General features: G+C 42.9%; 1 protein-coding gene and 1 pseudogene across 1 annotated transcript; one reads left to right on the top strand and one right to left on the bottom strand.

Moving 5' to 3' along the window:
* Positions 1 to 132,647: 132,647 nt before the first annotated feature.
* Positions 132,648 to 132,765, bottom strand: LOC126197870 (5S ribosomal RNA; annotated as a pseudogene).
* Positions 132,766 to 153,345: 20,580 nt separating this feature from the next.
* On the top strand, positions 153,346 to 439,575 carry LOC126195138 (solute carrier family 22 member 1-like). Its single transcript, XM_049933636.1, has 11 exons — positions 153,346 to 153,681; positions 294,910 to 295,118; positions 340,233 to 340,399; positions 366,083 to 366,186; positions 368,697 to 368,851; positions 374,387 to 374,585; positions 384,636 to 384,827; positions 400,747 to 401,015; positions 425,470 to 425,636; positions 439,034 to 439,203; positions 439,340 to 439,575. Exons 2-11 carry the CDS (start codon positions 294,926 to 294,928, stop codon positions 439,422 to 439,424), a joined length of 1,701 nt encoding a protein of 566 aa, XP_049789593.1. The 5' UTR covers positions 153,346 to 153,681; positions 294,910 to 294,925; the 3' UTR covers positions 439,425 to 439,575.
* Positions 439,576 to 576,716: the final 137,141 nt, after the last annotated feature.

The following is a 576,716-nucleotide window of genomic DNA, read 5'->3' as shown; positions in this document are numbered from 1 at the left end:
AAGCAAATCTGATTTGCATCCTCGTATTGGCGCCAATAGTGCCACTCTTATGCGACTGGCGCGAAATTTGAAAAGACGTCATATTTCAGACGTAGGAACACGCCCGTCAGCATTCGTTTATGTCGGAAAACTCCAGCTTGGTGTTGCGATTTTTTCCGTCAGTGTGTGTGAGTGTTGCTAAATAAAGAATGCACCCATTCATTCCTTACATTCGCTAACATTTGTAGGAAAACGTCCTTATAGGTGATTCGGATCTGATGTTTCTTCTGCACGTTTATAATGTTTCGAACAATTCCACCATTAACTTGTAGACACTCGTAGTTACAGATCATTTTAAAACTGGGGCAACCACAGTTAAAAAACACTGTAGAGCCAAAGAAACTAGTACACCTGCCTACTATCGCGTAGGGTTCACACTAGAATGCAGAAGTGCCGCAAGACGTCGTGGCGTGGATTCACCTAATGTCTGGAGTAGTACTGGAGGGAACTCACACCATGATCCTGCAGCGCTGTCCATAAATCACTAAGTGTACGAGAGGGTGGAGATATCTTCTGAATAGCGCGTTGCAAGGCATCCCAGATATGCTTAATAATGTTCATGTCTGGGGAGTTAGGTGCACCAGCGAAAGCGTTTAAACTCAGGAGGGTGCTCCTGGAGCCACTCTGTAGCACTTCTGGATGTGTGGGGTTTCGAATTGTTCTCCTGGAATTGCCCAAGCCCGTCGGAATTCACAACGGACCTGAATGAATGCAGGTGATGAGACAGGATGCTTACGTACGTTTCACCTGTCAGAATCGTATCTAGACGTATCAGGGGTCCCGTATCACTACAACTCCACACGCCCCACACCATCACAGAGCCTCCATCAGCTTGAAGAGTCCCCTGCTGACATGCAGGGTCCATGGATTCATGAGGTTGTTCCATACCCGTACACATCTATCAGCTCAATACATTTTTTGAAACGAGACTCATCTTTCCAGGCAACATGTTTCCAGTCATCAACAGTCCAATGGCGGTGTTGACTGGCCCAGGCGAGGATTCAGGCTTTGTGTCGTGCAGTCATCTAGGGTACGCGAGTGGGCCTTCAGCTCCGAAAGCCCATATCGACGATGTTTCGTTGAATGTTTCGCATGCCGACACTTTTTGATGGTCCAGCATTGAAATCTGTAGCAACTTACGGAAGGGTTGCACTTCTGTCACGTTGAACGATTCTCTTCAGTCGTCGTTGGTCCCATACTTGCAGGATATTTTTCCGGCCTTAGCGATGTCGGAGATTTGATATTTTACTGGATTATGATATTCACGGTACACTCGTGAAATAGTCGTACAGGAAAATCCCCACTTCATCGCTACCTGGGAGACGCTTTGTCCGACCGCTCGTGGGCCGACTATAATACCACGTTAAACTCACTTAAATTTTGATAATCTGCCACATTAGCAGCAGTAACCGATCTAACAACTGCGCCAGACACTTGCTGTCTTATATCAGCGTTCCCCACAGCGCCGTATGCTGCCTGTTTACATATCTCTGTATCTGAATACGTACAAACAAACAAAAAAGTTCAAATGTGTGTGAAATCTTATGGGACTTAACTGCCAAGGCCATAAGTCCCTAAGCCTACACACTAGCTAACCTAAATTATCCTAAGGACAAACACACACACCCATGCCCGAGGGAGGACTCGAACCTCCGCTGGGACCAGCCGCTTGAATACGTTCGCCTGTATCAGTTTCTTTGGCGCTTCAGGGTAGTTCACAGTGCAAACGACGCAAGACACTTCCGATCATTTCACTACCAGACTGTACGATTTTCATAATATAAGCACTGAAGTAACGCTCTTTAGTCAAATGTTACGAAAGTTATTGGCTGAGCTAAGTAGTAGTTAAGCTTTATCACTGAAATGAATAGCTTACACTTATTGTCAGGTAAAGCCTATCTTTGTCCATTTCACATATTTTACCCCTCTAAGAACGTTATCTCATTCAACACACTATCAATTTCGTATCACAATTCTGCACAATCAAGGGTAAATGTTTCAGTCATGACTTTAAGTTGTCTTTAGAGTCACCAGTGCACATACAGTATAGAGTTACGATGTCTTTAAAAAGGAATTTCAACTGGAGATGGCTTTTGCAATTCAATGATCATTTTATATGCAACAAAATAATATTCCAGTCATTTGTTAAATTAAATCTTTGTTAGACTTTCACAAACAAAATCTACTTGCAGGTATACTTTACCTCAGTCTAATTGACTGTCCTTCAAATAGAACTCGGCTGCTGTATTTTCTTTCGTTTCTGTGGGCAAAGACATTCAGCATTTTCAGTGCACGAGCCATACCAGCCTGTAAGTGATTATCAAGTGGTTGTTGATGTCTGATGAGGGCACTCAAGTTAAAAAATTAAGTCTTGCTTATTCGCTTCCTCATAACTTCCCTAACCATTAAATCAGAGGAATTCAGTGTCATAAATATCGCGTCACTCGTGAAACTACATACTACAACAACACGTTGCTACCATTTGCGTATTGTTCTAGAATGTGGCAAGCAGGTATCGAGTACGACCTTGACATACCTATACGCTCTTGTATAATAGCACCTAAGCGTTAATGCAAAACCAAACAGTTGACCCACATATAAGAACGACAGAATCCGTTATCTTGGCAGACTGACGTGATAACTCTTCATTCACAACTGATACACTGTTAAGCACTGAAATACTCTTTTCGTATACTCGAGTTTGTTATTCTTCTGTAAGGCCTTTATCACATGATTCCAATGACTACGTCGGTATATATGAAAGCATAGTTTCGCGGCGATATATACTGATAAAATTTTCTCGGGCTACCAGCCGCGTCCAGTGGTTTAAAATCCACGAGCTTTGCGCCGAGTTCTCCTCGGCCATTGTCAAGTGGTGACTGTCGAATGATTGCTGCTGACGTCCTCATATACTCTTCAGTGACGTCACTGGTGCTAGCTCCACGCCGTATATGGTAATGTTTCACTGCGCGCTTAACGCGCCCGCTACAACTTTCCAAGGGCCGGGTTCCAAGCTGTGTTTAGCTGCAGGCCGCCGTCTCTACTGAGGATGTTGTCAACTCGTGGATTTTAAACCACTGGACGCGGCTGGAAGCCCGATAAAATTCTATCAGACTATTTCGCTGCTTTAGGTGTGGCCGTTTGCTACTTGTTACGACTTCTGCACCACTTGTTAGCAGCAGACACAGTGGCTGCGCCAAAGACTGAGACGGCGTGGAGTATTACAATTATTTATTGAACTTTCTTTACAATTTCTCCCTCGTCGTCGCTGCCCAGCCTTGCAGAACCCTCCGCCTGGCTGCTGCTGTGTAGATTCTCCCACAATGCGCGCCACGCGCGCCGCTGATCGCACTCGGGAGCCTCAGGCCACCAGTGCTCCGCTGAAGCCAGGATGCCCTGTGGTTGAGGTGAAATCGTCGCTGCTCGGCGGCCTCAGTGCGGCCACGGCCACGGAGCCGCGTCGTCGTGAGGTCAGCTGCCGACGCCTGCTGCACCGGCGGCTGGGAAGTCGTCAGTCGCGATGTCCGCCAGGTCCAGTCATGGACGGACCACGCAGCGTGGGCGGGTTGCCGTGAAGTCCGGGCGTCAGTTCCCGGCGGCGCCTGTGACCGAGACCGCGCTGCGGCCGGTCCTGCTGAAAGTTCTCGCTGTAGTTAGTCAGCCATGGTGCCGACCGAACTCGGGCCGACCTCCAGAGCTGAAGTTGACATCTGGCGGCGACCGGATGACTCCTGCGGGCTGGAACAGACTTCCGGAATCGTCACCTACGAAGATTGTACATTCGGACACGGACCACGTCCGTCCTCAGATCCGAACTGCTTCCTAATGGCTTCTGTCTGTTGCTGCCTGCGCTCCACTATTTATATCCGGCAGGAGGACGTTTTTTACCCTCGGTGGTAGCTTTTGTTATTACTCCCGCAGAATATTGCAGCGTAACTTAGCGTGCTGGCCTCACTTCTCCTTCCTCAGCACTCTCCAGGCTTCGCTCGGCGTTTGGTCTGTGTGCGTCCTTACGTCAGCCTGTTGGTAGACTGCTACTGTCAGCAAGGCTATCTGTGCCGCGCTTACTTCGCAACGGCTCGGTCGCCGGCGTGCCTGTGTTTTGCCATTCTCCACTGCGTGAAGCAACGCTTACTACATGTGGCCGCAACATACGGAACAGCTTTCAGCCATAATAGAAAAGAAACAGACAGTAAAACTAATATTACATGTCAAGTTGTTGATGCTTGGAAATTATTGTTACCTCTGGATTCTGAGATAAAGAAAAATCTTCCAACATAACAACTGACTCAGAGCAGAACATCACTTATGCATAAAAATAAGAACCAATATGTTGAAATTTTTAAATGAGTAAATTGTTGCCTTGTCGCAACATTCATCCGCTGGATTATCTCAAACGTTAGCACTGACGTAAAGTACACAAGCGATGGACAGCTGCTCTGACACCAACTGCCAACAGCAAAGGAACACACGTTTAACATCCAATTTTGTCAACTAAAGAGGTATCGTATACTGAAGCATTACAATAATTATTGAAAATCCAGCACAACTAACATTCTTATGGCAAAATGCGAGACTCTGATGCGGGCACATGATGTTGAAGTCCGATCAACGTGAACTTCGTGGAAACGCTCTGAGCGTGCTGTGCTATATTGAGTGGCACGCAATATTTTGTCGCCATGCCTTGATTTACAAGCTTTTCCTTGAGCTACGCTTCATGAACCCAAATAATGTAAACATAAAAGTTTAAAGCGAGTGAGTGAAAATATCTAAGCGAATAATCCATATTTAAACCAATAGTATTAGTTTAGCTAAAGTATTTGGATGACTAACACAACAGTACTCGCACTCACAATGTTTTGGTCTCCCTAACGTAGCGAAGCGCGTCCTTAGCTTCACGTTTATTATTGCTTTAGACCATCTGCATAGATTAAAACTTCCTACTTGCTAGCCTAACAACAGCAAGATGACCACAGTGTCTCACTAAAACGCGACTGGAAATACTTTCAGATTCTGAATGCACATGAGCCTATTTCTGGACAAGAACAAAAGGAACTGTTTCAAAACTAGAGTAAAGTGTGGTGAGAGTCACCTCTGTTATTTCAAAACTCGTGTACTTGTACTTTCATAAACTGATCAGAAAATGGATTCTGCTTTGTTTCTCATGCGCTTTACTCGTAAATTCTGTTGTAGTACATAACCATGTCATGTGATGCAATAAGAATCGATTCTTTAGATACAACGTTAGGTAAACCATTAAATACATGTAATTTGCAAAATCAAGGATCGTAAATAGTAGAGATGCCTCGTGAACAAAGGTAACATCGTTTACATGGACATGCGACTGTTGATGATAACAAATACGAAGAAGGTCCCCACACTCTTATTAAGCTTTTTAAAGGCAACTACTTATCTATCCAAAGCGAAATACATTTTTATATGGTGTCCGAAGTAAACCATTACTTTCCAGCATTTATTTTCCCACTCAGTGTCATAGAGACACGCACAGCAAATGTGACAATGTAATTCTTTCTACAGGACATTAAATATTGAGTTTTCAGGAAGGTAATCAGCACCTCTAGGTAATACGTGTCCCTATTTTGACTACAGAATTTTGTGCACAAAGTGACATATAATGAATTTAGGGTCTAAGGTTGCAAACTGTCCTCAGTTTCATGTAGTGAATCAACAACAAAGATACAAAGCACACGAAATATTTTTGAATCACTAAATTTACTGTTACCGTTTGCTTGAACAAAACTCTAAGAGAGATTGAACGAGGGACATTTCATAAACAATGCACAGGTTGGTATTCTTGTGGACAGCTTGATGCAACAACAATGAAAATTACGTCAAATGTAATTGGGAGCTTGAGGAAGAAGCACGTGTTTTTGTTTTTTCGCTGTGTACTCTAACGTAGAATTGGCGAGAGGCAGAATTGGGCGCTGCAGGGGTCTCGGGTACTGTGACTGGTGAAGAGTAGAAGTCGCACATCAAGATCGAAACTTTACACGGCATAAACCCAACAGAAATTTACAGTTTGTTAACTGAAGTTCATGGTGAGTTTACTGCTGCGCATAGTAGTGTTTCACGTTGCGTTAATCGTTTTAGTGATGGTCCTATTAGCATTGAAGATAATCCAGGAGCCGAAAGGCCAAAACTGTCAACACATGAAAGAAGTATGAAACTTGTGACAGTTGCTTTCGAAGAAGATCGCAGTGCGATTTGGGAGGAACTCCCTGAAGTCATGGGACTTCCCCCAATATCAGGATTCCATATTCTGACAAATGATTTCAAGAAGAAAGATTTCTGCGAGATGGGTCCCACACCGTTTGACCGCTGAGGAGAAGGCTTCTTGTGTAGAATTGTCGCCATTGATGAAATGTGGATTACAGTCTTTGAAACAGAGATGAAATCACAGTCCAATGAGTGGAGAGCTTCAGATTCTCCACGTCCAAAACACTGTTTACGCACTCAATCAGAGCTCAAGCAAATGATGACTTTTGCTTATGATCAACAAGGAATCATCATGACAGACAGATTCCTATGTGGAACAAGTGTCACAGCAGTATATTATCGTAATTTCATGCAAAACTTGCACAGAAAAATGCACAAAACTCGACCTCAGTTGCTCGAGACTGGGCCACTCATCCTCCGCGACGAAGCTCACCCGAATATCGGCAATGTTGTAGCCCAAATGGCCAGTGTTGCCGCATTCCCTCTACAGCCCGAACATCAGTCCCCAGACTCCAGACTTCGACTTGCTCCCGAAGTTGAAAAATCCTATGCATGGATGCCGTTATCTTTCTCTCGAAGAGCTTCCTAACGCCGTTTTCCAAGCCATTCGACAGATGAACAGAAGTGGTGTCCTGGATGGAATAATAGAGCTTCCGAGACGACGGTATTCAGTCATAGAGAAGCAAGGAGACTAAACTGACGGACTGTAAAGAGATATTGAAAAAAATAAACGTGTAAGTAAAAATATTTTGTGAGTACTATTTATGAAACGTCCCTCGAATAATTCATAGCTTATGTATTCCGGTTACCTTGGCGCCTCCTAATATGTCTTGAACTTAAAAGGCCTCAAATTCTAAATCCGAATTCATGTTGGTCCTGAATACTGTCTCTTTCATTCTCAACAGCGAGTAGTTCGCCTTCCGTAATGTTCGCACATGCATTGACAATGCGCTGACGCATATTCTCAGGCGTTGTCGGTAGATCACGATAGCAAATATCCTTCAACTTTCCCCACAGAAAGAAATCTGGGGACGTCAGATCCAGTGAACGTGCGGGCCATGGTACGGTGCTTCGACGACCAATTCACCTGTCATGAAATATGCTATTCAATACCGCTTCAACCGCACGCGAGTTATGTGCCGGACATCCATCATGTTGGAAGTACATCGCCATTCTGTCATGCAGTGAAACATCTTGTAGTAACATCGGTAGAACATTACGTAGTAAATCAGCACACACTGCATCATTTAGATTGCCATCGATAAAATGGGGGCCAATTATCCTTCCTCCCATAATGCCGCACCATACATTAACCCACCAAGGTCGCTGATGTTCCACTTGTCGCAGCCATCGTGGATTTTCCGTTACCTAATAGTGCATATTATGCCGGTTCGCGTTACCGCTGTTGGTGAATGACGCTTCGTCGCTAAATAGAATGCGTGCAAGAAATCTGTCATCGTCCCGTAATTTCTATTGTGCCCAGTGGCAGAACTAAAAAATATGTTCAAATGTGTGTGAAATCTTATGGGACGTAACTGCTAAAGTCATCAGTCCCTAAGCTTACACACTACTTAACCTAAATTATCCCACACACCCATGCCCGAGGGAGAACTCGAACCCCCGCTGGGACCAGCCGCTCAGTCCAGGACTGCAGCGCTCTAGACCGAGTGGCAGAACTGTACACGACGTTCAACGTCGTCGCCATGAAATTCCTGGTGCATAGAAATATGGTACGGGTGTAGTCGATGTTAATGTAGCATTCTCAACACCGACGTTTTTGATATTCCCGATCTTCGCGCAATTTGTCTGCTACAGATGTGTGGAATAGCCGCGACAGCCGCTAAAACACCTACTTGGGCATCATCATTTGTTGCAGGTCGTGATTGACGTTTCACATGAGGCTGAACACTTCCAGTTTCCTTAAATAACGCATCTATCCGGCGAACGGTCCGGATACTTGGATGATGTTGTGCAGGATATCGAGCAGCATACATAGCACACGCCCGTTGGGAATTTTGATCACAATAGCCATATATCAACAGAATATCGACCTTTTCCGCAATTGGTAAACGGTCCATTTTAACACGGGAAATGTATCACGAAACAAATACCGTCCGCACTGGTGGAATGTTACGTGATACCACGTACTTATACGTTTGTGACTATTACAGCGCCATGTATCACAAAGCGAAAAACGTGATCCAACTAAAACGTTCATATTTCTTTACGTACTACACGAATATTTAATAAAAATAGGGGTTCCTATTTTAAAAAAACGCAGTTGATATCCGTTTGACCTATGGCAGCGCCATCTAGCGGGCCAACCATTGCCCCATCTGGTTTCCCCCTTCAAGCTATACAAGTTTCGTTCTTTGTAGTTTTTTCGTTTGACGCTTATTTCGTGAGATATTTGGCACGGTCACTATCAATGGACCACCCTGTATATATATTAATATCGATGCTGCATGTATGATTATGATATGGCTTTGGCAGGCAGCACTGCATATTGGCGACAGAGGTTTCAGTCTGGTTGACAGTTGGAAGAAACAGAGGAACAAGGGATTCTCCAGACACTTTTTACATTCTGGCTGGCTTTGGTGGAGGAATCTAAATTACTATTGGATGCTGAAGTGCACAAATATTGTTGCAGTTTACACACTGAATATGGAGAAATGTGTAAAATATGGAAGAATATGGATAAATCTGTAAAAATCCTGATACAAAACGAGACAGCAGGATATCCCTATTTTTACGTAAGGAGTAATCTCAATTTTCTGCATAAGCACTGTATACAGGGTGTCGCAAACTGTTAAAACAACCTTCGAGGGGTTGCAGTGGGTGGCTCGAGGAACAAATCGAGAACAGGAAGCCACATCTGGAAACGTGTTCCCATGACGCTACAGAGTGTCAAACTTATCAGTGCCAGCTCCTGCTACTATGCCACCCTTTTGGCAGTAAATGTTACTTTGTACGCTGATGGACCCTAGGCGGAACATCTCACTGTGTTGTTTGTTATTCAGTGATCATAACTAATTGCCACGATCACCAGTGGAGAAGCTGCAGCATAGAAAGGCCTTATCTCCTATGAAGATGATGCTATGGTGCCTTGGTGGATGAAGGCTTCGGACATGACTTTCCAAAAAAATGGTTCAAATGGCTCTGAGCACTATGGGACTTAACATCTGTGGTCATCAGTCCCCTATAACTTAGAACTACTTAAACCTAACAAACCTAAGGTCATCACACACATCCATTCCCGAGGCAGGAATCGAACCTGCGACTGTAGCGGTCACACTGATCCAGACTGAAGCGCCTAGAACCACACAGCCACACCAGCCGGCATGACTTTCCATCTACAGTTAATTTTTCTGCTGTAAGTCTCTAAAATCCCCATTGTTTTTCGGCATACAAGAGAAAAATAAACTGTGGATGGAAACCTGTGTCCGAAACCGTCATCCATTGATGCACCAGAGCATCGCATCCATAGGAGACAAAGTCCTTCTACGCAGCAACTAGCACCATTTTCTCCATCACCAGTTGTGACAATCAGTGGCGACATCGCGAGATACTACACCTACAGTCTGTCAGTGTACAAAGTCACGTTTGCTGCCGAATGGGTGGCCTAGTGGCAGGCGCTGGCGTCTATAACTTCGACGCTCTGTAGCGTCGATGGTTGACGTTTCCGGACATGGGTTCCTATCCTCAATTTATTCCCCCTTGACGTTTCTAGTTACATTTCTGGGACCCTCTGCGTATAGGAGATGAACGACACCATACACACACTTAGAAAAAAGCAGTATAAGTAAGGAATAATCGGAATTTGTGATAGGACTTTTAACATAGCCACTAGATAGATATACAGTGTGATTCAAAGGCCATACGCTACAGGACAAATAGGGTGAACCAGAAGCACAGCAACGAAATTTCACAGGTGGTAGCATGGACCAAAATAAGAAAACTAAGCACAGCAACGAAATTTCATGGGTGGTAGCATGGACCAAAATAAGAATACTGTGTCCAGTGGACATGGGCTCTAAAGTGCATACGTTATGAGATACAAACACTTGTTCATCTTCTCTACTGTGAAAAACATCTCGGCTACTGAACAAGTGCTCATAGCCCTTAAGGTATCCTCTGTAGAACTGTTGTACACAGATCTTTTGATTCATACTACCACCTCTCAAAATACAGAAAACAAACAGCTTGCAGTAGAAGAGATTTGTTTAACAGGATCAATGATGAAGAAGTGCTCATAGCTCCTTAACTCTTAAGGCGCGTATTTTAGAGTCCAGGTTTATCAGACCTTTTTTCTTGTTTTGGTCCGAAACTTTGTCAGTGGAGTTCTGTTTCACCCTATTTGTCCAATGAGATCTGACGTTTGAATCACCCTATATAGATGAGCACTGACACCACATGCATGTGCTTTAATAGCAGGAATACGGGACATTTTAAAGCCATGGTGTCGAGACGAAACTGCCATCTTCTCCTACACGTCTTCTTTAATGCGTAAGCAACAGGCGTACCGGAAAAAATTTAACAGTGAGCCCCTGGAAGATATTTCGACGAAATATTAAGAAAAGTCTGTGGCTATTCATATAAAGTTGAGTTGGCCAATATTAAAATGTGTTTTCTAGTGCACGGTCTACTGCAACAGCTTTGTGAATATACTGCATGACTTGGCAGGGATTTTTAACAAAACTGAAATGAGCGACTAGCTAACATCAAACCTCGACGTCTATGTGGATGAAGGAAGGAACGAAGACTAGGATTTAACATCCTGTCAACACTGAGGTCATGGAAAACCGCTGAGTGCAAGATGAAGAGTACCAGAGAAGCAGTGATGTTATTCAAGAAAAACAGGCTAGCTCCCTCACAGTACCACAGCTGAGAGTAGTAGATTCAAATGAATTCATACAAAAACTGGTTTATCATCTCCCTAAACGACTGTGTTGTAATGACTGAATAGATTTTGTCTCCATACATCTCTGTGGCTTATATTAACAACAGGTACTACTGTCTGGCGTTTGCCTAATTTTTACTCATTTATCATAATTTTAGCCATTTTTCCTTTACGCACATCAATTCACATGACACTTCGCACTCGGGTGACATGGAACCTACGTTGGTTTTTAGGGTTCCGTACCTCAACGGTAGAAACGGAGCCCTTATAGGATCACTTTGGTGTCTGTCTGTCATTCAAGCTGTCTGAGTGTTAAAAAATATTTTTCTCCGGAACGGATCGACATATCAAGTTAAAATTTATGTCACCTATTACGGTCTACAGCCCCTTGGCGCTCTAAAAAAATTGGAGCTTCTAAGTAAATGCACTCAAAAGATACAGAGAGTTAAAGCACATATTTTGATACTCGCAAACTCGCTCATTGAAAGTGATAGGGTACTTCCCATTGACCTAGAATCATGAAGTTTGGCAAGAAGCAAGGTTTCACTGTACAATCAAGTGAGAAAACCACCCGGTATGCACACGGGGTGCACATTGGCTTTCTTACCATCCTTGTCAGCCAAGTGCCTAAGGGGCCCCATAACGCACCTGATTTTCTCTGCCTCGTGATGACTGGGTGTTGTGTGCCGTCTTTAGGTTAGTTAGGTTTAAGTAGTTCTAAGTTCTAGGGGACTGATGACCATAGATGTTAAGTCCCATAGTGCTCAGAGCCATTTGAACCATTTTTGAACGCGCCTAACGTTGGAGCTCCCAACCACCAATAGTACCACCCTCTGCGATTGCCCGGATCTTGCAGGCTGAGTGGTTACCTCTGAAAGAGGACAGGCGACAGCACCTGGCTCAGCGACAGTGTCAGCCACAGACAGCACCTGGAACCTGTTTGTCAGACAAACCGGAGAGGCCTTACGTGCGGCCGCCTGGGAAATCTTGCGCCGCCTGCTTCGCCCTGGGGCGACCTCCCACTCAACCACGGGTGAGGGGTCAGCCGCATTGCGAGTAGTAACTGGGTTGGTCACCGTTGAGGACCGATCGTAGGACTCTAACGTGCTGGACGTCCGTTGGATCGCCACGGCCGGCCCACAATAGTGGTGCCCATCCGCTGCAGCCTCAAGCTGTGTAACCGAATCCATCACAGCCTGAAGCGGAGAGCGTAGTGTCACCAACTCGGCTCGCATCCACACACAACAATCGTAGTCCCTGTCCATAGCAAAGACCGTGGAAAACTAAACTGTGCAGACCAACGGACTATCAGCACGTGCTGCGCAACTCTAATTAGAGCCTGTCGAAACCGCACGAACTGTGTCTCGTAATATGCAGATCTTCAAGAACCTAACTACCGAAACACTCAGGTGAAACTAAATAATTTGCCCCTGATAAGGAACTTGTAATATGTGACAAAATCTGTTTACTTTCTGACGCAAACGAAAACGCGAGAATTGTGGCTATTAGATTTTAAATTTACACACAGAAACTCAATAAACTAAACTATTAAAGCACACAGTTGATATAATAAAATTCGCTTCTGGTTAGGAACCCGTAAAAGTCACAAAAGCGGTATTATCGTAACTTCATGCAAAACTTTCACAGAAAAATGCACAAAACTCGACCTCAGTTTCTCGAGACTGGGCCACGCATTCTCCACGACGAAGCTCACCCGCATATTGGCAATGTTGTAGCCCAAATGGGAAATGTTGCCGCATTCTCCCTACAGCCCGAACATGAGTCCCCCAGACTTCGACTTGCTCCCGAAGTTGAAAAATCCTATGCATGGATGCCGTTACCTTTCTTTCGAAGAGCTTTCTACCACCGTCTTCCGAGCCATTCGACAGATGAACAGAAGTGGTGTCCTGGATGGAATAATAGAGCTTCCGAGACGACGGTATTCAGTCATAGAGAAGCAAGGAGACTAAACTGACAGACTGTAAAGAGATATTGAAAAAAATAAACGTGTAAGTAAAAATATTTTGTGTGCATTATTTATGTAACGTCCCTCGAATAATTCATAGCTTATGTTACGTTGGCGTCTCCTGATATGTCTTGAACTTAAAAGGCCTCAAATTCTAAATCCGAATTCATGTTGGTCCTGAATACTGTCTCTTTAGTCTACTGTCGTATTAATTCGAAATCGGACTCTAGGCCTCAACAAAAAAACATCTATCTACATCTACATCATCTACGTGATTACTCAGCACTTTACTGTTAAGTACCTGGCAGAAGGTTCATCGAACCACCTTTAACCTACTTCTCTACCGTTTCACTCTCGAACAACGCGCGAAAACAACGAACACTTAAGTCTTTCTGTGCGAGCTCTGATTTCTCTTATTTTCTTTTGATGATCGTTTCTCCCTGTGTAGGTTGTCGCCAACAAAATATTTTCGCACTCTTGAGGAGGAAGTTGGTGGTTGAAATTTCATAGAAGGTCCTGCCTCAGCGCAAAAAGCCTTTGTTTTAATGACTGCCACCCCAGTTCGCATATCATTTCCGTAGCACTCTCTCCCTTATTTCGTGATTATACAAGCGAGCTGCCTTTCTTTGACTTTTTCGATGTCCTCCATCAATCTTGTCTGACGCGGATCCCACAGCACACAGGAAGAGAGGGCGGACCAGCGTAGTGGAAAGTCTATTTAGTAGACCTGTTACATTTTCTAATGTTCTGCCAATAAAACGCTGTCTTTGGTTTTCTTTCCCCACAACATTATCTGTGTGGTCGTTCTACTTTAATTTATTCGTAAATGTTATCTCTAAGTTTTTAGTTGCGTTTACACCCTATAGATTTGTGTGATTTATCGTGTAATTGAAATTTAGCTGATTCTTTTTAGTGTTCATGTGGATGAGTTCACAGTTTTCCTGATTTAGAGCCAGTTGCCACTTTTTAAACTGTGGTGTCACCGCCAGACACCACACTTGCTAGTTGGTAGCCTTTAAAAGGGCCGCGGTCCGTTAGTATACGTCGGACCCGCGTGTCGCCACTATCAGTGATTTCAGACCGAGCGCCGCCACACGGCAGGTCTAGAGAGACTTCCTAGCACTCGTCCCAGTTGTGCAGCCGACTTTGCTAGCGATGGTTCACTGACAAAGTGGCCGTGCGGTTAAAGGCGCTGCAGTCTGGAACCGCAAGACCGCTACGGTCGCAGGTTCGAATCCTGCCTCGGGCATTGATGTTTGTGATGTCCTTAGGTTAGTTAGGTTTAACTAGTTCTAAGTTCTAGGGGACTAATGACCTCAGCAGTTGAGTCCCATAGTGCTCAGAGCCATTTTGTTCACTGACAAAATACGCTCTAAAATGGTTCAAATGGCTCTGAGCACTATGGGACTCAACTGCTGTGGTCATAAGTCCCCTAGAACTTAGAACTACTTAAACCTAACTAACCTAAGGACATCACACACATCCATGCCCGAGGCAGCATTCGAACCTGCGACCATAGCGGTCGTGCGGTTCCAGACTGTAGCGCCTTTAACCGCTCGGCCACTCAGGCCGGCAAAATACGCTCTCATTTGCCGAGACGATAGTTAGCATAGCCTTCAGCTACGTCAATTGCTACGACCTAGCAAGGCGCCATTATCAGTTGCTATTGATACTGTAAATAATGTACAGACAAGAGCTACGTTCAACATTAATGGATTAAAGTTAAGTATTCCACCATCTGCGTCCGTTTTTCTAAGTTCTCATTTCCTTGTCCTGTTCCAGACCTCACGGCAGCCTGCGTGAGCTTAAACGCGTGCCTTTCGGCTTCCTCCAAACTCCGTGGGTTGGCTCTCCAGCCAATGCACAATATAAATCATACAGATATCTTGTCTAAATCATTTTACAATTGGTTGGGATCATCTGATGACATGACGGTAAAAGACAGCATCATCTGCGTACAATCTAAAAAGGCTGCTCAGATTTTCAAAATTCAAATGCGTCTAAGCACTGTGGGACTTAACATCTGAGGTCATCAGTCCCCTAGACTTACAAGAGGAGGCCATGACGTTTGGAACGCGGATTTACTTCAAACTTCGTACACTCGTAGCACTTCATGAGGACAACAAAATGTGTAAGCAGTAGCGCGTACTTCTCAAGCGTTATTGAGAAAATCGCACTATAATTTCGGTCATCAAATAAAAAAAAAAAAACTGAATGGAAGGATCAACAAACGAACTTGACCGGATGTCATGTGACGTCCGAAACGACAGCCGGCACGGTAACTCAGCGTGTTCGGTCAGAGGGTTAGCTACCCTCTGTAATAAAAAAACTGAGTGAACGGATCAACGAACAACTTGAACGGGTGTCTTGAGACGTCCGCCCTGAACATATACAACGAACAAAATAGAAAAACCTGAGATAAAAAGAAACACAACACCGACCAAACACAACGATCAACGACGAAGAAAATGGAAAAAAATAGTGGTTAGCGTTCAAGCCTCGTAATCGCTGGATCGAGTCCCGTTCGTCAACCTTTTTTTCAGCACAGTCAATTTCTTTACTATTTATATTACAATTGATATAATGGGAAAAATACGTGTAATCGGCTGAACTTTTACTAAATTGTCAATGTTATTTGGGAGTCTACAAATTTTTATTATCACAAATAATGTAATATTCATAACTATCGACTATTAAACGACCAAACGCATAAAGTGATACTGAAAATGTATGCTTGTCCGTGTCTTCAAAATTGTTCGTATTTAATTGAAACAGAACGAGAAGTTGCTTCTCGTGAAGACGCTATTAAATTACACTCGATACTGCATGACCAATTATCAGCGGCGATATTTAAGGAAATGCTGCGTTATGCATGGTTTGCTTCCAAATTATCGGCTGAAAGGTTTTTTAAAATGTTAACGAGGTTTGTTTTTCCACGGAAAACCTCCAAACACCTTGCGTATGGGAAAACATAGCATTTATTCAGTGCAGCTGGTGCCACTTAACTATAAGTTTTCCATGTTTTTAAGAAAAATACCATCCTACAACTTGTACTCGTAATGTCTAAAGTGACAATTAACTGTACATCTTTCGAAAGCCGTTTGTGTCGGTCAAATCTTGGAGGTAACAAGTAGTTTCGGGCTTCTTCCAGGAATATGGGATTTTTCAAAGCACGGAGAAGCATACATTTTCAGTATCACTTTATGCGTTTGGTCGTTTACTAGTCGAGAGTTATGGATTTTATATTATTTGTGGTAATAAAAATTTGTAGACTGCCTAATGACATTGTAAATTTAATAAAAGTTCAGCCGATTACACGTATTTTTCTCATTATATCAATTGTAATACAAATAGTAAAGAAAATGACTGTGCTAGAAATAAAAAAAAAACTGACGAACGCGACTCGATCCAGCGATTACGAGGCTTGAACGACCTTTTTTTTTTTCCGGTATACTTCGTTGCATTTGGTATGGGCGGACGTCACAAACCAGACATTCGTTCAAGTTGACCGTTGATTCCTTGACTCAGTTTTTTTTTATTTCAGAAAGCACGCAGCCCGCTGACCGAACACGCTGAGCTACCGTACCGGCATACCACTCAGCTGCCGCCGCTTCATGGTAAAAATGGGCCTGCACACGTACATATTTGACGACCGAAATTATCTTGCGATTTTCTCAATAACGCTCGAGAAGTACGCGATACTGCTTACACATTTTGCTGTCCTCATGAAGCGCTACGAATGTACGAAGTTTGAAGTAAGTCCGCGTTCCAAACGTCGTGGCCTCCCCTTAAACCTAACTAACCTAAGGACATCACACACATCCATGCCCGGGGCAGAATTCTAAGCTGCGACTGTAGCAGCAGCGCGGTTCCGGACTGAAGCGCCTAGAACCGCTCGGCGACATCGGCCGGCTGACGAATTTGCATCAGTAGTACGAACTGTGACCTTTCTGACACAAAATCATGAATCTAGTCACACAACTGAGACGATATTCCATAGGCACACAGTTTAATTTGAAGGCGGTTGTAAGCAACGGTGTCAAAATATGGAATCAATTTGACAGCCCTTCGGTAGAACTCATTACTTCTAGAGAATAAAGAGCTGGTTGTGTTTCACAGGAACGATGTTTTCTGAATCTGTGTGGGCGACTTGTCAATAAATCGTTTTCTTCGAGGTGATTCATGATTTTCAACACAGTATATGTTCAAAAATCATATTGCAACTCGACTTTACTGATATGGGTCTGTAATGTTAGCGGATTACTCCTATTTCCTTTCTTGCGTATTGGTGTCACTTGTGCAACTTTTCAGTATTTGGCTACGTATCTTTCTACGAGTAAGATTTTGCGTTTTGATTGTTCAGAATGGAGCTGTTGTCTCATCGTACTCTGAAAGGATCCTGACTGGTATACAATCTGGACTGAAGGCCTTGCCTTTATTAAGTGTTTTAAGCTGCTTCGCCACACCGAGGACATCTACTTCAAAGTTACTCATGTTGGCAGTTGTTATTGATTTGAATTTTGGGATATTTACTTCGTCTTCTTTTATGAAGGAACTTGGGAAAAACCATATTTAGTAACTGATTTAGTGGTAACTTCAGCATTGTAATCGCGCAGTGAAGATACTGAGTGCGTCTTGCCGCTGGTGTACTTTACTTATAACCAGAGTCTCTTTGGGTTTTCTGCCAGATTTCGGCACAGAGATTCGTTGTGGAAACTATTGAAAGTATCCCAAATCGAAGTTCACACTAAATTTCAAGCGTGCGTAAAACTTGGCCAATCTTCGGGATTTTGCGTTTCTTTTGAATTTGGCACGCTTTTCTCATTGTATTTGCAATAGCGTTTTGACCTGTTTTGTATACTATTGGGGATCAGTACAACCTCTTATTAATTCAAAAGATAATTATTTGAAACCCTCAGCTGCCGACAGGTGTTGTTGATATACCTCGATGGGGACAGCTGAAGATGTGTGCCCTGACAGGGAATCGAACCCGGGATCTCCTACTTGCATGGCAGACGCTCTGTCTTCATATACATAATTAAAGGCTACCCAGCCATTGACCTTCGTCTGTTCGAACGCGCACAGGTTGACTGAACTCTGGCTGGAATCTTCACCTGCGAGTAATGAGTGGATGGGCAAATATCTATTACGTACATTACGTATTTAGATTGTGGACAGTTGGGAATGTGGGTCTCACGGGAAGCGTGCAAGGGATAAGTCCCTCCAGTCGCGCTATTCGTCTGTGTCCTCGGTGGCTCAGATGTCCGCAGCTCGTGGTCGTGCGGTAGCGTTCTCGCTTCCTACGTCCGGGTTCCCGGGTTCGATTCCCGTCGGGGTCAGGGATTTTCTCTGCCTCGTGATGACTGGGTGTTGTGTGATGTCCTTAGGTTAGTTAGGTTTAAAAAAGCCGGCACGGTAGTTCAGCGTGTTCGGTCAGAGAGCCGGTTGGCCTCTGTAATAAAAAAAACTGAATGGAAGGATCAACCACCGAACTTGAACGGGATGTCTTGCGACGTCCGCAACGACCAAACACAACGATCAATAACGAACAAAATGTTAAAAAAAAAGGTGGATAAAGTGTCCGCCATGTAAGGAGGAGATCCCGGGTTCGAGTCTCGGTCGGGGAACAAATTTTCAGCTGCCCCATCGAGGTATATCAATAACACCTCTCAGCAGCTGAGGGTTTCAATTAATTATCATTTATTCTAGAGAAGCTGCAAGGTCATCAATGGTATCTGTTTTTTCGAGAACAGTTACTATCTTCATATACATCTTATTAATTTATTTTTTACATATCTTTTAACTGCCATAGATACTGTTTCTTTGAATTTAGACCACAACAGGGCTACGCTTACATAGATTGGAAGGAGTGGAGATTGTCTATTAGGAACATGTCAAACAAATTTTTATCAGCTGTTTTTACATAGATGCTTTTTGCGTTTGTTTTTGGTGGGTTTGGATGTTATCCTATACAGTCTAGCTACAAAAAACTTGTAGTCACTAATTCCTGGATCTGTCATGATGCTTCCTATTTGGTCAGTATTATTTGTTGCTAAAAAGTCAAGTACGTTTTCGCAACCATTTACACTTCGAGTGGACTCCTGAACTAGTTGTTCAAAATGATTTTCTGAGGAGGTATTCTGTACGATTTCGCAGGACGTTTCACGCCAGTCACAGACTTTAAATACGTATTTTCGCCAACATACCGAGGGCAGATTGAAGCCACCACCAACTATAATTGCATGAGTTGGGTACTTATTTGAAATAACATTCGAGTTTTTTTAACTGTTTAGCAACTATATTATCCGAGTTCGATAGTCAAGTGTAACCGTTACCCATACTAACACAAAAGAACCATTTACTTCTATTTCACTACAAGGCAAACTACTTCTGACAGCAATAAGCACTTTACGTCCACGGTATTTAATCTATCCTTTCTGAATACTGTCATGTCATATAGTAAAAATTTTGGCTGGACTTATTTCTGGCTTTAACCAGCTTTTCGTCTCCATAGTGATTTGAGATTGAGTGCTTTCTATTAGCGCTTTTTGCTCTGTTTCGCCGGCCGAGGTGGCCGTGCGGTTAAAGGCGCTGCAGTCTGGAACCGCAAGACCGCTGCGGTCGCAGGTTCGAATCCTGCCTCGGGCATGGATGTTTGTGATGTCCTTAGGTTAGTTAGGTTTAACTAGTTCTAAGCTCTAGGGGACTAATAACCTCAGCAGTTGAGTCCCATAGTGCTCAGAGCCATTTGAACCATTTTGCTCTGTTTCGTTTCCAACACTGTCACGACAGTTTACAAATGTTAATTGTTGCTATATCTACCTTCTTCGTGTGTTCGTCCTGCACCCTCTGAAACTGAAGCCCTTTCTGCACTCCCAGGGACGCTATGACCTAAAAAACTCCCTTCTACACAGTCCTCGCTACCCGTGTAGCCGCTTCCTGCATGTGGTGGAATCCTGAACTATTTAGCGGAACAAGAGAACCCGCCACCCTAAGGCGCAAGTCGAGGAATCTGCAACCTGCACGGTTACACAACCGTCTGAGCCTCTGATTTAGACCCTCCACTCGGCCCTGTACCAAAGGATCACAGTATGTTCTGTCGACGATGCTACAGACGATGAGCTATGCCTTCATCTCGCAAGCAAGAATGGAAGGCTTTAATAATTCAGCGGCCGTCCAAAACCAGAGAGAATCTCTTCTGATCGAAAGCAACACATATCGTTACTGCTATCATGAACTACCACCTGCAGTTTTCTGAACGCTGTGCTCTCTATGGCATCCGGAAACACCCGTTCCACATCTGGAATGATTCCTTCCGGTATGCACACTGAGTGCGCACTGGATTCCTTCCCTTCCTTCCAGACCTATCCCTACAGGCTCCCATTACGCGCCTGACACTAAAGCTCCCAGTTACCAGTGATCTCACCTCTGCGAATGCCCAAACCTTGCAGCCCGAGAGGATTCTTCTGAATCAGGGCGAGTGATTTCATCTGGCTCAGGGACTTCGTCAGCCACAGATAGTGCTCGAAACTTGTTCGTCAGACAAACCAGGGGGCCTTCCAATCGGCTCTTCGCCAAGTCTTTCACTGCCGGCCACTCCTCGGAATGACCGCGCACTCGGCCACAGCTGAGGGATCAACGTCAGTGCGGGCAGTACACGGTGTGGCCACAGTAGTGGACCAACTAGGTGAAATGGAACCACCTTCCCATTTCTATCCTTCCCATTACTATGTGCAAACCTTAGTGTCTACTTTCGTTTCTATGCAAATTATGTGCAGATCTTTATTGCGCATTTTACTGCGTGCAGATCTTAGTGTCTACTTTGTTTTATGCCAATTGTTAACCAAATCTCGTTATGCACTTTCTAGTGTGACAGAATTATCGATATTAATTTTAGTGGTTAAATCATTAATCTTCCATTTCCAAAGATGTTTAAGTTTTTGTCAATTGTTTGTTCTTTGGAGGAGACGGGGTTTGGAGGGAAGTTCTAACGGCAGTTGAATGCACGTGGCGTGTGTGGATGGAACGATTGGACAATGAAAAAGTTTTGTACTTTTCGTGAATAAACATCGATGACTCAATAATCCTGCAGATTATTATTGCAACATACACATATAGGAAGAACAGCTGCAGTAAGACCAAGGATTCTCTTTCCTAGCGGAGAAACCTAGATCCAAAGCAATTTAGGTTATGTATCCCTTAACCAGCAACAAAGAATCGCGTGCTTAACTCTGTAAGTGCCGATATTACTGTTCTATGCAGTCTTTAACATCGATAGTAATTGGAATGCTTCCTAGGGTAGCGGGAACATTTCAATATGGTGGAGGAGCTGGGATTGCACAAAGCTGGTCTTTAATATGTTCGTATGTGTGCAGTTAATAGCGAGTGTTGCCATCAACAAAACTGGAGCAAGGATTTGCGGATAAAAGAAGGTGATAAGTGAAGGGTGACCAAATCATCGCTGGACTGCCACCCAAAAAATGAGTACGACAATTTGCAGTAACTTTCTCTTCAACTCCTTTTTGTAGTGTTTGCGAGTGACTATATTGTAGGCAGACCAAGGTGTGAAATGCGTGTGACGAGATTCGAGGTTAGGATTTGCTTTTGTGTATACTGTGCCTTGCTATAACAATCACCATGTCTAGTTCCGAGAGTATAGACGTTACAGGAAAAACATCTGCTACACCACAACAAATCCACATTTCGACGCCAAGCTGCCAGCAGTCGTCGGAAAGCCCGCCGGTTTTGGGATTTGGAACAAGTGAGCAAGCAGCTGGTTTACTAGCAAACTTAACAGAACTGTTAAAACAAAATAACAAGGATCTCCAACAAGGTTTACAAAAGGACATTAAAGACCTGAAAGAGGATATTAATAGCAAATTTGAAGGTTTAAATCATACTATTGATAACCTCAATGAATCTGTTAGAACAATTAAGCAAGATATTAAAGACACTAATGAACGTGTAGCAGGCACTCTGTTAGAAATCAGTCAGCTATGCGAATCTACTGCCTTAGATTTTCAAACAGTTAATGACAGGCTGGGAAAAAGAGAATCCCGTGTTATGAATACTGAGGATACCATTTGCAAAGAACTCGATAGACGCAATGGTCACGAATCAATGCATCGAGCAAGAAAGCGCCTTTATTGAGGAGAAACTAAAACAGAATGATAATCATATGCAGCAACGTTTTTCAAATGTTCACTATAAAATAAATGTTGTTTCAGACAATATTCAAACTTTTGAATCTCGTCTGAATAATGTAGAATCGGCTATGGTGCACCAAATTAACGGTAGCTTTGTACCATCCTGCAACTTATTGCTTAAGTATTTTCCTGAGGTTTTTAAGATGTACCCAGTTGATTTTATTTGTCAATGTAGGGATAGCTTTCCTGCTGACATGTCTCACTTGGCTAAGATAAAGTTAGCAAAATGGTTTCTTGATGGCGAAGCCTTGTCTTGGGCCAATCAGCATATTAAAGCTGAAATTACGTTTAAAGAGTTCGAGAATTTCTACTTAAACAAATTCTGGTCGGCAGACAAATAGGCCAGCATTAAAAGTGCATTTTTAAATGGTAGCCATTACAGGCCTGGTAATATACCAATGAGGGAATTCTGTGAAACACAGCTGCGTAAGCTTGCTCATCTCGACAAACCACTAGATGATTTATTACTTATAGATGGTTTCAGAAGACGTTTGCCCAGAAGAGCTCAATGGGATCTAGCCTGTAGTCCCGATGACTCAATTGATAATTTCTTAAGGCATGTTGATAAATTATGGAAATCTTTAGATGAGCAAGACAGATACAAAAATCCACATAACACAAACGGTAACCAGAATGGTGGTTCTGATAATCATAACCAGCAGAACTTTCACAACAGACACGGATGGAACTACAACAACCACAACAACTGGAATGGTAATAGGAACAATAACCACAACTCCCACAACCAGGAAAACCAATAATTCCTTCACTTGAGGCCTGTCAAGTGGAGGAAACGAATATAATTTATGACCAGGCAACTCTGAATACATATGCAGACGTATCAAATAATTGTAAGTATGGGTACCCAGTAAATTTAACTGTCATTGATAGTAAGTTTTGGAACATGTACCTAAAGGAAATGTATGGTGGGAAGAAAAGTATTGTACCTGAATATGAATTGGAGAAGGATGACTTAACAAATTTACTTTCTGATTGTTCTGCTTGTAGTGATAACAACGACTGCGATTTCTATGGGATTGCTAATCTTATGTGTTCTAAACATGCAAATTCTGAAACTTATGGTCATGAAGGTAGGAGGGCTTGTCCTGATTCTATTTTGTTGGAAGTGGCTGACACTTAAGAAAGGGGTGACAACATAAACGATTCTGTTGAAAATGCAATGATTGAAACAATAGATTTGAGTGAGCTGGATGCAATGGTGTACTTAGAAGTATTCAATAATAACTGTACCAGTCTTTCAATGCAGGAAAGCCAACTAATCCCAATTGATGTAAGTGACATTGTAGCAAACCAGGACATAAGTAGTCAACATACTGAAATTGACAGTATAATTAAGGAATACTTCAGAAACTGTAGGGATATTGCAACAAATAATATGAATGATCCTCAACTTGATGTGAACAGTCAGTTAAATTCTCACGTCAATCCTCTCTTTAATTGTGAATCAAATCATTTAAGTGAAGATGTTCTTAACACAGAGATACCCATTCATCCAATACAAATGTCCAACAATAGTGTGAACCAGTTATGTGACTTAGACTTCAAGGAGGTTGAGAGTGATTTATTGAGAGAAGATAATGTTACAGAACAGCACAATTTTGTGGATAGCCCATACATAGAGATATCAGTTGGTAACTGGGCAGGTTTATGTCTACTTGACACTGGCAGTGCAATTTTAATCATATCTGAGAAATTTAGAGACAGAGTGCAGAATAATCCTGACTACATTGAGTTTCCTATATCTGGAGTTAAAATTAAAGGTGCAACTGGTAAGTACAGCAAAGTAATTAATAAACATGCATTAATTACCTTCCATGTAGGAAAGACTGTGTTTGAGCAAGGTTGCCTGATTGTCAGTGATCTCAACGAAGAGATACTCCTGGGAATTGACTGGATCCTAAAGAATAATATATCTTGACTGGGTTAATTTAAAGCTCTGGTATGGAATTGACTGTTGTGAGAGTGTAGTTCAAATTTCTGGTCATACTAAGCTATATCTAAGAACTGGTGATACTACAACTAACAAAATGTGTGGCTATGAGATAGAAGTAAGGAAAGGAGTTTTAGATGATGATCTTACAGGTGTTGATGTTACCGTTAAAGACTTTGATCATTTGATTAGTGATAAGGTCAATGAGGCTGATAGGCCTTGCTGAATATGAAAAATCTGAACTTGAAAGTGTATTGCTAGAGTTTGTAGGTATTTTCAGTGAAAGCCAGGTAGAGTTAAGAATTATTCTTGTAAGCTTCGGCTGAAGCAGCTTCAGCCATTCTTCATAAGACCATACTCAGTACCTATATGTAAGTAACAAATTGTGGAGTGGGAACTCCAAAAGTTAAAAGAGTGGGGAACTATTGAAAGAAGCATAAGCCAGAGTACAACAATCCTCTAGTTGTCATATCCAAAAAAGACGGTGGAGTCAGGCTTGTACTTGATTCCAGACATCTAAACAAATATTTGGAAAGGGAGACAGATCACCCAGAGTCAATGGAAGAATTATTAAATAAATTCCATGGTGCCAGGTATTTTAATTGTTTGGATCTGACATCAGGTTTCCATCAGATCACTCTCGATCCTAGTTCCAGAAAATACACCACCTTTTTATTCTCTGGAAAAAGTTACCAGTACTGTGTAGTTCCTTTTGGTCTCAACATGTCAGTCGCAGAATTTATAAAAGCGTTGGATTTAGTGTTAAGTAGTGATATACTACTGAAGCTGGTTATTTATGTAGATGACATACTCGATACAAGTAATTCATGGAATGAGCATATCAAGACAATTAAGGAAGTAGCAATGAAATTCAGAAAAGAAGGTATGACCCTCAAATTGGCTAAAGGATATTTAGGGCTAAATCTTTGAACTTCTTGGGTCACACCATCAGTGAGGAAGGAATTCTGCCTGATGCAGATAAAGTTAAAGCTATTGCCGATTTTCCCAGAGCCAGAAATAAAAAGCAATTAAGATCCTTCTATGGATTATGTCACTTCTACCGTAAACACATAAGTTCACATGTCCTGAATGAACCATGTCTACTTCAGTATTGAAAAAGAACACATTATGGGAATGGTCCACAGAATGTCAAACAGTTTTTGATGAGATCAAAACACAGCTTCGCAATAGTAACATTCTAAATAGGCCTGATCTTTCCTTACCATTTTGTCTTATGACAGATGGTTGTGATTATGGACTTGCTGCCTATATTTTTCAGCAGAAAGAGGTTGATGGTCAGACGGAGCAATGTGCAATACGTTTTGCAAGCAGCAGTTTACTTAAACACGAATGGACTTACACCGTCACTGACAAAGAGTTGCTCGCAATTGTGTGGGGTTTCAAGAAATTTAGAAACTATCTTACTGGACATAAAGTCATTGTATTCTCTGATCACTAAGTTCTGAGCTACTTACAGGAATGTAAACTGTACCATAACCGAATCACTCGCTGGGCATTATTTCTTCAGCACTCAATTACACTATTTCCCACATCAAAGGTTAGCAAAATTGTGTTGCTGATGCCTTATCTAGGTTGGTAATGATCAGGAGAACGTTGAGATTCAGGAGGACAAGAACTTTAGAATTATGTTTATTAAGGGAGTGAAGTGTGAGAGAGAAATAAGAAAAATTTTTGAACAATTATGGAGACACCAATACCAAGCTGAGGACTTGAAATTAGTGAAAAGCTTGCTCAGTAAGAAAGGGGGTGGCGATAAAGTTGGACAATATTACCAGGTGCATATGGGTATTTTGTTCACGAGACACAGGCGAGACTCTGATAACCGTAAGCTATTTTGGCCCAAACAACACACAGAGACTTACTCATTAAGTTATACATGAGAATTTTGCCACTGTGGTAGTATGAAATGCACTAAAAAGCTACAAGAAAATGTTTATTTTAATAATTTAGCGAGGAGAGTAAAGTGTTGGCTAGCTTCTTGTCATAGATGCCAGAGAGTAAAGGTAACAAACCAGTGCCATGAAGGTTTTTTAAATAGCACTATACCCAAAGGTAAATCTGAGTTAGTTGGGGTTGACTTCTTTGGACAATTACCTCGTTCCAGAGAAAGATACAGTTACACCTTTGTTGTGGTCGATTTGTTTAGTATATTTGGTTAAGTTGTACCCATTGAAAAAGGCTACCAGTATGAAAATTATTCAGTGTTTTGAAAATGATTATTTCACCAATGCTGGCAAACCTAAAGCTGTATTGTCTGACAATGGAACCCATTTCATCTCACATGTATGGAAACAGTTTATGACCGATCAGAACATCAAACATATTTGCATTTCCATTTACTCAGCATCTTGCAATCCTGCTGAAAGATACATGTGTGAGCTTGGTCGGCTTTGTAGGACTTACTATTCCAAATATCATTCAAATTGGAAATCATATGTAACACAATTTGAGGATATTCTCAACCATCTGCAACACACAACAACTCGATGTTCTCCTTACGAGATATATTACTATAAAAGACCAACTAATTTATTGTATGCACTAGTAAAGTTTCCCCAGTGTTCTGAGTTGTCTCCTGATGAGAGAGAAGACATTGTGAGGAGAAATATGGAGATGTATCACAGTAAGGAGAAGTTAACGCATGACAAAAATGTTAAAGTGATTCGTTACAAAGTTGGTGACCTGGTGTTAACATGAGTTATGAGAAATCAAAAGCTATAAATAAGGAGATCAAAAAGTGTTTTTCATATTTATACAGGTCCTTTTGAAGTTTGTGAAATGCCACATCCGAATGCAAACAGACTTATCTATCCTAGGTCCAGGAAAGTGTTTGGATTGAGAAACATAGTGCAGCTTAAACCATATGTACCATAAAGTTACACTTCAGTACCAAATCACTCATATACAGATTGACACATTTGATTTTTTTGTTGTTGTTTGCATACATTTGAAGGTGGTGAATTTTGGCTCTTGAAAACTTGCGAGTGATACATTTGAAAAGTACTTTTCCGTACTGAGACAAATTAGATTGAGAATTTGAGAATGTAGATTGATGAAGAAAGTGTTTTTCATTTATACCTCAGCTTATGATATTTGACAAACCTATCAGGAACTTTGACTCGGATTATGCTTTTCAACACCTTCATGATTCTATGCTTGCTTGAACACACTGCTTTATAGTGAAGATGAGTTGTTGATTGTTACATGTTCCATGCGTATTTTGGCATATACTACAGTTATTTGATGATATTATCAAGGGATGATCTTACTTCTGCCTTCGTTTTGTGAATATTATGGCTACTAGATTCAGGGGGACAACAACAGATAGGAGAGATTGAGGTGATATTGGTTGATATCACTTGAGTATTTGTTTTACTTGTTAGGATTGGTTCATTTGTGTGTGTGTGTGTGTGTGTGTGTGTGTGTGTGTGTGTGAGTGAGTGTATATGCGCTTTCAAATTTTGTTTCTCATGGTGTGGCACCAAATTGCATCTTGTTCCACCCTTATCAAAAGGCTGGGGAGGTAGTTTTAACTTAAGGTTTTATGATGTGTTTAGGTTAGATGTTTTAAACTTTGCTTAGTACACATGAGAGATACTGTAAGTTGGAGATGATTTCCTTAGAGGAACAAGTTTAGCACCTGATGGGAACAATGTTGTGGTTATTGGTTCTAAATACACACTCACACTAACTACATTGATTACAATAAACCCACATTTACACTGTCTGTACTGTTTACATAAAATTTTGGTGCAGATGAGTTGAGCAAGATATTTAAATTCGGTGTGTTGAGGCTATCTTGACTTAACTGTTTGATACCATACCTGGATTTGACTCCTCCATAATTACTGAGGAGGACATGTCAGAATGAGAACTATCCTATGATGATTTTCTTATTTGTATTTTGTGCCATTTTCATTTAACTTGGTTTGTGTATTTTCTAAATTTTGTATGTATACCTGCATTTGGCTAGTCTGACTGATTTCATGCCAAAACTAAAGACATTATGCAAAAAAAAAAGAGTTCATTATACTGTGAGGGACTATATATGATAATTAGGTAACATGTATTGTTTAAGGTAAAAGGACACTGATTTAAATGATTGTGCATGCAATATATTCAAATGGAATGGAATCTGATAAAACTAGTTTCAGGAACTGAAAAGTCAGTAATATGCATGAGACCAGCTAATATAAAGAACCAAATTTGAGAGCAGACACTTCTCTGCAAGAGATCTGGTCTCTGGCAAAATTGAATTTATGTAAAGAGGAAACCTCTGTAAGAAATTTACAATGTAGTTTATACTCATTAACTTCTGTTACATTAATTCTATTAAATTTTCATTGTTTAACTTGTTTGATAAAATGTTTCATTGCCTCACACCAATGTATGGAAAACTTTATGGCATTGTCTTATGACAGTTTTCTTTTAGAATTGTAGAATGAACTAGTTTCATGTAACTTTTGCATTTTGGTATCTTTTGTTCAGGTGCTTAACACCATTTAATGCAGCTTTGTAAATTATGTTGGTAATTGTGCTTCTCACAACATGATTCTCATCTGCTTCATTTATTAATTTCATTAGTGCTTCACACCACGTAAAACTTTATGTATGATTTTGTGCTCATACACTTGTATTTTTACAGTAATAGGTGCTTGTTACCATTTTAAAATTGTTTTCATGATTTGTGCTTGACATTGTGCTGCACACAATCCAATCCGCATTTTGAAAGTTTTTTATGTATGGTTTAAACTCATTGGCGCTCGTTCGTCTACCACTGGTCCTGGAATTTTGCTTACTTTTCCAGATTTCGCATTCAATCCACCTGCTGGTTGTAGAAGAGTTTTCCACTAACTGACGTTAGTAAGAGTTCTTCGGGGGATATTGAAACGGAACCACTTTCCCATTTCTATCGTTCCCATTACTATGTGCAGACCTTAGTGTCTACTTTCGTTTTTATGCAAATTGTGTGCAGATCTTAATTGCGCATTTTACTATGTGCAGATCTTAGTGTCTACTTTGTTTCATGCCAATTGTTAATCAAATCTCGTTATGCATTTTCTAGTGTGACATAATTATCGATATTAATTTTAGTGGTTAAATTATTAATCTTCCATTTCGAAAGATGTTTAAGTTTCTGTCGATTGTTTGTTCTTTGGAGGAGATGGGTTTTGGAGAGAAGTTCTAAAGGCAGTTGAATGCACATGGCGTGTGTGGGTGGATCGATTGAACAACGAAAAAGTTTTGTATTTTTCGTGAATAAACATCGATGACTCAATAATCCTGCAGTTCTTGCACACAGAAGGCATGGTCTGATGTTAATTAGTTATACATTTATGTTTTGTTAAAAATTGCAGCATTGTCCTGCATTATATACTAAAACTGATGCAACAGTCAAAGCACTTGATATTTTAATATGCATTTTATTGTTGGTCCACTCATTTTTATATGACACACTCATTGTTTTTCTTTTATATTTCCTGTAAATATCTTCCAGAGCTTCCCTGCCAAATTTTTCCCGGTATATGTATTCCTGATGCAGTAAGACAGACATGTAAAGGAATATGGCAGTTTGATTGTGACACAATGTCCCTAGAATGTCCATTATTTCCATTATTAAAACACACACACACACACACACACACACACACACACACACATATATATATATATATATATATATATATATATATATATTGTCATTCCCCTTCCAATATATCAATCTAGTGTTTCCATTAATAGTCCTGCCACACATTCTGATTATTCCCTCTGTATAATTCTTTTTTCTATGTGTACCTACCTAGCAGGTAGACTAAAAGTCCTACCAGACATTCTGATTATTCCCTCTATATAATTATTTTTTTCTATGTGTAGGTGATACCCCTATGAACCATGGACCTTGCCGTTGGTGGGGAGGCTTGTGTGCCTCAGCGATACAGATGGCCGTACCGTAGGTGCAACCACAATGGAGGGGTATCTGTTGAGAGGCCAGACAAACGTGTGGTTCCTGAAGAGGGTCAGCAGCCTTTTCAGTAGTTGCAGGGGCAACAGTCTGGATGATAGACTGATCTAGCCTTGTAACACTAACCAAAACGGCCTTGCTGTGCTGATATTGCGAACAGCTGAAACCAAGGGGAAACTACAGCCGTAATTTTTGCCGAGGGCATGCACCTTTACTGTATGGTTAAATGATGATGGCGTCCTCTTGGGTAAAATATTCCGGAGGTAAAATAATCCACCTTTAGGATCTCCATGTGGGGACTACTCAAGAGGACGTCATTATCAGGAGAAAGAAAACTGGCATTCTACACATCGGAGCGTGGAATGTCAGACCCCTTAATCGGGCAGGTAGGATAGGAAATTTAAAAAGCGAAATGGATAGGTTAAAGTTAGATATAGTGAGAATTAGTGAAGTTCGGTGGCAGGAGGAACAAGACTTCTGGTCAGGTGAATACAGGGTTATAAATACTAAATCAAATAGGGGCAATGCAGGAGTAGGTATAATAATAAATAAAAAATAGGAGTACAGGTAAGCGATTACAAACAGCATAGTGAACATATTATTGTGATCAAGACAGACACGAAGCCCACGCCTACCACAGTAGTACAAGTTTACATACCAACTAGCTCCGCAGGTGACGAAGAGATTGAAATGTATGAGATAAAAGAAATTATTCAGATAATGAAGGGAGACGAAAATTTAATAGTCATGGGTGGCTGGAATTCGACAGTAGGAAAAGGAAGAGAAGGAAACGTCGTAGGTAAATATGGACTGGGGGTAAGAAATGAAAGAGGAAGACGCCTGGTAGAATTTTGCACAGAGCATAACATAATCATAGATAACACTTGGTTCAAGAATCATAAAAGAAGGTTGTACACATGGAAGAATCCTGGAGATACTCGAAGGTTTCAGATTTAGAAACCAGGTTTTAAACTGTAAGACATTTCCATGGGCAGATGTGGACTCTGGCCACAATCTACTGGTTATGAACTGTAGATTAAAACTGAAAAAACTGCAAAAAGGTGGGAATTTAAGGAGATGAGATCTGGATAAACCGACAGAACCAGAGGTTGTAGAGAGTTACAGCGAGAACATTAGGGAATGATTGACAGGAATGAGGGAAAGAAATACAGTAGAAGATGAATGGGTAGCTTTGAGGGATGAAATAGTGATGGCAGCAGGGGATCAAGTAGGTAAAACGACGAGGGCTAGTAGAAATCCTTGGGTAACAGAAGATATATTGAATGTGACTGATGAAAATGCAGTAAATGAAGAAGGCAAAAACGAATACAAACATCTCAAAAATGAGATAGACAGGAAGTGCAAAATGGCTAAGCAGGAATGGCTAGAGGACAAATGTAAGGATGTAGAGGCATATCTCACTAGGAGTAAGATAGAAGATACTGACTACAGGAAAATTAAAGAGACTTTTGGAGAAAATATAACTACTTGTATGATGGAGACCTAGTTCTAAGCAAAGAAGAGAAATCAGAATGGTGGAAGGAGTATATAGAGGGTCTATACAAGGGTGATGTACTTCAGGATAATATGATGGTAATGGAAGAGTATGTAGATGAAGAAGAAATGGGAGATATGATACTGCGTGAAGAGTTTGACAGAGCACTGAAAGACCTAAGCAGAAGCATGGCCCCGGGAGTAGACAACATTCCGTTAGAACTACTGATAGCCTTGGGAGAGCCAGTCCTGACAAAACTCTGTCATCTGGTGAGCAAGATGTATGAGACAGGCAAAATTCCCTCAGACTTCAAGAAGAATGTAACAATTCCAGTCCCAAAGAAAGCAGGTGTCGACAGTTGTGAAAATTGCCGAACTATCAGTTTAATAAGCCACGGCTGCAAAATACTAACGCGAATTCTTTACAGACGAATGGAAAAACTGGTAGAAGCCGACCTCGGGGAAGTTCAGCTTGGATTCCGTAGAAATATTGGAACACATGAGGCAATACTGACCCTACGACTTATCTTAGAAGAAAGATTAAGGAAAGGCAAACCCACGTTTCTAGCATTTGTTGGCTTAGAGACAGCTTTTGACAATGTTGACTGGAATACTCTCTTTCAAATTTTGAAGGTGGAAGGGGTAAAATACAGGGAGCGAAAGGCTATTTACAGTTTGTATAGAAACCAGATGGCACTTATAAAAGTCGAGGGACATGAAAGGGAAGCAGTGGTTCGGAAGGGAGTGAGACAGGGTTGTAGCCTCTCCCTGATGTTATTCAATCTGTATATTGAGCAAGCAGTAAAGGAAACAAAAGAAAAGTTTGGCGTAGGTATTAAAATCCATGAAGAAGAAATAGAAACTTTAAGGTTCGCCGATGACATTGTAATTCTGTCAGACACAGCAAAGGACCTGGTAGAGCATTTGAACAGAATGGACAGTGTCTTGAGAGGAGGATATAAGATGAACATCAACAAAAGTAAATCAAGGATAATGGAATGTAGTTGAGTTGAGTCGGATGATTCTGAAGGAATTAGATTAGGAAATGAGATACTTAATGTAGTAAAGGAGTTTTGCTATTTGGGGGCAAAATAACTCATGATGGTCGAAGTAGAGAGGATATAAAATGTAGACTGGCAATGGCAAGGAATGCGTTTCTGAAGAAGAGAAATTTGTTAACATACAGTCTTGTTTTAAGTGTCAGGAAGACGTTTCTGAAAGTATTTGTACGGAGTGTAGCTATGTATGGAAGTGAAACATGGACGATAAATAGTTTAGACAAGAAGAGAATAGAAGCTTTCGAAATGTGGTGCTACAGATGAATGCTGAAGATTAGATGGGTAGATCACATAACTAATGAGGAGGTATTGAATAGAATTGGGGAGAAGCGGAGTTTGTGGCACAACTTGACTGGAAGAAGGGATCGGTTGGTGGGACATGTTCTGAGGCATCAAGGGATCACCAATTTAGTACTGGAGAGCAGCGTGCAGGGTAAAAATCGTAGAGGGAGACCAAGAGATGAATACACTAAGCAGTTTCAGAAGGATGTAGGCAGCAGTAGGTACTGGGAGATGAAGAAGCTTCCACAGGATAGAGTAGCTTGGACAGCTGCATCAAACCAGTCTCCGGACTGAAGACCACATCAACAACAACATGAAAAGAAACGTAAATTAGTTACAAACCATGCCGTGCACCCACTTTATTCAAAATTTAAACGTCACTACAGGTATTGGAATTTAGATTATGATATGTTAGATATGCCTGTGATCATAAGCGAGGATGTGGCGCAGACTAATATCGAAATTCTGCATGACCCGCTGAAGTGTCGGAACATCGATGCTGTCGATGACCTCCTGAACGGCTGTTTTAAGCTCAGCAATGGTTTTGGGGTTATTGCTGTACACCTTGTCTTTAATACAGCTGCACAAAAAGGAGTCGCATGTGTTCAGATCCGGATAATATGGCGGCCCATCGAGGCCCATGCCTGTGGCGACTGGGTAACCCTGAGGCACTATTTGGTCCCCAAAGAGCTCTCCTGCTTCGATGTTGTCGAGTTCCGTCTTGCATGAACCACATCTTGTCGAAATCAGGGTCACATTGGATAATGGGGATGAAATCATCTTCCAAAACTTTCACTTACGGTTCGGTAGTTACGGTGCAATCAAGGAATATCGCACTGATTATTCCATGATTGGACGTTGTACATCACACAGTCACCCGTTGAGGGTGAAGAGACTTCTCGATGTGGATTCTTAGTCCCCCAAATCGCCAATTTTGCTTATTGACGAACCCATCCAAAGGTAAGTAGGCTTTGTCGGTAAACCAAACCATATTCATATCAAAGTCCTGTTTGTCAATCCTGTGGACAATAATGTTGGCAACACGACCGCTATTGCATGGACCTGGGTCTTAATGCCTGTTGGGTTTTAATTTTGTAAGGGAAGAGATGCAGGTCTTCAACAACAATTTGATGCAGTGTCGCCCAGTTGATTCCCACCCGTTGTGCAGCTCATCTGCTCAATTTCCTAGGACTGATTTGAAACACAGCTCGTGCCTTCTCGATGTTTTCAGACGTTTTCACACTTTTCGGACGACCGACATTGCCAACACTGTCATCTCGAACAATATCCGTTCTCTCAAACCTGCGAATCAAGTTCTTATTTGTTAGCACACTTGGACCAGTTGTCTTGAGCTGGAACTCGGTAGCAAACTACCTTTGAGCCATGGGACGCTAAAAACTAATCTTACTTCCCTCTTTCTTGCACAGAGAAGTCGTGGTTTGATGTTAGGTAGTTACACATTTATATTTTGTTAATAATTGCACCATTGTCCTGCATTATATACTAAAGCTGATGCAACAGTCAAAGCACTTCATACATTAATACGCATTTTGCTGTTGGTTAACTCAGTTTTATATGACACACTCTCTGTTTTTTTATATATTTTTCTTGTAAATGCCTTCCACAGCTTCCCTGCTAAATTTTTCCAGATATATGTATTCCTGATCCAGTAAGACAGACATATACATGAATATGGCAGTTTCGTCGTGGCACAATGCCCCTAGAATGTCCTGTATTTCCATTATTAAAAGACATATATATATATGGTGTCATTCCACTCCGATATATCTATCTAGTGTTTACATTAATAGTCATGCCACACATTCTGATTACTCCCTCTGTATAATGCTTTTTTTCTATGTATATCTACCTAGCGGTTACACTAAAAGTCCTACCACACATTCTGATTATTCCCTCTATATAATTATTTTTTTCTATATGTAGGTGTGGTGTCATTCATCTTATATACATATAAGCCTTATATCGAAATTTCGACTTGCCTCTGTATAAATAAAGAATGTCCTATATTTCCATCTCTTATCCAAATTGTACCATTTTTTCCACATTTATTATATTTATCCCTTTTTCTCTGTGTCTTCCATATTACTTTCCATATTCAATGTGTAAAAGTGCAAGAATATTTGTGCTCATTACTTACTGTACCAAGTTTCATTAGCATTCAACAGACATTTGAATCTCTCACCAAGTCCATCAGAACCTACAACACTGCCTGCAAAATCACTTGTTACTCTTCTTCTTACAAACGTCAACACAGAAAAACGTTAATTGCCAAAGCGAATCCTTTTACACACTGATACACACATGGATTTCTATGACATCCATTTGTACTTTCTAATATATTAATAACATTAAAGTCCCACTATGGCTGTTATATATATATATATATATATATATATATATATATATATATATATGTGTGTGTGTGTGTGTGTGTGTGTGTGTGTGTTTGTGTGTGTGTATTTGACAGCCATAGTTGAACGTTATCCTATCTTATGAACATTTGAGAAAATACGAATGGAAGGTGGTCATGGAGTGGTGTTTTGTAAGAATCAGAAGGCATATATATCGATGCTGCATGTATGATTATGAAATGGCTTTGGCAGTCAACACAGCATGTTGGCAACAGAGGTTTTACTGTGGTTGACAGATGGAAGAAACAGAGGAACATGGGATTCTACAGACACTTTTACATTCTGTCTGGCTTTGGTGTAGGAATCCAAATTACTGTTGGATGCTGAAGTGCACAAATATTGTTGCAATTTACACACTGAATATGGAAAAAAAGTGTAACATATGGAAGAATATATAGGAATCTGGAAAATTCCTGATACAAAATTAAACAACAGGATATCTGTATTTGCACATAAGGAGTAATCTCAATTTTCAGCATAAGCACTGTATACAGATTGTTCCAAATTGTTGCAACTGACTTCGAGGGGTTACAGAGGGTGGCTCGAGGAACAAATTGAGAACAGGAAACCACATCTGGAAACGTCTTCCCACGACGCTACAGAGTGTCAAACTTATCAGTGCCGGCACCTGCTACTATGCCACCCTTTTAGCAGTAAATGTTACTTTGTATGCTGATGGAATCTAGGCGGAACGTCTCACAGTATTGTTTGTTATTCAGTGATAGTGCTAATTGCCACGATCACCAGTGGAGAAGCTGCAGCATAGAAAGGCCTTATTTCCTATTAATGTGATGCTATGGTGCCTCGGTGGATGAAGGTTTCGGACACGAGTTTCCATCTGCAGTTAATTTTTCTGCTGTAAGTCTCTAAAAACCCCATTGTTTTTCGGCATACAAGAGAAGAACAAACTGTGGATGGAAACCTGTGTCCGATACCGTCATCCACTGCAGCACCCAGGCATCGCATTCATAGGAGACAAAGTCCTTCTACGCAGCAGCTAGCACCATTTTCTCCATTACCAATTGTGACAATCAGTGGCGACATCGCGAGATACTACACCTATAGTAAGTCAGTGCACAAAGTCACGTTTGCTGCCGAATGGGTGGCCTAGTGGCAGGCGCTGGCGTCTATAACTTCGACGCTCTGTAGCGTCGTTGGTTGACGCTTACAGACGCGGGTTCCTATCCTCAATTTGTTCCCCCTTGACGTTTCTAGCAACATTTCTGGGACCCTCTGTGTATGAAATGAACGACACCATACATACACTTAGGAAAAAACATTTTCCATAAGGAATAATCGGAATTTGTGATAGGACTTTTAACATAGCCACTAGATAGATACAGAGTGTGATTCAATGTTCATGCTCTATAGGACAAATAGGGTGAACCAGAAGCACAGCGCCGAACTTTTCTTAGGTGGCAGCATGCACCAAAATAAAGAAACTATGTCCAGTGGGCATGGGTTCTAAAGTGCATACCTTACGAGCTACGAACTCTTGTTCATCTTCTCTACTGTGAAAAACATCTCGTGTACTGAACAAGTGCTCATAGCCCTTAAGGTATCCACTCTTGTACAAAGACCTCCTTTTCTGGTTTTGATCCATTCTACCACCTCTCAAAATATAGAAAACAAAGAGCTTGCAGTAGAAGAGATTTGTTTCACAGGATCAATGATGAAGAAGTGCTGATAGCTCCTTAACTCTAAAGGTACATATTTTAGAGCCCAGGTTTATTATATCTTTTTTCTTGTTTTGGTCTCAAAGTTTGTCAGTGGAGTTCTGGTTCACCCAATTTGTCCAATGAGACCCTATGTTTGAATCACCCTATGTAGGAGAGAACCGACACCACATACATATACTTTAATAGCGGAAAGACGGGACATTCTAAAGCCATGATGTCAAAATGAACTGCCATCTTCTCCTACATGTCTTCCTTAATGTGTAAGCAACAGGTGTATCGGAAAAAATTTAACAGTAAACCCCTGGAAGATATTTCGAGGAAATATTAAGAAAATTCTGTGGTTATTTACATAAAGTTGAGTTGGCCAAAATATGTATTGTAGTCAAGTGCACGGTCTACTAAATCAGTTTTGTGGATATAGCGTATGACTTGGCAAGGATTTTTAACAAAACGGAAATGTGCGACTAGATAAATCAAACTTCGACATCTATGTGGAAGAAGGAAGGAATGAAGACTAGGATTTAACATCCTGTCAACATTGAGGTCATGACAAATGGCTGAGTGCCAGCTCAAGACTACTAGTGAAGCAGTGATGTTATTCAAGAAAAACAGACTACCTGCCTTACAGTACCGCAGTTGAGAGTAGTAGATTCAAATGAACTCCTACAAAAACTGGTTTATAATCTTCCTAAAGGACTGTGTTGTAATAACTGAATAGATTTTGTTTGCGTCTGGCGTTTGCCTAATTTTTAGTCATTTATTTTAATTTTAGCCATTTTTCGATTTTCCTTTATCCACTTTAATTCACATGACACTTCACACACGGGTGACGTAGAACATAAGTTGGTTTTTAGGGTTCTGTACCTCAACGGTACACATTGAGCCCTTATAGGATCAGTTTGGTGTCTGTCTATCAAGCTGTCTGTGTTAAAAAATATTTTTATCCGGAACGGTTCGACATATCAAGCTGAAATTTATGTCACGTATTACGGTCTACAGCCCCTTGGCGCTGTAAAAAATTGAAGCTTCTACGTAAATGTACTCAAAAGATACATATTTTGATAATCGCAAACTCACTCATTGAAACCCATAGGGTACTTCCCGTTGACCTAGAATCATGGAGTTTGGCTAGAAGCAAGGTTTCACTGTACAATCAAAGGAGAAAATCCGAAAATTGTTGATTTGTAATTACGTCACACGAAAGAAGAAGTCTTTTTGTCATTTGCTATCAGATTGTCTGTCTGTCCATCCGTCTTTTTCCCAGGAATGGATAGACGTATGAAGTTGAAATTTATCTCACATTCGAAGGTTTATAATCCTTTCGAGATGGAATAAAAGTACGTTTCCAAGTAAATGCAATCAAAAGATACTGCCATTTATGTCACATATTTCGTTTCTCGCAAACTCACTAAAAAAACACATAGTGTACTTCTAGCTGGTCTAGAAACACTATATTTGGCAAGAAGCAAAGTTCCACTGTACAAATAAAGGAAAAATCCTAAAATTGTTAATCTGTAATAATATCACACGAAAATAAATGTGACGTTTGTTATCTTGTTGTCTGTCTGTCTGTCGATCACGCCCATTTTTTTGAGGAATGTGTATACGTATCAAATTTAAACTTATGTCACGTACTGAGGTCTATAGTCCTTTGGAGGTGTAATAAAGGTAAACAGCCAAACCATACTGCCATTTATCTCAAATATTTTGATAATCGCATGCTCACTCATAAAACTGTATACAGTACTTTCTTTTGACCTAGGAACATGAAATATGGCAAGAAATGAGGTTTCACTGTACAGCCAAAGGAAAAATCCGTAAGCTGTTAATCCATAATTATATCACATGAAAACAAAATCTGTCTTTTGCTATCAGACTGTCCCGCCTGTCAGTCCATCTGCCTGTTAAAACCACTTTTTCACAGAATTTGGTAGTCGCATCAAATTTAAATTTACATCACATATTGGGGTTTGTGGTCCTTTGTTGGTGTAAAAGAGATAAGATTCTAAGTCAATGCAATCAAAAGATTCATCCATTTCTATCAAATACTTTGATTCTCTCAAAATCACTTGTTAAAACAATAAGGTACTTCCCATTAACGTAAAATCATGAAATTTGCTGAGCAGCAAGGTTGGTTATTTAGTTAGTTAGTTTCATTTTCAATAATAAGCTGTCACGATGTGGAACAAGTCATTTCACATTCACATCGCAAATTAATTTGTAAATATGTCTACATGATGAACACTTACAAGTTTTTTTTTTTAATATACAGATGTGAGTTACTAGTTCCTACCCACACATTAGAATAACAGACATTCTTCTACCAAACAGAAAGAGTTGTTCAGGAGAAACTTTTTAAGTCTGTTTTCAAATTTTACTTTACTGCCTGTCAGACATTTTATACAAATTAATAAGTGAACAGAAATTTTTGTTGCAGCATTATGCACCTTTTGTTGTGCTAAAGACAACCTTAATGTCGCGTAATAAATGTCATTTTTCCTTCTGGTATTGTAATCATATACATCATTGTTCCTTTTGAACTGTAGTGGATTATTTACAACAAACTTCTTGAGGGAATAAATAGACTGTGAAGCAGTAGTCAGAATGCCCAACTTCTTAAACAGATGTTTCAAAGATGATCATCGGGGAGCGCTTCATATTATTCATACAGTATGTTTTTGAGCAATGAAGAGTTTGTTTCTTAAAGATGAATTACCCCAGAACATTATTGAATGAAAATATGCAAAATATGTCAACTAATGATTTGCTCTAACCAAGATTTCCAATGATTCTAAAAGCAAATTGCCTGAACTAAGTTGTTTTAGGAGTTCCAAGACGTGCTTGTTTCTGTTTAAATTCTCATCAATATGAACATCTAAGAATTTTGAAGTTTCCACCTTATTTCCTAACCATGTCTTGCACTTGTCATTGGTGTAGTACCCTTAGATGTTCATAACTGAATATGTTGTGTCTTTAAAAATTGAGGGTGAGACTATTGCAGAAAATCAGTCAGTGATACTTTTAACAACACTGTTTAACATTTCTTCTGTCTGAGTATGTATACATGGATTGATTATAATACTAGTGTTACCTGCAAAAAGAACTAATTCTCCTTGTTGCATATTAGACAGTAGATCCGAGTATCTATATTTAGACTGATTACAATACTAGTGTCATCTGCAAAAAGAACTAATTCTGCTTGTTGTGTATTAGACAGAAGATTGCTTATACATGTGAGGAACAATAGTGGACCTAAGACTGAGCGTTGGGGAATTCTCCCCAGTCAGAATTATGAGCCACATGGTCTGTGGCATCTTTCCCCGAGTCCTCCCTCAGGTGGAGGTGTGTGTGTTGTCCTTAACGTAAGTTAGTTTAAAATATATTAAGTAGTGTGTAAGCCTAGGGGCCAGTGACCTCGGCAATTTGGTGCAATAGGAACTTACCACAAAAGCATAATTATTTCTCTGACTACATTGGTTAAATTATTAAGCACAACTTTCTCCATTGTTTTGGTTAGATTATCACATTATGCATTGATTGGCTATACCATCCCTCCCATAAAATTTCAATTCATCTAGGAGAATACTGTGATTCGCACAGTCAAATGACTTAGATAGGTCGCAGAAAGTATCAATCAGCGCTATTTTATTACTTACTGCTTGTAAAATTTGGTCAGTGAACATGTAAATTATATTCTCAGTGGCGAAACTCTTCAGAAAACTGCGATTTTCTAAAGATATTGTTGCTAGGGTGAGATACTACTCTAGAACACGCCACCTTCTCAAAGAGTTTTGAAAATGATGTGAGCAGTGAAACACCTCGGTAGTTATTGACATTTCTCTTACCACCATTCTGAAAGAGGGGCTTAACAACAGCATATTTCAGTGTCTCTGAAAAAATGCCTTGAGTTAGTGATGAACTACATATTTAAGATAAGATTGGGCTAACAATATGGAAAAAATCCTTAGTTATCTATTGGAAACCCCATCAAAAACAGATTAGCTTTTATTTTTCAGAAAATGCATAATTTTCTTAATTTCAAAAAGAGAACTTGGTGATGCATTCATATGACTGAATTTTTTGAGAGTTACTTTTGCCAAAACATGCTGTGATTTTTCTCTTGAACTGTTTCTCCCTATGCTTCCTACTATATGTAAGAAATGATTATTAAATATATTTGCTACCTTTGACTTTTAATTTATAGCCCTTCCATTTAGTTCAATAGGAAGATTATCCTGTTCTGTAGCTGGCTGTCCTGCCTTTCATTTCACTACCTTCCATATAGCCATAACTCTGTGCTCAGAACTACTGATTTCTGATATTCTGTGCATGTTCCTTGAGTTTTTTTTAAAATAATCTTTCTTAGTAATTTTGAGTATGCAGGAACTCTAGGTTTTTTTGCCAACGAAAAATTTTCATTTTCCTTTCACAAGATGCTTTAATCCCTTTAGCACTCCATGCTGTTTTTACATGGCTGTTTAGTGTCGTTTCTGATTAGCTCGAGTGGAAAGCTATTTTCGGATAATGACATGAATTTATCATGGAACTGTTTAAATTTTACTTTATAATTTGGTTCATTATAAATTTCATCACAGATCATCTCTTGTCTGCTATTCTTATAAACATTTGTTCTGGAGTCTTAAATAATTCTGATTTCAACTGAGGAATAGCCATACTTTAAGTTAATATATTATTTATCCTAAATAATTGTACATCTTGATGAAAAAGGGCATCTATTACTGGGTAACAGTTACGAGGGTTGACTGAAAAGCAATCCCTCCACCTTCGTAACTCTTCAACAGTTGGCAGCATTGGTATGCGGAAGGTTTGCCTTGTTCTGTAGCCTCTTCTCTACAGCTCCAGTTGATGGGAAGCCTTAGCACTGAACTGTTGTGTCGTCACAGTGTAAAGTATGGAACACTGCGCAGACGGACGGTCAATGCGATTTAAGCAACGTGCAGTCGTTGAATTCTTGACAGCATAAGGTTTCACACCAAAGGAGATTCATCAGAGAATGAAAGCGTTTTATGGTGATTGTGTTGGTGTGAGTACTGTGCGTCGTTGGGCGAGTAAGTTTAAAGATGTTGAGGCGGGAACATCTGACCTGCGTGACACACAGAGAGTTGGGCGTCTTGTGACAGCAACCACCGAGTTTCACAAGCAAAATGTTGACAGATTGATTCAGGACGATCGTCGTATCACTCAGAGAGAAATTTCAAGCACAATCGGCATTTCACAAGAACTTGTGGGTCACATTATGTTTTGTGAGACTGTGAGACTATGGTTGTGGAAATGGGGTGTCGACTTCTTCCGTGACAGCTTCAGAAAACTTGTTCATCGTTTGCAGAAATGTATCCAATTGCCTGGTGATTATGTGGAAAAGTGAATATTGGTAATTAAACATCACATTCTAAGAATTATTTCTGCAGTTGATTTATTAAAATATTCGCATCCAAACCCAATTAACGAAGGGGGAGGCATACTTTTTTGTTTTGAGAACCATCAAAGAATTGTTATTAATTAGAATCCTTCTGTCTCTATCCACCCTTGTTGGTAAGATAATTGGCACATTCAAACTGTAGGTTCCAACTAAGGTTTCCAGATGATTTTTCCTATCACAATCCATTAGAAAATCTCCATAAAACTCACATTTGTAATGCACCTGCTAAGCCTACTTCAGGCAGGTCGCCCCTAATGTGGTAATTGCAGTACTTAGCCAGGCTGTTCCCTGCTTCACTTACTACAATAACCTAATCTTGTTTGTTAAAATCTTTGCACAAATTACCTATGTCCTCTGTCATCTGCCTAAGCCTAGCACTTGCCTTCACAATACATGTGACCTGGTATCTTGCACCTAATTTGTTCTGTACCATGTGCACTACACCCCTCTGCCTAGCAGGAAGACTCCTTTCTTCCTACTGCGTTTTATTACCGACCTACACTGAGTTTCTTAGCTAGAAGCCTGCTGCACCCTACTGTGACTTACAATTCCCTCCTACTTAAGGTAACAACTCAAATTTATTCGATGCCGTTAGTTCAAATGTACCTGACGTTGAAGAACTGCCCCTCTTTCGGTCATTGCTTGTCACCATTACTCAGTTACCATCATATTTTTCCTCCTTCAACTAATCTAGTTCAAATTTCACGCGATCTAATTCAGCCTGAAGAGCAGAAATATTTGCCTCCTGCTCAGCGATTCTCTTGTCTTTTTTGGAAAGCTCACAGCTCCATGGAAGAGCCTCGTCAAATTTCCCCATTCAGTTGTCCACTGCAATCACCCCAGCGAAATTCCAACCCAGTGTCTACACATACCCCTTCCTCTTTGATTATCCTTAGGCAACATCCACGTTGATCGCGCATTGCAACACAGACTACACGCTCAAAAGTAGCATTAAATCGCTTAACACCCTTCACGCTACAAGATTTTTCGCTGTTTATGATCTGTAAAATTTAGGTCTACAGACTAGTGCTTCAGGTGTAAGATATAACGTAAAAAGTTATTTACTTCCTGTTACAACGAGAACCCACCACTCACTTAACTGCAGTATCTGTTAATTAATGTTAATTAACTTAATCACAATAGAATGCAAATTGAAGTCATACTGTAATGTGTGCAAACTGTACATACACAAACTAATAGTGTGTAAGATTTTAAACAAAAAACTTGAGCTTTACGCTGCTTTCCAGAAACATGAACTTAAAAATGAATGGACGCAGCCGACGTAAATTGTTGGAAAGAGAAACAGAACAATTACACTGGATTTTCTAAGTTAACTGTGCAAAACGTAAATAAAAATCCGACTGCAATCCGATCTTACGATGTTATGGCATTTTCTGGATTAATACATACAGAAATGTGATAACTTTAATAATAAACTTGAAAAATCCACACATACACGTATTTCATGAGTAATTTGTACTAAACTAACAGTTATTACAATCTAAATCTTTACGAAAGCGCAGAAACACGGAGGTCTCGGCTGGCGCAGGGGATTCACGATACAAGTAAAGGAAAAGAAATAGTTAATTTTCTAATTATATCACACACAAAAAAAATTCTTTTGGCATTTGTTATCCTACTTCAAACTCGAAATGAAATATTCTTGAAAGTTTTGTAATCTCTGGGACCGATATTTTGTGTCAATATCGATAACCAGCATAAATCGATTCACAGAACGGATGAACGGATGAACTGTAGGTAACCAATACTGCGCGATTCCCGCTCGCACCTGGCGAATTTTTTGGACGTTATGCATTGAGATACAGATTTGCAGTCTGTTGAAGATAGCCAAATATGCGATCCGCGCGAATACTGTCCATATAGCATCACTGTGTTGCAGGTCAAGCTACCTCAGATAACGTTGCCGCTCTGTTGTGAACAGGAAACCAATGAGCCTTTGACGGTGATCAAGGATCTTAATGTTTAGCAAATAGCATGGTCCAAAAAATACTCTCTTGCTGTAAAGTGGAACTGACCAAGGACTAGCTTCTTTCAACCAGATTCATTTTCCCTGCTGAAGTACAACAATTTTTCGTAAGCATATAACTTTTCAAACTCTGGAGGAGATGTATATGCATTCGAACACTGTACTTTGTTCAATGGAACATTTGTTAATAATAAGAGACAGTTTCTAATAGTAGTACTTTCACACGTAAGGGGACTGACAGGTGTATTTGTAGACTATTTTATGGTTGAAATCTGTTACATATTCAATTCTATTGGTCTGCAAGAGTATATGTTATTCTTCTGAATCACTTTGCAATTCAAAATCTGAAGGAGGTGCATTTGCCATAAAAGACTGTAGTCTTAATGGAACGTTTGTTAATAGAGGGAGGCACTACCAAACAACGATACTGACAGTCATATCATGCACTTTCTCTTGGTGGGATCGTATATTGCGCTTCTGCTCCCAGAGATCAGTTGAACTACACATTATTCTTTGTAAGCAAATTTCACTTCAAAACAGGGAGGACGTGTATATGTTGTAGAAGAAAGTAGTTTTTTTAATGGAACATTTGTTAATGGAGGGAGACAATACCAAACAGCAGACTGACAGGTACACTATAGACTATCTTTGTTAATACAGAGTTCAACACAGAAGAACAGACAGTTTAATGGGACCAAGCCTTTGCTGAGTTGCCTGTCGTACCCACAACGTGTAAAATGATGGTACTATTAAACATTCTTATTTGCAATTATGAACTAGTAACCACAGCTGTTGGCAGCTCTGCTTTCACAGCGGTTTTTCCTGCTAATAAAGACAATCATAGTCAGCAACAAACCTATTAACATGTAATTTAGTTAATTTTAAATGTAATAGTAAGCTTTGCAACAGTTGAACTTAATACCTTTTATTTCATTATATTTAAATTTGATTTTAGGTTTTTCATTCAGATATTGAATTTATTTTTTAATTTTTGGAATAATGATATAATTAGTACATTTATTTTGTCCATAACGTTTTTTATTATTAAAGTACTTTAATTTTTTTAAAATTAAGCCTTCATACTACATGATGACTGGAGAAAGAACATTGGATATTACTACCTTCTGATCTGTGAGCAGCAAGCAAATTCTGGATCACTTTCATTATTTAATATAGAAAATTATGTGGATGGTTTTACTTTTTTTGGCAGAATATACTAGAATTTATTCTAGAAGTATATTATTAGCTTTGACTTTTTTAGGTGGTGATTTATTCTTCTACGTTCTTTATCCAATATGTTATTATATGTTTTGGTTTTAATTGACTTCAAGAAACTTTACATTGATTACCTAAAATTTTTTTTCTTTGTTGTTTTAAATATTTTATTGATTTCATTTATTTAGTGAGATATTTGAGAAGTAAAAGTTAATTGATGAGTTAAACTCCTAGCTCTATGTTTTCAAAACATACGCTTCTCAAAGTTAATTAACTTGTTTTAAATATTATTCCTTATTTAGCTTTCCTTATACATTTGTTATGCAGGCATTTATTAGGAAATAGGTGCAATAAATGATTTTTAACATTTGTCCTCTTATGGTAAAAGGTTCTTCAACTGGTCATTTTGTAATTCATGTTAACAGACATACAGCAACTACTATAATTCAAAATATGGTTTGATTAATGGGACAGAACTGAATACTCCAGAATGTTGTTTTGTTTTAAAACGGTAAAATTATTAGAATTCTAACTGATGAAAATAAAGCAACAAGACCTCCAAACTTATTTGGAACTAATCATGAAACAGCATAAGCAACTGGTAAGAATCATTCTTGTCGAATATAAACCTATGATAGAAGAGGATTTTCTGGTATGAAACTGTCTGCATCGCCTCGAAGATAAGAATTACATAACATTATTAATAATGATGTTCCTAGCACAGACATGATTGTGCCTGTAACGGTAGAACGGATTTTTTTCAATATCGCTGTTTAGCCCTAATGAGTTACTGAATCTTTTTTGCTGTAAAAAGAATAAGTGAATTGCAGCTGTAGCTGGATTACTTAATGGGAATACAGCAAGTTTGTTTGGAGTTTATGGGTGCTCACCATTGAGATTATTAGTGTCCATGGTAATACAAAATAACATATATAACAACAATTTACTGTTGAAATATCTATAACAAATCATTCTCAAACACCATACACTAAGTCTGTACATAAGTCTGTACCTACATATGGGATTCCTCTTAACATATTTGTAATTACTATTGCTCCTCAAAAAGGTATTTGACATCAATAAAAAACATATCCCTTAGACACAGTTGCTGTAACTAAGAATAAAATTACTGTTCCAGTTATTCACATATTCAGTAATTTTTTGGAGTAAAAACTTTTAATACCTAGACCACAAGTTCCCTATCACAACAGGAGGTTACTGGTTCTTACCTCTTCTGTGTCCCTCTGTCTGTGTCCATTTGCTCCTTCCCCCTGTCTACCTCTCCATCTTCTACTATCCCTTTCTCTCTCCACATTATTACCATTACTGCAACAGGAGGTTGCTGGTTCTTACCCTTGCAGTATTTCTTTTCTTAGAGTAAGTAGTGTGTGGCTTTCCTGTTATATTAATAATCATTACATATTATAAAAATTGATGGATGGATGGATGAATGTGTGTGTGTGTGTGTGTGTGTGTGTGTGTGTGTGTGTGTGTATTACTCGCCTCCTCCTAAACCAGCGGACCAATTTCCAAGAACATATGCTTTAGTCTCAAGAGACAGTCCCTGTTGGGATAGGTGCCACATACCTATCAAATGGTTGAAGGTGGAGATGATACAGAAACATAGTCCATGGCGCGTGAATTCGCCGACTTTATTCATCTAATATTTGAGCATGAGAGTACCTAGCGACTTGTAACAAACTTGACACATAATTTCAAAGCTTTACGAAATATCGCCTTCTCCATAAATCGCACCAATGTTAGCACTACATACTAAAATCTTGAAGAGCGCTCCCCTAAAAAATGTTGAAAGGAAAAATGTTCGTCACTTACTATTTTTCTGCTGTTCATTCAGCAAAGCTACCGCATGAGGCATGACATTATAATTTATTACCTCTTCACAACTAACTGTACTCGCAACACATTTTACAGACAGTATGAACATGTAAAAAGTATATCTCTAAATGACACATAGTCCACATGATATGATGTCATAAACAGTTAGTTGCGTGATAGACTGTAACATCATGCATGTTGTTTAAGTTTATTACTCTGTTGTTATTTACTCCACTCGCAACATTACCGCATCGGAAATGACCTCGGGGAAGCCCTCGGACGTTGGCGCGCCAGGTACATATTGCCTGCGGCCGCGAGCTCGGCTCCAGATCACCACCGGCAATGGAGGGTGAAGCTTTGACAATGCCAGCCACTCGTGCTGGCGATACGTCAGTAAAATCATCAGACGAACGTCGGCCAAAGGACCTGAGACATAAGCAAATAGGCAGTTTGTCATATTATTTTGGCTACAATATGGCTACACCAAATTATGTTGCCTCCTGTGTCTCTGGGATAGCCGTCAAATCACTTCATTATAAAAACAAAGATTGGTCTAAGCGTCAATCCCTTGAAAATCATTTCTCTATTTGCGCGAAAAATTTCGTCTTAGTGAGGTGAAAATAAAAGAGGAGATTTTCGTGGGTCTCCATATACAGAAACTATATAAAGAGGAGCATTTCAACAGCAACCTGACAGTTGATGAAAAGTTAGCTTCGGATGCCTTTGTTCAAGTGTCAACAAACTTCCTAGGAAATGAGACGGCAGAAAACTATAAGAATGTTGTAGCAAATCTTCTGTACAGCTACAATAGACTAGGGTGGAACAAGTCCTTAAAGGTACATTTCTTAGATTCTCACTTGGACTTGTTTTCTGACAACTGTGGTGCTTTAACTTACGAGCACACTTCCACCAGTAAACTTCGGACGTGGAAATGAGAGACCAGTGAAAGTGGAGTGCATCAGAGTTACGCAGTTGCTGCTGGACACTAATCGGGGAATCACCAGTAGAAAACTATAAACGCCACGCAAAGTGGTTGCACCTTCCTCCGAGGGATAACACCAAGGTAAATACATGCATCAGCTTGTATAGGCTAACACGTGTTGTTGTTGTGGTCTTCAGTCCTGAGACTGGTCTGATGCAGCTCTCCATGATACTCTATCCTGTGCAAGGTTCTTCATCTCCCGGTACCTACTGCAACATACATCCTTTTGAAATTGCTTAGTGTATTCATCTCTTGGTCTCTCTCTACGATTTTTACCCTCCACGCTGCCCTCCAATACTAAATTGGTGATGCCTCAGAACATGTCCTACCAACCGATCCCTTCTTCTAGTCAGGTTGTGCCACAAACTTCTCTTCTCCCCAGGCCTATTCAATACCTCTTCATTACTTATGTGATCTACCCATCAAATCTTCAGCATTCTTCTGTAGCACCACATTTCGAAAGCTTCTATTCTCTTCTTGTCCAAACTATTTATCATCCATGTTTCAATTCCATACATGACTACACTCCATACAAACGCTTTCAGAAATGACTTCCTGACACTTAAATCTATACTCGATGTTAACAAATTTCTCTTATTCAGAAACGCTTTCCTTGCCATTGCCAGTCTACCTTTTATATCCTCTCTACTTCGACCATCATCAGTTGTTTTGCTCCCCAAATAGCAAAACTCCTTTACTACTTTGTCTCATTTCCTAATCTAATTTCCTCAGCATCACCCGACTTAATTCGACTACATTCCATTATCATCGTTTTGCTTTTGTTGATGTTCATCTTATATCCTCCTTTCAAGACACTATCCATTCCATTCAACTGCTCTTCCAAGTCCTTTGCTGTGTCTGACAGAATTACAATGTCATCAGCGAACCTCAAAGTTTCTATTTCTTCTCCATGGATTTTAATACCTACTCCGAATTTTTCTTTTGTTTCCTTTTCTGCTTGCTCAATATACAGATTGTATAACATCAGGAAGAGGCTACAACCCTGTCTCACTCCCTTCGCAACCACTACTTCACTTTCATGCCCCTTGACTCTTATAACTGCTATCTGGTTTCTGTACAACTTGTAAATAGCCTTTCACTCCCTGTATTTTACCCCTGTCACCTTCAGAATTTGAATGAGAGTATTCCAGTCACCATTGTCAAAAGGTTTCTCTGAGTCTACAAATGCTAGAAACGTAGGTTTGCCTTTCCTTAATCTAGCTTCTAAGATAAGTCGTAGGATCAGTATAGCCTCACGTGTTCCAATATTTCTACGGTATCCAAACTGATCTTCCCCGAGGTCGGCTTCTATTAGTTTTTCCCTTCCTCTGTAAAGAATTCGCGATAGTATTTTGCAGCTGTGGCTTATTAAGCTGGTAGTTCGGTAATTTTCACATCTGTCAACACCTGCTTTCTTTGGGATTGGAATTATTATATTCTTCTTGAAGTCTGAGGGTATTTCGCCTCTCTCATACATCTTGCTCACCAGATGGTAGAGTTTTGTCAGGACTGGCTCTCCTAAGGCTGTCAGTAGTTCTAATGGAATGTTGTCTACTCCCGGGGCCTTGTTTCGACTCAGGTCTATCAGTGCTCTGTCAAACTCTTCACGCAGTATCATATCTCTCATTCCACCTTCATCTACATCCTTTTCCATTTCCATAATATCGTCCTCAAGTACATCGCCCTTGTATAGACCCTCTATATACTTCTTCCACCTTTCTGCTTTCCCTTCTTTGCTTAGAACGGTTTCCATCTGAGCTCTTGATATTCATACAAGTGGTTCTCTTTTCTCCAAAGGTTTCTTTAATTTTCCTGTAGGCCGTATCTATCTTACCCCTAGTGAAACGTAGTTACCATAACTCCAAAACGAAAACTTAGCTTGCATTTTCAGTGACATTTTTGCTATAGGCACACCTGAAAATATAAAGATTAGTTGTTTCCACGCCAGTTACAGGAAAAAGGTAAAATTTGTTTGCTACCCCTGTGACCAGCCCACCTCCTCTTCACGTTCACTGCAGTCGCAGGGTGGCCAATTATTTTCATGGAACAGATTTTGTTTATGTTTTAAAAGAAATATTACCATTCCGTCTGGAACTACTTTTATATATATATATATATATATATATATATATATATATATATATATATATATATATCGTTTTTACTTATCTTGCATACAGTAAAACCTATATGGGAACTTCCTCCCGATTCTGCTCCTCCGTAACAAATTCTGTTTGGCCTTCATTGTTTCTCCGTATTTCCTGGGTCCTGCTTAATTCGTCTTCCAACTTCACTAACCTATCTGTGGATGTTATATATTAGCAAGGATAGCGATCAGGTACCAGTTAGCTAAGTTCAAAAAGGTTGCGGAAAGATTTTCCATCAAATTCCCAAAAGGGAACGGAGAAAGCATGTATTTCGAGTTAAGTACTTAAGTACATTTGATACAGTAATCGGAATCCAGCAGTTTATAAGTCGTTGTAATTAGGAAATGGCTTATATTGAGATACTGCATTTGTTGAGGTTATCACAAGTATAGACTGTGAATGTCTGGTGTTACTGAATTAAACTAACAAGCTACGTCAGTAACCTACATACAACAAAGAAGCTGCATAGCAAAACAACCTACCATGAAAATTTGCCGTTGATCCAGAACAGGTAAATAATTCTAAGTCATTTTGCGTTGTGAGGGCTTTAAAGTTTCGTTCCTCAGTTGGCTAGCGCATCCAGATACAACTGACGTTCTTGACCAACGCCGCGATGCTGACATAAGGCCATGAGTCACTCCAAATGACTCACTTAATTGCTAAGTTCAGGCTCAGCACTATAAAAACTTGTTGTTGCCGCCCGTCATTTTACAGTCCTGCTCTCGTGTTCCATGCCAAAGTCTTTCTTTTGTCTGTTTTTTAGTCCTACTGTTGCTCTTTAAAACCAAACAAGCTGGCGCGAAGCTTAATATTCCAGACTCGTAATAAGGTGAAGGGGGCTTGAAATCCACATTCCTCGTATCGTTATTCTTTTTCAGTGTGTTCGGTTAATCAAAAGAAATTTCAAAACCGTTGATTAAGCTGTTCTCTGGCGCTTTCCTTACAAATCTGTGTTCAGCCTGAGTTTACATTCGTTCCCTAGTAACCTCAACGTCAACTGAACGCTATGCCCTACCCTTCTTTACTCTCTTCTAATAAATTTCCTTTGTTTGGTTTAACACTAGCGAACTTTGCGCTTGTCTCTTCCTATGGGAAGTTCATTGCACAGATGATACTTATTTAGTTTGTCAGTTTCCTTACACGTGGATTTTTATGTGACATAAAATGCTCCATCACGCTTATTGTCATCCATTAAAGGAGAGTTGTGGTTTTAAAAATGAACGAAAATATTGATGATTTAGAGCGAAGTAGCACTTGTAACAAGCGCTTAGAGACAGGCCACACAACGTCAAAGACATCTTCTAGCTGTACGTAAGATATTAAGGATACGTGGAGATTTGAAGATTATGCATCTCCATGAAAAACATAAAACTGTAGAGCTTCAGTTTGACATAAGTACAAAACGAAAAATATTATGTAACTGTGACATTTTCGCCACATTTCAGCCAGCAAATTATCGTATTTTATCATGCAGTACATGAGAGGTAACACTGCTATAAGTTAGAGGACATTCATTAATGACGTGAGCTAAAAATAGAGGGGGGGGGGGGAAGGAGAGAAATCAGGCAAAATCTCATCAAATCTGATTTAAAGGAGGGCGGTAATGAATATGTCACAGGACATACATTAACATAACGGATAAAATTTTGTTTTATAAAATTAATCCTGAGTATAGACTATATTAATGTGACCACCAATCTTTGTAATGTCTCTGAACTGAACTGAATGCATTACACGCTGTAATATATTGATTATTCCTTGCTGCTGTAGGTTATCTTGAAGCTGTGAGAAAGGACAGGCGCTCCAAGGCGCGGAAGCAGAGATGATGCTGAGGGTAGAGGAAACTAGGAGAGATATTGTTACATGAAGTAAACCGTAAGGGGAGAGCCTTGCGAAAATGCAGGCGCCCCCAGACGCGGTCCCAGGGCGTTAGTTACTCTTCAAGGAATTAACATGTAACTTCATATGTCGTCTACACGCTGTGGTAGGTTGCCACCGTAGAACTTTGTAACCAACAGGCACGTATTAGCGTATAAAGCCAGCTTGATACCAGCCATGAGAACAGCAACATCAGTAGGCTCACAAGGGTTAGAAAGAGAGCAAAAACGCCAAAAAACTGTTGACCTAGCAGTCCCTACTCCAGGGAGCCTGAGGGGCGGGGCTAAATGACGTTTAACAATGATGTTGCAAGCCTTATTTGGCAGAGCAGTTACGTTTACCTTTCAGCTGAACAATGTTGGTACCAAATACGGACTTAGAGCAGCTGCCTTAGGAGCAGTAGAGGAGACCTAAGTAAACCGTGATTGACTGGCGCCTGCAAGACACCTGCGGGATTCGCTGGGTGGCTTTAAGTGGGAAAAACAGTGCCCCCGCGCGACTCTTTAAAACCCCTAGATTCCACATTTTGGCGGAGTTCTCAGTCAGACGATCTGGGCGCCGAATCTGCGTCCGTCGACTCCAGCCTCGGTGCAGCTCCGCGTAAGTCTGCTCTCTCTCACTTGGAGTGCCTCAGTGAACATTGTCACATTCAGTATGTTTTGTTTTGCAACTAAGTTGTTGCCTTAAGATGCTGCTAGTGTTTGCTACTGTGGTTAGCATCCACTCCTGGGACTTTCGCACTGGCTTCTGTTGTAAAAGTGTTTATCATGCTTTTTCTAACCCTAGAACTAGCCTCCAGTGTATTATTAGTTAGTCCTGTCTACAATAAACAACTGTTTCAAAACTCTGTTTGTCCAAGAGTCTCCACAACGAGTTCCCTACCAAGTCTCACCACCTGCATTTCTAGTAAATGCCTGTACCAGTGTTGGCTCAGAGAGAAGAAAACAATCAAATGCCTTCGCTGTGAATTGTCCTCCTGCCTTCTGCTCTGTACCGCTCGGGAGCGCAGACTGACCAGTAACGCCTTTTCTCCCTCTCCCACCTATGTCAGGACACGACAACGAGAGTATGCCCGACATTCCCCATTTTGCAGTACGTGCTGAAAAAGTGTCAGATTTCGTTCGGCGAGTTCTCTGCTGCGCTGCTCAAGATCATTGTATGACTGAAAGTGAGTCAGCCGTGATATTCTGCAACTCACATAAAGCCGATGGTATCGTGCTCAGCATGAATTTGTGTTAAAAGCCGACAAGTCGAAACGAATGTGTCAGCAAGAAGTTAATCGTTTGTGGAAAGAAGATAAGCTGAGTTTCGCCAAGATGAGTTCTCTTAGTGATCTTACAAATCAAGAGATTGAAAAGCTACATGATGACACGATTCAAAGGAAGGTTCAAATTGCCTTTCAAGCGCAAAGTAAGTAAAGAGTCAGTGACATTTAATGTATGTAATAGTATCTCTCAATAAGAGGTTAATTTTTAGGGGCCCGTCAAAATGGTTAATACTATTTTCGCAGAGCCTTCTTGTCCAATGAACAATGGTGTCCAGATCACGTCGGAGAACGCCAGTATTTGCTGCAGATATTACACAATATGCACCTTCATGCTGAAACGCTTATTAGATGCTCAAATTTTAATTTGTATTTGCAAGTTATCAATTGCAGGATTCTGAAGGTGTACTGTTTACTGCGGCTCGCGAACGTTTGTGCCTCCATCTTAGCTGATCCTCCAAGTGACAGGACAACCAACAGAGCCAGAGTCTGGGGAACGTGGTGGGAAGCCACTGGCACCGTTCCGGCTCTGGCAATCTCTCACCGTGTATCCCAACCACATGGGCTGTTCCCAAATCCTGTACAGTTACTACTGCCCATCTCTTTCGATGAATAATCAGTGCGGCAAGACTGGTGGCATCTAGTATGTTTCGTGCATGAAAAGCTGCGTGCAAACCCACGAGCACCTGCGGTCAGTATTCGACCAGCGCATCTGGTCACTTATCAGGCTGAGGTGTTGCTGTGTGTCGTGTACAATAGGCTGCAGTGGGTACACAAGGAGGATGTAGACACCATTAATTACCATCTTCCTGTACTAATAAAACACATGTATGTACGTGTCCAGTCATTACAGCAGAGGAAGCACTCGAATGCCCATGGTGTGGATGAAGAATTAGTGTATGTGGCGTCGCAGCCTGTTTTGCATTTACTTATTTGTGGAAATTATTTACACAAACCATGAGATGCAGAGAGCCATTTGGGATCTTTCTAGCCAATTAATTTAATTAAACTCTTAATAGTGAACCTTGAATGTAGTTTTCCTCTAATGATACAGAAAAATGTAGTGTACAGAAGATATGCTTCAGGTATTGTCAGTGGTATGAAGCAAAAACATGAACACACCAAATAAACTTACTTTTTAAAATGAATTATAGGCTACAAACCTCACGCTAGTGAGAGTAGTACGGGTGCGGGTCCCACCACATCTCACCAAGGTGGGAGACGAGGTCCAAATCATGTAATTAATGGACGTCCCCTTAACGAGCAGGTAAGGTCGGTAGGCCCACCCATCCCACAAAGCTGGTGTGAGTAGAAGCAGTGTAGTGCTGGGGCGTGTGTAGAGAACGGTGATTTACCTACGTAGTGTTGCGCCGAGCGCACAACTTGGCTACACCACGAAAATTACGTGTTACTACAGACGCGAAATTTAACCCACAGGAAGAACATGCTGTGATATGCAAATGATTAGCTTTTCAGAGCATTCACACAAGGTTGGCGCCGGTGGCGACACCTACAACGTGCTGACATTAGGAAAGTTTCCAACCGATTTCTCATACACAAACAGCAGTTGACCGGCGTCGCCTGGTGAAATGTCGTTGTGATGCCTCGTGTAAGGAGGAGAAATGCGTACCATCACGTTTCCCATTTTGATAAAGGTCGGATTGGAGCCTATCGCGATTGAGGTTTATCGTATCGCGACATTGCTACTCGCGCTGGTCGAGATCCAATGACTGTTAGCAAAATATGGAATCGGTGGGTTCAGGAGGGTAATATGGAACGCCGTGCTGGGTCCCAACGGCCTCATATCACTAGCAGTCGAGATGACAGGCATCTTATCCGCATGGCTGTAACGGATCGTGCAGCCACGTCTCGATCCCTGAGTCAACAGATTAGGACGTTTGCAAGACAACAACCATCTGCACGAACAGTTCGACGACGTTAGCAGCAGCATGGACTATCAGCTCGGAGACCATGGCTGCGGTTACCCTTGACGCTGTATCACAGACAGGAGCGCCTGCGATGGTGTACTCAACAAAGAAACTCGGTGCGCGAATGGCAGAACGTCAATTTTTTCGGATGAATCCAGGTTCTGTTTACAGCATCATGATGGTCGCATCTGTGTTTGGGGACATCGCGGTGAAGGCACATTGGAAGCGTCTATTCGTCATTGCCATACTGGTGTATCACCCGGCGTGATGGTATGGGGTACCATTGGTTACACGTCTCGGTCACCTCTTGTTCGCATTGACGGCACTTTGAACAGTGGATGTTACATTTCATATGTGTTACGACCCGTGGCTCTACCCTTCATTCGATCCCTGCGAAATCCTACATTTTAGCAGGAAAATGCACGACCGCATGTTGCAGGTCCTGTACAGGCCTTTCTGGATACAGAAAATGTGCGACTGCTGCCCTGGCCAGCACATTCTCCAGATCTCTCACCAATTGAAAACGTCTGGTCAATGGTGGCCGAGCAACTGGCTCGTCACAATACGCCAGTCACTACTCTTGATGTACTGTGGTATCGTGTGGAAGATGCACGGGCAGTTGTACCTGTACACACCATCCAAGCTCTGTTTGACTCAATGCCCAGGCGTCTCAAGGCCGTTATTACGGACAGAGGTGGTAGTTCTGGGTACTGATTTCTCAGGATCTATGAACCCAAATTGCGGGAAAATGTAATCATATGTCAGTTGTAGTATAATATATTTGTCCAATGAATACCCGTTTATCATTTGCATTTCTTCTTGGAGTAGCAATTTTAATGGCCAGTAGTGTATTTACTGCTACATGTTTCGAGTAGAGTCCCAACTATACCGACGACATTATCCACACTGACAGCTTTCTAGTGATGATTTCAGTAGCTCTGAATCCGCGCACGAAACTTGATGAAACATTTCGTTTATTGTTATAAATCATGGGTGGCCTGAACAAACGCGTCGGGAGCGGGTAAACGCGAAACACGCTAGCTCATCGCAGTGTAGAACGAATTTTTGGACGGACACCCTGTTGTTCTTACGAGTGACTATTTCACATTATCAAGTGAACGAATGTTTCTACCAGCCTCGAGAAATGTTTGTGTACGATCTCGTACAGATATCAAAATTGTGTGGAGATACTTCTGTGAACTTTCATCGCAATGTCATGAAAACAGTGTGGAGATATTTCTCTGAATTTCCATGGTGCTCGATAAATGGTAGTTAAAATCTATGGTATTAAAAAAATTATAGAAGAATTGCTCTCAAATAAATTCTTATTATACAGATTCATTTTCCTGATACTGAAATTCTGATAGTAAAATCAAGTGTCATTCCTTTACTTCGAAACTGTCACTGCAGCTTCGTTAAGATTTTTCTTACTTGTCATTCCATTATTCACTGTTAATTGCATGCCATACAAATTATAATCTGTGGCCAGTGGGAGAGAAAGCCAGTGAGGACATATAAACAGCTTAAAAAGACAGTAAGTAAGCAAATCTCCCCATCTGTCAATCGTGGGAAGAAGAAAACTTACTAGACGTTTTCATTGCGAATTGGTCAGTGTAGCCCTCCACAGGCAACAATTCGTAAAGAGCCACATGCGCTGTTAGCCTGTCCGACACAGTTACGTATCACGGCAGGAACATTCCATACCACATCCTAATGAATTAATTAGTTAGGCAGTGAGGTAAAAGAGAGCGTTACATAATGATTTACTGAATTTTTAGACTCTAAAAATAAGAGCATGAGAGCCTAAACCCACTGACTGACTGATCTAAAAAAATTAGCTAATCTTTTTAAAAGAAGTTTCCACCATTTGACAGTAGATTTGTATTCACTTATTTCACACAATCATAATTTTGAGTTTTTAGCCATCCTCAAGTGCAATTTGAAATCTCAAAAATGTCTCACCGAGCGAGGTGGCGCAGTGGTTAGCGCACTGGACCCGCATTCGGCAGGACGACGGTTCAATACCTTGTCCGGCCATCCTGATTTAGGTTTTCCGTGATTTCCCTAAATCGCTTAAGGTAACTGCCACGGCCGACTTCCTTCCCAAGCCTTCCCTAATCCGATGAGACTGATGACCTCGCTGTTTGGTCTCTTCCACCAAATCAACCCAACCCCAACCCAAAAATGTCTGACCTGCCTAAATGACATGTTGCCGTCAAAGCAACATTGGCATAGTCTTATAAACAAGTCAGCATATTAAAAGGCTATTAGTACACATCAGAGACACACAATCTGGCTGAAATTTTGCGTAGCAAATAAACATTAACGAACTGTAATACGTATTTCACAGCCACTTTCATCGTTAAGGATTCGGCCAAGATTTAGTGATTAGTATTTGTTGATAGCTATAATTTTCAGTAACGTTAGATTTCTGTCTATTTGATCCGTGGACAACATCACATTATACTATACGACGGTTGTCCAGAAAAGAATGCACCGCATTTTTTTTCACAGCCGAAAAAATGCTACGAATGCGAAACGTCATGTACGTATTATTTCAAGCGTCCTGAGTGAGCCCGCCAAGTTTCCGTCACTTCCGACATAAAGCGTAGCTACAGGACAGTTTCAAAGTGGCATCTGTGGGTGATGTGCGTTACAAGCAACAAGCTGTCATCGAATTTCTCGCTGCAGAGAAAGAAACTGTAGGGAATATTCATAAAGGCTTGTCCAAAGTCTATGGAGCATCTGCTGTCGACAGAATTACAATTAGTCGCTGGGCACAGAGGTGAGGTAATCGGAAGGCGGTTCGACAGAGCTTTACGGTTTGTAGCGGTCAGGAAGACCATCCACGGCTGTCACACCTGACATATTGCAGCGAGCTGATGTTGTCAGCCGGCCGCGGTGGTCTAGCGGTTCTGGCGCTGCAGTCCGGAACCGCGGGACTGCTACGGTCGCAGGTTCGAATCCTGCCTCGGGCATGGGTGTGTGTGATGTCCTTAGGTTAGTTAGGTTTAAGTAGTTCTAAGTTCTAGGGGACTTATGACCTAAGATGTTGAGTCCCATAGTGCTCAGAGCCATTTGAACCATTTGATGTTGTCATTCAAGAGTTTGGGGCATTTATGGATGCCATTCCTGGAAGACATTTTGAGAACCATGAGGAGATGATTCACACAGTGAAGCAGTGGCTCTATCACCAGGATAAGGATTGGTACCGACAGGGCATACACGCCCTTGTTTCGCGCTGGAGGAAGGTCATAGAACTGGATGAAGATTACGTCGAAAAGTAGGGTGGTAGATAAAACACCACTCTTTCGTGTGTGTAATTCTCGTTATGTTCAATAAAGATTGGTTGAAGAAAAAAAAATGCGGTGCATTACTTTCTGGGCAACTCTCGTAATAAGAAGGGCATTCAGTTATAGAATGCTCAGCAAAGGTGCAATCAATCTTTAGTCTCTAACTCCCGTCATATTGAGTCAGTTTAGTATTTACAGCCCTGCCTGATAGAGATACATATAATCTGACACATAAATTTCAGCAAATTCTATAAATTCAACTGTAATGAAAAGGTGAAATTGTCTCACACACTGAGGATCTGCGGAAACGTTTGAGTTCAGCTATTTATGCTATTAGGGTCATTGCAAATTTTGGCGATATACATCTCAGTAAATTAGCTTACCACGCCTATTTTCATTCTTTGCTTTCGTATGGCATCATATTCTGGGGTAACACATCATTGAGTAAAAGTGTGTTCATTGCACAAAAGCGTGTAATCATAATAATTGCTGGAGCTCATCCAAGATCATCCTGCAGACACTTGTTGAAAGAGCTAGAGATCTTCACTGTAGCCTCACAAAATATGTATTCACTTATGAAATTTGTTATTAACAATCCGAACGAATTCAAAAGTGCCGGCCGGGGTGGCCGAGCGGTTCTAGGCGCTTTAGTCCGGAACCGCGCGACTGCTACGGTCGCAGGTTCGAATCCTGCCTCGGGCATGGATGTGTGTGATGTCCTTAGGTTGGTTAGGTTTAAGTAGTTCTAAGTTCTAAGGGACTGATGACCTCAGATGTTAAGTCCCATAGTGTTGAGAGCCATTTTTTTTAATTCAGAAGTAATAGCAGTGTACATGGCTACAACACTAGGAGAAAGGATGATCTTCACTACTGAAGGTTAAATGTAACTTTGGCTCAGAAGGGGGTAAATTATGCTGCCGCAAAAGTCTTTGGTCACCTACCTAATAGCATCAAAAGTCTGACAGATAGCAGTATAGGAAATTAAAAGAATTTCTTAATCGCAACTCCTTCTACTCATTAGATGAATTTTTGGATATAGTTAGTGGGTAATATCCCCAACCCCCACAAAAAAAATGTAAAAATATTAAGTATCATGTAATATTTTGTGTAATGTAATATCTTGTATAGACACCTTTTATTAACGTGACACGTTCCACATCATTACGAAGTGTCGTATTCATGATCTATGGAACAAGTAGTAATCTAATCTCTAATCTCTCTTTACTATTATACAGAATTTGAGCAACACTATTCCTTCGTAGAAGGCAGGTGCACATTTCCTCGATTTTAGTATGCTTGCAAGCAACTGTGAAGTACTACCTACAAAACACATGCCTGCTTGTTGGTAGTATGATTTAGTGCCTTCTAGCCTTCTGGGGATAATACACAAGTGCCATTATCCTCCGTCTTTTCTTTCCACAACTACAATGGTGTGCAAAACTTATGGACGAAAGTAAATTTCGCATGCTGTGTCACTATCAAGTAACATAGCTAAATGAAACTTGGACCGCATTGCAAAATGCGGTTCGTGGCTCTTAACAGGTTTTGTGCTCACCACGGACGACAATGCATGCTCTGAAACCTGCTCCCACATTGCCCCCTCCATTTCTCCATTAGCATGATTGACAACTGCTGCAGGTCGTTGGTGTATGTTAACACGCTGCAATACATTTCCCCACCGAATCCCACACGTGCTCGATGAGATTTAAGTTGGGGAAACGGGCAGGTCAGCCCATTTGCTGAATATCCTCTGCCGGCTTGAGTGGCCGAGCGGTTCTAGGCGCTACAGTCTGGAACCGCGTGACCGCTACGTTCGCAGACTCGAATCCTGCCTCGGGCATGGATGTGTGTGATGTCCTTAGGTTAGTTAGGTTTAAGTAGTTCTACGTTCTAGGGGACTGATGACCTAATGGCTCTGAGCACTATGGGTTGTAACATCTACGGTCATCAGTCACCTAGAACTTAGAACTACTTAAACCTAACTAACCTAAGGACATCACACAACAGCCAGCCATCACGAGGCAGAGAAAATCCCTGACCCCGCCGGGAATCGAACCCGGGAACCCGGGCGTGGGAAGCGAGAACGCTACCGCACGACCACGAGATGCGGGCAATGACCTCAGATGTTAAGTCCCACAGTGCTCAGAGCCAATCGAACCCAGAATATCCTCTCGTTCCAAGACCTCCTCCACATGCGCTGTTCAATGCGGTCGTGCATCGCCATCCCCAGAAATAAAGTCAGGGCTAGGGCTATTGATAAAATATCGATATGTTGGAATGGCAATATCGAGTGGCGATATTTTTATATTGTCGCAGTGGAAGCTGAGTAGCGCCGTAGTGTAGTGGTTATGATACTAAACTGTTGCGTGGAGGGTCGTGAGTTCAAAACTCACCTGGACCGTACAATCTTAATTTCTACATTCGGTTCGAGTACATTCTAGAAGTATCCACGAATGTCAACAAGCATTGTACTGGAATGTCCTGTAGCTGTACATATACTGTATGTGTTCTGGCCGGAGGCAGTTCGTTCCGCGCTCTTGTCTGTGTAAGTGCTGAATAAACGTTCGTTAAGTGAAGTTAGTGTTCGTCATTCATCTAATTACACCTTCTACGTGACAATATTATATTATATTATTTTCGCAATTTTCATTAAATGCTTGAAATTGTTCTTTTGAAATTGTAGTAGAAAATAATTTTACTTTCACTGAGTGAAGGTGTCTTACTACTTTTTGATCTTTCATCACGTCCAGTCTTTCTCTTTGACTGTGTGAAGCGCGTATAGGTGGCTCAAAGTAGTAGTCCGATTGCACTGGGGTGTGGCAGTGTGAATGAACTAACAAAATTTCAGATGTGAAGAAATAGCATAACAGTTGCGTTAAAAACAATTTGTAAACTTCGGTTGCACGATAAATCAGTATAATCTAAAAGCCATAAATTCAACTAAATATCTAGGTATTACAATTACGAACAACTTAAATTGGAAAGAACACATAGAAAATGTTGTGGGGAAGGCAAACCAAAGGCTGCGTTTTATTGGCAGGACACTCAGAAAATGTAACAGACCTACTAAGGAGACTGCCTACACTACGCTTGTCCGTCCTCTTTTAGAACACTGCTGCGCGGTGTGGGATCCTTACCAGATAGGACTGACGGAGTACATCGAAAAAGTTCAAAGAAGGGCAGCACGTTTTGTATTATCGCGAAATATGGGAGAGAGTGTCACAGAAATGATACAGCATTTGGGCTGGAAATCATTGAAACAAAAGGCGTTTTTCGTTGCGACGGAATCTTCTCACGAAATTCCAATCACCAACTTTCTCCTCCGAGGGCGAAAATATTTTGTTGACACCGACCTACATAGGGAGAGACGATCACCACGATAAAATAAGGGGTATCAGAGCTCGTACGGGAAGATATAGATGTTCATTCTTTCCGCGCGCTATACGAGATTGGAATAATAGAGATTTGTGAAGGTGGTTCGATGAACCCTCTGCCAGGCACTTAAATGTGATTTGCAGAGTATCGATGTAGATGTAGATGTAACGAGCCTAGTGTGTAGGCATTTTTCAAAAACAGTTCCTGAAATTGATGAAAAAAATGTAAATGACAAGACTGGTCTTTACCGTGGACGGAGGAAGCTGGGTGGTTGGTTGATTTCTGGGATGGGACCAGACAGCGAGGTCATCGCTCCTATCGGATTAGGGAAAGATGGGACAGGAAGTCGGCCGCGCCCTTTCAAAGGAACCATCCCGATATTTGCCTGAAGTGATTTAGAGAAACCAAGAAAAACCTAAATCAGGACGGCCGGACGCGGGATTGAACCGTCGTCCTCCAGAATGCGAGTCCATTGTCCAAATCACTGCACCACCTCGCTCAGTGGGCGGAAACGTGTGTGGGGAAATGCTGACGTAATCGGCGCTGCCAACAGAAACTGCAACGTTTACCTTCCCCCGCAATTCTTACACTACAACTACTGAGTCGCTGACGTTTGCAGAAATGAAAAAACGCGGAATTCGATATGAACTGTTCCGGACAAATCCCATATTGGACGAAACTGAGCAACGGACGCATCGGACACCTTTTATTGTGCCACATACATGGAGTTGTCATTGTTACAAAGTGGTTATCGCCAAGACGCCAAGCGTGAACGTGCACCCTTTGCCTTTCCATTCTTGTTCTAAGAAGGATAAGCAGGCTGCTACCTGCTAGCTAGCTGATGTGCAGAACATCTAATAATAAATCAGCGCTTAAATATACAGTTACAAGACGGGCATTATATTTACAACGTGCAGCCGATGTTTTTATAGGCCGGTAAATCGATATTTTTTCCGCCGTTATATGACTGTATCGATACTTTTCGTCGATATATCGTGCACCTATAACGATATTTTTTAATGTCGATATATCGGATTCCCGATATCTTTCAAAATATCAGCAGTCCCAGTCAGGGCTGATGTGACTATGAAAACACAGTCATGGGGAAGGAGTACAGTGTCACAATAGCACAGGTTGATTAATGTACTGCGTTCAAAGATTTCGGCACCGGTACGTCAATCAACTTTATGCTCGCTACACCATAACATCTGGACCACAAAAACCATAATATTCCACAATGTTCTTGGGTACATTACGTGTTCCCACCTCTGGCTACGTGATGGTACGTCCAGAATCGCTACTCATACTACATCTGCTCTCATCCGAGAAGAGTATGTGACCCCACCCCTCGCTGGTGTAGGTCTTATGTTCTCGGTGCCATTGTAAACGGTGCCGCCGATCTGCGGATGTCAATGAGCACAAGTTACTGATCGTTGGGCTAAGAGACCACCCTCAGGCAGTCGCCATGCCACTGAGGGGCGTGAGATTGCGTGCTTTGCTGTCCTGTTAAATGTCATCGCAATTGCACCCGCTGTTTGACGTGGTCCCTTCTTGCCTACTGCACAAAGTAGCCGTCACCTGCTGCTGTAGCTGACCATGGTCGATCACCACCGCTCCTTCGGGGAGCAGTGCCTTTGGTTCGGAACGCTCCCCGTGCACATGAAAGAATGTCTGAGAGCAATACCAAACTGCTGGGCTGCTTTCGTCATACTTCGTTTCCCAGTGATTCTTCCCCATGTGATTTCTCTGTACCATGTTGTAATGAAGAAGAATACCGCCAGAGTGCACCGTAACTACTCACTGGGTGGCACGCACTGTTCTTTAAACCGCCTCTTGCTTGGGTGACAGCCCCATGTGGCGCTATATTCACGTTGACTTCACGCCATGTGACGTTCAGCTTTCTGTGCACGCCTTGGGAGCCACTGACAACATGCAGTTACAGTTTCATTTACTTCCAAATAATAGCTAAATGTTGCGTTACTTTATCTATCTCTTCCGCAAGTTTTGGAGAGCAGTGGACGTTCTGTTTAAGGTGGAATTACGATTATTACCATATGAACTTCTTTGTTTATGAAATGATAATTAAATCGAAACCCTTAGCTGCCGACTGGTGTTGTTGGTATATATCAATGGGGACAGCTGAAAATGTGTGCCCCGACCGAGACTCGAACCCAGGATCTCCTGCTTACATTGATCTTTTGTTTTTATCTCATTGCGATCTACTGTATATTGTTCGTTGAATCTGTTCGTGGCGTACGTCCAATGACACCCGTTCAGGTTGTTCGTTGATCCGTTCACTCAGTTTTTTATTACAAAGGGTAGCTAAACCCTCTGACCGAACTCGCTGAGCTACCGTGCCGGCATCCACCTGAGCCACCGAGGACACAAAGGATAGCGCGACTGCAGGGACTTGTCCCTTGCATGCTTCCCGTGAGACCCACATTCCCAACTGTCCACACCTACTTTCGTAGTGTTCCTAATAGATATTTGCCCGTTCACTCATTACTCGCTCCAGACTAAGCTGATGAGTCCCGTAAGAGTTCGGACAAAGTGTACGCATTCGCACAGAAGAAGGTCAATGGCCGGGTAGCCGTTAACTATATGAAGGTGGTATCAGTTCCCGAAAGAACAGATACCATTGATGACCGAGCAGCTTCTCTAGAATGAAATTATAATTAAATCGAAACCCTTAGCTGCCGACAGGTGTTGTTGGTATATATCAATGGGGACAGCTGAAAATGTGTGCCCCGACCGGGACTCGAACCCAGGATCTCCTGCTTACATCGATCTTTTGTTTTTATCTCATTGTGTTCTATATTGTTCGTTGAATCTGTTCGTGGCGTACGTCCATTGACACCCGTTCAGGTTGTTCGTTGATACGTTCACTCAGTTTTTTATTACAAAGGGTAGCTAAACCCTCTGACCGAACTCCCTGAGCTACCGTGCCGGCATCCATCTGAGCCACCGAGGACACAAAGGATAGCGCGACTGCAGGGACTTGTCCCTTGCATGCTTCCCGTGAGACCCGCATTCCCAACTGTCCACACCTACTTTCGTAGTGTTCCTAATAGATATTTGCCCGTTCACTCATTACTCGCACCAGACTAAGCTGACGAGTCCCGTAAGAGTTCAGGCAAAGTGTGCGCATTCGCACAGAAGAAGGTCAATGGCCGGGTAGCCGTTAACTATATGAAGGTGGTATCAGTTCCCGAAAGAACAGATACCATTGATGACCGAGCAGCTTCTCTAGAATGAAATTATAATTAAATCGAAACCCTTAACTGCCGACAGGTGTTGTTGGTATACATCAAAGGGGACAGCTGAAAAAGTGTGCCGCGGGAACAGATACCATCGTCATATAGTTAAAGGCCACCTGGCCAATGACCTTCTTCTGTGCAAATGCGCACGCTTTGCCTGAACTCTTACGGGACTCGTCAGCTTAGTCTGGCGCGAGTAATGAGTGAATGGGCAAATATCTATTAGGAACACTGCGAAAGTAGGTGTGGACAGTTGGGAATGTGGGTCTCACGGGAAGAGCGCAAGGGATAAGACCCTGCAGTCGCACTGTGCCTTCGGTGGCTCAGATGGATAGAGTGTCTGCCATGTAAGGAGGGGATCCCGGGTTCGAGTCGCGATCGGGGCACACAATTTCGGCTGTCCCCATTCATGTGTATCAACAACACCTGTCGGCAGCTAAGGGTTTTGATTTAATTATGATTTCATTCTAGAGAAGCTGCACGATCATCATTGGTATTTGTTCTTTCAGGAACAGATACCATCTTCATTCTTTGTTTATTTCATTTCATTTTAATTTATTTTGAAAATCTGATTTCGGTATGGTTTATATGGATATTATTGAGGAACGTTGATAGAAGGGCAAATCAGAAAGTCTTTGCCCCTATTTTTTAGTAGGCAAAGCAAGATACATACAGGTAATGACCAATATACATCCTATTCTCCGTACCTTTTACTATTTTCCACATAGTACCGACACCTGTTCACTCATTTGTTCCATCGCAGTACTAAATTAAAGATGTCACTGCAATAGAATTCGTCAGGCTGACTATGGAACAACCATCGAACTGCTATCTTGGTTACATCGTTACTTGTGGATCGCTGTACTCGCATGCGATATGCCAAGCTCTCAGAAAATGGCCGTGATGTGTACACGCCGATCTGCTTTCACCATCACATCAACACGGGAAATGTCAGTCAGCGACGAACGCGGTCTCCCAGATAGCTCATTGTCATGCAAGACTTCAAAGCCTTTGTCGAACTCACAACACCACCACTTCACAGTTCTCAAAGCGAGACAGCTTTCCCCTTGTGAGGGCTGCATTTCCCTGTAGATTTCGATGCGCATTCGTCCTCTACCCTGTATAAAACAAACGAAACGCTGTGGACATGTGAAGCACAACCGCCATATTTAACAACTGACAGCAGCCCTGTGCGTTGGAGCTAACGGCAGATAAGGCCGGCACGAACCAAGAAAATGTCCAACGCTGGGAATGGATGTGTTGACTTCGCATTTATAACCGTGATGGCAAAGACTTTCTGATTTGCCCGCGTACCGCGTGTTTCAAGTTTTAATTTGTGTATATTGCTCCAAGTAGCGTCTGAATATTACATTTTTTAAATCTCTGCATTATTTCTCAGTGCCTCTTAAAATCTGAAAAACTAGTGAAGCCTCAAACGAATCGATGTACTATCGTTTTCCATTTGTGCTCTGTACGAGTTTCTTGCATACGCGATCACTTGATTTAGATGACTTTAGTGAACAGTTTTATTAATGTAGCCGTTTCGTTCCACTTGCATTGTTACGCCAATCTTCACCAGTCCATGCCAAATTGACGCACTTTTGTTTGTGTGCGGTAGATTTTCATATAGTGGCAGTATCTGTGGAGTAAACATTCAGATGCTGACAACAGAATTTTTGTAGACGACGTACATTGCTTCTAAAGTCACGTGACTGTGGTATGGCTCGAGGTATGCCCGTAAACGGCCTGCAGATTATGAATGTCGCTGATTAAATCGGCAGAGGAGACAGAAGGGGTGGTGGCGTAAAGTCGCTGATCACCATTCTTTAGGACAACGTGCTCGATTAAATTCGAAACCTATCCGCATAAGGTTTTTTTATATGAAATTCAGAGCAAGAAAATAACTGTTTACGCAATAACAAATGCACTCTCTGTTCATGATGCACCGTTACTTAGAATAAATAACATAGTGACTTACAGTATGGATAACCCTCAGTTAGAATGATTAATGACTCTAGGACAAATGTTTCTAAGAATAGTGTACAGGAGATGACCTAGGAATTAATTTATAACGAAACAAATGTTAACAAAAAATTTAATCTATCCATGATAAATTCATATCATTATTTCAAAATAGCTTTCTGCATAAGTTAACCAAAAAGAACACTAAACAGTCACTCAAAAAAATATAGATCACTAGAGAGGTAAATACATCTTTTGAGAGGAAAAGGTAAATGTATCTTTTCGCAAGAACAAGTACGGATCCTGCAGTAGTTGCACACTACAAGAACTATTCAGAATTGCTAGGAAAGGTTATTACAAAATCGAGGAACATGCACATAACGTCAGAAACCAGTCTTCCGACATCGGACTTATGGCTATATGGAATGTAGTCAAACGAGAAACAGGACGGCCAGCCGCAGAACACATCACTACTGAAATGAAAGGAACGGTTGTAAATGATGAGTCACAGGTAGCAAATGAATGTAACAATAATTTCATAAATACAGTAGAAAGCACAGGGACAAACAGCCGAAGAGAAAAATGTAACTCCCATTGAATTCAGTCATACGAATGTATCACCAGCTTCTCCCTCTGAAATTAAGAAAATTATACGTTCTCTCAAGAATAACAGATTATCTGGTTCTGATGGTGTTTCCAATGAGTCTCAAGATCTGTTCCCATGTAATAAAGTCAGTCTTATCCGAAATATATAACGCATCACTAACTCCAGGCATTTTTCCAGAGAGACTGAAATATACCGTTATTAAACCCCTCTTTAGGAAAATTGATAAGAGAGATGTCAATAACTACCGACCTATTTCATTGCTGGCATCATTCTCTCAATTTTTTTAGAAAGTGATGTATTCTAGAACAGTATCTCAACTTAACAACAACGGTACCCTTAGCAAATAACAGGCTGGTTTCAGGAGGACTGCTCAAGTGAAAATGCCATTTACATGTTCATTACCACATTTTACAAGCATTAAATAATAAAATAGCGCTGGTTGGCATTTTCTGCGACCTCTCTCATGCATTTGACTGTGTGCATTAGAGTGTTCTCCTAGATTAATTAACCTTTTATGGGACTGATGGTATAGTCAACCAATGGATAACGTCATATGTAATCACAATAATGCAGAGAGTAGTACTTACAAGGGAACCTCCCCATCGCACCCCCCTCAGATTTAGTTATAAGTTGGCACAGTGGATAGGCCTTGAAAAACTGAACACAGATCAATCGAGAAAACAGGAAGAAGTTGTATGGAACTATGAAAAAAATAAGCAAAATATACAAACTGAGTAGTCCATGGGAAGATAGGCAACATCAAGGATAATGTGAGCTCAAGAGCGCCGTGGTCCCGTGGTTAGCGTGAGCAGCTGCGGAACGAGAGGTTCTTGGTTCAAGTCTTCCCTCGAGTGAAAAGTTTAATTTTTTATTTTCAGACAATTATTATCTGACAAACTTATGTTTTCATCACTTTTTTGGGACTGATTAGCACATCCACAAGAAAACCTAAATCGGGAAAGGTAGAAGAATCTTTTTACCCATTCGCCATGTGTACAAATTAGGTGGGTCGACAACATATTCATGTCATGTGACGCACATGCTGTCACCCGTGTCGTATAGAATATATCAGACATGTTTACCTGTGGAGGAATCGGTTGACCTATGACCTTGCATGAAATGTTTTCGGTTCCCATTGGAGAGGCACGTCCTTTCGTCTACTAAACGCACGGTTTTGCGGTGCGGTCGCAAAACACAGACACTAAACTTATTACAGTGAACAGAGACGTCAATGAACGGACGGACAGATAATAACTTTGCGAGAATAAAAAAGTAAACTTTTCACTCGAGGGAAGACATACCAAGGACCTCCCGTTCCGCAGCTGCTCACGCTAACCACGGGACCACGGCGCTCCTGGACTCAGATTATCCATGATGTTGCCTATCTTACGCATGGATTACTCAGTTTTTATATTTTGCTTATTTTTTTCGTAGTTCCACACAACTTCTTCCTGTTTTCTCGATTGATCAGTGTTCAGTTTTTCAAGGCCTATCCACTGTGCCAACTTATAACTAAATCTGAGGGGGGTGCGATGGGGAGGTTCCCTTGTTAGTAACTCAAGCAATATAGTCCTGTGACATAGTTCTGACAGGGGAGAAACCACCTACGGAGTTCCTCAAGGTTCAGTCTTAGGTATGGTATTGTTCCTCAGATATGTGTCTAATACACAACAAGCGTAATTAGTTCTTTTTGCAGATAACACTAGTATTGTTATCAATCCAAGTATACATACCCAAACAGAAGAAATGATAAGCATTCTTGTTAAAAGTATACTGACTTCTCTCCTGCAAATGATCTCACATTCAATTTTAAAGATACACAAGATACCCACTCCTGAACATCTAGAGGTACTACACCAATGGTAAGTGAATAAATAGCGAACAAATAATAAATAAGACAGAAACTTCAAAATTCTTAGGTGTTCACATTGATAAGAATTTAAACAGAAACAAGCACATTTTGTAGTTCCTAAAATAACTTAGTTCAGCCACATTTGATCTTAGAATGATTCCAAATCTTGGTGAGAGATAAATCAGTAAGTTGACATATTTTTCACATTTTCATTCAATAACGTCATGTAGAATAACATTCTGGGGAAATTCATCTTTAAGGAACAAAGTCTTCATTGCGCAAAAACGAAATGTAAGAATAATATGTGGTGCTCAGCGACGATCATTTTGTAGACATCTGTTTAAAGAGTTGCTTCACAGTATATTTATTTCCTCATGTAGTTTACTGTAAGCAATCCACTATAGTCCAAAAGAAAACATGATATACATAATTACTGTACCAGAAGGAAAAATGACATTCATTAGCCCACATTAACGTTGTCTTTAGGACCAAGAGCGTGCACAATGCTGCAACAAAAATTTTGCTCATTTACGTACTGATACAATATGTCTCACAGACAGCAAAGTAAAATTTGAAAACAAACTGAGAAAATTTCTCCTTGACAACTACTTCTATACCGTAGAAGAATTTTTATTACTGTAATGTGTAAAGGATGGTGGGTAGGAATTACTAACTCACACCTATATGTCTTTTTTCTGAAAATTAAAAAAAAAATCTAGATATTTCCAGAATGTAACTGTATGTATAAATTAATTTGCGATGTGAATGTAAAATGACTCGTTCCGCAGCATCTATCGTGCAGGTTGATGCATGTAACATGTCACTAACTAACGGTGTCTAACGCGGCGTGTATATGGAACACTGCTAATAGAGATTCGTCCGTTGAATGTGGACGGCATTAACCTCGGCGGTCCCATTGGTGCCTTTCGAGGGGAGTATGCTACACAAACATGACACTACACTACACACATACCTATCACAGTCACCTACACTTAACACATGTACTTATGTACACAGTGTTCATTCTTCTCGAAGGGGAGGGTCAGCGGTCGAGAAGGACAGGGAAAATATTTCTAATTAGGCAGCTGAACTTGTCAGGAGTCTCCCAGCCACTCATGCCATTCGACTGCACCATTGCGAGTACAAACAGGTTCCAATCAAAAGGTCAATGGATTCTCTGCTTGGGATTCATCGGTTTACATTCGATATCTGGATGGATTAAAGTTCTGTAGACATAAACGCAATGGTATTTCGATTCTTTACCACAGCTGTCACATCTAAGATGTCTTTCTTTTATGGGATAAGAAGGAACAGCCACGGCTGTTTCCTACAGTTTGTATTGCACACACAGTATTGCCGAGTCTCTGTTTTAATAAATTACGCTGCACCGTTATCGAAATGGCGCCAAAGTAAAAATATCTTGCAAACCTCTGATTTGGAGCTACGACGTGCTGCAAATTGGTGATTTACCAAATTTTGAAATGTTTTTAGTGGCGAATTTCTTTTGCTTCAACTTTATGGTATGATACTTTCAAGCTTTTTTCATCGTGAGATAAACTAAAATATTAATCACTCTAACGTGGCCACTCCAAGGGAAATGGAATTTTCACCAAATCGTGATTACTGATAGTAGCTCGATGCTTACTCATTTTAAATCTACATATTATAAAGTACCACAACAAATACTTCTAACTGAAAAAGAAAGTAACGTGTAAGTACTATGTGCATTTTTATGAAGGTTTATAGTGGCTATTGTAACACCCCCCACCCCCACCCCGTTACTTATCTGGTTTTGCCGCAATATCGTATCACGCAAAGAAAGTAGTAAGGCCCTGTGACTCCTGATTGAACTGCAGTGGCAGTGTTGACATTGATTGATTCAGAATTGATCACTTTTAATTAAAAAGGGGTGCACATTGATGTTATATTCAGCTATTGAACACCAGATGCAAATGTTGAACATAAAATTAATTAAGAAAGTGACTTGGGATTTCAACTACTTGATTGAAAACAGCTGCAGTCGATTAGCACATTTTTATTTTTAACTCACGACCTTCAATCATCACATTACATGACTCTCCTAACAGGCAGTGCTAATAAATTGTGTTTGCGTGGAGTAAAGCGTGATAACTCAAAAGTAATTCCTATCGACTGACACAGGTGTAATGCGAAGTCCGAGAAGAATTCTACAATCCACGGCACATAAAACATTCGTGGAAACTTTGCTGACATGATCCAAAAAGTTAATCAGTGGCCGGAGAGGGCATAATATCATCGAATGCAGCGTGGCGGAGTGGCGTCATTGTGCAGACGTTGGCCGACCTCATGGTGCTGCAAGGCTGCACTCGTCTATTCACTCCTAGCTATCTTGCTCAGTACATAGCTGAACCAAAACTTCCTATTTCCAAGCTCAATCGTTCCATTTGCTAGGTCCTAAACTGCAGAGATGCTCACTCTTTCTCAGGCAAGCTGAGTAAAGAACGCCACGTCCGCACTCTAGGCAAGCTGGGAATGGAAGACCACTACGGAGACTTCTCCCAGTCCGCTCTTCGCCTCGGTTTCCCCTCCAGCAAAATCACCTATGCCAATTGCAGCGCAAGTTGCGTTAATTATGCGTCGCTTCCCAGCGCCGACCAATGCCTGCTCTGGGAAGTGAACAAATTCCCACAAAATTTCCCTTCCTCTCAACTTCTGCTATTTAGCTCCTCCCAGGCCATCCATCAAGGTTAGCGTCTGCACAAAACACCAATTTTTCCGGAATTCTGACTCCCAGAAGAGTACTTCAAATTCCTTGGTCCTACATTCCCATCAGAGGCCGGCGTATTTCATTCTGTCGTTCTTCACCTGATTTACTTCAGACTCTGCAGACCATGAATTCAGCGTGAAGTTGCTAAAGTCACGAACATGCATATCTTGGCCTCTGTTGACCGCTCCACCGTAGCTTTGCGCGGCTTTCTCGCATGTTTCACTGAACACGGGACGACGGACATTTATCAACAGGTGTACAAGTTCTCTGCCTGCTTCGCGGTACACCAGCATGAGGTCAACCACCCACTCACTGTCACTCATCTTAAGGCAGCTGAAGGCCGTGCGCTGGTACCGCTTTCTCAGAGTTTGAGCCGTCCTAAGCTGCCTATTGTCGCTTCCCTTTGCCGTTCCCCAGCTGGCCACAGTCAACTCTGAATACTTCCCTGGAATAAACTAGCCTCCAGTAAATCGACACATTTCCACAAAGTTTTTATGTCGTGTGAATTACTTTAAAACCATCAACCGACATTAATTATTCCAACACGTCCATACTATACCCTCTACAAGATGCATTGTGCCTTGTCAGTCGTTTTTGTTCAGCCCTACTGTTCGCTCAATGTAAGTTAGGTGATCTTTAATGACTTCATGTAAGGGACATCTTACACTATTTTTCCCTGTTGAATTTATCTAGCACTTTTCTCGTAAATGTTATGCTTTTTACACTGTTACATAAACTACTGTAGATTAAACTGCCTCTTATTTGTACTACAGGCATAATTAGATCATCGAGGTACTTAGCTGTGAGCAATTACTCTTCCCTCTTGTAAATATTTCGACCTGCATCTGTAGGCAACAAACAGCATCCCGTGTTTGAGAGAGAGAGAGAGTGTGAGAGAGAGAGAGAGAGAGAGAGAGAGAGAGAGAGAGAGAGAGAGACAGGTACAGAAATCAGCCTGATTTGTAAGGTGTGGAAGTGACTCTTATTTTTATGACCACTTTTGCCAATTTACCCTACGAGAAAGGAACTACATTTGTAGGCCAATAGATGTTGTTTATACATTGATATGGTAGAAAAGTAATTTTCTACATGTAAGTTAGATAACAAGAATCATTTAAATGACTTAGGATACCTTACATCAGACAACTTATGATCAGAAAACTTTTTACTAAAAATACTGGCACAAGCTTTCTCTGTCAGACCCATTGACAACAGTGATATTGTGAATTGGAACTAGTCTGACCTATTGGCAGAAGTCAGCAGTGCTGCGCAGGGAAAAAAATGCAATGGCCAGCTTCACTCTCCCCCCCCCCCCATCACCCTCCCCCCCCCTACAGTAGCACCAGTACATATTTCTAGTACTTGAAAATAAGCGTAGTGGCTTAGAGATCTGTTTAATCCGGAAAAAATTACTCAGATTGTCACATATAAATTTTATCTGCCAGTGAACATTCCTCGAAATGTATGTATATTCAACGGATTTACTAATAGCACATTCTCACACTGACGAATTTATCTAGCATCTGCCTCGTAAACCTTATGCTGTTTGGACTATCACATAAAATACTCCATTAACTCCTTATTACACGACTCTCGAGTTGTTCAATACATAAAACTTCTCTTATTGGTATGTCAATAATAATTAAATCATCGTGGTAGCCACTTACCTGTGAACAATGACATTTCCGCCTTTGACGTATTTCGATTTGCACCTGTAGCAGCAACAACTGTTCACAAATAAACCAGGCAAACACTTGTAATGTGGCCAGAGCCATTGCAACAGCACCCCATGTTTGTTATTCTGATTTTCACACATCTTATCCAGGTATTTTGATGATTTTGCATCTGAAACAATAATCGGATTTTTGTATTAGGCCAGATCTAACAGAAGGAGACGGTTTTAAATAACATAAATTAGGTAATTCAAATTCGTATGACGCTGGTTTTTTGTTGCTAGGTGGCGTCGCTTCAGATATATGGTCGGCGTTTTTATTTATTTTTTTGTAATGGGGTGCTATAGTTTGGTACTTATTTTCTGATAGCGGCTATCGAGGCGAATCCAATGATGTGTAGTAGTAAGGTCTTTGAAGGTCAACGAAGGTCACAAGTGGCATGAACACCTATTTACAGAAGGTTTTCGAAGTGATGACCATTGGTAACAATGCATTGCTGCAATCTTCTTGTCATGGATTGAGTGGTATTCTTTACCACATCGCCACTTATCGAAGCACATACTCTGACAGTTCTCTCTCTTATATCTTCAGGTGTAGTTGGAACGTCTTTATAAACAATGTCTTTTACGAATCGCCAAAAGAAAAAAATCCAAAGGCGTCAAGTCTGGCAAACGAGCTGGCTACGAGACATCTCCGCATCCAGTCCCACGACTTGGGAATCGCCTCTGCAACTTACTTCTAGACATCAGCGGAAAATGTGCCGGACACCCATCGTGTTGATACCACATTCTGTTCCTTGTTCCTAAAGGTATTTCTTCCAATAACAGACCTAATGTTTCTTGCAGGAATGTAGTATACTTCCTACCATTAAGATTTCCTTCGATGAAATAGAGGCCTATAATTCTGTCCTCCAGAATCCCATACCATACATTCACCGACCAAGGTTTTTGGTGTGCAACTTGCCGCAGCCAACATGGATTTTCAGTTGCACAATAATGCATGCTATGCAAATTAGCATTTCCATGATTCGTGAATGTAGCCTCGTCAGAAAATAAAGTCAAATTAATAAATGTGTCATCCCTCTTAATCTGAAGTCGAGCCCCTCGGCAGAATTCAATGCGACGCATACAGTCCTTACCAGTTAATTCTTGGTGGACACTACCGTTTGCCGGATATGTTTCCGACGGGTTAAAGATCCAGTTGTTCATAATTTGTCATACATATATTTAAATGAACGACGTGTACGGCGAGTACGTTAGGATATCTTTCAGCATATAAATCTCTAGCTTTCACTAAATTTCGTTGGCATTCTCCGCAAATGAGAAGCATATCGACATGTTCTTCGAAGGAATACATCATTCACATTCGCTTGATTCGACGATACTACTCATACCGTTCCTATTAGTGTTGTATTGCGAAACCGTCGAATGGTGTTCTCATGCCAATGTCACGTTAGATGGATACGCCGCATTCGGCGAATATTTACTATTTGCAAAATATACGAGAGAGAATTGCCAGACCATGTGCTTCGATAAGTACCGAAGTAATAAGGAGTACTACTGAAGCCATAATAAGAAGATTGCAGCACTGCATTGATACCAAGGGTCATCACTTCGAACACCTTCTGTAAATAGATGTTCATGCCACCTTTGTGACCTTCGTTGACCTTCAAAGACCTTAATGTTACACAAAATTGGATTTGTCTCGATAGCCGCTGTCGGAAAATAAGTACCAAACTATAGCATCACATTTAAAAAAACAAATTTGGCCTTAATATCTCTGACACGACCCTCAGCTGCTATCATACTTTCTGAGTTATTCTAGGTGGCAATAGTTAGTGACTCGCCATGCATATAAAAGGGATTAAAAGGAAATCTGATAGGTAGTATTAAGCGTGATACATGGAAAAGAAAAATTTGGAATGGAAAGTTCAGGGAGAAGAAATAAAAATTCTGAGGTTTGCCGATGCTATTTTAATTCTGTCAGAGACAGCAAAGGACATGGGAAAGCAATAGTGTCTTGAAAGGAGGTTATAAGATGAACATCAACAAAAGAAAAACGAGGATAATGGAATGTAGTCGAATTAAATCAGGTGATACCGAGAAAATTATATTAGCAAATGAGACACTTAAAGTAATAGATGTGTTTTGCTATTTGGGCAGTAAAATAACTGATAATGGCCGAAGTAGAGAAGATATAAAATGTTGACTGGCGATGGTATGAGTAGCGTTTCTGAAGAAGAGAATTTTGTTGACGTCGAGTATAGAGTTAAGTGTCAGGAAGTTTTTTCTGAAAGTATTTATATGGAGTGTAGGCATGCGTGGAAGTGAAACAGTTTAGACAAGAAGAGAATGCTGAAGACTAGATGCGTATATCATGTAACTGATGAATAGGTACTGAGTAGAACGAAGGAGAAAAGAACTTTGTGGCACATCCTGACCAGAAGAAGGAATCGGTTGGTAGGTCACACTCTGAGACGTCAAGGGATCACCAGTTTAGTACTGGAGGGAAGTGTGGAGGACAAAGATCGTAGACAGAGACCAAGAGATGAAAACAGTAACCAGATTCGGAAGGAAGTAGGTTGCAGTAGTTACTCGGAAATGAAGAGACTTGCACAGGATAGAGTAGCATGCAGAGTTGCATCAGACCAGTCTTCGGACTGAAGACCACAAAAACATGGAAGTAACTAATTTTTATTTTTGCTGACATCTTGGCCAATTTTGCCGATGAGTAGTGTGGCGACTTTTACCCATCTGAGATCCTGTCGGTGTTAGTGGTTCACAGAGGAAACCATCAAACCGAAAGAAACAAAACAATTGTAGGCCAAGAGATGGTTAGACATTAATAGGGTCAAAAATATTGCTCTAAGTGAGATAACAAAAATAATATAAATGTTTTAGGGTACCTTACATCAGACGACTGATGTATTTGCTAAAAATAACGGAACACGCTCATCTGTCAAACTCCCTGGTCGATTTCCAAGATCACTTGCAAGCGATCTATACCGAACGCGCGATTGTCATGGTGTAGGATCGATTTTGTTTATACTGTCGACCATAAAAACGACAAAAGATGACAGTAATTTAACTTACCTTACTCGTCATCCAAGATCTTCACACCGACATTTCCGTGTGTTCTGAACGCAACCAAGAGAAACCCTTTTATGTCGTATCGGGGCAGCACTGTAGATATATCTCACAGGAAAACAGTGGGAGTCTCGCAAAGAAGCTTTTTGCCACTCAGACGCAAATTTTGAAAATGCTGGTGCTGAAATATGGTTAATTTCCAAGAATGATTACCCATCGAAGTCGCTGTGTCCAAACGATACATATCGAACTTGCGGTCAGAAATCGATCATGCAAATCTGGCGGGCGTTATGAGTATGTTTACGTTTGTCACTACAGCAACGACAAAAGAAGAGCGTTACAAAAATACTTGTAATTGCGAAGGAGACGACCGATCTTACTCGTCGTCGCGTTGTCGTCATGTAAAAGTCCGTTACGGTGGTCTGGATGGATAATTTAGGAGAGTCTAACGATGTATTCTTTCTGACACTCGTTCCTTTTTCGCACTGTCCGCAATGAAATTGTACCGGTATTTCATTATCGAAACTGTTCTTACGAAGTTTTGCACACCTCGCACCACTACGGTCTACACAGTCCCTTCTTTCCTCGTCCGGTAGTACTCCATATTTGCTATTAAAAGTCGAACAATTTTCGGGTCTAGTGAAGCAGGGGATACAACCCGTCGGCTTTGAACAATGACGTCATTCCTTAGTCATAGATAGTAATGTCTTCACTTCGAGGCATAGATAATAAAGCAGTTCTGTGTTCTAATAAGCGCTATCATTAAAATAATTGAATGTGAATCTAAAAGCGATCGTTTATCTATATTTCACTATTTTACCATATTTCACTTTCTTATTCCACCAATATGCTTCAGTAGCTGATAAGTGTTTTTTGGCTTATTAAAAAAAAAATCTCACGAGATAGAATAAACTGATCCTAAGATACAGATGATTCAGTAGCTGATAAGTGTTTTTTGGCTTTTTAAAAAATAAAATCTCACGAGATAGAATAAACTGATCCTACTTTATTAAGCAGTCAATAAAAAAACGAAACTGAAACATAACAGCAAAAGCGAAAATGGTAAGCTGCAAATAGAATAGATTAGCCATGCATAACACCCACCCACCTCCCCAGGAGTCGGAACTCCCGCACCCATTAGAATATACAGATGCTTCAGTAGTTGTAAGTGTTTTTTGGCTTTTTTAAAAAAAATCTCACTGGATAGAATAAACTGATCCTAAGATACAGATGCTTCAGTAGCTGATAAGTGTTTTTTGGCTCTTTAAAAAAAATCTCACGAGATAGAATAAACAGATCCTACTTTATTAAGCAATCAGTAAAAAAACGAAACTGAAACATAACAGCAAAAGACTTCGTAATCTATTCTATTTGCAGTTTACCATTTTCACTTTTGCTATTATGTTTCAGTTTCGTTTTTTACCTGATTGCTTAATGAAGTAGGATCTGTTTATTCTATCTCGTGAGATTTTTTTTTAAAAAGCCAAAAAACACTTATCATCTACTGAAGGGAGCTACAACACTAAGAAGAATCGCTTCTCGGCTTTTGACAAGATCACTGTGTAGTTCCCTTTCAACAAGTGAAACACAAAGGTTAAATAAACAATCAAAACGTATAAAATGAAACAGGTTGCAAATGTAACGTACGTGTATTTCCACCTATTCGTTACCAGTGTACATATATCGAGGTCAGTGGAAGTCTGGTATACATATATTACATACGTAGGTCCTTCTGTCATCAGTAATACTGCACATCTACAATTTGTATCCCGTGTTCCACTTAGGGTTTACTGAAGCGGAGGATACATCGTTCAGGCGAAGAACAGGACAGTAATGCTAGTGAAAACGAAGAAATCGCCTTACGACAAACTCGTATTCCGGACTGTACTTAAGCAACACACTTCGAATCAGCTTTTAATTTGTATCGGGTGTTTCATTTGCGGTTTAGCGAAGCAGGGGATACATAGTTGAAGTGAACAACAGGACAGCAATGCCACTTGAAACTAAGAAATCGAGTACGCTGAACATGTATCCCGTACTGCACTTAAACAATACAGTTCGAAAGACTTTCGAGATACAACTGACATACATGTAACGTGATGTATTCTTTGCTAGTAATTTCATTCATTTCTTTCCATTGTATTTTGCGCAGAAATACTAAGATACAAACACGCATTATCGTTAACGTGAAAATACTACTGGCCCTTACATATGTGAAATAAAGTTTATCTCTCTCGCATTCCTTTGTTTCTCAACATTCTCATCAGATCTTTCATCTTTGTAATACATGCTCTCTGGCGACTTGTGACGTCATTGTTCAAAGCCGATGGGTTGTATCCCCTGCTACACTAGACCCCAATTTTCTACGCTGGATAAACATGGAATTAGATTCTTCTATGTGAGAGAATACGCCGAAGAAATGTCAAGAACACCAGACATCCCACTCCCTAACGACATAAATCGTGAGGGCTTCACTAGCATCTCACAAATAATTCGTGGGGGTATGTAATGTAGAGCAAGTAAGGGAACGACGGAAAACAGATAAAAATGACGATCACAAATAATTGATCACAATGCCCGCCACCGGGGTTGCATGATCGATTTCCGATCGCAAGTTCGATATGTATCGTTTGGACCCAGCGACTTCGATAGGCAATCATTCTTGGAAATTACCAAAATATGTATGGCTCATTACAATTACATAACACGTCTCATGGCAGAAACGATAGTAATCCCAAACAGTATCTGTTGATGATCCAGTTTCTGAAGCAGTGACTTCTAACATATGTTCTTTAATCCAGCAAGAGACTAAAATAATACTCTGCTCTACCGTCGATTTACTTCTATCGAACCACATGTTTTTCCAGGTCATATCAGTTTTTTCTAAAATTTCGTGCAATCTTATTGAAACGGGAAATAAACGTCTGTCTTTTTTTTCACCAAGTATTACAAGATATTTTGCTATCAATGCTGTAAACAAAAGAAATAACTAATCGATATATGGCGCCATGACACTCGCGCGTCCGATGTATATATTTTTTTTAGTAACTCGCAAGTGATCCAGGAAATCTCTCAAAAAATATGCAATGGTTACGTTCTCCTGCTGATAGTAGACTTGTGTATTGCGAGTACTTCAAAATAAGCGTTGTAGCTTGGAGATCTGTATAATCCGGAGGAAATTACTCAGACTGTCATACATAAATATTATTTGTAGGTCAACACTGCTCCAAATATGTGTATATTCAACGAGCTACTCACCTCTGAACAATTACTTTTCTTCATTTGACGTATTTCGATTTGCATCCGTAGCAGCAACAACCGTTCACCAAACAGCATGGCAGGAGCGTGAAATATTGCAGCTTAAGACTCATAAACAAACAGCTTTGTACGAAAGTTGCGCAATAATCACAGATTTTAGTATTGGTGACATGCGCAGTAGCTTAATACAGCACGCTTACTCCACAGATATTCCTATTCCCTATCACTTTCCAACAATTAGCTTTCTAGCCATGTTTCCGTCGCAGCTGAACCTTCCATAAAAAAACAATACGCAAATGTAATCATAAATGCGTGGGCTGATCTACAACAAAAGAACTTTACTTAGTTCTATCTTCATCTGCCGTCTATATACCGCACTCTTTCGCGTCAAGAAGTATTCCCGAAGTATTCTGTAAACAATAGCAGCGCAAAATTAGAGTTATTCGTCGAGATTATCAAGTGTTATAAAGGTAGATCTTTTTTCCCGAATGCAAGGTAAAACGTGAGGCAACAAAACCGTATACGTCAAAATAGGACGAACGCACTCTTCCATACATTACAGAATGTGAAAAAGTGCTTTCATAATCTGGCGTCTAGCGGTTCTAGGCGCTCAGTCCGGAACCGCGCGACTGCTACGGTCGCGGGCTCGAATCCTGCCTCGGGCATGGATGTGTGTGATGTCCTTAGGTTGGTTAGGTTTAAGTAGTTCTAAGTTCTAGGGGACTGATGACCACAGATGTTAACTCCCATAGTGCTCAGAGCCATTTGAACCATAATCTGGCTGGTTTACCTACAGATTGGACCACGAAACTATAACAGGCGATGAATTGTTAAACAGGCCGGAAAATACGAGAGCGTGGTGTTAATAAGACGCATATTATTTCTGTTTTAACACACGACAGTTTATTTGCTGAGCCTGAGCACCGTTTATCACAGCAGAACTGTCCAGAGCTGGGTCGGAAGCCAACAAAAAGATGAGGGTACGCCTTTAATGCCAAAATCAGCCAGGGCACCGTAATAACGGAAACGAGCGTTTGGCGTCATTGGGCGGGAGGCCTCTTGCGGGGCAGGTCCGGCCGGCTTGGTGCAGGTCTTACTACTTTCGACGCCACATTGGGCGAGCTGCGCGGCGGATGTGGATGAAATGATGATGAAGACAGCACAACACCCAGTCCCTGAGCGGAGAAAATCCCCAACCCAGCCGGGACTCGAACCCGGGCCCGTAGGACGGCAATCCGTCACGCTGACCACTTTTTTATTTATTTATTGGTATTCTATTTGGATACAAAATTAGGCAGTTCACAAACACTAGACGAAGTGCATCCACTGCAAAAAAAAAAAAATCGTTTTAAGACAATCACAAATTTAAAGTAACAGGGATGTTGTTTTTATTTATTTATTTATTTTCAATAAAGATCACCCTGTTAAAAGGAACATGTAGATCATTTCATCGTATAGTATGTGCATTACATATTGAGTGGTGAGAGAAGCGTGAGGTTCATTATCAGCTGTCAAATGTGCACACCGACTGCACCCGGCACATCCCAACTGCGTGGGGGGTCGAGGAAGACTGCCTGAAGATAGTTGGCTAGTTGGCAAAGGTTTTCCGATAGTGTGACCATCTACGAACATCATTGTGGGCTTGCTGCAAGAAATACCAAAAGTCAAGTCGCGACTTGGTAGCATCCCCATAGAGGTACGCGATCGTCCAACCTTCGACCCAGATGATCGACTGTGATTTAGTCGCCGGAAAGTAGTCGATGTAAGAAGGAAGCATGTGTAATATGTTGCGGGGTTACACGGAGGTAGCAAGCCACCATCTGTCTTCCTAGGAGCCAGACGTCCTCCACCGCGATACAAGTTAAGCGGTGATGGTCGTCATCCACTTGGCGACATTTCGGGCATAGTGGAGTGTCCACTAGTCCAATGGCATGGAGCCGTTGGTTGGTGTTGAACTTGCCACAGGCGACAGAGAACCACAGTGCCCGAACGAAGGTAGGAAGGAATTTTTGGTGCACATGTCTCCAAATCTTCGGCCAATGCAACCTGGGGTGTTTTGAGTTCAATGACATTACGACTTATCCGTCGTAGCAGCCAAACATAAAAATCCTTCGCGCATGGCGGTCTCGTGTGCGGAAGCTCGTCTCTGATATAACTAAGTTCCACGATAAATGTTGATACATGCGCAAAACGTGGCGTAATGTTGCCCACCGCCACCGGAGGTGTGAGGGACGCTGGAACCAGGAGATCCAGTAGGCGGGATGTAAGGGAATCACGTCCGCTACGCCATAGCTTGTACATCGTGGCTAGAAGGAGCGCCGTCGCTCGGCAGTGAACATTCGTAAGTCCGAGTCCCCCCTTGTCCGTAGGGAGCGTGAGCGTTTCGTATCGCACCTTGAGGGGCGATCCAATCATCACAAAATAGCCTAGTGCTGATTGAAGTCAACGTCCGAGCGTGAGTGGTAGGGGCAGGATCTGCAAAATATGCACCATTCGAGAAACCACATAAGTGTTCAGATATTCGACTCGCTGCAAAGGATCAAGGCGCCGTAGGAGATGTTGTCGGACCATGGTACGTGTTGTCTGTAAAATACGTCGGTAGTTAACTGCCGCAGTATGTTTTACAGATGACGTAAAGTCTATGCCGAGATAGCAGAATCGTTGCACATAAGGAAACGGACTGATTTCTTCCGGCGTAAAGCCCCTTCCAACCGGCATTGCCTCCGATTTGTTCATGTTCACTGCACTACCCGCCGTCACACTGTGGTCCAACAACAGTTCAAGGACTGTCTTCACCTCTTCCTCAGAACGAACGAGCAGCAGGAGGTCGTCCGCATAGGCACGACATTTGAAGGTGTAGCCCCGTAGTTCCATCCCAGAAAGAGAATTGGTTAGCCTCCCAATTAATGATTCAAACGCTATCGCGAACAGCAGCATCGAAAGAGGGCAGCCCTGGCGAATGGATCGTCGAATTTGAATGGGCCCTGCTATACGCCCATTAACCTGTACCAAGGATTGTGCGCCCTCATAAATCCTTCTAATGAGACCAGTAAAACGGTCTGGAAATCCCATTTGTTGCAGTACAGCGTACAGATGTTGTGGCGCACCTTATCAAAAGCACTGTCAAAATCAACCGCCACCATCGCCGCTTTAAGCCGGCACTCCTCCGCCAGCGCTATCACATCACGGCATTCGCCAGTAGCTGTTTGCACATTCACCGATCCACCCGGTGTCGTCTGTTCTGGAGAGAGAATTCTACGAATTAACATACGACATCGGGACGCTAGCAACCGGTATTAGTCGGCATTAAGCAGGGTGATGGGGCGATAATGTGTGACCGTAATTCCTGGCTTCGGTTTATGTACTGGCACCAAGAGGCCTTCCATAAAAGCCGGTGGAATAGGCGCATCGGAATTTAACATCTCGTTGTACATTTCCGTCCATCGCTGTGCCATTTCGTTGCGAAATTCTCGATAAAATTCAGCAGGAAGCCCATCAATGCCTGGGGACCGATTCAACGCACCTTGTGCAATCGTATAATGTACTTCCTCACAGCTAATGGCTTCCAGTAAAGTTCTCGCGGCTTCCACCGTCAGTGTACGGGAGACGTGCGGGGCTATACGGTCGAGGTCATCGACAGGGGCTGCTTCTTCCCGATAGATGTGTTGGTAATGGTCGACGAATGCAGAGAGAATGTCCGCTTGACACGTCACTCTTCGGTCTTCGCGGGTAATTAATTCCCGTACCAAAACGCGTCGTCGGTGCTTTCGTTCATTCACGACGTGGTGCATGGAAGGAATCTCGTCCCTTATCGTATCGTGACATCTGGCGCGCACCATGGTTCCCTGAAGATGTTTCCGAGCTAAAGACACTAGTTTAGCTTTTATCCTTTTGCGTTCGATCCAGATGTCCTGTCCCGGCGGACCATCATCCAGGTCGCGCAGTGCTGCAACATAAAAGTCGGTCGTACGGCAGCGCCATTCTGCCATCTCCCTGCTACATGAGGTGAACGTACGGCGAAGCGCCGGTTTAGCACAAGTCAGCCACCAATCAAGCATCGTCGTATACCTTCCAACCCTTTGCTCGCACATCGTCCATGTCTCAAGGATCCGTTGACGGCATTCAGGATCATGTAGATGTTGAATGTTTAGTTTCCACGGGGCCTTACTGTTCCACACCTCTCTACGGGGAAGAAGCACCGTACAGATGTAAGCGCTGTGATCGGAAAATGCCAATGGCCAGCGTCCCGCGTCCTGGACATCATTTGCATGAGCCCGTGAGATATAAATGCGATCCAACCTGCTCGCCGAATGATTTGTCACATAGGTGTATCCCGGTGCATCTCCATGTCGTAATTCCCACGTGTCACTAAGTACGAGGCCGTTGACAACGATTCGCAACTCTTGGCTGATGTTTGCTTGCGGCCATTGGTCTTTCTGGCTGAGAACAAAGTTGAAATCTCCACCAATTATTACACATTCATAACGTCCATGCCCCCCCCCCCCCCCCATGAACCATGGACCTTGCCGTTGGTGGGGAGGCTTGCGTGCCTCAGCGATACAGATAGCCGTACCGTAGGTGCAACCACAACGGAGGGGTGTCTGTTGAGAGGCCAGACAAACGTGTGGTTCCTGAAGAGGGGCAGCAGCCTTTTCAGTAGTTGCCAGGGCAACAGTCTGGATGACTGACTGATCTGGCCTTGTAACAATAACCAAAACGGCCTTGCTGTGCTGGTACTGCGAACGGCTGAAAGCAAGGGGAAACTACGGCCGTAATTTTTCCCGAGGGCATGCAGCTTTACTGTATGATTAAATGATGATGGTGTCCTCTTGGGTAAAATATTCCGGAGGTAAAATAGTCCCCCATTCGGATCTCCGGGCGGGGACTACTCAAGAGGATGTCGTTATCAGGAGAAAGAAAACTGGCGTTCTACGGATCGGAGCGTGGAACGTCAGATCACTTAATCGGGCAGGTAGGTTAGAAAATTTAAAAAGGGAAATGGATAGGTTAAAGTTAGATATAGTGCGAATTAGTGAAGTTCGGTGGCAGGAGGAACAAGACTTCTGGTCAGGTGATTACAGGGTTATAAACACAAAATCAAATAGGGGTAATGCAGGAGTAGGTTTAATAATGAATAGGAAAATAGGAATGCGGGTAAGCTACTACAAACAGCATAGTGAACGCATTATTGTTACCAAGATAGATACGAAGCCCACACCTACTACAGTAGTACAAGCTTATATGCCAACTAGCTCTGCAGATGACGAAGAAATTGATGAAATGTATGATGAAATAAAAGAAATTATTCAGATAGTGAAGGGTGACGAAAATTTAATAGTCATGGGTGACTGGAATTCGTCAGTAGGAAAAGGGAGGGAAGGAAACGTAGTAGGTGAATACGGATTGGGGCTAAGAAATGAAAGAGGAAGCCGCATGGTAGAATTTTGCACAGAGCACAACTTAATCATAGCTAACACTTGGTTTAAGAATCATGAAAGAAGGTTGTATACATGGAAGAACCCTGGAGATACTAAAAGGTATCAGATAGATTATATAATGGTAAGACAGAGATTTAGGAACCAGGTTTTAAATTGTAAGACATTTCCAGGGGCAGATGTGGACTCTGACCACAATCTATTGGTTATGACCTGTAGATTAAAATTGAAGAAACTGCAAAAAGGTGGGAACTTACGGAGATGGGACCTGGATAAACTGAAAGAACCAGAGGTTGTACAGAGATTCAGGGAGAGCATAAGGGAACTATTGACAGGAATTGGGGAAAGAAATACAGTAGAAGAAGAATGGGTAGCTTTGAGGGATGAAGTAGTGAAGGCAGCAGAGGATCAAGTAGGTAAAAAGAAGAGGGCTAGTAGAAATCCTTAGGTAACAGAAGAAATATTGAATTTAATTGATGAAAGGAGAAAATATAAAAATGCAGTAAATGAAGCAGGCAAAAAGGAATACAAACGTCTCAAAAATGAGATCGACAGGAAGTGCAAAATGGCTAAGCAGGGATGGCTAGAGGACAAATGTAAGGATGTAGAGGCTTATCTCACTAGGGGTAAGATAGATACTGCCTACAGGAAAATTAGAGAGACCTTTGGAGATAAGAGAACCACTTGTATGAACATCAAGGGCTCAGATGGAAACCCAGTTCTAAGCAAAGAAGGGAAAGCAGAAAGGTGGAAGGAGTATATAGAGGGTCTATACAAGGGCGATGTACTTGAGGACAATATTATGGAAATGGAAGAGGATGTAGATGAAGATGAAATGGGAGATACGATACTGCGTGAAGAGTTTGACAGAGCACTGAAAGACCTGAGTCGAAACAAGGCCCCAGGAGTAGACAACATTCCATTGGAACTACTGACGGCCTTGGGAGAGCCAGTCCTGACAAAACTCTACCGTTTGGTGAGCAAGATGCATGAAACAGGCGAAATACCCTCAGACTTCAAGAAGAATATAATAATTCCAATCCCAAAGAAAGCGGGTGTTGACAGATGTGAAAATTACCGAACAATCAGTTTAATAAGCCACAGCTGCAAAATACTAACACGAATTGTTTACAGACGAATGGAATAACTAGTAGAAGCCGATCTCGGGGAAGATCAGTTTGGATTCCGTAGAAATACTGGAACACGTGAGGCCTTACGACTTATCTTAGAAGAAAGATTAAGGAAAGGCAAACCTACGTTTCTAGCATTTGTAGACTTAGAGAAAGCTTTTGACAATGTTGACTGGAATACTCTCTTTCAAATTCTAAAGGTGGCAGGGGTAAAATACAGGGAGCGAAAGGCTATTTACAATTTGTACAGAAACCAGATGGCAGTTATAAGAGTCGAGGGACATGAAAGGGAAGCAGTTGTTGGGAAGGGAGTAAGACAGGGTTGTAGCCTCTCCCCGATGTTATTCAATCTGTATATTGAGCAAGCAGTAAAGGAAACAAAAGAAAAATTTGGAGTAGGTATTAAAATCCATGGAGAAGAAATAAAAACTTTGAGGTTCGCCGATGACATTGTAATTCTGTCAGAGACAGCAAAGGACTTGGAAGAGCAGTTGAATGGAATGGATAGCGTCTTGAAAGGAGGATATAAGATGAACATCAACAAAAGCAAAACGAGGATAATGGAATGTAGTCGAATTAAGTCGGGTGATGCTGAGGGAATTAGATTAGGAAATGAGACACTTAAAGTAGTAAAGGAGTTTTGCCATTTGGGGAGCAAAATAACTGATGGTGGTCGAAGTAGAGAGGATATAAAATGTAGACTGGCAATGGCAAGGAAATCGTTTCTGAAGAAGAGAAATTTGTTAACGTCGAGTATAGATTTAAGTGTCAGGAAGTCATTTCTGAAAGTATTTGTATGGAGTGTAGCCATGTATGGAAGTGAAACATGGACGATAACTAGTTTGGACAAGAAGAGAATAGAAGCTTTTGAAATGTGGTGCTACAGAAGAATGCTGAAGATTAGATGGGTAGATCACATAACTAATGAGGAAGTATTGAATAGGATTGGGGAGAAGAGAAGTTTGTGGCACAACTTGACCATAAGAAGGGATCGGTTGGTAGGACATGTTCTGAGGCATCAAGGGATCACCAATTTAGTATTGGAGGGCAGCGTGGAGGGTAAAAATCGTATAGGGAGACCAAGAGATGAATACAGTAAGCAGATTCAGAATGATGTATGTTGCAGCAAGTACTGGGAGATGAAGAAGCTTGCACAGGATAGAGTAGCATGGAGAGCTGCATCAAACCAGTCTCAGGACTGAAGACCACAACAACAACAACAACGTCCATGGGATAGTGGGGCAAGGTCTTCTGCATAAAATCGCGCCCTTTCCCGCCGCCGATTATTTTCCGACGGTGCATATAGATTGATGATGCGTGTCCCAAACGTCATGAAAGCCATTCCCCTGGCAGACGGAAGATAACACACGTTTTCTACTGGGAAGCCATCTCGCACGTAAACTGCCACCCCACTTCCATTGTGATCTCCATGTGACGAATAGGATTGGTAGCCTGCGATGTACGGGAGTGCAGCTATGTGGACTTCCTGCAGCAAAGCAATATCCACATCAGATGCCCAAATCGTTTCCTTCAGTAGGTGTATTTTGGCCGGTGAACGCACGTCATTTATATTTAATGTCGCAGTACGGTTCGCATGGCGTTGAATCCCACTCTGTCGAGGCGCAACAACATCTCCCTGCATCGGCGCTGGGGGCTCAGTTAGAAGACGTTCTCTCACCCCTCTCCCTTCACCTTCAGCAATTATTAGGCCGTCTTCGTGAGTGCCGGCTGCCTCTGTATGACGTCCGGCGCCTCCTCAATATCGTCATACCACATCTTTTCAGGCTGTGATATATTCGTGTCCACAGCCACAGCATCTGCGTCTGGAGAGTCAACTGGCTGTGATTCCTCTTCAGCATCACCACGTCCCGGTACCGTCAATGTGACAGACCGCTGTGGGTCTAGTCGAACAGTTCCCATTGCCTCATCCTGTTTCGCAGAGGCTGTTGTGTCGTCTTGGTCCATATGCACATCGTCGTCGGGGCAAGGGGAGTCATCCCGAGGAGATGTCGTGCGACGCCGCCGTTTCCTCCTTTTCGGGGAACGTTGTTTGCGTGATCTTCCGTCCGTGTCCTCAGATTGTAGTGAATCACGGCTGCCCGGCAGAAAAGCATCCGTAGGAACTGGAAGTGTTTCGAGTCCCATCGTTGTACTTGGCGGGAGTTCGGTCGAAACTGATGTTGTCGTCTCAGAGTGCGTTCCAGACGGAACAGCATCCGTAGTGGCTGGAACTGCTTCGTGTACTGTCGGTGTGCTTGGTGGGAGTTCGGCCTCATCTGATGTTGGCGCCGTAGATTGTATGCTCGATGGAGCAGCATCCTCTGTCATCCCGACGTCTGCGACAAGGTTTCGGAGAGCGCCATCTTGACCTCCCACCGGGGCTGTGTCCTTTCGGTCATCAGCGGACGCAGTGAGGGCTTTGGCATAGGTGATGGGTAGTACTGTCATCGCCGGCGACGGCTCCCGCACATCTGAAGGCAGTTGCGTAATCCGCCGTTGCATACAGTTCGACCTGAGGTGTCCCTCCTGGCCACAGCCAGAACATGTACGTGGTTGACCATCGTAAATCACCACCGCCCGACAACCACCAATTGTCAGATAGGACGGTACATGCTTCTGAAGATCAATAGTGATCTGTCGCACTCCGTTAAGAACGGGGTACGTGGCGAATTGTGTCCAGCGTTCTGCCGTGTGACCATGTACCGTGCCGTATGGCTTAAAAGCCTCGATAACTTCTTCAGCCGGGAGCTCAAATGGCAGCTCAAAAACACGTATTGTCCGTACACCCAGACCAGCATTTTCTACAGTTACCGAGCCGACATTCCCGTCACTGTGGCAAAATCGGAGACCTGCTTTTCTCGCCTGTAGAATTCTCGCACACGCCGCGTCATTTACCATCTTAACATACACCGTGGGACTAATGATGGGCAGGTGAATTCCTACAATATCGTTTGGCGGTATCTTGACTTCCTCTCGAATGAATCGTTCCACTGCTAAAGCCTTTGGTCGTTCGTAGTCTTTGCAGAAATTGAATCGTAATGTAGTTTTCCTGTACTTGTTCGCCATGATCGTTGTTACTAGCCCGCGCGCAGACTAAGTCCACAAGTAAAGAAACACTCGCACACGCCGCACAGGCGGAAGTATCGGACCTCCGCTTCGCACGGCCGCTAGCGCCGAACTGCCCACTCAGCTGTCGGGGCGGACGGCACTGTGATAGAAAATATGTGAGCGTAGCACCTTCTAGACCTTAACAACTGAGTGTTTCTGGGGGAATACGGAAAATGCTCGGTGGGAAACGTGTGGTCAGCCTCTGCTATCGAAAAATTTAGCAAATTTCCGAATCACGCCCCCTTTGACCGGTATTGTAGAATGAAGACGGATGCAATGGCTAGTAAAACGAAGGCAAGGTTTGATAGGTTTTCGTGTACTTATAATTTCCATGTGTGCTCAGCTCCTATATACATGGTTTGTCTGTTGATTATCCAGTGGTATCACCTGATATAATTTATAATTGTCGAAAATAAATAAATAAATGACTATTGTATCAAACTGAATAAATTGTTTATTGAATTTCTTTACATTTTTGCTTCCAAATCCACATTTATATATTTTCGCGCTACTTCTGAAAAGCTCTTGCATATTACGAAAGACCGCACTTAAACAATCCGTCCAAAACATTCCGAAATTGTAGCTGCCACCATTGTACTAAGTACGGTGGGAGCTTGAACTAACAAATTTAAATAACAGTTAGACATTCAGCCAGTCAGTTGTGAGCAGGCAGTGTTAGGTAGTGGGCGTGCTGCCGTAGTGAATCAGCGCAATAACGCAACCTTTCTAAACAAAGTGTTCAATACATTCTCAAAAATGTAACTTTTCATATTTTCCCGACAGATCTGTTGCAAATACGCTTCTCGGGTTTGCCGCCGTATCGCACTGTGTAACTCGCACAGTGTTTCATCGATGCAATCGCTAGACATCATCAGGTGGTGGTAGCTGCTGCTGTCACTGCTGAGAAACGCAACTGATGATAATCGCGCGGCGGCGTCGAAAATTATCGTGTCGGGAGCAGACAATACGCGTGCGCGGGAAGACGCTCGTAGCTGGAGGAAAGCGGCGCTCCTGGTGCCCCTTCCCTAGGAGCCACAGAAAGGCCACCCGCGCGTGGGCTGTGGGCATGGACTGTGCTGCCGGACGTTCCTGTGGTTGAAGGCTGAATTAAATCTCAGTAGTGCGTTGCGTCTCGAGATGAATCGGAAGTTCTTGTTTTCCCTGTTTTGATTTAATGGCAGCCCGTGCTGGATTCCAGGCGGCGCTTAGTTGGAAACCTGCATCCCTGCTGATACAATTGTCCGCCGTACGGATATGTACGAGGTGTGGCTAGAAAAAAAACCGGACTAGTACTGGTGAAACAATAAAACGAATGCAATAAGGCTGAAAGTCGCGTGGCCTGTCACGTGACTCTCGCTCCGCCTACTGCTCGAGTTTCATCTGCCTCCTGCACTCAGTCTGCCCGTGGCGTCTGTTTTAAGTAGTTGACGTTTTGTCTGTGCGTCGGAAAATGTTGAGTGTACAGAAAGAACAGCGTGTTAACATCAAATTTTGTTTCAAACTAGGAAAATCTGCAAGTGAAACGTTTGTAATGTTACAACAAGTGTACGGCGATGATTGTTTATCGCGAACACAAGTGTTTGAGTGGTTTAAACGATTTAAAGATGGCCGCGAAGACACCAGTGATGACACTCGCACTGGCAGACCATTGTCAGCAAAAACTGATGCAAACATTGAAAACATCGGTAAACTTGTTCGACAAGATCGCCGTTTAACAATCAGAGCAGTGTCTGAGTTAACAGGAGTTGACAAGGAAAGTGTTAGGCAGATTCTTCATGAAAGTTTCAACATGAACAAAGTGTGTTCAAAAATGGTTCCAAAGTGTCTCACAATTGAACAGAAGGAACGCTGAAGAATGATTTGTTCTGACATCCTGGAAAACATTGAAAGTGATCCCACCTTCTTACAAAATGTTATTACTTGCGATGAATCGTGGTTTTTTACTTACGATCCCGAAACTAAACGCCAATCGATGCATTGGAAAACTCCTGGTTCTCCACGACAAAAAAAAGCACGAATGTCAAAATCGAAATTCAAGGCAATGATGATTGTTTTTTTTGACATCAAAGGGATTGTGCACATTGATTGGGTACCAGAGGGACAAACAGTGAATCAGCATTACTACATTAGCGTCCTGGCTACCCTACGTGAGCGAGTACGGAGAAAACGGAACGATTTGTGGAGAAAAAAGTCATGGATCCTTCACCAAGACAATGCCCCAGCTCACAGTGCGTTGTCAGTGAAGACGTTTTTGGCAAAACACAACATTCCCATCTTAGATCATCCACCCTACTCACCTGATTTGGCCCCCTGTGACTTTTTTCTTTTCCCTAAAGTCAAGTCAGCTTTGAAAGGAACTAGATTTGAGACTTTTGAAGCAGTAAAAGAAAAAGCGACGGAAGTAATGTATGGACTTACCGAAAATGATCTGCAGCATTGCTATGAACAGTGGAAAATTCGTATGGAGCGGTGTAGAGACCGAGGAGGAGAGTACATTGAAGGAGATAACATGAAATTGTAAATAATTGTAAATAAATGTTTTTTCCAGCATCAGTCCGGTTTTTTTCTAGCCGCACCTCGTATGGCTTCCTTAACAACACATTCCCAGAAAGATGACGCTGGAGATAAAATTTCGGTCTTTTCGTAAAACATACGATGTCCCGTGTCCAGGCTATACTCCGCTACTGCAAATTTATCAGGATGCCCCAGTTGTGTATGACGATGGTGTTCGACGCAACGTCCTTGCACTATTCGGTATGTCTGCCCAAGATTTTTCCACATTGGCATGGGATTTTATACATGCCACGTTTCCTAAGGCCAATGTCGTCTGTGACCTAGCACAATAAATTCCTCAGTTTTGCTGGTGACCGAAAAACACACTTGATATCGTGCCTTTTGTGGATTCTATTCTTGAAGACATGCCGCCAAAATAGGGCAAGAACGCTGTTGGAGTGGGTGCCTCCGCATCTTCATTTACATCCCTGCTTCGAATTTTGTTAGAACGGAATGCATGGCATCTCTGCCTACTAGAATAGCCATTCTGTTGGAATACCGTTCTTAGGCTCTGTAACTCACCAGGCAGACTGTCGGCATCTGAGACTACATGTGCTCTATGCACCAAAGAGCGTAGGCCTAAGGGTGATGACAACTTGTGTCCTCTAAATATAGCTCTGTATGAATTAATTTGCTTTTCTTTTGACTATGACGTCCAGGAATGGTAAAATGACATTCTTTTCCATTTCCATTGTGAATTGTATATTAGGATGGAGTGAGTTCAGATGCCGGAGAAGCACAGGTAATATCTCTAATTCCGTGGTGCCGCACCACAAAAGTATCGTCTACTAAATCAAAACTGGAAATCTACCATCAGATTAGGTGGAATCTGTTAACACCTGAGGCCTTCCACGAAGATAATTTTGGAAAATGAACTGTTTTTTCTTTTTCCAGCTGTTTCCTACCAAAGTGACAATTTCATTTTCAATGCTTGTTTAAGGACAATGAAATGCATTACCAGCATATCCTTACCCTGAAGTGAAGCACTAAGTCGTTCCGGTGGCTGATTTTATCTAAGTTCAGGAATACAAGCGTTACACGTTTCCACAAACATACCTGTCTCAAAGAAAATGAAAAAAAATTGATTTAGCAATGAGGCTCTACTGAGCGAGCGCAGCTGTAACAAGGCAGACTCCTTTGTCAGCTCTTGAAAGTCTCTTCGAGTTTGCTGCCGGGTCCTAAAATCAACTCGATTCGATATTTTGGCGATCCAACTGTTCGCCATCTTCAGAAGAATGCTGCTTCTGCTAATGAGTTCCGCTGAGAACTGACGCCAGGCTGCAAATCGACGTCCTACATAGGCCATCGTAACCGTACACGGAGCATGCTCCGCCCGACACGGTTTTTGCCCTCCAAGACTGGGCATGTGGCGCCGCCCTTAGTATAACACCGACGGTAACGATATGTCACACTCAGGGATGATTTTCGAACACTCAGACTGATCGCACCGAAGAAAATTCTGTTTCGATGCGGTATAGTACAGGATTCCACGTCCTGCTAAGAGGTAACTCATTGCCTTCATTCATTAAACTATCCGTCAGCCTAATTTCAATTGCCTATTTATAGACACTGTTCCAAAAACCGGAAGTGTTGGCAACTACACTCCTGGAAATGGAAAAAAGAACACATTGACACCGGTGTGTCAGACCCACCATACTTGCTCCGGACACTGCGAGAGCGCTGTACAAGCAATGATCACACGCACGGCACAGCGGACACACCAGGAACCGCGGTGTTGGCCGTCGAATGGCGCTAGCTGCGCAGCATTTCTGCACCGCCGCCGTCAGTGTCAGCCAGTTTGCCGTGGCATACGGAGCTCCATCGCAGTCTTTAACACTGGTAGCATGCCGCGACAGCGTGGACGTGAACCGTATGTGCAGTTGACGGACTTTGAGCGAGGGCGTATAGTGGGCATGCGGGAGGCCGGGTGGACGTACCGCCGAATTGCTCAACACGTGGGGCGTGAGGTCTCCACAGTACATCGATGTTGTCGCCAGTGGTCGGCGGAAGGTGCACGTGCCCGTCGACCTGGGACCGGACCGCAGCGACGCACGGATGCACGCCAAGACCGTAGGATCCTACGCAGTGCCGTAGGGGACCGCACCGCCACTTCCCAGCAAATTAGGGACACTGTTGCTCCTGGGGAATCGGCGAGGACCATTCGCAACCGTCTCCATGAAGCTGGGCTACGGTCCCGCACACCGTTAGGCCGTCTTCCGCTCACGCCCCAACATCGTGCAGCCCGCCTCCAGTGGTGTCGCGACAGGCGTGAATGGAGGGACGAATGGAGACGTGTCGTCTTCAGCGATGAGAGTCGCTTCTGCTTTGGTGCCAATGATGGTCGTATGCGTGTTTGGCGCCGTGCAGGTGAGCGCCACAATCAGGACTGCATACGACCGAGGCACACAGGGCCAACACCCGGCATCATGGTGTGGGGAGCGATCTCCTACACTGGCCGTACACCACTGGTGATCGTCGAGGGGACACTGAATAGTGCACGGTACATCCAAACCGTCATCGAACCCATCGTTCTACCATTCCTAGACCGGCAAGGGAACTTGCTGTTCCAACAGGACAATGCACGTCCGCATGTATCCCGTGCCACCCAACGTGCTCTAGAAGGTGTAAGTCAACTACCCTGGCCAGCAAGATCTCCGGATCTGTCCCCCATTGAGCATGCTTGGGACTGGATGAAGCGTCGTCTCACGCGGTCTGCACGTCCGGCACGAACGCTGGTCCAACTGAGGCGCCAGGTGGAAATGGCATGGCAAGCCGTTCCACAGGACTACATCCAGCATCTCTACGATCGTCTCCATGGGAGAATAGCAGCCTGCATTGCTGCGAAAGGTGGATATACACTGTACTAGTGCCGACATTGTGCATGCTCTGTTGCCTGTGTCTATGTGCCTGTGGTTCTGTCAGTGTGATCATATGATGTATCTGACCCCAGGAATGTGTCAATAAAGTTTCCCCTTCCTGGGACAATGAATTCACGGTGTTCTTATTTCAATTTCCAGGAGTGTATCACAGTTTCTTCAACTTTCATACCGTGTCCCTCAATTAAGCAGTGTTCCGCTACTGTCGAGTTTTCCGGCTATTGTAGCCTCGTATGAGGGCGATGTTCCACACACCTGTCATGAACTGTGCGACGGAATTTCGTATACACCGCGTGGGAAGGCTTACATCGGCCTTGCAACGTGTTGTTCAGAAGAGATCTCCACTCCCTCGTACTCTTGCGGATTTATGGACAGCCCTGGAGGATACACGGTGTCAGTTCCTTCCCTCCAGCACTACTTCAGACGTTAGTCGCGTCCATGCCACGTCGTGTTGCGGCACTTCTACGTGCTCGCGGGGGCCCTACACAATATGATGTGGGTGTACCAGTTTTTGTGGCTCTTCAGTGTGTTTTTAGTGGTATGAAGCAAAAACATGAGTCAACCTTGAAATTTACTTTCAAAATCTATTCTTAAAGAATTTACTTTATTTAGTAGCGATTCAAATGGTTCAAATGGCTCTGAGTACTTCGCGACTTAACATCTGAGGTCATGAGTCCCCTAGAACTTAGAACTACTTAAACCTAACTAACCTAAGGACATCACACACATCCATGCCCAAGGCAGGATTCGAACCTGCGACCGTAGCTGTCGCGCGGTTCCGGACTGAAGCGCCTAGAACCGCTCGGTCACCGCGGCCGGCCAGTAGCGGTTCATCAAGAACATTAACACATTAAATCACACTAGGTGAGCGTGGAAGTAGCTGCCAGGAAGTAACTGATGTAAAATGCAATTACTTTTAACAAATGTGAATTTTATTCCTAAAAGCTTTCTCAAAAACAGATTTAAAATTCTAAGCAGAAAAGCACCTTCGAAATATCAAGTTACAATTTTATTTAGAGGCAGGAAAAACAATATTAACAGTATGAGACTTCGGGCTGAGAAGCTTGCCTGCTCCCTTTCAACACGGCCGTAGTCATGACTGCTCACAACAACCTCTGAAAGAGTACACTGGTGCAAATATGAAAAACACCAGATTACTATAAACTAAATTTTTTAACAACTCACACAAACACGTAAACTATGCACCCCGTAAGAGGGATGGAAATGGTACAACACTCAAATTATTTGCCACCGAAAGTGCAACTTGCTTTTTTTTTAAGGACTCTTACGGTGAAAGGGTGGGAACCTTACAACCTAAAATGACTATTTAATTAAAGCCAAGAAAATGCAGACGTACATAAAATGTACAACATGTTCTACATTACACATATACCACCTCGCAAGATGATAGGCAAGATAAAAACATATTTCAAGAATTCGGCCTTTAAGCAATAAATTCGTTAACACCGAATCCGACAAACATGACAGAGGCAGCTATTAATGTATACCAGATTGCCAGGTGGGGGGTTACTAAACAACCCGAAGCGCAGATTGCTCTAAACCTCCTCAATTCCACAAGGGAAAACGGACCACCCAATTAACAAATAACCACCTTCCCGCGGGTGGGCAAACGGAGAAGAATGGTGGGACGACCCCAAAACAAAGAGGCTGGTGACCTTACCAAGAAAACAAGTAGAATTTAACAAGTAAATGAAACAGTCTGGCGTGAGGTCAGTCACTTGACGGCGCGTTTCGGTGCGGGCCCGCCCGTTACCGGCGCGCCGTAAGGCACGGAAGCTCGCACTGGGGCGTATCGCTTTCCAGTCGGGTGTGCCATGGCAGTCCTCACAGGGGAAGTGATGCGTCTCTTATAGCCTCTCCTTCCCAAGTGGCTCTTTCCGCCTTCCCGTGGTGCCAGATGTTAAGCTTGGCATTCTGCCTTGCGACAAAAGGGAGAGCTGCGACCCAACCCGATGCGAAAGCGAAGGGTGCGTGGCACAGGGGGAGCTGTGTCGAGGGACAGAACACCAGTCCCTTTCTGTTCGCAGGGCACAGACCAGCAGGTGCTCTGCATGCCGGCGACCTCGTTTGTCGGCGTGGGATCACGGCGCGAGTCGGCAAGGGTGCTTCGCCGCGCCCCTGGGTAACCGGGGCGTGTTCTGCCAAACCCAGGAGGTGGTGACATCGCCTGGGCTAGGTTAGATGGGCCCAGACCGCTGAACGACTGGGGGACCGACCCACCACCTGAGTAGGAGTGGGTCCTTGGCCTTCAGGTGGAAACTCGGGCAAGTAAGCGGCGAAGGGCGAGAGGTGCATCCGCCTCTCCGGAGTGCGGGGTGCAGTTGCCGAGGAGCGTCGTGTGAAATCGTCGACGACGAGGCCATCGATGGGGACCAGTGCGCTGGCGACGGCGTGCTGAACCCGGCAGCTCTGGAGTGCCCTTGACCTAGGGGCGAGGTCGGTGGGCGAGCTGCAGAAGTCCCCCCCCATGCCAGAGGAGCCGGTCCGGGGCAAGAGACGGGCTCCCACCTCTTTTTTATCACTCGTTAAATATGGAGACGCCAGAAACGAGTGATTTGAGTGCGCTATCGAGAGCTTCGCTGATGCCTGTACCTGCTCCCCAGGACGAGTCAGGGCAGGCAAATGAGGAAAATGTCTTGCAAAGGCATACTAGAATCACATTGTTCCTTGAACAAAACATTAAAAATGGTAAAATTAGCCAGGCGGCACTAACAACCATTAAAAATGAGCTGGCAGCGTGGGCCATAGCAAACGCCAAGCTCGAGGGCCGAGTTGAAGAACTCGAAAAGGAAAATGAAAGACTGAGGAAACAACCGGCCAAGACCTGGGCAGGGGTGGTCGCACAAGCGCCGCCAAAATCACATACAACTAGAGACACAATCGCAAAGATAACAAAGAGAACTGACACAACGGTCTTCCTAAGGACCCTACCCGGCCAAGACACTAGTGTAAGGAAAATACAGGAGCTACTTACTACCACTATTAACCCAATAAAAGACAAGATCAAGATAAATAGGGTTAAACCAAGTAGGAATTCAGTAATAGTAGAAGTGGCCTCTGAAGAGGACAAAGTCAAATTATTAAATAATACTAAGCTAAACTCGGTGGTAAAATGTGAGCCGCCAAGGAAAAGAAACCCGTTGGTCATCCTATATGATGTACCGACCGTATTAACTAATGAAGAGATACATGAAACCACACGGGCACAAAATTTTGAAGACATGACAGAGGACGAATTCAAAGAAAACTTTAAATTAAAATTTAAAACAGGACCTCGGGACCGTGACGTGGTTCACCACGTCGCAGAGGTGTCTGCTCAAATGTGGAAAAAGATAACTGCAATGGGCAAACTCTACATCGGCTTCCATGCCATAAACACACGTGACTTTCTTGTGGTACCGCGTTGCCACAATTGCGGAGATCTCGACCACGTTTTGAGGCACTGTACCAGGGGGTCGGCTTGCTCGAAATGTGGCGAGGACGGACATGTCCGTAAAGACTGTAAGTCTACAGCAGTCTGCATCCCATGTAAAAGAAGGGGCAAAAAACCTTGTGGCGCCACTGGGCGGAATTGCCCCACCTACAGATTCCTGGAGCAAAGGTTGATCTCGAGGATAGACTATGGCTGAACAAGCCAAAGAAAACAGGATGACCAAAAGAAAATCCCCGAGCAAAAGGAGGAGGGATGCCATGAGGGCAAGTGCCTTTAGGATGTTTTTGAGGTCGCTCACTGACGCCTCAGTTACTACAAAGGATGCGAGCACCCAAACAGAATCCAACACCACTGATAGAGGAACTCAAACTGAGCCTCTTATAGTCAAGTCTCCCTCCTCCCAAAGCCGGAGGACAACGCCGACTAAAGATCAGCGGCAATGGCATCCTGTAACAGAGACGGTGGCAGTCTCAACGAAAGAAAACAATAACATAAAACAACCACTACAGGAGAACAAAATAACTAGTTCCAGTGAACTAGCCACGCAAGATTCAGTCGTGAGATTGCCACCTATCGACCCAGTCAGGGTCTATCCTAATCTCGAATTTACCATGCAATTAGCGAGACTAGAGCAGCCGACTACCCTGACCACTGCCTTAAGACACGTGGTCCGGGTGGGACACGAAAATGGTAGAAGAGTCACCTTCTCGGTAATGGAGGCCGTAGACAGAATTCAGCTTAAGTCAGTGAATCTCCCCACCGACTTCGGAGCCCTGCGAGATTTACTAAAGAAACTGTTTGAAAGACGCGGGGAAAAATTTGACTTGAACGACATATACGAACAAGCAGTCCTAACAAATGGACGTATTATACTTGACCCGAATAAGACCTGGCCATACGACAGAATACACACATACTATTCATAAATTAAATGACAAAAATCACCATTGGACAACTAAATGCCCATAACAGCAGACTGGTGATGCAGGAGCTGCGCAAGGAAGTGGAGGAGAGGAGACTGGATCTGATCTGTCTGCAAGAGCCGTACTCCCTAAATGGGAAACTAACATTCACAGCTACAACATGGCAAGTTATAAGCAGAGGAGATAACCCAAAATCGGCTATAATAATAACCAATAAAATTCTGAGAGCCATAACTCTGACACAGTTTACAACCCGCCACTGCAACGTCGTGGAGTTGCAATCTCCATCTGGCACCATCGTTCTCATTAATATGTACTTCCAGTATGGAGACGACATCGAAAGACACTTAGCACATCTCACCACAGTCATCACGGCGTTGCGGGGGCGGAAAGTAATCATAACTGCCGACATAAATGCTAAATCCCCCCTATGGTACAGCGGCACCAGGGACCCAAATGGAGAGAAGGCAGAAGAGGCCATCATGGCCTTGCAGCTGGTGGTGGTAAATAAACCTGGAAATCCTCCGACTTATACGGCGGGAGGTGGCCAAGGCACAAACATAGACGTGACCTTGGCTACGCCCAACACGGCGTACCTAATTCAGCAATGGAAAGTGATAGAGAACGCCACCACCAGTGACCACAATCTTATCATTTTCAGTGTGGGAAACAGGGAGAGCCGCTGGGCCATGGGGTGGGAGGTGCAATACAATTATAAAAGAGCCGACTGGGAGAAACTTGCCAGGGAGTGCGATATTCCTGCACTACCAGAAGGTGACGGACTTTTGGACATCGACATCGACAAAAGAGCTGAAGAACTGACTACAGCAATAACTCGAGCGGTGAAGGCTGCCGTACCTACTAGGAGGAAGGCCATAGCGGCCTCTCCGTCACCATGGTCAGCTGAACTGGAGGAGATGCGTCGGTCTGTCAGAAGGCTCAGGAGGCACTACCAGCGCAGTGTCGTCTGGCTTGAGAGGCAAAGATGGCTGCAACTATACCGGGAAGCTAAAGAAAATTTCCACAAACATTTACGTGAAGTACGATCCAAAAGTTGGGAACACTTTGTTTTAAATCAACTAGCTCTCGATCCTTGGGGAATTCCCTATAAGCTTGTCCGAGAAAAAATCCGCTCTCCGATGGAGCTCTCAACTGTCAGGCGGGGGAACGGGATGACAGAGTCCTGGCAGGAAACTGCCGAGGTTCTTCTCCAGTCCCTACTGCCTGATGATACAGCGGAAGAAGAGACAAATGAACAACGGCAGCTGCGAGAGCACTACAGAAGCAATGAATACGGAAATGATACGGCAGTCTACCCATTCTCTGAAGAGGAGGTAGCTGCCCACATAAAAACCCTGAAGATAGGGAAAGCTCCCGGGCCGGATGGCATTGTGGCGGAGGTGGTGCAATTCCTGGCTCCCCAGATAGTCGCTCCTCTAACTCATCTATATAATGAATGTCTGAGGCAGCAAAAGTTCCCTCAAATTTGGAAGAGGGCAAATGTAGTCATCATCAAAAAAGGAGCCGACAAAGACCCAGCAGAAACAAAATCTTACCGGCCAATCTGCCTGCTCGATCTGCTTGGGAAGGTTCTGGAGAAACTGCTGGCTGACAGACTGGCTGCGCACCGAGTGCTGTGCGGGATGAGCGACAGGCAATTCGGCTTTAGACCGGGGCGTTCGGCATCTGATGCAATCGCCCTGGCGGCTGAGGTCTGTGGCTCTACCCTGTACAAGTATGTTGTCGGCATCATGGTGGACATAAGTGGCGCCTTCGACAACCTATGGTGGCCTTCGCTCTTCTCCTGTTTACGGGAGAAGGAGTGTCCAGGGCCGCTGTATGGGTGTCTGAGGAGCTATTGTGAGGATCGGGAGGTCTGGTTATCATCCCCTAGCACAAAAATAAGAAAAACAATCACGAAGGGATGTCCCCAGGGCTCCGTACTAGGTCCCCTGTTCTGGGACATCCACATGGAACCCTTACTGGATAACTTACAGCAAACTGATGAAGTGCTAGAGGTGATAGCCTACGCGGATGACCTCCTCCTACTGGTTGGCGGCCGAAGCCGTGAAGACATAGAGCCTAAAATAGAACGAGCAATAGAAAAACTACAACTTTGGTGCCGGAATACCAAGATGACAATTTCACCAACTAAATCAACGTATCTCCTTCTAAAGGGACAACTTATCAGAAATCCAACAGTTAGGATAGAGGGCGTACCTGTTCTTAGGCGACATGAGACTCGATACCTAGGCATCATCATTGATGAGAAGTGGTCATTTGGCAGACACATTGAAACCGTAACACATAAAGCTTTACAAGTACTCAATAACCTCATCTCCATTGGTCATAAACGCTTTCACCTCCCTCCACATCTCATCAAATTATATCATAACAGCATACTCACTTCCATAGTGGGTTACGGTTCAGGAGTCTGGGCACACAGGCTCACGAGGGTGGTGCCCGCCATGACAGTGAGAAAAGTGCAGAGAAATATGATTATGAGATCAATGGGGGCTTACAGGACCACACCGGGTGGAGCCCTGTTAGTAATAATGGGACTCTCCCCACTGGATATCAAAATTCGGGAGCAGGCCGCCTGGTATTGGGCAAAAAAGGGGAACTTGGATAAAATAGAGGAAATTCTAGGGAGTAGGACTGAAAACAAAGTAGAGATCAGGTTAAGAGGGGAACAGCTGTGGCAACTTTTATGGGAAAGCGAAGAAACAGGGCGCAGGACTTTTGACTTACTACCAGATGTCAGGGAAAGAATAGAAATGAAATTTTTCGAACCAACCAGGGGACTCATCCATTTTCTCACTGGACATGGACCCTATTCGACATATCTATATCGATTTGGGAAAAAGGCAACACCTGCGTGTGACTGTGGTGCTCCGGAGGGCACTCCTGACCATGTGGTCTACGAGTGCCCACTCTTCAATGATGTGGCCTCAGACTTACGCGGACAACTACCTCATAATAACACATATAGACTGCTAAGACAACAAGACACCTTTCAGAGCATTAACAAACTGGCTAACGCGATATCACAAAAAGTCTTAAGGGACTACCTGAATGAACCAAATTAGCTCATGATTAGAGAATAATTGGCACACCGATAAAGACAGCACCCTATTCCCAATCCGCCCGGGTACGGAAAGGTCGACTCCTCAGTCTAGAATCCGCCGAGCCCCGGGATTAGGGGGAGTGGGGTGCAACCCCACCTATCTGGACAATGCACCCGATTGTGACTTTAGATTAAGTTTAGTTGTAGACCTAGAAATAGATACTTCTTTTAGGAACCTGCAGCGACCAACTCCATGGCCTGCCCAGTGTCAGGGGCACGCTCATTGGGGTTAGCTCAATGAGCAAGGCCAAACAGTAGGTTTATAATAGTAGCTGACACCTCTGTAACGCTGCAGGCTTAGTGACTAGTATAGTTAGTTAAATAGGTTACCACTTAGTCCTAATTTAATATATAATTGCCCATTGTAGTTTCCATTTACTTTGCTAGATACTAATAACTAGTTACTAACTTATATTTAGAAAAGCTGCAACTGTATAAATGTATGAGATCTTTGGCCCACTAATTAAATAAGGTAGTGGGCTACATTGTATAATTATTATTAGATGGAAATAAAGATTTTTTTTTTTTTTTAAAAAAAAAAAGTAAATGAAACAACTTAACTTCTAATAAACTGCGATTTCTGGCGAAGACCTGGTGCAGCACCCCCAACGCTCTCCCGAACCGTCCGCTGCCAGCCGCTTCAACGATCTCCCGTCTCACGGCGTCGCAGCTCGCCGAGGCCAGCCCGATGTCGTGGTTTCGCTCCTGTTGCTCTCGTGTGAACCACGAAGCCACTACCCCTTTCTATACGGCGCTGCCCACTGGACTCAAGTGGGGACCTCACATGCGCCGACGCTCAAGGCGGACAGGTCATCTCGTGTCTCAGTGCGCGACCGACCAACCGACCGATCCAACCGCCAATGACCGTTGCCCGACCAACTCGAGCAGACTGGCGACCTACGCGCAGACTCAGATGCAGGAACTCAGCCCCGACCGGGCGACCACTAGCTGAGTTCTGTTGCTGGCGGAGTGGCAAGACTCTCATTTTCTGGCTTTAAAGTTTGATCCAAACGACAGACATACTAGCACTCCGACGACAGACAGACACTAACTACCGCATGAATGCAAACGAGAGAGAGACCAGCAACTGGTGACGCGAGACTGACCTAGCCTCACTCCGACTGACCCTCTGCCGAGCTGATAGCGCCCCTTAAATGCACGTGAACAGGCAACCTTTCCGCTTTCCCACCAAAGCTGCGATTACCACAGCGGCGCCACCCCCATAAACGGAGGGCGACTGCTTGACACAACGCGCTGCTGCGCGCTCTCTCAATGAGCATATAAAAGAAATGTAATTACTTAAAAATTATAGGATGAACCTCTCGTTATGTCGAGTGGCTGGGGTCCCACTAAATTCCAAGACATCTCGCCAAGGCGAAGGAGAGGAGGTGTCTAAATTACAAAAGCGAAAAACTCACGTCCCCTTCGGCGCCTCCACTGACCCTCACCCACTTCACAGTTGGTGTTTCTCATGCGTTGCTTCGACTGCAAAGTGCACACACGTATTCCCCCACTTCCCAACACTTCCTCGCGAGCAGGACCCTGAGCAGACGAGGGTGCTCACGTTCAAAATTAGCGAGTTAAGCCATGTGTTAGACCTCTATTAGCCAAAGACACCAGTGGCGCCTCTCGTGACGTCACAACTGACGCCTCTGTCTGACGGAGTTTTTATGAACCAGCTAACTTGTGGCGCCAATTTTTAATAATAGCCCACTTGTCAGGGGTAAATAGTCAGCAGAGGGAATGACGTCGTATGATGAACTACTTCTCCTCACCCTACTATTAAAAACAAAAATCGAAAGGCTAAGAAAGTGAGGAAACACCCAAGGTGTATCCCTCGATTGACCAGAGAATTATACACACATCTAAAAATGTTTTGCATCACCCCCGTTCCCAAAACTCCTGAAGATAGACGTTGACTGTGAATATTGTATCACACATGCCCTTTGACTGTTCAGAGATGTCACTAAACCCGCCCAAAGATGTAAACAACCATGCATGAGCAGCGTCTATTAGATGGAGGGGGTCCGACAGCCGATTAGTACCAATCACTCCACCAGGAAGAAGGTACACGGCTTGTGTTGTCTGTAGTTGCACCATGCCTAGACGGTCAATACCGCGATTCGATCGCGTCCGAAATCGTTACTTTGTGCCAACAAGGGCTTTCAACAAAAGAAGTGCCCATGCGTCTCGTAGTGAACCACGGCGATGTTGTTCGGACATGTAGGAGATACAGAGAGACAGGAAATGCCAATGACATGCCTCGCTCAGGCCGCCCGAAGGGTACTACTGCCTTGGGTGACCTACGGATTACGGCTTGGAGGAACCCTGACAGTAACGTCACCATGTTGAATGATGCTTTTCGTGCAGCCACAGGACGTCGTGTTACGACTCAAACTGTGCGCAATAGGCTGCATGATGTGCAACTTCACTCCCAACTTCCATGGCGTGGTCCATCTTTGCAACCACGACACCATGCAGCGCGGTACAGATGGGTCCAAAAACATGCCGCATGTACCGTTCAGGATTGGCAGCACGTTCTCTTCACCGATGATTGTCGCATATGCCGTCAACCAGACAATCGTCGGAGACGTGTTTGGAGGCAAGTTGGTCAGGCTGAACGCATTAGACACACTGTCCAGCGAGAGCAGCAAGGTGGAGGTTCCCTGATGTTTTGGGGTGGCATTAAGTGGGGACCGACGTACGCCGTTTGGCGGTCATGAAAGGCGCCGTAACGGCTGTAGACACATGAATGCCATCCTATGACCGATAGTGCAACCATATCGGCAGCATACTGGCAAGGCATTCGTCTTCACGGACGACAATTCGCGCCCCCCATCGTGCTCATCTTGTGAATGACTTCCTTCACGATGATATCGCTCGACTAGAGTGGTCTCCAGACATGAACCCTATCGAAAATGCCTACGATAGATTGAAAAGGGCTGTTTATGGACGACGTGACATACCAACCACTTTGAGGGATCTACGCCGAATCGCCGTTGAGGAGGGGGACAATCTGGACCAACGGTGCCTTGACGAACTTGTGGATAGTATGCCACGACGAATACAGGCATGCATCAATGCAAGAAGACGTGCTACTGGGTATTAGAGGTACCACTGTGTATAGCAATATGGACCACCACCACTGAAGGTCTCGCTGCATGGTGGTACAATATGCAATCTGTGGTTTTCATGAGCAATAAAAAGGGCGGAAATGTGTTTGTTCCTATTTTCTGTACAGGTTCCGGAACTCTCGGAAACGAGTTGATGCAAAACTTTTTTTGTTGTGTGTATTACACATTGTCTAACGATCTAAATGCGAATAACAGAAAATTTTTCAGTTATCTTCGAATGTCGAAATCGTCATTTCACTAGTTGCTTGACTGTATAAACAAAAACATAACTGGAATCGTTACAGAATTGAACAAGTGTTTTTCAGCAGAAGGGAAATTGGTCCTCAAGCTAAGATAAACAATGTTGTAGTCTTTACTTTAGTTCTCGTAATATATCTTCACCAATTTCCTATAATTCTGAAAAATACTTTTTGTGATTATCCGTTTTGCAAGATACAGTGGTCCAAATTTACTCTGCTTCTACACGTAAAATCCGGTATGAGGCGAAATGTATGTAATAGATACCCGCAACAAATTGCTCAAATTTTAACGGTGTATCCTCTAGGCATTTATCTAGAAGATCCAACTCCCCATTTTCAAACATCATCATCCGTTATCGAGAAAGACCCCAAAAACTTGTTCTTTTTGCGTACCAAAACCCAGCCGCGGATTCCGAGACGACTACGCACAGCAAATGGTTGTAATTTTTACGACGTGTTCGTAAGATCCCGATCTCGAACAATCTTGAAAATTTTGTTCATAGATTTGTTTGTTTCCGAGATACAGAGTTCGAACTTACCCTACGTGTACACGTGAATTACGCATGCAAATTACTGACCAATACATTTGTTTTCGTATGAGTTACATGCCTTGTTGCATCTGGGAAAGATGAGAACCAGCGGAAAAATGCTCGTATCAGGGAACAAAAAATTCAACTATGTTCCTGTTTATTTAAAACAAAAGTCTGACAGAAAAGTTGGGTACCATCTGCCTTATTCTATCTTGCTGAGCACGTTTAAAAATCTTCTCAGAAATTTTGGCGTGCGTACATGTACACACTTTTTTATACTGAGAGAGAAGAGAACACGGACAATGGCAAAGAGACGGAAAAGTAATAAATACTGGAAGGTAGTAGACAGTGGTTGAATTATAGAAAGAGCGAAGGAGACAATGGCCGTGTGAGAGAAAGGGAGGGACACAGTGGCATTGGAACGTAGCTGACAGTGACAGAACAGTGCTAGGACAAGAGTAAAGGAGGGGGTGGGATTAAGAGAAAGTTGGAGTGGGTGAGAGCCAGTGATAATGAGAGACAGAGTCTATGACAATGACAACGAGGAAAATAGAGATGGTGACACTGAGAAAAAACAGCAGGAGTAGGGTGGAAGAAATGAGATAACAACAGTAGGAGAGAGCGAAAGGGAGACATAGAGAGTGAGAGGAGACTGTAGTAGTAGGACACAACAAAAGGGACTGTGGCTGTAGCACAAGAGACAATGGCAGAGATACACGAAAGGGTAACGACAATGAGTTGAGCTGAACGACTGAATGAGAAATGGCAACTGGGAGCGGATGAGTACGAGCGACTAACAGCTACGGACTAGTGGGTGTTGTTGTTGTTGTTGGGATGTTTAAGGGGGACTAAACAGCTAAGGTCATCAGTCCCGCTAGTGGGTGTGATTGAGTTACAGTTACGGGAGTTCGTGGGAATTTGAGATGAGTTGAATGTTAAAAAAAAGTGCGAATATGTTCGCATGCCAAAAGTTTTTGGAAAATTGGTAGCTGGCACCCCACTTCTCAGTCAATGTCTTTTAAATAAACAGGAACATATTCGCCATTTTTGTGTTCTGATAGGAGAATTTTTCTGTTGGTACATTTATATGCTCCCCACCTCACTGATAATGAACATAGTTACTTTTTTGTGATACGTTGGTATCCGATAGAAAACGTGGTAGCAGCAGAACTTGCAGAGTGGTTGCTTGATGACATGCGGAAGGAGGAAATTGTGCGAGGTCATGAAATGGACACGGCATAGGTGACCCAACACAATACGGCTACTGTTGATTATCTGGGGCTTGCGCCGCTGCTATAACTGATATTATGTCGGATCGTAATTCCAGTTTTCTGTCAGGAGGCACTTTGCGAATCTGTGACAGAAGAGACAGAAGAAACTGGCTGCCTTCATCATTCGCTTCCTCTGCGGAATGTGCTTCTATGGTAATCTCTCTCATTTTTTTTAACACGGCGATGAGTCCATCGTCTTCATTTTTACGTGTCTTCCTTAATCTGTTTCTGGGTTTGTCAATTTAAGATTCATTTTCAGTCCTGTATAGACCAACTTCTGTGCGACTGTCTTCATGGTCGTGGCTACTGTCGTCTGCTTCAACAATGCTTGCTGTTTTCTTCGAAAGACCAATATGCCTATTGCTTTTCGTTAAAAGCTTCTGTGCCGTTTTTTGAGTATTTTTCTTCTTTTCAAACTCCCGAGTAAGAACTAACAGATTTCCATTTATTCTGCGCGATTGTCTCTGGAAAAAAAGCTACACGATATAGAGAAAGATGCGACACAAAATATTGCAACGGACTGCAAGAAACACGGTGCTCAGTGTATTGTACACTGAAGAGCCAAAGAAATTGGTACACCTGCCTAATATCGCGTAGGGCCGCCGCGAGCACACAGACGTGCCGGGAAACGACGTGGCATGGCCTCGACAAATGTCTGAAGTAGTGCTGGAGGGAAATTAACACCATGAATCCTACAGGGCTGTCCGTAAATCCGTAAGAGTACGAGGGGGTGTAGATCTCTTCTGAACAGCACATTGCAAGGCATCCCAGATATGCTCAATAATGTTTCTCTCTGAGGAGTCTGGAGGGCAGTGAAGGTGTTTAAACTCATAAGTGTTCCTGGAGCCACTCTCTGGAAATTCTGGACGTGTGGGGTGTGGCATTGTCCTGCTGGAATTACCCAAGTCCGTCGGAATGCACAATGGACATGAATGGATGCAGGTGATCAGACAGGATCCTTACGTACGTGTCACCTGTCAGAGTCCTATGTAGATGTATCAGGGATCCCATATCACTCCAAATGCACACGCCCCATTCCACTACAGAGCCCCCACCAGCTTCAACGGTCCCCTGCTGACATACAGGGTCCATGGATTCATGAGGTTGTCTCCATACCCGTACACAACCATCCGTTCGATACAATCTGAAACGAGACTCGTCCGACCAGGTAACATGTTTCCAGTCATCAACAGTCCAGTGTCGGTGTTGACGGGCCCAGGCGAGGCGTAAAGCATTGTGTCGTGAGGTCATCAAGGTACACGAGCGGGCCTTCGGCTACGAAAGGCCATATCGATGATGTTTCGTTGAATGGTTCGTATGCTGACACTTACTGATGGCCCAGCACTGAATTCTGCAGCAGTCTGCGGAAGGGTTGTACTTTGTCACATTGAACTATTCTCTTCAGCCGTCGTTGGTCCTGTTCTTGAAGGATCTTTTTCCGGCCGCAGCGATGTCGGAGATTTGATGTTTTACCGGATTCCTGATATTCACGGTACACTCGTGAAATGGTCGTACGGGTAAATTCCCACTTAATAGCTGCCTTGGAGATGCTGTGTCCCATCTCTCGTACGCCGACTAGAACACCACGTGCAAACTCAGTTAAATCTTGATAACCTGCCATTGTAGCAGCAGTAACTGAACCAACAACCTCGCCAGGCACTTGTTGTCTTACATAGGTGCTGCCAACCCCAGCGCCGTATTCTCCTGCTTACATATCATTGTATTTGAATATGCATGTCTATACTGGTTTCTTTGGCGCTTCAGTGTATAAACAAGTCACAACTGACGCCACTAGTGACCCTCAGCTAATTGGGGCCTTTTCCGTTCCCGTTCTTCTTCCCGTTACATTCACGTATGGAAGGCAGGAAGAATGCTTACTCAAACACCTCCGTGCACGCTGTAGATGGCTTAATCTTATTCTCACGAATCCTACAGGAGTGATACGTTGAGGGTTCTATGCGGCGATCCATATACACCTGAACTACACTCCTGGAAATTGAAATAAGAACACCGTGAATTCATTGTCCCAGGAAGGGGAAACTTTATTGACACATTCCTGGGGTCAGATACATCACATGATCACACTGACAGAACCACAGGCACATAGACACAGGCAACAGAGCATGCACAATGTCGCCACTAGTACAGTGTATATCCACCTTTCGCAGCAATGCAGGCTGCTATTCTCCCATGGAGACGATCGTAGAGATGCTGGATGTAGTCCTGTGGAACTGCTTGCCATGCCATTTCCACCTGGCGCCTCAGTTGGACCAGCGTTCGTGCCGGACGTGCAGACCGCGTGAGACGACGCTTCATCCAGTCCCAAACATGCTCAATGGGGGACAGATCCGGAGATCTTGCTGGCCGGGGTAGTTGACTTACACCTTCTAGAGCACGTTGGGTGGCACGGGATACATGCGGACGTGCATTGTCCTGTTGGAACAGCAAGTTCCCTTGCCGGTCTAGGAATGGTAGAACGATGGGTTCGATGACGGTTTGGATGTACCGTGCACTATTCAGTGTCCCCTCGACGATCACCAGTGGTGTACGGCCAGTGTAGGAGATCGCTCCCCACACCATGATGCCGGGTGTTGGCCCTGTGTGCCTCGGTCGTATGCAGTCCTGATTGTGGCGCTCACCTGCACGGCGCCAAACACGCATACGACCATCATTGGCACCAAGGTAGAAGCGACTCTCATCGCTGAAGACGACACGTCTCCATTCGTCCCTCCATTCACGCCTGTCGCGACACCACTGGAGGCGGGCTGCACGATGTTGGGGCGTGAGCGGAAGACGGCCTAACGGTGTGCGGGACCGTAGCCCAGCTTCATGGAGACGGTTGCGAATGGTCCTCGCCGATACCCCAGGAGCAACAGTGTCCCTAATTTGCTGGGAAGTGGCGGTGCGGTCCCCTACGGCACTGCGTAGGATCCTACGGTCTTGGCGTGCATCCGTGCGTCACTGCGGTCCGGTCCCAGGTCGACGGGCACGTGCACCTTCCGCCGACCACTGGCGACAACATCGATGTACTGTGGAGACCTCACGCCCCACGTGTTGAGCAATTCGGCGGTACGTCCACCCGGCCTCCCGCATGCCCACTATACGCCCTCGCTCAAAGTCCGTCAACTGCACATACGGTTCACGTCCACGCTGTCGCGGCATGCTACCAGTGTTAAAGACTGCGATGGAGCTCCGTATGCCACGGCAAACTGGCTGACACTGACGGCGGCGGTGCACAAATGCTGCGCAGCTAGCGCCATTCGACGGCCAACACCGCGGTTCCTGGTGTGTCCGCTGTGCTGTGCGTGTGATCATTGCTTGTACAGCCCTCTCGCAGTGTCCGGAGCAAGTATGGCGGGTCTGACACACCGGTGTCAATGTGTTCTTTTTTCCATATCCAGGAGTGTACTTCAAATGGTTCAAATGGCTCTGAGCACTATGGGACTTAACATCTGAGGTCATCAGTCCCCTAGAACTTAGAACTACTTAAACCTAACTAACTTAAGGACATCACACACATCCATGCCCGAGGCAGGATTCGAACCTGCGAGCGTAGCTGTCGTGTGGTTCCAGACTGAAGCGCCTAGAACCGCTCGGCCACACGGCCGGCTGAACTACTTCAGTGGGTCGTAATTTCCATCTGAAATCTCATGGAACCGCGTGTTACATTAACAATGCAGTCATGGCGTGAGTTTCTGTTACATTACTGCTCGCGCAGGTGACAGCTGTCACCCACCATCTTCCTCAATGTTACTGTAATAAAGATGAAACAAAATAGGATGTATTCTTGCATAGCAATACAGGATTCAATAAATTACTCTACTCCACACTTAAATGTGCTTATTTATTATAATATCCTAATATAACACAAATTTAAGAAAAAATGTGAATTTACATTGCACTGAAAACGAATAATAAGTATAGTTTGTGAACCATACACCGAATACCAGTATATTTATCCTAACTAATATTACGTGTATTGCCAAAATTATTTTCTGACACATGTGTTATTTCAGTCCGCACTGCCCAAACAACTGACACGAATGTACAATGAAATCACTACGCTTAGCTGCATAAGGCGTTGATATACGTCAACAGGGACAGTCGAAAATGTGTTCCCCGACCGGGACTCGAACCTGGGATCTCCTGCTTGCATAGCAGACGCTCTATCCATCTTATTTTTCCATTTTGTTCGTTGTTGATCGTTGTGTGTGGTCGTGACGGACGTCACATGATATCCGTTCGAGTTCGTTCTCGATCCTTTCACTCGGTTTTTTTATTGCAGAGGCCAACCATCTCTCTGACCGAACACGCTGAGCTACCGTGCCGGCATCTGAGCACCGAGGACACAGAGGATATTGCGACTACAGGGACTTATCTGCGGTACGCCTCCCGTGAGACCCACTTTCCCAACTTATTGTCCCGCACTATATTCATAGTGCCCCTGCCCATCATACTCATTACTCGTGGCTTTTTGCCGATTCACGTAAGAGTTCGGGCACTGTACGTGTATCCGCAGAGGAGAAAATGGTCAAATGGCCGGTGACCCTTAACTACGAGGGCAGTTCAATAAGTAATGCAACACATTTTTTTTCTCGGCCAATTTTCGTTGAAAAAACCAGAAATTTCTTGTGGAATATTTTCAAACATTCCCGCTTCGTCTCGTATAGTTTCATTGACTTCCGACAGGTGGCAGCGTTGTACGGAGCTGTTAAAATGGCATCTGTAACGGATGTGCGTTGCAAACAACGGGCAGTGATCGAGTTTCTTTTGGCGGAAAACCAGGGCATCTCAGATATTCATAGGCGCTTGCAGAATGTCTACGGTGATCTGGCAGTGGATAAAAGCACGGTGAGTCGTTGGGCAAAGCGTGTGTCATCATCGCCGCAAGGTCAAGCAAGACTGTCTGATCTCCCGCGTGCGGGCCGGCCGTGTACAGCTGTGACTCCTGCAATGGCGGAGCGTGCGAACACACTCGTTCGAGACGATCGACGGATCACCATCAAACAACTCAGTGCTCAACTTGACATCTCTGTTGGTAGTGCTGTCACAATTGTTCACCAGTTGGGATATTCAAAGGTTTGTTCCCGCTGGGTCCCTCGTTGTCTAACCGAACACCATAAAGAGCAAAGGAGAACCATCTGTGCGGAATTGCTTGCTCGTCATGTGGCTGAGGGTGACAATTTCTTGTCAAAGATTGTTACAGGCGATGAAACATGGGTTCATCACTTCGAACCTGAAACAAAACGGCAATCAATGGAGTGGCGCCACACCCACTCCCCTACCAAGAAAAAGTTTAAAGCCATACCCTCAGCCGGTAAAGTCATGGTTACAGTCTTCTGGGACGCTGAAGGGGTTATTCTGTTCGATGTCCTTCCCCATGGTCAAACGATCAACTCTGAAGTGTATTTTGCTACTCTTCAGAAATTGAAGAAACGACTTCAGCGTGTTCGTAGGCACAAAAATGAGAACGAACTTCTCCTTCTTCATGACAACGCAAGACCTCACACAAGTCTTCGCACCCGAGAGGAGCTCACAAAACTTCAGTGGACTGTTCTTCCTCATGCACCCTACAGCCCCGATCTCGCACCGTCGGATTTCCATATGTTTGGCCCAATGAAGGACGCAATCCGTGGGACGCACTACGCAGATGATGAAGAAGTTATTGATGCAGTACGACGTTGGCTCCGACATCGACCGGTGGAATGGTACCGTGCAGGCATACAGGCCCTCATTTCAAGGTGGCGTAAGGCCGTAGCATGGAATGGAGATTACGTTGAAAAATAGTGTTGTGTAGCTAAAAGATTGGGGAATAACCTGGTGTATTTCAATGCTGAATAAAACAACCCCTGTTTCAGAAAAAAAAATGTGTTGCATTACTTATTGAACTGCCCTCGTATATATATATATATATATATATATATATATATATGAAGATGGTATCTGTTCTTTCGTATATGTTCGAACTTCCTTCAAATGATCGGGGCCGGTCCACTTAACGCACCTAACACACCACTTTCTGGTTGATTTGTCCCGTATCTACCACAGTCTTCCTCTTTTCCCTTTCTTTACTCTTGCGGCCTATTTGGAGTCTCTTCCGTTCCATGTAGTGCAAGACCACGCCTCCTGATCTACCAAGCAACCTTTGGTGCTTGACTTCTCCTTTCTATTCGGTGTTTTATAAGTTTCCATGCAAGACTGGTTAGGAAAGTAATTCTCTTTAGTACCTTGTCTTAATTTTTATTGAACTAAACATTGAAAAATAAATAACTTATCTATCGAAATAGAAACGGAAACGGTAGCCCATCAGCCGCTCGGGTGACAATTGTCAGCCAGAGCACACAATATAGATAAACTTATTTTTACGTTTCCGAACAAGATTAGAACATCAATGGACAAACACTGACCGTTAAAGTGGAACTCTAAGCTACATAAATTCACGTCTGTGGACAACGGGTACGGACGACAACATGACAAAAAGAAAACCGCTGAGAGACATAAGTCACTCGCGCGACTACTTAAGGGTTATCGATCTCAGTAGCTCTGGGAGAATCAGAAGTACCGCCCGTTGTTGGCAAGTTGGTTGTTTCTGCGCATGAGGTCATTTGTCCAGAACAATATCGCACTTGGTAAACTCGCGTCGTTTGTGAAGTCTGCGAGTGTGTAGTTCGAGCCTCGTGACAGTAACGAGCAAATCAGTGATTCGTTCGCATTCTTTAGCTGGCAGAAACATGCTGTACCCACTTCGCGAGCGGGTTGTTATTGTGAAAACGTATTGGAAGGCAGACTGGCTACAACACAACGAGCATTCCGGAGAGGATTCAATGTGTGCGATGTTCCAACAAAGGTAACAATGTAATCGACTGTAATGAAGCTTAGACAACTGGCGTATTAACCGGTGACAGCGGTAAACACAGACCATGCATAGGTTATTGATAATGTTCGAAGACGTTTGGAGAATTCTCTGAGAAAATCATTGCATCGATTGAGCCAGGAGAAAGACATTTCATATGGCGCATGTCAGGGAGCTGCGAAGAATTCAGCAGTGTGATCATACAGAGTGCATATGACGGAAGCATTGCAAGAAACAGATCATAAGAAAAGAATGCATTACAGTAGATGGTTTCAGGAGTTTCTTACTCACCGTCCAGACATTCCCTCCGTAATTTGGTTTACAGATTAGGCATGGTTACTGTTGTATCAACGTTCGATACCACACTTGTTAGGGGTTGCAGTTAACGACAGCGGTCCGTATTAGTATCGCTGGACCCGCGAGTCGAGACTAGCAGCGCCGCTCCGCAGCTTGCAACTAGTCTCTAGCGTGCGCTCGTCCACTCTTGCTTGGGACGTCAAGTAGGAAAGTAGTATAGCCTTCAGCTGATAGGAATCAACCTCTAACAAGGCACTTAGTTAAAGTATGACCCATGTGATGCCTCTATAGCTCTCTGTTTGTAGTTATATTCCTCCTGATTATGAAGACTCCTGTACCACCAGTTAAGTATAACGTATTATTTTTTTACCAACGACTTCTAATTATTTTTTGTAGACCCAGACCATGCAGCCAGCTCCTTATCGACTTCACTAACAAACCTGCTGTATATGCAAAGAAGTGATTTGTATGTTTCTATTTAGCACTGGCCACCAGTCATTCACAATGGCGACGATTCGTTCGTCTTCATCATAACAGTTACATTCGTCAGCTTGGAGAAATGCGTGGTAGGCACTTTACTGCCTTACAATATATGTATTCACAACCGGTTTCGCTCTTTGATCATCTTCACAGGGGAAAAGTTTTGTGACAACTTTACATGCCAGACGTGCTATTTAACCAGAAACGATGCCATAGCTGACTTCCAAACATCAGAAATAGATACTTCACGCCATAATACCGCCTTAACCGAACACAAAAAAATTAAAAATGAAACCATGCGACACGGCACCTCTGCTCAGGCACAACAAGATCCAGAAGATTGAACCTGCAATGGTGCTCTGCACTTACTGCTATCACATGGTTTCATTTTTCAATGGTTTGTGTTCGCTTAAGCCGATATCATGGAGTGAAGCATCTTTTTCTGACGTTTGGAAGTCAGCTATGGCATCTTTTCTGGTTAAATATCATGTATGACATATGATGTTGTCGCAGTATTTTTCCACTGTGTAGATGATCGATGATCGGAATTGGTTGTGAATAAATATATTGTACGACATCACTGTGTTTACCATCCATTTCTCCAAGTATATTGATACTGTTGCAAGTCGCCTGAAAAATATTTTTGTTTTGCTTCTGTTACGTCACAGTCGCCTGAAAAATATTTTTGTTTTACGTCGGTTACCTCACATCAACACACAAAAGAGCAGATTCTGGGCTGGTGTAAATTGCCACATCGTCCACGAAATACCACTACGTGATAAAAAGATTGGAGTGCGGTGTGCGTTGTCTGCTTCCAGTGATGGCCCCATTTTCTTTTATACAACTGTAGACACTAAAGTTCATATGGGCATATTCAATACATTTATGGAGCAGCTGGATGACGTAGAACTTACAGAAGATTATTTTCAACAAAATGAAGTGACATGTCACACGTCTAACTCATCCATGCACCTTGTAATCAGTTTGTTTGGTGACTGAGTAATCTCAAAAAATTTGTGGCTCTCCCGATCACCTGACCTAACGCTCCCCCCACCGCCAAACATTTTCTTGTTGGGGTATGTTAAACGCCGAGTGTGCAAGAATAGGTCATAGCCAACTGCAGAGTTCCGTGAGGCCATTACACACGAAATAAGCAACTTTGGCGAGGATACACTTCATAGAATATCACGGAATCTGGTGAAACGAGTATAGTTGTGCATCGATGCTGGTGGAGGGCACTTCCAGCATTTGCTGTGTTGATCTCGTGTACATGTATCTAATCTCCCAATAGTATATTATCATTTCCCTAAACTGCAAATATGTCCCATTATTGGTTCAAATATTACGACACATTAAAACAGTTCAGGTTTATATGGATCGCACTGTAGTATATTCCTAGATTTCTCACTTAATACTGGTTCCCGAAACTTTGTAAACAGACTTTCACAAGACAATCTGCATTTATTTTCAGGCGTCTGGCAATTCAGTTTTTCCAGTGTTTTTCCAGTCGCTCTCCCATCGGACAAATGAACCTGTGACCACTCACGCTGCCCTTCCTAGTACAGGATCAATATCCGTTGTTAGATTTATTTGGTGCGGGTTCCACACACTAACCAGTAAGCAATATTAAAGTGTAGATCACACGAGTATGTTGTTGGCAATCTCCTTTGAAGACTGCCTGCATTTTCTTAGTGTCCCACTAATGTTTCTCTGTCTGCCACCCGTTCTATTTGTGGTGAGCCTATGTGATCGTTCCACTTCATGCTCCCAAAAAACCTTTACGCCCACGTATTTGTGTCAGACTGATCGGTTCCACTTGTGAGTTATTGATATTGTACCCATAGGATACTACGTTTTTTCGTTTTGTGAAGCGCGCTATTTTACACTTCTGAACATTTAAAACAAACTACCAATCTTCGCGCTATTTTTAAATCTTTTCAAGGTCTGGCTGAAATTTGTACCTATTTTTCCAGAAAGTACGGACAGCAGCATCTTCTGCGAAAAGTATGGAAATACTAATAACACTGACTGTATGGTCATTGATATGCAGTATGGACATCAACGATGTCAACACACTTCTCTGGGGCACATATCAGGGTACTTCTGCATCATTCGACGACTCTCCATCCAGGATAACGTACTGTGTCCTATCTATCAATACAGTACAAAGTTTACACTCATTGCTATATCCCCATATGTAATAGAAAGCCAACAGTTCTCTAGGATATAACAAGTTTTTTTGCCTCCTATAAAATTTAGCTCTAGTGGTATGACATCTCTCGGAACCGACGTAATCAGCTAGATCAAAAACGAAAATTGTAGATTCTTCTCCCGACCTGGATAAATTTCTGGTGACGCTCATGGTAATTAGTTATTATTTCATGCACAGAGAAGGGTTCTGGCTGTAGTACTCCTCCACAGTGAGCCATGCAATAACGTTTGTATATAATTCCTTTGGGGTTTATCCCTTTTTGCGATTTATCTATCGCATTTCCTCATCCAGCTGATGAAGTACTTTCATCCTTCCTATTCAACAAAATAATAAAATAATCATATACATTCTTCTTTTATATTCTTGTAATAATCAAACAATTAGTTTCTCAGTTTCTCTCATAAATCCTTTCAATTATTCCTTATAAATCTGTTATTATTTCATGAGTAAGAATTAGACTCATACTGTTAACAGGATTCAGTGTCTACACTTAATATTGATGTAACTGTTGTCTTCAACATCCATGGTGATACAATACTATGAGATCAACCTTGCAGAGTGCTCCATCTGGCGCTGATAACTCTGTGCGGTACCTACTGTCGTGTCAGTATTTCTACTGACTAACTCCGTCTAACTCACGTCACCGAAAGAGTATCTCAGACTAAATAATAGAACACAAAGCAAATACGGAAACATATAAAAAATATTATCCACATATGAATGTCAGAGCTTGCCACACTATCTGCACATTTTTGGCCATTTAAAATGTTTTTAAATTAGACAATACAATTGGTACAACATATGTTTCCTCATTTATAGGCAATTAAAGGACAGAAATTTTCGCACTTTTACTGTACGTAGAAGATTTCTCAGTATTTAATTTTGCCACATTCTGTACCCTCTCAGTGGGTTGTACTTGAAGGGATCTAAGAAGAAAATAACTGCATAAAAGTTCTATAACCGAAATCTTTTCTGTTGTTGCACCAATATGTTGTCAGATACAGTCCTGTAAGAGCTTTTTCTAAAACGGAGCTTCATATTGTTCACTTTCTTCGTTTAAAACGATCAAATGCTTAAGCCGAAGTCCAAGCTGAACCACAGTGTCCTCTGATTTCAAATTTCTCTTTTTGTTCCCTTAACCTTCTGCGAATAGTAGGAAATTTCCAGTTCCTTGGAATAAACGGTATTCAATACTAAATCAGCGTAGCAGAACAATACCTATAATTACTGTTATAATTGTGAACCGTCGTACACTGTAGAGCCAAAGAAATTGGTACACCTGCCTAATATTGTGTGGTGCTCCCGCAAGCAAGCAGAAGTGCCACAAGACTACGTGGCATGGACTCGACTGATGTCTGGAGTAGTGCTGAAGGGAACTGACACCGTAAATCCAGCAAGGCTGTTCATAAATCCGGAAGAGTACAAGGGGCGTGGAGATCTCTTCTTAAGAGTACGTTGTAAGGTATCCCAGATATGCTCAAAAATGTTTATGTCTGGGGAGATTGGTGGTCAGCGGAAGTGTTTAAACTCAGAAGAGTGTTCTGGGAGACACTCTCTAGCAATTCTGGACGTGTGGAGTGTCCCATTGTCCTGCTGGAATTGCCCAAGTCCGTCGGAATGCACAATGGACATTAAGGTGACCAGACAGGATGCTAACGTAGGTGTCCCTGTCAGAGTCGTATCTAGATGTATCAGGGGTCCCATATTACTCCACCTGCACACGCCCCGCACCATTACAGAGCCTCCACCAGCTTGAACAGTCCCCTGGTGACATGCAGGGTCCATGAATTCATGAGGTGGTCTCTATACCTGTACACCTTCATCCGTTGAATACAATTTGAAACAAGATTCATCTGACCAGGCAACAATTTCCCGTCATCAACAGTCCAATGTTGGTGCTGTCGGGCCCAAGCAAGCCGTAAAGCCTTGTGTCGTGCAGTCATCAGAGGTGAACGAGTGGGCCTTCGGCCCCAAAAGCCCATATCGATGAAGTTTCGTTGAATGGTGCACATGCTTGTAAGGCGTCAGACAAATAACAAACCTTACATTGAATTCCTGAAACAATTCCAGTTAACTTGATATGTGACACGAGATAGTTACGTGAAAATCAAGGAATGTTATTAAAATGCTGATGTAATAAATAAGACAGCATTCATGAATATACATACACCACTAACACTCACACCAGTAATTGCATTCAAGTAATTTCCCCGACCTGAGCTACGAGACTCAGTTGTGAGGGAAAGAGAACTTTAGGACGGCAATGCCGACATCTTTCGCCACAGGGCAGCTAGCGTAGGCCATCGGCAAAAGCGGCCGTTGTCCTTGCTTTTAACGATGACCCTTTGGAAAGCGTTTCTACAGGAAAACGGCGGGAGATGCCAGACAGAACGTCCGGAGATAAAACGTCCGGAGAAACCCAACACAAAACATAGGTGAATCATTGTAGCCACCTGCGTTAAAAACTCGCATGCAAGAAAAAGCTCTTTATCTCAGTATTACCAAGCACAAGTTAAAGTCTGCCCTATGAAAGAAACAATGCCTGAGATAGGCTACAAAAACTCTAGTGGGTGGAGTTATAAGTACGAACGCTCTGATTGGCCAGAAAGAAAACACGTGGCCACCAGCTTTGATATAGGCCAATTGTGGGCAGGGTAATTGGCTCTCTTCTCTTGCAGAAATCGTCGAGTGTTTGAGCAAGGCGACTCGCGTAGCGCTGAGTCGATTGCTAGAGTCCTTATGTGAACACTTCTTCACAGCCTTGTCTTAACTCGTAAGGAGTTAAACTGCAAAGTCTCCTATTACGGAGTACAGCTCCGAGCGTTGACAGTTGACGCTTGCGAGCGATTTGAGGGCAACGACGTACGTGCTATTCCAGCCAGGTAGGGTGTACCATGACAGTTAACTGAGCTAGGGAATAACTAGGAGTCTCGGCTTCACCGAAGACGTAGGAAATGTATCCGACTGGTGTTCAACAGTCGATAGAGATTTAGAATAGATTCTCAGGTTCACAGCTCGCGCCGACAGCCGCTACTGCCGCCGCCGACGCAAGGTAAACACACGCGCGCCCACGCCACGTCATCAAGTGATATTCAACTGACACTTGGAACTGCGGTCGTCTCTGTCTCTCCTACTTTTTGTACATTCGACCATAACCTGTAGTTAAACATATTCACGAGTGTCGGGCCTAAATGAAGGAGAAACGCGAGATCAGATGTAGAATTTTGAACACGTATTATGTTCGAGTATAATGACTTTTCTGGAGACTAGAAATCTACTCCGAAGGAATCAGCACGGTTTTCGAAAAAGACGATCGTGTGAAACCCAGCTCGTGCTATTCGTCCACGAGACTCAGAGGGCCATAGACAAGGGTTCCCAGGTAGATGGCGTGTTTCTTGACTTCCGCAAGGCGTTTGATAGAGTTCCCCATAGTCGTTTAATGAACAAGGTAAGAGCATATGGACTATCAGACCAATTGTGTGATTGGATTCAAGAGTTCCTAGATAACAGAACGCAGCATGTCATTCTCAATGGAGAGAAGTCTTCCGAAGTAAGAGTGACTTCAGGTATGCCGCAGGGGAGTGTCGTAGGATCGTTGCTATTCACAATATATATAAATGACCTTGTGGATAACATAGGGAGTTCACTGCGGCTTTTTACGGGTGATGCTGTAGTATATCGAGAGGTTGCAACAATGGAAAATTGTACTGAAATGCAGGAGAATCTGCAACGAATTGACGCATGGTGAAGGGAATGGCAATTGAATCTAAATATAGACAAGTGTAAGGTGCTGCGAATACATAGAAAGAAAGATCCTTTATCATTTAGCTACAATATAGCAGGTCAGCAACTGGAAGCAGTTAATTACATAAATTATCTGGGAGTAGGCGTTAGGAGTGATTTAAAATGGAATGACCATATAAAATTATTCGTCGGTAAAGCAGATGCCAAACTGATATTCATTGGAAGAATCCTAAGGAAATGCAGTCCGAAAACAAAGGAAGTAGGTTACAGTACACTTGTTCGCCCACTGCTTGAATACTGCTCACCGATGTGGGATCCGTACCAGACAGGGTTGATAGAAGAGATAGAGAAGATCCAACGGAAAGCAGCGCGCTTCGTTACAGGATCATTTAGTAATCGCGAAAGCGTTACGGTGATGATAGATAAAGCCGGCCGGGGTGACAGAGCGGTTCTAGGCGCTACAGTCCGGAACCGCGCGACCGCTCCGGTCGCAGGCTCGAATCCTGCCTCGGGCATGGATGTGTGTGATGTCCTTAGGTTAGTTAGGTTTAAGTAGTTCTAAGTTCTAGGGGACTGATGACCTCAGAAGTTAAGTCCCATAGTGCTCAGAGCCATTTGATGATAGATAAACTCCAGTGGAAGACTCTTCAAGAGAGACGCTCAGTAGCTCGGTACGGGCTTTTGTTGAAGTTTCGAGAACATACCTTCACCAAGGAGTCAAGCAGTATATTTCTCCCTCCTACGTATATCTCGCGAAGAGACCATTAGGATAAAATCGGAGAGATTAGAGCCCACACAGAGGCATACCGACAATCTTTCTTTCCACGAACAATACGAGACTGGAATAGAAGGGAGAACCGATAGAGGTACTCAAGGTACCCTCCGCCACACACCGTCAGGTGGCTTGCGGAGTATGGATGTAGATGTAAATGTCCGATATGACGAAAAGGACTGATCAGCCACTGAAGAGCTATGTATTGTTTTAATTTTGTACTTCTTTTTGATTGCTCGTTACCGAACCCCATTCAATTTTGGGTACTTTCATTGTACATCTTAGCGTAATTAATATCTTTGGCCCCAATTGTATACATTGAGATCATTGTCTGATTACATCGCTGTCGATATTGCTGCATTCTTCTGAACTCTACATGTGTGAGATGGTGTCTTCCTACCTTGCAGTCCATACGTTCAACACCAAATTTCTAAAACACTCAGAGGTCATCCTTGCGCAACTGTGGTAGGAAAATACATCAGAACCAGTCTCACACGTGTCAGACGCTGACACTTGTTGATGTCCCAGCATCGAAATCTGCAGTAACTTGCAGAAGGGTTGCACTTCTGTCACGTTGAACGATTCTCTTCAGTTGTTGTAGGTCCCGTTCTTGCAGGATCTTTTTCCGGCCGCAGAGATGTCGGAGATTTGATGTTTTGTCGGATTCCTGATGTTCACGGTACACCCGTCAAGTGGTCGTATCGGAAAATCCCCACTTCATTGCTACCTCGGAGGTGCTTCGTCTCAGCGCTCGTGCGCCAGCTATAACACCACGTTCAAACTCAATTAAATCTTGATAAACTGCCATTGTAGCACCAGTAACCGATCTGACAACTGCCCCAGACACTTGTTGTCTGATATAGGCGTTGCCGACCGCAGCGCTGTATTCTGCCTGTTTACATATCTCTGTATTTGAATATGTATGCCTATACCAGTTTCTTTGGCACTTGAGTGTATCTTGTTCGTTACTAAAAGACTTAAATGTCTGCCGGGGATAACAAAGTGCAACACTGGTCTCGCCACTGCTCTTTTTCACTAACAGTAAGGCCCTCGAGAAAGACAGGCACCACCGCATACGCCACAGCACGTGACACTGCAGCCGTCTCCAGTGCGGAGGGAGTAACTATTTCAGACGAATTTAATAATTCTTATCTGAGTGTCTATGCAGGCTCTCGGTAGCCTGTGACAAAGTAAAGACGTTTCGTGCAGTCCGTTACATTGATATATTGATTTTCTGTGGGCTGAGCCCAAAGCTAATTGTTCGCGAAGTCTGGCGCACAAGGCGACTAGTGTGACGTCACTAGTTCGTTGTAGGCCCCGTATTTCTCGTGGGCCCCGTTTCCACAGTATCCGCAGGGCTTCTAAGCATGTGCGGCTCACATGCGTAGTCAGCGGTCAGATTATCAGACTGTAAAGATACGTAATTGAAAACAAACGTCGGCCGTTGTGCTCCCGTGCCGGATGCTGTGACGCCAGTGGAATTAGGCCCTACTTGTGTAGCAGTTATTTCGTTGTTATTCTATCGTGAACGACACAGTGAGTCACGGTGAAGCATTCAAAGTCTTCACCAAGTATTTGTTGTATTCGCCAAATGCACCCAGTACCACTGAAGTACGAGGGTGAGTCAAATCCATAAATAATTTTTTTTTAAATATTATTTATTTTGCAGAAGTGGTACAAAGCTGTATCACTTTTCAACATAATCTCCCCCACGCTCAATGCAAGTCCTCCAGCGCTTACAAAGTGCATAAATTCATTTAGAAAAAAATTCTTTTGGTAGTCCGCACAACCACTCATGCACCGCGTGGCGTACCTCTTCATCAGAACGGAACTTCTTTCTTCCCATTGTGTCTTCGAGTGGTCCAAACACATGGAAATCAATTGGGGCAAGGTCTGGGTTGCTCGCTCTCTTCGTTTCCGGTTGGCGGAAATTGTGGTGTCACCGCCAGACACCACACTTGCTAGGTGGTAGCCTTTAAATCGGCCGCGGTCCGTTAGTATACGTCGGACCCTCGTGTCGCCACTAACAGTGATTGCAGACCGAACGCCGCCACACGGCAGGTCTAGAGAGACTTCCTAGCACTCGCCCCAGTTGTACAGCCGACTTTGCTAGCGATGGTTCACTGACAAAATAAGCTCTCATTTGCCGAGACGATAGTTAGCATAGCCTTCAGCTACGTCATTTGCTACGACCTAGCAAGGCGACATTACCAGTTACTATTGATGCTGTAAAACATGTACCGTCAAGAGCGATGTTCACCAATTATGGATTAAAGTTAAGTATTCCAGCAGCTACATAAGTTTTTTGCTAGTCTCATTTCCTTGACCTTTTCCAGACCTCACACCAGCCTGCGTGAGCTAAAACGCGTGCCTTTCGGCTTCCTCTCATAGTGGGTTGGCTCTCTTGCCAATCCACAACATTTTGTCGACGAGGCCAATTCGCGTTCGTAACTATACTGCCCTGATTTACTTGTGTAATGGCTTCGCCACAATCTCCAGATGTACTGTCCGAATTTTATCGCTTACAGAACCAGCAGACGCAGGCCTTGCTGGATGCCCTTGGATAGCTCGTCCAGGGTCAACGTGCAATGCAAAACGTTGCAGCGGCCGCCGCTCCACCGCTCACGCAGCCACAACACGCAGTTGCACCAACTTTTCGACCTTTTGATGCTGCACTGGAAAGCTGGATGGAGTGGTCACACCAATTTGGATTCCATCTCGCCGCCTGCAGAATTCAAGGTAACGAGCGGCAGCCTTTTTCTTTAGCATCCGTCGGGGTGCAAACGTACCGTGTGATAGTCAAATTATTTCCCCGACGCGACGTAGCAACTCTGTCCTACGAAGGAATTTTGTCTGCATTAGATGCATATTTCAAAGAATCAGTCAATGTAGTTGCGAAAAGGTATACCTTCTTTCGTACAAAATGTATGGCAGGTCAGACTAATCGGAAGTGGGTTGCAACCTTGCAAGGTCTTACTAGGGATTGTGCTTTTGAGTGTGAATGTGGACTCCCTTATTCCGATACTATGGTGCGTGATGGAATTGCACAGAACGTTTCTGATGTTTGTATAAGGGAACAGATTTTGAAACTAGTCAATCCCTCCCTTCAACAAGTGATGGACATATTGGATCGGCATGACACACTTGACTTTGCTCAGGAATCATTTGAAACTTTGCCACCCGTGTGTCAGGTTAACCGGCCCGCCGGGCGAGCTGCACGGAACAGTAAACAGTCCTCGCGCCCGGCCGCGCCAAAGCCGCCTGGCTCTCAGTCACGTGTCCCGCGCCGGCAAGCAAATGCAGTGAAATCATGCCAGCGGTGTGCTACTAGACATTCGCATGAGAATTGCCCGTCACGCCAAGCTATTTGCTTTTTCTGTAATAAAAAAGGATATGTTCAAAGTTTTTGCCAGAAAAAGCTCCACTTGGAAGCTCACAACCATTCCGGCCCTTTGCTTCGCGCCGAAATCGAACCAACGATACTCAGGCTCGTGAAACTTCGCCCATGCAAATTCATGTAGTTCATTCCACTCCGCCCAGTGCCACTCTCTCTAACAGTGATTGTGTTCGTCCCACAAATAGTGTGCGTCGACATCGACGGAAATCCCGTCATGTCACAAGTGATTTTGTACCAGTGTCAGTTCACGTTGCACGAGACAGCCGCTCTTGTCGTCAGCAGGACAATAAACTTTTTGTAGACTTGGACATTAACGGCAAAGTGATACCATTCCAGCTCGATACCGGAGCTGCAGTTTCACTGATCAATCAAGACACGTACAAACAGCTGGGCACACCTCCGTTGCGTGCCACAAATGTTAAGCTAACTACATATTCAGGTCACAGGCTCCCTGTGTTAGGACAGTGCAGCCTTCTTGCAACATACAAGGGACAAACAAAACTTGTGTCATTGTACGTCCTTCGTTCTTCTTCTGCAGTGAACTTATTTGGTTTCGATTTGTTTCAGTTGTTTAACTTGTCTATAGTCAATCAGGTCCTATCAGTGAACCAGACTGTGCCCTCAGACAGTGTTTCTCGTCTATGTGAATAGTTTGCAGACATTTATGCACCGGGCCTTGGTTGCGCTAAGAACTATAAAGCACATTTGGAACTGAAAGTAACGCGCAACCGAAATGTTTCAGAGCGTGCAATGTTCCCCACGCATTGCGTGATGAGGTCGCAAAAACATTGCACAATTTGGAATCACAAGGTGTAATTGAACATGTGCAGGCTTCCCTCTGGGCATCACCCTTAGTAATTTTGCCAAAACCTTCCGGAAAATTGAGACTTTGCGTGGACTTCAAGGCAACAGTGAATCCACAACTAGTGACTGCAACTTTTCCTTTACCCCGCCCGGAAGATCTTTTTGACAAACTGTGCCTGGGTAAATATTTTTCGAAGTTGGACTTAGCAGATGCGTACTTGCAAATACCGGTGGATGAAGAATCCCAGCGCGTTTTGGTGGTTAACACGCATCTTGGTTTGTATCGCTTCAAACGACTGCCATTCGGGTGTGCATGCGCCCCTGCATTGTTTCAGCAATATCTACAAACTGTTTGTGCGTCAGTCCCTACTGCAGCAAACTATCTGGACGATATTGTGATCTCCGGAAGGACGGAAGAAGAACATTTAGCCAATCTCAGAACATTATTTCAGGTCTTTCGACAAAATGGTCTTCGCTTGCGTAAGGACAAATGTGTGTTTTTTGCTCGTGACTTACCCTATCTGGGACATGTACTCAATGCCCAAGGCATACATCCCAGTCCAGAGCACCTCTGTGCCATACAAGACTTGCCTTCGCCGCCGAATTTGAAGCAGCTACAGAGTGTGCTGGGAAAAATAAATTACTATAACAGATATGTGCCACATGCCTCTTCCATTTCAGCTCCACTTCATCGCTTACGCCGTAGGTTGTTCCGTTCGTCTGGACGACGGAATGCGAACGCGCCTTTCACCAGTTGCAATCGGCGTTGCTTTCCAATACTTGCCTTACGCCATTCGATCCCCGGAAGCCCCTTTTGTTGATGGTGGATGCATCGGATTTCGGGATCGGTGCTGTGCTTGCGCACAAAGATGGTTCCCACCTTCGCCCTATTGCCTTTGCGTCCAAATTGCTCTCGTCTGCGCAAAGACATTATTCACAGATCGAGACAGAAGCATGGGCTCTCGTATTTGGTGTTACAAAGTTTCATGATTTCTTGTATGGTCGTCACTTTACCATCATCACAGACCACAAACCTTTGACATCGCTTTTTCATCCGACCAAGCCTGTACCTCCACGTGCAGCGCAGAAATTCATTCGCTGGTCTATTTTCCTCTCACAGTACCGCTACCATATCTTGTATCGGTCCACTGCTAAGCACGGAAACGCCGATGCGTTGTCCCGTTTGCCTGTTGCTCAGGATAGAGCATTCGATTCCTCCGAACTTGCTTGCATGTTCATTGATTCGGAAACCGATGCCGTGGTCGACTCGTTTCCGATTGATTTTCGTCGTGTAGCTACAGCCACAGCTGCCGACCCTGTCCTGGCTCCGTTCTGCGTTTCGTTGCTACTCAATGGCCCTTGTCAAAGTCACGGATCGGGGATCCGTTGGTTCGCCGAATTTTTGCTCACAAGGAGAGACTTTTTGTACGACGTGGTGTTTTGCTGTTGCGTTCTGATAATGATCAGTCCAGGGTCGTGGTCCCACGTTCGTTACAGTCCTCTGTCTTACGGCTTCTCCACCAAGGACATTGGGGTACAGTGAGAACGAAACAACTTGCTCGTCAGCACTGTACTTGGTTCGGAATCGATGCCGCGATTACGAATATGTGCTCTTCTTGCATGGTGTGTGCCGAACAACAATCAACACCACCGCGGAAATTCTTTGCATAGCCAAAAGCCACTTACCCTTGGCAACGATTACACATCGATTTTTCTGGTCCATCCTGGAATGCTCGATGGTTGGTTGTGGTAGATTCATTCAGTAATTTTCCTTTTGTTGTCCGGATGTCTTCCACGACGTGCATTGAAGGTCTTCCGCAGACTATTGTTTCCGATAATGGCCCACAATTCATGTCTGCAGAATTTCAGTCATTCTGCAAGGCCAATGGTATTCAACATCTGACATCCGCGCCATTTTCGCCTCTGTCTAACGGTGCCGCTGAACGATTGGTCCGGACTTTCAAGTCACAGATGTTGAAGTTAAAAGAGTCGCATTCTTGGGAGGACGCGTTATTGCTCTTTTTGTCCTCGTATCGCTCTCAGCCCCGAGATGGTCGCTCGCCAGCTGAGTTGCTCCACGGTCGCCCTCATCGAACCTTGATGTCTTTGCTGCATCCGCCGCATCAGGTTCCTGTGCAGCGGCAGACACCTGCTTTTGCTCCAGGTGACGTTGTCTACTACCGCAACTATCGAGGTTCACGGCGTTGGCTCGAAGGGCGCATTCTTCGTTGCCTCGATCGCGCTATGTATCTGGTTTTGGGGGCCTCTGGTGAGGTGCGTCGGCATCTCAATCAGCTGCGCCTCTGTCGTCGCATGGGATCTGCCGCTCGCCGTCTGCTTTCAGCGACGGTGCCGTCCGGTCAGTGCCCTGGGGACCCATCTACTGGCTCGCCTCAGCCCCAGGTGTTACCGACGCTGCCTTCCCTATTGCCTCATGGCGTCATGCCGCCGCCGCCGCCGCCTGTTCTCCCGCCGGCGACGCCCGCGGTGGACACGTCGCTGCAACCGCCGGGCGCCTCCCTGGGCCACGCGCCGCCGATCGCTTCCCGTGACCAGTGGTCCTCCGCCATGGAACTCTTGCCCGCTCCGGACCACATGGCGTCTTCGCCCGTCGGCTGCCCCGCCCCGATGGAGGTCGACCCTTCGGCCCCTCCTGTCTCTCTACGGGCGCATACACCGCATGTTGACGTGCACCCTGGAGCAGTTTTTCAGGCGTTTCCTAGCTCCCCTCGGTCCGAATGGCAGGGTGCGGGTGGCACAGCCTCGCCTGTTGTTAGGCTCCCCACCTCGTCGCATACGTCAACATGGGGTCCTCCCCACGGCGGGCGGAAGCCTTATGCCACAACCGTCCGCCGATTAGCGGGGGAGGAATGTGATGTCACCGCCAGACACCACACTTGGTAGGTGGTAGCCTTTAAATCGGCCGCGGTCCGTTAGTATACGTCGGACCCTCGTGTCGCCACTAACAGTGATTGCAGACCGAGCACCGCCACACGGAAGGTCTAGAGAGAGACTTCCTAGCACTCGCCCCAGTTGTACAGCCGACTTTGCTAGCGATGGTTCACTGACAAAATAAGCTCTCATTTGCCGAGACGATAGTTAGCATAACCTTCAGCTACGTCATTTGCTACGACCTAGCAAGGCGCCATTATCAGTTACTATTGATGCTGTAAAACATGTACCGTCAAGAGCGATGTTCACCAATTATGGATTAAAGTTAAGTATTCCAGCAGCTACGTACGTTTTTTGCTAGTCTCATTTCCTTGACCTGTTCCAGACCTCACGCCAGCCTGCGTGAGCTAAAACGCTTGCCTTTCGGCTTCCTCTCATAGTGGGTTGGCTCTCTTGCCAATCCACAACAGAAATGAGCCCAGGTTTGGTCCCCAGCAACGATTCTTGAAAGGAAGCCATCACCTTCTCGTTCAAAGCGCCTAAGAATTTCTTCACAAACATCAACACTTCGTTCTCTCATTTCATGAGTCAGCTGCCGTGACACCCATCTTTCAGACACTTTCTGAAACTGGAGCACATCATGCACAATGTAGTGTGCTGACCCATGACTAATCTGTAAACATGCTGCAATGTCATTCAGTGTCACTCGGCGGTTTTCCTTCACTATGGCTTCAACTGCTGCAATGTTCTTTGGAGTCACAACTCGTTGTGCCTGACCTGGACGAGGAGCATCTTCCATTGAAGTCACATCATTTGCGAACTCCCTACTCCATTCGTAGACTTTCTGCTATGACGAACATGCATCACGGTACTGAACTTTCATTCGTCGATGAATTTCAATAGGTTTCACACCTTCACTACGCAAAAACCGAATAACAAATCGCTGTTCTTCCCTGGTGCAAGTCGCAAGTGGGGCTGCCATCTTTATACTGATACTGCGGCGGTATGTGTGCATCTGCACTATGCTGCCACCTACAAGCCATTCTGCATGCTGTTTGTAGCACGCTTACCAACTTACAGGATAATGGGGCGAAATTTCGATTTGTTATTACAAATTTAAGGTTTTCATTTGACTCACACGCGTAGTTGCTCTTATGAGGTGGCTTGCTTTCAAGCAGCAACGTACAGTCACGTCAAAGAGCCGGATATGGTTAGGCAACAGTTTTGGTAAGAGCAGATAGCAACACAGATTAGCAGCAGTTTGATAGATGTTTTACAATACTTATGTGGGGCATAAATATTGTGTGTGGCAATATACTTCAATATTCAGTTGCACTTATCTAACACTGGCATAGTCCTAAATACAGTGAACTATGACTAACATCTCTTGCATAATGTCGAGCTCGTCGCTTCTTGGGAGCGATGTAGATGAGTCCTGAGGCAATCGCTGAGACAATATGCTGATACTGTCTGACAGTCGTCTGCCGATTGTCTTGAGGTACTGCCTGCTGAGTGGCGCCACTTGTCTCCTTATATTGACCTCTGGCCCATGGATCCGCACTTGGTAACTGTGTGATGTAAGGCGGACGTGTAACATTGTCCTTGTCGTAGCTGCCCTCTGTGGAGTAACTGCGTTGCGCCTGACTGGTAGGCAGCTCGCTACTCTTCTGTGTGGGCTGTCTCCCTTACCTCCCCGAGGGCAAATCAGTGTTACATCTGTAACTCGTGTAGTTCTGGATTCAAATCTCCTTAGACTATCCTGCCAGTTGTGATCTTGTCCTTTGTATTCGCTGTTGTAATGTGTAATGTTGCGTAGTGTTCTGTAATGGAACATAGGTGCGGAAAACCGTTAAAAAATAGCGGCAAACAGATTGTGTTTGAAGTCTTCGTGAGATTTTTAATAAAAAATATCCGCAACTACCGATACTGGATGTTTCAGAAATAAAATCTGAGTTTATCAGAAATCGTGCGTCGAGTTGTACCACAGGTGTCAACAGCATAGAGTATATATCACAAGAAGCCTAACGGAATATCCCCTTCAAAAAAGTAGAAAAAATTATGATCTAAATCCACTTTCTGAAGAATTTTGGATACGTCAGACCACATATTTCAATGGCACTTAAGACTCCTAAACCGTGTCAATATGAGCCCGGATTGAAAGGTACTTTGCGATTCCTCCTCCTCCTCCTCCTCCTCTCCACGCGAACAGGCCATGAAGGCCCAAAGGTACCGACCCGCCGCCGTGTCATCCTCAGCCCACAGGCGTCACTGGACGCGGATATGGAGGGGCATGTGGTCAACACACCGCTCTTCCAGCCGTATGTCAGTTTCCGAGACCAGAGCCGCTACTTCTCAATCAAGTAGCTCCTCAGTTTGCCTCACAAGGGCTGAGTGCACCCCGCTTGCCAACAGTGCTCGGCACACCGGATGGTCACCCATCCAAGTGCTAGCCCAGCCCGACAGCGCTTAACTTCGGTGATCTGACGGGAACGGGTGTTGCCGCTGCGGCAAGGCCGTTGGCATACTTTGCGATTACAGAGTATAAAAAAGTTATCTAATACTATCATTGAAATTCATCAACAGATGTGTCTGCGATTATTATGTATTATGTGTTAAAGAAGTGTGGAAACTATTTCAAATTGAACAGTTTTCCAAATTAAACACTGCTTGATTTTTATAGCAAATATAAAGAAACAGATTATTATACACACGATTTCATTTGGGTTTTTTTAATTAAAAATCCATATAAAAAGACAAATGGGAAACTATCAAAAACAGGCATAAAACGTAAGTAGTTAAAAATCAGAAGGAATAACCACGTATGATAAAATCTTCTCTGGTTGATAGCCAAGTCAGTGCTTCACATTGACTCGACTGTCAACCCAAGAAGATTTTATCATTGAGGAAGCCTGCATTCTAAGAATTAAATACTATGTCAAGAGCATATGGTAAAATAATCTTACAAAATTTGACCTACAGTGATCCAAATACATTTCCTCGTTTCTGTCAAATCTGGTTATACATATTCAAGCAACATTTCTTAAGTCTACTCGATTCAACAGCAAGTTTTACACACTACAAACTGCTACGTGGCTGAGCCTCTGCTGTGTACCTGTCGAACGCAAATTGAACAGTTTTCCAAATTAAACACTGCTTGATTTTTATAGCAAATATAAAGAAACAGATTATTATACACACGATTTCATTTGGGTTTTTTTAATTAAAAATCCATATAAAAAGACAAATGGGAAACTATCAAAAACAGACAGTCGTCGTAGGGCAGTAAAATTAAGTTCTGCTTTACAGCTAATAAAGCTTCAACATTAGGAAATAATTCTCGAACTTCTTTTTTCGTAATAAACAAAACATCTTTAGTGTCTCTCGGCATTTTACCTTGTATCGTAGATGCAGCAGTTCGAGTTGTGCTTTCAAAGACTGCATATCGATCTCTGGAATGGAGTTATCACATCGTGTCCTTTTTTCAAAATCTTAAACATGGCTGCAAAATAGCAACTGTGTAAATCTGGAGAGGTTGAAAAAAATCAGCCAACCTGCTGCAAAACAAAGGTTTATTAGCCCTTAGTGGTGGGACAAGGGGGACATCACCCCAAAGTAGGTCACCCCAGACCAGGATGTCACCCCAAAGTACCATTATCCAAGGTGGAGGCGATGACGTCACCCCAAAGTAGGTCACCCCAGATCAGGACATCACCCCAAAGTAGATCGCCCCAGACCAGGACTTGCACCAAAGTAAGTCACCCTCACCCCAGAAGGGGTCCATGACGTCACTGAGGATGCAAGTGCCACACCCCCTGCCACACCCCACTGTCAGGAAGTTTGAATTTTGGCGGGAAAGTGCTACACCCCCTCCCTCAGAAAAATGGCGGGAAGTTCAAATTCCAAGAGGATAATGCATCACACTACAGTCATCTCTACTAACCTAAGAAAATCGAGGGAAAATGTCACTTGGCCTACCCCCACTAACCTAACTCATCAGATGGCCACCTCTTCCTAGGAACTGGCGCCAAGTTTGGTTTTTGATTGTAAAGAGAGGTCAATTCGCATATCTCTACTAAGCTCAGAAACTGGCGCGAAAGAAAGGACACTTGGACTACCTCCACTAACCTAAGTCACCTGACTGCCACCTCATCCTAGGAACTGGCGGCAAGTTTGAATTTTGGCAGTAAAGAATGGCCACTTGGGGTTCCTCTACTAATCTGAGAAAATATCGCGAAAGAAGTGACACTTGGACTACCTCCACTAACCTAAGTCACCTGTCCTCCACCTCTTCCTAGGGATTGGTGAGAAAAGGACAGCCTGCACTGGGCTGGTGGAGAGAGGAAGGAGTGTACTTTATTTATTTTGGAACAATTTATTTAGGGATGGAGTATATTTATTACACTGATACAAAACACACGCTCGAACATGCTTGGGGTCACGTCACACAGCCAACAGACATGCAAACCACTAAAACACTCTGCAAACATGCTTGCTAATCATCAACTGCCGAAATCATGAACCAGTCTTTATTTAAACAATCTGAGCCACTACCGTCATCCGGTGTGTTCGCCACAAGGTCCAGAGCCCAACTGAGCTATTACACAATACCGGCACCAGAGGGCGCTGTCGTCCCGGACGTCATCCGTTCGACTGCTTTCTCTCTGTCGCCAGTCTAACGGGACACGTCCGACAGCGCTATTGATGTCACAGCGTCAAGCCTGCATGATCATACTGACGTTACAGATCGTCCTGTTCCACCGCTTGTGATGTGTGTGTGTGTGTGACGCACGTATCGAGTTCAGAGATCGTGCTATAGAAAAACTTTCCCACCGCTCGCGACGTGTGTGTGTGTGACGCACGTACTGACGTCATAGATTATGCAATAGAAATCTGCTCGCGATTCTAACGGTACTCATGCGACGTGTATAGCCAGCATGTGCATAGTGATGTCACAGCATATAGCCCGCGAAGGTATACAGTCGTCACAGATCGTGCAATAGAAATCTGCCTGCGATTCAAATGGAACACGTGGGCACCGCTGCCCCTGGCCTTGACCCCTCCCCAGTTGTGGCCGGGCGCTCCCCACGAAGTGACGCGGCCGTCAGCTGTCAAACCACGCACAGACGTCTGTTCAGGTCCTGCATGCATGAAGTGTTGGCACCCCCATCATACTTGACACACCGGAGAAATTATTATCTAAATACGTGATCACCTAGGTGCCTTTGATGACGCTGTCGTACGGGATAACGATCTATTTTCAAAGCACAGACGCCCTAAAGTAGCCTGCACGTGCATGCACGCTTGCAAAAAAAAAAAAAAAAAAAAAAAAAAAAACCGTAATCATATGAGCATTCTCCTTGTTTGGAAATATATGACTGTCTAAGCAAAGACGGGGGCGATCGTCCCAAGCGCATCTAACAACATTCTCAACCTTATACTGATGTCATATGACTGTGTAAATATAAGAACCGAGTCGATCTCGCGGAAATTGTATAGTGTCCCAGATATAGTTAACGCTCACTTTCTTGACGTCACAGCATGTACGCACGGAAATTCTTGCCCTAACAGAATTTACGAAAATAGCGCAGAATAACGCCGAACGCATCTTCCTCGCGGACCTAACGAGGTACCCCTCCATATCGTGTTACCCTTCCTGCTTTCAACACACACAAACGTTCCATCTGCCATGTAATGGCTCCTATATCCCAGCACAAAGGATGTGAATGAATCGAGCATTATGATTGGCTCTTATCGAATTTACCAACCAAATCACTGATACCGCCGGTATCGAAGCACCATCGACCTTTTTTTTCTTTCTGCAGATGGGACTTTCTCCTCGCTGGACCGCACCGCAGCTATGCATCATTGTGCCAGCATTGGTGCCTGGGTGACTTCTAAATAGGATGAGCTTTTACAGTTTGTAATTTTTTTCTCTGTTGGGAGGGGGGTAGAGAATAATGATGATAGCATTTTGGGCTGATTGATTTGAATGGACGCAGATCTGCTTCAGACTGTAGTATCTGTATCTAGTTTGGCGACGTACCACATTGCGTGCATTTCCACCGAATGGTCAAAACATGGTCCTGTTGCACTAACTCAGGTCGTTCTGCTTTCCACATAGCTTGCAGAATGTGGTGGATATGTCTTTCTCTGGCTTCTGCTCAGCTCCAACTTAAATTGGAACGATCATATGCGGAAAGCTGTAGCAGTGGGAGCAGTTACAAGTTGCATAGGGGGTGACTAAAACCACGTTGCAGTTTTACTGTAGCAGCTAGGTTCAGGAAAGGTGACTCGCTTTGAGACTTGGGAGTGCCAGAAATATGATTGAGTAGTGGTTGTAATCATTACAGGAATTGTCAATAGGATACAACGCAGGTATGCACTTGAATGGAAAGACCCAATTCCAAATCATGGACATCATTTCTAGCGGATAGCGTAACACTGGAGATCTGGGAAGCTAACGTACATTTTCTTACGACCCCAATCGGCACCTCATCTACTACTACTATTTGTGTTCCTTCTCAATCAGTCATCGCCTATAGCTCAGTGGATATATTGCGGAACCTCTGATATGATCTCGAGACAGAATGCGCTACATATACTATAGAATTATCTAGCTAGGGTGGTGTGAGGGAGTCGCAAATACCGCTTACATACTCCATTCCTTAGCCGACTGACTTTCAAAGTTCAGTGATTTTATCACGAGGTTGATTGTGGGCTGATAATACACATTCCTAGGATCACCGTCATGGTACTTGTCCAGAAGAAAACCACCTCATTCAGAGGTAATGTCATATCTCGATTCATAAAGTTGCTATAGCTTTTAACATGGATACTCATGTGCACCTGTAGAAACAAGATCGCTTGTGATGGTAACATGCAGTAGTTGTTGGGATCAGTTTTTTTAAACATCTTGTTGATTACGTCTCTCTTTCTAAGACGCAGTGGTAGCACTCGCAAGAAAAACATAAGAGACATGTTCACCCATCGTTGGTTTTCGGTCAGCATTATTTTGTATCGTAGGCAATCAGTTATTGACGAAGTATTATGCTTAGTAGTAGTGGTGGGTGTGTGATATGTTCGCATGTGAGCATCAGGTTTATAAAGTATGTGTTTGTGGAAAGGAAATGACTATCTCCAGTCGTAAGGAGGGTATGGACTTGACTTGGAGTACTGTCATAGCAAAGGAAAGAATATGTCAAGCCGGCCGCTGGTGGCCGAGCGGTTCTGGCGCTACAGTCTGGAACCGCGCGACCGCTACGGTCGCAGGTTCGAATCCTGCCTCGGGCATGGATGTGTGTGTTGTCCTTAGGTTAGTTAGGTTTAAGTAGTTCTAAGTTCTAGGGGACTTATGACCTCAGCAGTTGAGTCCCATAGTGCTCAGAGCCATTTGAATATGTCAAGTCATAAGAAAGGTGGTGATATTTCTATTTCCGAGCCACTGCCGACAGCAGGGTGTATTTCCGACACTTCACTCATTGTCTAATGCCGTTCAATTGAGACCACGATTGTAACATTTAATTGTAAATATAACGATAAAACATATACGTGATCGGTTTTCTGGTATGATTCTGCATGTGCATGGCCTGTGGTGGGAATGATTCACGTTTCCCGTTAACACCAGCAGCTGTCTGAATGCAGAGGCCTGTTGGAGTGTAGGAATGCATGTGAGTTAACTTTGCCGTCCTCTAGACCACCGAATAGGGAACTAATACTTATTACGTGTTGGGTGGCTTTCGTGATCAAGTGTAAATCTGAAAAGATTGTGTATGGAAATGCGTTTGTGCTGGACTGTTATTCCCTCCCATGTAAATTGTTTGGTTGCCTGCTTCTGCACATTTCGCGCCTTTATTTAGTTGAGAGAAGATCGATTGTGGTGTGTGCATCTGGCACGTGGAAGACACATTTGCCTGTTCTCTAGACATGGGGAAGACTTTAGTTGGCTTGTAAATTATAGGGATGACTTGGAATATGTTACATCACTGGCTTCGGTATTCGACAGTGGAAATATCAGTTTGCGCTATTTGTTTCAAGTTACTCAGTGGTTTACAGCACGCTGCACCTCGCTATAGTTTGGCGTTTGTAGAGAAACATTTTCCAGTCTGTATCTTGGGAACTAAAAGGGCAATTCAATAAGTAATGCAACACATTTTTTTTTCTGAAACAGGGGTTGTTTTATTCAGCATTGAAATACACCAGGTTATTCACCAATCTTTTAGCTACACAACACTATTTTTCAACGTAATCTCCATTCAATGCTACGGCCTTACGCCACCTTGAAATGAGGGCCTGTATGCCTGCACAGTACCATTCCACTGGTCGATGTCGGAGCCAACGTCGTACTGCATCAATAACTTCTTCATCATCCGCGTAGTGCCTCCCACGGATTGCGTCCTTCATTGGGCCAAACATATGGAAATCCGACGGTGCGAGATCGGGGCTGTAGGGTGCATGAGGAAGAACAGTCCACTGAAGTTTTGTGAACTCCTCTCGGGTGCGAAGACTTGTGTGAGGTCTTGCGTTGTCATGAAGAAGGAGAAGTTCGTTCTGATTTTTGTGCCTACGAACACGCTGAAGTCGTTTCTTCAATTTCTGAAGAGTAGCACAATACACTTCAGAGTTGATCGTTTGACCATGGGGAAGGACATCGAACAGAATAACCCCTTCAGCGTCCCAGAAGACTGTAACCATGACTTTACCGGCTGAGGGTATGGCTTTAAACTTTTTCTTGGTAGGGGAGTGGGTGTGGCGCCACTCCATTGATTGCCGTTTTGTTTCAGGTTCGAAGTGATGAACCCATGTTTCATCGCCTGTAACAATCTTTGACAAGAAATTGTCACCCTCAGCCACATGACGAGCAAGCAATTCCGCACAGATGGTTCTCCTTTGCTCTTTATGGTGTTCGGTTAGACAACGAGGGACCCAGTGGGAACAAACCTTTGAATATCCCAACTGGTGAACAATTGTGTCAGCACTACCAACAGAGATGTCAAGTTGAGCACTGAGTTGTTTGATGGTGATCCGTCGATCATCTCGAACGAGTGTGTTCGCACGCTCCGCCATTGCAGGAGTCACAGCTGTGCACGGCCGGCCCGCACGCAGGAGATCAGACAGTCTTGCTTGACCTTGCGGCGATGATGACACACGCTTTGCCCAACGACTCACCGTGCTTTTGTCCACTGCCAGATCACCGTAGACATTCTGCAAGCGCCTATGAATATCTGAGATGCCCAGGTTTTCCGCCAAAAGAAACTCGATCACTGCCCGTTGTTTGCAACGCACATCTGTTACAGACGCCATTTTAACAGCTCCGTACAGCGCTGCCCCCTGTCGGAAGTCAATGAAACTATACGAGACGAAGCGGGAATGTTTGAAAATATTCCACAAGCTATTTCCGGTTTTTTCAACCAAAATTGGCCGAGAAAAAAAATGTGTTGCATTACTTATTGAACTGCCCTCGTATGTTGCGTTAGCGTTCTGTAGGATGCCGCCTAGTGCTTCATATCGAGAAGTGCCTCGAAAATGGTATAATATTATGGCAAAAATACGTGTTTTCTTGTAATCCCCAAGTCTGGAGATGTCCGTAGAAAAGCAAGGAAGCTGGTTTGGAGCAGAAACAGTAATGCGTTTGTGCCGAGGGGAAATGATCCCGATTTGTGGAACAGTTCTGAGAGCAACTTCAGTCCGCTGAGGGTGCTCTGGTCACGCGTTGGAGGGTGCATGACTTGTGATCGTTGGCTGCAGGAAAATATCTAATCCTGTGAGGAGTATATATGGTACTGCCCATCTTCGCAGTATATGTATGAATGTTAGAAAAGGGATGATTTTGTTTGGTGCATGATATGAATTGTATGTTTACTACATCAACAAGGTACGGAGTGATATATTGCTGGGTTGGATATCGGTTTCACACTCTAATATTCATGCTCCTGTCCTCAGTGGGAGAGTAGTGTAATTGAGTAAGAATCTTTCCGTATTTCACGATATGTATGGCACTTTGTGAGGTTTAGTTGTTGGTGTAATATGGTGATCAGTGTAAAATGGCTTATTGCCGCTGAATGTCATGTCTGTAGAAAGAAAGAAAAGGCTGATGGTGCTTCCCTAGGACTGAGATGCTGTACAGATATAAAAGTTAACTGCACTGTTTGTGTAAAATGTGTATATATTGTATTGTAAGGTTACTGTGGCTTATGTTGTGTAAAATATGTATATACTGCATTGTAAAGTTACTATGGTTTATGTTGTGGCATGACTAGAGAGGATGACTGTGTGTCGTGAGGGACATATAGATTCAGCACATCAATAACCGCAAGGGTATGAGAGAGGTTCTTTTACGTGGAAAATTATGTGTGCTATAGATATCGAGATTCGTTCCGGAAGCACAGTCGTGAAGAGGAGACATTACCTGTACATGGAGTGGTGTCAGACTGTAGCAGCAATCGTATTATTTAATTGTAGTTACACTGGTAAATCTCTTCCTGGCTTCCAATATTCTTGTGAGCCTCGTTTGTATTTGATAAACGGCAGACAACTTTGCAGATTTAACTGTCAATGACATTTAGCGATGTGTGCAAAATAATTTTACTGCTGAAAGTTCCATTTGCAGAAACATTGAAAAGGTGGATGGGGCTTCGGTATCGACGGTATCAGAAATTCGGCGGGTAACTTCGATAAGAGCCAGTCATAATGCTCGATTCATTCACATTCTTTGTGCTGGGATATAGGAGCCACAACATAGCAGAGGGAACGTTTGCGTGTGTTGAAAGCAGGAGGGTAACACGCGATGGAGGGGGTACCTCGTTAAGTCTGCGAGGAAGACTGCATTCAACGTTATACTGCGCTATTTTCGTAAACAGATTCGGTTAGGGCAAGAATTTCCGTGCATACAAGCTGAGACATCAAGAAAGCAAGCGTTAACTATTTCTGGGACACTATACAATTTCCACGAGGTCGACTCGGTACTTATTTTTATATAATTATGTGACATCAGTACAAGGTTGAGAACGTTGTTCGATATGCTTGCAACGATCGCCCCCGTCTGTGCTTAGACAGTGATCTATTACCAAACAAGGAGAATGCTCTTATGATTAAGGATGTTTTTGCAAGTGTGCACATGTGCACTGGCCACGTTAGAGCGTCTGCACTTTGAAAATAGGTCTTCGCTTCCGTACAATTGCGTCATCAAAGGCGCCTCGGTGATCACATACATGGAGAGGAATTTCTCCGGTGTGTCAAGTATGAAGGGGGTGCTGCGCCTCATGCATGCGGGACCCGAACAGATGTCTGTGTGTGGTTTGACAGCTGATGGCCGCATCACTTCATGGGGTTGGGTCAGGGCCACGGGCAGCGGCGCCCACGTGTTCCAATTGAATCGCAGGCAGATTTCTATTGCATGATCGTGACATCTGTATACATATGCGGGCTATAGCCTGTGATGTCACTATGCGCGCATTGGCTACGCACGTTGCACAAATACCATTACAGTCGCGAGCAGATATCTATTACATAATCTGTGGCATCGATATGCGTGTCACACACATATGTCACGAGCAGCGGAACAGGATGAACTGTAACGACAGTATGAGCGTGCAGGCTTCACGCTGTGACATCAATAGCACGCGTCAGACATGTCCCGTTACAATGGCGATAAAGAGAAAGTGGTCGAACAGATGACATCAGGGACAACAGCACCCTCTGGTGCCGGTACTGTGTATTAGCTCTGTTGTGCTCTGGACCTCGTGGTGAACACACCGGATGGTGGTAGTGGCTCAAATTGTTTAAATAAAGACTGGTGCATGATTTCGATAGGTTGATGATTAGCAAGCACGTTTGCAGAGTCTTTTAGTGGTTTGTATGTCTGTTGGCTGTGTGACTTGACCCCAAGGTTGTCATAGCGTGTGTTTTGTATCAGTGTAATAAGTATACTCCATCCCTAAATAAATTGTTCCAAAATAAATAAAGTACACTCCTTCCTCTCTCCACCAGCCCAGTGCAGGCTGAGTCCTTTTCTCCCCAATCCCTAGGAAGAGGTGGAGGACGGGTGACTTCGGTTACGTGAGGTAGTCCAAGTGTCACTTCTTTCGCGCCATTTTCTTAGCTTAGTGGAGATACGCGAATTGACCTTTCTTTACCACCAAAATTCAGACTTGGCGCCAGTTCGTAGGAAGAGGCTGTGGTCGGATTACTTAGGTTAGTTGGGGTAGGCCAAGTGACATATTTTCCCTTCTTCGGTTAGTAGAGATAACCGTGGTTTGATGCATTATCCCGCCATTTTTCTGAGGGAGGGGGTGTGGCACTTTCCCGTCAAAATTCAAACTTCCCGCCAGAGGGTTGTGGCAGGGGGCGTGGCTCTTTCAACATCAGTGACGTCATGGACGCCATCTGGGTTGACCTTCTTGGGGTGATGTCGTGGTCTGGGGTGATCTATTTTGGGGTGAAGTCACCGCCGCCATCTTGGATAACAGTACTTTGGGGTGACGTCCTGGTCTGGGGTGACCTACTTTAGGGTCACCCCCCTTGTCCCACTACTGCCCTTGACCTAGGTTTCGATATTTCTAAAAATATCTTCTTCAGATGGCCCACTCCGTCTGAAGGAGATATTTTTAGAAATATCGAAACCTAGGTTAAGGGCTAATAAACCTTTGTCTTGCAACTGGTTGATTGTTTTTTCAACCTTTTTATGTCCTTTTTTATCCAGCGACATTCTTTCCAAAGAAACCGGTTTCTTCATGCGAGGTTGGTCGAGTATTAGACATCTAAGCCCTTTGACAGCCATATCAATAATTTCAAAATGTTCCTGTTTAAAATATTTCAGGCGCTTGACAATGCGCATTTACGTCACACATATCATTTGATGTTAAATGCCTAGGCATTTATAAGTTGAGGTAAACGCCCAGGATAAACTGCCCAGATTTCATCAATGTCCTGGCATTTATGCATTTTAAATCTGAACTGATAAGCAGCGCTTGTAAAAAAATGTAAACTATTTTGTATTGGAAAAGGTGTTTTGTAACACTGCTTCTGTAGTGGTTGGTTAACCAAGCTGAAAGAGCTACTTGAGGTTTAGAGAAGAGTTATTGGGGGAAATAAACTGACTGTAAACATAACTATACATTTTTAATGAGGTCAGTTCTTGGGGTAATACATAACGAAAAAAGAAAACAAAACTCAAGTTTAAACGTAATTCCTGAAATAAAGTATAGTTTATTTTAAGTAGGTAGCCTGTAGGTACTATTTCTACTTATATTATACTATTGCACAGAAGTTTATCCATAGTGATCTTAATTAGAGCTGAGTCATGTGCCGATTCTGACTGCACGAGTCCAAGAATCGCCGGTTCTCTAGGAATCAACAAGTATCGGAATCGGAAGATACCAGCGTCTTGGGCATTGATTCTTTGTTATTAAATCTTTTCTATGTTAGTGTTCTTATTTTATCTCCACAGCAGTGCGGTCACACGAAAGTAGATAAAGAAAGGAGCAGAATAGAAAACTATGGTCCGTCTCAAATGTCGCTACATCTGAAAATAAAGAGCTTTTTCCTTTTGTTCTTTCACTGAAAACAGCTTAACATTTAAGCATACATTTACCATCAAGAAACACTTTTTTTATACCTGCTTAACACTACACAGCTGTTAAACACGGTGTGTGTGTGTGTGTGTGTGTGTGTGTGTGTGTGTGTGTGTGTGTGAAGTGTAGAACTGGTAAAAATAAAAAGGACATCGTAAATGCAAGCAGTTGTCAGCAACACGCGGTCTTCCTTCGTACAGCAAGTTGGAATGCTAGTAAAAATAAGCCTGCTCCCCTCTTCTTTTCTTTCGTTTTTAGTAATAAAGGCAATGAGTGACATATAGAGGTTTAAACTTAAAAATTTACTAACTTGTAATATCGGCATATCCCATCCCTTATTTTAATTGGTAAATTATACATTCTAGCAGTAAAAACTTTAAAAAGTACTTTTTTACAAGTGTCCAGAATTTGGAAACTTAAAACTGCTTTGAGCAAATACCCGGGCAAACGCCCGTTTATAAATGCCCTGCCTACAGGACATCTGCCAAACCCACATCACTACACATGCCCCATGAGGATGAAGTATTCTATGTCTGCGACAAGTATTTCTTCGGCTGTAACTCTCTAGTATATTTTATTTTCCCTATCATCCCTTGTGTGACGTATTACGGATTTTTCCGCACACACTGACGGAAAAATATTGCAACACAAAGTTGGTAGGCGTATTTATACACCTGACTATGTCTGTTCAAATTTCGCACCAGTCGCATAAGAGTTGCTTTAGTAATACCACTATGAAGTTTGCCTTAAACAGGCGCTGTAACGGTCATGATCGTTAATTATCTTTGAGATCGGACGTGATGATTTAATGTTAGTCAAGAATGCCTTTAAGGTGACAAAGACGGCATTATCAATAACTGACTGCGTTTGAACGACCGGTTAATAGGGCTACGAGAAGCTGGATGTTCGTTCTGCGATATTGCAGGGGCACTTTGCAGAACTATTCATGACTGCTGGCAGTGGTGGACGCAGGAATGTACGGGCGTAAGAAGACCGGGCTCGGGACGGTCAAGTGGCACTTCCGAGATGGAGGACCATTGTGTTCGGCATGTGGCTCTGTCGCATCGTACTGTATCTGCAATAGGAATGTGAGAAGCAGCTGGAACCAATGTGATGCAACGACCTGTTACTAATCGGTTAGCCGGCGGCGGTAGTCTCGCGGTTCAGGCGCTCAGTCCGGAACCGCGCGACTGCTACGGTCGCAGGTTCGAATCCTGCCTCAGGCATGGATGTGTGTGATGTCCTTAGGTTAGTTAGGTTTAAGTAGTTCTAAGTTCTAGGGGACTGATGACCACAGATGTTAAGTCCCATAGTGCTCAGAGCCATTTGAGCCACTAATCGGTTATTTCAAGGAGAGCATCGAGCCGTGCATTCCATTGCCCCAAAAGTGATGTCAAGCGAGAGCTCATTGTGGAGCAGGTGGAAGTCTGTTGTGTTTTCTGATGAAAGCTAGTTCAACCTCGGTGCCAGTGATGGCCATGTGTTGGTTAGAAGAAGGCCAGTTGTAGGCCTACAACCAACCTCTCTGCGTGCTAGACACACGGGACCTACATCTGGAGTTATGGTTATCCGACGCACCCTGGATGCAAATTTGTACGGCAGTCTGGTGATACGACCTGCTGTGCTGCCATTCATGAAGAGTCTTCCAGTATTGTTTTCTAACAGGATAACGCTCGCCCAACTACCGCTGTTGTAATCCAGTATGCTCTACAGTGTCGACACCAGATGTATCTCCAATCGAGAACATATATAAAATCATCGGACGATAAGTCCAGCGTCATTCACAACCAACAATAACCGTCCCTGTATTGACCGACCAAGAGCAACAGGCAACAAACTCCATCCCACAAACAGACATCCAACAAAAAAATGGCTTTGATCACTATGGGACTTAACTTCTGAGGTCATCAGTCCCCTAGAACTTAGAACTACGTAAACCTAACGAACCTAAGGACATCACACACATCCATGCCCGAGGCAGGATTCGAACCTGCGACCGTAGCGGTCGCGCGGTTCCAGACTGTAGCGCCTAGAACCGCTCGGCCACTCAGGCCGGCTGACATCCAACAGCTATACAACACAAAGCATGGACGTTTCCATGCTTACAGTCAACATTCTGGCGGTTACATTACCCATTTCCAATGGCATACCTCGGTCTTGCATTAAGCTTTGCTCTTGCAATGTTAAACACGCAAATACGTTGCATACAGAAATGTATTCCTGAAATTTCACTACTCTACATTACTTATTTTTTGGTGTTGCGATTTTTTTCCGTCAGTGTATTATTTCATTACTTACTTACTTTACGCGATCAGGCCCAGAGGACAGCGGGCACCTACAAGGTCACTCATCCACTGGATTCCATTTCCCGCTTTCTAATGCTAATCACCATGTGTCCCGATCTGCAGCAATTCCTCATAGATTCCATCTCCTTACCTTGCATTCGATCTATCTAGTGGTCTTCTGCGGGTAGTGAAATTCATGTATTTCGACTTTAACCGGCCCAGCTACTTGATCTGCCCACAAAATCCGTTCGGTTCATATTACGCCCACAATATTTGGACTGTTGGAAGTCTCACTCAGCTCACCATTTTGCTGGATCCTTCATTCCCCAGTCAGCTCATCTTATCCCTGGAGATAGAGCTTCCATAAGGCTTTCCGCTCGAAAACGATACTATTATTTAATACTTCGAGAAACACGACGTCAGACGCCCAAAGGCATGCTGAAGGTTGAAAATTTGTGCTGGACCGGGACTCGTAACCAGATGCTCCGCTTCTCTAGAATGGTTGTTTTAACTGCCTCGGCAGTCCGGAGATTCCTGCAGGGCTTAACGAATGCTACGAGAAATGGGTCTAATTGGAGGGGGTGCTTCCTGTGCTTGATAGGTTGAAAATTTGGGTCGATCATGATGCGTGTCCTGTATGGGCCAGGTGGTTAAGGCAGCTGTTCCAGTGAAGCGAAGCATCCGAGTTCCGATCCGGCACAAGTTTTGCACCTTCGCCATTGACTAATTTCAGTGCTCTTAGGCAGCTGAAGTTCAGTTTGTAGTAATACTGTCTCTTTACGGCCTCTGTACCACCAATGGTGTCCGTTGCGACGGACATGTTGATAGATGTCATTTGAGTATTAATCGATTGTACAACAATGTCATATCTTTGCTCTCGAGCTGTTACACGTGAGCGAGCAGCAATGTTATAAACTGTATCACAGGGATAGATTATCATCTTTGGTGTGCGCGTAGGCGCATTGGCAGACATTGGTTAACTGTGTTAAAGTGAGTAAGGAGTTGTAAAGTTACGTTTCAAATGTAAAGTTTAAATTTATCGATTATTTAAATTAAGATAATTATGTAATGGTAACTGATCTGAGAAGGAGGATATTATTGCAGCGCCATTTTTCACCTACCTTTCTCCTACAATTTTTAATTGATCATGGTTTTCTCAAAAGTAGATAAGGAACCAAGTGTGTTCCGAAAATACTTAGATTTGCAACTAACAGACAACTCATTGCACCTCTCGAGTGTCTCTGTGTAGATACTGTAATTTGCAGCTTTAGCATAGCGGCGCGTAAGACAGAGCAGTACTGTAACGCGTTATCCAGATTTGCGAAGGGTAGAGGTAAGGACTAATTTTTTTTTTTTTTTAATTCAATCAGGGTCAACTTATGTCATTAAGAGCCAGTTAGATTTTCCTGTACTGTGTATCAGTTTTAGTTCTTGGATCTGTGATCACTTTTACAAAACTAATTACCGCAGAATTTATGTAAAAGTTCATTACTCAGGTAGTTTATACTGTTCAAAATTCTTGTAGTCAGATTATTCAGTTTACCACTATTAAATGATTGCCTTCTCATTATGACAGCTCAGTTTTCTCAAAGATGGTTCAAATGGCTCTGAGCACTATGGGACTTAACTTCTGAGGTCATTAGTCCCCTAGAACTTAGAACTACTTAAACCTAACCAACCTAAGGACATCACACACATCCATGCCCGAGGCAGGATTCGAACCTGCAACCGTAGCGGTCGCGCGGTTCCAGACAGTAGCGCCTAGAACCGCTCGGCCACACCGGCCGGCAGCTCAGTTTTCTATTACGATTCATTATTACTTCTGCACAGCTCTTATTATTATTATTATTAGTCAGTCATAGTTTTATTACTTAAGGAGAAATTTAAATGTCCGACAGAACAGGCAGTTCAAAAAAATTATTTAAAATTATTTGAGTCTTTGTTGTGGTCGCTTCAAGTTTCTCAGTCATACGGGTTGGGTCGATGTTTTTCAGAGTTGCAGTCCGAAATTCTTTGAGAGAGTGCCGATTAAAAAAGCTGGCAGTCTGAAGTACAATCGGTTTGCGGCCTGAATCCTCGATTTAATCTCTGCCTCCCACGATGCGTTCTCTGTAAATACTCCTCTCAGATATTTAACGTCATGAACCCTTTTGTAGGATCGGATTCTGGCGTGGGCTCTTCATCCAGCTTGAGTGCTGCTCCTCACAATATACTCGATTCATTCACAAGGCGAGCGATCTTGCTCGTTTCCACATCCACGTCCTCTTATTATTTTACTTCATAGCCCTTACAAAATGCACCAACTGGAATTTGAAGCTGTACTGTTTGCCTGCTCCTCATTGCTATTACGAATCACATAGTACATTTAAAGTTCCATTCCCTAGTTGTTACGGTACGTTGGAAATGGAAATGTCGTGTGATTAGGGTCTCCCGTCGGGTAGTCCGTTTGCCTGGTGCAAGTCTTTCGAGTTGACGCCACTTCGGCGACTTGCGTGTCGACGGGGATGAAATGATGATGATAAGGACAACACAAAACACCCAGTCCCTCAGCGGAGAAAATCTCCGACCCAGCCCGGAATCGAACCCAGGCCAGTAGACACGATAGTCCGTCGCGCTGACCACTCTGCTATCAGGGCAGACACGGTACGTTAAATTGTTGCGTAATCCAGGACCGTTTCTGCCATTAGACAAGTCTAGGCGGCGGCCTAGAGCGGCAAAATTTTATGGATGCCAAAGGATGGAAAAAATTAATTTCAAATCAAATAGCGAAAAAATTCAGCAAATCAGAAAAAAATGCATTAAAGCATGTTCCATCTTTTTGTCATAGAGCCAGCACCCAGCATTGCGCTTTGAAATAGCTACGCAACCCCCTGTATACCATCTCAAAGGCTCGAAAACCAGTTCATTGGATAAATAACTATTTCAAAAAAACTGCCTGATTACACTTTTCTGTATTTACATTAAATTAACAGTCACGAGTTGGGCTTAGCCTTTACTTACTTTGACAAAAGTAAACACATTGCCTCTACCAACCTCAAAACTAAAGTAGCCGCTACTGACAAGGGAACCTCCCCATCGCACCCCCCTCAGATTTAGTTATAAGTTGGCACAGTGGCTAGGCCTTGAAAAACTGAGCACAGATCAATCGAGAAAACAGGAAGAAGTTGTGTGGAACTATGAAAAAAATAAGCAAAATATACAAACTGAGTAGTCCACGCGAAGATATGCAACATCAACGAGAGTACAGTCTAAGGAGCGCTGTGGTCCCGTGGTTAGCGTGAGCAGCTGTGGAACGAGAGGTCCTAGGTTCAAGTCTTCCCTCAAGCGAGGACTTTAATTTTTTATTTTCAGACAATTATTATCTGTCCGTCCGTCCGTCCGATGCGAGGTAACTGCGCCATAGTATGGGGACGCTACACCTAAACGGAAAATTTTGAAAACGTTAAAAACATATGTTTTGACAGAGCACAGGAGAAACTGTGCGACTGTGAAACTGTTGCATTCATTTCTTGCAGTTTATGTGACAAACTCTTATGTTTTCATCACTTTTTTGGGAGTGATTATCACATCCACAAGAAAACCTAAATCGGGCAAGGTAGAAGAATCGTTTTACCCATTCGCCAAGTGTACAAATTAGGTGGGTCGACAACATGTTCCTGTCATGCTACGCACATGCCGTCACCAGTGCTGTATAGAATATATCAGACGTGTTTTCCTGTGGAGGAATCGGTTGACCTATGACCTTGCGATCAAATGTTTTCGGTTCCCATTGGAGAGGCACACCCTTTCGTCTACTAATCGCACGGTTTTGCGGTGCGGTCGCAAAACACAGACAGTAAACTTATTGCAGTGAACAGAGACGTCAATGAACGAACGGACAGATCATAACTTGGCGAAAATAAAAAAGTTAACTTTTCACTCGAGGTAAAATTTGAAAGAAGGACTTCTTATTCCGCAGCTGCTCGCGCTAACCACAGGACAACTGCGCTCCTGAGCTTACTTAATCCTTGATGTTACCTATCTTGCGCATGGACTACTCAGTGTGTGTATTTCGCTCATGTTTTTCATAGTTCGACACAACTTCTTCCTGTTTTCTCTATTGATCTGTGTTCAGTTTTTCAAGGCCTATCCACTGTGCCAACTTATAACTAAATCTGAGAGGGGTGCGATGGGGAGGTTCCCTTGTCAGTAGCAAACGGAAACAAACATGACCTTCATTTATCTCTGTCGAGCACTGCAGCGGGGCATGTGCGCTGGCTTGCGATTGGTTTGCGACTTGATGACCTCTCTCTGTCTCTCCTCTTTTTATCTCTGCATATCATCTGTTAGTAGTATGGAGTGGGTCTGTTGATGTGTTTAGTTCTACTGTTATTTCCTGTGGATAATCGATCACGTATTCACAAGCTAGGTTTCGTACTTCTCTTTCAACATATCTAAAAGGAGTAAAAGGTATCACCAATAAAAACGAGGTGATGTCAGTCACGAGAAAAGATCTACACTGTCTTTTCTCAAACAAATCAGCTATCGTTTTCTTAAAATTTGACATGCAGTAGTACTATTCCCAGTACTCTAAGATCACAGAATCACTGATGTAAGTGTTAAAACACAAATGTAATTAACGGGTTTAATCTAAGATGATCAGACTTTTTACCACAAAATTGAGGACAAAATGACATTTTTCCCCAATTCCACTCCAAAATTGAGGAAAATTACGTTTCATAATGAGGACGTAATTGAGGACAACGTCTGTCGTATTAAGGTAAATCCGAAGAATAGAAAAGAATTTATGAAACGTATCATGATTGTCCAGTAAAAGTACTATGAATATGAGTGATACTTTTCACGTGAATAAAGTATTATATAAGAAGAAAGCACCATCATTCAGAGTATTACTCCAGACAAATTTTAAATGTTACTCACAGGGGGCATCACTTAAAAACAAAGCTGCATTTTGATTTCGTAGTGAAATTTCATTGTGATTCTGCGAAAGCAAACAATCGGAAGACAAAAATATACTGTGCAGGAAAAGGAATACTCCAAGCCCGGTAACTACGCTTGAGCATACAGATTAATGAAAAAAATGTACTTAACACATTAACTTAAATGGTTGAACGACCGCAGTGAGCAACTCAATGGTCTATAAGCAATCGCCCGTCCGTAATTTAGGGCCACTGACTCCACAGAAGGCAAAGGGCCAGTGCCTTTAAACAAACGCAACAGCCATACCTCCCCAAGATTCGAACCCGGACCTATCTCGGAAGAATGATCAGAAGCCAATCGCTTAGACAACTGTGCAACCGGAGCGGCTAATAAAAGTTGTAGAACTCTCAGTAGAAAATGCAAACAACGCGTCATTTATTTACTTAAGCGCAAAAAAATGGTTTCTGAAAAAGATTATATTTATTTCATATTCGAAAAATGTTCCAGTTAAAATATTTCATTAAAAACATCACGATTATTTAGATGACCTAGTTTGATGCTTTGCTATGCCTCCCATCAGTATAGCATAATTTGTAAGTTAAACGAAAAATTCATTCGCACCAGAAGAAAGGAAAAATCAATCGCAACAGAAAATAGTTCCACAACTTTATTAGCCTATTTTCTTGCAAAAATATGGTTCAAATGGCTCTGAGCACTATGGGACTTAACTTCTGAGGTCATCAGTCCCCTAGAAGTTAGAACTACTTAAACTTAACTAACCTAAGGACATTACACACATCGATGCCCAAGGCAGGATTCGAACCTGCGACCATAGCGGTCGCGCGGTTCCAGACTGAAGCACCTAGAACCGCTTTTCTTGCAATTAAATAAAAAAAATAATCAATGCAAAACAGAGTTGCACTGGTATATTCAGTTGTGTTCTAGTTTTAAATGTTCAGCACATTATTCCTACTTGAATTTTTTGGTAAATTTTAAAAAAAATTGAGGGCAAAAAATAAAATTGAGGACATTTGTTGACCCATGAAAACTGAGGATTCTCCCCAGAGGATGAGGACATTCTTTCACCTTAGTTTAATGATTAAAAGTATAATAGGAGATTTACACTCTTGTGCCGTTGGATGTTAGTAGCGGTGGAGGGAAGGGGGGATATAGGGGAGGCCGAAGGTAGTAAAAAAGAGGGAGCGTCATTTTTCAATTCTCGCCTTGGGCTGCAAAACACATAGCAACGGCCCTGCTCACACGATGCTTTCCTGTAAAGATCAGCCTCGGATATTTAACATCATGAACCCTTCTGTAGGTCCGAATTCCGACTACAAGCGCTTGACCCCGGTCTCTTGAACCGGCGTTAAGTGGTACTCATCGCAAGATACTCGGTCTTCGATTCATTTTCTAGGAGACCGATCCTGCTCGTTTCCACCTCCAGTCTTCTTACTGTTTTGCCTCATTGCCTTTGCACACTGCACTCAATGGAAACTGAAGCCATACTGCTTGCCTGCTCCTCGTCATTATTGCGAATCATATACCGCAGCGAATTTAACGTGTCGTTGTTTTGCTTTTAGGATAAGTTGCAGCGTAATCCTCGCATATGCGGGTCCCAATGGCGAAGATAGCAGCGCAGACGCAGGATAAATGCGCCAGTACAGTGTAGTGCAAGGCTGTAGAAGAAGCGTAAGGTGATAATGGACGAGACTGTCTGGCAGTGTGTCCGCACCTCGCTTGAGTGTTCAGCGCGTCTGACTGTCATCGAACAGTTCCGGGTTCGATTCTTGGCAGGGTCGAGGATTTTCTCCGGCAATTGAAAAGACTTGACACTTGTCTGCAGAACTTCACCGTGCCATAGGATCGTTTCAGTTCATTTGGTAGGGCGTCATATAGATTCCGGCGGAAAGAGACTCCAAAAAGTTAACATTAAATGCGGAGGAATACATGTTGCATTGTTTGATTTCGTGTTGAACTTACGATGAACAGGGTATAGCGGTCGGCTGCCCACTGAATGCGCCAGATGTCTCCTGCGTATGCGCAGCTCACGCAAGTATTTGTTTCAGCGCTACGGGATGTGGGTTACGGTGTACACTCCACAGAAGCGTTCACGACACCGCGAGAATATTCCTGCCGATGAGAGAGATAAGTGAAATACGGAGCACAGAAAGACGAAATAAAACAAAACTATGATACTTTTTCTTGTGTTATGTCGCACCTGCCTAGCTTGTATCTTGTGTGCGCCAGTGACTTGTAAGGCGAAGCGAAGCGTTCGGGCGGTCTGGTGGGGCACGTGTGTGTGTGTGTGTGTCAGGCAGCAGCTGAGAGGCCCGTGCAGTGTATCTGTGGCGGCCGACAGAGCAACAGCCACAGCGCTGCGCGCCAATTACAACTCGTCAGCCGCTGACGCAACGGCGCCGTCTGTCCTTTGTTTCTCAGCCACCGACAGAAACGAGAAAAATTGGAGGGAGCTGGAATTGCGTGCCTGGGGAAAACGCCCCACCCGTTTCGGCCATTAAACGCGTGCTTTAGCGCGAGTGTCGTTCCACAAACAGGCCGCGTGATGCAGCCGCGTTCACGGATCGGCGGCTGAGCCTCATTGTTGCAGGCTTTCGGCGTCCCTACATTCGACTTGTGTGAGTGCTGTCGTGACAACAATAGGAGGTAAGTGTTTGCAACAGTCGCTTTCAGCTTCTCTGTTTTTAATTGAGCCAGTAAACTCCTTGTTTGCATATGCAGCAAACTGCTTGAAACCATATGTTATTAATTTCTCTCTGTTCTCAGTGCGAGTTAACTTACTGCTTATGCCAGTAAACTGACATTTGTTCTCATATCACCTATATTTTAGTGTTTTCTATCATAAACAAGAGGACGTGATTGCCAGCTCTGCTTTAGGCAAGGTGAAGGTCATGCAGGATGTGTGTTCGAAAAGTAACACGAATTGTGTATCGTAATTAAGTGTGTTTTGTTAGGGGCCCTTGTAGGCTCTATATTTATTGAGCAGTACCGAGTATTGTGGAATAATATTGACGTCTGGCAGCGGTACTGACAGTCTGCGTAATATATAGAAGGAGACTGCATAACCGTTTCTTGCTGCAGAGCATTAAAAATATGAACACCTGCTCAATATAAATTGTGACATTCTGCAACCTCGGCAGTGCCTGTCGAGACTTTGTGATTTGCGCACATGTAAACGCCATATAACATGAATGCGTAAGGAAAGACATATGAATCATTTATTGCAAGGAGCTCGGAGAGCAGTTTGATCCCGTATGTAATACTTTTCAGTAATTCGCTGTAGAAATATTCGACAGAAGTGGTTACGTGCAGGGAAATAAGACTGATACTGCTTACGTATGTTCGCCTCAGCGCTACCTACCAATCGTGTACAATAATGTATCATATAGTTTGAGGTTTATACATCTCGATTCCAACTGTGTGAAAAGGGAAATCGGACGAGTATATGAAGTTTTTTTCCTGTGTAGAAAACGTGTAACGACGTTCACCAATTCGTTGAAAGGTTCTTCGTTCATTCTTAAAACATTCCGACTGTTGTCTGGCTCTATTCCAAGTTATCTTAGCATGATAGAACGGCAGGGTGTAGGGCGCCTACCAAACCACTTTTTCGCCCATTGCCGCTTCCTCTTGTTTTTCTGTTTGCAAAATGTAGCGCCTGCAATCGCAATACATGCGAATTCTATATCTTTGAGTGTCGATATGTCGCGTCCCGCAAATAAATGCCGAAAATAAATATTGTGCAATAATATGAGCGTGTGAGATACCATTTAGTCCGATTCTCGCTAAGTTCTCCTTCCTGTGTTGTTAAACATGACTGAAAAGTATCTATGCAGTGTAAGCCACGTTAGATAGCCTATTGTCAGCTCTCAAACAGGTTACTTACGTGTTTTGGTAATATTGGCGATTATTTATTTTGTATAAAAGTGGACCAGAGAATCTGTGTTACAGATTTATTATAGGCACGGAAAAAATTACAGCAAGTATTATAAATGTTACATATTCTTTTTGGTGGGTCTACTGTGAGTAAAATAAGAGCTTACGAGTAATTTTAGCATTCAGAAGAAGACCGTGAATGTGGTGTCACCGCCAGACACCACACTTGCTAGGTGGTAGCCTAGTATACGTCGGACCCGCGTGTCGCCACTGTCAGTGATTGCAGACCGAGCGCCACCACACGGCAGGTCTAGAGAGACTTCCTAGCACTCGCCCCAGTTGTACAGCCGACGTTCATAGCAATGGTTCACTGACAAATTACGCTCTCATTTGCCGAGACGATAGTTAGCATAGCCTTCAGCTACATCATTTGCTACGACCTAGCAAGGCGCCATTACCAATTTATATTGAGCTTCTTATTACTGTACCGTCAGACCGATGTTCTACAATTATGGATTAAAGTTAAGTATGACAGCAACTGCGTCCGTTTTTCGAAGTTCTCATTTCCTTGTAATGTTCCAGACCTCACGCCAGTCTGCGTGTAATTAAACGCGTGCATTTCGGCCTCCTCTAGCAATACCGTGTTGGCTCTTCTGCCAATACAGCAGTGAAGACGAAGTTCACGAGCGCCCTGGATGTTCCATCCCATCATGAATCGTAGAAAAAGTGAAAGAAATGATCGTGAACGATCGCCGAAGCACAATCAGAGAAGATGCTGATGATGTTGATGCGTTTATCAATTTGCTCATACCATGAAATTTTTCCGGAAGTTTTGTGTATGGTACATGTGACAGCAAGATTTGTTCCAAAATTGTTGGTTTCAGGACGAAAACTGTGGTGAATGAAAGTTGCTTAGGAGTTGCTAGATGAAATCAGCTACAGTGCATATGATGCGTTTATTGATATGAAGACGTAACTAATGCACAATCATTCCAGTGGAAGCATTGTGGATTGCCGATACCCGAAAAACGTCAGCACTGCTGTCGAATGTGAAGACTACGGTCACTATGTTATTCGATTGTTAACGGCATAATGCGCCATAAGTTTTTTCCACAAGGTCAAAAGATCAGAAAGGATACTACTTACAACAGTGGACCCTAACCTGGGGATAATTACCGTCTGAGGGGTAAAACGTAATTTCCTGAGGGGTAAAAACCAAAGGCTTTAATGTTGTGCTTTGACCATGAAACTAAATTATTTTTAAAAGATCATTGCTGTTATCACTTGTGACAAAAGTTACAAATAATTACTTTTTTTTTCAAATACTGTCATTAACATGTGCCACATTGTGGTAGGTTTTGCAGCTCGGAGTGGCCGCACGGTTAGAGGCGCCATGTCACGGATTGCGCGGCCCCTCCCGCCGGAGGTTCGAATCCTCCCTCGGGCATGGGTGTGAGTGTTGTCCTTAGCGTAAGTTAGTTTAAGTAGTGGGTAAGTCTAGGGACCAGTGAGATCAGCAGTTTGGTCTCTTAGGAATTCACACACATTTGAACATTTTTTGGTAGGTGTTACTGTTAGTCATATCAATGTGTGAACAACATCTTCCTCACTTAGTCCACCCTCGACACACACATTTTGTACTTTGTACCACGCAAGTACAACAGTAACATTGAGAGATATACAGGGTGATTCAAAAAGAATACCACAACTTTAAAAATGTGTATTTAATTAAAGAAACATAATATAACCTTCTGTTATACATCATTACAAAGAGTATTTAAAAAGGTTTTTTTTCACTCAAAAACAAGTTCAGAGATGTTCAATATGGCCCCCTTCAGACACTCGAGCAATATCAACCCGATACTCCAACTCGTTCCACACTCTCTGTAGCATATCAGGCGTAACAGTTTGGATAGCTGCTGTTATTTCTCGTTTCAAATCATCAATGGTGGCTGGGAGAGGTGGCCGAAACACCATATCCTTAACATACCCCCCATAAGAAAAAATCGCAGGGGGTAAGATCAGGGCTTCTTGGAGGCCAGTGATGAAGTGCTCTGTCACGGGCTGCCTGGCGGCCGATCCATCGCCTCGGGTAGTTGACGTTCAGGAAGTTACGGACAGAGAAGTGCCAATGTGGTGGCGCTCCATCCTGCTGAAATATTATTTGTTGTGCTTCTTGTTCGAGCTGAGGGAACAGCCAATTCTCTAACATCTCCAGATACTGTGTTCCAGTTACTGCTTGCTGGATGCGTGCTACATATTCATCACTCGTTCTCGGCCGTCCAGAACTTTTCCCTTTGCACAAACACCCATTCTCTGTAAACTGTTTATACCAACGTTTAATACACCACCTATCAGGAGGTTTAACACCACACTTCGTTCGAAATGCACGCTGAACAACTATCGTCGATTCACTTCTGCCGTACTCAATAACACAAAAAGCTTTCTGTTGAGCGGTCGCCATCTTAGCATCAACTGACGCTGACGCCTAGTCAACAGCGCCTCAAGCGAACAAATGTACAACTAAATGAAACTTTATAGCTCCCTTAATTCGCCGACAGATAGTGCTTAGCTCTGCCTTTTGTCGTTGCAGAGTTTTAAATTCCTAAAGTTGTGGTATTCTTTATGAATCATCCTGTACAGCATATACTTGTAAAAATCTCACGAAAACGTTTCCTTCAAGTAGTATTTAATTCTCGCAATAAAACAAAATTTTCTTCGTTATTCACTTAGCAAAACTAAACGAACTAATTGACAGCATAACATAACAGCAACTATGCAACGGATACTACACCGCTGCAGGGCCTACATAGTATTATTGTTTATTTTTATTTGCGAATAAGCCTATTAGAAATACGCAGAGTACTGAAAGGTGGGCATTTGCCTTCCTTTGTGCCCATATTTCTTTATTCTCTTCACACAATGTTGTTCCAGTCTTCTTCATGTGTTTGTTCAACTTGCCATATGTGAACTTTGGACTTGGAAGATTTCACAGTTATGGACATTTCTGGTGTAATTCCTGCCAATTTCAGATTAGCACCTATCTCGCCAGTCCATTTCATCAGCTCCGTTTTGATTTTACTCCTGTTGTCAAGGAATTCGACTGTTTGTTTTGTAGCTCTGTCTGGGTTCATTCTTTAACGCGTCCGTAGAATCTTAACATGCATTTTCTAATGTCACTACGTATATTTGTGCAAAGCCTGATTAATTGTTGTCTCTGAGTGGGTATTGTTCGTCTACAACTTCTATGCCTAGAATTTTCCTTAAGACTTTACGTTCGTCTTTCTCAATGTTTTCAGTGTCCTCCTCCTGTTCAGAATTAGTGTTCCTAATCCACAGAAGCAGTCTGGCTTAATTATTGTATTATAATGTTTAGCTGTGTTTACTTGGAAAAACATTTCTTATTGTAACTATTTTGGGTAAGTCAGCATGTAGTTTCGATCTTTCAGCGTGTAATTTCGTTTGCTTTTGTTTCGATTCCATTTTCTCAATGCTTTCACCGAGATATTTAAATAGTGATGAAACTGGTTTAATTTTGCCACATTTCGTCATCATTAATTTTGGTGCTTGTTTGTTGCAGGTCACCTATTTTGTCTTTTAAAATTACTGGAGACCAGCCTCTCTGCAGTTTCTTTAAAAAGTTCAATCTGATTTTGGGTTGATGAAACGTTGCGAGTTAAGATTGCTAAATCGTCAACAAACGCTAGGCAATCTAGAGAACTTTCCTCTGCCTTCAGTGACTGGTTGGTCAATTTTTAGATTTGATATCTATTTGCACCAGTCTTTTATCACTTTCTCAAGGACGCAGTCGAAAATTAATGGAGAAAGCCCGTCACCTTCTCATACTCCCGATTTGATGTCGAAAGGATCTGAGTTTCCCCAACAAATTTAACATTTGACTTTGTATCTCTCAGTGTCAGTTTCATGATTGCTAGTGTTTTCGGGTCTGGAACTTGTTCTTTTAATAGTAAGAACAATCATTCGTCATGGACTAACGCTTATTGTTATTGTTGTTGTTGTTGTTGTTGCTGTTGTCGATAAGAGTGACAGTGGTCATAAACAAAGCATTGGCAGCTTGAAGTCTCACAATTTCGGCCAGTTCAGAATTAAGGATTCCAGCAGTCAAGTAATTTACATACAGTAGGCTAAAGTACAGTGCAAACATTTTAAATGGGGGTACAGGGTGAACCGGCTGCTGGTGGCCGAGCGGTTCTAAGCGCTTCAGTCTGGAACCGCGCGACCGCTACGGTCGCAGGTTCGAATCCTGCCTCGGGCATGGATGTGTGTGATGTCCTTAGGTTAGTTAGGTTTAAGTAGTTCTAAGTTCTAGGGGACTGATGACCTCAGATGTTAAGTCCCATAGTGCTCAGAGCCATTTTTGGTACGGGGTGAGGGTGAAATAAATGTCGCTAGGGGGACGCTTAGTGCAAAGGAAGAATGTTTTGTAACGAGTATCTACCCTCAATGTGGATAGTTGGCTTCACATTATGAAACTGAGTCGTACAGGGTGCGGCAGTCAAACCTGCATTTTTTAAATGAGTGTAAAATAAATATGGATCCAGACATCAAAATTTTATTCATATAATCTTATTCTACGTTAAAAAGCATTTAAGAAAGATCAACACATTTTTTCATTGTTTGAAAATAACATCAGCAAGATGGCGTCCTTCTCGATCACGGCATTCTCGCAGGCGATTTACAAAGCTGTCCATCACAATACGGAGAATACCCTGATGAATTCTCTCGATTTCCAGCTGGGTTCTTGCTTTGACATCATCAACGTTATGACGTCTTTCTTCGTACACTTTGCTCTTAAGGTAACGCCATAAGAAAGAATCACAAGCTGTAAGGTCGGGTGAACGGGGCGGGGGGCAAGCAATCGCTCCATTGTCGATAAAATTCTTCTTGGTTTGCGGCAGCACTGTCATCTATAAAATTTCGACGTTTCGGCGACTGTTGCAAGGTGCCTTCCTCAGGGTGTATTGTTAACTGCCCTGAGGAAGGCGCCTTGCAACAGTCGCCGAAACGTCGGAATTTTATAGATGGCAATGCGGCCTCAAACCCAACTGTGACAACGGCCGCAGAAGCTTATGTTTACAATCGCTCCATTCTTAGAAATCACCCGCTTAGGAAAAAAGTCATTGAAAACATTATTAATACTCACGCGGGCCGTGTGACTAGTTGCTCCATCTTGTTGAAATAATGTTTCATCATTCACTGCAAATTGATGACGCTGAGGTGTGAAGAATGTCCTTAACATTGTTGAATAGCGCTCAGCATTCACGGCAAGAGATTGCCCTCTTTCATTCTCAAAAAAATAAGGGCCTATTATTCCTGGTGAGGACATTGCACACCAGACTGTTGTCTTGGTTGACTGCAGGGGTTTTTCATGGAGTTGGTGAGGGTTCTGATCACTCCAATATGTAAAGTTCTGTTTGTTCACATATCCATTGAGGTGATAATTTGCCTTGTCACTCATCCAGAGGTTGTGAACAAACTCCTCATTCTGTTCAATCATTTGCAAAAGACTTTCACAGAAATACTGTTGGACCACGAAGTCGTTGTTATTCAAAGTGTTAACCACTTGGATTTCGTGTGGGTGGTGATGTAAGTCTAACCTCAAAATCCTTCAGACAGTCCTGTCAGAAACTCCAAGCAAGAGACTGTCTACGCGCTGATCTCTGGGGCCTCCTTGCCACAGCAATTCTTACACATTCCACATTCTCGGGAGTATGCACTGTCTTCGCTCTACCACCTCTTTCCCTTGTCGTTTCACCGACGTTTTCAAAGTTTTCGACCCAAGTTTTTACTGAGTTAACCGAAGGCACCGGCCTATTGCAATTAATTTGAAAATGCGTCTGGAAACGATGCTGAGAGGCTCCATAGCTACCGCTTTGGTAGAACGCTTTTACTGCAAACGACCGTTGTTGCTCAGTCCACTGCTCCATGGCTACTGAAATGCTTTGTCTTGGGGAACACACTCGTGACCTCGGTTACTCGCCGCCCCCCCCCCCCCTCCACAACTACTTTCAGCGCTTCCGTGCACTAATAATAAATGCAGGTTTGACTGCCGCACCCTGTAGAATAGCCCTCGTGATGCACAGAGAATTGCATCATTCTATAAAAATGTTTGCTTGAAATAAGCTGTACCAATTGTCTCATTGGCCTGTTAGTCAGTCGTTCAATAAAACATCTACAAAAACTAAATATCATCTATCTCATGTAATTTTAAAAGTGAAAGTTCTCAGAGATTTTTTAAATTTCAGAGTTTAGTTGGGCGCTAATAATGGTCTCAGAAATGTTGGGAACGTGTAAAGTTCAACGCCGTTTGCATCAGTCAATAAAAAACCACCTGGATATGTAATGAAACATTTTGTGGCTCTTTCACTGCAGCAGTTCTCTTGCTCAAACCGAAGAACAGAGTGATCAGCAATGTGCACCTGTTGGCTGATTATGGAGTGGTGTATGGGAAGATGTCGTCGTTGAGTGATTAGGAAGATGCAAGACGACTTGGACAAAATTTCTGATTGGTGTGGTGAATAACACCTTGCTACAGATGTAGAAAGATATAAGTTAATGCTGGTGAGTAGGAGAAAAAATCCATAATGTTCGATATACGAGGTGTGTTTTTTAAGTAAGATCCGTTTGAACATAAATATACAATGAAAAATTATTCCAAAAAAGTAAATTTATTTTCAGAAAGTACACACTTCACTCTATTTTTCGACATAGTTGCCTAGTTTGTTCAAACACATAACATACCTCTCAACCAATTTTAAAATACCCTCTTCATAAAAACTTCCCACCTGCTCTGATAAGCAAGGGTTCACTGCCGTTTTCACGTCGTCGTCATCATTGTAACGGTTGCCACTGAGGTGTAGTTTGAGGTGGAGGAACAGATGGTAATAGCTCGGCGCAAGATCAGGACTGAAGGGTGGGTGGTCTAAAACTTCCCAGCCAAACCTGTCCAATAAATGGCAGGTCTGACCTGCAGTGTGAGGTCTTGCATTGTCATGGAGAAGGACAATTCCCTTTGTGAACATGTCTTTTGTTTTGAATCGCTCTGTGTAGCTTTCTCAGGGTTTGGAAGTATGCTTCTGCATTGATAGTGGTTCATCGTTGCATGAAGTCGACCAACAAAACACCATGCCTATCCCAAAACACCGACACCATGATTTTGCACTGGGACAGAGACTGTTTGGCCTTCACCTTTAGAGGTGAGTGTGTGTGTCTCCATTCCATGCTATGTTGTTTCGATTCGGGCGTGATATGCGAAACCCTTGTTTCCTCTCCAGTTACGATCTGACTCAAGAAGCCATCACCTTTTTCGTGATAACGAATCAAGAACTTCATCACTCACTCAAATCTTTGGTTTTTGTGGTCCTCTGTTAGACGTTTCAGGACCCAACGGGAGCACAGTTTCCTAAACTTTAGGTGTTCAGAAACAATGTTGTAAAGGACTGATCTCGACACGTCAGGAAATTCGTTTGAGAGACCTGTTATTCTGAAGCGCCTGTTCTCACGAATCCTCGCTTCAACTGAAGCCACCAAATCGTCTGTAATCAAAGAAGGGTGACAGGAGCGGTCTTCGTCATGGACGTTGTCACGGCCATCTTTGAATTCTTGTACCCGCTTACGCACTTTGCTTTCACTCATAACAGTATCACCTGACACTTCACAAATCTGTTGATGAATTTCTGCAGCAGACAGGTTCCTTGCTGACAAAAACCGTATCACTGAGCGAACCTCACACGCGGTGGGCGAGTTGATAGTCTTGAACATTTTGAAAGCACAGAACAGAGCAGAACCGTACAGGTTAGCTACAGAGCTGAAACTGAGCACAGTTCTTCCCGAGGCATGCCAGTACACGACGCACGCGCTCGTTGCGGTATGCGCGCGAACTACTAGACTTTACTTAAAAAACACGCCTTGTAGCATTGGTAATGTGCTACTTGACAGAGTCACATTGATTAAATGTCTAGGTGCTAAATGTTGGAAAGCGATTTGAAATGAAATGAGCATGTAAGTGTGGAAGGCTAATGCTCAACTTCGTTTTATTGGGAGAGTTTTAGTATAGCGTGAGTTGTTTGTTTAGGAGACTGCATATAGAACAATACTGTGATTCATCGTTAAGTACTGCTTGAGTGCTTGAGATCATCACCAAGTCGGATTATAGGAAGACATTGAAGCACTGCGGAAGCAAGACACTACATTTGTTACCAGTAGGTTCAGTCAGCACATGAGTATTAGGATATGCTTCGTGAAATCAAATGAGAGTCCCCGGAGAGAAGATGGTGGTCATTTCGCAAAACACTGTAGAGAAAATAACACTGTTGAGAAAATTTAAAGAACCAGCATCTGAAGCAGTCTGCAGAACGATTGTACTGCCACAAATGTACATTTCACTTAACGACCATGAGGATAAGAGAAATAAGGGTTGGTATGGGAGCATATAGACAGTCGTTTCTCCCTCGCTGCATTTGCGAATGGAACAGGAAAGGAAATGACTAGTAGTGGTGCAAGATATCTTCCAGCATGCGATTTGCTGGGGATGTATTGTATGAAGACGTTGGTGTAGGAGTCCATTTTAGAACCTTCCCATTAAAATTCATAAATTCAATAACTGTCACTATATGTCAAAAAGAAACGTAATGCAAATTGGGGTTCATTCTGCATAGAATCACTTATTCCATCCAGTATGAAGGCCTTTGCTCACAATACCTTTACTTTGTGTGCACGTGGCGGTTAGGCCGAGCGAGGGTTAATACGTCAGAAACAGAGAAGAAACTTCAAATCCTGCGAACAGTCACATAAGCACACGTTAAAACTACGAACTGATTTTTGAAGGCCGAGCGGTCTAAGGCGCTGCAGTCATGGACAATGCGTCTGGTCCCGGCGGAGGTTCGAGTCCTCCCTCGGGCATGGGTGTGTGTGTTCGTCCTTAGGATAATTTAGGTTACGTAGTGTGCAAGCTTAGGGACTGATGACCTTAGCAGTTAAATCCCATAAGATTTCACACACATTTGAACATTTTTTGATTTTTTAAGGCATTAACTTTAACTATGCACTTGCAAACTTTACCTTACTTTCACAACAGGCTAGTCATATGAAATCATCAGTCTGCTTATCTTACGAGAAATTACATTATATCAGCATCGTTGTGCTCGCAAGTTGAAGAAAACATTACTTTTAAGTAAGTATCACTATCCACGAAAGAGGAAATCAAGATAATTATTCACTCGCCTAAAAACAACAAAGCAACAGGGGAAGATTCTATATCAGTAGATAAACTAACAGAAATTATCAGCCAGGTTTGGGAAACTGAAAGACTCCCACATGGCTGGAATTCTGCTCTAATTCATCCTCTTCATTAGAAAGGCGACAGAACAGATGTAAATAACTATCGTGGTATATCTCTCATATCAACAACCTACAAGATTCTGTCGAAAGCTCTGCAAACTAGGACAGAAGAACAGCTAGACCCACAGCTGGGAGAGTATCAAGGAGGTTTCAGGAAGGGGCGATCATGCGTCAAACAGATAATGAACCTCAAATCCATCCTTTCGTACCTGAAGCTCGGGAATAAAAATTTTGTCGTGACCCTTGTGCATTTCAAAAAGGCATACGACTCGATTTTTTGAAATAAAGACTGGAGTGAGGCAAGGAGATAGGCTCTCACCTCTGCTCTTCAACTGTGCCTCGAGAAGGTGATTTGTGAGTGGCACAAAGAACTGGAAAACCAAGGAATTAAAAATAGTGTCAGGCTGGGTTACAAGAAACAACATCTTGAAATCGATTGTCTCGATTTTGCAGACGATCTTGCAATTTTTTTCTGATTCCATGAAACAGCTGAGAGACAGATTAATGAGTTTAACGTACAAGCACAGAAGACTGTCCTCCAAATTTCATTTGAGAAAACCGAGTTTATAACGAACATGAATTCACCACCAAGGGAGCTTGTAGTGGGTCAAGGCAAAATTAAGCGAGTTGAAAAGTTTAAATATCTCGGAGAATGGATAACAGCCTCCTTATCAGAGAAAAAAGCCTTCATATAACACATGAACAAAATGGAAATGGCATTCCATTTCACCAAAAACATCTACAACAAAAGTTCAGTATCGTTTAATGCAAAGCTAAAGCATTACTGCAGTGTTATCTGTGCGGAGGTCTTGTACACTTCTGAATGCCTAGTAATGTTCAAAAAAGCCTAATCGAAAAACTGGTGGCCAAGGAAGGGAAGATTTTGAGAAAGATGTTAGGTCTCATCGAAGAGAATGGGGAATATAGAAGACGTCATAATCATGAACTGCATTCCCACATGATGACATCTTGGAACATGCCCCACTCAAGGAGAAACTTATGGCGTGGCAGGGTTTCCAAGAAAAGCCAAAACTAAAGACAGGAAAGACTTGCACTCAGGGGAGGAAGGAACAACACCGAGAACGCATGCGGGAGCACTGGGCAAACATCAGAACATGTAAAGCAAGGCAGTTGAAATAACGTGGGCCAAAAATGGCCTATACAAAATGGATGAATGAGTGAATTTTAATAAGTATGGAAAGATTCTCAATTAACGAAACATCAGTTCTGGTGGCACATGGTCAGTATTGATATGAACAAGGGAAGTATTCAGATTCAAACATAATGTCCAAAAAAATTATAGAAAAAACTCCATGATTCGAAATAAGAATCACTATCGAGCATTTACTGAAATAAATGAAGCTGTTCCCTAAAAAAATACAAGTATATGCCTGTACTATCCGAACGGAAATTGTACCAAAGCATATTACAATGAACATTCATGCTTACTGCCTCAGCAACAGAACACAAAGTGCCATACAGAAACGGCAGCCAACGGCGATTGCTACGAATACTAGTCTTTTAAGGGCGTGGGGTAAGATCTCACAGCCAACGGTTCAGAGAGAAACAGCGGGAATGCTCAGACTTGCAAAGAAGTAACTTTGCCAGGTTCAAATGGCTCTGAGCACTATGGGACTTAACTTCGGAGGTCATCGGTCCCCTAGAACTTAGAACTACTTAAACCTAACTAACCTAAGGACATCACCCACATCCATGCCCGAGGCAGAATTCGAACCTGCGACCGAAGCGGTCGCGCGGTTCCAAACTGTAGCGTCTAGAACCGCTCGACCACCAAGGCCGGCTAACTTTGCCAAGCCTCTCTGGAAAATATTATCAAGGTTTGCACTACACTACTAGAGAGCGCAAGAAAGTCCCTGTTTCTCTTACTGGCAGATTCGACTATATACACTTACACATTCATACTTGCAGAGATTGTTCTTGGATATGGAGTGGATGAGGAGGCCACGCTAGTTATTACACAACATGCATATTTTCTTTCCAAGAGACCGAAACAGAAAAACAATTTGTGCAACATGTAAATGAAGTTACCAAGCAGTATCATGCGACAAAAAGTGAAAGTGGTCTTAGGCGGACGCCTTTCATCACGCAGTCAATTGGGCAGAAAATTTCACAATTGCTATTTGTTTTTATCATTTAAGCAACAGTGACACAAAATTATCTTTTTACAGGAGAAGTCTCTAACTCCTGATAAATTTACCAATAAACATACACAAAAAAATTAGGAAAACACACTTTTTCTACGCAGACCGATACAGAAGACACAAACGTGATAATACATGTACAGTATACAGCAATAACGCAATTGCAACCTTAAATTGGGGACAGTTGCTATCAAATCAGTCACCATTAAGCAATGAGACAATTAAATTTCACATTGGTAATCAAATCAAGTAAGCATTAGCACTGACACAATTAAAATTTACATACTGTTAACCACCTATGTACGAGGATAATTAAAAAGCTAATAAGTTAAGCGACAATCAAAGGGTTCCCTCGTGGCTGACATAGACAAAATTCAACACAGGTATGTGGATTTATTGCAAACTAACATTGTGTAGCTGTATTGGAGAAGAAAACAAGCAATCACTTTAAGATTAACGCTATACATTAGCATAGCTTATGCACAGAACTCTCTGTTCGAACATTAATAAAGGAATGGCACTAATCGTCATGACAGCAGTGACAAAGTAATATAAATCACAATTAAAACGATGTTGGTTCATTGTCACTGTCAAGTGAAATACTTAGGGAACAGTTAATAGGTTCAATTGATAACACGAGGCATACTCATATGCACATATACAAGAGGAAACAAACAGGAAATGAGAGGTGGTAGGAAATTGGTATTTACAGGGACAGTTAGTATAGAGGTACAGAATCAAAAGCTCACATACAATAAGAAAAATGAAAAATGTGATTCTTAACACTTCTACAGTCATTCACATGAGAATACTGGCATTATTAAGACCTTCACCACTTGCAAATAACACATAGATAATAATACAATAAAAAAACACACAACAAGGCACTGATTTTAGAGTGAGGTTCACTTCCTTAATTTATTCATCATACTATAATCGTAACACTTGAGAGAAAGTGATGGAAAATGCTATTGGTAAGCGTGGAACAGAATAATACATTTATTCTAGAAATACGTGCAGTATGGGCATGGATGGAGTGGTAACACTGAAAAACGAGGCTTGATTGCCATCCATCTACACTCATGCTCATAAATTAAGGATAATTGCAGAATGTGGTGCCACACAACGTGGTACTACACAAAACTGCCGCTAATAGTATAGGCACGCAGGGAACAAACACGACACAGATCTTTAAGTCCACGGTATTGGTGATAAGTTGAAAAAACCGTCCTCAAACACACGTGCTACAAAACGCCATTGTTTACTGCGCATGTACCCCGACATCAACATGGGATATGATCACCATGCACATGTACACCGGCCGCACAATGGATTGGCATACTCTGGATCAGTGGTCGAGCAGCTGCTGGGGTATAGCCTCCCATTCTTGCACCAGTGACTGTCGGAGCTCCTGAAGTGTCGTGGGGGTTTGAAGACGTGCAGCGATACGTCGACAGAGAGCATCCCAGACGTGCTCGATGGGGTTTAGGTCTGGAGAACCGGCAGGCCACTCCATTCGCCTGGTATCTTCTGTTTCAAGGTGCTCCTCCACGATGGCAGCTCGGTGAGGCCGTGCGTTATCATCCACCAGGAGGAAGGTGGGACCCACTGCACCCCTGAAAAGGCGGACATACTGGTGCAAAATGACGTCCCGATACACCTGACCTGTTACAGTTCCTCTGTCAAAGACATGCAGGGGTGTACGTGCACCAATCGTAATCCCCCCCCCCCCACACACACACCATCAGACCACAACCTCCATACAAGCCCCTTCCAAGGACATTAAGAGGTTGGCATCTGGTTCCTAGTTCACGCCAGATGAAAACCCGGCGAGAATCACTGTTCAGACTATACCTGGACTCGTCTGTGAACATACCTGGGACCACTGTTCCAATGACCATGTACTGTGTTCTTGACACCTGGGTTTACCGGCTGTCCTGTGACCAGGGGTTAGTGGAATGCATCTTGCAGGTCTCCGGGCAAATAAAGCATGTTTGGTCAGTCGTCTGTAGACTGTGTGTCTGGAGACAACTGTTCCAGTGGTTGCGGTAAGGTCTCGACCAACGCTACCTGCTGTACTCCGTGGCTGTGGCGGGCAGTGAGGGTGAGATATCGGTCTTCTTGTGGTGTTGTACACTGTGGACTTCACGTACTGTAGCGCCTGAACACGTTTCTTGTCTGCTGGAATCGTTGCCATAATCTTGAGATCACACTTCGTGACACATGGAGGGCCCGTGCTACGACCTGCTGTGTTTGACCAGCCTCCAGTCGCCCTCATCAATATGTGCTCTTTGAGCCATTTTCAACACACAGTCACCATTAGCACGTCTGAAAACGTCTGCACACTTACTCGCTGCACCATACTCTGACATGCACCAACACACCTCTGCGTATGTGGACTGCTGCCAGCGCCACCGTGCGACGACTGCAGGTCAAATGCACCACATGGTCATACCCCGATGTGATTTGAACCCGCAAACCGCCCACGACAGCATTGTTTCACCATGTATCAGCATTATCCTTAATTTATGAGCATGTGTAGTTCAGCTCCACTCGCACCATCTCCATGTACTCAGAACAGCTCTCTTCAGGCTGCTTTCCGCTATTCTATTGACTGATTTCTCCTAGACCCTGATAGCCTTACGTTTCTCTGAAATGACTCGCAGCGTGCATGACAACCTTCACACTTTGATGCACTTCCAGATAATCGACAATGTTTATGTGGGCGCTACAGTGCATCAGCAGAAGAAACGTCACCTTGACTAAGTTTTATATCTCCGAGGAATGCCTTGTGTTCATGAGTTACTGGTAGCAACTAATTTCTAATAAGCATCCTCTCTCATAATGAAACAAATTATTACTACCAAAGAGTTTCACAATGCGATATTTACACCACAATTCGTTTGGTCCACTACAGGAAACTACAGGTCGCAGTTCAAGCTCCTGGACATGTTTTAAAACCATTTCTATCAGACAAGACTGTTCTATATGAGTTTCTTTCCACTTCAACACCATACAAAGATTACCTAGTGTCACCATTATAGAAGTTCAAAAACATCTGTCATCCATGCCACTACCATTGGGAAGCATGATCGTCATGAAGGGATGTATGTGGTCTGCAACCAGTTAACGATACTCCTTGACCATCATGGCACCTTGCACGAACTCCACTGGACCGATGGACGCCCATGTGAATGTGCCCCAGAGCACAATGGAGCTGCCGTCAGGTCTTGTCTCTGTCCCACTGTACGGGTGTCAAGGAGCTGTTCTCCTACAAGACGACAGATTCGCGCCCTCCCATCGGCATGCTGAAGAAGGTATCGGGATTCATCACAGCATGCAACGCTCTACCACTGCACCAAAGTTCAGCGCCGATGTCATGTGCCCATTTCACTCGTAGTTGCCGATGTTGTGGTGTTAACATTGGAACATGCATGCGTCATCGGCTGTGGAGGCCCCTTGTTAGGAGTGTCTGGTGCACTGTGCGTTCAGACACACTGGTACTCTGCCCAGTCTGATGTTAGTTCCGCCACAGTTCGCCATCTGTCCTGTTTCGTCTGCCCAGCCTACGACATCTGGATGTTGTTTCACCTTTGTTTGACGAAATGTTGAAGACACTGATGACAACACTCCTCAAACACCAGACAAGTCGTGCAGTTCCCGAAATGCTCATGCTGAACCTCCAGGCCATCACAGTCTGCCCTCAGTCAAACTCAGGTACATCTCATGCCTTCTCCATTCTACACACGGACAGCACGCTCACTGATACTATATGCACCGTTCACGTATGACCAGCAGTCATTCCTCGTCAGGTGATGCTTCCGTCGCCTGGCCGGGTTTCTGTCGACAGTAGGTCGGTGGTCATAATGTTCTGGCTGATCAGTGCAGGTCAGTCAGTTATTCTAAAATGACTTCACCCTTTCAAGTCATTAGCTACTCTACCTGCATACATGCACTCAACAAATTTTACTATGGGATATCTGCCGATACGGGCACTTACATTTTGGTTCAATAAGGACGAAAATGATCTAAAACCATACTCCACTGGCCAAACAAAACTTCTACAACTGCATCTGCGGTGTTATTGGTAATTCTCTCAACATCCACAACTCTACTGTGGTCCTACAAACCACTCCATACCGCCTTCTTTTCATTGTCCTGACACATCCAAACGCTAAGGACACCTGAATAAAGAATTTGGCACTTCATTTGGAAATTATAGCATCCACTGATTATGGTCAAACGGTTCTCTGAAACTTAACAAAAGGCTGTATAGCACTTGGCGAAATAACAGCGTATCCATGGTAACACACCATGATAAATATGTTCTTACCCAACTTAGTACCAGGGGTGTCAGCTTACTCTCATTATCTTCATCCAGTACCTGACGTATCCTGTCTTGGTAATCTCTTGTGGTTGGTTGGTTGGTTTTTGGGGAAGGAGACCAGACAGCGTGGTCATCGGTCTCATCGGATTAGGGAAGGATGGGGAAGGAAGTCGGCCGTGCCCTTTCAGAGGAACCATCCCGGCATTTGCCTGGAGTGATTTAGGGAAATCACGGAAAACCTAAATCAGGATGGCCGGACGCGGGATTGAACCGTCGTCCTCCCTAATGCGAGTCCAGTGTCTTACCACTGCGCCACCTCGCTCGGTCTCTTGTGGCAAACCTGGCATTTGTATACTTTCCATCCTCACTCCACTCCCTATCGGTCGTCTCGATACTCCTTTCTCACATCACATCATCGATTATGGTTTGTCCGACATTAATACCCACTGCTGACTTGGTGTTTTCTCCATCACGTCATTTCTACTTGTGATAGCAAACAATCAAAACATCTCTGATTTTGTTAACCCTCATTGCCAATTTTGTAAACGCCTCGTCGCTACTGCCGTGCAGGGCGAGTTGCCACTGTTGTTATAGCAGGCCGAGTTTGTGAATTCGTAAAACGGTTTCTGGTGCAGTACGCCGCTAAGACAATTATTACACAACTAAGCCTCGGGGTCAGGTAACAGGATAGGAGGATGCAGGTTCTACAACACTCCAACAAATTAGTGACAAAGTCACACAAATGAGTTAAAAGGTTTACTTAACTTTGTAACTTGTTGAATACTGAAGTCTGCAACACTGCATGTAATACACACTCCTGGAAATGGAAAAAAGAACACATTGACACCGGTGTGTCAGACCCACCATACTTGCTCCGGACACTGCGAGAGGGCTGTACAAGCAATGATCACACGCACGGCACAGCGGACACACCAGGAACCGCGGTGTTGGCCGTCGAATGGCGCTAGCTGCGCAGCATTTGTGCACCGCCGCCGTCAGTGTCAGCCAGTTTGCCGTGGCACACGGAGCTCCATCGCAGTCTTTAACACCGGTAGCATGCCGCGACAGCGTGGACGTGAGCCGTATGTGCAGTTGAGGGACTTTGAGCGAGGGCGTATAGTGGGCATGCGGGAGGCCGGGTGGACGTACCGCCGAATTGCTCAACACGTGGGGCGTGAGGTCTCCACAGTACATCGATGTTGTCGCCAGTGGTCGGCGGAAGGTGCACGTGCCCGTCGACCTGGGACCGGACCGCAGCGACGCACGGATGCACGCCAAGACCGTAGGATCCTACGCAGTGCCGTAGGGGACCGCACCGCCACTTCCCAGCAAATTAGGGACACTGTTGCTCCTGGGGTATCGGCGAGGACCATTCGCAACCGTCTCCATGAAGCTGGGCTACGGTCCCGCACACCGTTAGGCCGTCTTCCGCTCACGCCCCAACATCGTGCAGCCCGCCTCCAGTGGTGTCGCGACAGGCGTGAATGGAGGGACGAATGGAGACGTGTCGTCTTCAGCGATGAGAGTCGCTTCTGCCTTGGTGCCAATGATGGTCGTATGCGTGTTTGGCGCCGTGCAGGTGAGCGCCACAATCAGGACTGCATACGACCGAGGCACACAGGGCCAACACCCGGCATCATGGTGTGGGGAGCGATCTCCTACACTGGCCGTACACCACTGGTGATCGTCGAGGGGACACTGAATAGTGCACGGTACATCCAAACCGTCATCGAACCCATCGTTCTACCATTCCTAGACCGGCAAGGGAACTTGCTGTTCCAACAGGACAATGCACGTCCGCATGTATCCCGTGCCACCCAACGTGCTCTAGAAGGTGTAAGTCAACTACCCTGGCCAGCAAGATCTCCGGATCTGTCCCCCATTGAGCATGTTTGGGACTGGATGAAGCGTCGTCTCACGCGGTCTGCACGTCCAGCACGAACGCTGGTCCAACTGAGGCGCCAGGTGGAAATGGCATGGCAAGCCGTTCCACAGGACTACATCCAGCATCTCTACGATCGTCTCCATGGGAGAATAGCAGCCTGCATTGCTGCGAAAGGTGGATATACACTGTACTAGTGCCGACATTGTGCATGCTCTGTTGCCTGTGTCTATGTGCCTGTGGTTCTGTCAGTGTGATCATGTGATGTATCTGACCCCAGGAATGTGTCAATAAAGTTCCCTTCCTGGGACAATGAATTCACGGTGTTCTTATTTCAATTTCCAGGAGTGTAACACAAAAAGGCCCTCAATGGCTAAGCGCAAATAGTCGTGGGTTAACTTCGCAGTACGTAGTAAACGCAATTTACAATAACTGTCTGTTCACTTCTAAGATTTCACTAACGACTTTCCCTGTGTAAGTCAGTCCTAGACGATTATCTGCAACCACGTGTGCGAGAGCTGCTCTTCTACCTTCCGAGTAGGCTTCCGTCCATTGTCCTCCTGTCACTGGCGGATTGTACTCGGGCGGCAATTGGCCGAGGCGAAGTCGATATTTTCATCCTCAGCGCCGCCCATGACGCTGGTGGAACTCGCGCAAGTGTCGAGTCTCTATGGCACTGGCACCAGCTCGCATCTTGGCGCCTGTGATTCTTTTGCCCCTGCTATGTGTTGTTCGGACGACACAGTATCTGAGTAAGAAACAAAACTGCACAGATCGTAGTGTCTATTTATGCACTCACTTTGGCAGACATATGCCTCTGTTTACAATGCTACATCGCCACAGGCAAAGCGCTCTCCTAGGAGCTGGGAACTTCAACACACAACCATCGCAACGTAACTCAATAGCTGTGGCATCAAAAATATCTACTGTACACGTCAAAAATATAAGACCTTTCTTTGCAGCAGTATCTGAACTTCGTTTTATTTATATTTATATAATTTTATAATATCTCTCCATGACGAGTCACTGTGGGTGGCTTGGGCTTTTCACAGGGCCCACAGACAGCAAGTATGTTTCTTATCTGTTTCTCCAAACCACTGAAATATACAGAATCCTTATTTTCATGTTACATTTATGTGATCTTCTCCTCTTTGGCTCATGTGACGCACTACCCTTTCATGATCCAACAAATCTATATTCATGAGAAAAAGATACAACAGAAATCTTCCCCGTGCATTGCACTAAAAATGAATTTTGAATTTTGTGTTAGGCTTGAACCACTTTGGTTCCACTGGCCGCATCTTTTGTAATGATTGCTTTTTTCATTTTTTTACTCAAATTGTGGTCTATATGTGCCTGAACTTCATGCCAATATGACCACACCAGGTATTTTAAGTACTGTTGGTGACTATTCTATAGTTGCAATCGATCTGCACTAAAATTCAGACTGTTTGTGACCGATCCCTGTTCTTCCTTCCCAAAAATGAACTCATAACAAGATAAGCGTTAATGAGTAGATGCAAATATTACATAATTCACATATCAACTAACTTTGAGATTATTATACCTAACAACAAACAAATTACATGCACACATTGACAAGAAAACTGAAACAAAGTAATTTGTTATAATATCTCAGACAGAATCAGTACTCTTCTGTTATTACGTAAATTTCTTAGACTCAGCAATATGATACTGACCTTATGGTTCTAATCGTTTCTAGTTCAACAATGTTGTCATGAAGCATTCTCCTTATACAGAATAGTCTGCAGTAAACGAGGAAAAATTTAGTGCATAGTTATTTATGTTTTTTTTTTTTTATAGATGGTGAGACTTTACTAACACTTTGTCCTCAACTGACAGATCAGTTTTGCACAATGCACCCTTTTACTTTTCTCCACTACTTTTAGCTCACTCTTTGATTCTCAATTGCTTTCATATGCCTGCTGTGACCAACAGGTAGAAAATTCAGCAATTATCTAATCCTGTTAGTGGGTCATTGATTCCTTGTGCCAAGCTTAAGTGTCATACCAGTTGACTCTTGGGGCAATTCGTTGAACACATTTTGGAAACCATCTGGAAAGATGTTCCAAGTTTGATGATGTCAGCTGCAGTACAGATCTTTCATCAGTCTCACCACTGGGTTGGAAGCAGGATGATATCTAGAAATATAAACTATCCCATCTATTGCATCTGCCCATGCCACCGACACTTATGGAACTATGACACATTATCCATTCAAGAACTGGTTGGCAAAAGCTTCAATCACTGACTACACTATGGCACTACATAATGTGGTAAATTTACAAACTTAGAGGTATGTTCCATTGCTATGAGTGAATATTGAAATCCTTTCCATGTATGGGGCAACGAACCAAACAAGTCTGTAATGGCGAGTTCCCACAGCCTGTTGGGCACTATATTTAATAATGAACTATGGGGAGTCACTGTGGATGGTTTGGCCTTTTGATAGATCCCACACATAACAAGCACCTTTGTTATCCATTTCTCCTTACTGTTGATATATATGTAGTCCCTTAGTTTCATATAAAATTTACGAGACCTAAAGTGAGCATAACTGAGGTGGGTGTATCAAATTAGTTTGTTGATGAACTATTTAGGCACATACATCACTCACTCATTGTCACCCAGATTGGTCCACCTAAACAGAATTACATTATTCACGAAATAATACTTGTCTACCTTTTATCTCGCCCATGCATTTTCATACCTTTCAGGATGGAATTTTTATCTTGTTCGTGCATAATATCTGAGAGAGCTGCACCAACGAAATTTTCAAAACTTAACAGCCTTAAGTACATAATACCAAAATTGGTCTCTCTCAGTTCATAGTCTCAGTTGTCGGGTTAAACCAGACAGTGCCCAAGATAAGGCATCAGTGACAACATTACCCTTCCCTGAAACTTAGACTACTCTGTACCAGCATTCCTGCAAGTGAAATGCCCAGGTGACAAGATGCCCAAGTATCAACCTGGCCATCAACTCTTTGTGTTGCTGTAAATTCTTGTGCTCTGCCAAAGAGATAGTAATGAGATTTTGTGACAGCCTGGATGATTGACATTGTCCCTAAATCCATTATAAAATAATTTCTCTTAGATTTATCCAAATTTTCTCAGTGTCTCCATTTTCTGAAACAAATCTGTTCCTTACCCAGTCCGTGAGGAATCTGAAGACAGGTAGAGTTCCTTGCCTAGATCAGGCTGGAATAATATGGAAATGTACAGCAAATCTTCGTCAAGAGTCTGAAATTCCTGCTGTCCCTGATTATTCCACTCCCAAGACACATTAATCTCAACCAAATTGCACAGCTGTAGAGTCGTAAGGAATTTATTGACAAAACTTTTGTACATTTTTGTCAGCCCTGCAAATTCACATATCTGTCGCTTGTGTTCGGTATAGGAAGCCTTTGATAGCTTCCAATTTTTCGGGGTCAGGCAGATAACTTCTGATGAAATGATGTGTCCCAGGAAATTAATTTCCTTGTGGCCAAACTCTGATTCTATTAGATTTACTAGTTACTCCATGGTCTTCAATTTAACAACATGTCTGAAGCTGCATTTTGAGTTTCCCGCGATTCATCCGCTATTAAATCATCATTGAGGCAAAGCATCATCTTTTTCTTCAGTGCGCTGGGAATCATGGTGTTAACCCCCCTATTGAATGTGGCTTACAGTTTGTTTGCGCTCAATGGTAGCTTCTGGAACTGATAGCGCTGTCTGTGACACAAAAATTCTATGTAATGGTGGCACATCAAATGTAGCTCCACCTGCCAGTAACTATTTATAAGGTCTAAAGATGTGAGTACATGCACAGCACGCCATGAAATCGATATAGGAGATCATCAACGGTTTTCGGTGTAACTGTCTCCGTTTCTATAATGGCATTAAGGAATCAAGTACTAATGGCATAAATCTATCCTTTTTAGGGAGACAAAGAAGGAGACTCTTATATGAATTCGATGCTTCTTCATTGATATCTTGATCTAGCATCGATGGTTTTTCATTCTGAAATTGTTCTTTTTAAATGAGAGGTGTAGAAAATGGATGGACAAACAATTGCTGGTATTCTTCCACTGTGAAAGTGTACATGAAATTTCCAGTGATGCCTGGGGTCTCTGGGAACTCCCCTGCAAGAGAATTTCATATATCCAGTTTGTTCCTCTTACTGAGTGACTCAGTATTACTAAGTTATCCTCAGTCTCTCAGTATATTTCCCCAGAACTGCACCTCTAATCGCACACATCTATGTTCAAATAATTTCTGACCACAAGACGAAGTGATTACTTTTTCATAGCTCTTGCTTATGTACTCATCAAATTCCAGTTTGACGTCACTGCTCTCCATTTTGAGCAAGACAAATGTCTTGGTTAGATGTATTGCCATTTGGTACTGGTTCAGAAAATCCCAGCCTAAGATTGCCCTGATTGTTAGGAATGGGTCGACAAGGAAATTTCCATGTAATAAATAAGACTGGCATTCAGTCTGACTTCTGGTCTGCTTCTTTACATTAAACCTGTTTTCATTCACTGCCCCACATACTCTCATTCTAAAGTAGCACCAACCATTCCTTATTGCTCATGTTAAAGATACTTTGGTGACTCACAGAGATCTGACTACTAGTGTCCAAAATGCGTTTAAGGCATTTGTTACTGATCCTAGCATTGAGTATCGAGTAGTTGATACACAATGTCTGACTCTCCCCTTCTATCAGAGTTTCTGAGAGCTGTTTAGAATTTATGTACAAGACATAGGCTCATTAACATTTACACCAAGATTGCCCAGTGTGGATGCACCTGTTGAATTCCTCCATGTGTCTTTTACCTCTCCGCTCCAGTTGATGCTTTGTGGATCTGAATTTAAGATTTCTACCATTTCCACTTATAAGTATTTTGGCGAGATGACTGCAACGATTGCCAGGTACTATTTTCTGGCACCGTTTTTCTGGGGGAAAGTTATTTCTCGCAATTTGTAGATGCACAGAGTCCCTGCAGAAGGGACTGAAAAGCCTTAATTCCATTTATATTCCAATCGCCAATCATTCTTTCCCTTTGCAAGTAGTTGAGCAATTTGGTTAAGCATATTCTAATTAACTCAAGAGGATCGTTAAATTAATGTCAGCCCATGTGGCGTGGGTGCTACACATATTTTGTCAGGCAGTTATATAAGACAAGTGCAATAATCTTACACTTCAAGCAGAATGTAATAATTTCAATTTCAAAGAAAACAGGTGCTGACAGGTCTGAATTTTACTGGATCATCAGTTTAATAAGTCATGACTGCAAAATACTCAGACATATTATTTGTAGAAGAATGGAGGAACTGGTATGATTTCAGGGGAGATCAGTTTTGGTTTCAAAGAAATGAGGAAATGCACAAGGAATACTGTCCTGACAATTTATCGTAGAATATAATTTGAAGAAAGGCAAGTGTCTAGCAGTTTTTAGATTTACAGAAAGCTTTTGGCAATGCCGAGTGGCCCACACGCTTTGAAATTCTGAAGATGACAGGCATAAAATAAAGGGAAGGAAAGGTTATTAAAATTTTTTACGGGAACGAGACGAGTTATAAGAGGTGAAGGGTATAAAATGGAAGCAGTGGTTGAGAAGGGAGTGAGACAAGGCTGTTATTCAATTTGTACTTTGAGCAAACAATAAAGGAAACCATGGACAAAATTGGCAAGTGAATTAAAGGTTAAGTGGAAGAAATAAAGATTTTGAGGTTTGCTGATGGCACTGTAATTCTGTAAGAGATGCCAAAAGACTGGGAAGAGCCGTTTAATGCAATGTATAGTGTCTTCAAAAGAGCTTATAACATGAAAATCACGGTCTACCCGACGGGAGGCCCTAGTCACACGATATTTATTTAACCATAGTAAAAATGATATGGTTGTAGTCAAATGAGGCAATACTGGAGGAATTAGTTTAGGAAATCAACATTTAGTTAGATTAGTTTTGATACTTGGGCAGCAAAGTAAATGATGATAGCGCAAGTACTATGGACAATAGGCACTTCACAAAACAATTTTAGGTTTAGAAATATGAAGGTATAAAAGATTGTTGATGATTTGATGATTACTTCGAATAAATAATTAAGAAGTACTAAATCGAATTTGGGAAGAAAAGAAATTTGTGGCACAACCTGACTAAATGAAGGGATCAACTGATAGGACATATCTTGAAGCATCAAGAAATCGTCAGTTTGGTCATGGAGGGAAGGGGTAGAACAGAAAACGGTAGAGGAAGACCAAAGCTCGGATATAACAAACAAGTGAAAATGGATGTTGACTGCAGTAGTTATGAAGAGATAACGGGGCTTGCACAGGATAGGCTAGCATCTAGATCTACATCAAAACTTTCTTCAGACTGAAGGCCACAACAACCAATGCAACACCGTTCCCTAACTTCAGATGAGAATATGTTGATATTGCATCGCCACTGTACTCGATTTAGGACCGCCTTTGTCTGTTTCTCTACTGTGGTCCTGCAGTTTCCTGACGGCATCTGCATATGGAACAAACCCATATGTGTGCTCATCCTCATCCAGCTGACTGAAGAGGGGTTCAATGTGGATATCCACTGCCACACTGCCCTTGATCCCTAACAGTTGTCTCACTATCGCGCACCCTTCTTCAGCTAAGGACTTTGTGTGGCTGTGTCACCTCACGTAATACTAAAATGATCAGGGCAGATCCGTTTTCTGTAACTGTGTTATAATAAAGCTTATTATTCACTACCAGGCACAATATAATGTAAACAATACTGAAGTTATTTGTATGCATTAATTACTGATGATGGCCATTAGTGGCTCAAAACCTGTCTCCAATAACTTATGTAAAATTTATAATCTCTAATCAGTGGGAGAGTTGCCCCACCCAGAAAGCACTTGCATGCCTGTAGGACACGCCTTGCATTTGGAGACACACCCTCAGCATATGACTGGTGCTTCCACTTCCCAGAGCAGGTGACAGGGCACCCCTCCAAACCCTCAGGCGGGTGACAAGACGAAGGGTAAAAACCACGTACACAGGTAAAATGTAAAGCCAGATCGGCCGCTTTAACGTTGCCGACAAGCACCAGAGGTAGTGTGTCAGCAAATTTAACGTTCCGCCATAAAGTGCCCAAATTAGGGCAATCCAAAGGGGTGTGGGCACTGGGAAATGGGCACCACACCAGCAATGGGGTGGAACCTCACATCAGAGGATTTGGCTGTGTGTCAGTCAAGAGTCGCCAATGCAAAGACGACAGAGGATACTTAATGCCCTGTGAGAAGTACAAAGGGAAGACTACCACATGGTCGTGGCCTCGTATATGGTTCGCAGTCTATTTGGGAAACCAGAGCACACCAGTCCACAGTATAAGACTCTAACAATTGTCAGCACAGGGTCAACCAAAGGTCCGGTTCCAAAATTGGCATCCTAGTAGCCAACTTGGCCAACCGTCATTCCATGGGATCATAATGTGACCAGCGGTCCATATAATGATGACTGACTGTCCAGTTTGGTGAACGTCATACAGGAGATCCTGGATAGTCAGAAACAATGGGTGTCGAGGACAGCACTAGTTGACAATCTGAAGACTACTCAAGGAGCCACTGCTGATTAAGAATGACTCGCCACTGCAAGAACAGAGGGCTCGAGCAATAGCGACTAATTCTCCAATGAATACGCTGCATCCAATTGGCAGGGAGCATAGTTCACTGGATCTTGCATATGTGTAGGCAAAACTGGTTCGTCTGTCGACCATAGAATCATCGGTGTATACTACGTTTGAGCCTGGAAGTTACACACAATGTGGGGGCGGGGGGAGGGGGTCGCAAGTGATTTATCCCTGACAAGAGGCAACAGCGGGGAACATGAAGTCCAAAGCAGAGACTTGAAACACTCCCGATTAATATGACTTCATTTGTTACTAATTGGAATGTTGTTGCTGTTGTGGTCTTCAGTCCAAAGACTGGTTTAATGCAGACCTCCATGCTACTCTATCCTGCGCAAGCTTCTTCATGTCCAAGTACCTACTGCAACCTACATCCTTCTGAATCTGCTTAGTGCATTCATCTCTTAGTCTCCCTGTATGATTTTTACCCTCCACGCTGCCCTCCAATACTAAACTGGTGATCCCTTGATGCCTCAGAAGGTGTCCTACCAACCGATCCCTTCCTCTAGTCACATAGTGCCACAAATTCCTCAACTCCCTAATTCTGTTCAGTACCTCCTCATTAGTTATGTGATCTACCCATCTAATCTTCAGCATTCTTCTGTAGCACCACATTTCGAAAGCTTCTATTCCCTTCTTGTCTAACCTATATATCGTCCATGTTTCACTTCCATACATGGCTACACTCCATACAAATACTTTCAGAAGAGGCTTCCTGACACTTAAATCTATGCTCGATGTTAAAAAATTTCTTTTCTTCAGAAATGCTTTCCTTGCAATAGCCAGTCAACATTTTGTATCCTCTCTACGTCGACCACCATCATTTATTTTGTACCCAAATACCAAAACTTCTTTACTACTTTAAGTCTCTCATTTCCTAATCCAATTCCCTCAGCATCACCTGATTTAATTCGGCTACATTCCATTATCCTCGTTTTGCTTTTTTTGATGTTCATCTTATATCCTCCATTCAAGACACTGTCCATTCCATTCAGCTGCTCTTCCAGGACCTTTGCTGTCTCTGACAGGATTACAATGTCACTGAAAAACCTCAAAATTTGTATTTCTTCTCCATGGATTTTAATTCCTACTCTAAATTTGTCTTTTGTTTTCTTTACTGCTTGCTCAGTATACGGATTGAATAACATCTGGGAGAGGCCACAACCCTGTCTCACTCCCTTCCCAACCACTGCTTCCCTTTCATGCCCCTCGACTCTTACAACTGCCACCTGGTTTCTGTACAAATCGTAAAAATCCTTTCACTCTCTGTATTTTACCCCTGCCACCTTCAGAATTTGAAAGAGAGTATTCCAGTCAACATTGTCAAAAGCTCCCTCAGTGTACAAGTTCTAGAAACGTAGGTTTACCTTTCCTTAGCCTATATTCTAAGATAAATCACCAGGTCAGTATTGCCTCACGTGTTCCAACATTTCTACGAAATCGAAACTGATCTTCCCCAAGGTCGGCTTCTACCAGTTTTTCCATTCATCTGTAAAGAATTCGTGTTAGTATTTTGCAGCCGTGACTCATTAAACTGAAAGTTCAGTAATTTTCATACGTGTCAACGTCTGCTTTCTTTGGGACTGGAATTATTATATTCTTCTTGAAGTTCGAGGGTATTTCGCCTGTCTCATACATCTTGCTCACCCGATCGTAGAGTTTTGTCATGGTTGGCTCTCCCAAGGCTATCAGTAGCTCTATTGGAATGTTGTCTACTCCCAGGGCCTTGTTTCGACTTAGGTCTTTCAGTGCCCTGTCAAATTCTTCACGCAGTATCATATCTCCCATTTCATCTTCATCTACTTCCTCTTCCATTTCCATAATATTTCCCTCAAGTACATCGCCCTTGTATAGACCCTCTATATATTCCTTCCATCTTTCTGCTTCCCCTTCTTTTCCTAGAAATGGTTTTCCTTTTGAGTTCTTGATATTCATAGAAGTGGTTCTCTTTCCTCCAAAGGTCTCTTTAATTTTCTTGTAGGCAGTATCTATCCTACCCCAAGTGATATATGCCTCTACATCCTTACATTTGTCCTCTAGCCACCCCTGCTTAGCCATTTTGCGATTCCTGTCGATCTTATTTTTGAGACGTCTGTATTCCCTTTTGCCTGCTTCATTTACTGCAGTTTTATATTTTCTCCTTTCATTAATGAAATTCAATACCTCTTCCGTTACCCAAGCATTCCTACTAGCCCTCGTCTTTTTACCCACTTGATCCTCTGCATCCTTCAATATTTCATCATTCAAAGCTACCCATTCTTCTTCTACTGTATTTCTTTACCCTGTTCTTGTCAATCGTTCCCTAATGCTCTCCCTGAAACTCTCTAAACCTCTGGTTCTTTCAGTTTATCTACGTCCCATATCATTAAATTCCCACCTTTTTGCAGTTTCTTCAGTTTTAATCTACAGTTTTTTGTGGCGGCCTTCGTAGCGACAACACTTCGCTGTAGAAACGGCCTACGAAGTCACCGCCACACTTTTAATAGCGGGCCGACCGGTCCTCTGGAACAGTGAACAGAAAGATGAAAACCCAAACACTCGGATTAAATGAAAGTCGGTACTTATCTTTATTAACGACGATACAGAACACAGTGGTGAACATGGTCTACAGAAATCTGTCTAGTTCGAGTCGGAGCGGCTTGGTCAGCGTCGGCTGACGACAAACAACAACTCTGCTGCGATGAACACACAGCTGATTAGCAGGTACACAATTCGGTGGCGAGTCTACAACTGAGCGGCGAATCCAGAACTGTCCTAGCGCTCGCGACTCCAGCGCTTAAGAAGCCAGAAGCCAGCGGTGGCGCGCGCAGACTTGCGGCGATTTCCTGTATCGCTGGCGCTGCTTATGCGGACGGCGTCCGGACTTTGATGCTGCCAACCTTTTTGGCAGCGGGCTCGGTTGGCATTACTGGCTAGGATATAACACAGTTCATAACCAACAGATTGTGGTCATAGTCCACATCTGCCCCTGGAAAAGTCTTACAGTTTAAAACCTGGTTCCTAAATCTCTGTCTAACCATTATATAATCTATCTGAAACCTTCCAGTGTCTCCAGGCGTCTTCCAGGTATACAACCTTCTTTCATGATTCTTAAACCAAGTGTTACCTATGATTAAGTTATTCTCTGTGCAAAATTCTACCAGGCGGCTTCCTCTTTCATTCCTTACTCCCATCCCATATCCACCTTCTACTTTCCTACTACAAATTCCAGTCCCCCATGACTATTAAATTTTCGTCTCCCTTCACTATCTGAATAATTTATTTTATCTCATCATACATTTCTTCAATCCCTTCGTCATCTGCGTAGCTAGTTGTCATATAAACTTTTACTACTGTGGTATACGTGGGCTTGGTGTCTGTCTCCGCTACAATAATGTGTTCACTATGCTGTTCATAGTAGCTTACCCGCGCTCCTACTTTTAAAACTGCTCCTGTGTTACCCCTATTTGATTTTGTATTTATAACCATGTATTCACCTGACGAGAAGTCTTGTTCCTCCTGCCACCGTTCTTCACTAATTCCCACTATATCTAATTTTAACCTATCCATTTCCCTTTTTAAATTTTCTAACCTACCTGCCTGATTAATGGATCTGACATTCCACGCCCTGATTCGTAGAACGACAGTTTTCTTTCTCCTGATATCGCGGTCCTCCTGAGTAGTCCCCGCCCGGAGATCAGAATGGGGGACTATTTTACCTCCGGAATATTTTACCCAAGAGGACGCCATCACCATTAACCATACGGTAGAGCTGCATGCCCTCCGGAAAAATTACGGCTGTAGTTTCCCCTCGCTTTCAGCCGTTCGCAATACCAGCACAGCAAGGCCGTTTTGGTTAACGTTACAAGGCCAGAGCAGTCAATCATCCAGACTGTTGCCCCTGCAACTATTGAAAAGGCTACTGCCCCTCTTCAGGAACCACGCGTTTGTCTGGCCTCTCAACAAATACCCCTCTGTTGTGGTTGCACCTACAGTACTATGGTACAGCTATCTGTATTGCTGAGGCACGCAAGCCTCCCCAGCAACAGCAAGGTCCATGGTTCACGGGGGTTGGGTGGGGGGGGGGTGGAGTAACTGGAAGAGCAGCCTAATTTTGATTTTGATGTGACTGTGGCCTAATATATTGTATAAATGCTAATCGGATTTTAGCTGCTTCAGAAGTCATTTCTAATCAGGATGCGGCTGCTCAGCAACGTTCAACTCAATGATAAAGTGCCAAGATGTTTTATACTGCTTGATTGGTGTATTCTAATTAAACACAATTTCGAGATAGACACAATTTTCGTCTCACACTTCGAGTTACAATTAATCTCACCACAGGTCAGAATTCTTAGTATTACGTCACATGTTGTGACAATGGTGAACACACACAATCTTCACTGCAATCCAGTATGTGGCTGGTGCGGTTGACGAACGCAAAGAGATTCTGGTCATATATAAAGCACACCAGTGGCAAGACGCTATCAATACCTTCATTACGCAATAACAACTGTGAAGTCATGATGACTGTGCCACCAAAGCAGAGTTATTAAACACGGTTTTCCGAAACTCCTTCACCAAAGAAGAAGAAGTAAATATTCCTGAATTCCAATCAAGAACAACTGCCAAGATGAGAAACATAGGAGTAGATATCCTCGGTGTCGCAAAGCAGCTTAAATCACTTAATAAAGGCAAGGCTTCCGGTCCAAATGGTATACCAGTACGCAGTTGCAATAGCTCGATATTTAGCAATTATATACAACCGCTCGCTCACAGAAAGTTCCTTACCTAAAGACTGGAAAGTTGGTCAAGTCACACCAATACCCAACAAGGGAAATAGGAGTAATCCGCTGAATTACAGGTCCATATCACTAACGTCGATTTGCAGTAGGTTTTTGGAACATATACTGTATTCCAACATTATGAAGTAGCTCGAAGAAAAGGATTTACTGACACACAGTCAGCACGGATTCAGAAAATATCTTTCTTGTGAAACACAACTAGCTCTTTATACTCATGAAGTAATGAGTGCTTTCTACAGGGGATGTCAAACTGACTCCATATTTTTAGATTTCCAGAAGGCTTTCGACACCGTTCCTCACCAGCGTTTTCTAATCAAACTGCGTGCCTATGGAATATCGCCTCAGTTGTGCGACTGGATTCGAGATTTCCTATCAGAAAGGTTACAGTTCGTATTAATAGACGGAAAGTCATTGACTAAAACAGAAGTAATATTCGGAGTTCCCCAAGGAAGTGTTATAGCCCCTCCGATGTTACCGATCCATATTAACATCATAGGAGACATTCTAGGTAGCCCTATTGGATTGTTTGCATTTGATGCTGTTCTTTACCGTCTTATAAAGTCATCAGATGACCAAAACAAAATGCAAAATGACTTAGATAAGATATCTGTGTGGGGCGAAAAGTGGCAATTGACCCTGAATAAAGAAAATTGTGAAGTTATTCACATGAGTGCTAAAAGAAATCCGGTAAATTTCAATTACGCGATAAGTCACACAAATGTGAAAGCCGTAAATTCAACTAAATACTTACGGATTACAAACACAAATAACCAAAATTGGAACCATCACATACACTCCTGGAAATTGAAATAAGAACACCGTGAATTCATTGTCCCAGGAAGGGGAAACTTAATTGACACATTCCTGGGGTCAGATACATCACATGATCACACTGACAGAACCACAGGCACATAGACACAGGCAACAGAGCATGCACAATGTCGCCACTAGTACAGTGTATATCCACCTTTCGCAGCAATGCAGGCTGCTCTTCTCCCATGGAGACGATCGTAGAGATGCTGGATGTAGTCCTGTGGAACGGCTTGCCATGCCATTTCCACCTGGCGCCTCAGTTGGACCAGCGTTCGTGCTGGACGTGCAGACCGCGTGAGACGACGCTTCATCCAGTCCCAAACATGCTCAATGGGGGACAGATCCGGAGATCTTGCTGGCCAGGGTAGTTGACTTACACCTTCTAGAGCACGTTGGGTGGCACGGGATACATGCGGACGTGCATTGTCCTGTTGGAACAGCAAGTTCCCTTGCCGGTCTAGGAATGGTAGAACGATGGGTTCGATGACGGTTTGGATGTACCGTGCACTATTCAGTGTCCCCTCGACGATCACCAGTGGTGTACGGCCAGTGTAGGAGATCGCTCCCCACACCATGATGCCGGGTGTTGGCCCTGTGTGCCTCGGTCGTATGCAGTCCTGATTGTGGCGCTCACCTGCACGGCGCCAAACACGCATACGACCATCATTGGCACCAAGGCAGAAGCGACTCTCATCGCTGAAGACGACACGTCTCCATTCGTCCCTCCATTCACGCCTGTCGCGACACCACTGGAGGCGGGCTGCACGATGTTGTGGCGTGAGCGGAAGACGACCTAACGGTGTGCGGGACCGTAGCCCAGCTTCATGGAGACGGTTGCGAATGGTCCTCGCCGATACCCCAGGAGCAACAGTGTCCCTAATTCGCTGGGAAGTGGCGGTGCGGTCCCCTACGGCACTGCGTAGGATCCTACGGTCTTGGCGTGCATCCGTGCGTCGCTGCGGTCCGGTCCCAGGTCGACGGGCACGTGCACCTTCCGCCGACCACTGGCGACAACATCGATGTACTGTGGAGACCTCACGCCCCACGTGTTGAGCAATTCGGCGGTACGTCCACCCGGCCTCCCGCATGCCCACTATACGCCCTCGCTCAAAGTCCGTCAACTGCACATACGGTTCACGTCCACGCTGTCGCGGCATGCTACCAGTGTTAAAGACTGCGATGGAGCTCCGTATGCCACGGCAAACTGGCTGACACTGACGGCGGCGGTGCACAAATGCTGCGCAGCTAGCGCCATTCGACGGCCAACACCGCGGTTCCTGGTGTGTCCGCTGTGCCGTGCGTGTGATCATTGCTTGTACAGCCCTCTCGCAGTGTCCGGAGCAAGTATGGTGGGTCTGACACACAGGTGTCAATGTGTTCTTTTTTCCATTTCCAGGAGTGTAGATAATGTTGTGGGCAGAGCAAACCAAAGACTGCGATTCATTAGGAGAACACTTAGATGGTGCAACAGATCTACTAAAGAGACTGCTTACAATACACTTGTCCGCCCTGTTCTGGAGTATTGCTGTGCGGTGTGGGATCCGTATCAGATGGGACTGACGGATGATGTTACTTTGTATTATGGCGAAATAGGGGAGACAGTGCCACAGAAAATGGTTGAAATGGCTCTGAGCACTATGGGACTTAACATCTGAGGTCATCAGTCCCCTAGAACTTAGAACTAGTTAAACCTAGCTAACCTAAGGACATCACACACATCCATGCCCAAGGCAGGATGCGAACCTGCGACCATAGCAGTCGCGCGGTTCCAGACTGAAGCGCCTAGAACCGCTCTGCCACCGCGGCCGGCAGTGCCACAGACATGATACGTGAATTGGAGTGGAACTCAATAAATCAAAGGCGTTTTTCGTTGTGACGGGATCTTCTCATGAAATTTCAATCACCAGTTTTCTCCTCCGATTGCAGAAACATTATATTGGCAGTGGCACCCACTTACATGGAATAGAAATAATAATAATGTCGTATGACGAGGGCCTCCCGTCGGTAGACCGTTCGCCTGGTGCAAGTCTTTCGCTTTGACGCCCCTTCGGCGACTTGCGCGTCGATGGGGATGAAATGATGATGATTAGGACAACACATCACCCAGTCCCTGAGCGGAAAAAATCTCCGACCCAGCCGGGAATCGAACCCGGACCCTTAGGATTGACATTCCGTCGTGCTGACCGTGATTGTTCGTTGTATATGGTCGTAGCGGAAGTCATGTGAAATACGTTGAAGTTCGTCGCTCATCCCTTCACTCAGTTGTTTTATTACAGAGGGCTGCTAACCCTCTGACCGAACACGCTGAGCTACCGTACCGGCATGAAATGATGATGAAAGGCACACAACACCCAGTCATCACGAGGCACAGAAAATCCCTGGCCGCGCCGGGAATCGAACCCGGGACCTCGTGCGCGGGAAGCGAGAACGCTACCACAAGACCACGAGCTGCAGACGTCCACTCAGCTACCGGGGGCTGTCAGAATAGAAATGATAATCACGATAAAATAAGTGAAATCAAGGGTCGCACAGGGAAATTTAAGTGCTCGTTTTTCCGGCGCGCCGTTCGAGAGTGGTACGGTAGAGAGACAGCTTGAAGGTGATTCATTGAACCCTCTGCTAGGCACATAATTGTGAATAACAGAGTAATCACGTAGATGTAGATTACATAAATAATAATAATAAATCCCCCACTCATCTGCTTTTCCGTAGATTTCTGCCTTCCAGCCGTGTGACCGAGCGGTTCTAGGCGCTACAGTCTGGAACCGCGCGATCGCTACGGTCGCAGGTTCGAATCCTGCCCCGGGCATGGATGTGTGTGATGTCCTTAGGTTAGTTTGGTTTAAGTAGTTCTAAGTTCTAGGGGACTGATGACCTTAGAAGTTAAGTCCCATAGTGCTCAGAGCCATTTGAACCATTTGAACTTCTGCCTTCGTCTCGTCTTTGAAGTGGTTCTTTATCTGCTACTTTACGTGCGTTTTAATTACGTCAGTGAGTTCATTTTACGTGCTGATAAGGCACACTGCACAGGCGAGATCGGCAGCAGCGGTCCAGACGGCTCGTGTGGTGTGGCCTTGCCTGGCAGTGGAGTCCTTGGACCGCGCGCCAGCTGACAGCACAGAACGAACAACCTTGACAACAGCTGGCCACGCCTCTGCGGGCGCCCCTGGGTTACCAGCGCACCTGCGACTGGGCGGTATCACTGCCTCGCCTCTCGCTTCCGAGCGCTCGTCCTGTCTTGTCACTCAGACGACCAAATTGGAATAAAAATGCTGGCGCGACTACCATGCTGATAACCTTTCACACTGTGGAACTACTACCACAGTAGACTGCGGGTAACAGATCAAGACAGGCAGAAGAATATCGTAATAGAACGCCAGAAGTAACGTCAAGCAATAAACTGAGGGAATAAGCTGCAAGAACGTCAGCATGGCAATGTCAAGGTCTTGAGAGTCCTAATTGTCTGCTCACATAGAGGCAGGGAATTGTTTGAAGGATACGGCGATGAAGGTCTGCCTCAAGAAATACTGAAATGCTCTGCAGCTGCAGAAAAACATAACATTTAGTCAACATGCATTCAATGATGATGCAACAGTCATTTGCAAAAAAAAAGTGTTATGTTGAAAAAAATCAGTATTTGTTATACCAGGTGCAGATGTATGAAACCGGAGTTTGGTTGCGGTAATTATACGTCTGTTGTTTGAAACTGATAAACAATATTCTATTCAAAATAATCTCCATTCGTATTTATACATTTCTCCCACCTCTCCGGCAAGCTATGAATGCCACGAAAAAAAAAAGTTCTTTTTTTGAAGGGAACCAGTCAGCGCGCCATTTTCGTACATTTTCATACGAACTGAAGTGCTGTTCAGAGAGAGCCTATCCCTGAGATGCAAATAGATGATAACTGGACGGAACCAAGCCTGTAGAATAAGCTACAATCGCACCGAAAAGTATTGGCACAGTTGCATTTTAGTGGTTGTAGGTTAAACGAAACATATTGTAACCTCCCACGGATAAAAAATAGAATAATGTATATTGCATTCACATTTAGCGTAACCTACCAACAGATAAATATAATTATATAGCCTAATTCACATTCAGTGTAACTACCCAACAGATAAATTCCGTGACCTACCAATAATAAAAATGTGACTAACCTCATAATTAAATTGTGGCTCACCTATAACCTTTCAATAATTGACTGTGAATTTAAACTGGTAAATTTTGGACGTCAGCAGTGCTGCGTCATGGCCCTGAAAGATTATTCTGAATATATTGAAAATTCTTACCTCAATGAAGTCGCCGGATAACGCATATATATCTGCTCTTATAATAAATTTTCTGGCACAGCCCAGTGCAATGCTGGCCGATAGATTTGTCATGTATAAAAGGAAAGAACTGATTTTTCTTTACAATAATCGGGATGACCATGGATTGGAGAAATTAGTAAATTCTTTAAACTGGGATGAATGATAGTCAGAAGTTAATTTTTATAAAAAAAGATTATTATTAAGAGATTTTTTAAAACATTTACATGGGACTTGATATAACAATACTACATATGCGCGAGGCTGCTTTCACCTTATATTATATCGCTCAGGCTCCGCCATCGCTCCCCACGACCGGCCCAGCCAACTTCATACACACGACTGCTCGCTACTACTTACTCCTACTGCTACACAGTTCCTACTGCATACAACACTCCTCTTTGGTCTGAGATTCTCTTACAGATTACATATCGCAGGCAGTGCGAGAGCAATCCATCGAAATTACATCAGCTAGAGTGCGCTAGCAAAAAATTCCTTAATCATGGACGTCTTACAATATATTTCAGAACAGAACCCAGACACGTGCCACCATACAAATATGTCCAAATCACCTGTCCGTAAAGTAATATACAGTGTTATGAAAATAAACATCACTCTTCTGCATCCAAAAAAGTATTGGCACACGCGTATGAATCGGACAGTGTGTTCGTTTTCTTCATTGATGTTCACCTTCTAACAGCTAGTGTGCATCCCTTTAGCATCTATAACAGCACGTAAAACGCCTAGGAATGCTTTGTATTAAATTCAGGGTGATATCAGGGGCAACATTCGACCATTCCTCCAGAAGCACTTTCTCCAAGTCGTTTTTACCGGACGGACGCCTTTTTCTGACTTGTGTCTCAATATGAGGTTCTCAGTGGGGTTCAAATGAGGGCTCTGATGTGGTGCTGGAACCCTTCTTGGGGCGTTGTACAGTAACCACTCCCGGGCTTTCATGGCCGTATCTTTTGGGCCGTTGTCTTGCTGGAAGTGAAAACACCCCAGTAAGGCCCAATGTCTGTGTACTAGCGTGCAAATTACCTCGCAAGACGTCGATGTATCTCGTATTATCCATTGTACCGTGGATTACAGCTAGATTTCCAACGCCTGACGCTGCCATACAGCCCCAGACCATGATACCGGTCCCATGGTGTTTGACTGTGCGATGCATGTGTTTCATGTCGAGGTGCGTATTCGGCTTGCGCCAATCTTTCTTTCTTGCATCAAATCCGATTACACTGAACTTCGATTCGCCGCTAAATATCACAGTGTTCCAAAACTCCATCGGCTTGCTGATGTAGTCCTTGACAAACTGCAGGCGTTTCTGCCGGTTAATTTCCGATATGTATGGCTTTTTCCTGGGAGAATGTCTATGCATGTCAGCCTCATTCAACACATTTCGTATACAGAATGAGATTTTCACTCTGCAGCGGAGTGTGCGCTGATATGAAACTTCCTGGCAGATTAAAACTGTGTGCCCGACCGAGACTCGAACTCGGGACCTTTGCCTTTCGCGGTCAAGTGCTCTACCAACTGAGCTACCGAAGCACGACTCACGACCGGCACTCACAGCTTTACTTCTGCCAGTACCTCGTCTCCTACCTTCCAAACTTTACAGAAGCTCTCCTGCGAACCTTGCAGAACTAGCACTCCTGAAAGAAAGGATATGGCGGAGACATGGCTTAGCCACAGCCTGGGGGATGTTTCCAGAATGAGATTTTCACTCTGCAGCGAAGTGTGCACTGATATGAAACTTCCTGGCAGATTAAAACTGTGTGCCCGACCGAGACTCGAACTCGGGATCTTTGCCTTTCGCGGGCAAGTGCTCTACCAACTGAGCTACCGAAGCACGACTCACGACCGGTACTCACAGCTTTACTTCTGCCAGTACCTCGTCTCCTACCTTCCAAACTTTACAGAAGCTCTCCTGCGAACCTTGCAGAACTAGCACTCCTTTCTTTCAGGACGAGGTACTGGCAGAAGTAAAGCTGTGAGTACCGGTCGTGAGTCGTGCTTCGGTAGCTCAGTTGGTAGAGCACTTGCCCGCGAAAGGCAAAGGTCCCGAGTTCGAGTCTCGGTCGGGCACACAGTTTTAATCTGCCAGGAAGTTTCACATTTCGTATAGTTTGAACATTAACAGTCTTGTCGGACGTTACCTGAACAACCCCAGCAATAGTTGCTGCACTTGTAGCAGGTTCCTTCCGAGCAAGTGCGATGATACGGCGACGCTCTCGTGTTGTAAGCACTTTTAGACGTCCAGGACGACACTTATTTACTGTTGTTCCAGTCTCTTTATATTTATGAATGATGGCTCGTACCGTGGTGTAGCTAACAGATGCCTCTGCTCCGATTTGTCGATAGCTTCTCCCTTGTGAATGGAGCAATACCACTCTCTCACGCAACGCCACTGAATGGTTCTTCTTCTTCGGCCCCATGCTGACCACTATCGCGCAATACAGCAACATACTAGCGACTGGGCCGTCAACAACACGCAGTGTCTATTGTGTACCTGAAAACCCAGCAATATACCGAGAAGCCACGCTCTGCGCCAATACTTTTTGTGTGCAGAGGAGATACATGTTTCCCCTTAACACTGCATTTCTTTGTTAATGGTAGGCACTGTGGGCAGAATTGTAATGTCTGGTATGTGAGGTAGCACGTACATGTGCTGTGTACCGGAAGGTGCGGCGTTTGTAACCAGCAATGATAAATACGCACGTGTGCCAATGCTTTTTGGTGCGATTGTACTTGCCCTAGTATTTCCCTACCGAACTCCTCGATCGTTTCCCAGGCACGTTTTGCTGGTGCGATGGGGCGTTATCGTGGAGCAATATGACTTTGACTTACCTTTTTTTCTATATTCCGGTCGTTTTTCACGTAAGGCTCGATTTAAATCGATCATTTGCTGTGGGTAGCGATTAGTGTTAACGGATTCACCAGGTTTTAGCAGTTCATAATAGATGACATCCTTCTGATCCCACCAAACACAGAGGATTGTCTTCTTTCCGAAGCGATTTGGTCTTGTAGTGGATGTCGATGGTTTGCCTAGATTCACACATGGTTTACGACGCTTGGGATCCATTTTGCATCACCTGTCACTATTCGATGGAGAAACGATTTTCTTTTGGATCTGGTGAGCAGCAATCCACAAGTGATCTTTCGATTTGCTTGCTGTCTTTCATTCAGTTCATGCGGTACTCATTTCCCCACTCTCTGCACCTTTCCCATAGCTTTCAACCGAAGAGAAACGACTTCCTGCGTCACATTCAATTGTTCCGCAAGTCCCTATTAAGTTTGAGCATCATCTTCATCCAACAAGGTCTGCAATTCGTTCTCTTCGAACTTTTTCGTCTGTTTCCCGCGCTCGTCGTCTCTCACATCAAAACCACTACTTTTGAATTTTTTCAACTACTCGAAACAGTGTTTTTCCCAAGAGCATGTTCGCCGAAGCCTCGACAAGCATTCGCTGGGATTCTGCAATAGTTTTCTTCAAATGACAGAAAACCAATCGTAGTTCTCAGGCACAAAACTTTCCATATTTACGAGTTTTTAACAGATACCGATGTACGAAACTTGGGTTACTGTGTGTTGACATTCGTCGTCGGCCGTTACAGGAAGCAGATGGCGCTGCAGACGCGGTCTCACGGGCCCTACACTGACTGCTAGCATCATCTGTAGGGAAATCCCGGTTTCATACTCATACACCTGGTACATCCCTTTCATACTTGCAGAAAGAAAAGTAGTTCACTTCTCGATCGTATTTCAGTTTATTTTGATGCCAAGCACAGCGCTGTCATAGTAGTAGACATCCACATCTACACGCTTAAAAGTGTTGAGCACAGGTTTCATAGAACCGCTTTCAGACCATTTCTCTACCCTTCCACTCTCGAGTAGCACGTGGGAAAAACGAACACCTAAATCTGACCATGCGAACTCGTATTTTATCACGATGGCCATTTCCCGTAACTTCGTGGGTGCCAACAAAATATTCTGGAGTTTCGAGAAGAACGTTGGTGATCCTGGCCTCGTGAAACGATCTTGTCTACATCTACATCTACGTGCTTACTCTGCTATTCACAATTAAGTGCCTGGCAGAGGGTTCAATGAACCACCTTCATGCTGTCTCTCTACCATTACACTCACGAACGGCACGCGGGAAAAACGAGCACTTAAATTTTTCTGTGCGAGCCCTGATTTCTCTTATTTTATCGTGATAATCATTTCTCCCTATGTAGATGGGTACCAACAGAATGTTTTCGCAATCGGAGGAGAGAACTGGTGATTGAAATTTCATGAGAAGATCCCACCGCAAGGAAAAACGCCTTTGTTTTAATGATTGCCACTCCAATTCACGCATCATGTCTGTGACACTATCTCCCCTATTTCGCGATAATACAAAACGAGTTGCCCTTCTTTGTGCTTTTTCGATGTCATCCGTCAGTCCCACCTGATGCAGATCCCACACCGCACAGGAATACTCCAGAATAGGGTGGACCAGCGTAGTGTAAGGAGTCTCTTTGGTAGACCTGTTGCACCTTCTAAGTGTTCTGCCAACGAATCGCAGTCTTTGGTTTGCTCTACCAACAACATTATCTATGTGCTCGTTCCAATTTAGGTTATTTGTAATTGTAATCCCTAAGCATTTAGTTGAATTTACAGCCCTCAGATTTGTGTGACTTATCGCGTAATCGAAATTTAGCTGATTTCTTTTAGTACTCATTTGAATAACTTCACACTTTTCTTTATTCAGGGTCAATTGCTACTTTTCGCACCATACAGATTGAAGTGTCGGCAGAAGTGCCAACACCGTGTTATTTGAGGAAGCCGAAATGCACGCTATAAACTCACGCAGGCTGGCGTGAGGTCTGAAACATGATACGTAATGAATGCTATAAAGAAAAGTACGTATCTTCTGGAATACTTAACTTTAATCCATAATTGGTGAACATTGGTCTTGTTACTGTACATGCTTCATTAGATACATAGCAAAGGATAAGTGGCGCCTTGCTAGGTCGTAGCAATTGACTAAGCTGAAGGCTATGCTAACTATCGTCTCGGCTAATGAGAGCGTAATTCTCAGTGAACCTTTCCTAGCAACGTCGGCTGTACAACTGGGGCGAGTGCTAGTAAGTCTCTCTAAACCTGCCGTGTGGCGGCGCTCGGTCTGCAATTACTGACAGTGGCGACACGCGGGTCCGACGTATACTAATGGACCGCGGCCGATTTAAAAGCTACCACCTAGCAAGTGTGGTGTCTGGCGGTGACACCACATTCCTCCCCCGCAAATCGGCGAACGGTTGTATTATAAGCCTTCCGCCCGCCGTGGGGAGGACCGCATGTTGACGTATGCGACGAGGTGGGGAGCCTAACAACAGGTGAGGCTGTGCCACCCGCACCCGGCCATTCGGTCCGAGGGGAGCTAGGAAACGTCTGAAAACCTAGTCCAGGGTGCACGCCAACATGCGGTGTATGCTCCCGTAAAGAGACAGGAGGGGCCGAAGGGTCGACCTCCATCGCGTCGGGGTACCCGACGGGCGAAGACGTCATCTGGTCCGGAGCGAGCAAGCGTTCCATGTCGGAGGACAGCTGGTCACGGGAAGCGATCGGCGGCGCGTGACCCAGGGAGGCGCCTGGCGGTTGCAGCGAAGTGTCTACTGCGGGCGGCGCCGGCGGGAGAACAGGCGGCGGCGGCGGCGGCGGCGGCGCGTCGCCATGGGGCAAAATGGAAGGCAGCGTCGGTAACACCTGGGGATGAGGCGAGCCAGTAGATGGGTCCCCAGGGCGCCGACCGGACGGCACCGTCGCTGAAAGCAGACGGGGAGCGGCAGAACCCAGGCGACGACAGAGGCGCAGCTGATTGAGATGCCGACGCACCTCACCAGAGGCCCCCAAAACCAAATACATAGCGCGGCCGAGGCAGCGAAGAATGCGCCCCGCGAGCCAACGCTGTGAACCGCGATAGTTGCGATAATAGACAACGTCGCCTGGAGCAAAAGCAGGCGTCTGCCGCTGCACAGGAACCTGATGTGACGGATGCAACAAAGACATCAAGGTTCGATGAGGACGACCGTGGAGCAACTCAGCCGGCGAACGACCATTTCGGGGCTCAGAGCGATACGAGGACAAGAAGAGCAATAACGCGTCCTCCCGAGAATGCGACTCTTTCAACTTCAACATCTGTGACTTGAAAGTCCGGACCAATCGTTCAGCGGCACCGTTTGACTGAGGCGAAAACGGCGCGGATGTCAGATGTTGAATACCATTGGCCTTGCAGAAAGACTGAAATTCTGCGGACATGAATTGTGGGCCATTGTCGGAAACAATAGTCTGTGGAAGACCTTCAATGCAAAAGATAGCGGACAACGCTTGGATGGTGGCAGATGACGTCGTGGAAGACATCTTGACAACAAAAGGAAAATTACTGAATGAATCGACCAGAACCAACCATCGAGCATTCCAGAATGGACCAGCATAATCGATGTGCAAGCGTTGTCAAGGGGAAGTGGCTGTCGGCCATGCAAAGAATTTCCGCGGCGGTGCGGATTGTTGTTCGGCACACGCCATGCAACAAGAGCACATATTCGTAATCGCAGCATCGATTCCGAACCAAGTACAGTGCTGACGAGCAAGTTGTTTCGTTCGCACGATACCCCAATGTCCTTGGTGAAGAAGCCGTAAGACAGAGGACTGTAACGAACGTGGGACCACGACTCTGGACTGATCATTATCAGAACGCAACAGCAAAACACCACGTCGTACAAAAAGACTCTCCTTGTGAGCAAAAAATCGGCGAACCAACGGATCCGCGATCCGTGACTTTGACAAGGGCCATTGCGTAGCAACAAAACGCAAAACTGTGGCAAGGACAGGGTCAGCAGCTGTGGCTGTAGCTACACGACGAAAATCAATCGGAAACGATTCGACCACGTCATCGGTTTCTGCATCAATGAACATGCAAGCAAGTTCGGAAGAATCGAATGCTCTATCCTCAGCAACAGGCAAACGGGACAACGCATCGGCGTTTCCATGCTTAGCAGTTGACCGATACAAGATATCGTAGCGGTACTGCGAGAGGAAAATAGACCAGTGAATGAATTTCTGCGCTGTACGTGGAGGTACAGGCTTGTTCGGATGAAAAAGTGACGTCAAAGGTTTGTGGTCTGTGATGATGGCAAAGTGACGACCATACAAGAAATCGTGAAACTTTGTAACACCAAAGACGAGAGCCAAAGCTTCCTTCTCGATCTGTGAATAATTTCTTTGCGCCGACGAGAGCATTTTGGACGCAAAGGCAATAGGGCGATCATGCGAACCATCTTTGTGCGCAAGCACAGCACCGATCCCGAAATCCGATGCATCTACCATCAACAAAAGGGGTTTCTGGGGATCGAATGGCGTAAGGCAAGTATTTGAAAGCAACGCCGATTTCAACTGGCGAAAGGCGCGTTCGCATTCCGTCGTCCAGACGAACGGAACACCTTTACGGCGTAAGCGATGAAGCGGAGCTGAAATGGAAGAAGCGCGTGGCACAAATTTATTATAATAATTAAGTTTGCCCAACACACTCTGTAGCTGCTTCAAATTCTGCGGCGAAGGCAAGTCCTGTATGGCATGGAGGTGCTCCGGACTCGGATGTATGCCTTGAGCATTGATTACAAGACCCAAATATGGTAAGTCACAAGCAAAAAACACACATTTGTCCTTCCGCAAGTGAAGACCATTTTGTCGCAAGACCTGAAATAATGTTCGGAGGTTTGCTAAATCTTCTTCTTCTGTCTTTCCGGAGATCACAATATCGTCCAGATAGTTTGCTGCAGTAGGGACCGACGCACAAACAGTTTGCAGATACTGATGAAACAATGCAGGGGCGGATGCACACCCGAATGGTAGTCTTTTGAATCGATACAAACCAAGATGCGTGTTAACCACCAATACGCGCTGGGATTCTTCGTCCACCGGTATTTGCAAGTACGCATCTGCTAGGTCCAACTTAGAAAAATATTTACCCGGGCACAGTTTGTCAAAAAGTTCTTTCCGGGCGGGGTAAAGAAAAAGTGGCAATCACTAGTTGTGGATTCACTGTTGCCTTGAAGTCCACACAAAGTCTCAATTTTCCGGAAGGTTTTTGCAAAATTACTAAGGGTGATGCCCAGAGAGAAGCCTGCACACGTTCAATCACACCTTGTGATTCCAAATCGTGTAAGGTTCTTGCGACCTCATCACGCAATGCGTGGGGAACATTGCGCGCTCTGAAAAATTTCGATTGCGCGTTTACTTTCAGTTCCAAATGTGCTTTATAGTTCTTAGCGCAAGCAAGGCCCGGTGCAAAAATGTCCGCAAATTCTTCACATAGACTAGAAACACTGGCTGAAGGCACAGTCTGGTTCACCGATAGGACCTGATTGACTATAGACAAGTTAAACAACTGAAATAAATCTAAACCAAACAAGTTCACTGCAGAAGAAGAACGAAGAACGTAAAATGACACAAGTTTTGTTTGTCCCTTGTATGTTGCAAGAAGGCTGCACTGTCCTAACACAGGGAGATGCTGTCCTGAATAACTAGTGAGCTTAACATTTGCGGCACGCAACGGAGGTGTGCGCAGTTGTTTGTACGTGTCTTTATTGATCAATGAAACTGCAGCTCCGGTATCGAGCTGGAATGGTATTACGTGGCCATTAATGTCCAAATCTACAAAAAGTTTATTGTCCTGCTGACGACAAGAGCGACTGTCTCGTGCAACGTGAACAGACACTGGTACAGAATCACTTACGACTTGACGTGATTTCCGGCGATGTCGACGCACACTTTTTGTGGGACGAACACAGTCACTGTTAGAGAGAGTGGCACTGGGCAGAGTAGAATGAACTACATGAATGTCCATGGGTGAAGGTTCACGAGCCTGAGTAGTCTTGGTTCGATTCCAGCGCAAAGCAAAGGGCCTGGAATGGTTGTGAGCGTCCTTTCGGAGCTTTTTCTGGCAAACACTTTGAACATGTCCTTTCTTATTACAGAAAAAGCAAATAGCTTGGCGTGACGGGCAATTCTCACGCAAATGTCTGGTTGCACACCGCGGGCATGATTTTAGCACTGCATTTGCTTGCTGCCGCGGGACACGTGGTGGAGAGCTTGGCGGCAGCTGCGCGGACGAGCGCGAGGGCTGTTTACAGTTCTGTGCAGCTCGCCCGGCGGGCCAGTTAATGCGACACACGGCTGGCGAAGTTTCAAATGATTCCTGAGCAAAGTCAAGTGTGTCTTGCCTATCCAATATGTCTATCACTTGTTGAAGGGAGGGATTGACTAGTTTCAAAATTTGCTCCCATATACGAACATCAGAAACGTTCTGTGCAATTGCATCACGTACCATTGTATCTGAATAAGGGAGTCCACATTCACACTCAAAAGCACAATCCCTAGTAAGGCCTTGCAAAGTTGCAACCCACTCCCGATTAGTTTGACCGGCCGTACGTTTGGTACGAAAGAAAGTATACCTTTTTGGAACTACATTGACTGATTCCTTGAAATATGCATCTAATGCAGACAAAATTTCGTCGTAGTACAGAGTTGCTACGTCGCGTCGGGGAAACAATTTCACTATCACATGGTACGTCTGGACGCCGACACACGATAATAAGTGAGGCTGCCGCTCATTACCTTGAATTCTGTAGGCGGCGAGATGGAATCCAAATTGGCGTGACCACTCCGTCCAGCTTTCCAGGGCCGCATCGAAGCGTCTAAAAGGTGGTGCAACTGCATGTTGTGGCTGCGGTAGCGGTGGAGCGGCGGCTGCCGCATCGTTTTGCATTGCACGTTGACCCTGGACGAGCTGTCCAAGGGCATCAAATAACGCCTGCGTCTGCTGATTCTGCAAGCGATAAAATTCGGACAGTACATCTGGAGATTGTGGCGAAGCCATGACACAAGTAAACTAAGCAAGGATAAAGAACAAGACCCAGTTTTTACTCGTCGCCAATATGAAGTGTCGGCAGAAGTGCCAACACCGTGTTGTTTGAGGAAGCCGAAATGCACGCTATAAACTCACGCAGGCTGGCGTGAGGTCTGAAACAGGATACGTAATGAATGCTATAAAGAAAAGTACGTAGCTTCTGGAATACTTAACTTTAATCCATAATTGGTGAGCATTGGTCTTGTTACTGTACATGCTTCATTAGATACATAGCAAAGGATAAATGGCGCCTTGCTAGGTCGTAGCAATTGACTAAGCTGAAGGCTATGCTAACTATCGTCTCGGCTAATGAGAGCGTAATTCTCAGTGAACCTTTCCTAGCAACGTCGGTTGTACAACTGGGGCGAGTGCTAGCAAGTCTCCCTAGACCTGCCGTGTGGCGGCGCTCGGTCTGCAATTACTGACAGTGGCGACACGCGGGTCCGACGTATACTAATGGACCGCGGCCGATTTAAAAGCTACCACCTAGCAAGTGTGGTGTCTGGCGGTGACACCACACAGATATCTTATCTAAATCATTTTGCAATTAGTTTTGGTCATCTCACGACTTTACAAGACGGTAAATGACAGCATCATCTGCAAACAATCTAAGACGGCTACTCAGATTGTCTCCTATATCGTTAATATAGATCAGGAACAATAGAGGGCCTTTAACACTTCCTTGGGGAACGCCAGATATTACTTCTGTTTTACTCGATGACTTTCCGTCTATTGCTACTAACTGTGACCTTTCTGGCAGGAAATCACGAATCCAGTCGCACAACTGAGGCGATACTCCGTAGGCACGCAGAAGACGCTCGTGAGGAACGGTGTCGAAAGCCTTCTGGAAATCTAAAAATATGGAATCAATTTGACATCCCCTGCCGCAACGAAAAAGTCGATTGTTTTAATGACTGCCACGCCAGCTCACCTGTCATATGCGTGACACTCTCTGCCCTATATCGTGATAATACAAAACTAACTGCCCTTCCTTCTCCATGTCCTCCGCCAATTCCGTTGGTGAGGATCCCACTCTGTGGGAACTGAAATCTGTGAGAGGACGGACAAGTGTAGTGCAGGCAGTCTTTTGTTGATGTGTTCTGAAAGTGAAATCCAATCATTGGTTCCCCCTCCCACAACATTTCCTATGTCATGGTATGAGCTTAAGTTGCTTACATGTATAATCTCTATGTATATAGTCGAATCTAAAAGTTTTAAAATTGTGTGATTTATTGTGTAGCTAAAATTTAACGGTTTCTTTTTAGTACTCATGGCGAAGATCCCACGGCTTTAACTGCTCAAAGTCACTTTTTGTGCCATGCGGATGTTTAGTCTAAATCTTTTCATCATTAGTTTTTTTCTGAGGACTTTACTACATAGAAAAAGACAGCATCAACTAGAAAGAATCTACGGCGGCTTGTCAGATTGTCTCGTAAAACGTTTACATAGATTACGAACAGCAGAGTGCTATAGTGCCAGATATATCTTCCCTTTGAATACTACGAAATGTGACCTTCCTGCTTGGAAATAAAGAACCCAGTTGCACAGCTGGGTCGATAAGCACACGGCTTCGTTAGAAGCCACTTGTGAGGAACGGTGTCAAAAGCCTTCTGAAAACCTTTAAATACGGAATCGACTTGATGGGCCCCTGACGATAGCACTCATTTCTTCGTGCGAACAAAGAGTCAGTTGTGTTTCACAAGAACAATATTTTCCGAATAAGATTAAAGAATAAAGGCTACTGCAGTGCCGTTCGTCAGGAATGTCGCTCTCTTGCAGAGGTCTTGTGTTGAGAGGACTACGCAACTGGGGACTCAAATATGTTAATCAAGTCTTCACTGTGGGTCGCAGTAGAGCAGTCGCACGTTATCTGGAATAGATGGCCTCTACAGTACTCGGGGTTCTCCACGCGACTGACGCACAAGCACAGCCACCTGAGAATATAAGCGCTTTAACCAGTGGAAAATAAAAAAGAATATTGTGAAGCAATTATCACTCATGTATGAAATATTATTAAAATATTATATGGATCATACCCTACATATAATAATGACCGTACGTACCTATGAATGTGTTGCGTTGAGAACAAATCCCGTACGTTGTGTAGGTTCCTGTATCATCAATGTAATCATGCAGTCGAACACTGACACAGCTATAGAGGTGTCAGATTTCACCTTGGCGGATCCTTCGGAACGACCTAAAGTGGAATGTCCATGTGAAACAACTTGTGGGGAAAGCAGATGCCAGACTGAATTCATTGGAAGTATCTTGAGGAAATGCAATTCATTCATTTTATTTTGGTTTTTGACCAGTGAGACTTATGAGAATATTTGTAACTTTCTTTCAGAAGACCACATGATTATCAATCAGCAGACGAGTATTGTTAATGCAGTCATGTCTAGTGGCGAAACGTCGATTAACCCTGCAGTAGGCGCGTGTTGTATCGTTACGGGATTAGGCGCGTGGGGGACTCCTGTCCCCCATTTGTGTTTCTTAATTTCTCATTGAAATGATTATCAGATGTTTTTTAGTTGCTTTTTCTATGTATATGTATAGAGATGGAAATAAAACAAATTTCCAAGAAAATACATCAGTAATTTATTTCAGAGACAGTTAACACATACGGTATGCAAATGAGGCAAACACATCCACCTTTTACATTTATGACACCATTTTCTAGTTGACTTGTCTTTCTGCCTTCCACACTCGTAGCAACGTCCTTTGGAACTTTCTATGGGATTGTCTTGTGGTGTAACTGCTGAATTTATCCCCAGCAGAACACGTGCACGTCGCTGTAATTCAATGGGAATTTGAGGGACAGCAGATCTGTACTGAATTTGAGGTTTCATCATATCCCAGGCCAACCTCTACAGAGACTCCATTCTTTTCAATGATTTAGGTGTTCTAGAATTTGCTCGGCATATCCACAGTGCATTCATAGCAGAAACATTAAGTAAATTATAGGAAATAGCCATAGGCCACCTACAAGTGTTTCATGACACATAATTTTTTTGAATTAGTTGATCAAGTAAAGCAACTCCAATCTTTGTCATAATGTAAAATGTTACAATTTCTGGTTTCAGTGAATCTCTTGTATCTTTGTCAATGGTATCATCATGATGTAGTGAAGATATCAAGAGAACAGCTTGATTAACTTTAGGGCAGTATGAAACTAGCTTACAATTCTCTTGGAAGCCAAGCAAAGAAAAATATTGTGGTCTACACTTATTAGGTAAAAACTCCTTGGGGATTTCCTTCTTGTTTTTCCAGAGCTTTCCAACGTATGTCATTCCCTTGTCTTCTAGTAGCTTCTTAGCCAGTGGCATATTGCTGAACCAGTTGTCACCAGTAATGTTACGGTGAGTCCGGCTGACGGGTTCCACTAATCTCGATACCACATCTGTAGGAGAATTACTGTGCTTGAAAGGACCCTCTGGCTGAGTGCCAGCATAAGTTTCGAAAGTATATGCAGTTTTAGCATCCACCAAAGCAAATGTCTTAACCCCGTGTTTGGCGGGCTTTCTAGGAATATACTATCTGAATTGGCATTTTCCTCGAAAAGAAACTAACTGTTCATCGGCTGTCAAATACTCACTTGGAACAAAGTGTTTTGAAAAATTATGAAGAACAGTCTCAAAAATGTCTCTAATTGGGGCTAATTTATCAATTTCTTTTCGAAGGCTTCTGTCCCAAAACGTAAACATCTCAGAAGAAATTTAAATCTTTTTGCACTCATAGTTAGGTAAGAGGATTCTAAGCCGTTGCCTCTAGAGTTATCCCAGTTCTTCTAGAACTTCTTAGGTTCCTATTAGGTAGAGTACGCCGAAAAGTGCTCTTATTTCAGTCTCATCAGTGAGTCTAGTATCTCTGTCTCTGAAATATTTGTGCAATTAAATATAATTTTGTAAACACTGCTGTCTAAGAAAAGATCTAATAACTTATCTTCAGAAAGTATTGGTGATGCTTGCATCTTGGGGACAGGTAGATGAGTTATTACATTCTCTGACCTTGTTCTCACGTTTCTTTTAGGAAAAGACTTAGACCATTTTGTTTTACTGACCTTCCCAAGATAATATGAAATACTAGACTCACCGCTCTTGTTACCGATTCATCTGCAGATTGTTCAGTTTCAGTATTATGATCGCTCTCCATTAGTTGATCATCTTCATTTGAATCAGATTCTTCACAATCAAATACGTCATTTTCATCACTCTCTGCCTCTTCTTCGAGCCACCTCCTCCACACTTCAGGGTCGGAAGACACATCCACTCTTCTTTTCTACAGATCTGACATCACTAAAATAAAAACATGTTTATGAGTATTAGTTTCTGTAAATTATAGTACATGTTGAAAATTGCATAAGTAATCACTTTAGTTAACATAGATATTTTATTCAGATTAATAAAAATTGTACTTACAACGAATTTAGTAGGAAAAATGACAAAAAAAGAAAACATCTACCTTAAGAAATAGTTACATAGATAGGCGTGTGGTGGACAGTTGTACCGCAACTCACTTCGACGTCCTGCTGCTCTCTGTTCAGCTGTCCAACTGACGTTAGCTTATGCGGATCTTCAACAATGCACCCATTTGGAAGACACTGCAACTTTAAACGTAACGGAAAAAATCACCAAGTAAAACCGCTGGGTGACAGGTGTAACCCACGCGCTTTACTCCAGGGTTAAGGCTCTAGGGCTGAGCCTACCTGAAAAATTCCACAATAATTCGTTCGAAATTAATTTAACCTTATCTGATCATGTATTCTCGTAAATTTTTTCAAATATTTTACGTTTGAACTTCGTACATGCACCCACCAGTATAAAGCAACACTGCTCTAGCTTTGCAACCAATAACAGCTCGGAATTTCGTGCTCGTTGCGAGCATGCGCATTAAGGCCACTTCTTTCCCGTAGCGGACCGGGGTTTCTACATCGTTTATACGTTTTTTAAAAACTGGCCTTTCATTTGTTTCTACTTCTCGCCACCAGGTGGACACATGCCTAAGTGGAATGACAAGTCATTCAACAGTTCCCTAACAGATACCGCTACTACGCATCGTCTAGCACGCTAGTAGCAAGCCGGGCAGAATAAGAGACCATTAACTCTTAATTTAAGTGTTTATTTAAAACACAAAGAATAAGATGACATTCATAAATCATTGAATATAAATGTGAATGCACCATTGGATGTTGTTGCAAGGTGATATGAAATAATCTATGATTTAAAACACAAAGAACAAGATGACATTCATAATTTATAGAAAATAAACGTGACTGCATCATTGGCTGTTGTTGCAACAAGATAGGAAATAGCCTATGTACTTTCATAGATTAAAATTTAGTAGCTTTACTTATTTCAAACGTTGGTAGTTCCGTAAGGTGTCTGTAGGTCTTCGAATCCACAGTATTAGACGTGCTTATGGTGGAACCTGTAACATGAATTTTGTTGTTAAAATGTTGTGAGTAGTGGCAGTGACTAACTGATAGTCGAGTATATATTTCAGTGTGTCCTGTCACGTGTGAGGTCAGTTTATCTCAAAATGGTTCAAATGCCTCTGAGCACTATGGGACTCAACGTCTGAGGTCATTAGTCCCCTAGAACTTAGAACTAGTTAAACCTAACTAACCTAAGGACATCACAAACATCCATGCCCGAGGCAGGATTCGAACCTGCGACCGTAGCGGTCCTGCGGTTCCAGACTGCAGCGCCTTTAACCGCACGGCCACTTCGGCCGGCTCAGTTTATCTTGTCACTGTGTTGTCGCAAGGAAGACTATAAGTTTTCTAATATTTAAATCATTTATCTTGTAACGCATGGTATTGCTGACTACCTCAAACTGTCACGGATGCATTTATTTCATCACAAGACACACTGAATTTTGTAGGTGGAAACCCTGAATTCTTCTCTCATCTTTCTTTGAAAGATAAACTCTTCATGAAAAAAAAGAAAGCCGACTCCAAATGTGCCTATTAAAAAATTCGTATGGAAAATTTGTAAAACGTTTCCAAACGCAATGGTACAAATCAATACCTTTGTTAAGTGGCAGCGTTGTAAGGAACAAACCATATTGTTTTTACTGTGTACTATTTGGAATGGGTAATAACGGTTTTGAATGGCGTAAGTGAGCGGTAGGCGAAGAGAGTCTTTAAAATTTTCTTTCGGAAGCTAAAAGGTATGAATGTTCATTTCACATATTACAGCAGCTGTTAAATACAGTCAGAAGTGACCATGCTGTTTCAGAAGCAACACGCCAGGAAGCTTTGAAACATAACGAGGAGGTTGATGGAAACAGAAGTATAATGAAGAGAATTATTTAGACTATCTACTTTTTTGCACGGCAAGAGTTAGCTCTTCGAGGACATGAAGAACCCTTGGTGTCAGTAAATAAAGGAAATTATTTACAACGTTAGGTTTCTTGGCAAAAGAAGAACCATCCATGAAAGATTTATAGCATCCGATGGGGTATTTAAAGGCACTTCCTCATACACACAGGATGAATTAGTAGCGTGTTTACGGATGTTGTTAAAAACAAATTTCAGTTGAAGTTAAATGTAGTCCTTTTATATCAGCATATGCCGACGAAACAACGGATGTCTCAGTTGGGAGTCAAATGAGTGTAACTTTTTGTTTTGCAAATAACGAATCAGAATAAATACAAGAGATTCGTATTGTTTTATGACGTATCCAAAGACCGGAGTGCACAAGGCATAGCCACTGTTTTGTTGCAAGTAATAGGCAGTTACAATATTGATAAAAACAAATTAGTATCGCGAATGCAGGAGGGCTGCTGTGCAGTGGCAAGGAAAAATTATGGTGTCTGTTCTATGGTGAAACAAACATATCATAATGCTCTCTTTACCCACCGCTATGCACTTCAATTGAACGCAGTCCTCCTCTATCTTTGTAAAAAATTACGCAAGTAAACATTTTTGTGACAAACCTATCAGGATTTGACACGTTTTTTAGCCGTTCCAGTAAAAGATGTTGACTTCTGAGGGAAAGGGGATTTAAACTACCAAGCCCTTCTGAAATAGGTGGAATTTTCATTCATGCGCTATACAAACCAATATTCTTCACTATAAAGACCTGAGAGACGAATTTAATGATGTGATAAACAATGTAAGGTGGGATGATAATTCTTTACATCAAGTAATTGGACTAAATAGTATACCGGATGATAAAGATTTTCTTTTTCTACTGCACCTGTACAATTTGATTTTCCAGCAGACAGGTATCTTGTTTATTATCTTGCAAAATAGAACTGTGGATATAAAACTCTGTAAGCTCGAAATTAAAAACTGCATTAGGGCTGTTGAAAGACTATGATGTGTGAAAATTATTCTGAAACGCATAATAGAAACTGAGAGCCATATACATTGGACAGCAATAACTATAATTAATTTTAACGAAACAAAAGCAAGTATTCAGAAACTGAGAAAGCTAACATTCGAAATAATTGACACAGTAGTAGTAAAAATGGAAACTAGATTCCAGGGCTTTCATGAAACAAATATTATAGAATTTGTAAATGAGGAAAAATTCTCAGGTTATAGTAGGCCAAACAATTTCCCGATACGTGATACTTCTTTGACACTGAAACACTGAAAGGAAAACTTGTGTGAGGATAAACATCTACAGATTCAGGACCACCTTAAATACGTTATAAGCAATGGATTAAAAAACTTGTTTTCTGAATGTGTGAAATTATTGTCGTTAGTTCTTGCAATTCCAGCAACCATCGCGTCTTGCGAAAGAAGCATGAGTACATTAAAGAGCGTTAAAACCTACCTTCGCAACACAATGACAAATGACATACAGTAAAGTTGGCGATTTTGGCTAAAGAGAAGGGAACTATAAAATCTACAACCAAATGACAGGAGTTCATATCTCGTGTTTTCGATGTTTATTATAGTTGTATTCATGTGTAGCTGTTTTATCTTTTTATGCGTGTATTTATAACAATATCTGTAGTAGTTCCAAACTTAGTAGAAATATGTAACTAAGTTACTTTCGCAGCGTTTCTGTTTTACAAGTTTTTTAAGATATTTTTTTCTGATTTCGAAATTCGTAATTCTCAGTCGGCTCTACAAAAAATACCACGCTTCGCTACTGGTCATGTCATCCGGAAAAAACGGGAAGTTGACACAGAATCGCGTGCGCCAACTAAGTTGGATTCAAGCATATTTTGTGACTGGATACAATAGAAGCATACTGTCTCATCTGTAATGACAGAATATCATTCTGCAAGGAGTACAACATAAAGCGCCCTTATTCTACGAAACACGCTCATAAATACAATGGCTACAGAGACCAGGTAAAAGACCGAATCAGTTCAATGAAAAAAAAAAAAACAAAAAAAAACAAAGAGCGGTCAGCAGGCCAATAGAACATTCGGAAACTGTAACAAAACTAAGCTTTAAGACAGCATAAGCTACTGCCGAAAGAGGAAAACCTTTAAATAGTGGAAAATTCATGAAAGAATGTTGGCGATAACTGCATCAGCAGCGTGTCCAGAACAGATATCATTAGTGAAAAATACAAGCTCGTCTTATCAAAACTTAACACGACGAGTTGACGACATAGCAAAAACATTGAAATTTTACCCAAATCACTATTAAAGGAATGTGTATTTCACAGTATAGTGCTCGATGAAAGTGTTGATGTTTCAGATACAGAACAGTGACAGAGAAGTCGTAAATTTGCTTTTGTGCTGCTTCTTATACTAGTGGTTGGAAAGTGATACCACTGGGGCGTATATAGTTTGATAAAAAATTATTAAATTTTAGTTCCATTTTTGTTTGTTACTTAAGGCTGTAATTTGTTTTACGCATTTTATCTTCATGGAAGCTTCGACATGTTGGATTTCGTCGAGGAATAATTTGATTTGTTTTCAAATATGTCACATCATATGAAGGGTGGTTGAAAACTGTACGTCCAAAAGTAAAACCACCTCCTTAAAACAACTGATTGTTTACTTCTTCCAATTTCTCATTGGATTCGTTTATTGTTATAATAACAAAAGTTAATTTTGCGAAAAATTTTGACATTGCGAGTATTTTCCAGAAAGAAACCACCTTCTTCATGTTGTTGGGGCTCAAAGGATTAAACAGGGAAACAACCGACACTCGTAAAATAAGAAATGCGCAATTTATTAACAAGAAAAACAGTAAGGGGCAACCGAGTGTTGACCATGCCTCCATTAAAATACAGTACCTCAAGCGAAATACCTACTGAGAAAGCAGTAGATGCTTATAGGTCTCTTCTTTTTGGCGAGATACAAATGCGTCCTCGTGGGCAGAAAATATTCAACTGACACAGTTGTTTGGATGAGGTCACTATATACACTGACAGCCATAAAAATTGAAACACCAGGAATATGCAGTGTACACAATATGGTAAGGAAGAAGACATTAAAATTGTAAGTCATTTTGAGGTATGCAGGGTGCGAAATGTAATCATCTTTGGCAGGAACAGTGGCGGTAATAAGATCGGGTATCGATTCGAAATGAGGTTGGATTACAGGTACTGGTATGTCGTTACAGGCTGATCCAGCTCTGCGCCAGAGCTCATTAACTGTAGCGGCTGGCGAGTGGTGGCGTACCACTTTCTTGGCGATACATGACGAGTTGTTTTCAGTGGTTGAGACATCTGGAGAGCGTGGTGAGCAGTGCAGAAGCTGAACACCCAAGATAGCGAGGTGGGTCAGGACAGCACAACAGTGGCATGCAGTCTTATGTTATCTCGTTGAAAAATAACGTGACAGAGACCTTCAAAGTACATACGCACACTGAAGCGGCGACTGAAAATTTTTACCGAGGCCGGATTCGAAACCGAGCCTCCTGCTTACCAGGCAGATACGCTAACCACTACGCGGTCCTGGCACAGTGGCTGTGCATCTGCCTAGTGAGCTGGAGACCACAATTCGAATCCCGGCCTTGGTAAAAATTTTCAGTCGTCGCTTCTGTGTGCATGCATATGTCACAGATACCAGAAACGAAAAAGGTCTCTGGAACAATAAGAGTTTCATTTGATGGAGGCCTTTAAGACTGGGCACAGCCACCGGCCCTAACATTCCAAAAATATAACGCCCGCTGTCCACACTACCGGCCACGTGAACCAGAGATGATGACCTTCACGCCAGGTACTGGGCCCGCAATCTGGCAACATTTGTTCTCTGCCGAGTCTCCATACACGTATATGTTCATCGCGATGCTGTATGCACAAGTGGTTCTCATTTGACTGTCCAGTGCCGCCACCGGGCGTAACAATGTACGCGCGCCTCTCTATGCTGAAGGATGGTAGATTAAAATTACTGTGGCTTCATTTCTTGAGTTACTGCAGAATTAAATAGTTTTCATAAATGTTTCCCTTTATGGCCGATCTGAGGTCCGCCATATTTAACGCTGCTAAATCTCCTTGGCCACAAACAACTTCTACAGGGTTTCCCTATGATGTAGGTTCTCCTCTGTGTCACTCGCACACTACAGCGCCTAAGCCTCATTCAGCACAATCGACGCCTGTGAATTTTCCTATCTCATGGAGGATCTGCGCTCTTTGTGGCACACGGTCCTGGACGACAGGTTTCGTTTCACAATTCCTGAAGGCTGACTCTTTCGGCCATATATTTAAATGAGAGAGAAATACTCGTTAACTCACACATTATCTTGTTGCTCTTAATCTGAGCATCGAAATCTCATACTTGACGAAATATGGAAGCAGGTAATTTGTTTTATTTTTCCTCAAATGCAGCAGTGCCTCTCATGTAGCGATAACAATTTTCTTTTCCCGCCTTGACCTTTTAGTTTGAAAGCACGGGTGAATGGTTTGAATGCTTTGTAGAAGTCAAAGAAGTCTATTTGCTTATTTTCCGAAGTGGCATTATAAACGCTTAGAATTTCGCTTTTTTCGTGTCGCAAAGATGTCTCCCTGAACCAGCATTAGCGAATCGCAGGCCGTCACGCCTTCAAGTCGTCTGCTGGAACAGCAAGAAGCCCTATCGGCTTTTCTGCCCATCCTCATTGGTTAGTGCAGCGGGCGCCACCTCCCCCTCCTCAAAAATTCGGCTTCCGCTCTGAACAAGTGACAGAGGTTTACTTTGTGCCGAGGAATCGTTTTCCAGCCCTCGCTCGGTAAGCAAGTGTCTTCGTAGTGGACACGAAATTAGATTAAGTCGCGATGTATCTGAGTTGGTAAATCACTAGACTTTAAGCGTCAGCGTTTTCTTGTTCCCCTCTAAAATCTTAGTGTATTATGTACTTACTGCGTGTCAGATTCACTTAATGCCAGCTGCAAAAATTGTGGCCGTGCTCCAGACGTTGTCACACTCCCCGTGTAGTTATCTGTCTTGCTGGAAACAAGCCCATTTCCCGGCTCATAATACTTGTCGTGGCTGTGTGGTCCTGTATGGCCAATCAAACAATATGCCTCTCCCGTCAGGCGCTAGTCGCTTGGGGCCATTGAAACCTAGTATGGCGTGAGGAGGATCCTGCTGAACCCATCGAATCCGTATTCACATGCCAGTCATGGGATCCCGACCAAAGCGAGCCGCAGTATATCAGGACAATACTCGTAGATCTTTGTACCGATAGGTGAGGTGACGACGGCTGTCGAATTGCATGGTGGTAGTCGTTTCTCCTTCATAGGCTGCGTTCACAATAGCACCAGTAACAGCTGAAAGGCATATAAACTAACCGAAACGCAAGTATGTCGCTGTTAGTGTGGTATATCGACACTTGGTGCATCTTTGAATGCAGATATAGTGTAGGTCGGGCGAAGATGCCATACTTAAGGTTTGGAGGATCAGATGGCGTGTTAGAATTGGAGATTTAGAATCAGCACTGTTGTTCCCTGATGAGATTTTTCTATGTAAAGGCCAGTTGACGTTACAAAACCATTAGTAATTATATGCGTATTTAATTTTTTTTACGAAAAGTGTCGTTTAGGCATCTCACCACAGGCATCGGGGTGAGATAACAGTTATATTGCAAGGAGATTTCAGCACTAGTTTTGTGCATTTATGATACAACATAGCTACATAAGTAATTCAGAAAGCAAATTTATTACGTTTGTAAGGACTAGAATACGAAACAAATATATAAATACATTTAAGAGTAAGCAAATGACAACAAAGCATCCAGATGAAATCAGAATTCATTTGCACAGTTATTGCACATGTTTTCTTCCTCTGTACAGGTTTCATGCAACCATTTATTGCAAATGACACACTGAATCCAATCCACCTTTGGCCCATTTTTATCATAGTAATTCTTGGCACACTCAGCACAATAATCACTGTCATTTGGTGAGGTACTTGGTTTGCTAAACTTAGACCTAGCTGGAGTTGATTTTTTGCTTTTAATTCGCTGTGATCTAGCTCTTGCTGCTTATTTTCGACTCCCTTCTGTGAGAAATTCAGCAGTTTTCTTTCTGCGCCTAGATGGTAATGGATCCAAGATAGGCATAGGAGTAATTTCCTCGAACGATGTTCCTCGCATCGGCTCATTATCAACCTGTGCTTCAAGTCTTCTACTGCCTTTCTGTGGGAGACCAGCCTGAGCACATCCCCTACAGTCGGTGTTATATCCTTCATTCTTGTCTGCCACACTAGTAGCAACCAGATCAGAAATTTGAAATGCGTCCTCTGGAATTCTTTCCGGGTTGTATGGGTACAAGCCACAAGCTTCAAATCCAGATTGAGCATTGGATGGAACTGTAGCTTTCTTCCAGGCTTCGCTGAGAAAGACTGGGAACTATGCTCTTGACACTTTACGTCCAGGATGACACAATCTCCAGTTACGCATTGTCGTGTAAAAAGCGTGTTTCAGTGATTTGAAAACACACCTGTCAAGAGGCTGAAGGTTGTATGTTGAATGCGGAGGTAAACAAATCATGATCACATCATTTTCTGTTGTAAGGTCAAGCACATCGGGATCAGTAGAAACTGAAGTGTGCCCATCGAGAAGCAGAACTACTTTTCCTTGTTGTTTCCTGGGAATAAAGTCATCTTTCATCCAACTCATGAATATATGAGAGTTGACATACCCTGATCGCTCATTCATAAATACAATCAAACCATTCAGAAGTCCACCCTCCCAGTCAGACTTCTCTCTTGTAGCTTTTAAAATGCACACTGGAGGAATGAAGTTGCCTTTAGCATTGCAGCAAGTGATGACCGTTATGGTTTCCCTTTTTTCTTGGGATGTTACTTGATACAAAGAAGGACAACCTTTTTCTGTTATCACTTTGTCTGGCCTAGGGTTCATCTGGAACCCAGTTTCGTCCATGTTGTACAGGCGGCCAGGCTTATCCAGTAAAGAATTTGCTGTTAAGACATCCAGAAGTAAAGAAAAATATGCTGCAGTAGCTTCTCTATTCATTCCCACAGTCCTGTCAATAGAGAGACCTTGTAGCTTCTTCATAGTTAGCTGTGGGTTACGTTTCAGAAAGGACTGTAACCAGTCCCAACCTACCATTTGATTTTCTTAGAAAATCTGTGAAGAATTCCATTTCTTTCCGCAAACTGGAATACTGGCCTACAAAGAGTTTCTCCAGTTGGTGGAAATCCACAATTTGCAACTGCCTTATGTCAGTGAGCAATTGTTTCTCATTCTCTTCACCAAGGCTACCTATAAATAATAACAATAATTATAATGTGATAGTTATTCATCACTGAGAAAAGATTGAGTAATGAAAAAAGAGTAATTCAATCATTAATTTTTGGGTGAATTAATATTTCAGTTAGAAATTATTCTTATTTTGCTCCATTATCAAAGAAAACATTACAATTAATAAAATACTGCTTACTTTGTGGGCCCATGCCATGCTTCCTTTCATCTTTCTTCACCAGACGTCGTTTCAGAGTTCTATATGGGATCCTATATTCTTGAGAAGCTCTAAAACAGTTCATTCCACCAGTCCTTACATGTTCCATAGCCATTTGTAGGGATTCTTCAGACCACCTGTGTACCTGAGGGATACGATTCGGCATGTTACCCCGAGAAAACAGTGGCGTCTCCCCCGAGGATCGGAGTGAGCTGTCACTTACCGTGACTGGCACAACATGGCCGTTGTGCGGCAAAAGCGGATGGCAACTTAAACTACAAAGTATCTTCTACGCCCAACATGTGCAGCATTTGGCTCTACTACATAATTCAGACGCTCGTACGCTCTTGAAAATACACTCCTGGAAATGGAAAAAAGAACACATTGACACCGGTGTGTCAGACCCACCATACTTGCTCCGGACACTGCGAGAGGGCTGTACAAGCAATGATCACACGCACGGCACAGCGGACACACCAGGAACCGCGGTGTTGGCCGTCGAATGGCGCTAGCTGCGCAGCATTTGTGCACCGCCGCCGTCAGTGTCAGCCAGTTTGCCGTGGCATACGGAGCTCCATCGCAGTCTTTAACACTGGTAGCATGCCGCGACAGCGTGGACGTGAACCGTATGTGCAGTTGACGGACTTTGAGCGAGGGCGTATAGTGGGCATGCGGGAGGCCGGGTGGACGTACCGCCGAATTGCTCAACACGTGGGGCGTGAGGCCTCCACAGTACATCGATGTTGTCGCCAGTGGTCGGCGGAAGGTGCACGTGCCCGTCGACCTGGGACCGGACCGCAGCGACGCACGGATGCACACCAAGACCGTAGGATCCTACGCAGTGCCGTAGGGGACCGCACCGCCACTTCCCAGCAAATTAGGGACACTGTTGCTCCTGGGGTATCGGCGAGGAACATTCGCAACCGTCTCCATGAAGCTGGGCTACGGTCCCGCACACCGTTAGGCCGTCTTCCGCTCACGCCCCAACATCGTGCAGCCCGCCTCCAGTGGTGTCGCGACAGGCGTGAATGGAGGGACGAATGGAGACGTGTCGTCTTCAGCGATGAGAGTCGCTTCTGCCTTGGTGCCAATGATGGTCGTATGCGTGTTTGGCGCCGTGCAGGTGAGCGCCACAATCAGGACTGCATACGACCGAGGCACACAGGGCCAACACCCGGCATCATGGTGTGGGGAGCGATCTCCTACACTGGCCGTACACCACTGGTGATCGTCGAGGGGACACTGAATAGTGCACGGTACATCCAAACCGTCATCTAACCCATCGTTCTACCATTCCTAGACCGGCAAGGGAACTTGCTGTTCCAACAGGACAATGCATGTCCGCATGTATCCCGTGCCACCCAACGTGCTCTAGAAGGTGTAAGTCAACTACCCTGGCCAGCAAGATCTCCGGATCTGTCCCCCATTGAGCATGTTTGGGACTGGATGAAGCGTCGTCTCACGCGGTCTGCACGTCCAGCACGAACGCTGGTCCAACTGAGGCGCCAGGTGGAAATGGCATGGCACGCCGTTCCACAGGACTACATCCAGCATCTCTACGATCGTCTCCATGGGAGAATAGCAGCCTGCATTGCTGCGAAAGGTGGATATACACTGTACTAGTGCCGACATTGTGCATGCTCTGTTGCCTGTGTCTATGTGCCTGTGGTTCTGTCAGTGTGATCATGTGATGTATCTGACCCCAGGAATGTGTCAATAAAGTTTCCCCTTCCTGGGACAATGAATTCACGGTGTTCTTATTTCAATTTCCAGGAGTGTAGCTGTGCACTATTTAGAGGGCGTCAGTTTTAGCTCTTACCTTTTATTTGTTGCTTCCAAAGTGGAGAAACAATTACCACAGCGATACACGAAGATGCCTTCGCCCCATACTACAGCTAGCGATTGTCGTGCAGGTTGGTGTCGCGATCTGTTGAGAGCCGGAGGAAATGCCAGCCTTAGGCATCTCACACCGATAGGCATCTCCCCCCGATCTACTCTAATGAAAATTATCTGTTTATTCGGAATATTGCCACATTAAATATCTTTGCTAGCTGAACTCTTGAGCGATACAACGTCTCTGCTTTCCAGAGGTTGCATTACTGAGAAATTCGCAGGCAAGCTAGTAAGTAACAGTCGAGCTGAATCGAGTCGCAGCCTTGAGCAGTCGGTATTGAGGGGCCCTGGAGAGAGAGTGTTGGATCATGGCGGAATTAGCGGCTTGGATAGCGGAGGTGCAACACGGAGAATCCTAACTGAGATGCAGCGTGATGAGTAACCTGAGGATAAAGGATGATTTTTAAGTTGATTGTATAAAAACACAGCACATTATAAAAAGATTTGTTACCTGCAAGCGCGAGTGCAGTAGTTATTGTTGCGCAAAGATTTCACTGTGTCCCTTAATATCTGCTTGTTGAAAATTAGTGAGAGCTTTCAATGATGTGTTCAGTATTCTAAATTGCCTTCCCCCATTTAGATTAGTTAAATAATACTGTATTGCGAAATAGACAAAAACAAAATTTTGTAATAGAAATTTCTTCTAGAAGCAGGCGTAACGACACGGAGAGAGAGAATGCTGATTGCCTGTATTAGTTGGAGTTCACTTTTGCGTCGTTAAACACTTTCGGAGTACATTTCCAAAGCATTTTCCCACTGTTCAATGAAACGTGTTCAGTAAAATTTGCATTGGCACGCTTTGCTATTTTACGTACAAAATAATTATAATTTTGATAACAGAATCAGTGACTAACTCGCTGAAACATTAAATTAAAAAGAAGAGTAAGAAGGCAGCCGGCCGTTGTGGCCAAGAGGTTCTAGGCGCTACAGTCTGGAACCGCGCGACCGCTACGGTCGCAGGTTCGAGTCCTGCATGGATGTGTGTGAAGTCCTTAGGTTAGTTAGGTTTAAGTAATTCTAAGGTCTAGGGGACTGATGACCTCAGCAGTTAAGTCCCATAGTGCTTCATTTTCAAAAGTAGGGTAGTTACGCCGATTCTAGATCTGATTCTGTAATCGAAAATTTAGAAATCAGACACTTTTTATATTCTTAGCGAGAAATTAAGTTACACTCAGTTTAAGCATAGAACACCAGCTATACAGGGTGTTACAAAAAGGTACGGTCAAACTTTCGGGAAACATTCCTCACACACAAATAAAGAAAAGATGTTATGTGGACATGTGTCCGGAAACGCTTAATTTCCATGTTAGAGCTCATTTTAGTTTCTTCCACCTACGCTCAATGGAGCACGTTATCATGATTTCATACGGGATACTCTGCCTGTGCTGCTAGAACACGTGCCTTTACAAGAACGACACAACATGTGGTTCATGCACGATGGAGCTCCTGCACATTTCAGTCGAAGTGTTCGTACGCTTCTCAACAACAGATTCGGTGACCGATGGATTGGTAGAGGATGACCAATTCCATGGCCTCCACGCTCTCCTGACCTCAACCCTCTTGGCTTTCATTTATAGCGGCATTTGAAAGCACTTGTCTACGCAACCCCGGTACTAAATGTAGAGACTCTTCGTGCTCGTATTGTGGACCGCTGTGATACAATACGCCATTCTCCAGGGCTGCATCAGCGCATCAGGGATTCCATGCGACGGAGGGTGGATGCATGTATCCTCGCTAACGGAGGACATTTTGAACATTTCCTGTAACAAAGTGAAGTCACGCTGGTACGTTCTGTTCCTGTGTGTTTCCTTTCCATGATTAACACTTTCGCTGCGGCATCGGTGCAGGCGCGCTACTCTCCAGTGCGGCCCGGCAAAGTGCGAGTGCGGGCTGGTGATGCTCGAATGCGGGCCGGTAACACTCTGAAACGGTAAAATGGTTCAAATGGCTCTGAGCGCTATGGGACTGAACATCTGTGGCCATCAGTCCCCTACAACTTAAAACTACTTAAACCTACCTAACCTAAGGACATCACACACATCCATGCCCGAGGCAGGATTCGAACCTGCTACCGTAGCAGTCGCGAGATTCCGGACTGAGCGCCTAGAACTGCTCGCCCACCGCGGCCGGTGAAAACTTCTTCCTTCGTAAATGGGTGATACTGCGTATTATGTGGTTCTCTATGCCATGACTCACCTGGATAATCTCCGTGTGACAGATCGGGCTCCTTTTCGTCGTCGATTTCCTCCGCATAGTCGTCGTGATCTGTCACAAAACAGATTGGAAAGTTGTGTTTCCACCCTATCATCACTCTGCAATTCTTCTGCAGCCTCTAAATGACAATCTCCGTGGTATGTCTCGTCCTCACTACACAGAAAACCACTGTCATCTAGTACAGTAAGTAACCGTTCCTCTGTTAATTATCACTTTTGCTGCTCCTTTTCACTTTGGAACGTCCAGGTGTCGGTTCATTAGCCGCCATTACGAATAATATACGTGCAATAACTGACCACACAAAACAAAAGTTTACACGCTTTGATGCCTGCTTAGACGCTGCAACTAGACTAGTAATCCGACAGTGAGCGCGGACGCTTATAAGCGTCAGCCGCACTGGCTCATGGCTTGTTGTGACGCTTATAAGCGTCAGCCGCAGTGAAAGTGTTAATGTGATTTGAAGAGAAGTAATAAAATGAGCTCTAACATGGAAAGTAAGCTTTTCCGGACACATGTCCGCATAACATCTTTTCTTTCTTTGTGTGTGAGGAATGTTTCCTGAAAGTTGGCCGTACCTTTTTGTAACAACCTGTATAGGTAACTTCCTAAGTTGTCAGACGCCGTCGCCAGAGGTCCCCCGATACCATCGGCTGACAGCTTGGTCACAGTGCGTCTGATTCCTTTCATCAGTTTTTGGCGGGGTTATGGAGGTTAGGTTAGAATCTGTTCTACAGGGTATCCCACATAAAAACACTACGCCTCACTTACTGGTGAATCATCTCTAGTCGAAATGCTTGTCTCGATAGGTGGCTACACTGCATTTTATTGGAAGCTTGAGTGCAGCCGTGTGTTTGTGTGTCAGTTGTTGCGAGAAGCTCGTAGTGTTGAGCTGTTACAGAAGTGGAGCTGTTGGCATTACAACAGCAAATAGATATTGTGTACTGTTACACAAAGATAGGCTCCGTCGATGAAAGCACAGAAATGTTTCAAGCGAAGTATCCTGGTAGTAAACTCCCCAAGAACAGTAATGGGTGGCCGTAGGAGCAATTTAGAATGTGCAAAGGAATAGGCCACAGACAGTGAAGACCCCTAAAACTATAGACAGAATTCGCGTTTACGTTACCAAAAGTCGCCGCAAATGAGTAAGGAGGTTATCGCAGCAGGTTGGTGTATCTCGTACCATGCTGCACTTGTTGTTGTTGTTGTCTTCAGTCCTGAGACTGGTTTGATGCAGCTCTCCATGCTACTCTATCCTGTGCAAGCTTCTTCATCTCCCAGTACTTACTGCAACCTACATGCTTCTGAATCTGCTTAGTGTATTCATCTCTTGGTCACCCACTACGATTTTTACCCTCCACGCTGCCCTCCAATGCTAAATTTGTGATCCCTTGATGCCTCAGAACATGTCCTACCAACCGGTCCCTTCTTCTTGTCAAGTTGTGCCACAAACTCCTCTTCTCCCCAATTCTATTCAATAGCTCCTCATTAGTTATGTGATCTACCCATGTAATCTTCAATATTCTTCTGTAGCACCACATTTCGAAAGCTTCTATCCTCTTCTTGTCCAAACTATTTATCGTCCATGTTTCATTTCCATACAAGGCTACACTCCATACAAATACTTTCAGAGAAGACTTCCTGACACTTAAATCTATACTCGACGTTAAAAAATTTCTCTTCTTCAGAAACGCTTTCCTTGCCATTGCCAGTCTACATTTATATCTTCTCTACTTTGACCATCATCAGTTATTTTGCTCCCCAAATAGCAAAACTCCTTTACTCCTTTAAGTGTCTCATTTCCTAATCTAATTCCCTCAGCATCACCCGACTTAATTCGACTACATTCCGTTATCCTCGTTTTGCTTTTGTTGATGTTCATCTTATATCCTCCTTTCATGACACTGTCCATTCCTTCCTGGCAGATTAAAACTGTGTGCCCGACCGAGACTCGAACTCGGGACCTTTGCCTTTCGCGGGCAAGTGCTCTACCATCTGAGCTACCGAAGCACGACTCACGCCCGGTACTCACAGCTTTACTTCTGCCAGTATCTCATTCTGGAAACTGTCCATTCCGTTCAGCTACTCTTCCAAGTCCTTTGCAGTCTCTGACAGAATTACAATGTCATCGGCGAACCTCAACGTTTTTATTTCTTCTCCATGGACTTTAATACCTACTCCGAACTTTTCTTTTGTTTCCTTTACTGCTTGCTCAATATACAGATTGAATAACATCGGGGACAGGCTACAACCCTGTCTCACTCCCTTCCCAACTGCTGCTTCCCTTTCATGCCCCTCGACTCTTATAACTGCCATCTGGTTTCTGTACAAATTGTAAATAGCCTTTCGCTCCCTGTATTTTACCCCTGCCACCTTTAGAATTTGAAAGAGCGTATTCCAGTCAACATTGTCAAAAGCTTTCTCTAGGTCCACAAATGCTATAAATGTGGGTTTGCCTATTCTTAATCTATTTTCTAAGATAAGTCGTAGGGTCAGTATTGCCTCACGTGTTCCAACATTTCTGCGGAATCCAAACTGATCTTCGCCGAGGTCTGCTTCTACCAGTTTTTCCATTCGTCTGTAAAGAATTCGCCTTAGTATTTTGCAGCTGTGACTTATTAAACTGATAGTTCGGTAATTTTCACATCTGTCAACACCTGCTTTATTTGGGATTGGAATTATTATATTCTTCTTGAAGTCTGAGGGTATTTCACCTGTCTCATACATCTTGGTCACCAGATTGTAGAGTTTTGTCATGACTGGCTCTCCCAAGGCCGTCAGTAGTTCCAATGGAATGTTGTCTACTCCCGGGGCCTTGTTTCGACTCAGGTCTTTCAGTGCCCTGTCAAACTCTTCATGCAGTATCGTATCTCCCATTTCATCTTCATCTACATCCTCTTCCATTTCCATTATATTGTCCTCAAGTACATCGCCCTTGTATAGACCCTCTATGTACTCCTTCCACCTTTCTGCTTTCCCTTCTTTGCTTAGAGCTGGGTTTCCATCTGAGCTCTTGATATTCATACAAGAGGCTCTCTTTTCTCCAAAGGTCTCTTTGATTTTCCTGTAGGCAGTATCTACACTCCTGGAAATGGAAAAAAGAACACATTGACACCGGTGTGTCAGACCCACCATACTTGCTCCGGACACTGCGAGAGGGCTGTACAAGCAATGATCACACGCACGGCACAGCGGACACACCAGGAACCGCGGTGTTGGCCGTCGAATGGCGCTAGCTGCGCAGCATTTGTGCACCGCCGCCGTCAGTGTCAGCCAGTTTGCCGTGGCATACGGAGCTCCATCGCAGTCTTTAACACTGGTAGCATGCCGCGACAGCGTGGACGTGAACCGTATGTGCAGTTGACGGACTTTGAGCGAGGGCGTATAGTGGGCATGCGGGAGGCCGGGTGGACGTACCGCCGAATTGCTCAACACGTGGGGCGTGAGGTCTCCACAGTACATCGATGTTGTCGCCAGTGGTCGGCGGAAGGTGCACGTGCCCGTTGACCTGGGACCGGACCGCAGCGACGCACGGATGCACGCCAAGACCGTAGGATCCTACGCAGTGCCTTAGGGGACCGCACCGCCACTTCCCAGCAAATTAGGGACACTGTTGCTCCTGGGGTATCGGCGAGGAACATTCGCAACCGTCTCCATGAAGCTGGGCTACGGTCCCGCACACCGTTAGGCCGTCTTCCGCTCACGCCCCAACATCGTGCAGCCCGCCTCCAGTGGTGTCGCGACAGGCGTGAATGGAGGGACGCATGGAGACGTGTCGTCTTCAGCGATGAGAGTCGCTTCTGCCTTGGTGCCAATGATGGTCGTATGCGTGTTTGGCGCCGTGCAGGTGAGCGCCACAATCAGGACTGCATACGACCGAGGCACACAGGGCCAACACCCGGCATCATGGTGTGGGGAGCGATCTCCTACACTGGCCGTACACCACTGGTGATCGTCGAGGGGACACTGAATAGTGCACGGTACATCCAAACCGTCATCGAACCCATCGTTCTACCATTCCTAGACCGGCAAGGGAACTTGCTGTTCCAACAGGACAATGCACGTCCGCATGTATCCCGTGCCACCCAACGTGCTCTAGAAGGTGTAAGTCAACTACCCTGGCCAGCAAGATCTCCGGATCTGTCCCCCATTGAGCATGTTTGGGACTGGATGAAGCGTCGTCTCACGCGGTCTGCACGTCCAGCACGAACGCTGGTCCAACTGAGGCGCCAGGTGGAAATGGCATGGCAAGCCGTTCCACAGGACTACATCCAGCATCTCTACGATCGTCTCCATGGGAGAATAGCAGCCTGCATTGCTGCGAAAGGTGGATATACACTGTACTAGTGCCGACATTGTGCATGCTCTGTTGCCTGTGTCTATGCGCCTGTGGTTCTGTCAGTGTGATCATGTGATGTATCTGACCCCAGGAATGTGTCAATAAAGTTTCCCCTTCCTGGGACAATGAATTCACGGTGTTCTTATTTCAATTTCCAGGAGTGTATCTTACCTCCAGTGAGATAAGCCTCTACATCCTAACATTTGTCCTCTAACCATCCCTGCTTAGCCATTTTGCACTTCCTGTCGATCTCATTTTTGAGACGTTTGTATTCCTTTTTGCCTGCTTCATTTACTGCGTTTTTATATTTTCTCCTTTCATCAATTAAATTCAATATTTCTTCTGATACCCAAGGATTTCTACTAGCCCTCGTCTTTTTACCTACTTGATCCTCTGCTGCCTTCACTACTTCATCCCTCAGAGCTACCCATTCTTCTTCTACTATATTTCGTTCCCCCATTCCTGTCAATTGTTCCCTTATGCTCTCCCTGAAACTGTGTACAACCTCTGGTTTAGTCAGTTTATCCAGGTCCCATCTCCTTAAATTCCCACCTTTTTGCAGTTTCTTCAGTTTTAATCTACAGTTCATAACCAATAGATAGTGGTCAGAGTCCACATCTGCCCCTGGAAATGTCTTACAATTTAAAACCTGGTTCCTAAATCTCTGTCTTACCATTATATAATCTATCTGATACCTTCTAGTATCTCCAGGTTTCTTCCATGTATACAACCTTCTTTTATGATTCTTGAACCAAGTGTTAGCTATGATCAAGTTATGCTCTGTGCAAAGGTGTACAAGACGGCTTCCTCTTTCATTTCTCTCCCCCAATCCATATTCACCCACTATGTTTCCTTCTCTCCCTTTTCCTACTCTCGAATTCCAGTCACCCATGACTAGTAAATTTTCGTCCCCGTTCACTACCTGAATAATTTCTTTTATCTCATCATACATTTCATAAATTTCTTCATCATCTGCAGAGCTAGTTGGCATATAAACTTGTACTACTGTAGTAGGCATGGGCTTCGTGTCTATCTTGGCCACAATGTGAAATTAAAAGCCTATCGTGTAAGTGTGGTGCAAGAGCTGAAATTGGAGGATCAGGAAAAAAAGAGTTCACTATTGTAACTGGCTGTTAATATCAATTTCTAACAGTTACTTGTGCCCTTTGCTTTAATTCAATGAGATGAGGCCTGGTTTCGTTTGTCACGTTATGTAAACTTTTAGAATTGCAGTTGCTGGTCACATGATAACCCATATATTCTGCCTGAAGATCCTCTCCACTCAGAGAAGATAGGTGTTTGGTGTGCGTAGTCTGGCATGCGCATTATTAGCCCCACATTGTCCAGTTACAGCGTCAGATATCTAGAGATTTTTTGCTGTATGCAGCATTTCAAAAAGATGGAGCAACCTGTCACACATCCAACCAAAGTATGGCCGTCATCACCAACGCGTTCCCTGAAGACAGTCTTGTCAATTGGGGCCTCTGGCACGAAAGGTCCCCGGACTTAACATCGTGCTATTTTTATTTATGGGGCACCCTAAAAGGCAAAGTGTATGTTGACAATCCTCACAAGACAGACGATCTTAAACGGAACATTACTAGAGAAATTAACATCACGGCTAAATAATTACAGCGTGTTGCAAGCAACGTCATGACAAGAAGTCAGTGATCCCTGGATGTCCATCGCCACCACTTCCAGCATCTCTTATAAACAGGTAACTACACGTCTTTAACGTTACTATTATGTATTCTTTTTTAGTGAATTCATTGTTACTTGAATCTCGGGCGTGAGGCGTACCGGCTTTATGTAGGACACCCTATGTACATGAAGCAAGTTAGATTTTAACCTCCTGGGATGGAGTAGGGGGCCTCTGTTCTAGGAGACGAGTGTTGCATTGCTGCTAAAAAGACCCCGAATGCATGTGAACGAGCTATATCTGTCTCCAAATGAACGTTGCGAGTACTGTAAATTCTGTCCCCAGTTATCGGAATAATCAGACAAGTTTTGCGAATAAATGAGATGAAAGGAGAAACGTTCTTTTACATACTCGATTAGTGGTGACCTTGAAAAGCGATTTCAGACACTGTTTTACCGTATTATTGATTTGAAGTTGTGTAGACGTACGGTAGTTAACCTGGAATGACCTTTGAAAGGCAATCATAAAGTTTATAGTAATATAACATCCGCAGCTAAAGTACTTAAAAGTGGAAAAACATGCACCATATTTGCAAACTACTTCATATGACAGAATCACTGTCTTACTGGAATAAAAACGCCAGCAACTAGTAATAATAATTTGTAGACAGCTGATTCCAACATACCACAACTCAAAAGAGATCCTCTTCAGTAACTGGAAGCATAAGATACACCTCCCTTCTCACATGAACAAATCATTTTTTGAGGTTATAATTTACGCCTAAAACTTCCAATAATACTTTGCCTGTTTGTGGTTTCCAGTAAACCTGCCACTTCAGTTAATAGATTCCGAACCATAACTCGATATGACCTTTTTCACTCTCAGGATGCAACAAGCTCACTCTTTCTTCTACAAAAGTTATCAGTTCCTCACAGTCCATATTTTGTGTGTGATATCGTCAAAGACGGACCTGAATTTCATCGATTGTCGTTTCAAGTCAGTATATCCGGAGGCTGAAATAGACTACAGAGCGATCACGCACGTGGTGGCGTACTGATTTGAAAAGATCGACCTTCTTCGGCCGATGTCGGTGGTCGGTTCCCCAAGTGACCGCAGACTTACATTAGGCACAACACGATCTTCTGACAAACAGCCAACATGCAGATGACATTTCTGAATGAGAAACGCGCACAATGTAGATGATATTAGCCTACTTCGTACGGTTGTGTTGAAGTGTTACTCATTTGCAGATCCGAGTATGTAGTACATTTCACGCCAGTTTGAAGGTTTTGCTTACCGCATTTATGGTGGCGCAGTGTTGATTTCCAGCGGTGTAGCTTGAGACTGTGGAAGGACAACGGAAACTACGGCGAACCAATAACACTGAAAAGTGACGAATGTCTGTGGCTGACTTCCTGCTGAAGCAAAGGGTTTTTGAGACGGAGCAAAAATTTCTGTTGCACGAAATAGGACCAAGCAATCAACTATCAGAAGGTTTTTTTTTCTTTTTTAAGTGACCACCACTACAGAGCGTGAAATGATTATCCGACAATCCTAAATCAGGACAAGGGCACGGCTCCCACCTCACCCCCTTCCCCCCTCACCATTTTCTTGCTTCGAAACCGAGTTCTGTATTTCTTCTTCGGCTTCCACAGAGTTTTACAAGGGACTCTTTTTTTCTATATATATTTTTCTATATATAGTTTTGATATCAACGGCAACGGTCAGTGCCAACGTAGTTGCCGCTGCCAACTGACCGCGTGGTGAAGTGATGCCGGGGCTGGACTTCAGTTAGGTAGTTTTAATTCGACATGGTACCACGCTACTATAGGTTTTAATTTTTAATGTTGACTGTGCCTTACTTCGGCATGTTATAGTAATTTTATGCTTCTGAAGAAGGCTAGATTATTCTAGCCGAAACCTGGGTAAAGACCAGAAAATTTTCGCAACTGAGGCGGATTTTTCAATAGATTAGTCTATCACAGTTGCTGACAGGCCTGCAATATGCTACAAATTCTTATAGTTTTGATATCCCTTCAGCGCGAGAACACTACTCAGCCGTCAAAAATTTCACTATTTAACCTTCAACAATTACACTTTCCAGCCTCAAACGATTACGAAAAATGGATTATTTTTCAGCACACGAATGAACATATTATTTAAAGTACCTACTAAATTTGCAAACATACATGTAGTAATAATAATAGCAATAATAGTAATAATAATAGTTATAATAACAGTTTCCTCAAAAAATGTTTATTAAGAGCTTATGGAGTCTCTACTCTTTGACATACAAATAGTTTTATAAATAACCACTGAAATTGTGCTTGCGCCTTCTCTATAGGCCAGGCGTCATATTTTAAAATTACTGACTACAATAATCGAATCAGGCTTCTGATAGCTACCTTATAGTTCTTTATTATAAGACAGTAATGCCTGTTGGCAATGGTACCGGGCGCTTTCTCAATTCTCGGAGGAATTGTTGTCTATCTTCCTGGAACTTGGGACAAACGAAGATTAAATGATTGATATCTCAGACGCCCGAATTATTGCAATCACAAACGTCTGAGATTATTACTTTCAAGCGTTACAAATGAACAAGGATCCTGCCTGCGTAACTGACCCACGAAAAAAAAAAGAACCCACGTTGCCCGTACACACACTCACACACACACACACACCCACACACACACACACACACACACACACACACACACACACACACACATATATATATATATATATATATATATATATACTCCTGGAAATTGAAATAAGAACACCGTGAATTCATTGTCCCAGGAAGGGGAAACTTTATTGACACATTCCTGGGGTCAGATACATCACATGATCACACTGACAGAACCACAGGCACATAGACACAGGTAACAGAGCATGCACAATGTCGGCACTAGTACAGTGTATATCCACCTTTCGCAGCAATGCAGGCTGCTATTCTCCCATGGAGACGATCGTAGAGATGCTGGATGTAGTCCTGTGGAACGGCTTGCCATGCCATTTCCACCTGGCGCCTCAGTTGGACCAGCGTTCGTGCTGGACGTGCAGACCGCGTGAGACGACGCTTCATCCAGTCCCAAACATGCTCAATGGGGGACAGATCCGGAGATCTTGCTGGCCAGGGTAGTTGACTTACACCTTCTAGAGCACGTTGGGTGGCACGGGATACATGCGGACATGCATTGTCCTGTTGGAACAGCAAGTTCCCTTGCCGGTCTAGGAATGGTAGAACGATGGGTTAGATGACGGTTTGGATGTACCGTGCACTATTCAGTGTCCCCTCGACGATCACCAGTGGTGTACGGCCAGTGTAGGAGATCGCTCCCCACACCATGATGCCGGGTGTTGGCCCTGTGTGCCTCGGTCGTATGCAGTCCTGATTGTGGCGCTCACCTGCACGGCGCCAAACACGCATACGACCATCATTGGCACCAAGGCAGAAGCGACTCTCATCGCTGAAGACGACACGTCTCCATTCGTCCCTCCATTCACGCCTGTCGCGACACCACTGGAGGCGGGCTGTGTGTGTGTGTGTGGGGGGGGGGGGGGGGGTGTTAGCGTGTGTGTCTGTGTGCGTGCCGGCCGTGGTGGTCGAGCGGTTCTAGCCGCTACTGTCTGGAACCGCGCGACCGATACGGTCGCAGGTTCGAATCCTGCCTCGGGCATGGATGTGCGATGTCCTTAGGTTAGTTAAGTTTAAGTAATTCTAAGTTCTAGGGGATTGATGACCCCAGAAGTTAAGTCCCATAGTGCTCAGAGCCATTTGAGCCATTTTTTGTGTGGTAGTGTGTATAATGTGTTGCCAGAATGCCGTGTGAAAATATAACAGGACATAGAGGATACTCCACTGTATCTTAAATGTACTGAAACTGACGGCCATCAACCTCAATGCAAGCTTGACATCGGCGAACAAGGTTCTGACGCACTCTGACAAATATTTCTGATGTGTTTTGAATAACATCACAGGAAGCTACAATTCTGCCAACTAATTGCATCTCCGTATTCACTGGGATCTCATATAAAAGTGACTTTAGATACCACCATAGGAAAAAATCAAGGGGATTCAGGTCAGGTGACCTCGCAAGCCATGCAATAAGACCTCCTGTTCCAATCCAGTTACCAGGAAATACGGCGCTGAGATGGTTGCGGACATCCACACTGAAGCGAGGCGGTGCACCGTCATGTAGTAATCACAACTCAAGTAGAACTCTCTGCACGAATCTCAAGTAAACAAAACCTGCATCATGACTTCCGAGCAGTTGGGCTCGTTGTCCTTGTTCCCTTGTAGGAAATAAAGAATGTACATGTAAATAAAGAGCACAGTACGTGCAGACTCGCACGCATGTTAGTTGTAAATAAGCCGGAAAACAGTAATGCTAGACATGGCGGCAGACAAGTTTACTTTCACATCTTCTTAAGCTGGCTTCTCCGATCCAAGGTTCCCTTCCTCAAACTGTTCAGTGTGGCATTCTCTAAGTCCTGTTACGTTTTTGCACCCTGTTACGGAAACAACCTGTGTATACACGTACTACTCAACCACGACATTAATGCACTTGGCCTTTATAGGAAACAAGCAGTGAATTAATATTGCGGTGGTCTAATACGATAACCGGACCGAATCGCCTTGACTCCCACGTGCAATAATGTTGTGCTCGACTGACACACACACGTTCGCAATCATCCTGCCTGCCTTGCGCTCCAAACTCCGGCGGATACCTCTGTTCTGCAGGACAGCGCACGGAAAGTTTACGCCAGTCCTGACGCCACAGGCAGGAGTGGAGAGAGATTCCGTTCCAACTGCGGCTGAAATGACCCAATTAAAAATGACGTCACGGACGGACAGGCGGAGCGAAAATTGCTCGTCCAGCGCCGTTGGTAGCAGCTCTGCACACAGCAGGTCCCCTCTCAGCACAACAGCTGGCCCCTATCACGTGACCGCGTCAGCTCTCCGTGCCCTCTGGTCCAACGGATCTGCCGGCTGCTACTGCTGTCCGATAATCGCCATACCGTTATTCGCACTCTAGGAAATTCTCTTATGGCTTTGATCGACACTGACTCGTTAGTCGCTACCAACTTAAGCCAGCAGAAACCGCTAAATGCAGTGCGTTTCATAAGATAGTAAATACTTATATACTTATATACTACTTATGCGCTTCACTATTATGATAATACAACTTTTATATTCTGGCCGTACAGGCCACTGCATGTTATTCACGGCGGAAGCGCCACATGTCTTTTTGATGATCGTCTCTATGATATTGCTCCTATAACTCCCACAACGTCATAATGGGAGTGTTAATTGATTTCCATTATTTTTGGTACTCTATCTAAGGATGCATTTAATTTGATATTTTACATGTTATTTCAGTACGCCATTCGGCACATAGTTCGCGACTTGAGCGACACCTGCCCTGGCTGCAGTGCTACTACGCCGGCCGATTTTACTCAGTCGGCCGTACGCTCTTTAGCCACTATGTTCTTATTTGTGTGTCTGACTAACCCTGTACTCAGGGCTATGTTTTATATATATTAACTGAGTTACGTAGATGGTTGAAAAAACGACTAAGATATAATACTCCATGTCAATTTAACACTGTAAGTATCAGCAGTTCTTCTCACATGTTATAATACAAGACTCTCCTAATATATGTTACATTTTATTCTTGACTCACGTTTCATACCTTTAAGATACTAATGATGTTCATTGTCTCCAGGCCATCTTCTGAAGAAGATAGTTTTATAACTATTGAAACCTAGGTAAAGATTACTTTATCTTTCGCAACTGGTTGGCTGTTATTTATTCTTATAAATAATAATACTTCATACACAGGAAAGGAAAAAGAAGTAATCTGCAGAATTATGGAACCATATCACTGACACAGATTTTTAGTAGGATTTTAAAAGATACCGGTAGCCCTCTCCTAAGGCGGTAGAATTTTAGGTGCGGCAAAATGGCGGAAAATTTCAAATCAAAGTAATTGAGGACAAAGCATGAAAATTGAGGACTCTCCACAGATGATGTCTGATCACCTTAGTTTGATGATTAAAAGTATAATAGGAGATTTGCATTGTTGTGCCTTTCTATGCTGGTGGTGGTGGAGGGGGGAAGTGGGGAGGTTGATGGTAGTAAAAAAGAGGGTGCGTCATTTTTCAGTTCTCGCCTAGGGCGCCAAAACATCTAGCAAGTGCCCTGTACTGTGAAATTCACGGTTAAGTGCAAAGGATTCTTCGAACCACCTTCAAGTTATTTCTCTATCGTTTCACTCTTGAACAACCCGACCGAAAAAACGAAACTTAAATCTTTCCACGCAAGCGCTGATTCCTCTCATTTTCTCTTACAATTTTGACCTCAAGTATGTAAAACGTTGATGGTTGAAGACGCAAACGGATACTGAGAACTGCTTGTATTTTTCTCAAAAGCTAGTTTTTTCCCCCTAAGCCATGAGTTACACAATGATATCATATGATAGGTATCTTAAGCGGAATATGTAGCTGATGTCTGCGAAATGTGTTGCGAATACAATTGGTAGAAAAGAAGAAATAAATTGAAACGTCATTATTGATGCTGAAGTGTTACTGTATAAACAGCGGAAATGCAGAGGCAGTAAACCTTTTTAGTTTCGTTATTTTGTGTGTGAAGAGGGGGGAGGGAGACGGAGTGGGGGAGTTTGCCAGCGAGGAAAAATTTCGATAAGTTTTGAAATTATGTGCGACGTTTTCTTTGAAGTCGCTAAAGTCCTTCTTCTCAAAAACAGGATGAATATAGTCTGGGTAATTTACGCGCTGTAACTTAACTGCCTTTTAATTCTTGACCTATTCTGTTATGCTTGCAACTTAGGATTATACCTCTTTATTAGTAAATTAAATTTTCGAATTCGGTCAGTAATTACGAGGGCTGTTCGGAAAGTAAGGCCCACTGTGAAAATCAAAATTTTTTTATTCGCAACCGTTAGCCACACCTTCCAGCTACCTCTCTAAATAGTCACCGCTTCAACTTGTCATGCGTTATACAAATTTTCCAATACCGTTGTCACAGAAAGCAGCCGCCGGTGCTTTCCGCCAATTCTCTACGCTGGTCTTCCATTCGTTGTTTGTGCCAAAATGTTGTCTTGGTAGCCAGCGGTTCATGTGAGCAGAGATGAACAACGAAGGAAGCCAATTAAGGTCTGTATTGTGGGTGATCCAACACTTCTCATCGAAAACGCTGCAGGAGCGTCGTCATTGCCCCTGCAGAGTGCGGCCTTGAAGAAAGAAACGCATGACATTTATATTACGTGGGCTGCATAGCTTCAGGCGATATATCTCACCAGATCCACGTACTTGGTGGGAGACACTGTTGTTTTAGGCATTTCTGCGTGATCACTTTACACTCTGAACTGAAAAGAGCGACGTGAAGCGATCTATAGGCACACTAAAGACATTGCCCAGCACAGCTGTGCAAAGTTCCATCGGATTTTCACACTGGTTTCCATTTCGCGCCTAATCGGACCTTATTTTCTGAGAACGCCTTGTTTATGAAATCTGGAAAATCAGATTTTTTTCCCCCTGCATGCCGCTAGATAGGCAGCCTGCAACTAAACAGCGCACCGGCTTAGCGCTTAATAACATGGACTCAGTCTTCCAGCATTATGAAGTATTTCAAAGAAAACTATCTATTGACACATCACCAGAACTGATTCAGAAAATATGGTTCCTGTGAAACACAACTGCCTCTTTTTTCGCACGAAATAATGAGTGCTGTCGGCAGGTGAAATAGGGAAATTTTCCATATGTCTACATTTCCAAGAAGGCTTCTAACACCTTTCCTCACAATCAGCTTCTAATCAAATTCTGGGCCTTTGGAGTATCGTCTTAGTGGTGTGCCTGGATTCATCGTTTACTATCAAAAGCGTAATAGTTTGCTATAACTGACGGGAAGTCACGTAGCGGGGTTATATCTGCGGTCCACCTAGGAAGTGTTATGGGTCCTCGGCTGTTCTTAATCTATCCATACGATTTAGGAGACATTCTCAGTAGGCCTCTTTGATTGTTTGCAGTGCTGTCGTTTATCGTGTAATAAATTCATCAGAGGATGGAAAGTAACTTTTAAATTATTTAAACAAGATATCTGCATGGTGGCAATTGACCCTGAAAATGAGTACTAAACAAATTCGACAAAATTCGTTTAATCGACATAACAGACAAATTTAAAGGCTGTAAGAATCAACATAAATTGAAAATATCACATAGAACATGTTACTGAAAAAACCAAAGAGTGCGTTTTATCGGTAGAACACTTAAAATCTGCAAGAAATCTACAGAAGAGACCACGTAGACTACGATTGTCCTTCTGGAGCATTGGTGCGTGTTAAGTGATACTTATGAGATAAGATTGACGGAGTACACCAAAATGACTTACAAGTTCGTGGCTCCCTCCATAGGTAATGCTGGAATTCAATATGGTGTTGGCCCACCCTTAGCCTTGATGACAGCTTCCACTCTCGCAGGCACACATTCAATCAGGTGCTGGAAGGTTTCTTGGGGAATGGCAGCCCATTCTTCACGGAGTGCTGCACAGAGTAGAGATATAGATGTCGGTCGGTGAGGCCTGGAATGAAGTCGGCGTTCCAAAACATCCCAAAGGTGTTCTATAGGATTCAGCTCAGGACTCTATGCAGACCAGTCCATTACAGGGATATTATTGTCGTGTAATCACTCCACCACAGGCCGTGCATTATGAACAGGTGCTCGATCGTGTTGAAAGATGCAATCACCATCCCCGAATTGCTCTCCAAAAGTGGGAAGCACTGTATGTGCTTCAAACATCAATGTAGGTCTGTGCTGTGACAGTGCCACGCAAAGCAGCAAGGGGTGCAAGCGCCTCCATTAAAAACACGACCACACCATAACACCACAGCCTCCGAATTTTACTGTTGGCGCTACACACGCTGGCAGATGATGTTCACCGGGCATCCGCCATACCCACACCCTGCTATCGGATCGCCATATTGTGCACCGTGATTCGTCACTCCACACAACGTTTTCCCACTGTTCAATCGTCCAATGTTTAGGCTCCTAACACCAAGCGAGGCGTCGTATGGCATTTACCGGCGTGATGTGTGGCTTATGGGCAGCCGAACTGTCATAGTACTCGCAGTGGATCCTGATGCAGTTTGGAATTCATATGTGATCGTCTGGATAGATGTCTGCCTGTTTCGCATTACGACCCTCTTCAACTGTCAGTCAACAAACGAGGTGGGCCTGTACGCTTTTGTGCTGTACGTGTCGCTTCACGTTTCCACTTCACTATCACATCGGAAAGGACCTAGGGATGTTTAGGAGTGTGGAAATCTCGCGTACAGACGTATGACACAAGTGACACCCAATCACCGGACCACTTTCGAAGTCCGTGAGTTCCTCGGAGCGCCCCATTCTGCTCTCTCACGATGCTAATGACTACTAAGGTCGCTGATATGGAGTACCTGGCAGTAGGTGGCAGCACAATTCACTCTAAATAAAAACGTATGTTTTTGGGGGTGCCCGGATACTTTCGATCACATAGTGTGTCATCGTGATGAAATGAGAGAAATCAGAGCTCGCGCTAGAAGATTTAAGTATTCATTTTCCACAGGTGGTATTCGAGAGCGAAACTGTATAAAAATAGTCAAAGTGTTTCTACGAACTCTCTCCCTGAAACGTAGTGTGAATTCCCGCACAGTCATGAAGGTGTAGAAAAGCAATTCCATGTGACATTTCAGCGACCGTTTATCCTGTCTCGCTTCTATTTTTCTAGCTGCACACTCCCTAAACATAGTATCTGCACTCCTAAACGTTCTAAACGGTCACCCGGCCACAGATGCAGGTTGTCTATCTAACGGCTTCGCGTGGCAACAAAAAATTAATTTTCAGTATTTCATGTCATTATTGACCAAATTTAAAGTACTGCCATACTGTACTCATTACGAAAAACATTGAAGAGCCAAAGAAACGGGAACACCTGCCTAATGTCTTACAGTGAGCACGCGGAAGTGCCGCAACACGACGTGGCAGGGACTCAACTAATGTCTCAAATAGTGCTCGAGGGAACTGACACCATGAGTCCTGCAGGGCTGTCCATAAATCCGTAAGAGTACGAGGGGGTGGCGATCTCTTCTGAACAGCACGTTGCAAGGCGTCCCAGATATGCTTAATAATGTTCATGTTTGGGGATTTTGGTGTCCAGCGGAAGTGTTTAAAGTCAGAAGAGTTTACCTGGAGCCTCTCTGTAGCAATTCTGGATGTGTAGGGTGTCACGTTGTCCTTACGTGCTTACGTAAGTGTCACCCATCAGAGTCGTATCTAGACGTATCAGCGGTCCCATATCACTCAAACACCACACGCCCCACAACGTTACAGATCCTCCACCAGCTTGAACAGTCCCCTGCTGACATGCAGGATCCATAGATTCGTGAGGTTGTCTCCATACCCGTACACGTATATTTCCTCGATACATTTTGAAAGCAGACTCGTCTGACCAGGCAACATGCAGGTCAGCCGGTGTAGGCTGTATAATGGGGTGGGGCGTGTGCAGTTGGAGTGATATGGGACCCCTGATACGTTTAGATACGACTCTGACTGATGACACGTACGTGAGCATCCTGTCTGATCACTTGCATCCTCTCATGTTCACTGTGCATTCCAACGGATTTCGGCAATTGCAGCAGGACAATGTGGGACCTCACGCGTCCAGAATCGTTACAGAGTGGCTCCAGCACTTTCTCTGGCCACCAAACTGCTCAGACATCTCCATTATTGATCATATCTGGGATGCCTTGCAACGTGCTGTTCAGGAGAGATCTGTACCCGCTCGTACTCTTACGAATTTATGGACAATCCTGCAGGATTCAGTTTCCTCCAGCGCCACTTCAGACGTAAGTCGAGTTCATGCCACGTCATGTTGCAGCACTCCTGCGTACTCGCAGAGGCCCTACACGATATTAGGCAGGTGTGCTAGTTTCTTTGGCTCTTCAGTGTATATACTCCTTGCTGCTGGCATAACAGCTTGGCATTTACATAGATGTGATTCAATTACTGTAATTATGAATCTGTCAATCTGTGTTTGCAATAATCACGCACAATACGTGTATTTTTGGATGTATCATGGCATTATGCTTCTGTCCAGAAGATATTGACATCTCCTAAACCAGTACTAAGTAAGTTTCTGTAATACACTTCTTATACTTTACATAAATGTATAGCCAGGGTCTAAGGATTTAAAATGTTCCTAATTTTGTAGGCATCTGAAGATGACAAATTAATTTTTCAAAACCGGTAAAGTGAAATTAAAAATATATTTGCATCTGACGACTAGATTTTATTATGAAACGTTGTACGGTTCTGCTAAGTCATTCGTTGTTTCAGTCGTTCGAAAAGACTGACATTTAACTTTACTTCTATTGTGCAGATTTGAAAGTAACTGAAGATAAAAAGTTAAAAAATCATGTTCTCCCTTGCGTGTTATCGAAAAAGTTTTCAACATTTTGTTTCGCTAGCTGGGAAGTGAAAACTAAAGACAGTCGAGCCAATAAACAATGAAGTGTGGTATATTCCTACCTAACTGGAGATTGCAACGTACAGAATAGTCTAGGGAAGTTCTCCTTACAGCAGTTGGTGACAGATGGCTGATTTTTATTGTTATGTATGTACACTCCTGGAAATTGAAATAAGAACACTGTGAATTCATTTTCCCAGGACGGGGAAACTTTATTGACACATTCCTGGGGTCAGATACATCACATGATCACACTGACAGAACCACAGGCACATAGACACAGGCAACAGAGCATGCACAATGTCGGCACTAGTACAGTGTATATCCACCTTTCGCAGCAATGCAGGCTGCTATTCTCCCATGGAGACGATCGTAGAGATGCTGGATGTAGTCCTGTGGAACGGCTTGCCATGCCATTTCCACCTGGCGCCTCGGTTGGACCAGCGTTCGTGCTGGACGTGCAGACCGCGTGAGACGACGCTTCATCCAGTCCCAAACATGCTCAATGGGGGACAGATCCGGAGATCTTGCTGGCCAGGGTAGTTGACTTACACCTTCTAGAGCACATTGGGTGGCACGGGATACATGCGGACGTGCATTGTCCTGTTGGAACAGCAAGTTCCCTTGCCGGTCTAGGAATGGTAGAACGATGGGTTCGATGACGGTTTGGATGTACCGTGCACTATTCAGTGTCCCCTCGACGATCACCAGTGGTGTACGGCCAGTGTAGGAGATCGCTCCCCACACCATGATGCCGGATGTTGGCCCTGTGTGCCTCGGTCGTATGCAGTCCTGATTGTGGTGCTCACCTGCACGGCGCCAAACACGCATACGACCATCATTGGCACCAAGGCAGAAGCGACTCTCATCGCTGAAGACGACACGTCTCCATTCGTCCCTCCATTCACGCCTGTCGCGACACCACTGGAGGCGGGCTGCACGATGTTGGGGCGTGAGCGGAAGACGGCCTAACGGTGTGCGGGACCGTAGCCCAGCTTCATGGAGACGGTTGCGAATGGTCCTCGCCGATACCCAGGAGCAACAGTGTCCCTAATTTGCTGGGAAGTGGCGGTGCGGTCCCCTACGGCACTGCGTAGGATCCTACGGTCTTGGCGTGCATCCGTGCGTCGCTGCGGTCCGGTCCCAGGTCGACGGGCACGTGCACCTTCCGCCGACCACTGGCGACAACATCGATGTACTGTGGAGACCTCACGCCCCACGTGTTGAGCAATTCGGCGGTACGTCCACCCGGCCTCCCGCATGCCCACTATACGCCCTCGCTCAAAGTCCGTCAACTGCACATACGGTTCACGTCCACGCCGTCGCGGCATGCTACCAGTGTTAAAGACTGCGATGGAGCTCCGTATGCCACGGCAAACTGGCTGACACTGACGGCGGCGGTGCACAAATGCTGCGCAGCTAGCGCCATTCGACGGCCAACACCGCGGTTCCTGGTGTGTCCGCTGTGCCGTGCGTGTGATCATTGCTTGTACAGCCCTCTCGCAGTGTCCGGAGCAAGTATGGTGGGTCTGACACACCGGTGTCAATGTGTTCTTTTTTCCATTTCCGGGAGTGTATTATTATCATCATACAATAATACGTGTTGACCTACTGGGACCAAGAGAAAATTTCTTTCTTTGCTGTTTCCTAATTTTCCGGAAATCCATCATCTTCTAGCCATGTTGTCTGTTCCTTTCTTCCGTTCCTCTTGTTCCGGATTTCGTTTTGTTTTTTGTCTTGAGATATTCTTAAATTTCTTAAAATATTTTCCGTCTGTTATTTCCTGATCTTTGATATTGTTTCTTTGTAATTCTTTCTTTATTCATGTAAGTCATACTGTTATTTGCTTCTTTACAGATTATTATTATTATTATTATTATTTATAATTAACGAATATGTAACGCGCCAAACTTCGCTCGAAAAATAAAAATGTAATGAAACATGTGAACCAAAGGGTAACAGTCATAGACTTCAAAGGCGTAGTAATGTCTGTTATAAGCAAATACGGGGATGAATAAATGTCGTGTGGCTTCCAGGGCGGAAGTAGGCTGTTGACGTGAAGCCACAAGCAGTTCACATGTCAATGTCAATTCTTATTTACTGAGACACATTCTCAATCGGCCTCACATTCTCATTCGGCCTCACGAGGCTAAACGGACCCTCTTCGGGATCTTTTCTCTCGTACAAATACGGTGTGGTGAGCAGAAGTCAATTCCTTGATGCGCAATCAATAGCAACGGCAGTAACCACTAGAAACCATCGATCAATATTTTAGCGATTGCCTAAATATCAAGATTATGTAAGATACCGTAGGAGAAGTGAAAGTATACTGTCAACATAAGGGCAAGATCATGGAAGATAAATGTACCAATGCAGCCATTAGTACCGATAATAAAGGAAAGATGTTAAAAAAGGTTTTTTTTAAGGTCCTCTTGAGACTGAAGTTATTAGAAATCGATTTCACTGTACACGAAGAAGTTTGTTAAACGCTGCGTCCTGCGAACAACATTCTATGAACAGTAAGAACTGACAGAAGAATATTCTGGCATGTTTCAGATATGATGCTACAGAATTACGTGGGATACGCAAATACAAGTGAGGTTAAATGTCTATGGGACACTCTTAGCACAAGAAGGGACAGTTTGTTGTTGGAAAATATGGAAAGTTTTGGTAAGTTCCTATGGGACAAAACTGCTGAGGTCATCGGTCCCTAGGCTTACACACTACTTAATCTAACTTAAACTAACTTACGCTAAGGACAACACACACACCCGTGCCCGAGGGTGGACTAGAACCTCCGACGGTGGGAGCCGCGCGAACCGTGGCAAGGCCCCAAGACCGCACGGCTTTGTTGTTGTTGTTGTTGTGGTTGTGGTGGTGGTGGTGGTGACCGCGGTCTTCAGTCCGTAGACAGCTTTGATGCAGCTATCTAAGCTAGTCTGTCCTGTGCGAACGTCTTCATCTTTTTGCGTAACTACAGGAACCTACATCATTTGAATCTGCATACTGTACTCGAACCTTGCTCTCCCTCTACAGTTTTTATATCCCTCCCCTCTTCCCCCCCCCCTTCCCATACACACACTTCCCCCCATTACCTCAGTGACTATCTGCAATGCCTCAAGGTGCGTCTTATCAACCAAATCCATCTTTTACTGAAGTTGTGCCAAAAGCTCATTTTCCCTCCTATTGGATTCAGTACTTTCTAATTAGTTATCCGGTATATCTATCTGATCTTCAGCATATTTCCGCAGCCCCAAATTTATAAAGCTTCTATTTCTTCTTGTCTGAAATGTTAGCTTTGCATGTTTCACTTCCGTACACGGCTACTTTTCGGACAAATATCTTCAAAAAGGAGCTGCTAACACTTGAATTTACATTCGAAGTTAACAGTTTTCTACTTTTTTTCAGAAATTCTTTTCTTTCCATTGCCAGTCAGTGTTTTATATTTTCTCGATGTCGGGCATTGCCATTTATTTTGCTACCCAAGTAACAAAAATTAAGTACGGTACTTCTTTCAACGTCTCATTCTCTAATTTAATTCCCACGGCATCGCCTGACTTCATTCGAATATGTTCCAGTGCTCTTGTTTTGCTTTTTTTTATGTTCATCTTATAACATCTTTTTCAGAGATTATCCAATCCAGTCACCTAATCTTACAAGACTTCTGCTGTCTCTGAGAGAATACAACCTCATCAGCAAATCTCAAATTTCATTGGTTCAAATGGGACTTAACATCTGAGGTCTTCAGTCCCCTAGAACTTAGAACTACTTAAACCTAACTAACCTAAGTGCATCACACACATCCATGCCCGAGGCAGGATTCGAACCTGCGACCGTAGCAGCAGCGCGGTTCCGCACTGAAGCACCTAGAACCGCCCGGCCACAGCGGCCGGCTCCAAATTTAATTAATTTGACCATCTGCCGAAAGGAACAACCATCTTTTGCGGCGCGGACGTGCTGGAAGAGAGTCAGTGAGGTTCTGGAAGGCACCGACAAGGGCCTGGAGCTGTGCCGACTCCGTGCCGTGTCCAACTGCGCCAGGTTTCTCAGATGAGGACGCATGGCGCGAACACCCTTATCAAGAAGGTCCCACAGATTCTCGATTGGGTTTAGGCCCGGGGAGTTTGGTAGCCAGGGGAGTACGATAAACGCATCCTGGTGCTCTTCGAATCACACATGTACCCTGCGAGCTCTAGTATGACACGTTGCATTGTCCTGCTGGTAGATGCCATCGTGGCAACGCAAAATAAACAGCATGTAGGGGTGGACATATCAAAGGATAGATGAATACCTGTGTTGATACATTGTGCGTTCCAGAACGATGACATTACCCAGTAAATGCCCATGAACGCAGGCAGCGTGTTCGCTTTCAGACGTTTCACATCGTACACGACAAAGGGCATGTCCGATGGAGCATAAAAAAAGAATCATCTGAACAGGCGACTTGTCGTCACTCAGTGGATGTCCAGTTGCGATACTGGCGGGTAAATTCCAGCCTTCCTCGCCGATGAACAGCAGTCAGCTTTGGTGCGTGAACCAGACGCATGCTGGAGAGGCCCAAACACACACAACGTTCGCTGAGCGCGTCTTGAGGAGACATTGCTGGTAGCCCCTTGATTCTTCGGGGCGGCAAGTTCCTCAAAAGTTGCCCGTCTATTCGCCCATACACACCTCCGCAGCCGTCGTTCACCCCCTCCCCCCCCCCAACCCCTGGCGTCTATGGCCTGTGGCGAACCATAGTTGCCTCGGCGCTAGTTTTGGATAACGCCATTTTGCCATCCACGGTATGCGGCAGCGAACAGGTCACAGACTTAGCCGTTTCGGAAATGATTCCACCCTTGGCCCGAAAGCCAATGACTATGTCTTTTGGACGTGAAATAAATCGCTCCTTTTCCGTAACATGACAACAACTGAACTATTTTCTGCCCCACGCCCCCCCTTTTTTTTAAAGATAGAGGTGGAGCCCCTCCACGCCCACACCGGCATGATGACCAACACAATAGGTCTACTGCCATCTCTCCATAAGCGTTAGTATTCACTACAGTGAGGTGTCGCAGCATGTGGGTACTGCGATGTTTGCGTACGTCTGGTTAAGGTTAACCATTAATACGCGCTCATCTGTAGATAGATTGGGTCGAAGTCGAACGAAGGGTAGCGGTTTGAAGGGCAGAGGAAAAAAAAGTGCCAAGGCAAGAGCCAAGGGAAAAAAGCCTCTGCGATAGTTAGGTCGGGTGGTAAGAGCAGTAGCGGATGTCTTGCTGCCTGCGATGGGTTGTGCAAGGATAGGCTTTGTTAGTAGTGGGTATCACGCATGTCGATACCTTGACATTGTGCGGTTGTGTTGCTCGGAGGCTGGCGCTGGGTGCCGGTGTAGTGTCCTCGTTCAGCGTCAGCAACCTGCAACAGTTAGGTTTATTATCTTTTGCGTCCTATAGGTCGTACATCGGAAGCACAGTGTAGGGCGATGTTGGCGGATTGTTTGTGCGTCGGTGGGCGATCTCGTCGGTGTCCCTGCTGTGGCCTGTTGGTGAGCTCTAATAGCAGCTGGTAGTTGCCAGTCAGTGTTGCTGATATGCAGGAGCTTGCCGACGATTGTCGCTTGTTTGCGTATGTTAGTTTACCATAGGTGGCTATGCCCTAGCTAGCAGTGTCTTTGGCCGCTTGTGCTTCCACCTATGGTTGTGATCGTAGTTTCCCAGAGTGAGGATGAAAGGATTGTTCGAGTGTCTCGAGTTCCTGTATAGTCGTGTGGCGTGTTTTTTGAATACTTCCTTGAGGGTATCAAGGTGGTATTCATGGTGAAGTTCCGCCCCACGCCCGCCACCCCCCGACACGCTTTATACACCCTCCTCTGCTCTGCTAGTACTGCCATCGGCCGCCTATGAGTGGTTATGGCACGTTAATGTCGGACATAGGTGGTGGTCACATGTATGTGACTCGACTGTGCAATTTCTACTACTTGCTCAATGTAGAGACTGAATAGTATCAGGAATAGGTTACAACCTTGTATTACCCTATCCTCAACCACGGCTTCTCATGTGTAGGGGCTGACCGTAGCTTGCAACAGACTCTTACACTCTTCGGAAGCAGTGCTGCCTGCGTCGGGCGGTGAGAGCGTGTCGGTGGAGTGGCCGTCGGTTGGCAGCCGCGTGTACTGTCTGGCTGCCTCTGGCGATGGTACTCTGAATGTACGGTGCCAACCTCTGAACTAGAAACTGACACGCCCGGCATGGTGTCTGTGGCGAACGGCACCGCACTGTGCAGCTAATAGGTGCTTAATGCTAGGAGCTAGGTAATAGTTTCATGGCCATGATCTTGTGAACTCCCGAGATGAAAACATACTACACACATCAAAAAAAGTTTTGCATCACCCCGGTTCCCAGAACTCCTGAAGATGGACGTTGACTGTGGATACTGCATCACACAGTCCCTTTGACTGTTCAGACATGTCACTAAACCCGACCGAAGATGTAAACAACCATGCATAAGCAATGCCTATTAGACGGAGGGGGTTCGACAGCCGATCAGTTCCAGTAATTCCACCAGGAAGGATGTACACGGCTTTGCCTGTAGTTCAACCATGCCTAGACGGTCAATATCGCGTTCCATCGCGTTCGCATTGTTACTTTGTGCCAGGAAGGTCTCTCTACAAGGGAAGTGTCCACGTGTCTCGGAGTGAACCAAAGCGATGTAGTTCGGACATGGAGGAGATACAGAGAGACAGGAACTGTCGATGACATGCCTCGCTCAGGCCACCCAAGAGCTACTATTGCAGTGGCGCTACCTACGGATTATGGCTCGGAGGATCCCTGACAGCAACGCCACCATGTTGAATAACGCTTTTCGTGTAGCCACAGGACGTCGTGTTACGACTCAAACTGTGCGCAACAGGCTGCATGATGCGCAACTTCATTCGCGACGTCCATGGCGAGGTCCATCTTTGCAACCACGACACCATGCAGCGCGGTACAGATGGGCCCAACAACATGCCGAATGGATCGCTCAGGGTTGCCACCACGTTCTCTTCACCGATGAGTGTCGCATATGCCTTCAACCAGATAATCGTCGGAGTCGTGTTGGGAAGCAACCCAGTCAGGTGGAGGTTGCCTGCAGTTTTGGGGTGGCATTATGTTGGGCCGACGTACGCCGCTGGTGGTCATGGAAGGCACCATAATGGCTGTACGAAATGTGAATGCCATCCTCCGACCGATAGTGCTACCATATCGGCAGCATATTGGCGAGGCATTCGTCTTCATGGACGACAGTTCGCGCCCCCATCGTGCACATCTTGTGAATGACTGCCTTCAGGATAATGACATCGCTCGACTAGAGTGGCCAGACATGAACCCTATCGAACATGCCTGGGATAGATTGAAAAGGGCTGTTTATGGACGACGTTATCCACCAACCACTCTGAGGTATCTACGCCGAATCGCCGTTGAGGAGTGGGGCAGTAGGAACCAACAGTGCCTTGATGACTTTGTGGGTAGTATGCCACGACGAATACAGGCATGCATCAATGCAAGAGGACATGCTACTGGGTATTAGAGATACTGGGGTGTACAGCAGTACGTCCTCTGAAGGTCTCGCTGTATCGTGGTTCAACATGCAATGTGTGGCTTTCATGAGCAATAAAAAGGGCGGAATGATGTTTATGTTGATCTCTATTCCATTTTTCTGTACGGGTTCCGGAACTTTCGGAACAGAGGTGATGCAAAACTTTTTTGTGTGTGTAGTTTTAGACAATAGCATCCAATTCACAGATTCTCTTGAAATCAACTTTTGACCTGGTACCACCTTCTTGCATTCGATGCAGATTCTAACAGACTGGTTGGATGTTGTCGACAGTAACAAAGTAGGATGCACGATATACGACCTTGCAGAAAACTTTCAGGTTCTACACTCTTTACATAAGGAAGCAACGAACTGCTAAGTGGAAGCCATCATCATTAGGGAAAAGATAAAAAATATGATGCATCTTGCACATAAAGTAGTATCATGCGAGGATCGTTCAGTAAATAATGCCCCTCATCTTTTTCTCAGAATATACGAGGGCTATTTGTAAAGTAAGATATGATAGGTGGCGAAATGGAAATAACAGTGAAAAAAAAAAGCTTTGCCGAGACGTGTTGGGCAGTGTCTCTAGTATGCATGTCGAACGCGAAACGTCGCTCTTTTCATTTCTGAGCGTACAGTGAGCACATAAAAGTGCTTAGAACGAAAGTTTACCCCTCCAAGTATGGGTGCCCAGTGAGAAGTTTTGCCTGATTTCACGCATCCCCACAAACGTACCTGTCATGCATTTCCTTCTTCGTGGTAACTGTCGGCAGCTGGGACAATGAGGACGTCCCGGCAGCGTTTTCGACTGGAAGTGTTTCGTCACCCACCATGCAGTCCGGACTTGGCTCCCCCTGATTTTCATCCCTGCTCACATCAACCTCTGGCTATGAAGAGAACATTTTGGCACAGACAACGAACTGCAGACCAGCGTAGAGAAGTGGCGGAAATCACAGGTTGTTGCCTTCTATGACGAGGCTATTGGAAAGTTGGTACAGCGCTACAACAGGTGTCTAAGTCGGAGCGACGACTGTGTAGAGAAGTAGCTGGAAGGTCTAGCACGATGCTGCAAATTTTTTAAAAAAAGTTGCATTTTCACTGTGGTTTCCATTTCACAACCGATCGGATCTTACTTTCCGAATAGGCCTCGTATTTGTTCTTAACAGTTACGGTTTGATGGCAACATACCTATATAAACATTTCTTTTAGACGTACTATTTTTCTGTGCCTCCGTCATGTTTTGTAGTTTCACACTAGCGTAGTGTAAGCGCATGTATTCCCTGTTGGTAAAAGCTTTTGTCTCGTACCCATAGCTATGAACTCACTGCATTACCCTCTCATCATCTTCAAACTGTGCCCCACGAAGAGATTCTTAAGTGGCCCAAACAGATGAATACCGGAAGGCACTAGGTCTAGGCTCCGTGACGAAAGAGGCAATGATCTTTAATCCAATTTGGCGATGTATTCCCGGATTCTGAGACTTTCCTGTGGCCATCCAGTATCGACTTGGAGCACAATTTCGTTTGAATTCTTGTCAGACCAAACACGTCGAAAACAGTTCTTCAGTTTGTTCACAGTTTCCACGTATGCGTCTGAATTAAGGCTTGACCCATTTGGCGACACATCCCCAAGAATGACACCGTCACTATTCCAAAAGACTGCCATCATGACTGTGGCAGCAGAGTGAGCTCTCTTGAATTTTTTTTTTTTTTTTTTTATGGCTCAAAGCCGGATGACATGACTTTTCTTTGAACCTTGCGGTTTCTTGTGAGCACTCGTGGTTCTTGAGCACATCTTTGAATATCCAAGAGTGTCAATAACTGCGCACCACACTCAATGTCCGCTGATAGCTGCAGAACCAATGGTCGAGTTTGATGTGCCGGACTGAACGCATAATCGCGTCCGCGCGATTCACCCAGTCGGGAGCAGTGGTTGTCACAGGACGTCCAGAACGTGGCCGATAATGGAGCTCAGTTTCTGTACTTCTTGCCGCTTTAACTCACCCGCCGCGCAACTGATCTCATGTTAGCTGCAGAGTTACCATACACAGCACACCACGATTTCTTTTTCCGTAACTAATTACAGCACGCAGCTTGAAACGACTGTCCTGCGTCGATGCCATGCTCCACTACGACTCTGTCATTTGTTGGGATTGGCTCAAATGGCTCTGAGCACTATGGGACTTAACATTTGAGGTCATCAGCCCCCTAGAACTTAGAACTACTTAAAACTAACTAACCTAAGAACATCACACACATCCATGCCCGAGGCAGGATTCGAACCTGCGACCGTAGCGGTCGCGCGGTTCCAGACTGAAGCGCCTAGAACCGTTCGCCCACACCGGCCGGCTTTGTTGGGGTTGTTCGAAATATAAACGTGCAGAAGATACAGAAGATCTGCATCTACATCTACATCTACTTATACACTCCGCTACCTGCCAAGTGGTGTGTGGCGGAGGGCACAATTCACGTCAAAGTCATATTCCTCCCCTCTCCCCCCCCCCACCTTTCCCGCATGTTCCACTCGCGGATCGCGCGAGGAAAAAACGAATGACTGTCTCAACGCCTCAGTACGAGCTCTAATTTCCCTATCTTGGAGTGGTGATCATTGCGCGATTTGAAAGTTGGTGGTAACAGAAAGTTGGTGGTAATAATATATGCTCTACATCCTCGGCGAAGTTCGGATTTCGGAATTTAGTGAGCAGCCCCATCCGTTTAGCGCGTCGGCAATCTGCAAGTGTGTCCCACTTCAAACTTTCTATGAGATTTGTTACGCTCTCGCGATGGCTAAATGTACTAGTCACGAATCTTGCCGCTCTTCTTTGGGCCAGGTCAATCTCTTGAATCAGACCCAACTGGTAAGGGTCCCATACAGACGAACAGTACTCTAAGACTGGACGAACTAACGTATTGCAAGCAATTTGCTTTGTTGAAGGACTGCATCACTTCAGGATTCTATCAATGAACCGCAATCTAGAGTTCGCCTTGCCCGTTACTTGTGTAATCTGCTCATCCCATTTGAGATCATTTCGAATAGTCACATCCAGATACTTGAAGGATGTTACCGCTTCCAAAGACTGGGCATTTATTTTGTATTCGTACATTAATGGGGATTTTCGCCTTGTCATACGCAGTAGGTTACTAATGTTGAGAGATTACTGCCAGACATTTCACCACGCATTTATTTTCAGCAAATCCTCATTGATTTGATCACAACTTTTGTGTGATATTACTTTCCTGTAGACTACAGCATCGTTGGCAAACAATCTAATGCCGCTGTCAATACCATCAACCAGAACATTTATGTAAATCGTAAAAAGCAGCGGACCTATTACGCTGCCCTGGGGCACACCTGAAGTCGGTCTGAATCACCTATAAGGAAGTTTTCCTATAAATATTAACGAATGTAAGAAAAAAATGCTTTATTCTTTATTGAACAGCACTTATATACACTGACAGCAAAAAATCGCAACTCCAACAAGGTGTTTTACGACATAGATGGTAGGCGTGTTTCTACATCTGAAAGATGATGTCTATTCAGATTTCGAGCCAGTCACGTAAGACTGGTTTACTTTAAATAAACGTTGTAGTGGTGGTGAGAGTTACACTACTGACCATTAAAATTGCTACACCACGAAGATGACGTGCTACACACGCGAAATTTAACCGACAGGAAGAGGAGGAGGAGATTAGTGTTTAACGTCCTGTCGGCAACGAGGTCATTAGAGACGGAGCGCAAGCTCGGGTGAGGAAAGGATGGGGAAGGAAATTGGCCGTGCCCTTTTAAAGGAACCATCCCGGCATTTGCCTGTAGCGATTTAGGGAAATCACGGAAAACCTAAATCAGGATGGCCGGAGACGGGATTGAACCGTCGTCCTCCCGAATGCGAGTCCAGTGTACTAACCACTGCGCCACCTCGCTCGGTCGACAGGAAGAAGACGCTGTGATATGCAAATGATGTTTTTAGAGCATTCACACAAGGTTGGCGCCGGTGGCGACACCTGCAACGTGCTGACATGAGGAAAGTTTCCAACTGATTTCTCATACATAAACAGCAGTTGACCGGCGTTGCCTGGTGAAACGTTGTTTTGATGCCTCGTGTAAGGAGGAGAAATGCGTACCATCGCGTTTCCGAATTTGATAAAGGTCGGATTTTAGCCTATCGTGCTTGCGGTTTATCGTATCGCGACATTGCTGCTCGCGTTGGTCGCAATCCGATGACTGTTAGCAGAATATGGGATAGGTGGGTTCAGGAGGGTAATACGGAACGCCTTGCTGGATCCCAACGGCCTCGTATCACTAGCAGTCGAGATGACAGGCATCTTATCCGCATGGCTGTAACGGATCGTGGAGCCACGTCTCGATCCCTGAGGCAACAGGTGGGGACGTTTGCAAGACAACAACCATCTGCACGAACAGTTCGACGACGTTTGCAGCAGCATGGACTATCAGCTCGGAGACCATGGCTGCGGTTATCCTTGATGCTGCATCATAGACAGGAGCGCCTGGGATGGTGTTCTCAACGATGAACCTGGGTGCACTAATGGCAAAACGTCATTTTTTTGGATAAATCCAGGTTCTGTTTACAGCATCATGATGGTCGCATCCGTGTTTGGCGACATCGCGGTGAACGCACATTGGAAGTGTGTATTCGTCATCGCCATACTGGCGTATCACCCGGCGTGATGGCATGGGATGCCATTGGTTACACGTCTCGGTCACCTCTTGTTCGCATTGACGGCACTTTGAACAGTGGACGTTACATTTCAGGTGTGTTACGACCCGTGGGTCTACCCTTCATTCGATCCCTGCGAAACCCTACATTTCAGCAGGATAATGCACGACTGCAAGTTGCAGGTCCTGTACGGGCCTTTCTGGATACAGACAATGTTCGACTGCTGCCCTGGCCTGCACATTCTCCAGATCTCTCACCAATTCAAAACGTCTGGTCAATGGTGGCCGAGCAACTAGCTCGTCACAATACGCCAGTCACCACTCTTGATGAACTGTGGTATCGTGTTGAAGCTGCAAGGGCAGCTGTACCTGTACACGCCATCCAAGCTCTGTTTGACTCACTGCCCAGGCGTATCGAGGCCGTTATTACGGCCAGAGGTGGTTGTTCTGGGTACTGATTTCTCAGGATCTATGCACCCAAATTGCGTGAAAATGTAATCACATATCAGTTCTAGTAGATTTGTCCTATGAATACCCGTTTATCATCTTCATTTCTTCTTGGTGTAGCAATTTTAATGGCCAGTAGTGCAGTTACCTTTGAGATTGAACATGTGAATTGATCCCGAATGAGATTTTCACTCTGCAGCGGAGTGTGCGCTGATATGAAACTTCCTGGCAGATTAAAACTGTGTGCCCGACCGAGACTCGAACTCGGGACCTTTGCCTTTCGCGGGCAAGTGCTCTACCATCTGAGCTACCGAAGCACGACTCACGCCCGGTACTCACAGCTTTACTTCTGCCAGTATCTCGTCTCCTACCTTCCAAACTTTACAGAAGCTCTTCTGCGAACCTTGCAGAACTAGCACTCCTGAAAGAAAGGATATGGCGGAGACATGGCTTAGCCACAGCCTGGGGGATGTTTCCAGAATGAGATTTTCACTCTGCAGCGGAGTGTGCGCTGATATGAAACTTCCTGGCAGATTAAAACTGTGTGCCCGACCGAGACTCGAACTCGGGACCTTTGCCTTTCGCTGGCAAGTGCTCTACCATCTGAGCTACCGAAGCACGACTCACGCCCGGTACTCACAGCTTTACTCTTTCAGGAGTGCTAGTTCTGCAAGGTTCGCAGAAGAGCTTCTGTAAAGTTTGGAAGGTAGGAGACGAGATACTGGCAGAAGTAAAGCTGTGAGTACCGGGCGTGAGTCGTGCTTCGGTAGCTCAGATGGTAGAGCACTTGCCCGCGAAAGGCAAAGGTCCCGAGTTCGAGTCTCGGTCGGGCACACAGTTTTAATCTGCCAGGAAGTTTCATGTGAATTGATGTTAGTCAAGAATGCCTTTAAGGCCACAACATTACCAACACCATGCTGAGTTTGAATGAGTTGGTGTAAGAGGGCTACGAGAAGCTGGATGTTCCTCCTCTGATAATACAGAAAGATTTGGCAGGAATGTTATCCACTGTACCTGTCTGGTGGCAGCTGTTGTCGCGTGAATGTACGGTTGCAAGAAGACCGGGCTCCGGACGGCCACGTGGCACTTCCGAGAGGGAAGGTCATCGTGTCCGGCGTATGGCTCTGGAGGATCGTATTGAACCTGCAGCAGGAATTTGAGCAGAAGGTGACACTACAGTGACCAAACGAACTGTTACAAATAGGTTATTTCAACGACAGCTCCGAGCCAGACGACCTGTAGCGTGCATTCCACTGACGTCAAACCACCGCCATTTGCAACTTGAGTGGTGTCAAGCGACACCAGGATGGAGGTCTGTTGTATTTTGTGATGGAAACTGGTTCTGCCTCGATACCAGTGATGGCCGTGTGTTGGTTAGAAGGAGACCAGTTGTGCGCCTGCAACCTACCCGTCTGCGTGCTAGACACACTGGTCGTACGAGGGTCACTCCAAAAGAAATGCACACTATTTTTGTAAAAATATAGTTTTCATTCTGCATGTGTGAAAGTCTTACAGTGTGTAGATACATCCTTCCCGCTTGTTTTCAAACTTAGTTCAACCTGTTCCCGTGAGTGGCGCCGTCACAGCATATCTTCAAGATGGCTGCTACACTTGACGCCCGCATCTCGTGGTCGTGCGGTAGCGTTCTCGCTTCCCACGCTCGGGTTCCCGGGTTCGATTCCCGGCGGGGTCAGGGATTTTCTCTGCCTCGTGATGGCTGGGTGTTGTGTGATGTCCTTAGGTTAGTTAGGTTTAAGTAGTTCTAAGTTCTAGGGGACTGATGACCATAGACGTTTAGTCCCATAGTGCTCAGAGCCATTTTTTTGATACACTTGACGTTCGTCAGAAGCAATGTGCTGTCATAGAATTCCTGTGCTGTGAAAACGAGACAGTGGGGAACATCCACAGGAGGTTGAAAAAGGTGTATAGATGCTGCTGTCGATCGCAGTACAGTTAGACGGTGGGCAAGCAGGTTACCTGATGAAAGCGGTCACGGCAATATTGAGGATTGTCCTCGCAGCGGCAGGCCTCGTACTGCACACACTCCAGACAATGTGCAGAGAGTTAACGAATTGGTCACTCCTGACAGACGCATCACAGTCAACGAAATGTCACGCTACGTTGGGATAGGGGAAGGAAGTGTTTGCAGAATACTGAAAGTGTTGGCGTTAAAAAAGGTTTGTGCCAGGTGGGTTCCCAGGATGTTGACAGCGGCTCACAAAGAAACAATAAAAACGGTATGCAGCGAACTTTTGGAACAGTACGAGAATGGTGGAGATAAATTTTTTGGAAGAATTGTGACAGGTGACGAAACATGGCTCCATCATTTTTCACCAGAGACGAAGAGGCAATCAATGGAGTGGCATCATGCAAAGTCAATCAAGAGAAAAAAAATTCAAAACCACACTTTCTGCTTGAAAAGTTATGGTTACGGAGTTTTTCGATTCCGAAGGACTCTTGCTTGTGGACATCATGCCAAGTGGAACCACCATAAATTCTGATGCATATGTGACGACTTGCTTGTGGACATCATGCCAAGTGGAACCACTATAAATTCTTATGCATATGTGACGACATTGAAGAAACTTAGAGCTCGACTGAGTCGTGTTCGACCACATCGGCAAAAGCAGGATGGTTTGCTGTTGCACGACAACACACGGCCACATGTCAGTCAAAAAACCATGGAAGCGATCACAAAACTCGGATGGACAACATTGAAACACCCGTCTTACAGTTCTCACCTGGCTCCGTGTGACTATCATCTCTTTGGGAAACTGAAAGACTCTCTTCGTGGAACAAGGTTTGGAGATGATGACCCCTGTGTACGCTGCCAAACAGTGGCTCCAACAGGTTGGTCCAGAATTTTACCGTGCGGATATAGAGGCGCTGGTTCCAAGCTGGCGTAAGGCAGTTGAGAGGAATGGAAATTATGTGGAGAAATGAAAATATTGTTCCTAAAGGATGTATCTACACACTGTAAAACTTTCAAACATGTAGACTAAAAGATGGATTTAAAAAAAAATAGTGTGCATTTCTTTTTGAGTGACCATCGTACAACTGGAGCTATGGTCTGGGATGCAATTTCGTACGTCAGCAGACCACTCTCGTGGTTACCCCACGCACTCTGACTGCAAATTTGTACGTCAGTCTGGTGATTCGACATGAACCAGGATCCCATGGTGTATTTTCCAACAGGATCATGCTCGCCCACATACCTCTGTTAGAATCCAACATTCTCTACAGAGTGCCGACATGATTCCTTGGCCTACAAACTGACAACCGGCACTTGTACAACACAATGCATGCACTTTTGCACGCTTACATTCAATATTTTTGCGGCTACGCCGGTTATTAATGTGCCAGCATTTCGCATTTGCAATGGTTTATCGTGCGCTTACATTAACGTGTGATCTTGGAATTTAAGTCACTTAAATACACTATTGGCCATTAAAATTGCTACACCACGAAGATGACGTGCTACAGATGCGAAATTTAACCGATAGGAAGAAGATGCTGTGATATGCAAATGATTAGCTTTTCAGAGCATTCACAAAAGATTGGCGCCGGGGCGACACCTACAACGTGCTGACATGAGGAAAGTTTCCAACCGATTTCTCATACACAAACAGCAGTTGACCGGCGTTTCCTGGTGAAACGTTGTTGTGATGCCTCGTATAAGGAGCAGAAATGCGTACCATTACGTTTCCGACTTTCATAAAGGTCGGATTGTAGCCTATCGTGATTGCGGTTTATCGTATGGCGACATTGCTGCTCGCGTTGGTCGAGAGCCAATGACTGTTAGCGAAATATGCAATCGGTGGGTTCAGGAGGGTAATACGGAACGCCGTGCAGGATCCCAGCGGCCTCGTATCATTAACAGTCGAGATGACAGGCATCTTATCCGCATGGCTGTAACGGATCGTGCAGCCACGTCTCGATCCCTGAGTCAACAGAGGGGGATGTTTGCTAGACAACAACCATCTGCACGAACAGTTCGACGACGTTTGCAGCAGCACGGACTATCAGCTCGGAGACCATGGCTGCGGTTACCTTTGACGCTGCATCACAGGCAGGAGCGACTGCGATGGTGTACTCAACGACGAACCTGGGTGCACGAATGGCAAAACGTCATTTTTCGGATGCATCCAGGTTCTGTTTACAGCATTACATTGGAAGCGTGTATTCATCATCGCCATGCTGGCGTATCACCCGCCGTGGTGGTATGGGGTACCATTGGTTACACGTCTCTGTCACGTCTTGTTCGCATTGACGGCTTTTTGAACAGTGGACGTTATGTTTCAAATGTGTTACGACCCGTGGCTCTACCCTTCATTCGATCCCTGCGAAACCGTACATTTCAGCAGGATAATGCACGACCGCGTCTTGCAGGTTCTGTACGGGCCTTTCTGGATACAGAAAATGTTCGACTGCTGCCCTGGCCAGCACATTCTCCAGATCTCTCACCAATTGAAAACGCCTGGGCAATGGTGGCCGAGCAACTGTCTCGTCAGAATACACCAGTCACTACTCCTGATGAACTGTGGTATCGTGTTGAAGCTGCATGGGCAGCTGTACCTGTACACGCCATCCAAGCTCTGTTTGACTCAATGCCCAGGTGTATCAAGGCAGTTATTAGGGCCAGAGGTGGTTGTCCTGGGTACTGATTTCTCAGGATCTATGCACCCAAATTGCGTGAAAATGTAATCACAGGTCAGTTCTAGTATAATATATTTGTCCAATGAATACCCGTTTATCATCTGCATTTCTTCTTGGTCTAGCAATTTTAATGGCCAGTAGTGTATGTTACCTAGATAAATGTACTCCCGAAATTTCATTACTTTACATTAATTTTTTTTTGGTGTTGCTATTCTTTTTCCGGCAGTTTATTCTGATGCCTGCCGTGCAGGGTAGCCGCGCGCTCTAGGGCGTCTTGCCACGGTTCACACGGCTCCCCCCGTCGGAGGTTCGAGTCCTCCCTCGGGCATGGGTGTGTGGGTGTTGTCCTTAGCGTAAGTTAGATTAAGTAGTGTGTAAGCATAGGGACCGATGACCTCAGTACTTATGGTCCCTTAGAACCTCACCACAAAATTTTTCTGATGTCAGTGGTAGCTGTGGACTTATTCCATAGCCTGAGATATTCGCTTTCTTTGCATACAACAACTAAAGTCATACACCCTCTGTCGGCTGTGCTATGCATTACAGTAGCAGGTGACCTCTCAGAAGGAACTACGAGTAGGTACTGGTGTTCCAGTGCTCTCTAGTGATGTACACAGGCGGTAGTTGTCATGTGTGAAAGTTGTATTCAACCAAGCTCATGCAGTACGACATACTACTGCAGTGCAATTTGAAAGAGCAGTCAATTTGATCCAAGAAGGATGGACTTTGCGTCGTGTTGCTGCAGATGCCAATCTCTCTCCATCTGTCATCCATGGGTTGTGGGCGCTACACGCAAATGGGTCAGTACACAAGGTGAGTTGGACGAGGTCGCCGATGCATTACAACCACACGTGAAGACGTATCTCTGCGTTGCGGCGACGAACGGATTCCGCCAGAGCACTGCAAGACGATCTCAGAAGGGGCACTGGAGTCGCTGTGTCCTGTCACACTGTAATGAACAGGTTACAAGAAAAGACCTTACGCCCCAGAGTCGTGCTGAGTATCCCGTCTGACACGACACCACCTGAGGGGTTGGGTTGTTTTGGGGAAAGAGACCAGACAGCGAGGTCATCGGTCTCATCGGATTAGGGAAGGAAGTCGGCCGTGCCCTTTGAAATGAACCATCCCGGCATTTACCTGGAGCGATTTAGGGAAATCACGGAAAACCTAAATCAGGATGGCCAGACGCGGGATTGAACCATCGTCCTCCCGAATCGACACCATCTGGCAGCTCGCCTTCAGTTCTGCCGTTCCCATGTCAACTGGCGACTTCAACATTGGCGAAACGTGTTATTCACACGCGAGTCCAGATTTTTCCAGACGCAAGTTGATGACCGTGTTCGTGCAAGGAGACGCCGTGGTGGGCGGTACCTAGCAACTGTTGTCCAGGAAGTCGACAGATTCGGCCAAGCTTCCGTAACGGTGTGGGGAGGCGACAGTATTAATAGCCGTGCGGACCTCGTCGTTGTCAGTGGTTGCTTTACCGCCAGGCAGTACATCTAACGCATCCTGTTGGACCATGAACCGGTTGCTGCATACGGTGGTGGTACTGAATTCCTTCTCAGCACGATAATGGCAGGGCTCATATGGCGGGCGTCGCGAAGAATGTGTTGCAAAGCCTGAACGTTGAAGTAATGGAATGGCCAGTGGTGCTTCCCCTTCTAAACCCCATCGAGCATGTGTGGGACATGCATGAGAGGTATGTTAGTGGTCGTCCTATTCCACCGCAGACTCTCCAAGACCTTTCAAGAGCTCTCATTGAGGGGTGGAAGCGGATACCACAAGGGGACCTTCGTAGATTTATAAGGAGCATGCCATGGAGGTGTCAGGCAATGACAAACGCTCACGGAAGAAATACATTATTGCTCCTCTTCAAGTCCAATGAAAAATACGTAGTATAACGGGACGAATGACGGTTTCCTTTTTGTTTCTTTTCTTGTTACGAGGGTGAGTCAAATGAAAACCTTACATTTGTAATAACAAATCGAAATTTCGCCCCGTTAACTTGTAAGTTGGTAAGCGTGCTACCAACAGCTTGCAGAATGGCCTGTAGGTGGCAGCATAGTGCAGATGCACACATAGCGTCGCAGTATCAGTATAAAGATGGCTACCCCACTTGCGACTTGCACCAGGGAAGAACAGCGTTCTGTTATTCGGTTTCTGAGTAGTGAAGGTGTGAAACCTATTGAAATTCATCGACGAATGAAGGTTCAGTACGGTGATGCATGTCTGTCACAGCAGCATTCGCAAATGGTGTGACTTCAGTGGGAGATGCTCGTCGTCCAGGTCAGGCACAACGAGTTGTGACTCAACAGAACATTGCAGCAGTTGAAGCCATAATGAAGGAAAACCGCCATGTGGCACTGAATGACACTGCAGCATGTTTACATATTAGTCCTGGGTCAGCACACCACATTGTGCATGATGTGCTCCAGTTTCACAAAGTGTCTGCAAGATGTGTGCCACGGCAGCACTTGAAACGAGAGAACGACATGTTGTTGCTTGTGAAGAACTTCCTCGGTGCTTTGAGCGAGAAGGTGATGGCTTCCTTGCAAGAATCGTTACTGGGGACGAAACCCGGGTCCACTTCCACCAACCATAAACGAAGAGAGCGAGCAAGGAATGGCGCCATTCCTCATCACCAAAAGCAAAGAAGTTTCGAACTGAACCATCAGCAGGGAGAGTTATACTGTCACCAGTGCATCTTACACAGATCTCCTAAAAAATCATCTGCGACCTGCAATCAAATCTCAGCAACGTGCATAGCTGTCAGCAGGTGTCCTTTTGCAACATGACAGTGCAAGACCCCACACTGCCCGTACAACAGTTGCAACAATAACAGACCTGCATTCTGAGTGTCTTCCTCATCCAACGTACTCTCCAGACCTTGCCCCAAGTGATTTCTGTATGTCTGGACCACTCAAAGACGCAATGGGAGGAAAGAAGTTCCGTTCTTATGAAGAGGTACGCCACGCGGTGCATGAGTCGTTGCGCGGACTACCAAAAGAATTTCTTTCTAAAGGAATTTATGCACTTTGTAAGCGCTGCAGGACTTGCATTGAGCGTGGGGGAGATTATGTTGAAAAGTGATACAGCTCTGTACCAATTGTGTACAATAAATAATATTTTTAAAAATATTTAAGGATTTCATTAGAGTCACCCTCGTATGTAAATGAACGAGGATGTGATAATTTTTTTTACTTAACTCCAGTGTGCTGGATAATGTGGGACCGCAGCTTATTTTTAGATTGTGATGTAAAAAGAGACAGCCAGAACTGCATCTAAAATGGACGTTTATTTAGACGGTGACTTGTTTCGTGCTTTGCCCATTCTCAAATCAATCTATGTACAAAAGTCACAATTACAATGTATCCAAACACGAGTTTACATAAATACGAGTGAAAGCATAAATGAACAGCATAGTTGTCAAGTAAAATGTCTCCAGGTACGTCTTCCCTTTTCGTCGACGCTCAGTCCGAAGCTGGATTCATCAGTGAAGACAATTCTGCTCCAGTCAATGATATTCCAGACCGAGGACATGAGCAAAGACGCCCCAGACCCCGGTGGGATACCAAAATGACTGTCACCCACCATGTGGCGCGACAACCAGGGGTGATGATCTGGGCTACCGTCTCATTTCATGGCAGGACCCCTTCGGTTGTCATCCACGGCACACGTACAACGCCGGTACGTCGACGATATTCTACGTCACGTTTTGTTGCTCTTCATGGCAAGCCGTCCTGGAATTACGTTTCTGCAAAATAATGTCCGCCCCTGCACGGCGAGAGTTTCTACCGCTTGTATTCATGCTTACCAAACCCTACCTTGGCCAACAAGGTGGCTGAATTTTTTCCCAACTGAAAACGTATGGAGCATTGTGGACAGGGCCCTCCAACCATCCCGGGATTCTGACGATCTAACGAGCCACTTGGACAGAATTTCACACGATATCCCTCAGGAGGACAGACGAAAACTCTGTCAATCAGTGCCAAGCCTAATAACTGCTTCCCTTAGGGTCAGAGGTGGACAAACGCGTTATTGACTTGTTCAATTTGTGAAGCTCTTTCTTTTGAAATAACCATCCAATTTCTCAGAAGCGGTAATCATTTATTTGCTTGTCTGTAAATGTACAATACAGCTACCGATTTCCGTCCCATTCGGATAATTCCTTCGTGGTGCGTCGTCTTTTGTGTCTTAGAATGCATCTTTGGAAAAAGAATCAAGAAAACCACGGATAAAAGTAATAAGAAAAAAATTAGAAAGAAACACAGCAAATAATTGGAACTAACGGGAAGGACCTATTTCAAGAATAAAATACTAAATTTAGAAGGATATCAAGACTGAAGAAATAAGACATCAGGAATTATTTTAAATTTTCCAGAGATGATCTCTGATCCTTTTCATCTCTTGGATGGATGGATGGATGGATGGATGGATGGACGGATGATATAAAACTGTGGGGTGCTAAACAGCGTGGTCATCTGCACCCTTTCACAAGGTTGTGGTACTGATGAATGAGTATTAATGCTGTTAAAACGAAAAGCAAAGGACATACAACGATAGCCAGTGTAACAGAAAATGTCACATATCTTTTCTAGTAGATCAAATCATGCTGTTGCCACATGTTAAGCGGATTAATAAAACAGCGGAAGTTAGTAAGAAGGTCGGTTGATCAAAGAACTAAAACGGTCAGCCAGTCACTAAAAATCTCATTAAATCCTCCGTGCTGTTATGAAATTTTCGGCCTAGTATTGGGCGACATCAGTAGCTGCATTGTTTCGCAGCCATAGATCTTCGATTGACTGACATAAGAATCAAAGGTGTGTGCCATATCCTGCGCCACATCACAGTCGCACAAACTGTCGCAGTCCCCTTGTAGCTCCCAGCTTGATAGGTCTGTCTTCACTGGTAGAACACATGTTCGTGGGTCGTCCAAGTTTCCCGGTCCGGAAGTGTACTTGCTGGCTCATCTTCTTGTGGAGGTTCTATGTCCACTTTGTTCATGAAGCTTTTTCTCGGTTTTAATATTACTGATGCGAGAAATGAGGAACAACAGGGGTGGGAGAGAAAAAAATCCAACCCGGGAGAAGATGTGGGAGTGTTGAAAAAGTAGGAAATAAGAAAGAAATCGAAGGAATTTGTTATGTGATCCCACTAGGTCGATGCGAATGTAGAAAAGAAGTACTTATTTTTTCAAATTTAATCACTTATGAGATGCTGTTTTTTTATTCACAAAACAATGCATTGATCTCTGTGTGTCTCGACACACAGTAGTTCTGGAGAAAGAGGCTTCGTGGCCTCATGTAAATGAGGAAAACGGTGTAATATATTTGAAGTTTATTTATATTTCTATCATTGTTTTTTAGTAACGGGTCATTAAATCAAGTCTCGTTTTATGGTCGTATTTCGATAAATCTTTCAAAAACAAAAATTCAAAAATTTTTTGTTGGACGCTCATCTCCACTTTATATTAAACACAGCGCATCTCAGTATAACCAAGCCAACAATTGGAAAGTTTCTTGATCCAGCCTGCGTAGTGCATACTAATCAGATACCTAAACCAGGCTTTTTATGCTGGAGGAAAATTCAGCAAATACTCTCTCTGACGAGCCTTAAAATGACATTACGTAACAAAAGTCTCTGACTGTAAAATATCAGTATGTTAAACTCGGTGTGCTTTCTTCACATTAATGAAAGGAAAATTTGGAAGAGGAGATATTTTTATTGTTTATCATTTCTTTGATTCTCTCCTGCAAGTGGAGCTCCGTGCGTAGGGTGTGGAAAGTATTAAGTGTGGGTCTATTGTAATTGAACTGTCTTTCGTTCTTCCCTACAGACGCACTTGGAAGTTCCGGACCCCGCAGAGACAATTTTTTTCTTTAAAACGGTTCTCTATACGTAAGGGCTTCTACAGTGACCATATGTCACAGACACTGGGGTTCACTAAATAAAATAAACAACTAAACAAAATCATAGAGGCAAAAAATGTACCATGATGTCGGTTTTCACTAAAATCTTTTGTTTCTATTTGTAAACTACCGTTAAGTATGTTGTCACTACAACCGTTTTCCGACGAAACAGGGCCGAGAAAAAAATAATTCTTAGATGGGAGACAGAATATTCCACAAGATTCGTCAGGGACCTGATACATGATCTGTAAAACATACGCAGGTACTGTAGTATCTACAGCTAAATCTGTAGTATCCAAATCGTTGTGAAATGCGTGGGAGAGGTTACTTCCCACTGCACAAGTAAATAGGGCGTCTTCATGTTCCATTCGGGTACGGAGCGCAGGAAAGATGACTATTCCGACGCCTCTATGAGCGCTGTAACTACAGTTAGTGTAGTCTAATCTTGTCTTCGCAGTTCCTGCGGAATTGACACTTAGCGAGTTGTTGTATATTCCTAGATTCGCCACTTCAGGTTGGTTACTGAAACTTTGTAAATAGGCTTTCTCGGGATAATGTCTATTACGTCCGTCACTTCACTTTTTCCTGCCTCTTTGAGACGCTCTCTCATAGGTCAAACGAACCTGTGACCATTCGTGATGCTCTTCTCTGCATACGTTCGGTATCCCCTGTTACTCCTACTTGGTACGAATCCCACACACTTGAGCAGTATTCCAGGGTGGGTCACAGAGTACATTGTAAAGAATGACTTTTGTATACTGATTATATTTTCCTAATATCTTACCAATGAAACAAAGTTTGCCACCTGGTTTATCTAAAACTGGGCCCATGTGATCATTCCATTTCATATCCTTACAAATTGTTACACCCAGCTATTTGTATGAGTTGTCTGATTCCATTTGTGACTCGGTAATATTTTAGTCATAGGGTAATACGTTTTATCGTTTTATGAAGCGGAAAATTTTACGTTTCTGAACATTTAAAGCAAGTCGAGAATCTTTGACCACTCTGAAATCTGATCAAGATCTGAGTGAATATATCTGCAGCTTTTTTCCGACTTCACTTCATTAAAACCTAATACGTCATCTGAGAAAAGTCTGAGGTTTACTATTAGTATTGTGGGCAAGGTAATTAATATACAGTACGAGCAGCAAGGGTCTCACATTTCGCTCGGGCACACCTGAAGTCAGTTGAACATCTGTCGGCGATTCTCCATACTAAATAAGATGCTGCGTTCTCCCTTCCAAGAACTCATTAATTCAGGCGTAGATATCACTGGTATCTCAAGCGATTGTACCAAACGACAAACAGGAATAATTTTGAACAGTGTTTCTCTGCAGTCCTTCTGTAATAACACGATGCGGACTAGCCGGTTTGAACACGTTCTTGTCGAGAAAGTAACTGTTGTCCCTAATAAGGAATTCCCGAGAACGCCTCGCGGCCGGGCGGTTTTCACACTGACAGCGGACACGAACCAGTGCTAATAACTCATTACAGACTCAACATAGCATAAGGCCTAGGCAGAGCTTGAGCTTAAGACCCGTTAAGCAGTAAATTTTGACCATATCGTCAGGATTCCGTCCATTAGTTACAAAAACACTTTATAATCAAAAGTATGGAAATCTTAGTTTTTAAAGCTGCCAGATACGAAACTTAATGCTTTGAAAGCCTAATAGAATATACTCGTACGAGGTTATGGCTACTTCCAAGTCGGGAGATTTACAATAATTTCATACGCCGAGCAAAGGCAAATGCAGTCTCTCTATGATCACTGAATCAGACTTTAGTCTAAAATATTATGTTGTAGTTTACATGATAGTTTGAATCTGTACTGAGACACTGCGCTGTAAACCTGAAGAAAAATAATAATTCAATCACATATGGTATGGCGATAAGCGGTCCCACACCAAAACTATTAAGGCAGAAGTCAAATTAGGAGAGATTTGTTACTGGCCTAGAGGCCAAAATGTTAAAATCGTAGCACAAGAGTGCCGTTGCTTGAATACCGGTTTAGTTGAAATGACTTCCTGAGAAAATGCGGCAGAAGACTCATTTCTGTACTGTTAATGAAACTGTACGATAAAACTGACGCAACATTTGTGACGAAAAGTCCGGGGAGGTGGTCAATTGTCGAAGATACAGATGAGAACAGTTACTGCCGGTTGATTGTGGATATTCTTCTATAGAAATATCGTTGCCCGTCTAGACCGCAAATTTCTTCGTGACCATTTTCATCTATGAAAAGGCGTATTTAGACTATATGGACAACATTTTCTATGAAAGTATAATTAGTTACCACTTCTGTGGCTGACAGACATGATGTCAACAGTCACCCTCGTATTTTGTCTGAAATCGCAGTACTGAAATGCCAAATAGTAAAAGAGAGTCAGTATTTTAAATTCTTGTCATCCTCGAACACACAAACACACATACTTTCATACGATGATAAACAGACTGAAAAACCTAATATTACAACAATCTGCAATACAAAACGCGCTAGAAATCCTCAGATATAGAGCACAACAGAACAACTTCAATCCAAGCATAGTCAGCAAAATACGAAACTACCAGTGCATTCATACTCTGGCGTATACAAAATTAATTGTAATGACTGCGGACAATTCTATATAGGCCAAACAGGCATAAATTTCCAAATTACGTACCGAGAACATACCAGAAACAGCGACACAAACTCATCTACATCATTTAACCATGTAAAAATTGAAAATCACAACATGGACCAGATTGAAAATTCGTTGCAAATTTTCCACATAACACCAAAAGGCCCAATACTGAACTTTCTGGAAGAGATAGAAATCTATATACACACCCACAAATCTCCAGAAAAAATTTTAAACGAACAAACCCATTTAAAACATAAAAACTATTTTGATAATTTTATTGAAATTATTGACCAGGGACAATTTCATAAAACGAGCACCAATATATAGCTGCAAAGATTTTACTATCACACAACTCCATAGATTTATAAAAACAAATCTGTTACCATATAACATCGCTGACATAACTAGAAGCTGTCAAACTTGCAAAATGTTAACAAGATCTTAACGATACTGGCCAACAAAGAAAAATTCCACTGCTAGGACATTACTTAGCGAGTAATTTATAATTTCGCCTGTGCTTTGCTTATAATACGCACCAAGTAAGATATCTGACAGCAAGAGCGTCAACGACGTAATATGGAAGTAAGTCTTACGCCAAATGTACAAAATAATTATTTATTACGAAAACTCAGATAGATTATCTAAATACCGTACTATATGGTGCAGAGTGCTTGAAGATGGCCTTTGAGCCGAAACAGGCCTATAGCCAATGAAAATAAAGTCACAATAATGACAACTGCTACACAAAGCAGCGTTTTGGCTTAATGTACACAGTAATAGAGAGGTATAACAGTTAATTACATAAATGAAATGCTTACGAATTGAGCTACAATTCCCCACTCTGAACTGCAGTAAAGTTGCCACCATTAAGCACTACGCCCGCATCTCGTGGTCGTGCGGTAGCGTTCTGGCTTCCCACACCCGGGTTCCCGGGTTCGATTCCCGGCGGGGTCAGGGCTTTTCTCTGCCTCGTGATGGCTGGGTGTTGTGTGCTGTCCTTAGGTTAGTTAGGTTTAAGTAGTTCTAAGTTCTAGGGGACTTATGACCACAGCAGTTGAGTCCCATAGTGCTCAGAGCCATTAAGCACTACAAAAGCGCTCTAATACTTGCACAAAGGTTTTCTTCTTTTTATTTCTGAAAGTGGGACCGGAACGTCATTGGCTGTATAATACGCTTAAACCGAGAAAAATTGTAAATTTTAAAATAAGAAATTTTATTAAAAATAGGAATAAACGTAACATTGGCTACGTATTAAGTTGAAATGGGCGATGCTATATAATGTATTACACGTTGGAACGATGGTATTAGATGTAGCGGTTTCTGTTTAATGCTGCAGAAGACGATTTCGTTATTGACTTCGATGGTAAAGATTGCTGGTATTACAAGAAAAAAACAAAAAAGTGTAGGAATTGCGCTGTAAATATATGGGTATAGGGGAGGGAGAGTCGAATTGTTATGTTACTGTTGAATGCGGTGCTCGTGGAAAGAGGAAGGGTTAAAATACAGGGTTTAACTAGATCACTTTACAGACTTTGAGGACTTGTAGTGAAACGAAGACGGCTAAGTTTCGCATATGAACTCATGTCCGGAAACGTACCGTTTCCCGCTACACGCAAAATACCACCACTTACTAGTGCTGTTGATAACTTATCGATATTCTTTTTCCAAAAAATTTCGTTATGTATCAGCGACATTTTTTTCCTCGATGTATGGATATCGAAATGGCAATAACGAGGGCCGATATTTTTATTTTATATTATATCTTTTCGCAATTTTCAGTAAATATTTGAAATTGTTCTTTTGAAATTGTAGTGGAAAATAATTTTGTTATAACTGTGTGAAGGAGTCTGACTACTTTTTGAGCTTTCATAACGTACAGTATTTCTCTTTGACTGTGTGAAGTAGGCAGAAAGAAGAAGTCCGACTGAACTGGGGTGTGGCGGTGTGAATAGAACAACAAGATTACCGATGGAAAGAAATAGCACACCATTTGCGTTAAAAAATTATTTTGAACGTGACTAGTGTGCTATTTCTTCAGGTCAGCATTCTTGAAAAACAGTTGCTGAAAATGATGAACAAAAAACCAAATGACAACATTGGTCTTTGCGGATTGCTCTTTCCGGTGGGTGGAGACGTGTGAGGGTAACTGATGATGTAATAGGCGCTACCAACAGAAACTGCAACGTTTAACTTCACCACGCAATTTTGACACTACAATTGCTAGGTCAATGGCGTTGGCAGAAATGAAAAAACAGAGAGGTCGACATGAGGTGTACCGGATAAAGCGGATATGTAACGAAACCGAGCGGCGGGCCCGTCGGACACCTTTTATTGTGCAATTTACAGTACATACAGTTACCATTGTTAGCAGAATGGTTATCGCCAAGCGTAAACGTCCATCGCCTTCCTTTCAATCCTTTCTCTGAGGGGGATAGGCAGGCTGCTAGCTTGATGTACAGAATATCTAATAATAAATCAGTACGTAAACATTCAGCTCCAAAACCGGCAGTATACGAAGGTCACTCCAAAAGAAATGCACACTATTTTTGTAAAAATACAGTTTTCATTCTGCATGTGTGAAAGTTTTACAGTGTGAAGATACATCCTTCCCGCTTGTTTTCAAACTTAGTTCAACCTGTTCCCGTGAGTGGCGCCGTCACAGCATGTCTTCAAGATGGCTGCCACACTTGACGTTCGTCAGAAGCAACGTATTGTCATAGATAGAATTCCTGGGCTGTGAAAACGTGACGGTGGGAAACATCCACAAGAAGTTGCAAAAGATGTATGTAGATCCTGCTGTCGATCGCAGTACAGTTAGTCGGTGGGCAGGCAGGTTACGTGATGAAAGAGGGCACGGCAATGTTGAGGATTGTCCTCGCAGCGGCAGGCCTTGTACTGCACACACCCCACACAATGGGCATAGAGTTAACGAATTGGTGACTACTGACAGACGCATATGTGACGACATTGAAGAAACTTTAAGCTCGACTGAGTCGTGTTCTACCACATCGGCAAAAGCAGGATGTTTTGCTATTTCACGACAATGCACGGCCGGCCGAAGTGGCCGTGCGGTTAAAGGCGCTGCAGTCTGGAACCGCAAGACCGCTACGGTCGCAGGTTCGAATCCTGCCTCGGGCATGGATGTTTGTGATGTCCTTCGGTTAGTTAGGTTTAACTAGTTCTAAGTTCTAGGGGACTAATGACCTCAGCAGTTGAGTCCCATAGTGCTCAGAGCCATTTGAACCATTTGACAATGCACGGCCACATGTCAGTCAAAAAACCATGGAAGCGATCACAGAACTCGGATGGACAATACTGAAACACCTGCCTTACAGTCCTGACCTGGCTCCATGTGACTATCATCTCTTTGGCAAACTGAAAGACTCTCTTTGTGGAACAAGGTTTGGAGATGATGACTCCCTTGTGTACGCTGCCAAACAGTGGCTCCAACAGGTTGGTCCAGAATTTTCCCGTGCGGATATACAGGCGCTGGTTCCAAGATGGCGTAAGGCAGTTGAGACGGATGGAAATTATGTGGAGAAATGAAAATATTGTTCCTAAAGGATGTGTCTACACACTGTAAAACTTCAAAACATTTAGGATAAAAGATGGATTTAAAAAAATAGTGTGCATTTCTTTTCGAGTGACCTTCGTATTTACAGTGTTGAGCCAATAGTTTTATATGCCGGTAAGTCGATAATCTTTCCATCGTTATAACGATACCGTTTTCATTACATCGAGGGCCGATAATAATATTGTTTTAAATATCGATATATTGGATTCCCAAATATTTTTAAAGACACCATCAGTCCTACCACGTACGAGGCCTGTTCAGAAAGTAAGCTCCGATTGATTGCCAAACTGAAACCACAGTGAACATCAGAAATGTTTTACTTGTAACAATTAGCTACACCTTTCGGCTACTTCTCTACGTAGTCGCCGTTCTGACTTAGACTTTTGTCATAGCGTTGTACCAACTTTTCAATAGCCTCATCATAGAAGGCAGCCGCCAGTGCTTTCCGCCAATTCTCCGCGCTGGCCTACACCTCGTTGTCTGTGTCAAAATGTTGTCTTCAAAGACAGCGGTTCATGTGACCAGAGATGAAACTCAGGGGGAGACAATTGCGGACTGTATTGTGGGTAATCTCACATTTCCATTTGAAAACGATGCAGGAGCATCTTCATTGCCCCTGCAGAATGCGGCTGAGAATTGTCTTGAAGAAGAAACAGCACGACAGTTATGTAATGTTAGCTGCATAGCTTCAGGCGAAATTTCTCACCAGGCCCTCGTACTTGGCGGCAGACACTATTTTCTAGACATCTTTACGCACTCACTGCGAGCTCAGAAATGAGAAGAACGACGTGATGCTAACTGGGGTTATACTAGAGACACTACCCAACACATCTGTGCAAAGCTTTATCGGATTTTCATAGTCGTTTCCATTTCGCGACCGATCGGAGCTTACTTTCTGAACGACCCTCGTATGTTGTTCACTGTGTCCCGCTGCTCGTCGTCCGAGTCCACTTACAAGTGGGTACTGAGAACATCTTCCCTGGTGAACGTGGCTTCATCCGCGAAGAGGATCTGCGTTGGAGAGTCGGGCTTGTCCACGCAACGGTGCGAGAACCACCTCAAGTAGTAGGCTCGTGACGTTAAGTGGTGTGGCGGCACGGCCTGTCTCTTCTGAGAGTGGTACGGACGTAGCAGCTACTCACGCAAAACACACCAGACAGTTAGGTGGTGCACGTTCAGTCTACCTGCTACGTCTCTGGTACTCTTCGTAGCGTCCACTTCCACTGCATGGAGTACATACAGCCTCTTCAAACTCGGGCGTGCGCGCCGCCGTGGATCAACACAGTAGTCCCCGGCTGTTGCTGAATACACCCGTCTCCAAGTCCGTTGGTACACCGTAGCAAAATGGGAGTGCGGAGGTGTCTGGCGGCGTGGAAAATGCTCCGCATACAGCTGACGAACACCGAGTTTCGCCGTACGGTAACATCGCATCGGCGTATTACGCAAACGTGCACTTCACAATGGTCAATAGCACCACACTGAAAATGAAATCTTACAGTTTTGAACAAGGCTGTTATTCGGCAACCGTGCACTAGTTTCAACATAGGACTAAACAGCCAAACGGTTACACATAAACGGTAGGTACATTGACCTAGGTTTCGGGACTACAAGGGGTGTCTTCATCAGCATTAAATGTTGCTAAATCGTAAAATTACATTGCAAAAAATCAATAATCAGAATTTGGAACAGCTATGCTCAAGTCAAAAGTAAAATAAAATGTTCTAGTCTTTGCCACATGTGCCCTGCTGGGAATAAAATCAGACTGTTTTATTTTACTTTTGACGTGAGCATAGCTGCTGCAAATTCTAGTTACTACAACATCAGACAGTCTGATGTTTTTCCGAGCTGGGCACACGTGGCAAAGGCTATAACGTTTTATTTTACTTTTGACTTGAGCATAGCTGCTCCAAATTCTGACAACAACTTTTTAGCAATGTAATTTTACGATTTAGCAACATTTCAATCTTATGAAGATATCCCTAGTAGCTGTCGAAACCTAGGTCAGTGTACCTACCGTTTATGTGCAACCGTTTGGCTGTTTAATTTTCTATTGAAAAAAATGAAATCTAAGTGCAGCTTGCATTCTTTACACTGGTGAATGATTATTACTGTACAATACTGCAGTATGAAAAGAGAACACAAGCACAACAGCAGGAACAAACTTGTTTGGTCAGATTAGAGTCTCACCTCAATGGCATGTAAACAGACCTATAGTGGGCGTGGGACATCAGGTGATCGGCGAGTGATGTACGTAACATCCCGGTCGGCGGCGCCGAAAATGTAGGAGATTTAAAAGTGCGTCGTGGCATTTTGCTTGTAGCGGGAAAACGGTACGTTTCCGGACGTGAGTTCCTGTGCTAAACTTAATCGTCTTGGTCCCCACTACAAGTCCACCCTCAAAATCTGTGAAAGGGAATTTAGTTACACCCTGTATACTTGAACTCTTATGTGAATAATTTGCTGGAGTTGGAAAGAGAATGCGGAGCACAACAAAACCATTTTATTGAAGTTGGAACCGATTCGTGATTTGAAGAGTGAAAAGGCCAGTAGACGAATTATATTTTTGGGAAGGCTTCCAGGAAAGTGCAATACATCTGCAAAGAAGACCGCATACAAGATGGTATTGAGGTCAGTTACAGAGTACTGATCCAGGGGCTGGAGTTGGTATCGAGTTGGCATGACAGCAGACATCGCACAAATACAGAGACGCTCCGCGAGAATCATAAAAGGTGGGCCAACAGTAACACAAATACTAGGAGAAGTTAGATGCGACTCCTTGGAAGAAGGGCGTCGTCCTGTAGTTCTCGAGAAACTATGTTGAGTACATTTAGAGAAGCCTTATGCGGAGAAGGCTCCGTGACCATTATGATGCCAGCACCGCATATCTCGCATAGCAACCATGATAAAAAGGTGCGATAAATGGTTCAAATGGCTCTGAGCACTATGGGACTTAACTTCTGAGGTCATCAGTCCCCTAGAACTTAGAACTACTTACGCCTAAGTAACGTAAGGACATCACACACATTCATGCCCGAGGCAGGATTCGAATCTGCGACCGTGGCAGTCGCGTGGTTCCGGACTGAAGCGCCTAGCACCGCTCGGCCACATCGGCCGGCCATTCGCAGACAATTCACCAGGATACACTACCATTCGCTGGTATCTGCGAACAAACGTTACACTAGAGGGAGCGGTACAGAAAACGACAGAACGAACACGGCCTAAGGCTAGGCGCAAATTGAGACGCGTATAGCGCGTGCGGCGCTACGCAGCGCAGCACGCATTTTTGTAACTTCACAGGTTCAAATGGGACCGCGCAAATTGCGACGCGACGCGACACGCGCCTGCGCCAGGTCGCGCGGCGTTGTGGTTGTGGCACAGTTTCTCGCGCCGTAGGCGGGGAGCGGAAAGTAGCCTGGCCATATGCTCGCATCGGAACGGCGCATATGAGCAGTGGTAGTATTGCCCATACGATAAACTTTGCCTTACTGTATACTAAATTTCATTGCCTTTGGGTAGTGTTTCGTTTTTCGTCTTTTAAGAGATACAGATTTCTTCGTTAGTCCATTATACTTTTCTGTTATTTGTATCTGTATGGTTTTGTTTTGTTTTGTTTTTCTTCTGTCAAGAAAAATGCATACTTCAATAACTGGTGAGCCATTGGCCGCTGGAATTGTATCATATTCCTCTGCGATGTTTTCAGATCGCAAGAAGGGACAGAGGGTAGTGAATAAGGAAGCAAGGAATATTATAAAATCATGTGATTAAGGAGCAAGGCAGGAAAGTAAAACAAGGTTATCTTCTCGCTGCCTAGTATGCTAGCGTATCTGTACGATCTGTTATAAAAATTTAGAAAGGGATAATATCTCCACATGTGTGGTACCTTTGTGCTCCTGGTAAAAAGCGTCCAAGATCTGAAGTATAGAAGTCTCACTGTGGTTACTTGGATATGGATGTAATACTGTAATACGACACACTGTACTACATGCATGTGAACATCACATTTTCACTGCAAGCTAGAAACAGTTCAAAAGCAGTCACAAATAACAATGTTTTAATTGGTTCACCGTGATGAGAAAAAGCATTTCAATTGTTGCATGCACATTATCAGCATTAATAAACTAATTATACAACAGGCTACACAAATGAGGAAAATGGTCGGTATTATTACGAAAGTAGGAATATCCTAAAAGAGTGTCATGATAAGATATATTTAATTTGTTGAAATGTACCGCTGACAAATGTTTTACGAACTCCAGCTCACAAGGCATACATTGCTAGCATTCCTGCCGCGCGCATTATCCTCCGCGGCTGACAATACACTGACCATTGGGTTGTGCGACAGATCAATTTTTTATTTTTCTCAACACCAAATATTTTATTCGCGATCACACATTGTCAGTTTGGTAAGCCATAGGTGAGTGCCTATCATTCAGCCTGAAGGGACGCTCGTCAATCTTTTAATACTGCTCAGATCAAGAAAAGGAATAAAATCCTTTGGTAAGTTTCCATTCCAGTCGCTCAGTGTTAAAAATATGATGGGTTACGGGGATTCCACCAAAATTCCAACAGAATTGGCAATTTATTTTTGTGTGAGTTGTTAAACCTTTTCTCATTCGAAGAAGCATCACCGCCTGTGAGTAACGGCCACATTTCTCTTGGTGACTGGTTTCAAATGGTTCAAATGGCTCTGAGCACTATGCGACTTAACTTCTGAGGTCATCAGTCGCCTAGAACATAGAACTAATTAAACCTAACTAACCTAAGGACATCACACACATCCATGCCCAGGGCAGGATTCGAACCTGCGACCGTAGCGGTCGCTCGGCTCCAGACTGTAGCGCCTAGAACCGCACGGCCACTCAGGCCGGCGGTGACTGGTTTAAATGTACTTTCTTCGTCACAGTGTAATTTGCCAAACTCATCTCACAGCAGCTATTGCGACAGAATTCCGAAACGCAGTGCCTCATTAAACAAGTAATTGTCAGTCACAGAGCTCAATAGCTTACGAAAAACCTCATAGTGTCGGTTTGCAGTAACATAAAAGAAGAAATTTCTTGTTTATTTTCATACTAGGAAGCTCTTGTTTCACTAGCTGTCGATAACTCCTAAAAATTACAATCACTGGGATGAAACAAATAAAAAGGGAAGTATAAGTACTGATATATTGCCATAGATAAGAAAGATCCGTGTGTTTAAGAACTGACAAAACACTCTCCTCCTTGTGTGCTATCATTCACCAAACTTTTGTTTCGATGTCTGGAGCAGTTAAGGAAATATGAGAGATGTTGCGGGCGTGAGATCGGAAGTGAGCGCGCTACATAGGATCCATTTACTCGAGATCGGAGGCAGATAGAAACCTCCTCCCAAGTCTAAACAAAAATTCAACATCTTATCTAAATTTCATACGCAGCAACATATGGTGTAATACGCACCAAATGCAAAATTATAGCGACCCTTAATTTTCGTTGCAAACTTTTTGAGTTCTGCGTAGTGTCTTATTAAACTGTGTACATCACGATAAGAATGGTCATTAGCGAGATGATGGGCACTTCGCCACGAAGCTGACACATAACGCTACAAGTAAGGCAAAAATCAAATATTTTCAGTGAATAGTTTCTGTAAAATCGTTTGAAAAATATAACTGTTTGCACGCGATTCCTTTCTGTCTGCGCAGAGCGTCGCCAGTCTGCGCGTGCGAAGTATGATGTACGCGTCGCAATATGCGCTGCACCCGCGCGACTCGTGCGGCACGTGCGTGTCGCGCTGTAGTGTCGTGTCACGTCACACGTGCTATACGCGTCTCAATTTGCGCCTAGCCTAAGAGTGATGCGTTATTGTTCTATGGCGCTAATAAATAATCGGCATACGGGATACGGGATACGGTACACTGAAGCGCCAAAGAAACTGGTATAGGCATGCGTATTCAAATACAGAGATATGTAAAGAGGCAGAATAAGGCGCTACGGTCGGCACTGCCTATATAAGACAACAAGTGTCTGGCGCTGCTTTTAGATGGGTTACTGCTGCTGCAATGGCACGTTATCAAGAGTTAAGTGAATTTGGACGTAGTGCTATAGTCGGCGCACGAGTGATGGGTCACAGCATCTCCGAGGCAGCGATGAAGTGGGGATTTTCCCGCACGACCATTTCACGAGTGTACCGTGAATATCAGGAATCCATTAAAACATCAAATCTCTGATATCGCTGCGGCCGGAAAAAGATCCTGCAAGAACGGGACCAACGACGACTGAAGAGAATCGTTCAACGTGACAGAAGCGCATTTCTTCCGCAAATTGCTGCAATTTAAATGCTGGGCCATCAACAAGTGCCAGCTGCGAACGATTCAACGAAACATCATCGATATGGGCTTTCGGAACCGAAGGCCCACTCGTGTACTCTTGATGACTGCACGACACAAAGTTTTCCGTCTCGCCTGTGCCTGTCAACACCGACATTCGACGGTTGACGACTGGAAATATGTTGCCTAGTCGGACGAGTCTAGTTTCAAATTGTATCGAGCGGATGGACGTGTGCGATGTGTGGAGACAACCTCATGAATCCATGGACCCTGCATGTCATCAGGCGACTGTTCAAGCTGGTGGATGATCTGTAATGGTGTAGAGCGTGATATGGGAGCCCTGATACGTCTAGATACGACTCTGAGAGGTGACACGTAGGTAAGCATCCTGTCTGATCGCCTGCATGCAGTCATGTTCACTGTGCATTCCTACGGACTTGGGCTATTCCAGCAGGACAGTGCGACACTCCACACGTCCAGAATTGCCACTGAGTGGCTCCAGGAACACTCTTCTGACTTTAAATACTTCCGCTGGCCACCAAACTCCCCAGACATGAACGTTATTGTGGATATCTGGGATGCCTTGCAAGGTGCCATTCAGAAAAAATCTCCACCCCCCCCCCCCCCCCCTCGTCTCTTACGGATTTATGGACAGCCCTGCAGGATTCACGGTGTCAGTTCCCTCCAACACTACTTCAGGCATTAGCTGAGTACATCCCAGTTGCGGCACTTACACGTGCTCGCTGGGGTCCTACACGATATTAGGCAGGTGTGCCAGTTTCTTGGGCTCTTCAGTGTAAATATCTCTAAAGCGATGCATGATACGAAAAAAATGTTCTAGGTGAAGAGTTAATATTAGTAAATGGGGCATCTATCTGGCGACCCCCTAAACACCCCTCCTGCGTGAGTGGGATCAACTTCGTATTTTCAAATGAGAAACCCCAATTTTTATTTCAATTCTGATTCTACGCCAATAAATACGTACGGTTACCATACAAATGTAAACCTTTGTGTATAACGATTTATACAGATTTTCGAAATTTACTTTAGTGTTGCAAATTTGACTGTACAGTACAATATGGTTGGCCATTTCAGTGTTTGGTTTTGGATGTCTCATTTTGTACGTAAACGTGATGATGCATGGGGGTTAGTGCACTTAACTGCTAACAGCAGCTCCAGTTTTTCTTAGCATTATTCCAAAACTTCGAAAGTTCGACACTTGGCGCTCTTCACTGGCTTCACGTTACAACCAAGGAGGAAATTTAAACACAGAATACTAATTACTGACGACCAATATAACCAAAATAAAGGCTAGCATTTACACCTGAAATTTATATTAGCGATTGTTTCGCATTTCAGTAGCCTCTGTGTATGAGTTTCGAATGTCTGCAGGGAAATATACGAACCACATCAAGGATTTTAGACCTGTCACTGTCCTGTCGTTATCAGGAGAAAGAAAACTGGCGTTCTACGGATCGGAGCGTGGAATGTCAGATCCCTTCATCGGGCAGGTAGGTTAGAAAATTTAAAAATGGAAATGGATAGGTTAAAGTTAGATATAGTGGGAATTACTGAAGTTCGGTAGCAGGAGGAACAAGACTTTTGATCAGGTGATTACAGGGCTATAAATACAAAATCAAATAGGGGTAATGCAGGAGTAGGTTTAATAATGAATAAAAAAAAAATAGGAGTGCGGGTTAGCTGCTACAAACAGCATAGTGAACGCATTATTGTGGCCAAGATAGACACGAAGCCCATGCCTACTACAGTAGTACAAGTTTATATGCCAACTAGCTCTGCAGATGATGAAGAAATTGATGAAATGTATGACGAGATAAAAGAAATTATTCAGGTAGTGAAGGGAGACGAAAATTAACTAGTCATGGGTGACTGGAATTCGTCAGTAGGAAAAGGGAGAGAAGGAAACATAGTAGGTGAATATGGATTGGGGGGAAGAAATGAAAGAGGAAGCCGCCTTGTAGAATTTTGCACAGAACATAACATAATCATAGCTAACACTTGGTTCAAGAATCATAAAAGAAGGTTGTATACCTGGAAGAATCCTGGAGATACTAAAAAGTATCAGATAGATTATATAATGGTAAGACAGAGATTTAGGAACCAGGTTTTAAATTGTAAGACATTTCCAGGGGCAGATGTGGATTCTGACCACAATCTATTGGTTATGAACTGCAGATTGAAACTGAAGAAACTGCTAAAAGGTGGGAATTTAAGGAGATGGGATCTGGATAAACTGAAAAAACCAGAGGTTGTAGAGAGTTTCAGGAAGAGCATAAGGGAACAATTGACAGGAATGGGGGAAAGAAATACAGTAGAAGAAGAATGGGTAGCTCTGAGGAATGAAGTAGTGAAGGCAGCAGAGGATCAAGTAGGTAAAAAGACGAGGGCTAGTAGAAATCCTTGGGTAACAGAAGAAATATTGAATTTAATTGATGAAAGGAGAAAATATAAAAATGCAGTAAATGAAGCAGGCAAAAAGGAATACAAACGTCTCAAAAATGAGATCGACAGGAAGTGCAAAATGGCTAAGCAGCGATGGCTAGAGGACAAAAGTAAGGATGTAGGGGCTTGTCTCACTAGGGGTAAGATAGATACTGCCTACAGGAAACTTAAAGAGACCTTTGGAGAGAAGAGAACCACTTGTATGAATATCAAGAGCTCAGATGGCAACCCAGTTCTAAGCAAACAAGGGAAGGCAGAAAAGTGGAAAGAGTATATAGAGGGTTTATACAAGGGCGATGTACTTGAGGACAATATTATGGAAATGGAAGAGGATGTAGATGAAGATGAAATGGGAGATAAGATACTGCGTGAAGAGTTTGACACAGCACTGAAAGTCCTGAGTCGAAACAAGGCCCCGGGAGTAGACAACATTCCATTAGAACTACTGATGGCCTTGGGAGAACCAGTCATGACAAAACTCTACCATCTGGTGAGCAAGATGTATGAGACAGGCGAAATACCCTCAGACTTCAAGAAGAATATAATAATTCCAATCCCAAAGAAAGCAGGTGTTGACATATGTGAAAATTACCGAACTATCAGTTTAATAAGTCACAGCTGCAAAATACTAACGCGAATTCTTTACAGACGAATGGAAAAACTGGTAGAAGCCGACCTCGGGGAAGATCAGTTTGGATTCCGTAGAAAAGTTGGAACACGTGAGGCAATACTAACCTTACGACTTATCTTACAAGAAAGATTAAGAAAAGGCAAACCTACATTTCTAGCATTTGTAGACTTAGAGAAAGCTTTTGACAACGTTAACTGGAATACTCTCTTTCAAATTCTGAAAGTGGCAGGGGTAAAATACAGGGAGCGAAAGGCTATTTACAATTTGTACAGAAACCAGATGGCAGTTATAAGAGTCAAGGGGCATGAAAGGGAAGCAGTGGTTGGGAAAGGAGTGAGACAGGGTTGTAGCCTCTCCCCGATGTTATTCAATCTGTATATTGAGCAAGCAGTAAAGGAAACAAAAGAAAAATTCGGAGTAGGTATTAAAATTCATGGAGGAGAAGTAAAAACTTTGAGGTTCGCCGATGACATTGTAATTCTGTCAGAGACAGCAAAGGACTTGGAAGAGCGGTTGAACGGAATGGACAGTATCTTGAAAGGAGGATATAAGATGAACATCAACAAAAGCAAAACGAGGATAATGGAATGTATTAAAATTAAATCGGGTGATGCTGAGGGGATTAGATTAGGAAATGAGACACTTAAAGTAGTAAAGGAGTTTTGCTATTTAGGGAGTAAACTAACTGATGATGGTCGAAGTAGAGAGGATATAAAATGTAGACTGGCAATGGGAAGGAAATCGTTTCTGCATAAGAGAAATTTGTTAACATCGAGTATAGATTTAAGTGTCAGGAAGTCGTTTCTGAAAGTATTTGTATGGAGTGTAGCCATGTATGGAAGTGAAACATGGACGATAACCAGTTTGGACAAGAAGAGAATAGAAGCTTTCGAAATGTGGTGCTACAGAAGAATGCTGAAGATAAGGTGGATAGATCACGTAACTAATGAGGAGGTATTGAATAGGATTGGGGAGAAGAGAAGTTTGTGGCACAACTTGACTAGAAGAAGGGATCGGTTGGTAGGTCATGTTTTGAGGCATCAAGGGATCACAAATTTAGCATTGGAGGGCAGCATGGAGGGTAAAAATCGTAGAGGGAGACCAAGAGATGAATACACTAAGCAGATTCAGAGGGATGTAGGTTGCAGTAGGTACTGGGAGATGAAGAAGCTTGCACAGGATAGAGTAGCATGGAGAGTTGCATCAAACCAGTCTCAGAACTGAAGACCACAACAACAACAACAACAACAACACTTAAGCCACCTGATAAAGTTTGCTGATAGCCTGATCCTAGATAAACCATTTTTATTTATCATCAAAAGCGTGTAACATCTATTCTCTCTCTACTTGAAACGCAGCAGTTACAATAACACCTGTGTAATATTTTCTTGTAGGTGTGAATAATTTAATCTACCACGTGTGTATCAAGAAGACTCACTAAATCTTTCTTTAAATTCCAGATTTATCTAATATTATTACCTCGAGGAGTCTGTATTCACCAATATGGTTATCTGCACTGGGTAAAGACTGCAAGTTCGCTAATACTGCTTGTTAGTGAAGCGATAATCTATCGATTTTATTTGCTGCGTCTTAATAAAGAAACGGGCAGGTCGTATAGCTGTTCCAGTACTGCGCAATGTGTGAAGGTTGACTGGGTTTTAATTATAAACTCACGTTGAATTGCAAGGACAGTGGAGCAGCACTCGACCCGTCATCCTCCAACCAGCCCAGTAACTTACGCTGACAAGAGTAATTTCGTACGAAACATGGTCTTCTGTTAACTATCAGTTCACAGTCCCAAATAGTGTCCTTAGCAATCTTTATTACTCGGCCCCATTGGACTATTTCATTACGTTACAATGCCTTGTATAACGTCTTTGTACAAGACAATCCCGAAATAATATCGATCTCTTTAATACATTGATTTATTATTTATCTCGTACTGAAGGTCAACTACAAGTCTCTTTCGATTCCAGCGAGTAACCCTCGTTCATTGTCCAGAGAACACCAAGCTAAATTTCTCAGGTCCCGGCGGAGGTTCGAGTCCTCCTTCGGGCATGTGTGTGTGTGTTTGTCCTTAGGATAATTTAGGTTAAGTAATGTGTAAGCTTAGGGACTGATGACTTTAGCAGTTAAGTCCCATAAGATTTCACACACATCTGAACATTTAACTTTCTCATCTCATTGTTATATCATCTCTGGACGCGCTCTATCGCGTAGCATAGGCATCCATAAAATATGAAGAAATAAAAGTGCGGATAAACGCGAATAGGACTCGTTTCGGGTTCCGTACATACTTAATTATGTACACACGTCGTTCATCAGTCCCCGAAATGAGAATTTCGACGATTTTTGCCTGTTATCGATACTGATGCTGAATATGTAACACAAATGGCTGTATCTTTTGATTATATGGACGTAGAAGCTCACATTTATTACAGCGCCAAGCGAGTGACGACCTTAGTATGCAACATCAATTTCAACTTGGTGCCTCGACGGGTTCCTGAGGAAATGGGAACTTAACATACGGACGGACAGATAGTCAATCTAACAGACGATCAAAAATTTTTTTCGTGTGTTATAATTATAAACCAGCAATTTTCAGATTTTTCAAAAAATGGTTCAAATGGCTCTGAGCACTATGGGACTTAACATCTGAGGTCATCAGTCCCCTAGAACTTAGAACTACTTAAACTTAACTAACCTAAGGACATCACACACATCCATGCCCGAGGCAGGATTCGAACCTGCGACCGCAGCGGTCGCGCGGTTCCAGACTGAAGCGTCTAGAACCGCTAGGCCACGGCGTCCGGCTTCAGATTTTTCCTTTAGTTTTACTGAGAAACCTCGCTTCTTGCCAAATTTCATGACTCTTTGCATTCACTTAGAAGCTTCAATTTTTTATACCGTCAAGGGGCCGTAGGTCTTAATATGTGACATAAATTTCAACTACATACGTCTATCCATTCCTGAGAAAAGGGGTTTTTAACATTCGGATAGAGAGAGAGACGGACGGACAACCAAGTAATTTACCGAGTTAGGAACGGAGCCTTAAAAATGAGAGGTTCTGAACAGAGTCACAGCTTCAGTATCCTCAGTTCAAGCGTATACCTCAAATACATACGAATTAAAGTTTGCTGGGATATGAAGATAGCACACATCCCAGAAGCACGTATGATATCTATCAACAACTTTACATTCTCTTCGGACCACACCATCGTTGATGCAACTCGTGTCAACAACAAACACAAACAGACAAGACAGCAGACAAAAGCTTTCTATATTGCTATTGCTAATGCCGAACATCGCAAGCCCGCGGAACACGAGCATACACAAGCGAATGCTAACGCGAACCGAACACCGCAGAATTCCGTTTGCTCGCACGATCCTAGCGCGGACACCAGAGGGAATAGTCTCTATCGCCGTTCCACTTTCGGTGGTATTCACTTCGTTGTAAGGTGCGTGTCCACTAGATAGAACTTGGCATACTAACTTACGAGAGTCGCTGTCACAGGGGACGTCTCTCTCGGCTCGTCAGGAATATGTATTTGTACATTTTTACACAAACCTGTCTCAGATTTATAACCACTCCTGCGACGGCGTATGGTTGTGTTGCACTTGGTTTGAACACAATAGCGTTTGCGGTCTTTGAGGAGGGGGGCTAACACGACAGTCAGTCAGTTACCTTAGCAAGTAGTTGACGTGTTTAGTTGTGTGTGTGTGTGTGTGTGTGTGTGTGTGTGTGTGTGTGTGTGTGTGTGTGTGTACACTCCTGAAAATGGAAAAAAGAACACATTGACACCGGTGTGTCAGACCCACCATACTTGCTCCGGACACTGCGAGAGGGCTGTACAAGCAATGATCACACCCACGGCACAGCGGACACACCAGGAACCGCGGTGTTGGCCGTCGAATGGCGCTAGCTGCGCAGCATTTGTGCACCGCCGCCGTCAGTGTCAGCCAGTTTGCCGTGGCATACGGAGCTCCATCGCAGTCTTTAACACTGGTAGCATGCCGCGACAGCGTGGACGTGAACCGTATGTGCAGTTGACGGACTTTGAGCGAGGGCATATAGTGGGCATGCGGTAGGCCGGGTGGACGTGCCGCCGAATTGCTCAACACGTGGGGCGTGAGGCCTCCACAGTACATCGATGTTGTCGCCAGTGGTCGGCGGAAGGTGCACGTGCCCGTCGACCTGGGACCGGACCGCAGCGACGCACGGATGCACGCCAAGACCGTAGGATCCTACGCAGTGCCGTAGGGGACCGCACCGCCACTTCCCAGCAAATTAGGGACACTGTTGCTCCTGGGGTATCGGCAAGGACCATTCGCAACCGTCTCCATGAAGCTGGGCTACGGTCCCGCACACCGTTAGGCCGTCTTCCGCTCACGCCCCAACATCGTGCAGCCCGCCTCCAGTGGTGTCGCGACAGGCGTGAATGGAGGGACGAATGGAGACGTGTCGTCTTCAGCGATAAGAGTCGCTTCTGCCTTGGTGCCAATGACGGTCGTATGCGTGTTTGGCGCCGTGCAGGTGAGCGCCACAATCAGGACTGCATACGACCGAGGCACACAGGGCCAACACCCGGCATCATGGTGTGGGGAGCGATCTCGTACACTGGCCGTACACCACTGGTGATCGTCGAGGGGACACTGAATAGTGCACGGTACATCCAAACCGTCATCGAACCCATCGTTCTACCATTCCTAGACCGGCAAGGGAACTTGCTGTTCCAACAGGACAATGCACGTCCGCATGTATCCCGTGCCACCCAACGTGCTCTAGAAGGTGTAAGTCAACTACCCTGGCCAGCAAGATCTCCGGATCTGTCCCCCATTTGGGACTGGATGAAGCGTCGTCTCACGCGGTCTGCACGTCCAGCACGAACGCTGGTCCAACTGAGGCGCCAGGTGGAAATGGCATGGCAAGCCGTTCCACAGGACTACATCCAGCATCTCTACGATCGTCTCCATGGGAGAATAGCAGTCTGCATTGCTGCGAAAGGTGGATATACACTGTACTAGTGGCGACATTGTGCATGCTCTGTTGCCTGTGTCTATGTGCCTGTGGTTCTGTCAGTGTGATCATGTGATGTATCTGACCCCAGGAATGTGTCAATAAAGTTTCCCCTTCCTGGGACAATGAATTCACGGTGTTCTTATTTCAATTTCCAGGAGTGTATGCGTGTGTGTGTGTGTGTGTGTGTGTGTGTGTGTGTGTGTGTGTGTGCAGCAAAAATAAGCGAAACGGTTAATGTCTGGATCGTTTTAAATATTGTAGCATCCAAGTTACGAAGGCATTATCCAACGGAAGACGTTGTAGGTCAGGATTACTACATTTTCGCAATGTTTTAGTGGGTATGATTATGCGGAAACATGAGTATTCATTTGACTTCTCAACTGAAGTTACACTTGATAGGATAGTCGATGAAGAACACGACTTTATGACGATAACACGTTTAATAGTGTTCAAGACAGTAGTGCTAGTGGTAGTGACGTAAACATTACCCATCAAAGAGAAGCTAAGAATTTTAGTGGCCATGAACCTTCTCCAGAAAACAAATTCAATGGTGTTACTGCATTAACAAAATTTTCAGAAGAATATCTTGAACCTATTTATGATGATTATCATACACCTCCATGTGAAGTTCCGACCTACAGCTCGTTATTGATGAGACATCCGTCTATAAAAAGGACATCGAAAATCAAAATAATATTTGATAATTTTGAGAGAAAAAGACGTAATGAACATCCATTTCAAGGAAACGAAGTAATCGAAGAACTGGAGATTGAACAACACATTCTATCCCAATTTGACACAGCAAGGGAGGAAGGAAAATGTGTCCATTACTGGCACTTGAAATTTTTGACAATGCAAAAAGCAAGAGAAATCGGGCACACAAAGTTTAAACGTTCTGTGGCTTTCATATCATGTCTCAAGAAAAATACAGAATGTGCCCTAGACACGTCACTGATTCAGCCAGAGCTGTGTAGGGAAACCAAGATATATTGAAAGTATTTTGAGGTCTGGCCTGCTCACTGAGTAATTTTATTAAAGAACAGCGGTATTTTGACCGTGCAAAGGTAGCATAATCATTAGTCTCTTCTCCAGTCTGAGGCCCATTTTGTCGAAGAAATGCACCAGAAAGCTGCAGGTTTACAGGTACAGCCACACTGCATTTGGAACACTGATCACAATGTTTTAATTACGAACCTACATCAGGTCCGACGCTATCTGAAAGAAGAAGGAGACAAAAATCAACGTTTGCTTTGGTCCAGTCTGTTCACAATACAACTCGCACAACAAATGTTGGATTTTCAATGAGTGGACACCTAACAAAAAAACTGTATTTGTCTTCTTTAGGAAAAAAAACCTTGCACCAACCACACATTTGAAGCCAAGCACAAGTGGCAAAATGTCAAAAGACCACTTAAAAATCATTTTTCGTGACAGTGTCGCAAATAACCAGAAGTGTATACTACTTCGTGAGTGTGTGAGTGCTCACAACGACACAACAACAGTAAATGATTCGTTTTCGGGTGAAGACTCTGAATGCATGACCATTCCACCAAAAATGAACAAAATATCTACAGCCTTGGGATGTATATTTCTTCCGGCTATAGAAAATATTTACAAGAGGGCTAACAGACTCAGGACTCTCTGCAGTGACTTCGACACTACATTAGGAAATAGAGTTTTCATAATGAAAACGCATTCAGTTTTTCATAACTATTCTCTGCTCCAGCGTGTGGGCCTATACTTCAATATTCCTGGCGAGTGGCTGGGACAATACTCCCGCACATGTTACTGAATTCAAGAGAGTGATTCTGAAGATTGCCCACATACTGCTTTCATCAAATGTGCCTATTGTGATTCTGCATATTGTGTATGCTTTTGTTGAGGAACCTCAAGTACATTTTTAAAGTCCGAATGTGGAAAAACTACGACTAAGGGTAACACAATCGAATGCTGTCAACACCCAAAGCACAGTGGTACTTAAAGCTCCTAAACACAACTGGAACATCGAATTCCTGTTCGTTCCGAGAGACTTCCCTTGTCAGCTTTGTGTCCACTAGAGAGTTATTCTCGACAAGATTATTCTCTAGAAAACCGCGCGACATCGCTAGAATAAGAACTCTTCCGGCTGCCTTCCAGGCCCTATACACTTGAGAGTTTTAGAAGCCACTAGTGAAGATTTCTCGGGAAGAGTTCCTACAAGAGCCAAGGTGCCACTGTTTCGATAATAACAAATTGTAGAAAAAGAAGAAAAATGAATGAAGAAAACTGTTGGTTAAACCGTGTATACACAGGAGAAGTGAATTAGGCGCAGTCGCAAACTACAGATCGACTATGCGTAACTGTTCTGGCCCATTCTGCCGATTAACGAGCTGCGAGATGCAGCTTCATATACGAGTATATTCAGTCGGGCCAGAAGTCATAAAAAGAAACACAAATGTGAGGCAAGCAATACCATTGCGGGGTAGAGAGCCACGCGATTCTTTTCGACAGGTGACACAACCTCATATTACAATATTTTATCACTTCACAAAAACCGTACTTTTGTGTACTGCCTGTCTATGACATTCAACCACCGTTTTTCATAATTTTTTTCCGAGTTGTAGTACTCAGAACAAAGTTCCCAAAATCATGTTTAAGGCTGTCCCGTTAATGTGGATCCATTCAGTACGTTTTGAAACTGCCAAGTCGTCAAAATTAGCTAATTGTACGATTTAAATAAAGACCGGCAGAACTTAAACCGAGAGTCTGCTGGTGGTATATAGGTGACACTTTCGTAGTGTGGCCCCGTAGTGAAGAAGAACTGTCACGTTTCTTGCAATGTCTGAATTCAATCCACAAGAACATCTAATTTACGATGGAAATAGAGAAGGATGGTTGCTTACCGTTTTTGGACGCTTTGGTTAGCAGGAAATTGACTAGGTAATTAGGGCATTCCGTCTACCGTAAGGCCATACATACGGACCTCTATCTGCAACCGTCGAGTTGCCAAATTATCGGCGTCCTTAGAACTTTGCACACCAGGCACATGTTGTTTCTGATGGAGACAGCCTTACTAAGTAGCTATAATATCTACAGGTGGTGTTCAAAGATAATGGTTACTCTTCAAATCACACTAGTACAGCGCTAAGGAGGAAGAAACGTGACCGTCCACAGTATCAAGAAGATCAGGATTCTGTTCAAATCCAGGGCGTTCCATACGTCGGCAGCCTCTCGTCTGAAGTAGGCAGAATCCTAAAGAAACATCAGGTTAAAGAATCTTCGGACCACCGGCGAAGATTAGTGCTTTTCTTATTTCAGTAAAAGACGATCTGTGTCACTCACGCCGACACAGGGGAAACAGAGGTCAAAGTTTACAAAATTTCCCGACCAATGAAAGAAAATGTCTGCTTTGACGATAATAACAAAATCACAATTACAGTCGCTCACAGGTATGAAGGGTTGACAGTGTCGCGATCCCAAAGTCTGACAATGTAACACAATTAGGATCATCATAGACAAGTACACTTGTATGGAAAATATTCTAAGTCCGATGGAGCCGTCCTGAACAACACCAACCTAGGAACAGGAAAGTCTATCCTGGATACAGGAAACTGTAGTGGACTGACAAGGCAGCCAGTCCACAGTGACGGGTAACCGAAAGGCACGCGTACACACACGCCGACTGGCGTTAAGTCTGAAACAGGATACGTGATGAATGCTATAAAGAAAAGAACGGAGCTTCTCGTATACTTAACTTTATTCCCTCTTGTGGTACATCGCTATGGTTAATACAAGTGAGACTCTCTCCAGATATGGTTAACTGCGCCTTGCTAGGTCGTAGCCATGGACTGAGCTGAAGGCTATTCTAACTGTCTCTCGGCAATTGAGAGAAAGGCTTCGTACGTGTAGTCGCTAGCAATGTCGTCCGTACAACTGGGGGCGAGTGCTAGTACGTCTCTCGAGACCTGCCTTGTGGTGGCGCTCGGTCTTGCGATCCTGACAGTGGCGACACGCGGGTCCGACATGTACTAATGGACCGCGGCCGATTTAAGCTACCACCTAGCAAGTGTGGTGTCTGGCGGTGACACCAAAGAAACAACGTCGAATGTTGAATGCAGCTGCGTCGGTCCCTACGATGGACTTCGATAGCATCCTAAGGCGATGGGGTGAGTAGCACCCGCCCGGACGCTAGGAGAGGCTCTCGAAGCCGGAAGAACCGACTTGTGTAGCTCTAGCGCCGACCTTTATAGCGGCCGGCGGCGGTAAGCTCGCAGAACTCTTTTCTGGTCATGTGTGTGGCGGACGCGAACAGGTCCCTTGGAAGCGGCGGCCTCTGCTAGCGTTCGTACCGGCCGCCTGGTGTCCGTCCGTTACTGCCACAGAGCGAGTGCGCTAAAGTGAGGCGTGCAAGGGCCGTGTAGACTGCACGCGCATCCACAGAGTCCGGAGGGTTGCCTATCGCTCTGGCGAAGATCGCCGATAGCAATACGAACAGTACATGAAAGGTGTGTTGAACAGAGCGCCCCAGTGGCCTATCACAGCCCAGTAAGAGTGCTGTAGCAGAGCATCCTATTACCACAGGACACTCTACGGATTATTCTGCCACAAAAATCTTGGTCCCGACGAGATTTCGGGATTCAATAAGAATCTGTGAAAATACGTATAGCACAAGATCTTACAAATCGTGACGGCGGCTTTCAACTGGACAAGACTTGGAACACGGTGATCTCTCTCTGATTTCTTCTGAGGAAAAACATTTTATACATAATGACACGTGTGGCGATATCCGACGTTTGTTCTTAGTGCCGCGAGTGCACGTTCCGACGGAGGTGGATATGTAGTTTCGCTTTTACGCATGCGACTGCTCGCCACAGATGAAACAGTATTTGCAGAGGGCGCGGATTTCGATAGCGGACGCTCTAGTGACGGCCACCAAAGCGCGTGCGTTTCCACGCCAGTTTTTACTATAAAGCCGACACTGTAAACTAGCAGTCTCCAACATCTGTATCCAGATCATGGATGATTTCGTCCATGATATAACGTTCTTGGTTGCTCAGCAAGGAAAACGCTCGAGCTTACGTCACACGTCGATGGATACCCCTCAATCCTCTGCGTTGCCTCCCATCCTCCTTAACATTTATATTAATGATGTGCCAGTCATCCCACACTGCCACCAGAGGCAACACCGGCTCTAAAAGACCGAGCGCTAGACGGACCAGCTCATTGCTCGTCTCCAGAGGCAGGTGGACACAACTCTCCTCGTGTTGTTCAAACAAGATTTCCTTCACCAAACGGCACCCAATCCTCCGCCACAACATCGCTATTGCAGGCGTCCGGGTCCTTTAGTTCAAATGGTTCAAATGGCTCTGAGCACTATGGGACTCAACATCTTAGGTCATAAGTCCCCTAGAACTTAGAACTACTTAAACCTAACTAACCTAAGGACATCACACACACCCATGCCCGAGGCAGGATTCGAACCTGCGACCGCAGCAGGTCCTTTAGTCCCCAGATATCTAATACCTAGGTGTCCGGATGGATAAAAAAGTATTCTTCCACTGACATGCAGAATACGCCACCCAAAACGGACAGAATCTGATAAAAGTGTTGTACCCGCCCTTCAACAGCAGTGAACTGACCTTAGTCACCAAGCTCCGGCTCTACCAGACGGTTGACCGCCCTTCCTTCACCTACGGCTCGTCCGCGTGTTCCATGGTTAGTGCTTCCTGGATGCAGATCCTCCAACGCCTGCAGAATGAGGTGCTTTGGTGGAGCCTGCATGGCCGGCCGTTGTGACCGAGCGGTTCTAGGCGTTTCAGTCTGGGACCGCGCGACCGCTACGGTCGCAGGTTCGAATCCTGCCTTGGGCATGGTTGTGTGTGATGTCCTTAGGTTAGTTACGTTTAAGTAGTTCTGAGTTCTAGGGGACTGATGACCTCAGATGTTAAGTCCCATAGTGCTCGGAGCCATTTGAACCTTTTGGAGCCTGCATGCCCCCTCCAGCCACGACGGTTCTTACCGTCTGGGAGGAGACAAACATGGTAACTCCCAAGACGTCCATTCGAGAGAAGGCAAGGCGTGTCTATGACAAAGTGGATGCCCTCCACGACACGGTCACTGGCTTACACCATATTGGCACCACGACACCATATTGGCACTGGCACTGCCACCCTGTTCCTCTCATCATCCTCGAGGAATCAAATTCGGACCATGGCTAATGACAGCCCTGTCATGGCCAATAATAACGTGTCGGTCTTGATATGGCCACTCAGTATGTTACATCCATCGTACTACCACCAGTATCACTACCCTCTTGCCCGCAACCTTGAAATTCCACCGTTGGAGGGTGGTATGGGGGTCAAATCCCACCGCCATACTTCAGGCGTCCACTCCAAAGATGGCATTGCAATGATGTCGTTGTAAGATAGAAAAAATTTACGCTCACATCAAGACAGTAAGAGCGCCATCCACCAGTGACGCTGTATCACAACCTAATACACACACACACACACACACACACACACACACACACACACACACACACACACACACAAAATATCAGTCTCCAGTGACGGTCACTTACCTGAAGATGGCTGAATAGTTGCCAGCCGAAGTATTGTGGTAAGAAGTCAACATGATCCGGCTGCAATCCCAAAACCTCATAGAATAAAGATATCTACGTTACAGCGTACTACAGATCGTGTTTTCTCTTACTTATTTTATTACCATTTTTCAGGTGACTCGTTTACAGTACCTCTTTCCTATCCCTGTTTGCAAAGTAGGCAGAATCGCTAAAGGCGTACTCGGCTCCGACAATTTACGGTGCTCTGAAAGCAATGTAATTACAGGTAGGAATGTAAGCATCTATGCAAGTAATCTCATTACGAAAGAAATGTCGCTCCATATTTATAATCAATTTCGAAAGTTGGTTACTTTTAATTATGATTCTGCTTCTAAAGTTACCGGTTCTACAGTCGCTTTATCGAGTAAACGTGTTCGTTACTGATTCATATACGCGTAAAACACAAAAAATATCTGAATAAACGTACATAAATCTCTGTCTGATTGCCGAAAAAGCAGAAACATTGTACTGAAAGTAAGTAAGTTATTAAATTTTACTGAGCGCTCTTTCTTATGAAGACTAGTGGTTTCTTTTTCTTTTTCTTTTTTTTTTTTCTTTTCGCTATTGCCCCGGCACGCTAGAAGGAAAGTATGTTGTCATAGAAGTTCCACAAAATAGTGGGAGCCTTTTCTGTAATTATAAAGGGACGCATAGTACTGTTCGCTTGGAACTGTCAGATGAAAACTATAAACTAATTTATCCTTGGAGGTGCATTTTCTAACTGTACATTGCATAAGAAGCTAGAACAGGGAACTATTCCCCTATCTAATCCTTCACAGCTTCCTGCAAGGACAGTTCTAGTTACTTACATCGTCGTCGGGTATGATGCTTTGGCAATGAATCCTTGATTCTTGAAACGGTCTCCTTTTAGAGGCGAAACAGAACCGGAAAGTCTTTGCAATTACCGCCTCTACAAAGCTCGTAGAACTGCCGAAAACGGCTTTGGCATCTCAGTGAAAAGGTTTAGAGTATACAGGAAGCCAATACACGTCAACACAGACAGAGTAGAACACATACCGTTAGCTATATCTGCACTCCATAATCTTTTGCTGCTCCAAAACGAGTCCTCTGATACGTGCAATGGAGAGTGTGACTCTGAGAAGTCCATATACCGAGATCTCGTGCCTGCCCTCTGGCGTGATGAAGGTAATACACAAAATTCATTTGTTTCCGTTGGAACGAGGAGAGGGAAATAACGCCGCAGTGTCACAAAAAGATGTGAGCGACGTGTTTAGAGATTATTTTGTGACTAGTAAAGGAGGAATGAGTTGGCGGTACAGACACATCACAACCTGAGCAAAGAGCTGCAAGAATTGTTGGAATAATGGCTCTCAAGAGAGTGAAATACAGCCATTTACCTTTGTGTTTTCGTCTTCTCTGTATCCCCTTCTTTCTCATATTCCTCAGCTCCTCACCCACCTCAGAAAGAGAGCAGAATTATTGTAAACTGCCTTACGACCAACGTCCAGCCAACTTTCAATGTAATTTAAATAAAGTTAAAATTAAATGTAGTGCACTGTTTTTCAGATTGTGTAGTTGTCTTCGAGCCTACCCTGTAGAACACGAATGCGATAGTCTTCGAGCTTACCCTGGCTCCATTTTTTTACCAACTGCACATTCAACCGCAGATTTAACATGCGCTAATAATGGAACCGAGAACTGATGCAAAACACTTGTGGAGATATTGCGCATAGCGCAACAAATAATTTTTTACGTGATTCTTATGGTAATTGCAGTATCCTTTTTTTTCATGCTTAAAAATACTGTCGTTAAAATTCATAGTCTTCTCAAGAGCAGTATTCACTGACGGGAAAAAATCGCAGAAGTAAAAAATAATTCATGTAGAGTAATGAAATGCAGGGAATGTATTTGTCTATGTAACGTATCTGAATGATTAAAAAATGTGAAATGCTGGTACATTAACAATCGGTGTATCCGCTAGAATGTTGAATGTAAGAATGCAAACGTGCATGCATTGCGCTCTATAGGTGCCGGACTCGGTTTGTGGGATGGAGTTCTACGCCTGTTGCATTTGTCGGTCAGTACAGGGACGGTTAATGCTGGCTGTGGATGTCTGGAGTTATCGTCCGATGATGTCCCATATGTGCTCGATTGGAGACAGATCTGGTGATCGGGCAGGCCGACACTGCAGAGCGCGTGTGGTTACAACAGCTGTATGTGAGCGAGCGTTATCCTGTTGGAAAACAAGTCCTGGAATGCTGTTCATGAATGGCAGCACGACACACTGACGTACAAATTTGCAGTCACGGTGCCTAGGATAGCCACGAGAGAGTTCCTGCTGTCATATGAAATCGCTTCCCAGACCATAACTCCGTGCGTAGGTCCAAAGTGTCTAGCACGCAGACAGGTTGGGTGCTGGCCCATAATTGGCCTCCTTATAACCGACACACGGCCATCATTGGCACAGAGGCAGAACAAGCTTTCATCAGAAAAAACAACAAACCCCCACCGTGCTCTCCAGTGAGCTGTCGCTGGACACCACTGAAGTCGCAAATGGCGGTGGTTTGAGGTCAGTGGAATCCACGCTACGGGGCATCTGGCTCGAAGCTGTCGTTGAAGTGACCCATTTGGTCAGTTGGTTGTGCCACTACGCCGAACACGGTGCTCTTCCCTACCGGTAGCGCGACATGGTCGTCCGGAGCCCGCTCTTCTTGCGACCGCACATTCCCGTGACAACCGCTGCCAGCAGTCGTGTACAGTGGCTACATTCCTGTCGAGTCTTTCTGCAGTATCGCACAAGGAACACCTAGCTTCTCTAGCCGTACTAAACAACCTCGTCCAAACTTATTGAGGGGTTGATAATGGCGACTTTGTTGCCTTAAAGGCAGTCTTGACTAACATCATTTCACCACGTCCAATGGTAGCTAGCGCTTACAACCGTTTCAGCTTGTACGAGGTTTGTCCGGAAAATACGTATAAAAGTTGAATAATGTCTTTATGTTACAAGTTGCAGTCACCGCCAGGTGGGACTACTGCTGTAATCAATCCCATCGACGCTCAGTTCGAGTCAGAGCACTCTGCGTGGAGGTGGGAGTGTGCGGCAGCTTGTTGACAGTTACCCTTTTTCACCTGCCGTCGGCATGGAGCTCTCTCTGATTGAGGAACAGCGCGTCAACATCGAGTTTCTTGCAAAGCTAGGCAAGAATGGCCGTGAGATTTTTGAGTGTTTGAAACAGGTTTACGGAGACAATTCTCTGAAGGAACCAACCGTCAACAAGTGGTTAAAAAGGTTCCGGGATGGCCGAGAAGAAGTGAACGATGACCCTCGCCCAGGACGCCCGTCGACATCGAGTTCCGATCCAAATGTTGAACGAATTCGGGCTTGTGTTCTTAAAGACCGTAGATTGACAGTCAGAATGATTGCTGACGAGCTGCCAATCCCCAAAACAATCGTTCACGAAATCCTGACACAAAAACTTGAAATGAAGAAATTGTGTGCGAAAATCGTACCGAAGCTCTTGACGCCAGAACAGAAAGCAAAGAGGGTTGAGTGCTGTGAGGATTGGTTGGAAGCAGAGGAACGAGGGGACTTTCTCAACCGAGTCATCACTGGAGACGAGTCCTGGTTTTACGAATTCGATGTGGAGCTCAAATCTCAAAGCAAGGAATGGAAACTAGCAGGAGAACCGAGAACAAAAAATTCGCGAAAATCGAGGTCCAATGTGAAGACAATGTTGATTGTTTTCTTTGATTCTAGGGGCATTGTTCACAAGGAATTTGTCCCTCCCGGCCAGAGAGTGAACGGAAATTTTTACGTTAAAGTTCTGACACGTCTCAGAGCTCGACTGGAGTTGGCAAAAGGGGCAGGTGGATCCTTCATCACGACAATGCGCCCTCTCACACGTCGCTCGTTGTGCGCGAGTTTTTGGCCCGAAGCTCAATCACCGTGACAGACCACCCGCCTTATTCACCCGATTTAGCCCCGCGTCACTTCTTCATGTTCCCGAAATGCAAAATGGTGCTTCGGGGGCGGCACTTGGGAGATGTGGAAGCCATCAAGGCGGAAACGACACGGCAACTGAACACCATCACAACTGAAGACTTTCAGCAATGTTATCAACAGTGGAAACGGCGTTGGCAGAAGTGTATCGCGTCTCAGGCGAGTACTTTGAAGGAGACCATATTGTAATACCTGAATAATTGTGAAATAAATTATAATTCAACTTTTATACGTATTTTCCGGACAAACCTCGTAATTAAAGCAAACCTGATTTCCATCCTCACAGTGGCACTGCTAGTGCTAGTGCCACTCTTCCCCGACTGGTGCGAAATTTGAAAAAACATCATCTTTCAGATGTTGGAACATGCCCATCGACTTTCGTTCATGTCGCACAACTCCTTCTTGCTGTCGCGATTTTTTTTCTGTCGTTGTATAATCACTTGTTATGATGCAGACATCTTTTCATTTAAGAGCAACGTACAGGAGAGTATCAATTTCAGTACATGGCTCAAGTTCGAAATTCATCCAGAATGAAACGTACGAGGGCAGTTCAATAAGTAATGCAACACATTTTTTTTTCTGAAACAGGGGTTGTTTTATTTAGCATTGAAATACGCCAGGTTATTCCCCAATCTTTTAGCTACACAACACTATTTTTCAACGTAATCTCCATTCAATGCTACGGCCTTACGCCACCTTGAAATGAGGGCCTGTATGCCTGCACGGTACCATTCCACTGGTCGATGTCGGAGCCAACGTCGTACTGCATCAATAACTTCTTCATCATCCGCGTAGTACGTCCCACGGATTGCGTCCTTCATTGGGCCAAACATATGGACATCTGACGGTGCGAGATCGGGGCTGTAGGGTGCATGAGGAAGAACAGTCCACTGAAGTTTTGTGAGCTCCTCTCGGGTGCGAAGACTTGTGTGAGGTCTTGCGTTGTCATGAAGAAGGAGAAGTTCGTTCTGATTTTTGTGCCTACGAACACGCTGAAGTCGTTTCTTCAATTTCTGAAGAGTAGCACAATACACTTCAGAGTTGATCGTTTGACCATGGGGAAGGACATCGAACAGAATAATCCCTTCAGCGTCCCAGAAGACTGTAACCATGACTTTACCGGCTGAGGGTATGGCTTTAAACTTTTTCTTGGTAGGGGAGTGGGTGTGGCGCCACTCCATTGATTGCCGTTTTGTTTCAGGTTCGAAGTGATGAACCCATGTTTCATCGCCTGTAACAATCTTTGACAAGAAATTGTCACCCTCAGCCACATGACGAGCAAGCAATTCCGCACAGATGGTTCTCCTTTGCTCTTTATGGTGTTTGGTTAGACAACGAGGGACCCAGCGGGAACAAACCTTTGAATATCCCAACTGGTGAACAATTGTGACAGCACTACCAACAGAGATGTCAAGTTGAGCACTGAGTTGTTTGATGGTGATCCGTCGATCATCTCGAACGAGTGTGTTCGCACGCTCCGCCATTGCAGGAGTCACAGCTGTGCACGGCCGGCCCGCACGCGGGAGATCAGACAGTCTTGCTTGACCTTGCGGCGATGATGACACACGCTTTTCCCAACGACTCACCGTGCTTTTGTCCACTGCCAGATCACCGTAGACATTCTGCAAGCGCCTATGAATATCTGAGATGCTCTGGTTTTCCGCCAAAAGAAACTCGATCACTGCCCGTTGTTTGCAACGCACATCTGTTACAGACGCCATTTTAACAGCTCCGTACAGCGCTGCCACCTGTCGGAAGTCAATGAAACTAAACGAGACGAAGTGGGAATGTTTGAAAATATTCCACAAGAAATTTCCGGTTTTTTCAACCAAAATTGGCCGAGAAAAAAAATGTGTTGCATTACTTATTGAACTGCCCTCGTACAATGAACGCTGCAGCAGAATTTTCTTCAGAAGCACCCAGTAATGCAGGAGGTTGTGACGCGCGGACATTCGATGCCAAGGAAGAGCACTTGTACAACACGCAGCATGGTCTTCATCCTCATCAGCTACACGAATTATAGCTTTCCTTATTTCATTTCTCAGTTTTCTTCTAAAACTATCAGAGTGCGCTGTGCGTCATTCACACACTACATTCTTTCCAAAAATGTCATATTCGTCAAACACTCCTTTCGCTAACAACTGGACTGTAGCTCTTACCGATAGGTCGTCGTCTTCTTTATGTTTTCCTTCTTGTAATAATTTTCCACTGAGTCGACTCTTCAAAATTTTCATGACATTCTGTCATGTATTCGGTAGTCTCTTCCGAAGCGCCAATACTTTCGACTTTCAGTAATATTCAAGGCTGTAAACTCGTCGCCTCCGGACATTGATCATCATTGTTATGGACGAGTAAGAACGCATTACAGTAGTATTTTGGAAGTCGCGTTATACACTGGTGTCCAAAATTAAAGAAACAAACGGAAATTTTGCAAGGTTGCGTTTATTTCGCCACAAAACAGTGTACGCAGGTGATAGTAGAGTAGAAACAATGTAAAGAATACAGAAACGTAAACAATTGCAACATGCATAACGATAGACAAAAATGTTCTTCGTGTTTTCCAACTTACGGATTTGCATACACATTCTGACAACTGGTGTGCTCAGTGTGGGATGTGACCATCTGTGGCAGCAATACAGGCCTGACAACGACGGGATATGCTGTGAGTGATGTCATCAGTCTCATGTTGAGGCAATAACGCCCATTCTTCCTGCAGAGCTGCTCGCAAGTCTTGGAGAGTGGTTGGTAGATGTTTATCTGATGCGATCCATCTCCCTAGTGCGTCCCAAACATGCTCTACGGGATTTAAATCGCGATAGCGAGCAGACCACGCCATGGGGGCAATATCTTCCATTTCCAGGAAAACAACAACCACTCGTGTTCTATGAGATTGACCATTATCGTCCATCAGTATGAAGTATGGGCCCACAGCCCATCGCAACAACCGCACACGAGATCCCAAGATCTCGTCACGATACCTGACAGCAGTTAAACGTTGCCGATTCACCCACACGATTTCGTGAAGAGGCGTTTGTGTGGTTAACATAATTCCTGCCCACACCATTAGGGATCCTCTTCGAAATGGGTCTCATTCAACAGTTTCTGGGTACCGAAACCGAATTCCACGTTCCTTCCAGATGCGAATCCGTCGAGAATCACTCTGTAAACCAAATCAGGAATCACTGTTCGAATTTCCAGGTGACTCTAGACGTTCCCTTCTGCCGGCCGCTGTGGCCGAGCGGTTCTAGGTGCTTCAGTCCGGGACCGCGCTGCTGCTACGGTCGCAGGTCCGAATCCTGCCTTGGGCATGGCTGTGTGTGATGTCCTTAGGTTAGTTAGGTTTAAGTAGTTCTAAGTCTAGGGGACTGATGACCTCAAGTCCTGTACGCTTAGAGCCATTGGAACCATTTCGTTCCCTTCTGTGAAGATGCGTCAGAGGTACACATACAGCAGGTCTCCGATAGTAAAGGCCACTCTTCTGAAGCGTCCTGTTCACCGTTTGCCTCGATACATCGTCCAGTGGATGCTGTGGGCTCAGATGCCAGCTGCCATGCAGTACTAAGGTAATACCTTCGTGCCCTTACAGCCAAATAAAGATCCTCTCTTTGTGATGTCACAAATGATCGGCCCTGTCCTGGTCTTCGGGATACAGTTTCGATCTCTGTCACTGTCGCCACATCCGAGAAACGACAGAACAATTCACGTTAAGCCATCGGGCCACATCAGTTTGCAACTGTCCTGCTTCCATTCTTCCTATGGACCTCAGCTGTGCCATACTGCATCGTCTGTGGCTGTGTACACACCACTTCTGAATGAGGTACTACCCGGCAAACACTACCTCATTTGATAGGTGCCTTTTTGTCATCTTTGGCGTGGTTGTCCGTTGACCGGAATACCTTCTATGCAGAACACGATCGTACGGACAACTGTTGACCGTTTGTACGCTTATACCGTGAATTAGACACAGAACGGGAAAATAGTGGTTAGTTGCTTTAATTTTTGACAACAATGTAGGTTCAGAACAATAAATCATAAGTCGTACGCGACCATAGTGGAGACAAAACAAATAATTTTTCTGATGGACAAATAAGAAATGTGAGAAGCAGAACTTAGACATTGCTTTAAATCTACTAAGGGCGTAGTGTCTTAGCAGTACTTGACGGCAGTTTTTGAAGAAAATATGTACACCTACCAAATTGTTGTAACTGTCATCTGCCCCCGCTTCCTGCTTCTTCTCTGCTTAATTTTCTTCAACTCTTGAGATATCATAAAAGACAATAATAGTAAACAGCTAACAACTTGTTTCTGAACTTACTACTGCCATTCTTAATCATACATTATCTATGTCACTAGCAATTATTTAATTTCTTGTAACAAGACTGTATCAAAAAATTACTTAAATATGTATTTGTAATTCAGTTTCTTCTAAAATTAAATTTTCGTACCCGGTTTCTTAAATTATGAAGTTTCCTCTGAACTTCTCCTGAACACGAAAACTTCAGCACTATTTCTTCCAAAAGCTTGTGTTTCTTCGTCGTATATGTTCTTTTATGTTCCACAAGCATTATTTTGCTTCCTCAAGTTGTATTAGTTCCATAATTTTTTCGCATACCTGTTGTTTCTGCATCAGATAGCTACTCCCGAATACCAACACTGCTCATATTTGGCGAGCTACAGTCCGATTGCATAAGTCAGGGGCACCATGTCCAATAGAGAGCAGGTAGAAAATCAGGCAGCTGTGCGTGAAATTGGGCCATGCTATCTCACACTCCTGTCCACCAGCGTGTTCTACTCGCCTCTCGAGAGCAATTCACCAGTTTTATTCTCAAGTGGACACGTGTCTTTTAAACGCCGTTGGACACGTTGCAGTAGCTTGTACGTATAGAACTGGGTGCGTTCTGCAGGTGCTGGACTGGCGCGATGCAGCGCCGGCTGGCGTGGACGCTGGTGTGCGCGTGTGGCGCGCTCTGGGCAGCTTCGCGGGCCCTCCTGCAGGTGGCTCTGCTGGCGCCGGCGCACTGGTGCCGCGAGGCGCACGTCGACGCGCTCGCCCAGCAGCTGCCGCTGGCGCCAGAGGAGGTGCGCCAGTTCGCCGTACCTGCTTTGTCTTCAGGTAAGCTCCCTGGTTCGGAGTTTTGAAATTCGCCGACTTTTATTTCTCTTCAACTTCAAAGATTATTAATTTACTTTATCTAGCCAGATTAGGACATTCAAACCCTTTCTGTACATATAACCAAACGCCTTTAATACAGCTCCTTTTACACGATCGACTTTCTTATCACAATTGACAACTCGAGACAAGTAAGTCCATTGCAGGCCCCTGGCATTTTATTCCTGCACTGCGTCTCGTCTGTCTAGAGTGGCGATTTTAGTTCATGCGTGAGAGCCAAAGCTGCGTTTATGTATCTCATATTATTAATTAATCATTCGACAAAAGCTGCTTTGTGGTATTATTTTATTTCACCGGACTAGTTCCAGCCCTATGTTATGAAAGCTGTCTGCTGTGTAGTTTGGCATCTGAATAGTGAAAGCATGGTTACGAGGGAATATATTTTTTTATTGAGAAATCTAAATATATTAACAAACTGTATGAGCAAGCAATGATAATATAATTCATTAATAACCTAAGAAAAACTTACGGTGAATGTTCTTGGCAAAGGTCAGGTAGTAAATTCTCTACACTCCTGACAAAATAAATAAGAGGAAAAGTATCGTTCAGACATTTCAAAACACATACATTTATTTCCTCAAGATGTATATACTTGCAAACACATCAAACAATATCTAGACCACAGTAAGTAACTCCTTTTTACTTTTCTTTTACTTTGTATACAACATACAAAATTATTTTTCTGATAAAATAATTCAGAATTTTTCAATGTAAACTTTTTCAGTGTGTCACGAAACCTAAGCAAACAACACAATAAAGGTTAAGAAGACTCACCATCCAATTTCTGTAATAGGAGTGAGCTTGGCCACAATGGGTTTACATTCGATCTGAGCAAGGAATCGAGAAAGGCAAAGTGATATTTGGAAAGGAAATTAAAAGTCAAGGGAGAAGAGATAAAATCTTTGAGGTTTTCCAATATCTTTGGCATTCTCTCACAGACAATAACCGATGTGGAAGAGCAGTTGAACAGAATAGGTTGTGTCTTGAAAATACAGTGGGTTATAAGATGAACATCAACAATAGTAAAACAAGGGTAATGGAACATAGTCGAAATAGGTCAGGCGATGGTGAGGGAATTAGATTAGGAATTGAGACACTATTTGGGCAGCAAAAGAACTAATGATGGCCAAAATAGAGAAAATACAAAATCCAGATTGGAAACAGATAAAAAAAAGCATTTCTGAAAAAGATAAACTCGTTATCAGTGAATATAATTTATGTACTAGTAATTCTTATGGAAAGTATTTGTCTTTAGTGCGTCCTTGTATAGTAGTGAAACATGGGCGATAAACAGTTCAGACATGAAGCTTTTGAAATGCGAGACTGCAAAAGAGTGCTGAAGACTGGATTGGCAGATCGAATAACGTATTGAGGACGTACTGATTCGAGTTGAAGGAGAAAGTAATTTATGATTCAGCTTGACTAAAAGAAGGTATCAATTGATAGGATCTATCGTGAGGCATCAGTCAATTGTTAGTTTGATAATGGGGGGGGGGGGGGGACGAGGAATAAAAATTACAGAAGGAGGGCAAGATTTTACTACCAGAAGCACGTTCAAATGGTTGTTCATTGCAGTAGTTATGCAAAGATGAAGAGGCTAGCATAGGATAAACTAGCATCTAGAGCTCCAGCAAACCAATCTTCAGACTGGAGATCACAACAACAAAATAATACATGATTGGCATGTCATAAAATGCAGTAATAAACATTCAATATTTCAAAATTGTCAGTTCAGTTAACACAGGATTAAGTAATTTCCTCGTTACGATTTCACCAGTCTGAGTATGATGTACGTCAGAAATGCATAGCAGCTGAGGGAAAAGGAATCAAATGTTGAGAACTCGTTGTTTGTTTGAAGAAGAGCAAGAACTAATAGTGTAAGGTTAGGAGATGAAATAATGAGGAAAAATATATAGAAATAAAGAGCAATGAGGAAAGCATTGATAGTTTTCAACAGTGTTGTGGAAGTATGATTTGCTGTTGTACACAAGGAAGAGAATTAAGATACAGGGTATTAGGGATATCAGACCAGATGTTGTGATCATTGGACCTTGATATGTTCCCACTTCAGCATGTTATTTGTTTTTTCTTTGTCTCTAACATTCTTTCCCCAGATACATCACATAATTTACTACCTGGTGTGTTCTGCACAGTTGATATTGCATCACTAAGTGGACTAGTCCTGTCAGTGTAAACTAACCATTTTGTGTGTTCACGTGATTTTCTGTCCACATGGCCACAGTTTAACATCAGACCTGCTGCACATAGTACACTCAATTAGTTATGTTTAATTTTTGATGGAAATATTATTCTTAATTTTTAGATTACATACTGTGATAGTTTTTTACCCCAGTGTAAATCCTCAACCAAGATTAAGCTAAAATATTTCACTGATTTTGGAGGGTACTTGGATGCTATCAATGAGTATGGGTGGTATTGGTAATAAACCAATGGGCCTCCGAAGACAGGGTCACCATCAGTCATCCTTCAAGCTCGCAGATGTGAGTCTTCCTTCTTCAAGGCCACGGATCAAAGTCCTCCTTGGGGAAAGGACTTGTCACCAGTATTTGATGGTCATTTATTGCCACATTTTTATCGTCATTGGTAATGAACTGTCACCATCATTCAATCCCCATTTACAATTATTTATTACCCAAAATAAGGATTTTCGCCCATCAGGCGACCGGACTGACTTCACACTCATGTTCTGCCTATCTGAACACATAATACGAGGGTCGTCCACAAAGTAAGTTCCGTTTCTACACTCCTGGAAATGGAAAAAAGAACACATTGACACCGGTGTGTCAGACCCACCATACTTGCTCCGGACACTGCGAGAGGGCTGTACAAGCAATGATCACACGCACGGCACAGCGGACACACCAGGAACCGCGGTGTTGGCCGTCGAATGGCGCTAGCTGCGCAGCATTTGTGCACCGCCGCCGTCAGTGTCAGCCAGTTTGCCGTGGCATACGGAGCTCCATCGCAGTCTTTAACACTGGTAGCATGCCGCGACAGCGTGGACGTGAACCGTATTTGCAGTTGACGGACTTTGAGCGAGGGCGTATAGTGGGCATGCGGGAGGCCGGGTGGACGTACCGCCGAATTGCTCAACACGTGGGGCGTGAGGTCTCCACAGTACATCGATGTTGTCGCCAGTGGTCGGCGGAAGGTGCACGTGCCCGTCGACCTGGGACCGGACCGCAGCGACGCACGGATGCACGCCAAGACCGTAGGATCCTACGCAGTGCCGTAGGGGACCGCACCGCCACTTCCCAGCACATTAGGGACACTGTTGCTCCTGGGGTATCGGCGAGGACCATTCGCAACCGTCTCCATGAAGCTGGGCTACGGTCCCGCACACCGTTAGGCCGTCTTCCGCTCACGCCCCAACATCGTGCAGCCCGCCTCCAGTGGTGTCGCGACAGGCGTGAATGGAGGGACGAATGGAGACGTGTCGTCTTCAGCGATGAGAGTCGCTTCTGCCTTGGTGCCAATGATGGTCGTATGCGTGTTTGGCGCCGTGCAGGTGAGCGCCACAATCAGGACTGCATACGACCGAGGCACACAGGGCCAACACCCGGCATCATGATGTGGGGAGCGATCTCCTACACTGGCCGTACACCACTGGTTATCGTCGAGGGAAACTGAATAGTGCACGGTACATCCAAACCGTCATCGAACCCATCGTTCTACCATTCCTAGACCGGCAAGGGAACTTGCTGTTCCAACAGGACAATGCACGTCCGCATGTATCCCGTGCCACCCAACGTGCTCTAGAAGGTGTAAGTCAACTACCCTGGCCAGCAAGATCTCCGGATCTGTCCCCCATTGAGCATGTTTGGGACTGGATGAAGCGTCGTCTCACGCGGTCTGCACGTCCAGCACGAACGCTGGTCCAACTGAGGTGCCAGGTGGAAATGGCATGGCAAGCCGTTCCACAGGACTACATCCAGCATCTCTACGATCGTCTCCATGGGAGAATAGCAGCCTGCATTGCTGCGAAAGGTGGATATACACTGTACTAGTGCCGACATTGTGCATGCTCTGTTGCCTGTGTCTATGTGCCTGTGGTTCTGTCAGTGTGATCATGTGATGTATCTGACCCCAGGAATGTGTCAATAAAGTTTCCCCTTCCTGGGACAATGAATTCACGGTGTTCTTATTTCAATTTCCAGGAGTGTATTTCTATCCGCGGCAGCGCTATGATAGCAGTTCCGAGCATGCGAGGCAGTTACTCTGACTCAAGGAGAAGACATGTACGCCATTTTCAGATCCCTGCTGCCCATGTGTGCTTTGTAGTGCTTCTTTATAATGTCAGCCGTAATTGAAAATGCCATCGCGTGTGAAATCAGATCTGTGATTCGTTTTCTAAATGCAAAGAAAGTTAAACCAAAGGAAATTCATCGGCAAATCTGCGAGCTTTACGGACAAAATGCTATGAGTGATTCGATGGTTAGAAGATGGGTGAGACTGTTCACTGAAAGACGTGATCAAGTGCACGATGAAGAACGAAGTGGACGCCCGTCTGTGGTTACTGATGAACTGGTTCACACATCCTCTATACAGCCCGGACCTCGCTCCTACCGACTTTCATCTCTTCTTACATCTAAAATCTGTCCTTGGTCGTCAACACTTCAACGATGATGACGAACTGAAAGAACATGTTACCACATGGTTGAATGCACAGGCGGCAACCTTCTATGAAGAAGGCATACAAAAGCTTGTGCCACGCTATGACAAGTGCCTACAAAATTTCGGAAGCTATGTAGAAAAGTAGTTTAACAGTTGTAGATTCTTGTACAATACATATTTTTCTGTATCTGTACACATTAGTTTTATATAACCAAACGGGACTTACTTTGTGGACATACCTCGTATATGCTTCAACCTTTCATGCAGTTTCGTTTTTTTTTTTTTTTTTTTTTTTTTTTTTTTTTTTTTTTTTTGTAGCAGACTACTGTACCCAAGGACATTTCTGCAAGCACTCCGTAGTATAACAATCTTCTTTCATGATTATCTGCAGTTCTGGGGCTGTTTGTTACAATTTTGGTGATTTTTACAAAAAAAAGAACACACTTTTCAATAACATAAATACACAACATTAAAAATTTAACAAAATACCACACTGCACTATTTTCACAAACTACACATGTTTAAACAATTGATAGCCTACTATGATTTGGAAATTAGTACTTACCCAGCAGTACAAAGGAAGAGAGGAATAATTGGATGTGTGTGATATGAGGGGTTGTCTGGAGTTCCTATCGAGTGTTAACTAAGCTAACTATCGAAAATCAGAAGTTTAGTCTGTTTCCAAATCAACATTCATTCTCCACACTAATTTCTCCATTGCTTTCCCTCTCAAAAAAATGGCTCAAATGGCTCTGAGCACTATGGGACTCAACTGCTGTGGTTATCAGTCCCCTAGAACTTAGAACTACTTAAACCTAACTAACCTAAGGACATCACACACATCCATGCCCGAGGCAGGATTCGAACCTGCGACCGTAGCAGTCCCACGGTTCCGGACTGCGCGCCTAGAACTGCTTTCCCTCCTCCGTGTTACCCGACGTGTAACTGCCTCATTTTGCACTGGAAAGCAGGACATGGGAGGGGCCTAGGTGTGTTCTGCCATTTCGAGATAGGACACTGAGATTCTGTCAAACTCCACTGACCTGAGATCTCCTATAGGAGAGCTCATATCAACAAAGCAGACTGCGAACTCAATGTTGGATTAAGAAAAATTTGCGATTGATCCCGACTTGAGGCTGTAAAATAACTTTGCGATGGCTAAGACTCTCAGTTCTGCTAAATGAGCTGGTAAGTTCCAAATTTGGGACGCCAGTAGCTTTTCATTTATTCAGAACACACAAAGCAGGTAATAAGACTTTTTCCATACAAGCACCTACAAAGTCACACGTATCACCGTTCATGTTAGAAGCAGTCACAAGTCAATTCCATTAAGTATCTTATAGAAAATATGTTCACAAAAAAATGGACTTCCACTCTGTTCTTCTCTGCTCTGCACGCAGAGTCGCGCAAATTCAATACAATTTTATGCGACGCACATCAGAGATCTTAGTTGTGTCACCTGTAATGCGAACCGTACTGTCCAACCCTCGTTCATGACTATCTAGACAACACGAATCAGTTCACTTTTGACGGGAACCGAACATGCACGACGTTCAAAATGGCTCTGAGCACTATGGGACTCAACTGCTGTGGTTATCAGTCCCCTAGAACTTAGAACTACTTAAACCTAACTAACCTAAGGACATCACACACATCCATGCCCGAGGCAGGATTCGAACCTGCGACCGTAGCGGTCGCACGGTTCCGGACTGCGCGCCTAGAACCGCCAGACCACCGCGGCCGGCTGCACGACGTTCTTCGTCTGAATATCAGTACTGTCTACTACATAGATCACACTTAAGTACCTGCCAGAGACTTTATCGAACAACCTTCACAATAATTCTCTGTTATTCCACACTCTAATAGCGCGTGGAAAAAACCAACACTTAAATCTTCCTGTGTGAGCTCTGATTTCCCTTATTTTATTGTGATGATTGTTTCTCCCTATGTTGGTGAGCGCCAACAAAATATTTTCGCATTCGGAGGATAAATTTGGTGATCGAAATTTCGTCAGAAGATCCCGGCACAACGAAGAATGCCTTTCTTTTAATGATGGCCACCACAAATCCTTTATCATGCCCGTGACACTCTCTCCCCTATTTCGCGATAATACAAAACATGCTGTCTGGTAAGGCTCCCACACCGCGCAGTAGTACTCCAAAAAAAGGACGCACAAGTGTTCTGCAAGCAGTCTCATTAGTAGATCTATTGCATCTTCTAAGTGTCCAGCCAGTAAAACGCAGTCTTTAGTTCACCTTCCCCACAACATTTTCTACGCCCTCTTTCGAATTTAAGTTGTCGCAATTGTAATTCCTAGATATTTAGAGGAAGTTTAACAGATTCCTAGTAGCACTCATGTGGATGATTTCACACTTTTAATTATTTATGGTCAATTGCCAGTGTTCGCACCATACAGATATCTCATTTAAATCGTTTGACAATTGTATTTGATCTTCTGGTGACTTTACTACACGATACACAAAAAATGGTTCAAATGGCTCTGTGCACTATGGGACTTAACATCTGAGGTCATCAGTCCCCTAGACTTAGAACTACTTAAACCTAACTAACCTAAGGACATCACACACATCCATGACCAATGCAGGATTCGAACATGCGACCGTAGCAGCAGCTCGGTTCCGTACTGCAGCGCCTACAACCGCTCGGCCACAGCGGCCGGCTAGACGATAAACGATAGCATCATGTGCAAACAACCTAAGACAGCTGCTCAGATTGTCACCTAAATCCTTTATATGGGTAAGAAACAACAGAGGGCCTTTAACACTACCTTACGGAGCGCAAGAAACCGTTTCTATTTTACTCGATGACTTTCCGACAGTTACTACAAACTGCGACTCCTTTGATAGAAAATCACGAACCCGGTCGCATATCTGAGACGATATTCTATAAGCACGCAATTTGATTACAAGCCGCTTGTGAGGAACGGCGTCATGTGCGGAATCAATTTGAAATCCTTTGTCGATAGAACTCAAAAAAATGGAAATGAGCGTATGGCATCGTTGGTCGGGCGCCTCCATTCGGGGAAATTCGGCCGCCGAGTGCAAGTCTTTTTTCATTCGATGCCACATTGGGCGACTTGCGCGCCGGTAATGAGGATGAAAGATGATGAGAACAACACAACACCCAGTCCACGAGCGGAGAAAATCACCAACCCGGCTGGAAATCGAAACCGGGCCCGCTTGCATGAGAGGTGAGCGCGTTACCACTCAGCTAAGCAGGCGGACAGAACTCAACCCTTCATGTGAGTAAAGAGCTAGTTGTGTTTCTCAAGAACGCTGTTTGTTAAATCTGTGTTGACTATGTGTCAATAGAACGCTCTCTTCGACGAAATTCATAATGTTCAAACACAATATACACTCCTGGAAATGGAAAAAAGAACACATTGACACCGGTGTGTCAGACCCACCATACTTGCTCCGGACACTGCGAGAGGGCTGTACAAGCAATGATCACACGCACGGCACAGCGGACACACCAGGTACCGCGGTGTTGGCCGTCGAATGGCGCTAGCTGCGCAGCATTTGTGCACCACCGCCGTCAGTGTCAGCCAGTTTGCCGTGGCATACGAAGCTCCATCGCAGTCTTTAACACTGGTAGCATGCCGCGACAGCGTGGACGTGAACCGTATGTGCAGTTGACGGACTTTGAGCGAGGGCGTATAGTGGGAATGCGGGAGGCCGGGTGGACGTACTGCCGAATTGCTCAACACGTGGGGCGTGAGGTCTCCACAGTACATCGATGTTGTCGCCAGTGGTCGGCGGAAGGTGCACGTGCCCGTCGACCTGGGACCGGACCGCAGCGATGCACGGATGCACGCCAAGACCGTAGGATCCTACGCAGTGCCGTAGGGGACCGCACCGCCACTTCCCAGCAAATTAGGGACACTGTTGCTCCTGGGGTATCGGCGAGGACCATTCGCAACCGTCTCCATGAAGCTGGGCTACGGTCCCGCACACCGTTAGGCCGTCTTCCGCTCACGCCCCAACATTGTGCAGCCCGCCTCCAGTGGTGTCGCGACAAGCGTGAATGGAGGGACGAATGGAGACGTGTCGTCTTCAGCGATGAGAGTCGCTTCTGCCTTGGTGCCAATGATGGTCGTATGCGTGTTTGGCGCCGTGCAGGTGAGCGCCACAATCAGGACTGCATACGACCGAGGCACACAGGGCCAACACCCGGCATCATGGTGTGGGGAGCGATCTCCTACACTGGCCGTACACCACTGGTGATCGTCGAGGGGACACTGAATAGTGCACGGTACATCCAAACCGTCATCGAACCCATCGTTCTACCATTCCTAGACCGGCAAGGGAACTTGCTGTTCCAACAGGACAATGCACGTCCGCATGTATCCCGTGCCACCCAACGTGTTCTAGAAGGTGTAAGTCAACTACCCTGGCCAGCAAGATCTCCGGATCTGTCCCCCATTGAGCATGTTTGGGACTGGATGAAGCGTCGTCTCACGCGGTCTGCACGTCCAGCACGAACGCTGGTCCAACTGAGGCGCCAGGTGGAAATGGCATGTCAAGCCGTTCCACAGGACTACATCCAGCATCTCTACGATCGTCTCCATGGGAGAATAGCAGCCTGCATTGCTGCGAAAGGTGGATATACACTGTACTAGTGCCGACATTGTGCATGCTCTGTTGCCTGTGTCTATGTGCCTGTGGTTCTGTCAGTGTGATCATGTGATGTATCTGACCCCAGGAATGTGTCAATAAAGTTTCCCCTTCCTGGGACAATGAATTCACGGTGTTCTTATTTCAATTTCCAGGAGTGTATGTTCCAAAACTCCTGCTGCATATCGACGTTAATGATATGGGCCTCTAATTTAGTGGAATATTCCTACTGATTTTTTTGAGTATTGGTGTGACCTGTGCGGCTTTCTAGCCTTTCGGTACGGAGCTTTCGTCGCACGGGCGGCTGCATATGATTAATAAGTATGGAGCCACTGCATCAGCATAATCTGAAAGGAGCCTAATTGGTATACAGTTTGGACCGGTAGACTTGCTTTTATTAAGTGATGTAAGTTGCTTCACTACTAGGAGGATTTATTTCTCTAAGTGACTCATGTTGGCAGATGTTCTTGATTCGAATTCTGGAATATTTACTTAGTCATTTTTGGTGAAGGAATTTCGGAAGGCTGTGTTTAGTAATTCTGCATTAACAGCACTGCCGTCGATAGTTTTCCCAGTGCCATCACGAAGACAAGGCATTGATTGTTTCTTGCCACTAGCATACTTTACATACGACCAGAATCTCTTTGGATTTTCTGCCAGGTTCCGAGACAAAGTTTCGTTGTGGAAACTGTTATAAATATCTTGTATGGAAGTCGTCGCTGAATTTCGAGCTTCTGTAAAAGATTTCCAGTCTCTCGCGTTTTACGTTCGTTTTTGCCATGGTTTTTTCGTTCTTTCTGTATCAGTGTTCTGACCTGTTTTGTGTACCATGGAGAATCAGCTCCGTCGTTTGTTAATTTATTTGGTATAAATCTCTCAATTTCTGTCTATAGTATTTCTCTGAGTTCAAGACACATCTGGCTACACTCACACTGTTAATTTGGAAGGAGTGGACATTGTCTCTCAGGAAGGCGTCGAGCGCATTTTTATGGTTTTTTTGAGTGTATATATATATATATATATATATATATATATATATATATATATATATATATATATATATATATATATTGCGTTTATCTTTGGTGGATTTGCGAGTTACAATATTCAGTGTCGCTATGACAACCCTGTGCTCACTAATCCTTGTATCCGTTTTGATGCTCATTAGTTAGCTCAGGATTATTTGTTGCTAAGAGGTCAAGTGTGTTTACACAACCGTTTACTATTTGAGTGAGCTTATGAACTAATTGCCCGTAATCATTTGCAGAGAATGCATTTAGCACAATTTCGGATGATGTTTTATGCACTACCAACTATAATTGTGTGAATCAGGTATGTGTCTGAAATTAGACTCAACTTTTTCTTCGAACCTTTCAGAATTTGTAACGTCTTAGTTGGGAGGTCGGTGGAAGAATCCAGTTATTATTTTATTCGAGTTGCCAAGAATGACCTGTATCCATATTAACTCACATGAACTATCTACTTCAGTTTCGCTACACGATAAACCACATCTAATAGCAGCAAACACGCCACCACCAACTGTGTTTAGCCTATCCTTCCTGAACACCATTAGATCCTTCGCAAAAATTTCGCGCCTTCAGCCAGCTTTCAGTGCCTAAAATGGTTTGATCATCAATGCTTTCTACTAGCGCTTGGAGCTCCTCAACACAGCTAAGACAATTTACAACCGTTATACCGATGGTTCGGTTCCTAGATCTAGATTCTTCCTGTGTTCGATCAGCACCCTTCGAGACTGAAGCCCTTGCTGTGTTTCCCCGAGACCCTCTAACCTAAAAAACCGCCCAGTACACGCCACACAACCCCTGCTACCAGTGTAGCCACCTCCTGTGTGTAATGGTCTCCTGACCTATATATGAGAACCCGAAATCCCACCAACCTATGGTGCAAGTCGAGGAATCTGCAGCCTGCACAATCGCAGAACCATCTGAGCCTCTGATTCAGACCCTCGACTCGGCTCTATAGCGGAGGTCTTCAATCGGTTCTGTCGACTACGCTGCAAATAGTGAGCTCTGCTTTTATCTCGCACGCAAGTCTGGCAGCCACTTATGATAGCCGCTCGAAACCAAAAATGATCTCTTCCGATTCAAAGCCACACACATCGTTGGTACTGACATGAGCAACAACCTGCAGTTGGCTGCACCCTGTCCTCTTCGTGGCGGCCTGAAGGACCTGTTCCACGTCTGGAATGACTCCACCTTGTATGAGTGTGGAGTACACATGGGCTTTCTTCCCCTCCTTGGCATCAATGTGCCAAAGGGGCCCCATAACAAGCCTAACGTTAGAGGTCCCAGCTACCAATAATCCCACCCTCTGTGACTGCCCGGATCTTGCAAGCTAAGAGGTTTCCTCTGAAACAGGACAAGCGGCTGCAGCTGGCTGAGGGACATTGTCAGCCACAGACAACACCTGGAACCTGTTTGTCAGACTAACCAGGGAGGCCTTTCGTTCGGCTCCTCTAGAAGTCTTTCGCCGCCTGCCACACCGCTTCCAATAGACCACAGGTGAGGGGTCAACCTCAGTGCGACCAGTAACTGAGCTGACCACCGGTGTGGGCCAATTGGCAGACTCGTGGGTCGCGCTGGAATTCCGCTGGGTCCCCACGGTCAGTCCACAACAATGATGCCCATCCAGTGTGGCCTCAGGTTGTGTAACTGAAGCCAACACAGCGTGGAGCTGAGAGTGAAATGCCACCAACTCAGCTTGCATTCACACACAGCAATCACAGTTCCCGGCCACACTAAATACTGTGGAAAACTACGCTAGGCAGACAAACAAACGACTATTGACACGCGCTGCGTAAGTGTACTGCAGACACGAAGGAAAACGCAAAAAAATTTGCGTAGTAATTTAGATTAACATGAAGAAATTCACAAACTAAACTACCAAAGCACAGAGGTGAGACTAAATAATCCGCTCCTGGGTAGAAACCTGTAAAATGTCACGAAATTGGTTTACTGCCCGAGAGCAACGAAAACGTGAGAGCTGTGTGTATTAAATATTACATTAACACGCAGAAATTCAATAAATAAATTACCAAACCACACAGATGAAACTATGCAATTTGCTCTTGGTTAAGATCTCGTAAAATGTCGCAAAAGAGTTACTTCCCAGTTGCTGCTCTGTCCCGGCTGCCGCTGCTGGCTGACTGTAATATAATGTTAATAAAATTCTTATAAAAATGAGATCTGAAAGAAGTAGATCAAAGTTTGCTACTGATAGTGTATTCAGCAAGATAGACTAAGAAACTGAATTAAATTTATTAATTGATTAATGAATTTTAGAAGTCTGGCGCACTGGCTCCTGTGGTGGCATTCAATCAGAATATCCTCATACCACACTGTCGCAGTTTCTCATGGAATTGGTACTCACTATAGCATCTTTTCTCTGCCTCTTACCCCACTTCTTACGTCATGGCCCATACATTACCTTATAACCTAAGAGGAGTACGACACCACGACATTGTGTGCTTCTAAATAATGGTGGAAATTAGGAACTTTTCTGTAGCTGTGTCCCACACACAGTGTATGGCTGTTACCACTAGGGTAGGTCTGGAGGAGGAGAAGGCGTCCACTGTTTAACGGGTTGTGAATTTAATTTACACTTTGTCCACTGCAGGGTACGAAGGGTAAGAAGTTTTCATTAATGCGTGTGTCCACTAGCAGGTCACCTTTCGCAAGTCGCTTGTAGAAGCTACTTCTGCAAGATGTTTGATGTGGAAACACCCCCAGCAAGTCGACTTCCGCAAGTTTCGTCAACTTGCAGAAGAAGCTTCCTCATGTTACTGGAAGCACTTTCTTGCAATTTTGGCAGCTGCTGGATATTTTTCTCAAGTTTGCAGAAGTTTTGTTTGTTGAATGCCTTTAAATTTTAGCGTAGACATAAACGTTTGTAATAAGTACTGTCCGCAAAGTCGAAGAGCAATTAGAGGTGATCTCTTGCTGACCAGTTTGCAGTATTTTTGTATTTTGTTTTCGAATGCGTTACATTTGTAACAAGGATAATAAATATTGTTTGCAAAAATCGAAGAGTAAATAAAAAGGGGCCTCTTGTTAATACAAGTAGCTTGCTGAGTAATTAAAAGGAGATCTCCTGGTGATGCGGCTTGAAGCATTTTTGTGTCCTGTTTTGGAGTATTTTTTGTTCATTCAATAGTGTTGCTTGACAACTTAAGTATGTACACCTCTGTATCCATTTGTTCATGCAGACATTTTTTTCTTTTCTCAACTTTTTGTTTTTATTAACCATTTTTCTTCAATAATAATAATAATAATGTAACAATGACGGCAGCTGCTCTGGTTTTTAACCACGGCACTGTAAACTTCCGTGTGCCTATCTCACGACGAAAGAAGTAAACTTGTGCAAGTTTTTGTTTTAATGAAAACACTTCAGCAAGTGCTTGCAGAAATTACTTGCTGGTGGACACACGTCTTTGGCGGCGTGTGGTGCTTCCTCTCACTCTGTCTCTGATTGTGGAAGTGTGTTGGGCACTACGGGTCGGTGCGGAGGCTGATCATCGAAATAAAAACTTCATAACCTTCCTTTCCCACAGTGAACCATAGTGTAAATACTGTGTATCATGTAATAAAGGACTCGTTAAAAAGCGCATACTTCCTCCTCCATACTTTTTCTAGTGGTAAAGCGTGATGTCCTGCGACATAGCTCAAGAAAAGTTCCTAATTTCCGCCGTTATTTACAAGCACACAATGTCGTGGCGTCGAACTCCTCTTTGGCGATCTTAAAGTGTGTGGCCATTGTTTTTAACACACACACCAATTTGCAAAAAGCTATGTACTACCATATATGTCCTAAGAAAACTGACACCTTTTTGTAACATCACCACTCCGAGGCAAATATATTTTGCACTATTTGAATCTCATCTAAGTTATGGGATAGAGGTATGGGGATCCAGCAGTAAAGGTAATATGAAAAGTGCACTTATCTTACAAAAGAAGGCACTTAGAATTATGGGAAAGAAATGTGCCAGGGAGTCCTGCAGAAATCTGTTTAAAGAATTTAAAATACTAACTGTTCATAACCTGTATGTGCTGAAGATAATCATTATGGCAGTAAACAGTAACAAAACACTTAATAAAGAAATACACGATCACAACACTAGCGGTAGAGAGAGACCCCACATCATCTCTCATAGAACAACACTTTATGAGAAAAGCCCTCACTATGCGGGCATAAAACTACTGAATTGCTTCCATCCTAATATCTCCAAATTGCCCATTACAAAACTAAAAATGAAATTAAAATTGTGGCTCCTAAACAATCCTGTATATTCAATAGATGAGTTTCTAGATTTAGTACACTCGTATGATGGAAGACCATCTATCTAAAAATATATGTAATCTCAGATCTTAGACTGTGTCACAAACTGTAAATATTTGAATGTCAGATATGAATATTGTGTTACAAACTGTAGATTCCTTAAGTATGGCAATAACAATTTTTTTATGTATAGTCCATATATGTAACTCTGTTCTCTCAACTAAATTTAGAAAAAGTTGTGTAGATACAAGTGCCAGCCAATAATATGTAATCCTAGTGAGTAAGGCTCTGACTTATCCAGAAGACTGGAACAAAAAAAATCCTTTTTTTGTAATCAGTTGATGTTGGATCAACAAAAAATTAAAGAAATAAATGAATAGATAGTACACATCAAATCTACGGGAAGTACTAATTCCCAAGACCATAGGAGGCTGTCAGTTGTTTAGAACTGCGTAGGTTTTGTAAGTAATGGACCGAGGTATTTTTTAAAACTTTTAATGATGTATGTTTATGATCTCGAAAAGTGTGTTTTCTTTTTGTAAAATCAGCAAACTTATAACTTATAGCCCCAGACTGCAGATAACGATGGATAAACGCCGTTATCCTACGGAGAGCTCGCAGAAATGTCTTTGGGCGCAATATCTACATCTACATCTACATCCATACTCCGCAAGCCACCTGACGGTGTGTGGCGGTGTGTATTCTGCTACAAATTATAAAAAATCAAATTGCTTGTGTGCAGACAGGCAGAACACAAGTGCGGAGTCCACCTGATGCTCTCACTATGACATACAGAACACAAGCAGCGATGAGTCACTCTTGCAGATCAGAGGACTGGTGGAACAAAATCCTAATTTTTCTGTCATAAATCATTATAATTGGGGATTAAATGCTGTGGTGTACGGGAAGGTATTGTCGGTGAGTGACTGTATGAGAATACAAGATTACTTACACAAAATTTCTAATTAGTGTGATGAGTAGAAGCTTGCCCTAAATGTAGAAAATGTAAGTTAATGCAGATGAATACCAAAAGCAATCCTGTAACATTCAAATACAGTGACAGTGTTGTGCTGCTTGACACAGATTAAATATCTGAGGGTAACATTCCAGAGAGAGATGAACTGAAATGAGCACATAATGATGGTAGTAGGGAAGGTGAATGGACGACTTCAGGTACTTGGCAGAATTTTAGGAAAGTGTATCTCATCTCTAAAGGAGACAGCATTTAGAACACTAGTGCGACCCATTCTGGAGCATTGCTCGGAAGTGTGGAATACCCACCAGGTCAGATTAAAGGAAGACGTCAAAACATTTCAAAGGCGTACTGTCACATTTGTTACCAGTATGTTTGATAAGCACACAAGTAGTACGGTGGTGCTTACTGACTCAAATGAGAATCGCTGGAGGGAAGACAACATTCTTTTCGCAAGGCAGTATTGTGAAAATTTAGAGTACTGACATTTGAGACTGACTGCAGAATGATTCCACTGCTGCCAACGTAAATTTTGTATGAAGAGCACAAAATAAGATAAGGAGGCATATATTCAGTCGTTGTTGCATCGCTCCACGTCCTAGTGGAACAGAAAAGGAAATGACTACTAGTGGTACAAGTTAATCTCTGCCGTGACTGTATGGTGGCTTGCACAGCATGTATGTAGATGTAAATAATGGTAACAGATCATAATAGTGATGGTTAAAGTAATACGGCATTGAAATGAAATATGGTATGGCACTGATGACCAGGAATACCCTCCTGGGAGAATTCAGCCACCGAGTTGCACGTCTTTCCAGTTGGTGCCACACTGAATGACTTGTGTCTCGATGATGAGGATAACACAAAACCCAGTCCCCAAGTGCAGAATATCTCGAACCAGGCTGGGAATCAAATCCAGGCCCTCTGCAGTCAGATACACTGACCACTCAGCTGAGGAGGCAGATGATATGGCACTAATTGACCAGAACAATGGTAACAAATAATAGATAATTAAAATTGGTGTATTTTTATATGAGATAATGGAGAACAATGGAAACCTTGTCCCAGTGAGGACATTGACCTGCAGCCTTGAAGGAGGAGGATTTTGAAGCACGTCTTTGAAGGATAAATGTCTCAGGATGGTAACCCAAGACCCTGACTCTTGACCCTGTGTTTGAAGCCCTATTGCCCTACTACTGGTGTTATTTTCTGAAAGTGTCCATTGATCAATTCTCTGAGTGATATGAGGGTCTTAGGGTTAACTTTACCATACAGGATTTGTGCCTACAACGATATTAGAGCAAAGGTCATCATTCATACTTGATGTGGCAGTAGTGATGTACTTAGTGCTGACACTTAAACTCAGTGGTAGCTGAATGTAGCACAGATGGAATGCCTTTTATACACAGAGTAAGAAAAGCTATGGACCAGAGACTGAAGCCAGGGTGATTCATGATAGTGCATGTTTCATTGATGACTTCTTCAACCCACAAAAGACCTGTTGATAGTAAAGTAAGTGGCATATATCTTACCAATACACCTTGTAAATCGCATCTGTAAAATCCCATTGTGCCCCCACTCTACACTTTGCCTGTGCCACTGACATACATCGACCAACACACACCCATATTCACACACACTGGAAATTATGCTCATCCTACCATTAGCCCAGTGCTCCTTTCTGCTTCCAAAATCCGCACAGAAATCTGCTATAGTCGATTCTTTCCTCTCTTCTCCACCAATCAATCTTCTGTCACCCACCCTTCCCTTCCTTACCTGTAACTCCAAAAATGGCACCAAAATACTGACATACAGCTGCCTTCCTTTCAAATCCTCCCACAAGCCTCACCACACTTCTGCTCTCTGTATTTTTTCACTCCCCACATAACAACTCATCCACAAATCTACAGTTTTGTAATGAGTTGTTGCCATGGGAAGGTGTGAGTGAGCAGTTATTTGACAAAGGTGGGTGGAAGTGCTGAGGATGTAGACAACCAGTCTGTTGCCATAACTCTATATTAAGAATCATAAGTGAATGGAGATCAGTGCACCTACAACAGGCAGACAGTAGATGGTGGGCAGTGACAAGCCAGGTGTTAGATAGTGCAAGGCAGGCGAGCCTAGTAGGACTACCAAGGTGAGGAACATGGAACTGCAGGCTGGAAAGTCGTGCTGGGCTTTCTGGAACACATGGCTCATCCTGGACCATGGAGGTGGAAGCAGGTGCTGGTGGCCTTGGGCTCAGGCGATCAGATGGCGGTCACTTCCTGACTGGCATGGGCTATATGTCATAGTAAGCCACAGGTTTCAATACTGAGGCCCAGCACTGAATTTGCAGAACAGCTGTATTTCTGTGTCACCTAGAAGCCTCTGGAATGAAGGTCAGAGACTGGGGTCTATCAGTTGTCATGCATCAGTCCGTCACACTGCACAGGCTTCATGATGTTCCAGTCCACCCCCGGTAGCTGAGTGGTCAGCGCGACAGAACGTCAGTCCTAGGGGCCCAGGTTCGATTCGCAGCTGGGTCAGAGATTTTCCCTGCTCAGGGACTGGGTGTTGTGTTGTCCTAATCATCATCATTTCATCCCCATCGACGCGCAAGTCGCTGAAGTGGCGTCAAATCGAAAGACTTGCACCTGGCGAACGGTCTACGTGAAGGGAGGCCCTAGACACACGACATTTCCATGATGTTCCAGGTCATTGGCAATAAAGAGGCCTACGAAAGCAGCCAGCTTCTTCTGACCTTGGGGCTCGTCGTCTGGTGGGAAGAGCATGGCTGCGGCCTGATTTCCATTCTGGACTACTTTCCATGCTGCTCGATCTTTAGGCCGCTACGTTTCCTCCATCCTTAGATTAATTCGGTCCCCCAAGTTACTGCTTAATAGTCTAGCTGCAACAGAGAAACTGATTTTTCCATCGCCGCGTCTATATTTTTTATCTACTGCATGAAGTCATAGTGAAATAAACACTTTTTTATAAGCTTTCCCTTTGCTTATCCTTCTTCCATTTTTATATTACATGATGACCACTGTCGCATTCTTGTGATGGATGAGTACGAAGTTCCTGGGTCCACTTTTGTGTTTCCCCTTCTTGACAGCTTAACTTCACTCACTGGGGTGAGTCACTTCTTCACTGGTGCCGACATGACTACTGTGGACCTGCAGGTTGAAGGAAGGTAAAGGTGGAATTTGGGCGACTTTTGTCTGAAGTGTCAGTTCCTAGTACTTATTATTATCAGAATTACGCAGGCAGCTGATAGGCTAGTTCCTACGGTGAAGAGTCGGTGGTGGTGTTCGGTTCAATATCTATTCACATTAGAGATGGGCAAACTCGTTCATCCTTGGGAACTAGTTCACAGGTGATCGTAGCACTGAAATAATACTGTAGAAGTTAAATGCTCTTTACAAAATATGTCACCAGACAATCGATTATGAAGTGCGAGCTTCATTCGGTTGCAAGTCGGTCTGTCTTCCATAACAATGAATATGCTGTTTTACTCTGGATCAAAAAAAGACTGAAATGGCCACTCGTGTGTGCCGTGCCGACTTCCTTTGTATGTGTAATAACAAAATAAACTTGTCTTTATACACTCCTGGAAATTGAAATAAGAACACCGTGAATTCATTGTCCCAGGAAGGGGAAACTTTATTGACACATTCCTGGGATCAGATACATCACATGATCACACTGACAGAACCACAGGCACATAGACACAGGCAACAGAGCATGCACAATGTCGGCACTAGTACAGTGTATATCCATCTTTCGCAGCAATGCAGGCTGCTATTCTCCCATGGAGACGATCGTAGAGATGCTGGATGTAGTCCTGTGGAACGGCTTGCCATGCCATTTCCACCTCGCGCCTCAGTTGGACCAGCGTTCGTGCTGGACGTGCAGACCGCGTGAGACGACGCTTCATCCAGTCCCAAACATGCTCAATGGGGGACAGATCCGGAGATCTTGCTGGCCAGGGTAGTTGACTTACACCTTCTAGAGCACGTTGGGTGGCACGGGATACATGCGGACGTGCATTGTCCTGTTGGAACAGCAAGTTCCCTTGCCGGTCTAGGAATGGTAGCACGATGGGTTCGATGACGGTTTGGATGTACCGTGCACTATTCAGTGTCCCCTCGACGATCACCAGTGGTGTACGGCCAGTGTAGGAGATCGCTCCCCACACCATGATGCCGGGTGTTGGCCCTGTGTGCCTCGGTCGTATGCAGTCCTGATTGTGGCGCTCACCTGCACGGCGCCAAACACGCATACGACCATCATTGGCACCAAGGCAGAAGCGACTCTCATCGCTGAAGACGACACGTCTCCATTCGTCCCTCCATTCACGCCTGTCGCGACACCACTGGAGGCGGGCTGCACAATGTTGGGGCGTGAGCGGAAGACGGCCTAACGGTGTGCGGGACCGTAGCCCAGCTTCATGGAGACGGTTGCGAATGGTCCTCGCCGATACCCCAGGAGCAACAGTGTCCCTAATTTGCTGGGAAGTGGCGGTGTGGTCCCCTACGGCACTGCGTAGGATCCTACGGTCTTGGCGTGCATCCGTGCGTCGCTGCGGTCCGGTCCCAGGTCGACGGGCACGTGCACCTTCCGCCGACCACTGGCGACAACATCGATGTACTGTGGAGACCTCACGCCCCACGTGTTGAGCAATTCGGCGGTACGTCCACCCGGCCTCCCGCATGCCCACTATACGCCCTCGCTCAAAGTCCGTCAACTGCACATACGGTTCACGTCCACGCTGTCGCGGCATGCTACCAGTGTTAAAGACTGCGATGGAGCTCCGTATGCCACGGCAAACTGGCTGACACTGACGGCGGCGGTGCACAAATGCTGCGCAGCTAGCGCCATTCGACGGCCAACACCGCGGTTCCTGGTGTGTCCGCTGTGCCGTGCGTGTGATCATTGCTTGTACAGCTCTCTCGCAGTGTCCGGAGCAAGTATGGTGGGTCTGACACACCGGTGTCAATGTGTTTTTTTTTCCATTTCCAGGAGTGTATGTCTTCTGCTGTTTATCGAAATAGTGCAGCAATCTGATATGCCCTTCTGTTACCTGAAAAGATGTATGTCTTACATACCACGTCATTTTTGTGTAATTTACGTAATTATAAAGCACATTTAATTACTGGTCGTGGACGCTGAACAGAATACGAAATAACCAGAACTTCAGAGTTCAAAAAATGTTTGAAGCAGATCTATAATGGCCGTGTGCAGCGAACGAAACGAACAACAACTCGATACTGAACTAACTAGGAGCAGTCGGCAGTGGAACTGCGACGAATGGCCATGTGAAGAAGGACGAGTCCGGCCGAGCGAGACCGAGACCGAGACAGAAGGGAACGGGACCGAGGCTGGAACGAGACCGGCCGACGTGCCGTTGCGGAAACGAGACCGACCGTTTCCCGTTCCCGGGAACTGTAAGTAGAAAGCCGCGACCGAAGTGAACTATGGAAGACCGTTCCTTATGATTCGTTCCTCGCTCCTTCCGTTCATCTTGGTGAACTGTTCCTTTGGACCCGTTAGTTCGCGAACGACCCATCTCTATTTCACATGATCGAATAGGTGTATCATTATCACACAGTCATTTTGTGCTGCTATCATTTGATCCAAGGAAGCAAGAAGGGTTGGATCCGGCGTGCTATGTTATGCTTCTCCTGCCAAGATCTCGGACAGGTCTGCCAAGTAGATTAACAACTAATTGGTCATTAGTGTGGTGGATCCAGTGATGGTGGCAGCCAGTCAGAGAGTAGGTCCTGAGATGTCGCACTGAGTACCATTTATCAGCAATCCCTGACCCTCCATTTCTATTCAATGTTTGCTGTCGAAATGACCTTGCTTGTAGTAGGTGGAAATAACAACTACCAGTTTTGGTACTCAGAATAGCCAGTGTGACTCCGCATTTTGTAAGAATTTGGTGTCGCTTGGAATAACCTCCCTGGGGCACTCAGTCATAGGCTTATAGGAGTGAAACAGTGTGTTTTTGCATGACTCAGGGATCATATGTTTTCATTTCATGATGCAGACAGTGACTTGCCCTGTTTGGCATGGCAGTAATTCCATGGTGGAGACTAGGGCTCCGACTTTCTGTTGGGCAACAGAATAATGTTTAGTATACCCCAGGGCGCACACAGGTTGGCCATGTTCCTCATGGTACTAGGCAAGTATGGATAGTGAAAGACTCAAACCAGCGATCTTCACCTGGTTCCATCTTGCATACTGACTAAGCTGGCGATGTGGTAGTACAGTGGTAGGGATTCCTCCTCTACTGCTGCTGGCAATTCTAAGGGTGCTGTTGACTTTGCTCTATTTTTACCTAGTCGTTCCAAGAGCTATCCAGGAGGAAAGAGTATTGGTGTCAAGTGGCTGTGGACACCATGGAAGTGATCTGCCTGCAGTTTTGTGGCTTCAATGTGCTTCTCATTGATACATATGGCCAGAGTGCATAAAGTCTTGTGATAGTCAACTGTGTGTCGACATTATCCAACCAGATCCTAAAACGCTAGCCATGATTTAATGCATCTACTGATTCCCATATGTGAGTCATCAGGATGTCGATCATTGTGCATGATTGCCGAGTACTGTTTACCACATCTTGTCAGAGGCTTGCGACTGTGTTCTGTAAGTCTTCTGTGCTGGGAGAGTCAAATACTGTCTAAGATTCTGCCAGCCACGTCCAATGAGCCCCTTATTTCTCGAACCCATGAAACCAATTCTCTGGTCTGGTGCAGCTGTCATGGCAAACATATGAAGGCTGATAGTAATAGTCGATATCTTATGGAAAGAGGAGATTCTCTATTAATCTGCTTGTCATTTTCATCTTCTTGGAACGCAGTGTTGGTGGGAACAATCATAGTTAAGTTCTGTTTCACTTGCCTGATTCTACCTTAATTTTTCATTTTTTTCCAACCATTTTCCTTTCCCCTTCAGAAGTAGCTGCCAGAACCATAAGCATTGTCTATGGTTCATTGTTTTCCTGCATGCACTGCTGTGCTTTGGGTCAGAATTTGTAGTTTGACATTAACTGGAGACCTCATCTTGACTACCTGGTAAGCTCCTCGGTAATGCAAAATAAACTTTTTAGTTTCTCCTTTCAGCATGAAAGGGTTACACAACATTACCCACCACTGCCTGGCATCATACTTAGGCAATTCCTCCTTTTTGTTGTACTGCCTTCCTGTCGTCATAGAGCGTTTGTATTCATTTGTTTAACTTGATGCCAGATACGTTTTAATCTTTTAGCAAAATCTCAAACAGAGGATATATCTGCCCATGGGATAAGTTTACATAATTCGAAAGGGAAGTGCAGTTTTTTGCCGAAATCAACCTCATAGCAGGATAGATTCATGTTTTCGCGCATTTTCGAGTTGTGCACAGCCGCGATGAATTGTTCTCAGCCAGAATGAATTGTAGGAGGGTGTCCTCGTTAGTGTGTCTACTATTTATGTAATAACTTAACATTTTCCCAATTGCCCCTGAACACTTTTAGTTCTGCCATTCACTTAAAGGCTAGTCCACTAGTTTGTAACCTCTTTACGTGTAATAGTCAACACAACTGCTTCAATAACTAGACATTAAGTTAGTTCATTGATCAATTATTATGGTCTCTGCCGTTCTGAATTTCAACAACCATTGATTAATTGTAGCCTGTGCCACGCTTTCTGCCTGCTGATTTGGTATGAAGATTATGGCCAAGTAACATGAAAAATGATCAGTTATCGATAACATATACCGATTCCCTGCTGTTGTTTTTGTTAAGGGGCCATAACGCCCAGTCCAATCATTTGGAATGGTTTATCTATTCAGGTAACCTTTGTAATTGGATTTGCTGATGATTCACCTCAGCTCTTTGAGTACAAGAAACGAGGATGCAGAGGTATGAAGACACAGAAGGCAATGTAAATCACAGCACTGAAGACACATAATGTGCATCATGTAACTGAGCAAAAGGATCATAGTATTTCCATTAGCAAAAGAGTATAGATCAGTCTTCATTCGGGTCTCAGGAACAGGACTGCCAGTAATCAAGTGACCATGAGAAAAAGAGTGAATATCCAACAAAAGCGTAACTTTCTGCGAGTCGAGACTTTGAATTTGGACGTCTAAATCTGATAGGGCAGCTGGGAAGGAAATAAAAAAGCTTAATGTAGATGTAGTGGCAGTCAGTGAAATGAATTGAAAATAGGGATATTTGGTCTGACAGATACAGAATAATATTAATGTCAACAGAAAATGGCTTAAAGGGAGAAGGATTTATTATGAGCAGTAAGATAGGAAATTACTGTAAACCGTTACCTGAGAAAGAGTTACAGGTCCTTTTGGATGGATTGAACAATCTAATGAGAACAGAACATGGTTTGACATTGATGAGAAGAAGCAGAAATTAGATTAGTGGTAAATGTAACATCAATAGTGGGGTGAGTGGGGGGGGGGTCACAAAGCAGATGAAATGAAGGAACTGCATTACCTCTGATGCAAAATAAAGCATGAAGCAAAAAGCATCCCTTCCCTTGTCATGCTATGGGTGGAACACAGGACTAAACGACACAGAGCAAAATCCTCCCCCCACTACCTGCTCTGTACCAGGACTGACGGAAGCACCTTTTTGGCCGCAAGCCTTTAGTTTTTGTGGGGAATCATTGAGGACAAACATGGAGAAGTTGCAGCCACCTCTCAGATGAAGAGCTGTTCCCTCCTCATTAAAACATCATCTCCTGCCCAGTCGCAGGCGCTGCACTCTTGTGAAAAGTTATATGACATTCCCATGAGTTTCAATCTCCACAAGAGTCTCAATATGGTCCAGGTATCATCTTTTACTGTGATCTTCCTCTGCAGTTTGATGATGAGCTGCAGGCCAACTTAGAGCAACAGGGTATGTACTTCATCTGTCACCCCCACAGGGGACCAAGGGAAAACAGTGTTGCTACTGGGGCCTTCATCTTACGTTTCGAGGATGGAGAAGGTCAAGGTGATGATCTACCAGTGTGAAGTGAAACCTTATGTTCCTCCTCCTACAAACTGTGTCAGTTGTATGAAGTTCAGACGTATGTCTTCCTGTTGCTCTGCTACCCCTCTCTGCAGGGATTGTGGATGTCCACTGCATGTGAACGTTCATTGTGTCCCCACCCCTCCCCACCCCGTGAGTTCCACTCTTTCTGTTCCCCAGATTGCTCCGTTTTTAAGCTTGAGAAGAGAATCCAGACCACGAGACCCTGGACAGGCTCATATTTGAAAAGGCCAGAAAAAAAGTATGAGCATCTAAATTCCAGACAAATTTTGAAATCTTACACTACAGCTGCAATGTCATTGCCTTCTCTGTTGATGGTACCTTCCTCTGTTGCGCCTTTTTCAATGGGCCCTCAGATATCTGCCAGGGACATTGGGCCCCATTCCCCATCTAGAGGCACCTCAACCTCCTCTGGCTTCTGTAGGTAGGAAGAGGTCCTGCTGGTCCACAGCCAGACACCAGCTGGTGGCTGAAGGAGCCAAGGCTCCTGGCTGTTAGACTTCTTGTTCTCCCTCTGTCCCTGAAACCAATTCAGGGAAACGTTCTCAGTCCTTGTCTTCGAAGGAGAAGAAGGACAAAAAGAAGTCCTCTAAGATGAAGGCCCCACGCCACTGAAGTCTACATTTACTCCTTCTGTGACCCACGGTGGAGACCCTAGTGGCCCCTGAGGCACCAGATCCCCCGAGGCAATGTGCCACAGAATCTACGTCAATGGATCACCTGACATCTCAACCAATGGCAGTGCAGGACCCTGGGTCATAACCTGCCCCCACCCCCCCTGGTCACTACATACCCCCACAGTATTCAGACACTCATCCTCCAGTGGAACTGTAACCAATTTTTCCACCACCTGGCTGAGCTATGGCAGATTTTAAGCACATACCCTGCATTCTGTACTGCCATCCAGGAAACATGGCTTCCAGCAAGTAGGACCCCTCCCCTTCATGGCTACTGAGTTTATTTTAAGAATCATACCGACTATGAGAGGGTATCAGGTGGAGTTTGTACATATATGCCAGACTCTAAATACAGAGCCCTAGTACCTCTTGATACACCATTGGAGGCTGTGGCTGCTCAGACAAGGACACATCAGGGTTTTACCATCTGTAATGTTTATTTCCCTCCCAATGATGTCATGTCCCAGGATGTACTATCTGCATTACTCCCCCCCCCCCCCCACCTTTCCTGATATTGCATTGCTTCAATACCCGTAATTCTATGTAGGGTGGAACAATGTTAACTGGTCGTGGTAAATACATCGAAACTTCACTGGCACAGCTCGATCTTTGTCTCTACCATCTATCCACTGGAGGGTCCACAATGACATGTGTGGTAGTGACTGCTTCCCAATCTTCCTGTCCCTTGCTCAGCTTTGCTCCCCTGAATACCTTCCCAGATGAGTTCTCCATAATGCTGACTTGGATGGGTTCATCTCCCCATCACAGGGAAGTATTGATGCAGCTGTTCAGCATACAACGGCAGCCGTTCTTTTGGTAGCCAACCAAGCCTTCCCCCCTTCCTTGCGACCTCCTCCCTCACCCTCCATTGGAAGACGAAACCCTGGTGGATCCTAGAGATCACTGCAGCCAGTATAGATCATAGGCAGACTCTCCAGCGCCATAAGTTGCACCCTTCACTGCAGAACCTCACTGCCTTTAGATGGCTTCATGCCCGTATTTGCTGCCTCATAAAACGATGAAAGCAAGAATCTTGGGAATGGTACATTTCCACCATTGGGCCATGTACGTCTCTATCACAGGTGTTGTGTACATAGTTCCGCGTAGTCAGCACGTACACAACTTTCCCACTAGAGCACGCCCCGATAAGCACAACAGCGCAGGCGCAGTGCTCGTCCATCTCCGCACTACGAGATGGCGCTGCCATAGAGATGGACCAAATTCTGCTTACGCCGATCCGCATATTAATATGTCACACAGCCAATGAGTTTGCTGCTAACGTAGAACCTTTTCTCCTCACAGATCACACTCGCGCAGTGATACCTGAACGCTCGAGGTATTATAACGAGTGTACAGACCTCCAATTAGTCAGTCTGCATTAGTCTGCATTTGTCTGTAGTCAAGTTTCAGTCTGCGCCTAATAAGATTATCATATTCCTGTACATGGCCATGAAGAGAAATGTATAGACACTTTGTCAAGTATCAGAGATATGTGAGAATAAGATTAACGTACCAAGACCAAAGGAACTTCAGATTGTCCATTGTAAATAGCATCCAGAACCAAGTTAAGTTATTTTTATGCTTGTTATTATTTTAATAAATGTGTGTGAAAATTAATCAAGTTCTGTTTAAAGTTGGTCACCGTCAATCTGCTACTCTAAGCGTCTAAGTGGCATTTCTATCGTCTGACCTAACGGCAGAAGATAAACACGCCACGATAAGACCACGAGACATATTGCTGGACTCGCCTACTTCGTTAGAGCGACAAGTCAAATAATCTGATGGTGTGTGTACCGAAGGTCTTACAGTACGCACACCACAACAGGTATGGGGAAAGATCAGACGACTCGATGGTTTCCAGACCCCTGAAAATGGACCAAGTATTTCCTTAGGTGGTGCCATTTATACTGATGCAGACACTTTTGCGGAGCATTTTACTGAGCATTAAGCTCACACATCTGCGTCTGAAAGCTATTACCTTGCCTTTTGGCTCATAAAACAGCAGGTGGAGCAAATTTTTTCATCTTTTACTACCTGCCAACTGCAGCCATACAATGCTCCATTCAGTGAATAGGAACTCGGCAGTGTCCTAGCCCAATGCCCTGATATGGCTCCAGGGCCAGACCACATCCACATACAACTGCTGAAACATCTATCAGTGAACTGTCAGCGTCTCAGCCTTGCCCTCTTTAATACGATCTGAAACGAGGATATTCCCATCGCACTGACAAGAAAGCGCTGTATTTCCAGTACTGAAACAGCCTAAGAAATCACTTGAGATGGACAGTTACCGCCCAAACAGCCTTACCAATGTTCTTCGTAAGTTGCTCAAATGCATGGTGAGCAAGCAGCTGTGTTGGTTCCTTGAGTCTCGGTGCCTTTTGGCTGTATCTCAGGTCTGTTTTTGCAAAATCCGCTGCACTGTTGATAATTTGGTTCACCTGGAGTCCACCATCTGGACGGCTTTTGCCCGTTGTCAGCACTTCATCACTGTCTTTTTTGACTTACACAAGGCTTATGACAAGACATGGCTCAAGAACTTCCCTGTCACACGATATTTTCAAGTTCGCACTTCACTCAGTACCCACAATATTCAAGAGAATAGGATCCTGGTCTAGTGGTGGCCGTGGGGATTTTGGTATCGTCCTCCTTATATGTTGACGATTTTTGCTTATATTATTGCTCCTCTAGTATTGTTGTTGCGGAGCGTCACATACAGGGCATCACACAAAAGCCGCAGGCATGGGATCTCACCCAGGGCTTTCGGTTTTCAGCCACCAAGACTCGTGTCATGCTTCCATCGCTGTCATACTGTCCTTTCACACCAAGAGCTTTACCTAGACGATCAGTTACTTCTTGTAGTTGAGATGCACTGCTTTTTGGAACTGGTCTTCGATGTCTGGCTGACATGGCTTCCCCACCTTCGCCAACTTAAGCTAAAGGCTGGCAACTCCTCAACACACTTCGCCGCCTCAGTGACACTAGCTATGGTGCAGATCGCTCTACCCTTTTGCAGCTCTACAAAGCCATGAGTCAGTCCCGTATTGACTAAGGGATTCTTGCATATGGTTCAGTGTCACCCCCAGCGATCCAGATACTGGACTCCATTCATCATTGTAGGGTCCGAGTTGCGACAGGAACCTTCTGAACTAATTCCATCAACAGTCTGATAGTCGAGGCTGGACTCTCTCCATTACCTGTCACTTGCCAACAACATCTGCTGAATTACTCTATATGCATTCACAGCTTCCATGAACATCTCAACTATCGTGTCCTTTTTCCTAGAAGGGAGCTCCACTTCCCACAAGAGTGACTCATAACTGGGTTTACAATTGATGCATGCCTCCAGTGTCTCTGCTCGGAACTGCAACTTCCTCCAGTGTCACCTCTGGTCAGGGAGACATAGCATCTGCCCCCATGGGTTGTGCCCCGACCTCAGATTTGTTTCAAAGTCTTCTTGAAGATTCCATTGAGCCTATGAATTTTTTCCGCCTGTTCTTGGTTGTCCTTGAGAAGTATCCAGGTTAAGAAGTGGTATTCACTGATGGACAAACAGCCGAATGAGGAACCGGCTTTGCATACACACATGCACAATACAGTGAACTCCACACTGTGCCAAAGGGCTGCAGTGTCCTTACTGCTGAATTGATGACCATTAAATTAGCCCTTAGCCATGTTATTTCTTTCACTGAAAAGAGTATCCTAATCTGTAGTGACTCCCTTAGCAGCCTTCAGGCGGTACACCAGTGGTACTCTCCTCACCCACTAGTTACAGCTATCCAGGATCTTGTCTCAAATCTCCATCAAACTGGGCAGCCAGTCATGTTCATTTGGAGCCCTGATCATGTTGGGATTTCAATAAATGAACGAGCTGACAAGTTGGCCGAGCTGGCCACCAGGAGGCCAGTTCTGGAAATGGTGGTCCCAGAACCGGACCTTTGGTCGTTTATATGCCATCTATTGCTGGAAGTCTCTAACTCAGATTGGCCTGCCCTAATCTCCCCAAACTAAATGAGGACAATTAAGGAGACCACGACCACGTGGCAGTCTTCACTGCATGCTTCTTGCAGGGAATACACCATCCTCTGTAGATTCTGAATTGGCCAACTTGGCTGACCCATGGCCACATTCTCAGATGTGAGGATCTCCCTTACATCCGATATGGAGCTCACCACATGGTGACCCACCTACTCATATACAGCCCTAATTTGCCTGATTTGAGGCAGCATCTTAATCCTCCTAACACGCAACCTCTGGTGCTACCATACGATGCCTACTCTGCTGTCCTGCTGTTACATTTTGCTTGCGCAGATGGTTTCTACTCATTGCTGTAAGGCAGCGCTTTATGGCGTCATTGACTGCGTAAGTGGTTAGGGTCCACCCCTCTCTGGCTCCACCCCCCTCCCCGAGATCCCTTTGTGACCCTTAAAGGATTCCCCTGCGTGACCTCTACTCTTTCCACCTTTTTATTCTCTTTATTCTTTTTCATTTCTTGGATTTAATGCCTTGTATTGACTGATCTTTTAACGACTTGTCTGTGCTATCTTTTTTGGGCATTATCTCTGTTTTTTATTGTGTTAGTTACACTTAGGCTTCCCAGGATTTCCCTTGTAGTGGTTAATAAAAAAAGAAAAGAGAGAAGAAAAGAAAAGAAAAAGGTTGAAAATGTGGGAAGAAATCGTAAGTGAAAATGGTTTCTTTTTTAAATCGTTAAGGACTGTGAAAAAAGGGAAAGAAAGAAAAAAATGCAGATCGGACTTTGTATTACAGAAAAGCTATCGGACTTCGTGATTCGGAAAAGCTATTGTTGGGGTGGTCCTAGTGGCGTTTTTGAGCAAAAGTTAAACCAATTTCCACTACAAAAATTATTGAAAAGAAACAGAGAATAACAAAATGTAACTGACAGGGGGAAGTTGCGTAGATAAGAGTTCATCCTTTACCAGGTTAACTTGTCTTCTTTCGTGCGGCGTCCAGGTCTTTAAAAATCTCCTTCATTTCTGCGTGAAAAGTCTGCTCCGAAATCTTGCAATCGTCCAGGAATCACTAATTTATACCAATTAAAATCATCTTGATACTGTATGCAATTTAATTTACTTTGCTACTTCCATCCTCCAAATTTCTTAACAACTTCCACAATATGTCTACACATTAAAATCAGATCAAGACTAGCTAATAAGTTTTTTTAACATCTTCATCAGATCACGTCTGCCTTAAGCTTCGGCTATCAAGAGACAATCATGAAACGGATAGAAAACAAAAAAAAATAGTTACAATTTTAGTATTTTCTCTGGCGTCGAGCGCTCATACCGCTGCGACGGGATATTTTTTATCTGAGGGAACGAGTGTAGCGCGGCGAAATTCAAAGTCCCGCTACATCGCCCCCTCGACTGTCACACTAAAACATTTAGCGTGGCAGGCTAGCAAACAATAGAATAGATATACCTAAATGTCAATTATACATATTTTCATAGGAAAGGCCACGTGCATTCATAGGACTCCATGGAGTCGCCAATCAATGGGATTATCTTTGTCAATACTTACTTTCTAAATCTATATACTACATACAATTGTTACAGTTTTGATCCTTTTTACACAATTAATATATATTTACATACAGGTTGTTTGAACAAGCTGCTCGCCAGCGCAGTTAATGTTGTGCGCTTCCAGCGTTGGTTTCCCAATGCATCTCTGGCAGCATGTAGTCTTTGCGCATGCGCAATAGCATCACTGAATTTCGCGTGCGGCAGTTTCAAAATCGCTGTGTTACGACAATCTTGCACGGTATTCACTTTCACATAGTGTTCATTACAAGTTGTTATTCCAGCATAAATGGCGTATTAAGTCCGGTGACACCATAAGATTGAGCGTGTGCGTGATCTGAAGCAACGTCCATGTCTTCTGTTACGACACAACACTCCAGGTCCTTGTGCGTTTTCATGACTATTGTTCCCGGGGCATATATGGTCGATGTAGTTTTTAGCCTCCACATCACCTACGACAGGTGCTGAGTTTATTGTCTCCAAAGTATCTAAAGGCCGGCCAGGAACAACGGCGTCGATGTTCGCAAAGGTAGGTGTTTCACCACGTTGTTTACACTTGCCAACAAACGTTCATTTGCAGTGTGAAAATCCTCATTATCGTCGAAGTAAATTGCAGTTTATATCGATTTACAAACAGTTATTTGGTTTATGCACCATAAGTTTCACAAACAACACAAAATTCTTCGTTTATAACGTTCACAGTTTGCAACACTTTTTTGCAATATTTACATTTTAACAAAGTTCACTGTGTCCCAGCATGTTTACATCGTTAATTATGAAAGCTTACATTTCGTGGTCACATTTCAAAATATGTTGACAATATGCAAAGTTTTAACACATACACAAATACATATAAATTTACAAGAATATGCATGTGAAATATTTACACTAAAAATTATACTAACTCCCATTGGCTACTTTCTTTTGTTGGCGTTTATGGTCATTCTGATTTTCTTTATTAAGGTTTTGGCGTGCCAAGGGATATAAGACTTAATGTTTAAAGCACGGGCTTTCCTTCATTTATTATTTCTTTCTTTCTTTTGATTCCATATCTTGGCTGGCTAGTGGTTGACCAGGCTTGTAATGCCATCAATATTCATGTCTTTTTATTCATATCTGAAAGTTTACTGTCACACAATATATTCTTACATTCCATAAACAAACAGTACCCGGCTGCAGGAGGTGGTAGGATAATGGAGAAAGAAAGAAAGATAGACTGGAAGAAACTAATCACTACCTATAAACTACCAAATCCTACAGCTGCTACATAAAAAGAGAACACAATACATTATAACGTTTGCATCACCTTCAAGGGGTGTGTGAAAGGAGGTGCTTACAATTTACCAAATCATGGGTAAATGTAAGTGTCCTTACGTCAAGTCTGTGTAGTGTAACATCATGACAGCTTCTCTGTTTGTGTTGTGATTGTTCATATGACTTAGTGTATTATACCTTAACAAATCCTTGCATGAGTAAATCGCATATCTGCTCAGTACTTCCTCAATATCTCCACTTGTTGTGGATACCGTCTATACAAATGGAAAATATATCTAACAGAGATTCTCTCTCTCATAATGTGCATCATATAATAACATATCAAATTCCCTCTCAAGAGTTCAACCATGAACTTTCTTCTACTTTAATGAAGGTTAAACATCATATATATATATATATATATATATATATATATATATATATATATATATATATATATCATTTCTTTCTATAAAACATAAATAAAGAACATAGTATTATAACTGACAGTAAAATGTCTCTTTCTCAGTGTCTGTTGCTCTGCTCGACGTTGGTTGCACGGGTGGTCACTGCTCCTTTGCACTTACCTTGCATTACCTGAAAAGTCAAATGTTGTCTTCAAAGTAGAGTTAATTTTGTCATCTGTTCGCTTAAGTGGAGGTGTTGTACGAGTCGCAAAAACAGCCTTAATAACTCTCCTATCTTTTGCTTCCTCGGGGTTTTCTGTTGTGTGTAAGTATAATAAAGGCTAACATGGCACTAAATTTCACTTTCGTAAAAAAAAATTTTATACAAAAGTATTCACATGAGGGCTGTGTAAAAGCTATATTTCTTTCAACTTAAGTTCCTTAAAATATCATTCTCCTGTCTGAACACGAACTATAAATGTTTTCTTCCGCACAGTGGCTTAACAAAACTTAACGAAAGGTTACTAAGTTACACTTCTGAAATAAATTAAAGCTTATGTGTTTCCGAGTCACATTCTTATTACACTTCTTTCAACAGCTGTAATCATCGTTATGTTCACTCTGCTTTTCTTGCATTCGTTCATTTTCAAGGGCACTGTAAATAGATTCACCTTTAACGCCTTGTACTCACGTGTTCTAACTCATCACAAATGTTTTCTTTCAAACTGAAATTCTTATGTAATCTTAAAGATGTAGACTGTTTACTCACTTCTCTATGTAGCACAATATTACTAAAACATTCTCACTCATTCCTTACTCACATATTCATCATAATATATATATATATATATATATATATATATATATATATATATATATCCTTATACATTAAACATATTCCTCATCAAACATTAATATATCACATACGTGGGGCCATCTGGCACTTCCATTCTCATAAAACTCCAATATCATCTTCCTCAAATAATCTCTTGTCTCCATCAACTACTTCACAGTAACTTACCTTCTTATATTAACCTCAATATTAACTCATTCATACTGATCATTCATTCTTACATCCTCATTCATTCTGCTACATACCTACGTCATTACTGATCTCAATAGCTATTATTTCCTCTCATCATAGTGCCTTGAAATAACTAACTAGTTGTTGATTCACCTTATAATTTACAATTAACAACCAATGTAACCTGTGTAGACCTCATTCCTATATGAATATCTTTTCTCATTCAGTAAGTGTACTCACCTGGGTTTACATTCTCTTCATAATTATGTGTACAAGTGTAACTGCAGTATATAATTTCCATAAAGTAATGTTTGTGTTCTTAGGCTGTATAACTTAATGTTCGTGTATTCAATACAAATATTTATGATCTCATTTTCACAGCAACTTGCTCATGTTCAACTTAGTTATCATTATATTATGTTGTTTTAGTGCACAAAGGGTTTCAAATGTCTGTGGGGATGCAGCCCCCTTGGCTTGTGAGATTACGGGTATTCTAGGGAGTAACAACCTGGGTGAGGTATGCTTGCTATTCTGAAAGGACCTGAATATAATAGCTGCCATTTTCTGTTCAGTTGTTTTAATTTTGTAGACTTGGGATGTGAACGCAAAAGAACAAGGTCATCAACCTGATAGGTTTGTGTATTTGTAACATGTTTGTCATACTTCTCTTTCCTGATCTTGGCTTTATTGCTCAACGTAGTGTATGCCTGTCTTACTTTCTCTTCCAAAGGTGTATGTGTTGTGGATGCGGTTAGCTTTGGAATGGGCATAGCCCACTTGTCCTGTTCAGGTTTGTTTAATAATAATTCCTGTGGTGGGTATCCTGTTGAGGCATGAGGCAAATTGTTTACTATCTGCTCAAAGGGTGCTGAAAATTCGATCCACTTTGTGTGTTTGCGAGGTGAATGTATTCTCATGAATTGACCAAACTCTCTAAAAATCCTTTCTACGGGGTTCCCTTCCGGGTGAAATGCTGATGTAAGAATATGTTTTATGTTATGTGTGGCAACAAAAATTTCCATTTTCTTCCCGTAAAATAGGGTGCGTTATCTGTGATAATGCTGTGGGGTTTGCCAAACCTTGTAAAGTAACTGTTAGTCAAACGTCTAGCAATAGCAGATACGTTGACAGTGCGGATAGCATACAATTTTAAGTATTTTGAGAAGACATCAAATACAGCAACGATGTATTTCACACCTCCACGAGCCCTGGGATAAGGTCCGGCGATATCCAATGATACTAACTCCAAAGGTCGGGTTGGTACAATAGGATGTAATTCATTCAAAGATGATCGGTTGGAAAATTTTGCTTTTTGGCAGATGATACATTTACGAACAATTTGCAACACTCTCCTACGCGGACTGGGAAAATAACAGTACTGTACTATTTTATCAGTGCATTTGGTGACTCCGTAGTGTCCCCAAGTTTTGTGTGTGAACAGAATAAAATCGTCAACATGCGCGTCGGGTAGACAAACACACCAATGGTGCGAGTCTGGGGTACGCCTATGAAAAAGTACATTTTTGTGTATTGTGTAATATTTTTGTAAATGTGAAGAAGGATCTGTACGTAATTTCTTTTTGATATTTGACCATCTGGGGTCGCTGTCCTGAAGTGAAGCAAAGTTCTTGCACATATTGCGGTAGTGTGGGGCGTATGCACCATCATACATAAGTAAGATGTTAAAGTCTGATGTTTGCTCGGAACGTTCCGAAAAATCCTGTATGCCTTGGGGCAAACGGGACAGGGCATCGGCTACTACGTTTGATTTACCTTTAATGTAAATAATTTCGAAGCTGTATTCTTGGAGTGAAAGGCACCACCGGGTGAGCCGTGAATGAAGCAATTTGCATGATAGCAAGAAAGAAAGGGCTTGGTGGTCTGTGTATATGCGAGTATGTTTACCCCAAAGAAAGTAGCGAAACTTACGGAATGCCCAAATAATGTCAAGAGCCTCCCGCTCCGTCACCGAGTACGACCTCTCGCACTCAGTGAGCGTGCGGTTTGATGACAGATCGTCTTGATTCGGATTGAATTTGAAATAGAAAAGCTCCAAGGCCGTATGATGACGAATCCGTGGCTAGGCAAAAATCTGACGTCATGTCAGGGTGGCAGAGGAGGGGTGCGTTCGCCAATGCATCTTTAATAGCCTGAAAATCAGCTTGGCAAAACTCTGTCCAACTCCAAATTGCGTTCTTTTTCAGTAGAGTTAGCAGGTGAGAGATGTTCAGATGCTGTTTTGAAACAAACTTCCGAAAAAAAGAAGATAATCCTAAGAATGCTTTCAACTGTTTGCGGTTTTGTGGAGGAAGGAAATTACGAATAGCATCAATCTTTTTAGAATCGGGACGAATGCCTTCCGGCGAGACAATATGGCCTAAAAACTTGATTTCGCGCCTTCCTACTTTGGACTTCGAAAGATTTACTGTGACTCCAGCTTGTGAAAATTTAAATAAAATTTGCTGTAACAGATCAATATGTTCCTCCAACGTATTTGTTGCCACGACAATATCATCGACGTACGCCGTGACGCGTGACAACAAACACGGGCCGAGAACGGCGTCAAGCGCCTCGATGAACACGCCCGCGCTTACGCGCAAACGAAAAGGCAACACTCAAAACTGATAACTGCGTCCTTCACAAAGGAAAGCAGTGTATTTACGACTGTCATTGTGAAGGGACACCTGCCAGTACGATAAGCGGAGGTCAATATTAGTTAGGTATTATACATTATAAAATTTTAGCAACTGTTCGTCCAAGTTGACGGGTCTTGTTTTAACAGGTATAATCATTTTGTTGATTTCACGTGCGTCTAGCACCAATCTGACATTGCCATCTTGCTTGCCCACCGCCAGCATAGGACTCCAATAAGGGGAATGTGATTTTTCTATGACTCCCCAGGTCAACATAGGCTCTATTTCACGTAAAACTGCAGGTTTCTTCGCCCATGGAATATTATAATGTGTCCTGCAATAAGTCTTATGTGGCTTAACATCCATTTTGTAGCTATAACCTCTGATTACACCAGGCATCTCACTGAAAACTTGTGCATAATCACATAATAATTTGTACAATTCTTCTTGCTGTTATTTCGTTAAATAGTCAGATTCGACACATTTCTGATACAATAAATCCTGCTCAGTCTCCTGATAGTCTGAATCTTCAGGTGTTAAATTACATACACTAACTATGGTAGGATATACCAATTGAAATTGACTTACTTCGTAATGTTTTTGTCGTGGTTCAATCGTCTTGTTAAGTTCAACATTAATTAGGTGTTCTCCTACAGATCATTGACATATGCCATTACTTAAATCTATGATTGCTTTGTGTTCATTCAAGAAATCCATCCCTACGATGCAGTGTACGATAAGCTTGTCTACAATCAGAAAATTACACTTGAACTGTGTATTGGAAAATGTGAAGTTAACAAGGGCTTGCATGCGTATATTCTTAGATTTAGTACCTGTGGCACTAACCACGTGGCAATTCTGTACAGGTAATGTAGGTATGTTTATAATTTGTTTCAATTCATTATAGAATGCGGTTGACATCACACCTGCAGCAGCATCAGTATCGAATAAAATTTGTACATCATAGTCGTTAAACTTAACCCATGCCGTAGCTTGTATGAATTCTTTAACACAACTGCCTGATTTAATGTTTATCTCGTCGGTTAATTCCTGTTCTGCTGTCATTTTGTCATCGTACCTGAGGAAACAAATCGTCTCAGCCGTTGCGCTCTTACAACACCTCACGACCGAAGCACGAGCGCTTAGCTCGGTCGTCGACTGTTTTCCGTCGTCTGCTGTGTTTGGCGGGGTTCATTGACCGGCTCCACTATGTTTACATTCCGGTCGGTTGGCGCCCACGCGTCAGCTGATGGCGCGTCGCAATTGTTATTGCTACTTCGTGGCGGGGAGTGCATGACTGTACTGGGGAACGGCGGCGGATTCCGTGGAGGGTTATGATTTGTCATGCGTGGATGTTGTGTGTTCCACATATTCGGTCGGTGATTGTTGGGATTGTTATTGTTTTGATGGTAATTATGTCTGTTATATGGCATGTTCCTGTCAAAGTAGCCCGGGTTGTACCGGTTATTCTCACGTCTCCCATTGCGGTTGTTGTTGTACTGTCTGTGATTTTCATTTTGCATGTAGTTACCATTTTGATATGGGGGATAATTATTGTTGTTATTATTATTCCACGAATTTCTGCGGTTGTTCCTAACGTCATACACGTTTCCATTTGATGTATCGCGCGCAGGCATCGTACTGCGTCGCGGCGCGGAGGGATGGTTCCACCAACCACCGTCACTACGGTTCCTTTGGGGTGGGTGCTGATTTTGTTTACTAATAAGAGTAAAATTTCAATGGCGTGAATCGCCTCTGTAAACTACGTCCATTTGATCTAAGAAGTTTAAGAAAGTCTTAACGTCATTCTCCACTACTCCTATTAATCTGTCTCAGTATGGAAAGGGTAAGTGGCTCTTTAAAGTGTCAATTATCTCTGGCAAGTCGGCTGGTTTGGACCAGTACAGTGTCTTGTCTACGTACCTCTCAAAGTATTGTCTTAATGTCTCTTTTTTAGGGTCATAGGCCTCGAGGTTGCACACTTCTCTCCTTAGACTCTGTTACTCATTCTCGGACCAGCATTTGTCCAAGAAGGCTTGTTCGAACTTTTCAAACGTAAGGCACCGCCGCTTCATAGCGGCACCCCACTTAGCTGCTCGTCCTCTCATGAGATTGGTGACGTATCTGATTTTGTCGACTTCTGACCAACTACGTGGAAAAACACCGTCAAATGATGTAATAAACACAATAGGGTGGACTTTGTGCTTGTCCTCACTGGAAAATGTCTGGAAATACCCATGCCTTACAAACGTGTCATCGGCCATGCCGGTTGGCATAACACTATTGACGTGGTCTGTGTCACTTGCTACTCTAGGTGTTGTACCGTAATATTGCTCGTTCGGTGGAAAAGAAAGCGGCACATTGTAATTTTGACTTGAAATAGGTGATTCCACAATAGGTGTTCTGTCTGTCATTAGCCATGGTTTTAGCTGTTTTGTCGTTCCCTGACGATGCATTTGCACCAATCGCCAAACACGGCACAACATGGTCTCGTAATTTTGTCTCTTCGTCTTCTATGTGTTTTGTCTCGTCTTTAACATGTGTCTTTGTTTTTGAAAGTATGTCCTGTGTACTTGTTTCAAGTTTTTTGTCCAGATAGTCGTCACACAATTTATATTCGTGTACAATTCTCTCGGCCATGTTGGTGTCGTTGTTTAGTGACGCGAGGTCCGCTTGGTCTTCTAATTTTTCTATCTTTTCTTTGAGGTGGGTTTGTTCAAGAACTACCATTGTGAGTTGTTGGGTAATATTTCCCACTTCTTCAGTCAGCTTTTCTTGGGTGGAGCTAGCTGAAGTGTGGGCCTGAGCTAACTCTTCCACACAGGTGTTCACTTCCTGCTGCACATTAACTATTTGAGTTAACTGATTCTCACATCGGGTGATATCGTTTTTTGTTTCACGTGTGAATGTAACCAAAGTTTCGTCCTGTTTAGTGACTCGGTCGGACAATGTCTCAAATTGCTGGCTGAGCTGTTGAGTGGTGTTATTTAATTCTGTGATCTGTTTTGTCGTCCGTTCAAAATTTTCGGTCATAGTATGATTTAATATGTCAATTTTCTGACTAACGTCTCGTTTCATGTCTGCAAATAACTCTAATAGTCGGTCCAGTTTGTCAGTTTCTTATGTCCGATTTGTGTCACATTGCTGAATTTGTCTCATATTCGGTTCTGACATTGACATTAACAATGGCGCTGACGGTCTAGTCTCGCGTCCATTCCACATTTCGTCATTTAAAGTCGCCATCTGTGTATTATCATAAATGTTGCGCGTTTGAGGCAAAATCATTACATTGATCTGTGAACTCGTCCATGGAGGGAAACGCGGACTTTCTTGTTGGTTGAAAGATGAATCTACTTCACTTAACTCATCTGCCGAAACTATCTCTATCTTACCGCGTTCCATTGTAATAGGATGTATAATTGTCTGATTAATAAAGATTTGACTCAAATTTAGGATGAAATATTTTCTCGTCAATGTAAATGATTGCTCTATTGCAAACAATGGTTGAGAAAGATGCAGCAGGACGGACAAAATTTTTCGTAACAAATGACTGTTTGGCGGTCAAATTCACGATCTTCATATGCTACAACAATACTATAATTACCACAAACTACAATAGAGATAGATAATTTTGGAAAAATCTAGAAGAAAACTACAGGATGTGTGGAAAGGGAAAAATGGATTCTGCAGTTGGCTATTGAATGTTTAAATGAAACATAATTGTGTGACTCACCATTAAATTTTCTGTCCTGCAGCGGCTGGTCAAACACTTCTGCGTAAATCGTATTCGTCAAAATATGGATTTTCTTAATACATCTCCATCGGATAACCACAAAAGGTCTCAAAATAACAGTTTTGCATCAATATATGCCATGAAAAGAAAACAGATTGAATTAGTTACAAAAATTCTTTACAATATTGTTGTATAATCATTTGCTTAGGTACAATAAAGTTGGTGTTTTCGTTACCCTTTAAACTTCAGGATTTTTTGTTATTCTCTGTTGGGAAAAAAATACAAATTAAAGTTTCAAATTTGCTCAAAAACGACACATCCGAAAATTGCGTCCTGTCACGGTCGCCAGTTGTAGTGGTTAGTAAAAAAAGAAAAGAGAGAAGAAAAGAAAAGAAAAAAGTTGAAAATGTGGGAAGAAATCGTAGGTGAAAATGGTTTTTTTAAATCGTTAAGGACCGTGAAAAAAGGGAAAGAAAGAAAAAAATGCAGATCGGACTTCGTATTACAGAAAAGCTATCGGACTTCGTGATTCGGAAAAGCTATTGTTGGGGTGGTCCTAGTGGCGTTTTTGAGCAAAAGTTAAATCAATTTCCACTACAAAAATTATTGAAAAGAAACAGAGAATAACAAAATGTAACTGACAGGGGGAAGTGGCGTAGATAAGAGTTCATCCTTTACCAGGTTAACTTGTCTTCTTTCGTGTGGCGTCCAGGTCTTCAAAAATGTCCTTCATTTCTGCGTGAAAAGTCTGCTCCGAAATCTTGCAATCGTCCAGGAATCACTAATTTATATCAATTAAAATCATCTTGATACTGTATACAATTTAATTTACTTTGCTACTTCCATCCTCCGAATTTCTTAACAACTTCGACAATATGTCTACACATTAAAATCAGATCAAGACTAGCTAATAAGTTTTTTAACGTCTTCATCAGATCACGTCTGCCTTAAGCTTCGGCTATCAAGAGACAATCAAGAAACGGATAGAAAACAAAAAAAAAGAGTTACAATTTTAGTATTTTCTCTGGCGTCGAGCGCTCATACCGCTGCGACGGGATATTTTTTATCTGAGGGAACGAGTGTAGCGCTGCGAAATTCAAAGTACGGCTACAGCCTCCTGCCTTTGATGAGTATTCATATTTTGCTACTTAACAGATGATGTAATTCATGACCTTGCAATTTAGTTCCCTTCATTCCAAACCAAACACTCTTGTGCCATCATCTTTCAGTCTTAGAAGGGGTCCACCTCCTCTCCAAGGACGATGGGGCTCCCAGGGTGGTTATATGTGGTAGTTTATGGCGGGAAGCTTTACAGCTGTTACATGGTGGTCACTTCTTCCCACACCAGATCTTTGTCTCACAGACATGTGTACTGGCCCAGCATTGACCGGGAGCTGGAGCATTTGCTTGCTCCATGTCTCCTGTGTGCTAGTCTCCCAAGGCTTCGTTCTCCTCATGGCCTCCAGCAGTACAGTCCTGGGAACACATCTGTGTGGATTTTATGTGTCAGTTTCTGAATGCGTTTTGGCTGATTGTCATTGATCCATTTTGACGTTTCCCATATGTGGTCCAGTGCTCCTTGGCCACTACCGAAGTCTCTGTTCATGCTCTCCCAAAATTTTTTTCTGTGGAAGATCTCCCAGTTTTTCTCGTTTGTGAAAATAGACCCCAGTTCCTCTCTCAGCCGTTTCGTGATTTTTGTGTGTGGTCAGACATTTGCCATGTTCGTACCCCTCCCTTTCACCCCCAATCTAACAGGGAAGCCAGCCACATGATTACCATCTTTAAGACCCAGATGAAAAAATAGATGCAGGACTTCCCCATTACATTTCTTTCTGACAGCCTCCCAGACGACTCCTATTGGTACCAATAGCCCTTAAGTTCTCCATGGGCTCCAGCTGAGGACACTACTCCAAAATTTCCACCCAGAATCTCACCCACCATCAGAATGGTGGGCTCCATGTGGTTCCAAGTTGTACAGCGACCATAAACCATAAAATTACCAAATAAGCAGCAACCAGTCGCAAAATCATGTTTTCTTTATTTACTTTTGCAAATCGATTTCAACTGGTTAACAGCCATCATCAGTGTTTTCAACGAATATGTGCCCTAATAGTAACACTGTCTTAAGCAGAGATCAAACATAATGTACAGCTGTACTGAGTTTTCCACCAGGGACAGCAGTCTGACTGCGTTGTTTAGGTTGTCATCCCCTCCACCCTGCTGTTGGTTCCTGGCAGTCTTCATGTGTCAGGGAATGGCTGTGACGTCTACATGCTATGAACTGGAGACTGGGAGGTCCAGCCCCATTGAAATCAGCTCTGAATCCAGGTGAATGTCCACCCACCTGTGGGTGTCCAACCCCCTGTCCCAACCACACCACCACCTTGGCTGGTACCTCGGTCACTCGGTGCCACCTACCCACTGTTCTTCCGGCCTCCTCTTCCATCTGTGTCAGTGCCTCCACTCGATGAGCCCACAACTTTATAGTTTACAGCAGCAGCTCCTATGCCCCTCTACAGTCAATGGACATGCCCCTCACTGGTTTCCTATTTTCTGCACAGCCTCAGCATGTGGTGGAGTCTCCGCCACCTTGCACACCACTGCTGGACTTCAGCAAGGATCCTGGCGTGGACTGCCCATTGCTGATCCTATTATCTCTTACTCCAATGGAAGGACATCGGGGTACTCCTCGCACAGCCTCTTTTGTCCATATTCTAAGGCCTCCATCGATCAGAAGTTGCTCTTGCCTCTCACCTCGAAGGCTTCCAATGACATGGACAGTGTCCACATCGTGGCCATCCACAGCAGTGCTCTGCACCCAGGGGGGAGGAGTCTGGTGACCTGCACACATTCCATACCTGAGATCCAGCACCAAAGAAACAGACAGATGCCAGACCCATCACAGGCTGCAACTCACTGATGCATGCACAGCCTCTCCTCCTTAACTCTGCCGGCTGGCTGACAACTTATGAGTCAGTCCCAGCCAGTCTCATGCTCAGTTGCCTGTTGACATTCTGATTAGGATTACTGAACTAGTAGTCGAGCCCCTCTGTGGCAAGTGTCTTCCTCAGCAAGTTATTTCTAGAAGTAATAAAGTATTGTGACTTTTGTGACGGCCTTCGTAGCGACAACACTTCGCTGTAGAAACGGCCTACGAAGTCACCGCCACACTTTTAATAGCGGGCCGACCGGTCCGCTGGAACAGTGAACAGAAAGATGAAAACCCAAACACTCAGATTAAATGAAAGTCGGTACTTATCTTTATTAACGACGATATAGAACAAAGTGGTGAACATGGTCTACAGAAATCTGTCTAGTTCGAGTCGGAGCGGCTAGGTCAGCGTTGGCTGATGACAAACAACAACTCTGCTGCGATGAACACACAACTGACTAGCAGGTACACAAGTCGGTGGCGAGTATACAACTGAGCGGCGAATCCAGAACTGTCCTAGCGCTCGCGACTCCAGCGCTTAAGAAGCCATAAGCCAGCGGTGGCGCGCGCAGACTTGCGGTGATTTCCTGTATCGCTGGCGCTGCTTATCCGGATGGCGTCCGGACTTTGATGCTGCCAACCTTTTTGGCAGCGGGCTCGGTTGGCATTACTGGCTAGGATATAACAGTGACCATCACTGTATGTGTGTTCTTGTTGTTAGAATAACGAGAAGGGGCTGTAGAGAGTAAAAACTGCAGGAGGATTGCAAGCAATAATTAAAGATATTTGAAGTAAGTGCTACTCTGAAATGTAGAAGAGGTTGGCACAGATGGCAGAGTCATGGCGGATTGCAACAACAAGCCAAGGATCCTCTTGCTTGAACTGTTTATCATCTGTGTTCCACCTCTGTAGAAGGCTATAGTTGCGATGAATATTTTCAGAAATGACTTCGTGAAGTTTAAATTTGTATTAGATACTAACATACAGTAAAATCTCGATAATTTGTGCCCCGGCAATATGAGCCTCCATTTAATCCCAGGTGGATGACGCATAACTGTTGCATTTAAAAAATCAAAAGAATATCGTCAGTAAAATAAAAAATACACAGGGAGGGGAGAAGAAGGGGGAGGGAGGGAGGAAGGAGGGAGGGAGAGGGAGGGAAATAGTGATTTTAATTATGGAGTAGAAGAGGATGATGTTGGTGCCAGCAAGATCAGTGATGGAATGGTGCCATGAGAATTTCCTCTGTGTACATGGAGCAAGAGAATGTGATGACACCTGCTGATATTACACTTCTACGCCGATGGTAGGACTATGCTGGTGGGAACAGATGTGCTTCACAAAAACAAAAAACTATTGATTCCTTTTTCTGAAAATAAATTGTGTACAGTAGTAATAGTTGCACGGTAGCTTATAAAATACTTATGTGCTTACTGTAAATGTTTGAGCTCCTCATAGGACATTATTTCTAAAACTCCAAGTTACACTTTAACTCATTAAATAACTTTGTTTACTGTAATAATACTGTTAACATAAAGTTCTGGATCAAGTTTTAAATAAAAGACTTTTAAAACCATCTCTCTGTGTGTAATTCAAGTTTTCGAAAATTCAAGCTCTACAAAGCCCAATTACCTCCAATTACCAATGTTTTATGGTAGTTCTTTTTTCCAAAATTGCTGTTGTTGCTACTGACAGTCTGCATTTTCTGTCCTGTCTACTTCAGCCATTGGCAATTATTTTGCTACCCAACTAGGAAAACTTTTAGTGCTGCACTTCCTAATCTAATTCCTTCAGCATCACCTGATTTACCTCAACTGTATTCCATGCTTTGTTAATGTCCATCTTATAACGTGTTTTCAAAACAATATCCATTCCATTCAAGTGATCTGGCAAAGTTAATAAAGGCATCATCAGAAAACCAAAAAAATTTTGTTTTTCCTGCATGAATTTAAACTCCCTTTCAAAATTTCTTGTTTGTTTGCTAAGGTGTAGGTTGAATAACTTTGGGGATAGAGTTGTAGGCTACCTCACTGCCTTCTCAACTAGTGCTTCCCCTTCACATCGTTTGACTCTTATTGTCTTTATACATATCTGGTAAACTAGCATGGTCTCAGAGATGTGATAGGGCAAGCAGAAAGCAAAAGGAAACACCAGTGTGTTATGGAGAAGTCAGAAAACATACGAGGAAGTAAAAGTGTTTACTGTAGTCTCAGTGTGATTTTGTCCACTTTTTGCTATAGTGCTACAAAGTGTCTGTAAGTATGGGTATTTAACCATTGGAATGGGGTTCTGATGCAGGTGTGTACAGCAGCTGCGAGCGATACTCAGATGACCTGGTGGCAGCTTACATCCAGTGGCAGCGTGACCACAGGCCGCCAGCACGGGCGCATGAGGCACCTGTCACCACCTGTGACCAGGGCTGGCACTACAACCTCTCGGCCCTGCCTGCTACCATGACAAGTGAGGTATGGTGCACTGTTTGTTGGGGAGTCCACTCACTTATGTAAAATGGAAAAAAAGTATTAAAACCTCCAAATCTGCGATTTAAAACTACATATTTCCAGGGCAGGGGGGGGGGGGGGGGCACACGTAGCAACCTATATGAACAGAATTAGTGTGGCTGTGTACTTTGTATGAACTACATATTGACTGTGAGAATGCTTGTACTTGGTTTTTTTTAACTCTGTAGACTTGTGGGATTGACAAAGGCAGTTCTGGTGATTTAGTTCCAGTGGTGCTGCATGAAGCTGGATGACAGCTATGAAGACTTACTCTGCATATCAGGTTGAGATAGCCGGCCGGGGTGGCCAAGCGGTTAAAGGCGCTACAGTCTGGAACCGCGCGACCGCTACGGTCGCAGGTTCGAATCCTGCCTCGGGCATGGATGTGTGTGATGTCCTTAGGTTAGTTAGGTTTAAGTAGTTCTAAGTTCTAGGGGACTGATGACCTTAGAAGTTTAGTCCCATAGTGCTCAGAGCCATTTGAACCATTTTTTCAGGTTGAGATATATCCCATATGTGATGGTAGTCCGAGAAGACATGTCAGTCATCTCAATTTCAGATGTCAGATATTTATAGATTCACACCTGGACAACGTAATGCTTCTTTTGCTGTCATAGACTACTAAATATATTCAGTATTCAATTCTAATTCCATTTCATATCAGAATAATGGGTATGTGGCAATGATTTAAAAGATACTTGAGAACTTAAAACACAACATATTTTTTACTTATCGTTTATATAAAAGATTTCCAGAAAGTTCTTTATAATCCTGGATTCATTTCTAGTTTTCTATACTGAAGGCAGACTAGTGATTCTCATTATTTTACCACTTAACTTCCTCCTTTTTCAGCAAACAAATAATTTAATTCAGTTTTAGTTACAATTCATTACTTTTGGCCACAGTGCTAAATATAATGACTGACTCAGTACAACTGCCTGCCAAAGATATTGCACTCAACAGGGATTGTCCAGAAAAATGAATCTTTCCAAATAATTCATTCACAAATTAAGTTTTATATTTAAACAATAAGTGCAAAATGCTAACAAATAAAGTTGAAATAACTTTTTGAAACGTTATAAATCTATTTTCTCATCAGAAAATTTTTTAATAAGTACTTGTTGTTTGGATTTGACTAAAACATTTGCACAAGTGTTATTCACACAACTATTTCTTCAAAAAGGAATCTGCAATGATATAATTGAACTCTGCATATGTTGTTGTTGTTGTGGTCTTCAGTCCTGAGACTGGTTTGATGCAGCTCTCCATGCTACTCTATCCTGTGCAAGCTTCTTCATCTCCCAGTACCTACTGCAACCTACATCCTTCTGAATCTGCTTAGTGTATTCATCTCTTGGTCTCCATCTACGATTTTTACCCTCCACGCTGCCCTCCAATGCTAAATTTGTGATCCCTTGATGCCTCAAAACATGTCCTACCAACCGATCCCTTCTTCTAGTCAAGTTGTGCCACAAACTTCTCTTCTCCCCAATCCTATTCAATACCTCCTCATTAGTTACGTGATCTACCCATCTTATCTTCAGCATTCTTCTGTAGCACCACATTTCGAAAGCTTCTATTCTCTTCTTGTCCAAACTAGTTATCGTCCATGTCTCACTTCCATACATGGCTACACACCATACAAATGCTTTCAGAAACGACTTTCTGACACCTAAATCTATACTCGATGTTAACAAATTTCTCTTCTTGAGAAACGCTTTTCTTGCCATTGCCAGTCTACATTTTATATCCTCTCTACTTCGACCATCATCGGTTATTTTACTCCCTAAATAGCAAAACTCCTTTACTACTTTAAGTGTCTCATTTCCTAATCTAATTCCCTCAGCATCACCCGACTTAATTCGACCACATTCCATTATCCTTGTTTTGCTTTTGTTGATGTTCATCTTATATCCTCCTTTCAAGACACTGTCCATTCCGTTCAACTGCTCTTCCAAGTCCTTTGCTGTCTCTGACAGAATTACAATGTCATCGGCGAACCTCAAAGTTTTTACTTCTTCTCCATGAATTTTAATACCTGCTCCGAATTTTTCTTTTGTTTCCTTTACTGCTTGCTCAATATACAGATTGAATAACATCGGGGAGAGGCTACAACCCTGTCTCACTCCTTTCCCAACCACTGCTTCCCTTTCATGCCCCTCGACTCTTATAACTGCCATCTGGTTTCTGTACAAATTGTAAATAGCCTTTCGCTCCCTGTATTTTACCCCTGCCACCTTCAGAATTTGAAAGAGAGTATTCCAGTCAACATTGTCAAAAGCTTTCTCTAAGTCTACAAATGCTAGAAACGTAGGTTTGCCTTTTCTTAATCTTTCTTCCAAGATAAGTCGTAAGGTCAGTATTGCCTCACGTGTTCCAACATTTCTACGGAATCCAAACTGATCTTCCCCGAGGTCCGCTTCTACCAGTTTTTCCATTCGTCTGTAAAGAATTCGCGTTAGTATTTTGCAGCTGTGACTTATTAAACTGATAGTTCGGTAATTTTCACATCTGTCAACACCTGCTTTCTTTGGGATTGGAATTATTATATTCTTCTTGAAGTCTGAGGGTATTTCGCCTGTCTCATGCATCGTGCTCACCAGATGGTAGAGTTTTGTCATGACTGGCTCTCCCGAGGCTATCAGTAGTTCTAATGGAATGTTGTCTACTCCCGGGGCCTTGTTTCGACTCAGGTCTTTCAGTGCTCTGTCAAACTCTTCACGCAGTATCTTATCTCCCATTTCGTCTTCATCTACATCTTCTTCCATTTCCATAATATTGTCCTCAAGTACATCGCCCTTGTATAAACCCTCTATATACTCCTTCCACCTTTCTGCCTTCCCTTCTTTGCTTAGAACTGGGTTGCCATCTGAGCTCTTGATATTCATACAAGTGGTTCTCTTCTCTCCAAAGGTCTCTTTAATTTTCCTGTAGGCAGTATCTATCTTACCCCTAGTGAGACAAGCCTCTACATCCTTACATTTGTCCTCTAGCCATCCCTGCTTAGCCATTTTACACTTCCTGTCGATTTCATTTTTGAGACGTTTGTATTCCTTTTTGCCTGCTTCATTTACTGCATTTTTATATTTTCTCCTTTCATCAATTAAATTCAATATTTCTTCTGTTACCCAAGGATTTCTATTAGCCCTCGTCTTTTTACCTGCTTGATCATCTGCTGCCTTCACCACTTCATCCCTCAGAGCTACCCATTCTTCTTCTACTGTATTTCTTTCCCCCATTCCTGTCAATTGTTCCCTTATGCTCTCCCTGAAACTCTCTACAACCTCTGGTTCTTTCAGTTTATCCAGGTCCCATCTCCTTAAATTCCCACCTTTTTGCAGTTTCTTCAGTTTCAATCTGCAGTTCATAACCAATAGATTGTGGTCAGAATCCACATCTGCCCCAGGAAATGTCTTACAATTTAAAACCTGGTTCCTAAATCTCTGTCTTACCATTATATAATCTATCTGAAACCTGTCAGTATCTCCAGGCTTCTTCCATGTATACAGCCTCCTTTCATGATTCTTGAACCAAGTGTTAGCTATGATTAAGCTATGCTCTGTGCAAAATTCTACAAGGCGGCTTCCTCTTTCATTCCTTCCCCCCAATCCATATTCACCTACTATGTTTCCTTCTCTCCCTTTTCCTACTGATGAATTCCAGTCACCCATGACTATTAAATTTTCGTCTCCCTTCACTACCTGAATAATTTCTTTTATCTCGTCATACATTTCATCAATTTCTTCATCATCTGCAGAGCTAGTTGGCATATAAACTTGTACTACTGTAGTAGGCATGGGCTTTGTGTCTATCTTGGCCACAATAATGCGTTCACTATGCTGTTTGTAGTAGCTAACCCGCACTCCTATTTTTTTATTCATTATTAAACCTACTCCTGCATTACCCCTATTTGATTTTGTATTTATAACCCTGTAATCACCAGACCAAAAGTCTTGTTCCTCCTGCCACCGAACTTCACTAATTCCCACTATATCTAACTTTAACCTATCCATTTCCCTTTTCAAATTTTCTAACCTACCTGCCCGATTAAGTGATCTGACATTCCACGCTCCGATCCGTAGAACGCCAGTTTTCTTTCTCCTGATAACGACGTCCTCTTGAGTAGTCCCCGCCCGGAGATCCGAATGGGGGACTATTTTACCTCCGGAATATTTTACCCATGAGGACGCCATCATCATTTAATCATACAGTAGAGCTGCATGTCCTCGGGAAAAATTACGGCTGTAGTTTCCCCTTGCTTTCAGCCGTTCGCAGTACCAGCACAGCAAGGCCGTTTTGGTTAATGTTACAAGGCCAGATCAGTCAATCATCCAGACTGTTGCCCCTGCAACTACTGAAAAGGCTGCTGCCCCTCTTCAGGAACCACATGTTTGTCTGGCCTCTCAACAGATACCCCTCCGTTGTGGTTGCACCTACGGTATGGCCATCTGTATCGCTGAGGCACGCAAGCCTCCCCACCAACGGCAAGGTCCATGGTTCATGGGGGGCTTATGAAAATGACAAAATAAACAGATCAGTAGCATGCTGTGATTACAAATGAAGAGACTGATGTCTGATGGAATGAAATCTCATACTCCTATAAACATTAAAACCACCACATAAACTTATTGTCCACCATATATTGTATGTCAAATGCAGTATGAGTGATGGTGTGTGCTGCACCCAGATTGTCAGGTATTGTTTGGTATGCACTTGACAAGGAGGAAGGTCGCTTATTTTTAGGGTTCCTCCCTCACCCCACCACAATGTATCTTGTCTTAAATTATGTAGTAAAAGAAGCAAACAAATTTCTGAATTGCACAAATTCTTGTGCTGAGATTGTATTAGATTCTGCCTTGGCATTAGCTATGGTTGTTTGTGAGTTGACCAAAAGTGTTGCACATACTACAGTGAATCAGATAGCAGTGTGCACAACTGAATCCAGGCTAATGGATGTGGGAGTGGGCTGACCAAGCCTGCAGTGGCCATAGATGTCTTGTGTTTGTTGAGAGAATGCTGAACAGTGCAGGAGACACCTGGAATCTCATTTTGCCCATTCTACTGGTGTTCTCACAATATTACCAGATTAAGGCTTGTTTCTCACATGGCGTGAGGTGTCTGTCAGGATGTTATACAGCTGTGGTGGCATGGTTGTCATAAGCGTCCTGCAGAATTTATACGTGGGGCACGATGTGGTCGCGACTCGTCTACTCTGCATTAGGATTGATATTCACAGGCCATTTAAAACAACAGTTGAATGTTGTATGGAACACTGCATAATTGGCTTTGTGATTGTTCTCACTCACTCACATTGTTTTCCGTGAGTCTAATCATGCTGGAGACCCTTCATGGATTTGGAACAAATCAATTGAAAACATTAGCAGACAGGAGAAGCTAACATTAGTGAAGTATAAAAAGAAAAAAAATATGATGTGCTAATCTACTCACACTGATAATTATATGAATTAGTTACTTCTTGATTATGTAACATTCATATAATACAAGAAAAACAGCGACTGAAGTTCTGCTTATACTGCTCAGCTGCTCATTTATCTCATAATTCAAAGCAAGATCTGTTTATTAGAAACATTAGAGTTATGAAGACTTCATGTTCCTAAGTCCAAACACCTTCTGATAAACTGTAGAAGAAATGGCTGATCTATTCTTTTACTTTGTTTCTGAAAATCTGGATTTTTTAATTTCCTGCATTTATCAATAAAGTTTGTTGAAACTAGTCTTGATCACATAAATACTTTATTTAAACTGGTGACCGGTTTTGATCTGTTACATCTCTTTAGAGCAGCCTGCTCAGCCAGCCTAGCTCCTGCCACCATCGTGGAGTAAAAGGTCTGAAGATGATCTAAGTACAATAAATCAAAACCAGTCACCAGTTTAAAAGCATTACATCAGTACTTGTACAGGGTTGGGCTTCATCCATATTCTCTGTACACATGACAAGTAATGTAAGAGAAGCCAAGAGGGGCAGCACCACAGCAAACTGGCCTCCCATGGCACAGAGGCACACGGTACACAGCTAACGCGGGCTCTCCTGTTTCCAGTAGTGATGTAACAGTTACCTTGGCAACCAAGTATTCGCTCACCGGCTGGCTTGTGTCTGGCCTCCACTCCATATGCTTTGAGCCTCTGGTTGCCTTAGGTTAGGGCAAAGCTTTCGCAGTTTCACTTACTCTCTAGTGTTTTTTCTTTCTTCGTTATTATTATTTAAACACCTCACATAAGGTGGGCTGGCAGCAGCATACTACGCTGCTCTTCAGCCTCAAGTTGTACAAAGAAAATACAAAGGAGACACAGAAGATACAATACAAAGTGGTGGGCAAAAGGAAACAGTAGACACAGAAACAAATAACACGAAGCCATTCACACTCGATGAAAAAACACTAAAAACTGTCAGCACTGCACACAAACACTGATGACTTGAACGGTACAGGTGAACGAAGGAGCATGACGGCGAAAAACACTAAACCACAAACACGATGGCACACACACGAGAAACTGATGGCGATGATCTCCGGTGCGCGAATTTCCACTGAACGTGTGCGAGTCCGGGGACCTGCCAAGAGTGGAAGAAGGGGGTGGGGGAGGGAGAGGGGAGAGCAAAGATGCCAATGGCAGAGGAGACGGTAGGAGGAATGAAGGTATAGGGGTAGGGGAAGACCGGGGGAGGAGGGGGGAGAGAGGGAGGAGGGAGGGAAGGGGGAGAGAAGGGAGAGAGGGTGCCCATAGGAACAAACACAGGAAAAGGGAGGGAGTATCAAAGTTGGTAGGAGGGGTAAATGGAGGGGAGGAGGGCATCATCAGGGATGGGGAGCTGGCAGAAGCCACCTTGGGTGAGGGTATGGAGAGTGGAGAGATGGAGAGCAGGTTGGACGTGGAAATACAGGCACGGCAGTGGACAGGGGCGGGAGAGGATGGGAGAGACAAGCGGGTGACGAGGATCAAGTTTACGGGAGGTGCAGAGGATCCGTATCCGTTCGAGGAAAAGGAGGAGGTGGGGGAACGGAATAAGGTCATACAGGATCCATGTGGGGGAGGGGAGACAGATGCGATAGGTGAGGCGAAGAGCAAGGCGTTCTAGAATCTGAAGGGATTTGTAAAAGGTAGGGGGAGCGGAGATCCAGGCAGGGTGGGCGTAGCAAAGGATAGGGCGGATGAGGGATTTATAGGTATCGAGGATAGTGGAGGGGTCCAGACCCAAGTACGGCTAGAAAGGAGCTTGAGGAGACGGAGTCGCGAGCGTGCCTTGGCTTGGATTGTCTGGAGGTGGGGGTCCAGGAGAGGCGACGGTCAGGGGTGACGCCAAGGTACTGAAGGGTGGGGGTGAGGGTGATAGGGCGGCCATAGACGGTGACATAGAAATCGAGGAGGCGGAAGGAAGGGGTGGTTTTGCCTACAATGATCGCCTGGGTTTTGGAAGGATTGACCTTAAGCAACCACTGGTTGCACCAAGTGGTGAATCGGTCAAGATGGGACTGGAGAAGGTGTTGGGAGCACTGCAGGGTGGGGGCGAGGGCAAGGAAGGGGGTGTCATCAGCGTACTGGAGAAGGTGGATGGGGGGTGAAGGCGGCGGCATGTCCCTAATATTCAAAAGGTACAGAAGAGGGGAAAGGACGGAACCTTGGGGCACACCGGCGGAGGAGAAGAAGATGTAGGAATCTGTGTTATGAATGGTGACGTATGAAGGACGTTGGGAAAGAAAGGATCCGATCAGACAGACGTAGTTAATAGGAAGGACGAAGGTTTGGAGCTTGAAGAGGAGACCGGAATGCCACACACGGTCATAGGCGCGTTCCAGGTCAAGGGAGAGGAAGATAGCGGAGCTCTCTAGTGCTGATGGTTTAGAAGAAATAACACCCACTAAGATCTTTCACACTCGCTGACAGAATTACATAAAGGTTATTCTATGACGTTTCTGAACTGCAGCCGGATCATGTTGACTTCTTGCACAATATTTCGGCGGGTAACCGTTCAGTGTCCGCCACTGGAAACTGCCAGTTCACGGTATAGCAAAAATTAGCGCGAAGACGCATGCGCATTGGCCGCCGTCACAGGAGCGGCCTCTATTGAAATTCGTGCCCTCTGTAAACACTGTCCCAACTGTGGCACGCAGGCGCATGCGTGAAGATGAAACTAAACGTCCGCCCTCTGGCGGAACGCGCGTTTGCGGCGCTAAAAACAAACGTCACATGTCGCCAGACGTGTCATTGTGGGTAAAATGTTTCTTCTCAGAAGATATTAAAGACATCAATGGGTCCTAAACCTTGTCCAGTTGAAAACCGCCGTCACGATTTGTAAGATCTCGTGCTAAACGTATTTCCACTCATTCTTTAATTACTGAATCCCAAAAGGATCTCGATGGGGCGGAAATTTTTGTGGCAGAATAATGCATAGAGTGCCCTGTGGTAATACAGTTATCACCTATGGCGGACTTATTGGGCTGTGAAAGGCAATTGTAGCGCTCATGTTCAACGCACTTTACGTGCACTGTGCGTATCGCCTGACCCATGTAAGCTTTGTCAGAGTGGTAAGGAATTTTGTAAATCCTGGCCTTCCTGAGACGCAGCGCGTCCTTTAATGAATCGAGAACGACACTAATCTTCGCTTGTGGCCGGGAGTTTACTTTAATTTGATGTTTACTTAGGATCCTTCCTACTGTAGACGAATGGTTGCCGACAAATGGAAGGAACGCCGTGGACTTGAACAGCTCCTTATCCTCTTGATGGTGTGAGTAGTTACGTCTCTTCCTCCTTAGCGTTGTACTAATATGATGTGGAGAGTAACTGTTACATCTGAACATCTACTGTAGGTGTTCTAGCTCCTTAGTAAGGCTGTCTCCATCAGAAACAACATGTGCCCAGTGTGGCAGCGTTCTAAGGACGCCAGTAATTTGTGAAGGCTGATGGCAACTCGACGCTTGCAGACAGAGGTGTGGACTACAGTAGACGGTAGCCCTAATCACCCATCCACTTTCTTACTAACCAAGACGTCCAAAAACGGTAAGCAACCATCCTTCGCCATTTCCATCATAGATTGGATGTTCTTGTGGATCGAATTCAGGTGTTGCTGGAAATGTGACAGTTCTTCTTCAGCATGGGGCCACACTACAAAAGTGTCATCTACATATCGCCAGAAGACTCTCGGTTTAAGTTCTGCTGAATCAAGTGCCCTTTCCTCAGAGTCTTCAATTACAAAGTTTGCTACCAGTTTCCTAAAAGTATTAATTTTTGAATAAAAAGTACGTTGAGGAAAAGATGTGATGAACAAGTGTTGTTATATCGGCCGTGAATTTATTGCTGATGAGCGACAAAGAATCCGTAAGAGGAACCTTAGTGAAAAGTGAGATGACATCGAAGCTCACTAATAACTTGGTTTCATTGACTTGAAGTGACTTCAGTCTGTTGATGAAGTCAACAGAGTTGCAACCAAACGGTTTCAGGAGAGAGGCAAGATGTATAGCCGAATCATACGTGGAGGCATCGGTATTAGTAACGATCGGCCGTAACGAAACTTCTTTTTTGAGTCTTCGGAAGACCATATAACCTGGGTGGCACAAAAACATGAGGTCTTAATCTTTTGGCCATTTCTTGCGAAATAGAGAAAGAATTCAGCAGCGATTGCGTTTTCCTTTCCACTTTCCCTGTGGGATCTTTGTCAGTCTTCCGATACATTGATTCACTCAACGGCCGAAATATTGTGGCAAGCAGTCAGCATGATCCAGCTGCAATCCCAAAACCTCATACAGTGTTCAGTATGCCGGGAATACTTCAAGAATCACAAGGCGACGGCATTACATATCGAGAGATTGGACAAGCTACGCCACAAGCGATAGCCATTGTTAAGTTCTCTGTGTTTTTTAGTCAAGTGTCGGGACAATGGCCTTATTCCGAAGTTTGCAAGAGTGAGACATTTTATCCAGACCGTCGCTGCAAATGTCTTTATACGAAAGGCGAGCCTAACAGAACAGAATGAGAGGGTCTGCTTTACTCGCCGTTAATTGGATGCCATATCGAAACAGCTGTTTCATCTGCATATGGAGATTACATCCGGCCTACATCACTTTTCTGGGCATGGGTCGACGGTGTGACTTGGGCAAAGTCGGACTGGGTCCATAGGGAGTCTACTTCAAGACAGTCTTCGAAGTTCGCTCGTCTGTCAGCAATGTTACTGTAAGGAGATACTTTTTCACGCTGCGTGGTCAAGTTAACCGATAAGGTTATTGACAACGTAACGCTGTCTGCGCGTGGGAAAGGCTCACATTTCGCCCCTACGCCCAGAGTCCTGCCTCAAACTGATTTTATTACTGCTGATGAGGAAGTTGTTAGATCTCTTCCTAGTGATGCTGCGGAAGAAATAAGACGTGAAACATGTCGTGCACTAACGAAAGCTCTGCGTCAGAAGAGCAACATTTTTGCCGTGGAGAGGGCCACACTACAAAAGCTACGAGAAGTTCCTCACACGGTGGTCTTACCAGCGGATAAAGGAAACGCCGCTGTGCTGTTGCCAAGTGAGGCTTATGAAAAGAAGATTTACAACTTGTTGAGTGAACCAATGTATCGGAAGACTGACAAAGATCCCAAGGGGAAGTGGAAAGGAAAACGTCAGCGCTGCTGAATTCTTTATCTATTTCGCAAGAAGTGACCTAAAGATTAAGACCTCACGGTTTTGTGCCACCCAGGTTATACGGTCTTCCGAAGATTCACAAAAAAGAGATTCCGTTATGGCCGATCGTCAGTAATATCGACGCCCCACATACGATTTGGTTATACATCTTGCCTCTCTACTGATACCTTTTGTGGAAAAGTGCGCGCATCATGTTTGCAGCTCTGCTGACTTTATCAACAGACTGAAGTCACTTCAACTCAATGAAACCGACTAATTAGTGAGCTTCAGTGTCATCTCACTTTTCACTAAGGTTCCTCTTATGGATTCTTTGTCACTCATCAGCAATAAGTTCATGGCCGATATAACAGAACTTATTCATCAGGTCCTTTCCTTTTTATTCAATAATGAATAGTTTTACCAAATGGACGGTGTTGCCATGGCCAGTCCCCTCTCCCCTCAGGCAGCAAACTTTTTAATTGAAGACTCTGAGGAAAGGGCACTTGATTCGGCAGAACTTAAACCGAGAGTCTTCTGGCGATATGTAGATGACACTTTTGTAGTGTGGCCCCACGGTGAAGAAGAACTGTCACGTTTCTTGCAACACCTGAATTACATCCACAAGAACATCCAATTTACGATGGAAATGGCGAAGGATGGTTGCTTACCTTTTTTGGACGTCTTCGTTAGTAGGAAACTGGTTGTGTCATTAGGGCATTCTTCCGTTAGCCCGCACATACTGACCTCTATCAGCAAGTGTCACATGTTGTTTCTGGGGGGACAGCCTTACGAAGGACTAGAGCATCTATAGTCTGGGTTCAAAGATAACAGGTACTCTCCACATCAGATTCAAAAAATGGCTCTAAGCACTATGGGACTTAACATCTGAGGCCATCAGTCCCCTAGACTTAGAACTACATAAAACTAACCTAAGGACATCATACACATCCATGCCCGAGACAGGATTCGAACCTGCGACCGTAGCAGGCGCGCGGTTCCGGACTGAAGCGCCTAGAACCGCTCGGTCACAAAGGCCTGCCCACATCATATTAGTACGGCACTAAGGAGGAAGAGACATGACTACCCACAATATCAAGAGGATAAGGAGCTGTTTAAGTCCAGGGCATTCCTTCCATGTGTCGCCAACCTTTCGTCTACAGTAGGCAGGAACCTAAGTAAACATCAAGTTAAAGTAATCTTCCAGCCACTGGCGAAGTATAGTGCCCTTCTCGGTTCAGTAAAGGACAATTTGGGTCTCCAAAAGGCCGGGATTTACAATATTCCTTGCCAGTGTGGCAAAGCTTACATAGGTCAGAGGATACGCACAGAGCACGTAAGGTGCATTGTACATGAGCGCTACACTTGCCTTTCACAGCCCAATAAGTCGGCCATAAGTGATAATCGTATTTTTTTTTCTTTATTGGATTTCGATTCCCCCCTAGAGGGCGGGGGGGGGGGGGGGGGGCGTGCTGGCAGCAGCGTAATATGCCGCTCTGCAGCCTACAGAAAGGTTAAAAACAAAATAGAAACAGGCGATAATATGGTGACTGATTGAAACTGGAACAAGGCGAAAAATTGTGAAGAGAATATAAAAACAGAGCGTCGTTGAAGCTGATTGAAACACATAATAAATAGACAGACACAATCAAAAGACACGGCAACAGTCTGGTTTCTGTTCACAACAGTTTAAAAGCACACCTAACGACAGTATGGTGTCCATTCGCAACACTGACAGCGAACACACAACACTGAACATGCACTTAAATCGGCACTATAGAGGATGAGGGAGGGGGGGGGGGGACCTGAACCAATGAGGGAAAGAAAGAGGGGAGGAGAGGAAAGGAAAAAGGGGGGGCCGATAGATGGAGAGGGCACAGAAAAAGGGGGGATCAGTGCTGCGGACACGAGAAATGTGTGGGGAAGACAGTAGAGGGGAAAGAAAAAAAGGACTTGGGGGGGGGGGTGGCTGTGAATGAAGTCAAGGAATGGGTAGGGGGAGAGAGGAGCCCGGGAAAAGGGGGAGGGAGGGGATCGGAGGATCATAGTTGATAGGAGGGATAAATGGAGGGAGAGAGGGCATCATCCAGGAGGGGAAGTTGATGGAAGCCACCTTGGGAAAGGAAATGAAGGGTGTAGAGGTGGAAGGTTGGGGGAACACAACTGTGAAGGTGCAGGAGCTGGTGGGGGTTGGAGAGGAGAGGAGCAACAAGGGGATGAGGATCATCAAGTCAGTGGGAGGTGCAGAGGATGTGGTCATGTTCAAGAAAAAGGAGCAGATGGGGGAAAGGAATCAGGTCATAGAGGATCTGTGTGAGGGATGGGAGGTGTATATAGAAGGCAAGGTGGAGTGCATGGTGCTCAAGGATCTGGAGGCACTTATAGAATTTGGGGGGGGGGGGGGGGGGGGGATATCCAGGCAGGACTGGCATAACAGAGGCTGGGACGTATTAAGGATTTATAGGTGTGGAGGGTGGTAGAGGGGTGCAACCCCCATGTCCAGCCAGAGAGGAGTTTAAAGAGATGGAGGCAGTTGTGGGCTTTGGATTGGCTAGAGCAGAGATGAGGGATCCAGGTGAGGTGGCGGTCAATGGTGAATCCAAGATAGGTGAGGGTGGGGGAGAGGCAGACAGGATGAGCGCAGATGGTAAGGGAAAAATCAAGTAGCCAAAAGGAGTGAGTGGTATGACTTATGATGATTGCCTGGGTCTTGGAAGGATTGATTTTGAGGAGCAACTGGTTACACCATGTGGAAAAAAGGTCAAGGTGATTCTGGAGAAGGCGTTGGGACAATTGAAGGAGCGAGGGCAAGGAAGGCGGTATCATCAGCATACTGCAGGAGATGGACCAGAGGTGGGGGGAGGGGGGGTTGGGGCATATCTGCCGTGTACATGAGGTAGAAAGTCAAAACCACTACTTAAATTAATGAGGTGGAGCATAAACCATTATGTTAAGTAGTGGTTTTGACTTTGTACATATGTACTGTTTGTGTTTTCCTTTTCTTTTTCGTTTGTAAATGTATAGCTATGATGTTCTTTTAATCATTGACAAAGGTCTTCTTAGTCACTTGTGGGTTTTATTGTAGTTCTGAAGAAGGTGTAGTTATCTACACTGAAACATGGGTTAACACTTAACACTAAGTGCTTTTTTCGCGACCGAGGCGGGGTTTATAGTTTTTAAAAAAATCAGGTTTGCTTTAAATACACACTGTAAAGGTCATGAGCATTAGTTAACCTTCAGATTGGATGTGGTAAATGATGTTAATCAAGAATGCCTTTAAGGTAACAAAGATGCCATTATTAGCACCTCACTGAATTTGAATGAGGTCGTGTAATAGGCCTATGAGATGCTGGATGTTTCTTCTGCAATATGGCATAAAGTCTTAGCGGGAATGTAGCCACTGTACATGATTCTTGGCAGTATGGTCATGAGAATGTGTTGTCACAAGACCATGCTCCAGGTGGCCACATGGAGCACCTAGAGGGAAGACCATCGTGTTTTGCGTATGGTTCTGGTGGATTGTAATGCATCCACAGCAACAATCTGAACAACAGTTGGCACCACAGTAACATAACAAACTCTTAAAAATAGGGTACTTCAGGGACAGCTCTGAGCCATGGTCGGTTTAGCATGCATTCTGCTAACAACAAGCCACTGCCATTTCTGACTTCAGTGGTGTCAAGTTACAGCTCATTGGAGGGCATGGTGGAGATCTATTTTGTTTTTTGATGAAAGGTAGTTCTGCCTCAGTGCCAGTAAAGATCGTGTGTTGGGTAGAAGAAGGCCAGGTGAGGGCCTGCAATTAACCTGTGTGCATGCTAGACACACTAGACCTACACATGGAGTTATGGTCTGGGGTATGATTTCATATGTCAGCAGAAGCACTCACGTGGTTATCCCATGCTCCCTGACAGTAAATTTGTATGTCAGTCTGGTTATCTGACATGCTCTGTTGCCATTCATGAACAATATTTCACAGCATGTTTTCCAGCAGATAATATTTGTCCACATACCACTATTGTAACATGAAATGCTCTACAAAATGTCGACTTGTTTCCTTGGCTTGTTTGATCACCAGTTCTGTCTCCAGTTGAGCACATATGGAATACCATTGGATGACAACTCCAGCTTCGTCAATAACCAACATTAACTTCCCATGTATTGATCGATCAAGTGCAACAGGCATCGAACTCCATCGCTCAAGCTGACATCTGGCACATGTACAACACAACACATGCACATCTGCATGTTTGCATGCAACATTTTGGTGGTTATTAATCTACCAGAAATTCACATTTATAATGGCTTATATTGTACTTACATTAACATATGATCTTGCAATGTAAATCACTTAAAAACGTTACCTAAACAAATGTATTCCCAAAATTTCATTAATTATTTTTAAGTGTTGTGGCTTTTTTCCATCAGTGTATAGAAACATATATAATGCAATTTAGTACTAATTTCAATAGGTATCAGTATGCCAAGATTATCACTAGTCATAATTTGTTATTGATATATGACATACTTTAACGAAACAGTTTTTATTGGCTCCTCCTACCTATTAATGTATGAGAGCATACTGAAAAGTAATATCTCTGAATTTTTTACTCTTTGCTTGATACTGGTTGAGGTATTACATATCATGCATATTACTTGGTCAACTTTCCTGCTTCAGTGAAGCAAGTTGCATGCCTCTGCTGTAGAAGTGTATCATGTGACATGGTAGTGTTCCATCTTGGGTCCATTGCTTTTTCTTGCGTACATTAATGACCTCTCATCTATTACATTGCGAGATGCTAAATTTGTTTTGTTTGCAGATGATACAAACAGTGCAATAAGTAGCAAGTCAAGTACTGCTAATCAAATTTTCACTGACATTAATAAGTGGTTTAAAGCTAATTCACTATCATTAAACTTTGAGAAGACCCACTATATGCAGTTCAGAACCTGTAAGAGATTTCCATCCAGCATGTGAATAACATATGAAGACATGCAGATCGAAGAGGTTGACAGTGTTAAATTTCTGGGATTACAACTTGATAATAAATTCAGCTGGGAAGGGCCTGCCACAAAATTGCTTAAGTGCCTCAACAAGTCTGTGTTTGCAGTGAGAATGATGTCAGATGTAAGAGATATAAATAACTTGTATACTTTGCTTACTTTCATTCTATTATGTCATATGGGATCATTTTCTGGGGCAACTCATCAAACCAAGCAAAAGTTTTTATGGTGCAAAAACGTGTGATAAGAATAATTTGTGGTGTAAATTCAAGAATATCATGTAGAAACCTGTTCAAGGAACTTTTTATTCTAACCACTGCTTCTCAGTATATTTATTCCTTAATGAAATTTGTTGCAAGTAATACATCTCTATTTCCAACCAATAGTTAAAAACATAGTACCAATGCTAGGAATAAGAACAATCTACATAAAGACCTAAAATCACTTTCCTTGGTCCAAAAATGGGTCAAATTTTCAGGAATACACATGTTCAATAAATTACCAGCAACCATTAAAAACTTGGTTTCAGATAAAGCATGGTTTACACAGAATTTGAAAGACTTTTTGGTAGGCATCTCCTTCTACTCTATAGATGAATATCTTGACAGAGACTGTTAAGCCAATTAAGCCAGTTTAAGTAAAAATGTCTTTGACAGCACTTTGTCACAACAGTCAAGATTAGGTATTTTGTGTATGATAAATTTATTAATAGTGCATAACAATGTTTCATTCTGACAGTGTGTTAATTCTGTAAACATTAGCTGCTCCGGTCTACCACATTGTATTCACCTATTTCAACAATCTCCTGACAGATAATCAGGGTAGTAAGTCTTATATTCAAATGTTTTGTGTTTCTATGCTATACTTTCAGACATGTTTCACACCCACGAGAATCACCTCATTTTTGGGGGCTAGGAAACAAAAACTGAATCTAATATAATCTAATCTGCACTGTGAGACCCTCAGAAAACTGAAAGCATGAATTTGAAGAGTATTTCCACACATGTAGCACCCTCTCCTTCAGGATGACAATGCCAGACCACACATGAGTGATGCAACATCTGCAACAACTTGGCGCTTCTGGTTCACTGCAATTAAGCATCCTACATTCACTCCTGACTCGGCCCCATTTATTTTCTTCTGTTTTCAAAACTTAAAGAACTTTGAAGACCTCACTTTGATAGTGAAGAGGTGGTGCAAGCAGAGATGAGGTTATGGCTCCCATCAACAAAGCTGAACAGTGTACAGTGACGGTATCAACAAACTGGTCTGTCGTCGGAGAAATGTGTTGGTTGTCAGGGTGTCTGTGTTGAGAAATGAATAAGTAGTTGTGAAGAACAAAGATGTAGCATGTTAATAAAGTTTGTTTTGTTTAAAAGGCTGAAAGAGTTTTCACACAGAAAATTCAGAGGCATTACTTTTCAGCACACCCTTGTATAACTTGACTCCTCTCACATTTCTGAAGGCTCTTCTTCATGGTGGAAGAATGACTAAATAAAATAAAAAAAAACTTTCATATACTAATATGCCATGTCAAGCAGTCTCATTTCTTTTGTCTTGATGTAGCATATTTTTCATTGGTTTTAGAAAACTTTTATGCAATGATTGTTGCAATTACATACATATTTGCATGTACACAAATTTAGCTCTTAAATTTGTTTACTGAGAAGTGTTTTGCTAAAACTCAGATTCATTGTATTCGCAATTCTGCAATCAGTAATGAACATATTAGTCTTGCTAGACAGCAAAGTGTTGGTGAATGTCTGAATTTATTTTATTTATTTATTTTATTATCCATCTTTTGGCATTAAAAATGCAATTGATGAAAGATACAAAAAATTTTCCTTGATGCTGCACAAGGTATTTGCATTATATTTACATGTATAAGTTTAATCTAAGTGAAACTACATTAGTACTGGTACTAAGATCATCTTTAGTGCACATTATAAACTCTTCTATTGTATAAAAAGCTTTTTCTCTGAGCCATTTCTTTGTGACACTTTTAAACTCATTCAGTGACACACTATGTGCCTCTATTGGCAACATGTTAAATAGTTTTACTCCCATGTACCTGTAACTATCTTGAGTTTTCTTTAGTCTAGCAACTGGGATGTCAATTTGCTGTTTTATATGTGTCATGGTGATGGATAGATTGTCGTAGTTTGTGACTGTGTTGGTTTTCTTTTGTGTGTATCAGACAACTTAGTATAAAGAGGGCTGCAACTGTTAGTATTTTTAGATTTTTGAAATATGGTGTACAAGACTCGTTATTTCTGACTCCATGGATGCATCTGAAAGCTTGTTTTGCCCCGGGTGAGTTTCCCCACAACAAAGTGGCGTATGTTAAATGGGCGTGGAAAAAGGCATAGTATGCTTGCCTACCATGCACAGGTCTGTGAGCCATGTGCAGTGTGTCTGGCTATTTGCGTTGTCAAGGCAGTCCAACCAATTTACCCATGCACGTACTCAAAGACATAATGACAAAGCAGTAGTATGTTTACAGATTAGATTAACACAACTGCCACCAAATGTAGAACGTTAGAGTTTGATCACATTCCAACAACTCTGACCTTGTTAATTATATCATTATTATGTGGTACCACAGTATTGTAATAGCTTCTAGGATGAGTCTCACTTATTTTTCTGTTTTGAGACTCAGTTCAGTTTACTTACATTTTTCGTGTGGCCAGTGCTTGTGTTTGAATAGTATCAATTGAGTTTTAGAGCTACTTGGCTTTATCTTTCATAAGTTCATCTAACTTTTCACTTCGGTGGTCTAGTATGGGGCTAACTCTTTGGCAACCTTTACTGTTTCTTCTGTGCACCAATACGTGCTGTTGCACAAATGTAGAGCTAGATTCTGACGTCACCTCATCAGTGAAGGAAATTCGACCGATTTGCATTATATATATGATTTTCAGTGTTCTTGAATGAGGTGTATATCTCTTCCCTGAATTAATCTTCACCTCTAAGACATTGTGGGCTCTTTGTATGTCAGGAGCTGCATGTCAAATTTATAAAATCAAAATGAAGTGGCCAAAACAGTAGAATACTTTAAAAATTTTGTTCGTTGCACCTCAAACTGGTGCAGGTTCAGGACCTAAAGCTTGGTAGAACATTGACTTGCCAAGGCTGCTACCACTGATGCTTGTATGCCTTGTAATGATCATGGTAAGAGAACATACATTGTTTTAAACAAGCTTGTAAAAGTTTACAGTTAAAATTTGTTCAGTTTTAGAGAAGAGGTTACAGAATTTAGTTTTATATTTTGTTACAAAATTTATACAGTAGTTAACACACAAAAATATTATGATCATTATGTCCAAATTACATGAAATACCTTTCTACAGCAATGTCTGAATTACTTTTCTTAATAACTTTTAAATGCAAATTTAATTGTGATACTAACATGAATCCTGCATCTTTATAAATAGCTGCATAATAATTGCTATTAGTTTTCTACATATGAATTTTGTAGATCATAGTTCAGATATTTGTTTACAGCGATTTTTACATATTTTCTGTTACTGATTAGATATCATAAAATATTTATTATACTCCATCTTAGTTGCACTTTTGTACCCCAGTTTCATCAATACAAGAAATTAACAATATTACAATGCATAGTTATATTTTTACATAACCTTGCATAGAGTATGAACATAACATTGGATATATTAAAACAATAAGTATCATAGTTTTCATTAAATGTCTCCAAATTCTTCTACTTTACATACTGCAACTCAGACAACTATTACTGTTGAAGCACAACAATGCCAGGAGAGAGACAGCAAGCTTATGTAACATAATGAATAAAAATTTTTTAGGCCTAATATAAAAACTTTCAGTTCATAGATCACAATTTTCATTATACAATTAAATCATGATTACTAGTTTTGGTTGCTTTTTACAGCCATCTTCAGATTGTCTAAATCATAAAAATGAATTGCAGTTGTCATGCAGTAACATGCATTATGTGCCAACAAGACTAGGACTGTGCACAGTTAAAAGTTTCATCAAGTGTTAGCCAGATTGTAAACCAAAATCTTGCAAGATTTGGGTAACAAGGGAGAAAAATGGCCAGTTGCATAAGTAAACTTTGCATCAAATATCTAGTATATGCCATTGTACAGCAATCCTATAGTGAGAAAAAAGAGACTGTGGTGCTTTTCTCACTATAATGTCTGTTATACAATTGAATGTTCTGGACATTTGATAAAATTTCTACTTATACAACTGACCATTTTTCTTCTTTATTACCTTCATCTTGTAAGATTATGTTTTACAACGTGACTTGGACGTAATGAAGCTTTTAACTACCTACTGTCAAACAACAGTAAGTTGAGGTGGGAGTATCAACAATATTATGAAAAGGCTAGATTGCTACTACCTGTAAAGATGACATATTGATTAAAGACAGGCACAATGAAAAGACCCAGGTTCAACAGCTGCCCAATCCACCTACCCAGAACTTCCTATTCCAGGTCTGTCACAGGCTTATCCTACCCCATCAGAGGCTGGACTACCTGTGAAAGCAGCCACGTCATATACCAGCTCTCCTACAGCTTTTTATATTGATAAAAATAAGACATATGAAAGTGAATCTAGATCATCTGTGTGTTCTAACGAGAGCAATGTTTCTCCAAAGTGTACTATAAAAATGACAGAACGAGGGCACCTGGAGAACAACAAATATCAAGTCTGTGTATTAGGTGATAGTCATGCAAAGGGTGTGGCACAAATAATAAATGATCGGCAGTCGCAATTCAGAGTAACAGCCATTGTCAAACCTGGTGCTCCCCTTAATGAAATAGTAAATAATTGTGAAAACTTAGTTAAGACTGGAACACGCTGTGTGCTAATAGGTGGAGCAAATGACATATACAAAAATGAAAGCCAACTAGCGACAAGGGCACTTCAAACAACTCTAAAAAAGCTCTCAGATCTAAATTTAAAGGTTCTCGTTGTAAGTGTGCCACATAGACATGATCTAATCGAGGAATCATGTGTAAACAAAGAAATAAAGTCAACATATAATAAATTCAGGAAGATCTGCTGTGCTTTTAAGTGTGCAACTTTTGTGGATGCAAACAGCTCAGTGAGAAATCATTTCACGAGGCATGGACAGCACAGGAACTTTTATGGAAAAAAGTTGATGGGTGAAAAGATACTAGAAGAAATAAGCCGCATAACAGTAGAAAAGTTCCCTAAAATCCCACTCCAAATGAGGGCAGAAGCAGAAGAAATGAAAACCTTAACAAGAGCCACATTTGCTGAAACACTAAAAACATCATCATCTGCTATTGTAAATATTAAAATGTCATCAGCTGCCACAGCTAGTATAAACAATCAATCAGCATCATCCACTTCAAGTAGGAAAAGCAACAGAAACAAGAAACCTGTGGTACAACAGGATTTTTGGTATCCAGCCATAATGAAAACTCCAAGATAACAGTGTTAAACGAAAGGAGAAATACCACCAGTGCTCACTCCCCTGTTCTAAAGATTATGACTCTAAATGTGCAGTGCCTCAAGAACAAATATTGTGAACTTGAAATAGCAGTAAGTAACACCCAACCTGATGTCTTGTGTATTACTGAACATTGGTGTAAGGACCAAGAAATTAGTAGTATTCATATTAATCCATTTAAACTGGCAAATAATTATAGTAGGAAAATTGCAAAAGCTGGTGGAGTCGGTATTTACCTTAGACAAGAGTTAGAATTTAAAAAGAAATGTGAAGCACAGAACTTAAGTATTGAAAAGTTTTTTGAAGCAGGTGCCGTCCAGCTATATGGCCTGATGAAAAAAGTCATCGTCATAACAGTGTATAGGTCACCATGTGGAAACATAGAAGTCTTTTTTGATAAATTAGAATTGTTGCTAAATACTATTTACAAAATAGAAACTGTGATTATTCTTTGTGGTGATTTCAATATTAATCTTCTAGTTGAAAGTCAACAAAAAAGGCAATTTTTGGACATATTAAAGAGTTTCAACATGTCACCACATATAAACAATTCAACTAGAATAACAAACACCTCCAATAGCCTCATAGATAACATTTTCTCAAATATGTCAGAAACTGACATAGAGGTAACAAACATAGATTTAGGATTGTCTGACCACAATGCTCTCACCATTGAAATCCCTTTAAGGTCAAAGGAAGGTAAAGGTGTAAATAATATTTACAAAAGAAACTTCTCTGTGGACAGTTGTAATCAGTTCATAAGTATCTTAGAAAATGAAAATTGGTTAGATGTTATGAAACAGTCAAGTACAGATGAGGCATATAGTGTATTTGTATCGATTTATATGATGAACTTTGAGATGTGTTTTCCAAAGAAACTGACCAGAATCAAGTCTACTGGATACGTAAAATCAAGTTCTTGGATGACTCTTGGAATTAAGAAATCATGTGAAAACATGAAAAAACTGAATTCAGAGTTGAGGGAGTGTACAAATATTGATTTTATAGAATATGTAAAGAGGTATAGGAAAATATACCGCAGAGTAATTGCAAATGCAAAGTTATTAAGTAATAATATGGAAATTAAACAGTCCAGAAATAAAACTAAAATAGCATGGGAAATTGTGAGAAAAGAAATCGGGGTACCTACCAAAGACAAGGAAATTATTCTAAAAGATGAGGAGAATAAAATGGTAGATAAATATGCCATGCCTAATTATATAAATAATTACTTTTTAAATGTACCGCAGACTTTAAGCAGGAATCTTGGGGAGCAGAATAAGATGGAAGCACCCAAGGCAGCCAGCAGTATGATGGCAGTTCCAACAAACGAAAAAGAAGTTTTAAAAGTGATTAAAAGTCTGAAGTCCAAGATGTCAGCTGGAGTAGATGAGGTGCCAATAATATTAGTAAAGAAAACAGCTAATCAGATAGCGAAACCATTAGCGCACATAGCAAACGTGTCAATGGCTGAGGGCGTGTTTCCACAAAAACTGAAAATTTCTAAAGTCATTCCCCTGTTAAAAAAGGGGGATAAACTTAAAATAGAAAACTACAGACCTGTCTCACTCCTCTCAACTTTCTCTAAAGTTTTAGAAATACTAATGAAATATAGAGTCACACATTATCTTAACATGCACAACCTGATAAACAGTAATCAGCATGGATTTCAAGCTGGGAGAAGTACCGAAACAGCTGTACTAGAATACACAAAAGAAATAATCACTAAATTGGAAGAGGGAAATAGTGTAGTTTGGATAAATCTAGATTTGTCAAAAGCCTTTGACACTGTTGACAACAACATACTTTTGAAAAAGCTTGAAGCTATAGGTATCAGAGGACTGGTAAAAAAGTGGTTTGAGTCCTATCTGGAAAAGAGGATGCAGGTGGTTGAAATTACAGCACTAAATATTAATCAAAAAATTAAACTAAGATCAGATCCGAGGGAGGTCACAGTAGGAGTACCCCAAGGAAGTGTATTAGGCCCCTTGCTGTTCCTCATTTACATTAATGATATTCAGGTGTCAGAGAGACAAGCTAGAATCATGTTATTTGCTGATGATACTAGTTTAATAGTTAGTGATACGAAGCAGTCATTGCACAGTACTGTGAACCATGCCCTACAAGATATACAAAAATGGTTTAGTGCTAACAAGCTAACACTGAATGCAAAAAAAAACTAATTATGTGCAATATGGAAAAATAAGTGAACAGGATGACCTAAATCCCACCATGGAGGGCAAACAACTTGAAAGAGTACAGTGTGCAAAATTCCTGGGTATGCACATTGATGAGAAGATTAATTGGAAGGACCATGTGATGAACTTAGCACTAAAACTAAATTCAGCATGTTTTGTGCTTAGAATAATTTCAAGAGTTTGTAGTAATGACTGTACCAGATTAGTATATTTTGGCTATTTTCAGTCCATTGCATCCTATGGGATAGTATTCTGGGGAAAAACAAATTGTCGTCTAAATGAGATTTTCAAATTACAAAAACGTGCTATTCGGATAATGACCCACAGCCCACCTCAAACACATTGTAGGCCCCTTTTTAAAGCATTGAAAATTTTAACAATTCCATCATTATACATTCTGAAATGTCTGTTGGTGATCAAAAGAAATCAGGACAAAATGAAAACCAATACAGACTTCCATAATTACGATACACGGCAATGTAAAGATCTCCACATACAAGCTGTAACAAGGACCCAAAGCCAGAAACATGTATGTAATCAAGGCATCAAACTTTTTAATGCACTACCAAAACATATCAAAGAGCTGGAAAATGAGGATAAATTTAAAACTGTTCTAAAGAACCACATGCTTGACAAATGCTATTACAGCATAAGCGAATATCTCTGTGCAACTGTATAAAATATATGTTTAAGTTAATGTGACAAATGAAATTACAACAGTGCATAATAAATTATGTTATAAAAACACTTATTAGTTGTATATTGTATTAAACATAAGATAGATTAATATGAATTCAGCACAGATACAAATTTTGTAAAGATATTATATAGTTGTTAAAATGTACCCTGACAAATCCTATATCACAAATGTGATCATTGGGATGATAATAAATAAATAAATAAAATAAATAAATAAATGTGACTGCCAATCGGCTGTCCACCAGGATGAATGGCCAATGCCAAACTGCAACCAAGAACAAAGTGTAACACACAGAATGTTGCTTCACAGCCTGGCCATCTGAATCCTCCCCTCCACCAGCAGCTTTTCTGAACTGTGCAGACAGGGAGCTATCCTTACAACACATTCTCCACTCTCGATATTATACTGGCCTCAACCTACAGTAACATACTGTTCCCACACCCTCCACCCAACAGTTTCTGCCCTCTGTCCCCTATACCTTCAACCAGTTCACATCCCCTCATCCTCATTGTGCACAATTCTCTGCCAATGCACCCACCAGTCTTTTTCCTCTTCTCTGCCTCTCTTCTTTTCCACTCCCCCCTCCCTCAGCATACAGCCTTCTGACACTGTGCCTGGTAGCCTTGTCCAGCTTCTATCTAGTCCCTGTGGTCTCTACCAGACAGTGCTAACTCCTCTCCCTCCACCCACACCCTACTATCCCTCTCCCTTCCTCACCCCACTCTGGATTGCTGCTGCCACTAGATGAGACAACATTGCATTCTGGCCAGAAAGGCCAGAGATAGCGGTCATGTGTGTGTGAGGTGTGCTTGCTTGTGTGAATGTGTGTGCATTTTCTTTCCTGAAGAAGGCTCTAGCCAAAGCTAAATGTGTAACAATCTTGTTGGGCTTGTGTGCAACTCAATAAGTCACCTTTATGGAGACTAGCACTCTAGCTTTCCATAACTTTTTTTAAGTACATATTGTCCATAGCCCCTGGCCCATAATATGAATGCATGTCATTGCACAACTGTTGCTAATGATGATGTTTTTCAATGCATATGATGTGAAGATTATTGTAGCAAACAGCTGAAACTAGGCATCATGCTTTAATTGTACGATGAAAATTTGCAGCGTAGGCAGTAAAAGATTTTTATTTTAAAAAAATTTTTGTTTGGTAAACGATTACCCAATTTAAGAAATACTTCTGCAGATTGTTCCAGTGCACACCTGCAGCACTATTTATTGCTTTGACGTTTCTCGATGTGCTGTCACACAAAGAGTATATAAAGCAACTGTCGATAACCTACCAACTTGTTATGATGTTGTTTTATTACAGTACATGCCTTACTATTGTTTAAGTATAGCAATAAGTGGCATGAAATTGACAAAGAGTGTTCATATATCAGCAGTACAGTCTCTGACTGCTGTTGCAGTGAGAAATCATGTGGTATTAATGAGAATGTTGATATTAAATGTAGATGACTGCGATGAGAGCACATAAGGTGCTGACTAGTAATTCTATCAGTTTTTTACTTACCAATATTTAAATTAAATATTGTGTCAGGTATATTCTTCCATATAATTTCTTGGCCACTGCATTTTATAGTTAGTTCCAAACAAAATGTGATGTAACGAAGCTGCAAGATTCTCCTCTCTTACATAAGTCTGCTTGTTTCAGCACAACTGGGTGTGCGCAGATCGATGGAAGCCTACTGTCATTAAAACTACTTACTGGTTGAGTGCTGCTGGAGGTAGTGTGATATGGATGATTATTGGAAACAGGTAGCACCTCATAATCAACTTATTACTTTTATTGCTTTGCTTGATGTATAGTTTTGTGCAAATTATAATTTTCTTGTTGAGATTAGGCATTAGAGAGTCCTAGTTCCGTATCATATGTCATATAGAATCAAATCACTGTACTCAAAAACCTTCAAAATTGAAGTTAATAGCTTTGTTTCAGTAGTACATAATGTGTACCAGAGATGCCAAAACTTTAAGATTTCTATACTGGACATACCACAATTAGTGGTGACCATTTGGGGCACCAAGCTGAGAGGGCCACGAGGGGTGCCCAAGTGTAAGACCTGTATACAAGGCAAAAGTGTGCCAATCAATAACTCATTTGTGCAGAAAAATGTTCTCAAACTGGCCCTGCCCACTCAGTTACACGCAAAATCAGGTGATTCATGACTTCTGTGCCCACTGTAGTAGCAAAGAGCACAAGGTAGAAAGTTACTAACCTTGCAAAGAGATGGAACGAATATCAATTACATTATGTTTTCATCATGTTGATATATATGACATAATATGGTAAATGAAGTGTGAGCTCGTTTGTGAATTATTTTTGTTGATATAGATTCCTCGAGCAGTCACATTATTCAAGCTGGACTACCACGCTGTCTCAAAATTCTATGGTTTTTACAATTTATCCTCAATGGAAATTCATCCAAAGTTGGTGAAGGGTTATAAGAAGGCTGTTCCTTCATTTCCAATGTTTAAAAAAACAATGGCCTAAGTTCAACCATGGCCCTGCTTCTCCTGAAGATGATTCATGGGATGACATTCCAAACTAGCTTTCATGCTTGAAAGTATCATTTAATTTCATAATATAATATTGGAGAACTGTTAATTAAGGATGTATGAAGTAGCAGAAAAAAGAGAATGGTACATTTCATAAGAACAATTAATTCTGACAAACCTATGAGCAAAGTCGGTCCACACATGAAAATATCAATTCATGTCACAATATAGTACTGGAGAACTGTTGATCATTGATGTATGAAGAAGCTGAAGGACGAGAAAGGTACATTTTATAAGACTGGTTGTTTGATTTGAGAGAGGGGACCAAACAGTGAGGTTATCAGTCCCATTAGATTAGGGAAGGGTGGATAAGGAAGTAGGCTGTGCCCTTTCAGAGGAACTACCCCAGCTTTTGCTTGAAGTGATTTACAGAAATCATGGAAAACCTAAATCTGGATGGCTGATGCAGGTTTGAACCATTGTCCTCCAGAATGTGAGTTCAGTGTTCTAACCATTGTGCCACCTTGCTCGGTACATTTTATAAGAAAAATTAATTCTGATAACCCTAAGAGCAAAGCTGGTGCCACATTTGGCTGTAAGATGAACATAAGTATATGTAACACTCATTTTTAAACACTTATTTTCATTTTTCTGCATAAAAAGTGCTGTCCTTGACATTAGTTCTTCTCCATTATTTTAGGAAATTTTACATTAAGTTAAATATTGCCACTATGTTTTTAACTGTAGAGCTAATAATTACTTGTATTTACTTCATTTTTTTCTAAAACTTATTTTTTACACTCCTCCCCTTTTTCTGTAATGAAATTTTAGTGCACTTTTTCTGTAAAGAAATTTTGGTGCACACTCATTGGGCACAATCTTCTCAGAATGTCTTCTCCAATATTGCTCCTCACTTGTGTCTTCACTCTCCAAAGTATGTTAAATAACCATACTGTGGTTCCAGTAGCGGATTGTATGGACCTCAAAACTAACTAAAAGTGATGCGCAGTGATCAGGGAAACATCAGCTTCATTTTTGACGTGAATGACTAATATTTTTCTCCAGATAACAGCTAAATTAATTGTCTTTCTAAAGTTATAACATATATTCATATCTTTGGCAATTCCTTCTACTTGATTAATCTCTATAAAACATTGACAGATACTTCAGACAACACATTAGTCTTCTATTCCCCCCCCCCCTGGCCCCTGCAGAGTCCACTGTTTCTCTCCCCTCCCTTCTCACCTCTCCCATCCCTAGCACAGCCTCCTGATGTATAGCATTCACCCTCATCTCTGCCCTGATCTCCACCAGCCACCTTACATCACTTCTATACCCCCACTGCCCACACTTGCTGAGTTGCGTGTGTGTGTGTGTGTGTGTGTGTGTGTGTGTGTGTGTGTGTGTGTGTGTGTGTGAGCGCGCGCGCATGTGCATGCGTGTGTGCGTGTATGTGTACATGCATGCATGTGTGTCTAAATATGTTAAAAGAGTGCAATAGCTTAATAATCTTAATAATACCGAGAAGTCCAATTTTAAATGTACCTGTCCAGTACACATTGCCTTCTATATGTAGCGAATAGTAATCTATCCTAATTCAGAATGCATTTTAGACAACATCTAATTTATTTCATGCTGGCTTACTGTACATAAGATTATTGGAATATCAAGTGTAAAAATAAGAATTTTCTGGTTTATCCTTGTCATATTGTTTATTCCTTTTGTCCAAACTTTCCCGCAGATACTGTTATTAAAGTATTATGTTTCAGGTACAGCAAATGTTTTTCGCTGGTATTTAGTCTGGGTGTTTTGTTGTTTGGTGGTATTTTGACAATGATTTGTACAGCCTTCTCAACAGTTTTGTTTGCCTGGATAATCTTGGGATGTTGTCAGATGGCTGTTATGTGCCTGCCTATCTCAACAGGTAAGCAACAAACTTTTTGCACTTTGCAGCATATGATACACCTGCATACAGAAATACAACTTGCAATCTTTGATAAGACAGAAGCAACATACCAAAATTCCAGTGAGAAAACTGGAACAGGTGGGATGGCATGCAAATTTGACATTTATGAGCTCATGTCCTTTAGCTGATAGAGCAGGAGGCAGAGAAAGGTGTGAATGACAAAGGAGACACAGGTTGAGAATGTGTAAAAGCATAAAAATATGATAAGATAGAAAAAGAGAAAAATTTTGAAACTAAGAGTCAGAAGTAGGAAAGTGTAAAACAAAGCAGTTGTATTGCACAAATATCTGTAAATAGGCATTACAGATACAAGTCCACTGTCTCTCAGCAGCACCACCACCTAGCTCTGTCTCAAAAGAAGGAGTGGGGAGATTCAAAGATGTCGGGTGGGTCAAGCAGCATTAACAAAAGATCTATACACTTCATTATCAACTGATTAATACCAGTTGTGCTTATGTTAGCTAAAATTATTTCAATCAATTGGCAAACAGACCACAACTATTTAAAAGAATGGCCTCTTCCTCAGTTAAGTGAAGTAACTGATGTTTATCTGTCATTGAAAGCTTAACATTGACATGAATACAGGGGTATTTTGCATGGGAAACACTTACTTCATGTGTTGCAGCAGGACATCTCTTTACAAAACACTATTTGTCACACAGTTTTTCATGAGCATTGCTAATTGTTATGGAGCTAACAGGAATTGTCACTGCTTAAATCTAGAGTCAGTTAATTTGTAGAAGGAGTAGTTAATGAGACATGTTTTTACTTTTCTTAAGAATCGGTATGGATTTCCAATTTCTAGCTTTATTTTTGCACTGAGATATATGGTTTCACTTTAGGGGAAAAGTCTACATGATGTTACATTTGTGTCATGTGTCATGATTGTACAAATTCCCTCTCCTTATGTTCTCAGAAATTTTAGAGAAAGGAACTATATCAGAATATTGATCCACCTTTCTAACAGTACCCTTTTGATAACCTCTCATTTTGGCTTTCATCAAGAATACTGTACCCATTTCCTGACAACAACCCGTAACAAAGTTTGGTTTCGGCTCTGTCAAGGATACTCTTTAGAGAAAGCAGTACATGGTCCCATGAACTCAGTTCTAGTACAACTAAACAAGATGTTGACATTTTCTATGGTCCTCTCAAGGTCTTCCATTGTACAGATCATAAAATTTTACTAAAGAAATTTAAAAAATTTGGTATGCCCTTATGTGGATAGTCGTATCTCAACACTAGAAAACATAGACTCATATTAATAAATGAGGGAACAGTATTCAGAGTGATGTCATACAAAGTTTGGTGGTTGATCTATATCTGTTCTTGATCTACACTGACAATTTTTCAAAGATGTTTAGAGTCACTGCAAAAACTGTAATGCTTGCTGCTGATACTAGTAAACTAAAAAGGGCCCACATACATTTTTATCATACATAGGCACCAGAATAGTTAAACATGCTTAAAACTGGGTCACAGGAAACAGCATAATTTTTAATCTTACAAAAACACATGTTATACAATTCTAGACAAATAAAAATAGCAGAAGTATAAATCAGTGGGCACATATGAAATTAAACTACATGTGTGACAATCCTAGGCATCCTGATGGACAGCATACTCATATACTCATGTGGCACAAGTATGTATACAAGTTAATCAAACAGCTCAGTTCTGCCTGTTTTTCACTTAGAAATTTCTCTCATTATATTGACCTGTACATGGAATTACTAGTGCAGCTAAGGTTAAAACAGTATTTATTCCCAGAAGCATGCAGTAAGAACATTATATAAAGTTGATAACCTGGAACTTTGAAAATTTTACATTCACGTGTCAATATTTACTCCTAATGGCATTTGTAGTTAATATGAGTAGAAAGAGCAAATTTAAGATGGACTGTGATATTTACAACTATAAGCCTAGATATTTACAGCTATAAGACTGGAAGTAAAGATAGTTTCCATGAGGTCTTTGCATCCCTACATGAGGTTGAAAGTGGCATTTAGTATTCTGATACAGTGGAATGTGACAGATAGCTAGCAAACATCAGGTACAAAGTAGGAAATCTACAGACATTGCTACCTTGAAGTCCATGGCAGAGGTATGTTGCACACCATCAACTATGCCGATGATTACTTTTGCACGGTTAGTTACACTCTCTGGTCCAGGCAATAAGTGTGATTGGCAGAGTGTTGATGCAGATGTAGATGTAGGATCTGGACATCTGACGTATGCCACGAGGAGAGAGCACCAACAGATTGTCACCATGCATCAGTAGATCAAACAGCAGCACTAGGAGCCAGTCAGCAGTCTGTCCTGTCTCATGTGCAACATCCTGTAAGTGCTAATACCATTGCAAAGCGGCTCCACAATGCAGGGCTTGCCGCACTATGAACATTATGACACATGCCACTCACATCCATGTTGTGTTGTGCCTGACTTACCTCATGTCAGCAGTCATTAATGTGTGCCCCTACAGACTGGCAGCAGACCATTTTTGTGATGAGTCCTGCTTCTGTCTTGGAGGTGACAACCACAGGGTCCATGTCTGGAGGTGAAGTGGAGAGTGCCACAAAGAGTGGTTTATGGTCTCTCATCACACACCCCACCAAGGGTGTGATGGTGTTAAGAGTGATATCTTATGATGCCCATTCACAGTTAGTGTTCCTAACAGGCTCCTAGCAGCTGCATGGTACATGCATGAGCTCCTGCTACTCATAGCTCTGATGCTCATGAATGTCCAAGTGCATGTCCTATTCCTACAGGCCAATTCTCTCAGGTGCAAGTGGTGTGGGATGGAGTATCACAGGACTAAATACCAGACCTGTATAACTCTATGCCATGCTGCCTGGACCCTAAATTTACAACAATGTGGAAGCTCCATACTAGCTTGTACATTTTTTGGCTTTGTAGTGCAGTACATGTTGGTCCTTCAAAGTTGAAACTGTAATCATTTCATAAGCATGGTACCATCTACCTCCCCACCAAAAATTAATGTAGTCTACCTTGTCTTCTGGATGCAGCTCATTTTATGAGTGTAGTTAAAAAGTACCTCGTTAGTCATTTGTCAGAAAATCTGACACTGTGAGGTATATTCTGGTTAACATTAATGTTTATAAACAACAGGTTTGAACTTTTAACAATTTAGGAAAAAATAGACTGCTACTTACTGTAAAGACATGTCAAGTTGCAGACAGGCATGATTAAAAGACACTCACGTATAGCTTCTGGCCACAGCTTCATCAGTAAAGAGAGACACACACACTCACAACATTCACACACACACACACACACACACACACACACACACACACACACACACACACACACACGAGCAACCACGCCTCACACGACCACCAAATCCAGCATCTCAGGCTGTAATGCAACAGCACGTGGGATGCAATGAGTAATCTGGAGGGTATGGGGAAGGGGAAGGGAAAGGGGTAGTAGTGTACAGATGGGGAGAGAGACAAACACTGTCCGGTGGAATGTGCAGAGATTAGACTGCCAACAGGTGCAGTGTCAGGATTTTGTGGGGCAGGGAGGTGGAAGAAAAAGGAACAAAAAAGGAGAGGAGCAGGGAAAGATGGACAGACATGTTGGCAGAGGGCCGCAAATAAACAGGATGGGAGACAAGAATAGGGAGGGGATGATAGGACAGAGAGAGTGGAAACTGTTGGGTGGAGGGTGTGGGAACAGTGTTTTACTATAGGTTGAGGCCAGGATGATTAGGGGAGCAGAGAATGTGTTGTAAGGATAAGTCCCATCTGCACAATTCAGAAAAGCTGGTGGTGGAAAGAAGGATCCAGATGGCTTGGATAGTGAAGCAGCCATTGAAATCAAGTGTGTTATGTTCAGCTGCATGTTGTAGATTTGCTCTTGGCCACAGTTTGGCAGTCGCTGCTCATCCTCATGGAAAGCCAGTTGCTAGTCATACCAATATAAAAAGCTGTATAATGATTGCAACAGAGTTGGTAAATGACATGGCTGCTTTCACAGGTGGCCCAGCCCCTGATGGGGTAGGACTGGAATAGGAAGTGCTGGGTGGGCGGATTGGGCAGATTTTGCATCTGGGTCTTCCACACGGATATGATCCTTGTGACAAGGGGTTGGGATTGGGAGTGGCGGAGGGATGGACTAGGATGTTGTGGAGGTCAGATGGGCGACTGAACACCACTTTAGGAGGGGTGGGAAGTATCTTGTGTAGGATATTCTTCGTTTCAGTGAATGGTGATAGGTAATCAAAGCCCTGGAAAAGAATGTGGTTCAGTTGTTCCAATCTGGGGTGGTACTGGGTGACGAAGGGGACATTCCTTTGTGGCTGCTTTTTTGGGGATGGTGGGAGGATTTGTATTGTGAGGGGAAATGGCATGGGAGATCTGTTTGTGGACTACATTTGGGGGGGATAGTGCCAGTCTATGAAGGCCTTGGTGAGGCCCTCAGCATACTGAGCAAGGGAGTTGTTTTCACAACAGATACACCGTCCCTAGATAGGGCACGCTGGGTTGAGGAAGACAATGTGAAGCAGATGGGAAGATGGGAGAGGAGGTGTTGAGGTAGTGAAAGAAAGAAGATAGGGTGTCTTGGCCATGGGTCCAGATCATGAAGATATCATCAGTGAACCTGAACCAGATTAGGGCTTTGGTGCTTTGGGAGGCTAGGAAGGTCTCCTCTACATGGGCCTTAAAAAGGTTGACATAGAAGGGTGCCATGCAGGTGCCTATGGCTGTGCCACGGATTTGTTTTTATACTTTTCCTTAAAATGAGAAGTATTTGTGGGCTAGGATAAAGTTAGTAAGGTGTATGAGGAATGAAGTAGTGGTTTTGGTGTCTGAAGGACATTGAGAAAGGTAGTGTTCAATAAAGTAAGACCATGGGCATGAGGGATGTTGGTGTATAGGGAGATGGTGTCAACAGTGATGAGTAGGGATCCAGAACATCTAAGCTTTTCCCATTGCTGACAGCTTGATCACCCTCCCTAAAATCAGTGAAGATGCATAAATATAAAGTATGAAGTAGCAGATAAAAATAGCAGCTGGGTACTTTAATATCATCATCTCCATATACAGGATGTTTCACAGTAGATAATGTTTTGATGAGTAACAGTGCGCCATATGGATATAAAATAAGTCTGAAGGTCAGATCAGCTACAGATCTCCCACTTAACTCTCATTTATGGTTCTTATGTTTAGTTACTTATTATGTGAATAAAACAGAAATATATTCCCAGCCATTTCCAAACACTCAATTTACAGCTTACTAAAGCTGTTTTTTTTTTTTTCCTTCATACAGATATTTTTGCTACTTTTGCTGTCTTTGTTAAATGCTTGATTCAAAATGTTATCAGGTGCAGTAAACAATCATGTGATACACCTAATGACTCCATTAGAAATTCGTACCCTTAATATCTGAAAATATTCATCTGAATTTTTGCTTTCAGTGAAAGAGTTTTCATCTTCAAAAACAAATCATCTGAATTTTTGCTTTCAGTGAAAGAGTTTTCGTCTTCAAAAACAAACTGCACACTATATCATGTAGCAGTTTGTTTAACAATATGGCAGTTATCACACATAGCATCACTGCTTGTATTTTTTGGTGTCTCACCATTGCTGACCAGCTGGTGGTGGCTTGCTGCAGTGCTCCCACCTCTTAGTACTGCTTCCCTTCTGCTCTCAGTATGGTGTACATGGTGAGTCTTATAAGATGCGACATGATCAGTTATTAATTTTTTCTATAAAGAAGCTAATTTACATGAAATCTGAGTGCCAAAAAAATCCAAAATATCACATTAAACGTTATGTCAATATCATGAAGAATTTAGAGGACATGGACTCATACTTTATTTTCTTTGTTATTTTGTGACACAGAAACTTTTGGTATGTACCATAATATCTCTGAGTCAATCAGTGTGAGTTTTATGACAGTTATGTAGCAAATAATAATTTATTTTTATAGTACTCTGTGAACGCATGTGTCCAGAAGTTTCATATTCACACTACTTCTACAGCAGAGTTCCCCAGTGCATTTTGTTGACCACTCACAAATACATTCGGGAAGTGTCTCATAGGCATTGAACTCATGTTTTGTATGTAGATGTAACTCATCCACTAGACATCAGTAATGCACATTTCCGCTGCCCATTCCTACTGGTTCATAACCAAATGTTAGTTTCACATAATCCATGCACATGGCAGCATAGTGCCTTGGTAGAATAAGTGAAGTACATTCTGCTCTATAGTATTTGTGTGCGAGTGTTATAGTGAACAGTAAGTGAACATTTTGTATTTGTTTTAGTATTGTGCACAGTGAGGATTGATGCATACAAGGTGTTAGAGGTTTCCTACCAAACTGAATTACTGTCTTTATCACGTGAAGTATGTGGAGAGGAAAGAGATACTGTGTACACTATCTTGGGATTAATCAAGAAACTTGAGAATGCCACTGCCACTGAAATCGTGGAGAATGAAGAACTGGTACAAATGCCTTCTAAGAACCTTACTTATGGGGAACCAATATATGACCTTTTAATGATGCTGTTGCTAATGACTGTTGCTCTTGAGTATGTCAAGAAGCTAATTCCAGCAAAAAAGAAGGCTGGTCACTGAAAACAGTTATGCCTCACTTCACAAGGGTCAAGAGCAGGAACTATCTATCTCATTATCAGAGATATTATGAATACCAAGGAACAAAATGTAAGAAACTCAAGGTCATATTGGAGTACATTTGGTCTACTTTCCAATAGGCAAGAGCTTATTCCATGTCTGTGATGATGTTGATACAAGGCAGTGGGCATGCACAAAAGCTAGAGCACTTGTACTGATGGATTTCAAAGCTGAATCTTCCTAGGTGTGGAATTTGAAGGCAGTTCACAAGATCATGAGTCACAAAGTTACACAGTTTGTAATGTATGAACATGCTCAAGCATAAGAAGAGATACAGAATTCTGTGATTGCATCTGGAGTTGAATTCATAGACCCTATTGTTACTAATTATGAATGCTGAAATTTTAAATACTGACCAATCTAGATTTAATTATGACGTTCACAGAGACTGCACACTATCTAGCATAAGAGAGCCAGACACAATCGTCGGGGTGCAATCAGCATCTGGAATATCACATTCGTATATAATTCAGCCAACTATTTCCATGGAAGGTAGACTTCTTTCTCCACTACTCACTGTCTTCTGTGTTGTGTGAACCAAGTAGTATATTTAGTTCCCTTATACAAGAAGAAGCGAACTGATCTCCAATGGCTTCCAAATCAGGCAAAGTGGACATATTCTTGAACAATGAGGGGACAACTGTCTCCCTCTCTATGTTGGAACAAAATGTCTGATTCTGTATTCATTTTCATTCCATTCAACAGGATCTGTTCATAATTCCAGATCAACACATACAGGCAACAACCACTCCCACCATGTGCAATGCCCCTTGTCCAAGTTTTGAATGTATACTTTTTTTGCCAGTGGAAAAAGTTTGCTACTTTTGTGAACAAGCTTTACTCGACAACATTGATACTAAGCTCCACAGCCATCAGCCGTAGTGCTGTCATCAACCTTCAAGTGCTTACCCATAATCAATTCAGTGTACTCATATTCAACAAACTGATCAGACATGCCTGGAAGAAAGCTACGTTTCCAGTCGAATGTGATGCTTTTGATGCTCCTTACAATCTTGTTATCTGGAATATGGAAGATTCAAGTTGCTCAACACCCAATGTTACAGCTGTATCATTTATCCAATGCACTAAGTACTGATTACACCTGACATTTACATCACAATTAACTTTATTTCAATATCAGTGAGACACATCATGAATGTTCCTTTTCAGTTACAGCAAAATCACATATTCGTTCGCTTGGTACTGTGGTTGTGTCAATTTCTTAATATTTTTGTGTTTTACATTTGTGTAGCTGTCTTTTGCTTGATTAGTAGTACAAAAATGAATTGCCAAACTGACTATGAGAAAGATCATAAAAGAATATAACTATAGTCATCGAACACAACAAAGATGACATAGAGACTAAAAACAATCAAATCAATAATTGCTTAAGCAAACACTGCAAAACAGGTCAATAATATTGTATTTAGCTCAGCACAATGAGAAGTGCTTCTAAGGTCAAAACACACTGAACTGGACTTTCTGATTAGTTTATCATTGTGCTGACTCCATTTTAACTTGTTTTTGAGTTGGACACCAAGGAATTTTATGTAGTGTGTTTCATTTAGTGTATTGCCAGTAATATGTACATCCTTTGTCTACCCTTCTCCTTGCTACAGGTGTGTCTTTCTTATACTGGATTCTGAGTGCCTTGCCATTCCTCTTTAACACTCCCTGCTGACTCCTCCCTCCTCCTCATAGATGAACTGGAAGCCCAGATAGTACCATGCACTTTCACTTGTATATCTGTCAGTCAAGGATTGTAAATATTTTGCTCCTGAACGTATCAAGTGGACAGCTAACCTGTCATATAATTTAATTGTTTTACCAACTGAATTTTCCTTTTGATTCAATTCCAAAAGTGGTTTGTCATTCGTACTTTATGGTTGTGCTGAATATAGTTACAGGCACTTTGGAAGATAATCAGAATTTATTATATACATGAGAACTAACACCGACAAAATAATATTTCATTTTATGTGGAAACATAATTATTAAGTCTGGTATTTTGCAGACATAGAGACTGTTTGAAGGAAGCACTGTTCTACTTATAATATGAAGAGAGTCAAGTGACAAGTGGACAGATTTCTAAAAAGAAACCCGTTGAGTGTGAGGTCGCAAAAGGGCAATGATGTTTACGGCATTCAACACCCTACATATTGTCTACCATGCAACCACAATATTGGCTCCCAGTGACAACAGGGGGCAGGACTTGAGGTATCCAGTGGTGAGCACAGAACGAGGCTATGGAGTGTAGCTGTCCTGTTTAGACAATAACACTAAACAGTGCTACAGTGCTAGTGGTGCTGATACAAAGCAGAGTAACGCCAATGATAAACAAGGCAAACATTACATTAAATCTACAACAATAGTTGTTGCAGTTGGCATTTTGTCAGAAAGGAACCCAAGGAATTTTTCAGAGTGAGAAAGAAGTGGCAAATGAAATACTAGCATTTCTGCAAAATGAGTCAGTGGACTGTGTGCTGTCATATGTGCTCGGCTGCGCGGACAATGTACATGAGGAGTACAGTGATCACAATTTGTGTTTAACAAGTGAAAGTGATATTGAAACAATTGTTGGGCCATGCAGTGCATCGTCCTTGTTGGACAGAGATGTCAGCACTCTAACCATCAACTGCCAACAGTTGATGGTTGGCGTGCTGACATCACAATTTGCAGATAGTCTGCATAAACCAATTATGTTGGCTACTGGAGCAGTGTATACATGGATTGTGATAACCCCTTAAGCATCAACTAAGGCCTGAGGATTGTGCATTGAAGCGTCAGAACTGGTAGCTACACAATAAATAACATCATAAGGACGGCTGTAGGCATTTCATTTTCTTACAATAGTGAACGGCCATGGTCCCCAAAACCTCCAGTCAAACAAATAGACATATAAAAAAATATAGCAAGAGTAATTTTTTAATCGGGATTCCGAAATTAATATTTTCCACCAATTTTGACATCCCTTCTGATGTTTACAAAATGCTGGTAACACAAGACATATTTAACAATATGGTGTTTGAAACAAATAGACATGCATCACAGAAACTCTCCAAAATGCCAGGCAAAAAAAGATCTCGACTAGCCAATTGTGCTGATGCTTTTGATGAAGAAATAGGTAAGTTTATAGGCACGATGCTAATTATAGGGTTAAGTGAGACCCCAGAAATTTCACTTTATTGGTCAGAGAATGCACTGTATAGAAATAAAGTTACAAAATCTATTATGTCTCGTGGTCGATTTCTAGAAACATGAATGACACGACTTACAAGGTACCGTTGTTAGTTGAACATCTGCAGAGTAACTTTCAAGATGCTTTAACCCATGGAAGAGATGTGGTAATTGATGAATAAATGATTTCTTGGAGAGGAAGATTGATGTCCTCAACAAGTCTCACAAGTATGGCATAAAACTACAAACTTTGTACAGACAAAGGCTACACTTTTGCCTTGCATATCTATCAAGGGGAAGACAATGACTGCAAGGTCCAGGTCACACTGAGGCTATCACTATGGAAGTGTAAGAACCTCTTTTTGGAAAAGGTTGCATTCTTTACACTAATAATTTCTATACAAGCATTTCTCTAGTGTGTAAGTTGTTAAATAAAAATATGCTTCTCTGGGGAACAATTCATTCAAATAGACCAGGACTTCCCAAGGATATTGAGGAGAAGCTAGAAAGGGGGAAATATGTGGAGCAGAGAACAATAATGGAGTTAAAATTTTTAACCGATTGGATAAAAGGAGAGTTCTAATGATTTCAACTGTTCCTGGATATACTGATGTTTTAGAGAACACCTGGAAAAAGAACAGAAAAGAAGAAATTATAATGAAACGAAAGGCTGTGTTGCAGTGCAAAAAAGTTGCTGATCTCAGTGAGCAGATGCCTTTGTATTATTCACCATTGATAAAGAGTGTATTGGTTCCTCCTGCTTTTATTTTCTCTTTGTTTGTTGATTGTCCTCACTGTTGATGTACTGCATTGCTACACCTGCTGAAGAAATGGGTTGTGCATTCCGACACTGCCTACTGTAAATTATGTAGCCGACAGGTGCACAGTTGTGTTTCACAGTACTTTAATTTCACTGTTCACAACCCCCCAATAACACACAGTTATATGGCCAGTGCACTATTGTTTAAACTTTCCATACGCCTCATTAATAGTTAGCAGGTGAACCATCCACATACTGCTATAATAGTTTACTGCTGAACATCTACAACCAGTAAAACCTAACCACAAAGTTCACAGTTCTTGAAGAATAATCAGGTACATATGGAGCAGACCCTACATTGTTTTTACACGTGGTCCAATTGTTTAACACTTATTACACTGTTAATTTGAAGCATTGTTGTTGTTCTAACCAGCACAAGTTACTTGTCTAAAATTCGGCCATGGACTGACTGTCTCATGACCAAAAATCAGCCCCTCATATATCATCACAATAATAGGTACTGAAACTACACATTGTTTGAAGTTAAATTTACAGAAATTACGATTAAAACTTAACCCATTAAATTAACTGAATACATCTAAACATTGGTTATTTTTAGTAGTTTCTCCTACTGCAAGAGTTAGGCTGAAACATTTGTTTAAATCATGAAATTAACAAATATAAATATGCAAACAATACTTTCGACAAAACAGTTAATTACTTTGGAATTAATGAAGGGATGGTTTTGCTAACATGTTTTCGAATAGATCCAAATAGATGTTTCAAGATTACTAGCATTTCGTCTTCCAAATGTTTATAATTAGTACAGAATTTATATTTGTTTATCAGTCAACAATAGAATTTAAGTTACGAAACAATGACTGATTTCACCCTATATAATAAACGATACTAACTAGGAATAGTCAAAATACATTAGAAAATCAATTACATACCTAAACCTAACCACAAAATTAGATCTAGTTTTATATTCTTTAAAAACTGAGGGACAATCTATCTCTTTTATGAAAATACAGATTACACCGACATGTTGTTGTTGTTGTGGTCTTCAGTCCTGAGACTGGCCCGATGCAGCCCTCCACGCCACTCTATCCCGTGCAAGCTGCTTCATCTCCCAGTACCTACTGCAACCTACATCCTTCTGAATCTGCTTAGTGTATTGATCTCTTGGTCTCCCTCTACGATTTTTACCCTCCACGCTGCCCTCCAATGCTAAATTTGTGATCCCTTGATGCCTCAAAACATGTCCTACCAACTGATCCCTTCTTCTAGTCAAGTTGTGCCGCAAACTTCTCTTCTCCCCAAACCTATTCAATACCTCCTCATTAGTTACGTGATCTACCCACCTTATCTTCAGCATTCTTCTGTAGCACCACATTTCAAAAGCTTCTATTCTCTTCTTGTCCAAACTGGTTATCGTCCATGTTTCACTTCCATACATGGCTACACTCCATACAAATACTTTCAGAAACGACTTCCTGACACTTAAATCTATACTCGATGTTAACAAATTTCTCTTCTTCAGAAACGCTTTCCTTGCCATTGCCAGTCTACATTTTATTATCCTCTCTACTTTGACCATCATCAGTTATTTTGCTCCCTAAATAGCAAAACTCCTTTACTACTTTAATTGTCTCATTTCCTAATCTAATCCCCTCAGCATCACCTGATTTCATCTGACTACATTCCATTATCCTCGTTTTGCTTTTGTTGATATTCATCTTATATCCTCCTTTCAAGACACTGTCCATTCCGTTCAACTGCTCTTCCAAGTCCTTTGCTCTGTCTGACAGAATTACAATGTCATCGGCGAACCTCAAAGTTTTTACTTCTTCTCCATGAATTTTAATACCTACTCCAAATTTTTCTTTTGTTTCCTTTACTGCTTGCTCAATATACAGATTGAATAACATCGGGGAGAGGCTACAACCCTGTCTCCTCCTTTCCCAACCACTGCTTCCCTTTCATGCCCCTCGACTCTTATAACTGCCATCTGGTTTCTGTACAAATTGTAAATAGCCTTTCGCTCCCTGTATTTTACCCCTGCCACCTTCAGAATTTGAAAGAGAGTATTCCAGTTAACGTTGTCAAAAGCTTTCTCTAAGTCTAACCAACATATGTTAATGTTAATTAAGTCAAAATTAAAAAATGAATTTTAAGGAGACAGATGAGAAAACAAGAGGGGAATTAAAATTATCACAGCTTCTTTCGTCACAAGAGAGTGAAATGATGGAGAAAAGTTGCAATGGAATTTCTACCAAGGATTTCTATATTAAATGTGTGGATTCTGCATTGTAAAAAGAGGACTTTGAGGAGAGAATGTCATGTTGAATTTCCACAGAGTGCTGCCTTCACCACTCCTCCATTAAGAAAAAAAGCCCATTCTTTCGGGAAAATTGAGGGACTGGCAAGAAAATTTCAGTAACACTGCACATTTTGCTACAATAGGAATTTTCTCAGGAAGGCAAAAAGCTGCAAATACAAAACCAAGAAATTTGAAACCTTCTGCAATGACTGCTGAGGACAACCTAAAATGTGCATCAGTCATTACAATGAAAACCACATCCAGGAATGACTTTTTATGATTGAAGTGTTTAAATTGTGCAAATTTAATGTTAATAAGTATTTTTTTTGTATTGTTTGTGTAAGTTGGTTGTGTGTTTTGGAAATAAATTAGTAGGGTAAAATATCCTTCAAAAATAAAAAAAGCAAGAAGCAATAAAACAAGAATGACATTTTAAGATTGCACTTGTTGGAGAGTGCAAAGTTTGTCAAAATGATTTGTTTGTATTGTTTCCTGTAAGACATGTATTTACCAAATAAAGCAGTATGGTTAAAATGTCCAGTAAAAAAACAATGTTTCGGGATCTAGCTGTCTGCTACTGCAGCAATTTATGCAGTGATATGACCCCTTTGATATAGACAGCCCAGCGAGCACCTATGTGGTGAAGTGGCATCATACAGAGCTATATTGACACACGCTGCATTCAGGACACCGATGACGTGAGCCACATTTCAGCGAAGTTTCCGTCAGGTCACCAGTGAGGCGATACGCAATACAGGCAAGGCATCAAATCTTCCTCTGCAGGGAATGTGCCAATGGTGTGAACCTTTATTATCACTGTGGCATGCCATTTTTCATTTGGTGTTCATGGTACAAGTTAATGGTATGTTTTGAACATTTCTTGAATGTCGATAATATCCATTTTGTGAAGTATAGTACATACATCCCATAGAAGGTTGATCTCTGCACTTCCCAGACTCATTTTCTTTCATCCTCCTGACACACACGGTGAGTCACAGACAGCTAGTATCTTTCTGTCATAACTGTTAAAACAACACTTTCAGGTAAGCCTTACTAAAGACTGAACTTGTGACCAGGCACTCAAGGGTTCCTTGTAAGATGGTTAAGACTGGACAGTGATTGTTAACTCTACCTAATCAACCCTACTGAATGATTAATATCGGTTTCTCCCTATAAAATTTTACTGTATCAGCTTGCAAAGTTACCAGTCAGTGACTCTAATTTGAAGCCCTCTTTTAGCCTGAATTTATTATACAGTAATAATGCTAGGGAGTTTTCACTGGTACAACCCTTCAGACATTTAAAGTATTTTTAACAAATGTTTATATTAATAACCACAATGAAATGGTGTTGATAGCTTGTAGCTTGACTTAACACAGTATTTACGTAAAATAATTGATAATTTACACAGATTCATAATGAGACTATATTATACTTAGTTCTATATGAAGTATGTTCCCACTTATCGACACAGGGTATTCACACTTACATTTCATAGTTGTGATTGACTGTTGTATTTTTCATTATGCATATTTATAAACTCACCTTTCATACATGAGATATTACCTACAAATTAATTACAAAATTATAAAATACAGCTGCATTGCATTTCCAGTAGTATGACAGAAAATATTTTACCGAATTACTTATTGGCTTTCTTTTAACAGTATTTATACTGGGTTTCATATTTATAGTTTGATTTTCGTGCACATGTTTTATATTAAAGCCCATGTACATTATTTGAGGAATGAAATACTACATCTGAAATAATACAGTGACTGGCACATCTTCCTGCAAATTGTCTAAATCTCCAGCACCCCAGTTGAAAAATGATACTGCAACTTGCTGGTGACACCAGCCCCCTAAAGGGCTGTGGAAAACAGGGATTTAAATGAAGATATATCAGTTTGTTGGAGCAGACTCTAGTAGGGTAGTATAACTTTCAGTGCACAATGACCAACCAAAAACCAAACACTTTAAACTATGTTTACATATACATATATAATTGAACATTAACGTAACTAGAAAAAATTAAATGCAAATTCTACTACAAACAACATGACTCAGAAAAACTCAGCTGATAAAGAAAGTTTAAAATTTAATTAACCTATGTATATAGATTAGCAACAATATGAAAAGGGTAGATTGCTACCAACCACACAGAGGAGGTATTCAGCCACAGACAGGTACAATGAAAAACATTGTTAAGCTTTCAGACAAAGTCCTTCTTCTGAAACAGAACGAAGACAGACATTCTCAATGCCTCCTGTGTGTTGAGAATAGCATTCTATCTTTGCCATATTGTTGTTGAATAATCTTGGATTTTCCACTGTATATAGACTATATAACAAAAGGAAAAAGGAAATTTTTTATCAGGAGTGATACAAAGACATGTGGATCTGCACCATATTTCTACATTTGTAGCTGTTAATCTACTGATCAGCATTTTCTGTGAAGAAACATAGTTTATCCTATTCAGCCTTCTAGCATTCTAAGTACAGAAGAAATGGTGATGACCACTGCTTAGTTTGGGGATAACACTTCTACTAAACTATAAAATTTAATTAAAGCACATTATTTAAAATTTTGTGCTGTCATATTACTCTGCCATATCAGTTGTCTTACTCAGTTATATTATCATCATATTACTCTGCCATTTGATTCAAAACAGTCAAAATTTTAATGCTCCTTCATGTAAATTAGAGTATTTTTTATGATTTTACAAATTAATTTGATCTTCTGCATCACATTTCAGTTCTAACATCTATAAAAAATTGTGACAGAAAATTTAACTCTATATCTTTTCTTAATATACAGGACAATACTGAAAAAATACAAAAAGGAACTTCACTTGCCACTTAAATCACAGCTTGGAGAATTATCTGATGATGCAGTGTTGTATGATGTACATTTCCAGAAAGTTACATTTCAAACAAGAGATTGTTCTTTGGAATGCATGTCTGAACCTGACTGCAAGTGGAGAAATTATATTCTGCTTGCTGTTTATTGGTATGTATTTGCACAAACTATACCTAGAGTTCTTTCTTGTAGCAATATGTGTAGTAAGATACTAAACTGTTGACAGTTATATTTCTGCAATAAGCACACCAGTGTATTTACTTTTTTGAGAACATTTTTCTTGCCTAGGAAGTCTTCTTTGTTCAATGCCACACATTGCAGTTAATTAATTTCATCTTTAACAATTGTTATCAAGCACATACTACCAAAAACAATCATGTGCTGTTTATAAGCTTGATTTTTTTTTTTTTTTTTAAATCTGGGCAAGACATTATGTGATGGCTGTATATCAGCTGCTGTAGTGTGTAGTGCATAATGTAACAGCAAATTGAGCAATAATATACACTCTGCTGTCCAGTGATTTTCTTTTTTAAAATTGGCAAGAGTGAACAGCAATCCATAGGTGATCTTATTGGTGTTGTATATTAGCTATTATAAACTGAAATGGTAACAGTAGGGGCACATTAGAAAATAAATTTCTGAATCACCCTTAATTTTATCTTTAAATTCCACAGAGTTAATGTAAGTAAAATACCCAGTGATCCTATTACACACTGAAAAAACTTTATTAAACTTAAAACGTATTGAGGAGAGAAATAATTTGTAGAAATGTAAAATATCAGGACAGCCCTACTATTATAAATTATCTTTTCTGATGCAAATATGTACACATATTGGTACTTAAGTTAATGGAGTTACCCTGCCTTGCACTTCTGCATCTATAGCTACATACATAATATGTTAACTGCTGCGTAGTGTGTGGCAGAGGGTACTCTGCATTCAATCATGTTTGGATTTCTTATGGAATACTGGTGGAACGACTGCTTAAATGACACTGTGAAGGTAGTGCCTATAGGAGTGATACATAAGGGGTTGAAGAATATCTCTAGATTCTTCACCTAATAGTGGTTCTTGAAACTTTGCGAGTTGGTTTTTATGGGATTATTGGTGACTATCCTCAGCATTTCCATAACACCCTTCCGAGAGCCAAACAAACCCGTGATAATTCATGCTACTTTTTAAAAAATTCCCAGATATTTTTATGAGTTATTGATTCTAATTGTGACTCACTAGCATTGTAATCTTAGTGTGTACTTTAATGTGAAAAATGCACAAACTATTCATCTACCCAGTCTGTAATTCTTCTCTGTTTAATATTCAGAAGAAACTCTCTACGTATATTGATATCTCAACCTGCAAGCTACTTGTACGCCAGTAACTCAAAATATTTCTTCATTATTTTACCAAGAGAATTTAAAATTTGGAGCAAATTAAACAAAACATCACTATGTAATTGCTATATTATGTGGTAAACATGTTATTTCTTTATCTGTGCAATGTTGTAAGCAAAAAATATGCCTTACATGTATGTAACGTAGTAAACAGGTCTTTGTATCAAAACAACAACAAAAATTAGTAAATTATTTGAATATATTATGTGACTGGGTATGGTACCAGACAACCTAAGTAACATGATTTTGTATATATGTTAATAATACTCATTAATAAGTAGCACATGTTAACATACTACTGGCTTCATTTAAAATTTATACATGAAAAAATATAAGAGTAAGAAAGTTTCCTTCTCATTCCATCCGGTAAGTCTCCCCTGACCTGTAGCTCTGGGTGACTTTCCCGAAATTTACCCCTTTTCCTAGACCTCTCCAGTCCTTTTCCTTCACCCCTCTTCCTTCCCCTTGAACCCTTCTGCCCAACGAAGGAGCCACTTGCTCCAAAAGCTTGCATAATTATAACCTGCTTTTAAAAGTTTGTCACCCACATATACAAGGTCCAGTTTCAAAATGATCTAGAAAGAGGACCACTCTTCAAAATGACATCAAATCTGAACAGCAAATTATTGATGCAGGGGGAAATGTCATGGAACAAAAAAAGTTAAATGAAAATTTAACGAATAGATGGCCCTGTAAGCACCAGAATATGGACAGCAACAGACACAAGAAGATTTCGACCCCAACACAAGATGACGAAAGATCAGAGATACGGTCCACATCCTTCGAATGAAGACCTATACGGATCCTGCAACCCAGGGTAAATTCGAAGCTCCAGCAGCAGGCAACAAGCAGAAAGGTGACGAAGAGCGTAGCGGCAAGGGGAGTTCTAAGAAGATCACCGCCAGGGCGAACATCAGTCATCGGGAGTCGGAGTATGCAGGACCGATGACTCGTTCTCGGACTAGGAGGACATAACACTGAGACACTGTTCTCTTAAGGAGGGAGCAATGTCACAGAAGAAGCTGAGCAGCATTTTCACTGTGGTGCAGTGGTTATGATACTAGACTGTTGCATGGAGGGTTGTGAGTTCAAAACTGACCTGAACTGTATATTTTTAATTTCTATATTTGGTTTGTGGCCATTCTAGAAGTATTCACAAATATCAAGAATCATTGTACTGGAATTTTCTGTAACTGTATATATGCTGTATGTGTTCTGGCCGGAGGCAGTTTGCTCTGCACTCTTGTATGTGCAGGGGTGAATAAACCTTCATTAAGTGAAGTTAGTGTTCGCCATTCATCTAATTACACCTTCTTCTACGTGACTGTTGACTGCTGAATTTGTGCAGTCATGCACATTGAATAGTATGGATGGTGCAATGTGCTACTCAAACCATAGCCGTTGTGCTGCAATTCATCTGTCATTTCAGCTGACCCCCATTTATGTTAAGACACTTACAGTACCATCTATTGATAAAATTTCCATTACTTTTCTTTTTGTTCCATAACATTTCCTCCTCTGCAATAATATGATGATCAAATTTGTCATCATTCTGAGCAGTAGTTTTCTTCCTTCAGTATTCTGAAACTGGAACATTAATTACAGACATCATTTCATAAAATAATTTTTATCACAACATAAAACTGCTTGTCCTATCACCTACGTACCTTATCTCTAATCCATTTAACTTACACTATAAATATGTCTGTCTATGACACAACTAGAACCAATTTAAGCATTCAAATGATCTTAAATCCCTGTATCCACAACAAACTTTTTTGACATTGCACCATCATCAGTTTCTTCTCTTATGTCCATTCATTATCACTGTGAGGATGTAATCTCAGACTTTTTACGTGTTACAGTTCATAGTATTTCCCAGAGCCTACACATTTGATTGTAACAGCATTGGGATGTACCTTTTTTTTTTCTTTGATGTTGTGTGTGTCTTTACTAATGTCCAGTTATTGACATAACACACAATCAGTTCCGTTATGTCTCCTCACCTGATTCTGCTCCTTGCACTGATACAATCTGTTATTTAGGTAGTATTCGAGAGTTTGTAGAATAGTTCCCCCCAACACCATATGATTTCAGCTAGCTGAGCAGGGTCTTATGTGGGATACAAACAAGTGCCTTACTGAGGTCACTGAGTACCAGTCCTATAGACTCGTTGCCTTCAAATCCCTGACATATATTTGCAACTAAATCAAGTACTGCTGTTGTAGTTGACTTGCCCTTCCAAAAGCCGAGCTGTGTACCATGAAATAACTTAATTCCCTGGTTTATCTGAAAATACGTCTGAATACCTGCATAATATCCCACATAGCTCTTCCTTTTGAGTAAGTGTGAACAGTTCAGATTTGTAAGCCTTTGCATACAAATCAGCTTTATTTGCAGTTTGTTGTAGATTACTTACATCCTTCTCCAATGAACTCATATTCGCTATTAACTGTAAATTATTACTCCCATTTAGTCCTTGACAGCAATCTCTCTTAAATAAGACCTCTTTATTATAGTTATCTAGATTGCACTTAAAAGAACCACTCTCAAAGTCTATTACTACTGCACATTTCATTAACCATTCTACTCCTAGTAATACTTGTGTATTTATTTTAGGGACTGTTAACATGGTTTGTTCACACTAATTGATCTAATCCAAAAGTAATCTTTGTTTCCCATTTCACTACATTACTCTTAGTACCTGTAATACCTACAGCATGTGCTCCTGTAACAGGTAACTTAGGAAATATCTTTATTTTTCCTCCAAAATTATTGATACTTCACTTCCTGAATCAATGTAAATTTCCACTCCTTTATTTCCTATTCTTCTGATTACAATTGGTTTGCATTGCACCTTTTCTAAATGTTCATCTTCTGCTAATAACCAGTTGTTAATAGGTTATATTTTACTATAAGCGATCATTTTACTTGTGTATGAGTCGAGTATTTTTCTGAAATGTCCTGGAGTCTGGCCCCAGGATTGTTCTCATTTTCCATCACTATGGCCAGATACCATTTGGAACTTACTTCAATAATAGGCTGATTTGCTTCTGTGTCATTATTTCATTGCATATTTATTTGCTGGTTTTGACGTGTAAACACTGTGAGTTTATGTTATCAGTCTGACTTCTTCCCTCTCTATGGTTATTGTGATTTAGAACGTTATCCTTGCTGTGATCAGTTTCATTACTGTTAACTCTACAATAATTGGATTCCTTCATCTGTGGTAAGGAATTAGGAAAGGATTTGTTATTCCTATTCCCTGTACTTTAGTCATACACTGAATAATTTTCATTTCTTTCAGTATTCATTGTGTCTAAACCTTCAATAAACGTTAATAAGTTATTCACAGTTTTCCGCCCTGTATACAATATTCCTTGTCGATCGTGGTGTGGTAAACATCTAATGAGTACTTTTACTAAGGGCATTTCATCTATTGAAACACCTAAGTACTTCGATTTTCTCAAATACTATTCTAAGTACTTTTTATATGTGCCCTCCCATTAAACATCCTAATGTGAAATCTATTTTCTTTAAAGTCATCCAACTTTTTAGGTAAAGATCTAGCAAATACGCTTACAAAATAAAATTGGTTGTACATCACTGTCTGGTTTATACTTAGGAAATTGCTTTGCTAAATTAAACCCATTTCCTATATATAAATCCTCTATTACATCATTAGTTACTCCTGACAAAGTTTCAGGTTTACTATTTTCTGTTTCCTTTTTATTATCATCTGTTGCTTCCCATAGTGTATCAAGTTCTTGTTTACTGTTATTGTACCTTCCCTAGAAGTGATTTTGTCATTATTTATTTCAGTTTTGTCTTTTACTTCTTGTTCTATGAATAACTGTAAACATTTTTTCAAATGTTTTATAGCATCAGGTGTCCCTGTTACAGCATTTTTCTGTATGGACGTGATACGCTTATTTGCATCTGAAATACTAAATTGTACTGCTTGGAACTGGGAATTCACATTATCAACATATCCCATCCACAGTTTTGGGTTGTTATTCTGTGTACACTCTCTATTAAATCATCTGTTGACACTTGTTTAAGTACCGAGCGAGGTGGCGCAGTGGTTAGCACACTGGACTCGCATTCGGGAGGACGACGGTTCAATCCCGTCTCCGGCCATCCTGATTTAGGTTTTCCGTGATTTCTCTAAATCGTTTCAGGTAAATGCCGGGATGGTTCCTTTGAAAGGGCACGGCCGATTTCCTTCCCAATCCTTCCCTAACCCAAGCTTGCGCTCTGTCTCCAATGACCTCGTTGTCGACGGGACGTTAAACACTAACCACCACTACCGCCACCACACTTGTTTAAGTACTTGTACATCTACTGGCACTGATTTTTGTAATTCATTTACTTTAGAGTTTATTTCCATTATTTTAATGTTTTGGTCATTAATTTGCATGTTAAAGTTAGGTTCTAAGTTAGCTTTAACCTCTTGTATTTTATAGCTTAGTATGTCATCTACTAATTCAGTAATTTGTTACTTATGGACTTAATTTATTCTAGTTGTTCCGCTTTACGTCCTTCCTTATCCTTCTCTGCTTATTCTTTAATTATACCTTCTAGTATCGATTCTGACTCCTTGTTTTGCATTGCCACCTTTCTTGTGATCGGCATGCAGTATTTATTACCATTAGATAGTATTAACATCAAACCTATACTCACAGAACCGTTTCTACTTCTTAAATGTTCGTGGTTCACCCTTTCACGGAACTGTGAACTGCATATTGGTTGTAGAACAGCCAAAGCTAAAGCCAACATCTGCTCTTGTGCAGCGTGCTGTTGCTGACTGGACAACACACCTCCCCATATTCGTGAATTGCTCGCCGCTCTGTGTTGATAACTCCCACCAGATCGATGTCTGCCATATGCGTTATCCAGTTGAAGCAATTTCATTAGATTTTGAACTAATTCCATGCACTCATTGCTTATAATATGAGTGCACTTTCTGCTGCCACTGTCGTCGTCTTCTTTCTTTCTGTTTCAGGTTTCCGACAGTAAATTATATTTTCCATTTATTATGTGTTTACTATTCTTTCTCAGACAATTTGTTCAAAAGAAGCTCTTAATTATTTTTTATTTCTTGGTATGTGCATTATAAGGCACTGTTGTTAATCACACTTACTTGCTGGTGCATTCTCCATTCGCATTTACCAGGGTTGCCATATGGGGTGTATTTTTCCTTCTTTTCCCACTGTTGTTTATTTTGTAAGATTTGTGGTCAGATTGTCAGTAGTGCTCAGATACCTCCTGAAACCACACTAACAGCAGTTAAAGGGCTGCTTCATCTCTAGTATACAGACCAAGTGACCATTGATCATTTGCTCCAAGGCAGGGCCAGTGCTACGATTTCTGAATCCTGGATAAACTTCCTTATGCCCCTTCACGTCGGAAAATTTTGATTCAGAAAAATCAAACGATGCTTTTCAGTGACTTTTTTAATGCTCATAGTTTTCATACATTTAACACTTTCTAGCTTTGATAAATGTGTTCACTTTTATAATCCAAGTCTTTTGCAATCATACCTAATCCAACAAGCCCCTCTTGCCTAAACGTTCCTAACCCTTGCAGCAGCCCTGAATGACCACTCTGCTTTGGAAACAGTAAAGAGGCAAAGTGCAAGAAATTTCTGTGGCTACCATTATATTCCGAAATATATTATTAAATTGCACTTAATGGAGAGCACTGAAAGGCACAGAGGAGTAAGTGGCTCAGACCCAAAATTAGATGTATGAATCTTCTTTAAAAGCAAAATTTCTTCTTTCAAATCATGCAGACTGAGGTCTATGCTGTACAAACAAGCCATGTTTTGAACATGGTCTAGGCTTATGTGGTTCCATACAAAATGAAACGTATCCATCATGTTGTCTATGGCAGCATGCCTTATAGTTAAATTTCCTACAACTGCATCTAGAATAATACTGAAAAAATATTTTCTCTTGTCTTTCTGTTTCTTGGTGCCCCAAATCATTACATTCAAGATAGGTGATATTCCAATATTTTCTACTACCTTGCAACTTTCTGCATAAATACTCTGCTCAGTAAAATTTAAGGAGAAGGTAGAGAAAGTAACATAACTATTACCTACTGAATGGAAATGAATGAAAGTATGGGAGCATGTTGCCAGAGGCCTCCAAGTGGTACACAGAAAGCTGGACATCAGTGGTGTGATAGTGTGACTGTAGGTCTGTCTCCACAACCTGAGACAACTGAAGGAACAAGAAAAAAACAGTGTGTGTCAAGCAGCTTGCAGTTAATGTGCACTGTGGTGATGTTCTTCATTACAACGTGGCCCAGAGAGAACATTTGGATTACTCCACAAGGGGAACAGTCATTAGGAAACTGGGAGAATGATGCAGTCTGGTGATTTTAGCCCAGAAGTTTGGAATTGCTCACAGCATTTTTTCATGTACAGTCTTGGGCATAAAAACTGACTGCCGGCCAGCTGCCATAGAGACTAAGTCTGAGTCATTCACTCCATGACAACACTAAGTCGGGCCATCTGCACAATCTGGCAACACTGTAAGATGTGAAAGTGTCAGGAGGAAGCATTGTCTACTTCAGAAACATTGTTATGTTGTGTGAGCCCGTGGTCTAGTGGTAATCATCATGCATTCTAAATTTATAGTCGTGTGTTCGTGTCCATCCGTATCTCCTTTTTTCTTTTACCATGTTTCAGCCCTCGTCTAAGGTTATAAGTCTAATTGAACATCGAAGATAATGCGCTTCACATAACAAATACTTCCAGAAACAATTCCACAAGGCAGCTCGTGGCTGTGTTGCGATCAGAAAAGCTTATGCTCGAATGTTTCCTCATGCTGCAGTGGCTGCCGGTCAGCAGCCAGACGCCACCTGCCGCATGAAAATGGGCACCACCCAGGTGAACGCAATGCAACACTGTCAGTGTATGTATCAACTGTCATTTTTGAATTTGAAGTTCTAGTTATCACCTAGCAGTTAAGCATACTTGAAAATCATGAACTATGGTTAAGCATTGTAAAATTGGGTCCCAAGTGGAAAAAGGTGCAACACAATATTTACTTTTATTTACTTTTGGTATAATACAGGGATGAATGCACAGGAGGCAGCTCGAAAGATTTAAACTGTGTTTGTAGTGAGTGCTTTTGAGAAAAATATGCCAGGAATAGATATTCTTGTATCAACAAAGATCGTTCTGGCATGAATGATTTTCCACACTTAGGAAGTCCCGACTACTGATATAAGTGATGGATTACCATTTGACCATCGTGCAACATTTGCATTCAACAGGAAACATTCAGAAGTCTGGTGTAGGGGTACTGAATGCCCTAATTTGAAACAACAAAAATCAAGGGAGTGACTATTATTGCGGTTTTGCTTGAACGTCATCAGGTCACTCATTGGGCATTCCTGTGCAATAATGTTACTGGAGATGAGTTATGATGCTTTTACCATTAACTTCCTAAGAAGAAATGAAAGGCTGAGCCCCTACCAAAAGAAGCAAACTCAAGTGAAGAGTAGTGTGAACACAATAGTTTCCATCTGATAGCTCCAAAAGTGTGTTTTCAACTATGAATTCTTCCCCAAGGGTGTATCCATCACAGCTGGAATATGTTGCCGACAATTGAGACACCTTTTGGTCACAACAAAACTGCATCATGTGTACTACTGTATGATAACGCACTCTGTTGATTTAAGAAACAAAACTATCCAGGAGATTGATAGGGAAGCCATCTCTCTGGCACTTGTATTGATAGGAATGTCATCTCTCAGGCACTTGTCCCTCTGATCGTATACTTGTAAAATTGTACCTTTCCTGCTCTTGATCGATTAACTGTCAAGGCAATTCATCTCTAGGTGAAAATGCTCTTCAAACTACACTGATCGCTAGAACCAGTAGGCTTCTACAGGTGTAGAATTTGTAAACTACTTTAGCATTGTCAAATTGTTTTAGATATTGTGAAAGAATATACTGTTGCTGATTAATTTCTCTTTGATGATTGCAGTTGTGTTCCATAAACTAATGGAAAATGCAAACACACCAGACTTCTGAACGTTTCCCGTTGAAAGCAAATGTCGCATGATGGTCAAATTGTAATCCGTCACTTATATCATTAGTCGAGACTTCCTAAATGTGGAAAATCATTCATGCCTGAATTACCTTTGCTGAAACAAGAATATCTTTTCCTGGTGTATTTTTCCCAAAAGCACTCACTCCAAACATAGTTCAAATCCGCCAAGGTGCCTCTCCTGCATTCACCCCTGTATTATACCAAAAGTAAATATTGTGTTGCAGATGTTACACCTTTTTCAACTTTCAGCCCAATTCTACACTGCTTAACCATAGTTCATGATTATCAAGTATGCAAAATACAATGCTCAACTGCAAGATGATAACTGGAATTTCAAATTCGAAAATGACAGTTGATAGAAACACTGACAGTGTCACGCCACTTTTACCTGGTCGGCACCCGATTTCATGCAGTGGGTGGCATCTGGTTGGTGATTGGTAGCCACTGCAGTGTGAGGAAATGCTCGAGTGTAAGCTGCTCTGGTCATGACACAGCCACGAGCTGTTCTGCAGAATTGTTTCTGGAAGTATTTGTTATTACTAGTGGGTAGAAAGTAAGCAAATTATCTTCAATGTTCAATCAGACTCATAACTTTAGACAAGGGCCGAAATGTGGTAAAAACAACAACAAAAAAAAGAAAGAAAGGAGATACGGTTAGACATGAACGCGACTATAAGTTTAGAATGCGTGACGATTACCACTAGACCACAGGCTCACACAACACAACAACATTGCTGTAGCAGACAACACTTCCTCCTGACACTTTCGCATCTTACGGTGTTGCCAGATTGTGCAGATGGCTGGACTTAGCGCTGTCAGGGGTGGTTGGTTTTATTGGGAACCTTAAGTAAATGACTTGGACTCTGTAGAAGCTGGCCGGCAGTCAGTTTTTATGTCTAAGACTGTACATGGGGAGTGTTCTGAACCACGAGCACTGCTGCCTGAAGTAGAGAAGCCAGTCAACTGAAGTCAACTACAGCACCAGATGACTGCCACATTTGTGCAACAGGCAAGAAGGGACTCACATCAAACAACAGATGCAATTGCAACCACATTCAACAGGACTGCAAGGCAGCCAATCTCATGCTTCACAATGACAAGCTAACTGCATGGGGATGGTCTATTTGCCCATTGACCAGTACATTGTGTACCACTGACACCTGCACATTGATGGCAACATTTGTGTTGGTGCCAAGAACATAGGGACTACACCAATGCCGATTATTGCCACATGCTAGACAGTTTGTTAAGGCAGTACTTCTGTAACCACTGGGGCATGTGCAGTCATTTCGTTTGTTTAGGACAGGTGTGAAAACTGCCTCCCTCCACCTTCTGAGAAACATGGAGAAGAAGCAGTTTTACGACAGAATTATTAGACCTGACATATAACTGACCCTCTCCATGGCTGCATGCTAGTGGCAGAAACTGGAATCTGGCTGGCAGTAGAGGTATCCTTTTCAAAGAGATGTTTGTTTTTGTCTTTCCCCATACATTTTTGCTGACTTTGGGGACCTACGTCTACATCTACATGATTACTCTGCAATTCACTAATAAATGTCTCATAGAGGGTCCATCGAGCCAACTTCAAGCTATTTCTCTATCGTTCCACTCTCAAACAGCACGCAGGAAAAACAAACACTTAAATCTTCCTGTGTGAAAAGATTTATCTTATTCTATTATGACGATCATTCCCTTCAATGTAGGTGGGCACCAACAAAATATTTTCACATTCTCAGGAGAAAGTTGGTGATTGAAATTTCATAAGAAGGTCCTGTCACAATGCAAAGCACCTTTGTTTTAATGTTTGCCACCCTAATTCATTAATCATATCCATGATGCTCTCTCTCCTATTTTGTGGTAGTATAAAACAAGCTGCCCTTGCATGAGAGGACGTACAAGCATAAAGTAAGCAGTCTCATTATACCTGTTGCAATTTCTCAGTGTTCTGCCCATAAATCATAATCTTTGGTTTGGTTTACCCATTACATTATCTGTGTGATTATTCCAGCTTAAGTTATTCATAATTGTAATCCGTAAGTATTTAGTTGAATTTAAAGCCTTTAGGTTTGTGTGATGTATCATGTAACTGAAATATAGTAGATTCTGTTTGGTACTAATGTTGATGACTTCACACTTTTCATTATGTAGTCAACTGTCACTTTTTGCAGCATACAGATATCTTGTTTAAATCATTTTGCAATTGGTTTTGATCATCTGAGGACTTTATAAGACGGTAAATGACAGCATCATCTGCAAACGAGCTAAGAATGCTACTCAGATTGTCTCCTACATCATTTATGTAGCTCAGGAACAGCAGAGGGCCCATAACACTTTCTTGGGAATTCCAGATATTACCCCTGTTTTACTTGATGACTTTCCATCAGTTACTACAAACTGTGACCCTTCTGACAGGAAATCATAAATCCAGTCGCACAACTGAGATGACAGTCCATAGGCATGCAATTTGATTAGAAGGCGCCTGTGAGGTACAATGACGAAAGCTTTCTGGAAATCTAAAAATAAGGGATAAATTTTACATGCCCTGCCAATAGCTCTCATTACTTGTGAGAATAAAGAGCTAGTGTTGTTTGGCAAGAACAATACTTTCTGAATCCATGTTGACTGTTTGTCAATAAATTATTTTCTTCAAAAGACCTCATAATGTTCAAATAAAGTAAATTGTCCAAAGTCCTACTGCAGATTGATGTTAGTGATATGGGTCTGTAATTTAGCAGATTACTCCTATTTCCTTTTCTCGAGCACTGGTGATTGTAGATTCAGTGAAGAGCTCAGTGATGCTGCTAGACAGACTTTGTAGTCCATAGCATCTGCTGAAATGTCATCAGACCCATGAAATAAAACTAGAGTTCAGTGTTCCAACACATTTGGACTTCATCTCATATATAAATATCTGTCTTTTTGTACCCAGCATAACTTTTGGTGATGGCAATGGAGATTTAACTGTCATACAGATGCTAGTAGCTTTGTCTTTGTCCATTCTTTGTGTGGTTGTGGTTTGCTATGCAGTAATTGTAAGAGTGATTTTTGTTAGCTGCTTGGAGGAGGTATGGTTGCTTTGTGGTCATTGCACCTCATAAGTGCTTTTGCAGCTACATGTTTTCTTTCTTCTTACTAATCTTGATTTGTGTTGATATGCTAACATTCTGTACCAGCTTTTTCACAGTTGCCACAAATATAGTTGTAAGGTTAGGTGCCTTATACATGCATTTTGCTTAGCCGTATAGTACCTATTTATTACAACTTCTGACAATAAAGTTTGCTAAATGAAGTCCGAATGGTCAATTGGGAAATGCTGGCGACACACAACACTGCATCTGCATAGCGGCCAGTGTTGACAACCTGCCCCTAGGTCAGTTGAGCATTGTGTGTGTTCTGTGTTAGACCTGTTGGATGAAGTGCTTGTTTAGTGCATTGGTTTTGAATTGAGGAAAGGACAATTGTCGAGCAAAGGATCAATTTAAAGTTTTGTTTTAAGCTTGGCAAGACACTGAAAGAAACACATGCAGTGCTGCTACTAGCACTGTCCATGAAGTGTGTGTATGAGTGGTTTGCCCATTTTTGAGGATGCCAGGAAAGTGTTTCTGACAATCCCCATAGCAGACAACTGGCAACTGCCGTCAGTGACAAAAACATTGAGAAAGTGAGGACATTACTCACGAACGACTGGTGATTAATTGTGCACATGATAGCAGATGAACTGCAAATGAACCGTGAATCCATGCGACAAATCCTTATCCAGGAGTTAGGGAAGAGGAAAACATGTTGTTGTCTTGTGCCACATCACTTGACTGATGATCAGAAGCATGCACATTTAGAGGCTTCACAGGACTTTGTCAAAGCGGTGCATGCGACACCCAATTTCTTGAACCATATTGTCACTGAGGATGAGACCTAGTGTCTCCGGTACAACCCTGAAACGAAATGGCAAAGCATGGAATGGCGTTCTCTGACATAACCTCATTGGAAAAAGGTCAGAGCCAAAAAATAATGCATCAAAATGATGCTCATCACCTTTTTCGATAGTCAAGGCATTATCCACAAGGAATTTCTGCCTGGAGAAATGATGTTGAACGCTGCACGGTGCATTGAAATTTTGACCCATTTCATGCAACGTCTACGCAGGGTACGACCCCAGTATGCACAATAAGGTTCCTGGTTTTTTGTTCACAACAACACTCGCCCATACAGCCAGTATCGTCAAACAATTCCTGGCAAAAAAGGGGTTGGTGCAACTTGAACATCCACCATACTCGCCAGATCTCAATCCTCCAGACTTCTTCCTATTCCCTCAACTCAAACTCACTTTGAAAGGAAAGAGAGTTGATGATATTCCTGACATCCAACAAAATGTGATGTGGCTTTTGAGCACCACCCCAAAGGAAGACTTCATGCAAAATTTCCAGGACATGTATCACAGAGCCCAGTGGTGCATAGTTATGGGATGTGACTATTTCAAAGGACAGTAAGGTAACTGTAGTTCATAGTTCATCTACGTTAATGTTACAGGATGATTCACCAGCCTTTATTGTCAGAGGCTGTATTTCAATTTTCTGAATTTTCTTCTCCCGCAACTAACAGTAGCATCTTGACTCAAGATGGTATGACTCCCACCAAAATTTTCATGAAGGCAGATATTTACATTTGGTATCAAATTCATGAGCAGCTTTGCCACAATTCCTGCACCTTACCTGATCCTTAGATACTTGAATAGTGTGTCCAAAGTGCTAGCATATAAAACACAAGGGTTTGGTATGCAACACTGGACTTTTAAATGGGTAAAACCTCGTGTTATATACTCAGGAAGAACAGGAGTGTACTAATGTCAATACAGTTGTCTTTTTCTCAGGTACCCATCATCTTTTTTTCATGATGCTACATATATCAATCACTCCATCAACCTCCAGTTCCTCCTATAATTCAATGGCATCTAGGTCCATTACGTCATTCCAGGTCACAATACTTTTCCTAAAATTTGCTGTGTCATTATTGTGTACTCAGCAAGTCATTTCACTTTCTTCACCAGTGTTGCTTGATGTATAGCAGCAATTTCCACATTCAGTGTGCCGCTTCAGATGCGTTTCACTGACTTCAAGGTTCTGCTATACCAAAACAAGCCTTCTGAATACAAGAAGGTGACAACTTCCGCTATGTATCTTCCTGTCTCTTTATACTTAAAAAGTCTTCTGGCAGCTGACTTTTGTCCTCTTAGCATTATCTACTTGCATCTTAGATTGTACTGATATGTGTCCAAGACAGCTGAACTATCAACTTCTATGAATGAGTTGGGTGTTAAAACCACTCAACCTCCTCCCCTCCCCTCATTCTACCAGTTAGGATTGTTTTTATTTGATGTAGTAGGTCTCATGGACATCTGACAAGCATCTGGGGAATTCACCTACTTGCCCCTGTCCAGAGCTTATGTTTTCAGTGGAATGTTGGCAGTTCAGGATTCCCAGGTTCACCAAACCTGTATCTAGACAACAAAGACTAAGCTCCGTAAGATGCTTGCCATTTGGCATGTCCCATGAGACAAATGCAGATTTTTGAATTCCATGGACACAGCAAGCATTAACCCCCTCATTAATGATGAAAGCTGTATCACCAATCCAGATTTTTTTGTAGGACTTCTCAATTTACATTATAAAAGAGTACAATATTTGATAATGGCTGTATATACCCTGTGAATCATGGTACGTACAACTGTCTTTTGAACACAAGTAGCCACAGGTTATGATAATTCACAAATGTCATGCTCTGTAACATTAACAACATACATTTCCTCCTGAATTTCATAATGCTGCAATTCACAAACACTAAACCCAAATACATGATCTTACCACCACCTGTATGGAGATAACTCAGAATACAGATTGTGGAACGACATGTGCAGAAAATTACATGGATATTTTTTGCTTGTGTGATATAAAATTCAGAACTCTAGCAACAGTGGTGTTACAAAATCAATACTTAATTTTTTAAAAAAATGTTTTAAATAACTTGCTACTTAGTACATTAAAAATGTTATCATTAATTTATTTATTTTTGGTTTCAGGCAATGTACGAAATTCAGTGTGAAGAAATGTAGAAAACTATACATACATGTTTGAGTCAAAGGCACATACACTTACAAAAGTGTGTCTGTTAAGGCACTATTTTTGTAAATGTGTAGATGATTTTATAGTGTGTGTGTGTGTGTGTGTGTGTGTGTGTGTGTGTGTGAGTGTGTGTGTGTGTAGATAGGTAGGTAGGTAGGTGAAGAGGAAGAAACAATGACCCACTTAAATACTTAAATGATTTTAGACTTAGATAACCCTCCATAGAAGGAAGAAAGTGTTTTTTTATAAATCAACTGTTGCTATTTAGACTGAAATGTATGTCTTCTTTTGTTTGCAGACTACTAATTTATCTGATATTAAGACATGTTGTAACTGTGGTTTTGGTGAAAATATTCATTCATTTCTGTTCTGCAAATCTTTGTTCTGTCATAAATTAATTGTGAAGAATATGTTTCATTTAAAATGAGAAATATTTTCCTTAAGCAAGTAAAAAATGAGATATGGGAAAATAACCATTCCTTTCTTTTTGTAGGCTGTTATGTAGTTGGAGCTACTGGATGCTGGTGCAAACTTCTCCTTGGCTGGGGGCTAGTGCTGATGCTGGTGAGCCATCTTTATCACTGACTTTGAATCTGTTCTTGGCTGAACTGCCATCCTGCTGCTATCCCGCGCTGAAGCTGCTGTTACCAAACTCTGTGGTTGTTTGTAGGCACAACCTTCTCACCATGACTGTTCTGCTGACCCTAGCACCAGCTGCAAGTGCTGCAACTTCTTTTGTCAACTGGGTACTGTACAACAAAGGTAAAAATATAATAAAAATTAAATATTTATAGCAAGTATACTACATAAAAAAGAAAATGAGCTGACTGTGCATAAAAAGTGTTAAAACTGTGGTCTAGCAAGCACTATAAATTTTAACTATGCACTGACAAACTGTCAAGACCAGTATGAATGGTTCCTGTACAATACATATTACTAGAAACAAGAGTAACTTCAGGTGTGCCCCAGGGCAGTGTAATAGGTCCTCTGCTTTTTATGATTTACATAAACAATCTGGTTGATGGTATTGACACCGACCTTCGACTGTTTGCCGATGATGCTGTAGTCTACAGGAAAGTAGTATCACACGAAAGTTGTGAATAAATAAATGAGGATTTGCAGAAAATATATGTGTGGTGTAATGGCTGACAGTTATCTCTCAATATTAGTAAGTGTAACCTACTGCGTATAACAAGGCAAAAATCCCCATTAATGTATGAGTACAAAATAAATTATCAGTCTTTGGAAGCAGTAACATCAGTCAAGTATCTGGGTGTGACTATTCAAAACGATCTCAAATTGAATAATCAGATTACACATGTAAACGGGTAAGGCAAACTCTAGATTGCGATTTATTGGTAGAATTCTGAAGCGATGCAGTCCTTCAAGAAAGGAAATAGCTTACAATACATTAGTTCATCCAGTCTTGGAGTATTGTTCATCTGTATGGGACACTTACCAGTTGGGTCTGATTCAAGAGCTTGAGAAGGTCCAAAGAAGAGCGGCAAGAATTGTGACTAGTACATTTAGCCATCACAAGAGCGTTACAAATCTCATAGAAAATTTGAAGTGGGACACACTTGCAGATAGACGACGCGCTAAACAGAATGGGCTGCTCACTAAATTCCGAAATCCGATCTTCACCGAGGATGTAGAGCATATATTATTACCACCAACTTTCAGATCACGCAATGATCACCATTCAAAGATAAGGGAAATAAGAGCTCATACTGAAGCATTCAGACAGTCATTTTTCCCTAGCGCGATCTGCGAGTGGAACAGAGGGGGGGAAATATGACTTTGGCGCGAATTGTGCCCTCCGCTACACATCGCTTGGTGGCTAGCAGAGTATATATGTAGATGTAGATACTGAAGTTGTATCTGCAGGGAAAGTGAGATTAAAAAAAGGAGTAAGGTAGAAGGCCAAGTCGCCTAAGTTTATAGTCAAGTAAAATAACTCGCATTTAGTTCATGAATGAGTATCAAATATGGAGACTTGCTCAGTGCTGAGCATCAGTATAATAGCTCTTAAAAAAGAAATAGAAGACCACTCTCTGCTAAGCAGTTCAGACTACTTTTTCAATAGTTAATGAAAAGACTGGAGGGAGTGAAGTGACTCCGTAATTTAAGGTTATTTGTTCACCTCTGTTTTTGCAAAATTAAGTAAACATTAATTTCTATGCTCTATATTGTCACTAACAGATCACTAAATTTTGCAGCAAGTGATTTGATGATTATTTCTGTAAGATATTTCATGCGGAAAATGTCATACCACATGAGAAGTAACACAGTCTTCACAGAAGAATGAGGGCCATTTCCAGTTATGCACTTGATGTCATACTCTTTGACACTGCTAAAGAAGTTCCAATTGCTTTAAAACAGCTAGTGAGTTTCCAGAATCTTTTCCCTGGAAATTTTTACTTTAATGTAGTCTTCTAATCCAGTTAAAAATCATGAAGTACCTAATGTCAGTTTTGTATATCAGTAACGGAAATTCATGGATATGAAAATACATAAAATAAGGGAAAGGCAACCACTCCCACATAGCAGACTGATGTATGGCCCACGGAAACATGCAACAGAAAACAGTTCACTAGATTTTGAGCATTGGCTCTTTTTATAGGGGAAAGTAAACAGATCCACACACACATATTCACACAGACACTCAAAAGTGCACTGCTGTGGCCACAGCATTGTGAATTTTGGTTTCTGTGTGCTGTTGTATACTTTCTAACAATATTGTGAAAAGGTTAGTTGCTACTCACCATATAGTGGAGATGCTGTGTCGCAGACAGACAACAACAAAAAGACTGTCACAGAAGAATAAGCTTTTGGCCGACAAGGAATTTGTCAAAAATAGACGACACACACACACACACACACACACACACACACACACACACGCGCGCACACACACACACACACACACACACACACACACACACACATGACCACAGTCTCTGGCAGTTGAGGCCAGCCTTTTTACTAGAAAAGGAGCTGGAGCTTGAAAGGTCCTGAATATGTTTCTGTTATGTGTTTCTATGTGCCATATATCAGTCTGCCATAGGTTAGTGGTTGTCTTTCTCCTATTTTGTATGTCAGTTTTTATATGATTAGGAGGTGACCTGTTCACTGTAAATCAGCTTGTCCGCTGTCTATATTTTCTGTTCCTTTCATCCTGCATTCTACTGATGGGAAAAATACAAGTAATGTCTGTGTGTATACATGTGGTGTTGTGGTCTTCAGTCCAAAGACTGGTCTGATGCAGCTCTCCATGCTACTCTATCCTGTGCAAGCCTCTTCATCTCCAAGTAGCTACTGCAAACTACATCCTTCTGAATCTGCCACATGCATTCATCTCTTGGTCTCTCTCTATGATTTTTACCCTCCAGACTCCCCTCCAGTACTAAATTGGTGAACCCTTGATGCCTCAGAACATGTTCTACCAACCGATCCCTTCTTCTAGTCAAATTGTGCCACAAATTCCTCTTCTCCCCAATTCTATACAGTACCTCCTCATTAGTTACATAATCTACCCACACCCACTTAATGTTCAGCTTTCTTCTGTAGCACAACATTTCAAAAGCTTCTATTCTGTTGTTTGAACTGCTAATCGTCCATGTTTCACATCCATACATGGCAACACTCCATACAAATATTTTCAGAAAGGACTTTCTAACACTTAAATCTACACTCCATGTTAACAAATTTCTCTTCTTCCAAAACGCTTTTCTTGCCATTGACATTTTATATCCTCCCCACCTCAACCATCATCAGTTATTTTGCTTCCAAAACAGCAAAACTCATCTACTGCTTTAAGTGTCTGGTTTCCTAATATAATTCCCTCAGCGTCTCCTGATTTATTTTGATTACATTCCATTATTCTCATTTTGCTTTTGTTGATGTTCATCTTATATCCTCCTTTCAAGACACTGTCCATTCCATTCAACTGTTTCTTCCAAGTCCTTTGCTGTCTCTGACAGAACTACAATGTCATCGGCAAACCTCAAGGTTGTTATTTCTTCTCCCTGGATTTTAATTCCTACACCAAATTTTTCTTTGGTTTCCTTTGCTGCTTGTTCAATGTACAGATTGAGTAACATCTGGGATAGCCTACAACCTTGTCTCACTCCCTTCTCAACCATTGCTTCCCTTTTTTGCCCCTCGACTCTTGTAACTGCCATTTGGTCTCTGCACAAATTGTATATAGCCTTTCGCTCCCTGTATTTTACCCCTGCCACTTTCAGAATTTAGAAGGGAATATTCCAGTCAACAATGCCAAAGGCTTTTTCTGAGTCTACAAATACTATAAACATAGGTTTGCTTTTTCTTATCTAACTTCTAAGATAAGCTGTGGAGTCAGTATTGCTTCACGTATTCCCACATTTTTACAGAATCCAAACTGATCTTCCCCGAGGTCAGCTTCTACCAGTTTTTCCATTCATCTGTAAAGAATTCATGTTAGAATTTTGCAACCATGACTTATCAAAGTGATAGTCTGGTAATTTTCACACCTGCCCGCACCTGCTTTCTTTGGAATTGGAATTATTATATTCTTCTTGAAGTCTGAGAGTATTTCTTCAGATGGAAGAGTTTATCATGGCTGTCTCTCCTGAGGCCATCAGTAGTTCTAATGGAATGTTGTCTACTCCTGGAGCCTTGTTTCTAATTAGGTCTTTCAGTGCTCTGTCAAATGCTTCACACAGTATTATATTTCCCTCATCATCTTCATCTATGTTCTCTTCATTTTCCAAAATATTTTCCTCAGGAACATCACCCTTGTATAGACCCTCCATATACTCCTTCCACCTTTTGGCTTTCCCTTGTTTGCTTAGTGTTGGTTTACCATCTGACTCTTGATATTCATACAGCTAGTTCTCTTTTCTCCAAAGGTCTCTTTAATTTTTGTGTGGGTGGCATCTTATCTTATCCCTAGTGATATATGCTTCCACATCCTTACATTTGTCCTCTAACCATTGCCACTTGGCCATTTTGCACTTCCTGTCGATCTCATTTTTGAGACGTTTGTATTTCTTTTCACCTGGCTTCATTTACTGAATTTTTATATTTCCTCTTTTCATCAATTAAATTCACTATCTCTTGTGTTACCCAAGGATTTCTACTAGCCCTCTCCTTTTTAACTACTTGATCCTCTGCTGCCTTCACTATTTCATCTCTCAAAGCTATTCGTTCTTCCTTCACTGTATTACTTTCCCCTGTTCTTGTCAACTGTTACTTAATGCTCCCTCTGATCCTCTCTACAGCCTCTAGTTCTTTCAGTTTATCCAGGTCCCATCTCCTTAAATTCCTACCTTTCCACAGTTTCTTCAGTTTTAACCTACAGTACATAACCAATAAATTGTGATCTGAGTCCACATCTGCCCCTGGAAATGTCTTACACTTTAAAACCTGGTTCCTAAATCTTTGTCTTACTGTTATATAATCAATCTGAAACCTTCCTGTGTCTCCATATCATTTCCATGTATACAACCTCCTTTCATGATTCTTAAACCAAGAGTTAGCGATGATTAAGTTATGCTCTGTGCAAAATTCTACCAGGCAGCTTCCTGTTTCATTCCTTACCCCCAGTCCATATTCACCTACCACTATTCCTTCTCTTCCATCTGCTATTATCGAATTCCAGTCCCCCATGACTGTTAAATTTTCTTCTCCCTTAATTATTTGAATAATTATTTTATCACATCAATTTTTTTGACACTACATAGTATTTTTTATTGGCAAGAGCTTTCAAACATAATTTTGACCCAACATGAGTGGAACATTATTAGACAGTAACAATGTAATAGTGCTGCAAATTACTGTCTCATTATCATCAGAGTAAAGGAAGTGATCCCTCTATTGTCTGCGATAATGCACCAGGCATGTAGCTCTGGTTCAGTCCATATTTTTATTACTGTACTTGTCCATTAAGTGCTCTAAATGTTGTCCCTAGACACTGACACATGTAACAAGGTGATTCTGGACAGGCAATGCTGGATGTAGAATTTCATATGGGCCCATTGTAGCACAGCCTGATCTTGTGCAGCATTTCTTAAATATTCAACCAATTTAAAGTACTTCCATTTAAGGAAGACCCATGGATGGGAAATTGTGATAGGCCTATAACATTTACCTACAGTGACAACTTTTGAATATAATACACATTGTTAGATGAGAACAAATGAGCTACTGCATCTGACTTCAAGTGTCAGTTCAGATGTCTCAGCATTTCCGTAACATCCTCTTGTAAGTCAAACAAAAGAGCCCTTTGCTGTAAACATTCAATATCACTTGTTTAACCTATCTGATGTGGATCTGATATACCTGTCCAAAATCGTAGGATGGGTTGCACCATTTTTATCTCCTTTGTACACTGATTACTAATGAAGTACAAAAACACTGAAAAACATACAGGGAATCCCTGTTGACTCTAAAAGCACAATATTATGCTGAACAGATAAGTGAATCCAGTAATGTTAGTAAAACAGCTTGAAGGATAGTAAACAAACAATGTAAAAATAACGATAGTCCAAGCTGTAGTAATATAGCACTAGAAGAAAATGGGATGTTGGTGAGTGAGCCAAAGACAGTATATGAGGCCTTCATAAAACATTTTCATAAGGCATGCAAAGAAGAAATTGAACCAATACTACAAATAAACTCAGTGAAAATGAATATTCATTTTTCCTAAGGAGTGTAACAGAGTATGAGGTAATGAAAATTAACCCAAAAACTCACAATAAAAGCATCTAGTGGCTGGTATGACATGGTATCATGTACATTACTTGAGGAATGCAAAAAGAAATTAATAAAACCAATAAAACATCTAATAAACAGTTCAGCTCACCTTACTGAGATACAACCAGTATATAAAAAGGGAGCAACCACAGAGTTAAATAATTACAGGTCAATTTCATTGACTTCAGCCATAAGCAAACTGTTTGGAAGAGTAATTCCAGACCAAATGGATTCTTTCTTCTATAAATATAAACTATTAAACAATTTGCAGTGCAGGTCTCAAAAAAGGCAACCCACAATAACAGTAGTAGCAAACTTTTTCCATGAACTGCTAAACAGACTGGATAAAAGAAACGAAGTGATTGGGGTTTGTTTAGATTTGCTTAAGGCCTTTCATTCTGTGAATCATGCAATACTATTATCCAAATTAGGAACTTTTGGTATCAGAGAAGTCACATAAAGCTTCTTAAGTACATATCTCTGTATCTCCTGTATAGAAGACTTTACTAAACTGTGTTGTATGAATGAAAGTAAAATCCTAACAGCACTCTCGGCATACAAAGATGTCCACTGTGGAGTCCCCCAGGGGAGTACTCTAGGACAATTTTTATTTCTTCTACTTATTAATAGCGAAAGGCTATTTACAATTTGTACATAAACCAGATGGCAGTTATAAGAGTCGAGGGACATGAAAGGGAAGCAGTGGTTGGGAAGGGAGTGAGACAGGGTTGTAGCCTCTCCCCGATGTTATTCAATCTGTATATTGAGCAAGCAGTAAAGGAAACAAAAGAAAAATTCGGAGTAGGTATTAAAATTCATGGAGAAGAAATAGAAACTTTGAGGTTCACGGATGACATTGTAATTCTGTCAGAGACAGCAAAGGACTTGGAAGAGCAGTTGAATGGAATGGACAGTGTCTTGAAAGGAGGATATAAGATGAACATCAACAAAAGCAAAACGAGGATAATGGAATGTAGTCGAATTAAGTCGGGTGATGCTGAGGGAATTAGATTAGGAAATGAGACACTTAAAGTAGTAAGGGAGTTTTGCTATTTGGGGAGCAAAATAACTGATGATGGTCGAAGTAGAGAGGATATAAAATGTAGACTGGCAATGGCAAGGAAAGCGTTTCTGAAGAAGAGAAATTTGTTAACATCGAGTATAGATTTAAGTGTCAGGAAGTCATTTCTGAAAGTATTTGTATGGAGTGTAGCCATGTATGGAAGTGAAACATGGACGATAAATAGTTTGGACAAGAAGAGAATAGAAGCTTTCGAAATGTGGTGCTACAGAAGAATGCTGAAGATTAGATGGGTAGATCACATAACTAATGAGGAAGTACTGAATAGGATTGGGGAGAAGAGAAGTTTGTGGCACAAGTTGACCAGAAGACGGGACCGGTTGGTAGGACATGTTCTGAGGCATCAGGGGATCACAAATTTAGTATTGGAGGGCAGCGTGGAGGGTAAAAATCGTAGAGGGAGACCAAGAGATGAATACACTAAGCAGATTCAGAAGGATGTAGGTTGCAGGAGGTACTGGGAGATGAAGAAGCTTGCACAGGATAGAGTAGCATGGAGAGCTGCATCAAACCAGTCTCAGGACTGAAGACAACAACAACAACAACAACTTATTAATGTCATAACACAACCACAAAACACAAACCTAGAGAACTGTTCTGATAATATGTGATTTATTAGAAGGGGATGTACTGAATGGCTAGCCTCACAAAGCAATAAATAGAACTCTGAACTAATCATAGAACAGTTAACAATGAATAAATGTACACTGAATAAGGACAAAACTGTAGTAATGAAGTTCTTGTTAAATTATAACCAATGCCAAACAATGGAAAATACAAGGTGGAATAATGAAAACAGTATGAAAAGGATGGATTTCTACTCATCATATAGCGGAGATGCTGAGTCGCGGGTAGGCACAACAAAAAGACGTCAGACAAGTAAGGTTTCAGCCGGAAAGGCCTTCCTCAGAATTAGACAACATATGCACACACATTCATGCAAACACAGGTCACAAACGCATGACCACAGTTTCTGCCTGCGGAGGCCAGACTGTGAGCAGCAGTGCATTATGGGAGAAGCAGTCTGGCTGGTGGGGGTAAGGAGGAGGCCTGGAGCAGGAAGGGGGAGGACAGTAAGGTGACCCTCCTCCTCCACACCCCAGCCTCCTCCTTAGCTCCACCAGCCAGACTGTTTCTCCCATAATGCGCTGCTGCTCACAGTCTGGCCTCAGCAACCAGAAACTGTGTTTGTGTGTGTGTGTGTGATTTAATTCCTTCTTGGCTGAAAGCTTACAAGTTAAGCAGTCTTTTTCTTGTGCCTGATTGCGACTCAAGATATCAATAATGCAAAAGATTGCAAGAAGTGACAATAGGATATCATCATGGGAGATGTCAGTGCAAAAATAGGACAAAAGGAAGATTGAGACCCAGGGAATATTGGTAACTTTGGGTTAGACTGCAGAAATGAAAGAGGTGAACAAATGCTAGAATATTTTAGAGCTGAAAATCTCTTGCAGTAACACCTTCTTTAAGAAGCCCATCCAATGTATATGAACATGGAAGAGCCCTAATAGTCCAACAAAACAAAAGTGCAAAAATGTGTCTGTACTCAATAGTTTGACATTGGAAGTGACTGTAGGCTAGTCTGAGTGACCTTCTCATTTGACCTCAAACTTGAGTGATCAAAACTGATAAGGAAGCATGCTTTTCTAAGAGCAAATGACGTAGGAAAGCAGAGAGCATTGTTCCAGCAAATGTTATCTGAAAACTTGGTCCATCTCAAAAATTTTTTTTAAGTTAGTGAAACCCCTATTGGAAGCAGAGGCTAATTGCCTGCCAAAATCAAAGTTACATCATCCACAATGTTCTTAGAGAATGCTTATCTTCACAGAGTGGTTATAGAAAAGTTTAATATGATATTACTAAACTGCTGGAGCATCCAAGGAAATTTCTCAGAATTAGTATGGCTTATTGAAGGTAATAGGCCAGATAGTATTGGGAGCAGCAAGTTGGTTGAAACCAGAAGTGAATGAAAATGAAATCCTAAGGTCAGATTGGAATATTTATTGTAAGGTGGTTAGTTGCCAATGGTGGTAATGTATTTGTTGCAGTAAAGAACTCAATAATATCTGGCAAGGTTATCATGGATCCTGGATGTGAATTAATCTATGTGAAGTTAAGGATCAAAGATCAATGATAATCATATGGATCTATAAACTGCACTTCAGAGATAACTTACAAAATATCATTTATAATTTTCCTGATCATTGTGTTGTCATGGGGGTGACTTCATCTTTCAATCATCATATGAACGTTGAAGTGGCGGATACTGAGATAGCAAATTGCAGAATAGAAAAGTGATTACAACTGTTTAGTAATGGAAAGACATCAGGACCAGATTTGATACATATAAGATTCTACAAACGTTGTGTGAAAGATCTTGCTCTCCTTGTAGCAGGAGTTTATCATAGATTGCTTACACAATGAAGGGTATCTAGCAACAGGAAAAAAGTGCAGGTCATTCCCATTTTCAAGAAGGGCCATAGGGCAGATGCACACAGGAATAGATGTATTACCACTGACGTCAGTCTGTTGTAGAATTATGGAATATTTTTTATGCTCAATAATTGTAAGAAAGAAGATCTCCTCTATGAAAATAAACATGGATTCTATAAGCAGAGATCTTGTGAAACTCAGTTTGCTCTGTTGCTCCATAAGATCTGTAGCCCTGTAGACAATGGCACTCAAGTTGATGCCACATTTCTTGACTCCAGGAAAGCATTTGACACTGTCTCACACTGCTGTTTACTGAAAAAATATGAGCTTACCAAGTATTGGATCACTTTTGCAACTGGATTAAAGAACACCATGCAGATAGAACTCAATACATCATTCCTTATGGAACAAAATTGACAGATATAAAGGTAATTTCTGGAGTACACCAAGAAAATGTTGTTTACAATCTGTATAAATGACCTAGTAGAAAGTGTCAGTTGCTGTTTAACACTGTTCACAGATGGTATGGTTACCTATAACAGCAATGCAATGCCTGAAAACAGTACTGATTTGCAGAATGACCTGTAGAGGATTGCTGAATGATACAGGCACTGGCCGTTGACATTGAGCATAAAGAAATATAACACATTGTGCAAAAACAGGAAAAGAAAGCCACAACTGTACAAGCACATTACTGATGAGAAACTGTTTGAAACAGATCTACCATTAAACATCTAGAAGTAACTATACAGAGCTACCTTGAATTGAATTGAATTTTATTTGATCCTGTAAGATTACAATGTGTACAGTAAATGTACGTGTAATATAGGACATGTCAAAGTATTAAAATTCTTTATCACTTATTGGAATGACCACTAAAAAGAAGTTGTAGGAAAAGCATATTCCAGGCAGATTCATATGTAGAATCTTAAGGAAACATAACTCACCCACAGAGAAAGTGGCTTATAAGGCACTTCTTTATTCATTCTTGAGTATTATTCATTAACATGGGATCCTTACCAGACAGGAATGATAGAAGAGACAGAGTAGATCCAATGAAGAGCAGTAAGTTTCATCATGGGATCATTTACTTGGTGCAAGAGTGTTACTGAGATGTTCAACAAACCCCACTACCAGATGTTACAAGAAAGACGTTGTGCAGCAGATCATTATCATTGAAATTTTGAGAAAGCACTTTCTGGGAACAGTTGGACAACATATTACTTCTTCCTCATACATCTCATGTAATCTCCTCCACAACAAAAAAATTAGAGTCAATAAAGAGGCTTACGGGCAGTCATTCTCACCATGCACCATTCATGAGTGGAACAGGGTAGGAGGGATCAGTTAGTGTTACCAAAAGTACTCTCCATTATACACCATGAGGTGGCTTGTTGACTATCATGTAGAGGTAGATATACATGCAGACTGTGGGTGCCCTGCCACAAATGTCAATCCCATATTGCAAAATCCATTTGTTTAAGGACTTATATTTGAGAGATGTATTAGTAAGTTCTTCTTCTTCTTCCGCTTATCTCAATCCACTGCTGGACATAGGCCTCTTCCATGTTTCCATTATCTTCAGTTTTTGAGTCACCTTGTACCATCATGTTCCAGCCACCAGATTCATTGATCAAGCCATCTCTTTTGGGATCTCCCAATATATCTCTCATTGTTCCACGGTCTCCAGTGTGGAATATAAGCTCAACAAGATCACAGCAGACAAAACAGTTTCTCATCAGTAATGTGCTTGTACAGTTGTGGCTTTCTTTTCCTGTTTTTGCGCAATGTGTTATATTTCTTTATGCTCAATGTCAACGGCCAGTGCCAGTATCATTCAGCAATCCTCTACAGGTCATTCTGCAAATCAGTACTGTTTTCAGGCATTGCATTGCTGTTATAGGTAACCATACCATCTGTGAACAGTGTTAAACAGCAACTGACACTTTCTACTAGGTCATTTATACAGATTGTAAACAACATTTTCTTGGTGTACTCCAGAAATTACATTTATATCTGTCAATTTTGTTCCATGAAGAGTGATGTATTGAGTTCTATCTGCACGGTGTTCTTTAATCCAGTTGCAAAAGTGATCCAATACTTGGTAAGCTCATATTTTTTCAGTAAACAGCAGTGTGAGTCAGTGTCAAATGCTTTCCTGCAGTCAAGAAATGTGGCATCAACTTGAGTGCCATTGTCTACAGGGCTACAGAGCTCATGGAGCAACAGAGCAAACTGAGTTTCACAAGATCTCTGCTTACAGAATCCATGTTTATTTTCATAGAGGAGATCTTTCTTATAATTCGTGAGCATAAAAAATGTGCCATAATTCTACAACAGACTGACATCAGTTGTAATACGTCTATAATTGTGTGCATATGCCCTATGGCCCTTCTTGAAAATGGGAATGACCTGCACGTTTTTCCAGTTGCTAGATACCCTTCATTGTGTAAGTGATCTATGATAAACTCCCGCTAGAAGGAGAGCAAGATCTTTCACACAATGTTTGTAGAATCTTATATGTATCAAATCTGGTCCTGATGTCTTCCCACTACTAAACAGTTGTAATCACTTTTCTATTCTGCAATTTGCTATCTCAGTATCCGCCACTTCAACGTTCATATGATGACTGAAAGAAGGGACTGTCTTATGATCTTTGCAGTGTCACCGCCAGACACCACACTTGCTAGGTGGTAGCCTTTAAATTGGCTGCAGTCCGTTAGTCTACGTTGGACCCGCGTGTTGCCAGTATCAGTGATTGCAAACCGAGCGCCGCCACACGACAGGTCTAGTCTACAGAGACTCCCTAGCACTAGCCCCAGTTGTACAGCCGACTTTGCTAGCGATGGTTCACTGTCTACATACGCTCTCATTTGTAGAGACGACAATTTAGCAGAGCCTTCAGCTACGTCATTTGCTACAACCTAGCAAGGCACCATATTCAGTTACTATAATTACTATCTTCAAGAATGTATTCTGAACAGATAATATTGTGAATCATGTACCATCAAGAGTGATGTTCATCATTAATAGATTAAAGTTAAGTATCAAACTAATTACATCCGCTTTCTGAATTCTCATTCCTTCTCATGTTCCAGACCTCACGTCAGTATAGTTCTTCCCTCCTCACGCCAGCCTGCGTGAGCTAAAATGAGTGCATTTCAGCCTCCACTCATAACACGGTGTTGGCTCTTCTGCTAACACAAAAATCTTCCACAGTGAAACAAATTTTGAAGCCCGAATTCAGTATTTTTGCCTTCTCTCTTATCTTCAACTTCGGTGCTAGTTTGGTCTCTGAGTGAATGAAGAGATGATATCAAACTGCTTACCAATTTTATGTAAGACCAAAACCTCATAGGGTTTCTACTCAAATTCGTTAGCAAAATGTTACTTTCAAAATCACTGAACACTTCCTTCGTTGCTCTACTTATGTTCATTTTCACTTTTTTCAGCTTTTGTTCCTCAGCTAGGTTTTGCCTTAAATCTGAGATGAAGCTTTCTTTATATACAGACCAGTTTTCTAAGAGCTTTTAAAGCACAGTGTTTCTTTCCCATCTGTTAAGCCCTTGCTCAGAACATGCTTGTCTAAAGCATATTGAACAATGCTTTAGAATTTTTTCCACATCGTCCTCACCACTGAATATTTGATGCTGACTACTCAGATACTCTGAAAATTGTATCCTGTCACTCTTCTTAAGCAAAAATATCTTTCTACCTTTCTTAACACTCCTTGTGAAATGCGTAGTCATAGATGCTATCACAGCCTTACGATCACTGACACCTTCCCCTATTTTATCCAATTCATTAAGTTCAGGTTTGTTAGTTGCTAGGAGGTATAAGATGTTACCTTCATGAACTGGTTCTCCAACTATCTGCTCAAAGTAATTTTTGGACAAGACATTCAAAATAACATCATAAGAACCCCTGCCTCTGGTACCAGTTTTCATAGCGTGTCTTTCCCAAACTATACCTGGCCAGATGAAGTCACCCCCATGACAACCCAATGATCAGGAAAATTATAAACAATATTTTGTAAGTTATCTCTGAAGTGCAGTTTATAGATCCATGTGATTACCATTGACCTTCGATCCTTAACTTCACATAGATTAATTCACATCCAGGATCCATGATAACCTTGCCAGATATTATCGAGTTCTTTACTATAACAAATACATTGCCACTGTTGGCAACTAACCACCTTACAATAAATATTCCAATCTGGCCTTAGGATTTCATTCTCATTCACTTCTGGTTTCAACCAACTTGCAGTTCCTAATACTATCTGGCCTATTACATTCAATAAGCTATACTAATTCTGAGACATTTCCTTGGATGCTCCAGCAGTTTAGTAATATCATATTAACCTTTTCTATAACCACTCTGTGAAGATAAGCATTCTCTGAGAACATTCTGGATGATGTAACTTTGATTTTGGCAGGCAATTAGCCTCTGCTTCCAATAGGGGTTTCCCTAACTTAAAAGAAAAAGAAAAAGAACAACAACATACTCTGCTACCCTAGTATCTACTTTCTGCATGTAGTGCACACCTAGCCTATTAGGGGGAACCCAACAATTCTCCATCCAGTAGCATAGATTGGGAAATTCACATCTAATACTATTGCAGAGTCATAGTTCCTCAGGTACACATTTTAGACCCCATGTTTACTTGACATGTTTTCCTTGTTTTGGTCCATACTAGAGATATGAAAGTTGCCTACCCTAGGATAATGGCAACAGCAATACCGGTACATGTATTCTCCACTGTCAAAGGAATCAGCACAACATTCACTTGTAAGTTTTGACTCTTTCATTTGCAGTACGGGGACCCTTACCACAAATTGATACATTTATCCTTCTCTATCATCCTAGAATGTTTGTAACATCATCCTGGAATCACTCTGAAGATACATACATTTACAGGCATCAGCATTTTAACTTTGATGCTCCGTGGTGTCATTGGATGATGTTTAAACCTTGTCTACTAAGACCCCTCTACAACCTCTAGAAGTGTGAAACATGAGTTGTGAAACACACTGTAGATAACCACATCATCTGCAAAAAGGTTGAAGTTACTATTAATGGAGTCTACAAACTCATTAATGTACAGTACAAACACTAAGGTTTCTAACTCACTTCCTTGAGGAATGAATGCCTGAAGTTACCTACACATTTGTCAGTGACTCTCCATCCAAGGTAACATGCTACATCTTCCCTACCAACATCTACACAGTTTAGTCATGAACTTCTTTTTGTTATTCCATAAGCTAGTCTTTTGTTACTTGGCATTGGTGCGGTACTAAGTCAAGAAATTCTGTGTCTGTCTCACTGTCTGGATCCTGCTTTTCAGGAAGTCGTGTGAGCTATCTTTCACATGACTAATATTTTCAGAAATTATGCTGGTTGTCATGGGAGAGGTCAGTCTGTTCATTAAATCTTAGTTCAGAATATGTCGTATGACTGTATTACAGATGGATGTCAGTATATTTTATGGTAATTTTGTGGATCATTTCTGACACTCTTCTGGTAGACCTGTGCTTTCTCCCAAGCACTGTGCAGAGCTTTTTGTCCAAGGCATCTATGGCATATTATGCTTAAAAGAGGGGCTAATTCAGCCACAAATTCTGTATATAATGTGACAGTAGTTCTATTGGGTGGTGAATCTTTGTTCAGTTTTAGCTGTTTCAACTGTTCCTCAACGTGGTTCATACTAATATCAACGTATTGTACTTTTAACTTGCCCCATCTCTGATGGGTAAAAGTTGGCTGATTTTGTTCCACTGCAGAATGTTTACTCATCTCCAAACTGTTTTCCTAAAAGTAACCATTTTCAGAGGTTTCAATGGCATTAGCCACATCTGAGCACTGAAATGAATCAATGGTAACAGAGAAAATTTGTGCTGCGCTAGGACTTGATTTAATGCTAGCAATCACCTTAAATGGCTTGGCATGTATAACAGGCTGGGATTTGGGTCAGGAAGGATGCATACTGGGAAGGTCAAGGCAGGTAAGATGACCGCTCACATTAAATAAAAAATCTGGGTTCAAGTCATGGTCTGGCACCAATTTTCCCTTGTTACCATTGATTCATATCAATTCCCAAATGTGGCTAATGTCACTGAAACCTTTCAAAATGTGTTTCATATACTCTATAAGCTGGCTGCTGTGGTGAAGAACGTGTGGATTGTCAAAGCACGTAATATGCTCCAAGCTGATCACAAGCTTTTGCTCCCAGCGTCCTCCACACTGGTACGAAGTTGAAGTGTGTGATCTGGGGACAATACTTCTGTTTATTCTTTTGTAAAGGAACATTTAAAAACTTTTCAGCTTTTTCTTTGTTACACTCATTGTTACCTGTGAGTGTCTGTTACTGTCACTGACAGTGTTTACACATGACCAGAATTTCTTCAATTTTTGTGAAATTTCAGTAAGTCTTTTATTTGTTTTAGTTACCCTTTTTTCTTTGGTAATCATTTCTGTAATAAATACCTTACTGATACAGGTACCGGTTTCAACATATACATCCTCAAAGAGATCTGACAATTTTTTGCCATTAGATATGACAATTTTTGCCATTAGATCTAACATAGTGCCATCTTACGTGTACTTCCAGTGTAACTGTTATACGCAGCTTCCAGAGTAAGGTTAGTATTGTTTCGAAGGATATCTTGTTACGCCAACCCCTTACAAATCTGAAATCTCCTCCTGCGGGTCCTGGGGTTAGAATAGGTCTGAGGTATTCCTGTCTGTCGTAAGAGGCGATTAAAAGGAGTCCCACACATTTCGGACTTTATGTGATGGTCCCCTGTGGGGTTTGACATCTAGTTTTCAAAATTTTCCTGAAGAGCGAACCAATTGGGGAAGGGTGCTTTACTTGGTGCATCGTGTCCATCATGCGCTGAGACCTATTGCATCCTTCATCAACGTGGATCTGCACTTCTGCTCATTCTCCAACTGTTGGGCGGGTTTACCCTCCTGGTTGCGTATTTTTCCATCAGCTGAGCAGTATCATTTTCTATGCTTACGATGATAATGGATTTGTTTGCTTGGTTGCACCTGACATCCAGCAAGGTAAGCAGTCCATTGTGGTGGAGCCACCATGTACCCTGTTGGTTGTAGCCCCCCTGACCACAAAGGGATCGCCCCGCTGATGCCTGTGCTGGTAACTCCCCATGTATGCCGAGGAGCAGATGCCCGCCACCCTGGGGCATTGGGACTCCTGGCAATAGCCATCCTGCCAGGTGGCCTTTGCTGCAGCTGGGTGGCACCCGTGGGGAGGGCCCCTGGTCAGCGTGGGTGGCATCAGAGCGGATGACACACGATGAAGCATAGTACATCATTTCTTGCTGTTGGTCAAATACCAACAGTCTCCAAGTATTCACAGGCTCAATTCAATGCACAGAAGTACGACCCAAAATCATTCCCCTTGCTGGCCACACCATGGGAGGAACATCAGTTGCCCCAGTACCTTGTATGTTCAAGAGCTGATGGGGAATCTTTCATGACGATAAAGTCTCAATTTTATGTTGAGCATTTATAGGACAAGTTTTGGGATGTGGAGGGCTTGTCCAAAATGAGATATTGGTCAGTCTTGATCAAAACAGCATCCTATGCCCAGTCACAGGTGTTACTTACTTGTGACAAACTGGGGGATGTTTCTGTAACCATCATGCCCCATAAGAGCTTAAATATGGTCCAGGTTATTATATTCCACAGTGACCTTCTTTTGCAGTCTGACAGTGAGGTGCGCACATTTCGTTTGGTGTGTCCACCAGGGTCCGAGGGATAATCAGGTTTCCACCATCGCCTTCATCTTGGCCTTCGAGGGTTATACATTACCCGAGAAGGTCAAGGTGATGGTCTTCTGCTGTGATGTAAAGCCTTATATCCCTCCCCCAATGTGGTACCTTATGTGCTGGAAGTTCTGGCATATGTCTTCCCACTGCACTTCCAGCATCATATATTGAGACTGCGGACGCCCATCACATCCCAATACTCCATGTGCCCCGCCTCCCACCTGTGTCAACTGCAGAGAGCGCCATTCGCCTTGCTCGCCTGACTGCAGGATTCTCCAGAAAGAAAGGAAAACCATGGAGTACTAGACCCTGGATTGACTGACTTCCACTGAGGCTAAGAGGAAATTTGAACACCTACATCCTGTACAAATGACATCGTCTTACGCCCCCGCTACAACAGTTCTAGCCCCATCAACTCCACCAACCCCAGTCATCTCTCAGAGCCGGAAGACTACACCTGCTCCCTTGATGGTGGGGAGCACTTCCCTCCCTGTTGCTCCTGCACCACCTAATTTGGGAGCAACCCCCCCCCCCACCCACCCACCACCACCCACCATCAGGGATATCAGTCCCCACTTCTGCACTGGAGAAGTGTAAGTCTTCTTCAGTTCCTCTTGCTAGGAAGGGGTCCCTTCTCCCTTCCCAGGTTTATGTAGTGGGAAAGATGACACCCGCCAGTGACTGAAAAGTCGCAAAGCATCTGGTTGTAGGACTTCACACTCATTCTCAGTCCCGGAGACTGAGCCAGTGAAGTCCTCCCAGCCAGGAAAACCAAGGAGCAGCGAGAAAAATCCAAAAAGAAGATCCCCAAGACCAATGGAATTGCAGTGGCACCCACACCACCGCTACCTACAAGCTCTGCATCTGCGGATGAGATGGAGATTCTGGCATCGACTGACGACCTAGATCTCTCTGGACCCTCAGACACAATGGATATAGACTGCTCAGGCAATAAGTCCATGGCAGCAGGTGACCCTGAGGCGTAAACTGCCTCATTGAATGTTCCATGCCTTTCCAGTCTCACGATGACATCATCCTCCAGTGGAATTGCGGAGGTTTTTTCCACCGCCTGTCTGATCTACAGCAACTGTTAAGCTCTACAGCTGCTTTCTGCATTGCCCTCCAGGAAACCTGGTTCCCAGCAATGCAGACCCCTGCCCTCCACACCTATAAGGGATATTACGGGAACCACAGCGACTATAATCAAGTGTCAGGTGGAGTTAGCGTTTATGTCCTAAACTCGGTCTATAGTGAAACTGCGCCCCTTCAAACCCCTCTTGAAGCTCTGGCTCTCAGGGTAAGGATGACACAGGAAATAACTGTCTGCAATGTATATCTTTCTCCAGATGGTGCAGTACCCCTGAATGTATTAGCTGCATTGATTGATCAACTCTCTAAACCTTTCCTACTTTTGAGAGATTTTAACGCCTATAACCCCTTGTGGGGTGGCACCATGCTTACTGGCTGAGGCAGAGATGTCGAAACTTTAATGCCTCAGTTTGACCAGTGCCTCTTAAATGCAGGGGCCGCCACACATTTCAGTGTGACTCACGGTAGTTACTCGCCCATTGATTTATCAGTCTGCAGCCCAGGACTTATCCCATCTATCCACTGTAGAGCACATGACAATCTACGTGATTGTGACCACTTCCCCATCTTCCTGTCACTGCCCTGGCGACAGGCACATTGATGCCTGCCCAAATGGGCTTTAAACAAGGCAGACTGGGAAACTTTCATGTCTGCTGCTGCTGCTGAATCTCCCCCACATAGGAACATTGATGTGATGGTTGAGCAGGTGACTACAACAATCCTTCCTGCGGCAGAAAATGTGATCCCTCACTCTTTAGGGAGCCCCCGCGAAAGTCCCTTGGTGGTTGCTGGAAATCACTGAAGCAATTAAGGAATGTCGGCGAGCTCTACAGCGGCATAAACGGCACCCTTCCCTGGAGTACCTCATAGCCTTTAAATGGCTCCATGCCCACGTTTGCCAACTTATCAAACGATGGAAGCAGGAGTGTTGGGAGAGATACATCTCAACCAGTGGGTACTATACGTCACCTTCCCAAGTCTGGGCAAGGATCAAATGTGTTTTCGGGTACCAGACCCCAACAGGTGTTCCCGGTGTTAACGTAAGTGGCATGTTATCTATTGATGCAATCATGATTGCTGGGCACTTTGCTGAGCAATATGCTCGAGCCTCTGCATCGGAGAATTACCCCCCAGCCTTTCGCACTCTCAAACAGCAGTTGGAAGGGAGAGTCCTCTCGTTCACTAAACGCCACAGTGAATCCCCATTTACAGAGTGGGAGCTCCTCAGTGCCCTTGCACATTGGCCCGACACTGCTCCTGGGCCAGATTGGATCCACAGTCAGATGATTAAAAATCTCTCATCTGACTACAAGCAACATCTCCTCGTCATCTTCAACCGGATCTGGTGTGAAGGTGTCTTTCCATCACAATGGCGGGAGAGCGCCATCATTCCAGTGCTCAAACCCATTAAAACCCACTTGATGTGAATAGCTATCAGCCCATCACCAACGTTCTTTGAAAGCTTCTGAAACATATGGTGTGTCAGCGATTGGGTTGGGTCCTGGAGTCATGTGGCCTACTGGCTCAATGTCAGGGCAGCTTCTGCCAGGATTGCTCTACCACTGACAACCTTGTGTCCCTCAAGTCTGCCATCGGAACAGCCTTTTCCAGATGCCAACACCTGGTTGCCGTCTTTTTTGAATTACGAAAAGCGTATGACACAACCTGGCCACATCATATCTTTGCCGCACTATACGAACAGGGTCTTTGATGACCGCTCCTGATTTTTATCCAAAATTTCCTGTCGCTTCGCACTTTCAGTGTCCAACTTGGTGCCCCCCATAGTTCCTCCCATATCCAGGAGAATGGGGTCCTGCAGGGCTCTGTATTGAGTGTATCTCTATTTTTAGTGGCCATTAATGGTCTAGCAGCAGCTGTAGGGCCGGCCGTCTCACCTTCTCTGTTGCAGACGGCTTCTGCATTTTGTACTGCTCCACCAGTACTGGTGTTGCTGAGCGGCGCCTACAGGGAGCCATCCACAAGGTGCAGCAATGGGCTCTAGCCCATGGTTTCCAGTTTTCGGTCACAAAGTTGTGTGTTATGCACTTCTGTCGGCATCGTACCATTCATCTGGAACCAGAACTTTACGTTAATGAGGATCCACTCACTGTAGTTGAGACATATCAATTTTTAGGGCTGGTTTTCAATGCCCCATTGACTTGGCTACCTCACCTTTGTCAGCTTAAGGGGAAGTGCTGGCAGCACCTCAATGCCCTCCACTGCCTGAGCAACACCAACTGGGGTGCAGATCACGCTACGCTGCTGCAGCTCTACAGAGCCCTTGTTCAGTCCCTCCTTGACTAGGGGAGTCTGGTTTATGGTTCGGTGGCACCTTCAGCGTTGGGTTTACTCGACCCAGTGCACCACTGTGGCGTTCACCTAGCGACAGGAGCTTTTTGGACGAGTCTGGTGACCAACATCCTGGTGGAGGCCAGAGTCCCTCCATTGCAGGTTACGCATGCACAACTGCCAGCCAGTTATGTTGCACGTGGTCATAGCTCTCCTGCACATCCAAATTACCGTCTCCTTTTCTCACCCACGGCAGTTCATCACCCACATGCGACCCAGGTCAGGATTTTCAACTGCAGTTTGTGTCCAATCCCTTCTTTCCGAATTGGAGTTCTTGCCTTTACCTCCTATACTTGAGGTCCATTCACACCTCCATGGTGTACACATAGGCCACAGCTTCACCTGGACCTTTCACATGGCTCTAAGGGCTCAGTTAACCCCGCGGCTCTCCGCTGCCACTTCCTCTCGATTCTTGACATGCACCAAGGCCATGAAGTGGTTTACACTGACGGCTCAATGGCTGATGATCATGTCAGCTTCACGTGTGTCCATGGAGGACATACTGAACAGAATTCCTTGCCCAGTGGCTGCAGTGTTTTCACTGTCAAGCTGGTGGCTATATCACGTGTTCTTGAGCACATTTGTTCATGCCCTGGGGAATTGTTTCTTCTGTGTACTGACTCCTTCAGCAGCCTACAAGCTATCGACCAGTGCTACCTTGTCATCCTTTGGTAGTGACCATCCAGGAGTCCATCTATACCCTGGAATGGTCCAGTCATTCAGTGGTGTTTGTCTGGACCCCAGATCATGTCTGAATCGCTGGCAGCGAACTTGCTGACAGGCTGGCCAAACAGGCTATGCGGAAACTGCTTATGGAGATTGGCTTCTCTGCAACTGACCTTCGTTCAGTACTGCGCTGCAAGGTTTTGCAGCTTAGGGAGACAGAATGGCATAACCTTAGTACGCACAATAAACTGCGTGCAATGAAGGAGACTACGAATGTGTGGAAGACCTCCACACAGGTCTCACGCAGGGACTCTGTGGTTCTCTGTCGGCTCCACATTGGCCACGCTTGGGTGACACACGGCCATCTCCTGTGCTGTGATGACCCACCTCAGTGTCGGTGCAGCGCCTGGTTGACAGTTTCCCACATCTTGGTGATCTGTCCTTCTTTGGCTGCCACGCAATGGACTCTTCAGTTACCGAACTTGTTGCCATTAATTTTAGCTGACAACGCCTCATTGGCTAATTTAGTTTTACGTTTTATATGTGACGGTGGGTTTATCATTCTATATAAGTTTTCACACATGTCCGTTTTCCCTTTGTGTTCTCCACTCTAATGCTTTTAGGGTGGATGTTTTAATGTGTCGCAGAGTGGCTGGCTTTTCCTTTTTATTCTTGTGGTCAGTCAGCCATGGTCATCTACTCTATTGTTTTTAACCCTTCTACCTGTTTCTTGCTTCTCTCTGATGCTTTCTTTTCCTGCTTTGTCCATAGTAGTGTTGGATGTCCTTCTGTTGTTCGTCTGATTCTTCCATTCTCCTGTTATAGTGCTGTACATCTCCTTTCTTTTCTTCTTTTCCTCATGCAATCATTTTACCGGGAACAAGGGACCGATGACCTCGCAGTTTGGTCCCTTCTCCCCCTCCTTTAAACCAACCAACCAACTGTAATCATCTCAACTGATTGTTGGATGATTAGCCTGCTTCAGTGATGACGGTGCGATAGTTGAACATACATACTAGCAAGCTGAGGCTTTTTTAAAAGTTTTTTTGTATGTCTATGTGTGAGCTGGTGGCTGAAAGAATTACACACTTATAAATTCATGTCTACCCTCCATAATGAGTCCTGCCTGATCGGTCTCACATGCATCTCCAATTTTTGTCATGTTGCATGTGAGTTTGTCTAATGTAACAAAGAGGTTTAAGACCTGAAGCTACATTGTCCAAGAATGTGGTTTGTTTTATAATGAGAGAAAAATCTGAGGTAAAATTTCCTGATTCCCTTAATCAATTTGGATGTTTGGGCCTCGAACTTATATTTTGTGGATGTTATGCTTACTAACCGAGCTGCATAACAAACTTCCAAATAGCAGAATTTCATGACAAACATAGACAATGTACACAGACATTGATGACATGATGTAACTGACTGAAGATAAGTGTGATAGTTATAATGTTCAAAAACACAGTATTATGCCACAGCATTTTTCCTCATGTGTGTTATTTTTATTTCATGATCATGAACTATCAAACACTTGCTTACATCAAACTGGTCAACAAGCAGAAAAAGGTAGATAAAAATCATGCGAGAACAATATTACTGTCAACACTAATGTAACTTAAAAGTATCAGGTTCTTTTACACTGGAGGCTGAAGAATTAATAACAGTGAAGGTCAATAGAATTACTTCTTTGAATGTGTAAAATTTTTTCACTGGATAATCCAATTTTTCCTTTGTAATTCCACTGTGTAATAGTATTTTGATGTGAACTATTTTTCACCACATAGAATAGGCTGTAGTTTAAGCTGGATTTGGTTCAATGATATTGTGCTGGCGAACTACAGTTTATCTTAAAAGGAGATAGGTTAAAACACGTGTACTATTGACATTGGATTATTTTTCTCCCATGTGTGATCAGTTTGTTAGGATTAGTGGAGACTACCAAAGATATACCAATAGGAGTAGTGGAAATGATTATAAGGTTGTTAATTTATCATAAGAGCCACACAGAAGTATGGGTGGAATTACATTAATTGCATTCTCAAAGAACAAAATAAAGTAACTTAAGAAATCTGTCTATAACTTTTTAACAATTGCTCACCAGTGAGGAATCAAGTAACATCCCGGAGCCATCTGTAAATCATCCCCACAGTGATGTTAGTGACTGGATTTGTTAAAGCTTGCATTAAAATGTTTTAGCACTCACAGTCATACAGCCCATGATCATCTGTAAATCAAATAGTATGGAACTCCATGGTTGCTTACAGTTTCCACATCACTGACAATAAACAAGTACAGTAGTTGTAGATATTCTTATTATAAATGGTTGAAATGGCTCTGAGCACTATGGGACTTAACTGCTGAGGTCATCAGTCCCCTAGAACTTAGAACTACTTAAACCTAACTAACCTAAGGACATCACACACATCCATGCCTGAGGCAGGATTCGAACCTGCGACTGTAGCGGTCGCGCGGTTCCAGGCTGTAGCACCTAGAACCGCTCGGCCACTCCGGCCGGCTATTCTTATTACAGTCAATCTCCTTTTATTTATTTATGTACAATGCTAGAAAGGAACCAAACATTCTGGAAGACCAAGTGTCTACATACCTCTGAAATTGCCAACTATATTTAATGATGAATACTAATGATATTTAATGATACTAATAACTCTCTCTAATAATTTAATGATACTAATGATGAATACTCTCCTTAAGTGCTGTCATTTCCTTAGGGTAGGTAAACTTTCCTTGTATTTGACTGTGTTCTTGTAATGTTCTCGTTCCCTTTTTATAAAAGTATGTATGGTATGACTTATAATATCAGTTAAGTAATATGTGTATGGGTGTAAAATTGTCATGCTGTATCAGTAATAAAGCAGCATAATGCTTTATAATATTTGTGACTCATAACAAATATTACAGGTTCAATACAATATGTAGTTCTGTAACACTCACTGCAGAATGAGATGCTACTCATTTTGGCAATAAAGTCTCGATCATGTAGCAGTATATCTTGCTTTAAAAAATTTTTTTTTGGTAACACTAAGGAAATTAAACATCTTTGCAGCTCTCATGATAGAAGTGTGTGTGTCAGCTGTTGGCCATTTTGGAGCGATGAGTGCTCTCAGTATGGCTCGCCTTCTGGGTCTCTCAAGGGCACTCCATTCATCACAGTCACTTATCATCTGGGAGCCACTTGGAGCAGCCCTTGCAGCAGTGGTGGAATTAATTTCGGTAAGTGTCTGAAAGCTGAAAATAGACAACAAAACATAAAATTTACTGAAGCTTCTGTAAAGTTTGGAAGGTAGGAGACGAGGTACTGGCAGAAGTAAAGCTGTGAGTACCGGGCGTGAGTCGTGCTTCGGTAGCTCAGTTGGTAGAGCACTTGCCCGCGAAAGGCAAAGGTCCCGAGTTCGAGTCTCAGTCGGGCACACAGTTTTAATCTGCCAGGAAGTTTCATAAAATTTACTGTTTTAGATATTAATCCTTTGATCAGACTGTTTCTTACACTAAAGATCAACCACTGTCACCATGTTACATGCTACTGTGGTGCAGATGCCACAGGAATTTTTGTGCACTGCTATCTGTTGCCACCACTGTAATTGTTTCTGCACCTTACAGTGCTTTCATTTAGTGTGGCATAATATGACACTTCATCATTTATCTCAGATCATGTGGTTATTGTGACTGTTATTTGCCAAAAATTTTAACCTTTTGGCAGCAACAATGATATCATGAAAATAAGCAAACTTCTTTTGATTTATTTTGATAGTCTCAGGAAGAATTTTATTGGAGCAGCTAATGCTTTTTCCTTGTTGTGTGTTGACTTTGTGCAATCATTATATTGCAAGAGGCCAAGTCTTACCTCATTGCCAAGTCTTTAATCATTCTGATGTAATAACAAATACCTTCTTTTCAGAATTTCCTGATCACCATCTTCTTTTCTCTTGATGTGGTCCTGCTATGCAGTGTCACATATTTAACCATAGACTTCATTTCTGGTTGCAGTGGAGTGAAGGCTATATGAGAGTTTCTGCATTTAAATTACTCAGTACAAAATCACAAAACACTGTTTCCATAATTTTTCTACACTCAAATAAAATATCAACTCACAACTGATAATAAACAAAGCTTTTCAGACAACATGTTCATACATAATGCTTCAATGCTTCACCAAAACCATACATTCATACTTAACTCCAGATAGCACAGCATTGTTTCTATATAACAAAATTAATTTTTCTTTAGAGCTTTACCTTTGTCATGACGGCCCTTTCTTCTTTGGAGTCCACAGCATCCCCAAAACTATGACTGTAAAATGGATATCAACTGCATTTTTTAAAATAGGAACCCCCATTTTTTATTACATATTCATGTAGTATGTAAAGAAATATGAATGTTTTAGTTGACCAGTTTTTTCACTTTGTGATAGATGGCACTGTAATAGTCACAAACGTATAAGTATGTGGTATCACGTAACATTCCGCCAGTGTGGACAGTGTTTGCTTCATGATACATTACCGATGTTAAAATGGACCGTTTACCAATTGCGGAAAAGGTGAAAATCGTGTTGATGTATGGCTATCATGATCAATTGCCCAACAGGCACGTGCTATGTATGCTGCGCGGTATCCTGGACGACATCATCCAAGTTTCCGGACCGTTCACCGGATAGTTATGTTATTTAAGGAAACAGGAAGTGTTCAGCCACATGTGAAATGTCAACCATGACCTGCAAAAAATGACGATGCCCAAGTAGGTGTTTTAGCTGCTTTCGCGGCTAATCTGCACATCAGTAGCAGACAATTTGCACGAGAATCGGGAATCTCAAAAATGTCGGTGTTGAGAATGCTACATCAACATTTATTGCACCCGTACCATATTTCTATGCACCAGGAATTGCATGGCAATGACTTTGAATGTCATGTTCAGTTCTGCCACTGGGCACAAGAGAAATTACGGGACAATGACAGATTTTTTGCACGTGTTCTATTTAGCGACGAAACGTAATTCACCGACAGTGGTAACATAAACTGGCAGTAACATAAACCGGCATAATATGCACTATTGGGCAAGGGAAAATCCACAATGGCTGCGACAAGTGGATCATCAGTGACCTTGGTGGGTTAATATATGATGCAGCATTATGGGTGGAAGGATAATTGGCCCCCATTTTATCGATGGCAATCTAAATGGTGCAATGTATGCTGATTTCCTATGTAATGTTCTACCGATGTTACTACAAGATGTTTCACTGCATGACAGAATGGCAATGTACTTCCAACATGATGGATGTCCGGCACATAGCTTGTGTGCAGTTGAAGCGGTACTGAATAGCATATTTCATGACAGGTGGATTGGTTGTCGAAGCACCATACCATGGCCTGCACGTTCGCCAGATCTGACATCCTCGGCTTTCTTTCTGTGGGGAAAGTTGAAGGAGATTTGCTATTGTGATCCACGGAGAATGCCTGACAACATGCGTCAGCGCATTGTCGATGCATGTGCAAACATTACGGAAGGCGAACTACTCGCTGTTGAGAGGAATGTCGTTACACATATTGCCAAATGCATTGAGGTTGACAGACATCATTTTGAGCATTTATTGCATTTATGTGGTATTTACAGGTAATCACGCTGTAACAGCATGCGTTCTCAGAAATGATAAGTTCACAAAGGTACATGTATCACATTGGAACAACCGAAATAAAATATTCAAACATACCTATGTTCTGTATTTTAATTTAAAAAACCTACCTGGTGCCAACTGTTCGTCTAAAATTGTGAGCCATGTGTTTGTGACTATTACAGCGTCATCTATCACAAAGCGAAAAAAGTGGTCCAACTAAAACATTCATATTTCTTTACATACTACACAAATATGTAATAAAAAATAGGAGTTCCTATTTAAAAAAACGCAATTGATATCCGTTTGACCTATGGCAGTGCCATCTAGTGGGCCAACCATAGCGCCATCTGGTTTCCCCCTTCAAGCTAGACAAGTTTCGTTCTTTGTAGTTTTTTCCTTTGACGCTTATTTCGTGAGATATTTGGCCTGGTCATTATCAACGGACCACCCTGAATAATGAAGTTATATAAAAAGCCTCTATTTGCTTCACACAAACAGAATCATTTAATCACAAAATGAGCATAAGTCACTGATGTGTACTGTTTTATAGGGAGCTGCCCCTACGACAGTAAATGAGACTTTTCAGCAAACAATCCTCATCTGGACATGTCATGAAAATAAACACTGCTTGAGATCTGAACTGATTGTTTTTTGTTGCATTACAACAAAAAAATCATTGATGTTCAAATTGCGAGTTCAAAAATAATTGTACAGGACAATTGAGGGGTTACCAAAGAACTGTTCCTATTATAAGGTATCTTATAGTTTGCTATAAACAGTGATGCAGTGGACTGTGCTTCCCAAGTCTTTACCTGAGACTTCTTGTGTCCCACAAAAGTAAAGCAATGTTGAATAGCATGAAAGCAATATTAGGGTTTTATGTCCAGCCGATATCAAGATCATTCAACCCCAGAGCATGAGTTCAGAGGTGATAAGGATGGGAGACAAAATTATTTGTCACCTGAGGTAACAAGGATAGGAGACAAAATTATTTGTTGCCTTTTTTAAAGAAACTGTCATGTTATTTGGCACAGGTGACTTCTGGGAACCACAGAAAACTGCAATCTCAACAGCTGCATAGAGATGTGGGCCCCACTCCACACAAATATGAGTCCAATGGTGTTCACTGCAGTATACCTCTCTTGAAGCTGATGGTCGGAAACCACCATTTGTTATCTGATTGCAGTTCCTTGCGCTATGTCAGCCAATCACTGTGCATCTTGCCGCAGTGGTGAAGGAACCTGGGACAATTAACAAGGAGCTGTGATAAGTAAAAGCAATTACCTGAACATGTCTGTAATGAAACAGATAGTGCTTGCAGCAGCACCTCCGTGTTCCAGGCACTGACTGCTGCAGTTGACAGCCGGTGACGACACAGCACCCTCAGCAGCGAGGCACTTCCATGCTCTGACCTCCTTCCACGTGGCAATGACAGAAAGCTAGGATGTTGACTACCCTCACTAGCCTCTGAAAAGCTTCTGTGTGGCAGAACAATGAGGCAAGGCTATTTCATTTGTATAATTAGCCTTCTGACAGCAGTATTTATACCGCTCTGATCCAGCCAGTCATCTTCAGACATCTGGGCTAAGTTACGATGCTCACCCTATGTTGGGTGCTGCCATGAAGATGATGTACTTATGACATGGTTGTCAACTCTGTAACAGGGCTTTGAACCCCTGGTTGTTGCCTGACCGCCCAGGTTTTTGCACCAATGTGTTAAGCCACCACAGTGGATCTACTAGCTGGGGTCCAGCCACTTCCCCATGTTCTGGGGCTTGAATTGAGGTCCTCACAAATTCTGCCCCTGGGTTCTGATTCAGCCAGCCATAGCTGTCCATTGTCCCGTGCAGAATTCGGGGCAATGGGTTGCCTTCCCATCACTTGACCACCTTCATTGAGACAACAGCAAACGTCACAGCTGGGTCTGCTATTATGGGCTGTCCACATGATCTGACACAATATGAGTGGGTGCTTGAAATGGGCTGCCACTAACAAGGATGACACTTCAGGGGCAGTTGAGATGGGAGGTGCTGTAGCATCATATTTTCTGCCTTACAGAGGTCCCAGAGGTCAACTCCCAACCCAGTGCTTCACATCAGGGGTCATAATTGTGACAAAAATTCTGTTTTCTGATACCCTGGCTGTGCCTACCCATAATACAAAATGATTGCAAACTCGTAATTAGGTGCTGCTGTCTACTACTGCAACAAGCTACACAGCACTATACACAATTTTAATACATTGGTGCATTTTAGAAATGCTGAAGCACTTCCTTTTGCCAACATCATAAATTCTCAACTTTTCCCTAAAAAGGTAACATACATGTCAGGCCTCTCTTAGTGAAACAGTAAAGCAAAAGCTATGTTCTTCCACTCTAATCTCTTTTTTTTTTGTTTGTTTGTCAATCTAGTCAGTCCACTGCCCCCCCCCCACCCCACCCTCCCACTCACCTACGCTTTTTCCTATTCTACCATATTCCTCTTTCTATCGCTTTCCCATTGCACCACTCAAGTCAGTCCTTTGCAACAGTACCCTCAGATTAAAACTACTTACCTTGTAATTTGTCTTTGTTTTTCTACTTTTTATGAATTAATCTAAACTGTGATTTTTCTATTGTAGCTACTTCTGTTTTCCACCATTTATGTTAGAAATAATTATAAGTTTTTATCATACACCTAGTGAAGGTTTTTATAATATGTATGTCATAATGAACAGAATGTAAAATACGTAAAATGCCTTAGATGTAGGAGAGAGCCTCATGACCTAATCTTGGCAGAATAAATAAATAAGTGACATATTTCATCTACGAAATGAACTTGTCTACAAGGCTGCTTTGGAAATAAGGAAACTGAGAGATTTGGACTAAGAATTGTTTGAATATGCTCTCTATTAATCACACGTATAAAGAAATTTATGACTAGAAAATGTTTTGAGTTCAATAAAAAGATTGACAGATGGATATTTAGCAGACTCTCCAGAGTCATATTCCAAGGATGGAATCTGCTTGCTGAGAAAGTACTGGGCAAAGTGTACTGACCTAAATGGTCAGTTTGTCACTGCCAGTCCAAGAACTTTTCAACTTGCCTTCATAGGACGTTGTCAGGATATTAAAGGACTACATCATGTTATAGCCAACTTCGTGTGAGCTATGGACATCTGCTGAGTAGTTGTGGATTGGTGTAGAATGCACTCCTTCTAGTTTGTTGCGTAATCTATGCTAATAGCAAATCAAAATGAGGTGCTGTATACCACTAGGGAATTGATACTTATTTCTATGCTCATTAGTATATTATTGTGCCTAAATCTCTATCCTTTTAGTAAATTTAGTTGTTTTACTCTCTCTCTCTCTCTCTCTCTCTCTCTCTCTCTCTCTCTCTCTCTCTTTCTCTCATGCTACAAAAATTCTCAGAACTAACATTCAGAAAATGAAATTAGGGAATAAAAATACATCATTTTCCTATTCACATACAGGGTGTTACAGAATGTTAAAATTTGAAAGAATATAGAGGATGCAACTCTGTGTGTTTTAATATAAGAAACCTATAGCTGGAAATGTGCAGTGAAGTATCTGCAGCATTGTGCACTTACTATGAATTTGGTACATTAAATGACATACCTTAACAGTGTAGTTTGGAAAACATTTATTGAAAGTGAGTACAATCAAATACTGCAAACTGAATTTGTGTTTTCATTAGTAAATATTTAATGTGACAACTATCAACTTTGACCACATGTGAATCAATTACATTAATTCCATGTGTGTGTGTATTTTACCATGTGCATATTCTTTCTTCATGAGGTTGTCATTGTGTTCAGTTAATGGTTTAAGACTTTGTTTGCTTTGATGTGTTTTGATGAAGTGTTTGACTGCCTTGTATGTATATGTTATAATTTTATATGATCTCCAGTGATCCAGGTTCCTTTCAAAATTTCAGTACATATCAAGTGTTCTTGGACATTTTCATACAGTACATTCCTATTGTAGGACTCGTTAATAAATCCAACACAAAACAGTACTTCCAGACATTTAAAGAATCATATTCTGTTAATTTTCCATGCATACTAAAATAAAGAAAGGGAAAAAGATTTGCCTTTTGCACAGTATGTGGATGTGATATTAATAACGCATGTGGTGGAAAAAATGATTTAATTAATCATGTGAAGTGTGATAGACACATAAGTTACATTAAATCAAAGGAAGATCAAAAGAAAATCAATATCTTTTATGCCAAGTCTGGGAACATCGACAGTGACGTAATTAGGGCTGAGTGTCTGTTTACTTCCTCTTTGGTTGAACATAATGTGCCCTTAAGTACAGCTGATCATGCTGGTGCTTTATTTAAAAAGATCTTCCCCACATCAAAAGCTGCAAAGCAAATGACATGCATTGTAAATAAAATAGCAAAAAATACATCATCTGAAGTTCTTAAGTGCCTTCAAAATGGACCATTTTCTTTGGCAACAGAAGAAAGCAATTATATGAATCCCAAATTGTATCCCATTGTTGTGATATTCTATGGGAAAAAGTAGTGAGCACTGTGCTATCCATACCAGCATTAGACGGGGGGCTCAACAGGGTTAAACATAGGTAACCTGATGTTCCCATAGCTGAATTTTCATAACATTAAATTAACATTCAATTAAATTAACATTCAATTAAAAAAACAGTGTTGCTTTATGCTTTGACAGTACTCCAAGTTGCACAATAAAAAGGCAAAGAAAATTCTGAAGCATGTATGTACTAGGTGGTTATCTTTAGGCAGATGTTTGGATAGACTGCTTGACCAATGGGATCTGCTGCTTTCTTTCTTCAGGGAGGAAGTAATATTATGTACAACATTTCCACATCTTTCAAAATACCTAGAGTTGAACAAAGTGGATCCAAAAAGTACCAGAATAAGAGAATTCTTGATTATGTACTATACATGCTGCTAAAAGAATAGTGTATTCTTCCAAATGTGACTAACCCATCCTAAAAAGTAAGACTTCTGCTGCAACAAGTGAAGAAAAATTGTTTATTTTCCTGTCCTCAAACTAGAACAAGGCCTTTTGCACTTCCCTTCATGTGACTATTGCTGTATTTGACAAATTGAATGTTTCTGTTCAAACTTATTCCCCACAAGTTCACTTTTTATTATAACTTCTAATGGATTTGCTAAAGCAGTTTTTCACCAAGTTTGTTAACCCCCAAATTGTCAAAATCTCCTCATTACTTGAATTGGATACAACGTGATTCAAAATCAAAGAAGTGATGATGAGTTAGTTATTAGCAGTCAGACTTCAAATATACTGAATGATCTCCAGGATACAGATAAATAAATCCCTTTTCTTTTTGTCAGTGCCTGTGACAATATCTTCAACAAGTTTCCGCTCAAGGATGATGTGTTAAAGCATGCTCAAGTTGAATGATGCACAGTTTTCTTCCATTCACGTCTATATCTATATCATACTTGGCAAGCCACCAAATGGTGTATGGCGGAGAGTACTTTTGTACCACTAACTGAGCCCTCCAACACTGTTCCACTCATGAATAGTGCATGGATAGAATGATTGTCGGTAAGTCTCTGTATTACTTTCTCGAAATTTCGATAGTAAATCTCTCCATGTTGCACTTGTAACATCTGCCAATGGAGTTTGTTGAGCATCTCCATAATGCTCTTGTGCTGTATAAACAATCCCGTGTCAAAGTGTGCCAGTGTTGGATCTTCTCTCTCTCTCTCTCTCTCTCTCTCTCTCTCTCTCTCTCTCTCTCTCTCTATCAGTCCTATCTGGTAGAGATCCCAGACAGATGGCTCAAATGGTTCAAATGGCTCTGAGCACTATGGGACTTAACATCTGTGGTCATCAGTCCCATAGAACTTAGAACTACTTAAACCTAACTAACCTAAGGACATCACACACATCCATAACCGAGGCAAGATTCGAACCTGTGACCGTAGCAGTCGCGCGGCTCCGGACTGAGCGCCTAGAACCGCGAGACCACCGTGGCCGGCCCAGACAGATGAACAAAACTTATTGTTTTATATGGTCATTCCACTTAAGGTCGCTCTGGATAGTTACTCCTAGATATTTTATGGTAGACACTGTTTCCAGCAGTTTGTCATCAGCTGTGTAGCTATACAGTAGTGGACTTCTTTTCCTATGTATGCACAATAGATTACATTTATTTACATTCAGGATCAACTGCCAGAGCCTGCAACATTCTCAATTCTCCGGAGGTCATTCTGCAAATCATTAGTATCTTCTGGCATTGCAATTTTGTTATAGACAGCCATATCATCTGTGAACAGCCTTAGAGAGCATTCAGTTCTTTCTACTAGATCATTTGTATATACTGTAACCAATGACAATCCTATCACACTTCCTTGGGAAACTCCGGAAATTACCTTTACATCTGTCGATTTTGTTCTGTTAAGAGCAACATGTTAAGTCCTGTCTGCAAGGAAGGCTTGAATCCAGTCTCAAATCTGCTCTGACACTCAATAAGCTCATACTTTTTTCACTAAACAGCAGTGCGGCACGATGTGAAATGCTTTCCTGAAGTCAAGGAACACGGCATCAACCTGAGCACAATTGTCTAGAGCACTGTGGATCTCACAGAGGAGCAGAGTGAGCTGAGTTTCACAGGATCTATGTTTGCAGAATTCATGTTTATAGAAGAGATTTCTCTTCTCCAAGAAAGCCATAATTATTGAGCATAAAACATGTTCCACGATTCTACAATAGATTGACATCACTGATATAGGTCTATAATTGAGTGCCTCTATCCTACTGCCCTTCTTAAAAATGGGAATGACCTGTGCTTTCTTCCAGTCACTAGGTAACCTTCATTGCTCAAGCAGTCTATAAATACTGCTAGAAGGGAGCAAGTTCTTTTGCATAATCTTTGTAGAATCTTATAGGCATCTCATCTGGTCCTGACGCCTTTCCACTACTAAGTAATTGTAGTTGATTTTCTATTCCATAATTGACTATCTCAATATCTTCCATTTTGACATTCATATGACAACTGAAAGGAGGGACCATGTTACGATCTTCTGTGGTGATAAAATTTTGGAAGACGAATTCAATATTGCTGCCTTCTCTCTGTCACCTTCCGTATCAGTGCCTGTGTGGTCACTGAGTGAATGAATAGATGATTTTGACCACTTACTGATTTTACAAATGATCAAAACCTCTTAAGGGTTTTACTCAGATCAGTTGACAAAGTTTTACTTTCAAAGTCATTGAACGCTTCTCTATTTGCTCTCCTTAAGGTCATTTTGACTTCACTCAGCTTTTGTTTGTCAGCTAGGGTTTTACTTCTCTTGAATGTGAGGTGATGTTCTCTTTGTTTATGTAGCAGCTTTCTAACATGGCTATTATACCATGGTGGGTTTTTCCCATCCCTTCAGACCTTACTTGAAACATATTTGCCCAGGGCACTTTGCACGATTCCTTTTAATTTTTTCCATTTGTTTTCCACATCTTCATCCTCATCACCGAATATTTGATGCTGATTACTCAGATACTCTGAAATTTGTATCCCGCCACTCCTGCTAAACAAAAATATCTTCTTACCTTTCATAACATTCTTTATGAATCACATAGTCATAGATGCTATAACAGCCTTATGATCACTGATATCTTCCTCTGCATTAACCGATTCATTATGTTCAGGTCTGTTTGTTGCCAGACGGTCTAAGGTTTGTGACTTGGTTCTCTAACTATCTGCTCAAAGTAATTTTTGGACAAGACATCCAGAAAAAAGTCACATGAATCCCTGTCTCTGGCACCAGTTTTGAAAGCATGACACTCCAAATCTATACCTGAGGAGTTAAATCACCCCCTATTTAAACGGCATGATCATGAAAATTACTAATGATATTCTGCAAGTTCTGTCTGCAGCACTCTACCAGCAGAGCTCCTGGCCCAGGTGGTCTGTAAAAGCATCTGATTACCATTTTTGACTGGTCTTTGATACTTAACCTCACACAGATTAATTCACAATTGGAACCCATAATAACCACACTAGATTTTATTGAATGCTTTACTGCAATAAACACATCACCCCCATTGGTGGCTAACCTATCCTTACGATAAATATTACAATCTGATTCTAGGATTTCATTGTCATTAATGTCCAGTTTCAACTACCTTTCTGTTCCTAATACTATCTTTGTTTTATAACCTTCAGTAAGGGTTACTAATTCATTCTTTCTTGGAAAAGTTTCCTGTCATGTTATGCAAGGAAGAGAAGGAAACTGCAGATGAGGTGGTGAATGAGCTTCAGATGCCATTCACAGCTTTTCAGATAGATGACACTTTGGCTGAAAATCAAGATGCTGCTCAGACCATCCATGACCAACGAATCTTTGGAATCTATTTCTATTTTGAACACCAGTAGCTCTGATCTCTGTTATGACAAAACATTTTCTGAAGACTTTCTGCAGAAAGCTAACAAGGCCACAACTATGACTTTAAAGTCAATCTAGCATGTGATTTGCAGTGTGTATTATACTATTTCTTGTCTGTTTTACATTAAACAAGTTTTGTTGTGTGAAGCCCTTTTCGGTTATCATATATCTACTTAATTTATTAAGGAATTCCTGTTGTGTAGGCCGGGGTGGCCGAGCGGTTCTATGCGCTACAGTCTGGAACCGCGCGGCCGCTACAGTCGCAGGTTCGAATCCTGCCTCGGGCATGGATGTGTGTGATGTCCTTGGGTTAGTTAGGTTTAAGTAGTTCTAAGTTCTAGGGGACTGATGACCTCAGAAGTTAAGTCCCATAGTGCTCAGAGCCAACCTGTTGTGTATACTCCAAACCAATATTCACCATATTCATAAACTTGGTGGAAATGATTTTGCGTGGTGAAGTTTGGGATGTGTATCATTGCTTAACACAAGAAAATCATAATACCATGTCATATCTCAGATATCCTCCACCAAGTAAATAATATGTCTCTTGTGTAATCCAGGGTACTGCTTATTAATGCTGCTGTAGGCTCATCTTTATGTTACTGCATCGCCACTCAGGAATCATGCAATGGTAGAAATAAGCTCCCGGAATTCATGTTCACAAAGAGTTTTATTTCACACGCTAGATGTTCACTGGCAAATTACATGCGTAAAATTGAATTAACACTGTCTCATGACTGATGTAAGATTGACTTCAGACTGGCTTTAACCATGGCAGCATACAAATTGCCTCTATTTATATGATTTTAAACAGTTACTGACATTGTTACATATTAAATTTGCATATTTAACAATTAAAACTTTTATGTACATCTTCCCAAATTACATAGATATTTACATAAAATAAAAGTGAATAATTTCATACAAAGACTGGAAAGAATCTGTTTCTATTAAGACCATAAATTACATGTTTTATCATTGCAACAATATATTTCATTGATTTGCATATATTATTTTACTTACTTAAAGGATAATCACCCTATCATTTTCAGGTGAATAGAGGGATTAGTTTTATTGAATGAAAGGCCTAGATTCAATTAATTAAATTTTGTGCAAGTAAAATTTTACATTTCTACATAGTCAAAATTACAATTCCATTAATTAACACCAATTAAAACATGATATGCTATATTCGAACTGAAAAATTATCATGTCATATTTCTATTAGGGGCACAATTTGTTTTTAGCTTGATTACATAAAAATAGCTGTCTCTTGATGACTAGAAATATTGGAACTTTAATTGTTAATTACTCCATAATCACACTAACAAAATTATTTCTACCATGTGCCTGAAGTTTCTATAATGTATAAATTGTGATGGTACATCAGCTTTTAATCCAACATGTTTCCTTCATTCTGCATATTGGTGAGGCCCAACGTAACCAATGTCAAAGCTATAACTGAAATTAGTGCAAATTACTGATTTGCTGCAAAAGAAAATCTTCAGTGTATTTGAAGCCAGATAACCAGAAAAGACAAAATCAAAGCAGCAGATTAAATTGTTGTAAATCACTGATATTACAGATGTGCCCTCTTTGGGAGAGTGGGGATTAGACTGGAAGAGGCAACCAGGTCCCAAAAATGGTTGTGGTATTACACACGCCTGCTTATGTTTAATGTGAATTTCTTCTTGATTGTTATGTTCATAAAATCGTTGGCCTATAATACAAGCAGTTGTGATTTCATTGAAGTATCCTGTTTAAAGCATTAATTATTGTATTTTGTAGCCCAGAAGCATTATTATTTTCATCAAGCCAGGCTATGTCGAAAATCATTAGCTTTTCTGGTCGTGCTTGAGTTTTAGTGATAGTCTTTTCCAAAAGTTGCAGGTATGTAAGTGCAACAACAAACCATGTTTTGCCTGATTATCTGTAAGATTCCACACTCGCCTCCAATGGAATCAAATGCTGTAAAGATGCACTCAGAATAATCAGGTACTGTTCCTACTGGTGTTGAGCATACAAGGCACTTAACATAACCCCAGAGAAGAAAGTCAAAAGGGGTGAGATCAGGAGAAGGCATAGGCCAAGGGGATGGGCATCCCCTTCCAGCTATTTTCTGCCAGAAGTTATCTGTAATATATACTGTGGCCTGATGATCACAGTGCACCGAAGAAAATCGTCCTGAAACCACAAAAATAGTGCCGAGTTGCAAGGGAACATACTCTAGAAGTTAAGACAAGTCATTATCCAGGAAGTTCAAATACCATGCATCATTCAAATGATCTGGTTAGATGTGTGGTTCAATAAGTTGTATTTCAAGAATTCCAGCCCAAGTGTTCACTGCAAGTCTCACCTGGAAACTGCTCGTATAGGTCGTGCATGGATTTTCGACAGCCCAGTGGTGGCTGTGGAAACTTTATTTTACATTCCTGCATATAGGTTCCTTATATCGAAACATTAAAAATTTCATCCTCTATAATCTCCCAAATTTTTAAGATGTTATTCTGTAACATCCTGTATGTTTTGTTTTCATACAGCATTTTTATTGTTCATGATTAAGTGAAAAGTAAAGTACTGTTTTCAAGGCTTCATTTCTGTTTCAGGAACAAAGAGATACTAAAATGCTATTCCTCTTAGTAGGGATAATTGCAACAATAGCAACACTTTGTGCTCCATCACTGTCTGAATATATATGTTGTCCGATAGATGTGAAGCAGAACATGTTTCCTCCCTTGTGGAGGAAGTGCAGATCTTCCATAATAGACTCACCCCTGTGAGTATCCTTGAGAAATTTTGTGCACCTATTGCTAAATATATTTTCTTAGATACCAATATCTTCAGTATTTCATTGTTACTAAATTGTATTTTCTGCTAAACTAACATTCTATTTTTGCATTGCTGTCTTACAGGAGCCAACTATTCCTGGTAGAGAAAACAGAAAGTCACACCAAATACGACTCCTCCCTGTCATACACTCCACTTCAGCCAGGATAATGAGTGCTTTTGCAGAAAAGGATTCCATGTTGTATGATATGGGTTAGCCAACCACAGTATTCACAAAGATGAAACTATTTCATGTAACATGATTGTGTGATGCATACAGCCCTACACTTTTTAATCACTTGCAATAAAGTGGAAGCAGATATTTGCACTACTGTGTAGCTTACTATGTAGCTATAAGTGTCATTGTTATAGAGGAAGTGGAAGTTTGAAATTACCACAGCTGTTAAATATAACATGCTATGTGGTAGCTACAAATAATTACAAACAGTACTCATTATTAAATTTTAATGTTTGTACTGAAGAGAAACTACTCACCTAACAATAACATTTTTTTGTACAAATACCTTGTAGATGCATCATGGATACCATAGACAAAAATGTAGGAACAAATGTCACCATGCTCAAAATCATCTCAATAGCCAAAGATTATCTGATTAAAAAAGCATATATATGTATTAATTATTTAACAAAATTTAATGGATGGCAGGAGTAGTCTGTGCCGAAGAATTTTCTCAAGAGAATTTAATAAGTACCTAATGTGTATATTATGTAAATATAATGCATTAATAGTGTATCACAGAATTGATGCCAGGACCTCAAACATGAATAAATGATATTTCTTTTACAATAAGAAATTGTAGATTTTTATAACACCAAATACCTCAGCTTCATTTTATGGTACTAAATTATGGATTTAGAGGTCTTCCTGTGTAAATAATTGTGCACAAACCCAAAATCCTGTCATTTATAAGTACTTATATAGTACTGGGGGAAATCACACTTGTGTCATAGTTGTCACATGCATGCATAGGAACATTTCTAGCAGTGGCTAGTGTAATTGCTGAAGCACTCTCATGGAAGTATTTGTGGTGATTACTGTGTCAAAGTCCCAATACAGGCACAACTATAGGCAATGCTAGTGCATGTGGAGTACGGTAAAAAGAAAGGCACATTGAAAAACCAGTTGCATGTCAAAATCCCTCATGGCACAGTATACAGCAGGTTCTGAGCTATATAGTAGAAGACAGTGATAACAGCCTTACTACACAATACCTGAAGCAAACAGGCACAGCAAGAATTGGATGCCAAGCGCCCACACTTGATTTTAGACCTGCTTATGTATATATGCCTGATGATGGGTGGACCAAAAGGATCACGTAGTACTATGGGCGTGGCTCAGGGACATGCAGAAATCTGTTTTGCCCTTTTTGCTGTATTTACCTGGAGCAAATGTCAGCATTAGGTTTAACTGTGGCTGGCATCTTCAGTTTCTGCAATGTGTGATTGATTGTACTTGGGGAACAAGGAGTTAACAAGTACCCCAGAAGCCAGAATCTGCATTAACATCAGAGCTTCTCCAGACCCCCACCCCCTTTCTTTCATTCCCATTCTTTGCATCTTATAGCAAAGGCCATTAAAAAATTCACATTTTATTCCAGCTTCCTCTTATTTAAGGCAAATTTTGCTGGGAAATTATTGTCAGATTCGTTGTAAGTTAAATTTTGACAGTTGGTTAGTTTACCCAAGACAATGCACCACAGTCAAGAAATCTTTTTACGATCTTTCATTTGTCAAGAATTAAGTCAGATACAAACTACTTTAATGAAGGACCTCCCTGAGTAGTGGGAAAATGCAGTTGCTCATATGAATGATTTACGCAGTTCGTTGTCCATGGTTAAAAGTAATATTAATGGCAACCACCCATAATTACTCAGCCAGGTGAGACAGATACCACCACAGGTCAATACAGCAGAGAGTACAGAGATGATACAGGAAGTTTAGCTCGTAAGAGTTATAATCACTCAGCTTGTAATATGGAGGCAATACCCTCACTGTCATCAATACTTTTGGAGGAAATTTTGCTGCAGTGTAGGCATCTTCAGGTCTTGATTTTAGACCTGCTTATGTATACATGCCTGATGATAAAAGGCTTTAAAGGTTTCTTTCTTAAAACTTGGACAGAGAAATACAAGAGTCAGTTTACTACTGCCTACATGCAAGCAGTCACACCATTTTGGGTGACAGAAACCACTGAGTACTACAAAACATATGAGAAATTCAAAAGAGGTTTCCTGGTGAAATTTTGGTAGAATTATGTTAAGGAACGTCTTCATAAAGAGGATTTTAATTCTGAACAATATAACAGCAGCTTCAGGAAATACTTTGAATGTGACCTGAATAAAGACACTAAGGGATTAAGGACATCAGCTATCAGTGGGAACTGTTATACATCAAGGGGACAAGTTGACAATTTATGCCAGTCTGGAATTTGACTCCCGGTCTCCTGGTTACTAGGCAGATGTGCTGCCTGCTGTGACATCCAGACACAGTGGTCACTACAAACACACCTCCTGTCAGAACCAAATTTTCAACTTATACCACCCACTAATCCAGGTCCAGCAAAAATTTTCAGCTTGCCCCACTGATATAAACAAATGCCCTCTGACAACTATTGTGTTTAATTCCATTGTGTCTTGATTCATAGAGGCTGTAGGATCAAAATGGTGCCTGATCTATCGGACATGTCTGGAACAACAGACACTGCATATACATTACCTGAACAAAATTCGATATTGGGATGAGGCCATTTCATAAGTGATTTACTGAGAATACTGAAAGCTAAGTGAGTGACAAACATAAGAGAGAAGTTGGTACTCAACACAAATATAGAATATTTATGTATATACTAGACTCAAAGATTTAATACATTAGGATTCAAAATACAATGGCAGTGGCAGTAAAGGTGTGAGACAATCTGCTGTCTCCAGCATCCATTCAATCAGGATAGAAATGTTGATTATTGTGGCCGAGGTGCAGCTTCACCCCAACAGTGTGTAATACAAGACTAGACCCCATATAGTCAAAATTCACTGCCCTATAACAGGGGGCGACAACATGACAAGGTCATTTTAATCCGCACCCCTCCCCCCCCCCCTTGCTCCCCCACCCTCCCCCAGTTACTAATGGTTCATCAAACTAACTGTGATCACATATGGGCAAATAATGCAGGTTGCAGAATGGAGTGGGGGTAGCAATAGTAGTGAATCTTTACACATGTTTAGGTACAATTAGTGTGGCAACATAAGAGATGAGCTCTTGCAATTCTCTTGATATGTGCAAGAAGCAGAGTAAGGAATTAGTTCAAGCAGCTGTCAATTGTACAATAGAAGGCACATCAACCACTATCATACTTGACACTGGAGCCATGGCAAGCATTTTGTCCAATAATGAGTGCCTGTGCTGTGTCAAGTCTTGTCGATTTCACTAAGTCGCCCACACATAACAAGAGGACCAGGAACTCCAAAGTTTCCTAAACAATGCAACATCTGCATTAGAGTTTCAGCTCATCAGTGTTCCTGAAGAAGATATCAAGCTGTACTACGATGTCTCACAGAGAAGATTTTGTCATTTCCTAGCAGTAGAATTTCATAGAGAAGCCTTCGACAGCCTACACAACTTGTGTCACCCTGTAGTCTGTCCAGAACTTCACCTGTCAATGAACTGTTTTGTCTGGACTTGGATGGGAAAAGACTGCCACGGGTGAATACATACATGTTTGAAATGTCAACATTGACAATGTCTGGCCATGTGCATGTGTCACTCGGTGATTTCTCCGAAACAACATCATGTTTCGCACCCATGCATATAGACGTCGTAGTACTATCTACATCTACATAGATACTCTGCAAATCGCACTTCAGTACCTAGCAGAGAGTTCATCAATCCACCTTCAAAGTAGTTCTCTATTGTTTCGCTCATGAACAGCACGCAGAAAAAACAATTTGAGGATCAGTGCACTCTATTAGCAATTGGAGCTCTGGTACTTTTCCAACACAGCTATGACAATTTACAACTGTTATACCAATGGTTCCTAGATCTACATCCTTACTATGTTTGACGCAGATTCTTTGTGGCTGAAGCACATTTTGTTTTCTCCACAACCCTTGTAAAGACTTCAATAGCTGTGACCTATATAAGAGGATTTTTTCTGTTTTTTTTTCTTGCTTTCTTCCTTTCTTTCTTTTTTAGTAGTTGTACTTGAGTTTCTGGTGATATATCATAGTGTTTATTTTATTCTATAATGTAATGAGCAACTGTTTGTTGAAAATAATAATATGCAACTGATATTATTACCATTTTGGGCATTAATAATTAGGTTTTCTTGTCTATTGAATATGAAATATTTTGATTCTTTATCATTCATTGCATTAAATTTGATTGGAATGACTTTGTAAAGTTAAATGTATACTAAGATATTGTACAAGAAGAGTGACAGCGATCAGAATATCGATTGCGAGGGTCGATCAGTGTGAGTAGAGCATGTGCTGCACTCATGTTTGTACCGATGAGGCGGAAGAAGGTTAAAAGTGTGCTGACTATGTCGTGTTGTGAAACAATCTGCGCAAACAAGACTGATTAATGATAAGATACATTTCTGCTCCTTCCTGTAATGGAATGTAAATGCATTTAAAGTGGACAGAGATATTGGACTGTGTAAAATCGCCAAATGAACTGTGTCGCTAAACTATGACAATATAGCTATGGACAGACGACATTGTAGTTACAGTGTTCTGGAAAGAACTGTGTTCGCTGTGACTGTGCTGTGTGCATTTTAAATACTTAATAATTTCAATGCATATTCGTGCCGTGACTGACTACCGTGTCAATCAACCGTTAATTGTGCCACAGGCATATAGAAACTTTATTAGGGGTGTGCATGTTACCGCCAACAGTGGCGAGTTCGTGGTCATGTTATTCACATGGTAAATGAACGGACTGTAATTCTGAAATCAAAATAACTTTAAAATCATCTTCTGAACTGTGTTACTTCAATGTTGTGCAAGAGAGACATAATAAACCACTCATGCAAAGCTGAATGTTGGCAACAACTGTAACAATGTCCAATTATCCAGTGGCTTATAATACACCACTGATGAAGTTGTCAATGAGTGGAAGGTAAAATTTCACATGAGATAACTCATCTGCAGCATCTACACACAATGGAGCTGATTTTAACATGCTGTCTGCAACGATAAGCTGCTGATGAAATTGCACCTCACCACCTGCATCGTAACAGATAAGGTTAGCTGCTTTAGCTCTCATCAAAGACTAAGACAACTATTAAAATTGTAAACTTTCTATTTGGAACTTGTTCAAAGAAACTAATTATTAATTTGATTCTTATTTAAAATAAATGTTATACTGTCGAAATTTTCTTATTAATGTAGACATTGTTGACCTCCGTTAGTGTAGTTGTTTCCAATCTTATACCTACTTCTTTCATTCGTAATTTTTTAACTGCTGCCATTGCCTGTTATTTTAAGTATCTTTTGGTGAGTGTGAATCGTGTGCACCATAACTTCTGTGAGTGAATTTAATGTGCAATTATTTAGGCATAGTATTTGTTCGAATTGTGGTGTCTGCGTCAACAGAGCTGCCTACACCTTATTGGTGCAGTACACATAAATGCGAGTAAACGTAATAGCAAGTATCAGCCTGAGCACTGTGTGTTCACTTAGAAGTAAATGTCCTATTGCCACATCCTCGTAACCACAAATGCATGCATTTGTACCATAACTACATATGCAGAGATAAATGTTAGGCAAAATGGTCAATCTTTTGCTAGTAGAAATCAGGGAAAGTTTTTTTTCCACACCACATCAGATTTGCAACGAACGGGGTTGACTCACTGTTCTATGGTAGTGTGACGAAAATTTAGTGGCAGTCTTGAGTTACAGTTACTACATATGGCTCGATTCATAACTGAAATACATAACATAACAGATTAGGTCTTCATTTTCTTAGCTATGTGCAGATGGAACACTACACCCTCCAACCTAAAAAACTGTACATTCCACACCACAAAGCTCCTGATACCCAAGTAACTACTTGCTGCATGTAATGGACTCCTATTCAGGGCAGGGCCAAAACTCCACCATCCTATGGCATAAGTTGAGAAATCTGAAGCCTACACACTCCCAAAACCGTCTGAGCCTCTAATTTAGACACTCCATTCGACTCTGTCCTGTTGTCCTGTTGACTATGGTGCAAATGGTGAGTTCTGCTTTCATCTTGCAAGCAAGGCTAGCACCCTTTACCATTTCAGATAGCCACTTGAAACCAGACACAATCTCTTCTGATCCAAAGTGACACATTATTCGTACCAACATAAACCACCTCGCTGCACCCTGTGGCTCTTCATGGCTTCCGAAAGGACCTGTTCCACATTTGGAATGACTCCATCCAGTATGCATACGAAGTGCACACTGGCTTTCTTCCCCTCCTTGGTAGCCATGTACCAAAGGAGCCCCATAACACGCGTAACACTGGAGCTCCCTGTTACCAACAATCCCACCCTCTATGACTGCCTGGATCTTGCAGGCTGTGGCATTCCCTCTGAAACAGGGCAAGTGATTGCGTCTGGCTGAGCCTTCTGCCACCGAGCAGTGCGTCAGTAGTGCGCAAGTAGCAGCAAGTGGCTTATTTAGCGTTCATATAAGTGTTGTAGTTAAATTCAAAATTTGTTTGAGTGTTCTTAGCGCACTTGTTTAGTTAAATCCGTCAAATCATTGTGTAGTTTCGTATTTAGCAGGGGCAGATTTGCATTTTAATATCTGTGACGTGTAAAGTCGCGTAGTCGTCTGTTATTTATTTCTTTCAAATACTCTTTGTACGTTACTGACAGTACAGTTAGCCTTCTGCCGCCGAGCAGTGTCAGCAGTGCGCAAGTAGCAGCATTACTACATTTACTAGGTAGTTTTGTATTTTAATAACCGTTTAAATTTTGTGTCGAATTGTTTGTGCTTTCTGTAGAGTAGTTCAGACGTTCTTTGCACAACAGTATTTAGCATGGATAGGGACTGCGACTGCTGTGTCCAGATGCAGGCTGAGTTGGCATCCCTTCGCTCCCAGCTTCAGGTAGTCTTGGCTTCAGTCACACATCTTGAGGCTGTTGAATGGGCATCACTCTCGGGGCCCGGATCAGGGTTTGTCGGGGATGGCCAGCTCATCCCATGCATCCCCTGATCGAACTACAGCTGTGGCTGCCCGGGATACTGCCCACATTAAGACTGACCCCTCACCTGTGGTAGAGTGGGAGGTCGTCTCGAGGTGTGGCAAGGGGTGAAAGACATTCCAAAGGGCTGAACCAGTTACAGGCTCAGTCTCCGGCTGATACTGATCTTCGGCCAGACATGGCTGCTTGTCCTGTTCCAGAGGTTGCCCCTCAGTCTACAAGATCTGGGCGGTTGCAGAGGGTGGGCTTACTGGTATTTGGGAGCTCCAACATCAGGCATGTAATGGGGCGCCTTAGGGATATGGCTGCAAGGGAGGGGAAGAAAACCAATGTGCACTCCGTGTGCATACTGGGGGGAGTCATTCCAGACGTGGAAAGGGTCCTTCCGGATGCCATGAAGGGTACAGGATGCACCCATCTGCAGGTGGTCGCTCATGTCGGCACCAATGATGTGTGTCGCTATGGATTGGAGGAAATCCTCTCTGGCTTCCGGCAGGTATCTGATTTGGTGAAGACTGCCAGTCTCAGAGCTGAGTGGAGGGTCTGAACCAGAGGCTGAGATGGTTCTGCGACCATGTGGGCTGCAATACCTCGACTTGCGCCATAGGGTGGTCGGGTTTCGGGTTCCGCTGGATAGGTCAGATGTCCACTAAACACAGCAGGCGGCTACACGAGTAGCACGGGTTGTGTGGCATGGACTGGGCGGTTTTTTAGGTTAGATGGCCTTGGGTAAGTACAGAATGGGCAACAGCCTCAAAGGGTGCGGGGCAAAGTCAGGACATGCGGGGACCAAGCAGCAATCGGTATTTTAATTGTAAACTGTCGAAGCTGCGTTGGTAAAGTACCGTAACTGCAAGTGCTGATAGAAAGCACTATGGCTGAAATCGTTATAGGTACGGAAAGCTGGCTGAAGCAAGAGATAAACTCTGCCGAAATTTTTACAAAGGCACAGACGGTGTTTAGAAAGGATAGATTGCATGCAACTGGTGGTGGCGTGTTTGTTGCTGTTAGTAGTAGCTTGTGGATAGTTCCTGTGAATTATTATGGGTGGAGGTTATACTCAACAACCGAGCTAGGTTAATAATTGGCTTCTTTTACCGGCCTACCGACTCAGCAGCATTAGTGGCAGAACAACTGAGAGAAAATCTGGAATACATTTCACATAAATTTCCTCAGAATGTTATAGTCTTAGGTGGAGATTTCAATTTACCAGATATAGACTGGGACACTCAGATGTTTAGGACGGGTGGTAGGGACAGAGCATCGAGTGACATTATACTGAGTGCACTATCCGAAAATTACCTCGAGCAATTAAACAGAGAACCGACTCGTGGAGATAACGTCTTGGACCTACTGATAACAAACAGACCCGAACTTTTCGACTCTGTATGTGCAGAACAGGGAATCAGTGATCATAAGGCCGTTGCAGCATTCATGAATATGGAAGTTAATAGGAATATAAAAAAAGGGAGGAAGGTTTATCTGTTTAGCAAGAGTAATAGTAGGCAGATTTCATACCTAACAGATCAAAACGAAAATTTTTGTTCCGACACTGACAACGTTGAGTGTTTATGGAAAAAGTTCAAGGCAATCGTAAAATGCGTTTTAGACAGGTACGTGCCAAGTAAAACTGTGAGGGACGGGGAAAACCCACCGTGGTTCAACAACAAAGTTAGGAAACTACTGCGAAAGCAAAGAGAGCTTCACTGCAAGTTTAAACGCAGCCAAAACCTCTCAGACAAACAGAAGGTAAACGATGTCAAACTTAGCGTAAGGAGGGCTAAACGTGAAGCGTTCAGTGAATTCGAAAGTAAAATTCTATGTACCGACTTGACAGAAAATCCCAGGAAGTTCTGGTCTTACGTTAAATCAGTAAGTGGATCGAAACAGCACATCCAGACACTCTGGGATGATAATGGCATTGAAACAGATGATGACACGCGTAAAGCTGAAATACTAAACATCTTTTTCCGAAGCTGTTTCACAGAGGAAGACCGCACTGCAGTTCCTTCTCTAAATCCTCGCACGAACGAAAAAATGGCTGACATCGAAATAAGTGTCCAAGGGATAGAAAAGTAACTGAAATCACTCAACAGAGGAAAGTCAACTGGACCTGAAGGGATACCAATTCGATTCTACACAGAGTGCGCGAAAGAAATTGCCCCCCTTCTAACAGTCGTGTACCGCAAGTCTCTAGAGGAACGGAAGGTTCGAAATGATTGGAAAAGAGCACAGGTAGTTTCAGTTTTTAAGAAGGGTCGTCGAGCAGATGCGCAAAACTATAGACCTATATCTCTGACATCGATCTGTTGTAGAAGTTTAGAACATGTTTTTTGCTCGCGTATCATGTCATTTCTGGAAACACAGAATCTACTCTGTAGAAATCAACGTGGATTCCGGAAACAGCGATCGTGTGAGACCCAGAAAATATTAGATACAGGCTCCCAGGTAGGTGCCATTTTCCTTGACTTCCGGAAGGCGTTCGATACAGTTCTGCACTGTCGCCTGATAAAGTAAGAGCGTACGTAATATCAGACCAGCTGTGTGGCTAGATTGAAGAGTTTTTAGCAAACAGAACACAGCATGTTGTTCTCAATGGAGAGACGTCTACGGACGTTAAAGTAACCTCTGGCGAGCCACAGGGGAGTGTTATGGGACCTTTGCTTTTCACAATATATATATAAATGACCTAATCGATAGTGTCGGAAGCTCCATGCGGCTTTTCGCGGATGATGCTGTAGTATGTTTTGCGAATACATAGAAAGAAGGATTCTTCATTGTATTATTATGTGATAGCAGAAGAAACACTGGTAGCAGTTACTTCTGTAAAATATCTGGGAGTATGCGTACGGAACGATTTGAAGTGGAATGATTATATAAAATTAATTGTTGGTAAGGCGGGTGCCAGGTTGAGATTCATTGGGAGAGTCCTTAGAAAATGTAGTCCATGAACAAATGAAGTGGCTTACAAAACACTCGTTCGACCTATACTTGAGTATTGCTCATCAGTATGGGATCCGTACCAGATCGGGTTGACAGAGGAGATAGAGAAGATCCAAAGAAGAGCGGCGCGTTTCGTCACAGGGTTATTTGGTAAGCGTGATAGCGTTACGGAGATTTTTAGCGAACTCAAGTGGCAGACTCTGCAAGAGAGGCGCTCTGCATCGCGGTGTAGCTTGCTGTCCAGGTTTCGAGAGGGTGCGTTTCTAGATGAGGTATCGAATATATTGCTTCCCCCTACTTGTACCTCCCGAGGAGATCACGAATATAAAATTAGAGAGATTCGAGCGCGCACGGAGGCTTTCCGGCAGTCGTTCTTCCCGCGAACCAAACGCGACTGGACAGGAAAGGGAGGTAATGACAGCGGCACGTAAAGTGCCCTCCGCCACACACCGTTGGGTGGCTTGCGGAGTATAAATGTAGATGTAGAACAGTGTCAGCCACAGACTGCACCTGGAACCCATTTATCAGACTAAACGGGGAAGTCTTTCGCAGCCTGTCGTGCTCTGAGATGACCTTCCACTGCCACTCAGCCATGGGTGAGGGGTCAACCTCAATACGAGCAGTAAATGGGCTGCCCACCACTGTGAACTGATAGGCAGCAGACTCGTTGGTCGTGCTAGAAGTCCAATGGATCCCCACGGCTGGCGCACAACAGTGATGTACAGCCACTGCAGCCTCAAGCTGTATAATAAACAAGGCTGGAGCTGAGAGCGAAGTGTCAGCAACTTGGCCCGCACCTGGGCGCAGCATACTAAGGACCATAGGAAACTACACTACAAACACTGTCGACACATGCTATGAGACTCTACTGTAGACACTGACGAAAATTCAAGAACTGTGTCTTATAAATTAGATTAATACAGAGAGATTCAAAAACTGAACTAACAAAGCACACAGGTGGGACTAAGTAATTCGCTCCTGGTTAGGAACTTGTAAAAGTCACAAAACCGATTACTAGCCGACAGAAGCGAAAACGTAAGAACAGTGTATATTTAAATATTAAATTATCATATAGAAGTTCAAAAACTAAACTACCATAGTACAAAAATGAAATTATATAATTCGCTCCTGGATTAGGAACGTGTGAAATGTCACAAAAGTCGGTTGCTTCCCTGTTGCTGCTGTTTATCGAAGGCCAACAATACTTGCTTAATACTGTTGATCGTTCTAGTCGCTGGCTGAAAGCGGTGTCAGCAAACACTATTTCCGCCTCTGCTTTTGTGTCGGTGTGGTTATCTAGGCTTGGTTGCCCGATGCACATTACTACGGACTGCAGCGAACAGTCTGAGTCTGACTTACTCTCACAGCTCGTAAAGTTCTGCGGATAAGTGCACCATAAGACCACTAGCTATCATCTGGCGAGTAAAGGCATGATTGAGCGATGGCACCGTGTCTTAAAGCTGCACTATTGTGTCAGGACACTAACTTGAGGACCGCTCTTCCAATAGTTCTCTTTGGTCTGCAGAACACACACAAGCCACACATAGAATCCTCGTCAGCAGAACTTGTTTATGGTGAAGTATTTCGTCTTACAGGAGAGTTTATTGATACCAGTTGTCCGCAGTCATCCATTAGAGATCCATCAGACTTCATATATCTTCTAAGGGAAATTGGTCTTTATTTCTTAATAGTTTTGCGCCAAACGATACTTTCATTGTTCAAAACAGTTTTTAATTCACTTATTCACTTATCAGGATGTTCTTTATGCCTTCCAACGATTTTTGTTTTACCTCCTCCACAGTTGCAAATACTTTCTTTCATGTCCCTCTTTTTGAGCTGGAGAACAAAAAGGGATCACACGGGGCTAGATCCAGTGAGCAGGGCTTGGGGGAGGGGGGAGGAGGAGGTGGACAATCTGTGTCATGCCGTTTTTTGTCAAAAACTGCTTTACATAGAGGGCGCTATGGGCAGACGCACGGTAATGATGGAAAAAACCAGTCGCCTGTGTGCCAAATATCTGTCCTTTTCTTCTGACACTCTCCCTCAATCTTTTCAGAACCTTCAAGTAGAACTCCAGGTTGACAGTTTGACCCAAGGGAATGAGCTCCATGTGTACAACACCTCTGCAATCGCAGAAACAAATGAGCATTGTCGTGATGATTGACTTCATTTGGCGACCTTATTTGGGATGTAGAGAGACACTTGTCTTCCACTGGCTTAATTGCTGCTTTGTTTCAGGGTCGTATCGGTCGTATCTGTGGCACCACGATTCATCACCAGTAATTACCTTTGAAAAAAATTCAGGGTCCTCTTTGAGCTGAGTTTTGAAGCCCAAAACATGTCTGAAGTCGACACTCCCTTCGTTTGTCTGCGAGAAGGCGAGGGAGAAATTTGGTTGCAACGCTTCTCATGTGCGATTCTTTGGATAAAATCCTCTGAATTGAACTCGATGATATTCCAGACATCTCACAAAGTAGATCAATGATTCTGCGATGGTCTTCACGAACGAGAGCATTGATTTTGTCGGCGTTTTCGTCACTTCTTGACATTGAGGGGCGTCCTGAGCGGGGTTAGTCTTCAGTTGCCATTCCTCCATTTTTAAAACGTGAAAACCACTTGTAGACTCTGGTTTTACTTAGGACAGCATCCCCATGAGCAATCTTAAGCATTACAGTAGTTTCCGCGGCCTATTTCCCCAACAGGAAACAAAATTTCACAGCCGCACGTTGCTCTCGACAATGTACCATCACGTTTGCGCCAGAATGGAAAAAGTTGTTTTACTAAAAAACACTCACGGGCGAACCGATGCATTCACAGCGACACAACTTCGCACACTGACTCGGGTGGCATGACTGTAACTGACACTTGGTCAAACAATGGGTTCACTCACTCTCCCTCCCCACCGCAGCAAATTCCCGTTACTTTTGGGTACCTCCTCGTATCTTCATTACAACCTCCTTATACTGCTCCACACTGTAGCCTATTTTAAGAAGAGGTGCGTGGACGCTGGATAGTGCGGAGAACGGCAAGAACACAACCGTTCCTCTCGATCGCGCCGACCTCGCTTTCATCATCTAGGATGCATTACCAGCGGAAGCACAATGAAGGCAACCAGAGACCACATATATCATAGACCGCGCCTGAATCCTATCACTGCCTTGTTAACACTTGAAACCAACTTCTAAGTCACGTGAATCAGGACAGAAAGCCGAGTTCCTGTCACTACGCGTTGTGTGAAATGGAGCTAACAGTTACAATTTCTCTCATTTGTAGCTGAAATCAAGCACTGATATCGACAATTCGAAGAACTGTAGTACTACTCTTACATATGTAGTAGTGTGGTTAACCTAGTTTCTCCGAAATTCCTGATAATAAAGCAGTGATTACTGTTTGTACATGTTTTTTTTTTTTTTTTTCTTGCTGTTCGCTGCTTCCACAGGAGCGGAATACAAAATAACAATTTCGAATGTAGCATTAATTTTCTAACGATTCCACAAGAATATGTGTGAAATGCTTTAGTAAGCTTTTGAAGAAAAGAAATTCGTTTATGTGCAAAATATCAGGTATTTACACAAAATAAGCACGTACTTTTTCTGACTTTTGCTTAATCCAGTACAGATACCGAAACGATGTCAAGACAGGAAGCGTAGTATGTTACAAAACGTTGATTATAGTGGTGTAGTGAGCTAGTTATTAACGATATGTCGTCTCAAAATCTTAGTCATTCACCGAGTTTTACATCCAAAGACCAACATCCATCCTACCACTGCAAGTATTTTAAAGTCATTAATTTACAGAACTGAGATTTTCGTCGTTTTACCTAATCTGTAGGATACAAAACAAGACTAATCTGAGTGTACGTGAAGGTACTTCTGCATCTAGTAATAAGCACAATATTTGATCTGTAACAAAAATGTCATAAATATGCACTTTAAATACGGAATGAAATGCTCGGCTTCGTGCCCGAGTCACATGACTTAGATGTTGGTTTCAGTAAAATGATGTCATGCGCGGTCTGTGTAAAGGGTGGTCTATGAAGACAACCTCATGTTCCAGTGCCAGCACCACAACCACAACCGCAGATGCCACGACTGCCCGATCAGAAGTGCGACCGATGAGCATGACTTGGTCCGGGCATCGTGCGCACTTCCCCGCACGTTTTCTCGACGATGCTCCGCTTCCATCGAGGGGCTGATGTCGCATCAGATCTCCGTCGTCTGCTACATGTGTTGAATGATGTTGTCGTGGCTGTCAGATTTAATTACGCACCATCCAGCGATGCTGTATGCAGCAGCAGCAGTGACAGTCTTTGACTTTTCCGTTCCGCATTTCATTCGGTGTAATGTGTACATAGTTACAGCGTTTTCCCCCTTATCGCTGATGTTAATTACACAGGGACGGCCCAACTTTCAATTATAACGTCTCGTAATCTGTACATTGCGCCGTGATATTATGTGTTAAGCATGTTCATTCTGTTGAATGAAGTCCCTACTTTTCACTGAGTACGAGACTGAATTTTCAAGCGCTACCACGCGTCTTCATAAATACACGCTATTCAAAGGTCGGATAGCTCTATGGCAACACTGACATTCTGTGCCATATAAGTTCAGCGCGATCGTATCGCTGGCGCATTAGAGCATAACCTTTGCCGCTGTTGGCAGAGTGACTTAGAGTTGTTTATGTTTATCATTGTGTTTTCGAGTGTGAAAGTAATAAAAGTTATTCTGAACAACTGAGTATTATTCTGTAGTTTGGGCATACTAGAAAGTCGCCACAGCTCTAATTCTAGCCGCATCGGACAAGGTATAGGTGACAGCTTGAAACGACAGGGTGAGAGATCGAACATGAAGTGGAAAGCCACATAAAAATTATATTTCACTCCCCATGCCGCCCTAGGTGAAGGACTCAGATAAAAAAAAAGATTATGGAAGTAAGAAACCGTTTGTGGAATTTAAAGCAGTTATTAAGAAATAACGAAGAAATATACAACGTTGCCTAGAGGAACAAAAGTAAACAACGAAAAAGATAGCCGGCCAAAGTGGCCGTGCGGTTAAAGGCGCTGCAGTCTGGAACCGCAAGACTGCTACGGTCGCAGGTTCGAATCCTGCCTCGGGCATGGTTGTTTGTGATGTCCTTAGGTTAGTTAGGTTTAACTAGTTCTAAGTTCTAGGGGACTAATGACCTCAGAAGTTGAGTCCCATAGTGCTCAGAGCCATTTGAACCATTTGAACGAAAAAGATACAGGCAAACACACACAGTTGTGTCGCCCAGTAAAAAAATTGTTGACTTGATAGGGCCGGCCGGTTTGGCCGAGCGGTTCTAGGCGCTTCAGTCTGGAACCGCGCTACCGATACGGCCGCAGGTTCGAATCCTGTCTCAGGCATGGATGTGTGTGATGTCCTTAGGTTTAAGTAGTTCCAAGTTCTAGGGGACTGATGACCTCAGATGTTAAGTCCCCTAGTGCTCAGAGTCATTTGGACCATTTTTTTGACTTTATAGAATACCAAATAAATGTGATTTAATTCAATAGAAAATACAAAAGAAACTATCTGACCATAGTAACCAGGTCAACAGCAACAACGTGTCTAACTGTCGACATGGGGTTGAAGACATAGTAAGTCTACAAAACAGAACGTGCTGTTTCTGAGCCTACGCGGGTAGCAGCGATCTGCGAGAGCTAAACGATAGAGTGATTATTTGTGTCTGTGTCAAAACTAAATCATAAAATATCAAGGTATTTATTTGGTGTTACTATGAGCCTGTCACCACAAGTACCATGGAGAAATGTTTAGCCGAAATAGTAGAAAGACCCAAAACACTGGATGAGTTGGCTAATAGTGTTAAAAAAACTTCAAACTCATTGGGAAGCAAATAATACAGAGTTATCAAATAGCACCAAAACTACTAGAGAACAGTTAGCTATGAATGTAGATGCTTCAAACGCTAACTTAGCAAATTTACCTGAGAAGTTACGTACCGAGCTACGAAAATCTTCAAAACTATAAATAATGATATCTCTGATAAGCCAGAATGTTTAGAGAGATTAGAATATACAGAGGGGTCCAAAAAAGTCCATAACTTACAAACTAATTGACGGAGTTGTCTCATCTTTTGTGAAAGTGTAGCTTAAAGCCCACCTTAAATATATCAATGTAGGTGTTCGAAATGGTCACCATTAACATCCACACACAAACGATGCCGCCGAACTGCAGCACGAACTACTGACTGCGACGTGTTCAGTTGGATATTTGCACATGAATGTACGATGGATTCTCGAAGTTCATCCAATGTGCGTGGCTTTTGTCGATAAACGACGTCCTTTAGTGTTCCCCACAGGTAAAATTCTAGAGGAGTTAGGTTTGGGGAACGTCGTAGATACGCCACAGCACCTATACGGCCATCCATCTTCCTGGTAGATTTTCGTCTAGATACGCCCTAACCCGATATTGGTAGTGGGCTGAGGCACCATCTTGATGAAAGTAAACTCTTCCGCCTCCATACAAGCCTCGGATGGCAGGTAAAATGGATGTCTGAAGCTCCTGAAGGTACACCTCACCGGTAACTGTACCTGTGGAAGATGGATGGCCGTAGAGGTGCTGTGGAGTATATACTTGACATCGGCTTTAGACTGATGACTACAGCTGATCGATGTTTGAAACATGACTAGCCAGTGTCTTCTGGCTTTCCACACGAGCGAATTAGGATCAGTTTTCGGGTTCGGGGACTGTACGAATGAACCAGTGACAAGAACGTTCTGCCGGACATGTTCTCCGGTGTCATGGTGAAGTACTCACCGGGAATGAAACCTTGGGGTGGATGGTGCGATGGGATTCCGTCTCTGGGTAACTGTCTACTTTATCTTGGATACTAAAACACTCATTCCTTTATTCTCCTTTTTATTCTTTTCCTAAAGGAGTACCGTTTCTATCCTCAAATCCAATGGTTGAAATGGCTCTAAGCACTATGTGACTTAACATCTGAGGTCATCAGTGCCCTAGACTTAGAACTACTTAAACCTAACACACATCCATGCCCGAGGCAGGATTCGAACCTGCGACCGTAGCAGCGGCGCGATTCCGGACTGACGTTCCCCGAACTGCTCGGCCACATCGGCCGGCGTTCTATCCTCCCTCTTTCCATATTCATGTTTCTACTGCAGAGGCTTTTCCTTTATCCGCACCACATTGTAGTAAATACAACCTGTTTCCGTAAGTAAAGCTGGAAGATGGTTCATGGTAGCACAGATTACACATATCGACATAGACAATGGTCCTTTTTTACACACACACGTATGTGAATGTAATGAATGAAAACACACTTGTTAGTGACGTCAACTGAACAGAGGGGAAAGCAATGAGAATAAAAATAATAGTAGAAAAATTACGTTGTAACTAGTAAGTAGGAAAGAGCAGACAGCATGAAATGTTTTGTCGATGCAGTATAGATAACATTAGCTTTATCTACGAGAGTCACTCCAAAAGAAATGCACACTATTTTTGTAAAAATACAGTTTTCATTCTGCATGTGTGAAAGTTTTACAGTGTGTAGATACATCCTTTCCGCTTGTTTTCAAACTTAGTTCAACCAGTTCCCGTGAGTGGCGCCGTCACAGCATGTCTTCAAGATCCCTGCTACTCTTGACGTTCGTCAGAAGCAACGTGCTGTCATACAATTCCTGTGCTGTGAAAACGAGATAGTGGGAAACATCCACAAGAGGTTGAAAAAGGTGTATGTAGATGCTGCTGTCGATCGCAGTACAGTTAGTCGGTGGGCAAGCAGGTTACGTGATGAAAGCGGGCACGGCAATATTGAGGATTGTCCTCGCAGCGGCAGGCCTCGTACTGCACAAACTCCAGACAATGTTCAGAGAGTTAAAGATTTGGTGACTGCTGACAGATGCAGCACAGTGAACGAATTGTCACGCTACGTTGGGATAGGGGAAGGAAGTGTTTGCAGAATACTAAAAGTGTTGGCGTTAAAAAAAGGTTTGTGCCAGGTGGGTTCCCAGGATGTTGACAGTGGCTCACAAAGAAACAAGAGAAACGGTATGCAGCGAACTTTTGGAGCAGTATGAGAATGGTGGAGATGAATTTCTTGGAAGAATTGTAACAGGTGATGAAACATGGCTCCATGATTTTTCAGCAGAGACGAAGAGGCAATCAATGGATTGGCATCATCTAAATTCACCCAAGAAAAAAAATATTCAAAACCACACCTTCTGCTGGAAAAGTTATGGCTACGGTGTTTTTTGATTCCGAAGTACTCTTGCTTGTGGACATAATGCCAAGTGGTACCACCATAAATTCTGATGCATATGTGACGACACTGAAGAAACTTCAAGCTCGACTGAGTCGTGTTCGACCACATCGGCAAAAGCAGGATATTTTGCTGTTGCACGACAATGCACGGCCACAGTCAGTGAAAAAACCATGGAAGCGATCACAAAACTCGGATGGCCAACACTGAAACACCCGCCTTGCAGTCCTGACCTGGAAACTGAAAGAGTCTCTTCGTGGAACAAGGTTTGAAGATGATGACTCCCTTGTGCACGCTGCCAAACAGTGGTTCCAACAGGTTGATCCAGAATTTTGCCGTGCAGGTATACAGGCGCTGGTTCCAAGATGTCGTAAGGCAGTTGAGAGGGATGGAAATTATGTGGAGAAATGAAAACATTGTTCGTAATGGATGTACCGTATCTACACACTGTAAAACTTTCAAACATGTAGAATAAAAGATGGATTTTAAAGAGAATAGTGTGCATTTCTTTTGGAGTGACCCTCGTATAAGACTGTGTTTATCAGATGTTTTAACAGGTGAGTAGAGAAATTCTCTGACGGCAGTGCACTAATGTAGAAATTATTAGCATAAACGGAAGAAACAGGCGAAAATTAGTATATTGGATGTGTCTCCCAGGTGCATTTTATCTTGTGTTTCAGCAGATGTTCGCAATTTAGTTTCTACAATATGTAATTGGAGTCGGCACAAACAAATACTGTTTGTTACATCTCACCAATGACGGCTTGTTTCGAAGGAAAATGTCGGTTTGTTTCCCTTTGCAAAGAAATTGGTTTTTTAATTCGGAGAATTGCGTGCCAAGTCGACAGGGTGGTCCCAAAATAATCTATGCGATATTAGTTTTATCGATATACATCAACAGGGACAGTAAAACCTAGTACCCTAGCAGCGATTGACCAGCGCTTCTGCATGGCAGCAGCAGTCAGCGTAGGCCAGGGCAGTACTGCTGGAGTACTGTTTACTCTTCGTATTTTGCTGTCATCATTAACAAACCAATATCTATGAAATCAATATCTCATTAGACTAATTCGCGACCTACCTGTCGAACAGCAAGTGAAATTCCGGTATAAAAATGATTTCCTTTGTAAGAGAAAGCAAACCGACGCTTTCCGTCGCGTGTGTGACGTGACGAGCAGGCCGACTACACTTCGCAAAAACGAAACTGAAAATATCTGCAGAAACACCTGAGAAAATGCGCTTTACACGAACTAAAGGGCTATAAAATAGCGGTTTTGTAGATGGCAATCAATAAAAGGGATGAAAAGGAAATTAATAGCCAACTAGATGACGTTCTTACAAGTATCTGGTAATCTAGGCTTGCATATAAGTGGCTAGTATTGGTTCATGTAGTAACTGAAACGAGAGAAACCAATTGCTTAGCCATGCTCAGTACCTCAACCTGATTTTTAAAAGTAAGCGGTTTATAATAAATGCAACAAAAATCGCAATTCAGTAACAGCACGTAGACTCTGAATGAACAAATATTCAATGATAAGTATATAAAAAGGCTAGTATGAAATATATTAATAATACAAGTCATATGGTATTGGGAAATGCATAAAGAAGGGAGAACAAAGAAGTACTCAGGAAACACGTGTTCGTAACAACTGGGTAAGGAATCACAGGGTTATGGAGGAACTTTATCACTGCAATTGATAAAGGTACAGTTCACATTCTGGGCCTACGGTTTCAAATGTGCGGACAGTGATTTTAGTAGAGAAGGGAATATGAAGCGACCCATAGGATGGATGGTGACTAAGGGCATCCGCTAAAGGAATAACCTGTAACGTATTAAGATTGTGGAAGAGTGAAAAGGTTGGTGAAGGTACGACCTACGCCTAGGTCAGGTGCATTATGACCTGGATCGTTTATTTTATGTACAGGAGAAATGAAGGAACACCCATGTTGCAAATATGGCATTGTATGTGTACACTACCTGTCCAAACAATAAGGTGTAAGCGCAATACTTACAGGAACTGGAAGCACTTACGTGAGGTTTGTTACACAATTGAAGTTTTCCCGGAAATAGCCAAAAGCGAACAGACTTATCCGAGCAATCATTGACTCTGGAGATTACGTTTCTGCACATGTTAATTTATTACGCCGGCCGGAGTGGCCGAGGGGTTCTAGGCGCTACAGTCTGGAACCGTGCGACCGCTATGGTCGCATATTCGAATCCTGCCTCGGGCATGGATGTGTGTGATGTCCTTAGGTTAGTTAGGTTTAAGTAGTTCTAAGTCTAGGGGACTGATGAGGCCAGATGTTAAGTCCCATAGTGCTCAGAGCCATTTGAACCAACAGAGATTACGTAAACAGGCAGCATACAGCGCTGTGCGGTCAGCATTGCCTATATAAGACAACAAGTGTCTGGCGCAGTAGTTAGATCGGTTACTGCTGCTACAACGGGCAGGTTATCAAGATTTAAGAGTGTTTGAACGTGGTGTTAGAGTCGGCGCACGAGCGATGAGATACAGCATCTCCGAGGTAGCGATGAACTGGGAATTCTCCGTTACGAACATCTCGCGAGTGTACCGTGAATGACAGGAATCTGGTAAGACATCTAATCTCCGACATCGCTGCGGCCGGCAAAAGATCCTGCAAGAACGGGACCAACGACGGCTGAGGAGAATCGTTCAACGTGACAGAAGTGCAACCCTTCCGCAAATTGCTGCAGATTTCAATGCTCGTCCACCAACAAGCGTAAGCGCGCGAAACATTCAACGAAACATCATCGATATGGGCTTTCGGAGCCAAAGGTCCACTCGTGTACCCTTGATGACTGCACGACACAATGCTTCACGCCTCGCCTACGACATTGGATATTGGTCTGTTGACTGGAAACATGTTGCCTGGTCGGACGAGTCTCGTTTCAAATTGTATCGAGTGGGCGGACGTGTATGGGTATGGAGACAACTTCATGAATCCATGGACCCTGCATGTCAGCAGGGGACTGTTCAAGCTGGTGGAAGCTCTGTAATGGTGTGGGGCGTGTGCAGCTGGAGTGATATGAGACCCCTGATACGGCTCAGAGCCATTTGAACCATTTTAACTTATTACGAATCTGAGATTTGATATCGTGAAAAGTATCGCAAAGCAAAATGTCGACATGTAACTCCTTATGGTAAGTGAAGAACTTGTTCCTTTTCTTTGGCAATAAACTCGAGAAACAGTAAAAAAAGTGACATTAAATGGAACTTATGAGGTAATGATCGAGTCTGATTAAATAAGACAAATATCTTTAAGCTTGAAATAATCTCAGCTTAAACAAATATCTTCTTGTATACTAAACCTGTAGCCTTAAGAGATAATTGTGTTTATTAAAGGACATCTACATCTACATTTACATAGATACTCCGCAAGCTACCGTGCGGTGCGTGGCAGAGGGTACCCTGTACCACTATTTTTCATTTCCTTTCCTATTACACTCGAAAACGGAGCGGGGAAAAACGACTCTCTGTATGCCTCCATATGAGCCCTAATTTCTTTTATCTTACCTCCGTGGTCCTCACGCGCAATGTGTGTTGGCGGCAGTAGAATCGTTCGGCAGTCAGCTTTAAATGCCGGTTCTCTAAATTTTCTAAATAGTATTTCTCGAAAAGAACGTCGCCTTCCCTCCAGGGATTCCCATTCAAGTTCCCGAAGCATCTCAGCCCGCCAATGAATTGCTTCTATGTCTTGCTCAATGCGAACTGGTACGGATCCCTAATACTCGAGCAGTACTCAAGAATATGTCGCACCAGCGTCCTAGTTGCTGTCTCCTTTACAGGTGAACCACTCTTTCCTAAAGCTTTCGCAATAAACGGAAAAAAGTCGACCATTCGCCTTTCCTACCGCAGTTGTCACATGCACGTTCCACCCCGTATCGCTTTGCAGCGTTACGCCTAGATATTTAAACGACATGACTGTGTCAAGCAGGACACTAGTAATACTGTATCCGAACATTACAGGTTTGATCTTCCTACTCATCCACATTAACTTACATTTTTCCACATTTAGGGCTAGCAGCCATTCATCGCACCAACTGGAAATTTTGTCTAAGTTGTCTTGTAAGTCCCTACAGTCACGCAACTTCGACAACTTACCGTACACCACGGCATCATCAGCAAACAACCGCAGATTGCTGCCCACCCTGTCCGCCAGATCATGTACGTGTACAGAGAACAACAACGGTCCTATTACACTTCCCTGGGGCACTTCTGACGATACCCTTGTCTCTGATGAAGTCTCGACATCGAGGACAATATACTAGGTTCTATTGTTTAAGAAGTCTTCGAGCTCTCATATATCTGTGAACTGATTCCATATGCTTGTACCTTCGTTAACAGCCTGGAATGAAATGAAATGTCGTGCTGCTAGGGCCTCCCGTCGGGTAGACCTGTCGACTGGTGCAAGTCTTTTTAGTTGACGCCACTTCGGCGACTTGTGTGGGATGATATGATGATGATGAAGACAACACAAGACCCAGTCCCTGAGCGGAGAAAAATCTCCAAACCAGCCGGAAATCGAACCCTCGCCCCTTCGCATGGCGCCGGCCGCGGTGGTCTCGCGGTTCTAGGCGCGCAGTCCGGAACCGTGGGACTGCTACGGTCGCAGGTTCGAATCCTGCCTCGGGCATGGATGTGTGTGATGTCCTTAGGTTAGTTAGGTTTAAGTAGTTCTAAGTTCTAGGGGACTGATAACCACAGCAGTTGAGTCCCATAGTGCTCAGAGCCATTTTGAACCTTCGCATGGCATTCCGCCGCGCTGACCACTCACCTATGGAGGCGGAGCCGGCCGAGCGGTTCTAGGCGTTACAGTCTGGCACCACGCGACCGCTACGGTCGCAGGTTCGAATCCTCCCTCGGGCATGGATGTGTGTGATGTCCTTAGGTTGGTTAGGTTTAAGTAGTTCTAAGTTCTAGGGGACTGATGACCTCAGCAGTTACGTCCCATAGTGCTCGGAGCCATTTGAATTTTTTTTATGGAGGCGGACAACAGTCTCCAATGGGGCACCGTATCAAATGCTTTCCGGAAATCTACAAATATGGAATCTGTCCGTTGCCCTTCATCCATTATTCTCATTACATCATATGTGGAAAGGGCGACCTGAGTTTGGCACGAACGACGCTTTCTAAAACCATGCTGATTCGTGCACATAATCTTCTCAGTCTCAAGAAAGTTTATTATATTCGAACTGATAATATGTTCCAAGATTCTACAGCAAACAGAAGTTTGCGATATTGGTCTGTAATTTTGCGGGTCCGTTCTTTTACGGGGCCAATGCCGTTGAGTACTGTAGTGGGACGCGAAATTGAAGCGTCACCCATCCACCAGTGTCAGCCCAGTTTGCAGGTGAATATAAGTTTAATTTAGTTTTTGTTGATGTATTTTTGTAATATGCGTAATGGTTGTGAATTGTCTAAAGTTTTGTATTTACTTTTTATGTTTCATGTACGGAGAGGGCGTCGCAACGAACGGAGACAGCATCTTCGCTGCCGGGACCAGAGAGAAAATTGCTGCCCACTATACGTCGCGGGTCGACAGCCAAAGAGCAACAGAAGATCCTGAAACCGAGTTGTTGCATCGTGCTTCTAAAAATCGAAAAAATAGGAATTTGTAATGTTTTGTACAACAATGACGTCATAGAAAGTTTAATCTTGTTGTAAATGTTCAGTTCTGTCTTGTCAAGGCTCAGGTTCACGTCTATATGTGGGAAGATAATAAATTAGTGGATGCTACTAAAGTTTAAATACGTGTTCCGAGAATTTATTTAAGAAGAATTATGTTACGTAATTTATTTGACAAGATAGTAATTTTTGACAACGTTCATCGCGAGTTTGAATCTCGAAAGTTTATTCAATGTGGTTCTAATATTTATTAAATCAGATCACATGCATTAATATAATTTCTGAGAAGGAACAAACGACATCTAAATTGAAAAAGTTTACGCAAACCAACTGGTCTGAGTGACGTAATTCTGCGCATATGACTCAAATGATGATGTTTTGATTACAGTTTCGTTCAAGAACCATTTAGAGACAATTTAAAAAGAACTTGAATAATTTTGAAGTGTGTTGTAACTGACGTAGGTGACGAAGTCTGCACATGGTCATATATCAAAAGAAAACCATTTATACAAAACTTACGTCGTTACACTACAGTACTCTTTGTAAAATCTAACTGGGGTTCCGTCCGGACCTGCTGATTTATTTGCTTTCAAATCTTTCAGTTGTTTCTCTAGGCCACGTATGCTTAATACTATGCCGTCCATACAGGAGCCTGTCTGATGGTCAAATGACGGTATGTTTGTATGATTCTCCTGTGCGCGCCGGCCGTAGTGGCGGTGCGGTTCTAGGCGCTACAGTCTGGATCCGAGCCACCCCGACGGCCGCAGGTTCGAATCCTGCCTCGGGCATGGATGTGTGTGATGTCCTTAGGTTAGTTAGGTTTAATTAGTTCTAAGTTCTAGGCGACTGATGACCTCAGAAGTTCAGTCGCATAGTGCTCAGAGCCATTTGAACCAATTTTCTCCTGTGCGAACGATTTCTCGATCGTGAAATTTAAAACTTCAGCTTTCGTTTTGCTATTTTCAAACGTCACACCAGACTGGTCAACAATGGACTGAATGGAAGCCTTAGACCCGCTTAGCGATTTTACACACGACCAAAATTTTATCGGGTTCTCTGCCAGATCTTTTGCTAATGTGTGACGGTGGTAGTTGTAGCACGTTTCACGCATAGATCTTTTCACAGACGCACGAATCTCTACTAACCTTCGGTTGTCGTCATTTATGCGTTCCCTTTTGAACCGAGAGTGCAATGGCCTTTGCTTCCTCAGCATCTGCCGAATTTCGTTATTAAACCGTGGTGGCTCTTTATCATCCTTCATCCTCTTACTCTCCGGACCACGGCTTACAATCTGCTTAAACTTTTCCATAATTCCTCTACATCCATATTAATGGATCTTAGTGATACCAGTTCACTATCTAAGTGAGATGTTAATAACTGCTTATCTGCTCTATCTAGAAGAAACACTCTCCTATCCTTGTTGACTGTGGTAATAACTTTCGTAATCATAGTTGCTGCAATGACATCATGACCACTAACCCCCGTTTCTACACTGGCACTGTCGATAAGGTCGAGCTTGTTTGTAGCTGCAAGGGCTAACATATTTCCATTGCGTGTGGGCTGCCGAACTAGCAGCTGAAGACAGTTTACAGAACACGTGTTCAAAAGTACTTCGCATAAAAACCCTTCTCAAGAAAATGACAATCAGATTTAAGCAGTACTACTTATCCGACACAAAAAGGGGCAGTATGAAATGTACTATTATTTTTAAAAAAACTATCAGTTGAGATCATGAAGTTTTATCTTACGAGACCTTAAAGTTTGAATACCAAAAAAAAAAAAAAAAAAAAAAAAAAAAAAAAAAAAAAAAAAACTACAGTCGTCCGGAATTAACTTTGGGTTGTCGAATTGCTCTGGGAGATGATAGAGTCGAACAACAACATGTGAAATATTACTTCACTTTATTATAAGGATGATAAAAACATGTTCTTGACTTTACACAATCCATTGCCACAGGAACGTGCCGAATCTTTACAACTGTCTTTGAATATTAAAGCAACATTTGATGCACACATTTATTAAACTCTTCTCTTGAAGTAAACTGAAGCGCCAAAGAAGCTGGTACATGCATGCGTATTCAAATACAGAGATTACGTAAACAGGCAGAATACGGCGCTGCGGTCGGCACCGCTAGTATAAGACAAGTGTCTGGCGCAGTTGTTAGATCGGTTACTGCTGTTACAACGGCACGTTATCAAGATTTAAATGAGTCTGAACGTGTTGTTACAGATGGCGCGCGAGCGATGGGACACAGCATCTCCGAGGCAGCGATGAAGTGGGAATTTTCCCGTACGAACATTTCGCTAGTGTACCGTGAATATCAGGAATGAAACCAATCATACCGCAAAGAAGCGGACAGATAATAGTGAACTAAAATTATTTCTTTCAGCTTTCGGGATTTCAGGGCAGAGCAGCACATTTTACGATGTGTTTTACAGGTGGATACGGGCTGCGGATGATATATTATTAACAGTGCAAAAAGGTAATTTACCTTCATGACATAAAAGAAATGTTGCTGTGCGTAGTTCTGGTCTGGCAAACATTACAGTAGAAACCTTTTTCCTCTGATAATTGTCTCATGTTCTCGTGTTAGTCGTGGTACTTATTGGTGTTTTAATGTTAACAAAAATCCACTGCAAAATTTTGATGTTGAACAAACATTGCGAACTGTAACATCAGTATTGATAACGAAATAATTTTCAGTAGCCTTTTCAATAACTGTAAAGTAAGAAACTTTATAGCGAGTTACAGTAACGAAACAGTCCTTCACCTAGGCAGTATGTGAAGTGAAATATAATTTTTATGTGGATTTCCACTTCATGTTCGATCTCTCACCCTGTAGTTTCAAGCAGTCACCTTTACCTTGATAAAAAATGTATGTATGTGTCTCATGATTAATGCCATGTATTAATGAATGTAAAAAAATTCTTTCATGAAAAAACGCACCACTGCAAGCAAGTCAGATGAAAAGTTCCTGATACTACTGAGAAACTGTAACAGCTACATAATCCGGCGGCAGCCGAACCCCGAAATCATATAAACTAAAGGTAAGACTACGGTGTAGCTGTCCTGTTCGCAGAAGCTTAACTCCAGTGAAGTGCTCTCATATCGCTAGTGGTGTGCGTAGTTTGACGTTAGTATTTATGACAGGGCAAAATTGAGTGTAGATAGTAATTTTAGTGTGTAGTGTATTGTGGACAAATTACCATATTTTGTGTGCAAGTGGGAAAACTGATAGATCATGTGTTCGAGTAGGCAATTTATGAACATGGTTAAATTGCGTAGTCAGCGTCCGAGCAATATGGATACTGAGGGACAGCCATTAGTTAGGGCAGGAAATGTAGAAACGGGTGTATTAAGCAGTACATGTACTGTCTTTGAGGATATACCATGTGAAAATGTGGGGGCGGGGGCACAGGAAGTGATGCCACCGCCCACCAGTGCTCAAGGAGATGTAGATAAACAAATTGTACCACCCCCAGAAAGGCAGGAACCAGAGAGTGGTAATCTGCCTGGTGGGTATTCACTTCAGGCAATATTAGAAAAATGGCTCTGAGCACTATGGGACTCAACTGCTGAGGTCATAAGTCCCCTAGAACTTAGAACTACTTAAACCTAACTAACCTAAGGACAACACACACATCCATGCCCGAGGCAGGATTCGAACCTGCGACCGTAGCGGTCGCGCGGTTCCAGACTGTAGCGCCAGAACCGCTCGGCCACCAGCGGCCGGCAGGCATTATTACAGCGCGTGCTGGATTACCAGTCAAAATTTGCACAACAAGCTGAAAAGAACGAAAGAACTGAGAGCTTTCTCGCACTACAAGCTGAGCGAGATCGCCAGCAAGCTGAGCGAGATCGCCAGCAAGCGGAAAATTTCCTTGCTCATCAAGCTGAGCGAGATCGCCAGCAACAGGAAAAGTTTCTTGTCCAGCAGGCTGAGCAGGATCGCCAGTAAGCTGAGCGTGACGAGCGATTTGCAATCGTTAGAAATTGTGAAACAGAATTATAAGTCGAGACGAGATGGGTGTTTTTGCCAACCGATTAGAAAAGCTAGAAATAGATTCCACACAGCTTGTAGAGCAGAAATTGAACGAAAAAGCAACTAAAATTGAAACCGAACTCAAATCATGGCTAGAAGCGAAGGAGAGCGAGATCGACAAAAATATTGATTCTAAGGTACAAGCAGTCATGGCAGATAGAGATTCCGAATCGTTCAGTACCGCACTAAATAGTCAAGTACAGAACGACGTGCAAACCATCAAACAAATACTCAATGAGGATATTCTGCAGTGGCAAGTGATTATCACCAATCGGATATCCGACTTGGAAAAGGGTTTAGCACAGAGCAGCAAACATCTTTAACATTAAACTATGTCGCCAATAGCCAATGTTTTTGGCAATGCACAAACTTATGCCCGACGCAACAATGGTGAACCTTTAGGCGATAATGCGAAGAGCTGTAGCTTCGGTTCGGAGCACACAGCCCATGTCCCAGGAGCAAACCAGTATAGTCCAAAAGTATTGGCTGAAGAAAGTTTGATCAAAAATAGGCAGTTTGAAACGTTTACTACTGAACGGAAGTCAGTACATCCAGTAGTATTCATAAAAAGCTTTAAAAATATCTTGCCTAGTGTGTGGAACGAAGCACAGAAAATTCAGTACGTAATGTCATACATTCAGAGTGATGCAGCGTTGTAGGCTACGGAAGTAGCAGACAGCTGCATGGCGTATGAACAGTTCGAAAAAGCGTTTTTGTCAAAGTACTGGTCGCCTGAGCGGCTAAGGAAAGAAGTATACAATCCTGAGCCGTACTCAGCCCGTCTTGGGAATCTGAGACGATATTTCGAGAAGACAAGACGCGCTATTGGGATGAGCCTGTCTCACCAAGAGACCTAATAAGACTCCTAAAATCGCATTTACCCATTCATATCAAAGAGAAACTAATACACGTACCAGAGAACGACATGGAACATTTCCTGTCTGTTCTACATTCAATAGACTTAATCCAGGAAGATACAAAAGCAGCGGGTGATCACTCACAGAACAATGGATCAGGGTGTAAAAATGACAAGAATAACAGTGCACCAAACCACAACCATGGAAATGGTGGGGGTGGTAACAAACGGCAAGAGCACTCGGAAAATGGTAATAATGGTAGAAGTCAGAACGGCTATGGGCAGTCGTCCCATATTACAAAGCGTCGATTTGGTGACCGCTACGATTCCGGACCGCCCGGGACCAACCGCTGGAAAACTGCGCGAGGTTAGTGGCATAGCAATTACAGCGACAGCAATCGCAATTGGAATCAGAATCACCGACCAAGCCCAGAACGGCAAGGTAATGACCGGTACGATAACAACAGACCACCACTGCAAAACGCGCCTATTGCGCAGTCGTGGCGGCCTACAAATCAAAACGTACACATAGTAGAGGTCATAGACAATAGCCGTCCAAGTACCTCGCAAGCAATGGTTCAATTGGTTCTGAGCACTATGGGACTTAACATCTGAGGTCATCAGTCCCCTAGACTTAGAACTACTTAAACCTACCTAACCTAAGGACATCACACACAGCCATTCCCGAGGCAGGATTCGAACCTGCGACCGTAGCAGCAGCGCGGTTCCGGACTGAAGCGCCTAGAACCGCTCGGCAAGGCATCCAACAAACTAGAATCGGCCACGATATGCTCTCCGTCGCTGGCCGAGGGGTAGGGGAGCGCAACACGAATGATAATAATATGCCTGGAATACATATGCTGCGATACAACGACGGTATCAGTATGGAGCAAGATCTAGAGATGAGCCCGTGAATGTAATAAAGATAGCAACGAAAATGTGCAAGCCACCATATAAGCGAAAATCAATGATGATGCAGTGAATATAATCATCGACACAGGTGCCTCAGTGAGTGTTCTGAGTACAGAATTGTTTAAAGCGCTGGGGAAGGGACGTAGCATACCGACTTCCCCGGTTAATAACTGCAATGTGGCTGGAGCTATAAGTGCACAGAGCCAATTAATTAAGCACCAAGTGCAGGTGGAGATTTGTAAGGAGGGCGGAGCCTTAGTGAGCTCGTTCCTCATTGTTAAAGGGTTAAAGGTGGCCTGCATTCTGGGAGCAGATTTTCTCCGTGAGAGGGACGCAGTAATCGACCTCTCCTCGGAAAAACTAAGCATAGTTAATAAAAGTAGGAGGATTGAGTTTCTATGATGGAATCTAAGGAGGTACTTGTACCAGGTTGCAACCGAATTAATATCGAATGTAGGAACGCCTGGGTACTACACTTAGATGATTATTCACATGTGACAGATCTTTATTATCCTAGTATGGAAGACAGAAATCTTGAAACAAATGTTGATGCATTTCAAACCAAAGTACAGGAATCTGGAAGTTTAAGCAATGTACAAAAGTAACAGGTAACGCAGCTGCTATCGGAATATACCATGGTATTTACCGACCGACCAGGAATAATAAAGGGGTACCACTATTACAAAGAGGTGATGCGCCACAAAACGTACTGTCGCTCATCTTACTCCATCCCTTGGTCGAGGAGGGAAGTAGTGGCTAAAGAGATTCGGAAGATGTTAGAGTGGGATATCATTGAGCCCTCCCTCTCCATCATACAGTAGACCCCTTGTAGCAGTGGCGAAAGCCAACGGAAAAATCCGGCTAGTATTAGATGCACGGGACATCAATAAAATTATTATACCTGCCAGAACTCGTCCAGAACATTTAGATGTGCAGATACAAAAATTCCACGAAGTACAGTACTTGACCTCGTTCAATCTTAAAAGTTCGTACTGGCAAATCTCACTTACACCAGAATAGAAGTACACAGCTTTCGTATTCGGAGGGCGAAGTTACCAATTAAAGGTACTTCCCTTCGGGTTGAATGTAAGTGCTGGAGTATTTAGTACTGCTCTAGACACGGTACTGGATCCAGACTTGTTAGAAAAAATCACAGTATATGTTGATGGCCTGGTAATCGCTACGGCTACTTGGGACGAACATATGGAATTGCTGCATAGAGTATTAGAGAAATTTAAACAGGCACTCGTGACAGCAAATTTAGAAAGGTCAAAATTTGGATGCAAGTAAGATTAAATTTCTAGGACACCTTATCACGCCGCTTGGGATCAGCCCCGACAACAAAAAATTAGAGGCGACCCGAGAATTTCCGAGCCCACGAACTAAGAGACAATTAAAAGCGTTCATTGGACTTAAGTCTTTTTTCAGGAGGTGTGTACCTAATCAGACGTTAAATGACGAGTCATTGTTAAATCCACTGCGAAAAAATGTGCAGTGGATTTGGACTGACAAGTGTCAACAAGCTTTTGAAGAAATTAAAACCGCCCTGGTGAATGCAAATATTTTGCAGCATCCGGACCTATCAAAAAATTTTTGTCTTGCGACAGACTCGTGTTCCTGTGGCTTGGGAGCGTGCCTGTTCCAGTGGGAGGAAGGCAATGACCCGCAACAATAAAGATTATCGGCTTTGCCAGCAGGACTCTTAACTGGCTGCGAGAAAGCCTACTCAACCGAACTGGAAGCGCTCGCCGTAGTCTGGGCTGTGAAAAAGTTTAATTACTATTTGTGTGGGAAAGAGATTAAAGTGTGTAGTGACCATCAGGTGTTAAATTTTTTTCATGTTATGCAAGCTGTTCCATACACGACTAAGGAGATGGATGCTTACCTTACAAGAATACCGAATAAAGATTATCTATATAAAAGGCCAAAATAACATAGTAGCGGATGCTTTGTCGCAACTGCCAGTAGGATTACTGGAGTTAGCAGAAATGCTAGAACAATCCGCCGAGTATAAAGTGCTTTTAGTAAGAGACAATGCGTACAGGTTGGATTTCCTATATATGTGTAAAAATATGTCTGAACTACAGAGATCAGATCCGATGTGGGCAAAAAATCATTAGTATTATTGAAAATGGTGCCAACAATAAAGATCAGGAAGGTTTTAAAATTGTGGACAACCTTTTGTACCATAAACGTATAACAAAAGAAGACTGCTGGGCAGTATGCATACCTAACCAGTCAGTCAAAGTCGTAATATGGCACACGCACTTGGCATGGGGCCATGCAGGGATTGGGAAGTGCGTAAAACTCATTGCGAGATACTACTACTTCCCCCGAATCAAACACCAAATTCAAGTAACAGTTAGAACTTGCTCTATATGCCAGAAAGCAAAACACTATAATAGGTCCACAAAATTTGAACTTCATCCCATAGTTCCACTCCGGCCACTTCAATTAGTATCTTTGGACGTAGTAGGTCCCTATTCCATGGCCAGGGGAGATATGAAATATATACTTGACAATTTTTGTATAAAATCAGCTAATGCCAAAAGCCCGGATCAATCAAGAATACTTGCTTCAAGTTAGGAAACGTGAAGCCATAACAACTGACAATGCCCCTTATTTCACAGGTCACACTTGAAAAAATTATCTACAGGGACAAGGTATACAGCATATTCCGGTAGACCGGTTTCATCCAGAAGTAAGTTTAGTCGAAAGAACATTCAGAGGATTGAAAAGTTCCTTAGAATTTACATTGCAAACCGACACACAAAATGGCCTAAGTTGGTACCTCAATTTGTCAAAATACACAATTTAACACCCCACTCAAGTACAGGATACCCACCGTTAGAGATATTGAAAGGGGTTGATAAGACACAGAATGAATGGCTCACGCCTCTCCCGAGACTACCAGCCAGAGCAGAAACAAGAGAGGAAAAGATAAAAAAGGTATGGGACAACTTAACCAGTTGTGCCAAGAGAAAAAAAAAGTATGACCGAGGTGTTGCCAACAAACAGAAATGCAATGTAGGGGACATGGTGCTTATTCGTAACCACCCCAAATCCTCAGCCACTCTAAAGTAAAATAGTAAGTGGCAATTGATATATTCAGGCCCTTTGAAGTCATAATACACGAATGTAGCTATTTGTTAGCACAACCCCAGACGAGGAAAATAAAAGGATTGTATCCACGTAAAGATGTGAAATTATTTATTCATTGACCTGTCAGATGTAAATAGTAGCAGTAAGGAGATTTCAATTGTGTTTTAGAGTTTAAGTATGTTAGCTTTAAGAAAGAATTTGTGTGTTTTTAAAATTTTGAGAAAGCAAGACATTTAATAGATAAGCATAGCATGAAAGTAGAATCAATAAACTGGGCAATAGCATGCAAATTGAAGATTTTGTTTACAGACAATTAGTGTCAGTAAAATACTATATGCTCATCAAGCAATAAACAATTTTTTGTTGACAAAGTAATGAATAATAACTTGAATCATTTTTCATTTGTAGTAAGTATGTAGCATCAATGATGAGATTTGATACAGTAATGTAATAGGTGTAATTGTGTTAGAATTAAGGAACCCTGAGAAAGTCTCTACTGGACAAAAAATGACTTTCTACTACAAAACAGTTATGTGGAGTATTGTTACTGCCAATAGTGATCCGAGAACGACACTGGAGCAGAATTCAATCAAAGATAAACCCGTTTCGTGTAACCTACACTTTGTATGTAACGATGCCTCAATTGAAGCCCGAGTACTTGGTACACGTCCTTGAATATTAATTACGCGGTACGCGAATCAAGTCAGTCTACGTGGAAACCGCAGTGTAGTCCCGTAGGGCAGATCATTCAAATAAAAAAAAGTTCTAATACTAAATGAAGTATTTATTGAGCAATATGCCCAAGTCCAACTGTCATGCACATGGTAAAATCTGTTTGCTAGGTGGGTGATAACCTGGCAAGCTACAACGAAAAAGGAAATGAAAAATATGTACCAAAAATCCCACACCTGTAAATAATTACAAAAAAGCCATATATGCCTAGTAACAATACTAAAAGTGTGTAATGAACATGGTAAACACAATGGACTCGATATACGTAGATGAGGGTGATTATGCAAAGAACAGTTGATGTTGTTGTTGTTATTGTGGTCTTCAGTCCTGAGACTGGTTTGATGCAGCTCTCCATGCTACTCTATCCTGTGCAAGCTGCTTCATCTCCCAGTACCTACTGCAACCTACATCCTTCTGAATCTGCTTAGTGTATTCATCTCTTGGTCTCCCTCTACGATTTTTACCCTCCACGCTGCCCTCCAATGCTAAATTTGTGATCCCTTGATGCCTCAAAACATGTCCTACCAACCGATCCCTTCTTCTAGTCAAGTTGTGCCACAAACTTCTCTTCTCCCCAATCCTATTCAATACCTCCTCATTAGTTACGTGATCTACCCACCTTATCTTCAGCATTATTCTGTAGCACCACATTTCGAAAGCTTCTATTCTCTTCTTGTCCAAACTGGTTATCGTCCATGTTTCACTTCCATACATGGCTACACTCCATGCAAATACTTTCAGAAACGACTTCCTGACACTTAAATCTATACTAGATGTTAACAAATTTCTCTTCTTCAGAAACGATTTCCTTGCCATTTCCAGTCCACATTTTATATCCTCTCTACTTCGACCATCATCAGTTATTTTACTCCCTAAATAGCAAAACTCCTTTACTACTTTAAGTGTCTCATTTCCTAATCTAATCCCCTCAGCATCACCCGATTTAATTTGACTACATTCCATTATCCTCGTTTTGCTTTTGTTGATGTTCATCTTATATCCTCCTTTCAATACACTGTCCATTCCGTTCAACTGCTCTTCCAAGTCCTTTGCTGTCTCTGACAGAATTACAATGTCATCGGCGAACCTCAAAGTTTTTACTTCTTCTCCATGAATTTTAATACCTACTCCGAATTTTTCTTTTGTTTCCTTTACTGCTTGCTCAATATACAGATTGAATAACATCGGGGAGAGACTACAACCCTGTCTCACTCCTTTCCCAGCCACTGCTTCCCTTTCATGCCCCTCGACTCTTATAACTGCCATCTGGTTTCTGTACAAATTGTAAATAGCCTTTCGCTCCTTGTATTTTACCCCTGCCACCATCAGAATTTGAAATAGAGTATTCCAGTTAACGTTGTCAAAAGCTTTCTCTAAGTCTACAAATGCTAGAAACGTAGGTTTGCCTTTTCTTAATCTTTCTTCTAAGATAAGTCGTAAGGTTAGTATTGCCTCACGTGTTCCAACATTTCTACGGAATCCAAACTGATCTTCCCCGAGGTCCGCTTCTACCAGTTTTTCCATTCGTCTGTAAAGAATTCGCGTTAGTATTTTGCAGCTGTGACTTATTAAACTGATAGTTCGGTAATTTTCACATCTGTCAACACCTGCTTTCTTTGGGATTGGAATTATTATATTCTTCTTGAAGTCTGTGGGTATTTCGCCTGTCTCATATATCTTGCTCACCAGATGGTAGAGTTTTGTCATGACTGGCTCTCCCAAGGCCATCAGTAGTTCTAATGGAATGTTGTCTACTCCCAGGGCCTTGTTTCGACTCAGGTCTTTCAGTGCTCTGTCAAACTCTTCACGCAGTATCTTATCTCCCATTTCATCTTCATCTACATCCTCTTCCATTTCCATAATATTGTCCTCAAGTACATCGCCCTTGTATAAATCCTCTATATACTCCTTCCACCTTTCTGCCTTCCCTTCTTTGCTTAGAACTGGGTTGCCATCTGAGCTCTTGATATTCATACAAGTGGTTCTCTTCTTTCCAAAGGTCTCTTTAATTTTCCTGTAGGCAGTATCTATCTTACCCCTAGTGAGACAAGCCTCTACATCCTTACATTTGTCCTCTAGCCATCCCTGCTTAGCCATTTTGCACTTCCTGTCGATCTCATTTTTGAGACGTTTGTATTCCTTTTTGCCTGCTTCATTTACTGCATTTTTATATTTTCTCCTTTCATCAATTAAATTCAATATTTCTTCTGTTACCCAAGGATTTCTATTAGCCCTCGTCTTTTTACCTACTTGATCCTCTGCTGCCTTCACTACTTCATCCCTCAGAGCTACCCATTCTTCTTCTACTGTATTTCTTTCCCCCATTCCTGTCAATTGTTCCCTTATGCTCTCCCTGAAACTCTCTACAACCTCTGGTTCTTTCAGTTTATCCAGGTCCCATCTCCTTAAATTCCCACCTTTTTGCAGTTTCTTCAGTTTCAATCTGCAGTTCATAACCAATAGGTTGTGGTAAGAATCCACATCTGCCCCTGGAAATGTCTTACAATTTAAAACCTGGTTCCTAAATCTCTGTCTTACCATTATATAATCTATCTGATACCTTTTAGTATCTCCAGGATTCTTCCAGGTATACAACCTTCTTTTATGATTCTTGAACCAAGTGTTAGCTATGATTCTAGAAGGCGGCTTCCTCTTTCATTTCTTCCCCCCAATCCATATTCACCTACTATGTTTCCTTCTCTCCCTTTTCCTACTGACGAATTACAGTCACCCATGACTATTTAAATTTTCGTCTCCCTTCACTACCTGAATAATTTCTTTTATCTCGTCATACATTTCATCAATTTCTTCATCATCTGCAGTGCTAGTTGGCATATAAACTTGTACTACTGTAGTAGGCATGGGCTTTGTGTCTGTCTTGGCCACAATAATGCGTTCACTATGCTGTTTGTAGTAGCTAACCCGCACTCCTATTTTTTTATTCATTATTAAACCTACTCCTGCATTACCCCTATTTGATTTTGTATTTATAACCCTGTAATCACCTGACCAAAAGTCTTTTTCCTCCTGCCACCGAACTTCACTAATTCCCACTATATCTAACTTTAACCTATCCATTTCCCTTTTTAAATTTTCTAACCTACCTGCCCGATTAAGGGATCTGACATTCCACGCTCCGATCCGTAGAACGCCAGTTTTCTTTCTCCTGATAACGACGTCCTCCTGAGTAGTCCCCGCCCGGAGATCCGAATGGGGGGACTATTTTACCTCCGGAATATTTTACCCAAGAGGACGCCATCATCATTTAATCATACAGTAAAGCTGTATGTCCTCGGGAAAAATTACGGCTGTAGTTTCCCCTTGCTTTCAGCCGTTCGCAGTACCAGCACAGCAAGGCCGTTTTGGTTAATGTTACAAGGCCAGATCAGTCAATCATCCAGACTGTTGCCCCTGCAACTACTGAAAAGGCTGCTGCCCCTCTTCAGGAACCACATGTTTGTCTGGCCTCTCAACAGATACCCCTCCGTTGTGGTTGCACCTACGGTACGGCCAACTGTATCGCTGAGGCACGCAAGCCTCCCCACCAACGGCAAGGTCCATGGTTCATGGGGGAAGGAACAGTTGATATGCATTTAAAATAAACTGTGTGCTTAAACAATCTAGGAAAAGACGGAATATTGTGTGTAGCATGACTTTTGGATCTGTACCAATATATACGTCGGGATAAGTCAAGTATTGAGTGTCTAACTGTCATAGTGCAGTGCTCAACGAACAATAAATTTACTGTGTATGAAAATGGTAAATAGTGATCCGTTCGGAATCAATTAAAACAAACATCGCTCGGAAAATGGTAAATAGTGATCCGTTCGGAGTCAATTAAAACAAACATCGCTCGACGGAAACATTTAGTGTGTGTGATCCGATACATTGTCGCTTGTTGTGAGACGCTCTGGCAGCGCATCGACCGTGAGAACAAATGAAAGTGTGTAGTACAACGTACGTGTGACGAACCCTAAATAACAGTGTCACAGTGCAATTCAGTTGTGAAGCCACAAGGAGCCCGTTATCATACCAGCGAAACGACGGCTTACTGAACAATAAACGCTTTTAACCAAGTTGCATTTTCTTCCACAGCTAATAACCGGTACCCTTAAAGACAGTACACCGGTGTGGAATATTTGTTTCATGCGTTTTGACGGTGAGCCATGCGGAGAAGCAGAGACGGGTGCCGTGCCACCAGCCGGCCGGACGCGGGAAACAACTGCAACACTCCGACATTGGTGAATGGTTCGGCGCAGTTCGCGACTGCACGGGCGCCACCCCAACACGCCGTCGCTGTTACGGCGGACAGGACGTCGACCCGAGCGGCCGTTGACACGCCGCGTTCCAGACGACGCTACGCAACAATTGCTTCGCGCCGCCCGCTCCGTACGACATTGTCGACGTTCAGCCGAACATTACTAACTACGCTGTTAATGAACTAACATGAAAATGATTTATTGAACACGAAATTACGTAACTCATGTTTTTTCTTTAGTTTACTGTGTATAAACTCAAAATATTAATTTGTTAGATGACATATGTTATATGTTTTCGTCACATTAGTGAAGCAAACACTCCGACATTGCTGAATGGTTCGGCGCAGTTCGCGACTGAACGGGCGCCACCCCAACTGGACTAAAAAATAACCTAAATATTGGCACCCCTAATATATTAACCCTCAATGGAAAAATGGAAGAAATGACAGATGTACTAACAGAGAGGAAGTTAGATATATTGGGATTAAGCGAAACAAAGTGGAAGGGAAAAGGCGAGAAGAATTTGAGAGGAGGAGGAAAACTGTACTGGAGTGGGAATAACAGGTCTGGAAGAAATGGTGTGGCAGTGATGGTGAATAAGAATGTACAAAGCTGTATTGAAAATGTGAGATATATATCAGACAGATCATAATCTTAAACCTGAGATTCCAAAAAGAAACACTAAAAGTAATCCAGATTTATGCACCTCAAGTGGGATGTAGCGAAGAAAAGATGGACTTTGAAAATGTGTTAGAAAACCATATAGAGAGTGCTAATATAGTGATGAGAGATGTTAATGCACAGGTAGGCAAAGACAGAAAGGGATTTGAGCAAGTATTGGGATGTTTTGGATATGGAGACAGAAATGAAGAAGGGGAAAGACTCCTGGATTTGTGCCAGAGGAATAAAATGAAAATAGCAAACAGCTGGTTTATGAAGAGAGAAAGTCATGTTATCACCAGATACAGTTGGGATGGAAGAACGAAGAGTGTAATTGATTATATTCTAGTAGATAGGGAATGGGGAGACAAAATAACAAATGTGAAGGTAATTCCAAGTGTGAGTGCAGATGGAGACCATAGATCAGTGGTGGGACAATGGAAAATGAATCAGTGTGTAAAAAATAGAAAACAGAAGGAAGTGATGAGGATACGGGATTGGAAATTGAAGGAGAGTGAATGTGCTGAGAAGTACAGAGAATGAATAACACAAAAATTTCCAAAAGAAGTTTTCTGCGATATAGAAAAATAATTGAGTTTATTCAAAGACACTTTAGTCGAATCAGCACAAAAAGTATGTGGCAGAACATCTGGAAAGGAAAAAATAAGACAGACAAGTTGGTGGGATGATACCACAATCCAAGCAGTTAGAAGAAAAAATGGAGCATGGAGAAAATGGTGGAAAACTAAAAATGACGAAGACCATAAAAGATATATAGAGGAAAAGAAGAAGTGCAAAGAAATAGTGGAAACAGCAAAGAAAAAGGCATGGGAAGAGTTTACAAAAAAACTTGAAGAAGATGTGAAGAGCAATAAGAAAATGTTCTATAAAATGATGAAAAATAAAAGGAAGGCTTCTGAAGTACCAGTAAATATGGAAACAGAGGACGGTACCATTATTGAAGATCCAGGGAATATAAAAGATCTCTGAAAAGAACATTTTAAGAAGCTGTTAAACGCTGAGGAGCTGGTACATGAGGAAACAACAAATAATGGAGAAATTGAGAGAAGTTGGGAAGCAGAATTAGGACAAATTACACGGGAAGAAATGGAAAAAGCTGTGAAGAAGATGAATGGGGTGAAACCCCCAGGACCTGATGAAGTACCACTGGACATGATAAGAGCAGCAGGTCCAGTGGGAATGCAGTGGCTGTATAGAGTACTATCAAGCGTGCAGAGAAATAGTAAAATACCTGACGACTGGAGAACAGGAGGCATTGTTCCCATCTTCAAGAATGGCAATAAAAGACTTTGTAAAAACTACAGAGGAATAACCCTCATGAGTCATACAGCCAAGATTTTTGAAAGAATTTTACTAAATCGAATAAGTGAAAAGAAAGAAAAGGATCTGAGTGAAGAACAGCATGGGTTTAGGAAAGGAAGGAGCACGATCGACCTGATATTTTCTATCCGTCAACTGATGGAAAAAAGTTGGGAGCGTAACAAAAGGGTCATAATGGTTTTTATAGACATAGAAAAGGCATATGACTCAGTTGACAGGGAAAGACTCTGGGAAGAACTGAAGAAGATAGATATAGAAGATGGATACATTAATGTTGTAAAGACAATGTACAGAGGCCACAATTGTAGAATTAAAACACCATTGGGGAACTCTGAATACTTCTAAATAAGACAAGGACTTAAGCAAGGAAGTATTCTATCTCCTTCGCTTTTTAATGTTGTGATGGATGGAATGAATAGGGCAGTTAAGGATATAGTAAAAGAAAAAGACAAAAAGATTGTTTTTTCAGATGATATGGTAATATGGGGTGATAAAGAGGTAGATGTACAGTTACAGCTTGATGCGTGGAAGGAAATAATGAAAAGGTATGGATTAAAAATAAATAAAGATAAGAGTGAAGTAATGGTATTTGGAAGAGAGAAAGGAATCAACGGAAATATTACCTTGAATGGAGAACCCCTCAAAGTGGTAGAAAGTTTCACTTATTTAGGGAGTGAAATATCTAGGGATGGCAGAATAACTAACGAAATTAATAGGAGGTTACAGAAGGGAGGCAATTTCTACCAAACAATAAAACATCTGATTTGGAATAATGAAGTTTCAGAAAGAGCAAAACTCCTTATGCATAAGAATTATTAGATCCCTACTGTCACCTGTTGTGGAGAAACATGGACAATGACAGAAAGGGACTGGAGCAGACTGCAAGCAGGGGAAATGAAATTTCTCAGAGCAGTTAGGGGAAAAACAAGAATGGACAGAGTAAGGAATGTAGAGATGAGAAAGGACCTCAAACAAGAAAGTATGAGAGAAGAAATTGAAAGAAAGAGATTAAGATGGTATGGGCATGTTAAGAGGATGCATGGGCAGAGACTCCCCAAAATTATGGAAGAACTAAAGATGGATGGGAAAAGACCTAGAGGGCGCCCAAGAACACGGTGGAAAATGGGAGTGAGAATATCTGTTGAAAGGAGAGGTGTGACCTGGCAGCAAGTGGAGGAAGAAAAGTGGTGGGAGGACCGAGCCAAATGGAGAGGACTCGTCAGCACCCAGACCTGACAGTAGCTGGAGCGGGATTCGGATATAGATAGTGAAGCAAACTGACATGAACGCCATACCATGGTAGAACATTTGTAGTGAATAATTGTAGAGACAAGTCATTATACGACTGTAAAACTATTTAATGATTAACTTTGTATGTTGCACAGAACATAAACTCAAACATTACCACGGATGTGGAAGAGTGTAGAAGGTACATTTTCAACAAGGCGACTAAAAGTTTAACATTTTGTCATAAATAACTTTCGTGTGTGACACTTTATCTATGAACATTTGATAAATGCCAACCTTATCTGATGAACAATCAGACTGCTTTCTACTGCATACCAGGCGAGATGACCATGGCTCCGGCGCAGTTTTCCCAGGTTTCCTGACCGCACATAGCCGGAATAGGGCAGCCAGAAAACTGTAATAACCCTGGGATTAGGTTTACGGTCACTTCGCAAAGTGTGAGAAAATCATAAACAGTGTAAATAAAACTATAGTGCAAAAGAGCAAACAAAGTGAATAGTGAATACCCCAAATAAGGCGAGAAACTATGACGAAACGGGAGTTAGTGGCAGCATATTGCCGAACATTCTTAACGTTAGGCAATTGCTGCCAGGGGGCATTGTAACATCTCCTGGCAAAACACATATTATATGTGGTAAAAAAAAGGAGAAAAGAATCATTGAACTGGATGATTGCAATTACGTGGACAATGATTTTGTGAACTTTATGTAATAAAGAAAAACTGTTATGTGTCATGTTTTATATTTGTATAGAATTATGTACCAATTTTTTTTTAAAGATAATATCTGTGTCGGCGAACACTAAAACCGCCACAAACGATACTTTAAATATCAAAGAAAGATGAGAATATGTCATAACGAGTATAAATAGTAGTGACCGAGCATTAATTTCTCTGTCGTCTTCTTGGAGTTACGTGAGTAGGAAGAGCCTGTGACGCTATATTGTATGCTTGTGTATCATTCGTTTGTCAAGATTGAGAGAAGGACGCCATTAGGTACTCATATGTAAAGGGGTGTAAGAATTTAATCTGTCTAAATGTTTTGAATAGAGTTACTTAGCGAAAACTTGCATTATGACTTGTAATAAGCTTGCCTGGTATTTTATCCTATCCCTTTAAGACATTTTCAGCTACTTGAATATTATTCGTGGTGCAGAGCTGCGCTACGAACGAACGAGCCGCTGCCGCGGCGCATTCAAACTTCATTAAATGAAACCAATCATACCGCAAAGAAGCGGACAGGTAATAGTGAACTAAAATTATTTCTTTCAGCTTTCGGGATTGCAGGGCAGAGCAGCAGATTTTGTGATGTGTTTTACAGGTGGACGCGGGCTGCGGATGATGTTTATTATCAACAGTGCAAAAAGATAGTTTACCTTCGTGACAAAAGAAATCTTGCTGGGCGTAGTTCTGGTCTGGCAAACATTATAGTAAAAACATTTTTTTCTCTGATAATAGTCTCATGTTCTCGTGTTAGTCGTGGTACTTATTGGTGTTTTAATGTTAACAAAAATCCACTGCGAAATTTTGATGTTGAACAAACATTGCGTACTGTAACATCAGTATTGATAACGAAATAATTTTCGGTAACCTTTTCAATAACTGTAAAGTAAGAAAGATATGTTGAACTTTATAGCGAGTTACAGTAACGAAACGATGTTCCTTTTATAGAAAGCCAGAGCCCGAAAAATAAGAACATAACATATTTTGTTTTGTTGAAAATTAATGATCCAAAGAAAGTCACAGCACAGCATCCCTAAAAAAGTATTTCAGGGCTCTTTTCGTAGCAACATATTTTATCTCATGTATTAGTTGTTACGCGAGCAATACCAAGCGAAGACAGCGAAAAGTTTTACGTTTTATTCGTGAGGTTTTTTTTTATCATACACTCTAAGGGTTAGTGTCTGGCCTCTCCCAGGCCACCGCCCTCTCAAGTTTACCTCATCGTCACTCTTTCTTTGCATTTCGTTGCTCTTGATGTTCGCTTTTCTTTATGTATGTTCATCTCGCCATGTCTTTTAGGCTGCATATTTTATTGTGTTGGAGAGTGGCTGGCTCATTCTTTTTTATTCTTGTCATCAGCCAGCCCATGCCATCTGCTCTATGATTTTAATAACTTCCTCTACTTTTTCTTTTACTGTACGTCTCCCCGTTTGGTTCGCTTCCTTCGTTTTCTTTTTCGGTATGATTGTTTGCTAGTTTTACGTCCTTTTACTTTCCCGAACTCCTTTTGGGAACTGTTTTACCTTACTACTTGTTTGCGTGAGGAAAAAAGGAATGATAGCTCTGGAGTTTGGTCCCTTTATTCCCCACACACCTGTGAATGAAACAAGCAGCAATCATAATTTCAGCATCCTTTGTTACAGTTTATTTCCAGTTTTTTACGAATGTCACTACTTGTTAGCAGAAATGTCAGAGCACAGCAATACACATGTAACAGTTCAATTGCGATATTTCACATTACGATAGCGAAATGTCGTTCTCAATACAGTTGACTTTTACGATTGCTTCCAATTAGACCTGATTTAATGTGACTGACTGTACCGTTATCGATATCTCCACAATCCCCATTCTTTTTGCCACACATTTCCATAAAACAGCTGCAGTGGTTTACGTTACATATAACATCACACCCACTGAACTGCACTGTCACAACTAGTTGTACTAATTACTCATTTAAAAATACACACACACTAAACTCTCTACCACAGTGCACGGCGGTAGTTAACGTAATTTAAAGTTATCACCAATAATTAATTTATGTCTAAGAAAAACCTTAACTTCTTTAATTGATATCTCAGAAAACAATATAACTGGTCTCTATCGTGCTTCAGTAGTTTATGGTACCTGGAGGATTACAAACACTATTTTGGTCAATCGCTTCACTAAAGAATACAGCAAAACGCACATATTATTTAGTATCTCGGCGTTATTAAGGTATTTCGCCGTTCATATGTTCCCTGCATAATCTAGGGCATCAACCCTACAATGGCAGTAACGTATTGTTTACGCTACGCTTCTAAAACAGCTTTTCACGAGCGACTTCTTGGCGAAACACATATGTGACAATTTCTTTCCTCTAGGAAAAATAATGCTATTATACATAAACCGAACCTCAACGTTTCATAAAACTGGCCGTTAGGCAAAGATGGACATCGCGATAGCCGACCGTTGTGGCCGAACGGTTCTAGCAACGCCACCTTAGATTAGGAAATGAGACACTTAAAGTAGTAAAGGAGTATTGCTATTTGGGGAGCACAATAACTGATGATGGTCGAAGTAGTGAGGATATAAAATGTAGACTGGCAATGGCAAGGAAAGAGTTTCTGAAGAAGAGAAATTTGTTAACATCGAGTACAGATTTAAGTGTCAGCAAGTCGTTTCTGAAAGTATTTGTATGGAGTGTAGCCATATATGGAAGTGAAACATGGACAATAAATAGTTTGGACAAGAAGAGAATAGAAGCTTTCGAAATGTGGTGCTACAGAATAATGCTGAAGATTAGATGGGTAGATCACGTAACTAATAAGGAGGTATTGAATAGAATAGGGGAGAAGAGGAGTTTGTGGCACAACTTGACAAGAAGAAGGGACCGGTTGGTAGGGCATGTTCTGTGACATCGTAGGATCACACATTTAGCATTGGAAGGCAGCGTGGAGGGTAAAAATCGTAGAGGGAGACCAAGAGATGAATACACTAAGCAGATTCAGAAGGATGTAGGTTGCAGTAAGTACTGGGAGATGAAGAAGCTTGCACAGGATAGAGTAGCATGGAGAGCTGCATCAAACCAGTCTCAGGACTGAAGACCACAACAACAACAGCAATGTTTTCTTAAGTATAAAACTGTAGATGACTGCCAAATGAGGTGTCTGTCATACGAAAATAAAATTTGACATAGATACAAGTCTCAGAGTACCTACTTCGATTCATTGTCACTCTTTCCAATTACGGTACCTCATTTTCAATTAAATTATGCAAGGCGACTTACACGGTGAAAATAGTGCTGTCGGAGTTATGGAATAAGAAATTCACATTTTCAAAATGCGAGTGACGGAAATTACGAAAAAGTTTTTTCACCTTCGGAGCTACAGTTTACGAGATTTGAACAATTTAATTCTGAAATGATAAGTTTTAATGTTTGTTTACATATTTACTTAAAAAAACAAAGCATAATTTACCAGGAAGGTGTTGAATGTCTTTATATACATGCCACTGCTGATTATAGAAATTCGCAGTTGCAAAACGCGTGAGTGAGGGAAATACGAAAAAGTATTTTCACGTTTGGAGCTATAGTTTACGAAATTTGAACAATTTAATTCTCCAGTGAGAAGAATTAGCGTTTGTTTACAGATTTATGTACAAAACACTATGAGTAGTCTACCAGGAAAATGTTTAATGTTTTCATATACGTGGCGCAGAGCCTAAGAAGCCGCTAGGCATTTCAGACCCCTAGTCATGACGTCACGAGCCGCGCTGTGAGGCCTGGTTCCTAGGTGGCGTTTCTTCTAGGCGCTTCAATCTGGAACCGCGCGACCGTTACGGTCGCAGGTTCGTATCCTGCCTCGGGCCTGGATGTGTGTTATGTCCTTAGCTTAGTTAGGTTTAAGTAGTTCTAGGGGACTGATGACCTCAGATGTTAAGTCCCATAGTGCTCAGAGCCATTTGAACCATTTGAACATTGCGATGCCTCAGACTGACTGGATGCCTTTATGGTTTCAGAATATCGATTGCAGTCCAATTTTACACTGTGTAAATAGAATGGAATCGCTAATAAATGTCGTGTGACTAGGGCCTCCCGTCGGGTAGACCGTTCGCCGGGTGCAAGTCTTTCGATTTGACGCCATTTTTGCGACTTGCGCGTCGATGGGGATAAAACGATGATGGTTAGAACAACACAACATCCAGTCCCTGAGCGGAGAAAATCTACGCCGCAGTCGGAAATCGAACTCGGGCCTTTAGGATTGACACTCTGTCGTGCTGACCACTCAGCTACCGGGGACGGGTGAATCGCAAATGAATGCACTGAAATGACGAACGGTAACCCAGAGACCTATTGATTTTGGCCTTTGTCTCCGAAAGTGCTACACAATTAGCGTGTCATTTCTTCAAAACATACAACCCAGTTTCACGAAAGAATTTACAGTTGTTCTCCTTTTACAGCTGTTGGTTTATCACTACCAAATACTCGAAGTATTCTGGTTCCATGTGTGCTCGGCTCCCAGAAACACTCGTAATAGAAGTCACACATGTATTGGGTTGTGGTAATACCACAGTCTAACAAACAGTCGCGGCACCCTCTCTCGCTTTTGTTACCCTCAGCGATAGCAACGCCCGAAGCGGCTGGCAAGCGACACTTCTGAACACTATATCGGATGAATGCGAACACTAACATTTATAATGATTTGTAACATAGTTTTTACTGTAGAGAGTATGTGTGGTGCCGCACTTATCATTCTTTGATTTCCTATTTCCTAAGGACCCTGGGAGACACGAAACGGTACACTGAAGGTGCCTTTTTTTCGATTTTTTGTAATGCTTAGGCAATATCGTTTCCTTTAATAACAAAAAAATTGCCAGTAAATACCAGAAGCTCCGACCTTTTGCAGAAAGACGTCGTATATCTACACAAAGACGTCGTATATCTACCCAACAAAACAGTTTTATTCGCTACACTTTCAACAACATCAACATACAAACCCGGTATGGGATGCAATAGCCCGCATCTCGTGGTCGTGCGGTAGCGTTCTCGCTTCCCACGCCCGGGTTCCCGGGTTCGATTCCCGGCGGGGTCAGGGATTTTCTCTGCCTCGTGATGGCTGGGTGTTGTGTGATGTCTTTAGGTTAGTTAGGTTTAAGTAGTTCTAAGTTCTAGGGGACTGATGACCATAGATGTTAAGTCCCATAGTGCTCAGAGCCATTTGAACCATTTTTTTGGGATGCAATACCTACATTATTTAACATATCAAATAAGCCACCACAACTGTAGCTCAAGGGAAAATCACACAGACGTGATAATAAATCGTCAAAAGTAATAAAACTGTTTCCCAACAGAGAAGAAAACAATGCGACATTACAGTCGCTAAATCAAACGACAAGAATCTTCAACATATTCGCTATTGAAACAAAAGTAATTACATTTACAAAAACTATTCGTGGATTAGAAAGGCAATTGAAACGTAAGAACCGGCGAATTATTTGACTTCATAAAAGGAATTTTAAGTTTAAAGGAAAATGCTTATGGTAACAACAGACAACATAAATATATGCTTGTCATGCACGGAATATCTGTTTATATTCTATTGCTTTCAGTGGAATAAGCTGCAAATATACACATTTTCTAAAGTCTTTCTTAATGAATAAACCTTACGTTACTGAATCAATGTGATTCTGTTGTTTGTAAATGTATTTCACGATAATTAACGTCTCGTAGTAATTTACTAACGCATGGAACGCAAAAATACAACAACTATTTCGTCAATTGAGTAGAAAATAAAAACAAACTTTATCCTTTCGACACATGTGACTGCTTTCTCACCGGTTGGAGCGCTAGTGTCGCTCCAGCTGTCAAACGATAACAACTTTCGCACCAGTGTGTGCCGCGACTGTATGTATTAGTTTTAGACTGCGGTAACGATGGAGGAAGAAAAACAAGGGAAGAGGCGCTACAGACTTAACGCTGTACGTTTGTTTTGAAGCCAGAGTGGACAGGGTCTGCCGCCATTTTAAGTAGCTCAAAACATTAGAGGACTTCTGTTTGCGATTGTTTTTTGTTCATTATTTCTGTTGTGTGGGCGCAACAGCTGTTTTAAATACTAAAAATTATAGAGCTTACATGAATAAGATAGTGTCAGGATGGCAATTTCGAACGTTTTTCTGTTCTTGAATGCGTATTTGCTCTGGTAATACGATACATTTGGCCTCGTTAACGGAACTTGTTTTTTGCTGCTGTATTTAGAATAACCAGAAACAGAAGGAAGTGATGTGAAAAGCATACTTTCCTAATCCATTTAATTGCACTTTTACTCTATTTCTATGGATAGCAAATGAAACGGGAACTCCGAAACCAATCCTTATTTACTTACTGGTATCGGTATTGCTTCATGTTCGTTACATTTTCAGCTTTCAACTCGTATGCACATTTTTAGTATTCACATTTGCAAAAAAACATACCAACGTGTTCTTTGCTAGCCCATAAACGTGTGCAGTGAGGAAAGAAGCAAGGCATGCTATCGTATCTTCTGCATGTCAACAAAGTGAGTATTATAGGATTGTCAAAGAAGCAGAACTGCATAGAGGTATACCGCAATGAAGAATATAATTCTTTTTTTATTAGATGGTCAGTGCATAGTCTCACTTAAGTTTACACATCTTCTCACTCTTACCTATGATGCGTCATTCAGTATGTGGCCAGTAACAGCAACTTACAGGGTAAAAAAGCGGTATAGTTTTTTAAACGTCTTCCAGCATTGTGAAGTGATATAAATGTGATTAAGTAATTTTTTAGTAATGATAGCCTGACATATTAACTATGTAGACCTTTCCAACAGTAGCAAATTTGCTTCTTTTCCTGAATATTTCTCGCCAGTAAATCTGTCAGTTTTTCAGGAATAAACAAACATAGTACAATTGGAATGTGCGTCTACTTTAATCATCTGCTTGATTTTTACTTTTGAATTTCATTTTGAGGATTTCAGAGTACATAATTCTATACCATGCTTTGTGATACACCAAAAGATAATCACTTCGTTTCATGTTCCACATATCATTTGCATGGAAAGTCGTAATGATAAACAACTAATCATTATATATTGACATCAATTTTTTTTTGTAAATATGCCTCCATACTGATCATTTATTAGTTTTTACGTTTCTTAATTAAAGACAGACAGTTGTAAGTAATTCCTATCCATCATCATTTACACGTTACAGTAATAGATAATCTTCTGCCGAATAGGAGTAGTTATCAAAGATAAACGATTTCAGTTTACTTTCAAATTTCACTTCGCCGTGCGTCAGGCATTTTATATCAATGGGTAAGTGATCAAAACTTTTGATTGCAGCATTGTGAAACCCTGTTCCACAGACAACCTTAATGTGGTATAATGAATGTCATTTCTTTTCTTCACGTATTGTACAACATTATTGCTGTTGAAGTGCAGTGGATTATTTAAAACAAACTTCATGATGGAATAACGGCACTGCGAAACGGATACACTGCTACTCACACGGTGAGCACAAGACAGGCACTACGAAAGGAGTGTTCACAAATATTTTTGGCCAAAGCCTTCTTCAGAAAGGAAGTATAGCACATGTAGACAGTCATCCAATCATACACATAAAACTCACGCACACACGACCGCTGTCACCGGCTGTTCTAGTCAGGATTTTATTTTAAAGAGAGAGGAAATGTGAACAATGAATACTGATTATCGGCGAAAGGAATTTAAGGCATCAGATGCTGCCCCAACAATCAGCGCGGCTACGTAGCCGTGTGTTGTGCAGGGGCGAGACAGTTGATAAGTGTGGCTCGATGTCGGGGCGTTTGCGACTTGAAAGGCAATGAAAAACATAGGAAAGGAGAGATAGAACATACACTGAATAAAGTAAGGCAAATCGAAAGTAAAATGACAGAAAATAAAGAAGAAATAAATTTATTACAATAAAAGTAAACGGTGCTCCGATAATTTTTCTATACAAAGGGGAATATTGCTTGAATTGCTCCACTTACGAATGAAACGTGATTCCTTTAAACTTGAGATTACTATCTGATCGACTAGTACATCCGTAAACAACGCAAGCTGGCATTTTTGATGACACAACTAGAGTCAACTGAAGAACGGGATACAACCCGTCGGCTTTGACCAATGACGTCATAGGTTGCTCACAGATATTGATGTCTTTACTTTCGATGATGATGGTTTATGGTGGAGGGCGCTGATCAGCTAGGTCATCAGCGCCCTTGCATTAATGTTATACCGAAGAAGATTTTCATAATCCATGGAAGGACATCAATAAACCGGAAAAACACGTTGGTAATGGTTTATCATCACCAAACGTAGCTCCCCAGCCCACCGACACCCCCCCCCCCCCATAGGCAATGAAAATTCTCCACCACAGGAAACGTAAAGCAACACCAGGAAGGTGAGGTTCAGAAAAGCTCGTAATAAAACCCCAGCGAGACTTAGCGGGATAACTAAATGAAATCACGTAGAAAATACCTGGAAAGATGCTGTTAAGAAAGCGATAAATAAGCGTGACTGGATGACGACCTAGAAATAATACGTGACCCAGCCACTCTGTGACACATTGAGATTGCACACCAAGTATTTTGGGAAGAATTCCGGAGACCGCACAAAATTTTAAGACACGAACAACACTCGCCTCGTTACCAGTTAAAATAGAGGGAAGATCCTGTGGGAGACCCAGATCAACCCTCAGGTCGTCATATAAAACGAACTCACTTAAAATATGTGGTACTGACACGTGTGTACCGCATCTCTGACATACTGGGGGCTCCTCCCGACGTAAGAGGAAGTCGTGTGTCAATGGACAATGTCCCACTCTAAGCTGAGTAAGGGCTACTTCTTCACACCGTCGCGAGCGGAAGGAGGTGATCCATGGTCTCACTGAAGTCTTGATGGCACGCAGTTTATTGTTCCTCACTTCCAGCCACTGGGACTCCCACCAACATATACCCTTCCTGGACACAAATGAAGTGACAGCCCGCGAAGAAACTGAACAGCGGGCAGGAGGAGGAAGGGAGCAAGCCTCCTTAGCAGCAGCATCAGCAGGACCAGCGAGTTCGTTTCCCTGGATGCCTATGTGCCCTGGAACCCAGCAAAAAATGATTTCCTTGTTTTGCCTGTGCGAGAGAAGGAGAGCGTCCTGCACTTGTTGCTGAGTACATCTGTCCAAGAGCGAGAAGGGCACTTAGAGAATCGAAGCAGATGATAAATTTTTTGTCACAGCGCCGACTCATCTGCTCCATTGCCCTCAGGACAGCAAACAATTCCGCGTAATAAACTGAAAACTGTTCTGGGAGCCCTATCCTGAGGACAATTTCGGGGAACATGACAGAACAACCGAAAATATCTCCCTGCTTCGAACCATCCGTGTAGACGGCAATAAAATCTGGGTGGCTCCGTAAAATTTCATTAAATTTAATTTTCAAAACTTGGTCTGGGGTACAATGCTTCTTTTAAGTAGTTAATTCTAAAAGCAATCTAGGCCTTGGTAGTAGTCAGGGAGATGCCCTACTCCACCCCTGGCTTTGGACCTTAATGCCCCCCACCTGTAATAATTCAAGGTTCTCCCTTGCACGGATCCCAAATGGCCGTGTTGCTTGTGGTCTATGATCGAACAGCCGTTACAGTGGCGGCTGAACAACGTAATTGAATGCTGGCGATGTAGGAACGGACAATGCCCTATATGCTTGGCGTACCACGAGAAGACGGCGTCGAATATACAGCGGAGGCCCACCAGCCTCTGCATACAAACCAACAACAGAGCTCTTGCGATAGGCCCCTGTTGACACCCTAATACCCTCGTGGTGAACTGCATCCAGCATTTTAAGGTATGAAGGCCTTGCTGATCCATAAATCTGGCATCCGTATTCAAGCCGGGGTCGCACGAAGGCCTTATAAAGTTGGAGCAGACGTGCTCTGTCGGCTCCCCAAGACTTATGACTAACATTTAAGGATGTTTAAGACCTTGAGACATCTAAGTTTCAGTTCTTTAAGGTGTGGCAACCATGTTAACTTCTCATCAAAGATAAGACCCAGATACTTCACCTTTTCCTTAAAAGTGAAATCGGTGTCGTCGTCGTCGTCGTCGTCGTCGTCGTCGTCGTCGTCGTCGTCCCCACCCAAGTTTTAAAACAGGCAAATTAAACAGAGAGTGGGAACGATTAAAAGCAACACAAACAGTCTTCTCTAATGAGAATTTAAAACCTGTGGTGCGAGACCATTCCTCCAACCGCCTGATCGTCAGTTGCAATTGCCGAGTAGCCGTGGTGAGGCTGGAGGATGCACAGAAGAAGGAGAAGTCGTCCACAAACAAGGTGCATAGTACTGGACGTCGCACTGTCGTAATACTATTGATTACGATGGCGAAAGCCGTGACACTTAAAACACTCTCTTGATGGACACCATTCTCCTATTTAAAACGGTCAGACAAGACATTCCCAACCCTGCATCTAAAATATCTGTCCGAGAGAAAGTGCCGTATGAAGGTCGGTAGACCTCCACGGAAGCCCCACTGATGGAGCTGCGACAAAATATTATGCCTCCAGGTAGTATCGTAAGCCTTCTGCAAATCGAAAAAAACACCGATAATGTGTTGTTTACGAAGGGAAGCTCGTTGAATTGAAGCTTCGAGCAGCGTCAGGTTATCGAGAGTGGAGCGATACCTCCTGAACCCACACTGGGAGGGACTGATTAGGGACCTAGTCTCCAAAAACCACATTAGGCGCTCCAGTGTCTTTCATACGCAGCTTGTCAGGGTAATACTACGATAACTACCAGGGTCTGTCTGATCCTTTCCTGGTTTTAAAATTGTGATTAAAGTAGATTCCTTCCACGAGTTTGGAAAGTCGCCAGTTATCCAAATTTTATTGAAAAGCTGAAGGAGGACTTCCTTCGACCGTCGGTCCAACTGTTGTAACTTGCTGTAGGTTATCTGGTCGTTTCCAGGGGTCGTATCACAAGCAACTGACAATGCAGAATCCAGCTCCCACATAGAGAAAGTCTGGTAGTACTCTTCCGCGTTGGTGGAACAGAAATCAAGACCAGCCTTCTCCCGATATTGACGGAAGGTGGGGTCCTGACTGGAATCAGCCGTAATGGATTTATATGATTCAGCCATTGTCTGAGCCATATCCGTTGTCGATGTTACAAGAGACCCCTGTATTCTTACAGCTACTATTGGCGGTCGAGAGTTGTGCCTTAAGATCCTCCTAATGGCTTCCCATACTTTGCATGCGGGTGTGGACTTATTGATGGAGTTCGGAACTCTTGCCAAGACTTCTGCTTACTCTCACGAATTATTCTCCTCGCCTTTGCACGCACCATTCACAAGTTTGCAAGATTCTCATCTGTACGCCATCAATTGAATCTGCGCATTGCTGCCCTCCTGTTCCTGATTGCGAAGTGACACTCATCATTCCACCAAGGGACAGATCGCCTCCTAGGCACATCCACAGACTTTGAGATGGAAGCATCAGCAGCATGGTGAATCACAGCTTTAATGTGATCCACCCAGTCCTGGATGCTGTCCCATTGCTCAAAATGGTTCAAATGGCTCTGAGCACTATGGGACTCAACTGCTGTGGTCATAAGTCCCCTAGAACTTAGAACTACTTAAACCTAACTAACCTAAGGACAGCACACAACACACAGCCATCACGAGGCAGAGAAAATCCCTGACCCCGCCGGGAATCGAACCCGGGAACCCGGGCGTGGGAAGCGAGAACGCTACCGCACGACCACGAGATGCGGGCTGTCCCATTGCTCGAAAACAGCTAACTGTCTGTGAAGCATCCAGTTATCCTTGTTGAATAACCATCTCAGTGGCTTTCTTTCAGGATATGCTCCATAAGGCAGATGGATCCAGATTGGGAAATGGTCACTACCATGAAGATCATCGTCCACTGCCCACTGAGCAGAGTCCCCAAGAGCAGGCGAGCAGAAAGAGAGGTCTATGGCTGTAGACGAACCTGTAGCAGTGCTAAAATGTGTGGCTTGACCCATGTTCAGTAGTATAAGATCTGTTGTGTAGCATATCCTCAAGTACCCAACCCTTGGGGCATGTGGTGTTAGAACCCCATAGTGCACTGTGTGCATCGAAGCCCTCCAAAAGGAGAAAGGGTCAGGGTAGTTCATCAAGAAGATGAGTGAGGACCCCACTATCAAGAGGCTCATGGGGTGGTAAATACACAGAGCACACTGTGATGTCAACATGGGCCACTATCCGAACAGCAACTGTTCAAATGGCTCTGAGCACTATGGGACTCAACATCTTAGGTCATAAGTCCCCTAGAACTTAGAACTACGTAAACCTAACTAACCTAAGGACATCACACACACCCATGCCCGAGGCAGGATTCGAACCTGCGACCGAAGCAGTCCCGCGGTTCCGGACTGCAGCGCCAGAACCGCTAGACCACCGCGGCCGAACAGCAACTGCTTGTAGTGTTGTTGTTAAGGGGATTGGTGAGGAGTGAAAAGTGTCCTTTACGAACACTGCAACCCCACTTTTTGCCTGTCACCAGTAAGGTCGTCGTTTCTATAAAGGTGATAACCTCCAAGTACAGGTGTGTCAGTCTCTTTAAAATGAGTCTCTTGAAGGCAGAGGCAAAAGGGTCTGTCCTGTACAAGGAGTCTCAGTTTCGCCAGATGAGTCCTGTATCCATTTATATTCCATTGAAGTATGGGAGCCATTTCGTCAATGTGGCCTTGATTTACCCCTGTCTCTGTGCCAAGGTGGCGGGGCGCTTTTAGAATGAGACGGAGTTTTGGGGCTGACTGGGTCTGGTGATGAGGCATCAAAATTCATGATGTCCTCATCATCAGTCAGACATGCCAGAATGACGTCTGACGGCGCCCAGGTCAGCTTTCGACCTGTATGTTGGGATCCTTCCCCTGCTCCCCTTACCAGCAAGGATGAGGGGGAAAGGGGGCGGTGAGAGCCACTTTTCTTTGAAGAAACTTGGCGTTGAGGGACACTCTGCTTTTGGGATGCCTTCAGGCTGTGCACTGTGGAAACATTACTGGCCTCTTCCACTGTAGCTGTTTGAATCGCTACGTCTTTCACTTTACTTTGGCACATACAGGTGCAAGTACAGGTGCTAGAGGTGGATAAGGGAACACTGGACGTCGTCTGAGTCGAAGCGTCGGCCTTAGTAACAGATTTCTGCACCGATGAAACATAAGAAGTGGCAAAAACAGGGGGGTTTCATCACCTGATAGTCCTTTTTGGCTTCTGCGTGCGGGATCTGCTTAGTCACTTTGATTTCCTGAATTTTGCGTTCCTCTGCAAAAACAGGACAGGCTTGGCTCCAGATTGGATGGCTTCCAGAGCAGTTAATACAGACTGCTGGAGATGGACAGTCCATCCCAGCTTCATGGGCTGCCTTTCCACACTTCCCACAAGTCGCTTCACCACTGCAACTCGGCGTTGTATGGCCAAAATGCTGGCATTTTAGGCATCACATAGGGTTAGGTACATAGGGCCGAACCCTAAGTCGGAGGAAACCTGCCATGATGTGTTCAGGTAGCGTTGGAGAATTGAAGGTCACAATAAAAGTGGCAGTCTTCTCGGTCACTCCATTGTTCTTGCGCGTCCTATGTTCCACATCTATGATCCCCTGTGATGCCCATACTTGTTTGAGTTCAGCAATGTCTTTATCCATACTATCACAGCAGGTCACAATACCTTTGCTGGAGTTAAGAGAATTATGCAAATCAACAATGAGGTAGTACTCACCCAATTTCTGTGACTTCTTAAGTAGTTCCACCTGCTTTCCCCAGTTAGTCTCAACAAGCAAGGAAACATTGCACAACTGCTTAATAGACTTTAGGGTACCAGCCAGCCCTTCTAAGCCTTTATGGATATAGAAGGGGGACACTTTTTCGAACGTCCCCTTCTTCCTCTTGATCACTATAAAGACATTATGATGCATGACGCCTTAGACACATTACTGACAAGTTGATTATCAGGACGACTAGCCTCCCTCATTCTTTTCGATGAATGGGTGTGAGAACTCCCATGCGGTACACCCTTCCCACTGGGAGGAGAAGAAGAAGATTTCGAGGGTTCCATCTCGGTCCCGCGAGCAGCTAGGGAAATAAGGGTCCACTCAGACAGAGCCCCACGTGCCTGAGTAAGCCTTATACAACTAAGGCGCGGCAGGTTCCCCAGAGGTTGCCCGCTAACGACTGTTCCACTTCAACAGCTATGCATCTCATCAGCGTGCAGAACACCTTGAGATTGATGTTTTTTTTATAGAGGTTTATTCCATCCTCGCGATCCGGGCGGTCAAGCCAAGATCCCCACTGCCACTGAAGCATGTCCAGAGCTTACGGTGACAGGGGGCTGGCAGAGCTTACCAGTCCCCAGTGTGGGAGTGAAATGGTTCTTAAACAATCTAAACTTTGTATTGATGGAGTTGTTTGGAAATGTAACAAAATCAGTCACTTCTCGAAGTGTTCTATTAGAAAGAACTCCTGGTTTTCTGGTAGTAAGCTACAAATTAGTACAGTTTCAGTTAACATACTTATGGCTGTATGAATTAGATTCAGCGAAGCAAACTGTGATGACTGACGACAATTCCGTAGACACAGTCTGCACGGAAATTTGTCTCAGATAGAATGACAGACTAGGTGGCAAAGGATAGATTGTCGAGATCGACGAAACACTGTTGGAATGAAGTTTGACAGGTAAACAAGAAAACAGGACGATGGGTGTATGGCGCTATACAGCGAAATACGTACAAGAGGTTTTTTTTTTTTTTGTGCTGCACCAAGGCGCTCAAAAGCATTTCTTCTGAAACTCAATTACGAAAATACTTTGCCCGGGACAACCATTATTTCCGACTGTTTCTCAGGATACAAATGTTTGAAAAATGAAGGTTTCCGACACATTCACGTGAATCATAAACCGACCTTCTGAGAACCTGAGACAGGTGCCCACACAAATACTACAGAAGGCACTAGGATTGCCACTGAACGGTCCCTTGATGGCAGGAGGCAGTGCAAAAATTTCTTTGGCAGCTACCTCTTCCAGTATGTGTGGAGGAAGCAGAATCAACAAGAGCCAGTCATGTTTTTGCTTTTTGCGGGCTGCTGCATTATTCTTCAAGCCATATGCATAAAATTTGTTGCACTTTCAATTTTTGCTTTATTCTTATTCGCAGAACTCAAACAAGAAGACAAGAAGCAGTTACATTTATTCATGGTCTTTCACGGCAATCGTCCCATGACTTAATTACAAAACATTGATCCACTCAGTATGCTCGCGCAGATCGACTGCGTAACAACACAGACAGAATTATTTCACTCTTTTTTTTTTTCTGCATTATGGCTTGCGACACGAAGAACCCGTCGACTGTTTGCTGCTCTCTCATAAGCTGCGTTAACACAAACAGCTGAAGCGCCTTCATTTGTTCCCAACGTACCTAACGGCACGTGCTGACAATATTTCTGCACGAAATACTTAGATACGCCATTGTCCCTATTCTAGACTTTAACCGAGAGTGCTTTTCATTACACCGAAACAGTTTATGAAGGTACTAACAGAATGTCCTTCCTGCATAGTTCCAGTGTTAAATGAACGTCAGATGATAAGAACTTACGTAAGCGAAGCTGAACTTAGCAACATTTGCGTTTATATTCCTACTTTCACTGTCTTTAAACTTCTGTAGTATTCTATCGTTCGAAATAATTAAGGAATAGTTTAATGATACGACGTATTCTGTACAGGTGTTTGCAAGGTACTGAATTCAGGAGTACAATTAATATAACGCCCCTTATTTTTTCGGAAAAAATAAATGAGGAAGGGAAGCTGGATGTACGCTATACGAAACAACGTCTTTGGAAGCGTGCATCCCGCATTTTATCTGAACGTAAACAAATGGATGTCTAGATTTTAACGTTATGTCGATACTGAGGTCTTCAGAAAGATGAGCGACCATCAAAGATGCCACGGGATTTTTCAGCAATCAGCTGCTACTGATTACGGATTCCGTCAATTGCAATTTTCTTAGCAGATACCTCGTTTTTTGTCCCTTCAGGCCTCATCCAACCAGTGTAGGCGTCGATTTCCAATGCTCTATACCAATTTCCTAGGTCTCGCAGTACCGTTACAGCCTCGTAAACTGAAAGTCTCGACTTCAGCGTAAACTGAAGGTCGCGACTTCAGAGTCCTTTTCCGGGTATTGATTTTTAATTTCATTTAATTTTTCAATGTGCAAATACAGTTTAATGTGACTAAGAATTTTGAGATGTGCTTATACATTTGTGTTCGTTGCGCTATAAGGGAAAATGCTGTTAGCACTACATCCACATCCGGATTTCGGTTGTTCCTCTTTTCGCTAAATCTATTGAAGTGAATAGTAGGATTATCTCCTTGAAAAGTTCACAACCGATTTCCTTTCCAGTTATTGTCGAATACCAGCTTGTGCTCTGTCCGCAGAGAAACTTTCATCGGCGGAATTTTATTCTTTCACCCTTCTAGGTCGTAAAACATGTTGCACGTGAATGCTAGAAGCTGTAATGGATCTGGGAGATGTGTTATTTTCTACCGGATTTGTCGCTACAAAATCTAATGAGGGAGGTTGTAAATGTTTTCTTATATTTTTGTCAAAATTTTTATTTGGGAATTGTAATTTGCCTTATTGTTTTGCTAATTTGCTTATATGTTCGAGAGTGACATCATATTGATTAATATTAGTAGATGTGACGAATAATATCAAAGAGACTGGTTACAAGTGGAAGCTTGTGTGTTGTGTGAAATGTCTTTGACGCTGGAGTCGTCTTTGACTGTAGTCAGTTGGCAGTGAACACTCGGTGTGTGACGGTGGAACAATGTACAGGTCCCCGTTATAATAATTTGCAAGTGACCAGCAAAAATGAGTTATTCTACTACTTTTCTATATAAACATCAAGAAAGAAGCACATTCGGAAAAATGGTATTTGAAGCACCAAAAATGAGGCAAACGCATTGAACCATGGCATTTCCGCAGCCGACGAAACAGCATCATGGAATCATACTGAAGCCAACACAAAAAGGTCAAATATCATCTTATTAACATCCACAGAAAAGTGAGTAATATCATGAAATGTGCTAAATTCAGATATATAAAAATAGTGAGCATATTTCAACTGGGGACTTTAAGCGGGATATTGTGTTCACGTGACCTTCAACAGTGTTACAAAGAAGAAAATTTTTGTATGTTAATACCAGTTTTTCAGAATGTCTGTTGCAGTATTTGAGTTCATCGGGAAGTAAAAGTGTTGGAGAAGAAATGTTTCGGCAAAAAATATAATTTTCGACAGAAGACGGAATTTCAAGAATTTTGGTCAACAATCACATGGATGGAAAACGTGTATCTGCAACGGTAAAAGAGAGTTGCGGTGAAAGAGAGTTACAGATAAGTCACGAAACCCTCGTATTTTGTTAAAACATCATTTTTATCTCGTTTTCTATTGATGTGTTTTTTAAATTTTTTCTTCACAGTGATTTATGAGGTTTTCGAGTGTATTGTGCGTAAAGTAGAAAATAGTAATTTAATAGACTTCGAAAATGAGGACAGGTCAAATGAAACAGAAAGAACCGATCAATTTGATTTAAAAAGTTTTCTTGTAAATTTTACAAAAGAAATTAAACAATCAGTTGACGACAATAAGACATACTGGGATGAAAAAATTGATAACATTTTGTTGCAAGTCCAAGCAGTCAATACCCAAGTGGGTGATCTTTCGAACAGGGTTGGGGGTGTTGAGGAAAAAATTGAATCTGTGGAAGCAAAAGTAAAAGAAATTGATGCTACATTGAGCGATGAAATTAATACTGTAAGAAATGAGTTACTAGCAAATAGCGAAAGAAATTTAATTGATTTTAATGAGATTAAAGGGGAAATTAAAAATTTGGATGAGAACACAAAAGGTTTAGCAAAAAATGTATAACAAAAAACTGTCACTCGTTTGGTTACTCTAGAAAAAAAGTAGAATGCAATGATTTAGAAAACAAAAAATCTGTCAAAGAACTTGGCGAAAAAATTGAAAGTTTCGACATTGAATTTCAAAGTAAAAATCACAATCTCACCACATGCGATTTTGTATCTAATATTCCAGTGAAGCACTTTTCGGTGGATGGACCCTTACATCCCATTGATGTTGTACAGTATTGTAAGGATTGTTTTTTACCTCTCTCACCAGATGATATGAAAATAAAATTTGTGAAAAAATTCTTGGAAGAGGAAGCTTTGACTTGGGCAAACCAGATTGTAACTGTGAGGATGACCTTACCAGAATTTGAATCAAAATTTCTGGAAAATTTTTGGGATGATCTTAAACAAACTAGAATCAAAAGAGAATTTTTGAATGGGAGAAACTATAGAGAATCAGATGGGAGCATTAAACAATTTTACAAAAGTGAACTTCCAAAACTTATTCATTTAACAAAACCTTTGGATGACTTGATCAAAATTCATACCTTAAAGAGAAGATTGCCATCAGCAATGCAGCTGAGTTTAGTTTATTGTCCTGATAGTAATGTTGAGCAGTTTCTCAATTAAATTGAAAAGTTGGATAGGGTAACAACAAGAACACACAGTGGGTTTACTCAGAAAGGTAGTGGTCAAAATTGGGGAAATGATAACTTTCAAAAAGGGGAACAAAATAATTATCATGGTTCAGTCAAAATTCAGGGGGATATAACAATAATTTTCAAAAGAAGGAGCATAATTTTCATCCAAAACAAGAACATTTTCACGAAAATAATCAACAAAATAGAGAACACTTTAGGGATCAAAATCACAGAAATTTTGCTAGAGATTAGTACAATAGTAACTACCCACAACCAGGTAACGTTTGGCATAGGAATGGGAACAGAAATGTTGATCAGAGACATTGGCAGAACCACAATCAGCAGTTTAAACAGAAACCAGTTGTTATTCAGGAAATAAAAAGCGAGTAGATGCCCCCTTGAAGGTCCGCAAGGTTGAGGCAGAAGGTGATCGTGATGAAAGGACCAGTGGAGGTGACTATCATAAACCCAAACAGATCCATACCTAAGCTATCACATGAGGTCATTAGTTGTTACTTATTGAAGAAATTTCAGGAGGAAAATAATGATGATATTGATAAAGATAAAATTTTCAGTACACAAGAACATACAGTAGATAAAAGTAATTGTGATTCATTTAATTTAACAGAGTTTTACACTCGCACAGAAAATAATTTATAGTCAGATTTGTAGCAGTTCTGAGACGTGTGTGAATGAAAGAGAGAGTGCATGCTGTGAGAATGAATGTATTGCTGAAAGGGATCTGGTAACTTTAGAAAAGGGGAAATAATATTTTGGGGGATAATTTGAATGTGTATGACCCGAATATGTGTAATGATAACGATGATGATGATAATGTTGATGATAAAGTTGATAATGATGGTAATGATATTGATGATGATGTTGAGGAAAGGTGTTTCCCTAGTGTGAATAGGGAGTTGGGTATACACATGACTGAAAATGGATTAAATAGTGAGAATATTATTCCCAGGGATGTTACCAGGATGAATAAGGCTCACAAGCAAGGTGTATTTAAAAGTGTAAATTTTGATGTTGTTGGTAAAGAATCTGACTTCACAAATGATGACAGATGTATAACTTCTAGCCAAAGTGAAACATTTACAGATACTAATGACACACACACATTTCATATAAATCTATGGCTGAACAGTGAAAATATTTCTTTTGAAAAAAACTTTAGAAAGATGCTTCTTAATGTATGTGAAACTATATGCCCTGAATGGTGGAAAAAGATGAGATATTTTATTTTTTAAAAGCTGAAGGGTAAGTACTTCAATAGTATACAATGTGATTTGGATGAAAATTCTTGGCTATTTCAGATAATAGAGAGTACTAATGACAACTTTGTATCTTGTGCAATTTTTATAACTGTGACAAATAATGCATATAATGGTATACCATATGACTCTGATAAGTATAGGTTTGGGGAAACTGAAAGTGATTTATTACATGAGGATACTGGTTCTGAGAAAAGCGATCAATTTTGCAGTCCTTATATAAAAGTTCAAGTTGGGTCATGGGTTGGTAAATGTTTGATACAGGAGGTGAGATCTCAGGAATATCTGAAAGGTTAAGCAAGAAATTAAAAGTGGGGAAAGATTATGTTGAAATGCCAGTTGTTGGGGTAAAGATAAAAGGTGCTACTGGGAAAAGCAGTAAATTGGTAAAAAGCCAGGCTTTAGTGACATTTTTAATTGAAGGCAAGTTGTTCACACAGGGATGTTTTGTAATTCAGGAATTTAATAAGAATTTTCTATTGGGTATGAAATGGATAGTAAAAGTAAATACAGCATTTGATTGGGGTGGAAGAAAACTTTTGATAGAAACCAGTGAAAGGGAATACATTCAGACAAAATTTGTGAAGACACTTGGGGATCAGAGTAATGGAAATTTTGACAGTATCAATTTACTAAAAGAAAATCGATTGGAGAACATTGAAATTCATAGATTTGATACTGATGAACTTGAATTTGGGAATGTAGTAAATTTGAAACTTTCAGAAACACAAATTTTATCTGGGGAGCAAAAACAACAGTTAGAAAATCTGCTGTGTGAATACAGTGATGTTTTCAGTGACATACCTGATAGGGTAAAGGGTTATCAGTGTGAGCTTCAGGTAAAACCCATGAACCATTTTTCATAAAACCATACAGTATTGCAATATCAAAAAGACCTGCTGTTGAGAAAGAGATGAAAAAATGGAAGGATGTAATACAATAGAAAGGAGTATCAGTGCATATAATAATCCTTTAGTAGTTGGTTTAAAGAAAGATGGTGGAGTAAGATTGGTTTTGGACTCTAGACACTTAAACAAAATCTTATTCAGACAGACTGACCATCCCGAAAATATTGATGAGCTACTCTGTAAATTTACAGATATAAAATATATGTCAAGTATGGATCTAACTTCGGGTTTTCATCAGGTACAACTTCCGGTTAATTCTAGAAAATATACCACTTTCTTGGACAATGGTAAGAGTTACCAATATTGTGTTGCGCCATTTGGGTTAAATTCTCCTGTTTCCGAATTTATAAGAGCTTTCGATCATGTACTGGGGCAAGAACTTGCATCTAAACTGATAATTTATGTAGATGACATTTTGGTTACAGGGCAAAATTGGGAGGAACATTTTTCGATTTTGAAGTCAGTTTGTGAAAAACTTAGGAAAGGGGGGATGACATTGAAATTAGAGAAATGTAAATTTGCAGTTTCTGAATTAAAATTTTTCAGACATGTCACAGACAAGGGAATTTTGGCAGATACAGAAAAAAATTAAAGCAATTTCAGAAATTCCTATTCCTAAGACTAAAAAACGATTAAAGTCATTCTTTGGATTATGCGGCTATTACCGAAAACATATAAGTGATCAGAGTATGAATGCACCATGTTTAAGTCAGTTACTCTAGAAAAACACTGTTTGGGTTTGGGATAAAAATTTTCAGGAAGAGTTTGATAAAATTAAGCAAGAGTTGAGGAAGCAACGCTTATTACACATACCTGATTTTAATTTGCCATTTTGTTTGAACACTGATAGCAGTAATTATGGGCTTGGAGCAGAGATATTTCAAGAAAGAGTAGAGAATGGAGTTAAGATACATTGTACCATAGCATTTGCAAGCAGAATGTTGCTCAAGCACGAGAAAAATTATACAATCACAGAGAAGGAACTTTTGGCAATTCATTGGGCTTTTACAAAATTTAGAATTTACCTTATTGGACATAAAACCATAGTATTTTCGGATCACAAAGCTTTGAGTTACTTGCAAGAGTGCAAATTATACCACAATACATTGACCAGATGGGCAATATTTCTGCAACAGTTGGACTTTGAAATCAAGCACATAAAAGGTTCTGAGAATGTAGTAGCTGATTCACTTTCAAGGTTACCAATTGGGGGAGAAAAGGAGATTTTTGAACAAGAGGAGGAAAATCAATTTAAAATTAGATACTTGAAAGGGGTGGGAAATAAGAAAACAATTAGAGCTATGTGTAACAAAATTAGGGAAAATCAAAGGTGGAAATAAATCAAAGAATGTTTAGGCAAGAAGGGGTATGAGAAACTTGTTATATTTTACAAATTACATAAGGGGATTTTATTTCGGAACACAGATGCAGATTCTGATAATTGGAAACTGTGCTGGCCAGAGGCAGATGCTGAAAAGCTGATCATTTACATACATGAAAGGTTTGGTCATAGCCGGATACGGAAGTGCATTCAAAAGATACATGAAAACGTTTATTTTTACAATATTGGAACCAAGGTAAGAAAAGAATTGGCAACCTGTGACAAGTGTCAGAGAGTTATGTGAGCAATCAAAGATGTGGTGGAGAGATGCAAACCATTATTCCAGAAAAACCTTTAGATCTGTGGACTTACGTGGAATGTTACCAAAGAGTAAACGAGGTCACTGTTACATATTTGTTATGGTAGAAGTATTTTCAAAATTAATTAAACTATATCCAGTGAAAAAACCTACTAGCTATGAAATTATAATAAAAATTGAAAGAGATTATTTCGCACAGGTGGTTAAACCAAACGCTATATTATCAGATAATGGTTCACAATTCAGCTCTAAAATTTGTAAAAAAGTTTATTGAAAGATCAGAATTGAAGCATATACTAATATCTGTTTATTGTCCATCCACCAATCCTGCAGAAAGATATATGAGGGATTTTTTGAACATAGCTGCTAAGGTTCAGTGACCGTGTCAGAATTATATTAGAACAAATAAGCCCTCAGTCACAAATATTAAGTCAAAATTGAGCAGGTTTCGACGGTAGTATGAGGGTCATCTTCAGAATTATATACCTAATGTATGTCTTATATACCTAACATGTTTTAGAACAGTTTAATTCTGAAGACGACGCTCATAGTATCGTCGAAACCTTGTCAATTTTGACTTAATATTTGTGACAGAGGGCTTATTTGTTCTAATATATATGAGAGAACTTGGAAGACTTTGCAGAACCTAATGTAGCCATAAACATCCAACCTGGTTTGAGCACATTCGAAATTTTGAAGATATTATGAATAGCCTACAACATAGTACCATAGGATTTTCACCGTATGAGATTATCTTTAATATCAGACCTGCAAATCTTATATCAGAACTTATTGAATTCCCTAAATGCACGCCTTAAACTATGCAACAGAGAGAAGATATTGTCAGGGAAACTATGAGGAAACAAGGGGAAAATAGAAATAAAAGACATAACAACAGGGTAAAATTAACCATTTTCGAAACTGGGGATCTTGTTCTGGTAAAATGTCATGAAAAATCAAAAATGTTAACTTCCGAAATTAAAAAATTCTTTGGTCTCTATATTGGGCCTTTTGAAGTCATACAAAATCCACACCCTAATGCTTATCTTTTGGTATACCCTAAGTCAAAGAAATTATTTGGTCACAGGAATGTTGTCTCTTTGAAACTACACTCCTGGAAATTGAAATAAGAACACCGTGAATTCATTGTCCCAGGATGGGGAAACTTTATTGACACATTCCTGGGGTCAGATACATCACATGATCACACTGACAGAACCACAGGCACATACACACAGGCAACAGAGCATGCACAATGTCGGCACTAGTACAGTGTATATCCACCTTTCGCAGCAATGCAGGCTGCTATTCTCCCATGGAGACGATCGTAGAGATGCTGGATGTAGTCCTGTGGAACGGCTTGCCATGCCATTTCCACCTGGCACCTCAGTTGGACCAGCGTTCGTGCTGGACGTGCAGACCGCGTGAGACGACGCTTCATCCAGTCCCAAACATGCTCAATGGGGGACAGATCCGGAGATCTTGCTGGCCAGGGTAGTTGACTTACACCTTCTAGAGCACGTTGGGTGGCACGGGATACATGCGGACGTGCATTGTCCTGTTGGAACAGCAAGTTCCCTTGCCGGTCTAGGAATGGTAGAACGATGGGTTCGATGACGGTTTGGATGTACCGTGCACTATTCAGTGTCCCTTCGACGATCACCAGTGGTGTACGGCCAGTGTAGGAGATCACTCCCCACACCATGATGCCGGGTGTTGGCCCTGTGTGCCTCGGTCGTATGCAGTCCTGATTGTGGCGCTCACCTGCACGGCGCCAAACACGCATACGACCATCATTGGCACCAAGGCAGAAGCGACTCTCATCGCTGAAGACGACATGTCTCCATTCGTCCCTCCATTCACGCCTGTCGCGACACCACTGGAGGCGGGCTGCACGATGTTGGGGCGTGAGCGGAAGACGGCCTAACGGTGTGCGGGACCGTAGCCCAGCTTCATGGAGACGGTTGCGAATGGTCCTCGCCGATACCCCAGGAGCAACAGTGTCCCTAATTTGCTGGGAAGTGGCGGTGCGGTCCCCTACGGCACTGCGTAGGATCCTACGGTCTTGGCGTGCATCCGTGCGTCGCTGCGATCCGGTCCCAGGTCGACGGGCACGTGCACCTTCCGCCGACCACTGGCGACAACATCGATGTACTGTGGAGACCTCACGCCCCACGTGTTGAGCAATTCGGCGGTACGTCCACCCGGCCTCCGGCATGCCCACTATACGCCCTCGCTCAAAGTCCGTCAACTGCACATACGGTTCACGTCCACGCTGTCGCGGCATGCTACCAGTGTTAAAGACTGCGATGGAGCTCCGTATGCCACGGCAAACTGGCTGACACTGACGGCGGCGGTGCACAAATGCTGCGCAGCTAGCGCCATTCGACGGCCAACACCGCGGGTCCTGGTGTGTCCGCTGTGCCGTGCGTGTGATCATTGCTTGTACAGCCCTCTCGCAGTGTCCGGAGCAAGTATGGTGGGTCTGACACACCGGTGTCAATGTGTTCTTTTTTCCATTTCCAGGAGTGTATATAAACAGAAATCATAATTTCAAAATTTAAATAACCTATTTTCATCTGAAACAAAAGTCCTCCACTGGAATATGCTTGTTAGAACAAAACTACCTGTACAACTAAGTATGTATATTTGCATGTATAAATTAATAATTTGAAGTCACATGTTAATTGAAACTGATGAAAAAACACTGTTGTAACAAAGAATGATAGGAAGATTTATTACGACTTTTTTTTACAAAAAAAAGTCTCCATTTTGAGCATTTATGAATTTCTTCTAATTTTTGGAAGCTAAGTCTTCCCTGTGGCTGAAGGCATTGTAATGTTCCCACAGCAAATACCCTCTACCACGCACCAATTAATGATTTTCAATCAAACCACCAACATTCATTCACTTTGGAAAAGTTATCTGATCTGACTTTCTCGTAATATATGCGGCGACAGCTCGTCGACGCCAAAGTATTTTCTAGTGAATTTATTCTTTGAAATAACAGAGATGCATATATGCATTCTCTATGGTTGTTGGAGTGGTAATTAGGACAGCTTCTGGAGTATCTGGTGAGGGATTGACGTGTTTCTGAGAGATACATATTCTGCTTTTCTTCTCGCTAAAGCTAGCCAATTAACATTTGTGTCGCTAGCGGTTTGTTTTGAAGTGAAAGAAATTGTAAAAGGAAAATAATTAAGGCGTGGAATCACCAGAGATCTGGACATGTAATGGAGATGGATTTAATACAAGATTTCCTCCATTAATAAGGTTTGTGACCTTTTTGTTCTGGAGTGAATGAATGAATGAGTTTTTTCTGAATCATTTGTTGATCACGTTGGCCCTGTAATTAGTGGGGAAGTTTCAGCTGTGTCGAAGAGAGCCTGCAATCACTGAGTCTGTGTTAAATCGCCCAAAAAAGGCTTCGTACACATCTGGAATTCGCAATCTTTCGTAAAAGGAACAAATTGTCCAAACGATTGATTCTCCCGACTGACTGCAGTGTTTAACAGTAATAATAAATGTAAAGATCTCTTACAGCAAGCCAGCCGCTGATTACCAAGACGAAGGACTCCACCAAAGATTCTATTTGGCTGATTCTTTTTATCACTATATCACGTAATTAAATCTTATATTAAAAACTATACATAGATGAAGGAGAGGAAGAGAGAGAGGGAATGAAAATACAGATAATACTAATAATCCTCCATTAGTCTAATTTTTCGCCTGTCTTATCACGCATCAGCAAAGAACTGGGAGGGCCTTACTTTACTGTATAGACTTATGTGTGAAGGTGAAGGGATCTTAAAGACCACAGATACACGTGTATACAGACATTACACAGAGATAGTGGCTAGCTGCATTGATTATCTATTCTTAAAGGAAAGAGACGGCAACTTATTATCCGAACATTAAAATGTTAAAGCATGCATGTGAGGACATGCATGCAAAGATATGTTTCAAAACCAATTTTATATAAAGCCTTATGATATATGAGCAATTTATTATACTTTATACTGATGTTGTGTGGAGCGAAAGTTCTCTTCACAAGAATGTGACTTGTAGTAATATTGTAGTAGAGAGGCAAGTGTACATAAATAATTGTAAAAAATTTAGATAATACTGATGTATCTTTAGCTGTACTAACAAAAAAGGAAGAAAATCATATATACAAAAAATGCGTAACATTCAAATAAAAAGAAAACCATAAGTAAAAAATATACAAAAAAGAGTAAAAAAATATATAAAATTCAAAAAGAAAATCAGAAGTATATATATATATAACACTACACTATATATGTCCATTATCATTTTTATTGTACATAATGTAAGCAAAATGAAATTAACATTAATATGGGGAACAAAAAATTTAATTATGAGAGTCAGTTGGTACAAATTGTAACCAAAGAAGTGGCTGTAGATATCTTATTCTAGCAAATGAGTTTTACCTTACTATTATTTCCAATATGTATGCTGTATTTTAGAATATTTGTCATCTATGTTTTATGCCATGTATATTTGTCATGTTAAATAATTTCTTTACTTGAATTTTTCGTGTATGAGATTGATGGGGGAGGATCGTTGCAATAACAGCCAGTAACAAGTCCACAGATTCAAAGAGTCCAAATTTGGAAGAGGTTATCAGACTTCATAATTTATGTACTAATTTTGTAATACAGATTCATTACTGAGTGTGGTCGGGATTTTGTTGTATATGTTCATAACAACAAAAGCCCTGGGGAGCAGTTGTAATGGATCTGGGAGATGTGTTATTTTCTACCGGATTTGTCGATACAAAATCTAATGAGGGAGGTTGTAAATGTTTTCTTATATTTTTGTCAGAATATTTTTTGGAAATTGTAATTTGGCTTATTGTTTTGCTAATTTGCTTATATGTTCGAGAGTGACAGCATATTGATTAATATTAGTAGATGTTACGAATAATATCAAAGAGACTGGTTACAAGTGGAAGCTTGTGTGTTGTGCGAAATGTCTTTGACGCTGGAGTCGTCTTTGACCGTAGTCAGTCGGCAGTGAACACTCGGTGTGTGACGGTGGAACAATGTACAGGTCTCCGTTATAATAATTTGCAAGTGACCAGCAAAAACGAGTTATTCTACTACTTTTCTATATAAACATCAAGATGGAAGCACATTCGGAAAAATGGTATTTGAAGCACCAAAAATGAGGCAAACGCATTGAACCAGGACATTTCTGCAGCTGACGAAACAGCATTATGGAATCATACTTTCACTAGACGACTGAAGCCAACACAAAAAGTCAAATATCATCTTATAAACATCCACAGAAAAGTGAGTACTGACACGAAATATGCTAAATTCAGTTATATAAAAATAGTTAGCATATCTCAAAGCGCACTATAGTTCTTTGCCAACTGTCCCTACCACTTCCTGTACGCGCGCAGTTGTCACCTCTACCAGGGGCGGATGGAAACCCAGGACCTGCATCGCACAGACCACTTTCACAGGACAGTGAATTATAAAACAAACATGCTACTGTGTTTTGTATTTCAACAAAAGTAGAGGCGTTACACGAATATAAAAATAAATTATGATGATGTACAATCCAAACTCAAAATCTGAACTTGTGGGGGTATTATTCAGTTTAACGAAGAGTAGTTCTTGAAGTAACACGTAATCACTACACAACACCTTTAAATTTACTGATATTGTACAGCACACTCGATTATGATACACTGCCCAGGTATTTTATAATTCATTAAATTACCTGCCAATTGCTCTTTAGTTCATCTATTTTATTTGCTGTGCAGTCTAAGGCACTGCAGTCATGGACTGTGCAGCTGGTTCTGGTGGAAGTTCGAGTCCTTCCTCGGGCATGGGTGTGTGTGTTTGTCCTTAGGATAATTTAGGTGAAGTAGTGTGTAAGCTTAGGGACTGATGACCTTAGCAGTTAAGTCCCATAAGATTTCACACACATTTGATCTATTTTATTTTGTAATTTTCCTAGTAACAATTTCGGTAACTGTGTCTATTGTGCTCGTGTCGGATACAGAGTAAACTTAAGATACTAGACGCCGCTTTTGACCAGTAACGTAATGAACATGCGGTAAAGGTAACCCCACGTGGCCTGAGACGTCTTGTCACAGTTCGCGCGGTTCCCCCCGTCGGAGGGTCGAGTCCTCCCTCGGGCATGGGTGTGTGTTGTCCTTAGCGTAAGTTAGATTAAGTAGTGTGTAAGCTTAGGGACCGATGACCTCAGCAGTTTGGCCCCATAAGACCTTACCACAAATTTCCAAAATTTCCAACATGACTAGAACGTCATATTTTGAAACGTAAACAACAGTTAATTAAAAGAATTTGCCGGGAAGTACTTCAAATTACAACTATTGTGAGCATTCAAGTAAAAATAGGGCAAACATTTCTTGAAAAGAAAGCGAATTGGGTACTGTGAAAACTAGTTTCACAGCTGTAAAGAACACCACGACACACAGTTTGAACTAAAATACTTTTGTAAGAGGTAATGAAAATGAAAGCTCCAAAACTAGCTGCAATAAGGTAATATATTTAATATTTTTCACGACAGGCTCGTTTAGGCTTCATTGCCATTATCAAGTTGCAAGAAATATACTACAAAACTTCGTGTACATTAGCAAAACCAATAAAAGACATACAGATTTCATCTAATGGCAAATTTGTCTCTTTTGACATTATAAACTTATATACCAACATTCAGGTACAGGAAACAATAGAAATGATGAAACAAAATCTTTTAGAATACAGGAAATCTTGTATTGCAAGAACTTACGAAATCACAGATATCCCAAAATTATTTTGAACTTTGTGGATGAATTCAGACCCAAGCACATGGATAGCTATGAAACAATGTAGCTGCTACAATCGCAAATATATTTTTCAAAACATTAGGAGAAAAATTTTTGAATCACAATGGCCAATACTTAATAAAATCATCTACTATTATAGATATGTAGGTGACACTTTACGGTTGTATGATGGAAACAACATACAAATCAACGACAACGACATTCATCAGGCACTTAACAACCTCCATTCCAATATTAAATTTACTACTGAACTGGAAATAGATAATTCAATAAACTACCTTGACCTGAAAATTAGCAAAGGCAACATCCGCCACACATTTGACACATGCAGAAAATCTACCACCACAACAATACAAGAAATGCAAACTCTTGCCATCCTAAAACGCAAAAGCATACTTTCACCCACTCAGTGATTAACAGACTAACTAATTGACCTCTAGAACAGCCAGATATATGAAAAGAATTGGAAACCCCGTTTCACAGCATACAAAAATGATTTTCATCTAGATATAGCAGCAAAATTATATAAAAGATACACAAACCAGGAACCCATCACAATACATAATGATATGAAGTACATCTTACTTGAGAAAATTTAACAAAAGAGAACAACCTACATTAAATAAAATAAATGCACTATACAAGTCCACACGCATACAACTGGCTTTCAATACAAATAATCTTTTAACACACCCAAAAACTCAAAGTAAAGTTATACCTACGCCTATTCTGGAATACACAAAATCATTTGTGACGATTGGAACAATTTCTATGTATTGGCCAAACCAGATGAAGTTTTAACAAAAAAATGGCTATGAGCACTATGGGACTCAACTGCTGAGGTCATTAGTCCCCTAGAACTTAGAACTAGTTAAACCTAACTAACCTAAGGACATCACAAACATCCATGCCCGAGGCAGGATTCGAACCTGCGACCGTAGCGGTCTTGCGGTTCCAGACTGCAGCGCCTTTAACCGCACGGCCACTTCGGCCGGCATGTTTTAACAGCATATTTAAAGTACACACTAGAAACAATAATAATAACTGTCAAGCTTCTGTTTACATCTCAAAACTCAACACCACAAAGCCGAGAAAACTGAAACTGCGTTATGATATTGGAAATTTCCTATAATTGGTGCACATCGAAGTTGCAGATCTACTGCGTGCAATGTATATCGAACGTTCGACTCTGTCGAATCTTAAAGTGGGAAACACGAATATTGTATGACAATTTGACAGCGAAATGTTGGCTGAGAGCAGTAAAATATTACGTGATGGATGTACATGTATCAGGTGAGGCTAGCGTGATGAATGTATTGGATTCTACGTGGAAGGTAGTGATTCCACTTCCGAACGATACAACGAAACGTTTGAAATTTTCTTAGGGATATGGACTGCTGCCTAGTCGTGATGCGAGAAATTGCCTGCACTGCGGAGCCGCAGATTCAGTTTTCCTGAGCAAGAGAGAAGTCTAACTTAACTATTCTCATCAGCTCATGAGCAAAAAATCTTTGAGAAGAAGTGGCATAACCACTAACGTGTGGTTTCAAGATACGAAATTAAGTACTCACAAAGCATAATAGTTTTTGAGTGTTGCATAAGAAACGCATTTTGGACGAGACTGCGACGGAGTCTGACCCGTCAGTGAATACCATCTGTGAGTATTATGGATTTTGCAGTAAAGTCTGCTGTTTCTCGTTACTAATGACAATGCTGCGATTGGCTATCCTTATAAAGTGGTGGACGTTGATGAGTGACACATTGCTACCCGTAAATATAGAAGAGGGTGATTCCTCAAGAATGAAAAAGAACACATCTGGGTTTTTGGAGGAAGTGTATGTGTATTCGAGAGAGGAAAAACATCAGTACCTCTAATTAAGCACTTCATATTACCGGTAGGAAGGTCATCACACAGAGACGGTTGGAAGTCTTATGAAGCTTTGAAGGAGGAGGGCATTTATCACGATTTTTGAGTCATTCCACAGAATTTGTACACATGCAGAATATCTAACGTATGTGGAAGTCTCTCAAACAATCTATAAAGAAAGAGGGAAGGCCAGGGTATCAGGATCAGCTGCACGTATTTCAGTTTCTATATTTTTCCATAACCTGAGTCTTTCTGGGAAACGTGTCCTGTGAGACTCTCCCACTTTTACTCAAAGACATATCGCGAGTTTACCCTGGACACGGCAAAAAAGGAATTACGCCTGTTCTGTACAGAGCACTGAATACACATGGCGAACCCGCGTGAGTACCGCCCGTCTACGTCACTCGCTTTGCACGCGCATAAGGAAGCACGGGGCGGCATTTCATTCACATGGTACCATGCGGCACTCGCTCGTGGAATGACGCACAATAGCAGCGTGCTCTTGCCACGCGGATAAAGGAACTACCCATACAGCTTCGACACAACGTAGCGGCACTAATGGGCATGGCAAGCATTCAGAAGCATTTCAAATTAGAATTTATTTTTAGCTGTCGATTTTCCACGTTTTCTATGACGAAGGTGTGAAAATTAAAATGATAACCGAACATTGGATATTATTGAAGATCGTTGTTTCAGTTGTGGAACTGTGTATTTCCGTGAAATAATAGCTAATGGATTAATGCTAGCTTTTAGTCAACTGATAAAATCGCACTGACATTTAGACATATTCTGGACACAACAAATTAAAAACATTAACGTTGAGAGTATGCCAACAGACTGTAATTGTCAACGTTACTTATAATAAACAAAAAATAGTCAGTCCAGCTCCTGCTGACTTTCGGGAGTAAACCGAGCAAATGAGCTAGTAGGGCTCATTACGTCTGATAATACAAACAGAAAGAGAAAGGAAGCGTAAGGTGTAGTGGCGAAAAGAAATGGGTATTATTCAAATAGATTTCTGTCCGGATAATTATTCGACTAAGCAGATCATTCAAACAAATTTATTCGCCAAGAAATTACCTGTAAATTAAATAACAGTAACATATAATGCCACTGGATTTTATTTGTTTACGTCTTGTACAGAATTAGTGTTTGTTCCTGTGGCTCAGTGCAATTTGTGTCTTACAAACAACTTATTAAAGGGTCGTCCAGAAATTAGCCTTTGTGGCTCAGTGGCTTAAGTTCGATCCCCGGATGGTCCTACGATTTTCTCTGTTCTTATCGCTTCTTTCACCTGCAACAAGAAAGCCCAGTCAAGTTGCACCGTACTCGGAGGAGGTGTTAAAAGGTAGAGCCCCATCTATCTCTATCTGGCTGCATCTGTTCAAAGGTGGGAGGACATTACGGGCACACCACCATTCTTAGCAAAGCACTGCAGTGCTAAAACCATTCTTCAAGTTGAGCACAGCTTTACTTTATTTATAGCACAACAAATTAAACATAAAATGCTTATAGGTGGACGGCCTCAGTAGTTTGTGCTATAACGCACTAGGCAGCCGCAATTTTAAGCGGCCAATTCAGTCAGCTAGCTGACGGTCAGTCGTGACCGATCAGATGAGCGAGATGGACGTGAAATATGTTATACCGTTTTTTCTCATAACAAAGGTACTTTACTATAATTATAGAAATTATTTTTTCGTTGTTTTACTTGCTTTATGCGCTGCGGATGGTAAGTTCACTTTGGAGCATACGGAAAATATAGTGACTCATCTATTTTTATGAACTCAGTTTTATATGAAAATCTCTTTTATAAAAATTTACGAACACCGATGAAAAACGCGATATCAAACAAGGGAGTACCGATGCTGTGCGTCATTTTTGGACACGAGGCATTTGGTATATCTGAAAATTTAATGCCCTCTCATGGGGGAAGGTTCAAATGGTTCAAATGGCTCTGAGCACTATGGGACTCAACTGCTGAGGTCATAAGTCCCCTAGAACTTAGAACTACTTAAACCTAACTAACCTAAGGACAACACACACATCCATGCCCGAGGCAGGATTCGAACCTGCGACCGTAGCGGTCGCGCGGTTCCAGACTGTAGCCCCAGAACCGCTCGGCCACCAGCGGCCGGCTATGGAGGAAGGAGTTAACAAATAACCTTTGACTGTCTCGGACTGGGCGGTTTACAGAACACACTCTGGCAGATAAATGGATAACGGAGGATTTTTCATCGCCCAATGGAAGTTCGAGATGAACTTGCAATTGCGGTAATAAATGCATGCTGTGTTTTACAAAATAACTTGTCTGAAAGAGATGGCTATAAATTTGTGGCCATACTGTACGTGCTTCCAGAACTATAAATTCTCTCAAGTCCCACAAGCTATCGAAAGTCATCATGAAATTTGTTTAAGGATGCAAGGGATGTCTGGTTGCTTCGACAAGTGCAAGGACACTGAATGCAGACACAGAAGTACTCCGACTCACAACTGGCAACGCTGAGCCAGCTGCCTGTCGAAGCGGCCCAGTAAGGCTTGTATTACATCCATAAGAAATTCCCAGAACGTGTTAACAATGCTAACACGAAAAAAAAAATCCATGTGATGCGATGCGTATCCACCATTTTCGACTCGAGAAACCATGACGTTATCAATTACGGTAGCACTTAACATGATGTTTGTCTCCTCTCTTGGTTATCATATTCTGTCTACTGTAGATTATTAAAAAAAAGCTTGTTTCATGCTCAATTTGTAAATTATTGATGCTAAAGCACCCTCCTAAAAGAGCACTCTTACATGAAGGCGTTAACCGTCGATGAATCATTATTGGGCATTTTATTATAGCAATAATTATAATAAATCATTCCAATAATGACGTGTATTCGTAAATCTCCGATACTTTTCGCATGAAGTCTTCTGAGATGCCCGTATCGAACGCTCACGAAAGTCAATCATGCGGTCGTCGAAATTGCGTGTGACGTCAACATGACGTTACGTTTGCGGGTAGTAGTGAACCAAGCGTTACCCAAACATACGCAGACCACACATGAAATTCGAAGGAAAACAAAGAAATGTGATATCATTTCTGTTAAGCTGCATATACTTTATAAAACGTATAGCATCGTAGCAAAGAACTGTCAAAGTACTGAACTGTCAAAACACGTCAAATACGTATTTTTTTGTTATACTTACTAAGGCTTGACATAAAAAAGTTTACTGTAGATGCAATATGGTCGTCACTTGCAACTAGAAGTAAGTACCAGTGCAAATGTAAACATAAAACAGCCACGATTTACCTGTAGATAATCTTACCAATGTTATTTTCGCTGGTCACTTGATACTGGGGATTTTTCCGAAACAAGCTTGTCATGTAAAATATATACATTATCGCAGCTAATTTTGGATCTTTCAATTTCATTACGTATTATAACGACGTATACTATACTGCGGGCCCAACGGAGCGTAAAAAACTTTTTATCGTTAATAAATCGTTACCATTTTCGGTAAGCAAACTATGGCTAATTTACAAATCAAGTGGAGATTACAATATACAGTTCCAAATGTGTGTACTAATATAGCAGTAAATCGATATGATAATCATACTATCGGAAGGACCACGAATCGATAGGTCATCGTAAAAACAGCTCTTAGCTGTAGTGGTGACTTCGATACACACTCTAACTATAAATTATATATTGATCTCAAAGAAATAGTCGTTAGTGTCGAAAAATACACAAATCGAAAAGGGTGCGACAAAAAGTTCTATTGACGGAAAGTAGCTGAATATAATATCGTAAAAACAATTCTTTAGCAGTTGTGGTTACTTTAATACACAGCATGAAAACAAAATTATCATAAATAAAGTGAAGCTACTGTCGGACAATACGCTTTAGCCATATGCGTTACGTGAAGCCTGCGATAAGCAATGACAAATGTATGTATATAGCAATACTGAATCGAAACGTCGATCACAAAAATGGGGTTAACAAACCGAGTATCGTAAAACACGTGCATGTTGTCTCACGAAAGGCGCCCCGGAGGGGTCCACGGGCGGCGCGGTGCGTTTGCCGGCTGTTGCCGATTTTGGCTATGCGTATTTCCCGGACGGCAATACTTAGCGCTTGCCCCCTGCACTGTGCGACTGAGTATACTGGTGTTTTGAGTTTTTTTGTCAAGTTTAATCGCTTCAAATATTGTTGCTAGACGTCATTATTGCAACATGTTGCTGGGCCCAGTTCTCAGGCAGAAACACCGAGCGCGTGTCTTTTATACTGTGCGACGAAGTTTTCGAGTGTTTTGAGTTTCCTGTCGAGTTTCTATTCGGTATGGTATACTTGAAGGATCAACGAGTGTTTGCTGTGTTGAAATATAAGAAAATAAAATCGTATGTGGAATTTCGGCTTGAATTCATACGAAAATTTCCCGGTGTGCATGTTCCCAACGATACGACGATACGCAGATTAGTGAAAAAATTTCAAGAGACTGGATACACAAAGGAAGGCCTAGAGAGGCTAGGGTTTTAGCCGAAAATAAATTAGACGAGGTAGGGAACGCCTTTGATGATGATGATGATGATGATGATGATGATGATTAGTGTTACAGGGCGCACAACAACGAGGTTTTCAGCGTCCGTTCCCAAAATAAATGTTGACGAGTGCAGCCAAGATCTGTTAAACAAGGATCAATTCAGAGCCGATCTTTGTGAGAACTGTAAATGCTAAAAAAAAAAAAAAAAAGAATCAAATGGCTCTGAGCACTATGGGACTTAACGTCTAAGGTCATCAGTCCCCTAGAACTTAGAACTACTTAAACCTAACTAACCTAAGGACATCACACATATCCACGCCCGTGGCGGGATTCGTACCTGCGACCGCAGCGGTCGCGCGGTTCCAGACTGTAGCGCCTAGAACCACTCGGCCACCCCGGCCAGTTGTAAATCCTCAAATTTCAAGATTGGACACAGCACATCAAAACAGGTAGATAAAACTAAAAATAAAATACCAGTACAAAACAGGTAAAAATAATTAACTGTGACTGTGTGATCACTCACAAATCATGGGTGACCAAACCACTTTACAGCACATTAAGATCTCAATCCCAATATTTTGGGAAGAAGTCCAGACATGGCACAAAAACGTAAAACTCTAGCCACACTCGCCTCATTATTAGTTAAAATAGAGGGCAGGTCTGGCGGGAAACTTAAATTTTCCCTCAAACCCGCATATAAAACACACTCAGTTAAAATACGTCATATCGACAGCTGTGTCCCACATGTCTGACACGTTGGTGGCTCCTCACGACGTAACAGAAAACCATGTGTCAAAGGAGGTAAGCCACGGTCGGACAGAATCCTTCACCAACGCATGACCTTCCGAGTCACGAATGATATTGCCTGCAGGGGGACAAGTTCATTTCCAGGAATCCTTGTGTGCCCTGGAACCCAGCAGAGAATTACATCCTTACCCTGCTTTTGCAACAGCAAGAGTGCGTCCTGCACTTCTTGCACCATCCGATCTGCTGGGTACATCTGTTCAAGAGCGTGTAGAGCACTTTGGGAATCGGAGCAGATGATGAATTTCTTGCCATGTTGTCGTTGCATATGTTCTAATGCTTTCAGAATGGCAAACAGTTCTGCATAGTAAACTGAGAACTGCTCTGGGAGCCCTATCCTACGGACAGTATCGGGAAACACAGCAGAGCAGCCCATAAAATCCCCCTGTTTAGATCCATCCGTGTAAACAGTAATAAAATCTGAATGGCGGTCTAAAATCTCAGTAAATTTGATTTTAAAAAGATGGTCCGGGGTACAATACTTCTTGAAGGCAGCCAGATCAAGAAGTAATCTCGGCCGTTGTAGTAGCCAGGGAGATCCCCTACTCCATCCCTGGTTGAGGACCTTGTCCATGTGTACTGACTCGAGACTCTCCTTTGCACAGATGCCAAACGGCTTTGTTGCCTTCGGACGGTGGCGGAAGAGACGTTCCAGTGCCGGCTGTGAAAAGGTGTTGGACGCGAACGAAATAGGAGTGGACTTGGCCCTGTATGCTTGCCATACCACGAGGAGAAGACGCCGAACGGACAGCGGAGGCTTTCCAACCTCGACACATAGACTAGCAACTGGACTCGTGCGATAAGCCCCCGTTGAAAGCCTAATACCCTCATGGTGAATCACATCCAACATTTTGAGGTACGTAGGTCTTGCAGATCCATAAGCTTGACATCCGTATTCGAGTCGAGGTCGAACAAAGGCCTTATAAAGTTGGAGCAGACGTGTCCTGTCAGCGCCCCAGGACCTATGACTGACACATTCAAGGACGTTTAAAGCCTTGAAACAGCGGACTTTAAGATCCTTTAGGTGTGGCAACCGTGTGAGCTTCTCATCAAAAATAAGCCCGAGATATTTTACTTTTTCCTTAAAGGTGAGAACAGTGTATCCTAGTTTTAAAACAGGGAGATTAAAAAGAGAACGGGAACGGTTAAAATCTACACATACAGTCTTCTCCAAAGAGACTTTAAAGCCTGTGGTCTTAGACCATTCCTCCAATCGCAGGATCGTCAGCTGTAATTGGCGTGTAGCAGTTGTAAGGGAGGAAGACGCAAAGAAAATGGAGAAATCGTCCACAAACAAGGAGCACTGTACGGGCCGTCGTACTGTGGACGTAATACTATTGATTGCAATTGCGAAAGCTGTCACACTGAGGATATTTCCTTGAGGGACACGGTTCTCCTGCTTAAAACAGACAGGACATTCCCAACCTTATACCTAAAATACCTGTCCGACAGAAAGGATCTGATGACTGTGGGTAAACGCCCACGGAAACCCCACTCATAAAGCTGCCGCAAAATGTTATGCCTCCAGGTAGTATCGTACGCTTTTTCCAGGTCGAATAAAACCCCGATAAGGTGTTGCTTACGTAGGAAAGCATCTTGTATCGCTGTTTCGAGTAGGATCAGGTTATCTAGGGTGGAATGATACCTCCTGAACCCACTCTGGCAGCGGGTAAGTAAGGATCTGGATTCGAGAACCCACACCAGGCGCCTATTGACCATACGCTCAAATGTCTTTCCTACGCAGCTCGCGAGACTAACGCTACGATAACTACTGGGATCGGTCCGATCCTTCCCTGATGTTAAAAGTGGGATTAAAATCGATTCTTTCCACGAACTAGGAAAGTCACCTGTCTTCCAAAGTTCATTAAAAAGATGAAGGAGGACTTCCTTTGACCGCAGATCAAACTGCTGCAGCATGCTATACGATATCAGGCCTTGACCAGGTGCAGTATCACGAGATACTGACAGTGCAGAGTCCAACTCCCACAAAGAGAAAGGCTGGTTGTATTCCTCAGTGTTGTTTGAACGGAAATCAAAACCAGTCCTCTCCTGTGTACCCCGATAGCGATGACATTCTGGGTCCTGGCTAGAATCGGCCGTAATAGTTTGAAATGATTCTACCATTGCCCGGGCGATGTCTCTTGGAGATGTTAGGAGACACCCCCGGTCACGTATAGCTGCTATTGGCGGTCGAGAGTACCGCCTTGAGATCCTCCTAATGGGTTCCCATACTTTGCTTGAAGATGTGGACCTATTGATGGAGTTCAGGAACTCTCGCCAAGACCTCCGTTTACTCTCTCTAACGATTCTTCTCGCCCGCGCCCGTGCTATTGGCAAAGTTGCCAGATGCGCATCAGTAGGCCACCGATGGAATCTTCTCAAAGCCGCCCTTCTGTCTCTGATTGCGGTACGATAGTCGTCATTCCACCAAGGGACAGGCTGCCTCACAGGTGTTCCCTTTGACTTTGGTATGGATACATCAGCGGCATGGTGCATCACCGCCGTAATGTGATCCACCCAATCCTGGACGCCTTCACACTGTTCAAAAACAGCCAACTGCCTGTAGAGCGTCCAGTTTCCCTTCCTGAACAACCATTTCGGCGGCTTTTCGACACGACCCGTTTCAACTGGCAGATGGAGCCAGATAGGATAATGGTCGCCGCCTTGAAGGTCGTCGTCTACTACCCACTACCCACTGAACAATGTCCGCAAGCACAGGCGAACAAATAGAGAGGTCTATGGCGGAGGACGAACCTGAAGCGGTGCTAAAATGCTTGGCCTGACCCGTGTTCAGCTGTATGATGTCGGAATTCCTGATCAACTGCTCAATCATTTGGCCTCTGGGACAGGTTTTGTTAGAACCCCATAATGCATTATGAGCATTAAAATCTCCTAAAATGAGAAAGGGACGGGGTAGCTGATCAATGAGCTGTGCGAGGGGCTCACTGTCAATGAGCTCATCGTGTGGTAAATACAAGGAGCACAGACATTAACATGGGCCAGGATCTGAGCTGCAACCGCTTGTAGCGTTGTGGTTAAGGACACAGGTGAGGAGTGGAATGTGTCCTTAATGAACACTGCCACCCCACCCTGAGCACTATTACCAGTCAGGTCGTCTTTCCTGTACATGTGATATCCTGTAAGTACAGGCGTGTCATTCTCTTTAAAATGTGTCTCTTGCAAAGAGATGCAAAAGGGGTTTTCCTATACTAACAGCCGCAATTCTGCAAAGCGAGTTCTGACTCCATTCAGATTCCACTGAAGTATGGGAGCCATATCAGCGGTTCGGTTTAGATTTCCTCCTATCTTTGCGCCGCGCTGGTGAGATACTTGTGGAGCGAGTGGCAGCAGAGGGGCTGCCAGGTTCTGGTGAAGAGGTATCAAACTCCATGATGATTTCCTCCTCATCAGTCAGGGATGCCATGACGACATCCGATGGTGCCTTTGGCAGGTTTGACGCCAAACGTCGTGCTCCTTTCCCTGGTCCCTTTTTCTTGGTGGAAGTAGGGGATGGGGGAAATGGAGAGGCACTCGGTTTCTGGGGTGCCTTCTAAGTCTTCACAGTAGCTTTCTCTGCAATAGCGTTTGGTTCAGTCGGAGCAGCCTGAATAGCTATATCTTTATTGGTTGTGCTCTGGCAGGTACAAACGCAGGTACAGGTATTGGTGGTGGATATTGCTACGCTGGACATGGTCTGCGTCGAAGCGTCTACTTTTGACCCACTTTTTTGCACCAAGGAGGCATAGAATGTGACAAAGACAGCGGGTTTTGTCGCCTTATACTCTTTTTTGGCTTCCACATAAGGTATCCTCTTTGTCATCTTTATCTCCTGAATTTTTCTTTCCTCCGCAAAGATGGGGCAGTCTCTGCTCCAGACAGGATGGCTCCCAGAGCAGTTGATACACAGTGCTGGAGATAGGCAGTTGGTCCCAGCTTCATGAGCTGCCTTGCCACATATACCGCAGGTCGGTTCACCCCCACAACTCATCGTTGTATGACCAAATCGTTGACATTTGAAACATCTCATAGGGTTAGGTATATAAGGCCTAACCCTAAGTCGGAGGAAACCAGCCATAACGTATTCAGACAAGACAGGCGAATTGAAAGTCACAATGAAGGTGGCAGATTTCTCAACAACTCCATTATTCCTACGTGTCCGTTGTTCCACGTCTACAATCCCCTATGTTGCCCATTCTTGCTTCAGCTCTTCTACCTCGATATCCATTAAATCACGGCAGGTGACAACGCCTTTACTGGAGTTAAGGGAATTGTGCAACTCGACAGTAATATCATACTCGCCTAACTTGGTTGACTTTCGAAGCAGCTCCACTTGCTTTGCCCTAGTAGTCTCAACTAACAGGGTACCATTCTTCAGGCGTTTGATGGAGTTCAGTGTACCTGCGAGTCATTCTAAACCTTTATGTATATAGAAAGGAGACACTTTTTCAAATGAGACCTCCTTCCTCCTAATCACGATGAAAACATTGTTATTTATGACTCCATGAGCCCTGTTACTCAGTTCTATCTGCTTATCTGGAGGACTAGCCTCCCTCATGCGCTTTACTGATTGCGAAGTTGCTAAAGGGAAATTCGTGGTTGCCATGTGCGTGCCACGAGCAGCTAGGGAACTAAACGTCCGCCCAGACAGAGCCCCGCATGCCTGGGTAAGCCTTATACAACTGAGGTGCGGCAGGTTCCCCAGAGATCGCCCGCTAGCGACTGTTCCACCTCAACAGCCATGCATCTTATCGGCGCGCAGCACACCTTAAGATTGAAGGGTTTTTTTATAGTGGTATGTACCGTCCTCGCGATCCAGGCAATCAAGCCAAGACCCCCGGTCCCTACGACACACAACGTTCCACAATTGCGCCACACGGTGGTCGCTGAAGCACGCCCTGAGCTTACGTTGTCAGAGGACTGGCGGCGCACACCAGTCCACAGCTCGGGGACCCGGGTTCGCCAAGCCCGTACCCAGCAAATGAATGCTGAGTCCCCTGGTGGGGGGGGGGGGGGGGGACGCCTTGGAAAGATGTCCTAGAAAATCTCTACACCGTTTGCCACTTCAAACTGGTGCGTCAAGAGCATCTGCTCACAGAGCTGTGCAAAAACTGAAATTGAAAACATATAAAATAACGGTACTGCATCGACTGAGGAACTCAGACACTATTGCTCGACATCGTCATTGCAACCGGCTATTACAGTCTGTGCACAACGGGGACGCTGTGACTGAGATACTTTTTTTTTTTTTCTTATGGGGCATGGCTGCATTTGTCAGGGTATATAAATTCTCAGAACAGTCGACGTTGGAACTCCGATAATCTCGTGAAGTACATCAACAACCTCTGCATGATGTGAAAACAGAAGTGTGGAGTGCAAGTAGTGCAAGGAGAATTATTGTACCAATCTTTTTCCACGAAACAATGCGTTCTGACTGGTATCTGAACAACATACTGGATCCCTTTTTTTTTTCGAGAAGTAACACATAACGAAAAGATTTACGTTTATTTCATGCAGGAAAATGCAAGACCACACATCGCCAATGCTTCTATGACAGCAATACTAAGTGTTTTTTTATGATAGGATAGTTGACTGGCCTCCTCTTTCGCCAGATCTAAATCCGTGTGATTTTTATCTTTGGAGAATGTTAAAAGATAAGATGTATTCAACCAATCCTCAGACGCTCGATGATTTGGAAGACAGGGTTCGGCTAGTCATTTCCCAGATTTCGGCAGCCGAAATTCGCCGACTGTTTGCTAATTTGTTCAGGAGATGTCAGGTTGCTCTTACCACAGAGGGACATGATTCTGAGCACCTATTGTATAAATAAAGGTAAGCCTAATTTAATCAGACGGCAACTTTGTGTACGCTTAACTCAGGGAAAGCACGCCCGCAGCCGACTACCAGCAGGGCTGCAGGATGAACTACTCGTTGAAACTACCTATTCTCCATTAAATACACAACCGTTCCAGAATATCTGAACCTGTATCAACTTCACCATGGGAGGTCACTTCAGATGATCGCAACCAGAAGAGTTGGTGGATTCAACCAGCACTGTGTCTGTTGGAGTGTGGATGAGGAATGCTTGTATTACAGTACTTATGGTTATTGTCCATCTGGAAGCGGAAGTGATAATTTACACACCACAGTTGCTATGGAAGGCCTAGCTAGAGCTAATGATATGACACTCCCCCATCAGAACATCATATTAAATAGCCTCAGGCAACTCTCTGCTGATGTGATAGTCTTGAAAAGAAGATCATAGAAGGAGAATCAGCCACAGGGTCAACTTCATGTAAATCATGTGTATAATGCAGGTCCAAAAAGGGTCTCATGGCCGCCCTGTGCAAGGGGTAAGCAGAGGAGGGAAAGCGGGCGGAGAAAAACAGAAAAGAAGCCAATTGTGACGTCTCCTGGCAAGACATTTACAAAATCGTTATAATACATAAAAAAATAATAAAAATAAACATTTATCTGTATTATTATTATTTCATTGCTGTATGAATGGTTGTAGATTTTGTATTAAGGGAAATAATTTTTAAAACGTTCTAATGTGTGTGAAATCTTACGGGACTTAACTGCTAAGGTCATCAGTCTCTAAGCTTACACACTACATAACCTAAATTATCCTAAGGACAAACACAAACACCCATGCCGGAGGGAGGACTCGAATCTCCGACGGGACCAGCCGCACAGTCCGTGACTACAGCGCCCTACACCGCTCGGCTATTCCCGCGGGACAACATTTTTTCCTTTTTTATGTTTGTGCAATATTTATGTATCTATATTCCACAAATAACGTCTGTGCTCGGCGAATGTATGTGTCGAAGGAGACAATGATAATTAGAAATAATTACAAAGATGCATACTAAAATTGCCTATAAATAGTGGAGGTTAAAACCTTACTTAAAGTTGTAAGAGCCTGTGACGCTCGCTTGAATGCTTAGGTAGCCATTGGAGGCTGATATTCGTAAAAGGTGTGTGCTTTCAATTTATGTTGTTTTCTGAATATGGAAATTGTTAAAATTATTACCTGTAATAATTTATTGGTAGTTTGCCCAAGATTTCATTCCACATTCTTAGCCGTTTTCAGCATATTAGGAATTTTTCATGACGCAGAGCTGTGCAGCCATCGCGGGTACCGCTGCCGCGGCAAATTCAAATTAAATTGAATGAAAGCAGTTTTCCCGCAATATAAAATGGTTCAAATGGCTCTGAGCATTATGGGACTTAACATCTGTGGTCATCAGTCCCCTAGAACTTAGAACTACTTAAACCTAACTAACCTAACTAACCTGCCCGAGGCAGGATTCGAACCTGCGACCGTAGCAGTCGCGCTTTCCCGCAATATAGCAGGCAGGTAACGGCACATTAAAATTATCTCTTTCAGCTTCCTGGAGACTTCAGAGGGAAATTGTGGATTTTATTAAGTCATTTTCAGGTCGACATGGGCAGCTAACAATTCATGAGCGATAAAATTTTACTTGTGTGTCATCAAAGACTGCTGTGCAAAACCTGTTCTGGCTAATAACATTTAAATTAAATTTTATCATTTTTTAGTTTCTTGCTCTCATGTTAATCGTGGTAATTAATAGTGTTCATATATTTAAAAAAAAAAACCACTGCGGCTTTTACGTTTAGTGAACATAACATACTGTAACTTCCGTACAGGTAATCAGAGTGAAAATATTTTCAACTGCAGAAACTAAGAGTGAGAATCCTATTTTATCTGTCGTGTTCGCAACAATAAGCAATATAAAATTAATAAAAATATTATGGCATATAAACTGCATATAAAGTAAAAAGGGTGTGCGGTGGGGATTACATGATACAATCCTATTGGTTAGGGAGTAGTAGAGGATCAAGGCCATCGTCACCTTATCCTGGTCTAAGGCGACAGGTTCAAGACCCAAATCTTGACTACAGCCCCCATGCCCAAAAAGGTCATCCCCCCAATCAGGATGGAGCAGGGATGGGATTTGTCCAACTTCAGGGGCCCGTTCACATGGAAGGGGGGAGGGGGGATGCCCAGACAACAGTCACTTTGTCCAGGGCGGACAGTACTACTCATACCCTGACTTCGCTCCTCAATATTAGTAGTTACAGTATAGTTCCGCACCGTGAAATCCATTTCTTGACACTTTGGATTGGTGCTGTGTGTTTGATCATAGGTGTCTTGTACTGGTGGAACTTCCACAATAGAACTGCTGTCGATAGGGATCACAGCACCGGACTGTTATGTATAAATCATCTGTTTTTCAAACCTTCATGTTAAGTCCGAGTCTTATATTGGGTGAGATTACCATGTAACACATACTCGCAGCAAATAATTCAACCACTGAGCCTGGGTGTGGCAACAACGGATAATAATCTAGCGGCAGAGCAAACATCCTTGACGAATCGAGGTCTTTGGGGCAACTGGAGTGCAATTCTAGACTAGATAAGATCAAGATTGTACTAGTATTCCCTGAGATCTAAGTACAGGCTTGATGATTTGACTCAGGTATACATCTGTAAGAATGCCGTCCTTAATGCTAATATATGTGATAATCATACATCTACTTAATTTAGATCACTCCAGTAATCACCTACATATGCCCCCTCCCCCCCGAATTAGTGTATGTGAGTAGGGCGGTCCCCCCCCCCCCTCCCCTCGGGGCGTTTTTCGCAAGACACCCTGTACTGGAGTGGTAGTAGAGACTGCGGTATGTACGAGGGTAAGTCAATTATCATCCGCAATTTAGTTATATTTTGTTTATTTTGGTAGTACTGTCGTTTTACGTTGATGTTGCACGCTTTCTTTATTTGTTGTTATATCTTTGCAATTTCAATATGCTAGGTTAGTTTCGTTATCGCTGCCGCGCTGTTAATTACGGCTGCTCCGCTGTCTATTTGCGCCAAAGAAGAGCGCCATTCAGTGATCCATTTTTTGTGGTCGGAAGGAGTATCAGGGGCCAAAATTCATCTAAGACTTTCGGTACAGTACGGAAATAGTGTTTTGCCACAACCGAGTGTCTACGAATGGTTTGAAAAATTCTGGAATGGTCGCACAAGTGTTACGCACGATGGAGGAGCCGGACGACCGTTTACAGCCACAAATGACGAAACCATTGAGCGTTCACGTGAAATGATTCTCTTAGGCAGACGATTAACTACTGACGAAGTGGCACATCGTCTGGAAATTAGTCACGGTTCTGCCTACGAAATCATCCACAGCAGACTTGGGTTTCATAAAGTTTGTGCAAGATGAGTCCCAAAACAACTCACACAGTTGCATAAAAAAACGCGCTTGGACATCTGCAAAAAAACATTTGGATCGCTATGGTAAAGATGGGGACAACTTCTGGATAATTACTGGTGACCAAACATGGATCCATCATTACGAGCCGGGAGTAAACGCCAGAGTATGGACTGGAAACATCCAAATTCGCCGTGCAAGAAAAAGTTCAAGACACAACCACCCGAAGGAAAACTGATGCTCACTGTTTTTTTGGGGCGCACAACGTCCAGTACTGGAACATTAGGGGGAAAGGGGCTCCACAATAAACAGTGTACATTACAGTGAGATGCTTACTGCCAGGCTAAAGCCTGCAATTCGAAGCAAACGCCGAGGATTGCTGTCAAAATGTGTTGTGTTGTTGCACGACATTGCCGTCCGTATACTGCTGCCCACATCGACAGGCAGTATGGGGCCGTCGATTTGCCTCGGACGAAGCAGTGAAAGAAGCGGTGCATCCTGGCTCGCAGCCCAACCGAGAACCTTCTTTTATGAGGGCATCAGGAAGCTTGTACAACGATGGATCACGTGCGTTGAAACGCAAGGGGGCTATGTCGAAAAATGATGTTCTTATAAGTTTCCTATTTGATTACAATAAAATTTTACAACTACTTTGCGAGTAATAATTGACTTACCCTCGTAGTTACAAATATTTGTATGCACAATCACAGTAGTAAATCGAAAATGTTATCACAAAAAGGACTTTTAACTATTTATCAGAATGAAAACAAACCAAGTGTGGTAAAGAAGAAAAATCACTACAGTAAACCGTACGAATTTAAAAAGAAAATATTTTCCTAAATAAAAAAATCGGATAAATCGATTATATATTACTCGCTCCGATATTATTAAATTTTTCACTTTTCGAATTGTTGGCTGGACTAGTTCTCTGTGCAAATTGCACTATTGGCTGCCACGCCCCCTCCAATTACCGTACTTCCGCCAGTTCTGTATAACCTTTATGAAACTCTGAAAATGAATTTTTATCACTGACATTAATTATGTGTTCACGTACTACTTTACGAGAGCAGGGGATTTAATATGAGTCATACACAACAGATGGATTGTCAGACGTTTGAAGATAGTCGCCAATTATGCCGCAAAAGACTAATTTACAGGTATCAAGAACAGTATAAATACGGAATTCAGGAGTACACATTACCCCTGCAGAGACCGAAAAACCAAGAGAATTACAGCGCACTAAGAAACTCAGTGGCAAGAACTAGTTATATACGATACAACAGAAAGCTCCGTCTGCCATGCACTTCGCTGTGGTTGCCGAAGATGTATTACGTGACGCTAAAATTTGAAAAATGTGGTTTAATTTTGTCCACTGTTGTCAGTGTTGATGTCATGACTGTTACGAAACAAAAGTCACGATTACTGACTAAAGGCGGTTTTCTTTTTAACGAAAAATTTACTCTCACATAAAAGTGATAATCTATGTGCGGCCTCCCGCTGCGTCTTCAACCATGGCTTAGTCAGGTAAGGCCAAGTCTAGTCATAGCAGTGACTCGTCGAACGCCAGCAGGCGCAGGCCAGATACAATTTAGAAGTAGTACATCTCATTTAACTAGGATATAAGAAGTTAGTTCCTTAGTTCTGGATTAGAAAACTTGAACGAATTGCATTAGCCGTTACTCAGCTGCATCGGAGCACAGACATACGTTACTCGACTGGCAGAGACGAGACGTAGCTTTTACTGAAGGCTGACCTTTGGCGTGTTACGATGGCGGCGTCAAGAAATTTGTGTGTGTTACTAACACGATTTTTGGAAACGAAATGACGTTGAAACCTGTGTTAGGTGGTTTAAAGAATTTCCGCAGGTGAGCAAGTATTCGTGTATTAGCTGAGATGAAAACATACAGTGTTGAGTCGCGTTCTGAGAAGAGCATCAAGTTACGTATACACACATTTAAAGCAGACAGTAGTTATCGTAAGAACGTTCAAATGAACAAAGACACTTGTTATCAACGACCATAAAACGGAAAGGCCGCCGACGCTACGGCACTAGAAACGGTCTGCCTGCTGGGGTCTAGTGAAGCAGGGGATACAACCCGTCGGCTTTGACCAATGACGTCATACATTAGTCATAGATAGTAATGTCTTCACTTCGACCCACAGTTCTGTGTTCCGGATAAGCGGTATCATTATCCATTAAAATAATTGAAAGTGATTTTAAAAGCGATCGCTTCGTATCGCTGAAAATATTCTTTGTGTGATTTTATTAAATTAATTCAGTCAATAATTAAATCAATGCTAGTGTCCGATACCATCCGTCGGCTTTCTGCAATGAGGTAATCTGTGATGTTATTTCGTTTGTGCCTCAGATTTCTCTGGATTTGCTCGTTACGCGCGGATATTAAAAATTCGATGTAGATTGTTTTGTTTTCATCTCGTAATTTGTTTTCGGCATCTTTTGTTAATGAAAGTAGTCGTGATTTATAAGAAGTCGTGATTTATAAGGTCTTGGTTCCTCACGCTGTTCGTTACGGATGAGTCAGTTGTGTTTACTGTGAAAATTCTGCTTCAGCAAATCAGTGATCGTAAATCAACTATAAAATTTTGCAATCACTGTGCGTCATTGCAGAATTTTGCAAGTGCAGTGTCTGTGGAAATATATGGTTTTGACGAAGGTTGCGTTTCGCGAACTTCCGACGAATACATGTGGAGGTGCAGAAAAAATAACATATGGATATCCATCTTCCCCCATGAACCATGGACCTCGCCGTTGGTGGGGAGGCTTGGCGTGCCTCAGCGATACAGATGGCCGTACCGTAGGTGCAACCACAACGGAGGGGTATCTGTTGAGAGGCCAGACAAACATGTGGTTCCTGAAGAGGGGCAGCAGCCTTTTCAGTAGTTGCAGGGGCAACAGTCTGGATGATTGACTGATCTGGCCTTGTAACATTAACAAAAACGGCCTTGCTGTGCTGGTACTGCGAACGGCTGAAAGCAAGGGGAAACTACAGCCGTAATTTTTCCCGAGGACATGCAGCTTTACTGTATGATTAAATGATGATGGCGTCCTCTTGGGTAAAATATTCCGGAGGTAAAATAGTCCCCCATTCGGATCTCCGGGCGGGGACTACTCAAGAGGATGTCGTTATCAGGAGAAAGAAAACTGGCATCCTACGGATCGGAGCGTGGAATGTCAGATCCCTTAATCGGGCAGGTAGGTTAGAAAATTTAAAAAGGGAAATGGATAGGTTAAAGTTAGATATAGTGGGAATTAGTGAAGTTCGGTGGCAGGAGGAACAAGACTTTTGGTCAGGTGATTACAGGGTTATGAATACTAAATCAAATAGGGGTAATGCAGGAGTAGGTTTAATAATGAATAAAAAAAATAGGAGCGCGGGTTAGCTACTACAAACAGCACAGTGAACGCATTATTGTGGCCAAGATAGACACAAAGCCCATGCCTACTACAGTAGTACAAGTTTATATGCCAACTAGCTCTGCAGATGATGAAGAAATTGATGAAATGTATGACGAGATAAAAGCAATTATTCAGGTAGTGAAGGGAGACGAAAATTTAATAGTCATGGGTGACTGGAATTCGTCAGTAGGAAAAGGGAGAGAAGGAAACATAGTAGGTGAATATGGATTTGGGGGAAGAAATGAAAGAGGAAGCCGCCTTGTAGAATTTTGCACAGAGCATAACTTAATCATAGCTAACACTTGCTTCAAGAATCATAAAAGAAGGTTGTATACCTGGAGATACTAAAAGGTATCAGATAGATTATATAATGGTAAGACAGAGATTTAGGAACCAGGTTTTAAATTGTAAGACATTTCCAGGGGCAGATGTGGATTCTGACCACAATCTATTGGTTATGAACTGCAGATTGAAACTGAAGAAACTGCAAAAAGGTGGGAATTTAAGGAGATGGGACCTGGATAAACTGAAAGAACCAGAGGTTGTAGAGAGTTTCAGGGAGAGCATAAGGGAACAATTGACAGGAATGGGGGAAAGAAATACAATAGAAGAAGAATGGGTAGCTCTGAGGGATGAAGTAGTGAAGGCAGCAGAGGATCAAGTAGGTAAAAAGACGAGGGCTACTAGAAATCCTTGGGTAACAGAAGAAATATTGAATTTAATTGATGAAAGGAGAAAATATAAAAATGCAGTAAATGAAGCAGGCAAAAAGGAATACAAACGTCTCAAAAATGAAATCGATAGGAAGTGCAAAATGGCTAAGCAGGCATGGCTAGAGGACAAATGTAAGGATGTAGAGGCTTGTCTCACTTGGGGTAAGATAGATACTGCCTACAGGAAAATTAAAGAGACCTTTGGAGAGAAGAGAACCACTTGTATGAATATCAAGAGCTCAGATGGCAACCCAGTTCTAAGCAAAGAAAGGAAGGCAGAAAGGTGGAAGGAGTATATAGAGGGTTTATACAAGGGCGATGTACTTGAGGACAATATTATGGAAATGGAAGAGGATGTAGATGAAGATGAAATGGGAGATAAGATACTGCTTGAAGAGTTTGACAGAGCACTGAAAGACCTGAGTCGAAACAAGGCTCCGGGAGTAGACAACATTCCATTAGAACTACTGATGGCCTTGGGAGAGGCAGTCATGACAAAACTCTACCATCTGGTGAGCAAGATGTATGAGACAGGCGAAATACCCACAGACTTCAAGAAGAATATAATAATTCCAATCCCAAAGAAAGCAGGTGTTGACAGATGTGAAAATTACAGAACTATCAGTTTAATAAGTCACAGCTGCAAAATACTAACGCGAATTCTTTACAGACGAATGGAAAAACTGGTAGAAGCGGACCTCGGGGAAGATCAGTTTGGATTCCGTAGAAATGTTGGAACACGTGAGGCAATATTAACCTTACGACTTATCTTAGAAGAAAGATTAAGAAAAGGCAAACCTGCGTTTCTAGCATTTGTAGACTTAGAGAAAGCTTTTGACAACGTTAACTGGAATACTCTCTTTCAAATTCTGAAGGTGGCAGAGGTAAAATACAAGGAGCGAAAGGCTATTTACAATTTGTACAGAAACCAGATGGCAGTTATAAGAGTCGAGGGGCATGAAAGGGAAGCAGTGGTTGGGAAAGGAGTGAGACAGGGATGTAGCCTCTCCCCGATGTTATTCAATCTGTATATTGGGCAAGCAGTAAAGGAAACAAAAGAAAAATTCGGAGTAGGTATTAAAATTCACGGAGAAGAAGTAAAAACTGTAATTCTGTCAGAGACTGCAAAGGACTTGGAAGAGCAGTTGAAAGGAATGGACAGTGTCTTGAAAGGAGGATATAAGATGAACATCAACAAAAGCAAAACGAGGATAATGGAATGTAGTCAAATTAAATCGGGTGATGCTGAGGGGATTAGATTAGGAAATGAGACACTTAAAATAGTAAAGGAGTTTTGCTATTTAGGGAGTAAAATAACTGATGATGGTCGAAGTAGAGAGGATATAAAATGTAGACTGGCAATGGCAAGGAAATCGTTTCTGAATAAGAGAAATTTGTTAACATCTAGTATAGATTTCAGTGTCAGGAAGTCGTTTCTGAAAGTATTTGTATGGAGTGTAGCCATGTATGGAAGTGAAACATGGACGATAACCAGTTTGGACAAGAAGAGAATAGAAGCTTTCGAAATGTGGTGCTACAGAAGAATGCTGAAGATAAGGTGGGTAGATCACGTAACTAATGAGGAGGTATTGAATAGGATTGGGGAGAAGAGAAGTTTGTGGCACAACTTGACTAGAAGAAGGGATCGGTTGGTAGGACATGTTTTGAGGCATCAAGGGATCACAAATTTAGCGTTGGAGGGCAGCGTGGAGGGTAAAAATCGTAGAGGGAGACCAAGAGATGAATACACTAAGCAGATTCAGAAGGATGTAGGTTGCAGTAGGTACTGGGAGATGAAGAAGCTTGCACAGGATAGAGTAGCATGGAGAGCTGCATCAAACCAGTCTCAGGACTGAGGACCACAACAACAACAACAATGGATATCCATAAGCAGGGGGGACATGGTTCGAAAGATCGAGGCTGAATTTAGAAGTAGTTGTCATGCTAACTTACTATTTTTGCTATGAATATTCTTGAAAATCTGTTATGTACGAAGAAGGGGTTTCTTGTGGTACTGTAGTCGTCTTGTTCTCGTTTTGTAGAGATATCTACGGGGAATCCATAAAATATAGGGGTTCAATGGGGTGGGGACAGGGGTTATAGTTGAAATAGATGAGTCACATTTTGGAAAGAGAAAGTACGAAAGGGGCCACGAGGTTGTTGGGCTTTGGGTTTTCGAGTAGTAGTTTCTGGAGGAGATTGTGCTGATATTGTATTTAGGGTTGTACCAAATTGAACAAAGGAAGTCTTGACATCTTTAATATAAGAATATGTGGAAGAAGGTTCTGTAGTCATGTCGGATGGGTTTGCTTCGTACATGGGGTTGGGTGAAAGGGGTTATCATCATTTGGTCGTGATTCACAATATTCAGTTTAAAGATTATAAGACTGGGGCATTTACTAATACTGTATTGGGGGGCTGTAAAATCTGGGGTCTAGTGAAGCAGGGGATACAACCCGTCGGCTTTGACCAATGACGTCATACCTTAGTCATAGATAGTAATGTCTTCACTTCGAGGCATAGATAATAAAACAGTTCTGTGTTCTAATAAGCGCTATCATTAAAATAATTGAATGTGAATCTAAAAGCGATCGCTTGATGTTCGTTAAATTATTAAACGTGTGATTTAATTAAGTTAATTGTTTGTTTCTTATTCAGACGGTACTTAATATTTTTAGTAATGATATTGAGGTAATGTGGAGTATTAGTTTTTTATTGTAGAACAATTTTAAAAAATGGTTCAAATGGCTCTGAGCACTATGGGACTCAACTGCTGTGGTCATAAGTCCCCTAGAACTTAGAACTACTTAAACCTAACTAACCTAAGGACATCACACACATCCATGCCCGAGGCAGGATTCGAACCTGCGACCGTAGCGGTCGTGCGGTTCCAGACTGCAGCGCCTTTAACCGCTCGGCCACTCCGGCCGGCAGAACAATTTTAATGTCTTGTTTTCGTTTATAGGAACCGATTTGTCTATCCCAATGAATCTTGACGATTTAAGAGAAGCCATGGGCCAAGACATGTTGACCACAATTTTCTTCTTGCAAATGTCTGGTCTCATTGCGGAATACGTCCAATGTCGTGAGGGCGGCGAACACATGCGCCTCACGAGTGTATCAAGTCGCCGTACTCACGACATATTTGTATGGAGGTGCAGCAGAGACCGGTTTTGGTGATCTATCAGGAGGGGAACGTGGTTCGAGAAATCTAAGCTCGTCCTGAGAGACATAATGAAAACCACATACTGTTGGTGTTTAAGATATCCAGTGTGGCTCTGTGTGCATGAATGTCGTGTGAGTAAGCGTACGGTAGTAGACTGGTACTCGTTTTGTAGGGAAGTTTGTTGGGAACATATGAAGTATAGGGGGCCGTTGGGGAGGGGGGCGGTGTTATGGTCGTAATTAACGAATCGCATTTTGGGAAAAGGAAATACAATAGGGGGGAACCTCCGGTGGGATTATGGGCGTGGGGGGCAGTAGTTTCAGGTCAGCATTGTGACAATGTAGTGTTCAGAACAGTACCAAATAGAAGTAAGGAAGTTTTGGTTAGGTTAATTGAAGATCAGGATGCAGAGGGTTCTATTGTTATTTCAGATGGGTTTTCTTCGTATAGGGATTTAGGGGATAGGTGTTATCAACATCCAGTAGCAAACCACAACATTGAATTTAGATCTCTATCGACAGGCGCCTGCACTAACAGCATAGAGGGGTAGTGGTTAGCGGTAAAATCTCTTATAGGGAAAGGGAAATGTCAGATTTCGACTCTTCAAAGCCATGTAGATGAGTATTCGCGGAGACAAAGTATTCCGCGGACATATCGCCCGTTTAAATGTTTTATTAAACATGTTGGCAAAATGTACCGTCCCAAACATCTCAATTAATGTCAGAGAGGGGGGAGTGGGGGGAGGAGGGAAGGGGGAGTGGTGAATGAGTGTGTGTGTGTGTGTGTGTGGATGGATGAGGGAGAGACAGAGACAGACAGAGAGAGAGAGAGAGAGGTTTCGTAATGTTGGGTTTGTTGTGAGTGTGGGTATGTGATTTTCGTTACTGTCTGTCTAGGCGAGCTTCCGTTATTCCTCGATATTTCCATGTAGTAAGTTCACTTTTCCATTTGCTTCTTTCCCTGTATTTCACTATTTTGCCATATTTCGCTGTTTTATTCCACCAATATGTGTATTTTCGTGTTGTGAGGTACGTATCAGAAATTTGACAGCCGCCGATCTTGTTTCGTTTTCCAGTTCTAGTATCAGTACGGCATTTTCGAATGTGTACTGGCGAAACCCCCGTCACAACTATATTTTGTATGCCGTGTTTTATTTAGGATTTACTGAAGCGGAGGATACATCCTTCAAGTGAAGAACACAACAGTAATGCTAATGAAAACGAAGAATCGACTTACAACACACTCGTATTCCGTACTATACTTAGGCAACACACTTCGAATGAGCTTTTAATTTGTATCTGGTGTTTCATTTACAGTTTAGTGAAACAGGCGATACATAGTTCAAGTGAACAACAGGACAGTAATGCTACTTAAAACTAAGAAATCGATGTACGCTACACTTGTATCCCGTACTGCACTTAAGCAATATAGTTCGAAAGAGTTTCGAGATACAACTGACAAACATCTCACGTGATGTATTCTTTGCTAGTAACGTATTTCATTCATTTCTTTCCATTGTATTTTGCGGAGAAATACTAAGATATAAATACCCGATATCGTTAAAGTGAAAAGACTACTGGCCCTTACATATGTGAAATACAGTTTTTCTCTCTCGCATTCCTTTGTTTCTGAACATTCTTCCCAGCTCTTTCATCTTTGTAATACATGCTCTCTGGCGAATTCTGACGTCATTGGTCAAAGCCGACGGGTTGTATCCCCTGCTAAACTAGACCCTAGTGAAGCAGGGGATACAACCCGTCAGCTTTGACCAATGACGTCATCATTAGTCGTAGATAGTAATGTCTTCACTTCGACCCATAGATAATAAAACACTTCTGTGTTCCGGATAAGCGGTATCATTGTACATTAAAATAATTGAAAGTGATTTTAAAAGTGATCGCTTCGTATTGCTGAAAATATTCTTTGTGTGATTTTATTAAATTAATTCAATCATTAATTAAATCAATTCTACTGTCCGATACCACCCGTCGGCTTTGAGCAATGAGGTAATGTGTGATGTTATTTCGTTTGTGCCTCAGATTGCTGTCGATGAATGATAAATGATTTCTCTGGATTTGCTCGTTACGTGCGGATATTAAAAATTCGATGTAGATTGTTTTGTTTTCATCTCGTAATTTGTTTTCGGCATCTTTTGTTAATGAAAGTAGTCGTGATTTATAAGTATTCGTGACTTCTAAGGTCTTGATTCCTCACGCTGTTCGTTACGGATGAGTCAGTTGTTTTTACTGTGAAAATTCTGCTTCAGCAAATGAGTGATCGTAAATCAACTATAAAATTTTGCAATCATTGTGCGTCATTGCTGAATTTTGCATGTGCAGTGTCTGTGGAAATATATGGTTTTGACGAAGGTTGCGTTATCGCGAACTTCCGACGAATACATGTGGAGGTGCAGAAAAAATAACACGGAGATCCATACGCAGGGGGACGTGGTTCGAAAGATCGAGGCTGAATTTAGAAGTAATTGTCATGCTAACTTACTATTTTTTGCTATGAATATTCTTGCAAATCTGTCATGCACGGAGAAGGGGTTTCGTGTGGCACTGTAGTCGACTTGTTCTCGTTTTGTAGAGATGTCTACGGGGAATTTATAAAGTATAGGGGATCAATGGGGGGGGGGGGGGGCAGAGGTTATAGTTGAAATACATGAGTCACATTTTGGAAAGAGAAAGTACGAAAGGGGCCACGAGGTTGTTGGGCTTTGGGTTTTCGAGTAGTAGTTTCTGGCGGAGATTGTACTGATGTATTTAGGGTTGTACCAAATCGGACAAAGTAAGTCTTGACATCTTTAATAGAAGAATATGTGGAAGATGGTTCTGTAGTCATGTCGGATGGGTTTGCTTCGTACAAGGGGTTGAGTGAAAGGGTTTATCATCATTTGGTCATGAATCACAATATTCAGTTTAAAGATTATAAGACGGGGGCATGTACTAATACTATCGAGGGGTGTTGGGGGGGGGGCTGTAAAATCTGTTGTCGGGAGGGGGGCGGGAGGGGGGGGGAAGAGAAGGATTTCAGTGTTGCAAGGCCGTTTAAATGAATACTGTTGGAGGAAGAGTATTCCTAAAGCTTATTGTTTATCTCTTGCATTTATCAAAGTAGTCAGCAAAATGTACAAGCCTCGTTTTGTTAGTTAGGTGTTGGTGGGTCTGATACTTTTTTATTGTTTTACGTAGCTTTTTTTATTCTGTATTGTCGAGTGCTACTTTTTTGGTTTCTCTGGAGGGGAGGTTTTTCTGTCGTTTTAATATTTTCTGGTTACAATGGTGGGCCGGGGGGTATTGCTGTGTCTTTGACAGAGGGTTTATGTGATTGACTCGTGGTTTCATTTTTTTTATTATTATTTTAAAATTTTGCGTCTGATTGAGGGCGGGTGATAGGGAAGAACTGCCTGGCAGTTTGTGTTTCTTAGTATTTTTTCATTTGTTATTCTGGATTTTGCTTCTTTCGTTACAGTTTGAGCTTCTAACATTATTATTTCTTGTTATGTCCTTATTTCGTTCTTGTCAGCCTCGATCTTTGACTCCTTTGGAACTTCATATGCGATAAGTTTCTTTTTATGTAGCCACTTTTACGTTTTCCTTTTCGATGTTTCTGCTACAATTCTCTATTTTTACTGTCACTCCTGGTGTGTCGATTTTACTGAGTGTTATTAGGAGCTGCTGTAGCTGGTGTGACTTTCGTGTAGTATCGGTTGCGTGGTTTGCTCATTTTTGCGTTTTATTTCTTTGCGTGTGCAGTAATGTGTGTAAAGATTTTCATTTTTTGAAAGTCTAGTCGTATTCTGTAGTTCACAAACAAGATCATTCTGATATGTTATAAGATTTTTGCGCAACAAACAGTAATATTGGAATCGGTAACTATATATGACCTCCTACATAGGTTGCTTCAAGTTGCCGATGACGGTTCATTATTTCCATCGTTTTTGCAGTACGTGTGGAAAATATAATATAATATATGCACTTGTAATTGCTCTCGTGTTCTTATCTTCAACTCGTTTAAATGAAATTCGCGCGGAAATAATAGTCGCGTTAAATGGTCCGTTACATTCATAGATTGTCCATTGCAGCATCTTTGCCTGACGTATGATGTCATTGGTCAAAGCCGACGAGTGGTATAGGACACCAGAATTCATCCAATTAATTTGTTGTTTCTAATTCATTAGGTACTAAATTTCATTCGTAGTGATATTGAGGTAATTTGGAGTATTAGTTTCTTATTGTAGAACAATTTTTAGTATATGATTTTCGTTTGTAGGAATTGATTTGGGTTGCGATGAACCTTGATGATTTACGACAAGCTATGGGCGAACACACGTTGGCCACGATTTGTTTTTTGCAAATGTGTGGCCTGATTGCTGAGTACGTTCGATGTGAGTGTGTCGAACATACGCGCCTCACCAGTGTATCTCGTCGCCGTACTCACGACTTATTCGTATGGCGCTGCAGCAGAGATAGGTTGTGGCGATCCATTAGAAGAGGGACGTGGTTCGAGAAATCTAAGCTCGCCTTGAGAGACATTATGAAAATCACTTACCGTTGGTGTTTGAGATATCCTGTGTGCATGAATGTCGTGTGAGTAAGCGTACAGTTGTGGATTGGTACTCTTTTTGTAGGGAAGTTTGTGGGGAATACATGAAATATAGGGGGCCGTTGGGTGGGGCCAGGTGTTATGTTCGAAATTGACGAATCACATTTTGGCAAAGGAAGTACAACAGGGGGGAACCTCGACGATGTAGTGTTCAAAGTAGTACCCAATAGAAGTAAGGAAGTTTTGGTTAGCTTAATTGAAGATCACGTTGCACAGGGTTCCATTGTAATTTCAGACGGGTTTTCTTCATATAGGGATTTAGGGTGTGTGTTTGTGTTGGGGCTTATGGGCGCTCAACGTCGAGGTCATCAGCGCCCTGACACACATTAAAGGGAACGAATGTGGACGGACCTAATAAAACTGAAACACACACGCAAAGAAAGCAGGAAAAGAAGGAAAATGCGACATAAGAAAGTAGAACGTAAGGAAAGGGAAAACGTAGCAACAAGACTGCCACAGTAAATTGTCATTGGCTTGCCACTTACATAAAATGTGGGCGAGCTTGTCACACAGTGAGCAAATTACGATCCTCTCGCTAAAATCTTTGTAAAAACATTTGACATGGCACAGAACTTTAAAACTTTAACCTCATTCGTCCGAGTGTTGCCTAAAAGAGATGGCAGGTCCGCTGACAAGTCAGCCGCGGCCCGCTGGTCAGAAAATAAAACGCAGTCCAATAAAACGTGGCGCACAGTGACCTGGACGCCACAAGCACCACACATAGGAGGGTCCTCCCGCCGGAGCAGGAAGCCATGCGTCATAGGGCTGTGGCCTATCCGGAGCCGAGTGAGGAGAACCTCGTCCCGCCGACGGGGCTGAAAGGAAGTACACCACACACGCGTTGTGGGCTTGACTATACGCAGCTTATTGTCAGTCACTTCCAGCCACTCATCCTCCCACCGACGCATGACTCGTGAGCTCAACAGCAAGGTGAGTGCGTGCAGGGGTATAGCACACAGATATTTGTGGATCGAGACACGCCTCCCTGGCTGCGAGATCTGCCCTTTCATTCCCAGCAATGCCGACATGCCCCGGAACCCAGCAGAAAGCCACCACCTTCCCCAATCGCTGTAGGTGGAGGAGGGCATTCTGGATGGTCTGGACTATTTCATCTGCTGGATACAAACGTTGCAAAGAGTGAAGGGCACTTAGTGAATCAGAACAGACAAGAAATTTAGGACAGGAATAATGTCTCATCTGCTCCAGTGCCTGCAAGATCGCAGACAATTCTGCATCAAAGACAGTAAAAGTCTGAGGCAGTCGGACCTTGAGGACACGATCCAGAAAAACAACAGAGCAACCAACGGAATCCCCTTATTTCGACCCATCCGTAAAAACAGCTACATAGTCGTGGTGCTCAGATAAAATGGCAGAAAATGCTGCATTACAATACGAGACTGGAATAGAAGGGAGAACCGACAGAGGTACTCAAGGTATCCTCCGCCACACACCGTCAGGTGGCTTGCGGAGTATGGATGTAGATGTAGATTAAAAACGGTGGCAGGAGTGCAATCTCTCTTGTACTGCAATAAATCTAAAATCACTCCGGGCCTCTTCAGTAACCAGGGTGGCAGGCGGTTAAAACCCTGGATTTGGGGTTGTACAGACTCCACACCGAGGGACTGTAGCACACGTTGCACACGGATCCTAAATGGCAACGTAGCCCAGGGACGGTGGGAAAAAAGGCGGTCCAGAGGTGGATGAGCAACAAGATGGTGAGCAGTCGAGGTGGGAGCTGCAAGAAACTTACAAGCCCGGCGCACCAGCAGGAGCTGCCGCCGGATGGTAAGTGGCGGTTCCCCAGCTTCAGCACAGAGGCTGGGTGTGGGACTGTTCCGATAAGCACCCGTGGCCAGTCGAATCCCAGCATGGTGGACAGCGTCAAGGATCTGCAAATAAGACGGCCTCGCTGACCCAAACACAGTGCACCCATAGTCCAGCCGTGAACGCACAAAAGCTCGATAAAACTGAAGAAGACGCGCCCTGTCCGCTCCCCAAGACCTGTGGCTGAGGCACTTCAGGATGTTCAGTGCCTTCAGGGTTCTGGCTATCAAGTCGCGTGGGTGTGGCAGCCATGACAACCTGGAGTCAAAAATTAGGCCCACAAACCGCACTGTGTCTCTAAAATGTACGACAGTATCCCCCATATGCAAGGCAGGCAAAGTGAAAAGACGACGAGAACGATTAAAATGAACACATACACACTTATCGGCAGAAAACCGAAAACCTGTCTTTGCAGACCACTCCTCTAACCGCCGCACTGTAATCTGCAACTAACGGCTCACGGTTGCAACACTGGAGGAGGAACAACAGCAAAGTCGTCCACAAACAAGGAGCACTGTACTGGACTCCTCACTGTAGACGTTATACTGTTGATGGCTATGGCAAAGACGGTAACGCTTAAAACACTGCCCTGGGGGACACCGTTCTCTTGCGCAGAGCGATCGGACAGTGTGTTACCAACTCGGGTCCGAAAAACCGCTGAGACAGGAAAGACCGAATGAAAATGGGGAGGCGGCCACGAAAGCCCCATTGATGCAGTTGTGCAAGAATACAGTGTCTCCAAGTAGTATCATGTGCCTTACTGATATCAAAGAAGATACCAATACAGTGATGCTGACGGAGGAAAGCCTGCTGAATAGCCGCCTCTAGGAGGGTCAGGTTGTCGACTGTGGACCGAAATTTTCGGAATCCACACTGAGAGCGGCTAAGGAGCTGTCTGGTTTCTAACAGCCAGACCAGACGACGGTTAACCATCCGTCCCAGGATCTTTCCGACACAGCTCGTCAAGGCGATACTCCGGTAACTACTGGGACATGTGCAGTCCTTTCCTGGTTTGAGGAGAGGGATGAGAATTGCCTCCATCCATGAGGTGGGGAACACTTCTGTCTGCCATATGAGATTGAAACATTCAAGGAGGATTTCCTTTGACGCCGCTGGCAGATGAAGCATGGAGTACCGGATGCGGTCGTAACCTGGTGCAGTGTCAGAAGTCTCAGTAAGTGCCGATTCAAGTTCCCACATGGAGAAAGGGGAATTGTAGGCCTCAGAACTGTTCGACCGAAAGTCCAAGGTCGCTCTTTCGACAGTCGCACGGTAGCGACGAAACGCTGGATCCTGATTTGCAGTGGCAGTACTTTGTGCAAAATGCTCTGCCAGCGTCTGGGCAATGGCTCTGGGTGTCGTTTGGAGGCATCCCTAGTTCAGGACAGCAGCTATTGGTAAACGGCTATGTTTACCGGAAATCCTCCGGATGGCTTCCCATACTCTTGTGGAACAAGTGGAACGGTTGATGGAGTCCAGGAACTCCTGCCATGACCTTTTCTTGCTCTCTTTAATGACACGGCGTGCCCTGGCTCTCGCGATTCGAAAGGCGGTAAGATTGACCGCTGTTGGGCGGCATTTAAATCGGCGAAGAGCCGCACGCCTGTCCCGGATGGCTGAACGGCACTCTTCTGTCCACCAAGGCACAAGGCGCCGCTTAAGAGCGCCAGAAGACTGTGGTATGGACAGGTCAGCAGCATGATGGACCACAAGCGTGATGTGATCCACCCATTCCTGTATGTTATTGTGGCGGTCAAAGACAGCCAACCGAGTGAACAGTGGCCAGTTAGCCCTCTAAATCATCCACGATGGTGGCCGCTGCTCCAGCAATACACCATCCAGGAGATGAATGCGGATAGGGAAGTGATCGCTGGAATGAAGGTCGTCAATGACCTCCCAGTGAACAGAGTCGGTGAGGGTTGGAGAGCAGAAAGATAGGTCAATGGCTGAGAATGACCCTGTAGCAGTAGAGAAATGAGTCGGAGTACCTGTGTTGAGGATGCACAACACTTGAGATCTTAGGAGGCTCTCCAAAATTCGACCTCGAGCGCAAAGAGAAGTGGAGCCCCACAGGACATGATGGGCATTGAAGTCTCCCAGGATGAGAAATGGGTGGGGGAGTTGGTCGATAAGATCTGTGAGAGCGTCTAAGGTCATTGCATCCAGAGGGGGTAAATAAAGGGAGCAAACGGTAAGCCTCCGAGGTGAATGAATTTCAACTGCTTGCAGATCAGTATCCTGGGGGAGAGCAGAGGAGTGGTGGTCATTATTGACAAACACAGCGACTCCGCCTTTGGCCCTTTCTCCAGTCAGGTCATCTTTGCGATATGACGTATAGCCCCTTAGTACAGGAGCATCAGATAGTTTTAAATGCGTTTCCTGTAAACACAAGCACAGGGGGGCGTTGCCGTGCTAGGAGGTTCAGTTCCTCCACATGTGCCCGGAATCCATTCATGTTCCACTGTATAATGGGAGCCATCTATCAGGGTGGGAGTACCTTCATTCTCATTTTCTGTCGGGGAGGAGAGCCCACAACAGGTGGAGGCTCAGTTTTGGGGCGAGATGATTGCCCCAGTCTGACATCAACCTCCATCGCCTCAGAAGAGGAGTCGAGAGAGACATCAGAGAGAATGACATCCACATCAGGAGACTGTATAACTGCAGTCTCCTTTAGTGGGCGAGTCTTCACCTTTGTCTTTGGCTTCGATGTTCTGGCCTGAGGTGGCATTGGAGCCAATACCTCAGAAGCAGTAGGGGGTGTAGCAGCGCTGGGCAGTGCACAAGACTGGACCCGGGAAGGAGCAGGAAGTTCCATGATGTCAGCTACCACAGACTGGTCAGAAGGCCGGGGGGGGGGGGGGGGCAGCAGGCTTCACAGGAACAGCAGCAGCACACGTACATTGACAAGTGCAGGTGCTAGTGCTGACAGTAGCAACCTCCGTTTGTGTAGCGGCATCGGTTTTCAAGACTGGTTGTTTGAGAACAGAAGAAGAATAGGAAGCAGCGAAAGTGGGCGGCTGCATGGACTTGTAGATTTTCTTCGCCTCACCATACGGGATGCGTTTTGTAGTTTTTAGTTCCTGGATCTTCCGTTCCTCAAGGAAAACTCTGCATTCCCTACTCCACACAGGGTGATCCCCAGAGCAGTTGACACACTTGGGAGGAGAGGAGCAACCAACTCCCTCATGGGCGGCTGTATCACAATCCCCGCACGTGGCTTCCCCTCTACAGCCGAGAGCAGTGTGTCCAAAGTGTTGGCATTTAAAACACCGCATGGGGTTGGGGTAATAAGGCCGTACACTGAGACGTAGGAAACCTGCCTTCACATGCTCTGGCAATTTGGTGCTGTTAAATGTAAGGATAAATGAGTCAGTCTTTATGAGAGCACCATCCACCCGTTTCATAATGTGTTGCACGTTGACAATTCCTTCCCGGGACCATTCAGCCTTCAGTTCGTCTTGGGGAATGTCAACGAGATCTCTGCAAGTCGCAACACCCTTGCTGTAGTTCAAGGTGTTGTGAAATTCAGTCTCTATCGCTAACTCCCCAAGAAATTGTGCCTTCTGAAGGTTCTGGACTTGCTGGAAGCTAGATGTTTCAACCAACAAGGTGCCATTTCGCAAGTGCTTTACAGATTTTAATGTGCCAGCAATACCTTCTAAGCCCTTCTGTATATAAAATGGCGAAACTTTTTCAAAACTCCCATCTTTTCTTTTAATTATGAAAAACACATTCTGCGAAGCAGCATGCGTTCTGTTACTACTACCTGAATCAGGAGGACTGGCTACACGAGACCTCTTGTTGGATTGGGTGTTAGAACCCACCAGCGGTCCACCCTTTCTGCTGGCAGGAGAAGAATAAAAGTTTGAGGGTTCCATCTCTGTCCCACGAGCAGCTTGGGAACTAGAAGTCCACCTAGACATAGCCCCGCGTGCCTAGGTAAGCCTTATACAACTGGGGTGTGGCAGGTGCCCCAGAGGTTGCCCACTTGCGACTGTTCCACCCCAACAGCCATGCATCTTATAGGCGCACAGCACACCGTAAGATTGAGGGGTTTTTATAGAGGTTTACCTTCCTCACAATCCAGGCAGTCAAGCCAAGATTACCATTCCCCGCAGCACACAATATTCCACCGCCGCGCCATGCGGTGGTCGCTGAAGCATGTCCGGGGGTTACGGTGACAGGAGACTGGCGGCGCTGACCAGTCCCCAGCTCAGGACCCCGGGGTCGCCAAGCCCGTACTCAGCAAATGAATTCTGAGCCCCTGGGGGGGGGGGCATCTTGCAGGAGCCACAGGGTAAAGGGTACATCTCAGATTAATCTGTTGCACAGAATAACAGAATAATAGATCAACCCCACACGCTCAGAAAATGGCGACCCTACCAGGATAGGTAAACTGCCAGGAAAGGTAAAATAGGTAAGCTGCCAGGATAGGTAAAATAGGTAAACTGCCAGGATAGGTAAAATAGGTAAACTGCCAGGATAGGTAAAATAGGTAAACTGCCAGGATAGGTAAAGTAGGTAAACTGCCAGGATAGGTAAAGTAGGTAAACTGCCAGGATAGGTAAAATAGGTAAACTGCCAGGATAGGTAAAATAGGTAAACTGCCAGGATAGGTAAAATAGGTAAGCTACCAGGATAGGAAAGTGTCAGGATAGTTAGGTACGGCAGGTCGCTGCAGTAGTGCTTTGAAGAACTTTCTTTCATGTATTAAATAGCTATTTGCAAAGATTGGGATCAGAATAGATACAGGTAGTGAAGACAGCAGAATTGTAGGGAAACGGGCGTGTGTTATTGTGTTGGGAAATTTCCCATTTTTTTACTATTTTTGTGTAGCTGTTAGGGCATAGAATTTTCAGGTGATAGGCACAGACGCAGAGTGACGCAGAGACGCAGTGTGACGCAGCTTTATATAAATTAGAATTAAGAAATAACATTTTTCTCCCTTTGCAAGCACACGGGTAGAGATTGGAGACAGTAGCAGAGCAGACAGAACATTAGCCGAGAAGTCAGGACGTTGAGGTTGTTGTTGGTTCAACCAACTGGTAAGTGGTCGTACAGTTTCGTAGATATGGTTGTGGTGTTTTGAAAGAATTTCCGTGTTAACGAGAGCACAAGCCAAAAGGCTACGTGAGAGACAGCAAGTAGACAAGATGGGGGAGAATCAACCAGATAGACAGCAAGTAAACGAGCTTTTGAGAATAGGACAGAAGGTGAACCTGAAAATAGGACAGACGGTGAATCAGAGACTAGAACAGTCGGGGAATTGCAGAATAAGCAGGCTCAGTTAGACTGGGATAAAATTGAGACAGATCAGACAGATGGGAATCGAAGGGATGAGAACATCGAATTTCCAGAATATGAAATTCCAGGTAGGGCACATTCAGAGCCAGAAATAGATAGCCCACGTAGGAAATGGCAAAGATTAGAAGCGAAACGAGCATAGGAAACGCGTTTGTTTGCCGCATATTCAGGGACAGAATACCCGTCAATACAGTCAATGAACCGGCAGTTCGTTAACGTTCAAAGAGAAGTAGATAGTGAGGAAGAGGGGGAACATTTAGAATACATCGAACCTATCGTACACATTCTAAATATGCCCCAACAGCAGACATAGAATTTTGCGGAGTTATGAGCGCCACGAAAAGGTTCCGTAACAGACGCAACTGTACCTGCAAACACAAGACATCACAACAGAGAGGGCAGAATGCGGAGTTGTTTGCGCCACGTAATGGTTCAATGACAAACGCAACTAGTCCTCAACACAGACAGCATGGGCTATTGCAGTTATCAAACTTACAAACGCCACAGCATAGCCCAGTAAACGACGTAACTGGCCGAGTGGTAAACAATAGATCGAGAATACTCGTACGTAGTTCAGCAGAAGGTAGTGTTACAGGAGAGGACGCGATCATGGAGATGTTACAAAAAATGAACGCTAGTATGACGAAACAGAATTAGGATATTAATACACAGATGACAAAACAGTATCGGGAATTGAAACAGGATAATCAGGCTATTAAGACACAGATCCAACAGGTCAAAGTTCAGATGGAAGAAGGGATCGCTAGAATAGATAGTCAGATCACACAGATAAACAAAGACGCGAAAAAATCTAGGGAAAGAATTCAGGTACTAACACAAGGTCAGCACCAATTACGCACTGACGTGGACAAGGTCCAATTGGGCATCGTAAACGTTGACAAAAAGGTGGAACGTTTTACGAAAAAAAGCCACTCGAACAGCAATACAAATTTCGAAAGAACAAGCAATTCGAAGCAAGTCGCAAAGGTTGCACTGAAAAAATATGATCAGCGGATTAATAAAATATAACTTAAAAACAAAGATCAGTTCGAAAAGCTTCGAACAGAGTTGATACAAACTATCGAAGAAAAGATCGAGACCGATTACACCATTAGCGAAACAACTGACGCGTCAAGCATTAATTCAGTACACGAACACGCGTCGTCTAAGAAAGTTCAAGTAGAACCAAGGCTAGACGTAACACTCGCGCAGAAATCGAAACAGAAAACCCCGATTAAAGTAATACATGACATGCCACAAGACCAGGCACAGTACCTAGAAAAACGGAACACATAGATTCAGCCGTTAGCTATCGAAAGACAGGCAACTGAACCAGTAAATCCAGTGACACAACATAATAGCAGCACAGGTACTATACCACGAACGACGAGAGTAGAAACACACGAACAACACTTTTGTTCACCAATGATACGATATGACGCGGATATGAGTCAGGAAATTGAGAATAGGCAGACAGGCAGTAGGTTACCAGAGAATAAACACGACGACACAAGCAATGGCAGATTATTTGAGTCCATGAATCAGCCACAAACCGGATTTATGAGTAGATATGATACAGACCACTTCCTTACAGTTAGACAATTTCAACCTTTCAAGCAAGAAGGCGGTAGCTTACATGCACGCACATTCATCGACCAGTTTCAAGTGGGCTTACCAAACCACTGGATCGTAGCTGTGTGTGTGGTTTGAGGTTTTCGGGCGCTAAACAGCATGGTCATCAGCGCCCAAACGCATAGAAACAGGAACACATGCGGTGAAGGGACGAAGACTGACAGCGAACAAGGAGAACTGCTAAAAGACACAGACCTGACGCAGTTCCAAATCCTCACATTCAGAGGCAAAACAAGAGGAGAAGAAACGCACTAAAAAAGGAAAGGAAACACAAGGAAAAGAGAATAGAAATCGAAGTGAAACAAGCAGGTAATCGTGGTTCAAATGGTTCAAATGGCTCTGAGCACTATGGGACTCAACTGCTAAGGTCATAAGTCCCCTAGAACTTAGAAGTACTTAAACCTAACTAACCTAAGGACAACACACACATCCATGCCCGAGGCAGGATTCGAACCTGCGACCGTAGCGGTCGCGCGGTTCCAGACTGTAGCGCCAGAACCGCTCGACCACCAACGGCCGGCGTAGGTAATCGTGACTGGCGGACCTCTTACCTAAAACCTGGGTGAGCCAGTCACCCAGCAGCACATTAAAATCCTCTCCCTAAAATCCGAGGCAACAAATTGGACAGGACACAAAACCGTAAGACCTTAACCACAGTCGTTGCGTCGTCTTGCAAAATAGAGGGCAAATCCGGTGGCAAGGAAACCACCGCCCCCTGGTCAGAGAATAAAGGACAATCAAGTAAAATGTGGCGGACAGTAATCTGGACGCCACAAGCACTGCAGATTGAGGGGTCCTCCCGCCGGAGTAAAAAACCATGCGTTAAGGAACTGTGCCCGATGCGGAGGCGAGTGAGGAGAACCTCATCCCGCCTGCATGACTGGTAGGACGTACGCCGTGGCCGCGTGGTGGCCTTGACCAGACGCAGCTTATTTTCACCGACTGCCAACCACTCCTCTTCCCATTGACGCATAACACGAAAACGCAAAAGGGAGGTAACGGCATGAAGGGGGACGGCACATTCAACAACGTGAGGGAGGGAATATGCATCTTTGGCAGCCACATCCGCCAGTTCGTTTCCCCTAATACCCACGTGCTCCGGCACCCAGCAGAAAGAAACCTCCTTCCCCTGCCGTTGCAGGTGGAGTAGGGCATCATGGATGTTCTGGACGACCGTATCCGCTGGGTACAAGTGTTGCATGGTCTGAAGGGCACTCACGGAGTCAGAACAGATGAGAAACTTAAGACTGGGAACACATCTCATCTGCTCCAATGCCCGCAAGATCGCAAACAATTCGGCATCAAAGATAGTAAACGCCGCAGGAAGCCGTAACTTGACGACTCGATCAGGGAAAACAACAGCACATAAAAAGAGTCCCCCTGTTTAGAGCTATTCGTAAATACTGGTACATGGTCGGGATGCTGGTTTAAAATATCGTAAAATAAGGAGGTAAAAACAAACGCAGGAGTGCAGCTCCTCCGGTACTCTGACGAGTCTAAAAGGACGCTGGGCCTCTGGAACAACCAGGGAGGCAGGCGGGTAAAACCCTGGAGTTGGGGTGCCACACGCTCCACACCAAGGGACTCAAGCAAATACTTGGCACGAATCCCAAATGGACTCGTTGCCCTGGAACGACTGGAAAAGAGACGTTCCATAGGCGGTCGGGCAATGGTAGGGTACGCAGGGGAGGTAGGACAGGCAAGGAATTGACACACCCGTCGCACCATGAGGAGTTTCCGCCGGATGGCGAGCGGCGGTTCCCCTGCTTCAGCACACAGGCTGGGGATGGGACAGGTACGGAATGCACCAATGGCCAGCCTGATACCCTCATGGTGTACTGTGTCAAGACTCTTCAGATACGAAGGCCTCGCTGACCCATACACGGTGCATCCATAGTCAAGACGCGACCGGACGAAAGCCCTATAAAACTGCAGCAGACGCGTCCAATCTGCTCCCCAGGACCGATGGCTCAGACACTTCAAAATATTCAGTGCCTTCAGGGCCCGCACCTTGAGGTCTTTAAGGTGCGGCAACCACGATAACTTGGAATCAAAAGTGAGGCCCAGGAACCTCACAGTGTCTCTAAAAGGAAATATGGTGTCCCTCAGACGCAATTCAGGGGAGGTAAAAGGACGTCGAGAACGATTAAAATGAACACACACATTTGTCTGCAGAAAAGGTAAAACCCGTCTTCGCAGTCCATGCCTCTAATCGCTTTATCGTAAGCTGCAGCTGCCGACTAGCAGTGACAAGACTGGAGGAAGAACAGAAAACAGCAAAATCGTCCACAAACAAGGAGCACTGGACAGGACTCCGGATAGTGGACGTGATACTGTTAATGGCGACGGCAAAGAGGGTGACACTTAAAACGCTTCCCTGAGGAACACCATTCTCCTGCACGTACAAATCAGATAGCACATTACCAACCCAATATCGAAAGAGGCGGCGGGAAAGAAAGGACCGAATGAAGATGGGGAGATGGCCACGAAAGCCCCACTGATGGAGTTGATTGCGGATAAGGCGTCCCCAAGTAGTGTAATACGCCTTATTAATGTCAAAGAATACACCTAGACAATGCTGTTTACGTAGGAAGGCCTGCTGGATGGCCGCCTCAAGCAGGGTTAAGTTGTCTATAGTTGAACGACATCTCCGAAAGCCACACTGAGAGTGGCTAAGGAGCTGCCTGGTCTCGAGCAGCCAAACCAGGAGACGGTTGACCATGTGTTCCAATGTCTTCCCGACACAGCTCGTCAAAGCAATACTCCGATAACTACTGGGATGCATTCGGTCCTTCCCCGGTTTGAGGAGGGGAATCAAAATGGCCTCCCTCCACGAGTCAGGGAACGTGCCGGATGACCATATCATATTAAAACAATTCAGGAGAACTTGCTTGGATGGCAGCAACAAGTGCTGCAGCATGCTGTACAGGATTTGATGACGACCAGGTGCAGTATCATGAGCCACAGACAGCGCCGAATCCAGTTCCCACATTGTGAAGGGGCAGTTGTAGGGTTCAGAATTTGGAGACCGCAAGTCCAAGTGACCCCTCTCGATGGCAGTGCGGTAGCGGCAGAAATCTGGATCACAGTTAATAGGTGGCAGTAGATTCCGCAAAATGCATGGCCAGTGTCTGGGCAACGTCTCTCGGCGCCGTGAGGAGACTTCCCTGATGCAGCAATGCCGAGACAGGTAGCTAGCAGCGTTTCCCGGAAATCCTCCTGATGGCTTCCCATACTTTTGTAGAACTAGTGGAGCGGGAGATGGAGTTCAAGAACGATTGCCATGACCGTCGTTTGCTGTCTTTAATCACTCGCCGCGCCTTGGCCCTTGCCACCCGAAAGGCCGCAAGATTGTCGGTTGAGGGACGGCACTTGAAGCGGCGCAGAGCTACACGGCGGGCTCGGATGGCTGAGCGGCACTCAGTGGTCCACCAAGGGACAGGACGCCTCTTGGGATGACCTGAGGACCGTGGGATCGACAATTCAGCAGCATTGGAGATCACGGCTGTAACATGGTCGACCCATTCGTGGACACTGGCACGGTGTTCCACAACAGCCAAATGGCTGAAAAGCGTCCAGTCAGCACTGCAGAGGTGCCACCTGGGCGGCACTGGTAATGCCACAGCCTCATCCAGGAGGCGAATCCAAAGGGGGAAGTGGTCACTAGAATGGAGGTCAGCGGCAACCTCCCACAGAGCAGAATCCGCGGGTGCTGGAGAGCAAAAGGAAAGGTCAATAGCGACGACCCAGAAGCAGTACAGAAATGAGTGGGAGCACCAGAGGTGAGGATGCACAGTTCTTCAGATGTCACGAGGCTTTCCAGAACGTGACTCCTGGGGCAAGTAGTCGTAGAGCCCCATAAGACATTATGAGCATTGAAGTCCCCCAGAAGGAGAAATGGGCGGGGGAGTTGGCTAATAAGGTCTGTGAGAGCCTCAGAGTCTATTGCATCCTGAGGCGGTAAGTAAACGGAACAGATTGTGAGCCTCCGCCCCACAGGAAGGTCAACTGCAACTGCTTGCAAGTCTGTAACGAGAGGAAGCTCAGATGAGTGGTGCATGTCACGGACAAAAACCGCAACACCACCATTTGCCCTTTCCCCCATCATATCATCTTTTCGATACACGGTATAGCCCCGTAAAGAAGGAGCATCAGTGGCGCGAAAATGTGTCTCTTGGAGACATAAGCACAAGGGGCGCTCTCGTACAAGGAGTTGTAATTAGGCCACATGCGTCCTGAACCCATTCAGGTTCCACTGTAGTATGGGAGCCAGTGATCAGGGTGGCTGAACTTTCACCCTGCCTCTGTGCTTTGGAGGAGAGCTTGTACTGGCCGGAGATTTATTCCTGGGGCGAGAATATCGCCCCCGGTCGACTTCAATGTCCATCAGCTCCGATGGCGACCCAAGGGAGATGTCCGACAGTACGACGGCCTCGTCATCGGACCGACCTTGACTAGTCTCCTCAGGGTGAAAAACCTTCACCTTCGGCGTCTTTGTCTTGGGGGGGTTAGAATGCAGAACCTTGTCAACAGTTGGAGCTTTACTCGCCTGGGCAGAAGGCGCCATATGGGGAGGGGCAGGAAGTACCCAAATGTCAGCAACCACGGCCTTGTCCGACATTGTGGGAAGAGATGCAGGTTGCAAAACAACCGCAGCAGCACAAGTGCACTGTCAAACGCAGGTATTAGTGCTGACACTAGCAACCTCTGTGTGTAGCAACAGTGGCCAACTGTACCAGTTTCTGCAGAGTTACCGGTTGTAAACACAGGAGGCTGCGTGGTCTTAAAGAGCTTCTTGGCCTCATCATAGGGGATGCACTTAGATGTTTTGATCTCCTGTATCTTCCGTTCCTCGAGATAGATGGGGCAGACCCGGATCCAGACAGGGTGACTCACAGAGCAATTCACGCACTTCACAGGCGATGAACAATCGGCTCCTTCATGGGCAGGCTGACCACATTTACCACAAGTGGCTACCCCATTGCACCCCAACGTAGTATGCCCAAAGCGCTGACATTTAAAACAGCGCATTGGGTTGGGGAAATATGGCCGTACCGGCAAACGTAAGAAACCCCCTTTAACATACTCTGGGAGTCTCGGGCAACTGAAAGTGAGAATAAACGAGTCGGATTTGACTAGGTGCCCATCGACTCGTTTCATAATATGCTGCACGTCAACAATACCTTCGTCAGCCCACTCAGATTTAAACGCGTCTTTGGGGATATCCACCAAGTCCCTACATGTCACAACACCCTTTCTATAGTTCAAAGTGGAGTGGAGCTCGGTCTCAATAGTGTACTCTCCGAGACAGGTTGCTTTCCGAAGAGAAGTGACTTGATGGGAACTAGAAGTCTCAACTAACAGAGTCCCATTGCGCAGTCGCTTCACAGATTTCAGTGTTCCTGTAATTCCCTCAAGACCCTTGTGGATGTAAAAGGGAGAAACCCTCTCAAAGCTACCCTCCTTCCGTTTGACAATCAAAAACACACTGGTAGGGGGGAATGTAGAGGTCGAAGGGTCTATTGCGGTCCCACGAGCAGCTAGGGAACTAAAGGTCCACTCAGACAGAGCCCCGCGTGCCTGAGTAAGCCTTATACAACTGGGGTGCGGCAGGTGCCCCAGAGGTTGCCCGCTTATGGCTGTTCCACCCCAACAGCCATGCATCTTATAGCCGCGCAGCACACTGTAAGATTGAGGGGTTTTTATAGAGGTTGACCTTCCTCGCAATCCAGGTGGCCAAGCCAAGATTAACATTCCCCGCAGCACATAACATTCCACCGCCGCACCATACGGTGGTCGCTGAAGCATGTCCGTGGGTTACGGTGACAGGAGACTGGTGGCGCTGACCAGTCCCCAGCTCAGGCCCCCGGGGTTGCCAAGCCTGTACTCAGCAAATGAATGCTGAGCCCCTGGGGGCTGGAGCGTAGCTCACAAACTTGACTACATTAGTGCACACATGTCAGGGGCAGTAGCAGAAGTGATGCAAAAGATCGCGGCTACCTGAACGTCTTACCTACAGTTCAGAACAGCATTTCTCGAAAGATATTGGTGCAAGGAGGCGCAAAACAAAATTAAATACGAGTTACTTCAGATGACGCCATATGAAAACTCAGGAGAGAAAAGCGTGGTAAAATTCTTTGATACAATGGACAAATACAATCAATGCCTAGACAAACCATACAGTAACGGAGAGCTGATACGTCTGTGTAAAATGAAATTACCGGTAAAGTATCAACAGGCAACAGTAGGAGAAAATGAAAATACCGAAGAATTCAAAGAGGTTTTAAGGGAACCTGAATTTATGTTTAAAGAAGACGCGGTGAAAGAATAAAGAAAGGAAAGGGAACAGCAAAAGGAGAGGACTAGGAACGAATATTCCAATAATAATAATAATCATAATCCTAACACCAATAATTTCAGGCAATTTAACAGACAAGGACAGTGGCACAATGGAGACAATTGGCATAGAAACGATAACCAGAATAATTGGTACCGAAATGGGAACGGTAATGGACACTCATACAGTGACGGATATGGATTTAGGAATCAAAATGCCAACGGTCAAGGATACTTTGAAAGAGGTCACGATGTTAGAAACAGCAACTGGCGAGACCAGGGCACGAATAATTACCGGGGAAATTATGGTCCACAGAGACAAGAACAACACAGCAAAGAGAAACCAGATGCAGAAGTTAGGCCACCGAACACTGCAAAACGTAAAGATTGAATTGAAAAATACGGAAGAGGTTAGACAAACTAACGTCCACCCTATTTTATACTAACCACTAAATAAAAGTTAAAGTAATAAATCGACAAAATAACATATTAATTAAAAGAAAAGAGACACAATACACACTAACAATCTCTTCTAGTATCAAGTACACTACAACATGCACACAAACAATAAATGGTACACAACAATTAAAAGAATGAAGAAGTGGTAGGACATAATTAGAATAAAGAAATATATCTATCTAATAATTTTTGCCACTATCAGAAAACTTTTGCATTACATAAAATCAGAGTTTTTCCTGTAAATAACAAATATATGTAGAACAACAATTGTAAATACTTCTACGCATCAGAGGGACATCGCCACCAACACCAATCACCAGCTCCCTTAACACCAGATGCTTCAAGATAGCAACAGAGAGGGTACAGACATGTTGAGAAAGCACTTAGGGCAATAACAACAACATGAAGACAAACGCCACACTGGAAATGCAGGTTGCAACCAGGTTGGACTTCGGGAGGACAATGCGCAGCACAGACTTTTCACATGACACCACACAGCTACACAACGGAAGAGCGTGGGGAGAATCATAATACGACGAGACGACAATGAAGGTACAAAAAATTACTAAGATCTACAAACTCATCAAGTAACAGTTGGAAATGCAGTCAGATCCTACAAATCCTATATCACTCCTACACTAAAATTCACGTATTCCTAGCCCACGAAGAACAGAAGAATGCAAGAAAGAAGAGAAGAACAGAAGATACAAGATGAAGAAGGGCAGAATACATCAAGATACCTTTCTTTCCTATCCTACAAAGCAAATTGCTGCAAACGTCTTTCCATGAACTTTGAGGCATGTCAACTACTACAACCACCTCTCCAAAAATAAACCTTCAATCGTCAAACAAATACAAGCGAACGGCAAATGGAATATTAAGTAGCACCAACCAACAATATCTAGAAATAGATTCAGCAAAATGAACATTATTCTTCCTACCACATTATCAAATCGCCATACCGAACCAGGTGTGAAGTACCAAGACGTCACAACACAATATTGGGTGACGATCGTCGGTAGTCAACTACAATCATCGAACTGCCATACCGTCCCAGGTGTGATAGCAAAGGAGTACCAAGACATCACTGTTTATGCAGTAAACCACAGTCATCAAAATCAGTTAAAAGTACCACTCCATCATGGCAATGTCAACAAGTAAGACCCAGCATCGCATGCTAGAGTGCTTCTCTCATGATTTATGACACCCATACAAATGAGTCGACGCCTTCCAGTATGTCAGTGGGGAGAAAACGATATTTTTGTAAAAATATTTTCTTTTTCTTTTTTTGTAAAAGTAATTATTTTTATTATGTATGTAAAATCCACAATTTATAGATACCTTAAACCTTTTGTAAAGAAACTTAGTTAGTATAGTTATATAATCTCATAAACTCATGGAAAGTCTATTGCAAGGTTCGCAGGAGAGCTTCTGTAAAGTTTGGAAGGTAGGAGACGAGATACTGGCAGAAGTAAAGCTGTGAGTACCAGGCATGAGTCGTGCTTCGGTAGCTCAGATGGTAGAGCACTTGCCTGCGAAAAGCAAAGGTCCCGAGTTCGAGTCTCGGTCGGGCACACAGTTTTAATCTGCCAGGAAGTTTCATATCAGCTCACACTCTGCTGCAGAGTGAAAATCTCATTCTGTAAAGAAAACATATAACCACACTAAAACATGATACACTGTACACTTACGAGTTTAGAAAAATTAGTATTGTAAAAACAATTTTTTTTGAAATGAAAAAGAAAAACAGAGACACGTACTGGCAACAACAAAGAATAACAACCATTGTAAAGCCTATATTTGCCTAACAACAAAACATAAATCGTAAAATTCAAAAATAGAAACAATAGCTATAAAGAAACCATTAGAAAAAATTGTTAAGAACGGCTGAAAAAAGTTTATTGGAAAATCTGAAAGAACAATTTTTGCCTGACTTTGTCAATGTTTTCCTCGGCATTGACCAACCACAGACAAAAATTTTGTCAGAAGGAGGGAGGTATGTAAGACGTCGCGGTATCGTGACCTTCACTGCTTACATGTTCCACTGTCACAATCATATTCCGCACATCAAGACACTTCATTCGAACCCAAATTCAATAAGACAAAGTCACTGTTGAATGAATTCATGTAAACGATATGCAATTGACAAGTGAGCGCACCGTGGTTGAAATACTCAAGACTGGCGTGCACACGTACATTCCAGACACGACGGTCACAGAGGCTTTTAGTTCGGGAGAGAGCCCGCACAATGGGACACCAGGCCCTTCAGAGGGCGACCCAGCCCATGTCGGCCGGTGATCGTCTGTAGCGGACAGCATGGGCCCGAGTGGAAAGGGGGGAACAACCCCGTGTTCGGCTTAAAAGCAAATTCCGCTACATTGTGTTGGAGTGGCCAGCCTATGCATTCTTTACACATAGCACGCAGTTTCAGAGATTTTCACAGGGAGACAGCAAACGCCAAAGCTACAAGTTTCCGGATTGGTCGCCTTAAACGAAACGTCATTGTCCCATTTTAGAAGAGCAATGCTGATTGGCACATGATATTTCTGACGCCTTGAGCTGAAGGAATAATGGAAGAGACCGGAAGATATACCCCTTCACGACTGGCGTGGAGAGGCGGTTCCGTTGTCGCTCTTGGAGCAAGAACACATAACGAGAGCGTGCGCGCTCCTACGTGTACTCGAAAGAGCGAGGAACAAGTCTCTCCTCAGTACTTCACTGGGAGAGCACCTCTGTCGAGAACGAATCAAAGGGCGACTCTATATTGAGTCCTTGTGATTAAGCGTTGTTCACTGTGTTGGCCGAGACACGTATAGTGAGATGTGAACGGACAGAGTTATAGTTAAACGCCTGCGAACGAATTTTGAGTGGCATCGTGATGGACTGGTTATCTGACCGGTGTACCACGCCAATAGTTAGACTAGGGGCGAATAGTAATCCTTGACTTCATCGAGGCATAGGGAGAGTTTGACTGGCGAAGGTCAATCCAGATAGAACAAGAGTTATCTTATTTGTCAGCAGCGTGCTGCGCAGACAGCAGTCATCGCAGCTTACAGTATTGTTCGAGCCCCATACTTCCTTCACAACAGTACACTTCACTGCATTTCACACGCGACAGCCTCGACCGTACCTAGCAACATTCTAAAGGATAATTATTCAAGTTGAGTAGGCGCGCCTCTCAGCCATTCTGCCAAGTTAACTACCATCTTAAACTTTGTGTAGAAATTTCATTAGTGAATCCAATCCTTGAAAGATAACTTCACATTCCGAAAAGAACCAGGATATAACTTGTACAATTCATAACTAAAAGTGTCATTGTGATTTCTCAGAATTTTTGCAAAATAAATAATAACTTTCGTTAGTTTCATGTTTTTCTTACACTAACTAGCACTATTCCAGTACCCAAGTATCCCACTAGTTATGTAAGAAATTTTGTGAATTTTTGTTTCATTTATTTACAGCAGACGACTCCAGAAGATATTTATTGCTGAAAGTTTTTCAGGCATTTCTCTTTAGAACGTTAGGAGCGTCTGTCTGACTTCTGTAGTAGTGTGGGGGTGGAAATTGTATCTTGCAGGAGCCACAGGATAAAGGGTACATCCCAGATTAATCCGTTGCGCAGAAAAACAGAATAATAGATCAACCCCACACGCTCAGAATGTGTTGTTTTTTTATCTTTGCCGTAAGACTATAGAGTCTCCTAGTTTTTGTTACTTCTCTGTTGTTTTTTTAGTTTCTTATCATTGTGAGTTTTTGCGAATAAATATTTTTTCGTTAACACATTATACCGGACGGCTAAGCAATTATTTGTTGTAGGCAAGTCGCCTAAATAACTGGTGACCTCCGATTAAGGAACTTTAAACGTTTCGTTTGCTACGTCGAACATTAACTGCCAAAGCAATGAACGACGACGGCTAACGATACGGTTCGATAACGGAAGAAATTCATAGGCTTCAGAATGAGATAGAAACTTTACAGTTGCATATTTCGAAAGATATGAACTTCAAGCATATACCGGACCAAAGGAATGACGTTGGTTCAACAACCATGGCACACACCAGCAAGGCAACATCATCGGAAACTGGGACTACTGCAGCACAACAGCAAGTAACATCAATGGAACTACCTGCTGGTTTCAACGCTTCACCAACTCAACGGGTTCGCGGTAATGGAATATATATTTCTACAACAAAGAGTAGTTCACCTTGGTGATAAGTAATTTGCACCATCAGACCTCGGCTTTGATATCTGCCATTATAGTGAACCCGCCTACAGAAGGATCATACTGTAGACTGAGAGAAGAATTAATTTCTCGGTGTGTGAAGTCAGTCGACATCAGAGTCAAACAAGTACGGTACCAAGAGAAACGGGGAGATAGGACCCCGTCAGAATACTGGCGTCATTTACGCAGCCTGGTAGATGGTTCGACAGTCTCTGATAGACTGTTACTGCACGTATGGCAACAACAGCTACCAACGCAAGTACGAACTACACTAGCTATATACGACGAAAGATCAGTTGACAAACTGCTGCTCGCTGCAGACAGAATCTACGAGACGCAAGAGCCTACTACAACAGTCGCAATGACGTCGACAGATGCCTCGTACGATAACTACCATTACCAGCAAGACCAAACTGACGATATAACAGTAAACTGTGCCGCGGTCGCAACGCGACAAACAACAAACAGTTCAAACGAAATTAGAGATTTAAAAACTGCAATAGAGGATTTGCGAACGCAGCTACAGCGACCACAAGTTATCTTTAAGCGCAAGAGAGACCGGGCTGGGCGTGAAACACGAAGTCAACAAGAGGACGAGCGTAAGGCGTGTTGGTACCATAAACGCTTTGGGAGAGATGCTACAAGATGTACATCACCGTGCGCCTACTCAGACAACCAAGGTATGTACAGAAACAGTGCAGTGTTTTCATGTCAGCGACAGCAATCGTCAATACATATGCCTCCTGTTTCGAAAAGATTGTACGTATCAGACGTACTTACGGGTGCAAGGTTTTTGGTGGATACCGGGTCAGACATTAGTTCGCTTCCTGTCAGCCATGCGCCACACAACGAAAAAGACATACAGCCACGTTTGAAGGCAGTGAATAACTCGGTGATTAACACGTACGGATGTAAAGTGTGCAAGATTGATGTGGGTTTTTCCAAACAGTTTACCTGGTCTTTTGTGATAGCTGGTATATCAGAACCTATTTTGGGCGCTGATTTTCTGGCACATTTCGAGTTGGCGGCCGACTTACAAGGAAAACGTTTGTTAAATCTGACAGACAACGGTGCAATATCAAGCACTAAATGGCATACAACTTGTGAGAAGCTACAGGCGACTGGCAACTCTGTAGCCGAAGAGCTACATGACGAAGAGAAGAATCGGAGATGTTCTGACGGACACACAAAAGAAGGTAAACATAGTACGGTTCAATATATTCGTACCACGCCAGGACAACCAGTTTCACGACGAGCACGTAGAATCGCACCAGAGAGATTGACAGAAACAAAGGCGATATTCGAGGAAATGTTACAGTCGGGAATAATTCGCCGGTCAGACAGTCCGTGGTCTTCACCCCTACACTTAGTACGTAAGAAGGGTCAACAGAAACCTCCGATCTTACTCGTCTGCTTTGACCCGTGACGTAAGCGTGTTGTGGTGTGTGACGTCATTACGGCGCGGAGTTTAGTCTTGTTTTTGTTTGTGGTGCTCTCTGGTGGTGTGTTCATGGTTTTCGTTTGTTTTAATTTAATGCTCATTGCTGTATGTCGGGTGAGTTTGTTATTGAGTGTATTTGGTTGTGGTTTTTTGTTTAGGAATGGATATGAAAGACCGCCTTAATAGTGTTCGGTTGAGGGCGATGATGGGCGAGACAGCGTTAGAACTTATCAAGTTCTTACAACTATTCGGTTTAATCGCCGAAGTTGTTAAGTGTTCTCTCTGCCTTGAGGTGATGAAATTGGTTAAAGTTCCGGCCTCTCGGACCAGCGACGGATACATGTGGTGTTGCCGGAAAGATGGCGTATGGCGTTCTATAAGGCGTGGTACCTGGTTCGAGAAGTCTAGATTGGGCATGCGTGAGATTGTGCTTATTACATATTATTTTTGTTATAGATGCCCACAGAGTTTTTGCGCGTTTGAGACTGGTGTGAGTGAGAGGACTGTTTTAGACTGGTATTCCTTTTGTCGTGAAGTGTGTTCGGAATTTATTAAGTACAGGGGTAAGTTGGGTGGGCATGGGGTGCTTGTGGAGGTGGACGAGTCGCAGTTTGGTAAAAGGAAGTATGGGAGGGGGAAGTCTGTGGCTGGTCTTTGGGTGTGGGGGGCTGTTGTTCACGGGGGTGGGGGTACTGAATGTGTTTTTAGGGTTGTGGAGGGGAGGTCGAAGGCTGAATTAGTGGGGTTAATTGAGGAGTATGTAGAGCCCGGGTCCACAATAGTTTCTGATGCTTTTTCTTCTTATAGGGGGTTGGGTGACAGGGGATTTAATCATTTAGTAGTGAACCACAGTCTAGAATTCAAGAATTATGATACTGGGGCTTGCACTAACACAATTGAGGGGATGTGGGGGGCGGTTAAGTCAGTTCTTGGGAGGGGGAAGAGGCGCTCTTCCAACCTTCAGTCTCATTTAGATGAGTACTGTTGGCGGAAGAGTGTCCCAGAGGCCTATTGCATTTTTCGGGTTTTTTTAAGGGCTGTGGGTAAAATGTATAGGCCGAAAGTGGTTAGTTAGGGTGCATTTGTGTGTGATTGTGGTGGCCAATCTAGTTTGTGGGGCTGGAACTTTTTTGAGGTAAGTTCCGTTTTTTTTTTGTTTCTGATGTATGTTTTGTGTCAACAGAAACATCCGATCTCACGCGTCGGCTTTGACCCGTGACGTTAGGGACCTACACATTGATCTGTAGCGTAGCCCTGAATACGAGGTTAGGTTGGTAGGTTTTTTTTTGGCGGGGGGGGGGGGTCAGGGGGGGGCGCAGCCCCCCTCCTGCCTGGCCTCGAGTACCACTTGTTTATTATTATCTTTGTTCGATCGTAATTTATGTGATTGGGAGCTGTTGTAGATGTATGTAGGTGTAAGGGAAGTGTTCTTTTTTTTTTGTATTGGAGGATGTGATCGGTAGGTTCTGTTGAGCTACATAGGTCAAGGGAAGTGTCCGATTCTGGATAGGAATGTGTTTTTTGGTATTTGGTCAGTTTTGTGATGTTGATTTATTTCGTTGTTTTGCGTGGTTTTGTATGGCGGTCGGTGGCTACATTTGTGTATATTTAGTTTGTCCCCACCCAAAAACCCCCAATTTCCCACGCTTGTCCCGTTAGAGTCATTAGGCTTTTTGTGAAACTTGTGTATTTCAGTGTTTATAATACGTATGCGATGTTTTTATATCCGCCATATTGGATAATACGTATGCGATGTTTTATATCCGCCATATTGGAATTGTCGTTTATAGTCGTTTCCGCTACATTTGTGACGTCATGGGTCAAAGCCGACGGGTAAGATCGGACGCTTCTGTATTTCCCGTAAGAAAGATGGATCATGGAGACCGTGTGGGGATTACCGAGCATTAAACTCAAGAACCATTCCAGATAGATGTCCAGTACCTAATATACAGGACTTCACATGTGCTTTGGCCGGCGCGAAAAATTTACGGTTCTCGATTGCAAGAAAGCATACAACCAGATACCGGTGGCTTCAAGAGATGTTCAGAAGACAGCAGTGATTACACCATTTGGATTATTGGAGTTTTTATTTATGCCTTTTGGCCTTACGAACGCAGCACAGACTTGGCAGCGTTTTATCGACGAAGTGATAAAGGGATTAACATTTTGCTTTGCTTATCTTGATGAAATCTTGGTTTTCTCTCCGGATAGTCAAACACATGAACAACATCTGTGTCAACTTCGCAAGCGTCTATCTCACTACGGAGTCGTTTTAAACGAAAATAAATGCGTCATGCACAAGAACCAAGTCACTTTCCTCGGCCGTACTGAGTCATCAGAAGGTATATTGTCTCTGCCAGAGAAGATCGCGGCAATACAGGCCCTTCCGAAACCGACAAACTACCAAGAGCTACGACGATATATGGGAGTAATAAATTTTTATAGATGTCATCTGTCACCAACGACTACGGTGCAAGCGCCACTCACTGGTGCACTCAAGTGACGCGACGCCAAAGGTCGACGAATAATTAAGTGGACACAAGAAATGGACAAAGCATTTAATGATCTTCAAGCAAGCCTCAGCAAAGCAGTGTTGCTCGCTCACCCAGTTCACTACGCACAGCTAGCTATTGTTGTAGACGCGAGCCAGTCGGCAATAGGGGCGGCGCTGCACCGGAGTGTAGAAGGGCAATGGCAACCACTACGGTTTTTCTCTAAAAAGTTACAGACTGCACAACAGAAGTGGAGCGCGTTTGACAGAGAATTGTTCGCGATCTACGAAGCAATTCGATACTACCGCCCACAAATAGAGGCTAGACCAGTGACTGTGTTTACAGACCACAAACCCATCGGCTTTTAAAAACAAAAGTGATAAGTGCTCACCAAGACAATTCCGTTATATTGAGTTCATAAGTCAGTTCACGACAGATATACGCCGTTTAAGAGGCGCAGAAAACTTAGTGGCTGACTAATTTTCACGTATTTGCGGGATTTCAGAAATTATAGACTATGATAAACTTGCAGTGGAACAGACCAAGGATGCAGAGCTACGACAGCTGTTAAACGACCCGTCTACAGGTCTGAAGTTCGAGCAAATTCTGGTGCCTAACTCCAAGCGGAAGCTGTGGTGCGACTTTTCTCAAGGCAGACCGAGACCATTCATTTCAGAAATATTGCGCAACACGGCATTCGACAGTGTCCACACACTATCGCACCCAGGAGCCAACGCTACAATCAAGCTGCTGACAGACCGCTATGTGTGGCCTTCTATGAAAAGAGACGCGCGCCTTTGGGTACGTTCCTGCATTCCTTGTCACTAAAGTAAAGTAGGACGACATGTGCTTGCTGATATTGGAGATTTTCAAGGTACCTCTGCTAGATTCGCACACGTTCACGTGGACCTGGTTGGACCTCTCCCACAGTCAGAGGGTTACAGATATTTGTTTACGGCCATAGATAGGTGCACAAGATGGGCAGAAGCAACTCCAATAGTCGATATTTCAGCCGAAACTACTGCGAAGACGTTTCTGTGTACGTGGGTTGCCCGTTTTGGATGCCCCCTTCATGTCACAACTGACCAAGGACGTCAGTTCGAATCTACATTGTTCCTCGAGCTATCCAAAATGTGCGGTTTCCAATGCCACCACACGACTACCTATCACCCTGCCAGTAATGGTATGGTCGAACGATGGCACAGAACACTCAAAGCAGCATTGATGTGTCATCAAGAGAGATGGACGGAAGCATTACCATTAGTGTTGTTAGGCCTGTGGACAGCTCACAAACCCGATATTGGTGCATCAGTTGCCGAGATGGTTTACGGCGAGCCGCTACGGATTCCTGCAGATTATTTAGTACCAACCTCACTACCTGGATCAGAGGTCCTCACACACTGGGTGCAGCAACTAAAACGTCACTGCACAAATATACGTTGCCCGCCACCTTCTCGCCATGGCAACCGTAAGGTGTTTGTACACAAAGACTTATACGATTGCTCTCACGTAATGTTGCGAACAGACTCAGTCAAATCGCCTTTACAACCACCATATACGGGCCCATTTCAGGTGCTGAGTAGAAATAAGCGTACCGTGGACATAATGTTTAATGTTGTTCCGACAAAGGTATCGACTGAAAGTGTCAAACCAGCATGGGTTTTACCCTCTCCGACCTCTGACACCACGCCCGTGCATCAACACATGATGGACGGAGAGCATACCGAAACACCGCTCAGTACATCGTCCGAGACAGGTGAATCACCACCACAAACAACGTCACCGCCACCGAGACACCCGACGCACTCCAGAGCTGGACGTCGAATAAAACTCAAGTATCAAGATATCCCTGGGGCTCTGCACTTTAAGGGGGGGGGGGGGGCTATGTAGCAGTTATATTTTTCATACCTGGTGCAAAGTGATATCAAAGGGTCAACAGAAACCTCCGATCTTACTCGTCTGCTTTGACCCGTGACGTAAGCGTGTTGTGGTGTGTGACGTCATTACGGCGCGGAGTTTAGTCTTGTTTTTGTTTGTGGTGCTCTCTGGTGGTGTGTTCATGGTTTTCGTTTGTTTTAATTTAATGCTCATTGCTGTATGTCGGGTGAGTTTGTTATTGAGTGTATTTGGTTGTGGTTTTTTGTTTAGGAATGGATATGAAAGACTGCCTTAATAGTGTTCGGTTGAGGGCGATGATGGGCGAGACAGCGTTAGAACTTATCAAGTTCTTACAACTATTCGGTTTAATCGCCGAAGTTGTTAAGTGTTCTCTTTGCCTTGAGGCGATGAAATTGGTTAAAGTTCCGGCCTCTCGGACCAGCGACGGATACATGTGGTGTTGCCGGAAAGATGGCGTATGGCGTTCTATAAGGCGTGGTACCTGGTTCGAGAAGTCTAGATTGGGCATGCGTGAGATTGTGCTTATTACATATTATTTTTGTTATAGATGCCCACAGAGTTTTTGCGCGTTTGAGACTGGTGTGAGTGAGAGGACTGTTTTAGACTGGTATTCCTTTTGTCGTGAAATGTGTTCGGAATTTATTAAGTACAGGGGTAAGTTGGGTGGGCATGGGGTGCTTGTGGAGGTGGACGAGTCGCAGTTTGGTAAAAGGAAGTATGGGAGGGGGAAGTCTGTGGTTGGTCTTTGGGTGTGGGGGGCTGTTGTTCACGGGGGTGGGGGTACTGAATGTGTTTTTAGGGTTGTGGAGGGGAGGTCGAAGGCTGAATTAGTGGGGTTAATTGAGGAGTATGTAGAGCCCGGGTCCACAATAGTTTCTGATGCTTTTTCTTCTTATAGGGGGTTGGGTGACAGGGGATTTAATCATTTAGTAGTGAACCACAGTCTAGAATTTAAGAATTATGATACTGGGGCTTGCACTAACACAATTGAGGGGATGTGGGGGGCGGTTAAGTCAGTTCTTGGGAGGGGGAAGAGGCGCTCTTCCAACCTTCAGTCTCATTTAGATGAGTACTGTTGGCGGAAGAGTGTCTCAGAGGCCTATTGCATTTTTCGGGTTTTTTTAAGGGCTGTGGGTAAAATGTATTGGCCGAAAGTGGTTAGTTAGGGTGCATTTGTGTGTGATTGTGGTGGCCAATCTAGTTTGTGGGGCTGGAACTTTTTTGAGGTAAGTTCCGGTTTTTTTTTTTTTTTTTTGTTTTTGATGTATGTTTTGTGTCAACAGAAACATCCGATCTCACGCATCGGCTTTGACCTGTGACGTTAGGGACCTACACATTGATCTGTAGCGTAGCCCTGAATACGAGGGTAGGTTGGGAGGTTTTTTTTTGGCGCGGGGGGTCAGGGGGGGGGGCGCAGCCCCCCCTGCCTGGCCTCGAGTACCACTTGTTTATTATTATCTTTGTTCGATCGTAATTTATGTGATTGGGAGCTGTTGTAGATGTATGTAGGTGTAAGGGAAGTGTTGGTTTTTTAGGTTGGTGTTGGGGGATGTGATCGGTAGGTTCTGTTGAGCTATATAGGTCAACGGAAGTGTTCGATCGTAATTTATGTGATTGGGAGCTGTTGTAGATGTATGTAGGTGTAAGGGAAGTGTTCGTTTTTTTTTTTTTTTTGTATTGGAGGATGTGATCGGTAGGTTCTGTTGAGCTACATAGGTCAAGGGAAGTGTCCGATTCTGGATAGGAATGTGTTTTTTGGTATTTGGTCAGTTTTGTGATGTTGATTTATTTCGTTGTTTTGCGTGGTTTTGTATGGCGGTCGGTGGCTACATTTGTGTATATTTAGTTTGTCCCCACCCAAAAACCCCCAATGTCCCACGCTTGTCCCGTTAGAGTCATTAGGCTTTTTGTGAAACTTGTGTATTTCAGTGTTTATAATACGTATGCGATGTTTTTATATCCGCCATATTGGATAATACGTATGCGATGTTTTTATATCCGCCATATTGGAATTGTCGTTTATAGTCGTTTCCGCTACATTTGTGACGTCATGGGTCAAAGCCGACGGGTAAGATCGGACGCTTCTGTATTTCCACAGAAGGATCATACTGTGGACTGAGAGAAGAATTAATTTCTCGGTGTGTGAAGTCAGTCGACATCAGAGTCAAACAACTACTGTACCAAGATAAACGGGGAGATAGGACCCCGTCAGAATACTGGCGTCATTTACGCAGCCTGGTAGATGGTTCGATAGTCTCTGATAGACTGTTACTGCACGTATGGCAACAACAGCTACCAACGCAAGTAAGAACTCCACTAGCTATATACGACGAAAGATCAGTTGACAAACTGCTGCTCGCTGCAGACAGAATCTACGAGACGCACGAGCCTACTACAACAGTCGCAATGACGTCGACAGATGCCACGTACGATAACTACCATTACCAGCAAGACCAAACTGACGATATAACAGTAAACTGTGCCGCGGTCGCAACGCGTCAAACAACAAACAGTTCAAACGAAATTAGAGATTTAAAAACTGCAATAAAGGATTTGCGAACGCAGCTACAGCGACCACAAGTTATCTTTAAGCGCAAGAGAGACCGGGCTGGGCGTGAAACACGAAGTCAACAAGAGGACGAGCGTAAGGCGTGTTGGTACCATAAACGCTTTGGGAGAGATGCTACAAGATGTACATCACCGTGCGCCTACTCGGACAACCAAGGTATGTACAGAAACAGTGCAGTGTTTTCATGTCAGCGACAGCAATCGTCAATACATATGCCTCCTGCTTCGAAAAGATTGTACGTATCAGACGTACTTACGGGTGCAAGGTTTTTGGTGGATACCGGGTCAGACATTAGTTCGCTTCCTGTCAGCCATGCGCCACACAACGAAAATGACATACAGCCACGTTTGAAGGCAGTGAATAACTCGGTGATTAACACGTACGGATGTAAAGTGTTCAACATTGATGTGGGTTTTTCCAAACAGTTTACCTGGTCTTTTGTGATAGCTGGTATATCAGAACCTATTTTGGGCGATGATTTTCTGGCACATTTCGAGTTGGCGGTCGACTTACAAGGAAAACGTTTGTTAAATCTGACAGACAACGGTGCAATATCAAGCACTAAATGGCATACAACTTGTGAGAAGCTACAGGCGATTGGCAACTCTGTAGCCGAAGAGCTACATGACGAAGAGAAGAATCGGAGATGTTTTGACAGACAAAAGAAGTTAAACATAGTACGGTTCACTATATTCGTACCACGCCAGGACAACCAGTTTCACGACGAGCACGTAGAATCGCACCAGAGAGATTGACAGAAACAAAGGCGATATTCGAGGAAATGTTACAGTCGGGAATAATTCGCCGGTCAGACAAATGGTTCAAATGGCTCTGAGCACTATGGGACTCAACTGCTGAGGTCATTAGTCCCCTAGAACTTAGAACTAGTTAAACCTAACTAACCTAAGGACATCACAAACAACCATGCCCGAGGCAGGATTCGAACCTGCGACCGTAGCGGTCTTGCGGTTCCAGACTGCAGCGGATTTAACCGCACGGCCACTTCGGCCGGCCCGGTCAGACAGTCCGTGGTCTTCACCCCTACACTTAGTACGTAAGAAAGATGGATCATGGAGACCGTGTGGGGATTACCGAGCATTAAACTCAAGAACCATTCCAGATAGATATCCAGTACCTAATATACAGGACTTCACATGTGCTTTGGCCGGCGCGAAAAATTTAGGGTCCTCGATTGCAAGAAAGCATACAACCAGATACCGGTGGCTTCAAGAGATGTTCAGAAGACAGCAGTGATTACACCATTTGGATTATTGGAGTTTTTATTTATGCCTTTTGGCCGTACGAACGCAGCACAGACTTGGCAGCGTTTTATCGACGAAGTGATAAAGGGATTAACATTTTGCTTTGCTTATCTTGATGACATCTTGGTTTTCTTTCCGGATAGTCAAACACATGAACAACATCTGTGTCAACTTCGCAAGCGTCTATCTCACTACGGAGTAGTTTTAAACGAAAATAAATGCGTCATGCACAAGAACCAAGTCACTTTCCTCGACCATACTGTGTCATCAGAAGGTATATCGTCTCTGCCAGAGAAGATCGCGGCAATACAGGCCCTTCCGAAACCGACAAACTACCAAGAGCTACGACGATATATGGGAGTAATAAATTTTTATAGATGTCATCTGTCACCAACGGCTACGGTGCAAGCGCCACTCACTGATGCACTCAAGGGACGCGACGCCAAAGGTCGACGAATAATTAAGTGGACACAAGAAATGGACAAAGCATTTAATGATCTTCAAGCAAGCCTCAGCAAAGCAGTGTTGCTCGCTCACCCAGTTCACTACGCACAGCTAGCTATTGTTGTAGACGCGAGCCAGTCGGCAATAGGGGCGGCGGTGCACCAGAGTGTAGAAGGGCAATGGCAACCACTACGGTTTTTCTCTAAAAAGTTACAGACTGCACAACAGAAGTGGAGCGCGTTTGACAGAGAATTGTTCGCGATCTACGAAGCAATTCGATACTACCGCCCACAAATAGAGGCTAGACCAGTGACTGTGTTTACAGACCACAAACCCATCGGCTTTTAAAAACAAAAGTGATAAGTGCTCACCAAGACAATTCCGTTATATTGAGTTCATAAGTCAGTTCACGACAGATATACGCCGTTTAAGAGGCGCAGAAAATTTAGTGGCTGACTAATTTTCACGTATTTGCGGGATTTCAGAAATTATAGACTATGATAAACTTGCAGTGGAACAGACCAAGGATGCAGAGCTACGACAGCTGTTAAACGACCCGTCTACAGGTCTGAAGTTCGAGCAAATTCTGGTGCCTAACTCCAAGCGGAAGCTGTGGTGCGACTTTTCTCAAGGCAGACCGAGACCATTCATTTCAGAAATATTGCGCAACACGGCATTCGACAGTGTCCACACACTATCGCACCCAGGAGCCAACGCTACAATCAAGCTGCTGACAGACCGCTATGTGTGGCCTTCTATGAAAAGAGACGCGCGCCTTTGGGTACGTTCCTGCATTCCTTGTCAACAAAGTAAAGTAGGACGACGTGTGCTTGCTGATATTGGAGATTTTCAAGCTACCTCTGCTAGATTCGCACACGTTCACGTGGACCTGGTTGGACCTCTCCCACAGTCAGAGGGTTACAGATATTTGTTTACGGCCATAGATAGGTGCACAAGATGGGCAGAAGCAACTCCAATAGTCGATATTTCAGCCGAAACTACTGCGAAGACGTTTCTGTGTACGTGGATTGCCCGTTTTGGATGCCCCCTTCATGTCACAACTGACCAAGGACGTCAGTTCGAATCTACGTTGTTCCTCGAGCTATCCAAAATGTGCGGTTTCCAACGCCACCAAATGACTACCTATCACCCTGCCAGTAATGGTATGGTCGAACGATGGCACAGAACACTCAAAGCAGCATTGATGTGTCATCAAGAGAGATGGACGGAAGCATTACCATTAGTGTTGTTAGGCCTGTGGACAGCTCACAAACCCGATATTGGTGCATCAGTTGCCGAGATGGTTTACGGCGAGCCGCTACGGATTCCTGCAGATTATTTAGTACCAACCTCACTACCTGGATCAGAGGTCCTCACACACTGGGTGCAGCAACTAAAACGTCACTGCACAAATATACGTTGCCCGCCACCTTCTCGCCATGGCAACCGTAAGGTGTTTGTACACAAAGACTTATACGATTGCTCTCACGTAATGTTGCGAACAGACTCAGTCAAATCGCCTTTACAACCACCATATACGGGCCCATTTCAGGTGCTGAGTAGAAATAAGCGTACCGTGGACATAATGTTTAATGTTGTTCCGACAAAGGTATCGACTGAAAGTGTCAAACCAGCATGGGTTTTACCCTCTCCGACCTCTGACACCACGCCCGTGCATCAACACATGATGGACGGAGAGCATACCGAAACACCGCTCAGTACATCGTCCGAGACAGGTGAATCACCACCACAAACAACGTCACCGCCACCGAGACACCCGACGCACTCCAGAGCTGGACGTCGAATAAAACTCAAGTATCAAGATATCCCTGGGGCTCTGCACTTTAAGGGGGGGGGGGGGCTATGTAGCAGTTATATTTTTCATACCTGGTGCAAAGTGATATCAAAGGGTCAACAGAAACCTCCGATCTTACTCGTCTGCTTTGACCCGTGACGTAAGCGTGTTGTGGTGTGTGACGTCATTACGGCGCGGAGTTTAGTCTTGTTTTTGTTTGTGGTGCTCTCTGGTGGTGTGTTCATGGTTTTCGTTTGTTTTAATTTAATGCTCATTGCTGTATGTCGGGTGAGTTTGTTATTGAGTGTATTTGGTTGTGGTTTTTTGTTTAGGAATGGATATGAAAGACTGCCTTAATAGTGTTCGGTTGAGGGCGATGATGGGCGAGACAGCGTTAGAACTTATCAAGTTCTTACAACTATTCGGTTTAATCGCCGAAGTTGTTAAGTGTTCTCTTTGCCTTGAGGCGATGAAATTGGTTAAAGTTCCGGCCTCTCGGACCAGCGACGGATACATGTGGTGTTGCCGGAAAGATGGCGTATGGCGTTCTATAAGGCGTGGTACCTGGTTCGAGAAGTCTAGATTGGGCATGCGTGAGATTGTGCTTATTACATATTATTTTTGTTATAGATGCCCACAGAGTTTTTGCGCGTTTGAGACTGGTGTGAGTGAGAGGACTGTTTTAGACTGGTATTCCTTTTGTCGTGAAATGTGTTCGGAATTTATTAAGTACAGGGGTAAGTTGGGTGGGCATGGGGTGCTTGTGGAGGTGGACGAGTCGCAGTTTGGTAAAAGGAAGTATGGGAGGGGGAAGTCTGTGGTTGGTCTTTGGGTGTGGGGGGCTGTTGTTCACGGGGGTGGGGGTACTGAATGTGTTTTTAGGGTTGTGGAGGGGAGGTCGAAGGCTGAATTAGTGGGGTTAATTGAGGAGTATGTAGAGCCCGGGTCCACAATAGTTTCTGATGCTTTTTCTTCTTATAGGGGGTTGGGTGACAGGGGATTTAATCATTTAGTAGTGAACCACAGTCTAGAATTTAAGAATTATGATACTGGGGCTTGCACTAACACAATTGAGGGGATGTGGGGGGCGGTTAAGTCAGTTCTTGGGAGGGGGAAGAGGCGCTCTTCCAACCTTCAGTCTCATTTAGATGAGTACTGTTGGCGGAAGAGTGTCTCAGAGGCCTATTGCATTTTTCGGGTTTTTTTAAGGGCTGTGGGTAAAATGTATAGGCCGAAAGTGGTTAGTTAGGGTGCATTTGTGTGTGATTGTGGTGGCCAATCTAGTTTGTGGGGCTGGAACTTTTTTGAGGTAAGTTCCGGTTTTTTTTTTTTTTTTTTTTTTTTTGTTTTTGATGTATGTTTTGTGTCAACAGAAACATCCGATCTCACGCATCGGCTTTGACCTGTGACGTTAGGGACCTACACATTGATCTGTAGCGTAGCCCTGAATACGAGGGTAGGTTGGGAGGTTTTTTTTTGGCGCGGGGGGTCAGGGGGGGGGGGGCGCAGCCCCCCCTGCCTGGCCTCGAGTACCACTTGTTTATTATTATCTTTGTTCGATCGTAATTTATGTGATTGGGAGCTGTTGTAGATGTATGTAGGTGTAAGGGAAGTGTTGGTTTTTTAGGTTGGTGTTGGGGGATGTGATCGGTAGGTTCTGTTGAGCTATATAGGTCAACGGAAGTGTTCGATCGTAATTTATGTGATTGGGAGCTGTTGTAGATGTATGTAGGTGAAAGGGAAGTGTTCGTTTTTTTTTTTTTTTTGTATTGGAGGATGTGATCGGTAGGTTCTGTTGAGCTACATAGGTCAAGGGAAGTGTCCGATTCTGGATAGGAATGTGTTTTTTGGTATTTGGTCAGTTTTGTGATGTTGATTTATTTCGTTGTTTTGCGTGGTTTTGTATGGCGGTCGGTGGCTACATTTGTGTATATTTAGTTTGTCCCCACCCAAAAACCCCCAATGTCCCACGCTTGTCCCGTTAGAGTCATTAGGCTTTTTGTGAAACTTGTGTATTTCAGTGTTTATAATACGTATGCGATGTTTTTATATCCGCCATATTGGATAATACGTATGCGATGTTTTTATATCCGCCATATTGGAATTGTCGTTTATAGTCGTTTCCGCTACATTTGTGACGTCATGGGTCAAAGCCGACGGGTAAGATCGGACGCTTCTGTATTTCCACAGAAGGATCATACTGTGGACTGAGAGAAGAATTAATTTCTCGGTGTGTGAAGTCAGTCGACATCAGAGTCAAACAACTACTGTACCAAGATAAACGGGGAGATAGGACCCCGTCAGAATACTGGCGTCATTTACGCAGCCTGGTAGATGGTTCGATAGTCTCTGATAGACTGTTACTGCACGTATGGCAACAACAGCTACCAACGCAAGTAAGAACTCCACTAGCTATATACGACGAAAGATCAGTTGACAAACTGCTGCTCGCTGCAGACAGAATCTACGAGACGCACGAGCCTACTACAACAGTCGCAATGACGTCGACAGATGCCACGTACGATAACTACCATTACCAGCAAGACCAAACTGACGATATAACAGTAAACTGTGCCGCGGTCGCAACGCGTCAAACAACAAACAGTTCAAACGAAATTAGAGATTTAAAAACTGCAATAAAGGATTTGCGAACGCAGCTACAGCGACCACAAGTTATCTTTAAGCGCAAGAGAGACCGGGCTGGGCGTGAAACACGAAGTCAACAAGAGGACGAGCGTAAGGCGTGTTGGTACCATAAACGCTTTGGGAGAGATGCTACAAGATGTACATCACCGTGCGCCTACTCGGACAACCAAGGTATGTACAGAAACAGTGCAGTGTTTTCATGTCAGCGACAGCAATCGTCAATACATATGCCTCCTGCTTCGAAAAGATTGTACGTATCAGACGTACTTACGGGTGCAAGGTTTTTGGTGGATACCGGGTCAGACATTAGTTCGCTTCCTGTCAGCCATGCGCCACACAACGAAAATGACATACAGCCACGTTTGAAGGCAGTGAATAACTCGGTGATTAACACGTACGGATGTAAAGTGTTCAACATTGATGTGGGTTTTTCCAAACAGTTTACCTGGTCTTTTGTGATAGCTGGTATATCAGAACCTATTTTGGGCGATGATTTTCTGGCACATTTCGAGTTGGCGGTCGACTTACAAGGAAAACGTTTGTTAAATCTGACAGACAACGGTGCAATATCAAGCACTAAATGGCATACAACTTGTGAGAAGCTACAGGCGATTGGCAACTCTGTAGCCGAAGAGCTACATGACGAAGAGAAGAATCGGAGATGTTTTGACAGACAAAAGAAGTTAAACATAGTACGGTTCACTATATTCGTACCACGCCAGGACAACCAGTTTCACGACGAGCACGTAGAATCGCACCAGAGAGATTGACAGAAACAAAGGCGATATTCGAGGAAATGTTACAGTCGGGAATAATTCGCCGGTCAGACAAATGGTTCAAATGGCTCTGAGCACTATGGGACTCAACTGCTGAGGTCATTAGTCCCCTAGAACTTAGAACTAGTTAAACCTAACTAACCTAAGGACATCACAAACAACCATGCCCGAGGCAGGATTCGAACCTGCGACAGTAGCGGTCTTGCGGTTCCAGACTGCAGCGGATTTAACCGCACGGCCACTTCGGCCGGCCCGGTCAGACAGTCCGTGGTCTTCACCCCTACACTTAGTACGTAAGAAAGATGGATCATGGAGACCGTGTGGGGATTACCGAGCATTAAACTCAAGAACCATTCCAGATAGATATCCAGTACCTAATATACAGGACTTCACATGTGCTTTGGCCGGCGCGAAAAATTTAGGGTCCTCGATTGCAAGAAAGCATACAACCAGATACCGGTGGCTTCAAGAGATGTTCAGAAGACAGCAGTGATTACACCATTTGGATTATTGGAGTTTTTATTTATGCCTTTTGGCCGTACGAACGCAGCACAGACTTGGCAGCGTTTTATCGACGAAGTGATAAAGGGATTAACATTTTGCTTTGCTTATCTTGATGACATCTTGGTTTTCTTTCCGGATAGTCAAACACATGAACAACATCTGTGTCAACTTCGCAAGCGTCTATCTCACTACGGAGTAGTTTTAAACGAAAATAAATGCGTCATGCACAAGAACCAAGTCACTTTCCTCGACCATACTGTGTCATCAGAAGGTATATCGTCTCTGCCAGAGAAGATCGCGGCAATACAGGCCCTTCCGAAACCGACAAACTACCAAGAGCTACGACGATATATGGGAGTAATAAATTTTTATAGATGTCATCTGTCACCAACGGCTACGGTGCAAGCGCCACTCACTGATGCACTCAAGGGACGCGACGCCAAAGGTCGACGAATAATTAAGTGGACACAAGAAATGGACAAAGCATTTAATGATCTTCAAGCAAGCCTCAGCAAAGCAGTGTTGCTCGCTCACCCAGTTCACTACGCACAGCTAGCTATTGTTGTAGACGCGAGCCAGTCGGCAATAGGGGCGGCGGTGCACCAGAGTGTAGAAGGGCAATGGCAACCACTACGGTTTTTCTCTAAAAAGTTACAGACTGCACAACAGAAGTGGAGCGCGTTTGACAGAGAATTGTTCGCGATCTACGAAGCAATTCGATACTACCGCCCACAAATAGAGGCTAGACCAGTGACTGTGTTTACAGACCACAAACCCATCGGCTTTTAAAAACAAAAGTGATAAGTGCTCACCAAGACAATTCCGTTATATTGAGTTCATAAGTCAGTTCACGACAGATATACGCCGTTTAAGAGGCGCAGAAAATTTAGTGGCTGACTAATTTTCACGTATTTGCGGGATTTCAGAAATTATAGACTATGATAAACTTGCAGTGGAACAGACCAAGGATGCAGAGCTACGACAGCTGTTAAACGACCCGTCTACAGGTCTGAAGTTCGAGCAAATTCTGGTGCCTAACTCCAAGCGGAAGCTGTGGTGCGACTTTTCTCAAGGCAGACCGAGACCATTCATTTCAGAAATATTGCGCAACACGGCATTCGACAGTGTCCACACACTATCGCACCCAGGAGCCAACGCTACAATCAAGCTGCTGACAGACCGCTATGTGTGGCCTTCTATGAAAAGAGACGCGCGCCTTTGGGTACGTTCCTGCATTCCTTGTCAACAAAGTAAAGTAGGACGACATGTGCTTGCTGATATTGGAGATTTTCAAGCTACCTCTGCTAGATTCGCACACGTTCACGTGGACCTGGTTGGACCTCTCCACAGTCAGAGGGTTACAGATATTTGTTTACGGCCATAGATAGGTGCACAAGATGGGCAGAAGCAACTCCAATAGTCGATATTTCAGCCGAAACTACTGCGAAGACGTTTCTGTGTACGTGGATTGCCCGTTTTGGATGCCCCCTTCATGTCACAACTGACCAAGGACGTCAGTTCGAATCTACGTTGTTCCTCGAGCTATCCAAAATGTGCGGTTTCCAACGCCACCAAATTGACTACCTATCACCCTGCCAGTAATGGTATGGTCGAACGATGGCACAGAACACTCAAAGCAGCATTGATGTGTCATCAAGAGAGATGGACGGAAGCATTACCATTAGTGTTGTTAGGCCTGTGGACAGCTCACAAACCCGATATTGGTGCATCAGTTGCCGAGATGGTTTACGGCGAGCCGCTACGGATTCCTGCAGATTATTTAGTACCAACCTCACTACCTGGATCAGAGGTCCTCACACACTGGGTGCAGCAACTAAAACGTCACTGCACAAATATACGTTGCCCGCCACCTTCTCGCCATGGCAACCGTAAGGTGTTTGTACACAAAGACTTATACGATTGCTCTCACGTAATGTTGCGAACAGACTCAGTCAAATCGCCTTTACAACCACCATATACGGGCCCATTTCAGGTGCTGAGTAGAAATAAGCGTACCGTGGACATAATGTTTAATGTTGTTCCGACAAAGGTATCGACTGAAAGTGTCAAACCAGCATGGGTTTTACCCTCTCCGACCTCTGACACCACGCCCGTGCATCAACACATGATGGACGGAGAGCATACCGAAACACCGCTCAGTACATCGTCCGAGACAGGTGAATCACCACCACAAACAACGTCACCGCCACCGAGACACCCGACGCACTCCAGAGCTGGACGTCGAATAAAACTCAAGTATCAAGATATCCCTGGGGCTCTGCACTTTAAGGGGGGGGGGGGGGCTATGTGGCAGTTATATTTTTCATACCTGGTGCAAAGTGATATCAAAGGGTCAACAGAAACCTCCGATCTTACTC

This window comes from Schistocerca nitens, chromosome 7, assembly GCF_023898315.1.
Source record: "Schistocerca nitens isolate TAMUIC-IGC-003100 chromosome 7, iqSchNite1.1, whole genome shotgun sequence".
NCBI classification, from domain to species: domain Eukaryota; kingdom Metazoa; phylum Arthropoda; class Insecta; order Orthoptera; family Acrididae; genus Schistocerca; species Schistocerca nitens.
The sequence above is the reverse complement of the archived record's forward strand: the minus strand, read 5'-3'. Positions and strand labels throughout refer to the sequence as shown.

Excerpts from the sequence above, each read along its gene's own strand:
- LOC126195138 (XM_049933636.1), top strand. The coding sequence starts at position 294,926 with ATGCAGCGCCGGCTGGCGTGGACGCTGGTGTGCGCGTGTGGCGCGCTC. Across the intron at positions 366,187-368,696 it reads TGGATGATTATTGGAAACAG|GTACAGCAAATGTTTTTCGC; the intron begins GTAGCACCTCAT and ends ATTATGTTTCAG. Across the intron at positions 374,586-384,635 it reads CTCTCAGTATGGTGTACATG|GACAATACTGAAAAAATACA; the intron begins GTGAGTCTTATA and ends CTTAATATACAG.